The 525,780-nt window shown below is 43.7% G+C and overlaps 12 protein-coding genes, 1 long non-coding RNA gene and 2 pseudogenes across 48 annotated transcripts in view; 5 read left to right on the top strand and 10 right to left on the bottom strand.

Moving 5' to 3' along the window:
* The window catches only part of LOC139557477 (calmodulin-binding transcription activator 1-like), a 574,167-nt gene extending 524,613 nt beyond the window's left edge, over positions 1-49,554 (top strand). For 2 of the 10 annotated variants that reach the window (XM_071372334.1, XM_071372338.1), the window contains 17 exons: positions 2,895-3,035; positions 3,522-5,821; positions 6,395-6,521; positions 6,834-6,968; positions 31,297-31,463; positions 31,647-31,843; positions 32,060-32,138; positions 32,326-32,686; positions 32,831-33,318; positions 34,121-34,299; positions 35,265-35,502; positions 36,393-36,464; positions 36,703-36,723; positions 37,229-37,428; positions 38,273-38,347; positions 40,647-40,677; positions 43,127-49,554. In XM_071372334.1, coding sequence (XP_071228435.1) covers positions 2,895-3,035; positions 3,522-5,821; positions 6,395-6,521; positions 6,834-6,968; positions 31,297-31,463; positions 31,647-31,843; positions 32,060-32,138; positions 32,326-32,686; positions 32,831-33,318; positions 34,121-34,299; positions 35,265-35,502; positions 36,393-36,464; positions 36,703-36,723; positions 37,229-37,428; positions 38,273-38,347; positions 40,647-40,677; positions 43,127-43,159 — 4,844 coding nt within the window. In that variant the 3' untranslated portion in view covers positions 43,160-49,554. Of the gene's footprint in view, positions 1-2,894; positions 3,036-3,521; positions 5,822-6,394; positions 6,522-6,833; positions 6,969-11,752; positions 12,057-31,296; positions 31,464-31,646; positions 31,844-32,059; positions 32,139-32,325; positions 32,687-32,830; positions 33,319-34,120; positions 34,300-35,264; positions 35,503-36,392; positions 36,465-36,702; positions 36,724-37,228; positions 37,429-38,272; positions 38,348-40,646; positions 40,701-43,126 lie in introns of those variants that run through there. The other 8 variants (XM_071372343.1, XM_071372335.1, XM_071372336.1 and 5 more) reach the window with 8 other exon arrangements.
* Positions 49,555-64,154: 14,600 nt separating this feature from the next.
* On the bottom strand, positions 64,155-70,732 carry LOC139557480 (uncharacterized). The gene is made up of 2 exons (XR_011671397.1): positions 70,475-70,732; positions 64,155-64,496 (listed from the first exon to the last, which is right to left on the bottom strand). It is a non-coding gene; the product is annotated as an uncharacterized lncRNA (long non-coding RNA).
* Positions 67,362-108,030, top strand: LOC139557478 (coiled-coil domain-containing protein 50-like). 3 transcript variants are annotated; one of them, XM_071372345.1, is made up of 13 exons: positions 67,369-67,817; positions 68,824-68,936; positions 83,343-83,405; positions 83,510-83,645; positions 83,928-84,021; positions 97,424-97,502; positions 98,720-100,132; positions 102,159-102,277; positions 102,543-102,626; positions 104,009-104,143; positions 104,268-104,359; positions 105,246-105,346; positions 105,438-108,030. In XM_071372345.1, the coding sequence occupies exons 2-13, from the start codon at positions 68,888-68,890 to the stop codon at positions 105,584-105,586; spliced, it is 2,514 nt and encodes an 837-aa protein (XP_071228446.1). In that variant the 5' UTR covers positions 67,369-67,817; positions 68,824-68,887; the 3' UTR covers positions 105,587-108,030. The 3 variants fall into 3 exon arrangements, with proteins under 3 accessions (XP_071228447.1, XP_071228446.1, XP_071228448.1); XM_071372347.1 differs by lacking the exon at positions 98,720-100,132 and having other exon boundaries at positions 67,387-67,817; XM_071372346.1 differs by lacking the exons at positions 104,009-104,143; positions 104,268-104,359 and having other exon boundaries at positions 67,362-67,817.
* Positions 108,031-109,686: 1,656 nt separating this feature from the next.
* On the bottom strand, positions 109,687-114,172 carry LOC139557479 (tumor necrosis factor receptor superfamily member 9-like). Its single transcript, XM_071372348.1, has 7 exons — positions 113,825-114,172; positions 113,055-113,174; positions 112,780-112,923; positions 112,582-112,654; positions 112,249-112,370; positions 112,010-112,165; positions 109,687-111,828 (listed from the first exon to the last, which is right to left on the bottom strand). Exons 1-7 carry the CDS (start codon positions 113,964-113,966, stop codon positions 111,716-111,718), a joined length of 870 nt encoding a protein of 289 aa, XP_071228449.1. The 5' UTR covers positions 113,967-114,172; the 3' UTR covers positions 109,687-111,715.
* A 13,271-nt stretch (positions 114,173-127,443) lies between these two features.
* Positions 127,444-176,055, bottom strand: LOC139557481 (segment polarity protein dishevelled homolog DVL-1-like). Of its 8 annotated transcripts, none has more exons than XM_071372357.1 (17): positions 175,629-176,055; positions 168,507-168,576; positions 165,279-165,400; positions 155,066-155,184; positions 149,304-149,442; positions 149,141-149,185; positions 148,863-148,956; positions 148,681-148,750; positions 143,831-143,970; positions 142,904-142,980; positions 142,372-142,472; positions 141,973-142,050; positions 141,686-141,820; positions 141,049-141,216; positions 140,412-140,630; positions 130,820-130,857; positions 129,415-129,497 (listed from the first exon to the last, which is right to left on the bottom strand). In XM_071372357.1, the coding sequence occupies exons 1-16, from the start codon at positions 175,796-175,798 to the stop codon at positions 130,853-130,855; spliced, it is 1,752 nt and encodes a 583-aa protein (XP_071228458.1). In that variant the 5' UTR covers positions 175,799-176,055; the 3' UTR covers positions 129,415-129,497; positions 130,820-130,852. The 8 variants fall into 8 exon arrangements, with proteins under 8 accessions (XP_071228452.1, XP_071228450.1, XP_071228454.1 ...); XM_071372356.1 differs by lacking the exon at positions 130,820-130,857 and adding an exon at positions 140,078-140,128 and having other exon boundaries at positions 129,471-129,497; XM_071372351.1 differs by lacking the exon at positions 130,820-130,857 and having other exon boundaries at positions 127,444-129,497; positions 142,405-142,472.
* A 3,819-nt stretch (positions 176,056-179,874) lies between these two features.
* LOC139557482 (matrix remodeling-associated protein 8-like) lies at positions 179,875-197,679 on the bottom strand. Its single transcript, XM_071372358.1, has 10 exons — positions 197,516-197,679; positions 190,999-191,025; positions 190,534-190,839; positions 190,290-190,391; positions 189,680-190,180; positions 183,206-183,370; positions 181,365-181,395; positions 181,160-181,239; positions 180,943-180,996; positions 179,875-180,810 (listed from the first exon to the last, which is right to left on the bottom strand). Exons 1-10 carry the CDS (start codon positions 197,532-197,534, stop codon positions 180,785-180,787), a joined length of 1,311 nt encoding a protein of 436 aa, XP_071228459.1. The 5' UTR covers positions 197,535-197,679; the 3' UTR covers positions 179,875-180,784.
* A 775-nt stretch (positions 197,680-198,454) lies between these two features.
* LOC139556860 (small ribosomal subunit protein mS38-like) lies at positions 198,455-207,607 on the bottom strand (annotated as a pseudogene).
* Positions 207,608-207,865: 258 nt separating this feature from the next.
* LOC139557483 (rap1 GTPase-activating protein 1-like) lies at positions 207,866-337,600 on the bottom strand. Of its 10 annotated transcripts, XM_071372368.1 has the most exons (25): positions 337,269-337,600; positions 327,717-327,781; positions 276,607-276,642; positions 250,637-250,739; positions 234,946-234,981; positions 233,533-233,580; positions 232,828-232,866; positions 232,482-232,670; positions 226,888-226,991; positions 226,303-226,381; positions 226,113-226,166; positions 225,911-225,994; positions 224,787-224,887; positions 223,477-223,606; positions 222,555-222,710; positions 222,374-222,445; positions 222,179-222,265; positions 221,911-222,051; positions 219,425-219,502; positions 217,789-217,898; positions 214,741-214,872; positions 211,152-211,290; positions 210,927-211,038; positions 210,530-210,609; positions 207,866-209,907 (listed from the first exon to the last, which is right to left on the bottom strand). In XM_071372368.1, exons 5-25 carry the CDS (start codon positions 234,961-234,963, stop codon positions 209,809-209,811), a joined length of 2,052 nt encoding a protein of 683 aa, XP_071228469.1. In that variant the 5' UTR covers positions 234,964-234,981; positions 250,637-250,739; positions 276,607-276,642; positions 327,717-327,781; positions 337,269-337,600; the 3' UTR covers positions 207,866-209,808. The 10 variants fall into 10 exon arrangements, with proteins under 10 accessions (XP_071228469.1, XP_071228462.1, XP_071228463.1 ...); XM_071372361.1 differs by lacking the exons at positions 327,717-327,781; positions 337,269-337,600 and adding an exon at positions 313,807-313,960 and having other exon boundaries at positions 214,741-214,869; XM_071372362.1 differs by lacking the exons at positions 327,717-327,781; positions 337,269-337,600 and adding an exon at positions 313,807-313,945 and having other exon boundaries at positions 211,152-211,269.
* A 1,655-nt stretch (positions 337,601-339,255) lies between these two features.
* On the bottom strand, positions 339,256-356,520 carry LOC139556861 (5'-nucleotidase domain-containing protein 2-like; annotated as a pseudogene).
* Positions 356,521-357,005: 485 nt separating this feature from the next.
* Positions 357,006-396,244, bottom strand: LOC139557484 (protein bicaudal D homolog 2-like). 2 transcript variants are annotated; one of them, XM_071372371.1, is made up of 10 exons: positions 395,894-396,244; positions 394,831-395,210; positions 382,444-382,656; positions 382,012-382,164; positions 372,091-372,588; positions 364,194-365,108; positions 363,435-363,611; positions 362,015-362,166; positions 359,998-360,343; positions 357,006-358,910 (listed from the first exon to the last, which is right to left on the bottom strand). In XM_071372371.1, the coding sequence occupies exons 2-10, from the start codon at positions 395,074-395,076 to the stop codon at positions 358,905-358,907; spliced, it is 2,706 nt and encodes a 901-aa protein (XP_071228472.1). In that variant the 5' UTR covers positions 395,077-395,210; positions 395,894-396,244; the 3' UTR covers positions 357,006-358,904. The 2 variants fall into 2 exon arrangements, with proteins under 2 accessions (XP_071228472.1, XP_071228471.1); XM_071372370.1 differs by having other exon boundaries at positions 394,831-395,158; positions 395,894-396,243.
* A 2,552-nt stretch (positions 396,245-398,796) lies between these two features.
* apex2 (APEX nuclease (apurinic/apyrimidinic endonuclease) 2) lies at positions 398,797-402,732 on the top strand. 2 transcript variants are annotated; one of them, XM_071372372.1, is made up of 6 exons: positions 398,797-399,006; positions 400,056-400,139; positions 400,476-400,659; positions 400,835-400,978; positions 401,111-401,180; positions 401,441-402,732. In XM_071372372.1, exons 1-6 carry the CDS (start codon positions 398,892-398,894, stop codon positions 402,620-402,622), a joined length of 1,779 nt encoding a protein of 592 aa, XP_071228473.1. In that variant the 5' UTR covers positions 398,797-398,891; the 3' UTR covers positions 402,623-402,732. The 2 variants fall into 2 exon arrangements, with proteins under 2 accessions (XP_071228473.1, XP_071228474.1); XM_071372373.1 differs by lacking the exon at positions 400,056-400,139.
* Positions 402,733-418,877: 16,145 nt separating this feature from the next.
* LOC139557487 (sodium-coupled neutral amino acid transporter 3-like) lies at positions 418,878-446,831 on the top strand. Of its 3 annotated transcripts, none has more exons than XM_071372376.1 (16): positions 418,878-418,987; positions 423,186-423,303; positions 423,479-423,563; positions 423,740-423,855; positions 428,613-428,686; positions 429,926-430,018; positions 430,202-430,283; positions 430,426-430,508; positions 430,667-430,725; positions 431,432-431,605; positions 443,681-443,760; positions 443,911-444,011; positions 444,214-444,338; positions 444,766-444,910; positions 445,131-445,234; positions 445,376-446,831. In XM_071372376.1, the coding sequence occupies exons 2-16, from the start codon at positions 423,215-423,217 to the stop codon at positions 445,478-445,480; spliced, it is 1,515 nt and encodes a 504-aa protein (XP_071228477.1). In that variant the 5' UTR covers positions 418,878-418,987; positions 423,186-423,214; the 3' UTR covers positions 445,481-446,831. The 3 variants fall into 3 exon arrangements, 2 of the variants coding, with proteins under 2 accessions (XP_071228477.1, XP_071228475.1); XM_071372374.1 differs by lacking the exon at positions 418,878-418,987 and adding an exon at positions 420,491-420,646; XR_011671398.1 differs by lacking the exons at positions 418,878-418,987; positions 445,376-446,831 and adding an exon at positions 420,491-420,646 and having other exon boundaries at positions 444,214-444,360; positions 445,131-445,233.
* A 261-nt stretch (positions 446,832-447,092) lies between these two features.
* Positions 447,093-456,404, top strand: LOC139557489 (actin nucleation-promoting factor WAS-like). Of its 2 annotated transcripts, none has more exons than XM_071372379.1 (11): positions 447,093-447,325; positions 450,313-450,453; positions 450,683-450,769; positions 450,907-451,000; positions 452,944-452,979; positions 453,073-453,105; positions 453,978-454,176; positions 454,378-454,553; positions 454,742-455,262; positions 455,360-455,459; positions 455,599-456,404. In XM_071372379.1, exons 1-11 carry the CDS (start codon positions 447,218-447,220, stop codon positions 455,655-455,657), a joined length of 1,554 nt encoding a protein of 517 aa, XP_071228480.1. In that variant the 5' UTR covers positions 447,093-447,217; the 3' UTR covers positions 455,658-456,404. The 2 variants fall into 2 exon arrangements, with proteins under 2 accessions (XP_071228480.1, XP_071228481.1); XM_071372380.1 differs by having other exon boundaries at positions 453,981-454,176.
* LOC139557488 (semaphorin-3F-like) lies at positions 455,970-513,277 on the bottom strand. Of its 2 annotated transcripts, XM_071372378.1 has the most exons (18): positions 513,136-513,277; positions 511,812-511,933; positions 506,870-507,030; positions 502,293-502,355; positions 502,005-502,124; positions 501,708-501,801; positions 501,466-501,585; positions 500,168-500,313; positions 499,873-499,987; positions 499,703-499,772; positions 499,352-499,496; positions 498,731-498,953; positions 498,545-498,633; positions 498,376-498,417; positions 498,017-498,174; positions 497,806-497,873; positions 497,541-497,668; positions 455,970-457,175 (listed from the first exon to the last, which is right to left on the bottom strand). In XM_071372378.1, the coding sequence occupies exons 2-18, from the start codon at positions 511,912-511,914 to the stop codon at positions 456,765-456,767; spliced, it is 2,256 nt and encodes a 751-aa protein (XP_071228479.1). In that variant the 5' UTR covers positions 511,915-511,933; positions 513,136-513,277; the 3' UTR covers positions 455,970-456,764. The 2 variants fall into 2 exon arrangements, with proteins under 2 accessions (XP_071228479.1, XP_071228478.1); XM_071372377.1 differs by lacking the exon at positions 498,376-498,417 and having other exon boundaries at positions 513,136-513,269.
* Positions 513,278-518,514: 5,237 nt separating this feature from the next.
* Positions 518,515-523,725, bottom strand: LOC139557491 (protein SET-like). Of its 3 annotated transcripts, XM_071372384.1 has the most exons (8): positions 522,237-523,725; positions 522,060-522,137; positions 521,849-521,960; positions 521,524-521,678; positions 521,245-521,321; positions 520,853-521,016; positions 520,633-520,683; positions 518,515-520,149 (listed from the first exon to the last, which is right to left on the bottom strand). In XM_071372384.1, the coding sequence occupies exons 1-8, from the start codon at positions 523,218-523,220 to the stop codon at positions 519,983-519,985; spliced, it is 1,788 nt and encodes a 595-aa protein (XP_071228485.1). In that variant the 5' UTR covers positions 523,221-523,725; the 3' UTR covers positions 518,515-519,982. The 3 variants fall into 3 exon arrangements, with proteins under 3 accessions (XP_071228485.1, XP_071228486.1, XP_071228487.1); XM_071372385.1 differs by lacking the exon at positions 520,633-520,683; XM_071372386.1 differs by lacking the exon at positions 518,515-520,149 and having other exon boundaries at positions 520,641-520,716.
* Between the last annotated feature and the right edge of the window lie 2,055 nt (positions 523,726-525,780).

Below are 525,780 nucleotides of genomic sequence, written 5' to 3' on the forward strand. Positions count from 1 at the left end.
CGAGATTATTTTAATTGTCAAACGGCAGACAAGCATAGAGGATCACGTCACCAGAAAAATACCCTAGATATTTGTTGGAAAGGAGCATCAAGCTCATCACCTTGCACTTTCACCACCCTGTGAAGTTCATAACATATTTAACCTGTAGACCAATAAACTGCATGCTTTCCCGACAAGTCGTGGGAGGACCACACATGTCATCGCGTGACTCCCAAGTTTACTTTACCATGATAGTTATTATATAAATATTTGCGCATAAAAGCGTTTCCACCGACATTTCTCACATAATTCATTTTACCCACACAAAAAGATCTCACCTTGTCTAGCGTATTTTGTTTTGTCGCCATTTGTAAAGTTTACCGAAAAATGATCTCTTTCCATCAGGCCTGTCTTTACATTTTTTATCTGACATGCATTTTACTGGCATAAAAAGTTTGGATGGAATCCTGGCTATTATAGGAGGCTGCAGCCTAGTGGTTAGCGCGTTGGGCCAGTAACCGAAAGGTAAAGGTAAAAAGGTAAAAATAACCCGCAGTTAACCCACCGATCCCCGGTAGTTCGTCATGGTAAATAGGAATTCGTTCTTAGCTGTCTTGCCTAGTTAAATAACAAAAACTGTTAAGCCATTTTGAGGATGCTAGAATTATGTTTTGGACTAACGCATGCCTACAGGAGACTGTTGAAGTAACCCAATCAGATGAAAACATTGTGACTAGTTGTGTGCCGTATATAAAAGGTAATACATTTCACAAGTTAAATGATACATGTTTAGGCTATATTGAATAGTTAGGCTCTAGGTGCGCGAAGAATAGCCACTTGGATTGGAGAGGAGGCACAGCGCATGTTAAACTTTCCTGAATGACTGGTCCTTCCGGGAGCATATGTGGCCACATTATTATAGGACGACTTGGGAGAATGATGATCTGTAACAGACGGCGCATCTCAGTATCAGAAGTAAAAATACTGCCAGACTGGCCTGCTAACTAATCCAAATGGAATGAAACATTCAAATCACAGGTCTTTTGTGCCGTTATTCAAATGACATTTTCACTGCAGCCTAGAGTACACTTTTGTACACACTTGAAAACAATAATGCTAGGTACGGTAATTGTATTGTCCTTAAACAAGATCAATAAAGGAGTGATCTGCCAGCATTGAAGTGAAAGCACCCTGATTAGCTTTCTCCTTGTCTCTGTATCTCTCTGGAGCAGCGTTCTAATTTCTCTCTCTCTCTATCGCTCGCTCGCTCTCTCTTTCTTTCTTTCTTTCTTTCTTACTCTCTCTCTCTTTCTCCCGCAAGCATGCACACACACACACACACACACACACACACACACACACACACACACACACACACACACACACACACACACACACACACACACACATGCATTTACTCCCTCTCTTCTGCCTATATAACTGAGGGAGGTAGCGAGGCGTGGGAACCAGTATTAGAGCTGCCTTGATTTGTTTGATATTCTAAATGTGCCCCACTTCAGAAATATTACCATATTTTTTGTTTTCTGGTTGAGAGCTGTTGGCGTGGCAGCAGCAGCTGTTGGCGTAGCAGTAGCAGCAGTAGTCACGTGTGATATTATAGGCCTTATGCTTGTGCTAGCAGCATCACTATCATCCTGATGAGAAGAGGAGTCTGACTGCCAAGCCTGAGCTAGGGAAGCAGTGAGAGCTATTAGGAGGTGCCAGCGAAGTGTGACTGGAGCAGGCCAGCCAGAAAGGCAGGCAGGAGTGGAGTTGTGAAGGAGAATTACTCTCTTCTCTTTCCTTCCTTGGCTGCAGCTAGACTGTGTTCCCCTCTAGTGGTTTCCCCATTACAGCCAGAGCAGAGGTAGAGGCAGCACAGGGGGGAATGTCACCTTCATAAGCACTCACATAGCGGGAGCAGAGGGAAATACAATGACACAGAAAAGCCAGCAGGTTTACTCCATGCTGCTTGTGTGCTTGGCTACTTCTGGAAGTAGTGGTGTACAGTACGGTTGGTGGGGCAACACAGGGAAAGAGATAAGACATTGCTCAGTAATTCTGTGTTGCACAAGCACACTGTGGTGTGAAGTGGGATAGTTGGGGATGGCATGTTACAGGGTGCAAGTAAGGGGTGTAGAAGTGATAGGATTCAGTATGCGTATGGGTGGGTTAGTAGTGTACAGTGTATTAAGGGGGTGTATGGGTGGGTTAGTAGTGTACCATGTATTAAGGGGGTGTATGGGTGGGTTAGTAGTGTACCGTGTATTAAGGGGGTGTATGGGTGGGTTAGTAGTGTACCGTGTATTAAGGGGGTGTATGGGTGGATTTGTAGTGTACAGTGTATTAAGGGGGTGTATGGGTATGTTAGTAGTGTACAGTGTATTAAGGGGGTGTATGGGTGGGTTAGTAGTGTACCGTGTATTAAGGGGGTGTATGGATGGGTTAGTAGTGTACAGTGTATTAAGGGGGTGTATGGGTGGGTTAGTAGTGTACAGTGTATTAAGGGGGTGTATGGGTGGGTTAGTAGTGTACCGTGTATTAAGGGGGTGTATGGATGGGTTAGTAGTGTACAGTGTATTAAGGGGGGTGTATGGGTGGGTTAGTAGTGTACAGTGTATTAAGGGGGTGTATGGATGGGTTAGTAGTGTACAGTGTGTGGTGGTGATGGGGAGGGGGCTGTATTAAATATTCTTATTTTTGGACATTTACACTTTAGTCATTTAGCAGATACTCTTATCCAGAACGACATACAATTAGTGATATATATATATATATAGGTGGGTCAGTAGTGTACGGTGTGTTGGTGTGCAGTGAGCGGGTGGTGGTGGGGAGGGGGGCTGGCGTGGCTGGCTGGCTGGCTGGTGGTAGTGGCTGTCTGGCTGACGTCTGTGTCTCCTCCTCTCTCCCGGCAGTTCATGGCATCAAGTGGACTTGTAGCAACGGGAACAGCAGCTCTGGCTTCTCAGTGGAGCAGCTGGTGCAGCAGATTCTGGACAGCCACCAAACCAAGCCACCTCCCCGGACCCACAACTGCCTCTGCACGGGCACCCTGGGTAAGGGGGAGGGGATAGGGGGTAGATACGGGCAGGAGGATAGGGGGTGAGAGAGAAAGGAGAGATGGGTAGGAGAAGTCAAAGGACAGAAGGCAGGGAGAAGGAGAAGAGGTTTAAGCTCATACATCATGCTCAGAGTGAATGTGAAAGTGTCAGGGTCATGGCTCTCTCGTTTTGGATTGATAAAAGTTCAAAAAAATATCAAAAGGAACACCAATCAATCAAATGATTACTTGAATTACAATTCCTTGGATAATTACATGTGTTTCCAGGTGATTTGTTTAGGTACAGAAGTACAGGCAGTATTCTTATTGGTATTGTATGAATTCTGATGAGCTGTTGTAACAAGTCATTTAAAGCCTTCCCACAGAATTAGTTTGTGTCACCGAGATTCACTGTACCCTTCTACATTCTTTCTAGATGATTGATGACTTATGCTGTATTTAATGCTATCTCTCAGTAACCTCTCCTTCCTCCCTCTAACAGGCGCAGGGAGCAGCGTGCATCACAAGTGCAACAGCGCCAAACACCGCATCATCTCCCCCAAGGTGGACCCCCGTGGAGGCTACAGCAGTGGTCACTCTGAGGTCCAGAACAACGACGTGTCCGAGGGCAAGACCGAGCACAGCAGCCATGGAGGAGGGGGTGGAGGAGGAGGGAAGAGCTCAGGGGGAGGAGGGGGTAGCGCCAGAGAGAAACGCAATGGAAAGGTCCACAAGCCTGTTCTCCTGCACCAGAACAGCACAGAGGTGTCCTCTACCAACCAGGTGGAGGTCCCAGACACCACCCAGAACTCCCCTGTGTCCATCAGCAGTGGCCTGAACAGCGACCCAGACATGGCTGACAGTCCCGTGGTGACGGGCTTGGGCCATGTAGCCGCCGTCATGTCCCAGAGTGTCTTCATGTCCGAGGTGACCGGAGACCCCGTCTACAGCATGTCCCCCACAGGGGGCCCCAACACCCACCTCATGGGCCCCGACGCAGCCTCCCAGGGCCTGGTGCTGTCCGGTGTTGTGGCAGACAGCCACAAGTTTGCCTTCCCCAGCGGAGGAGCTAGGGAGGGGGGAGCAGACGGGCTATCCATGCTGTCTGCAGCCGGGGTGTCTGAAGAGCTGGTCCTATCCAGCAGCCTGGATAACGGAGGCATGAAGATACCTGAGACCACCATGAACTTCGACCCTGACTGCTTTCTCAATAACCCCAAGCAGGGCCAAACCTATGGGGGCAGCAGGCTGAAGGGGGACGGCAGCTCCTCCTCCTCCTCCTCTTCCTCCAACGGCACCAATGGCAGCATGCAGCGCTCTCCCTCCATGTCAGACTCTGGATACAGCTTCAACTCTGCTCTGGTGAAGAACATCAAGACGGAGGACATGTCCTTCGAGCAGCAGCTGGCCACCGAGCAGGGATACCAGGTGGGGGTGGTGGTGAGCTGTGGAGGAGGTGTGTCTTGTTCCTCTGGGGCAAGTTCAGCACAGAGCTCCCTCGGCCTGACCCCTGCAGGCTCTCTGCTGCCCTCTGGAGGAGGCCTGAGCCCCAGCACCACCCTGGAGCAGATGGACTTCAGTGCCATCGATGCCAAGCAGGACTACCCGTCCGGGGCTGGGACAGTGGGCTATGGCCAGCCTATAAACAGCCCCCACCTCTCCCACCAGAGCCACTCGCCCAGCTTCTTCCTCCAGGACACCCAGCAGCCCGGCCAGGCCCAGCAGGGCAGGTCCTCCATGGGCCAGAAGACTCACCTGATGGAGCACAACTCCCACGACTCCACAGCCTACATGAGCCTGCAGGTGGTCAAGACGGACTCCCCTGGCAGCAACGGCCATCTCCACCACCACCACCAGAGCCACCAGGGCCAGCATAGGGCCAACTGCAACGGGGGCTCCCCCACCGAGGGGCCAGGGCAGGGGCCTGGGTCTCTCCAGCTCCTGCAGTACCAGGGGGGCTTCCCTGGGCTGGGGCCGGAGCATGAGGAGGTGGTGGGTCTGGAGCAGCCAGGCAGCGTGAGCTCAGGCCAGGCCGGGGGAACAGAGAACGGAGAGGGTCTACTGAAGCCTGGGGATCACCTCCAGGCCTGTGGAGGAGGCAACCAAGAGGGAGGAGGTGCAGAGCACTACCTGCAGCAGGCCAATGACGGAGGAGGAGGTCAGGGAGGTGGAGGGAAAGGAGTGGCCATGCACAACGGAAATGGCGTCAACAATGACGGCAGCGACCGCTCCCAGCAACAGCAGCAGCTGCAGCCCCTCCTCCAGGGGGCTGGGATGGTCCAGGGCCTCTACAATACCGTGGGCCACCACCAGGGCCTGGGCGGAGCAGGCTCCAATGGGGTAGCAGGAGGGGGAGGCATGGAGATCAGCCTGGACCACTTCGACATCTCCTTCGGGAACCAGTTCTCTGACCTTATAAATGACTTCATCTCTGTGGACGGTAGTGGAGCCAACATGACGGCCGGAGGAGCCCTCTACACCCACCAGCTGGTGGGCAACCACGGCTCAGATGGCCAGGCCACACCTAGCGGAGCTCCTCAGCAGGACCAGGAGGACGGAGGTGTAGGAGGGGCCCGGGGAGCAGGATACAGCCCCTCAGAGCTTTGTCTCCAGCCCTGCTGCAGCCCCCAGTCACTTGGTGGAGGTGCCGGGGGTGCAGGGGTGGAGCCAGGCTCCCTGGCCTACATGCACGTGGCGGAGGTTGTGTCTGCAGCCGTGGCCCAGGGGGCTCTGGGTATGCTGCAGGCCACTGGGAGACTCTTCATCGTCACTGACTACTCCCCTGAGTGGTCCTACCCTGAGGTGAGCCTCCACCACACTGTTAGTGCATGTTCTCCTCCTTTAACTATCATTATACTCCAATTTAATTACTAAATAGTTTTATATTGTCATTTTAGTCAGACAGAGTTTTTTTTACTCCTACCAACAAACATACATATCAACATAGTTTGAACTGTAATATCACTGTTCAACCACCGGATGGCAGCTCAATAATGTAATGTACAGAGAGCGTAAGTCTGTGTAACGCAATGACACTGTTCCACCACAAGATGGCGACCACTTTGGTCAGTCAGAAAAATGGCTGTAAAATCACGGTCCAACCACAGGATGGCAGCCCAGTCAAATATACCACAGAGACAATACAAGTCTATGTAATGTCAATGACACTGTTCACCCACGAGATGGCAGCCCTTTCACTAGATTTCATGCAGTTTGAGGATACATCACTGTGTGATCATGTTATTCCTACTGCTCTCCCCTAGATGGGAGCATTACATTAAATAATAGCCCAAATCACACTCGCTCCCTCATATCTAGTATAGATTCAGTTTATCCATTTCCCGCTCTGTGAGTCTGTGTGTTTATCTGTTCCAGGGAGGAGTGAAGGTGCTCATCACTGGTCCATGGCAGGAGGCCAGCTCTAACTACAACTGCCTGTTTGACCAGGTCGCTGTCCCTGCCTCTCTCATCCAGCCGGGGGTGCTGCGCTGCTACTGCCCAGGTAAGACTGGCCTCACTGGCCTGGCCTGCCACACCTCCTGTATCCTTCCACCACGGCCGACTAAATACACAGTCTATTTATTAGGGATATCAGTCATTTTCTTTTAGACTTCTAATTTGGTTTCTGGAGATCAGCATACATTACATGAAGGTTCCTCAGTTGAGATTGTGTCTCACTGGACACTGAGATGTTTTAAGAAGAATAGTATAATGTTCCTAGGTCTACAGGGGTTTAGGGTCAAGAGTGTTAGAGTTGTAGCAGTTATCAGTGAAGTGTCTGATTCAGACTCTGTCTGTCTGTCTCTGTCCACAGCTCATGACACTGGGCTGGTGACGCTGCAGGTGACAGCCAGTAACCAGATCATCTCTAACTCAGTGGTGTTTGAGTACAAGGCCCGCGCCCTGCCCTCACTGCCTTCCTCACAACACGACTGGCTCTCACTGGACGGTAAGAGACAGTCTATCTGCCTCTGACCTTTCTGTCTCTCTCGCTCTCTCGCTCTGTCTATCTCCCTCTCCCTCTGCCTCGCTCTCGCCGCCTCTCTCCCTCTCCTCTGTATCTCCCTCTTGCCTTCTCTCTCTCTTTCTCTCTCCCTCTCCTCTGTATCTCCCTCTTGCCTTCTCTCTCTCTTTCTCTCTCCCTCTCCTCTGTATTGCCCTCTTGCCTTCTCACTCTCTCCCTCCCACTCTCTTTCTCTCTCTCTCTCTCTCTTTCTCTCTCCCTCTCCTCTGTATTGCCCTCTTGCCTTCTCACTCTCTCTCTACCTCTCTCTCTCCCACTCTCTTTCTCCTTCTCTCTCTCTCTCCCTCTCTCTCTCAAGTATGAAAGCAGCAGTGAGTCAACTCCATTAGATCTTGGGTTCAGGTTGTGTTACAGGACATTGGAGAGCACATGTCTTGTCCTGTGTCTTTATTGTTTTCTAATGTCAGGAAATGTCAGAATCAATAGTTGCCTTGAATCAACTGTAGTAGGAACTCAGTTAATTTGGGGTTTGATTTGACTATAACCATGAAGTGCACCAGTCCTTGTCCTGTGTCTTTCAGAGGATGCTATTATGTTCTGATAGACTTGTCAGGATCAATATCTAATAGCTGTATTGAATCACCTTCATTAGAAATTGAGTTGATCTTGGACTTCTATGACATACATGAGTGTATGTTACTGGGCACGCATGGAAACTGTGATTGGCTGCACAATGAAGACTAGGACCCAAGGGTTTTGCTGCAGGAAATCTTGTGAATTAGTATATTTAGACTAATGGTAGGGAGAGATGGAGTAAGGCACTACAGGGATGTTTATCTCTGTGTTCATGTTGGTAGGCACAGGTAGGTGTATATACCGGTATGTGTGTGTGCTTTCCCAGTGTGTGTGTGAGGGGGGGGGGGGGAGCTCCACAGTTGCACACTTACTGCAGTGTCAACACGACTGTGCATTGACAGGATAAAGTAGGGCATGGTGAGGAGAGGGGAGGACTGGAGCGAGCGAGCGGGCTGACGGGACAGCTGCATTGCAGACGGCCCTTGAGGGAGTGGGAGTGAGTAATCAGGAGTTGTCGGCTCCCAGGCAGGCGTTGCACGGTGGAACCAGTGTATCCCTCCGCCATTCATTCATATGGTAAACTCACTCTCTCTCTGCCTCACTGGCACATTCACAGGACCAGTTTAGGAGGGGCTAAGCTAAGGAGCTGATGGAAAACACAAGTCTGATCTGTTCACCCATTCCCCTTTCCCACTCAGTGGCTTGATATTGGCTTGGCAATTGTATTGGTAATGGTTTTGGCTTGTGGTTGCATTTTGATGGTTATTTTGGCTTGTGGTTTAATTTGGAATCATCTCATTTGCCATGTATGGTAATAATTTACTAGATGTATTTTCTCAATCTGTTCATGTCCAAAGGTGACAGGTTTACTGCTGACTTTTCAGATGTATGCCTATGTTGCCTAATACTTGTCCTGATGACACTCATAAATACTACATGGTGTTTATAAATTAATCCTGCTACACTGAACAGAAATATAAACGCAACATGTAAAGTGTTGGTCCCATGTTTCATGAGCTGAAATAAAAAATCCCAGAAATGTTCCATATGCACAAAAAGCTTATTTCTCTCAAATTGTGTGCACAAATATGTTTACATCCCTGTTAGTGAGCATTTTATCCTTTGTCAAGATAATCCATCCACCTGACAGGGAAATAAAAGACCACTCTAAAATGTGCAGTCATACAACACAATGCCACAGATGTCTCAAATTTTGAGGTAGTGTGCAATTGGCATGCTGACTGCAGGAATGTCCACCAGAGCTGTTGCTAAATTGAATGAGATCATCCGGCTTCTTCACCTGCGGGATCGTCAGAGGTTACTCATGCTTATTGAGTAATCTCAGTGACATGTTGATTGAGTAATCTCAGTGACAAGCTGATTGAGTAACCTGTGACATGCTGATTGAGTAACCTGTGACATGCTGATTGAGTAACCTCAGTGACATGCTGATTGAGTAATCTCAGTGACATGCTGATTGAGTAATCTCAGTGACAAGCTTATTGAGTAATCTCAGTGACATGCTGATTGAGTAATATCAGTGACAAGCTGATTGAGTAATCTCAGTGACATGCTGATTGAGTAACCTCAGTGACATGCTTATTGATTAATCTCAGTAACATGTTGATTGAGTAATCTCAGTGACATGCTGATTGAGTAACCTCAGTGACATGCTGATTGAGTAACCTCAGTGACATGCTGATTGAGTAATCTCGGTGACATGCTGATTGAGTAATCTCAGTGACAAGCTTATTGAGTAACCTCAGTGACATGCCGATTGAGTAATCTCAGTGACAAGCTGATTGAGTAACCTCAGTGACATGCTGATTGAGTAATCTCAGTGACATGCTGATTGAGTAATCTCAGTGACAAGCTGATTGAGTAACCTCAGTGACAATGCTGATTGAGTAATATCAGTGACAAGCTGATTGAGTAATCTCAGTGACATGCTGATTGAGTAATCTTAGTGACAAGCTGATTGAGTAACCTCAGTGACATGCTGATTGAGTAACCTCAGTGACATGCTGATTGAGTAACCTCAGTGACATGCTGATTGAGTAACCTCAGTGACATGCTGATTGAGTAACCTCAGTGACAGTGACAAGCTGATTGAGTAATCTCAGTGACATGCTGATTGAGTAACCTCAGTGACATGCTGATTGAGTAATCTCAGTGACATGCTGATTGAGTAACCACAGTGTCAAACTGACAAGCTGATTGAGTAACCTCAGTGACATGTTGATTGAGTAATCTCAGTGACATGCTGATTGAGTAACCTCAGTGACATGCTGATTGAGTAACCTCAGTGACATGCTGATTGAGTAATCTCGGTGACATGCTGATTGAGTAATCTCAGTGACAAGCTTATTGAGTAACCTCAGTGACATGCCGATTGAGTAATCTCAGTGACAAGCTGATTGAGTAACCTCAGTGACATGCTGATTGAGTAATCTCAGTGACATGCTGATTGAGTAATCTCAGTGACAAGCTGATTGAGTAACCTCAGTGACAATGCTGATTGAGTAATATCAGTGACAAGCTGATTGAGTAATCTCAGTGACATGCTGATTGAGTAATCTTAGTGACAAGCTGATTGAGTAACCTCAGTGACATGCTGATTGAGTAACCTCAGTGACATGCTGATTGAGTAACCTCAGTGACATGCTGATTGAGTAACCTCAGTGACATGCTGATTGAGTAACCTCAGTGACATGCTGATTGAGTAACCTCAGTGACAAGCTGATTGAGTAATCTCAGTGACATGCTGATTGAGTAACCTCAGTGACATGCTGATTGAGTAATCTCAGTGACATGCTGATTGAGTAACCACAGTGTCAAACTGACAAGCTGATTGAGTAACCTCAGTGACATGCTGATTGAGTAATCTCAGTGACATGCTGGTTGAGTAATCTCAGTGACAAGTGAAAAAATAACAAATTGATACACTAGTATCATCCAGTACAATAACGGGTGCTCTCCAAGGTCCTGAAAGTTAATTTACTTTACGACAACACTAAGTATGGACTACTATAAACTACATCAAATATTGCCATTTTACAGCACCACAAATTATTCTATTAAAATAAAATCATATTTACACCAAATTCACTGCATGAAGCAGTTAGTTGCATTGTATAACACAGCATGAATGACATTCTGCACGTGCTACACCACAGATAAATGTAACCTAGAAAAGACTCAACTCCAGATATGCGACACTATCCATTTGCGTGCCTGTAATGACCCATAATTTGATCACTCAATAGCCTTAATAATATAATTCCCATTCCGTTCATTCTGAAACTGTGCTATGCTATGATGTGCTAATGGCACAGCTGCCTGCCTGCTTTGATTTGTCATAATGCAGAGTGGGGGAGGGGGCACTTTTCCTTCCTCTGCAGCACTGCAGGTACGGAGCCATGGGCAGGACAGAAAACACTGAGGTATCGGAGCTGCAGAACAGTCTTTTACCCGTTAATAATTTTCTGTCCATTGTCCTGGACGGTCCCGTTGGCGCTCACTACCCGGGTACTGGTTCGTTAGGAAGACAGTGCGCGCCAAATTAGGCTATACAGAGCTGTTCACCGCTCCTGGTGGTTCTCCATCTAATCTGAAAGTAAACAGGTGTAGTAAAGCTACCTACCCTCATAAAAAAACCAGGGGACTGTGTAATGCAGGGTCACTGTTAGGTAAATACGGCAACCTAGCGCAGACATACAGGGCAACAAGCGGTTTGTTTCAAATAAATAATGTCGATATAGACTGGAGCTGACATTTACCACTGGAGATAACCGCTCATTTGAAGGCTAACCCACTTTAAGTGACAATGAACCGAAGTAGGCTACATAGGCTGCGTCGAATATTTTCTCCATCAAATAAAATCAAACGCGAGAAAAAACGACTTGTACAAAACGTGTACACACCTCAGTTTGGTTGTTGGTCGGCAGTTGAAAATTTCAAAGTAAAAGCGAAATGTATTAATAGTAATGAGAGCGCCAAGGGGGCTCGAGCTTTTAAAAGCTCGACAGCTGGAGGAGAAAACTAGGGCATCTGTTTACCTGCGGCACGTGCGCACGACGACGTCTACTCGCAACAATGTATTTTATTTTACTGCAGGCTAGTGGGGGACTGAGGAGAGAGAAGCGCAGCAAGGGAAGGAGGGGGTAGGAGAAAATGATGTGTAGGGGAGGGGGCTATGATAGAAAGAGTAGTGAGTGGTCTTTATTGCTCTCTCTCTCTCTCCCCTCGCATCGGTGTTCCACTTTGTTATAGTGTTAATGAGTGCTCTATTGATCTTCTACACACCAAGGATATTGTTTTACTCATAGCATCATTTAATACCAAGAAACTGTGGGAATTGGGAAACTGCACATAAATGAAATGCAGCATGCTTGGACTTTGGTCAGGATGCCAGTGAATGACATCTGCTCTTCCTAAAGAGAAGGGAAACAGTTTGGCTTTTCAGGGGGACTCTACCAATGGAAAATGAAGTAGAAGGTTAGATGTGTTTAGAGTATTTTTGTTGAACGGTGTTGTGGTGTATCTGTGTGTTATCTTCTGGTGACTAACAGGAGAAGTTAAGTTACACACGCTTTAGACGTTTTACTCAAAGGCTGACTGTATTGTTTCAAGACGAGTACTAGCATGTCATGCTCTTATCGTTTAGCCTACTATTGTTGAGAATGTTTTGTTGTGTGCTTTCTCAAAATGTTTAGTGTTACTGTCTGTGACTGTCTCCTTCATTTCACACTGTAGCAGTAGAGTAGTTGGTGTGGAACTAGCTTGTTTCTCTGTACTTTTTTAATCTGTCTCATTTTACGCCTTCATTTTTTTTTACAAAGTCAATTAAACGGAAGCTTAGTATTTGTTTCAGCACTATCCTTAACATGCAAGGGCTTCAAATTGCAGCATGGGTTCACAGCTTACTATCACATCATAAGTACTCACAAAGCAAGATTATCGACAGTTTATTTATAGCCTACGAACGAGATACACTCAAAAAGCCTGAAAACCAGCATGTCTTTAACTCTAGTGCCGGTAACAAGGGGGATTCTTTCACGTGCACAATACACGAGCGCTAATTTCGCTGTCCACCGCGTCATCCTTCTGAAACTCAAAAGCAAGTTGATCAGGTAGGCTAAAGCAGGCTATCTTTTGCGTGCTTAGTTGATGCTAGAAAACTAATGAATAGTAACTGACTTATTTAGTAGTTCTCACGTGCTAATACAACGAGACCAAACCAGTTTCACAACTGTGGCCTGTGCCATTGAAAGCATGCAGAAACACGCAAGATGGATATGATTTAGTGACCGAAGCTAAAAGGATAGCATGACCGAAAACAGGATTCGACACCCTCCTAGCCTGACTGCGCTAGACTTTTTAAAATACATGAGTAACAAGAGGAGGGAAATGCACTATTAGAAAACCATTAACAGCTCTGTAGTAACAAAACACTTCTGCAGCATAACGCTGAAGCCATGGGACAAAGTATTTCAAGTGTAACAGTGATTAAAAAGGCATCTCTAGTAGGCTAGCATCTTATTCCACCTGAATGCAATAACGTTTTCAGAACCATAGAGCTTTGGACAGCGACGATAACAGTTGAAAGAGGGATGCTTCAGAACCATGGTGCTATGGATAGCGACATTAACCCTTGTATTGTGAAACGTCTGCAGGACACATACTATATTATAATTTTAGGTCCTCCAGTCGTGTTTAATAACTGTATAACAGTTGTGTTGGTTTATTACACTCTGAATGTAGCCTATCAGTCATGTATAGGCCAATTCCCCTCTCCACAATGATACTTGTTGCTCGTCTATTCTTAACCCTCTAAAAAAGCCCTGTTGACTTGGTGCTACATGACTCAGAATAACAGAACTTTATAGTAGCATGTGCAGGCAGTTTATGTGCAGGCAGTTTATGCTGTAAGAAACAGACCTTGGTAGATGTCAATTCTTAACAGTAATGATGACAAAACACAGAAAGCAGAGAGGCTATTATAATTTGCCAAGCGTAGTTTGTTTCAAATGCAATTGTAATAATATACTGCTGCAGGAGTTTGTCCATTTAGAAATGTTTGATGGAATGAGAGCAGCTCCAGTGAAGTGGAAATGCTTACCAGGGCATGACTTTACCCCAGGGCATGACTTTACCCTAGGGCATGTTTTTTTTTCCCAGGGCATGGCTTTATCCCAGGGCATGGCTTTACCCTAGGGCATGGCTTTACCCCAGGGCATGGCTTTATCCCAGGGCATGGCTTTACTTTACCCCAGGGCATGGCTTTACCCTAGGGCATGGCTTTACTTTACCCCAGGGCATGACTTTACCCCAGGGCATGGCTTTATCCCAGGGCATGTTTTTTTACCCAGGGCATGGCTTTATCCCAGGGCATGGCTTTACCCCAGGGCATGACTTTACCCCAGGGCATGGCTTTATCCCAGGGCATGTTTTTTTACCCAGGGCATGGCTTTATCCCAGGGCATGTTTTTTTACCCAGGGCATGGCTTTCCCAGGGCATGTTTTTTTACCCAGGGCATGGCTTTATCCCAGGGCATGTTTTTTTACCCAGGGCATGGCTTTATACCAGGGCATGGCTTTACCCCATGGCATGACTTTACCCCAGGCCATGGCTTTATCCCAGGGCATGGCTTTACCCCAGGGCATGACTTTACCCAGGGCATGGCTTTACCCCAGGCCATGGCTTTATCCCAGGGCATGGCTTTACCCCAGGCCATGGCTTTATCCCAGGGCATGGCTTTACCCCAGGGCATGGCTTTATCCCAGGACATGGCTTTACCCCAGGCCATGGCTTTATCCCAGGGCATGGCTTTACCCCAGGCCATGGCTTTATCCCAGGGCATGGCTTTACCCCAGGGCATGACTTTACCCCAGGGCATGGCTTTATCCCAGGGCATGGCTTTACCCCAGGGCATGGCTTTACCCCAGGGCATGGCTTTATCCCAGGGCATGGCTTTACCCCAGGGCATGGCTTTATCCCAGGGCATGGCTTTACAGTACTAGAACCTGTGGAAGGAGGAAATGGAAAGGTCTCTTTAGAGAAAAGGGTTCATTTGTATCTCTTCTCTATGCTTCCCCTTAAGCTGCGGAGGCAACTTGTGATGACCAAATTCATGTTCACACACATAATCAACATGACTGAAGTGTTTAGCGAGATGTAACATTCCCTTCAACGTTCTCTTAACATTTTTGAGCAAAATAAATGTGTGTGACTCTTCAATAGCTTTACCATATCATTAGTAGTTTTTTGCCTAAAATGACATACCCAAATCTAACTGCCTGTACCTCAGGCCCTGAAGCAAGGATATGCATTTTCTTGGTATCATTTGAAAGGAAACACGTTGAAGTTTGTGGAAAAGTTAAAGGAATGTAGTAGAATATAACACAATAGATCTGGTAAAAGATCATACAAAGAAAAAATCAACCGTTCTTTTGTATTTCATCTTTCAAATGCAAGAGAAAGGCCATAATGTATTATTCCAGCCCAGCTGCAATTTCGATTGTTGGCCACTAGATGGCAGCAGTGTACGTGCAAAGTTCTAGACTGATCCAATGAGCCATTGCATTTCTGTTAAAAATGTTGAACCAAGACTGCCCAAATGTGCCTAATTTGTTTATTAATAACTTTTCATGTTCAAAACTGTGCACTCTCCTCAAACAATAGCATGGTATTCTTTCACTGTAATAGCTACTATCAATTGGACAGTGCAGTTAGATTAATCATAATTTAAGCTTTCTGCCAATATCAGATTTGTCTATGTCCTGGGAAATTTTCTTGTTACTTATAACCTCATGCTAATCGCATTAGCCTATCCCAAAGAAGTTTTAATAGCTAACCCTTTACTCTCAGCCTTTAGTCAGGCTGAGCGCAGTATACTGTCAATAGTTGTGTGTTTCCAACACAACAGTGGGGACTATTACTTGCAGAGATGATGTCATAAACATATCATACCTCAAGTCAGAACTATTACTTTACACTGCTGTGACACATGCAGTGATTTTGGACTTCTGTTTGGCTGACTAACAAGTGTAAGCTGTGCTTTCATACAGCTTCATGGGGTATTGTGTTGTCATTTATCATAGTGTTATTCCATGTGTCATGTTTACGATAGAATTTTCATGGTTTTAGGGCTACGATACTGTAGGGCTATGAAAGCAGCATTTACTATAGCTGAGATGTGTTGTATGGGCGGCAGGTACCCTAACGGTTAGGAGCATTGGGCCATTAACACAAAGGTCTCTGTTTCGGATCCCCGAGCCAACTAGGTGAAACATCTGTCGATGTACCCTTGAGCAAGGCACTTAACCCCAACATCTCCTGTAAATTGCTCTGGATAAGAGTGTCTGGTAAATTACTAAAATGTGAAAGAGAATATGGTGTAATGGACTTGGTGTGAGTGCTAAAGCTTTCTAACTACAGGTCAGATTACAGCTTTTGAGAATGTTTAAAGGGACCTCTAACACAATTGATGGAGTGCAGTCCTGCTTCTTACTCTACCCATTTGACTTGTTTTTCTCTCCAATTAATCCTCATAATTTGATTTTACTTTTGTGGCTTCAAGCATAAAATACATTGTAGGCATGCAATTTTCTGTATGAATGCAATTCATTCTTATGACATTCAGCACTTATAAACTACTCAGCATTTATTATGTTTTGGACAGTAATTCCAGAAACATTTTGTCCAGTCCACATTTTGTGGATCTGTTGGTTAATACTGCGGATAGTTGGAAACCTGTTTGCCAGCAGCATTTAGAAAATGGTCTTGATCTATGAAAAGCCTGCTTTCTCAAGGACTATGGACTGGTGCTTGTTGATTGATTTTTTCCAGTGGCTCTCAGCCCTTCTACCATATAAGCCAATGGAATGTTGTTTGGCAGAACACACAGGAATGAGAAATCTTGGTCATAATATACTAGTTAGTACATCAGTAGAAGTGAGGGTTCATCTGCAGACTCCCCTGTAAAAACATGTAAGAAATGTTGTTGTCTTGCATGTTGTTGTTGTTTTGCCAGCACTACACAGCTGATTCAAATCCACTCAAGCTTTGATTATTTTAATCAGCTGTGTAGTGCAAGGGCAAAAACCAAAATGTGCACCCAGGGGGCCCCAGGACCGTGTTTGGGAAACCCTAGGCCACAGGCTGATGGACTATATCACTGCATTGATCTCGCTAGTATTGTATCATTTAGTATTCTGCCTCCAGCTGATGCTTTAACGTCCTACATATTACAACAATTGCTAAGCATAAGAATATACATGTACAGGTCTAGTGTGGTTTCTTATGTGCCACATTCTATGGTGCACATCATCATTTGCTATAATCATAGGTTATGTGTAGGAATTAGTAAAGCAGATATTTGTCATTTTCTGTAATAGCAGATTACAAGCAGTAATTCCTCTTTGTGTTGTCTCTTCTCGTGGCATTTCACTGGCCTGTAGAGCAGTCCGAAATATAGAGTACCTCCTCAGTCTTGATGTTGAATTGAAATTGACCTGCCTCTCCCGGGACCTGGACTGATGCCATGAGGTCAGACGCATGCTACCTGATGAGCTTATTTACAACCTTGCCAGACAGGACTTCCATATTAGGAGTAGACAGACTTATGTGTGAACTATAAAGCATCTGGCTTTTTAAAATGTAGACTGTGGAGCTGTTTGCTCCTCTATATTTATGTATGTAAAATCCTATAGAAGAACCCGTTGCATGAATGGTCGGTTTCTAACTGAATAAGATGCTTTGACTAAATGTGTGTTGTTTTACATTAGTCATTACTAATATGTTGCAACAGAAGGTGAATAGCCTACATGTTCTACGTTGTTCTGATGATATATAGGCTACTGTTCTTGTTAGCCATTACAGTGCAATCAATGCTAAATAGATTTGCTCCTGCAGAATTGATTTGCAGGGTTACAAAACAATGTTAATATATAGCGAAGTTGGTTACACCAACAACATTGAAATTACATTAATAAAAGACACATCAATAGACTGCACTTCTACCCTCACTGACCCCTATAATCACTACATGACATTGGATTCTATGTAGTGTTCTCAGTAGGAAATGTCTGTTGTTCTGGTTTTGACCCATGCTAACCCTTGCTGTTGTTTGTGTCACTTTGTTGGGTTTAAGCTGACACAATGGGTTTAAACTGGGTCAATGTTTCATTTTGAAATGAATGCACTCTCTCAAAGAGAATTGAGATGAAATTGAAAACTGAGAGGAGATTACCTTATCTTATTTCTGTGGTCTTAATCCTTGGTCTTTTCAAACCTCTCATCAATATTCTATACTCTGTCCAGGAGAAAGAATACTGCACGTAAACCCATTACAAGCTGAAGGAAGAGGACAACACTATTAAAGAAAAAAACACAATGGACAGAACCAACAAAGCTGGTCATTATGCCAAAGAAAGGCAACTTGGCCTTTGATTATCAGTGTACCCATGGGTCCCAGCTGTGTGGGCCTGTGCCAGATGGCCTCGCAACCTCTTCCTTTAGACAGACACAAATACCAGCTTCTGTCAATCAGGATAATATACTGCACAATCACAGACTCATAGAGAGGTAGGACTGGTCTTATTACTTAGCTACGTGTGGGGGTTTGCTGAGGTTGGACCTCAGCCTTCTTAGATCAGTATATGTGGGGGTTTGATATAGCCACAGCCTTTCAATTAGGCTACATGTGGGGGTCTGATATAGCCACAGTCTTTAACTGGTACAGAACATGTGGGGGTTTGATATAACCACAGTCTTTAACTGGTACAGAACATGTGGGGGTTTGATATAACCTCAGTCTTTAACCGGTACAGAACATGTGGGGGTTTGATAAAACCGCAGTCTTTAACCGGTACAGAACATGTGGGGGTTTGATAAAACCGCAGTCTTTAACTGGTACAGAACATGTGGGGGTTTGATAAAACCGCAGTCTATAACCGGTACCGAACATGTGGGGGTTTGATAAAACCGCAGTCTTTAACCGGTACAGAACATGTGGGGGTTTGATAAAACCGCAGTCTTTAACCGGTACAGAACATGTGGGGGTTTGATAAAACCGCAGTCTTTAACCGGTACAGAACATGTGGGGGTTTGCTACAGTGGCAGCATAGAGATAATGATGAGGTCCAACAGGTTTGATTGGCATTAGAAGACACACAGGTTGGTATCTGACTGTGAGGATGATTAAAGGTGTCAGCTCACACCCTGCCAACCCATAGCTCTACACGGAGAATGTAAACAGGGGCCCCAGCAGTCCATTCGTCTTAAAGAAACCATGCTAGTCTAGCTCTTTGTGATTCAGTGTTGTTATTTGTTAGTATCCAGACTATTCTCTTTCACTCCTAAGAACACTGGGGTCCCAGCAGACTGCCTGGACTTCTAACAGATTCTCGCCATATCAACGGCCAGACATAGCATGGCTGTATGGTGATGCCTATAGGGAGGCTGAGGAGAGTCTGGTGGAATGAATGTTCAGTAGCAAACACATTCGTAGTAAAACTGTGGATAAGGGGGGCAGAATATTCATCATTGATGCTTAGCTGTGTCTCCTGTGGCCTTCCACATGCCTTCCACTCCATGCTACTACATCAGAGCTAATTAACTGCAAAAACACTATACAGTACCAGTCAAAAGTTTAGACGCACTTACTCATTCAAGGGTTTTTCTTTATATTGACTATTTTCCACATTGTAGAATAATAGTGAAGATAACATAGGAATTGTGAAAATATGAGTTTAAGTGTATTTGGCTAAGGTGTATGTAAACTTCCGACTTCAACTGTAGTAACCAAAAAAGTGTTAAACAAATCAAACTATATTTTAGATTTTAGATTCTTCAAAGTAGCCACCCTTTGCCTTGATGACAGCTTTGCACACTCTTGGCATTCTCTCAACAAGCTTCACATGGAATGCTTTTCCAACAGTCTTGAAGGAGTTCCCACATATGCTGAGCACTTGTTGGCTGCTTTTCCTTCCCTCTGCGGTCCAAATCATTCCAAACCATCTCAATTAGGTTGAGGTCTGGTGATTGTGGATGCCAGGTCATCTGATGCAGCACTCCATCACTCTCCTTCTTGGTCAAATAGCCCTTACACAGCCTGGAGGTGTGTTGGGTCATTGTCCTGTTGAAAAACAAATGATAGTCCCACTAAGCCCAAACCAGATGGGATGACGTATCGCTGCAGAATGTTGTGGTAGCCATGCTGGTTAAGTGTGCCTTGAGTTCTAAATAAATCACTGACAGTGTCACCAGCAAAACACCATCACACCTCCTCCTCCGGGCTTCATGGTGGTAACTACACATGTGGAGATCATCCGTTCACCTTTCACTGCGTCTCACAAAGATACGGTGGTTGGACTCCAGACCAAAGGACAGATTTCCAGCGGTCTAATGTCCATTGCTCGTGCTTCTTGGCCCAAGCAAGTCTCTACTTCTTAGTTTCTTTGCAGAAATTCGACCATGAAAGCCTGATTCACGTAGTCTCCTCTGAACAGTTGATGTTGAGATGTCTGTTACTTGAACTCTGTGAAGCAGTTATTTGGGCTGCAATTTCTGAGGCTGGAGCTCTGATGAACTGAGGTAACTCTGGGTCTTCCTTTCCTGTGGTGGTCCTCATGAGAGTCAGTTTCATCATAGCGCTTGATGGTTTTTGCGACTGCACTTGAAGAAACTTTAAAAGTTCTTGAAATTTTCCACTTTGACTGACCTTCATGTCTTAAAGTAATGATGGACTGTCATTTCTCTTGCTTATTTGAGCTGTTAATAATATGGACTTGGTCTTTTACCAAATACGGCTATCTTCTGTATACCACCCCTACCTTGTCACAACACAACTTATTGGCTCAAATGCATTAAGAAGGAAAGAAATTCCACAAATTAACTTTTAACAAGGCACACCTGTTAATTTAAATGCTTTCCAGGTGACTGACAACCTTATGAAGCTGGTTGAGAGAATTCCAAGAGTGTGTATAGCTGTCATCAAGGTATTTTTTTATAATTTTTTATTTAGCCTTTATGTAACTAGGCAAGTCAGTTAAGAACAAATTCTTATTTACAATGACGGCCTACCCCGGTCAAATCCGGACGACGCTGGTCCAATTTTGCACCACCCTATAGGACTCCCAATCACATCCGGATGTGATTCAGCTTGGATGTTGGCTACTTTGAAGAAACTCAAATATAAAATATATTTTGATTGGTTTAACACGTTTTTGGTTACTACTTGATTCCATATATGTTAATTAATAGTTTTGATGTCTTCACTATTATTCTACAATGTAGAAAATAATAAAAAATAAAGAAAAACCCTGGAATGAGTAGGTGTGTCCAAACTTTTGACTGGTACTCTATATACATAAGTATGTGAACAATGAGTGGGTTTGGCTATTTCAGCCACACCCGTTGCTGACAGGTGTATAAAACGAGCAAACAGCCATGCAATCTCCATAGACAAACATTGTCAGTAGGATGGCCTTACTGAAGAGCTCAATGACTTTCAGCATGGCACCATCATAGGATGCCACCTTTCCAACAAGTCAGTTCGTCAAGTTATTGTGAAGTGGAAACGTCTAGGAGCAACAACTTCTCAGCCGCAAAATGGTAGGCCACACAAGCTCACAGAACAGGACCGCTCAGTGCTGAAGCACGTAAAAATAATCTGTCCTCTGTTGTAACACTCACTACCGAGTTTCAAACTGCCTCTAGAAGCAGCGTAAGCACAATCACTGTTCATCGGGATTTTCATGAAATGTGTCCGTGACCGAGCAGCCGCACACAAGCCTAAGATCACCATGTGCAATGCCAAGTGTCGGCTAGAGTGGTGTTAAGCTCGCCCCCATTGGACTCTGGAGCAGTGGAAACATGTTCTCTGGAGTGATGACTCATGCTTCTCCATCTGGCAGTCCTACCTGCCCCAATGCATAGTGCCAACTGTACAGTTTGGTGGATGAGGAATAATGGTCTGGGGATCATTTTGATGGTTCGGGCTAGGCCTGGTTCACTGACCTCAACCCCATCGAACACATTTGGAACACCGACTGTGAGCCAGGCCTAATCGCCCAACATCAGTGCCTGACCTCACTAATGCTCTTGTGGCTGAATGGAAGCAAGACTCCACAGCAATGTTGCAACATCTAGTGGAAAGCCTTCCCAGAAGAGTGGAAGCTGTTTTTGCAGCAAAGGGGGGACCAACTTCATATTAATGCCCATGATTTTGGAATAAGATGTTCGACGAGCAGCTGTCCACATACTTTTGGTCATGTAGTGTACGTGCTTGATAAGCTCCTTGTACCTTGTTCGCCCAATCTATCACAGAGTTACCTAATGTCTCCAAAATAGATTCATATAAGACAGTGTCTGTGTTGCGCTCGCTCAGCCTGGGCAGTGTGTATCTGCAGGGAAATAGACAGTGGTCTCCTATCCCTCGGCTAGGACAGAGAGCTGTTCTCCACTGTACTGAGTGCTCCAAAAGTCCTCACACACATTACTTGAAGCTTTGGACTTTAGACTATACCTGACGTGTTGATATTAGTACTGTTGTTCCCTTCTCACTTATTAAGGTGTTATGTAGTGTCTATGTAGTGTCTATGTAGTATCTATGTAGTGTCTGCACTGGCTGTATAGGATGAAGGAGCCTGTAGAATTTTGGCCTGTTGGCCTGTTCTTCAGTTCAGCCCAGCAGCTCAAAGAGCGAGAGCAGATGGCTGACATGTCACAGAGCTGTGACAGATGGGGGAGGGGGGGTGCAGGGTGACACTCAGGAGACCTATTGACTGACTACAATGTCAGCAGGGACCCCAACACATATGGTCCCAGGGTGCTGTTAATGAGAGTCACAGTGGAGCAGAGGATGATTGGGACAGGTAGAGGTGTTGTCACATTCGCCATATGCTTAGCATGCATGATCCTCACTGACCTTAGAGGGCTCAGGCAGTGGTGTTATTATAGAGTGCCCATGCTCCTCACTCACTCTAGACTAGAGGACTCAGGCAGTGGTGCTCACTCTAGACTAGAGGACTCAGGCAGTGGTGTTATTATAGAGTCCCTGTGCTCCTCACTCACTCTAGACTAGAGGACTCAGGCAGTGGTGTTATTATAGAGTGCCCATGCTCCTCACTCACTCTAGACTAGAGGACTCAGGCAGTGGTGTTATTATAGAGTGCCCATGCTCCTCACTCACTCTAGACTAGAGGACTCAGGCAGTGGTGTTAGTATAGAGTCCCCATGCTCCTCACTCACTCTAGACTAGAGGACTCAGGCAGTGGTGTTATTATAGAGTCCCCGTGCTCCTCACTCACTCTAGACTAGAGGACTCAGGCAGTGGTGTTATTATAGAGTCCCCATGCTCCTCACTCACTCTAGACTAGAGGACTCAGGCAGTGGTGTTAGTATAGAGTCCCCGTGCTCCTCACTCACTCTAGACTAGAGGACTCAGGCAGTGGTGCTCACTCTAGACTAGAGGACTCAGGCAGTGGTGTTATTATAGAGTCCCTGTGCTCCTCACTCACTCTAGACTAGAGGACTCAGGCAGTGGTGTTATTATAGAGTCCCCGTGCTCCTCACTCACTCTAGACTAGAGGACTCAGGCAGTGGTGTTAGTATAGAGTCCCCATGCTCCTCACTCACTCTAGACTAGAGGACTCAGGCAGTGGTGTTATTATAGAGTCCCCGTGCTCCTCACTCACTCTAGACTACAGGACTCAGGCAGTGGTGTTATTATAGAGTCCCCATGCTCCTCACTCACTCTAGACTAGAGGACTCAGGCAGTGGTGTTATTATAGAGTGCCCATGCTCCTCACTCACTCTAGACTAGAGGACTCAGGCAGTGGTGTTATTATAGAGTCCCCGTGCTCCTCACTCACTCTAGACTAGAGGACTCAGGCAGTGGTGTTATTATAGAGTCCCTGTGCTCCTCACTCACTCTAGACTAGAGGACTCAGGCAGTGGTGTTATTATAGAGTCCCCGTGCTCCTCACTCACTCTAGACTAGAGGACTCAGGCAGTGGTGTTATTATAGAGTCCCTGTGCTCCTCACTCACTCTAGACTAGAGGACTCAGGCAGTGGTGTTAGTATAGAGTCCCCATACTCCTCACTCACTCTAGACTAGAGGACTCAGGTTAGTGGTGTTAGTATAGAGTCCCCATACTCCTCACTCACTCTAGACTAGAGGACTCAGGCAGTGGTGTTATTATAGAGTCCCCATACTCCTCACTCACTCTAGACTAGAGGACTCAGCTTATCAGCGGGTGTGAAGGAAGTAACAGACAAGATCTGGAGGTCAAATATTGTTATGTAGAACACAAGAGCTGCCTCCTGCAGTTCAGTTGGTCTTTTAGACAAAACCATCGCTCACTCAAACACAGAAACCCAGTTTGAGCAGCTCCTGTTTGTCAGCTAAAACATGTCTCTAAATGTTTTCTGGGGCAAGTGATTAGTGAGTTACTGTTCATATGATGTGCCAGGCTCCCTGTCAGTCAGAGCTCTGTGCCGCTGCTGCCTAACTGTGGGAGTGACAGTATAGACGTGTGCTTTTACACACTGTCAAGAGAGGGAGGAACAAAGCACAAGGAGGGTGTTGGTGATGTCAGAGTGTTGTTGTACTTCTGTTTTCACTGGCTACATGCTCCCCTCTATCCTCCCACCCTCACTCCTCTCGCCCCTCCTCCCTCGCTCCCCTTGTCCCTCCCTCCCTCCTCTCTCCCCTCCTCTCTCCCCTCCCCTCCTCCCTCCTCTCCTCTTTCGCCCCCCCCCCCCCTTCCTACCCTCCCCTCCTCCCTCCCTTACTCCATCCCTCCCCTGCCTCCTCCCCTCCTCCCTCCCCTTCCTCCTCCCTCAGTTCCCCTCCCTCCCCTTCTCCATTCCTCCCCCTCCCTCTGCAGTATACGTGCATCACATTCAGAGCAGCAGGCATCAGGTGGCAATGACATCATCTGCACTGCAGCACACTGCAGCAGTGGGTCTGAACAAAGAGATGTCAGCTAGTCCTCTCCTCCTGCCCCCGCCACCGTCTCTCTCCCTCCCTCTCCCTCTCTCCTCCCTCTCTCAGAGAGCATAACCCTGGTGCCTAGACATGCTGCAGGGCTATGACTTACCTAACCCCCTCTCACCCACGCCTTCCCCCTCCTACCACTAGGGTATAGGCTGGCTGATGTACCTCTACAGCCCTCATCATCACCTTGCCCTTAGCCACCTATGGAGAGATAATGAAAGGTATCACTGTTGGGGTTTGTAATTTAACAGTGTCAGTGTTGGCTGGTGACAGTATAAGCGCTGTGGAGAGACACAAGGAAGGGTGTGTGGGATAAACGTCCATTTGCTATTTTCTAACTACCACACATCATCAGTAATAGCAGTAATTTACTGGCCTTTGATTGTATGTTTTTTCTTGTAACAGTAACAATTACTTGACCTCTTTCTATATTGACTTATAGGGAACCCAAGCATGACATTCATGCTCCTATGAGTGGAGAGCTTCTGCCTTCAACTGACTTCCAAGATACGGCAGTAGTGTAAATGTCAAAGGGTCCCTGCTGTGGTGGCTCCACACTTAGGAAGTTCATTACTGCAGTGTCCCCTCTGGAAAAATAAAATATCTATGACCATTATTATAACATAGTGATGGATAATTACATGTATCATATTTTTTCCATTGTGTGCTTTTCTGCCCTGTTATTTTCTTGCCCTCCCATTCATCAATAAGCCAATGCCGCAGGAAGGAAAAAAACATATACACAGAGGCATGTTCCTGTCGCTTAGTTACTCGGCAGCATGTTGCCACAGAAACAGCCTCACAGTGGCTAAATGAGGAATGCTAATGCAGTGTTCCACACTCCTGCTGCAGTGGGCTCACTGTCTGGGCATCACACCCCACTGTCTGTGCACAGCAGTCTGTGTGGGTGTATGTGTGTGTGTGTGTATGCGTGTGCGCGTGTGTATGCGTGTATGCGTGTGCGTGTGTGTGCGTGTGTGTGTGCTTGTTTGAGCATAGAGTTCTCTCCTCTAGTGCGGCAGGTAGCCTAGTGGTTAAGAGGGTTTGGCCAGTAACTAAAAGGTTGCTGGTTCAAATCCCAGAGCTGACTAGGTGAAAAAACTGTCAATGTGCCCTTGAGCAAAGCACGTAACCCCAGTATCTCCTCTAAGTCGCTCTGGGTTAGAGCATCTACTAAAATGTGAAAGAGAATATGGTGTAATGGACTTGGTCTGAGTGCTAAAGCTCTCTAACTACAGGTCAGATTACAGCTTTTGAGAATGTTTACAGGGACCTCTAACACAATTGATGGAGTGCAGTCCTGCTACTTACTCTACCCATTTGACTTGTTTTTCTCTCCAATTAGTCCTCATCATTAGATTTTACTTGTACATTTTTATGCATGCAAAGGACTATGGACTAGTGCTTGTTGATTGATTTTGTCCAGTGGCTCTCAGACCTTCTACCATATAAGCCAATGGAATGTTGTGGGGCAGAACACACAGGAATGAGAAATCTTGGTCATAATATACTAGTTAGTACATCAGTAGAAGTGAGGGTTCATCTGCAGACTCCCCTCAGAGAGTGTCTAGGGCCGTGTGTGTGTGTGTGTGTTTGTGTGTGTGTGTGTGTGTGTGTGTGTGTGTGTGTGTGTGTGTGCGTGCGTTGTGTGTGTGTGTGTGTGCGTGCGTGCGTGCGTGCGTGCGTGCGTGCGTGCGTGTGTGTGTGTGTGTGTGTGTGCGTGCGTGTGTAGGGGTGGACACCATCCACTCTCTGGTCAATCATCCATTTCAAATTAGTCTGTGATGACAGAGTACTGTAGGATAAGAGGCTTTTAAGAATGACTGAGTTACTGTGCATGTAGCCATTAGTGGGTGATTGATGGGCCTTAAAGGTTATTTTACTAAAGGCAATTGTTGTGATGAAGTTAATGATTGATGTTATTGTTATCCCTGTACTTGTGATTAATAATGATTAGGCTCAGATGACATTTATTTTCAGCAGATAGATGAAGATGAGCTTAGAGCATATCATGGAACATGAGTGGTGTATATGTTGTGTGGTTAGACATGGTGTGTGGTTAGACATGGTGTGTGGTTTGATATGTTGTGTGGTTAGACATGGTGTGTGGTTTGATATGTTGTGTGGTTAGACATGGTGTGTGGTTTGATATGTTGTGTGGTTAGACATGGTGTGTGGTTTGATATGTTGTGTGGTTAGACATGGTGTGTGGTTGGATATGGTGTTTGGCTGGAGAGGTTGTGTGGTTAGACATGGTGTGTGGTTTGATATGTTGTGTGGTTAGACATGTTGTGTGGTTAGACATGTTGTGTGGTTAGACATGTTGTGTGGTTAGACATGGTGTGTGGTTGGACATGCTGTGTTGTTAGACATGGTGTGTGGTTAGACATGTTGTTAGACATGTTGTTAGACATGCTGTGTTGTTAGACATGGTGTGTGGTTAGACATGGTGTGTGGTTAGACATGGTGTGTGGTTAGACATGTTGTTAGACATGGTGTGTGGTTAGACATGTTGTTTGGTTGGACATGGTGTGTGGTTAGACATGGTGTGTGGTTAGACATGTGGTTTGGTTGGACATGTTGTGTGGTTAGACATGGTGTGTGGTTAGACATGTTGTTTGGTTGGACATGTTGTGTGGTTAGACATGGTGTGTGGTTAGACATGTTGTGTGGTTGGACATGGTGTGTGGTTAGACATGTTGTTTGGTTGGACATGGTGTGTGGTTAGACATGGTGTTTGGTTGGACATGTTATGTGGATAGACATGTTGTTTGGTTGGACATGTTATGTGGATAGACATGTTGTGTGGTTGGACATGGTGTGTGGTTAGACATGTTGTGTGGTTAGACATGTTGTGTGGTTAGACATGGTGTGTGGTTAGACATGGTGTGTGGTTAGACATGTTGTTAGACATGGTGTGTGGTTAGACATGTTGTTTGGTTGGACATGGTGTGTGGTTAGACATGGTGTGTGGTTAGACATGTGGTTTGGTTGGACATGTTGTGTGGTTAGACATGGTGTGTGGTTAGACATGTTGTTTGGTTGGACATGTTGTGTGGTTAGACATGGTGTGTGGTTAGACATGTTGTGTGGTTGGACATGTTGTTTGGTTGGACATGGTGTGTGGTTAGACATGGTGTTTGGTTGGACATGTTATGTGGATAGACATGTTGTTTGGTTGGACATGTTATGTGGATAGACATGTTGTGTGGTTGGACATGGTGTGTGGTTAGACATGTTGTGTGGTTAGACATGTTGTGTGGTTAGACATGTTGTGTGGTTAGACATGGTGTTTGGTTGGACATGTTATGTGGTTGGACATGTTGTGTGGTTAGACATGTTGTGTTGTTGGACATGTTGTGTGGTTGGACATGTTGTGTGGTTAGACATGGTGTTTGATTGGACATGTTATGTGGATAGACATGTTGTGTGGTTAGACATGTTGTGTGGTTGGACATGTTGTGTGGATAGACATGTTGTGTGGTTGGACATGTTGTGTGGATAGACATGTTGTGTGGATAGACATGTTGTGTGGTTAGACATGTTGTGTGGATAGACATGTTGTGTGGTTGGACATGTTGTGTGGATAGACATGTTGTGTGGTTAGACATGTTGTGTGGATAGACATGTTGTGTGGTTAGACATGTTATGTGGTTAGACATGTTGTGTGGTTAGACATGTTGTTTGGTTGGACATGTTATGTGGATAGACATGTTGTGTGGTTAGACATGTTGTGTGGTTAGACATGTTGTGTGGTTAGACATGGTGTTTGGTTGGACATGTTATGTGGATAGACATGTTGTGTGGTTAGACATGTTGTGTGGTTGGACATGTTGTATGGATAGACATGTTGTGTGGTTAGACATGTTGTGTGGTTGGACATGTTGTTTGGTTGGACATGTTGTGTGGATAGACATGTTGTGTGGTTAGACATGTTGTTTGGTTGGACATGTTGTGTGGTTAGACATGTTGTGTGGTTGGACATGTTGTGTGGTTAGACATGTTGTGTGGTTGGACATGTTGTGTGGTTGGACATGTTGTGTGGTTAGACATGGTGTGTGGTTGGACATGTTGTGTGGTTAGACATGGTGTGTGGTTTGATATGTTGCGTGGTTAGACATGTTGTTTGGTTGGACATGTTGTGTGGTTGGACATGTTGTGTGGATAGACATGTTGTGTGGTTGGACATGTTGTTTGGTTAGACATGTTGTGTGGTTAGACATGTTGTTTGGTTGGACATGTTGTGTGGTTAGACATGTTTTGTAGTTAGACATGTTGTGTGGTTGGACATGTTGTTTGGTTGGACATGTTGTGTGGATAGACATGTTGTGTGGTTAGACATGTTGTGTGGTTAGACATGTTGTTTGGTTGGACATGTTGTGTGGATAGACATGTTGTTTGGTTGGACATGTTGTTTGGTTGGACATGTTGTGTGGATAGACATGTTGTGTGGTTAGACATGTTGTTTGGTTGGACATGTTGTGTGGATAGACATGTTGTGTGGTTAGACATGTTGTGTGGTTTGATATGTTGTGTGGTTAGACATGTTGTGTGGTTAGACATGTTGTGTGGTTGGACATGTTGTGTGGTTAGACATGTTGTGTGGTTGGACATGTTGTGTGGTTGGACATGTTGTGTGGTTGGACATGTTGTTTGGTTAGACATGTTGTGTGGTTAGACATGTTGTTTGGTTGGACATGTTTTGTGGTTAGACATGGTGTGTGGTTTGATATGTTGTGTGGTTAGACATGTTGTTTGGTTGGACATGTTGTGTGGTTGGACATGTTGTGTGGATAGACATGTTGTGTGGTTGGACATGTTGTTTGGTTAGACATGTTGTGTGGTTAGACATGTTGTTTGGTTGGACATGTTGTGTGGTTAGACATGTTGTTTGGTTGGACATGTTGTGTGGTTAGACATGTTTTGTAGTTAGACATGTTGTGTGGTTGGACATGTTGTTTGGTTGGACATGTTGTGTGGATAGACATGTTGTGTGGTTAGACATGTTGTGTGGTTAGACATGTTGTTTGGTTGGACATGTTGTGTGGATAGACATGTTGTTTGGTTGGACATGTTGTTTGGTTGGACATGTTGTGTGGATAGACATGTTGTGTGGTTAGACATGTTGTTTGGTTGGACATGTTGTGTGGATAGACATGTTGTGTGGTTAGACATGTTGTGTGGTTTGATATGTTGTGTGGTTAGACATGTTGTTAGACATGTTGATAGACATGTTGTGTGGTTGGACATGTTGTGTGGATAGACATGTTGTTTGGTTGGACATGTTGTTTGGTTGGACATGTTGTGTGGATAGACATGTTGTGTGGTTAGACATGTTGTGTGGTTAGACATGTTGTGTGGTTAGACATGTTGTGTGGTTAGACATGTTGTTTGGTTGGACATGTTGTGTGGATAGACATGTTGTTTGGTTAGACATGTTGTTTGGTTGGACATGTTGTGTGGTTAGACATGTTGTTTGGTTGGACATGTTATGTGGTTAGACATGTTGTGTGGTTGGACATGTTATGTGGATAGACATGTTGTGTGGTTAGACATGTTGTGTGGTTGGACATGGTGTGTGGTTGGACATGTTGTGTGGTTAGACATGTTGTGTGGTTAGACATGTTGTGTGGTTGGACATGTTATGTGGTTAGACATGTTGTTTGGTTAGACATGTTGTTTGGTTGGACATGTTGTGTGGTTAGACATGTTGTGTGGTTAGACATGTTGTGTGGTTGGACATGTTATGTGGTTAGACATGTTGTGTGGTTAGACATGTTGTTTGGTTGGACATGTTGTGTGGTTAGACATGTTGTTTGGTTAGACATGTTGTGTGGTTAGACATGTTGTTTGGTTGGACATGTTGTGTGGTTAGACATGTTGTTTGGTTGGACATGTTATGTGGTTAGACATGTTGTGTGGTTGGACATGTTGTGTGATTAGACATGTTGTGTGGTTAGACATGTTGTGTGATTAGACATGTTGTGTGGTTAGACATGTTGTTTGATTGGACATGGTGTGTGGTTAGACATGTTGTGTGGTTGGACATGTTGTGTGGTTAGACATGTTGTGTGGTTAGACATGTTGTTTGGTTGGACATGTTGTGTGGTTAGACATGGTGTGTGGTTGGACATGTTGTGTGGTTAGACATGGTGTTTGGTTAGACATGTTGTGTGGTTGGACATGTTGTGTGGTTAGACATGTTGTGTGGTTGGACATGGTGTGTGGTTAGACATGTTGTGTGGTTAGACATGTTGTGTGGTTGGACATGGTGTGTGGTTAGACATGTTGTGTGGTTAGACATGTTGTGTGGTTGAACAGTACTCAATCTCATACTGTATGTAATGTGCTTACTGATAGGCTTGATTCTGTATAAATGCCTACATGTTAAGCATGTATACAATATGACACTGTAGTGGACACTGGTTTGCAGACATGTGTGTTTGTACACTCAGTGTATGTGCCTGTGTTTCAGATTCCGTCTATATGCCTTCGTAAGTACCATAAGACACTAGTAGGACTGACCAGGATCACTGATATGTGCTGACCATAGGTGCTGACGTGTGTGTGTGTGTGTGTATGTGTCTGTGTTGCAAAGTTCTTCTGATTTCTACAGATGCCTTTATAGGTACCATGCGGCAGTGCAGTACTAACTGGGTGTCACTGTTGACCATATATTATACTGTAGGTCTATGGATGCTGACGTGTGTGTTATGTGTCTATGTTGCAGATAACCAGTTCAGAATGTCCATCCTGGAGCGCCTGGAGCAGATGGAGAGACGGATGGCAGAGATGGCCTCCCATCACCAGCAGAGCAGTGGAGGAGGTGCAGGAGCAGGAGGAGGAGCAGGAGGTGGAGGAGGAGGAGGTAGTGGTGGTAACAACAGCCAGACACAGGTAAGGTACATCATACTACAGGAAATGTGCTATTTAATATTGTGTACTGTATTTGGTAGATATTTGGCTTACAGAGGATTACATGGGAAAAACATACTGTGTGTTTCTGTTTGAGAAGTCAGGTGTTGTAAAGTGTTGGTGTTGGAGTTGAAAGTAACCCTTGTTGTGTTTATGTGTTGTCAGTGTGTGTCAGGGCAGGGTCAGGCGGGCAGCAGCTTTGAGAGCCGTGTGGTGGTGGTGTGTGAGAAGATGATGAACCGGGCCTGCTGGGCCAAGTCCAAACACCTGATCCACTCCAAGACCTTCAGGGGCATGACCCTGCTTCACCTGGCCGCTGGGCAGGGCTACGCCACCCTCATCCAGACACTCATCAAGTGGCGGTGAGTGAGAACTTCAGAGGCCTCTTATTGACTGGTTCTAAAAGTAATGTTAATATACCGTACAGAGAGACCCTAGAACCTAGGAATATCTATTATTGAACTAGTTTAGGACCAGAAAATAATGTATTAAATAGTTGTCAATAAAGCACGAATCTATCTATTTTATCCAGAGTTTAGTCTAAGAGTCTAACAGTGTTCTTCTCTATGCCCCACCAGCACCAAGCATGCAGACAGCATTGACCTGGAGCTGGAGGTGGACCCTCTCAATGTGGACCACTTCTCCTGCACCCCTCTGGTAAGATATAGAGAGCTTTATCTCATGAAACCACTGCAAGGGTCTTCCATAAAGCCTTCCATAAAGCTTTTCATAAAGAATTCACTTGGAAGTTTAACTTTTCCAAGAAAGTAAAGTTACTAGAGCCATCCCTCGGTGTCCACTGACCTGCTACCTCTGACCTGTGCCCCTGCTGTGTTCTCTGTAGATGTGGGCGTGTGCCCTGGGTCACCTGGAAGCGGCAGTGGTCCTGTATAAGTGGGACCGACGGGCCCTGGCCATCCCTGACTCTCTGGGACGCCTGCCCCTGTCCATCGCCCGCTCCCGCGGCCACACCAAGCTGGCCGAGTGTCTGGAGCAGCTGCAGAGAGAGGAACAGCAGCCCCCTGCACCTCTGCCCCCCACCACACGCATGTCCTTCTCCCCCACCCCCCACGACGTTCCCACCTCAGACAGCTGGATGGTTACATGGGCCAGCGACGGCGTGATGGTGCCCGGCGGAAAGAAAGGCGGCGCCGCCACCACCACCAGCACCTCCACCACCACCACCTCCACCAACCTCAACCCAGGTCAATGCAGACTGAAGGAGAGGGAGGCCCCACACTGGTATCAGTGGGGGAAAGGGGCAATGGAAAATACCTTTAGACAACAAAGTTTAGTTAATACAGTTTGTTTAAATGCCTCTAAAATAGTATCTTGTAACCCTTCTGCAGACTTGAGAAGGCCGAGATCCGAGCCCTCCAACTACTACAGCAGTGAGTGCCAGCGAGACCTTCCCTTGGCCAAGAAACACAAGCCCAACCCCGAGCTGTTCCAGGCCAGGCCCGACAAGGCCATGTCTGTCCCGCTGAGCCTGGAGCAACAGCAGCTCCACAAGCTGTCCTTCAGCCCCAAAAGCCTGTCCCCTGAGGGCCTCAGCCCAGACAAAAGTCTCTCCGGTGGGGGAAGCTCTGGAGGGGCAGGGGTAGCCAAGTGGAGCTCTAGGGAGGGTTTCTCCAGCAGGGGCTTAGGCAGAAAAAGTTCAGGGGACTCTGGGGGCAGCAGCCTGGGGAGGGAGAAGCTGGCTAGCAGGCTGAGACAGAGGGAACAGCTGGGGAACATGCTGGTGATGGCTGAGAGAGAGATGGTGGACACTGAGCTGTTTTCCTACAGAGAAGACCTGGAGAACCAGGACTGTATGACGCAGATGGACAACCTGCAGGTCAGTGAACTCACCCTACTCTCCACTGTCTCTTTATTCAAGTCTACTCTTTATCATAAGTTTGCTAGAGATAGTTACTGTACTTTTTACCATGTCTTTAGTGAAGACAGTTACTCTACTGTTTACCACTCACTCCACTGACAACCCTGTTCATCGGCCTGCTCGTTGCACTTACATTCACACTAGTTTACCAGACCACCATATCTGTAGCATGTCATAGTATCAACATCAAGTCTATAAATCTGGACTGACAGTTAATAAACATGACAAGAAGATTGAAAGTGACCACCTGCAGCTCTGTTGGGCCATGCCACTGGTTGCCCTGACGTGTGAAGTTAACACACACACACAAACACACACAGACCCTAGGCCTCCCTGGCAGTGCGTGAACCTCCATCACCACATAATAAACTCCATCCATTGATCGGCTCTCACAGCCAAGGGAGCCTTCTGCCATCCATCACAGTCACACTGCTACTGAGGCTGAGCCTAGGAGATGAGGGGGAGGACAGCACAGCAATAACAATAACAATTATTGTGATCGTTATGAACATAATCATCCTCAACGTCATTGTCTTGACATGGATCATGTTTAATGTTCATTGTTCCCTAGAATGAATTCTAAACTTGCACACTCAACACTCAGAATGTGGAAACATCTCAGACAATGAGAATAAGAATGCAACAACATGTTGCACAATAACCAAAAAGCAGAGTTTACAAGAAAATAGGCAATGACATGAAAATGTGCTAAGTGTGTGATCTACAGTATACTCAATCCTGGGTGATTCTCCCCCTGCAGGACAACATGATGACTCTGGCAGAGCATATCATTGAGGCGACCCCAGAGAGAATCAAGAGGGAGAACTTTGTGGCCCTGGATGGGGTGCCCCTGGACAGTACTGGTGTCAGCAACACCATGAGCTGGTTGGCCAGTTACCTCGGAGACGTGGAGCAGCTTCCCAGCATCATACAGCTACGGTGAGCAACACAACAGAGACGCACTCTGGACTGAATGTGATCTAGGTCTGGTTTCCTGTATGCAAATTAAGCTTATACCTTGTCTAAAAAGCATGTGCAATGGAGAATTTGTAGGCTTAATTCTGATCTGGGAATCTGACCCTAAATGTTTTACAAAATATTTTCTGTGCTAGACATAGCAGTAGTGTATTGGAACTACACTGAACAGAAATATAAATGCAACATGTAAAGTGTTGGTCCCATGTTTCATGAGCTGAAATAAAAAATCACAGAAATGCACAAAAAGCTTATTTCTCTCAAATTTTGAGCACAAATTTGTACATCTCTGTTAGTGAGCATATCTCATTTGCCAAGATAATCCATCCACCTGGCAGGTGTGGCATATCAAGAATATGATTAAACAGCATGATCATTACACAGGTGCACCTTGTGCTGGGGGATAATAAAAGGCCACTTTAAAATGTGCAGTTTTGTCACACAACATAATGCCACAGATGTGAGCGTGCAATTGGCATGCTGACTGCAGGAATGTTCAACAGAGCTGTTGCCAGATAATTTAATGTTCATTTCTCTGCCGTAAACTGCCTCCAACGTCGTTTTAGAGAATTTGGCAATACGTCAAACTGGCCTCACAACCGCAGACCACGTGTAACCACGCCACCTCAAGACCTCCAAATGCTGAGGTATTTCTGTCTGTAATAAAGCCCTTTTTGGGGGAAAAACTTATTCTGATTGGCAAGGCCTGGCTCCCCCAGTGGGTGGCTGTACCTCTTCCCAGTCATGTGAAATCCATAGATTAGGGACTAATTAATTTATTCTCAGTAAAATCTTAGAAATTGCTGCATGTTGCGTTTTATATTTTTGTTCAGTATATATCTTCAGATAACAACGCTTAGCTGACTACTTTTTAAACTGTCACCATCCCCTGCTCCTCCCCTGCTCCTCCCTGGCTCCTCCCCTTCCAGATCTCTGCACAGTGGACCTCTGACTCCATCCTCCAATCCCAGCCCAGGGGGGTCTCCCCTGAGGGAGGGGCCCATGGAGAGGCCTACCCTGCCCTCCCCGGCCGACTGGAGCGAGTTCATCCAGGCCTCTAACAACAAGGTGGAGAGAGACTTGGCCCAGCTCACCCTGTCCGACCCCGAGCAGAGGGAGCTGTACGAGGCCGCCCGTCTCGTCCAAACTGCCTTCCGCAAGTACAAGGTACAGGCCGGGATGAGGTACCACACACAGTAACAAACCTGCTGTACAAAATGTACAGCAACGTTATTAGGACTTCCACTGGCACTCTCTTTTGATGTGGTGTTGACCTTAATGTTATCAGGTGAAATGGGAAGTTATGAATGGGTCCCTTGAATCTGGAAAGGTTGCTATATGAACAAAACTACATCCTGGTCTGTGTCCAAGTGTTCTGAGTGCACAAGACACTATCTATGCTCACCCAGTAATCATCAATGGATTATGTTAATATGTTAATTAACACTCATATGTTATCCCATCTTTCTTTCTCTGTATCTGTCTCACTAAGACACACTCAAACTATGTGGTCCCTGTGGTTTCAGCATGGCCTTGCTTTAAGGAACGACTGCACTGCTCCCTCTTCCCTGCTCCCTATAAGCTCTCTCTCTCTCTGTCCCTCTCTCCCTCTCTTTCTCTTTCCCTCTCTCTTACTCTTTAAAAAATGTGTGTGGTGCCCGCTGCTGCCTGTCCTTAACCAGCTCCACACACCCCGCCCAGCTTCACTTCGCCCCCACCTGCCCCACTTCCTCACCTTGCTACCTATCCCCTATAGCTAGCTTTAATGACTTTCCACGTCTCAAACTGTTCGCTGTCGTTCACAGTCATCTGTTCTACCCCTCTGCCAGCTGAGACTGGGGAGGAGAGCAACACTGGGCTGGCACCTCTCTCCTCTCCCAGCCCAGGATGGAGCCTCTCCCCCAGCGTCCTCAACCCCAGGTCCTCTGTCTGTCCTCCAGACAACCAGGGCCCTGGGCCCAGGAAGAGACCTCAGGGAGCAGTGGCCCTCTATAATAGACTACTACACCACTTCCAATACTCTGACCTCTGACTTCTCCTACTCTACTCTCTCACAGGGACGCCCATTCAGAGAGCAACAGGAAGTAGCTGCGGCAGTCATTCAGCGTTGTTACAAGAAATACAAACAGGTAAGCTGGGCACAGTCAGCCCCTTACAACACACATGGAGATTCAATAATTGCATGTTTGTCCATATTCCATGACCTTACAGATTCTGGTTAGATCCAGGACAGATTGTAATACATTAATTAGGGACTTTTAGACAAGCGTTTCACTTTATTCAGTTTAGTCCATTTTTCTAGGCTCAGGCTGATCCTTGTTCATGCCTGTTCGTGATTCACAATCTCACCTTTGCTTTGTTTACAAGCTAACATGGATAGCCTTGAAGGTAACATCTTTTCACTGTCTTTCATTTTTAAATTGTTATTTTTGTAAAAAAGATTTAGGGTTTAAAATGACACTCCTTGAAAAGAGTCACTACAGACTCAAAGCCACCAGAGGGTAGAACACATGTCAAACTTTCCTTGTTTTTTTCACTGTCTCAGATGATGCAACAATGCTACCTAGCTTCACTTGATTATCACACTTGACTTGGTTATATTGATACTCATAACCTACATCAGCACCTTTCCTAAGTCCAGTAATATTGCCTGATTCACACTCTAGGGCCGACATAAACCCTATTATGTTGGCTAGTCTATTTTCCTTTCCAGCACGGTTCCAGCAACTATAGTGAATGCCTAACCAGGTCAGCCTAGTTTGGCTTGGTTTGGTTTGGCCATATAGTATGAATCATACAATATATGTGTGCATTTGAGGCCATCGTTTGGGTCTTCCCAACCCCCTGTTCCTGACTCTGTATATCCTCCTCTCTCTGGTCCTTTTTCTGGCAGTATGCACTTTATAAGAAGATGACGCAGGCCGCCATTCTTATCCAGAGTAAGTTCCGCAGCTACCACGAGCAGAAGAAGTTCCAGCAGAGCAGGCGGGCGGCCGTGCTGATCCAGCAATACTACCGCAGCTACAAGGAGTTTGGCAGGCTCAGGCTACACCGGCAAGGAGCCGCCGCTGCCCTGGTGCAACACAAACTCAGGTATGCTTACACAGTGACACACTCTGATGCATACACACAACACACGCCCAGGAAGCTAAACACACACATCAACACACACACACACACAAAGTAGCTACCACTCACACTGACACACAGCAGCACAAGTAGCTAAATGCACTGACACACACACACACACACACACACACACACACACACACACACACACACACACACACACACACACACACACACACACACACACACACACGCACACACGCACACACACACACTCAGGTAAACATACAGTAACACACACTGACACGAGCAGGAGGCTGAGCCTCATTACAGGATAGTTATGCTCTTCTCCACTTAACCTTGCAGACTTCACTTGGGGAAATACATTTGTAAGGGATGATCAACTGCAGTCCGAAATGCAGTCCCCAGGGTCATGGTGTCCTCCTGTGCTCATGCATAACTGATTTAGATTTTAAACATGCAAGAACTGTGCACATGTGTATATATTGATGAAGACACTACGGCTGTGTTTACACAGGCAGCCCAATTAGTATATTTTTGTACACTAATTGGTCTTTTGACCACTCACATCAGATCTTTTCACACCCGATATTTTTCAAAGTTGTTCTGATTAATCAAAAGACCAATTAGTTAAAAAAATTATCAGAATTGGGCTGCCTGTGTAAACGCAGCCTAAGGCTCTTGAGGACTGGAGAGGACAGTACCCATGCTATACAGAATCTCCAAAATAAAGTTTAAAAGCATGGTTGAATTTGAGATCTACACTAGCTACACACAACCACAGTGTATTTGGTTTACTGTGGACCCTCTAAAAAGCCAGTGTTCCCTCTTGTCTTGTGTGTTGTAGAAGTAGTCTGCTCACTAAGAGGCAGGATCAGGCTGCCAGGAAGATCATGAGGTTTCTACGCCGCTGCCGCCACAGGTAAGCCCCGCCCACAACACTAACTCATATGTTTTTTTTTTAAATAGGTTTGTTATATTCACACACAAACACACAACCATTCAGCGTAGGGATTTGCTAGATATATGAAGGGTTTACTACACGTTAGATGGCAAGAATGAGTATGCACAGATCTGATAAGACAAGTTCTCTGTTTTCATGTATCTATTTTATTTATTTTTTGGACGATAAAAAGGGTTGGGGGGTTATATACAACACTTCAGAGACCCCCCTCCTATCCTATCCTCTCTCCTCTCCTCACCCCCCTCCTCTCCTCGCCCCTTACTCTCTTCTCCTCGCACCCCTACTCTCTTCTTGCCCCCCTACTCTCCTCGTCCTCGCCCTCGCCTCACCCCTACTCTCTTTTCCTCGCCCCCCTACTCTCTTTCCCTCGCCCCCCTACTCTCTTTTCCTCGCCCCCCTACTCTCTTTTCCTCGCCCCCCCTACTCTCTTTTCCTCGCCCCTACTCTCTTTCCCTCGCCCCCCTACTCTCATTTCCTCGCCCCCCTACTCTCTTTTCCTCGCCCCTACTCTCTTTTCCTCGCCCCCCTACTCTCTTTTCCTTTCCCCCCTACTCTCTTTTCCTCGCCCCCCTACTCTCTTTTCCTCGCCCCTACTCTCTTTTCCTCACCCCCTACTCTCTTTTCCTCGCCCCTTCTCTCTTTTCCTCGCCCCCCTACTCTCTTTTCCTTTCCCCCCTACTCTCTTTTCCTCAACCCCCTACTCTCTTTTCCTCGCCCCCCTACTCTCTTTGCCTCGCCCCGCTACTCTCTTTTCCTCGCCCCCCTACTCCCTTTCCTCGCCCCCCTACTCTCTTTTCCTTTCCCCCCTACTCTCTTTTCCTCGCCCCCCTACTCTCTTTTCCTCGGCCCCCTACCCCCTTTCCTCGCCCCTACTCTCTTTTCCTCGCCCCCTACTCTCTTTTCCTCGCCCCTTCTCTCTTTTCCTCGCCCCCCTACTCTCTTTTCCTTTCCCCCCTACTCTCTTTTCCTTTCCCCCCTACTCTCTTTTCCTCGCCCCCCTACTCTCTTTTCCTCGCCCCCCTACTCTCTTTTCCTCGCCCCCCTACTCTCTTTTCCTCGCCCCCCTTCTCTCTTTTCCTCGCCCCTTCTCTCTTTTCCTCGCCCCCCTACTCTCTTTTCCTTTCCCCCTACTCTCTTTTTCTCGCCCCCCTACTCTCTTTTCCTTTCCCCCTACTCTCTTTTCCTCGCCTCTTCTCTCTTTACCTCGCCCCCCTACTCTCTTTTCCTTTCCCCCCTACTCTCTTTTCCTCGCCCCCCTACTCTCTTTTCCTCGCACCCCTACTCTCTTTTCCTCGCCCCCCTACTCTCTTTTCCTTTCCCCCCTACTCTCTTTTCCTCGCCCCCCTACTCTCTTTTCCTTTCCCCCCTACTCTCTTTTCCTCGCGCCCCTAACCTCCTCTCCTCGCCCCCCTACTCTCTTTTCCTCGCCCCCCTACTCTCTTTTCCTCGCCCCCCTACTCTCTTTTCCTTTCCCCCCTACTCTCTTTGCCTCGCCCCCCTAACCTCCTCTCCTCGCCCCCCTACTCTCTTTTCCTTTCCCCCCTACTCTCTTTTCCTCGCCCCCCTACTCTCTTTTCCTTTCCCCCCTACTCTCTTTTCCTCGCCCCCCTAACCTCCTCTCCTCGCCCCCCTACTCTCTTTTCCTCGCCCCTTCTCTCTTTTCCTCGCCCCTTCTCTCTTTTCCACGCCCCCCTACTCTCTTTTCCTCGCCCCCCTACTCTCTTTTCCTTTCCCCCCTACTCTCTTTTCCTCGCCCCCCTAACCTCCTCTCCTCGCCCCCCTACTCTCTTTTCCTCACCCCTTCTCTCTTTTCCTCGCCCCTTCTCTCTTTTCCTCACCCCCCTACTCTCTTTTCCTCGCCCCCCTACTCTCTTTTCCTCGCCCCCCTACTCTCTTTTCCTTTCCCCCCTACTCTCTTTTCCTCGCCCCCCTAACCTCCTCTCCTCGCCCCCTACTCTCTTTTCCTCACCCCTTCTCTCTTTTCCTCGCCCCTTCTCTCTTTTCCTCGCCCCCCTACTCTCTTTTCCTCGCCCCCCTACTCTCTTTTCCTCGCCCCCCTACTCTCTTTTCCTTTCCCCCCTACTCTCTTTTCCTCGCCCCCCTACTCTCTTTTCCTCGCCCCCCTACTCTCTTTTCCTCGCCCCCCTAACCTCCTCTCCTCGCACCCCTACTCTCTTCTCCTCGTCCCCCCTTCCTTTCCTCACAGTTCCTACTTGTGCTAATAGCTGTCTGGTATTGTTTTGCTGTTTATGCGAAGCCCCTTGATGGACCATAGACTGTTCAAGCGGGTGAGTGCAGCCTCAGCAACTCAGTTCGTGCTTCTCTCTCTTCCCTGTCCACACTGTATGTCTCTGCCTCTCTATCTCTCTCTCTCTAACAATAGTTTTATCTGCTGAGTCGTTGCCTTCATCCACTCTTTCTCTCTCCCTCTTTTTCCTCTATCTTTCGCTTTTTCTCCATCCATCTCTCTCTTCCTCTCTCTCTCTCGCTGTCCTCCTCCCTCTATCTTGTCCATCACTGTTGCTTGATGCCTGCTTGCATGAAGGCTGCCTACTGGAGCCACAGGTGGACTGACTGAGAAGCTCAAACTCAGATCAAATGTAACTTTACTCTTATTAAACTAACTAACCACTGCTTATGAATGACTATGTCACCGTAACACTTAACAGGCACCTCTTTCTCCCCTCTGGAAATGACTTTTATTTTCATTATTATATGTTTTGTTTTGTGTGGTTATGAAGATGCCTATTCACATCATGTTTACTATGTTGCATGACTGGTGACACCTCTATGGGCCTTGCTCTTTAAAATGTACCCCCAGGCATGCTATGGGACGGATGTTCTCTCTCAAACAGCTGCGCCCCACATGACACAGTAGAGGGGGTTATGACCCCCCTGGGTTTTGTTTACTGAAAATGTCAAAGCTCCTCTAGGCATTTCATTGGGAGCCCTCACTAGTTCAGGGCTGCTTCAAATACACATGCATCATCACTGAAAATATGTTGAAATTCCTCATGGGTACAAACTTTGTGTCTGACTGACTACTCTTCCAGAAAGACTTTGGGCATATTGACAAAAATACCCATATGACAGTTATCATCAGCCTCATCATCTGTATGAATCACAGACACTTTGGTTAATCTTCTGAGAAAATGGTGCCTTTTGAATGTATAATTTTACATTTAAGTCATTTAGCAGACACTCATATCCATATAGTTTTTGCCTAAAGTTACCATCTGTGTTATGTAACCATACCAAATGTAACATACCATACTAAATGGAGTGTCTCAGATTTACATAGATAATAATAGGAAATGCTCTGAGACCAGGTTGGAGTATGTTATACTGTAGAATATGGGTCACTGTGCTCCGAGAGCAGTTGAGGTAGATATAGTACTATAAAGATGTGACAGCATGCATGTTTGTTATGATCTGGGTTACAGTGATGTGATAGCACATGCAGGTCATAGTCAGACTAGCAGTACAACACAAACAATGGGAAGTCCCTCTACCTCCAGGGAGTTAGAACAGCAGGAGGTGTACCAGTAATGGATTCACACCTCAGGGGAACAACATCTCAGACTGAGAGGAAGAGGAAATGGCACAGTGAAAAACACTAAACCTACATACACAGCACTGTGGGGGCTCACCACTAAGCTCAGTGATACCAGGTGAAGGACATTGGGGTTATATACATGTATAAACTCATGTCAAATGGACTGCATTGTCCACAAATTGTCCACTCATTGTCCACTCGTCCTGTTTACCTATGAGGAAAAAAGCTCTCTCAGAAGCAGTATAGAGACCGAAGGGAGTCAGAGAATATACACCAATCTCAGTGTTGTGGTCAGTAGTACAATTACCACAGGGTGTGTCTATTGATTATGGTATGGAACAGTCATTGGCTAGTGACTTACAGTCAGATCTATTGAGTCTATTGTACATGCTGGGGTATAATGTCGTGTTTGGCTCTGGCTCAGTTTGGACATGGTTCACAAGTGGAATGCCAAGGTAATGTCACTTCCCAATACAAATGCAATACAAGTTTGGTTAGACTATTGTAGTCTTAATACATTTTCACCTCTTTCACAAATTGAATGCCTTCAATTTTCAGTTGTGTTTGTACTTCATCATTTAGTGATAGACGCAATAATACATTCCACTGATGAAATTAATTGACACACAATTCTTGAGTAATATAGTCATTTATTTGGTGCATAGCAATATTCCAAATACAAACCAATTAGTAAATCTCTGCCTACCTTGAGGGTCTCTTTCAGCCCAACAAATATTTGGTGGACTTGTCAAGGGACTCCTGTTTCCTCTCCTGAGATTAGTTTTGGAGAGTTTAATTATCAAGAGACCTTTTTCCAATCACATTATATTCTCAAGAGTTTAAAAGTAAATCCAACTGCTTTAAGAACCATTCTCAAGTTTCAAAGTTAGTTGACCTATTAGAATATCAAGTACTGAAGGAATGGGTTCAGTGAGCCATAAGACGTAGTGATTTAACAGAATCATTTAGACTAGATGAGATCCAGTTTTCTGAGATGAGATCATGTTTTCTTTCCAAATCAGCACCAGGTCCCGTTGACAAGGGCTATGTCGATCTTCATCTCTCTGTCTCTCTCGGGAATGGTTTGAGACAGAGTACAGAATCATCCTGTGAGAGGTGATCTGTGTTGGCGGTCATAGACCCCTGTTTAAATTACTTTTGTCTCTCTGTCTGTGTTTCAGAGTGAACGAATTGAAAAGGGCCAAGGAACATGAGAACCTTCAGAAGAGCCCCCTCACAATGTGACATCACTCTCCTCCTGACTCTTCCTGTTTTCTTTGTCCCTTTATACCCAAGACATTTTACAAGAGAAGAAGAAAAAAAAACAGTTCAGTGAAAACACTGCGATTATTATTACTACTACTACGGCAGCGTGGCCGACTCTACTTCTACTTCTAACAACAGCATTTTTCACGTTTATCTTTTCCCTCTGACGTTGTTTATGTTGGAGAGTGTAGAATTATAAACTAAGGGGAAGAAGCTGTGGGGGGCAGAACATTTGCTTCATGGCATTTTTTGCACTTTTTCATGGATTGTTTTGTCTTTTTGGGAGTATCGGAGTATAAGTTTAAGACGGTAAAGGAAGAGGAATGCTGGACATGTCTGAAAAGGTCCCTGTGGATCAAAGGAAGAGGATAAGACGCCAAGGATGGAGGCAGATGCCGGCCAGAACATAAGGAAACATGACAGAAGCAGAAACACATTTGGGACTTGGCTCTAATTGTATTTCATATTTTTTTAAGTGACTGATTATTCCATTTGAAGAAGAAAAAAATGTAACTTAATGAACCAAAAAATCTCGGTAATACATTGATCCATTTGCACACATACACTCCCTGTCGACAGTTAGATGAATACATTCAGTATGGTAACTCAAAATAGATCAAAATTCCCCTTCCTGTTACGCTGTGCTCTACCCCGCCAGTCAGTCCAAAGGGGTGGGGTTACATATGAATGTAGGAGGGGTGTGAGCAGAAATGGGTGGGGCTTATTAAAACAATGGCTTATTTTGTTATCTAGGTTTGGAGGGGTTATGTACTGTAAGGCAAGGGATAGGGGGATTCAATGGAATTACAATTCTTCTTATTTTTTTATATTATTATTTTATTCTCTTTTCTATTCCTCTTTGCTTGAATCTGTTTTGTGCTCATGCCCATGACCGATTTACAACTGACTTGTCTCTTCAAAATTCTGTGTTGTCGATTTGATCAAATATGCATGCCTATGGGTGAAGTCTTCACCTGCGTGCTGGAAGTTAGGTCTGTATTCTCTGAATTTCAATGTTTTGCTTTTGTCTTCATGTTCAAATGCAACTGAGTGGCCCATGTACCAACCTATTCTCCCAAGAGTCATACCCTCTAGTTCCTGAGATTATACCTACATCGTCCTCATCTTTTCTTTTTCTGTTGCCTTATTTAATTTATTTTCTCAGTATTCTAAAAAGAAAGAAAACTTGCCTCTTTTGTGTTGTAATGATTACAGTCATGAAGGTTATTGTTGTTCTTTTTAAATGAACTTCAGGGCCTGTGAGGGCTTTTGAGGGGAAGATCACATACATTGCCTTGACGTCTTAGAGATTCTTTGAGGGGTCCCTAAGCTAGTCCCAAAATAGGGGTTAGACAAATCCATATTTTTGACAATTGAGCAGTTTCTGTATATAAAGAAGGCTGAAGGTAGGGAAAAACATTTACCCAAAGGGGATTGTATTTTAGAAATATATTATTTTATTCATTAAAAAGGGGTCAAAAACAGGTATGAGACAAAAACAGAATATTTGTATAGTTTTGTTTGAATGCCTAAGAAGTATGGTTGTATTGTTTGTATATAGTGTAAATACCTGGGATAAAAATGAGCTATGTGCATGAAAAACATGAACAAAGGTTTTAAAAAAACTAAACAAAAGCAGTAGTGGCTATGCTCTGTAAAATTATTAAAAGTATTTCACTATAAGAGTATTTTATTTTATTTTGATTGTTCTTGGGAAAAACATTTTGCGAAAGCATGACATTATTGCAAATGCTAAAAACTTTAAAAAAAGATAACGTATTTAGAGTTAGGAGAAATCTGCAAAATTATCTTAAGACAAGTATGTTTATGTTTACATTTTTGTTTTGGGCTACCAAGAATCTTTTGCCAATGGTGCCAAGTAATGTGAATGCTGTATTGCTTAGCAAGAGAATGAAGTTAATCTTAGCAGAACAGATAATCATACAATGAAATAGACACTAGCATTAAAGACCACAAGGTCCCATCCCAACTGGCAGAGGATCACAGATAGAGGTACACATTGCAGAGGGAGAAATATTTCTACAGCAACTTTTAAGTCTCTCATTTCTCTTCTGTTATCACACGTCAGAACAACCCAAGCTTTTTTGCCATCATCACAAAATACACAGAGATCACTCGTCAGTAACATTTTAAGTGCAAAAAAGCCTACTGTATGAGAAAGAGGGATTGTGTTGTCAGTGTGCATGTTTGTATGGATTGTGTTCATATAAAGATTGTAAATGGCAGCCTTGTCCATGTGAATCTCAGCCCTGTTGTTTTTATTTTTTATAATTGAGGTTGATTTAACATTTGTTTAATAGGTAGCCTAGTGGTTAGATCGTTGGGCCAGTAACCAAAAGGTTGCTAGATCGAATCCCCGAGCAGACAAGGTAAAAATCTGTCGTTCTGCCCCTGAACAAGGCAGTTAACCCACTGTTCCTAGGCCGTTATTGTAAATAAGAATTTGTTCTTAACTGACTTGCCTAGTTAAATAAAGGTTAAATAAAAATAAAATATATATTAAATCATCATTTATTTAATAGGACAACACACAGGTGATGAAATCATCGAGCTTTGATTATTAAATCATAATTTGTTTAATAGGACAACGCACAGGTGATGAAATCATTGAGCTTTGATTATTAAATCATTGAGCTTTGAGTATTAAATCATTGAGCTTTGGACCGAGTTTGGGAAACCCTGAAATAGACTAGATCAACGTATCAAACTGCTGACACAAGACAATACTTTTTTCTAAGTGTGGGCTGGAAGTGTAACTTGACTAAGGCTGTCAGGGTCTGGACAGACCAGAATTATTCTTTGTCAAAATGTAATGTGGCCACAGTGAACGAGGTACATGTGTAGCATCTCTCAACTGGTATTCTTTGTAAAAGTAAATTGGTAATTTACTTACAGGAGGAACACTTGTTTAAACAATCTAAGGTGCTAAAAGAACACAATTAAACAGTGATGGGGTTATAGTGAAACGTATAAACTATTATGGATCAGCACAGCCAAGTCAATGAGCAAAAGTGAGGGATCTATAAACCTGTACATGTTACAAGATGCACCAGTGTCATTATAGCAACTTCTGAAGAAGAATATGTCTGGCTCATAATGGCATATGTGAGGACCGTGTTTGAAAGATTATGAAATGAAATGTGAGTGGTGGGAACAGAAACATTGAACCAGTTGATTTGATCTGTGAGTCGATGATATATACTATACAACAGTCTGCTGGTTTTTGCAGTTCTGCTGAAATATATTATATTCATATCAAAACAACCAGGTGGCGTATTCTCCATTCCAGTGATGACGTTCATTATTCAAACAAGGTGTGAATGCCATTGGACAATTATGTTTTGTTGTTTCAATTGCTGAATTTCGTCTCAGACCCTGTGATCTGTTCTGTTTTTATTATTATATACTGCTGGGTTTATTTCTCTGTATGTTTGTGTTTATTTCACAGAGACTTGATATGTAAACCTATTTTCAGAGTGTTTATGTAGAAAGTGCCTAATCATATCCCGATTGATCGCACAAAGCCAATGTCAGGAAGCATGCAATGTACTGTACCTAAGGAGAAAAACATGGCTTTGGAGAGAAAAAGATCCCCTGAATCCATCATTCTTTAGGACTACTGTATATCAAGTATAATACCATATATCAATCCAAAAACCATCACTAAATTCAGTCAGGTGACAGTGTTCCCTTAACCAACCCAGTATCACCACAGAATGCATTCCGTCTTGTCAACATTCTAAGCATTTTTATTTTCTATTGGAACTGCCTGTTGAAACCATGAGAATTCCATTCCATAACTTTTGTGGTTTTATTGCCTTGCATTCATCATTCAGATAGTGGTAAGAATGCCAGCTAATGCACTGCTGTGGCAATATGGGAAGGTTTTATTATGCTTGCATGGGTAAAATAGTTAACTGGGTGACTGAACTGCACCCAAAGCATGCTTATTTTTCTAAAATCAGTAGTCAGATAGACTTGTAAAAGACTTACTGTTCTGTAAAGCGAAGAACGTTTGTATGACGTGTCACAGAACTCTGAAAGATGGAGGGCCGTTGATTGGAAGGCAGAGGAGAATCCTAAAAATACAAACTATGATCAATCTGCAGTATTTACTGACCATGTTTCTTGGGGTAGCATGAGGGAAAGTTTTTCTAGAAGCAAGTTTTTTAGAATTCATTTATTCATTTGGATCTAAAAAATAGTGTGCTCCCAACCCAACAGTATACCGCAAGTCTTTTACTAGGCAACAACACACAGACACACACACACACACACGCAGGCGACAGTACACTGCACTGCACACATCCAGATATGTCAGGGCATAGTCAGTCTCACTTGTACACAGTTCAGCAGAGAGAGCTCATCATGTGTTATTTTCCTAGCCTGCTCCTAGTCCTAGAGAACAGCTCACCTCCCTTCTGTATTTTACTCAGGGTGCCAAAATGGGGAGGAGGAAGTGGAGCAGGACATTGATGGTGATTCAGTGTAGAGAGAGGACACACTATTGAAATAGGACACAGAGCTTTCTGGATAAAACAGGCAAATTACTACTGATCCTAGATACATTATTGGTATCCATTTCCTCTCAAGTAAGTAAGGTGAGCTGAGGAGAGACGTAATGGCACGATATCAGAACTAGGGGATACAAGTAATTGTAGTATAGATAATTATAATTAGGACAAGCTTATCACAATTGACCGAATGGTCAATTGTTTCTGTCTTGGCTACAGCTCTGACAAATGAATTTGTAGGCATTATGGGACACTAGGGCTTAAAGTCTTGTGTAAATGCTTACCTTTCTTTTATAGACTATGCTTAGGAGTCTAGTAACACTTTAACCTTTGACCTCCTCTGGCTTGATGGTTCTCATTAAAACAAGGATTTGCTGTGTGAATCTATGATTATGTCATAACATCACACACAGCTTCAAATAGTCTATAAAGCTATTCTCAGTTATACAACATTTTATCTCAGTTAAGATATGGATGATGACATGATGTAAAATCTGAATGAGGTCTTCCTGAGACGTACGTTGGGGTAGTTGAAGATAAGGTCTTCCTGAGACGTACGTTGGGGTAGTTGAAGATGAGGTCTTCCTGAGACGTATGTTGGGGTAGTTGAAGATGAGGTCTTCCTGAGACGTATGTTGGGGTAGTTGAAGATGAGGTCTTCCTGAGACGTACGTTGGGGTAGTTGAAGATGAGGTCTTCCTGAGACGTACGTTGGGGTAGTTGAAGATGAGGTCTTCCTGAGACGTACGTTGAGGTAGTTGAAGATGAGGTCTTCCTGAGACGTACGTTGGGGTAGTTGAAGATGAGGTCTTCCTGAGACGTACGTTGGGGTAGTTGAAGTTGAGGTCTTCCTGAGACGTACGTTGAGGTAGTTGAAGATGAGGTCTTCCTGAGACGTACGTTGGGGTAGTTGAAGTTGAGGTCTTCCTGAGACGTACGTTGGGGTAGTTGAAGATGACCAGATCTTAGAGGGACGGTTTCAGAAAAAGCCCTTCAGGTATGGCCATCTTCTGGATGGTATGACAGGTTAGCTATAACAGGCACTTCATATGGATTTTATTACCTTCATTACACTCTACTAATTGACTTGAGGGACTGGACGGTATTTCCTCCTCTTCCTTTGTCAATGCACTCAAACTACTGAAAGGTAGGCACATCAAGACAACAGAGCAGAAACCATCTCACAACCTTTTCCACTTATGGACACAGAGCAATAAGCATTCTTTTGTGGAGACCTATAGACCTAGTGAAGATAAAAATGATTGGACACATGTAGTCGACGTACTCTTATGCAAATGCCAGTATTGCAAGACAAGCATTCAGTAGTTTATGGACAGCAATTGTATGGCACCCTTTACCGAACTGCACGTTTTCATCAATTCCAAACCAAGAAGAAAAAAATGGCCCTGCTTTAATACAAAGTCGTGGGTCCTTGACACTTTGCATGTGAACTAGTGTTAGAGCTATTTTCCTCTCCTCTTTAACTGTCTTTCTCTCGGTCTTTCCCTGTTATGTGACCCGCTCTTTCTTTCCTTCCCCTATTATTTCACCCACTCCTTATTTTCGTTTCCCCTAATGTGTTTTGCTTTCTCTCCTTTTTCTTCCCCCTCTTTCTTGTTTGTAAGTTTTATTTTTGTAATTGTGCATGTACAAGCGTCACTGACTCGATGGATATGTTTTTAAAAAAGCTGCTGAAGCCATGCAAAACGTTTTGAAATGCCCTTAAAATATGGAAGATGTTTTCTGAATGCTTTATATTCTTTCTGCTGTAAAATAATAAAAAAATAAAAAAATGAAGAAAACTCTAACACAGTGTGATTTTGCCTCCTTGTTCTTCTACTGTATCATCCAGTGCATCAATGCCTGTACTATAGCCACATTTTGTTGTAATAACCCACAGCCAATCAGCTGCCTACCAGCTGCTCTATATTAACGCTGTATAGTTTTAGTGCTATAAGTTCAAATTGTACATGCACTGTTGTAAGTTTTTACAAATGTGATTTATTTCACCTTTATTTAACCAGGTAGGCTAGTTGAGAACAAGTTCTCACTTACAACTGCGACCTGGCCAAGATAAAGCAAAGCAGTGCGACACAAACAACAACACAGAGTTACACATGGAATATCCAAACATACAGTCAATAATACAATAGAAAAGTCTATATACAATGTGTGCAAATGCAGTAGGACAAGGGAGGTAAGGCAATAAGTAGGCCATAGTGGCGAAATAATTACAATATAGCAATTAAACACTGGAGTGATAGATGTGCAGAAGATGAGTGTCCAAGCAGAGATACTGGGGTGCAAAGGAGCAAAATAAATAAAATATATAACAGTATGGGGATGAGGTAGTTGGATGGGCTATTTACAGATGAGCTATGTACAGGTGCAGTGTACTGTGAGCTGCTCTGACAGCTGGTGCTTAAAGCTAGTGAGGGAGATATGAATCTCCAGCTTCAGGGATTTTTGCAGTTCGTTCCAGTCGTTTGCAGCAGAGAACTGTAAGGAAAGGCGGCCGAAGGAGGAATTGGATTTGGCGATGACCAGTGAAATATACCTGCTGGAGCACGTGCGGATGGGTGCTGTTATGGTGACTAGTGAGCTGAGGTAAGGCGAGGCTTTACCTAGCAAAGACTTATAGATGACCTGGATCCAGTGAGTTTGGCGACGAATATGAAGCGAGGGCCAGCCAACGAGAGCATACAGGTTGCAGTGGTGGGTAGTATATGGGGCTTTGGTGACAAAACGGATGGCACTGTGATAGACTGCATCCAATTCACTGAGTAGAGTGTTGGAGGCTATTTTATAGATGACATCACCGAAGTCGAGGATCGGTAGGATGGTCAGTTTTACGAGGGTATGTTTGGCAGCATGAGTGAAGGATGCTTTGTTGCGAAATAGGAAGCCGATTCTAGATTTAATTTTGGATTGGACATGCTTAATGTGAGTCTGAAAGGAGAGTTTACAGTCTAGCCAGACATCTAGGTATTTGTAGTTGTCCACATATTCTAAGTCACCGTCCAGAGTAGTGATGCTGGACGGGCGGGCAAGTGTGGGCAGCGATCGGTTGAAGAGCATGCATTTAGTTTTACTTGCATTTAAGAGCAGTTGGAGGCCAAGGAAGGAGAGTTGTATGGCATTGAAGCTCATCTGGAGGTTATTTAACACAGTGTCCAAAGAAGGGCCAGAAGTATACAGAATGGTGTCGTCTGCTTAGAGGTGGATCAGAGAATCAAGAGCAACATCATTGATGTATACAGAGAAAAGAGTCGGCCCGAGGATTGAACCCTGTGGCACCCCCATAGAGACTGCCAGAGGTATGGACAACAGGCCCTCCGATTTGACACATTGAACTCTGTCTGAAAAGTAGTTGGTGAACCAGGCGAGGGAGTCATTTGAGAAACCAAGGCTGTTGAGTCTGCCAATAAGAATGTGGTGATTGACAGAGTCGAAAGCCTTGGCCAGGTCGATGAATACAGCTGCACAGTATTGTCTCTTATCGATGGCGGTTATGATATCGTTTAGGACCTTGAGCGTGGCTGAGGTACACCCATGACCAGCTCGGAAACCAGATTGCATACGGAGAAGGTACGGTGGGATTCGAAATGGTCGGTGATCTGTTTGTTAACTTGGCTTTCGAATACCTTAGAAAGGCAGGGTAGGATAGATATAGGTCTATAGCAGTTTTTGTCTAGAGTGTCTCCCCCTTTGAAGAGGGGGATGACCACAGCAGCTTTCTAAACTTTGGGGATCTCAGATGATACGAAAGAGAGGTTGAACAATTTTGGTGGATCATTTTAGAAAGAGAGGGTCCAGATTGTCTAGCCCGGCTGATTTGTAGGGGTCCAGATTTTGCAGTTCTTTCAGAACATCAGCTATCTGGATTTGTGTGAAGGAGAAATGGGGGAGGCTTGGGCAAGTTGCTGTGGGGGTGCAGGGCTGTTGACCGGGGTAAGGGTAGCCAGGTGGAAAGCATTGCCAGCCGTAGAAAAATGCTTATTGAAATTCTCAATTATCGCGGATAACGGTGGTGACAGTGTTTCCTAGCCTCAATGCAGTGGGCAGCTGGGAGGAGGTGCTCTTATTCTCCATGGACTTTAGTGTCCGAGAACTTTTTGGAGTTTGTGCTACAGGTTGCAAATTTCTGTTTGAAAAAGCTAGCCTTTGCTTTCCTAACGGCCTGTGTATATTGGTTCCTAATTTCCCTGAAAAGTTGCATATTGCAGGGGCTATTCGATGCTAATGCAGTATGCCACAGGAAGTTTTTGTGCTGGTCAAGAGCAGTCAGGTCTGGAGTGAACCAAGGGCTATGTCTGTTCCTGGCTCAAAATTTTTGGAATGGGGCATGCTTATTTAAGATGGCGAGGAAAGCACTTTTAAAGAATAACCAGGCATCCTCTACTGATGTAATGAGGTCAATATCCTTCCAGGATACCCGGGCCAGGTCGATTAGAAAGGCCTGCTCGCTGAAGTGTTTTAGGGAGCGTTTGACAGTGATGAGGGGTGGTCGTTTGACCGCAGACCCATTACGGACGCAAGCAATGAGGCAGTGATCACTGAGATCCTGGTTGAAGACAGCAGAGGTGTATTTGGAGGGCAGGCTGGTTAGGATGATATCTATGAGGGTGCCCGTGTTTACGTATTTGGGGTTGTACCTGGTAGGTTCATTGAAAATTTGTGTGAGATTGAGGGCATCAAGCTTAGATGATTGAAGGATGGCAGGGGTGTTAAGCATGTCCCAGTTTAGGTCACCTAACAGCACAAGCTCTGAAGATAGATGGCAATCAATTCACATATAATGGGTAATATCATTAATAATGCAATTCCGGCTATCTGATACTCACTTTACACACATTAAGGGCATTATCCTATTCAGTAGAGTTGAATTTGGCAATAAAACGCCTGTGTTATTCTAACTCAAAGGGCATCGCTGTTGACAAAGCATCCTCACAGACACAGTTACCTCAGATACTGCCCAGCCCAGGCAGTAAAGCTAGTCATTGGATCAAAGCTGAGTGGACTAACTGATCCAGAGGTCCAACTTAATGTAATTCTAAATTCTGAGCCACTGGTGTAGTACAGTCATATCATAGTCACAGTCAATGTGTCTCAGTGAGTTAGGATACGCAAAGAACACATTTCCAATACACACATGAGTATTAATACACACTAGTAATGTGTGAAATAGGATAAATATAAGCGCCCACCAAATTATTATTATAATCAATGTCACTACTGATGACTGCAGTTCTTCAGTGCGGGATGAAGAAGGAGAATAGCTGGGTCGTTCCACCAACTCGGTACCTTTTGAGATGTGTAACTTGGGGGGAAAAACGTAATTTCCACAAATTGTAACATTCTGTCGTAAAGAGCACATGTTCAACTTAATAAAAAACATGTTTTCCCATCTCAAGAGGTTAAATTAAAAAAAAATACTATAGCAAGTGACTATTAAGAGCCAATAATAGTTGACCGTAACAGGGTTGACCGTAACAGGGTTGACCGTAACATGGTTGACCGTAACATGGTTGACCGTAACAGGGTTGACCGTAACAGGGTTGACCGTAACAGGGTTGACCGTAACATGGTTGACCGTAACAGGGTTGACCGTAACAGGGTTGGCGATTTCATCTTGTAACAGGGGAAATGGATACTTGTTGTGTGCAACAAGGAGGGGCAATTGAACGCAAGCTTCACAAAAAAACATTGTTAAAACATTTCTAGCCTCTCTTACAATGGTTAACACTCAGTTTTCCACCACAAAACACCAGAACATTTTCAAAAAGAGTAGAACCAGCTCACCTGCTTCTACACTATGATTTGACTATTAGATGTTTATTTTGAAAAACATTTTTTAGAGGAATAGTTTCACCATATTAAAACAAGAGTTTAGTTCATGTAACAGGGGTGACCTTAAAATAAGGGACAGGTCTTTTTTTAACCTTAAAATGAATCACTAATCACATAATCACAAATAAATAACCATTCAGAAATAACTTTGTCAAAGAAACAAAATATCTAGGGCTTTACAATGAGGGTGCACGGAGGGACATGTAAAAATCCTGAATTCAGATTTATTGAATTCTCCATGTGGTCTTTATTAAAGGGCACTTCATTGAATATAACAGGTTTTTAAAATTCAATATTGGTGCACAATTTCTACTTAAACTATCAAAGGGTCGCAAAAGGCACAACTTTCGTGGAACGGCCTTCCTGTGTGTGTGTTTCTTCTTTTTGTCTGCTGTAGATTCATGGGGGATGCGGCAGTGTCACGTCAGCAGAGCAGTGAGGGGCTGAGAGATCACTTGCCTGGGGGTTATCAAATCAAAATGTATTCTTCATGCACACAGTTTACAGCAGTTATAAACAACGTAGTGAAATGCTTACTTGCAATCTCCCTCAACAATGCAGTACCAATAATCAATATGATCAAAACAAGGTTATGATGCAGGACAGTGGTTTAGTGTGGAGACGACCCAGAAGCATCAGGGATTGGTCAGGGCAGAATCAGGGGGAGACTATAAAACAAATGTTGGTGTACCGAGGCTTCACTCAACTTCCGTGGAACGCTGTACTGCAACATAATCAGCAACACACAGGTGACTCAGAAGGTAGGACTTCCGTGGAACGCTGTACTGCAACATAATCAGCAACACACAGGTGACTCAGAAGGTAGGACTTCCGTGGAACGCTGTACTGCAACATAATCAGCAACACACAGGTGACTCAGAAGGTAGGACTTTATTGGGTTCTTATATCTACTGAATGTATTTGAAAGTAATGGTTTAGATTGTACTTAATTCCCAGATCTTAGGTTGGCTAGAAGGCCTATAGGGAATACCTTTTAACCTATACGTTGTAGTGAGGATTAAGGATTTGAGATGGTCCTCTGTGTGTCATAGGAGAGATGATGAAGCTGGGAATACTGACACTTTTGTTGCTGTCTCTCTGGACATGTGATTGCAAGTCGTTGCAGACCGATTCAGACACTCTGATTGAGGTGAGACTGAGCTTATCCTGACTCAAATCTTGTTTATGAACACGGATTACATTAACCATAAACTTGCTGGCTCAAGTCATGGGACAACGGTGGTTAAACTATATAAACTGCTTCATTGAATAGATTATCGTCTCTAGCTAGCTTGTGTAAACATGTTTCCTAGGCAAGGAACTTCTGACCCACAGTGTCATTTGATGTTTTCTTCCCTTCCTCGCTCTCTCCCTCCCTTCTCTACTCCCTCCCTCCCTTCTCTACTCTCTCCCTCCCTTCTCTACTCCCTCCCTCCCTCCGGTAGCTTTTGGAGCTCCTCCAGTCAGTGGGTTATCGTGTGCCAGGAGGTGAAGAGGGGCCCATGCTGGAGACAACCAGAGAGGATGCAGCATGGCCCAGTGCTGAGCTGGAGAAGAGAGATCTCCCAAGGATGGGTGCCTCTATGTACAACAGACCTTACGCTGAACAAGGCAGCAGCAGGTCAGAAAGACAAACACAACAACATTTAGAAATATTATTACTGTAGTATTATGTAATGTGCACTTCTAAGTGGTCAATATAAGGATAATTCATTTTCATACACCATGTATATTAAAATGTTCGATCTTAATTACTGTTGATGACTCTCTCTGTTTCTCTGTTCCTCTCTTTCTCACTTTCTCCTTCTAACTATCTCTCCTTCTCTCTCTCTCCTCTCTCTCTCCTAACTCTCTCTCCTTCTAACTCTCTCTCTCTACTAACTCTCTCTCTCTCCTAACTCTCTCCTTCTAACTCTCTCTCTCCTAACTCTCTCTCTCCTAACTCTCTCCTTCTAACTCTCTCTATCCTTCTCTCTCTCTCTCATAACTCTCTCTCTCTCCTTCTAACTCTCTCTCTCCTTCTAACTCTCTCTATCCTTCTCTCTCTCTCTCATAACTCTCTCTCTCCTTCTAACTCTCTCTCTCTCTCCTTCTAACTCACTCTCCTAACTCTCACTCTCTCCTTCTAACTCTCTCTCTCCTTCTAACTCTCTCCTAACTCTCTCTCTCTCCTTCTAACTCTCTTTCTCTCCTTCTAACTCTCTCTCTCTCCTAACTCTCTCTCCTCACTCTCTCTCTCCTAACTCGATCTCTCCTTCTAACTCTCTCTCTCTCCTAACTCTCTCTCTCTCCTTCTAACTCTCTCTCTCCTAACTCTCTCCTTCTAACTCTCTCTATCCTTCTCTCTCTCTCTCCTAACTCTTTCTCTCTACCTCTAACTCTCTCTCTCTCTCCTTCTAACTCTCTCTCTCTCTCCTTCTAACTCTCTCTCTCTCCTTCTAACTCACTCTCCTAACTCTCACTCTCTCCTTCTAACTCTCTCTCTCTCTCGCTCTCCTTCTAACTCTCTCTCTCCTTCTAACTCTCTCCTAACTCTCTCTCTCCTTCTAACTCTCTTTCTCTCCTTCTAACTCTCTCTCTCCTAACTCTCTCTCTTCACTCTCTCTCTCCTAACTCGCTCTCTCCTTCTAACTCTCTCTCTCTCCTAACTCTCTCTCTCTCCTTCTAACTCTCTCTCTCCTTCTAACTCTCTCTCTCTCTCTCCTAACTCTCTCTCTCTCCTAACTCTCTCTCCTCACTCTCTCTCTCCTAACTCGCTCTCTCCTTCTAACTCTCTCTCTGTCCTAAATCTCTCTCCTTCTAACTCTCTCTCTCTCTCTCCTAACTCTCTCTCTCCCAACTCTCTCCTTCTAACTCTCTCTATCCTTCTCTCTCTCTCTCATAACTCTCTCTCTCTCCTTCTAACTCTCTCTCTCCTTCTAACTCTCTCTATCCTTCTCTCTCTCTCTCATAACTCTCTCTCTCCTTCTAACTCTCTCTCTCTCTCCTTCTAACTCACTCTCCTAACTCTCACTCTCTCCTTCTAACTCTCTCTCTCCTTCTAACTCTCTCCTAACTCTCTCTCTCTCCTTCTAACTCTCTTTCTCTCCTTCTAACTCTCTCTCTCTCCTAACTCTCTCTCCTCACTCTCTCTCTCCTAACTCGATCTCTCCTTCTAACTCTCTCTCTCTCCTAACTCTCTCTCTCTCCTTCTAACTCTCTCTCTCCTAACTCTCTCCTTCTAACTCTCTCTCACTCTCTCCTAACTCTCTCTCCTTCCAACTTTCTCTCTCCTTGTAACTCTCTCTCTCTCCTAACTCTCTCTCCTTCTAACTCTCTCCTTTTAACTCTCTCTCTCCTAACTCTCTCTCCTTCTAACTCTCTCTCTCTCTCTCTCTCTCCTAACTCTCTCTCTCTCTCCTTCTAACTCTCTCTCTCTCCTCCTAACTCTCTCTCTCCCCTTCTAACTCTCTCTCTCTCTGTCCTTCTAACTCTCTCTCTCCTAACTCTCTCTCCTTCTAACTCTCTCTCTCTCTCTCTCCTTCTAACTCTCTCTCTCTCCTTCTAACTCTCTCTCTCTCCTAACTATCTCTCTCTCCTTCTAACTCTCTCTCTCTCCTAACTCTCTCTCTCCTTCTAACTCTCTCTCCGAACTCTCTCTCTCTCTCCTAACTCTCTCTCTTTCCTTCTAACTCTCTCCTTCTAACTCTCTCTATCTCCTAACTCTCTCTCCTTCTAACTCTCTCCTTCTAACTCTCTCTCTCTCTTCTAACTCTCTCTCCTAACCCTCTCTCTCTCTCCTTCTAACTCTCTATTTCTCTCCTTCTAACTCTCTCTCTCTTCTAACACTCTCTCTCTCCTAACTCCCTCTCTCTCCTTCTAACTCTCTCTCTCTCTCTCTCTCCCTAACTCTATCCCTCCTTCTAACTTTCTCCTTCTATCTCTCTCTCCTTCTATCTCGCTCTCTCTCTCTCTTCTAACTCTCTCTCTCTCCTAACTCTCTCTCTCCTAACGCTCTCTCTCTCCTTCTAACTCTCTCTCTCTCTCCTTCTAACTGACTCTCTCATAACTCTCTCTCTCCTAACTCTCTCTATCTCCTTCTAACTCCCTCTTTCCTTCTAACTCTCCTAACTCTCTCTCTCTCCTTCTAACTCTCTCTCTCTCCTAACTCTCTCACTCCCTAACTCTCTCTCTCCTTCTAACTTTCTCCTTCTATCTCTCTCTCTCTCTCCTTCTAACTCTCTCTCTCTCTATTCTAACTCTCTCGCTCTCCTAACTTGCTCTCTCTAATTCTAACTCTCTCTCTCTCCTAACTCTCTCTCTCCTTCTAACTCCCGCTTTCCTTCTAACTCTCCTAACTCGCTCTCTCTCCTTCTAACTCTCTCTCTCTCCTAACTCTCTCTCTCCTTCTAACTCTCTTTCTCTCTCTTCTAACTCAGTTTCTCTCTCCTAACTCGCTCTCTCTCCTTCTAACTCTCTCTCTCTCCTTCTAACTCTCTTTCTCTCTCTTCTAACTCTGTTTCTCTCTCCTAACTCTCTCTCTCTCCTTCTAACTCTCTCTCTCCTTCTAACTCTCTCCTTCTAACTCTCCCTTTCTCCTAACTCTCTCTCCTTCAAACTCTCTCTCTCCTCCTAACTCTCTCTCTCCTTCTAACTCTCTCTCTCCTTCTAACTCTCTCTCTCTTCTAACTCTAACTCTCGCTCTCTCTCCTAACTCTCTCTCCTTCTAACTCTCTCTCTCCTTCTAACTCTCTCTCATAACTATCTCTCCCCTAACTCTCCCTCTCTCTGTCTAACTCTCTCTTTCCTTCTAACTCTCTCTCTCCTAACTCTCTCTCTCTCCTAACTCTCTCTCTCCCTAACTCTCTCTCCTTCTAACTCTCTCCTAACTCTCTCTCTCTCTCTCTTTCTAACTCTCTCTCCTTCTAACTCTCTCTCTCCTTCTAACTCTCTCTTTCTCTCTCTCTCTCCTAACTCTCTCTCTCCTAACTCTCTCCTAACTCTCACTCTCTCCTTCAAACTCTCATATTCTCTCTCGCTCACAATCTCTCTTTCTCACACAATCTCTCTCTCCTCTCCCTCCCTTCTTCCCTTCACCGCTCTACTTCTCGTTGTCCAGAAGGTCTAATACAAAGTATCCGCCTGCTTTTCCAATGGAGCGGATGAATCGTGTCCGGGGTTGATGGACTGTCTTACAAAACAATGAGATTATACCACAGTATCATTTTCTGACTAATCGGATCTGCCAAATGTCTGCTTCTCAGACCTACAGTGAACAGTACGACTCCTTTGCATGTCTTCTACAATGAATCACATCCCCTTATGACTCAAATAAAGACTGTAGGCATTATATTATGTTCTTCATGTGGTCTTTTTGCTTGAAGAGATGTCAATGTTTATTTTATCACAGACTGCATAAATGCATTTGGTAGTTCAATGAGTAATTTCCCAGGGACCAGACATCCAACGGAGAGCTTTTCCAAGTAGAAGATTTTATTTGTATTTAATATACAGCACAGACATTTAGTTCTTCATGCAGGTCATGTTTGCTCAGTAACATCAAACAGTGAACATTTTAAACACACAGGTGGGACAGGGATAAAAACAAAATAGTCCGCAAACATACTGTAACATATATCAACCTGTGTGATATCCATTCAGTCCATCCCTGTCTGTGTGTCGTGTCCTTATGTGTGTGTGTTTTCCTGTGTGTGAATGTACATTATGCATGCATGTACATATGTGCGCATCTGTATGCTTTGTTGTGTGCAAGAGAGGGGTTGTGTCTCAGTACACGCCACATCTCTTTATCATAATGCATGGTGTGAATGTATTTCTCTGGGTTAGACACAGTACTTCCAGAAGCACTCTGAGGCACCTCCTCTTTTCCTAGACTGCTTCCTGATGCCAAAGAAGCGGCTGAAGGTGTTGAGGTGACTCTGTTTCTCCAGCCACTCCTGAAACAGAGAACAATTACCGCTGTAGTAGTTCATGCTTCATGAAACCGCTACTCCCAAAACAAAATGTGATAGGAGCTTAATATATGCTCCTTATGATCTTTCAGTTTAAAAACTCGCATCTTTCTTCATCTGTCTTTCCAGTAGTCCAGCTACACTGAGACCTAAGAGAGACGAAGGGTGAGAGAGAATGTTGTGATACTTCTCTTGGTGTAACTGTTTAGACACAATACCAACTAGTTTGTGTGATCTCACCGTCTCTGCTGAGATCTCCAGACAGTAGGGATGAGTATCTGAGTCCAGGGCCAGCTTGGGGAAGATACGTCTGCTCAGAGAAAGACAGCTCGTCTGGACTACCTGCTCCTCCATCCTCCACGGATACTGAACACAGTCAAAACACAGTCAACACTTACAATTGTGTTTATCTTAATCCAACCATGGGGATTCATGAGAAATAACTTAAGTAGCAGCTACACTTTGATGGTGTAAAGTGTATGGAACATTGTCACCATAATCAAACCGCATATTACACATTCAATATTAACACTGCTTCAGTTCTCAGACACAATCACACGTTGACAGATCAACTAGGTCTCAAAGAAATTATACCAGAACAGAAGGTCAAATCGGATTTGCCCAGGTGTTTAAAATGCCCTGCTCATATGTGGAGGGGGACCAGGTGGAGAGACAAGGGCAGAGAATTTACTGTTTATTTTATGAATTAATTAACCTGCTACGTGACTTCACTTCCATCAAATTAACCGACTCAATGCGTGACTTACAGGCTTTATGGAATAGCATTTATCTCCCTCACCTCGGCTACCCATCCAAACACATGACTCCCTGGTCACAGTACAATGTGATTTTGTTGATTTAAAAAATGCATTGAAAGCAGTTAGTTGGGCATTATATCCTGTAGCCTAATAGGTCATACACTCTACATGAGGATGGAGGTGTTTATGAATATTAGTCAGTGTTACTCCTCTGGAGCAGGTGTCATGTCGCACGTTGGATTATTTGGACTATTCGTCAGTTGCATTGGGGCTGATGTAAAAATGTATGCATACTGTTCTTATATTAAATCACATAACACATGTAACATTATCCCTGATATCAATTTTGATATTCATCCTACAATACAATGTTGGGCCTGAAATGGTCAATTAATACAGCAGAAGGAAATGAGAATGGAAGTGGAGATCCAGGTAACTGACAAAATAAAGGACACACCAACATACATTGTCTTAATGGGGCATTGGGCCACCACGAGCCAGAACAGCTTCAATGCATCTTGGCATAGATTCTACAAGTGTCTGGAACTCTATTGGTAAGTTGTGACACTATCGTGATATGGTGACTGAGACGGCCATTACATTTGAGTCATTTAGCAGACGCTCTTATCCAGATTGACTTACAGTCAGTGCTTTCTTCTACAGATATCAAGGTGGGACAACCACATATCACAGGCATAGTAAGTACACTTTTCCTCAATAAAGTAGCTATGTGCAAAATGGTTCAGGATTATTTTGATTATTTATTTTGGGGAGGGCGCATATGGTTTACATTATTTTCATGCTCATCAAACCATTCAGTGACCACTCGTGCCCTGTGGATGAGGGCATTGTCATCCTATGGGGGCACCATGGTGGCCAAAATAATGGCCAGAGTAATGGCCTTCCCAGCATTTTTATGCATGCCCCTGAGCATGATGGGATATTAATTGCCTAATTAACTCAGGAACCACACCTGTGTGGAAGCACCTGCTTTCAATACACTTTGTATCCCTCATTTACTTAAGTATTTCCATTATTTTGCAGTTACCTGTCTATAAAGTGTTTATTTACGGCTCCAGGCCCCTTGGCCCAGATGGCATTTGAAGTCAGTTTAAGCCAGTGTAGGATTTGCCATGGGTCATTAATTGATTCTCAAACTGCTCAATGGCCAAGCTTGTTCTAGCAAGACATTATATTTGGGAATTTCACTTTTGCCTAGCCCTGCAATAAATCCTCCTATTTCTATTTATTATGGATCCTAAATAGGCCAAGACACAGGCAGACGTAGTCATTGGCTGAGACGCTAGAGAGACAGACGGGGTGTGTTCATAGAAGGTAACATTTTGCAACAAAAGTACGTCACCATTTGCAATTGTTTATTTAATTAACAGAGGTCTCTGACGTCAGTGCCATGGCCTCTGGTATGGTAATGAAGGTGGCGCAAGCGGCCGGTGACATTTACTTTTTTACAACTCATAGACTGTTTTAGTCAAGGGCCATCTGATTAATTTCATTTTTTTGGCGGTTTAAAGAGCATGTTTTAATAAAGTATTTAGTTGAAATTGAAATGATTTGTGCTAAGGACTCCAACAGAGCTGATTTAAAAGAGATTTAGAAGAGAAATATATGAATGTATAGGGTATAGCATTTATAAAGGAGCACAACTCAATAATCAGAGGTGGCTGATGGTGTGAGAGACAGCGGGAGGGAAGGATGAGAAGAAGTGTCACACCTCCAAAATAATTTTTTACAATTATTTTCGATCAGGATATGGCACATTATCTGGCAGGATTCAAATGGAGCTAAGTACTATGTTTGTTTTTATTTTTGTATCTATAAAGAATGCACATTCATGTATATTTGATGCATATAACTATCTGCTCGTTCCTAAACAGTTCACCCTAAATGTATGGGTGTAGCTGACTTTTGACCTTGTGTGTGCCACACACAACTCACGCCAGAGACAGAAGAGAAAGTGAGACACCCCACTCGCTGTTATCTTTCTTCAATGAAAGTTAATGAACTAAGTAGACCAGACCCAGCTGCTATTGCATTGGTGTCTACACACCCAGTGGTAAACAGCCTTGGTGAAATATCTTCATTTATCTACCATCTTCGCTCATGCCGCTGGCTTGTTGTCACCCATGTCATCCCATGGCCACAGCTTGTTGTTTTTAAATGGCACCAGCAGATGGCAGAAAATGCCTAGTAATTCAAATAGCCATATAACTTAATTGTATTAAAATATAAATGTTATTTTAAACTTGTGGAAAAGTTTTTAAAATATACAATTTGAAAGTTTTTTTGACAAGTTTCAAGTATCGGATGTACTGTAGGCTACAGGATACACACACAAACACGTTTTATTAGTCTATGTAGGATACATATGTAGCACTACTGCCTATGGGGGGTGATTCATGCCAGAATTAAGCCTTGTGATGCTTCTGATACCTCTCACCAAGTCACTTAACGTCTTCCTAGCGTCATAAAATAACGCCATGAATTAACATGGACTGTCAAAGTTTGTTTCTAAGGCGTCAAACTGCCGACGCGTTCACGTCACGTGACACGTACACGTCATGTAGACTTTTTGTTCAGGTTGCGTAATGTGTCACTGTCACGTCACGTGTCAGTTTGCATGTAAGAGTATTATGAATGATCTTAAAAATGTCTACATGTGTTACGTGTTAGTTTAAGTGTCATTTGTTGATTTAGCTAAAATAGGACTGTCACCTCAATGCAAAACTTATTAGGCTAGTTGATATTGCAGCCACCATTACTGTGTAGATATGCCTATTTCTCGCATCAATACGAATTTAAGCTGACATTGACTAAAACCAACTAGGCTAGAGATAACTACTATAGCGCTTAGCCAAGCAAACTTTGGTTAGCATCAAGCTAGCAAACTGTTAAATGCTATTTTCATACAAATATTAACACTAACACATTTTTTCGTGACATCACATATTTACATATATTCCCTAAAGTAAACTGTGCCTTTGTTCATAGAAAATAAAACAAATTGGCTCTAAAACGTTGAAAAAAAAGCACAGAAAGTTTGGACGCCATGTTAAAATCCCTTCTCGTTCATGTAAACCATTAGCAACCTAGCCTAACTCCATTAATTTACTTACAATGGGGAAAATACCAGCCCGTTTTTCACTCAGTTAAAAGTGCCTTCAAACATCACCAAGCTCACTATGTAATTAACCATGTTACCTCAATATTTTGAGTCTTATTGCATTTTTGCACATTACATACTTGAATTAATAGGGTAAAATTATGAGACAGAGAAACGTTTGTTTTCAGAACTAGTCATTCTCCATAATGAAGAAGAAATGTTAAAGATCTCACTAACTCACTTCATTGACGTCACAGCTCCCCTAGCAGCAGTAATTATATACTTACATTAAATGCAAATACCTGGGAGGCAAAATAAACTAAATAAAACATAAAGAATATGACCATACATATGTGTGTCACATACACATGGCAAATGCTTGAGTACCACCTTGACATCTCTGATCTGCTTGTCTCAATAAATTAATACTAGAACATTGGCAGCCAGGATTAGCTATTTCAATTAGCTATCTCTTCTTGAACAGTGCAGTTCAAGAAGAGGTTAAAAAATAAAATTTCAAATAATAAAAAGTAACACAATAACATAACAATAACGAGGCTATATACAGGGGGTATTCAAGATAACATGCAACATAGCACCACCACCTTTGAAGGTTTTCTTCAACCTCTGCTCAGACTTAAATCACAGTGTTCCAAGAACCTCCACCAGGGGTGACTGTAGTATCCTCAAACGGACAAAAAGGAGACACAAGAGGCACCCCACACTCATTTTAGATCCCAAGTGGTTTTTATTTTCATATTGTATGCTCTCACTCTCATCACTATCTCCTTTGCCATCTTCTCAAGTCTTTACTTGGAACTCCATCCATACACACATACTATAGCATCTCGCTAACATTTCTCACATTTTATGCATCCAGCTGAGGCCTTGGATGGATCATGTTACACTGAGATGGGCACAGGGGTAAATGTACAGTCATTTCTAGTGTGGTGGCAAAGTAGTTGAACAGGAGAAGAGGATGTGGTTACTTGTGGAGGGAGAACAGTGAGGGTGGTGGGTTGAGCGCCTGCAGTGAAGCTGATTGGTTGCTCTGGCTCATCACATCTTGACTAAAAGAAAGAGATTTCGAAATTAGTTTGACATTGCCATAGTGCAACAGCTGAAAAGCTGTCATTAACATACTCCCAGAGATAGCAACATATTCAGAATTCACTGAATGAAGTAGCCTACCCATCCCCATTTACAATTGTATTCATCAATTAAATAAATGATACTATAACACATTCAATTACATTATTATTGTAGACTATAGACTACTCCTGTATCTACCTTGTACAATAACGTAATCATTGAATGAAATAGCGTACCTATCCACATTTACAATTTAATTGATCAATTAGATAAATAATACTAGCACATACAGTTACATTGTTGTAGAATAGGCTACTACTGTATCCACACCATATTAGGATACCGTTTTGTCAGGCATGATTTTACAGTTGAAGTCGGAAGTTTACATACACTTAGGTTGGAGTCATTAAAACTCGTTTTTCAACCACTCCACAAATTTCTTGTAAACAATCTATAGTTTTGGCAAGTCGGATAGGACATCTACTTTGTGCATGACACAAGTAATTTTTCCAACAATTGTTTACAGACAGATTACTTCACTTATAATTCACTGTATCACAATTCCAGTGGGTCAGAAGTTTACATACACTAAGATGACTGTGCTTTTAAACAGCTTGGAAAATTCCAGAAAATGATGTCATGGCTTTAGAAGCTTCTGACAGGCTAATTGGCATAATTTGAGTCAATTGGAGGTGTACCTGTGGATGTATTTCAAGGCCTACCTTCACACTCAGTGCCTCTTTGCTTGACATCATGAGGAAATAAAAATATATCAGCTAAGACCTCAGAATTTTTTTTGTAGACCTCCACAAGTCTGGTTCATCCTTGGGAGCAATTCCCAAACGCCTGAAGGTACCACGTTCATCTGTACAAACAATATTACGCAAGTATAAACACCATGGGACCGTGAAGGAAACAGGTATGAAAGTATCTATATCCACAGTAAAACAAGTCCTATATCGACATAACCTGAAAGGCCGCTCAGCAAGGGAGAAGCCACTGCTCCAAAACCACCATTAAAAAAGCCAGACTACGGTTTGCAACTGCACATGGGCACAAAGATCATACTTTTTAAATAAATGTCCTCTGGTCTGATGAAACAAAAATAGAACTGTTTGGCCATAATGACCATTGTTATGTTTGGAGGAAAAAGGGGGAGGCTTGCAAGCCCAAGAACACCATCCCAACCATGAAGCATGGGGGTGGCAGCATCATGTTGTGGGGGTGCTTTGCTGCAGGAGGGACTGGTGCACTTCACAAAATAGATGGCACCATGAGGGAGGAAAATTATGTAGATATATTGAAGCAACATCTCAAGACATCAGTCAGGAAGTTAAAGCTTGGTTGCAAATGGGTTTTCCAAATGGACAATGACCCCAAGCATACTTCCAAAGTTGTGGCAAAATGGCTTAAGGACAACAAAGTCAAGGTATAGGGTGGCCATCACAAAGCCCTGACCTCAATCCTATAGAACATTTGTGGGCAGAACTGAAAAAGTGTGTGCGAGCAAGGAGGCCTAAAAACATGACTCAGTTACACCAGCTCTGTCAGGAGGAATGGGCCAAAAGTCACCCAACTTATTATGGGAAGCTTGTGGAAGGCTACCCGAAACCTTTGACCCAAGTTAAACAATTTAAAGCCAATGCTACCAAATACTAATTGAGTGTATGTAAACTTCTGACCCACTGGGAATGTGATGACAGAAATAACAGCTGAAATAAATCATTCTCTCTACTATTATTCTGACATTTCACATTCTTAAAATAAAGTGGTGATCCTAACTGACCTAAAACAGGGAATTTTTACTTGGATTAAATGTCAGGAATTGTGAAACACTTTAGCCAAATACATTTAAACTCAGTTTATGTAAACTTTCGACTTCAACTGTAGGTCTTCCATCGAAGTTGTATGTTGTATCTCGTTTCCCTTCAGTGAAAAGTAGTTATTTCATTTATAATTGAATTAATCCATTAAATAAATACTACTAATAAATGCCCCCCCCAAAATATTTTCAAATAAACCAAATTTGCCTAAACACAGAACTAAATATTTCCTAACGATATCACAACTTAAATATAGCCTACTTACTACTCAATTAGATCAAGTACATCTTGGCAATTATTTTATTGTCTATAATGAAACTATCTGGGGCAGACACTCAAAAATCCCTTCCCCCGCTTGTAAAAAAAAAAAAAATGTCTGTGTTGCCGCCAAGCTCTCAAATACCGGTGCCAGTCTCTCACTCTACGAACTGTCACTGCAATCTGGATTCCTTGGGACATCCTTACCCTAAACTAACACTAAACTTAACCAATTTACATGTATACTTGATAGAGGTATGGACATCCCAAAGATCCCGAATAGCAACTATGAACTCCTCTGAAAGCCGTGAACACAACTCTTATTGGTTGTCTGATGTGGAACTTGTAACAACACAGTTTGTGATTGGCTGAAAACATTTAGATCTGTATACAGCGAGATAAGATAACATACCATGCCATGAGGTGTTGAGGGAAAGACAGAATATCTATAGATTAGCCATAACAGGAAATACACAAGGCATAGGCTACATTATAGTTCAAGGTGGCTAGTCCCAATGTCTGCTTGCACAGAAAAATTGTACGTTTCTAACATTTATGGTTGAGATTTAATTAATATAAATATAAACTATGCACCTTATGACTTTCATTAACACGCGATGCAGGCGATGCAGGCATCACACAGACGTTAGTAAGGCGTTGGTGTCATGTAAATCAGAAAACGAAACGCAGACTTAGTAAGGCTTTGGTGTCATGTCAAGGGGAACGGTTGTCTAGGCTTATGTCCCTTATCACCCCCCATAACTGCCAGTGTTCAGTATCTCCAGCCTAACAACTTCACAGTGAGTGAGCTAAGTTTTTCCTGGGCCTTGATAATGACTCTCGGTTCCATTGCACATAAGAGTCATTGGACGAAGGCGTCTTCTCTGTATAGGGAAGTTTGGTTAAGAGCCTTAGCTTGCGCTTGGTCTGAACATTAAAACGCGTCACTTGCGGTATGGTTTTGGAAGCATAATGACCTCGGCGAATTTTTATTTATTTTTTAAACACACCTTTATAGGGTTAGTACTCCCACACGGCCATATAACCATGTTACAGCGCGTTTACGGAAAACAGACGGACGACAGTCGACTACCTGCGCTAATTAGCGATCTGAATCTCACCTGTGTGTAAATAGAAGATGGACGTCACAAACGTGTGTCACTGAAAAATACTGTCAGCTGCAACTGTGTTTAAAAAAAACGGTTAAAACAGTGTACAGTAAGTATGTATTTTGAATTCGTGAAATAGTTGTTGATGTGATGTGAAAGTAGAGGGATTTATGTTTCTAGAACCGTACCGCAAATAAGAATCAATCGAATTATCGTTTAGATGGCGTATTGGACTGTTTTGGCTTACAGAACATGTAAGGTCCTTGGAGTATAAAGGAGGCTCATTTAGTCCATTATTTGTCCGTAATGGCGTGCCATCAAACTATCAGCTTTGTTTCATTGATAAACTAAAAAGATAGTTGTGTCAGATCTAAATAGACGCCTGGAATAGGTTTATCGGATGTATCCGAGACTATGGCGAACGTGAAACGATAACTGCGGATAAAGTGTCTGGAAAATAGACAATCGCAACAAACTAATCAAACGTTTATACTCAACTACCATGTTTACTTGTTGAATGTTCTTTTAGTGTGCACGAAGGCTACAAACTATATTCAGGGTAGTGCTGCGGTTACAGCTGTAGGTTTTGTTTATTTTTTTAGTTTGGGCATGTTTTTAGCGATTGATTGAGCTTGACAGACACGCATTAAACCATTGTTGATCTTTATATTAATTTGACAAAGAGCACGTTGTCTGTATCGCCACTATCATACAAAAAAATACGTAATTGCAATGTTGTGCAATGCCTTTGTAATGGAATTCTGTACGTGTTGTAGCGTACTGCTGTGGAAATTCGTTCGCGTTTCTCGAACTGTATGTAACCGCCATGCAAGTGTTACATGGGGGTTACATTTGTAGCTATTGTCATAATAGTTTTAGAATGTTTAACATAAGTTTAGTAGAGTTCATAGGAATTATGTCATTATAGTGTGTGCTTCAACGGTTTGCCTGCAGTAGACTTCTGTCATACATAGACACATTTGGACAAAGGATTAAGAAAGTCAAATGCTGAATGTGCCCTCCTTGCTATAACAAAGAGTAACTACTGCAATTCAATGTTGAACATTACTGTTCTATGCTACTGGACTTGTCTTTATGTACCCTTCCTTCCCCAGGGTCTGTCTGTACTCTGGCCGGCCCTGAGGGCAATGAGGCCGTGACTACCCTTCTGCAGCAGCCATGACAGAGCTGGAGATTGATCAGTCCCACCTGCCAAGGGTCCAGGAAGGTACGTAGAGAACCAGACTCACTGGCCAGACCGACATGTGTGTGTTTGGAAACATAGGTGTAACACTTCATTTGATTTGAAAGGCCAGGCCACAGATGCCCTGACAGACCCCCACCCTCACTAAGACTTAAAAGAATGTGCCCAAGTGTGTGACTTCAAATTGCTGTGGAAAATAAAAAAGCCAGACCCTCATTACATAGACCCTTGAGGGATTTGGTTAGCTACCCAGCATCCTTGTTATGTGTTTCAGCAGAGGCTTACGTGTTGTTGCCGTGTCCCTCTCCACCAGCGCTTTGTTTTGTTTTCATCTGGGATAAGAGGTGCTCATGCGATGTCTTAGCATGGCAGGCAGGACTGTACACTGTCAAAGCCAAGACTGGTCTGTAGTGTGTGGCAGCAGATAAGAGCCTGTAGTGTGATGGCCATTCCAGATACACTCCCTCTCTGATTGCAGCTGAGGGTAGAAGTTGGTCCCACTGGAAAGGTTCTCTGTGTGCGTGTGTGTTAAGGAAACGTGGCCTCTTTAACTTGCTACTTTTTTGTTGTCACTTATTGCAGTACTTTGACATAAAGTTACTGATTTCTACCTATGGGTTCTAATGTTCTTACATTATGAAGTTAGTAGGTTGTGGCTTGGGTGGGTTAGCTTTCTTTGGCATTTCTCCATACATGCTAACTCCTGAGCAGGACAGCAATAGATTTCTAGATAATCATTTCCCTTTCTGCTCTTGTTTCCATAGACAATGAGCAGTGTGTAAGAGCATTTTCACGCTTCATTAAGCAGCGAGCAGTGGACTAACAAAGCCAGCTGTAGACACTGTTGGACCCCTATACTATTCACTAAAACAATAGCAGCACTCAAAGATGTCTGATCATGCTAAACTTTCCCTTAGAAATGTATTTTTACTGAAATGTTTTGTCAGTGTCCTCATTGTTTTACACGGAACAAAAATAAACGCAACATGTAAACTGTTGATCCCATTTTTCATGAGCTGAAATAAATAATCCCACAAATTTTACATACTCACAAAAAGCTTGTTTCTCTCAGTTTGTGCACAAATTTGTTAACATCCCTGTTAGTGAGCCTTTCTCCTTTGCCAAGATAATCCATCCACCTGAGAGGTGTGGAATATCAAGAAGCTGATTAAACTGCATAATCAATACACCTTGTGCTGGGGACAATAAAAGGCCATTCTAAAATGTGCAGTTTTGTCACACAACACAATGCCACAGATGTCTCAAGTTGAGGGAGCGTGCAATTGGCATGCTGACTGCAGGAATGTCCACCAGAGCTGTTGCGAGATAATTTAATGTTGATTTATCTACCACAAGCTGCCTCCAACATCGTTTTAGAGAATTTGGCAGTACCATGTGTAACCAAGCCAGCCCAGGAACTCCACATCCAGCTTCTTCACCAGCGGGATTGTCTAAACCTGCCACCCGAACAGTTAATGAAACTGGGTTTGCACAACCAAAGATTTTCTGCACAAACTCAGAAACGTCTCAGGGAAGCTCATCTGTGTGCTTGTCATCCTCACCAGGGTCTTGACCTGACTGCAGTTCGGCGTCATAACCAACTTCAGTGGGCAAATGCTCACCTTCGATGGCCACTGGCACGCTGGAGAAGTGTGCTCTTCACGATCAAGAGCCTGATCAACTCTATGTGAAGGAGATGTCGCGCTTGGTGAGGCAATTGGTGATCACGCCAGATACTGACTGGTTTTCTGATCCACGCCCCTACTTAAAAAAAAGAAGGTATCTGTGACAAACAGATGCATGTCTGTATTCCTAGTCATGTGAGATCCATAGCCTAATGAAGGCATGCGCGTTCGTCTGCATGCTCATGTTGATTTTGTCCAGCCACACCAGACGCGCTCAGGACACGCAGGTTGAAATATCAAAATTAAATCTGAACCAACTATATTAGTTTAGGAACAGGTCAAATCACATGAAACATTCATGGCCATTTAGCTAGCTAGCTTTTAGTGCTAGCTAATTTGTCCTGGGATATAAACATTGGGTTGTTTTACCTGAAATGCACAAGGTCCTTTTTCTGTCTCTTTGTAGAATTTTGAGTCACACAAAATCGTGTGTTCTCTATGACAATTAATGCACAGATAAAAGGGGAAACCTAGTTAGTTTCTAGTAAACTCTCCTTCAGTCTTCTTACTCTTATGTGGACTTTATGGCAGTTGGCAACCAACTTTAAGGTGCATGCCACCACCTATTGGACTGGAGTGTGGACCTCAGTTCATCTTTCAATCAGCCACATGGGTATATGCTCCTAAAAAACACAATGGGGTGAGGAAGGGACATGCAGCGCGTCAAGTGTAAAAAAATAAAATAATATATACATAAGGTCTATTTTAGCACCTGGCTATGCATACGCTCGTTGACGCACGTGAGCAGTTTGGATGAAAGGATTGTATGTGCACATTTATTTTGTAGCGCACGTAATGCGAGCGGTGTGGGCAGCATGTTATATGAACTGTAACTCAGTAAAATCTTTGAAATTGCATGTTCCGTTTAAAAAAAAATCTTCAATGTAGTTAGGTTTACTCAAAAGATTTAAGTTAACATCCTGTGGGTTGTATTTATGCATCAATTTCCTGAAGTGTGGTGTTCTCAGTGTCCCACTTCTCCTTCCTCATCCTAGAATCTCAGCCAAGTCAACTTGCTTTGTTTTCACTCCCCTCTTATCTGTTCCTGTTTAAAAAAAATCTACTCCTCCGGGTGCGTTCCTGATATAGCCTGCCTCACAGGCTATATCAGGCCTATATCACAGGCCTATATCACAGGCTATATTCCTTTTGGAACTGGTGTTCCGAAAGGAACATAGCCATTTTGCAGTTGCAGTACATTCCCCCTGAATGTAGCTCCCTAAGGAATTCCCCCCCCCAATCCCCATCCCAGTTACTCTTTCTCCCAGTGACTCTCTCCCAGTCCACACAGCCCCCTCCTCTCTGTGACCACTCTATCAGTGTCTTAGCACACAGGAGCTGATGGTCCCAACTCTTGTTAAAACAGTCCAACACAGAAAGAGAGGGACTGAGCTGAGTGCGATTTAAGGTTTACAGAACAGGGAATAGCAGTAAAAACAGACTAGTGGGAAGGAGGAAGGGAAGCAGTGAGGGGGTGCGTGGGTGATGGGGATTTGGCTTAAAATAGAACCCCTCGTCACTTTCTCCCACTCTCCCTCCTCCACTTCTTTTGTCTGCCAACCACTCTACATCATCCACTGTCCAAGTGGCTGGGTAGATAAAAGCAAAATGGCTATGTTCCTTTTGGAACACCAGTCGCTTCCTCTCACTGGAGGTTGGTTGGTTGGATAGATTTGCATTCTACTAACATTGTTTAAGCACTAGTCATTTTCCTAATGCATGATTGACATCCTCAGTGGAGGAAGATTAATGATAGGGGAAGGTGTTTTTACCCACAGGTCGCAAAGGTCATTGCTGCTTGCTTCTGGCTCTGCACTTTAACTTGAACCTTTTACAGTCCCTTTCCCTGGAGAGGCGACTGTCTGGAACCCTTATTAACCTCTTTCTGTATCGCTTTCAACCTTTCGGTCTATCAGAAACCCTAGCTGTCCTCCCCCTGACTCCCTCACCTTGACAATCTGATACCCTTGTAACCCCTACCCACCAAATCTTCCTTCATTCGCCACTACCAATTCCACTTGATATTTTACTCCCTATCCTCTTACGAAACAAGTTGATGCCTTTGTAAAGAAGCTTAAGGTCCCCTCCCCTCTAAACTCACGTAAAGATCCTCCTGGGTCGTTCCATGTCATTTCAGCAAGCCATGACACCTACCATCTGAGATTGTTCTGAAATCATTTCTGTAGTTAGACGCAGATAAGATAAACATTCCTGCAACATTTATTTGGTTGAAAGACTATTTGAACCTTGAAATTAAGCTAGTTGATTTGCACCCAAATTGACCATTTTAGTTTTATAGGATTCAATGCAAAGAAATTGTCAAACGCCACCCACGGATCCCCCACACACCACGCCAATCCCATCCTAACAACGAGTATATAGTATCAATTCTCTGTCTGACGAGTAGTATGGCGCTGCTGCTTGCAGTATTGTTTCTTCATCTTACGTAATGTATTCTCAGTAAATTACATCACCAAATCCATCTGTACAGAAAAAAATTAAGAAATTGAAGTTGTTAGGTTTATGTCCCATCCTACATCCTGATATTACCAGTTTCTGACCACTGGAACCTGGTAATTAAAAAAAAAAATCACATGGGGATAGTTCACCCAAATGACAAAATGGCATATTGGTTTCCTTACCCTGTAAGCCAGGTGTTCCCAAACTTTTTTTTTGTCCCTCAACCCCATGTTTATATAAATAAAATCGAGACCCTACCATGTAAAAACAAAAAAACAGACCAAGTTCACTAAGAATACGTTACATAGGATGAAAAAATAATACTCAGAGCCGCAGATCCATACTACTTGTCAGACACAGAGAACTGATACTATATACTCATTGTTGAGGTGTGGTGGGTCCAAATCAGATGTTAGGTACTATATTTATATGAATCCTATAAATTGAGATTGCACCCAAATTGGCCATTAATTATTTTAATTACTCAGTCCAAATTATATTTCAACAAAATAATGTTGGGGGAATGCTAATGTTTCTAACAAACAATTCAGAACAATCTTGAGGTGGTGGGTGTCAATCCTCTTTCTTGAGCTTTTTGAGTTGGCCACATAATTGTTCTGACTATCCTCCCCACCCTGAAAATTTTATTTTTGTTGTGGCCACTGACTACTTCCTCCCAGCCCTGTCATGTAATACCGGTCTCTCTGTCCTTCCCGTCCACACCCTTGGATGTGTAACTTGAGCTTAGTTTTTAAAGGGCTGACTGAGTTCCAGAAAACGAGTTAACCCACATGGCGTACACACCTACAAAGCCTGTCAGTCACTTCCACTGCTCTAGGGCCTGAGTGAGTTGAGCAGTCTTTGTTTAACATTCTTTTTTTATTTCAAGAAGAATGTAGGCCTACTTTATTTTTAATTTTTTTCTGGAGTTTGTCCCGTCCATTTAATTTCTCTTGAATATGTTGAGGCTGGAGAAAGACTTAAACTCTTGAGCTGTTCTGGTTCAAAGCCCTACAGTCACATAATCTGTGCATTCTGTGAAGACTGGACACATAAGGGCAGCTGGCTGATCCATTTTGTTGCATAATCTCTTTAGCCACACGGCAGGTAACTGTAATTGAATGGCGTGTCTGTCTGGATGAGGGTTAATGCTGGGGTTAAACCCTGAATGCTGGTTAGTCTCAGACTAACATTCATCCACAGTGATAGTGGAATTTAATATATCTGGGTTTAGTGGTCAGAAAGAGTGGTTACCTTTTGACTTGCGGTGTTGTCGAACACGTTTGCATGTTGTTGACCTCTAAATGACCAAATTGACCAAAAAGAAAGGCCCTTCCCTGTTTTACAGAACAAGACAAAGGGGGGACATTCTCAATTTCACTGGTTCTGTGAACTCCGGTTGCTTGCGTGAACCCAAGATGGAACATGGCATTGTAAGAGCAGGGTGTAGTAGTGTAGCTACTAAGGCCAACAGTTCCCTGTTAGCTATTTTGTCTCATCAGAGGAACCCACACAGAGGCTTAAGTCTACTGGAACAATTTAGAACAGTGAGATGGAGTGGAAAGGAAGAGGAGGATAGAGACAGACAGTGAGAGGGAGAGCGACAGAGTGGTCATTCACTGTTAACATAGGCTCTGCTCTGCCAGTCCATGCTGAGAATCTTGTTTACACAGACATGGTCTAGTCTTGTTTATAGGTTAAGCAGTGGGATTATGTGTGTTTAATTGTAATTGACATCTCATGGCTTAGTGGCTTTCCCTGCAAGAGATGACCGCTGCCACAAACCATCCTCCTAGTGATATCACTTCTTGTTTACATGGGAGTTTCACTAAATCTTGAGCAAATCTGCTCAGAACATACATGCATACATACAGTTGAAGTCGGAAGTTTACATACACTTAGGTTGGAGTCATTGAAACTCGTTTTTCAACCACTCCACAAATTTCTTGTTAATGAACTATAGTTTTGGCAAGTCGGTTAGGACATCTACTTTGTGCATGACACAAGTAATTTTTCCAACAATTCTTTACAGACAGATTATTTTACTTGTATCACAATTCCATTGGGTCAGAAGTTTACATACACTAAGTTGACTGTGCCTTTAAACAGCTTGGAAAATTCCATAAATTTGTCATGGCTTTAGAAGCTTCTGATAGGCTAATTGACATAATTTGAGTCAATTGGAGGTGTACATGTGGATGTATTTCAAGGCCTACCTTCAAACTCAGTGCCTCTTTGCTTGACATCATGGGAAAATCAAAAGAAATCAGTCAAGACCTCAGAAAAGAATTGTAGAACACCACAAGTCTGGCTCATCCTTGGGAGCAATTTCCAAACGCCTGAAGGTACCACGTTCATCTGTACAAACAATAGTATGCAAGTATAAACACCATGGGACCATGCAGCCGTCATACCACACAGGAATGAGATGCATTCTGTCTCCTAGAGATGAACGTACTTTGGTGCGAAAAGTGCAAATCAATCCCAGAACAACAGCAAAGGACCTTGTGAAGATGCTGGAGGATACCGGTACAAAAGTATCTATATCCACAGTAAAACGAGTCCTATATTGACATAACCTGAAAAGCCGCCCAGCAAGGAAGAAGCCACTGCTCCAAAACCGCCATAAAAAGCCAGAATATGGTTTGCAACTGCACATGGGGACAGAGATCGTACTTTTTGGAGAAATGTCCTCTGCTCTGATGAAACAAAAATAGAACTGTTTGGCCATAATGGACATTAATCTTCTGCACATCTATATGTGTCAGTATATATATATATATATATACTGCTCAAAAAAATAAAGGGAACACTTAAACAACACAATGTAACTCCAAGTCAATCACACTTCTGTGAAATCAAACTGTCCACTTAGGAAGCAACACTGATTGACAATAAATTTCACATGCTGTTGTGCAAATGGAATAGACAAAAGGCGGAAATTATAGGCAATTAGCAAGACACCCCCAATAAAGGAGTGGTTCTGCAGGTGGTGACCACAGACCACTTCTCAGTTCCTATGCTTCCTGGCTGATGTTTTGGTCACTTTTGAATGCTGGCGGTGCTTTCACTCTAGTGGTAGCATGAGACTGAGTCTACAACCCACACAAGTGGCTCAGGTAGTGCAGCTCATCCAGGATGGCACATCAATGCGAGCTGTGGCAAGAAGGTTTGCTGTGTCTGTCAGCGTAGTGTCCAGAGCATGGAGGCGCTACCAGGAGACAGGCCAGTACATCAGGAGACGTGGAGGAGGCCGTAGGAGGGCAACAACCCAGCAGCAGGACCGCTACCTCCGCCTTTGTGCAAGGAGGAGCAGGTGGAGCACTGCCAGAGCCCTGCAAAATGACCTCCAGCAGGCCACAAATGTGCATGTGTCTGCTCAAACGGTCAGAAACAGACTCCATGAGGGTGGTATGAGGGCCCGACGTTCACAGGTGGGGGTTGTGCTTACAGCCCAACACCGTGCAGGACGTTTGGCATTTGCCAGAGAACACCAAGATTGGCAAATTCGCCACTGGCGCCCTGTGCTCTTCACAGATGAAAGCAGGTTCACACTGAGCACATGAGCACATGTGACAGACGTGACAGAGTCTGGAGACGCCGTGGAGAACGTTCTGCTGCCAACATCCTCCAGCATGACCGGTTTGGCGGTGGGTCAGTCATGGTGTGGGGTGGCATTTCTTTGGGGGGCCGAACAGCCCTCCATGTGCTCGCCAGAGGTAGCCTGACTGCCATTAGGTACCGAGATGAGATCCTCAGACCCCTTGTGAGACCATATGCTGGTGCGGTTGGCCCTTGGTTCCTCCTAATGCAAGACAATGCTAGACCTCATGTGGCTGGAGTGTGTCAGCAGTTCCTGCAAGAGGAAGGCATTGATGCTATGGACTGGCCTGCCCGTTCGCCTGACCTGAATCCAATTGAGCACATCTGGGACATCATGTCTCGCTCCATCCACCAACGCCACGTTGCACCACAGACTGTCCAGGAGTTGGCGGATGCTTTAGTCCAGGTCTGGGAGGAGATCCCTCAGGAGACCATCCGCCACCTCATCAGGAGCATGCCCAGGCGTTGTAGGGAGGTCATACAGGCACGTGGAGGCCGCACACACTACTGAGCCTCATTTTGACTTGTTTCAAGGACATTACATCAAAGTTGGATCAGCCTATAGTGTGGTTTTCTACTTTAATTTTGAGTGTGACTCCAAATCCAGACCTCCATGGGTTGATACATTTGATTGCCATTGATCATTTTTGTGTGATTTTGTTGTCAGCACATTCAACTATGTAAAGAAAAAAGTATTTAATAAGAATTTTTCATTCATTCAGATCTAGGATGAGTTATTTTAGTGTTCCCTTTATTTTTTTGAGCAGTGTATATATATATATATATATATATATATATACAGTGGGGAGAACAAGTATTTGATACACTGCCGATTTTGCAGGTTTTCCTACTTACAAAGCATGTAGAGGTCTGTAATTTTTTATCATAGGTACACTTCAACTATGAGAGACGGAATCTAAAACAAAAATCCAGAAAATCACATTGTATGATTTTTAAGTAATTAATTTGCATTTTATTGCATGACATAAGTATTTGATACATCAGAAAAGCAGAACTTAATATTTGGTACAAAAACCTTTGTTTGCAATTACAGAGATCATACGTTTCCTGTAGTTCTTGACTAGGTTTGCACACACTGCAGCAGGGATTTTGGCCCACTCCTCCCTACAGATCTTCTCCAGATCCTTCAGGTTTCGGGGCTGTCGCTGGGCAATACGGACTTTCAGCTCCCTCCAAAGATTTTCTATTGGGTTCAGGTCTGGAGACTGGCTAGGCCACTCCAGGACCTTGAGATGCTTCTTACGGAGCCACTCCTTAGTTGCCATGGCTGTGTGCTTCGTGTCGTTGTCATGCTGGAAGACCCAGCCACGACCCATCTTCAATGCTCTTACTGAGGGAAGGAGGTTGTTGGCCAAGATCTCGCGATACATGGCCCCATCCATCCTCCCCTCAATACGGTGCAGTCGTCCTGTCCCCTTTGCAGAAAAGCATCCCCAAAGAATGATGTTTCCACCTCCATGCTTCACGGTTGGGATGGTGTTCTTGGGGTTGTACTCATACTTCTTCTTCCTCCAAACACGGCGAGTGGAGTTAGACCAAAAAGCTCTATTTTTGTCTCATCAGACCACATGACCTTCTCCCATTCCTCCTCTGGATCATCCAGATGGTCATTGGCAAACTTCAGACAGGCCTGGACATGCACTGGCTTAAGCAGGGGGACCTTGCGTGCGCTGCAGGATTTTAATCCATGACGGCGTAGTGTGTTACTAATGGTTTTCTTTGAGACTGTGGTCCCAGCTCTCTTCAGGTCATTGACCAGGTCCTGCCGTGTAGTTCTGGGCTGATCCCTCACCTTCCTCATGATCATTGATGCCCCACGAGGTGAAATCTTGCATGGAGCCCCAGACCGAGGGTGATTGACCGTCATCTTGAACTTCTTCCATTTTCTAATAATTGCGCCAACAGATGTTTCCTTCTCACCAAGCTGCTTGCCTATTGTCCTGTAGCCCATCCCAGCCTTGTGCAGGTCTACAATTTTATCCCTGATGTCCTTACACAGCTCTCTGGTCTTGGCCATTGTGGATAGGTTGGAATCTGTTTGATTGAGTGTGTGGACAGGTGTCTTTTATACAGGTAACGAGTTCAAACAGGTGCAGTTAATACAGGTAATGAGTGGAGAACAGGAGGGCTTCTTAAAGAAAAACTAACAGGTCTGTGAGAGCCGGAATTCTTACTGGTTGGTAGGTGATCAAATACTTATGTCATGCAATAAAATGCAAATTAATTATTTAAAAATCATACAATGTGATTTTCTGGATTTTTGTTTTAGATTCCGCCTCTCACAGTTGAAGTGTACCTATGATAAAAATTACAGACCTCTACATGCTTTGTAAGTAGGAAAACCTGCAAAATCGGCAGTGTATCAAATACTTGTTCTCCCCACTGTATATATATATATAGAGAGGTATGTGTCTTTTCCAAATCATGTCCAATCAATTGTATTTACCATAGTTGGACTCCAAGTTGTAGAAACATCTCAAGGATGATCAGTGGAAACTGGATGCCCTGGAGTTCAGTCTCAAGTCTCATATGAAAGGGTCTGAACACTTACAAAAATAAGGTATTTCTGAACAAATATATATTTTTGCTTTTTCATTGTGGGGTGTTGTGTGTAGATTTGTTAAATGCTTTATTTAATACAGTTTAGAATAAGGCTGTAACTTAACAAAATGTGGAAAAAGGAAAGGGGTCTGAATACTTTCCAAATGCACTGTAAAACACATGCATACACATGTTGGAAAAGCACTGGAAAAACTGAAATGCTCTGACTATGTTTAATGTGTATTCAGTCTGAGTGTGTTCTCTGAACTGAGGAAAAGGAGAATGTGACTGGGTGGAGCCTTTTGTCTATCAAGCATGTGGTGTATATTTAGTTTATTCACCATGTCAGCCCCAGAGTGAGTTTTTGTTAAATCCACACTGCAGGCAGAGATGTTTAGACCCTCTCAGGCTGCTGTAAACAACTTAGACAAAACAACCCACCCACTGGTCTCTTAACTAGCTATTAAAACAAGATCAGAGGACGGGAACAATACAGTGGTCATTGTTCTACCTGAAGTTTCAAGTGTTTTGCTCCACTTAAACCTTTAACAACCAGCCTCCTCATTGGCCAGTTAATATCCTGTTACTAACCATGAAGTGCTCCTCTCTCTACACATCAGGCATCACTTTGTCTCTGTGACCTACTCTCTTAATATCTCTTTCTCTGTCCCTCTATTTGACTTTCTGGTGGCTTAAGAACTGGGGGGAGTGGTTAATGGTAGTGATGCACCGATATTACATTTTTGGCCGATACCGATAACGGATATTTAACATTTCTTGCAGCCTTTTAAGCATTCAAGTACAGTTAAATAGTTAAAACACAGGTGTCTAAGGCACTGCATTTCAGTGCAAGAGGCGTCACTACAGTCCCTGGTTCGAATCCAGGCTGTATCACATCCGACCGTGATTGGGAGTCCCATAGGACGGCGCACAATTGGCCCAGCGTCATCCTGGTTTGGTCGGGGTGGCCGTCATTGTAAATAGGATTTTTTTATTAACTGACTTGCCTAGTTAAATAAAGGTTACACACTGACCAAAAAGTTATTTTGTTGGTATTTACGCATGTCCCCATTACCAGTAAAACATAATCAAAACCTATTTCTTTCACTCACTTGTTTCGTTGTTTATTTGTTCAGTCATTTCATTCTCAACCAGGATTTCTATGGAACGCCGTTTGGGTCTTTGCGTGTCAAATAACACTTTGACCAATCAGGACCTGAAAATGACTGCACGTCACACAATTTAACAAGTTCATAAATTTTTTTTACATAGTGTAATCAATGTGTAATAACTATCACTCGTATTTCATATGTCACAACAATTCATCAATACCTATGCTATGATGCTGGGAAAGTGGTCTCGCGCAGCTGCAGTGCTGGTCATTTAAAAAAAAAAAAAGCTAGCTCATGGATGCAAACAATGTTCTTCCCCAAAAACATAGCAAAACAACATCTGTTTCAGTAGCTATATAGTTAGCTTGCTAACCGTGTTTGGGAGTCCCAACCGTGGGACTCCCAATCTTATTTGATTAATGGTGGTCGGACCCATCTATGTGAAGCTAGCCACAATAGTGGACTTTGCGGTTAGCCTTCAAAATAAAAGTATGGCATAATTATACTATTTGTATTCGTTTGTCACTGCCAATGACATTCTTTTATTTTGATGGTAGACCGCAAATTCCACTTGTGCCTAATCCTTATTGTGGCTAGCGTGACAACACAACCCGGTCAGGTCGAGCCTCACTAGCCAGATGAAGCTAGATGGCTGCTTATAACGTTAGCTTTGGGCAACAGGGTTAAGTAGCTGGCTAGCTATTTATTTTCATGAACTGAAGTTCAATTTCAATAGGCGAACAACAAGTGGCAACCTAGCTAATACTTACTCACAAGGATTCCTAAATCGTTGCTAAGAATAGTGAAAATGACTGCAGTTTCTACTGGTCATTGTTTTCAGGCTGGTTGTATTGGTGCTAGCTAGGTACCAAACTAAAGCTAGCTACACCAGAAGTTACGGTCGAATAAATTATGCTTTATTACCAACGCGGCATTGTAAACACATCGGGCATGGCCGGTGTTTGCTTGTTTGCAGACTTTTTTGTACAGCTTTGACAGTGCTGCTGTATCTTTTTTGACACTCAAAAGACCCAAACGGCGTTCCATAATATGACAGTTTATCGTGAAGCTAATAGCAGTGATGCTATTACTGTGTAACTCCGGTAGGGCACCGTCAGAAAAATAGTGCACTTGGTTGTGTTAACCGGTGCTCGACCATTCGGCGAAAGCCAAACATCACCCACGAAAGAGAACGGTTGATTGTCAAGGGCAATGAATTCCATTATCTTGGCTTTAATGGATTTCGCCTTTGAGTTCTCTCTCTGAAATTTCCTTACTCTTTCAAATGACTGCTCGTCTTGACTGCTCGATCCACACAGCAGACATTGTGGGCTAGGTTAGGAATGCTGTGTTGCATGTAAGCGTAACATTTTACATGGCTTCATTGCGTCATGTACCTTCATTATATAGGTATGCACGTCAGCTTGGACATTGGTTTTGCACATCGGGTGTTAAATTCGACATTGGCCGATACCGATGTTGGCATTTTTAGCTAATATCGTCCGATTCCGATATGTTCACCAATATATCGTGCATCCCTAGTTAATGTTGTAGTAAGCTGATCTGCGTTATTGCCATGTTCGGCAGGTGGCCAGGCCTGTGTTATCTCGGTCACTGATGGGGGAGCTGTGGCTGTGTAACAGTCGGACCATAATGCAGCAGGGTGATTGATTTGGGGGTCAGAGGTCAGGAGTCTTTAGATGCTGCTGTGGAATGTCTTGGGGCCCCTGCCGGCACCCGCAGGGGCCAGGGCAAGGGAGTAGGTACTAAAGATATTTTCTGCACCAACTGCTCTGTCCCCTGCAGGAAAGAGTCTGATGGTCTGTTTAGAGATCTTTTTAATGCTTCTCCCACATAAAGACAAATATACCACAGAGTTCAAACATTACACTTTTTATGTGACAAAAAATAAATAAATTGAAATTCATTGAATTAATTGACAATCTACACTAAATTCTCCCTTGTGTAATGCATAGGAGGCTGGTGGGAAGTGCAAAAGGAGGATGGGCTCATTGGAATGAATGGAACAGTCAAGTATGTGTTTTCCTGATGTTTGACGTGTTTAATACTGTTCCATCAATTCCATTCCAGTCTTTTACAATGAGCCCGTCCTATAGCTCCTCACATCAGCCTCTGTCGCAATATAGTCTGTGGCTGTAGAGAGGAGTGACAGTAGAGGCACTGAAAGAGAGACCTTGGTGGGGCCCAGGCCTGGCCCAGCACCTGGTTAATAACCACGTCTGGTTTGGTGCACTGTTACACTGCAGCTGCTGACAATTCCAGGCTGGGTGTTCCTCTGAGACTCACTGAGCTGCCCTCCAGCTCCAGCCACTTTGGTCATCAAACTAAAATAATAGATCTACCTGTCGCAAACATGCAGAGATGGCTTGTGTTGTGTGAATAGCTGCCTGTTTAGATGTAGGCTGTTTAATGACCTATATACCTTTCCATTGGCCTCTAGTGTGATTGGGACATCATGCAATGGGTAACTTTTGTTTTGCTCTGAGGGGACACCGAGTGCTGTGCCAAAAACATCAACTGCCCACTACATTGTGTCCATACAGGTCCATTCAGCACCAGTCAGATGTTTTGTCACTGTACCACACTGCCAGTTGCTGTTTTCAGTTCTCTCTATTGATTGTCATAAAAGACAAGCGGTCATTTCTTTCCCAAGATATGGCCACATTTTATGACATTGAAATATGAGTTTCAAATGTGTTGCTAAGGTGCATTTATGTCTATAATAAAGCCCCTTTTGTAAAAAGAAATAAACTAGTTCTGATTGGCTGGGCCTGGCTCCCTAGTAGGCCCACCCATGGCTGCACCCCTGCCCAGTCATGTGAAATCCATAGATTAGGGCCTAATTCGTTAATTTCAATTGACTGATTTCCTTATGAACTGTAACTAACTAAACATTTTGAAATTGTTGCATGTTGCGTTTTTTATATTTTTGTTCAGTATAGATTGCTAAAATTCCACTTGACTAACGGTCATGTCTTCTCCTTCAGTGTGCCATGTTTTTGCTGTCCTGGAGGATGGAGCATTGGCACAAAACCTACAGGAACAGGAAAGTAAGTCCAACATCCCACACACCCCTCACAGTAGTCTGTCAGAGTTACTGTAGTAGGTGATCCATGGCTGTGTTTGTGTAACCCTGTGTTCCCCTCTGTCCCAGTTGAGCAGTACTACACCACCAACATTCAGAAGAACCAGCTGGTGCAGAATGACATCCGCATCGCCAAGAGGCTGCAGGATGAGGAGGAGGAACAGAGAGCTCAGCACAGAGCCCTGAGCCAGGCGTCTAGACAACTGTAAGGACACTGTTCATTTAAATAAACACTTTGCTCGCACGCAGGCACACACACATTTTTCACCTCACTCTCCATGTACCCTCTGTTTATTTTACTGTACACTCTGTCACTATTTTTTTTAAACTATCTAGACTGTCTCCATAAACAATTCCTACATAATCTAAACGATCGGTTTACTTGTGGACCCCTGGCAATATTGTACTTACTGTATATGACACACAGGGTGGTTTGGTCTCTGACAGTAATCCATGCCCCTCTCCCCTGTCCCTTCTGTGTACCCAGTGAGGAACAGGATTCGAAGTATGCCCGGATGATCCAGGAGGAGATCCAGAGATGTGCTGATGAGGAGGCTCAGAGGAGGGAGCAGGAGGATGAGGTGAGCTGCAGATGTCTTCTAATTTGATTTGAGGAGAAACTTGAGGTTCCAAGTGGTTCTTTACAATACTGATAGTGTACTCACTAATCAAGTGGATTTCCACTAGCTTCCTGTAGATAATGGAATGTCATAATTTGAGTTTCCCCAGGGACCAAATGGCTCGAAATACAGTATAATGTGGCTCTGTAATGAATGAGGTCACATTGGAGCTGAATGCTGCACTCTCTGGGCCAGGGTTTACCCACTCAGATGTATCTACTCAACCTGAACACTGGGAGACGTCAATCTGAGCAGGCTCAAAGGCCACCACAGAGACAACCTGTGATCTATTATTAATCTGAACGACAAGTTAAGCAGTTTCCCTGATAATTTACTCTAGGTTATGCTCCATCCCTCCTGCTCTGTCTCGCTGAAGGTTAGTGTGAGGAGAAACATGCTAGGTAGATGCAGAGGCTTGATCTGTACCACTTTGTACAATATCATGTCTAAAATGAGTGCATGTAAGTTTCCACTTTCATGTATCATCTAGTTGGTCAACTGTAGAAAAGTAGCAGGAATTTTCAATCTACTGTGTTAGAAAGGAGCTATTTGACAAAGTGATCAGGGAGTTTCATGAAAAGGAGCTTCCTTTTATAGATGTAGCTTCTCTCCAGTAAGTTGTAGATAAACTGACCTCTAACCCAGACATAAGGAGAACATCCCATCCATTACCTCTCTGCTTCTGCCATAGTAGTAAGGCCAGACCAGTCCCTACTATGCACACAGGAGCCAGGCCTAACAATATACACAAGCTGTGGTTGACACAGAGAAGGATTTGTGCATGTTTGAGCAAACATTCAGTGCACCAGTATAGGACTGTTTAAAGCTAGACTCTTTAGTTGCTACATCAATATTTGGACTTCTAAATTAATTATATATACCTGATTCTTGAAGAATAGGATTTATCCAGTGCTTTCAGGAAGTAGTCATACCCCTTGACTTATTCCACAAGTTGGTGTTACAGCCTGAATTCAAAATGGATTAAATTGTTTTTTTTCTCACCAATCTACATACAATAACCCATAATGACATACAATAACCCATAATGACATACAATAACCCATAATGACAAAGTGAAAACATGTTTGAAGCTGTATTGACAATGAAATACGCCAATACTAATTTACATATGTAAGTATTCAAACCCCTGAGTCATTAATTTGTATAAGCACATTTGGCGGCGACTATAGCTTGGAGTCGTCTTGGGTATGTCTATCAGCTTTGCAAATCTGTTGTATGGATTTTTCTTCCTTGCAGATTTTCTCAAGCTCTGCTGTTCACCGCCACTCCCCATCCCCGTCAACAATTTAACAATCTTCCAATGCACTTTGCATTCAGGCCAAATAGTTTAATTTGTCACATCAGACCACATAATCTTTTGCCTAATGCTCCGAGTCTTTCACGTGCCTTTTTGCAAACCGCAGGCATGCTGTCATGTGCCTTGTTTTTAGGAGTGACTTCCGTTTGGCCGCACTCCCATAAAGCCCAGATTGGTGCAGAGTCTGGGTAGTTCCATATATTTTTTTCTATTTCTCAGTGATGTAGACCACAGTGCTCTTGGAAACTTTCAACACTCTAGAAATGGATTTATACCCTTCCTCAGATATCCAGTGCATTTGGAAAGTATTCAGACCCATTATCTTTTTCCACATTTTGTTACTTTACAGCTTTATTCAAAAATTGATTAAAATTTTGTTTTCCCCTCGTCAATCTACAAACAATAACACATAATGACAAAGCAAAAACAGGTTTTAGAAATTTTTGCAAATGTATTTAAAAGAACAAACAACGGAAATGTTACATTTACATAAGTATTCAGACGCTTTACTCAGTACTTTGTTGAAGCACCTTTGGTAGTGATTACAGCCTTGAGTCTTCTTGGGTATGACACTACAAGCTGGGCACACCTGTATTTGGGGAGTTTCTCCCATTGTTCTCTGCAGATCCCCTCAAGCTCTGTCAGGTTGCACAGCTATTTTCAGGTCTCCAGAGATGTTCGATCGGTTTCAAGTCCGGGCTCTGACTGGGCCATTCAAGGACGTTGATACTTGTCCCGAAGCCACTCCTGTGTTTTCTTAGCTGTGTGTTTATGGTTGTTGTCCTGTTGGAAGATTAACTTTCGCCCCAGTCTGAGGTCCAGAGTGCTCTGTAGCAGGTTTTCATCAAGGATTTCCCTGTACTTTGCTCCGTTCATCTTTCCCTTGATCCTGACTAGTCTCCCAGTCCCTGCCACTGAAAATCATCCCCAAAGCATGATGCTGCCACCACCATGCTTCACTGTAGGGATGGTGCCAGGTTTCCTCCAGATGTGATGCTTGGCATTCAGGCCAAAGAGTTCATTCTTGGTTTCATCAGACCGAGAATCTTGTTTCTCATGGTCTGAGTCTTTAGGTGCCTTTCGGCTTGCCCCACCAGCACAGAAGGCACTGAGCTAGGCTGAAACACATTTTGGAGCTGCCTCACTCAAGAAACAAACAAGGTCTATTTGGTTATGTGGCTTTTTTAACTCAATTTATTATATATATTTATATATATGCATGCATGTAGTTGAAGTAGGAAGTTTGCATACACCTTAGTCAAATACATTTAAACTCAGTGTTTCACAATTCCTAACATTTAATCCTAGTAAGAATTCCCTATCTTAGGTCAGTCAGGATCACCACTTTATTTTAAGAATGTGAAATGTCAGAATAATAGTAGAGAATGAGTTATTGCAGCTTTTATTTCTTTCATAACATTCCCAGTGGGTCAGAAGTTTACATACACTCAATTAGTATTTGGTAGCATTGCCTTTAAATTGCTTAATTTGGGTCAAACGTTTTGGGTAGCCTTCCACAAGCTTCCCACAATAAGTTGGGTGAATTTTGTCCCATTCCTCCTGACAGAGCTGTTGTAACTGAGTCGGGTTTGTGGACCTCCTCCTTGCTCACACATGATTTTTCAGGTCTGCCCACACATTTTCTATGGGATTGAGGTCAGGGCTTTGTGATGGCCAATACCTTGACTTTGTTGTTCTTAAGCCATTTTGCCACAACTTTGGAAGTATGCTTGGGGTCATTGTCCATTTGAAAGACCTATTTGCAACCAAGATTTATCTTCCAGAGTGTCTTGATGTTGCTTCAATATATCCACGTAATTTTCCTACCTCATAATGCCATTGTGAAGTGCACCAGTCCCTCCTGCAGCAAAGCACCCCCCACAGCATGATGCTGCCACCCCCGTGCTTCACGGTTGGGATGGTGTTCTTCGGCTTGCAAGCGTCCCATTTTTCCTCCAAACGAAATGATGGTCATTATGGCCAAACAGTTCTATTTTTGGTTCATCAGACCAGAGGACATTTCTCCAAAAAGTACGATTTTTTGTTCCCATGTGCAGTTGCAAACCGTAGTCTGGCTTTTTTTATGGCAGATTTGGAGCAGTGGCTTCTTCCTTGCTGAGCGACCCTTCAGGTTATGTCGATATAGGACTCGTTTTACTGTGGATATAGATACTTTTCTACCCGTTTCCTCCAGCATCTTCACAAGGTCAAGGTTGCTGCTGTTCTGGGACTGTTTTGCACTTTTCCCACTGAAGTACGTTCATCTCTAGGAGACAGAACGCGTCTCCTTCCTTAGCGGTGTGACGGCTGCATGGTCCCATGGTGTTTATACTTTTTTGAGGTATTGGCTGATTTCTTTTGATTTTCCCATGATGTCAAGCAAAGAGGCACTGAGTTTGAAGGTAGGCCTTGAAATGCATCCACAGGTACACCTCCAATTGACTCAAATGATGCCAATTAGCCTATCGGAAGCTTCTAACGCCATGACATCATTTTTTTGAATTTTCCAAGCTGTTTAAAGGCACAGTCAACTTAGTGTATGTAAACTTCTGACTTGCTGGAATTGTGTTACAGTGAATTATAAGTGAAATAATCTGTCTGTAAAGAATTGTTGGAAAAATTACGTATCATGCACAAAGTAGATGTTCTAACCGACTTGCCAAAACCATAGTTTGTTAACAAGAAATTTGTGGAGTGGTTTAAAAACGAGTTTTAATGATTCCAACTTAAGTGTATGTAAACATTCGACTTCAACTGTATATTACATTGTTTGCAAACTGATATGTGACTTGTATTAATGCCAAAATAACATGCAAACATGCAAGCTCCCCAAAATGGTGTGTGTATATATATATATATATATATATATAATCTCTTTTATAGTTATAAAACTTTTTGCTAAAAATGTGGGGCTCAATGCGCTGCCACACCTGCCGTGAATGACGGGTCACCCCTGCTTGACGTTGCTTTACAGTGGCTTGCAAAAGTATTCCACCCCCCTTGTCATTTTTCCTATTTTGTTGCCTTACCACCTGGAATTAAAATAGATTTTTTATCATTTGATTTACACAACATGCCTCCCACTTAGAAGATGCTAAATATTTTAAGTGAAATAAGATAAAAAAAACAGAACTTTAGCGTGCATAACTTTTCACCCCCCAAAAGTCAATACTTTGTAGAGCCACATTTTGCAGCAATTATAGCTGCACGTTTTCCCTCAAGAATGTCCCTGTATTTAGCGCCATCCTTCAATTCTGGCCAGTTTCCCAGTGCCTGCCGATGGAAAAACATAATGTTCTCGGGGTGATGAGAGGGGTTGGGTTTGTGCCAGACATAGTATTTTCCTTGATGGCCAAAAAGCTCAATTTTAGTCTCATCTGACCAGAGTACCTCCTTCCACATGTTTGGGGAGTCTTCCACATGCCTTTTGGCGAACACCAAACGTGTTTGCTTATTTTTATCTTTAATGAAAGGCTTTTTTCTGGCCACTCTTCCGTAAAGCCCAGCTCTGTGGAGTGTACGGCTTAAAGTGGTTCTATGGACAGATACTCCAATCTCCGCTGTGGAGCTTTTCAGCTCCTTCAGGTCCTCCTTTATCTTTGGTCTCTTTGTTTCCTCTGACTAATGCCTTCCTTGCCTGGTCTGTACATTTTGGTGGGCAGCCCTCTCTTGGCAGGTTTGTTGTGGGGCCATATTCGCTAATTTTTTTTATAAGGGATTTAATGGTGCTCCGTGGGATGTTCAAAGTTTCTGATATTTTTTATAACCCAACCCTGCTCTGCACTTCTTCACAACTTTGTCCCTGACCTGTTTGGAGAGCTCCTTGGTCTTCATAGTGCCGCTTGCTTAGTGGTGTTGCAGACTCTGGGGCCTTTCAGAACAGGTGTGTATGTATATATACAGTGGGGAGAACAAGTATTTGATACACTGCCGATTTTGCAGGTTTTCCTACTTACAAAGCATGTAGAGGTCTGTAATTTTTATCATAGGTACACTTCAACTATGAGAGACGGAATCTAAAACAAAAATCCAGAAAATCACATTGTATGATTTTTAAGTAATTAATTTGCATTTTATTGCATGACATAAGTATTTGATCACCTACCAACCAGTAAGAATTCCGGCTCTCACAGACCTGTTAGTTTTTCTTTAAGAAGCCCTCCTGTTCTCCACTCATTACCTGTATTAACTGCACCTGTTTGAACTCGTTACCTGTATAAAAGACACCTGTCCACACACTCAATCAAACAGACTCCAACCTCTCCACAATGGCCAAGACCAGAGAGCTGTGTAAGGACATCAGGGTTAAATTGTAGACCTGCACAAGGCTGGGATGGGCTACAGGACAATAGGCAAGCAGCTTGGGGAGAAGGCAACAACTGTTGGCGCAATTATTAGAAAATGGAAGAAGTTGAAGATGACGGTCAATCACCCTCGGTCTGGGGCTCCATGCAAGATCTCACCTCGTGGGGCATCAATGATCATGAGGAAGGTGAGGGATCAGCCCAGAACTACCCGGCAGGACCTGGTCAATGACCTGAAGAGAGCTGGGACCACAGTCTCAAAGAAAACCATTAGTAACACACTACGCCGTCACAGATTAAAATCCTGCAGCGCACGCAAGGTCCCCCTGCTCAAGCCAGCGCATGTCCAGGCCTGTCTGAAGTTTGCCAATGACCATCTGGATGATCCAGAGGAGGAATGGGAGAAGGTCATGTGGTCTGATGAGACAAAAATAGAGCCTTTTGGTCTAAAATCCACTCGCCGTGTTTGGAGGAAGAAGAAGGATGAGGACAACCAAGAACACCATCCCAACCGTGAAGCATGGAGGTGGAAACATCATTCTTTGGGGATGCTTTTCTGCAAAGGGGACAGGGCGACTTCACCGTATTGAGGGGAGGATGGATGGGGCCATGTATCGCGAGATCTTGGCCAACAACCTCCTTCCCTCAGTAAGAGCATTGAAGATGGGTCGTGGCTGAGTCTTCCAGCATGACAACAACCCGAAACACACAGCCAGGGCAACTAAGGAGTGGCTCCGTAAGAAGCATCTCAAGGTCCTGGAGTGGCCTAGCCAGTCTCCAGACCTGAACCCAATAGAAAATCTTTGGAGGGAGCTGAAAGTCCGTATTGCCCAGCGACAGCCCCGAAACCTGAAGGATCTAGAGAAGGTCTGTATGGAGGAGTGGGCCAAAATCCCTGCTGCAGTGTGTGCAAACCTGGTCAAGAACTACAGGAAACGTATGATCTCTGTAATTGCAAACAAAGGTTTCTGTACCAAATATTAAGGTCTGCTTTTCTGATGTATCAAATACTTATGTCATGCAATAAAATGCAAATTAATTACTTAAAAATCATACAATGTGATTTTCTGGATTTTTGTTTTAGATTCCGTCTCTCACAGTTGAAGTGTACCTATGATAAAAATTACAGACCTCCACATGCTTTGTAAGTAGGAAAACCTGCAAAATCGGCAGTGTATCAAATACTTGTTCTCCCCACTGTATGTATATGTATGTATGTATGTATATGTGTGTGTGTGTGTGTGTGTGTACTGAGAATATGCGACACTTAGATTGCACCCAGGTGGACTTTAACTAATTATGTGACTTCTGAAGGTAATTGGTTGCACCAGATCTTATTTAGGGGCTTCATAGCAAAGAGGGTGAATACATATGCACGCACCACTTTTTTGAAACAAGTAACTTTTTTTCACTTCACCAATTTGGACTATTTTGTGTATGTCCATTATTTGAAATCTAAATAAAAATCCATTTAAATTACAGCTTGTAATGCAACAAAATAGGAAAAACGCCAAGGGGGTGAATACTTTGCAAGGCACTGTAAGTCAAAACTTTAACTTGGCAACTCGGGAACATTCACTGTCTTCTTGGAAGGCAACTCCAGTGTAGATTTGGCCTTGTTTAAGTTATTGTCCAGCTGAAAGGTGTCTGGTGGAAAGCTGACTGAACCATGTTTTCCTCCCAAATTTTGCCTGTGCTTAGCTCAATTCCATTTATTTTTAATGCTGAAAACTCCCTAGTCCTTGCTGATGACAAATATACCCATAACATGATACTGCCACCACCATGCTTAAAAATATATGGATTTGTACTCAGTAATGTTTTGTATTGGATTTGCCCTAAACAAAACACATTCGGGACTAAGAGTGAATTGCTTTGCCACATTTTTTTGCAGTATTACTTTAGTGCCTTGTTGTAAACGAGATGCATGTTTTAGAATACTTTTATTCTGTACAAGCTTCCTTTTTTTCAATCTTGTAAATTAGGTTAGTATTGTGGAGTAAGTAGAATGTTGTTGATCCATCCTCAGTTTTCTCCCATCACAGCCATTTAACTAAAGTCACCATTGGCCTCATGGTGAAATCTCTGAGCGGTTTCCTTCCTCTCCGGCAACAGAGTTAGGAAGGAAGCCTGTATCTTTATAGTGACTAGGTGTATTGATTCACCATCCAAAGTGTAATTAACAACAAAAGGATACTTATTTCAGCATTTAATGTTTTAGTCATTGGTCAATCATACGCAAACAATTGAATTGACCACAGGTGTACTCGAATGAAGTTGTAGTCTGCCAGCATTTATAAAAACATGCTTTCACTTTGTCATTATGGGGTCTTGTGTGTAGATGGGTGAGATCTTTTATTTATTTTAATCCATTTAGTATTCAGGCTGGAACAAAGTGTGGAATACGTCAAGGGGTCTGAATACTTTCTGAAGGCACTGTATATGCGTCATGAGCTTAGTCCAACTATCATACCCCCATCAGAACCCAAAATATAAGCCTTTTTTACTCCTATGTTTGTAAACAATGTAAATGTAAACACTCTATAGCCTCAAAATATGGTTAAAATATAATTTTGATATCATTGATGGTCAGTCCATCCATAGCTCTGTCTGAATGTCAACGTTTTACATTTAGTTTTTAATTTGTAAAAAAATCTGAAAACATAATTGCACTTTGACATTATGGGATGTGTGTAAAACGGTGACACACAATCTCAATTGAATCCATTTTAAATTCAGGCTGTACACAACACAATGTCTACTTTCTGAAGGTAGTATATAATTAGAAGAGTGAGAAAGGGGTCCTGTGGAGAAATGGTCAGCAAATGGCTCCAGAGACCAGACCAGGTATCCAGACTCACAAAGACAGCTTTCTCCTTCCTTTACTCTTCAGATTTCCTTATTGAAGTTAGCTGCCTTAGAATCTCTCATAAAGGATCCTTGTTCAGAGTGAGTGAAGTCAGAGCAGACTGTTGGTGTAGATCATTTAGTAGCTTGGCCCCCGAACAGTAGCGTTGCTGAAAGTGGTGGTCTCACACTCAACAAAAATTGAAATGCAACATGTAAAGTGTTGGTCCCATGTTTCATGAGCTGAAATAAAAGATGCCAGAAATATTCCAAACGCACAAAAAGCGCATTTCTCTAATATTTTGTACACACATTTGTTCACATCCCTGTTAGTGAGCATTTCTCCTTTGTCAAGATAATCCATCCACCTGAGAGGTGTGGAATATCAAGAAGCTGATTAAACAGCATGATCATTACACAGTTGCACCTTGTCCTGGGGACAATAAAAGGCCAATCTAAAATGTGCAGTTTAGTCACAACACAATGCCATAGATGTCTCAAGTTGAGGGAGTGTGTAATTGGTATGCTGACTGCAGGAATGGCACACATACACAATCCATGTCTCAATTCTTAAAAATCCTTTAACTTGTCTTCTCACCTTCATCTACACTGTTTGAAATGGATTGTTGTGTTAAAGCCTGAATTTAAAATTGAATAAATTGAGATTTTGTGTCACTGGCCTACACACAATACCACAATGTTAAAATGAAAAGCTGAAATATAAGAAACTCTTAAATTCATAGACAGCGCTGTGGATGCAAGGACTGATCATTCATGATATCAAAATGATATTTTAACTATGTTTTGAGGATATAGTGTGTTTATTTACATTGTTTTCTGCATGCTTATTTTGGGTTCTGATGTAGAACGACAGTTGGACTAAACTCATGACGCTCAGTGCCTTTCAGAAAGTATTCATACCCCTTTTTTTGTTTGTTACAGCCTGAATTCAAAATAAAAACATTACTACACACAATACCACATAATGACAAAGTGAAAACAAGTTTTTATAAATGTTGGCAAATTTTATTGCAAATGAAAAGCCTAATAAGTGCTCACACCCCTTTGCTATGACACTCCAAATTGAGCTCAGGTTCATCAAATTTACTTTGATCATCCTTGAGTTATTTTGTTAAATCCACTTCAATCAGTGTAGATGAAGGGGCGAAGACGGGCTAAAAAATGATTTGAAAGATTTGAGACATGGCTTGTTTATGTGTGCCATTCAGAGGGTGAATGGGCAAGACAACAGATTTAAGTGCCTTTGAGCGGGGTATGGTATTAGGTGCCAGACGCACCAGTTTGAGTGAAGAACTGCAATGCTGCTGGTTTTTTTATGGTCAACATATTCCCGTGTGTATCAAGAATGGTCCACCACCCAAAGGACATCCAGCCAACTTGACACAACTGTGGGAAGCATTGGAGTCAACATGGGCCAGCATCCCTGTGGAACGCTTTCAACACCTTGTAGAGTCCATGCCCTGACAAATTGAGGCTGTTCTGAGTGCAAAAGTGGCGGGGTGCAACTTAATATTAGGAAGGTGTCCTTAATGTTTTATGTACAGAATGTATAGGTAGGTGCTACCGAATGTATTTTTTGACACAAGCGAATGTGAACAAGAGACATTTTCTCCGGTACTTTTCTCATAGTTGCCAGCCTACTCTTCTCTGGTATAATGCAAGGTTAACTTTTTAAGCAAAATATTAGAATGTAGCCAGCTACATTTCCTATGATAAACATTACAAAATATGAAGACCATGCATAATTTTTGCAAAAAAAACAACGTTGCTTTTTCATTGTAAGCTCATTTACTTGTGTGGCTGCCTGCGAAAGAGAATTGCACTTCTTTTGAAATTTGATGAAAATGAAGCTGTTTTCTGCCGAATGTGTTGCCCTAATGTATTTTCTGTGAAGGAAAACTATAGTCGCACGTTCCTGATCACTATTGAAGCAAAAAAACACTTAACTTTCAATATAAAACCCCTGTCAATACACAGCTGGACTCACCTGCTCCCGTTTTCTCCTGTTGTGCTACTTACAAACACATGACTGGCTCAACTGTTCTGTGGAACTACGGTAAGCTTCATAATGTGAAATAATGTGACAGGTGAAATGAAGAACATCATCTGCTTTATGTCCTAACTTTTTGCACAAGTTGACTGCAGGTATTAACTTAAGTAGCTAAAAATGTGTTGAAAAACTTACGTTTCAATGTTGATGATATTGAAAAACCATCCCGTGGCTATTTCCAAATAACACCCAAGCCTGATAGTCATATTCTACTTCCAAGGTCATTGTGAATGCCCAAAAGACAGTCCGAGCAAATTCACATTTATGTAACGTTGGCTGATGTAGTGTGTTGATTAAATATTAGCATCCCTGCTGACCGTGTGTTTAATTGTGCAGCAGAACAGAAGGCACCAGGCAGTGCAGTCAGTCTGAATGCCAGTTCCCCATGGCACTCCCTGAGCTAACCTGCCATGTCAAGCTGCTAACTGTCTGCTGAGGCTGGCAAGGCTAAGCTGGCTAAGCACTGGGATTTAGCCAACCAAGAGGCTCTTAACACTTGTCATTGGAGGTTTTTTTTGTACCGAAAGGGCCCACCCCTCTAAACATGCACTATTTGATCTAGTTGTCTTAGGTCTCTCTCTTTATGGAGGGTTGTGGTGTCTCTTGTCGGGATGTGTGTTGTCCTATATTTTATTTTGAATCCCCCGTCCCCGCAGGAGGCCTTTTGCCTTCTGGTAGGCCGTCATTGTAAATAAGAATTTGTTCTTAACTGACTTGCCTGTTTACATAAAGGTTCAATAAATAAAACAAATCTACAGGTGGCATCAAGGGAGTACTGATATGGTTTGTTGTCGCCTTCACAACCCCCCCCCCCCCCGCATGTATCAATGGTACCGCACATTTCCGTTGTGTATAATTTGTAGCACAGGGCTTCAATTCTGTCTCAGAGGAGGCAGAGCACAAGTCTTTTTTGAGGTCAAAGTTACAAGGGAGGCAGCCCTTGTGCAGGGTGGCAGTGGCATGCCCAGTTGACAAGGTGTTAATGAAAGTAAAGCAGCCTACTCTCTCAGCAATTTTTCCAGACCAGAGCCCAGCCCCCGAGCCAGGCAGAGGGAGATGAAAGGTTGGCCTTCTCTGTTTCTCTGGTCTGCCTGCCTGGCCTCTTATTTTCCATTGAGTCAGCCCCCAGGCCTTCCTGAAATTACCAGCCTGGCCTGGCCATCTGGAGCTACCCTGTTCCTAGATCTGTTTGTGCCGTTTTGCCACAATAACCATAGGAGTTGGTAAGACCGCACAAACCGATCTGGGACCAGGCTAACCAGTAGCAGGTTTTGTGATGAGCAGCCACTGTGGTCATGCTAGATCTCCCTCATAATGGAGACATAGTGGCTCTGCATTCAGCAACACTTCCACTGTCTTTCTAGTGCAGGCCACCCAGACTGTCTATACAATTACAGAGACTAGTTGTCAGTCTTTGTCATGTTGCAAGTTTCCACACGTCATTAAATACTATTTAGTTGTAGTGCTATTATTTCCACAGAGCAAAGCAAAGATACATTTGTGTCGTGTTCTGAAGAGTCTTTGATGTTTTGTTTGTCCTTACTGATTGAGTTAACCCACTAAACCACCTGACAGTGATTGAGCAATTGGATCCTTGCAGTGGTGTAAAGTACTTAAGTAAAAATATTAACAACTGCTTAAGCAGTTTTCAGGTATCTGTACTTTACTATTTACATTTTTGCCAAATTTTACTTCACTACATTCCTATAGAAAAGAATGTACTTTTTACTCCATACATTTTCCCTGACACCCAAAAGTAGTCGTTACATTTTTACAGGAAAATGTTCCAATTCTCAAGAAAACATACCTGGTCATCTCTTCTAAACACAAATGTTTAGTTTGTAAATGATGTCTGCGTGTTGGCGTGTGCCCCTGGCTATCTGTAAATAAAACAAGACAATTATGCCATCTTGTTTGCTATAAGGATTTTGAAATGATTTAGACTTTTACTGTTGATACTTAAGTATATTTGAGTAATTACTTTGGATACTTATATTTGAAACCAAATACTTTTAGACTTTTACTGAAGTAGTATCCTACTGGGTGACTTTCACTTTTCTATTAAGGTATCTTTACTTTTACTCAAGTATGACAATTGAGTACCATATTTTTTCCACCACTGGATCCTTATTTGAATTGTGATTTAAGAACCACGAGCCAATACTTTCTAAGTCTAATGCCATGTCACTCATACTCCTTAACATGTAGCAATAATATATATGTGGCTTGATTTGATGCTTTGCATCACTCACCAGTCATTCATGACCAAGAAGTAAGAACCCTGACCCTATTTCTCTGAAGATTCTCTGTTGATATGGTTGATTTGAACATTTTTATTTTAGGGTAACAGGGCTTGGGTCTTTACTGTTTATTTTGTAATGTTGGGCCATGTTATACTGACACCTTGTGGTACTAATCTGTAATGTACAGAATTATCTCTTTTTCAAAGGTTCTCTGAATGTAGATGGATGGAGGCTGAATAGAAAACCACAGTGATTGATGCCAGCGTCTGCCCACACATTGGCACAAGCCTAGTTAACCTCAGCCATATGCTTGGCAAGCATTTGGAGGTTGACATATTAGGCATTTTCTGACTGACTCAGTACTGCAACTGAGCACAAACTGAGTGTGTGAAGGATACAATTAACATATTTCTTCTCCTGTTCTGGGCTCTGAGTCAACCCTAAATTACTAGTACTCTGTGATATGATACTGAAGACAACCATTTCTATAATGATTTTATTTACATCTGCTGACTGAGTGTATTGTTACAGCTCTGGTTCCATGGATGAAACAATAATAGACCTAACCTTGTTTCCATAGGAAATGGCTAAACACATCCAGGAAGAGGAGGAGCTGAGGGTCAGACAGAGGAGCAGTGGGCAGGAAAGCCTCCGTGATGGTACAGTCACACTTAGTATCTGTTGCTTCACTATAGAAGAAAATAAACTGTCACTATTGTTTTGTTTGGGCCTCAAACAAGATTTCCAATTATTCCTAGGCATGACAATACTTTATAATCTAACAGTGTACTTTCAGGGTCATTTGCTTTAGGGTTATTTTTTATCATCTCCTATCTGTGGTTTCTTCTCTTTTATTCTTGAAATAATATCTAATGGTGACAAAGGTTGGTTGAATGATTGCTTTGGTGTAAATCATACTTTGGGTGGTACCTGCTATTCTGACCTGTCCTCTTGATTTTATGTTACTTCTCAATGCTTTTTCACCATGGTTGGTGTGCATACTGTTTCTTTTATGATCATAACAAGGACAAAATATGGCACAGAAGGACTTGAAATCCTAATCAACTCTGGACTCTTAAAGTCTGATGAACCCTGATGATCAAGCCCTCCACACCTGGGTCATTGTAGCCAGGTTGTAGCTGTGGGCAAACGGGGATACCTAGCCAGTTGCACAACTGAATGCATTCAACCAAAATGTGTCTTCCGCATTTAACCCAACCCCTCTGGATCAGAGAGGTGCGGGGGGCTGCTTTATTCAACGCCCACGTCATCAGCGCCCAGGGAACAGGTGTTGTGAGTTAACTGTCTTGCTCAAGGGCAGAAGGGCAATTTTTTTCTACCTTGCCAGCTCAGGGATTCAAACTAGCGACCTTTCGGTTACTGGCCCAGTGCTCTTAACCACTAGGCTACCTGCGTAGTAGGTGTAGAGCTGAAGTTACTTGGAGACTGAGCTCTAATTTAATCCTGCTTTGCTCTGCATGCTTGACAGCCTGTCCTCCTCCTCCTCAGCCGGACATTCCAATCTGCATCCACTTGACTCCACAGGTTTCCTGGCAGCCTTATCACTCTGGCAATCACTTGGCTCTAGCGATCTTGTTAATAACATGGACCATGGCACTGTGTGTGTTGTGTTTTGTCTGTCAAGCTTTTATTTAAATGTTAACTTATAGATAAATAATCTAGGATAATTTAATGACATGCCTCTGAGCCAAATATTAAAAAATAAAAAATTACAAAATGGCATGTCTAGCATGGTCCCTTGTATATTGACATGAACCCTGTGTTAGCCTGGCACCATTCACTGTGCCTGTCTAATATAAACCATTAACACCCACACTCACCTGCTTATGTGTTTGCATGTTTGGCTTGATTAAAGACTGTACCAGCGTCCGTGGCTCTCCCTCGTCATGCCCACGCCAGCCTGCTCTCAACACCAGCCCTAGCCAGGGAGAAGGGCTGCACCATCAGCCTGCTACCAGCAGGTGGCAATGTTCCACCTCTAACACACAGCCACAGTCACACTCTACTGCTGAGCCTCTGTATGAGACCCACAGGTCAGCAGGACAGAATAACAGAACACAATCATCACATAATGGACACTCTAATCCGCCTAGACTCATCAGAAACTACCTCCAATGCCCTCCACCTGACTATTTGAGTGATGAAGGCTCAGAGGACACAGACACTGTTTTCCCTGAACACCTCCCTCCATCCCGGCCCTGTAGACTGGAGAAATGGCTCAATACTGCCCCTAGTGGTCGCCAGGCTTCTGTGTACCAACCACCGGAGAGGAGTTACAGGAGTCTCGGCAGTCCCATCAGCTCCAGAGAAGAGCGCAGCAGGTTGTGGGAGAGGGGAAGTGGAACAAGGGAGGAAAGGCATAGGGGGAGTTGTCAGGACAGGGATAGGGGGGTTAAGGAGAAGAGGGCTAAGATTTGGGATAAGAATCCCAGGGCAAAGCATGACTGGGGTTATGACAGGGACCCCAGGTCAGAGGGGAGAGGGTGGCGCTACATCAGTAGTACTAATGACTCTGCCAGAGGGCTGCAGGATAGAGACCGAGACAGGGTTAGGAGGAGGTGCACCTACAGAGAAACCAGCGACAACAAACAAGTCCGCTTCCAGGACGATGCCAGCAGGCATTGTTCTAGTTACCATGACGACAGCAGGCGCGCAGTGAATGTATGGGAGCTGATTGCCCATGACTTAAGAGAGAGGGGTGTGGCCGTGAGGCAGAGCTTCCACGGGGGGTCAAGGTCACGGGGGGTCAGAGACGGCCAAGTGCATAATGCGGAAAATGCCGTTGCCCACAGTGACTCTCAACATCAACAGAGAGCTTTTCTAAGAGCTGTCCCCACCAGGCGTAGTTACCATGGAGATGTCGGGGAAAGAAAGAGAGCCTCACAAAGAGAAGGCTACAGTAACCAAGGCCATGGAGGAGAGGGAGAAAGAATCCTTGAAAACCTGACCATAGTGGAGGGTGGTGGGACTGAGGTCAATGTTGAACACAGCAGAGGGAGAGGGGGGAGGAGGAGTAGTGGAGACCCTAGGAACAGGGTCAGCTCAGGTGGGGACCAGGAGAGGGAGGGCAGGGATGATAGGCACCACCATAGTGAGCGCAGGGTGAGGAGTGCAAGTGATCGCCAGCATGGGCATAAGCAGGAGGAGCAGAACAGCTCAGAGGAGGAGGAGGAGGAGAGACCCCTGCGGAGAGTCCACCATCTCAGCCAAAGCTTCTGCAGCAGAGGGGCCTCCATCAGGGCCAGATCTAGGCACACCTCCAGAGCAGGTAACACCCTGAGCTGCTGGTACCTCAGCACTCTGAACACAGACCTGCAGGGGAGGCGGCTACTGTACTCTTTACCCAAAGCTTCCCAACAACCTCTCTGTGTGTACATCTACTCCTCTTCACGTCCTCCCTCCTTCAACAATCAAATCTGGAAAAATCTACTCATCTTGGTTTCCTTGTGTTTAAGGGAGGGGCCTCAATCTTTTTATTTCTCTCAGAAATCAGATTTTTCTTTTGTATTCATTCTGATGGTCTGGGAAATACCTTAATCTGGATTTCCCTCATTTTATATAGACTAGCTGCTCTTCAACCCCTCTCCATCCTTCATCTTTGTCCTCTCTTGAAATGATCCAAGAGATGATTGTTGTTCTTCTTGATGAACCTATTTTATTCTTAAATAAAGATTTTGTCACATACACGGGATAGGTGAAGTGAGATGTTGTTCTGTAGGGTCAGCCATAGTAGTGTGACGCACCTGGAGCAAAATAGGGTTAAGGCCTTCCTCACTTTTCATCTTGACAGCACGGGTATTTGAACCAGCAACCTTTCAGTTCCTCGCCCAACGCTATCTGCTAGGCTTACCTGCTACCCCAGACCTGTCTTCCAGCACATGTGCTGTATGATTTGCAGTATGTTTCTTTTCTTTAAATACACTGAACAAAAATATAAACGCAGCATGTAAAGTGTTGGTCCCATGTTTCATAAGATGAAATAAAATATCCCAGATATTGTACATGCGCACAATAAGCATATTTCTCTAAAACGTCTCTGTTAGTGAGCATTTCTCCTTTGCCAAGATAATCCATCCACCTGACAGGTGTGGCATGAAACAGCATGATCCTTACACAGGTGCACCTTGTCCTGGGAACAATAAAAGGCCAGTCTAAAATGTGCAGTTTTGTCACACAACAAAATGCCACGTATGTCTCAAGTTTTAAGGGAGAGTGCAATTGGCAGGCTGACTGCAGGAATGTCCACCAGAGCTGTTGCCAGAGAATTGAATGTTCATTTCTCTACCATAAGCCGCCTCCAACGTCGTATTACAGGGAGTATGTCCAACCGGCCTCACAACCACAGACCCCATGTAACCACGCCAGCCCAGGACCTTCACATCCGGCTTCTTCACCTGCGGATCGTCTGAGACCAGCCACCCGGACAGTTGATGAAACTGTGGGTTTGCACAACCAAAAAGTTTCTGACAGTTTGTGCAGAAATTCTCAGGGAAGCTCATCTGCGTACTCGTTGTCCACACCAGGTTTTTGACCTGACTGCAGTTTGGCGTCAGAACCGACTTCTGTGGGCAAATGGTATGGGCAGGCATGAGCTAGGGACAACGAACACAATTGTATTTAATCAATGGCAATTTGAATGCACAGAGATACCGTGATGAGATCCTGACGCCCATTGTCATGCCATTCATCTGCCGCCATCACCTCATGTTTCAGCATGATAATGCACTGCCTCATGTCGCAAGGATCTGTACACAATTCCTGGAAGCTAAAAATGTCCCAGTTCTTTCATGACCTGCATACTCACCATTTGAGAATGTTTGGCATGCTCTGGATTGACGTTTACGACAGCGTGTTCCAGTTCCGCCAATATCCAGGAACTTCGCACAGCCATGGAAGAGGAGTATGACTGCATTCCACAGGCCACAATCAACAGCCTGATCACCTCTATGTGAAGGAGATGTCACAATGAGTCACACCAGATACTGACTGGTTTTCTGATCCACTCTCCTACTTCATTATTATTATTTTTTTAAGGCATCTGTGACCAACCGCTGCATATCTGTATTCCCAGTCATGTGAAAGCCACAGATTAGGGCCTAATGAATTGATTTCAATTGACTGAGTTCCTTATATGAACCGTAACTCAGTCAAAAAAAATAAAATGTTGCATGTTGCGTTTCTATGTTTGTTCAGTGTACTTATCTTCACAAGATGTAATTTCATAGACCTTTTAATCATACCACATCACAGCCTTTATCTCTAAACCTTCCTAACCCAAGTCTTTCCTTCTAAAGGAGCCGCGCTGCAGCCGGAGGAGGGGGTGTGTCTGGACCTGGGGGAACTGCACCCGGTGTTGCTGGATGAGGAGCTGGCCAGGAAGCTGCAGAAGGAGGAGGAGAAGCTGTTGACTAGGGTAAGGGAGGATCATCCTACTGGCTGTACTGTGTCGGATCACATCCAACTATGTTACTAAATGTCGCTGTCTGATAAAGTCTGTTTTGAAAATTTGAGGTTTTCAGGCAATTGATTTTATTTTTTACACATTAACAAACATAAAATTAGGAAACTTCAGAAGCTATTTTGAATATGTTCTTGGTTTTGAGTCATGACATGTTCAGAGTAGATTGAGGGGAGTTACTGCAGCAACGCCATGCTGAGTTATCCTCTTGTCATTGCAGAGCCCTCCAGCCCCTTCTTCCCTCTCTCAACATGACTCCTACCCAGAGGGAGACTTCAGAGTTGCGCAAGTGGCTCAGGATGAGGTAAGATACAGGTGTAAAAGGAAATATCATGATTTTGGTATTATCTCCCAACAGAACTAACTGCAAGTGAGGCTATGATTTAGGTCAGAGGTCTTCAACCTTTTCTTGCCCAGGCACCCGCTCCCAGGAAAACCGAAGACCCAGGGACCCCATCATACGTTAACAAAACTAATAATGGCGAGGAGAAGTAATCAACATTTTAAAATGAATAGATCTGCTAGACATTTTTTTTTCCATTATTTTGATCTCCCCACATTATAATTGGAGGAAGTGTAAACTCTAACATACAGCAGCCTATTTGCTAGAAAGGTAACTCCAAACACATTTTTGCTTAGAGCAGCTATTTATCTGGTTAAACAAAGGTTAGCAAAAGTTTATGTCCAAGTCAATAAAACTTACCAGCAGCCAGTGGCACTTGTAGCCTGTTCGCGGGTGCTTTTTCAAAGTCTATGTTCGATAGATACTCCAGTGAGTGTAATTGGCTCTTATTTTGCTCAATATTAGGAGTTAAGAAATAAAGTTGACATCATTAGAAATAATATATTCTACTCTTTTCTACTGTAGGTATGTAATTCAAAAGTCATTTATTTTTTGCGTCTATATTTTTCGCAGACCCCCTGCGAAAAGGGCTCCCGAGTGGCACGGTGGTCTAAGGCACTGCATCTCAGTGCTAGAGGCATCACTACAGACCCTGGTTCGATTCCAGGCTGTATCACAACCAGCCGTGATTTGGAGTCCCATAGGGCGGCGCACAATTGACCCAGCGTCGTCCGGGTTAGGGTTTGGCCAGGGTAGGCCGTCATTGTAAATATGAATTTGTTCTTATCTGACTTGCCTAGTTAAATCAAATAAAACATTTTTATAAAAAAGCACCTTTGGGGGCTGTGGACCCCCAGTTGAATACCCCTGATTTAAGGAGAGGTATATTACCTTCTTTAACTTGACCTTTTTATCAACCATTCTCAAAATTCATCAGATAAATCATAGGCTCAGCAAAAACCAGCAGACAATGTGTCCCTCAAAGCCTTGGGTTCAGCTAGAGTCCACCTGTCCAATGTGTCCCTCAAAGCCTTGGGTTCAGCTAGAGTCCACCTGTCCAATGTGTCCCTCAAAGCCTTGGGTTCAGCTAGAGTCCACCTGTCCAATGTGTCCCTCAAAGCCTTGGGTTCAGCTAGAGTCCACCTGTCCAATGTGTCCCTCAAAGCCTTGGGTTCAGCTAGAGTCCACCTGTCCAATGTGTCCCTCAAAGCCTTGGGTTCAGCTAGAGTCACCTGTCCAATGTGTCCCTCAAAGCCTTGGGTTCAGCTAGAGTCCACCTGTCCAATGTGTAACAACATGCCTATTGTGTATTGAGCCTTCATGGTCACTGTGTCCTCTGTCAGGAAATCGCCCGCTTCATGCAGAAACAGGAAATACAGTCGAAGCGCCAGTCACGTGACCTTAATGGCCCGGGGTCACGACGTGAACAGCATGACCTGGCTGACCCCCACAACAGGAGAACAGTCAGAGAGAGACCGGTAGCTGCTGCTGGTTTTATGAGCCATTGTCTACATATAATGTTAACTATTGACACTATACATTGACTTAACAGTCTTATTTCAAAACAATATTATAATAATAATAATGTGTTCTGTGTGTCAGATTCAGCGGGAGAGACTGGACTCCGAGGGCCTTCCATCTCCTACTGAGGAGTGTTCTCCAGACTATCAGGCCCCTAGCCCCACCTCAACACTGTGAGTCAGGCTTGGGCGGTATCCACATTTCCATAACTTCAAACCAACCATCCTGCAGTATGCGGTATTAACAAGTACATGTAAAATCCCATTGCGGATGCTAGCTAAATGAGCGTATGCAAACATCTTATATGGTCTCAAACTATTTGCAGGACAGACATCCCAGCTCATAAAGTTATACAAGAAACTCAAAAATGCTACTCACATTTTTCCTCACGCACAAAACAAATATTAGACCGCAAGGATCTTGATCCAGGATGGGATTCTCTGCAGTTACCATGATAAGCTTGATTTTTGTAGGAAGCTAGCCACTTGGATAACTAGTTAGTAAGTTAGCAAATAAAATTCACAGTATTTCGCACATTTTAGACGGTTGTAACACATCTAACTGGAAAATATTTAGTGTTACTAGATCACCTTGTGTCTCATTGTTGTGCGTTTCTAAACATGTGACCGGCTCAGCTATTTTAAGGGGACTAGGCCTACTGGTAAGCTTCATAATGAAAAATAATGTAAAATGAAGAACGCAATCTGCTTTATCTCGTAAACTAGTGCACAAGTTGACTGCAGGTATTTAAATTCAAAATAAATACTTAAATGTACTAAACTTTATTGAAAATCATACCATGAGTATTTCAAAATACCCCAGTATACCGCCCAACCCTACTGTGCCACTCTAATGTAATGTTTAATGCTGGGAAACCCCCGTCTGGAAATGCCCTCCTTAGCACCTGACTGATCTTATAATTTGCTGCTAAAATATTTTTATTTTTTTAAGTCTTTGCTAGAGATTTGCTACCTGTTGAATGGACTGCAATCATATGTTTTGTAATAGATTAGGCTATGAAAAGTTCTATATTTTAACCTGCTACTTATATCCTTACAGATCACAACAGCCAATCAGAAACATTGCAGAGGAACTGGACCCAACTTTCAAGACCAAGAGACCAGGCAAGGGGAGCATCAGAGCGGGACAGACCATTTCTGGTAGGAATAACAACGTAACACCTGACCATAACATGTAGCTTCATATAGAGGTGATGTACAGTTATACGACCTTCTCTTGTCTTCTTTATAGGCCCATCCTCCTGTCAGTCTCATCCAATCCCCCACTCTGGCTTACATGACTTCATGGAGGAGCCTACCTTCATCCCGCCCACCAAGAGGCAAAGCGCCAAATCAGAACGCGACAAATCCAAAAAGAAGGAGAACTGTAAGCAGCAGTGATGTCACAGTTAGAGATACTGGGCCTGGGTGTACAGGGAACAACCCCTCACCCCCCCATATCCACTTACACCCCCCACACTACTTAACCTGGTCCCAAGAGGACTATCTCCAGATACTTGTATTATTATTTAGTTGTCCCAACTAGCACTTTAACCAGTTAAGAAATACAGTTGGAGATTTAGTTTTTGTTTAAATTACTGGTGTAGATAAGACAACAATTTGGGTTCGTATAACCTAATATAATTAACAAAGGGAAGAATTATCACGCAGGAAGCGGCGCAGGTCCTAATCCAGGCACTTGTCATCTCCCGTCTGGATTACTGCAACTCGCTGTTGGCTGGGCTCCCTGCCTGTGCCATTAAACCCCTACAACTCATCCAGAACGCCGCAGCCCGTCTGGTGTTCAACTTTCCCAAGTTCTCTCACGTCACCCCGCTCCTCCGCTCTCTCCACTGGCTTCCAGTTGAAGCTCGCATCCGCTACAAGACCATGGTGCTTGCCTACGGAGCTGTGAGGGGAACGGCACCCCCGTACCTTCAGGCTCTGATCAGGCCCTACACCCAAACAAGGGCACTGCGTTCATCCACCTCTGGCCTGCTCGCCTCCCTACCTCTGAGGAAGTACAGTTCCCGCTCAGCCCAGTCAAAACTGTTCGCTGTTCTGGCACCCCATTGGTGGAACAAACTCCCTCACGACGCCAGGTCAGCGGAGTCAATCACCACCTTCCGGAGACACCTGAAACCCCACCTCTTTAAGGAATACCTAGGATAGGATAAAGTAATCCTTCTAACCCCCCCCCCCCTTAAAAGAGTTAGATGCACTATTGTAAAGTGGTTGTTCCACTGGATATCATAAGGTGAATGCACCAATTTGTAAGTCGCTCTGGATAAGAGCGTCTGCTAAATGACTTAAATGTAAATGTAATTATAGTTGACCTGCCAATTATTATCTCTTGTCTTTTGTGTTGATGAGAGAAGGTTAATATCAATCACTATATGTTTGATTGTTACTTTTATTTGTGTTTTATTATTTATTATTATTAAAGGGATACTTCAAGATTTTGGCAGTGAGGTCCTTTATCTACTTCCCCAGAGTCAGATGAACTCGGATACCGTGTTTGTCCAGTATGGAAGAAGTTGGAGGTAAATTTGTGAGCCAATACTAACTAGCGGTAGCGCAATTACTAGGAGTCTATGGGTATCTACTAGCATGCTAGCAGATACCCATAGACTTCCAGTCATTGTGCTAACGCTAGTTAGCATTGGCTCACAAATTTACCTCTAACTTTCATACTGGACACTGAGGCACAAACATGGTATCTGAGTTCATCTGACTCTGGGGAAGTAAATAGAGAGCCTCACTGCCAAAATCCTGAAGTATCCCTTTAATGGGAGATTTTTGTAACACTCCAATTCAAACGGCTTTAACCATATCTGACAGGGATTGCATCCAATCCCTCCTCTTGTCAATATCTGTTTGAAAAATACCTGAGGAGCTCTCTATCAATACTATGTCATTACTATCATGTCATTCACACCCTGCTAAAGTGACAAGTTTCCCAATTACTGGGAAATAGACTTGTCACTTTATGCTAATACTGTATTTCCCCAGTAAGCCAAGTCTATGGTAGGATATTGACTCATATGTTTAATCCCTGGGATCCCCATGCTGTACATACTGTACTGTAGCCATCCTACAGCTAACTCTACATCTTTAGTGTATGACAGGAGGACACTGCAAACCCAGTCAACGGAGCATACTGCTGACATGAGTTAACTAAACCTTCTACCAGCAACCTTAACTGGACATTGATTGGTTATGTAAGTTCAACTACTAAAATGCATCCTCAATGTAGTTTTCCCACCAACTCTCTGCTTCCCATCCTTTTGCAGCACTCCAACTGTCATTCGAGTGCATTCAACAGACAATCATCGCTCCGTACTGTACATTTCTGTTCCTTTTATTTAAACAACATTTTTTTGCACACATCATACAGTAAGTGCACATTAGACAGGCGCTGCTGGGCTTGTAGTTTGCTACAACTGTTATCTTTATTGCATGACTTTTGTTTAAGCACACAATTGTTGTTTACTTATATTTTGTGACCTTTTATTGCCAGTTATTTTGTATGGAACAGTTGATTCAAACGTTCGCATTTATTCTGTATTGATAAATCGTTTTAGTTTTGTGTTTATAGTGTCTTATGAACACAATCTGCTTCATTGTTTAAATTTAATCTTGTACATTACTTTTATATTAACATTATGGTCCAAATATTTTTTGCCTGTTTGAACATGAACATTCTTCGTTCTGTTCTTCTATTTAAATAGAAATGTTCATATTACTATTGAGAGACATATATTAGATACACACACACTGGCATTAGTGCTCTCGTAGGTTTCTGAGAAGTTTTTCTGAATAAAATTAACAGCCATGAAACCTCAGCAGTAATATTGTCTTTTTCCTCTCTCTTAGGGAAACTTGCAGTGCCTTCGGAAAGTATTCAGACCCCTTGACTTTTCCCTCATCTTGTTACGTTACAGCCTTATTCTAAAATTGATTCAATAATTTTTTCCCCGTTAGCAAACTACACACAATACCGCATAATGACAAAGCAAAGTTATTTTTTAGCAAATGTATAAAAAAAACATACCTTATTTACATAAATATTCAGCCCCTTTGATGTGAGACTCGAAATTGAGCTCGGGTGCATCCTGTTTCTATTGATCATCTTTGAAATGTTTCTACAACTCAATTGCAGTCCATCTGTGGTAAATTCAATTGATTGGACATGATTTGAAAAGGAACACACCTGTCTATATAAGGTCCCACAGTTGACAGTGCATGTCCATGAGGTCAAAGGAATTGTCCGTAGAACTCCAAGACAGGATTGTGTCGAGGCGCAAATCTGGGGAAGGGTACCAAAACATTTCTGCAGCATTGAAGGTCCCCAAAAACAGTGGTCTCCATCTTTCTTAAATGGAAGATGTTTGGAGCCACCAAGACTCTTCCTAGAGCTGGCCGCCCGGCCAAACTGAGCAATCAGGGGAGAAGGGCCTTGGTCAAGGAGGTGATCAAGAACCTGATGGTCATTCCTACAGAGTTCCTCTGTGGAGATGGGAGAACCTTCCAGAGGGACAACCATCACTGCAACACTCCACCAATCAGGCCTTTATGGTAGAGTGGCCAGACGGAAGCCACTCAGTAAAAGGCACATGACAGCCCGCTTGTGGTTTGCCAGAATGCACCTAAAGGACTCTCCGACCATAAGAAACAAGATTCTCTGGTCCGATGAAACCAAACTTGAACTCTTTGGCCTGAATGCCAAGCATCACGTCTGGAGGAAACCTGGCACCATCCCTATAGTGGTGACAGCATCATGCTGTGGGGATGTTTTTCAGAGGCAGGGACTGGGAGACTGGTCCGAATTGAGGGAAAGATGAATGGAGCAAAGAACAGAGATCCTTGATGAAAACCTGCTACAGAGCGCTCAGGACCTCAAACTGGGCAAAGGTTCGCCTTCCATCAGGACAACAACCCTAAGCACACAGCCAAGACAACACAGGAGTGGCTTTGAGACAAGTCTCTGAATGTCCTTGAGTTGTCCAGCCAGAGTCTTGACTTGAACCCGATCGAACATCTCTGGAGAGACCTGAAAATAGCTGTACAGCAATGCTCCCCATCCAACCTGACAGAGCTTGTGAGGATCTGTAGAGAAGAATGGGAGAAATTTCCCAAATACAGGTGTGCCAAGCTTGTAGTGTCATACCCAAGACTTGATGCTGTAATCAATACTCAGTACTTTGTCGAAACACCTTTTGGCAAAGGGCCTGCATACTTAAGTGACATTTCAGTTTATTTTTTAATAAATTAGCAACAATTTCAAAAACGTTTTGCTTTGTCATTATGGGGTATTGCATGTAGATTGAGGGTGAAAAAACTATTTAATCAATTTTAGCATAAGGCTATAACATAACAAATGTGAAAAAAGTCAAGGGGTCTGAATACTTTGCGAAGGCACTGTATGCCGACGAGAAATGTGCTGTAGTAAATTTAGCTGATTATGACAAAGTTGGTTGGAATACAATAAGACAACCCAGTGGTATTTACTAGTTCTTTAATATCAAAACGTCAACAATATTACAGTACTTATTCAATCAGTACCATTTTATCATGGACCATAACGTATTGTATACAAGGCATAGAAAGTCCTAGGAGCCTGCCAGTCCAAGTACATATTCGCATGAATGCCACTCATAATTCATCAGTGTAACTGGCTCTTTAAAAACCCTGTCCTCGGATGACTGACAGTCTGTGGCGGTGATGACTCATTAACACCACTACTGTTGTAAGCCCACTCCATGGGTGTGGGTTAACATTTTACACCATGTAGGCAATTATGGCCCCTATTGTGAATGTGAGATGTTCCATCTGTGGGCTATGCCTGTCACACTAGCTAAATACAGATACAGTTCAGACACCCATGCGTAGTTACTGTAACTCCACTATGATACGCTATTCCTCTGTATACTCATGACAAGTCAAGGTTACATGAGTACAGATCTGACCAATGTTTCTACACGTGCTCTTTTTAACAGTCACGGGTCTTCCCTGCACTGTAATTCAGCATTCCAACAGGATCCCGTGAGCTTTAGTCAGACAGTTCCATTCTGTGTTCATTGTGTACATTCCCAGCAGTGATGGTACTACATGATTAATATGACACATCAGAATCCCTCGGCTTTCCCAGCTCTGCCTAGTGGAGAGCCCACAGGGAAGTATCGCGTGTCAGACACTATCACGGATCTGTCATCCCATTGTACAGCACGTAGGATACCTTGTGAAAGCTATTATTTACAACCAGGGCAAAACGGCTTGAGTTAACATGCATGTATAAGCAAGTCAAAGGAACACCCACAAACAATGCTTGTGATTCCAAAGCTACAGTGGTGAAAGGATTTAATCAAACTGGGTTAAAGGTAGCCCTTTGGAATCACTTGCAATGCCTATTACCTACATTATAAATTGTGTGTCAAGTGCAATTTACATTTGTATTAGTTAATTTATGGTTCCAATGACCTTAGATAAGCTTCTGTGTAAAGGGCTTGGGAAAGCCCCACGTGAGAGGATTCCCTGACCTTTAGCATTCCCTACTACATTTATAAGGAAAGTCCAGACCCCTCACTTCCTGGCAGTGTATCATAGAGAAGAATATGACATAGTTTCCCACACATGTCCTTCACTCTTATCCCATTCAATACAAGCAGTACTTTCACACAAAAAGCTGCTCCAAGTCCCGTACTGTATCACATTGGCACATTCCTTAAAGTGCTGAGAAAAATACCTTATGTCCTTGCTGTAATTAATCTCCTGTGCAATTAAACGTCACATTTTGGGTTACAGTAATGTTAAATAGGGGTATTTACTTCTGCTCAGTAACTGTGGGCAGCGGAGTTTAGCCTTACAGGAAATACGTGAATATATAAGCCAGTGGGAGGCATGTGGGCAGTCACATCTAGCTGTCTGTGGTTTACACTGCTGTTGCAACCCCTCATGCGCTGTATTATACTAAAACGGCATGACTCTGCTCACACCCTCGCACATACAAATGTCAAGTGTAGTATTTCATCACGTTTAGGTCATCTAAACTATATTAACAGGAAACTATGCTAATAAAACCAGGAAATGTACAAGTATGTACATAATTGAACTAATCCAGCAGCAGACACTTGATACAGTAACTGCTGGGGAGTCAACTAATGAATAGGTCAAATAATGACAATGTTTTTCCCCCTGAACTTCCCCACCACTAGTGACATTTGAATATCAGTTTACTGGCTAACATAAATTGTATACTTTCACAGAAAGTTATTGTTACATAGAGATCTCAATATTCACATCTTTGAATGTGCATGTAAGATACAAACAAATACTGGGGTATTAAAGAGATCACAAATGCTCAAAAGTATCTGAACCTCTCAATTCCTTAGTTGACAGCGTGTGGCATGAACAATCAGAGTCTAACAGTACCGGAACGATGTGTTGGCCAATCACTGGAAAGGCATCAGAGAGCCAGTGTGTGAGGTAGTGGCCTGTAGATCAGACCTAGTATAACCCCGCCACTCCGAATCACACAGGCAGGAGCTTGGTCTCAGAGTTCTGGGAGTGCAGTGTTTCAGAACTGCTGCCCTGTTCCTGCTGAGGGTGGTGGAAACTGACGTCTATCAGGCTCCTCGGCTCATCTGAGATGGAGAGGGGGGGATATAGGGGAGCGAGGGAGGAGCAGGGAGAGAAGATTGAGTTTATATTTGAATCTGAGGTTAAGACAAAGCTGTTTCTACATTTCAGGATAACAGTTTGAAAGCTTACAGAATATTGATCCAGTATGCATGAGTTGTCCCTGATAATGAGGAACATGATTACCTGTAGGAGGAGTTGGCACAATAAGGTTTGGCTCATTGCGGGTTGTCTTCTCTGGTTTCTTTTTGATGTTGTTGATGATGATGACCAGAAACAAGATGATAAGGATGATAAAGACTCCACACGAGGCCGTTATAGCCCAAACCAGCCCTGTGCCATCTGGGAGTAAGAGGTTGGCATCTTTCAAACAAGGTGATATGACAACATCAATTTTGCCATAGTGTTAGATTCACAGGTCTTACCTTCAGAGCCCCGTTTCGTAGGTAAGGTAATCACTTGGGGGATTGAATTGTTGGTAATGCCGCACTTGCTGTCACTAACTGCATCTCCCAAGGCCACAATGTGTTCATTGGGATGGGGACAGCTGGGACAGAGATGGAGAAATAAAGATTCAAGATTGGCTTTCTCCAATACCAGATTACATTGAGTAGCCATGGCGCAGGATTTTTGTTCCGGGTTGCCGTGATTTGCTGCATACGGTAATAATTTGTTGGCAGATTAATGCCATGGCATTAGTACTATCAGTACACCAATATTGAATCAAACTCAGAGTTTAGGGGGAAATTAAATCTAACCTTGTTCTCCAAGGCTTACACTTCTCATGGATTTGGTCACTGAAGGTCCCAACTGGACAATTCTGGCAGGAGCCTATGAAGACAGACAGGCAGAGGTTTGAGACTTGGTGAATAAGTGTCCTGAGATTGTGCGTCTTATTAGGCATGCCAGATAACTTGTATGACTTTAGTGTTTGCAGGTACAGATATGTGTCTTACGTGCAGCGGGAAGAGGTTCCTGGCCCTTTCCACACTCTTGGACACAGAAGGAGCAGTGGCCATCACCACATCTGAGTCCTGCCTTACAGTCACACTCTGTGTCCTTGCTTCTTGTACAGGCCTTCTTAAGGGTCTGGGCCCCACCTACACACACACACAAACATGCGAAAGTGGAGTAAAATGAATAATTGTTAAGTCTAATTTATCAAACAATAGACATTTAAGTTCAGGGGTTAATAAATCATGTTAAAAGCTTAAATATCCTGGTGACATACCTACGCACTGAGTACACCTGCGACAGGAAAGTGATGTTGTGCCAGTTGTGTAGGTCTCATTCCTACAGGGAACACACAGCTTTTTCGGGTCTGGACCACAGGGAGTCACCAGACGGTTCCCTACACAAATACACACACAGACAACATTGAAAGTACTATATTGAAATCAAATCTGCATCCATAATAACTCAGAGTCAGGTGATTAACATCACATTTGCTGCATCAGTAGCAAATGTGGACATGAATATATAAGGTAAATGCTTTTGATAGGAAACTATTTCCATTCCCCTCCCACATAGAGCTGAGTTTATCATTGATCTGATCCCGGGTGATCATTATCCATACCCTTTAATGTGGTCCTAATGGAAACCACTGAAAATCAACTGGGTCACTGTGGTATAACCACTAAAGAGGAAATAATATTTAATTCACAACCTGGGATACACTAGATTATTCATCCCCATGAAAGACATTGGCTCTATTCAATCTGCCTCCCAGAAGTTAATTTGTACAGCTTTGTTGACATTTAAAGGCAATGTTCCAGCTTTAGCAGAGACAGCATTCACGGTTAACGCTGCATATGTCATGTCAATCAGAAATTAACTTTACATTTCTATCGCGGAATCTGTAACGCTTAAATTTTACAGATTGAAAAGACCCCATAATTTAACCAGATAAACCCTCTAGAATTTAATTCTCAAAATCCAAGCATTATTTACTTAGTACAGTTAAAGTTAAACCATATACAGTTGCCTAGTTTAGAAGCTTACCTGGATGGCAGCTTTCACAGCAGATATCCGGAGAACCAGCAGAGGTTCTCCATTGCGCACAGCCTATCGCTATCTCACCAGTGCTACTCAGATAGCCCGGTATGAGCAGAGAGAAACACAGTACCCTGAGGACCAGATGCATCGTCTTTCACAGCCCTCCAGACCAAATATATAGTTAAGGGACACAGCAGGGCTATGGATTCTAGATGACAGCAGTGCAGGTGTTAGAAAACAATAATAATCCAAATAGAATTGACATTAACAATGGTATTTCATCTACTTGAAAGCACCAGTAAACCCAGATATTACTAACTGTCCTGCCTTAATGTACCCTACCATTGTCTTGAGGGCGTGGCTAAATATGTGTTGACGTTATTAAAACCTATGATTTCTAAGTTTTGAAACCAGAGCGCAAAAAAAAAAAAACTGCCTGGCACTCCTCCCACGATGGTAAAAAAAAAAGCTGTAGAAATGCATTTGGATTTATTAAATGTCGACATTCGTTTTTGACACATTTACTGTATTACAGACACCTTAATGCATACTTCTAAAATATATTATGTGAGCTAAACATACAAATATCTATTTTTTAAATATATTAAAACATTTTTGATAAAGTATACTTTTTTGAGATTACTCATGTTACTGTCCCATCTACAACAACAAAATACTTATTTAAGCAATAAGGCCTGAGGGGGTGTGATATATGGCCAATTTACCGAGGCTAAGGGCTGTTCTTATGCACAACGCAGAGTGCCTGGCTACAGCCCTTAGCCGTGGTATATTGGTCATGTACCACAAACCCCCGGGGTGCCTTATTGCTATTATAAACTGGTTACCAACATAATTAGAGAAATACAAATAAATGTTTTGTCATACCCGTGCTATACGGTCTGATATACCACGACTGTCAGCCAATTTCTACTGCCAAATTAACACATTTCTAGTGGCAAATGTGTGAAATTATAGCCATGGTATAAAAGGGATAATCAACTCGGGGCTCTATACGTTCTCTGGAAAATAATGCAACTCCGTGGAAGGTCACTTTACTGGATTATCCCTTACTTAAATAAATTTTAATCGTGATGGTGCAAATCATACTTATCCAATTGTTTTTCCAAGTTGTGTTTCCAACATTAAAGAAACAGTGCAGTCGAAAACATGATATTCTTGCGTTTAATATATATTTCCACACTGAGGTTGTAATAATAATGTGAAATTGTGAAAATGATAATGCCCTTTTAGTGTAAGAGCTGTTTGAAAAGACTGCATGAAATTTCAGCTAGTTTTGCATGGGTGGTGTTTCGATTGCCTGGCAATATCACCAGGCGGTAAAAGTTCATTGACCAATAACAAAGAGAGTTTGCCCTCCTCTCTGCCAATAACAGCTCATTTTCAGGTTACATATCACTCCCATTAGGCTCCTCCAATTAGGCCCTTCACTCAGACCACTCCAGCTAAATTCTTGCTTGAGAAATAGCTTTTTGCTAAGAAGCCATTTTTGACCATTTTAATTGAAAACAGTCACAGTAAGGTCCTAAATTGTTACCCAGAAAGGATTTGATATTGAGTTAAAAACGTCTGCAGGAGAATTTACCTGCCCAAGTCCAATTCTCCATGGAGACACAGCACTTTGAATTTACATCATGATATATTGGACTTGGTTCAATCAATCAATCACATTTATTTTATAAAGACCTTTTTATCAGCAGTTGTCACAAATGGCTTATACAGATAACCAGCCTAAAACCCCAAAGAGCAGGCAATGCAGAGGCAGAAGCACAGTGGCTAAGAAAAACTCCCTAGAAAGGCAGGAACCTAGCAAGAATACAAGAGAGAACCCAGACTCCGAGGGGTGGCCAGTCATCTTCTGGCTATGCCAGGTGAAGATTATAAAGCCGTGTTCACATTGGCAGTTTCAAATGACTCAAATCCTATTTAGTTGCATATCCGAATCGAATCTGTTCTTTTTCCTGCAGTCTGAACAGCCATAAAGCACATGGAATTGGATATTTCAAGCCATATTTCAAATCTGATTCCTGGCCATGTGACTTGTGTCTGACCGGTCAAATCTGATTTATTTAAACTCAAGTGGTTTTTAGACTGTTATTTTGCATATCTTGTTGCTTGCTAGCTACTCTGTCGGCAGTTTGACAAGAACATGTGGTAGCTAACTAGCTTGGTAATTGTTTACAAACAAATAAGTGAATGTTCTAGAAAGCTAAACAGCTACCTAGCTAGCTAGTTGACTGCTGTGGCTAGTCAAAAAGGACTTGACTTGAGACTTTAAAAGTGTTCTTACCCTATGAATTTGAACATTCAAAGCAACTGGGAAACATCCATGACAGGCACTGTTGTCACCTTAGCTTGCTACATAACTTCTGAGTGATGGGAAGCACAAGCACCACCACCAATCAGCCTACACTACTGCACACACACACACACGTCATTACTATGACAACTAGCATAGCCTTGTCAGCTGATTACTGCTGTCTGAACACGCACAAATCCGATTTGGTCACTTGTAACTTGCTGTTTGGACAGTCCATAGTGCAAAACGGATTTGAGCATTAAGGCCTACAGTGTGAACACGGCTTAAGAGTCCATGGCCCTAAACTATATGGAAATGTTTTTACAATGTCATACCAAGGATCATTTTGCTATTTGATTTTGAATCGTAAGCCCCCTTGAAGCTTTACAGCTATTAGCCCATACAAATGTATTGAATAACAGATTCATTACATGGAACAACAGATAGTCCCCCCCAAAGAAATCTAAAGGAAGTTTGTTCTGAAGTGTTCTCAATTTGCCTACCTGGTTAAATAAAGGTGAAATAAAAAAAGTGTCTGTCCAATATCTGGGAGATATAAGAAAGATCAGGAAACATTTACTTTTGGTACTTAACAGTACCAGGGGACCGTCAGACGAGTCTTGTGAGGCCTGGGCGCGTCCTAGAGCAAAACAAACGACATGGAGTGTGTAGCTCAAACCGTTCGGACGCTAGCAGATTGGCTGAACCAACTTCAGACGAGTCCCAAGATCCTTGTGGGGGTCGTAGAGCAAAACGGAGAACACCATGGTGTTCGTGAGCGTCTAATTTTTCCATGTTGGCCCAAATCGTTTGCACGCTACTGATGATTTTGTGAGAAGACCGATTTTTGGATGTCTCATGGTCTGACAAACATCGCTCTAGCTCTGTCACCTTTCACCGAAGATGCAGAAGTGTGACATAGGCGGATGCGGTGGATTGAGACGCATCCAATGGAAAAATCTCTAGTTTAAATGTTTATTTAGATTTCCTCGGTGGCGTGGACATCAACCTTAGGTGTTTTAAGATCAGTTTGTTTTTCAAGATGACCAGCAGGGTCAAATAATAACAACTGGGTTGTATATATTGCATTGTCAACATGGGAGGATATGCCTTGTCACGCCCTGACTTTAGTTATATTTGCTTTCTTTATTATTTGGTTAGGTCAGGGTGTGACAAGGGGTGGTTTGTTTAGTTTTATATTGTCTAGGGTTTTTTGTTATCTATGGGGATTTTGTATTGTCTAGGGGTTGTAGGTTTATGGTGGGTTCTGAGTGGGTTCCCAATCAGAGACAGCTGTTTATCGTTGTCTCTGATTGGGGAGCCTATTTAGGTTGCCATTTTCCATGTTGGTTTGGTGGGTAGTTGTCCATGTTTAGTTGCCTGTGAGCAGTATGTTGGCTTCATGTGTTCGTTTGATGTTTTATTGTTTTGGTGGCGAATTCTTATATTAAACAAGTATGTATGCTCAAAACGCTGCGCCTTGGTCCACTCCTTTAAACGGCCGTGACAGAACTACCCACCACCAAAGGACCAAGCAGCGTGGAGGAGAGGACTGGACATGGGAGGACATCCTGGACGGCAAGGGATCCTACACATGGTAGGAGATCCTGGCTGGAAGGGATCGCCTCCCATGGGAACAGGTGGAGGCAGCCAGGAGAGCGGAGGCAGAAGGAAAGGGGAACCAGCGGTATGAGGGAACACGGCTGGCAAGGAAGCCTGAGAGGCAGACCCAAAAACATTTTTGGGGGGGCACACGGGGAGTGTGGCAGAGTCAGGTTGGAGACCTGAGCCAACTCCCCGTGCTTACCGTGGCGAGCATGGGACTGGTCAGGCCCCATGCTATGGGGTGATGCTCACGGTGTCGAGGCGGGGCATTCACAGGCCGGTGTGCTCGGTGCCAGCATCCCGCATTTGCCGAGTGGAAGCTGGCATCCAGCCAGAACGGGTGGGGCCAACTCTGCGCTCGAGACCGCCGGTACGCCTCCACGGCCCAGTGTATCCGGTGCCTCGGCCAAGGACAAGGCCTCCTGCATGTCTCCCCAGCCTGGTGAGTCCGGTGCCTGTGCTAAGTCCTAACCTTCCTGCATGTCTCCCCAGCCTGGTGAGTCCGGTGCCTTCTCCCAGGGCCAAGCCTCCTGTGTGTCTCTCTATTCCAGTGATGATCCATGGCAAGAAGCCTCCAGTGGTGATCCATGGCACGAAGCCTCCAGTGGTGATCCATGGCACAAAGCCTCCAGTGGTGATCCATGGCAAGAAGCCTCCAGTGATGATCCATGGCAAGAAGCCTCCAGTGGTGATCCATGGCATGAAGCCTCCATTGGTGATCCATGGCCCGAAGCCTCCAGTGGTGATCCATGGCCCGAAGCCTCCAGTGGTGATCCATGGCCCGAAGCCTCCAGTGGTGATCCATGGCACGAAGCCTCCAGTGGTGATCCATGGCACGAAGCCTCCAGTGGTGAACCATGGCACGAAGCCTCCAGTGGTGATCCATGGCACGAGGCCTCCAGTGAGGATCCATGGCACGAGGCCTCCAGCGAAGGCCGTCAGTCCGGAGCCTCCAGCGACGCCCTTCAGTCCGGAGCCTCCAGCGACGCCCTTCAGTCCGGAGCCTCCAGCGACTCCCTCCTGTCCGGCGCCGCCAGAGTCTCCCTCCTGTCCGGCGCCGCCAGAGTCTCCCTCCTGTCCGGCGCCGCCAGAGTCTCCCTCCTGTCCGGCGCCGCCAGAGTCTCCCTCCTGTCCGGCGCCGCCAGAGTCTCCCTCCTGTCCGGCGCCGCCAGAGTCTCCCTCCTGTCCGGCGCCGCCAGAGTCTCCCTCCTGCCCGCTGCGAGGGTCCCCAGACCGGGGTCGGCGGCGAGGGTCCCCGCTCTAGAGGCGCCACCAAAGTTGGCCAAGCCAGAGGTGGAGCGGGGTCTGCGTCCCTCACCAGAGCCGCAACCGCGGGGAGATGCCCACCCAGACCCTCCCGTTTAGGTTTGCAGCCGGGAGTCCGCGCCTTTGGGGGGGGGGGGGGATTACTGTCACGCCCTGACTTTAGTTATATTTGCTTTCTTTATTATTTGGTTAGGTCAGGGTGTGACAAGGGGTGGTTTGTTTAGTTTTTGTATTGTCTAGGGGTTTGTGTTATCTATGGGGATTTTGTATTGTCTAGGGGTTGTAGGTTTATTGGGGCCTCAGTGGGTTCCCAATCAGACAGCTGTTTATCGTTGTCTCTGATTGGGGAGCCTATTTAGGTTGCCATTTTCCATATTGGTTTGGTGGGTAGTTGTCCATGTTTAGTTGCCTGTGAGCACTACGTTGGCTTCACGTGTTCGTTTGATGTTTTGGTGGTCAATTCTTATATTGGTCCACTCCTTTAAACGGCTGTGACATGCCTGGTACAATAAAAGAGATAAGAAAGAAGATATGCCTATTTACAAGTTATACAGAGAACTGATACATTTGATGAGAGGATTTGAAGTTGTGGGACTTTCCAGCAATGACTTCTCCCCTGTCAAAGGAGCTCATGATAAAAGGAAAAATTGGTCTCTAGACCAGAGCTATTCATGTGTTCAGCACTTCATATACATTACCATTCTGACATATCCTCATGGGGTTTTCTCTGTGTTACAATAGTAGTATTGTACTGAACGAACAAAAGAGACAAAATATGTTATGATCTCACACAATGGAAGAATGGGAATGTCCTCTTAGGACAGGGAGGAAGCATTTCTAGGGTGAGAACAAGGCCATACTGAGGGAGAGAGGAAGTAGCATCAAGGGAGGAAAGATAATATTGTGCAGAGCAACACATGGTTTGGGAGAAGGCATTACAAAACCTTTCAACTTTATTTGTCATTCCCTTGTGCTCATCCGCTGTTGTTTTGACTGAGTCAACCTGACTGGAGAGACTGCTACTATTCATATTTCACAACAGAGGAAATAGTAGCCTCACCACAAAAGGAGAAGCAACATTGCTGAACTGATGAAGCTTAGAAATGGAAAGTGAAACAAAAAGCAAGTTTTGTCATGAAAGTACCAATGACTCCTTCCAAAACTTTGCCATGCATGCGAAACACAATAGATCACCACATTAGATAACATTTGGCTGCATAAAATTCCAAGCAAACAGATCAAGCCCTCTTTAAATTGTTTAATTGAAATAGGGAGAGCTGTGACACACTTGTCTGGAAAGGAGGTTGTTTGTTACTGCAACATGTGCTCAGAAGTTGTGCAACTGGTTTGATTAGTTCTCGCAAATGTAAATTTTTTACTCGGGGGTTGAGACCTCTCATTGTCTGGATATGATAATCCAACCGTTGTAATGGAGAGGGGCTGCGCTCGGGGGCTGTGTGTGTCTGAGCATGTGGGTGTTTGAGTGAGAAGGTCACAGAGGAGAACCAACCAGAAAAAACACAGCCCCTTCATTATCGACGCACCTTGCCGCCAACATCAAAGAGCCATTCCAATCTCTGAAGCCAGGAGGACTTTGAGAGTTAGGTTGTTAGCCAGATGGGAAATCCATCCAGGGGAACATACACTACATGGCCAAAAGTATGTGGACACGTTCTCGTCAAACATCTCATTCCAAAATAATTGGCATTAATATGGAGTTAGTCCCCCCCTTTTCTGCTATAACAGCCTCCTCTCTTCTGGGAAGGCTTTCCACTAGATGTTGGAACATTGCTGGGTTCAGCCACAAGAGCATTGATGAGGTCAGGCACTGATGTTGGCAATTAGGCCTGGCTCGCAGTCAGCGTTCCAATTCATTCCAAAGGCATTCGATGTGGTTGAGGTCAGGGCTCTGTGCAGGCCAGTCAAGTTATTCCACACCGATCTCGACAAACCATTTCTGTATGGACCTCGCTTTGTGCACGGGCATTGTCATGCTGAAACAGGAAAAGGCCTTCCCCAAACTGTTGCCACAAAGTTGGAAGCACAGCATCATCTAGAATGTCATTGTATGCTGTAGCGTTAAGATTTCCCTTCACTGGAACTAAGGGGCCTAGTCCAAACCATGAAAAACAGCCCCAGAACAAACTTTACAGTTGGCTCTATGCATCCGGGCAGGTAGCATTCTCCTTGCATCCGCCAAGCCCAGATTAGTCTGTCGGACTGCTAGATCGTGAAGTGTCATTCATCACTCCAGAGAATGCTTCCACTGCTCCTGAGTCGAGCTTTACACCACTCTAGCTCAGCTTCCAGGAGTTGCTAAGGATTGAGGTTTGGAGTTTAGCTACTCCCAATAAGTTATTCCTTAAGGGACGTCCAGTGAAAAAAAGGTGATGCGTTGTCTATCCTGTGGTTAGAGACTCCAGCATCGTTTGGGTTAGACATGGGAGGGGGGAGTTAAGACGTGGGAGAGGGGACTTAGCCCTACCCCAATGTTCGGGGTAGTGCTAAGATTAGGGGCGGGTTAGGATGTACCTAAGTACTTTTCGTTGATTCCATTGGGGTATTTTGTATTCGTATCTTAATCCAAGCATTTTCACTGCTCTTGCTTTGTTGATCCGACCAATAACGATGTTCCAGGCCCATGATTTCCAACACCATTCATCCGTGGTATTTAACCTGGGGTTAAGGTTGTGGTTGAGGCTAGGGTTTTTTAGTTAAGTCAACTTATTTTTTGTAAGATTTAAACAGAAATGCTGTTAGATCCCATCCCTCGGGAGTAGGTACCGTTGAAGGATGGGATCTAAAATTAATTAGGCCTATGTTGTTAGACCCATCCCTTGTGTAAGGTCTGCTTCCAACTCACACTCTCAAACACGTAGATCCCCTGAATGCAGCTCACTTTCCAGCCCACTTTCCAGCTCACACTCTCAAACACATAGATCCCCTGAACGCAGCTCACTCTCCAGATCCCAATCACCTGAATACTGATCACCTGTTCACACACCTGTTTGTCATTATCACACACTATTTAGTTCAGTTCTTCACACCCCATCATTGTGAGGTATTGTTTGTTTTGTGACACACTTCTATTTGAAGCGCTGGGTTTCCTGTAATTAATCCTCCTGTGTATGATAGTTTGGGCCTGCCTCACTAATGTTGCCTATTACCTGCCTGTAATTATTAGTTGTTGTTAATTGTTTTTAATAACCTGCCCAGGGACTGCGGTTGAAAATTAGCTGGCTGGCTGGCTGGCTAAAACCGTCACTTTTACTGAAATGTTGATTAATCTGCACTGTCCCTGTAAAAATTAACTCAAACTCAATTTAGCCTATCGGATTTCCTGTTATCAACCTATTGCCTGATCTCCCAGACAACTTTACTAGCCTTTTCCTTGCCTGTACTGTTGCCTTGTTTGGAACCCCTGTGTATGACCTTCTGCCTGTCCCTGGACACAGCTACCTGCCTCCTCCTGTGGTCCTTTGCAAATAAACACCTGCTGCGCCCTGCGCTTGAAACCAGCTCTCTGTCTCCCATCGTGTTCATTACACCTTGGAAGTATGTATTATTGAAGTTGGGTAATCTCCACTAAATAATATTTCGAATTGGGTAACCTGGTTCAACTGTTGGGGTAAATTATTTGCACCTTTGTGTTGATGTCTCTGATCTTCTTTCAACCTTTCACACACCCCACTTTGTCCAACACACACGGGTGTAGGATTTAAGGTCATCATGACATGAAACGTCAAAAACTTAATCTGCCTACACATGTTACATCAATAGCACACCCCCACTTCTCCCACTCTAAACAATACTTGCGTACACACACACAGCATGTTGAAGTGTAGGCCCCTACCACTACAGCCTGTTATAATAACACTGTCTAGTAAAAGAGCTGCTCAGTCAGTTTGTCAAAGTGAGGGCTGAGGTGGTTTTGAGTAAAGTTATTGACACATAACAGAACCTTTTTATATAGTGGGCTTAGATATTTGCATCGAACAGGGCCATACTGAAACTACGTCACTCCACATTTCATGTAAACCTTTCCACCAGCTGTGCAACACAGCCATAGTAGTCACCACATGTTCTGGGCTGTAGCTCTGAAGAGGCTTGCTCTAGTGTCTACAGTAAAAGTGCCACCTCTGCAGCTGGGGTCACCTCCTCTGCCTCTCCTGGGCCACAGCAGAAGCGTCACTTCCTGTTAGAAGCACCACATCCTCCCACTCGTGTGACTGACGGTTAGCATGTCAGTAGGGTCTCATGACGTCCCAGCGGGGTCTGCTCTGGCCTGGTGTGATCCTCACTCAGGCTCAGACTGTCAGCCCACAGGGAAAGTACAGCAGTGTTTGTACCAGTAAGTTCCACTCGGAGGCGGGTAGATTTACCAGCAAAGCAGATACCTTCATCAAGAAAAAAGATAAGACACTACAGAATGTATTTGCTTGCCAGAAATAACACCACATTTGCAAACCACGGTGTATAGTGTACACTTATTCATTGTGCACTGGCACACATCAATTCATACATAGCCCATCTATAATTTAGCCCAAACAACTACCTCTTTACCTACTGTATTTATTTATTTATTTTGCTCCTTTGCACCCCATTATTTCTGTCTCTATGCGCTTTCTTCCACTGCAAACCAACCATTCCAGTGTTTTTAGTTTTTATTTTACTTGCTGTGTTGTATTTACTTCGCCACCATGGCCTTTTTATATTTTTATTTATTTATACATATATTTGTTTGCCTTCACCTCCCTTATCTCACCTCACTTGCTCACATTGTATATAGACTTATTTTTTTTCACTGTATCATTGACTATATGTTTGTTTTACTCCATGTGTAACTATGTGTTATTGTATGTGTCGAACTGCTTTGCTTTATCTTGGCCAGGTCGCAATTGTAAATGAGAACGTGTTCTCAATTTGCCTACCTGGTTAAATAAAGGTTAAATAAAAAAAATAAAAAAAAATAAAATACATTATCCACCAGTGATATACTCCTGAGACCTAGCAATTCATTTTTGTCCTCCAATAAACATGGGTATTTGGTCTGTATCTCTAAGGCCATACATGCCACTGTGCTAGGTCTTGTACATTTGAGAGAACATTCAGGCTTTTCAATGATACTACGTGTGGGGGTGTCACCTTGATAATATCTTCTTTCTGGTTCTGGCTACAATCACAATTACCATCACAATTACCATCACAATTACCATCACAATTAGCACATTTTATGGTAGGTGTGTGTAATTGTCTAATTGATTTTGAACTTTGACCTTTGTACAAATGGTCTTCTGTGCAGTAAAGACCCATGATGATCACAAGGAACTACACTGAACAAAAATATGTAAAGTGTTGGTTCCATGAGCTGAAATAAAAGATCCCAGAAATGTTTCATATGCACAAGAAGCTTATTACCTAAATTGTTAGTGAGCATTTCTCCTTTGCCAAGATAATCCATCCACCTGACAGATGTGGCATATCAAGAAGCTGATTAAACAGCATGATCATTACACAGTTGCACCTTGTCCTGGGGACAATAAAAGGCCAATCTAAAATGTGCAGTTTTGTCACACAACACGATGCCACAGATGTCTCAAGTTTTGAGGGAGCGCGCAAAGGGCATGCTGACTGTAGGAATGCCACCAACGCCGTTTTAGAGAATTTGGCAGTACATCCAACCGGCTTCACATCCGCAGATCGTGTATGGCGTTGTGTGTGCGAGCGGTTTGCCGATGTCAATGTTGTGAACAGAGTGCCCCATGGTGGCGGTGGGGTTATGGTATGGGCAGGCATAAGCTACGGACAACAAACACAATTGCATTTTATCGATGGCAATTTGAATGCACAGAAATACCATGAAATACCGTGTTGAGATCCTGAGGCCCATTGTGAGGCCCATTTTCTTTAAGGTATCTGTGACAGATAGATGAATATCTGCATTCCCAGTTATGTGAAATCCAGATTAGAGCCTAATGAATTTATTTACATTGACTGATTTCCTCATATGAACTTTAACTCAGTAAAATCAATGAAATTGTTGCATGTTGCGTTTATATTTTTGTTCATTATAAGTATGATTTCCATGTGATTTTCAGAGGCAGAGGGAAAGGGATCTGAAGTTTGGCCAAAGAAATGAATGATAATGTCTTAAATGTCATAATTTTATGATTTACAACTTTGGTTTAGTAATCAAACATTTGGCTCTAAATTTTGACCAGTTGGATCTATACACTCAGAGGGATGAGCATATGAACAAGGACATGCTCAACTACTGGAAAATGTGTTTGGGAGGTTGAAATCATATATTTATTATCTTGATGTACTATCTGTACTTACTGTATGGGTTAAATTTACCCGGGACACAAACGGTGAAGGCCGAATCGAACATAAAGGGTTAAATAAGAGCTAGCTAATAAATGTCCTCTGCTAACTAGGTTTTTACCTCCTGTCCCCATTTACTGTAATGTCAAATGTTGAATATTTACTATCAACCCTAATGGCCACTACAGTTTACATACAATACAAATTTACAAATATTTTATACAAATATTTTTTCGCATTATTTTCTTTGTAACATGTTTTTTCCACCCAAAATATAAACTCAGCAACAACAAAAAACGTCCTCTCACTGTCAATTGCATTTATTTTCAGAAACTTAACATGTGTAAATATTTGTATGAACATAATATTCAACAACTGAGACATAAACTGAACAAGTTCCACAGACATGTGACTAACAGAAATTGAATAATGTGTCCCTGAACAAAGGGTGGGTCAAAATCAAAAGTAACAGTCAGTATCTGGTGTGGCGACCAGCTTCATTAAATACTGCAGTGCATCTCCTCCTCATGGACTGCCCCAGATTTGCCAGTTCTTGCTGTGAGATGTTACCCCACTCTTCCACCAAGGCACCTGCAAGTTCCCAGACATTTCTGGGAGGAATGGCCCTAGCCCTCACCCTCCGATCCAACAGGTCCCAGACGTGCTCAATGGGATTGAGATCTGGGCTCTTCGCTGGCCATGGCAGAACACTGACGTTGCTGTCTTGCAGGAAATCACGCACAGAACGAGCAGTATGGCTGGTGGCATTGTCATGCTGGAGGATCATGTCAGGATAAACCTGCAGGAAGGGTACCACATGAGGGAGGAGGATGTCCTCCCTGTAATGCACAGCGTTGAGATTGCCTGCAATGACAACAAGCTCAGTCCAATGATGCTGTGACACACCACCCCAGACCGTGTCGGAACCTCCAGCTCCAAATCGATCCCGCTCCAGAGTACAGACCTCGGTGTAACGCTCATTCCTTCAAAGATAAACACGAATCCGACCATCACCCCCCCGAATCCAACCGGGACTCGTCAGTGAAGATGTCTGGCGAGGACCTGCCTTACAACAGGCTTACAAGCCCTCAGTCCAGCCTCTCTCAGCCTATTGTGGACAGTCTGAGCACTGATGGAGGGATTGTGCATTCCTGGTGTAACTCGGGCAGTTGTTGTTGCCATCATGTACCTGTTCCGCAGGTGTGATGTTCGGATGTACCAATCCTGTGCAGGTGTTGTTACATGTGGTCTGCCACTTCGAGGACGATCAGCTGTTCATCCTGTCTACCTGTAGCGCTGTCTTAGGCATCTCACAGTACGGACATTGCAATTTATTGCCACATCAGCAGTCTTCATGCCTCTTTGCAGCATGCCTAAGGCACGTTCACGCAGATGAGCAGGGACCCTGGGCATCTTTCTTTTGGTGTTTTTCAGTCAGTAGAAAGGCCTCTTTAGTGTCCTAAGTTTTCATAACTGTGACCTTAATTGTCTACTGTCTGTATGCTGTTAGTGTTTTAATGACTGTTCCACAGGTGCATGTTCATTAATTGTTTATGGTTCATTGAACAAGCATGGGAAATAGTGTTTAATAAACCCTTTACAATGAAGATCTGTGAAGTAATTTGGATTTTTACGAATCATCTTTGAAAGACAGGGTCCTGAAAAAGGGAAGTTTCTTTTTTTGCTGAGTTAATATAATAATTCCAAAATCTTTTTTTTGCTTGATCTCAGAAGGATACTCATCTGGCCTAGTCTTTTTGAACAGATTTCATTTTGATCTGAAAACACTAATTTATATCACTTCTGCTATTTCTAAATGTATTCTACAAATTCAACATTTCACAAATTGTTTACTTGAATGGGTGAATACGGAATAGGACAAATATAACAATAAATACCTCACATGGCTGGATGTCTCCTACTGCTGGTTAAATATAGTAAATGCAATTCTGACTATTGGCTACCATTGAGCTATATAACACTTAGCATCATCTAATACAGTTAAAAGTTGTCTAACCAACCTTTTTTTCTGGTTTCTGTATGTACAACTAAAAAGCACATCAATTGCATAGTTCACAATGTTGTTTTTTAGAAGAGAAAAACAGACAAAATCTTTGTACATATATATTTTTTTATTCTTATATATAATACATTTCTATGTACAATTTATTCCTCTTTTTGTAAAGAAACAAAATGACGGACGAAGCTTTGATTGCAAACAGTGTTTCATACTAAAGGGCCAGAGAGAGAGCGAGACAATGAAAAAGTGCTCAAATAATTAGGAGAGTGCCGTGATAGAAAGGTCTTATGCACCACACCGTTTCTGTGTTGTCGGTAGACTCAAACACAGCTTTATTCATTTGTTTCACAAGAAGAATCTTTCATCAGAAATCATCTGGTGATATCACAGAACAATACCTACACTGTACAGAACTACACACCTCACTGTGTGAAGCTTTGGTTATCTCTGTTTCAGTCAACACTGATGACTGGAGGGGGACATCCATCCACTTTCAGCGACCCTGTTGTCTTTAACTGGTGATGATCAGCTTAGTTCTGTTTCAGGTAGTAGACCTCTGTTGTGGAGGTCACGGGTCAATTGACTGCATTATTAATGAGACATTGGACAAAGCACATCTAGGACAGTGGCCATAACCTGGCCACTGAGTCACACAGAGGGAAACTATGTGTGATTGTCTATGTGTCATAGAGAGAGGTATGACACTGACCTTCAATGCAACATAATGATCACATAAATATCACTACAATTCTCCAGTGTATGGATTCTCCATTTAGACCATTGGCAAGAGGCACTACCCCCCAAATTTAAACTAACAACTGGCTACAGTGTCTCCCTTATGAAGTTGGACAAATACAAGGGCTGTCAAATGGGCTGAGGCTAGCTTTGACTAGTTCGATTACTGATATGCTATCTTATCTGGTATGCAGGGAGACCATGACATATTATGTAGGGGGACCAGCTGCATACGGGATAAGATAGCAGGTCAGTCAGTTAGAGCAGGAGTTTTGGTATTATGGGCTAAACAGTGGAAGTTTGTGTAAAGGGTGACATGCTAGGAGGCTGGCTGGGAATCCAGAGCCTCTGGCGGGCTTTCCTCTTCCAGAGCTCTGGGTGGGTCTGGGGGATTGAGATCCAGACCCAGTCAGTTGGCCTGGATGTCTGGTTCTACAAACAGCAGGTAGTCGTACTCCACATAGAGTAAGTACATGCTCTCAGGACTGGACTGTCTGTGTGGCAGCGCACAAGGATCACCACATTGAACACCACTCACATCGATTTTACAAACTGTACACATCACGTCAATACAAAGGAGCTGGCAGGGGTTCAGATCAGACACTGAGGCTCTGTGTGTTTGTGTGATAGCAGGACTCTCATCTGTTCTGTTGTGCTCTAGTCTGCTGTCTTCCCCTGCTCCGACATCAGAGGGAGGGAGGGGAGAGGACCAGCGTCTACATTCTCAACTCAGGGATAGTCAGTAGCAGAGAGGAAAAGAAGAAAAGGAGAGGCGGGACGGAGAGGTGTCAGGCAGTTGGACGGGGGAGTTGTTTGTGCTCAGCGAGTTTTTAAAAGGCACTGTCCTGTCTGTCACATGATGTCAACAAAGAACTCACAGGGATTGCCCATAGCGTGCTGAAAGGACTGGCGGCTGGCCGTGAGTTCAGGGGGGACGGCTCCTAGCTCCCGTACCGGGGGGGCCCCGGGAGGGGTGCTGTTGCTGACGGAGGTCTTAGGGGCCAGCCGGGCCAGGCAGTATGGGGGGGGCAGGCCGGGGGGGCCGTAGGAGGAGGCGTGGCTTCGCTCACTGTGGCCACATGAGCCAAGCCCAGGCTGGGTGAAAGGGGCGTGTTTGTAGGTGAAGGAGGCGTGGCTGTGGGCGTGGCTATTCTGTGAGTGACAGTGGCTCCTGTGAGACTGGGCATGGCTGAAACCCGAGCGGGCGTGGCTGTTGCTGGAGTGGGCATGGCTGCTGTGATGACTCAACTGGCTGGCGGACCTATCGCCAGGGCGCCTTGCCCCTAGGATGCCCGGTGGCTCGGATTCACTGCATGTGGATCTGTGACCCTTTTCTTGTGGGGAGGAGCGTCGGCTAGGGCCCTTCCCTGTTCCAGTACCCACACTGGGGTTGGATCCACTGCTTCTGCTTCCTAGGAGAGGACAGAGACACACACACGTCAGCTGGGCAGTCTCTCACCTGGTTAAACAACACCAGACACACATCAGCAGCTACTTATTACTGATTTTGAACAGTTGGCTGAATTGGCTCCCATTGCTGTGATAATCATGGTGGTTGAACATTCATTATAATTCCCATCCACTATACAGACCTAGTTGTTAACAATCAAAGATAAACACATGATAATTCCCTGGCTTTTTCTCCCCCAAATCCCAGACCGACTTCCCACTGGGCACAGACGTCAGTCCAACGTCTAGTTTTGATTTACATTTGGTTAGTTGTCAACTAACCTGAATTCAAAGTGAAATCAACAAAACAATTCATATAATTGGATTTAGGTTAAAGTTGAGTGAAATAATGAAATTCCCTTACGTTAATGATTTTTTTTCAAATCAATCAGTTTTCCATGTTGATTCGACGTCATCACATTGAACTTTTTGTTGTTGAAATGATGTAAAAACAACATCGATTCAACCAGTTTTTGCCCAGCAGGTTGAGATGCCACTCTGCCACCTATCAATGCTGACTATGGACTCCCCTCTGGATTTTATTGATACAAATGTAACGATACACCTGCATCAAAGACACATTTTAACATTGGAGCACTGCATTGGTAACAGCCCAACAAATGGTGCTTTTATGATCTGTTCTCGGAGAAAGAAATCCATTCCGCATCACAGTGTTTAATTGTACAGAGAAAGATGAAAACGATCGTACTGATACAGGTGTACAACATTATCATCATGATCAAACATTTCCCCCACCTTTCAATAAGCAATGAGCCCAACAGTACTGGGTAAAGTGGTGAATGATTGCCCCCTAGCAGTGAGAATGATAGTGCAAGGCTTGGCCTGAACGGATCCTCCTGAGTCATGCACATCTCTGACTGAGACTACAGCAGCACAGTACCAACCAACACATGCCCACAAGTGCAGAGAGGGAGAACAGACGGTCAGGAGAGGAGTCAAACAGACACAGCCACAGGAGCAGAAACAGTATGGACACACACCAACACACACGCATACACTCACACACTCAGAGGGAGAAGCACGGGAAACAATAACCTTAAACGCTATGGTATGAGGAGAACGAGGTGTATATATATATATATTTACCCAGTATATATATATCTAAAGAGAGACAGAAATATTTAGAAATGTAGAGAGAGGAGAGGGCAAAGAGCAAGAGAGGAGGCAAGATAAAAAGTTCTGATGGATTGAGAGAGAGAGAGAGAGAGAGGTACAGGTAGCAGAGAAATAGAGGTAGTAGCGAGTGGGCTAGCTGTTAGCTTACCGGATCCCCAGAGTCCTGGGACTACCTGGTCCATCAGTCTACCGTTGCCCAGCAGAAACAGAGGGAACAACAGAGTTACACACACCTCCCAGCACAGCCTAACCTGTCTACTGCTGTCCCCTCCCAGCCCAGCCTAACCTGTCTAACCTGTCTACTGCTGTCCCCTCCCAACCCAGCCTAACCTGTCTACTGCTGTCACCTCCCAGCCCAGCCTAACCTGTCTAACCCGTCTACTGCTGTCCCCTCCCAACCGAGTCTAACCTGTCTACTGCTGTCACCTCCCAGCCCAGCCTAACCTGTCTACAGCTATCACCTCCCAGCCCAGCCTATCCTGTCTACAGCTATCACCTCCCAGCCCAGCCTAACCTGTCTACAGCTATCTCCTCCCAGCCCAGCCTAACCTGTCTAACCTGTCTACTGCTGTCCCCTCCCAACCCAGCCTAACCTGTCTACTGCTGTCACCTCCCAGCCCAGCCTAACCTGTCTACAGCTGTCACCTCCCAGCCCAGCCTAACCTGTCTACTGCTGTCACCTCCCAGCCCAGCCTAACCTGTCTACAGCTGTCACCTCCCAGCCCAGCCTAACATGTCTACTGCTGTCACCTCCCAGCCCAGCCTAACCTGTCTACTGCTGTCACCTCCCAGCCCAGCCTAACCTGTCTACAGCTATCACCTCCCAGCCCAGCCTAACCTGTCTACTGCTGTCACCTCCCAGCCCAGCCTAACCTGTCTACTGCTATCACCTCCCAACCCAGCCTAACCTGTCTACTGAAATCACCTCCCAACCCAGCCTAACCTGTCTACTGCTATCACCTCCCAACCCAGCCTAACCTGTCTACTGCTGTCACCTCCCAACCCAGCATAACCTGTCTACTGCTATCACCTCCCAACCCAGCCTAACCTGTCTACTGCTGTCCCCTCCCAACCCAGCCTAACCTGTCTACTGCTATCACCTCCCAACCCAGCCTAACCTGTCTACTGCTATCACCTCCCAACCCAGCCTAACCTGTCTACTGCTATCACCTCCCAACCCAGCATAACTCAGTCTACTGCTATCACCTCCCAACCCAACATAACCTGTCTACTGCTGTCACCTCACAACCCAACATAACCTGTCTACTGCTGTCACCTCCCAACCCAACATAACCTGTCTACTGCTGTCACCTCCCAACCCAACATAACCTGTCTACTGCTGTCACCTCCCAACCCAACATAACCTGTCTACTGCTGTCACCTCCCAACCCAACATAACCTGTCTACTGCTGTCACCTCCCAACCCAACATAACCTGTCTACTGCTGTCACCTCCCAACCCAACATAACCTGTCTACTGCTGTCACCTCCCAACCCAACATAACATGTCTACCTTTGACCTCCCAACCCAACATAACCCGTCTACTGCTGTCACCTCCCAACCCAGAATAACCTGTCTACTGCTGTCATCTCCCAACCCAACATAACCTGTCTACTGCTGTCACCTCCCAACCCAGAATAACCTGTCTACTGCTGTCATCTCCCAACCCAACATAACCTGTCTACTGCTGTCACCTCCCAACCCAGCATAACCTGTCTACTGCTGTCACCTCCCAACCCAGCATAACCTGTCTACTGCTGTCACCTCCCAACCCAGCATAACCTGTCTACTGCCGTCACCTCCCAACCCAGCATAACCTGTCTACTGCTGTCACCTCCCAACCCAACATAACCTGTCTACTGCTGTCACCTCCCAGCCCAGCATAACCTGTCTACTGCTGTCACCTCCCAACCCAGCATAACCTGTCTACTGCTGTCACCTCCCAACCCAACATAACCTGTCTACTGCTGTCACCTCCCAACCCAACATAACCTGTCTACTGCTGTCACCTCCCAACCCAACATAACCTGTCTACTGCTGTCATCTCCCAACCCAGCATAACCTGTCTACTGCTGTCACCTCCCAACCCAACATAACCTGTCTACTGCTGTCACCTCCCAACCCAACATAACCTGTCTACTGCTGTCACCTCCCAACCCAACATAACCTGTTTACTGCTGTCACCTCCTAACCCAGCATAACCTGTCTACTGCTGTCACCTCCCAGCCCAGTCTAACCTGTCTACTGCTGTCCCCTCCCAACCCAGCATAACCTGTCTACTGCTGTCACCTCCCAACCCAGCATAACCTATCTACTGCTGTCACCTCCCAACCCAGCATAACCTGTCTACTGCTGTCACCTCCCAACCCAACATAACATGTCTACTGCTGTCACCTCCCAACCCAACATAACCTGTCTACTGCTGTCACCTCCCAACCCAACATAACCTGTCTACTGCTGTCCCCTCCCAACCGAGTCTAACCTGTCTACTGCTGTCACCTCCCAGCCCAGCCTAACCTGTCTACAGCTATCACCTCCCAGCCCAGCCTAACCTGTCTACAGCTATCACCTCCCAGCCCAGCCTAACCTGTCTACAGCCAGCTCCTCCCAGCCCAGCCTAACCTGTCTAACCTGTCTACTGCTGTCCCCTCCCAACCCAGCCTAACCTGTCTACTGCTGTCACCTCCCAGCCCAGCCTAACCTGTCTACAGCTGTCACCTCCCAGCCCAGCCTAACCTGTCTACTGCTGTCACCTCCCAGCCCAGCCTAACCTGTCTACAGCTGTCACCTCCCAGCCCAGCCTAACATGTCTACTGCTGTCACCTCCCAGCCCAGCCTAACCTGTCTACTGCTGTCACCTCCCAGCCCAGCCTAACCTGTCTACAGCTATCACCTCCCAGCCCAGCCTAACCTGTCTACTGCTGTCACCTCCCAGCCCAGCCTAACCTGTCTACTGCTATCACCTCCCAACCCAGCCTAACCTGTCTACTGAAATCACCTCCCAACCCAGCCTAACCTGTCTACTGCTATCACCTCCCAACCCAGCCTAACCTGTCTACTGCTGTCACCTCCCAACCCAGCATAACCTGTCTACTGCTATCACCTCCCAACCCAGCCTAACCTGTCTACTGCTGTCCCCTCCCAACCCAGCCTAACCTGTCTACTGCTATCACCTCCCAACCCAGCCTAACCTGTCTACTGCTATCACCTCCCAACCCAACATAACCTGTCTACTGCTGTCATCTCCCAACCCAACATAACCCGTCTACTGCTGTCACCTCCCAACCCAACATAACCTGTCTACTGCTGTCACCTCCCAACCCAGAATAACCTGTCTACTGCTGTCATCTCCCAACCCAACATAACCTGTCTACTGCTGTCACCTCCCAACCCAGCATAACCTGTCTACTGCTGTCACCTCCCAACCCAGCATAACCTGTCTACTGCTGTCACCTCCCAACCCAGCATAACCTGTCTACTGCCGTCACCTCCCAACCCAGCATAACCTGTCTACTGCTGTCACCTCCCAACCCAACATAACCTGTCTACTGCTGTCACCTCCCGGCCCAGCATAACCTGTCTACTGCTGTCACCTCCCAACCCAGCATAACCTGTCTACTGCTGTCACCTCCCAACCCAACATAACCTGTCTACTGCTGTCACCTCCCAACCCAACATAACCTGTCTACTGCTGTCACCTCCCAACCCAACATAACCTGTCTACTGCTGTCACCTCCCAACCCAGCATAACCTGTCTACTGCTGTCACCTCCCAACCCAACATAACCTGTCTACTGCTGTCACCTCCCAACCCAGCATAACCTGTCTACTGCTGTCACCTCCCAACCCAACATAACCTGTCTACTGCTGTCACCTCCCAACCCAACATAACCTGTCTACTGCTAACACCTCCCAACCCAACATAACCTGTTTACTGCTGTCACCTCGTAACCCAGCATAACCTGTCTACTGCTGTCACCTCCCAGCCCAGTCTAACCTGTCTACTGCTGTCCCCTCCCAACCCAGCATAACCTGTCTACTGCTGTCACCTCCCAACCCAGCATAACCTATCTACTGCTGTCACCTCCCAACCCAGCATAACCTGTCTACTGCTGTCACCTCCCAACCCAACATAACATGTCTACTGCTGTCACCTCCCAACCCAACATAACCTGTCTACTGCTGTCACCTCCCAACCCAACATAACCTGTCTACTGCTGTCACCTCCCAACCCAACATAACCTGTCTACTGCTGTCACCTCCCAACCCAGCATAACATGTCTACTGCTGTCACCTCCCAACCCAACATAACATGTCTACTGCTGTCCCCTCCCAACCCAGCATAACCTGTCTACTGCTGTCACTTCCCAACCCAACATAACCTGTCTACTGCTGTCACCTCCCAACCCAGCATAACCTGTATACTGCTGTCACCTCCCAACCCAGCATAACCTGTCTACTGCTGTCATCTCCCAACCCAACATAACATGTCTACTGCTGTCACCTCGCAACCCAACATAACATGTCTACTGCTGTCACCTCCCAACCCAGCATAACCTGTCTAACCCAGTCTACTGCTGTCACCTCCCAGCCCAGCCTAACCTGTCTAACCTGTCTACTGCTGTCACCTCCCACCCCAGCCTAACCTGTCTAACCTGTCTACTGCTGTCACCTCCCAACCCAGCCTAACCTGTCTAACCTGTCTACTGCTGTCACCTCCCAGCCCAGCCTAACCTGTCTACTGCTGTTACCTCCCAACCCAACATAACCTGTCTACAGCTATCAACTCCCAGCCCAGCATAACCTGCCTACTGCTGTCCTCTCCCAGCCCAGCCTAACCTGTCTTCAGCTATCAACTCCCAGCCCAGCCTAACCTGTCTAACCCAGTCTACTGCTGTCACCTCCTAGCCCAGCCTAACCTGTCTACAACTTTCACCTCACAGCCCAGCCTAACCTGTCTACTGCTGTCACCTCCCAGCCCAGCCTAACCTGTCTACTGCTGTCACCTCCCAGCCCAGCCTAACCTGTCTAACCTGTCTACTGCTGTCACCTCCCATCCCAGCCTAACCTGTCACAGCTGTCACCTTCCAGCCCAGCATAACCTGTCTAACCCAGTCTACTGCTATCACCTCCCAACCCAACATAACCTGTCTACTGCTGTCACCTCCCAACCCAACATAACCTGTCTACTGCTGTCACTTCCCAACCCAGCATAACCTGTCTACTGCTGTCACCTCCCAACCCAACATAACCTGTCTACTGCTGTCATCTCCCAACCCAGCATAACCTGTCTACTGCTGTCACCTCGCAACCCAACATAACATGTCTACTGCTGTCACTTCCCAACCCAGCATAACCTGTCTACTGCTGTCACCTCCCAACCCAGCATAACCTGTCTACTGCTGTCACCTCCCAACCCAACATAACCTGTCTACAGCTATCACCTCCCAGCCCAGTCTAACCTGTCTAACCCAGTCTACTGCTGTCACCTCCCAACCCAGCATAACCTGTCTACAGCTATCACCTCCCAGCCCAGTCTAACCTGTCTAACCCAGTCTACTGCTGTCACCTCCCAGCCCAGCCTAACCTGTCTAACCTGTCTACTGCTGTCACCTCCCAGCCCAGCCTAACCTGTCTAACCTGTCTACTGCTGTCACCTCCCAACCCAGCATAACCTGTCTACTGCTGTCACCTCCCAACCCAGCATAACCTGTCTACTGCTGTCACCTCCCAACCCAACATAACCTGTCTACTGCTGTCACCTCCCAACCCAACATAACCTGTCTACTGCTGTCACCTCCCAACCCAACATAACCTGTCTACTGCTGTCACCTCCCAACCCAGCATAACCTGTCTACTGCTGTCACCTCCCAACCCAACATAACCTGTCTACTGCTGTCACCTCCCAACCCAACATAACCTGTCTACTGCTGTCACCTCCCAACCCAGCCTAACCTGTCTACAGCTATCACCTCCCAGCCCAGCCTAACCTGTCTACAGCTATCACCTCCCAGCCCAGCCTAACCTGTCTACAGCTATCTCCTCCCAGCCCAGCCTAACCTGTCTAACCTGTCTACTGCTGTCCCCTCCCAACCCAGCCTAACCTGTCTACTGCTGTCACCTCCCAGCCCAGCCTAACCTGTCTACAGCTGTCACCTCCCAGCCCAGCCTAACCTGTCTACTACTGTCACCTCCCAGCCCAGCCTAACCTGTCTACAGCTGTCACCTCCCAGCCCAGCCTAACATGTCTACTGCTGTCACCTCCCAGCCCAGCCTAACCTGTCTACTGCTGTCACCTCCCAGCCCAGCCTAACCTGTCTACAGCTATCACCTCCCAGCCCAGCCCAGCCTAACCTGTCTACTGCTGTCACCTCCCAGCCCAGCCTAACCTGTCTACTGCTATCACCTCCCAACCCAGCCTAACCTGTCTACTGAAATCACCTCCCAACCCAGCCTAACCTGTCTACTGCTATCACCTCCCAACCCAGCCTAACCTGTCTACTGCTGTCACCTCCCAACCCAGCATAACCTGTCTACTGCTATCACCTCCCAACCCAGCCTAACCTGTCTACTGCTGTCCCCTCCCAACCCAGCCTAACCTGTCTACTGCTATCACCTCCCAACCCACCCTAACCTGTCTACTGCTATCACCTCCCAGCACAGCCTAACCTGTCTACTGAAATCACCTCCCAACCCAGCCTAACCTGTCTACTGCTATCACCTCCCAACCCAGCCTAACCTGTCTACTGCTGTCACCTCCCAACCCAGCATAACCTGTCTACTGCTATCACCTCCCAACCCAGCCTAACCTGTCTACTGCTGTCCCCTCCCAACCCAGCCTAACCTGTCTACTGCTATCACCTCCCAACCCAGCCTAACCTGTCTACTGCTATCACCTCCCAACCCAGCCTAACCTGTCTACTGCTATCACCTCCCAACCCAGCATAACCCAGTCTACTGCTATCACCTCCCAACCCAACATAACCTGTCTACTGCTGTCACCTCCCAACCCAACATAACCTGTCTACTGCTGTCACCTCCCAACCCAACATAACCTGTCTACTGCTGTCACCTCCCAACCCAACATAACCTGTCTACTGCTGTCACCTCCCAACTCAACATAACATGTCTACCTTTGACCTCCCAACCCAACATAACCCGTCTACTGCTGTCACCTCCCAACCCAACATAACCTGTCTACTGCTGTCACCTCCCAACCCAGAATAACCTGTCTACTGCTGTCATCTCCCAACCCAACATAACCTGTCTACTGCTGTCACCTCCCAACCCAGCATAACCTGTCTACTGCTGTCACCTCCCAACCCAGCATAACCTGTCTACTGCTGTCACCTCCCAACCCAGCATAACCTGTCTACTGCCGTCACCTCCCAACCCAGCATAACCTGTCTACTGCCGTCACCTCCCAGCCCAGTCTAACCTGTCTAACCCAGTCTACTGCTGCCACCTCCCAACCCAGCATAACCTGTCTACAGCTATCACCTCCCAGCCCAGTCTAACCTGTCTAACCCAGTCTACTGCTGTCACCTCCCAGCCCAGCCTAACCTGTCTAACCTGTCTACTGCTGTCACCTCCCAGCCCAGCATAACCTGTCTAACCTGTCTACTGCTGTCACCTCCCAACCCAGCATAACCTGTCTACTGCTGTCACCTCGCAACGCAACATAACATGTCTACTGCTGTCACTTCCCAACCCAGCATAACCTGTCTACTGCTGTCACCTCCCAACCCAGCATAACCTGTCTACTGCTGTCACCTCCCAACCCAACATAACCTGTCTACAGCTATCACCTCCCAGCCCAGTCTAACCTGTCTAACCCAGTCTACTGCTGTCACCTCCCAACCCAGCATAACCTGTCTACAGCTATCACCTCCCAGCCCAGTCTAACCTGTCTAACCCAGTCTACTGCTGTCACCTCCCAGCCCAGCCTAACCTGTCTAACCTGTCTACTGCTGTCACCTCCCAGCCCAGCATAACCTGTCTAACCTGTCTACTGCTGTCACCTCCCAACCCAGCCTAACCTGTCTACTGCTGTCCCCTCCCAACCCAGCCTAACCTGTCTACTGCTGTCCCCTCCCAACCCAGCCTAACCTGTCTACTGCTATCACCTCCCAACCCAGCCCAACCTGTCTACTGCTATCACCTCCCAACCCAGCCCAACCTGTCTACTGCTGTCACCTCCTAACCCAACCTGTCTACGGCTGTCACCTTCTAACCCAACCTGTCTATTGCTGTCACCTTCCAACCCAACCTGTCTACTGCTGTCACCTCCTAACCCAACCTGTCTACTGCTGTCACCTCCTAACCCAACCTGTCTACTGCTCTCACCTCCTAACCCAACCTGTCTACGGCTGTCACCTCCTAACCCAACCTGTCTACTGCTGTCACCTCCTAACCCAACCTGTCTACGGCTGTCACCTCCTAACCCAACCTGTCTACTGCTGTCACCTCCCAACCCAACCTGTCTACTGCTGTCACCTCCTAACCCAACCTGTCTACTGCTCTCACCTCCTAACTCAACCTGTCTACTGCTGTCACCTCCTAACCCAACCTGTCTACTGCTCTCACCTCCTAACCCAACCTGTCTACTGCTCTCACCTCCTAACCCAACCTGTCTACTGCTATCACCTCCTAACCCAACCTGTCTACTGCTATCACCTCCTAACCTAACCTAACCTTTTCAAACCCAGTCAAGCCGAGCCCCATCTAACCCAGAGCGGCTCCCTCTATTTAATTCTAGTCTATCCCCTATCCTGTTCTGGTCCAACTGCAGCCTAACTTACTTTACAGCAAACTCACTGAATGATGAGTTAGAGCAATGAAATGTCCTCAGATACTCGCCAACAAATGTCCTGTTACTCTAATGGTTGAGATGTGAACATACCCTCAGTCCTACAACTGTCCTACTGATGATTCATCCTCATCACTCTTCTGCCCTAAGAAACTGTCTCATTACCGTATCACACCTCTCTACCATTCAGCACAGTCCAGGACAATGAGGTCTGAATGCAATGGGAATACGTTTGAAATAATGGGAGTTGACTAAAACCATGTGATGACAACGTCTGGATGATTGACTTCATAGTGATTTGAACAGAAGCTGGAAATCAGACAGAAGAGCAATATGATGACAAATGTGAAACAAAAGACCAAAAATCTCCATACAGGCTAGTTATTACCACCCCACCCTGATGCCACTCTCCCCCAGTGCAGTACGATGTCGGAACGATTACAAACCGTGCAACAGCAACAGAGCTATGTATTGTGTAGTGTCATGTTGAAATCAAACAAAATATAGTTCAAGAATTGATGGGAGGGTGGGACCTCATTTGATCATTTCGTGCAAGCAATAATCAGCCAAAAGCAGATACGGTACTTAGTGTACACACCCAGTACTGAAGAGCTGTCCTCTGCATGAACCATGTTGAATCATGATCGACCTTGACAATATAAGACCATTTTAGAACACCCTCTATTAAATAAATATGTATCTCTGTGCGTGTGACATCTTATGTCAACTTAATTTCCAAGCAGGCCAAACAGGCTAACCTGAACAGCCATATGCCTTATGGAATTTAAATACAATACTTTGTTAACAGTTGACATTAGCTGTCATGAAAAGTAACGTGGTGACATACAGTATATGGTCAAATGAGTCATCCACTCTGACCCATTCATATTGATGAGGAAGTTAGAGTTAGCAGCCCTGACCTGCAGACTCACCCTCACTGTTGTGGCTGCCAGCACTCCCACTGTGGAAACTGTGGCAGGGGTCTGAGTAGCCCGGAGGGAAGCCTGCAGGTGCGGAGGGGAAGGGGGGGTAGGGGAATGGCTGACCCCCCAGGGGCCATGGGTTGGTGGCAGGGGGAGGGAGGGGGGCCAGGGTGTCCTGCTCAGAGCCCCCACCACTGGAACCCTCGTTCAGGTTGAGAGACGCCATGTCTGAAAGAGAGAGCAAAAGATAATAAAGAGAGAGAGAGATAGACAGACATACAGACAGAGAGAGAGAGTTAGTGAGGTAGCCCCTCCATAACAGGTAAAAAACACACTACCATTGGACTCTACAGTACACTTAACACATTGGACTCTACAGTACACTTAACACATTGGACTCTACAGTACACTTAACACATTGGACTCTACAGTACACTTAACACATTGGACTCTACAGTACACTTAACACATTGGACTCTACAGTACACTTAACACATTGGACTCTACAGTACACTTAACACATTGGACTCTACAGTACACTTAACACATTGGACTCTACAGTACAAATAACACAAGTAAAAATACACTTCTAACGATACAATCCAGTAGATAATATATGACTGTCAAAGTGGCTCAGTGTCAGTACTTTGGCAGAGGTCTCCAAAGGTGTAGTAGCATTGCTCTGAGAAGGTGATCTTGTTGACGGTGTGTCTCAGGTAGCCATGTTTCAGCAGACTGCTGGCATACTTCCTGGCATCTCTCCTGTCCTTGAAGCCCTCCACCCTCGAGTAGAGCCAGTCCACCACGTCAGCACCTGGCACAGCGACACACACAGCAACACACTGTTTAAGACTGTAGTCTGAATCACAACCTCACAATGTCGAGTAGAGCCAGTCCACCACGTCAGCACCTGGCACAGCGACACACACAGCAACACACTGTTTAAGACTGTAGTCTGAATCACAACCTCACAATGTCGAGTAGAGCCAGTCCACCACGTGACATAGCAGCACACACAGGATAAGAAGACTGTAGTCTGCACTACAACAGCACACACACATACAGGATTATATTACCCTATAATACTGGTATCATACACTAACTACACCACATCAAGCAAGTAGATGTTATGTTGACACTATCAAGGAAATGTCTTGCAAAAGACATCACAGTTTAACAGTAAGGGAAGTGATTGCTGTTTCAAGTCCAACTTTAAACCCTTAATTTACTCAATTTAAATGGTACATTATTAGTAGTAGTCAGTGTCCCCCAGTCCCTCTCACCGATGACAGCGTTGCCAATGGTGATCTTCAACCACATCCTGTCCCGGATCTCCAGACCAGAGTCAGGCAGCTGCATCACCTTGACGATGGTTGATATGTCCGTCTTACTCGCAGATAGCGGCAAGTCGTCAAATTCTGAAGGGGAGAGGAGGTTGAGACACAGCACAATCACAGACAGTGACTGACAACATGTTAAGTATGTGGCCTTTCTAGGACAGTGAGAGTGCAGCGATGTCTAGTGATTGCAGTAGTTTGTGTGTGTGACTGTGGTCATAGTGTGGTCATACCGTAGTGTGGGTAGGGTCCGGTCAGGGCAGTTGTGTGGGAGATCCAGGCAGCAGGGTCGATGGGCCTCACTGGTTCAGCTGCACAAACATAACACACACACACACACACACACACACACACACACACACACACACACACACACACACACACACACACACACACACACACACACACACACACACACACACACACACACACACACACACACACAGCCAGTTAGAACACATAACCTCCATCATATACTGTGAGTTAGCCAGTATTTGTGGTGAAACTTCTACTCTAACTGAATTTATAAGCACAAACACTTAGATTTTCAAAACGTTTCAAAAAGTATTTTAAAAGTTTCTAAAGTGAGTTTCCAGCAGAGTTTGAGAACCCTGTTTGTAAGTGGTAATAACCTGTTGTTGGTGGAACATCGGTGAGTGTCTTACCCCGGGGGATGGTGAAGTAGCTTCGCGGAGACGGGTCCCAACACTTGGCCACAGTAAGACTAATAGGACTGGAGAACACATGGGGAGACCATCAGTTACAATACATATAAACATTCTACTCACTTCTACAGCTCCTGCACAGTTAAAGGAACAAGAGGAAACAATAGAGAGGAAAGGAAATGATTGGTTGAACTACAAGATTTATGGAGAGAAATATTAGTCTGTATTATACAATAGTCAATCATGCAGGAGCTGTTTAAAATACAAACCCACTGTTATCCAATCAGAGGTCAGCATCAACCAATACCTCTAATAAAACACTAATATACTCCAGTCTTACCATCGCTCAGCTTTAAATCCTGTAAATACCCAACAGCCATGTTCTTTGACTGTCTGTCCTGACCTGTGACTATGTTCACACGCAACAGTTTAACATCTCTTGAAATGTTTTCTGGGTTATCGTTAACAATCCTGCATTCTAACACAGTACTGCTCTTACCCTGTTTTGGAGACAATCTCTCTCAGGATCCTCACAGCGTCATCGTTGCTCATGTTCTCAAAGTTCACATCGTTCACCTAGGGAACACAAGCAGACAGTTAACGTCCATGTTCACAGATCATGTCTTTAAAATGTGGTGGTTGGACAAAAGTAACAAGTGAATAAAGAAACACAAAATAAACATGTGCTTTAGGACTCTGCAGTCTACAAGTTATTTCTCCAGGGCACTATTGTCACACGCACGCACACGCACGCACGCACGCACGCACGCACGCACGCACGCACGCACGCACGCACGCACGCACGCACGCACGCACGCACACACACACACACACACACACACACACACACACACAAGTGGGCTTTCAGACGCATATAAAAGCTAGTAAATCCTAAGCAGCTTTATACTGCATGTATGTATGTATGGGTGTAAAAACACTGGCTCCACAATAAATTAGGTTAATATATGCTGAATCCACAATAACTAGTGATCAGCCACCATGTATGTTGTGTACAAGAGGAGGCGTGGCCAGAGAAGTTAGTCTGAGTCCAGCCATACAGACGTCAAAGAGAACTAACAACAGGAAGGAAAAGGAAAGGCAGAAAAACAACTCGTAGAAAAGAGGTTTATGGGGAGGGAGGTGATGAGGATCATTACAGATGGTTGTCAATAGGTCACAACAAAGCTAGGCAGAAACACAGGACCTGTTTCCCCTTTCCCTCATTGTGTCAAACACACTGTATCCAAACATCATTGGGAATGCTATGGAAATCACAAAGCAAGTTTTTCCATTTGCAAGCACTGGCTCATTCCCTCAACAAACCATACAAATATGGTCAAAAAATCTCACGCAGAATGCAACATACAGAATAACCTTAGAACATTACATAGAGAATAAACGTTAGGTTCATTAATAGTGGGTGTACCTGTAGGAGCATGTCCCCAGGTTCTATCCTGCCGTCTGCAGCCACAGCTCCTCCCTTCATGATGGAGCCGATGTAGATCCCCCCGTCCCCCCGGTCGTTACTCTGCCCCACGATACTGATACCCAGGAAGTTATACTTCTCTGGAGGAGATAGGGGAGAGACAGAAATAAGTCTGTTTACAGTCAATGGACTCTGATGATATCTGCATAAAACACTATCGACTCTGATAAATTCTGTATCAAACACTATGAACTCTGATGATATCTGTATCAAACACTATGAACTCTGATGATATCTGTATCAAACACTATGAACTCTGATGATATCTGTATCTAACACTATGAACTCTGATGATATCTGTATCAAACACTATGAACTCTGATGATATCTGTATCAAACACTATGAACTCTGATGATATCTGTATCAAACACTATGAACTCTGATGATTTCTATATCAAAAACTATGAACTCTGATGATATCTGTATCAAACACTATGAACTCTGATGATATCTGTATCACACACTATGAACTCTGATGATATCTGTATCAAACACTATGAACTCTGATGATTTCTATATCAAACACTATGGACCCTGATGATTTTTGTATCACACACTATAAGTCTGATGATATCTGTATCAAACACTATGGACCTGATAATAATTGTATCAAACACTATGGACCCTGATGATATCTGTATCAAACACTATGGACCCTGATGGTATCTGTATCAAACACTATGGACCCTGATGATTTTTGTATCACACACTATGAACTCTGATGATATATGTATCAAACTCTATGGACCCTGATGATATCTGTATCTGTATTAAACACTATGGACCCTGATGATATCTGTATCAAACATTATGGACCCAGTTGATATCTGAATCAAACACTATGGACCCTGTTGATATCTGCATCAAACACTATGAACTATGATGATATCTGCGTGAAACACTATAGACCCTGATGATATCTGTATCAAACACTACGAACTCTGATGATATCTGTATCAAACACTATGAACTCTGATGATATCTGTATCAAACACTATGAACTCTGATGATATCTGAATCAAACACTATGGACCCTGTTGATATCTGTATCTAACACTATGAACTCTGATGATATCTGTATCAAACACTATGAACTCTGATGATATCTGTATCAAACAATATGAACTCTGATGATATCTGTATCAAACACTATGAACTCTGATGATTTCTATATCAAAAACTATGAATGATGATATCTGTATCAAACACTATGAACTCTGATGATATCTGTATCAAACACTATGAACTCTGATGATATCTGTATCAAACACTATAGACCCTGATGATATCTGTATCTAACACTATGGACCCAGATGATATCTGTATCAAACACTATGAACTCTGATGATATCTGTATCAAACACTATGAACTCTGATGATTTCTATATCAAAAACTATGAACTCTGATGATATCTGTATCAAACACTATGAACTCTGATGATATCTGTATCAAACACTATGAACTCTGATAATAATTGTATCTAACACTATGGACCCTGATGATTTTTGTATCACACACTATGAACTCTGATGATATATGTATCAAACTCTATGGACCCTGATGATATCTGTATCTGTATTAAACACTATGGACCCTGATGATATATGTATCAAACTCTATGGACCCTGATGATATCTGTATCTGTATTAAACACTATGGACCCTGATGATATCTGTATCTGTATTAAACACTATGGACCCTGATGATATCTGTATCTGTATTAAACATTATGGACCCCGATGATATCTGAATCAAACACTATGGACCCTGTTGATATCTGCATCAAACACTATGAACTCTGATGATATCTGCGTGAAACACTATAGACCCTGATGGTATCTGTATCACACACTATGAACTCTGTTGATATCTGCATCAAACACTATGAACTCTGATGATATCTGTATCAAACACTATGAACTCTGATGATTTCTATATCAAACACTATGAACTCTGATGATATCTGTATCAAACACTATGAACTCTGATAATAATTGTATCAAACACTATGAACTCTGATGATATCTGTATCAAACACTATGAACTCTGATGATATCTGTATCAAACACTATGAACTCTGATGATTTCTATATCAAACACTATGAACTCTGATGATATCTGTATCAAACACTATGAACTATAATAATAATTGTATCAAACACTATGAACTCTGATGATATCTGTATCAAACACTATGAACTCTGATGATATATGTATCAAACACTATGAACTCTGATGATATCTGTATCAAACACTATGAACTCTGATGATTTCTATATCAAACACTATGAACTCTGATGATATCTGTATCAAACACTATGAACTCTAATAATAATTGTATCAAACACTATGAACTCTGATGATATATGTATCAAACACTATGCACTCTGATGATATCTGTATCAAACACTATGAACTCTGATGATATCTGTATCAAACACTATGAACTCTGATAATAATTGTATCAAACACTATGAACTCTGATGATATCTGTATCAAACACTATGAACTCTGATGATTTCTATATCAAACACTATGAACTCTGATGATATCTGTATCAAACACTATGAACTCTGATAATAATTGTATCAAACACTATAAGTCTGATGATATTTATATCAAACTCTATGGAGGAGATAGGGGAGAGACAGAAATAAGTCTGTTTACAGTCAATGGACTCTGATGATATCTGCATAAAACACTATCGACTCTGACAAATTCTGTATCAAACACTATGAACTCTGATGATATCTGTATCAAACACTATGAACTCTGATGATATCTGTATCAAACACTATGAACTCTGATGATATCTGTATCAAACACTATGAACTCTGATGATATCTGTATCAAACACTATGAACTCTGATGATATCTGTATCAAACACTATGAACTCTGATAATAATTGTATCTAACACTATGGACCCTGATGATATCTGTATCAAACACTATGAACTCTGATGATATCTGTATCACACACTATAAGTCTGATGATATCTGTATCACACACTATGAACTCTGATGATATCTGTATCAAACACTATGGACCTGATGATTTTTGTATCACACACTATGAACTCTGATGATATATGTATCAAACTCTATGGACCCTGATGATATCTGTATCTGTATTAAACACTATGGACCCTGATGATATCTGTATTTGTATTAAACACTATGGACCCTGTTGATATCTGCATCAAACACTATGAACTCTGATGATATCTGCGTGAAACACTATAGACCCTGATGGTATCTGTATGACACACTATGAACTCTGTTGATATCTGCATCAAACACTATGAACTCTGATGATATCTGTATCAAACACTATGAACTCTGATGATATCTGTATCAAACACTATGAACTCTGATGATATATGTATCAAACACTATGGACCCTGATGGTATCTGTATCAAACACTATGAACTCTGATGATATATGTATCAAACTCTATGGACCCTGATGATATCTGTATCTGTATCAAACTCTATGGACCCTGATGATATCTGTATCTGTATTAAACACTATGGACCCTGATGATATCTGTATCAAACATTATGGACCCTGTTGATATCTGTATCAAACACTATGGACCCTGATGGTATCTGTATCACACACTATGAACTCTGATGATATCTGTATCAAACACTATGGACCTGATGATTTTTGTATCACACACTATGAACTCTGATGATATATGTATCAAACACTATGGACCCTGATGATATCTGTATCTGTATTAAACACTATGGACCCTGATGATATCTGTATCAAACATTATGGACCCTGTTGATATCTGAATCAAACACTATGGACCCTGTTGATATCTGTATCTAACACTATGAACTCTGATGATATCTGTATCAAACACTATGAACTCTGATGATATCTGTATCAAACACTATGAACTCTGATGATATCTGTATCAAACACTATGAACTCTGATGATATCTGTATCAAACACTATGAACTCTGATGATTTCTATATCAAAAACTATGAATGATGATATCTGTATCAAACACTATGAACTCTGATGATATCTGTATCAAACACTATGAACTCTGATGATATCTGTATCACACACTATAGACCCTGATGATATCTGTATCTAACACTATGGACCCAGATGATATCTGTATCAAACACTATGAACTCTGATGATATCTGTATCAAACACTATGAACTCTGATGATATCTGTATCAAACACTATGAACTCTGATGATATCTGTATCAAACACTATAAGTCTGATGATATTTATATCAAACTCTATGGACTCTGATGATTTTTGTATCACACACTATGAACCCTGATGATATATGTATCAAACTCTATGGACCCTGATGATATCTGTATCTGTATTAAACACTATGGACCCTGATGATATCTGTATTAAACACTATGGACCCTGATGATATCTGTATCAAACATGATGGACCCTGTTGATATCTGCATCAAACACTATGAACTCTGATGATATCTGCGTGAAACACTATAGACCCTGATGATATCTGTATCAAACACTATGAACTCTGATGATATCTGTGTGAAACACTATAGACCCTGATGATATCTGTATCAAACATTATGGACCCTGTTAATATCTGTATCAAACACTATGAACTCTGATGATATCTGTATCAAACACTATGAACTCTGATGATATCTGTATCAAACACTATGGACCCTGATATATCTGTATCAAACACTATGAACTCTGATGATATTTAGTAGAAAAAAGAGTCAGAGAGAAAAGAGATACATTAAAAGGGGAAAGCCGTACCCATGTTGAGTGTGACAGTGATGATGTTGAGACTCATTGTGGAATCGGTGATGCTGCTGAAAGACGAAGACTGGAAAGGAAGGAGGCAAATAAAACAGTCACAAAGATATTCACATAACCATTGTGGTTATTTCTTTTTCACAGGCACATGGGATGTAGGAAAACCTGTGAGGGGAACTCACCCTGTCTATTTTGGTCACTTTGTGCCTCCGTCTGCGGCGTTTGTGTCTGCGCATCAGCTGAGAGGACGAGCTCTGCTCTGTGGAGCTGCTGAGTCTGAGACACAATTCATCTCAATACAATATACATTGGTCCATGATACAGAAACAAGGGAAACCCTGAAGAAGGCACTGTGTGCTAAAACACTGGTGTTTAAACATTCAATAACTGAGAGCATATATAGAGTGTGCGACTATCTTTCTCTTTAGATAACAGTACCCAGCCCCACCACACAACATACACTGCAGGTTGAGAGCAGCACAGGGTCAGCCGCAGGGCAGCACCCCTGGAGCAGGAAAAGGGAAGAGGTCAGAGGGGATATGGTGATTTTATTTAGTAAAGAACCACCGATGAAAAGAGAGGAAGATGACATAAAGAGAGTGAGAGAAAGAGGAAGCATCTACCTGCTAGCGTCCTCATCTTCCTCACTGTCGACGAAGGAGCTGGACTCTAGCTCACTGCTCATTACTGAGGCACTGTCGTAGCCCATGGCGGAGTCCCTTGCTGTGCGCTCCGACTTAGAGTGGCCGTTGATTCGAGGGACTGTTGATACGAGGGACAAAACAACAACAGGTCAGATATCAACAGTCAGATACCAACAAAACTAATGTTAACACTTGGATAGAAGGTCACATGTCCATCTTTGACCTATGTGTCACTCCACGGTGGTCTTCTGTAGCTCAGTTAGAAGAGCATGGCTCTTGCAACACCATGATATTGGGTTCTAATCCCAGGACCACCCATACGTGAAAAATGTATGCTCGCAAGACTGTTAGACGCTTTGGATAAAAGTGTCAGCTGAATGGCATACTTTACATCATAACACAAAAGTGACACAGTGAAAGACAACTCAGAGCTGAATGAGCTGATATCAGCGACCAACTGGGCCAAGGAAGCATTTACTAGTGATTCACTATTACAGAAGGAAGCCCAGTGGCAAACATGGCATCGTACCTTTACTGTATGTGATGGTATGGCAAACAAAGGTTTCAGTGGACTTGTGAATAACATCTTTATGCAGTGTATTATCAAATATGATACCATAGACTTTAGTTCATGTGTTATCAGTTGGCAGTGGAAAATAAGAGCTACCTCTGATCTACCAAAACAATAACATCAGTGTCTCAAATTCCCAACACCTTTCTCCCACATCTACCCCCAATACATACAGTGGCAGGGGAGGGGTCCTGTCTCAGCAGGGTGACAGCGGATTGGCTGGAAGGCTCTGGCAAAACGGCGAGGGCGTGGCTGACCCTGCGTTCTCCGCGAGCGACCAAAACATTCCAATAATGTGGTGGTGCCCATTACTGACTCAGCCCAAAGGGTGCGCACACACACACACACACACACATACACACACACATACACTCACACGCACCACATACACACACCACATACACACACCACATACACACACAAATAAACAGCAGAGCTGTATGTCTCAGGTGCAAAACTGAGACTGTCTGGTGTCTGTGTAGTGCTCTGTCCCCACTCTCCCAGCGCCTGTCTGTCTCGCAACCCCTGTGAGGAGGACCAGGTTCTTTGCCCAATGACAGGCTGCTGGCAGGCAGACTCCAATCCTTATCTACAATGAAGGCAGTGGAAAAAGACCAACAAAAAAATTGTGAATTTGGAGAAAGATACTGTGAAACGAAGAGAGATAACACAATCACTCAACATAATATTTTCTCCTTTTTGCTCATCACAGTCAATGGCAGGTGTCTCGCAGCGAGGTATCTTGACTTATTAAATTCTACAAATGTCTGACTCTTACAGTCATGGGCACTGTGGTAGGCATACACCTGATTCATTGGCATGTCATCTACTACTATACTCATTGACCAAACAATTCAAAAACAATAAATCAAACCTATTCTATTTTGGGACACTGTGCTGTGAACTATAAGCCTTCAGTGCCAAAGCTGCCTTCTATCCTCCATTACTCAGATTGGATCAGGATTTTTTTCATGCCATGATTTTAGAGCCATAAAGTAATTATCATGAGGGATTGGAATGTCATACATTATCTGCTAAAATGAAGTTATTACGGTATGATAAGGTGGGTGATTATGTAGGATATAATAAACCATTATGATCGCTATCTATTAGACTGTCTAAAATACATTCACTTAGGCTACTCCATTCACAAAACAGTCAAACTCTTCAATAGAATGTAGTCTACACAATAGGAAAATAAATACTTGCATAAGCACAAAAGATATCTATAATAAAAAATGTCAGCAGCTGGATGATGATAATATTAGTTGCTTCCTCGTTCAGCCATATCTAGAATGGATTTCTTTACTAGTATTGCAAAATATAAAATTGCAAAAATAATTGATCACATAATAGTAGGTAGGCTACAGATAGCCTTTGAATTTACTGTTGAAAAGGTTAGACAATAACCTGCATTAACCTAAAAGAAAGGACCTAAATAATTTACTTCCATCACATGTATCTACCATTTAACAGCCAGTGGACTACAAACTACCCTATACAGCAATTCCATTAGCAAATTTGATTATCTTACCTCAACCGCGGGAGAGTCAGATCAGAGAGCCAGTGATCTCGTGCGACGCACTGAGAAACTGAACGAATTGGTAGCGCGAAAATATTCCCCCGCACTCCCATCCCACGGCACACGACTGAATGTCTGATAATCTCTCTCTGACCTATTAGAGAACTGCATTCCAAAGTGCGGAGAGATAGCCCAGCATTTGATGGGATTTTATATGATGCACGAGCATATCTCTAACCGCCACAGGTGATGGTGCCATCAGGTGATTAACAGTGCCAAAGCCTCTCAGAAGTACGAAGCTCGTGCTCTCCCTTCATCACAATACACTCACATAATAGCAAATGTTTCAATGAAAAATGTTGCTTAACACTAGGTTCCAAGCATCTTAAACATTTAGGAATGCTCATTTGACCTCTATACATTTCAACTGAATATAAATATTCTGGATTATTGCTGCCTACATTTTGATTTGGCTATTATACAGTGATTAGTAAAACCACTCTGGAGTCAATACACCTATTGTTGGTGTCATAACAGTCCTGCCAAAGCCACAGCGTGATATAGCCAGACGGACAGACAGGGGTCTCAGTTCACCTACTACCCCCCTCATCTCCCAGTGCAGGTAGCACAGCTAAAAGGCCTGTGGCCCTGAAACAGATCCTCTCCCATACCTCCACAGTGTCCTGTGGGCCCAGTCTCCAGCTGTCCACTCTCCTCACCCTGTCAAACACTGCATTATTCATCCATTCATTCTCACATACCTACAGCCAGAAACGAGAGAACAAGGGATATGTTTACCTCTGTTAAAACACTGATTCACCCTGCTCTGTTCATTGTAAAGCAGGCTGCATTCACACAGACACAGTGGCACTTAAAGAAAGAGGAGAATTCCTGCTATACTACTGCTGCAGTGCCAGGCAGGATAACTTTACATGTCGCTGGATGGGCCTGGGCCTTTAAGTCAAGGACACAGATTGAATGACCACCATGGCATTGCAGCGCTCTAAACAAATAAAGCCTGAATTTGATTATATTGAGCAGTGTAGGGCAGAGTTTTATGAGCCATGAAGCAGTGTGTTCACCATGAGGGACATGCCCTGTTCCCTGACACTCTCATTTAATTAGCACTAACTAACTAGCAGGCCGGCAGGCAATGAAACCAGATGGAAGTAGGGGTGGAAGAGGGAGGGAGAGAGAGAGAGAGAGAGAGAGAGAGAGAGAGAGAGAGAGAGAGAGAGAGAGAGAGAGAGAGAGAGAGAGAGAGAGAGAGAGAGAGAGAGAGAGAGAGAGAGAGAGAGATTATTACTCCTCAACAGAGGGGCTGCTACTGGCTGCTATTTCTAGAGAGGGCCACAGGGACATGACACACAGCCCTATTTTCACTTTCTCAAATCAGAACTTAACAGCGTGGCTAGAAAAACAAAGGTTGTAGTGAGAGGAGAAGAGATAGGTTACATGATCCCAGCTCTGTACTTTGTTTCCCAGTAGGACAGCAGGTACACACATGTACACAAATGCCCCTGTATTACACATAGACTTTACAGCTCTCTCGTCTCTACAGTACCAACCAGCCTGATGCTTTATCTTGCTCATCCTAATTAAGCCACATAAATGAATGAGTATTTGGTTAATGAGCCTGGAGCTGCAGGATCCACACAGCCAGGCTCGCTGTGAACAGCAGATCTGGGGAGGAAGAGATGGAGTGATGAGATAAAGAGATAAAAGGACTGTCTCTGGCTCTATCTGCTGTGGGCATTGATGGAGGAGAAACAGAGGAACAGACAGCAGGGACTATAGGCTGACACATTACAGTAGTTGTTGAAAGGAAAATATAGACACCAACATCATCACACTGTTGAACCGGGTCCAGGAGTAGGATTAAATGTGGAAATGAGTAGGAGTGACTATTATTATTGGAAGAATCAGAATTGCTAATAATGATATTGTCCAAAGTGCCATCTTAAAATATGATATTTCTCAAAGCACTACACCGCACACATTCATTCTGAGTGTAGAAAGAGAGGTGACATGTAATGTGCTTAGTTACTCTCTGGACAACAGAATGGTGGGATGAGAGGAAGGTCCCTGAAGGAGGATAGAGGAAAGTCCCTGAAGGAGGATAGAGGAAGGTCCCTGAAGGAGGATAGAGGAAGGTCCCTGAAGGAGGATAGAGGAAGGTCCCTGAAGGAGGATAGAGGAAGGTCCCTGAAGGAGGATAGATGAAGGTCCCTGAAGGAGGATAAAGGAAGGTCCCTGAAGGAGGATAGAGGAAGGTCCCTGAAGGAGGATAGAGGAAGGTCCCTGAAGGAGGATAGAGGAAGGTCCCTGAAGGAGGATAGAGGAAGGTCCCTGAAGGAGGATAGAGGAAGGTCCCTGAAGGAGGATAGAGGAAGGTCCCTGAAGGAGGATAGATGAAGGTCCCTGAAGGAGGATAGAGGAAGGTCCCTGAAGGAGGATAGAGGAAGGTCCCTGAAGGAGGATAGAGGAAAGTCCCTGAAGGAGGATAGAGGAAGGTCCCTGAAGGAGGATAGAGGAAGGTCCCTGAAGGAGGATAGAGGAAGGTCCCTGAAGGAGAATAGAGGAAGGTCCCTGAAGGAGGATAGAGGAAGGTCCCTGAAGGAGAATAGAGGAAGGTCCCTGAAGGAGGATAGAGGAAGGTCCCTGAAGGAGAATAGAGGAAGGTCCCTGAAGGAGGATAGATGAAGGTCCCTGAAGGAGGATAGATGAAGGTCCCTGAAGGAGGATAGAGGAAGGTCCCTGAAGGAGGATAGAGGAAGGTCCCTGAAGGAGGATAGAGGAAGGTCCCTGAAGGAGAATAGAGGAAGGTCCCTGAAGGAGGATAGAGGAAGGTCCCTGAAGGAGGATAGAGGAAGGTCCCTGAAGGAGGATAGAGGAAGGTCCCTGAAGGAGGATAGAGGAAGGTCCCTGAAGGAGGATAGAGGAAGGTCCCTGAAGGAGGATAGAGGAAGGTCCCTGAAGGAGGATAGAGGAAGGTCCCTGAAGGAGGATAGAGGAAGGTCCCTGAAGGAGGATAGAGGAAAGTCCCTGAAGGAGGATAGAGGAAGGTTTCCTGACATTTTCCCATGTCCATTATTCATGATACTGTATGTGTACATGCAGTAAGGATAAAATATGCAACAACAAAGAAGAGTATATTTGAATAGCTTCCCAATAGTAAAAACATACAAAGGTGGTTTCAGATCTCCACAATAACTGAGAGGCAGCTATACATGCTATATATGCTATAGCTTTATTTTGTATTTTTTGGGGGGCCATCCATCCACCACCCATCCAGCTGCTATACTCCATGCATGGTCATAATAGGAAGAAAAGTAGTCCCACACATCCTGAAGTTAAACCATCAGGTGGAAAATACCCTCTTGGGAAAGAGAGAAAGCGCCGAAAGCAATCTTGGTCAAACTGTTCCACTTACCTGTCACCAGCAGATCTGAACCCGGTGAATCCTCTGATTTGTTTTTGACATTATTTACAGTCCACCCTTTCGGGGTGTTACTGAACAATGTCAGCACTGTGAGGGTATATTGCTAAAATGATGTAGAATGATATTGTGATGATGTGTTATTGGTGATACAGTACCACACATACTGTACTTAGGTAGTTATCCTAAGTGTGTGTATTGTTACTCACTTTCAGTCTCTCGTGCTCTCCTCCGGGCACGTTCTCTCTCTCTCTCCCTACGGTGGCTCAGGAGGGACTCTGTGCCCGTCTCTGTGTCCAGGCCATCCCGACTGCTCACCGCATTGGCACTGAAATACACACATTCAAAAAGTTGAATAACTGTAGATCCACAATGAAACCAATAATTTATATATACACTAGATGACTGATAGGAATGCTGTGTTGAAGCCACTGTGCCTCCATCTTGGCACTCCTCCACTAAAATACATTTTGGAAGCTATAGAAATACATTTAATGTCTCTATTTGTTTTTGCCACATTTATTCTATAACAAATGATGACTCTGTTTCATATTCAGTCCCCCTGGCCATGAGAGATGTGTTGTTGGGGTGTGGTATGTGATGTGTGTTTCACTAAGTGTCATTAATGACCAGATACCCTGAGAGAGATGCATTCTGTCCAATGCTGCCTGGTACTAATGAGGAGGGCCATTGAAATCCCAGATGATTCCTGTGGCACGGGGGAGGATGGAGTGTGTGTGTCTGTGTGTCTGTGTGTGTGTGTGTGTTATGTGTGTCTGTGTGTGTGTGTGTTATGTGTGTGTGTGTGTGTGTGTGTGTGTGTGTGTGTGTGTGTGTGTGTGTGTGTGTGTGTGTGTGTGTGTGTGTGTGTGTGTGTGTGTGTGTGTGTGTGTGTGTGTGTGTGTGTGTGTGTGTGTGTGTGTGTGTGTGTGTGTGTGTGTGTGTGTGTGTGACCGGTAGAGCAGGTGTGGGCTGAGCTGGGACTCTTCTCATCCTGTACAGGGCTGGATAGAAGGTGCTGGAGGGAGGGTTATCTTCAGAGGGGTGAGACGCTCTAGTCTCAGGGTAGCAGGGTAAAACACACCCATCACTAGTCAACGCTGCTCCCGTGTAGCGCAGCGGTCTAAGTCACTGCATTTCAGTGCAAGAGGCGTCACTACAGTCCCTGGCTCGAATCCAGGCTGTATCACATCCGGCTGTGATTGGGAGTCCCATAGGGCGGCGCACAACGAGCCCGACGTCATCCGGGTTTGTAAATAAGAATTTGTTCTTAATTGACTTGCCTAGTTAAATAAAGGTCAAATAAAAAACACACATTTTAAAAAAGGAAACCTGAAGCTGGTGAGAAACACAACTCAACCAACCCAGCCTGCTGAACACGGCTCTCACTCTGCACATACACACTCTGCACATACACACTCTGCACATACACACTCTGCACATACACACTCTGCACACACACACTCTGCACATACACAACTCAACCAACCCAGCCTGCTGAACACTGCTCTCACTCTGCACACACACACTCTGCACATACACAACTCAACCAACCCAGCCTGCTGAACACTGCTCTCACTCTGCACACACACACTCTGCACATACACAACTCAACCAACCCAGCCTGCTGAACACGGCTCTCACTCTGCACATACACACTCTGCACATACACACTCTGCACATACACACTCTGCACATACACACTCTGCACACACACACTCTGCACATACACAACTCAACCAACCCAGCCTGCTGAACACTGCTCTCACTCTGCACACACACACTCTGCACATACACAACTCAACCAACCCAGCCTGCTGAACACTGCTCTCACTCTGCACACACACACTCTGCACATACACAACTCAACCAACCCAGCCTGCTGAACACTGCTCTCACTCTGCACATACACACTCTGCACATACACACTCTGCACGTACACACTCTGCACATACACACTCTGCACACACACACTCTGCACATACACAACTCAACCAACCCAGCCTGCTGAACACTGCTCTCACTCTGCACATACACACTCTGCACATACACACTCTGCACGTACACACTCTACACATACACACTCTGCACATACACACTCTGCACATACACACTCTGCACATACACACTCCGCACAAACACACTCTGCACATACACACTCTGCACAAACACACTCTGCACATACACACTCTGCACATACACACTCTGCACATACACACTCTGCACAAACACACTCTGCACAAACACACTCTGCACATACACACTCTGCACAAACACACTCTGCACATACACACTCTGCACATGCACACTCTGCACGTACACACTCTGCACAAACATACTCTGCACAAACACACTCTGCACATACACACTCTGCACATACATACACACTCTGCACATACACACTCTGCATATACACACTCTGCACATACACACTCTGCACAAACACACTCTGCACATACACACTCTGCACAAACACACTCTGCACATACATACACACGCTGCACAAACACACTCTGCACATACACACTCTGCACATACACACTCTGCACATACACACTCTGCACATACACACTCTGCACACGCACACTCTGCACACGCACACTCTGAGCATACACACTCTGCACACACACACACACTCTGCACATACACACTCTGCACATACACACTCTGCACATACACACTCTGCACGTACACACTCTGCACAAACACACTCTAAACAAACACACTCTGCACAAACACACTCTGCACATACACACTCTGCACATACACACTCTGCACATACACACCCTGCACAAACACACTCTCCACATACACACTCTGCAAATACACACTCTGCACAAACATACTCTGCACATACATACACACTCTGCACATACACACTCTGCACAAACACACTCTGCACATACACACTCTGCACAAACACACTCTGCACATACACACTCTGCACATACACACTCTGCACATACACACTCTGCACAAACACACTCTGCACAAACACACTCTGCACATACACACTCTGCACATACACATACGCACTCTGCACATACACACTCTGCACATACACACTCTGCACATACACACTCTGCACAAACACACTCTGCACATACACACTCTGCACAAACACACTCTGCACATACACACTCTGCACATACACACTCTGCACATACACACTCTGCACAAACACACTCTGCACAAACACACTCTGCACATACACACTCTGCACATACACATACGCACTCTGCACATACACACTCTGCACATACACACTCTGCACATACACACTCTGCACAAACACACTCTGCACACGCACACTCTGCACACGCACACTCTGCACACGCACACTCTGCACATACACACTCAGCACAAACACACTCTGCACGTACACACTCTGCACATACACACTCTGCACATACACACTCTGCACACGCACACTCTGCACACGCACACTCTGCACACGCACACTCTGCACATGCACACTCAGCACAAACACACTCTGCACGTACACACTCTGCACGTACACACTCTGCACATACACACTCTGCACATACACACTCAGCACAAACACACTCTGCACAGGCACACTCTGCACATACACACTCTGCACACGCACACTCTGCACATACACACTCAGCACAAACACACTCTGCATGTACACACTCTGCACATACACACTCTGCACATACACACTCTGCACACATACACTCTGCACATACACACTCTGCACATACACACTCTGCACATACACACTCAGCACACACACACTCTGCACATACACACTCTGCACATACACATACACACTCTGCACATACACACTCTGCACATACACACTCAGCACAAACACACTCTGCACATACACACTCTGCACATACACACTCAGCACAAACACACTCTGCACGTACACACTCTGCACATACACACTCTGCACATACACACTCTGCACATACACACTCAGCACAAACACACTCTGCACATACACACTCTGCACATACACATACACACTCTGCACATACACACTCTGCACATACACATACACACTCTGCACATACACACTCTACTAGACCTATGCATCATGCATGAACGCACCTGGACAACACGAGCGCATGCGCACACTAGTATTTATATACGTACGTACACACGAGTGCACATGACTACACAGTAAGTAACTCATGCATTATAGTCCTCAGGGTATATAAGCCGCCGTCTCATCAGCCTTAGGAGCCATGAGTGGATGAGGCTGATGCGTGCACATTAACAACACACATATATATATAGTAGCAACACAGGAGTGGGTCAGCTGTGACATGCTCATTCAGAGGGATGAATGGTAAACATGTTTCTACATCTGAATGTAATGATGCATCTGTGCCTCTCCAGAACAGTGTGCAAAAACACACACTGTATTAGTCACAGGTATAGATCAGGTGAGGCATTTTGTGTCTGTAGCTAGAGGTTATTATCTGTCTCAGGCACGGATAAAGCAGGGATGGGGCAGTATGTTAATATTATCTGTCTATGGCAGGGATAATGCAGGGATGGGCAGTATGTTTATATTATCTGTCTATGGCAGGGATAATGCAGGGATGGGCAGTATGTTTATATTATCTGTCTATGGCAGGGATAAAGCAGGGATGGGGCAGTATGTTTATATTATCTGTCTCAGGCAGGGATAATGCAGGGATGGGCAGTATGTTTATATTATCTGTCTATGGCAGGGATAAAGCAGGGATGGGGCAGTATGTTAATATTATCTGTCTATGGCAGGGATAATGCAGGGATGGGGCAGTATGTTAATTTTATCTGTCTCAGGCAGGGATAAAGCAGGGATGGGGCAGTATGTTTATACACTGCTCAAAAAAATGAAGGGAACACTAAAATAACACATCCTAGATCTGAATGAATGAAATATTCTTATTAAATACTTTTTTCTTTACATAGTTGAATGTGCTGACAACAAAAATTATCAATGGATATCAAATTTATCAACCCATGGAGGTCTGGATTTGGAGTCACACTCAAAATTAAAGTGGAAAACCACACTACAGGCTGATCCAACTTTGATGTAATGTCCTTAAAACAAGTCAAAATGAGGCTCAGTAGTGTGTGTGGCCTCTACGTGCCTGTATGACCTCCCTACAACGCCTGGGCATGCTCCTGATGAGGTGGCGGATGGTCTCCTGAGGGATCTCCTCCCAGACCTGGACTAAAGCATCCGCCAACTCCTGGACAGTCTGTGGTGCAACGTGGCGTTGGTGGATGGAGCGAGACATGATGTCCCAGATGTGCTCAATTGGATTCAGGTCTGGGGAATGGGCGGGCCAGTCCATAGCATCAATGCCTTCCTCTTGCAGGAACTGCTGACACACTCCAGCCACATGAGGTCTAGCATTGTCTTGCATTAGGAGGAACCCAGGGCCAACCGCACCAGCATATGGTCTCACAAGGGGTCTGAGGATCTCATCTCGGTACCTAATGGCAGTCAGGCTACCTCTGGCGAGCACATGGAGGGCTGTGCGGCCCTCCAAAGAAATGCCACCCCACACCATGACTGACCCACCGCCAAACCGGTCATGCTGGAGGATGTTGCAGGCAGCAGAACGTTCTCCACGGTGTCTCCAGACTCTGTCACGTCTGTCACATGTGCTCAGTGTGAACCTGCTTTCATCTGTGAAGAGCACAGGGCGCCAGTGGCGAATTTGCCAATCTTGGTGTTCTCTGGCAAATGCCAAACGTCCTGCACGGTGTTGGGCTGTAAGCACAACCCTCACCTGTGGACGTCGGGCCCTCATACCACCCTCATGGAGTCTGTTTCTGACCGTTTGAGCAGACACATGCACATTTGTGGCCTGCTGGAGGTCATTTTGCAGGGCTCTGGCAGTGCTCCTCCTGCTCCTCCTTGCACAAAGGCGGAGGTAGCGGTCCTGCTGCTGGGTTGTTGCCCTCCTACGGCCTCCTCCACGTCTCCTGATGTACTGGCCTGTCTCCTGGTAGCGCATCCATGCTCTGGACACTACGCTGACAGACACAGCAAACCTTCTTGCCACAGCTCGCATTGATATGCCATCCTGGATGAGCTGCACTACCTGAGGCACTTGTGTGGGTTGTAGACTCCGTCTCATGCTACCACTAGAGTGAAAGCACCGCCAGCATTCAAAAGTGACCAAAACATCAGCCAGGAAGCATAGCAACTGAGAAGTGGTCTGTGGTCACCACCTGCAGAACCACTCCTTTATTGGGGGTGTCTTGCTAATTGCCTATAATTTCCACCTGTTGTCTATTCCATTTGCACAACAGCATGTGAAATGTATTGTCAATCAATGTTGCTTCCTAAGTGGACAGTTTGATTTCACAGAAGTGTGATTGACTTGGAGTTACATTGTGTTGTTTAAGTGTTCCCTTTATTTATTTGAGCAGTGTATTATCTGTCTATGGCAGGGATAATGCAGGGATGGGGCAGTATGTTAATATTATCTGTCTCAGGCAGGGATAATGCAGGGATGGGGCAGTATGTTTATATTATCTGTCTATGGCAGGGATGGGGCAGTATGTTTATATTATCTGTCTATGGCAGGGATAAAGCAGGGATGGGCAGTATGTTTATATTATCTGTCTATGGCAGGGATAATGCAGGGATGGGAAGTATGTTTATATTATCTGTCTATGGCAGGGATAAAGCAGGGATGGGGCAGTATGTTTATATTATCTGTCTATGGCAGGGATAATGCAGGGATGGGGCAGTATGTTTATATTATCTGTCTATGGCAGGGATAATGCAGGGATGGGAAGTATGTTTATATTATCTGTCTATGGCAGGGATAATGCAGGGATGGGGCAGTATGTTTATATTATCTGTCTATGGCAGGGATTGGCCAGTGTGGTGTGGATGTTGTTTGTCTATGGCAGCCGTCCAGCCTGGAAGGGGTAGGCTGATCGCCTGTGTCGGCTGATCCTGTGTGAGATTACCAAGGGATGGAGGCTGGGTTGGGAGAGGGGGATGGGGGGCTGCCAGCTGTGATCCCCCCGCCCTGCTAACCGCCTATCACCCCCGGGGAAACAGAGATGGTTGTTCGCTAATCCGGATTATCAGGCAGAAGCACATTAATTCTGCCTGCTCTGCACCACACTCAGCCCAAACTCCTATTCTGTCCTGCATCAAACACAGCCATTCATACAGGAATGGATCCATGAAATACATGAATAAAGCACAATAACAAAATGAATTGGTAATAATATTCTGTCTATTTTCAGAGTGAGGCTGAGAATGACAGAAGCTCACTATGGGGAATTCACCATAGGCCTACTAATGACCAGAGAAAAAACACTGCCTGTCTGAAAGAGAGGGAGAAAGAGCGAGAGAGAGAGAGAGCAAGGGGAGAGAAAGTGAGGGGGGAATAGGAAGTTAAGTCCTTGTCGTGTGGGAGCCGAACCGACATGCCCATATTTGACCACAAGGTGGCAGTAGACGCAGCAGGAAGAGAGGAGGCCCGAACAATAAAATCATCAGGCAGGCTGACAGCCAAGCAGCAGGGAGCAGCAGCCCGCGGAGGGCAAAAAGCCAGGATGTCAAACAGTAGATAAAGAGATACTGGAACATGACAGATTGCATGCTCTCAATACAGACCCCTGCAGAAGCTAACGCACTGCTGTAATGGCACTAACAACTCCAGCCCAGGGCCCACAGAATTTCCTGCTAAATTTGGCTTTGGGGGTCTCTCTCTTTGCAAGTACAGTGAGAATCTTTAATCAGTCTGTTTGAAGTCAAAGTGTAGTGCTTGCATAAGGGTCAAACAACATTCGAGAAGCGGAGTTCGCTCCTAAGTTTTTAACCCATCGATGTAGTAATAACACCACACATTGTCTGGCCTCATAATATATCTTTACTAACTTTTAACTGGTAGTGCTGGGAATTGCCAGGGACCTTACGATACGAAATTATCACGATACGTAGGTGCCGATGCAATATTTATTGCGATTTGATATTGCGATTTGATGTTCCAAACATGTCTGCTGCAGAGCGACGTGACAGCATGAGAAAATGACTTTTGATCAATCATGGAAATAAAAGTGCTGAAAACAGGTTGGCTTGCTATTTAAAAAGAAGATGGAGAACAAGATATAGGATGAAAAATACAGGAGTGTTGGCGCAGGTACAGCCAACTGCTGTACCCAAAAGGGTTCTTTGGCTGTCCCCATAGGATAACCTTTTTTGGGTTCCATGTATACACTTTTCCCAAGAGGCTTCTACATGGAACCCAAAAAAGGTTATCCTATGGGGACAATAGTATCTCAACACGAATAGAAGCATTCAATGGCAGCAGTCTCTCCCTGAAGATGTTTACCCTATCATGGCTGTTTGTGGAGCCGCTCTGAGGAAGCTTAGCTATCTGCATAGATGAGCAGACTGCTACCCCACAGATGGGAGGGATGCCACTTCATTGGTGAGCACGGTAAGTGAGAGTTTGCTAGCGTGAACCCTGGCACACACACACCTACACACTTACACACACACACACACCTACACACTAACACACACATGCACCTCCCGTGTGCGCTCGGCTTGGCCCCTGTGTGATGAGTTCTCCAGATTCTGATTAGCATATGGCTTGCAGTGAATTACAAAGGTGACATGGTGCATGTGTGTGTGTGTGTGTGTGTGTGTGTGTGTGTGTGTGTGTGTGTGTGTGTGTGTGTGTGTGTGTGTGTGTGTGTGTGTGTGTGTGTGTGTGTGTGTACACATGTACAGTGGGGCAAAATAGTATTTAGTCAGCCACCAATTGTGCAAGTTCTCCCACTTAAAAAGATGAGAGAGGCCTGTAATTTTTATCATAGGTACACTTCAACTATGACAGACAAAATGAGAAGAAAAAAATCCAGAAAATCACATTGTAGGATTTTTAATGAATTTATTTGCAAATTATGGTGGAAAATAAGTATTTGGTCACCTACAAACAAGCAAGATTTCTGGCTCTCACAGACCTGTAACTTCTTCTTTAAGAGGCTCCTCTGTCCTCCACTCGTTACCTGTATTAATGGCACCTGTTTGAACTTGTTATCAGTATAAAAGACACCTGTCCACAACCTCAAACAGTCACACTCCAAACTCCACTATGGCCAAAGAGCTGTCAAAGGACACCAGAAACAAAATTGTAGACCTGCACCAGGCTGGGAAGACTGAATATGCAATAGGTAAGCAGCTTGGTTTGAAGAAATCAACTGTGGGAGCAATTATTAGGAAATGGAAGACATACAAGACCACTGATAATCTCCCTCGATCTGGGGCTCCACGCAAGATCTCACCCCGTGGGGTCAAAATGATCACAAGAACGGTGAGCAAAAATCCCAGAACCACACGGGGGGACCTAGTGAATGACCTGCAGAGAGCTGGGACCAAAGTAACAAAGCCTACCATCAGTAACACACTACGCCGCCAGGGACTCAAATCCTGCAGTGCCAGACGTGTCCCCCTGCTTAAGCCAGTACATGTCCAGGCCCGTCTGAAGTTTGCTAGAGAGCATTTGGATGATGCAGAAGAAGATTGGGAGAATGTCATATGGTCAGATGAAACCAAAATAGAACTTTTTGGTAAAAACTCAACTCGTCATGTTTGGAGGACAAAGAATGCTGAGGTGCATCCAAAGAACACCATACCTACTGTGAAGCATGGGGGTGGAAACATCATGCTTTGGGGCTGTTTTTCTGCAAAGGGACCAGGACGACTGATCCATGTAAAGGGCAGAATGAATGGGGCCATGTATCGTGAGATTTTGAGTGAAAACCTCCTTCCATCAGCAAGGGCATTGAAGATGAAACGTGGCTGGGTCTTTCAGCATGACAATGATCCCAAACACACCGCCCGGGCAACGAAGGAGTGGCTTCGTAAGAAGCATTTCAAGGTCCTGGAGTGGCCTAGCCAGTCTCCAGATCTCAACCCCATAGAAAATCTTTGGAGGGAGTTGAAAGTCCGTGTTGCCCAGCAACAGCCCCAAAACATCACTGCTCTAGAGGAGATCTGCATGGAGGAATGGGCCAAAATACCAGCAACAGTGTGTGAAAACCTTGTGAAGACTTACAGAAAACGTTTGACCTCTGTCATTGCCAACAAAGGGTATATAACAAAGTATTGAGATAAACGTTTGTTATTGACCAAATACTTATTTTCCACCATAATTTGCAAATAAATTAATAAAAAATCCTACAATGTGATTTTCTGGATTTGTTTTCCCTCATTTTGTCTGTCATAGTTGAAGTGTACCTATGATGAAAATTACAGGCCTCTCTCATCTTTTTAAGTGGGAGAACTTGCACAATTGGTGGCTGACTAAATACTTTTTTGCCCCACTGTATTTGTGTATGTAATGTGTAAATGATGTGCGCATGGTGTTTATGTGCAATAGGACACATATGCAGCCAGTGCTGTGTACTCACTGGAAGGAGGGTGGGCGGGAGTCACCGATGCCCCCTGTCCTCTCCAGGGGGGGTGGCAGCTCCGGGTGGCTCTCTGTACACTGGGACCCCCCATCAGAGTGAGAGCTCTCTGCCAGGACGAGCTGCAGACACACACACACAGAGAGAGAGAGAGAGAGAGAGAGAGAGAGAGAGAGAGAGAGAGAGAGAGAGAGAGAGAGAGAAAGAGAGAGACAGAGAGAGAGAGAGAGAGAGAGAGAGAGAGAGTGATAGAGAGAGAGAGAGAGTGATAGAGAGAGAGAAAGAGAGAGAGCGAGAGAGAGAGAGAGGGGTGAGTCAGACCTAATAACAGAGACTAATATGAACATAGAAATACCCATAGAGACAGGTATAGAAACAGGGACTGGAAAAGAGGTAGAAAGTAACAGACAAAGAGACAGACAAACATATTCAGTCACAAAAACAGACATAGAGAGAGACACAGAGACACACAACAGATAAACAGACCCAGATACACACAAACAGACATAGAGAGAGACACAGAGACACACAACAGATAAACAGACCCAGATACACTCAAACACACATAGACAGAGACACAGAGACACACAACAGATAAACAGACCCAGATACACACAAACAGACATAGAGAGAGACACAGAGACACACAACAGATAAACAGACCCAGATACAGTCAAACACACATAGAGAGAGACACAGAGACACACAACAGATAAACACACCCAGATACACACAAACAGACATAGAGAGAGACACAGAGACACACAACAGATAAACAGACCCAGATACACACAAACAGACATAGAGAGAGACACAGAGACACACAACAGATAAACAGACCCAGATACACTCAAACACACATAGAGAGAGACACAGAGACACACAACAGATAAACAGACCCAGATACACACAAACAGACATAGAGAGAGACACAGAGACACACAACAGATAAACAGACCCAGATACACACAAACAGACATAGAGAGAGACACAGAGACACACAACAGATAAACAGACCCAGATACACACAAACAGACATTGAGAGAGACACAGAGACACACAACAGATAAACAGACCCAGATACACACAAACAGACATAGAGAACTATCTGAGAGACATAAGAGAGAGATACTGTTTAAATGAGATGCACCGAAGGGGCCTGAGGAAAGCTGGTGGCTATGTATAAATACATTGGGAAACAGAGGGAACGACGCAGCTCACATTGCTTTCACTCTGGTGACTGTGTGCGCGTGTGAGCACAAAAGCTTATGTAAAATGGCCCATAGATACAGCTGCTCTGCTTTCATTTGAACCATGATAATGAGTGTTAAAGGAACATGCCAGAGGGAGAATCTAATAACACTGGGACATGATTAAGACACTGGGACATGATTAAGACACTGGGACATGGTTAAGACACTGGGACATGGTTAAGACACTGGGACATGGTTAAGACACTGGGACATGGTTAAGACACTGGGACATGGTTAAGACACTGGGACATGGTTAAGACACTGGGACAAGGTTAAGACACTGGGACATGGTTAAGACACTGGGACATGGTTAAGACACTGGGACAAGGTTAAGACACTGGGACAAGGTTAAGACACTGGGACATGGTTAAGACACTGGGACATGGTTAAGACACTGGGACAAGGTTAAGACACTGGGACATGGTTAAGACACTAGGACATGGTTAAGACACTGGGACATGGTTAAGACACTGGGACAAGGTCAAGACACTGGGACAAGGTTAAGACACTAGGACAAGGTTAAGACACTGGGACATGGTTAAGACACTGGGACACGGTTAAGACACTAGGACATGGTTAAGACACTGGGACATGATTAAGACACTGGGACAAGGTTAAGACACTGGGACATGATTAAGACACTGGGACATGATTAAGACACTGGGACATGGTTAAGACACTGGGACATGGTTAAGACACTGGGACATGGTTAAGACACTGGGACATGGTTAAGACACTGGGACAAGGTTAAGACACTGGGACATGGTTAAGACACTGGGACATGGTTAAGACACTGGGACAAGGTTAAGACACTGGGACAAGGTTAAGACACTGGGACATGGTTAAGACACTGGGACATGGTTAAGACACTGGGACAAGGTTAAGACACTGGGACATGGTTAAGACACTAGGACATGGTTAAGACACTGGGACATGGTTAAGACACTGGGACAAGGTCAAGACACTGGGACAAGGTTAAGACACTAGGACAAGGTTAAGACACTGGGACATGGTTAAGACACTGGGACAAGGTTAAGACACTAGGACATGGTTAAGACACTGGGACATGATTAAGACACTGGGACAAGGTTAAGACACTGGGACATGATTAAGACACTGGGACATGATTAAGACACTGGGACATGGTTAAGACACTAGGACATGGTTAAGACACTGGGACATGGTTAAGACACTGGGACAAGGTTAAGACACTGGGACATGATTAAGACACTGGGACATGATTAAGACACTGGGACATGATTAAGACACTGGGACATGGTTAAGACACTGGGACATGGTTAAGACACTGGGACAAGGTTAAGACACTGGGACATGGTTAAGACACTATGACATGCTTAAGACACTGTGACATGGTTAAGACACTGGGATAAGGTTAAGACACTGGGACATGGTTAAGACACTGGGAAAGGCTAATATAAAGATCTCTATTTACATTTCCCAATATATAATTCACAGGAATGGTATGCAGTACAGTCTGTCATGATAATGTATGCATCACTGCTCCTAGCACTATGTACAACTATACCAAATTAACCTGCGTCTCGTATCCTTAGGTAGGCCAATGTAAATGATTGTTAACTGACCTCATTTGTTGGTAGAATACTGTTTGATATTGCTAGTAAAACTGTCAAGCTTGGACTGTTGTGATGTCGTTGTGTAACCATGGCTTAGTTCATCTCCCATTGGCTGAGCTCACACCTGTATAAGGCACTTAGCATAGAAGCTCAACAATGAGTGAATCCCTCTCTACTGTAGAGTCTTGAGTGTTGTACTGTGGAGGCGTGACAGTGTGATCTCTCTAGGTAGATACACTATATGGAGCGTTACACTACACGTATCTTTAGCTACCGCTGAGCCAGCGAGCCGCAGCGAGGTGGAGAGGAGAGCAATGAGACGGGGAGAGGAGCTACGGGACAGGGGGTGACGCCGCGGGGGCGCCATTCATCTCACTTACCCAGGACACCACTCTCCCGTTGAAGCAGGGCAACTTGGCGTTGTCATCGGAAATCTCCTCTTTGACAACCCTGTGGAATGGACAAGCAAACACACACACGCGCACACAGAGAGAGAGAGAGAGAGAGAGAGAGAGAGAGAGAGAGAGAGAGAGAGAGAGAGAGAGAGAGAGAGAGAGAGAGAGAGAGAGAGAGAGGGAGAGAGAGAAAGAGAGAGAGAGAGAGAGAGAGAGAGAGAGAGAGAGAGAGAGAGAGAGAGAGAGAGAGAGAGAGAGAGAGAGAGAGAGAGAGAGAGAGAGAGAGAGACAGAGAGAGAGACAGAGACAGAGAGAGTCAGTCCTCAGCACACAGTTGCTAGCCTAACACCCAGGGATAATTTCTACTACCCTGTCCTGCTCTGCACAGATTCATGCTTAATCAGTAGAATTTTCCACTTTTCGACCGTAAAGGGCTCGGCACCTATGTTACTGTTGACTAAGTCCATTGAAAGCTGATAGATGTTGAGCCTCAGCCTCCATAAGTGATTAATGGCCCTGACTAACTACAACAACATGATATTAGTGCAGAAACATTACATGGACAAGCACATAGATCAACAGCAAAGTGAAGACGATGCAAACCTGTTTGTGCGCTGTGTGCTGTATGCGTGTATGTGTATGTGTGACAGGTCTGGGCATTGAGGAAATACATTGAATCTGTATTTATCCTGTGCACACAATATATTGTACATATCGTCATCACATCAAATTCCAAATATATAGGCTATCCCCTACACTCTTAGAAAAAAAGGTGCTATCTAGAACCAAAAAGGGTCCATCGGCTGTTCCCATAGGAGAAACCTTTGAAGATCCCCCTTTGGTTCCAGGTAGAACCCTTTTGGGTTCCATTTGGAACCCTTTCCACAGAGGGTTCTACATGGAACCCAAAAGAGTTCTAACTGGAACAAGAAAGGGTTCTAACTGGAACCAAAAAGTGTTATCCTATGTGGATAGTCGCAAAACCCTTTAGGAAAACTTTTTTCTAAGAGTGTGCCTCTCCACCCAGCCCAGCCCTAGAATAGTGAGAGTGGTTGTGTTGCGGTGAAAAAGGGACAAGGTACTACCCGCCTGGGTGTCAGGAGTTAGACGGGTATTAATAGACTGGTTGACTTCAGCATGTACATCTTAGACTGTAAATTCCCAACAAAAATATCTCCCATTTACCCTCTGACCCCTGGGCCAGTAACCAGCCACACCTGCTGGGCTCCTGTCACACAGTACAGACTAGAGCAGGCCTGGTCTGGAGGCAGAGGATATACACAGACACACAGAAACAGTCCTGGGCTACAATCCTGGGCTGTAGTTATGCCTATCTCAAAGGTGGGAGAATAATAGCTAATATAGGTGAATTCTGGAACATGAACAGGACAAAGGGACCACTTGAAAGAAAAGCAACAGAGCGTCTGATGAAGACTTTATACTGCATTTCTATGAAACTGCTGCTCCATTGATTTACTTATTTTCCCCTTCAGACATTGCCAGGAGTTCCTACGCACATGACAACAGCGAGTGACTGTGTTCTGCTGCGGCTGTATTATACTGTACTGTGGGAGTGGTGGAGAGAGATAACGTAGACTTGTGGCTGTAACTGACTAACACAGAGACAGAATGCTGCTGTGTGTGTGGCCTGTTCTGTTCAACCACAGAGAGGAAGAGGGGGTGTGATTCTCATCATTAGGTAGGAAGTGTATGCATCCTCTGTCTACAGCCACATGACCAACTGAAGGTAACTTGGGAGGATGTGGGAGCGGTCAATAGAAACAGAAAGCCTATAGTCAAAGTCATCGACTTTTAACTCTTACGGTCTTGGGATGGGACTCTGATATATTATTAGCAGAGCTAATTGAATCCTGTTCTAAACTGAACAACATTATATTGGTAAATTAGTGGTCAATGATCCTGTTTAAGTGTAATAAGTTGATAAAATAAGCTAGATACAACATGAATTGTAACAATCTCTCTCTCACTCTCTCTCTGTTAAAAGCATTAAAACCAAAGGAATCCAGACAAACGTCCAAAGGAAACAAAATGATGTGCACTCTGTAAACCATGACCTTTCTTCATGCATACTTTCATATTCCAACTGATTTCAGCATCAGAATTTGCTACACCGAATCCCCATGCACAAACACATCCAGTAGCTACCCACTGGGTGTAACGGATGTGAAATGGCTAGCTAGTTAGCGGGTACGCGCTAGTAGCGTTTCAATCAGTTACGTCACTTGCTCTGAAACCTAGATGTAGTGTTGCCCCTTGCTCTGCAAGGGCCGCGGCCTTTGTGGAGCGAAGGGTAACGATGCTTCGTGGGCGTCAGTTGTTGATGTGTGCAGAGGGTCCCTGGTTCGCGCCCGTGTCGGGGCGAGGGGACGGTTTAAAGTTATACTGTTACATTGATGCTGTTGACCCGGATCACTGGTTGCTGCGGAAAAGGAGGAGGTTGAAAGGGGGGTGAGTGTAACGGATGTGAAATGGCTAGCTAGTTAGCGGGTACGCGCTACTAGCATTTCAATCAGTTACGTCACTTGCTCTGAGACTTAAGTAGGGTTTCCCCTTGCTCTGCAAGGGCAGCGGCTTTTGTGGAGCGATGGGTAACGACGCTTCGTGGGTGTCAGTTGTTGATGTGTGCAGAGGGTCCCTGGTTCGCGCCCGTGTCGGGGCGAGGGGACGTACTAAAGTTATACTGTTACATGGGCACACACCGGTTGAACCAACGTTGTTTCAAAGTCATTTCAATGAAATTACTTTGAACCAACATGGAATAGACGTTGAATTGACGTCTGTGCCCAAGTGGGTAGATGACACACACACACAGGAGAGCTCAGTTTAAAATGTGACAAGTGTCAGACACTGGGTTCCGGTCATCACAACCCTCACTTCTCAAAGCCGGCAGCTTAAACAAGTCTTAACAGATTTCACAGGCTAATGACACAAGATTTAAAGGGAGATTGCTGCATAATGTAGTGGTGGGCCATGGTACGGCAGGGCTGGCTGTGTGTGTGTGTGTGTTGGGGGGGGGGGGGGGGGGGTAGGGATTAGAGGACTTTAATTATGCCCAGGGCAGGAGGGAAGCTAGTTATCATCTGGCCCAACAGCACAGGGTCAGGAGGGGCGACCGACCAGCCGGCTGTACACAGCAGGCCCATAGTCCAATGCTTTCACTCGCCACAATAGTACATAAAATATCTGTGATTCAAATTACAATGAAAATGTATTTAATTATTCAAGAGGATTGGTTCCTCAACCTTAGCTCAGTGCTATTTCTGAAACCTCAGGTTCTCAGACATATCAAGTTACTCTACTAATAACAACATTAACCTTTCAAGTGAGGTAAGGTAGACGTGGCGCAGGTGGAAAAATCTCCATATTCAGATGAGTATCCTCATTCATGCCAAGAGCACTTACTTCCTTTCCTTATACTATTACCTTCAGTGATCCTCTATGACAAAGGTTTTACTGAGGTCTCAAACAAACATCTCAACCGTTGCCATAACAGAACAGCATATTGACCATACAATTAGGAATTTGAATACTAATAGTTATTTAATAGGATCTCTATGATATCAACCTCAAAGCTATCAAATTGTGCATTTAAAGTACTGACTGGCAGGAATACTAATCACTACTCATTCATATGTGGGTGAACAACATTATAATGCAGTCTTTTGTCAGGCCATTAAGGGATAAAAATTCAACAGCAACCCGGATTTACATTCTATCCTACACAAATCTATGCTTCAACTGGAAATTACAGAAACACAATATTTCACGAGATATAAGACAGAAAATAGATGCATAATCATACACAGATGGACTAAATATATTTTATGGACCCCCAAAAAATCCTAAAAACCATGTAGTCCACATGAACTAATCCTGGTATTTTCTGCACAAATCTAACATTTTATTACAATGAAATAATAAATAGCTTGCTTCCCCTTCACAACAGGGGGTCTACTATGTAAGACCTTGCACTGACTGAACATTTACATATCAAACACTGTCTATAACTGCAAGGGGTTCCATGTTTTCCCTCTCTAATGGAGTCAGATTATTCCCTAGTTAATTTCTCTAACAGCTCTACTGTCTGTGTCTATGCGGTACACTAGCCATATTATCCTCTGTGTGTCCCTGACCGTCTGTGTTGTTCCCATACTGTATACAGCCAGTACACTGAGTACAATGCTGCTCAAGGATTTCACTTTCAAATGTGACTTTCAGTGTCGCCTTTGCCTACTTATCTACTTTAACAATGCTACAGTTATCAAGCCATGGAATGTGTTGATTGAAATGACAAGACCAATACCACCACTGCACTGGCCCTTGTGAAAGGTGGACTAAGCCTAACACTGCACTCAGCAACAGCAATCTGTAACTCCATGTGGAGGTCTAACCCTAACTATAACTCTTTAGAACAAACATGTTGTATTTGTTTCCATTATCAGATCATGGATCTCCTCACTTGGGGCCTCATGGATCAATCTGCCATGGCTGTGACTGGAGGGACAGGACAAGGACAGGACAGGAAGGCCCTGCTGAGGGCACAGTATAGACCCAACTAACTAACCTGCTACCAGGAAAAAACAGTTCCCTCACAAGGTCGTGCTGCCTGCTGTAGGAATGTCTGACATGACGATATGACGTCCCTGTGCTAGAGACAGACGACTGTCTGTCTCTGTGTGTGGGTTTCCTCCTCTGATGTTTGTGATAGTGTGTACTAAAAACAGTTTGGCTGTGAAATCGCCTCAAAACATCTTAAAACTAGAATAACTGGAAATCGCCCCAGAACATCTTCAAAGGTAGAATAACTGGAAACAATAGCACCTTTTGGTAAATGGAATAAAGCTAAATGAATTCATCCCTGAATAAGATAATAGGTTTCAGAATGAGTCATTGTTAATGTAATGACTCAAACCAAATAAGGGAAATACAATCATATTCACACCAGATCGAGTCAGGTCTTCTACAGAGCTATGCCTGTGTGTGTGTGTGTGTGTGTGTGTGTGTGTGTGTGTGTGTGTGTGTGTGTGTGTGTGTGTGTGTGTGTGTGTCTGTGTCTGTGTGCTCCTGTGTGTCTGCGGCTGTGCGCGTTTGTTTGTGTGCATGTGGTGCCATGTGCGCTGTGTGTGCGACTGTGCGTGTCAGCTTGTCAGAGGAGAAACAGACATTAACACAAATATGTCATCCTCCAAGGAGGACTCTATAACAAGTGGACCTCTGCCCTGCAGCTATTAAAGGTGTCCATGTTGTCTGAATGTATGGGAGCGGGGGGAGGGGGAAGGAGAGGTCAAACACATTCTATTAACAGGACCATAACTAGAGACTTCTACCATCTCTTTAGACCTAGCTGCCTGTCTGGGGAGATATGTCTGTGCAGAAAGACTGAGCGATGACAACACAATACTGAGTGCAATGGAAAGGGTGAGAGGAAATACTACATACAAGAATAAAAACATACTTATAAACTGCATGTAGGCCTATGGTGAATTATTCATCAATGTATCCTGCATCAATTCTAAATACTAGACCATTTGAAAGAACAGAGGATAAATCCCTTTTACAGTAAAATAAAATATCTGTGAAAATAGGCTGTTGGCAACATGTGAAAAATAATGTTCAACATCTAACAATTCAGACTATCATCTTATTTGATATCAGTGAACATAAATTAAATTTCTGACAGGCAACAATGCAATGAACTAATTGCTACCACTAAGCACAGACAATCTATTGGCCAATAGAACTGTAGTGTACATTCACAGGACAATAGGCAGAACTATTAAAACAGAGACAAGGGTCATTAAAATACGCGTTATTAATTAAATTAAATTTTCAATAGAGTATTGGTGTTGGCCAGCTGAGTTTGTTCGACTGATTTACATGATGTATGTCAATAAAAAAAAATGTATGCGCGATTTGAGCGCTATTTGACAATTATGGCAGGCCGTCAGTCCACGGCACTCGCCTCTTTCAGGGAGTGCTCTTCTACCGGGCAGCCATGTTTCTACTCTGGCATTTTTAGCTGTTTTGCGGCCTAGGGTCGCATGGCAAAATGGCAAAAAAAATGCAAAATCCCAACAACGAAAAGTGAGCTTTTGGCTCTTCAACCATTCGTTATATAACATGTATGGTGAGCACACGGCGCGTTATGTTTTCCATGAAAATGGATGTTCGCTTGATTCACCTTCAGCCTAGAATCGGAGGAAATTACCTTTGTGCGAGCGTGTGTGTGTGTGTATTCGTGCGCGTGCTCGTCTGTGCGTGTAAAACAGAGAGACATGAGAGGGATACAGGATCCCTACTGTGACCATTTCAGTCCATTGGAAGCCTATTTGACGCATCGGATTACTTTTTAGCCTATCCTATTAAATCAAATAAGATTAACATGACATAGATATGTCAAAGTTCTCATCATATAGTCATGCTGTCACATTTGATAAATGTCTCCTGAAACTCATGATTGGCTACAGTTAATATGTGACTATTATCGATCGGCATCAATCTCTATTCTGCCTTTCCTCTTCTTCTCTCTCTTTATTACCTATTGCTATAAGTGCTACAAAGTCATGAACACACAAGAGAAACCTGTCTGGCAATAATTCATTTGTAATCGATCCCGAACTCGCGCCACACAGCAAACATGTGGAGGATTTGTCAATGTAACGTCTATATCATTAAATTAGATGGGCTTATTAAATGACGATGACAACACAGCACAACCTTCGAAATTAGATATAATCACTTTAGTGTAGACTACAGTAGCCTATAACCAACATCGACAACAATAAAAGCGTAACGTTAATCGCGTTTAATGTCCTATGAGATATTGGTGTTACGGGTCTGAACTTCAAAGGACCTATTCTATTGCGCATTGGGTACAATGAACAGGTGCCAACCGCGGATCAGACATTGCACAATCAGTCTTCCGCAAATGTTACAATGTTGCAACCTTTGTTGTGAAATTGGACACATGGTTGTGTCTGTGTAATAAACAATTAGCGCTGAGATACATATACTTATATGATAACAATGACAAGACCGCAACATACACAGGAAGAAAATATAGTCTATTCATGGGTGGATTCTTACCCAAAATCCTGGTCCATGGATTTGAAGAAGAATTTGTAGCTATTGACCGGACGATTGTTGAGGACATTTTTAAAATCCGCTAAAGTGACTTTCTCAGGAGAAACGGATAATTTCACTAGATAAGGAGTCTCCTCCTCGTCAATGTGATATATTATTTTAGTCTCCGCCATAAGAGTGAGGGTAGGAGAATCATTGACACAGGAAAGGAACAAGGGTTGGCAGCGCAATAATAAATATGTGGCTATCTAGCTACCTAATAAGACGAAACGCTGACGTGACATCATTAATAAATATAACTGTAGACCTCACGCTGGAAAATAAATAACCTTGTCTTTGATAAAATAAACATAAATCTAAACATAATCGAGTCCTAAGTGACTGTATTCCAGCTCCAATGTGTCTCGGTACGGTGGCTCTCTCGGTACTAAAACAGGAAGGGACGGTCCACATCCTTGCGATATTGAGTTGAGAATATTTCTATTTTTCCAGTAATTCGTTAGACAGTGCTGTCATCTAGTGGTGTGTTTAGGCTAGAGACCTACTGTTCCCCATTATACAGTACTAGTCACAGACAGTGTTCTGCAGTCTGCAGTGCACCACACATGAAGAGAGGATTGGAGGACACATTCTATTCAGTAAACCTTTGGTGTGGATTTTACCCAAGGCTACTTTAGGTCCTATCTAATTTACCATAGGCTACTGTATATCAATAGTAACACAGATAATTATAATGGTTTTGATCAGTAATAATAGTTTGTATTAACTGTTGAAAATATTGATAATTATATTGAGAACAAAATGATATAATATTACTAATGACTTATTGTTATATTATTAATTAATGTCATTATCTTTGTTATTATTAGCCTACATTATGGAAATCTAATTATCACAATTTAGTAACAATATATCTAATAATAGCAGATAATATAATCATTCTAAATCCATTTTAAAATCACAAATGAACTACAATAATTATGATCATTATTAACAAGTGATCATCATCATAATCAATATTATCATCAAGATGGGCAGACTTTCTTGATCACCTGAGTCCAACTTGTGACAGTAGGTGGTAGTCTTGTGCTGCTGTACAGTGTAGGCAGAAAGTCTAGCCGCAGCCAGTGTGTCACGACTTCTGCCGAAGTCGAAGCCTCTCCTTGTTCGGGCGGTGTTCGGCGCTCGACGTCACCGGTCTTCTAGCCATCATTGATCCATTTTTCATTTTCCATTGGTTTTGTCTTGTCTTCCTACACACCTGGTTTCAATCCGATTCATTACCTGTTGTGTATTTAACCCTCTGTTTCCCCTCATGTCTTTGTCAGAGATTGTTTGTTATTCAGATTTCGTGTTTGTATTGGTTTGCGACGGGTCCTCGTACCCACTTTGTTTTATTTTTATTCATAGTTTTGGAGTTATGTTTTGTTTACAGTCATTAAACAACTCCATTTCATTAAGTTTGATTCTCCTGCGCCCGACTTCCCTGCCACCTATACACACGACTCTGACACAGTGGGTGAAGAAACCTATAGAATGAACGTGGCATGTTTCTAACCTATGCTAACAAATACCTGTGGCCATTTTATTTTATTTTTTAAATTATTTTCAAGAAACCCAAATCATTTCCTAATATTTATTTATTGCGAGGCTCTTTCTTGAATAAAATCTAATTTGACCAATATTTTTCTTCATATTCATATATTCAGTGTACCAGTATACCACTTTGTACACATTGTAATGACATCAAGTATGGATCAAAACACTATGGTTTGTTTTTAACCTTTATTAGAGGGGAAAGAATGGACCAACAACATGCAACTGCATAGATAGGTTGCTTGTATGTAAAATCCAAATTGAAATATTTTCAGGACTCCATCCAATTGCAATAGTTGAATTCATCTTTTAAACACCAGTCTCAACGTCAACAGTGAAGAGGCAACTCCAGGATGCTGGCCTTCTAGGCAGAGTTGGAAAGAAAAAGCCATATCTGACTGGCCAATAAAAATTAAATATTAAGATGGGCAAAAGAACACAGACACTGGACAGAAGAACTCTGCCTAGAAGGCCAGCATCCCGGAGTCGCCGTTGACGTTGAGACTGGTGTTTTGTGGGTACTATTTAATAAAACTCCCAGTTGAGGACATGTGAAGTGTCTGTTTCTCAAACTAGACACTCTAATGTACTTGTCCTCTTGCTCAGGTGTGCACCGGGGCCTCCCACTCATCTTTCTATTCTGGTTAGAGCCAGTTTGCGGTGTTCTGTGAAGGGAGTAGTACACAGCGTTGTACAAGATCTTCAGTTTCTTGGCAGTTTCTCGCATGGAATAGCCTTCATTTCTCAGAACAAGAATAGACTGACGAGTTTCAGAAGAAAGTTATTTGTTTCTGGCCATTTTGAGGCTGTAATCGAACCCACAAATGCTGACGCTCCAGGAACTCAACTAATCTAAAGAAGGCCAGTTTTATTGCTTCTTTAATCAGCACAACTGTTTTTAGCTGTGCTAACATAATTGCAAAAGGGTTTTCTAATGATCAATTAGCCTTTTAAAATGATGAACTTGGATTAGCCTTCACAACATGCCATTGGAACACAGGAGTGATGTTTGCTGAAAATGGGCCTCTGTACGCCTATGTAGATATTCCACAAAAAATCTGCCATTTCCAGCTACAATAGTCACTAACAACATTAACAATGTCTACACTGTATTTCTGATCAATTTGATGTTATTTTAATGGACAAACAAATGTGCTTTTCTTTCAAAAACAAGGACGTTTCTAAGTGACCCCAAACTTTTGAATGGTAGTGTACAGTCGTGGCCAAAAGTTTTGAGAATGACACAAATATAAATTTTCACGAAGTCTGCTGCCTCAGTTTGTATGATGGCAATTTGCATATACTCCAGAATGTTATGAAGAGTGATCAGATGAATTGCAATTAATTGCAAAGTCCCTCTTTGTCATGCAAATGACTGAATCCCAAAACAACATTTCCACTGCATTTCAGCCCTGCCACAAAAGGACCAGCTGACATCATGTCAGTGATTCTCTCGTTAACACAGGTGTGAGTGTTGACAAGGACAAGGCTGGAGATCACTCTGTTATGCTGATTGAGTTCGAATAACAGACTGGAAGCTTCAAAAGGAGGGTGGTGCTTGGAATCATTGTTCTTCCTCTGTCAGCCATGGTTACCTGCAAGGAATCACATGCCGTCATCATTGCTTTGCACAAAAAGGGCTTCACAGGCAAGGATATTGCTGCCAGTAAGATTGCACCTAAATCAACCATTTATCGGATCATCAAGAACTTCAAGGAGAGCGGTTCAATTGTTGTGAAGAAGGCTTCAGGGCGCCCAAGAAAGTCCAGCAAGCGCCAGGACCGTCTCCTAAAGTTGATTCAGCTGCGGGATCGGGGCACCACCAGTACAGAGCTTGCTCAGGAATGGCAGCAAGCAGGTGTGAGGGCATCTGCACGCACAGTGAGGCGAAGACTTTTGGAGGATGGCCTGGTGTCAAGAAGGGCAACAAAGAAGCCACTTCTCTCCAGGAAAAACATCAGGGACAGACTGATATTCTGCAAAATGTACAGGGATTGGACTGCTGAGGACTGGGGTAAAGTCATTTTCTCTGATGAATCCCCTTTTCAATTGTTTGGGGCATTCGGAAAAAAGCTTGTCCAGAGAAGACAAGGTGAGCGCTACCATCAGTCTTGTGTCATGCCAACAGTAAAGCATCCTGAGACAACTCATGTGTGGGGTTACTTCTCAGCCAAAGGAGTGGGCTCACTCACAATTTTGCCTAAGAACACAGCCATGAATAAAGAATGGTACCAACACATCCTCCGAGAGCAACTTCTCCCAACCATCCAGGAACAGTTTGGTGACGAACAATGCCTTTTCCAGCATGATGGAGCACCTTGCCATAAGGCAAAAGTGATAACTAAGTGGCTCGGGGAACAAAACATCGATATTTTGGGTCCGTGGCCAGGAAACTCCCCAGACCTTAATTCCATTGAGAACTTGTGTTCAATCCTCAAGAGGCAGGTGGACAAACAAAAACCCACAAATTCTGACAAACTCCAAGCATTGATTATACAAGAATGGGCTGCCATCAGCCAGGATGTGGCCCAGAAGTTAATTGACAGCATGCCAGGGCGGATTGCAGAGGTCTTGAAAAAGAAGGGTCAACACTGCAAATATTGACTCTTTGCATCAACTTCATGTAACTGTCAATAAAAGCCTTTGACACTTATTAAATGCTTGTAATTATACTTCAGCATTCCATAGTAACATCTGACAAAAATATCTAAAGACACTGGAGCAGAAAACTTTGTGGAAATTAATATTTGTGTCATTCTCAAAACTTTTGGCCACAACTGTACATTCTCAACAACCACATCTGGATGTATTGATTCTGTTTAAGGCTTGATTTCCTGAGGTTTATTACATGTATAGCCTTTCTTTGTGGTCCATGATCATCAATCGCATGAACTTGGTAAGAATACCATTATAACAGGTATAACGGCTTAATACAGATTTCTAAACAAGTTATGAACTAATAATTAACAGCATAGCTATAAAATACTTATGACCCTTTACAAACCCTTTACAGACAGAATGAATGTTACTAGTATATTACTAGTAAATTACAGGTTTGTGCAAATATTTTAATAAACATTCTCAACTAATTCTGAGCTTGCTGAGCTCTGAAATCAGAAAACAGAACATGACAGTTTTCCCACATACATTTAAAGACAACATGCTTTCTGAAAATGAAGTCATATAGTGATAGAAAGTATTTTGTTATGTACAAAAAGACAACGACTGTTGTATAGCACCCACTGGTTGTTTTTTGTAATATAAAATACTTGACATCAAATATCTGTGTAGTACAATACAAAATTGAAGACATGTTTAGCCATATTGAAATAACAGCAGATCAGAATACAGAATACACAAGTATGAAATTATAAAATAAAATATTAAAAACTGGCGCAGCAACAGAAATGTTTTGGTAAGAGTGTTTGGTAAGGGGTGTCTATAAAAAGAGACAGAGTCCTTTCCTGTCCTTTTTGGATTCCACCATTCTAATCCCTTATTTCCTCTTCCTAGTCATGTATGTCTGCTCTGGAGCCGCCAGCGGCATATCAGCTCTCTCTGTCTCATATCCACAACTTTCCATCCATTTCTAGAGAGAGAGAGATGGAGGAGGGAAGAATAAGTGGTAGGAAAGAAATGAGAAGTGACATTAGCAAAAATCAACGGCATTAAATGAGACATGCAATTTTTGTTTTGAACCCCTGCTGTCACATACACTGACCTTTATTGCAGCCTTTAGACATATCTCTCTCTTTCAGTAGGTTGTTTTTGTAGTCTAAGGATAGAAAGTGCAAAAAGGTGGGTCATTAAATTCGCCATGTCATGATGTACCATACCGTATGAGATCTGTGTAGCGGCAGCCATTATTGAGTCACCCTGTTCAAACTCTCTAGTTTATATGAGGTACAGTACGGCCTACAGCAGCATGGGAACCTTACCTGAATTCAGGTATTCCTGGGTGCAGACTTTCAGCTCTGTGGCATCCAATGCGATGTCATCGTAGCCAGTCACATGACTCCTGTTTACCAGTAAGAGAGGGAGGTGGTTAGTGGTAACAGTTCAGTGAGAGTTCAGCTCCACCTTAAAATGAGTCATGTTCTCGTTATCAAGTGTGACCATCCACCATACTAAATCAGTTCTGACCGTTCGGATCTGCGCAGGTCGTACTCCAGCCCTAAAACAAGATTAAACATACTTTAATCACACCATTACAGACCAATCACACACAGAGCCATTTAACTGATTTAAATATGAAATTGAGGACATTCATACAAATATAAAGTTTGGTTGTGTGTGATAGAAAAGAGTCACGAAGAGATACATACAGTTGAAGTCGGAAGTTTACATACACCTTAGCCAAATACATTTAAACTCAGTTTTTCACAATTCCTGATATTTAATTAAAGTAAAAATTCGCTGTCTTAGGTCAGTTAGGATCACCACTTTATTTTAAGAATGTGAAATGTCAGAATAATAGTGGAGAGAATGATTTATTTCAGCTTTTATTTCATTCATCACATTCCCAGTGGGTCAGAAGTTTACATACACTCAATTAGTATTTGGTAGCATTGCCTTTAAATTGTTTAACTTCGGTCAAACATTTCAGGTAGCCTTCCACAAGCTTTCCACAATAAGTTGGGTGAATTTTGGCCCATTCCTCCTGACAGAGCTGCTGTAATTGAGTCAGGTTTGTAGGCCTCCATTGCTCGCACACGCTTTTTCAGTTCTGCCCACAAATGTTCTATAGGATTGAGGTCAGGGCTTTGTGATGGCCACTCCAATACCTTGACTTTGTTGTCCTTAAGCCACTTTGCCACAACTTTGGAAGTATGCTTGGGATCATTGTCCATTTGGAAGGCCCATTTACGACCAAGCTTTAACTTCCTGACTGATGTCTTGAGATGTTGCTTCAATCTATCCACATAATTTCCCTTCCTCATAAAGCCATCTATTTTGTGAAGTGCACCAGTCCCCCCTGCAGCAAAGCACCCCCACAACATGATGCTGCCACCCCCGTGCTTCACGGTTGGGATGGTGTTCTTGGGCTTGCAAGCCTCCCCCTTTTTCCTCCAAACATAACGATGGTCATTATGGCCAAACAGTTCTATTTTTGATTCATCAGACCAGAGGATATTACTCCAGAAAGAACGCTCTTGTCTCCATGTGCAGTTGCAAACCGTAGTCTGGCTTTTTTATGGGGGTTTTGGAGCAGTGGCTTCTTCCTTGCTGAGAGACCTTTCAGATTATGTCGATATAGGACTCATTTTACTGTGGATATAGATACTTTTGTACCTGTTTCCTCCAGCATCTTCACAAGATCCTTTGATGTTGATCTGGGATTGATTTGCACTTTTCACACCAAAGTACGTTAATCTCTATGAGACAGAATGCGTCTCCTTCCTGAGCGGTATGACGGCTGCGTGGTCCCATGGAGTTTATACTTGCATACTATTGTTTTTACATATGAACGTGGTACCTTCAGGCGTTTGGAAATTGCTCCCAAGGATGAACCAAACTTGTGGAGGTCTACAATTGTTTTTCTGAGGTCTTGGCTGATTTCTTTTGATTTTTCCATTATGTCAAACAAAGAGGCACTGAGTTTGAAGGTAGGCCTTGAAATACATCCACAGGTACACCTCCAATTGACTCAAATGATATCAATTAGCCTATCAGAAGCTTCTAAAGCCATTACATAATTTTCTGTAATTTTCCAAGCTGTTTAAAGGCACAGTCAACTTAGTGTATGTAAACTTCTGGCCCACTGGAATTGTGATACAATGAATTATAAGTGAAATGATCTGTCTGTAAACAATTGTTGGGAAAATTACTTGTGTCATGCACAAAGTAGATGTCCTAACCGACTTGCCAAAACAGTAGTTTGTTAACAAGAAATTTGTGGAGTGGTTGAAAAATGAGTTTTAATGACTCCAACCTAAGTGTATGTAAACTTCCGACTTCAACTGTGGAAGACACACACACATTACCTCTCTTTCTGCGTCGTCGGGTAAGCACAATGACAATTGTTATGATGAAGGCTAGGAGGAGGAAGGTAGCCAGGAAGTAGCCCATCTGCTGGAAGAAGTGCCCTGGGTGCTCAGGGAGGATGACATTGACTACCCGTGGTCTCTCAAGTTCAACCACCTCAGGGCCTGAAGGTAGAAGGACAACACAGTGGATTCATCCGTCCACTAATAACACTCAATACTTTATAAACACAGTCTGGTGGTTCAACGTACATTGTCTTGTTCACATTTTCTTGTATCCATACTCAGTGAAATTAAAATGTAATTCAAAAGATTTATCTTAATGACAGTTAAAATTATTATATGTAATGCTATATGTCATTTATATTGTATTTTGAAGGACAATTACACCTGTATGTTATTTCTGCTTCAGTTAAAAACAATTGTGCTTATTTTAGGTTGGTTTTCATTTCTCTCAGGGAGTGTAAGGTAGAGAGCGTGAGGTAAGGAAGAGCAGCTTTATGTCAAAACACTTTTCAGCTGTAATGAGTTCCAGACCTGATGCAATGCAGCTGCTATTTTTCTCCTTAAAATAGAAATACAGATTAACCAAGAAAGGAAAGGGAGAAAAGGAAGGTGGGAGGGGAGAGGGGAGGAATTCTGTTGTGTGCAGACAAGTCTGTCTGAATGAGTTTTCCAGTTATTTACTTCTTCTCATAAACACAGTCAACCTTTTGCACAGTATGGAAAAATAAATCCTAGCCGTTGCCATCTCTCTCAGTCCCTGAAACTCCACCAGTCTGACTGGTCAGTGTGAGCAGACATATGACAACACTCACCTCACAGTCATCAAGCCCTCTGCAACACAAACACAACTTCTGCCAGTTTTCAGGCAGAGTTGTGCAATACACCAAAATATCAGACAGAGAGAGGGGGGAGGGAGAGGGATTTGTTAATTGTGAAAGCCATATGATTTAATAGATAAAAAGAGCTATTTCAGATTGGCATATACAAGTGTTTCTTCCCACACTGAGGTGTTTCTTCCACTGGCTAGAATCTGCTCAAACCCTCTGCACACAATAATATGTCATCCATCCATACTTTTCCATTAGACAATAACAGTTACTGCACCATAACCCTCAATCAGCATGCCACTGTTATCAAACAGGTCTCGCTCTCACCTGCTGGGGTGAGAACAGAAATGATAGTCATTGGGGATGATGATGGTGGAGACCAAACTTGGGAAGGCTAATGACACTAACACTACTCCATACCCTGCTGAGACCTGTTAGATAACTCAACCCAACCAAAATAGTAGTGATTTCCATCACCTTGGGGCATTTCTCTAGTTTAAATCTATTGTCCTTGCCCAAAGCGCAGGTTTGTCATGACTAGCCAGAGGAAAGGTACGAGGTTGAGGCAGGCTTCAAATAAGAAATGATTTGAGGACAGGTACCACTCTTGGGTGGATCTTGCAAACCGCACCAGTCTTACAGAACAAATTGTAGTCAATTAATCTAATTTAACACTTCCCAATGGGCATCAAGGTTGCTAATTATCTCTTGTCTGTTTGGAATTATGTTAATATGCACAAAACCGCAGTGTCACGATCAAGGTCAACTATCTCTGGAGAACAATTCGTCAAGCCTCAGTTCTCTCTCCGTGTCTCAGCTGTTGACTGTTTCATTTCCGCTGACAGATAAGATGAGAACGTATACGCAGAAACACAGTGTGGCGTGCCATGCAGACTGCAGGGGTCACACAGGGTGTGGTTTTAGTCTTGTTGAAACAATGTGGTTAATTTGCAGCCAATGAGCTGAGGGAAGACGTCTTCATTTAAAGAAGAAGACACTGACAGCATATTCTATTCTCTGCTAGCTACACGCTGTTACTGACTTATGCACGTTCTGGTGGTCACAACAGAACTGAGCTCTACCTCAGCTTGCCATAAATGATTACAGTGTAACAAAAGAGGGGGGTAATGACTTCTGCAATTATAGAGGAGTGTAGAGGTCTGTAAGCGCAGATAAGAGTTGGCTGGAGTTAACAAAGGAAAGGGCACAACTAAGTAGGAGAAAAGTCAAGATAAAATGAAAGACCTCAAGCCATGTATGCATTGATCCATGTGAATGTCTTCCCTGCATACTTTACAATGCTGTTAAATGGGTCAACCTATCTTAAAAGGGTGAAGCAGGATCCAAATCTAACACAGAACCCCCCCAACTATTCCCTTTTATGTCCCAGCTGGCCCAGATGCTGAACAGATGTAGCACACTTCCTTCTGCTGCTGATAAACACGCCACAAGCAGAGGGCCAGAGAGAAGGAGAGAGACTAGAGATGAAGTGGGTAGGGATATACTACTGTTCTGTAAAGATAGGCAACTGAAGAGAGTCTGGGAAAGATTAGGGATGGATGGAAATGTACAGAATGGTTACCTGGAGGAAAATGGAGAGGGTCATGCTTTTTACATTTTAGTCAAGGGGAGGGTTTAGTATTTTTTAAATCTAGTCCAGGGGAGGGTCATGTAGTCTGTAATTGATGACATTTAAACATGTTTTAGAATGAGTTGCTCATTAGGATATATATCAATGTGTGCCTGATGCCGCATCTCATCTCTGGGGAATATCAAGTGTGCCTATAGGCTATTTAGTGTGGTCGCTATCAAATTATCCACAGCCTATAGGCTATAGGCTATGAAGTACATGTTCGGAGAAGCACAAAGCAAAGTTATATTTCTAAGATAGCTTCTGGGATGGTTTAAATTAAACTAGGCTGCATTATGTACTGCAATGGATATTCCAACCATGAGCCCCGGCCTGCTCTACTCTTGCTGATCAAACCTTTTTTTGTGCTGCCTAACCAATGCTGTGCTGTGTAGGCCTACAGTGGCAGTACAGGAGGAGAGTCCAAAAATTATTCAGAAAATAGTTTTTGATTAGGCCTAGTCCAAAAAATGCAATATCTTGCACAAGGACCGGCCTATAGCCTATGCTCTTTAAATAGCCTACCTCCTTGTCAGTGAAAGGCTGTTAAGTTAAGACCAGGATCCGAATTGATGGGTATGAGAGGGTATACCATAGGCCTACCTTTTATTAAAGACAATGGCAAAAAAGCACAGGCCTAAACCCTCGTTAGCTTACAATTTTGAAGAAAATAAAACGGATCTGATTATAAAGTGATATATAACAGTGCTTTGGTCCGTGATTATTTATGCTAGAAACAAGCTGTAAAATACCCGGATGCATATGGGAATATCATTGTTTAGTTTCTTTGACATTCAGAGATAGAGTTATAACCCTCTATAGCCGAGGAGACAAAAAATGTACTTTGTTTGGGAAGTAATCTAATTCTGTCACTATCAATTGATTTAGCTATTCACTTTCTGTACCATAAAAGATGTTTAAATCCAGACATCTTTTAGGGAAACACTAGTGACCTTCTCTCATTATGTTAACCCACGGAAGAAGAGTAGCCAGCAGTTAAAGCATCCATTTCTCTGCATCAGGTAGGTCTAACTTTTGAAAGCACATGCTCAGATTCATAAGGATGTCACAGATGTAATTATTTGCAAACAGAGACAGTTTTTTGCAAACAAGACAGACTGATTTGGCATTGGATAAATATGATAAGATGAACACATACAGTGGGGAGAACAAGTATTTGATACACTGCCGATTTTGCAGGTTTTCCTACTTACAAAGCACGTAGAGGTCTGTCATTTTTATCATAGGTACACTTCTACTGTGAGAGTCGGAATCTAAAACAAAAATCCAGAAAATCACATTGTATGATTTTTAAGTAATTAATTTGCATTTTATTGCATGACATAAGTATTTGATACATCAGAAAAGCAGAACTTAATATTTGGTACAGAAACCTTTGTTTGCAATTACAGAGATCATACGTTTCCTGTAGTTCTTGACCAGGTTTGCACACACTGCAGCAGGGATTTTGGCCCACTCCTCCATACAGACCTTCTCCAGATCTTTCAGGTTTCGGGGCTGTCGCTGGGCAATACGGACTTTCAGCTCCCTCCAAAGATTTTCTATTGGGTTCAGGTCTGGAGACTGGCTAGGCCACTCCAGGACCTTGAGATGCTTCTTACGGAGGCACTCCTTAGTTGCCCTGGCTGTCTGTTTCGAGTCGTTGTCATGCTGGAAGACCCAGCCACGACCCATCTTCAATGCTCTTACTGAGGGAAGGAGGTTGTTGGCCAAGATCTCGCGATACATGGCCCCATCCATCCTCCCTTCAATACGGTAGAGTCGTCCTGTCCCCTTTGCAGAAAAGCATCCCCAAAGAATGATGTTTCCACCTCCATGCTTCACGGTTGGGATGGTGTTCTTGGGGTTGTACTCATCCTTCTTCTTCCTCCAAACACGGCGAGTGGAGTTTAGACCAAAAAGCTCTATTTTTGTCTCATCAGACCACATGACCTTCTCCCATTCCTCCTCTGGATCATCCAGATGGTCATTGGCAAACTTCAGACGGGCCTGGACATGCGCTGGCTTGAGCAGGGGGACCTTGCGTGCACTGCAGGATTTTAATCCATGACGGCGTAGTGTGTTACTAATGGTTTTCTTTGAGACTGTGGTCCCAGCTCTCTTCCGGTCATTGACCAGGTCCTGCCGTGTAGTTCTGGGCTGATCCCTCACCTTCCTCATGATCATTGATGCCCCACGAGGTGAGATCTTGCATGGAGCCCCAGACCGAGGGTGATTGACCGTCATCTTGAACTTCTTCCATTTTCTAATAATTGCACCAACAGTTGTTGCCTTCTCACCAAGCTGCTTGCCTATTGTCCTGTAGCCCATCCCAGCCTTGTGTAGGTCTACAATTTTATCCCTAATGTCCTTACACAGCTCTCTGGTCTTGGCCATTGTGGAGAGGTTGGAGTCTGTTTGATTGAGTGTGTGGACAGGTGTCTTTTATACAGGTAACGAGTTCAAACAGTTGCAGTTAATACAGGTAATGAGTGGAGAACAGGAGGGCTTCTTAAAGAAAAACTAACAGGTCTGTGAGAGCCGGAATTCTTACTGGTTGGTAGGTGATCAAATACTTATGTCATGCAATAAAATGCAAATTAATTACTTAAAAATCATACAATGTGATTTTCTGGATTTTTGTTTTAGATTCCGTCTCTCACAGTTAAAGTGTACCTATGATAAAAATTACAGACCTCTACATGCTTTGTAAGTAGGAAAACCTGCAAAATCGGCAGTGTATCAAATACTTGTTCTCCCCACTGTAGGCCTATCACTCTGTCCATTACTAGCCTGTCATTTCATTAAGTTGTGTGGTATTAAAAATATTGTGTCAAATTACATAGAATTGCATGAAATGTTTATAAAAGGATATTTTTTTCTCAAATACGATGAAAGAACAACATTCTGGCCTGCAGCCCTGTGTGCTATCAAAATTCTTGCGTTGCCATGTAATGTTTACAGGATGAAGAACAGTTTCTAAAAAGGCATATCTAAGGATCTGGTCTGTCCAAAAAGGGAGGGTAAATGGTAGGCATGTTCTCTGCTATCCACTTTATGTTTAAAAAAATTCAAGCGCTCAGGGAGGGTTTTGGTCAAATATATTTTGCTGAAGGGAGGGCCATCCATTTTCATTTCAGACAGGTCAGATTTTCTCCATGTAACCCTTACTATAAATAACGTTCACTCCCTAATGAAACTAAAAGAGACTAACAGAGAAATCCCAATGCACCAGATGCAAAGCTTAACCATGCTCCCTCTTTCCCCTGGAGTCTGGCTTTACTGCTCCTGTCTGACTCTGTGGAGCTAAAATGGTGAACTAAGCCATTGCTCAACTGTGGAAAAAGGTCTCCAATGAAAATGAGAGCACTTCCGTTATGGCCAATTAGTGGCCTTCCAGACAGACTTTTTCAGACAGGCTGCCTGCTGTCCAACATCACAGTCAGATTCCCCTTTCTCCACACTCCAAAACTCTCAGTTCTCTCTCGCTCTGTCTCCCTCTATGACGTTTTTTCTGCGGCCAAATGCACTATTTCATTATTTTTTTCTCGCTCCCTTTTTCTCAGTCTGTTTCTTTTGTTGCTTCTTTCAACCATTCCTTCATTCCCTCTTTCTCTCTCCCTTCCTCTCGTGCAGACAGGGAAAAGGTTTGAGGAGAGATCTGCCACAAAGATGCACTGACTTAACCAACCAAAAATGCCTATACGTAAAAATGACCCATAAATACATCCCAGGAACAGTGTTCTCAGACTACAAAAACCTCTGAAAAGACAGACACACACCAATCAGATTAGGGAAAGCGAAACGCAGAGAAGATGTGAAAAAGAGATTATAGAGAGAAGATAGAATTAATTATATTTGAAAAGAGAAAGAGAAAAGAGAAAGTGCTTTCAAAGAACAGAACTGTAGTTTCATTCTTACTTTGTTATGTTCTAATGAAGATTTCAAAAGGTTCACATTTCCCATCAGAGAAGGAATTCCTAAAATAAAGGGTAATGCTGAGTCTCTTACTTGGGTCATCATTGGGGAGTCTGTGGGGGATAGCAAGGACAGTCGGGACAGCAGGGGCAACAGGGGCAGCAGTGAGGACCGGAGGAGGTGGGGGCAGTGAAGGCCCCACCATGAGCCTGAAGATGCGTCTCTCGTGCAGGCCGCAGTAGTGGTGGTGCAGGTGACAGGAGTACAGGCCCTTGTCGACAGGCTGGAGATTAGAGATGGTCAGAGAGAAATCCCCTACAGAGAAGGCATCCTCAGAGACACTCATCTTGTCCACAGGGAAGAGTGGTCCATACTGCCGGCGCTCTCCAGAGGCGTAAAGGTCCACCATGCGGTCAGCTCCATCAGGTCTCACCCCAGGTGGCTGCCAGTCCCAGTGGGCTACCTGCTGCTGGTCCTCCTGCTGGCCCTCCATCCACAGGGGCCGCCTGTTCACACAAGGCAACACCACAGAGCTGCCCAGCAACACCACAAACACTGTCTTGTCCCCGTCCCAGTAACGCTTCTCCTTACGGACTGAGACAGGACAGGTTGAAATGTGTTATCAAAATAAGCGAAACAAATAGTGCCAATACACAAAATTACTTAGAGTATTACTATTCAGAAATGTATTGAGGGTAGTCACCTGACTTGGTGGTGTTGAGCTGTATCTTGATGGACTGGTGAAGCTGGCAGTAGTGGTGATGCAGATTACAACTATAAACACCTCGATCAGCTGTTCCTACATCTGGAAGAATAACATACATTACAAGTACATTTCTAGATTCCAAGAATTCGTGTAATATTAATGTCGTCCAGCATGAAATTACTGAATATTTTATGGAGTGTTCACAGTCATAAGCATACAATAGACCACAGGCCCAACTCACTGTTGATGACGAGGGAGAAGTTCCCGTCAGTGAAGGCGGTTTTGGGGATGGTTATGCGGCCCTTGTTGAACCCATTGTAGACTCTCTCTTTGACGCCAGCAGACATGTCCAGTATCCTTTCCACAGAGTACTCTGGTGTGCTCCGGAACAGGTCCCAGTGGACCACCCTCTGGCGATCCTTCAGCCGGTCCCGGGTCCATATCATGCGGGAGCTGTGGCAGGGCAGCACGGCCTGGGTCCCGGCTGGGACGGTGATGTTACGGGCCTCCACCACCACATCTAACTTGCTGCTGCTCTGGCCCCACGCTAATGCAATACACACACATGGGACGTATTAGTAAACTTGGCAAAGACCTAAAACCCCATAAATCACACACTACAAATCAAAGCCGCAAACACATGCATAAATGTTTTGAATGCAATAAAATGAGTTATACAATTAAGTCATATTTTATGAGGACTTACCACTGGGCAGGAAGAAGACAGAAGAAACTGAAACAAATAATAGAAAATGCAACTGAGTCATCATAGCTATCATAACAATAACTATCTGTCTAGCAGGGTTTGACCTGAGCTGACCCCTGACTTCTGGTCATGATGCTGTTGTTGTGAACGGATAGCTAATACAGTAGCCAGGACTGACTGGTATTACAGCTGGGTAACTGAGACAACTGGGTGGAGGGATAGAGAAAAATAGGCCAACAGAAAACCAAGAAGAATATGTAAGAATGAAGCAGGGAGGAGTAATTTAAATAAAAGGGAGTGTCAGCACCAAAGGAACAATAAAGACCATGATTGTTTTCATTAAAATACTGTATATGCCTGAATTTTGTGAAATAAGTAAGCGAGATGTACAGTACCAGTCAAAAGTTTGGACACACCTACTCATTCAAGTTTTATTTTCTTCTACATTGTAGAGTAATAGTGAAGACATCAACACTATGAAATAACACACATGGAATCATGTAGTAACCAAAAAAGTGTTAAACAAATCAAAATACATTTTATATTTGAGATTCTTCAAAGTAGCCACCCTTTGCCTTGATGACAGCTTTGCACACTCTTGGCATTCTCTCAACCAGCTTCATTAGGTAGTCTCCTGGAATGCATTTTAATTAACATGTGTGCCTTGTTAAAAGTTAATTTGTGGAATTTCTTTCCTGTGTTGTGACAAGGTAGGAGTAGTATACAGTAGATAGCCCTATTTGGTAAAAGACAAAGTCCATTTTATGGCAAGAACATCTCAAATAAGCAAAGAGAAATAACATTCTGTCATTACTTTAAGATATGGTCAGTCAATTCGTACAATTTCAAGAACTTTGAAATGTTCTTTAAGTGCAGTCGTAAAAATCATCAAGCGCTATGACGAAACTGGCTCTGATGACGACTGCCACAAGAAAGGAAGACCCAGTTACCTCTGCCGCAGAGGATAAGTTCATTAGAGTTACCAGCCTCAGATTGCAGCCCAAATAAGAGTTCAAGTAACAGACACGTCTCAACATCAACTGTTCAGAGGAGACTGCGTGAATCAAGCTTTCATGGTCAAATTTCTGCAAAGAAACCACTACTAAAGGACACCAATAATAAGAAGAGACTTGCTTGGGCCAAGAAACACAAGCAATGGACATTAGACCGGTGGAAATCTGTCCTTTGGTCTGATGAGTCCAAATTTTAGATTTTGGGTTCCAACCGCCGTGTCTTTGTGAGATGCAGAGTAGGTGAACGAATGATCTCCACATGTGTAGTTCCCACCGGGAAGCATGGAAGAGGAGGTGTGAGGGTGTGGGGGTGCTTTGCTGGTGACATTGTCAGTGATTTATTTAGAATTCAAGGCAACCACTGTCACACCCTGATCAGTTTTACCTGTCTTTGTGCTTGTCTCCACCCCCCTCCAGGTGTTTCCCATTTGCCCCATTATCCCCTGTGTATTTATACCTGTGTTCTCTGTTGTCTGTTGCCAGTTGGTCTTGTCTCATCAAGCCTACCAGCGTTTTTCCCCTACTCCTGTTTTCGCTCTAGTCCCTGTTTTCCCGGTTTTGACCATTCTGCCTGCAATGACCCTGAGCCTGCCTGCCGTTCTGTACATTGTGACACTGCCCTGGATTACTGACCTCTGCCTGCCCTGAGCCTGCCTGCCGTTCTGTACCTTTCGGACTCTGATCTGGATTACTGACCTCTGCCTGCCCTTGACCTGTCATTTGCCTGTCCCCTGTTTTGTAATGCACTTTTGTTACTTCAAAATGTCTGCATCTGGGTCTTATCCTGAGGTCTGATAGTACGAACTGGCCATGACTGACTCAGCAGACCCGCAACACTATCTCCTCCCAAGGACCCACCATTGGGAGACACAATGAGTTACTTCGAGGTCTTCTGGATGGATTTCAGACCTTGGCAGAGCGCCATGACTGTGCCTTGAATACATTGCTGGAGCAATTCTGCAGATTATCAGTGAGGCAGCCGGCCACGACAGTAGCCTTCCAGCCCCCCAGTAACACCGCTGTCAGCAGTGCGTCTCTCCAGAACACCCCGGCTTCCCGAGAACCCGCTTACATCCTCCGAAATGCTTTGCTGGAGGATCAGGAACCTGTCGGGCGTTTCTCTCCCAGTGTTCCCTAATCTTCGAGCTGCAGCACCCTGGCTTCCCCCTGTCAGTACTCACCTCTCCCAAGGTCCCGTTCACGTGGTCCCCAGCTGCTGACCGGGCGTTCCTGGACCTAAAGCACCGCTTCACCACAGCTCCCATATTGATCGATCCGGACTCATCCCATCAGTTCGTGGTGGAGGTCGACGCTTCGGATGTCAGAATGAGGGCCGTCCTGTCCCAGCGTTCTGCCCTAGACCTTAAGCTGCATCCCTGCGCCTTCTTCTCCCATCGCCTTAATGCCATGGAGAGGAATTATGATGTGGGGAACAAAGAACTACTCGCGGTGAAGTTGGCCTTGGAGGAGTGGAAAAACTGGTTAGAGGGGGCGGAACTTCCATTCATAGTGTGGACGGATCACAAGAACCTGGAATATCTCCACACCGCCAACTGTCTCAACTCCAGGCAAGCTCGACGGGCACTGTCTTTCACCCGGTTCAACTTCACCATCTCATACCGCCCGGGGTCTAAGAATGTTAAGCCTGACGCTCTTTCACGCCGCTATTGCCCCGCTTCTACACCCTCGGGCCCGGGGTGGGGGGGCCCAGCTAACCCGGATGTTTCTCCCAGACGCTGCCCACTCCCCGGTCTTGGAATGGGCTCATTCCTCCAGGCTTGCCTGCCACCCTGGCTCCTGTCGAACCCTGGCCTTTGTGCAACAACGCTTTTGGTGGCCCACCATGGTTTCGGACGATTCTGAGTTCGTCGCCGCCTGCACCGTCTGTGCTCAGAACAAAGCTCTTCGGCATGCTCCGGCTGGCCTCCTTCAACCTCTTCCTGTCCCTCACCGTCTCTGGTCACATATATCCCTGGACTTTGTCACTGGCCTCCCTCCGTCTGAAGGAAAACACCACTATCCTCACGGTGGTGGACAGGTTCTCCAAAGCCGCCATTTCATTCCCCTCCCCAAGCTACCTTCTGCCAAGGAGACGGCCCAGCTCATGGTGCAGCACGTCTTCCGGATCCATGGACTTCCGGTTGAAATGGTTTCCGACCGTGGTCCTCAGTTCCGGGTTTCATCCCAAATCCAACGGCCACTCGGAGCGTGCCAATCAGGACTTGGAGCCTCATCTCGGCCAAACCCACCACCTGGAGCCAGCAACTCGTGTGGGTGGAGTACCCCCGGAACACCCTTCCCTGCTTGGCCACTGGGCTCTCTCCCTTCGAGCGCTCCGTGGGTTATCAGCCCCTGCTCTTCCCAGAGCAAGAGGAAGAGGTCAACATACCCTCTGCAAAGATGTTCGTCCGGCGCTGTTGGCGTACCTGGAAGAGTGCTCGGTCGGCTCTTCTCAATACCATCTCCAGTTATCGTCGACCCCGGCTACCCACTATCATCTTGGGCAGAGGGTATGGCTCTCCCCTCGGGATCTGCCCTTCCGGGTAGAGTCCCGCAAACTTTCCCCCCATTTTATTGGCCCTTTCCCCATCTCCAAGATTATTAGCCCCTCTACTGTTTGTCTTCTGTTGCCCCATATCCTCCGTATACATCCCCCTTTTCATGTTCTAAGATTAAACCTATGTCTCACAGCCCTTTGTTTCCTGTTTCCAGGCCCATCCCTCTCCCCCGTCTCACCGACGGCTAACCGACATACACGGTGAGGCGCCTCCTGAAGGTACGGCCGTGGGGCAGGGGATCCCAGTACCTGGTTGACTGGGAGGGTTATGGCCCGGAGGAGAGGTGCTGGGTCCCCGCTAGGAACATCCTGGACCCAGCCCTCATCACTGAGTTCCATCGCCGGCACCCCGGTCAACCAGGTATACGCCCAGGTAGGACGCCAGGGGGCATCCCTAGAGGGGGGGTACTGTCACACCCTGATCTGTTTCATCTGTCTTTGTGTTTGTCTCTGCCCCCCTCCAGGTGTCGCCCATTTGCCTCATTATCCCCTGTGTATCAAAGCATTCTGCAGCAATACGCCATTCCATCTGGTTTGCACTTAGTGGGACTATCATCTGTTTTTCAACAGGACAATGACCCAACACACCTCAAGGCTGTGTAAAGGCTATTTGACTAAGAAGGAGAGTGATGGAGTGCTGCATCAGATGACCTGGCCTTCACAATCAGTTGACCTCAACCCAATTGAGATGGTTTGGGATGAGTTGAACTGCAGAGTGAAGGAAAAGCAGCCAACAAGTGCTCAGCATGTGTGGGAACTCCTTCAAGACCGTTGGAAAAGCATTCCAGGTGAAGCTGGTTGAGAGAACGCCAAGAGTGTGCAAAGCTGTAATCAAGAATCAAGGCAAAGGGTGGCTACTTTGAGGAATATAAAATATAAAATATATTTATAAAATATATTTGTTTAACACTTTTTGGGTTACTACATGATTCCATATGTGTTATTTCATAGTGTTGATGTCTTCACTATTATTCTACAATGTAGAAAATAGTACAAATAAAGACAAACTCTTCAATGAGTAGGTGTGTCCAAACTTTTGACTGGTACTGTATATACTTCTCTACATGTGTGTTTTAACTCTCTTGGGACTGAAGGATTCCCTGTTGCAAGTCTTCTTTTTCTAACCCAGATTTTCACTAAGTGCTATTACATGTGCTGTTTACCTAAGGGCCAGCAGCAGCAGTGAGATGTATACAGCCCAGGCAGCACACAGAGGATTTATTCATTCCCCTGATAACCTCTTTCAAGGCCAAGGTCCTGGGGGGTAACACAAAGTGACCACTGCCACAGCCCAGCACTACAGCTGGCTGCCTATTACATAGGTCATATATGCCTATTGTAATACCAGTGTATGTTAGCTATTCTTGTCAAGTCACATAGGTTTAGCAGGCAGGCTTATGTTGTGTTTAAATTAACGCCATAAAAATGGATCATAATGGTTTTGAGTAGGCCTACAGTATTCTGTTTTGAAGGGGTAGTTGTGGGGTTTATGAGAGACAGTAGAGACCAGGTGCTTGTCTCTATGGACATTGAAATAACATTATTTATTTCAAAGGATCGTTCTGGATTAAAATTACTATCATCCACTTCTGACACTTTAATGCTGATGTTTTATATAACTAGACGATACCTAGAAGAGGCAAGATGTCTCATCTATATGATCAACATGGCTATGCATGTCAATGAGTGAAAAAGTGTGTCAGAGTTTGAGTGACTGCAGTCGGAGGGTTTTGTACAATGAGCTCATAATAGTCCAATACTGAGTATGCCACTGTACTTGCATGTGAGAGCCTACTGGAAAATGGTGGCGTGAGCAGCACTGAAGAGTAGAAAGTATTCTGTCGACAGAGAAGAAACTGTGTCTAAAACCCTATCATTTTCTCCTTGATCTCTGATGCAGTAGCTGACTGACTCAGGCAGCCAAATGAACACTTAAAGACTTAACTACATGCTACTGGATTGCCATGTTTAATGACTGCAACTTTCACAATAACTTAAATATTAAGGTGAATCCCTATTGTGTTTTATATTCAATGTTCAGTTTTAACATTTATTAATTCACGAGGCCACAGGCAAAAATCATGCACATGGTTTCCTCTCCTACAAATTTTTGCAACCACCACGATACTGGTAAATCATTCAACTGTGAACATATTATCACGCTAATGCATTTTTTTTACAAGAATTCATGAAGAAATTACTTTTTTTCACAGTTCATATAAGACATTGTTATTCGCTAGGAGTCTAAGGCCCCTAATTTTTTTTTGGAGTGGTAATCCCCTTCCCCTGTATCTCGAGTAACTTCAGCTCATTTATGGTGAGACACTCATTACTGACACATATAATGACAGGCTGCAGGGATTGTGCTGACTCTCCTACTCTGACCGCAGTTAACTCAAAACACATCGGAGTGAACCCATAAGAAAAGCACCCACACACCACCAGATAACTGAGGCAGACATGATGACATTTTTTTTGTGTTTACCTCATTTACACAATGCCTGTCCCGGATAAATTAACATTTGTTCAATTCAGTCTATTTGATTTTTATACACTACTCTATCACTGATCGGTCAAAATGATACGCATTCACTTCATAAGTAGATCAAATAAATAAATAATTAACAAGGTGGTCAAGATTGTAATTATGATTGTTTTCGGCTTACACCATAAAAGTAAGGTGATGGAGATAATCACCTATAGCTACTTTTTTTCACATTGTACAACAAACTTTTAATTGTCAAACAGAACAAACAAAATACCAATGGAGAACAAATGTTCGACTAACCACAGTACAAGAAACACCCCCTTAACTGTGTATAACATCTTAGAAATGCATTTATTAAAGCTTTACCATCTTCCCTGGCATTGACTCTTTAAAATGGTTTGCATAGCCTACTTCTCAAAGCTTTGTTCTTGTTTTAGTAAAAACATAGTTGGAACTTACTTAGAAACAACCGCCACATGTCTTCCAGTCTTTCTCCTACAACTCTTACTCAAAAAATGGGATAAAAGTAGGTAGGTTACAACACAGTGTTTTGCGCATCAATGGATAGAGGACAGCAACACCTGAAGAAAGTTCATCAACCAGCAACAACAAAACTGCAGAAGTCTCCAGAGTCTAAACCAGCTGTGTATGTCCCTCCTCCGCTTGCCTGTGAAACCCTACACCTTCCTGGCACTGCTACTGAGTGAGAACATCTTTGAAAGTGATCACTTCTTCTGACCTAATATCACAGCTTACCAGAATAGTTTTATAACTTTGTCACTGACTGAACAACAATAGACTATTTCAGCTGAACATCTTTGAGACTGCCAAGTTCACAATGTTCAATGAAACAAAGGTTGTACAATACTGCCACCCACTGTTTGACTTAGGAAACTGCATAGGAGAAGGTATTAAATAACAGCCTATTCTAAGAAGGTATGAACATACTGGTATGATATATAAGATATAAGATAAGTAGAGTGAATAATCAGGATGTGAAAAAAATCTTTATTGTTTTTTTTTTCACCTACTTGCAACAACCATCACACTTAACAGGAGGGCAGAACACAACTGGAAAATGTCCACATCACTAATGTCTTATTTCAAGTAGCAGAGAGGAGAGCAGGCTGATGAGAAGCATGTGTTTCCTGTCAGTCAGCAGCGTGCCAGAAGAGTACAGACGTTCAGTCTGTACTCTTCAATCTCTCTGAGACTTTGGATTGTTTGTTGAAGATCCTCTGTGTATTCCATCCCTCTGGGGATTTCTTCAGTCCAGCTCGCATCCAGATTCTCTGTGTATTCCATCCCTCTGGGGATTTCTTCAGTCCAGCTCGCATCCAGATCCTCTGTGTATTCCATCCCTCTGGGGATTTCTTCAGTCCAGCTCGCATCCAGATCCTCTGTGTATTCCATCCCTGGGGATTTCTTCAGTCCAGCTCGCATCCAGATCCTCTGTGTATTCCATCCCTCTGGGGATTTCTTCAGTCCAGCTCGCATCCAGATCCTCTGTGTATTCCATCCCTGGGGATTTCTTCAGTCCAGCTCGCATCCAGATCCTCTGTGTATTCCATCCCTCTGGGGATTTCTTCAGTCCAGCTCGCATCCAGATCCTCTGTGTATTCCATCCCTGGGGATTTCTTCCGTCCAGCTCGCATCCAGATCCTCTGTGTATTCCATCCCTCTGGGGATTTCTTCAGTCCAGCTCGCATCCAGATCCTCTGTGTATTCCATCCCTCTGGGGATTTCTTCAGTCCAGCTCGCATCCAGATCCTCTGTGTATTCCATCCCTCTGGGGATTTCTTCAGTCCAGCTCGCATCCAGATCCTCTGTGTATTCCATCCCTCTGGGGATTTCTTCAGTCCAGCTCGCATCCAGATCCTCTGAAGATCCATCTCAAAGTGTTTCTGGATACAAGGACACAGTCACTGTTAGAGATCTCATAATGGCTATAATAATACAGTAAACAGGTCTGTTCATAATATGTTTTTTTTATTTTTTATTTTTTTATTTAACCTTTATTTAACCAGGTAGGCAAATTGAGAACACGTTCTCATTTACAATTGCGACCTGGCCAAGATAAAGCAAAGCAGTTCGACACATACAACAACACATAGTTACACATGGAGTAAAACAAACATATAGTCAATGATACAGTGAAAAAAAAATAAGTCTATATACAATGTGAGCAAGTGAGGTGAGATAAGGGAGGTGAAGGCAAACAAATATATGTATAAATAAATAAAAATATAAAAAGGCCATGGTGGCGAAGTAAATACAACACAGCAAGTAAAATAAAAACTAAAAACACTGGAATGGTTGGTTTGCAGTGGAAGAAAGCGCAAAGTAGAGACAGAAATAATGGGGTGCAAAGGAGCAAAATAAATAAATAAATACAGTAGGTAAAGAGGTAGTTGTTTGGGCTAAATTATAGATGGGCTATGTACAGGTGCAGTAATCTATGAGCTGCTCTGACAGCTGGTGCTTAAAGCTAGTGAGGGAGATAAGTGTTTCCAGTTTCAGAGATTTTTGTAGTTCGTTCCAGTCATTGGCAGCAGAGAACTGGAAGGAGAGGCGGCCAAAGGAAGAATTGGATTTGGGGGTGACCAGAGAGATAAACCTGCTGGAGCGCGTGCTACAGGTAGGTGTTGCTATGGTGACCAGCGAGCTGAGATAAGGGGGGACTTTACCTAGCAGGGTCTTGTAGATGACCTGGAACCAGTGGGTTTGGCGACGAGTATGAAGCGAGGGCCAGCCAACGAGAGTGTACAGGTCGCAGTGGTGGGTAGTATATGGGGCTTTGGTGACAAAACGGATGGCACTGTGATAGACTGCATCCAATTTATTGAGTAGGGTTTTGGAGGCTATTTTGTAAATGACATCACCGAAGTCGAGGATTGGTAGGATGGTCAGTTTTACAAGGGTATGTTTGGCAGCATGAGTGAAGGATGCTTTGTTGCGGAATAGGAAGCCAATTCTAGATTTAACTTTGGATTGGAGATGTTTGATGTGAGTCTGGAAGGAGAGTTTACAGTCTAACCAGACACCTAGGTATTTGTAGTTGTCCACATATTCTAAGTCAGAGCCGTCCAGAGTAGTGATGTTGGACAGGCGGGCAGGTGCAGGCAGCGATCGGTTGAAGAGCATGCATTTAGTTTTACTTGTATTTAAGAGCAATTGGAGGCCACGGAAGGAGAGTTGTATGGCATTGAAGCTCGCCTGGAGGGTTGTTAACACGGTGTCAAAAGAAGGGCCAGAAGTATACAGAATAGTGTCGTCTGCGTAGAGGTGGATCAGAGAATCACCAGCAGCAAGAGCGACATCATTGATGTATACAGAGAAGAGAGTCGGTCCAAGAATTGAACCCTGTGGCACCCCCATGGAGACTGCCAGAGGCCCGGACAACAGACCCTCCGATTTGACACACTGAACTCGATCAGAGAAGTAGTTGGTGAACCAGGCGAGGCAATCATTAGAGAAACCAAGGCTGTCGAGTCTGCCGATGAGGATGTGGTGATTGACAGAGTCAAAAGCCTTGGCCAGGTCAATGAATACGGCTGCACAGTATTGTTTCCTATCGATGGCGGTTAAGATATCGTTTATGACCTTGAGCGTGGCTGAGGTGCACCCATGACCAGCTCTGAAACCAGATTGCATAGCGGAGAAGGTATGGTGGGATTCGAAATGGTCGGTAATCTGTTTGTTGACTTGGCTTTCGAAGACCTTAGAAAGGCAGGGTAGGATAGATATAGGTCTGTAGCTGTTAGGGTCAAGAGTGTCCCCCCCTTTGAAGAGGGGGATAACCGCAGCTGCTTTCCAATCTTTGGGAATCTCAGACGACACGAAAGAGAGGTTGAAAAGGCTAGTAATAGGGGTGGCAACAATTTCAGCAGATAGTTTTAGAAAGAAAGGGTCCAGATTATCTAGCCCGGCTGATTTGTAAGGGTCCAGATTTGGCAGCTCTTTTAGAACATCAGCTGACTGTATTTGGGAGAAAGAGAAATGGGGAAGGCTTGGGCGAGTAGCAGAGGGGAGGGCAGTGCTGTTGTCCGGGGTAGGGGTAGCCAGGTGGAAAGCATGGCCAGCCGTAGAAAAATGCTTATTGAAATTCTCAATTATAGTGGATTTGTCGGTGGTGACAGTGTTTCCTATCTTCAGAGCAGTTGGAAGCTGGGAGGAGGTGTTCTTATTCTCCATGGACTTTACAGTGTCCCAGAACTTTTTTGAATTTGTGTTGCAGGAAGCAAATTTCTGCTTGAAAAAGCTAGCCTTGGCTTTTCTAACTGCCTGTGTATACTGGTTTCTAGCTTCCCTGAAAAGTTGCATATCACGGGGGCTGTTCGATGCTAATGCAGAACGCCATAGGATGTTTTTCTGTTGGTTAAGGGCAGTCAGGTCAGGAGAGAACCAAGGGCTATATCTGTTCCTGGTTCTAAATTTCTTGAATGGGGCATGCTTATTCAAGATGGTGAGGAAGGCATTTTTAAAAAATGTCCAGGCATCCTCTACTGACGGGATGAGATCAATATCCTTCCAGGATACCTCGGCCAGGTCGATTAGAAAGGCCTGCTCGCTGAAGTGTTTCAGGGAGCGTTTGACAGTGATGAGTGGAGGTCGTTTGACCGCTGACCCATTACGGATGCAGGCAATGAGGCAGTGATCGCTGAGATCTTGGTTGAAAACAGCAGAGGTGTATTTGGAGGGCAAGTTTGTTAGGATGATATCTATGAGGGTACCCGTGTTTACGGAATTGGGGTGGTACCTGGTAGGTTCATTGATAATTTGTGTGAGATTGAGGGCATCAAGCTTAGATTGTAGGGTGGCTGGGGTGTTAAGCATGTTAAAATTTAGGTCGCCTAGCAGCACGAGCTCTGAAGATAGATGGGGGGCAATCAGTTCACATATAGTGTCCAGAGCACAGCTGGGGGCAGAGGGTGGTCTATAGCAGGCGGCAACGGTGAGAGACTTGTTTTTAGAGAGGTGGATTTTTAAAAGTAGAAGTTCAAATTGTTTGGGAACAGACCTGGATAGTAAAACAGAACTCTGCAGGCAATCTTTGCAATAGATTGCAACACCGCCCCCTTTGGCCGTTCTATCTTGTCTGAAAATCTTGTAGTTGGGGATGAAAATGTCAGAATTTTTGGTGGTCTTTCTAAGCCAGGATTCAGACACGGCTAAAACATCCGGGTTGGCAGAGTGTGCTAAAGCAGTGAACAAAACAAACTTAGGGAGGAGGCTTCTAATGTTAACATGCATGAAGCCAAGGCTATTACGGTTACAGAAGTCATCAAAAGAGAGCGCCTGGGGAATAGGAGTGGAGCTAGGTACTGCAGGGCCTGGATTCACCTCTACATCACCAGAGGAACAGAGGAGGAGTAGGATAAGGGTACGGCTAAAAGCTATGAGAATTGGTCGTCTAGAACTTCTAGAGCAGAGAGTAAAAGGAAGTTTCTGGGGACAATAAAATAGCTTAAAGGAATAATGTACAGACAAAGGTATGGTAGGATGTGAATACAGTGGAGGTAAACCTAGGTATTGAGTGATGATGAGAGAGATATTGTCTCTAGAAACATCATTGAAACCAGGTGATGTCATCGCATATGTGGGTGGTGGAACTGTGAGGTTGGATATGGTATAGTGAGCAGGGCTAGAGGCTCTACAGTGAAATAAGCCAATAAACACTAACCAGAACAGCAATGGACAAGGCATATTTACATTAAGGAGAGGCATGCTTAATCGAGTGATCAATAAGGGTCCAGTGAGTAGAGGTTGGTTGGGGTCACGGCGATCCAGACAGCTGGCCGGGTAGATGGCTATCGGTAGCGAGATAGCATAGTATGGAAGTCTATTTGTAGATACCTCGTGCATTTCCGTCGGTAGGTTAGTGGGGTTCCGTGTGGTAGAGGGGATCAATCCAAATTGGCAAAATAGATATAGTGACCCAAGAAAAAATAAAAAAAATAATAATAATAATAATAATTGTCCGATATACTTATTCAGATAGCAGCCGGTAAGACAGCTAACGGTTAGCGGGCCCCAGATGAGCGTTCAGGTAACGTCGGGACGGAGGTGCCAGTTGGATAACTCCCTCGGGCAGATAACGTCGGCAGTCAGTCGTGAAGGCCCGGCGGGGCTCCGTATCTGCAGCAACAACAACAAAAAAAAAAAACGGGTCCGGATAGGTGACTGTAGCCCAGGAATGGCTGATGGAACTCCTCAGCTGGCTAGCTCCGGAATGATTTGAGTTTGCTCCGGGATCGACGTAAGCCAATAGTCACACGGTTTGCAGCTAGCTAGCTGCAAATGTCCAGAGCCTGCGGCTGAAATCCGGGGAAACTGAGAGAAAAAAAAGTCCCGGAATGCTCCGGTCCGAGTCGCGTTGCACAAAAGTGCCGGTAGATTATCGAGCTAAAGGAATAGCTGATGACCACAAAACGTGGGCAGCTGAGACACCAACGCTAGCCAGCAGACCGGCTAATTTCTGGGCAGCTACAGATTAGCTTCTGGCTAGCTATCGGATAGCTTCTGGTTAGCTTTCTGGCTAGCTTCTGAATTAGCCCCTGGCTAGCTTCCACGGTGGATTTTCAGATTTGAGGTAAATAATACTTTTTTGTAATTGGTGAAGCGGGTTGCAGGAAAGCTTTTGCAGGAAAGCTTTTGTAGTTGAGTTCTTGGATAATAAAATATATAAAAGATATGCGAAGAAAGGTGTAAATATATATATATACAGGACACGACAATACGAAACAGAAATGACGTCTGAACTGCTAAGCCATCTTGGATTGGTCTCAACGTCTGAATGCGTTGGGAACATTATTACTGAGGTAAACTTAGAGAGCTGTGCAGTTAAGAGTTCATACTCATAACAATAACAACTAAGAGCACAACATTCTTCCTCCCATCTCCAGCCAAAACACTGACCTGATTATTTTCCCTCCTGCCATCCAACACTCTCCTCCTCGGGAACTTGGTGCGTTTCAGCAGCTTCTTGTACTTGTGCCTGTTCATCTTCCGCCGCCGGATCTCCAGCACGTTCTTACAGCGGAGATTCTGAGCTACTTAGTTACTGAGCCTTCACCCTCCTCCAGGAGAGGGCCTCTTAATTAACGGGGGCAGTACCTTGGTGTCCTCCAGTGGCAGAGGAGCCACTAGAAGGGGAGGGAGTAGTGCAGGTAGAGCCAGCTCTTATGTGGGGACACTGATGGATTACGAGGGATGAGGAACTCTTCCAGCTCTGGCTCCAGTGTTGGGGAGGCTGTGTGTTGTCTGCTGCTGTCTCATAGTGTTTGGGTTTTACATATAGAGAAGAGCAACGAGTAGGAAAGACAGGCAGAAAAGAATCACTCAATGACTGTCCTGGAGTCTAGTGCACCTGAGCATTGAATGAGAATAAACAGAATTGTATTAATTTACTGTTTTCAAGTGATAGTGCCACATTTTAGGTTAGCTATAGATCTGACATGTCTTGACACACTTACCAGTTCCTCTGCAAAGCAGACTTAGGTGAGGGGCCACCCTTGAGATAAACATATCTATGACTATTCAAGTGAAGTCATCAGGAATGAATGAGTGAGTATGTTGTTCCAGTGCATGCGGTACCCAAAGGAAAAATGTTAGATAACAACAGTCATGTCAGATGTAAAACCTGCAATATTAAAGGGAAATTTCACACATTTTCAACTTCATATTCATCATGTCCAGCACCACCACAACATCAACGTATGTGAAAATTGTTTTGTACTACAAAAGATAGAGGAAATAAGTGTTTCCAATGACATCATCGGTGTGCATTGTGTGATTTTAAACAATTATGAGTAGGCATTGCCTATAACTAACTGTATTGCTGGCCCATAGTTCACACTTCAGGCAGTTACCTGGTAACTAGCCAGCTGCTATCTAACATTAGCTTAGCTGACAGCTACCATAGAGATCCTGTTGATTTCCTTGAATGGTAGCTGCTTTGCTAGCTAGCTAGTTTACGCTACTCTGAACACTCAGATTATGATGAAATAATCCCCAAACAGTATTTCAAGTATGACGTTTACTAACGACACATGATTGAATCGACAATTGAACTAATTGATTCCCAATTACTTACTTGGCAATAGCTACAAGTGTAGCTAACATTAGCATAGATTTTCATTTTTTTATGTTACTCCAGAAAAAGACTTCCGGTCAACCCCGAGCCACTTGGTTTCCACTAGCTAGCTACCACCAACACAAGTCGAAATTGGCTATACATCATAAAAACTAAGATGTGCTTTTTGGTCTTAATTTAAGGTTAGGGGTCAGGTTTAAAAACACATTTAAGATAGATAAATTGTAAAAATAGGCAGGGTTTATGACTTTGTGGCTGTGGTAACTAATGACAACCAAGTGACTTCATCTTCATCATCATCTTCTACTGCTGCTGCTTGCTTTTTCTTCTTCTTATATGGTATTACTGCATTCAGCAAACAAGGGAATGAGGTGTATCTACCTCTATAGAAAAAATATCCATAGGTGGAGTGGAAGCTAGCCACAATAAGATTTGTCACAGTAATGGAATTTACAGTTCGCCTTTAAAATAAAAGTCCCCCATTAAAAGTCCATAAACCGGATACCAATAGTGGAATCATGACATATTTGGACTAGATAATGCTAAACAAGGTCGGAATGTTGCTATATACATTCTACGAAAGACAATAATTAGTTAGTTTGACACAATAAAAGTATAAATCTGTTGAAATCGCACTTTGAATGTATTAGACTTAGATTTGCATTGGGGGACTTCCACTGAGCATACAAAACATTATGAACACATGACAAAGATGGACCAGATGAATCCAGGTGAAAGCTATGCTCCCTTATTGATGTCACTTGTTCAATCCACTTCAATCAGTGTAGATGAAGGGGACGAGACAGGATAAAGAAGAATTTTTAAGCCTTGAGACATGAATGGGCAAGACAAAATATTTAGGTGCCTTTGAACGGGGTATGGTAGTAGCTGCCAGGCGCACCAGTTTGTGTCAAGAACGGCAACCAACGCTTGTGGGTTTTTCACACTCAGCAGTTTCCCATGTGTATCAAGAATGGTCCACCACCCAAAGGACAACCATCCAACTTGACACAACTGTGGGAAGCATTGGAGTCAACATGGGCCAGCATCCCTCTGGAACGCTTTTGACACCTTGTAGAGTCCATGCCCCGACGAATTGAGGCTGTTCTAAAGGGGAAAAGGGGGCGCAGCTCAATATTAGAAAAGTTCCTAATGTGTTGTACACTCAGTGTACAAATTGGCATAAAAAAATGAAACATACCTATTTACTCTATTGCAAAAGTGATATTGAATTGTGTTTGGTTGCCAACACAATCAAACATCAACATTTGAAGGAGATGCATATTCTGCTTGGATAGTTCCATCTGTGCCACTGACTTAGTCTGGCTTTAATTCCAGTTTGTCCACAAATCAATCATTGATATGTTGGATTCACGTCTCCATCTCAACCAAAAACGTTAGTTCAAGAATATGACTAAATCAAATCAAACTTTAAATGCACTTTAAACAAAGTTTTATTTGATTTAGTCCTATTCTTTAACTTATATTTTTGGTTTAGATGTGAATCCAACATATTAATTATTAACTTGTAGATTCAATTTGAAATCAACAAAGCTTAAAACCCTAGGCCTATATGTATTGTCTATTTTTAGGTGAATCCTGGGTTGAATTGAAACAATAACTGTTAATGACATCTCATAAGCTATATAGACGTAAAAAGTATTAATGATGATATACAGTATGTTTCATAAAGTATGGTAACATTTGATTTGCTCTGTTAAACACATACATTGAAATTACTTTAATAGCAACAGTCAATCTATAACAATTTTAAGTAGAGACCTCTCAATAATCATTCTCACCATAGCACATTGGTAGTAGTCAGTGGTAAATATCTAAAGCTAAGCAGGGGATTAGTTAAAACCAAGGTTGAGAGACCAAAGGTGTAGCTGTATATAGATCAATTCTCCTGTAGGAGGTGCTGCCCAGCCTACTGACATTGTTTCAAAGGTACAAATTCAACATATTTTATACAAGGTTTGTCTATGCAGAAAATTGGTTACCATGATGACATAATCCTGGGGTTTAAATTTCATAGATTCATGTCACGATACGTTTACAAATTACGTTGAAACAATGTTGATGGTGCCGTGGGAAGGGACATTTAGTTTAGTTTTCCTATGTAAATCTGTGGCTTTGCTGTACAGGCAACAGAAAGCATGATGCACTCACTCACTACATCAAACTCTGCAAGACGTAATGCATCTGTCGCAGTCATTTTCACACATTGATACCATTCCTCGCCCCCTTGATGATAAGTTACTGACTCAATAATTAGGCCGTGGCTACGAATACAGAGTTTTCGCTCACGCACCGCCGCTACGGAAACCCTTTTCTCAAAGCTAAGAATCCGGATCACGTTCTGCGCATGTGTTATTTTACGCACACTACGTAACTACTGCTCACACTCCACCTCTCTTTACGTTTCTATCTTTACTCACCCTCTTCTGAACCATGATGATGTAGCCTATCTTTCTGAACAGCTGAAATTAAAATCCCTGTGGCGATTTGAAGGAACATTCATTATTATGCTGCTCTGGTCCATGTGGCACAGTTATAGCATGTAAGAGGAGAGGAGTAGAGGAGTAGAGGAGCCTCCACTTCTAGAGGGCTCTACTTTTAGAGACTGGTGGTGGTTATCCACATCAAATAACTTATTTATGGGACATTCCTTCAATGGTTTCATTCAGTACAGAGAAAACGATAAAGAGGTATACAGTAGGCTACAAACGATTTATTGTTTAACTGTCACAAGTGTTATGATGGCTTGTGGAAGCCTGTTGTAGTTAGGATAAACCTTGGGAGGAAATACCAAATGATGAATTGCATCGTTCTTTAAGTCATCTCTAAACAGGGATCTAGGGCAAGAGGTGAATGTGTACAGTAGCATTATTCACAAACTATAGATATAAGAATGAAATAATATCCAAAAGGCAATTGAATATAAAAGCTATCAGGGCAATTTTAGTTAGATAGACATATACAGTATCTGTTCAATCAATGCCTGTTCTACATTCAGCCTTTTTTGTTCTATGTTGCCATTTTTCACACATAAGGCAACCACAAGTTACTTTATAGTTCGCTTTTTACCTTTTATTGAGCAGACAGTGTGGGCTAGTTTTTGTTTCTTTTAAAACTTATTTTCAAATTGTACTTGAAAGCTAAGGGCACCAGTAATAAAAACATGGCACACAATGTGAAAATGTGGCCGTACTCAATAGAATAAACAGGGTTGTATGTATAATGTATAACTAACTGTATGACACAATCATGATTTCCACTTAAAGAAATGTAATTGTTGGGCTACAGTAGATCTGGCATGTAGTGTCATCTGAGGTTCTATGGTGGGTAGGACTATACTCTATATAACAGGCACAAACTGAAGTATTCATCTCTGTACATTATCAATCTATCAACAGCCTAAGAATTTTTATAAAACAGTGAAATATACTGTATAATAATAGGCAAACAGTGGTGCCCCATCTCATCCCCAAATAAAACCAAATAAATAAATACAAACATGTTTTTCTTCGACGGTACTGATGGCAACACTTAAGCTGCAGGATTTGTTATGTAGAGAACTGTAGATCGGCAGACAAGCTGATTGGATGGACTAATACAGTAGATTATCCAATACAGTTATGAATTACCCTTGTAGTCATCAACACATTTCTACATACCTGACCTCAGTAACCTGCTTGATACACAACATAACAGAGAGCTGTTTCTGAGGACAGAAAGAACAAAGCTAAAATTGCCTGTTAGCTTACAATGATACAAATGTATGGTGGTTCACAATAATAAATAGGTACCAGTTAGCAATGAGCATCCTGTGTGCAAAAACAGTGTGGAACATAAAACAGAACTTCCCCATATACATGTAATCTGAAACCAGGCATTGTCCAATTACTGGCTGCTTCTGGCCATGTTGATAATTGTAGAAATGAATAATGAAGGTATAGAAAAACTTTAAGGCTATGTCCATTCTGTCTTGTTACATATCTATCTTCATTTTCATTTACAGTATGAGCAGGTGAGGCTTGAAGTACATTGTATATTGTGATGACAATATCCCAGCTATTGTATATTGAGAAGAAAATATTCACTGTCAAAGCAACTGTTTGGCTGTACAGTTAAAGCTATGGCTAATAGACAAATTACAATCACTTTACCTGTAAAATCACTAACACATTCAACTGTATTCAACATAACCTACAATTCAAAAATCACACATATTTGTTGTTGGATATTTGGTATTTGGAATGAAATCGGTTCAATTAATAGATTTTTTCAGGCAGTGCTACTGTCACTATACTGTACAATCCATGTGACTATACCAACATGCCCCTCCCAAAGTCTCTGGCAGAGTTCAATGTCGCTGTAGCTACCGTGTGATCCACGTGTCTACATACAGTAGGCGTCAACAAAACTGAACCAAAGGTACCATTTGTTCACTGAGACAAATACACCTATTTACACAAAACCAGGCAGAAGATGTGTATACAGACAGAGAGGCGAGGGAGTGAGCAGAACGACACGACACTGTGCAAAAGTTGGCCCCTCTGTGTTTGACTTCCTCTCCTGGTATGAGACGCCACCACCAACGCCACCGCCGGGGCTTCTGGGAAGGGGTGGTCTGGCCTCACTGACCAGCAGACTATCCAGGGTCCACCTCCTCATCCTCATCGTCGTCCTTGGTTACGGCGAAAGCCTGTGCTCGTCTCATCTCCCAGAAGGATGGTGTCTTATGGGAATGCTTTAGGGACAGGAGACACAAGACAAGACTCTTACTTAAAGTTGGCATGACAAAATGAGATGCAAATGAGGCTACAGTATTATAAGTGGATAAGCAGGGCAGGATTTGTGTGTTCTTTTGAGGAGTTCTAAAACACTTATGAGGAAATACATGTCCAGTAGTTACAGTATATACTGTATAATGGAGTCCACCGCTTTCTAAATCATTCATCCATTATAGATCCCCATTCGGAGAGAGACAGATGGACACAGGAAATAAGATGCAGATGGACACCCAGGAAATAACCAGGCTAACAGTTCTGGACAGGAAGGGTACACAGACAGAGATGCATAGAGAGCAAGAAGGAGTTACACAACAACTACAACAGTTATCACATGACCACAGTAATGAGAATACAGCAGCAGCAGAAGTACAACATCTGAAAACATCTGAAGTTACAATACCAATGTTCACTTAATAGAATATAATAAAAATTCATGCAAAGGCAGAGAGCACACATCTATTTACAGTGAGCAAGGAATTTCAAACTGTACAATCTGAACTATTGTATTAGACAGAGGAAGAGCTGTAGACCCCTAGCCCTTTGAGGCTTAGACCCAGTACGGTATGGATGATGTCTCACCGATGAGGACTGACTATCTTTTGGCCGGTCCAGTTTAATGCGGATCTCTGACCCTTTACCCCCATCAAGTTGACCAGGACCTGGATAATAAAACACATGACCTCAACAGTTATGATCCTGGACCAGGTTGTACTGGGAGAAATGTACAGTATATGGCCTTCTCTGACTCAATACGCCTATAAATCAGACATATCTACATCATCAAACTGCCAAATGTTGTATTTATTTTGGTATGACCTTTATTTAACCAACCCCCTTTTACAATAACAACCTGGCAAGCAACAGTAACTGACTTCTAGACTCATATGTACCTTATGCCCTCTTTTGTGTACGTCTACATTCTCCCCCTAGCTCCCTAGCCTCCTAGCCTCCTAGCCCCCCAGGCTTCCCTTCTCACCTGGCGAGCTGCCTCGGCTGGTGGTGCTTGTGCTGCTCATACTGTCCTCTAGCCATGTGCTGTAGGTTAACGAGTCCTGCTTGTGCGGCGTCCCCGATGATGACAGGCTCTCCTGGGGAACACACACGGGCAAAAGGTTAGAAGCATGGGCAAAACACGCACACACACACATACACACACAACGCAGGCATGCACCTACACACACACACAAGCACACACACTCACCATGCCAGTGTCATAGTCCTCCGTGGCCTCTGTCTCGTTCTCCTCCACCACACTGGCGAAGCTGCTGTCATTGGAGGAGGAGCGGGAAAGGTCGTGACCCTCAGGGATAGACTGAGCCCTGTTGTTACAAAGAGCAAAACTACATCCTGAGTCAGTCAGCCATCCAAAATGTGACAGGACCATGCCTGCATTAATAGTCCACCAATAGAACCAGACACTGTCACACATACACTGTCTGGAGTAGAAGACGTACATATTGTAGGATACTTGGGGGGGTACCTAAATCACATTGTCCTAGTGATGTTGAACTTGATAGTGCACTACTCATGTTGATATGATGTAACGGCAGATTTCCTCCTCTTTGTAGCAGGGATCGGACCAAGACGCAGCGTAGTTAGTGTCCATGTTTTAATAATAAACAACTGAACAAGACACAATACAAAAATAACAAAAGTGAATCTAACCGAAACAGTCCTATCTGGTGCAATGAACACAAAGACAGAAGACAACCACCCACAAAACCCAACACAAAACAGGCTACCTAAATATGGTTCCCAATCAGAGACAATGACAAACACCTGCCTCTGATTGAGAACCATATTAGGCCAAACAACAAACCCAACATAGAAACACAACATATAGATAACCCACCCAACTCACGCCCTGACCACACTAAAACAAAGACAAAACAGAGGAAAATAAAGGTCAGAACGTGACAGTACCCCCCCCCCCCCCCCAAGGTGCGGACTCCGGCCGCAAAACCTGAACCTATAGGGGAGGGTCTGGGTGGGCATCTGTCCGCGGTGGCGGCTCTGGCGCTGGACGTGGACCCCACTCCACCATTGTCTTTGTCCACCTCCTTAGCGTCCTTTGAGTGGCAACTCTCGCCGCCGACCTTGGCCTGGGAACCCTAATAAAGGGCCCCACTGGACTGAGGAGCGCCTCTGGACTGAGGGGCGCCTCAGGACTGAGGAAACTCCTCCGGACTGAGGGACAGCTCCGGACTGAGGGGCAGCTCATGACTGAGAGGTAGCTCATGACTGAGGGGTAGCTCATGACTGTGGGGTAGCTCATGACTGAGGGGTAGCTCATGACTGAGGGGTAGCTCATGACTGAGAGGTAGCTCATGACTGAGGGGTAGCTCATGACTGAGAGGTAGCTCAGGACTGAGAGGTAGCTCAGGACTGAGAGGTAGCTCCGGACTGAAGGGCAGCTCCGGACTGAAGGGCAGCTCCGGACTAAGGGCAGCTCCGGACTGAATGGCAGCTCCGGACTGAATGGCAGCTCCGGACTGAATGGCAGCTCATGACTGAATGGCAGCTCATGACTGGAGGGCAGCTCATGACTGGAGGGCAGCTCATGACTGGAGGGCAGCTCATGACTGGAGGGCAGCTCATGACTGGAGGGCAGCTCATGACTGTAGGGCAGCTCATGACTGTAGGGCAGCTCATGACTGCAGGGCAGCTCCTGACTGGCGGGCGGCTCTGGCAGCTCCTGACTGGCGGGCGGCTCTGGCAGCTCCTGACTGGCGGGCGGCTCTGGCAGCTCCTGACTGGCGGGCGGCTCTGGCAGCTCCTGACTTGCGGGCGGCTCTGGCAGTTCCTGACTGGGGGGCGGCCCTGGCAGCTCCTGACTGGCGGGCGGCCCTGGCCGCTCCTGACTGGCGGACGGCTCTGGCGGCTCCTGACTGGCGGACGGCTCTGGCGGCTCCTGACTGGCGGACGGCTCTGGCGGCTCCTGACTGGCGGACGGCTCTAGCGGCTCAGGACAGACGGGCGGCTCAGATGGCGCTGGACAGACGGGCGGCTCAGACGGCGCTGGGCAGACGGGCAGCTCAGACGACGCTGGGCAGACGGGCAGCTCAGACGACGCTGGGCAGACGGGCAGCTCAGACGGCGCTGGGCAGACGGGCAGCTCAGACAGCGCTGGGCAGACGGGCAGCGCAGGCAGCGCTGGGCAGACGGCAGACTCTGGCCTGCTGAGGCGCACAGTAGGCCTGGTGCGTGGTGCCGGAACTGGTGGTACCGGGCTAAGGACACGCACCTCAAGGCTAGTGCGGGGAGCAGCAACAGGGCGTACAGAGCTCTGGTGACGCACAGGAGGCGTCTCCAGACCCAAACACAAAACAAGCTACCTAAATATGGTTCCCAATGAGAGGCAGGTGTTAGTCATTGTCTCTGATTTGGAACCATATTTAGGTAGCTTGTTTTGTGTTGGGGTTTGTGGGTGGTTGTTTCCTGTCTTTGTGTTCTCTGCACCAGATAGGACTGTTTCGGGTTTTGCCACGTTTGTTATTTTGTATTTTGTGTAGTGTTCACGTTATCGTCTTTTATTAAACATGTTGAACACGAACTACGCTGCGTCTTGGTTCGATCCCTGCTACACCTCCTCTTCAGACGAAGAGGAGGAAGGCTGCCGTTACATATGATGCTTACATTTGAATGTGAATGATCATATTGGCCTATACAGTGCATTCGGAAAGTATTCAGACCCCTTGACTTTTTCCCCCCAGAAATTCCACAGCGCTCTGGTGTAGGTTTTCATCAAGGATCTCATGGTCTGTACATTGCTCCGTTCATTATCAACATTATCATTATCAACATACAGCTGGCTGGTTATACGCTGTATCGGCAGGATAGAACAGAGGCGTTTGGTAAGACAAGGGGCGGTGGACTATGTATTTTGTAAATAACAGCTGGTGCACGATATCTAAGGAAGTCTCGAGGTTTTGCTCGCCCGAGGTAGAGTATCTCATGATAAGCTGTAGACAACATTATCTACCTAGAGAGTTTATCTGTATTTTTCGTAGCTGTCTATATACCACCACAGACTGAGGCTGGCACTAAGACCGCACTCAAGCAAAAATTAAAGCAGGAAGCACCAGTGACACGATCAATAGAAAAGTGGTCAGATGAAGCAGATGCTAAGATACAGGACTGTTTTGCTAGCACAGACTGGAATATGTTCCGGGAATCCTCCAATGGCATTGAGGAGTACACCACATCAGTCATTGGCTTCATCAATAAGTGCATCGATGACGTCATCCCCACAGTGACCGTACGTACATACCCCAACCAGAAGCCATGGATTACAGACAACATCCGCAATGAGCTAAAGGCTAAAGCTGCTGATTTCAAGGAGCGGGACTCTAACCAAGAAGCTTATAAGAAATCCCCCTATGCCCTCTGACGAACCATCAAACAGGCAAAGCATCAATACAGGACTAAGATCGAATCGTACTACACTGGCTCTGACGCTCGTTGGATGTGGCAGGGCTTGCAATCCATTACAGACTACAAAGGGAAGCACAGCTGAGAGCTGCCCAGTGACACGAGCCTACCAGACGTGCTAAACTACTTCTATGCTCGCTTCGAGGCAAATAACACTGAAACATGCATGAGAGCACCAGCTGTTCTGGAAGAATGTGTGTTCACGCTCTCCGCAGCCGATGTGAGTAAGACCTTTAAACAGGTCAACATACACAAGGCCACAAGGCCAGACGGATTACCAGGACGTGTACCGTAATAACAACATGTTTTTAACATGTTTTAATCATCTCTATATCTGTGTTAAAATGTAATCTACTCACATGTTCTTTGTAATGAGCACTTCTGGTGAGCTTTGACTGGAGGAGTTCTCAGACTTGGGGTCCTGAGAGGCATGGTCACTGTCAGGGGTCTTCTGTGTGCCAGGTAAACACTCCCTACCGCTGTGGCTGCTGCTGAGTGGGGACAGGGCGATAGGTGGATACAGGGACAGGGCGATAGATGGATACAGGGACAGGGCGATAGATGGATACAGGGACAGGGCGATAGATGGATACAGGGCGATAGATACAGGGACAGGGCGATAGATACAGGGACAGGGCGATAGATAGATACAGGGACAGGGCGATAGATGGATACAGGGCGATAGATGGATACAGGGACAGGGCGATAGATACAGGGACAGGGCGATAGATGGATACAGGGACAGGGCGATAGATGGATACAGGGACAGGGCGATAGATACAGGGACAGGGCGATAGATAGATACAGGGACAGGGCGATAGATGGATACAGGGACAGGGCGATAGATAGATACAGGGACAGGGCGATAGATACAGGGACAGGGCGATAGATAGATACAGGGACAGGGCGATAGATGGATACAGGGCGATAGATGGATACAGGGACAGGGCGATAGATACAGGGACAGGGCGATAGATAGATACAGGGACAGGGCGATAGATGGATACAGGGACAGGGCGATAGATGGATACAGGGACAGGGCGATAGATGGATACAGGGACAGGGCGATAGATGGATACAGGGACAGGGCGATAGATGGATACAGGGACAGGGCGATAGATGGATACAGGGACAGGGCGATAGATGGATACAGGGACAGGGCGATAGATGGATACAGGGACAGGGCGATAGATGGATACAGGGACAGGGCGATAGATGGATACAGGGACAGGGCGATAGATGGATACAGGGACAGGGTGATAGATGGATACAGGGACAGGGCGATAGATACAGGGGCAGGGCGATAGATACAGGGACAGGGCGATAGGGACAGGGAAAGGATCAGGACATCAGACAGAAACACAGGATATTATAACTAACATATAATGGGTATCATAAGTATTAACCCCCCTTGGAGTTTTTCACATTTTGTTGCGTGACAAAGTGGTATTGAAATAGATTTAATTTAGATCTACACCAGATACTCCATAATGTCAAAGTGAAAAGAAATTATACATATTTTAACAAATTAATAAAAATATAATAACTCAAATGTAGATCAGGAGTAAAATCTGGCTCAACATAAATTACATGGACTGAAATGTGTGAAATAATTGGGCTAAACATGATTTTTTTTATGACTACCCCTTCCTCTGTCCCCCATACATACAACATCTGTAAGGTCCCTCAGTCAAGTATTACATTTCAAGCCCAGACTTAACTACAAAGACCATAGACCTTTTCAAAAGCCTCAAAGAAGGGCAGTGATTGGTGATAGATAACAATAACAAATCAGACATTGAATATCTCTTTTAGCATGGTCAAGTTAATAATTATGCTGTGGATGAAGTATTAAACCACCCAGACACAACAAAGATACAATTGTCCTTCTGAACTGAGCTGCAGGACAGGAAGGAAACAGCTCAGGGATGTCACCATGAGGCCATTGGTGATTTTAAAACAGTTCAATGGCTGTGATAGGAGAAAACAGGATGGATTAACAACATTGTAGTTAAAAGAATAATAAATATACAGAATAAAAAGGCACAAAAGTAATTCTGCAAAAAAACACGACAAAGGAATACCTTTTTTGGCCTAAATGTTTGGGGCAAATCCAACACAACACATCTCTGAGTAACTGCCTACTTATTTTCAAGCATGGTGGTGGCTGCATCATGGTATGGGTATACTTGACATCAGTAACAACTGCAGAGTTTTTCAGAATAAAAAGAAACAGGATGGAGCTAAGCACAGGCAAAATCCTAGAGCAAAACGTCCTTCAGTTTGATTTACACCACTGGGTAGAGGAATTTACCTTTAATCAGGACAATGGCCTACAACACAAAGCTAAATCTACACTGGAGTTGCTTAGCAAGAAGACAGTGAATGGTCCTGTGGCCAAGTTATAGTTGACTTAAATCTGCTTGAAAATCTATGGCAAGACATGAAAATCAAATCAAATCAAATTTTATTTGTCACATACACATGGTTAGCAGATGTTAATGCGAGTGTAGCGAAATGCTTGTGCTTCTAGTTCCGACAATGCAGTAATAACCAACGAGTAATCTAACCTATCAATTCCACAACTACTACCTTATACACACAAGTGTAAAGGGATAAAGAATATGTACATGAAGATATATGAATGAGTGATGGTACAGAACGGCATAGGCAAGATGGTATTGAGTACAGTATATACATATGAGATGAGTAATGTAGGGTATGTAAACATAAAAGTGGCATAGTTTAAAGTGGCTAGTGATACATGTATTACATAAAGATGGCAAGATGCAGTAGATGATATAGAGTACAGTATATACATATACATTATATTAAGTGGCATTGTTGAGTGGCTAGTGATACATTTTTGATAAATTTCCATCAATTTCCATTATTAAAGTGGGCTGGAGTTGAGTCAGTATGTTGGCAGCAGCCACTCAATGTTAGTGGTGGCTGTTTAACAGTCTGATGGCCTTGAGATAGAATTTGCTGTCTAGCCATGATCCCCAACACCTGACAGAGCTTGAAGAATATGTGAAAGAATAATGGGCAAATATTGCACAATCCAGGTGTGCAAAGCTCTTTGAGACTTACCCAAGAAGGTGTTTCTAACATGATTGACTCAGGGAGGTAAATACTTATCTAATCAACGTGTATTAGTGTTTTATTTTTCATAAATTAAAAACATTATGATAGCGTTTTTCTTCCACTTTGACATTATAGACCATTCCAAAAACATCACAATTAAATTCATTTAAATCCCACATCTTAACGCAACAAAATGTGAAACAAAATGTGAATACTTATGATACCCACTGTATCAACATCATATACAAACATCTATCAACATCAATATTCATGTCTATGAACATTGACCCGTCCCTGTTATGTGACTAGGTCACACTTACATTTTCTGGTGGACTTCCTGGATATTCTCAATACCGATGGCACTGCTGCGTCTGGAGATAAAGGGACCAGACTTTTTCCTGGTTGGACTCTTCCCAGGGATGATCAAAGACTGACAGGACAAGAAGAAAACAACCAGTGAGCATCCATGACATCATATCTTTCACAATAACAGCCTATCAATAGCCAAGAACATGGTATCTGTCTTTAATGCTGTGGTTATTGCATTGTTATGCTCTGTTCATTGTTTTCTAGTACGTTAGGTGTTATTACACAGTATATCATCACTTGTATTTTCCAAATGTCATGACTTTCCAGGTATTGTATCATTATTCACTATAAATCGTGAGACAATTTAACCATCTCTGCGGAAAGTACAAGATGTTCTATCTTGCATAAGAATGAATCATTATTATCAGGCTACATACAGAGTAACCATTCTTATGCCTTGGAGTTGTGGCTAACAGAGATAAGAAAACATTAGAATATGCAGTTAGAGGCTTAGCAACAAGCCCCAGTGCCACTCAGATTGGCTAGCGAGAGCAGAGCATGAGATGAAAGATGAGTTGTAGCGCTCCAGGGCTTACCACTAAAATGTGCTTTCTGACTGAACACTTTGTTCACTCAATCTCCCTTTGTAACCTCTCAAAATAAGGACTTGAAAAATAGCTTGTATCTAATGTGGGCTTCAAAGAGCTTGAGAAGAATCTATGTTCTCTAAACCATTAATATCCATAGTTTTAAACAAATGGAGAATTAGCTAAACAAGATTTGCATGTTGAGAGATATGCTTGTGGAGACTACAGAGAGTGAACACACAATACAATATAATAACAAAACAAGGAAATTTCCAAAAATGCCAAGTTAAGTGACGGCTTAGGGCCTTAAACGGACCACTTGTCTCTATGCACTCATACAAAACGTTATTTGTGCTAGCAAGGTACCTAAATTATATCTGATGTCATATGGATCTGTCACGATCGTCGTATGGAATGGACCAAGGTGCAGCGTGGTGAGCGTACATTTTTCTTTATTTTGCAAATGTTGCCAACAAAACAATAATACAACAAAAACTAACGTGAAACTCCGTAAGGCTATACATGCACAAACAAAGACAACTACCCACAACTACCAAAAGGAAAAAAGTCTGCCTAAGTATGATTCCCAATCAGAGACAACGATAGACAGCTGTCCCTGATTGAGAACCATACCCTGTCAAAACATAGAAACAAACAACATAGAATGCCCACCCCAAATCACACCCTGACCTAACCAAATAGAGAAAATAACACGGCTCTCTAAGGTCAGGGCGTGACAGGATCAAAGGCTAGTGTACAGTGTGTTACGTAGTTCAAACAGTTGAGAGAGGCAAGTCATTTCACAAGCCTCAATAATACCATAGCTTTAACATATGTGTATAATACTGTATAGACGCAATCTCCTGCTAAGAAATTCACATATTTCATAATACGAGTCGTCCTTTTACATTTCTGGAGTGGTTGCCCTGGAATCCTAAAGTTGTGGTTCACTGATCAACCACAGGAAAAGTGTTTGTCAGGATGCAGTGTAGTCATGCTGAGAAATAAGACACAGAGAGGAAGAGTAGTAAGGAGGGAGTAGTTAGAATTAGATATGAACCTCTTCTACTGTTCCTATCCCTATGGCACTGCCTCGACGTCCATGTTTACTGGGACTTTTCCCTGGGACAAGCAATGACTGAGTCATACAGAGAGAGAGAGAGAGAGAAAAACAAAACACCATGAGATTGATTACATGCAGCAAGTTACTGTTTGTTAATAAAACAAAGTACATTAAAGCATGTGTTATATCTGAACTCTACAAATAAAAGCACAGTTTTAAAATATAGACAGAGAGTGAGACTTTGGGCACCACGGGTGTGACACAGACAGTGAAAGAGAGAGAGACACTTTAGCAGAGAAAAAATGGCCCACAGAATTGGGCCTGTAAAGAAGAGGATGATGGAGTCATGGAGAAGAGGAAGAGTAGAAGACAAGTACACATACATATGTTACAGCGTTGGAGAGCGCAGCAGACATGGTCACGAACAAGAAGAAAGCCTCCAGTAGAGTCACATACAGGTTGGTTACAAATATTGTTCAAAGCACTTGTTATTTGTTTCCTGCTTCATCAGTATGTTTTATTTGAGTCTTTTCTATGCATGTGGCATCTTACACAAAGTGGATGACTTAATAGAGAAAGATCTTGTGACTTTTCAAATTAGGTTCCTCTCAGATTTGATATAAATGTATATCATACGTTTCATCAAAAATCTTAGTTGTATAATACATCCCAAACATACAGGAAACATTCAAACAGTCATGAGCCACGCTTGTATCACTTAGAAGGGCAACTCTTCTGCCACTGGAGTGTCAGACATATCATTCCATCTGTCTGACACATGCCAAAAACATTCTCGCCATGTACGCACTACACACTCCCCTTGAACTCTTATAACTAACAAGCTTGTTCTTGATATAAACATCACAAAGCAAACATAAAGCATGAGCAGGAGCTGGCATGTACACAGAGAATACAGTGCAGGGACCCATTCTGATGCAATGCATATGCATGTAATCTTTATCATGAAAACAATATTAAATTGCATTCAATGTTAAAAACACCTTTGATCCAAAGAGATGACTCAGCTCCTCCACTATTAATATAAAGGCAAGGGTAGTGACAGTCTAGTAATTCTAGCTGTGTGAGTGTCCAAGTCTAATCATGTGCCAAACTATTGTGCTAAAGCTCAGACACACCGGTAGGATTGTCAAATGTTTGCCTGCCGACAGTACTTAGCGCCTCTGAACAGAGTGTTGGCAGTCAATCTCTTTTGTGTTTACACTGCCGAACCAGAAGTTGGCAGTAGCATTTTTTGGCAATGCATATCCGTGTGTAATACTTATGGTCTAGATTCCAAGCTATCTGCGCTAATGTTTCTATTTTTATAGAAAGCCCTTGTTGATGCTAGCCAGATGGCCACAGCTAGATAACTACCTAGCAAGATGACGAAGAAACAATTAAATTCACTCTCCATAATCCCATACTGCCTGTGCCAGCCCATAGCCAAATGTTTAGCTAGCTAACTAACTTTAACATGTTCGCTAGCTAGCGCAACATAGCTCATGGAAACTAGCTAATCGACTGTGACTTAAATATAATGTCAATACTAGCTACTGGTTAGCTAGTTCGGAGGAAGTATTTAGTGTTGTGTGCATTATGTCTGTGTACTTAGCTAACTACCATCCCATAACCTACATTGCTATGAAGTATGACTGGCTCATCCGTGGATGTACAGAGAAAAGGCCCTCTTTTGTTGGCTCCCGCATGTTGGAGTTTGTGCTCTCTGATTGGCTCAAAGCGAAGTTGTTGGCCACTGATTCTACAAGAAGAAGCGGTAGGTTCGTCACTACCATGTCGGCACGCAGTAGGTACCGCTTTTGTTCTAGCAAGAGAAGGAACGGCCTTCCACTGTGATAAGTACTTATCAGCAGTGAGATTCTCTGTGTGTTTCATGCTTTAGAAGTTAGTGAGTTGAGTTAGGCAGGCATGTGAGGGGGCTGGGCTCTATCAATGGTTTCTCAGGGAAGGGAGAGGGAGCATCGCTCTCCTCATTCTGGAAGGGTGAAACAGAGAAGGAAATAACGCCAGCTAATGTATGTCACAAACACATGGTAGCATGCTGCAGACAGAACACAACACCACATAAAGCTTGACATTGAGAAGCTGGTGAGCCATTTGACAGAGCAGCAGAGCACAGAGACAAGGATGTTCCCCAGACAGACTAATGGAGATTGATCAAACAGTTGATGCCAGTGTCCTGTATTATGCATAAGGACATTATTGGAAACCCCCAGACAGACAACAACCTGTACAACCAAGGGGAACAACAGAGAAATAGTGGCGTGTAAAGAACTGTTTCACTATAAGATGGAAATGATCCTCTGTTTTAGTTTCATAATTCAAATGAATTACAAATAGTTTTATGAGGGTGTTTCGTTTATAACTGTTACATATTCAGGAACAAGTGATCATATGTAAAAACACATTAGTCAGTGCATACTAAGCTTATTGCCCCAAGCCTTTTCCCAGCCGTGCCGGGTTACCTTAAAGGTCTCAAAGAAGCCCCCTCCTCCTCCGGACCCGTTCTCCATCTTGTCCTCGTCTCTTCCCAGACCCATCATTGCCTGGCTGTTGATGTGCAAGTCCTCATACAATGTCTCCAGTAAGGCTGACCGTGTACGCTCCTGATAACACAAACAGGTGACAGTTAATATGTAATGATAGGCTGGCAACACTGTCTACCAAGGATGCTGGCTTGTGTCCCTTAGTTGGCTCCTGAAAACAATGACAGAGATCCTTTGAATAACTCACCTTCAGTTTGGCAAATTTCTCAGCTTTATAGCAGGCATACTCAGCATTGATGAGCTTCGTGAAGAGGAACTCCTGGAATTCTGGACCCTGAGATAAAAGAGAACTGGACTGAGTGACACAAATGAAGGAGGAGAGAGAAAACACTGTAGCTGACCGGTGTTTTAAGGAGTTCGGATTGTAGTTGTGCCAACTTACTTTTCTAAAGACGGCCGGGTCTGGCAGGGGTGGTCCAAAGAAAGGTACGTCATTTCTCGCCGTCACTGACACCTAACAGATGACAATCAAACTGGCCATGAATGATCAATGGTCACAGTATTGTATGTTTGATATGATGTTGGTTGGCTAGTTTAGTGAAGATCAAGGAGTGCTTTAGCACCTTGTACAGTACATCATCAGTGCAGCCGTTCTCCACCTGCACCACTACGTAGGAATGGAGGAAGTTGGAGGCAATCATATCTGGTACGAAGGGAGTGCTCTCCTCCTGGAACACTATGGCCACGATGTCATTCCCTATGTGCCTCTTCCTCTGCAACTGCAACACAGGACAGCACGTAAAGCAAAGCTGTATTGAACATTCATGTCACACGGAAATGCTTTCAAGAACAGTAATGAATTTGTCTGTCATGTATTGCTTGAGTAGGAGTAATAAGAGTTTTTTATTAACTTTCAAACTACTGAATGTTGCAAATGCCTTTCTCTACCACTCTGGGGAGTCCCTTGTCTCTCCCCCTCTCTCTCCCTGTTTGTCTTGGCAGATTTCTGTCTGTCCACAGATGAGCCAGGGTAAACCAACACCAGTTGGAGGGTTGCTGCTCCACCATATCAACCTGGACAACAGCTCTGATTGACTTAACTCTCAGGGGAACCAATCAGCTGCTCCCACTGCAGCTGTGGGCTCTGATTACACATTGTGTGTTCGTCCTGATAACTTATGGTGTGTGTTCGTCTAGATAGGCTTAAGACATTCTTCTGATAAGGTGTCTGTCTGTGTTGGGACAGTTTCCCTGATGGGTGAAGACTGAGGAAGTTTACACTGTAAGACATTATACAGTAGTGCTCCACTGAAGACTGCACTGAAAGAGAAAGATACTTTTTCTAAAGAAAACATACAATATACATAAGCTTTATGGATGTTTCCAGAATGTTCCCAATCATAACGGATCATATGGATACCAATACTCATGTCATACCAATACACAACTTTCTACTCATTTAAAACATGATCCATAACAGAATAAACAGTGTGATGATGACAGTCTGCATCAGTAGGAGGAGATCAGAGGGGTTTGTAATAGTACCTGTTGTGTGTCCCCCTCAGTGTAAGGCAGCTTGGTGGACACATGAAACATGACCTCCTTGTTGCGGTAGTTGTGGTAGACGGACTCAGATCCTGTCTGCCCGTGGGTCACATCCAACCCACCACGAAACCTAGACAGATAGATAGAGGGTTTCACTGAATGGTCCAATCTCCAACACACTGTTCAAGACACAATCAATTGCACAATTGTGGTTGTTGTTATTGAATGTACACTACCGTTCAAAAGTTTGGGGTCACTAAGAAATGTCCTTGTTTTAGAAAGAAAAGCACATTTTTTGTCCATTAAAATAACAACAAATTGATCAAAAATACAGTGTAGACATTGTTAATGTTGTAAATGAATATTGTAGCTGGAAACGGCTGATTTTTAATCAGTGTCTAGTTTGAGAAACAGACGCCTCACAAGTCCTCAACTGGCAGCTTCATTAAATAGTACCCGCAAAAAAACAGTCTCAACGTCAACAGTGAAGAGGCATCTCCGGGATGCTGGCCTTCTAGGCAGATTTCCTCTGTCCAGTGTCTGTTTTCTTTTGCCCATCTTAATATTTTTGAGACTGATGTTTTGCGGGCACTATTTAATGAAGCTGCCAGTTGAGGACTTGTGAGGCATCTGTTTCTCAAACTAGACACTCTAATCTACTTGTCCTCCTGCTTAGTTGTGCACCGGGGCCTCCCATTCCTCTTTCTATTCTGGTTAAAGACAGTTTGCGCTGTTCTGTGAAGGGAGTAGTACACAGCGTTGTACGAGATCTTCAGTTTCTTGTCAAGTTCTCGCATGGAATAGCCTTCATTTCTCAGAACAAGAATAGACTGATGAGTTTCAGAAGAAAGTTCTTTGTTTCTGGACGTTTTGAGCTTGTAATCGAACCACAAATGCTGATGCTCCAGGAACTCAACTAATCTAAAGAAGGCCAGTTTTATTGCTTCGTCAATCAGCACAACTGTTTTCAGCTGTGCTAACATAATTGCAAAAGGGTTTTCTAATGATAAATTAGCCTTTTAAAATTATAAACGTGGATTAGATAACACAACGTGCCATTGGAACACAGGAGTGATGGTTGCTGATAATGGGCCTCTGTACACCTATGTAGATATTCCATAAAAGATCTGTCGTTTCCAGCTAAAATAGTCATTTGCAACATTAAGAATGTCTACACTGTATTTCTGATCAATTTGATGCTATTTTAATGGAATTTTTATTTGCTATTCTTTCAAAAACAAGGACATTTCTTAGTGACCCCAAACTTCTCAACGGTAGTGTATATTAGAACGTTGTGGTGAAGTTCTTACCCTTTGAAGTCATGCAGCTCGACCTTCTCCCCCAGAAACTCTAGGAATTCAACAAAGGCAGGACTCTCAACACTGTTTCCAAACAGCTCTTCTTCTGATGTCTGCAAACCAGGAGTTTATAGAGGCTAACAGCAGTCAGAAACAGAAAACAATACCACTGACCAAAGCACTATGAAGATTATACAACTTATTGTATATGAAGCTCTCATGATAACATACTTAAGATTTACGCTATATTGTGAATAGAATAGAACTATAATACTATAATAACTATAATAATAATAATGAGTGAACTATAATAATGAGTGAGGAACAATAACACTTTGATCACATAAAACCTCTCTCTCTCTCTCTGTGTATGTGTGTGTGTGTGTGTGTGCGTGCGTGCGCCCGCATGCGTGTGTGTATCCAGTCCTCAGTGTCTCTCCTGTATGTTAATGTCTCTCTGGGTGCTGAGAAGAAGAGGAGAGGGTTCTTGAGGCCCCTGGAGCCCCTGTGAGGTCGAGCCTCTGCTGAGTGTGGCCCTTTCCTTTAGAGTTTAAAGATGAAGGATGTGGAGCTCCACTCCCTAGGCTCCATCAGAGGATACAATGACCCTCTACTGAGGCTATGCTGAGGCTTCCGTAGCTTCTCTGGCCCAGTGCCGTAAACAATACGGTTGTTATTGTAATGAGAAGGAATATTGAAGAGAAACATATGTTTGGCTTAGGCTTAGAGAAACTCTATTAATGTGATGGGGAGGAGGATAAGCATATTATCCATTTTCTTATGAGATTTGCAAGAGATGGTACTCGTGTTAATGCACTCAGGTCAGCTCTCATTCAGTACATTAACTTTTCCATTCTAGTCATTTATCTGATGCTCCAGATCGACAGATCTTAAGATAGTTAGGTGGGACAACCACATATCACAGTCATAGTAAGTACATTTTTCCTCATTGAAGTAGCTATCAGCTAAGTCAGTGCTGGTAGGAAGTCAAGTGTGAGTGTTCGTTCATTTATTCATCTTTTTTGTTGTTCAATGTGTGGGGGGCTCTGTGGGATTGAAGAGTTTGGCAGTATGATGATGATGATGATTTAATTCCCAATCGTTTTAACTGATCTTAATGTATCTCCAAGGCTCACCTGTCCAAATTTCTGGTAGATGACTCCGAACTTGAAGTTGTTGCTTATAATGTGTTCATCAAAATTGACAATGAGTCTTGAAGCCTGTTTAGAGATCACAAATTGAACGAATAGTCAGGAGTACGACATTTGTATTATCCATGTAAAAAAAACATATTTCTGTGGTTAAATATCTGAGAACACTTCAAAACCTAATGCTTACTTTTGGGTAGAGGACAGGGTAAAAACGATCCACATTCACCTCTTCACAGACAAGCTAAGGGTCAAAAATAAAAACATAGAAATAACTGCGCTGAGATCAAATTAATGTAATCACGGTACAATTATGACACTTTTCAACATCTTTTCCACAAACAGTACGTGTTGATATTCATCCCCAACCATGATCTCACCTTGGCCATCTGCACCACGTTAGGGAACTCTGTGAGACAGGATATGGGGATAACATCATGGTATGTCTCCAGTTTGGTCCTGGTGGTTTAGGCAATCACAACAACATGTTCTCGTCATGATCATAGTTATGCTTCTTAGAAGCTGTCAGTCTGTCACATGGACTGGGCATCTGTAATGGATCATCTACCCACTGTAACTAACCCAGCCCTGGCCCTAGTCCCTACATCCGCATCCCTCTAGCTGTTTACACTCTCACTGGCTTTATGACTCCTATGAGGATGGGATTATCACCACAATAGGGAATGATTCATAAACACTGGAAGTGAATGGAAATTCTCGTTTTAGCAACTTTCCATTGATTACAACAGAGTTACAACTGTGCATTGTGCATTACTCAGTTGCACAGACACAGAATGATGTGAACAATACCAGTATGTTTACAGTTTAGTACTGTATGTATCCACAATATTCAGATAAAGGAGAACGTGGGATGGAAGAGGAGGAGGGGAAAGGGATGAGAACGGAGAGAGAGATGAGAGCCAGCAGAGAGAAGGATGTGATGGAGGAGGCTACGGGTGTTTTACCTGAGCATGAGGCGGAGGTCTTCCTGGTCTCCGATCTCCTCATACTTCATGGACAACACCAGATGTCCCAGAGCTCCGTCCACTGAGTAGTAATTCAAGTGCTCCTGGGGATACAGCACAAGGACAGAGTTTAGCTGAAGAATACATTTTCTGTCTTTCATACACGCACACACACCAATCCAAACACATTTGAATGAGTTAATGAACTATGTCTCAACTGTATGTGCTAGCCAACTGCTGCCATTCCATTCAGGTCTCTGCTCTCCTCTATGGGCACATTAGATTAGTTCATATTACTCTGACTGGTGTAAAACATGTGGCAAAGCCTAATGCCTCTTCATTAGCACCCGTCTCTGAGGTGCCACCCGACACGTAGAGTAGCTCTTATTAGGTTACTCAGCTGGGATTGTTCTAACACTCATTCACTTTCATTACCATAATGAATAGGAATATATGTGAGTTATGGTGTCTTCATACCAGTTGTATGCCCTTTGGGCTGCATTATGTTATATGAATAGAAGGTGCTTAACTTCTCTAGGGTAGAGGGCAGCATTTTCACGTTTGGATGAAAAACATACCCAAATTCAACTGCCAGTTACTCATCGCCAGGAGATAAGATATGCATATTATTAGTAGATTTGGATAGAAAACACTCTAAAACTGTTTCTAAAACTGTTTGAATCATGTCTGTGAGTATAACAGAACTTATTTAGCAGGCAAAACCCAGAGGACAAACCATTCAGAATTTTCTTTTTTTTGAGGTCACTGTCTTTTCAATTAGGTTTCATTGGGAAATCAGATTTCTAAGCAACTTGCTTGCAGTTCCTATGGCTTCCACTGGATGTCAACAGTCGTGAGAAATAGGTTGAGGTTATTCCTTTGTGTAATGAAGAAATACGGCCATCTTGAAGTCGAGGCACTCCTGGTGTCCTAGACATGCGTTTCAATCAAACAGAAGGCATGCTACATATCGTTTTAATCCTGTATTGAACACATATCACCCCGTCTTCAATTTGATCGATTATTAACGATATTCCGGGTTGGAGCGAGTAGTCGCATTTCGCTTCGCTCCACAGGTAGTATTACATTTCATTTCATTTCAGTACAACGGTTTGATTTGTTTGATCATAGCAATTTGTTCTTAGCTAGCTACATAGCCGTCTTTGTATCAAAGATAATTGTGTAGTTTAGAGTAATTATCGAGGTTAGCTAGCCAGCTATTTTTGTCCTTCTAACGTAGTCTAACGTAGTCAACACTGCTAGCTAGCCAGCTAGCCAAATGCTACCGAATAGCAGCACTGTTGAAACTATTACATTACAACGGAACGACTTGATTAGTGTAGTGTTAGCTAGCTACATAGTTGTCTTTGCTGTCTTTGTATCTAAGATAATTGTGTAGTTTAGAGTAATTATCGAGGTTAGCTAGCCAGCTATTTTCGTCCGCCGCGCTGCCGTTCTCCTACCTAGTCAACACTGCTAGCTAGCCAGCCAACTTCTACCGAATAGCAGCACTGTAGAAACTATTACATTACAACGGAACGACCTGATTAGTGTAGTGTTAGCTAGCTACATAGTTGTCTTTGCTGTCTTTGTATCCAAGATAATTGTGTAGTTTAGAGTAATTATCGAGGTTACCTAGCCAGTTATCGAGGTTACCTAGCCAGCTACACTTTCAAACAAAGTCAACAACGCAGCCACTGCTAGCTAGCCTACTTCACCAGCCAGCAGTACTGTATCATTTTAGTCAATAAGATTTTTTGCAACGTAAGCTTAACTTTCTGAACATTCGAGACGTGTAGTCCACTTGTCATTCCAATCTCCTTTGCATTAGCGTAGCCTCTTCTGTAGCCTGTCAACTATGTGTCTGTCTATCCCTCTTCTCTCCTCTCTGCACAGACCATACAAACGCTTCACACCGCGTGGCCGCTGCCACTCTAACCTGGTGGTCCCAGCGCGCACGACCCACGTGGAGTTCCAGGTCTCCGGCAGCCTCTGGAACTGCCGATCTGCGGCCAACAAGGCAGAGTTCATCTCAGCCTATGCTTCCCTCCAGTCCCTCGACTTCTTGGCACTGACGGAAACATGGATTACCACAGATAACACTGCTACTCCTACTGCTCTCTCCTCGTCTGCCCACGTGTTCTCGCACACCCCGAGAGCTTCTGGTCAGCGGGGTGGTGGCACTGGGATCCTCATCTCTCCCAAGTGGACATTCTCTCTTTCTCCCCTGAGCCATCTGTCTATCGCCTCCTTTGAATTCCATGCTGTCACAGTTACCAGCCCTTTCAAGCTTAACATCCTTATCATTTATCGCCCTCCAGGTTCCCTTGGAGAGTTCATCAATGAGCTTGACGCCTTGATAAGTTCCTTTCCTCAGGATGGCTCACCTCTCACAGTTCTGGGTGACTTTAACCTCCCCACGTCTACCTTTGACTCATTCCTCTCTGCCTCCTTCTTTCCACTCCTCTCCTCTTTTGACCTCACCCTCTCACCTTCCCCCCCTACTCACAAGGCAGGCAATACGCTTGACCTCATCTTTACTAGATGCTGTTCTTCCACTAATCTCATTGCAACTCCCCTCCAAGTCTCCGACCACTACCTTGTATCCTTTTCCCTCTCCCTCTCGCTCTCATCCAACACTTCCCACACTGCCCCTACTCGGATGGTATCGCGCCGTCCCAACCTTCGCTCTCTCTCCCCCGCTACTCTCTCCTCTTCCATCCTATCATCTCTTCCCTCTGCTCAAACCTTCTCCAACCTATCTCCTGATTCTGCCTCCTCAACCCTCCTCTCCTCCCTTTCTGCATCCTTTGACTCTCCCCTATCCTCCAGGCCGGCTCGGTCCTCCCCTCCTGCTCCGTGGCTCGACGACTCATTGCGAGCTCACAGAACAGGGCTCCGGGCAGCCGAGCGGAAATGGAGGAAAACTCGCCTCCCTGCGGACCTGGCATCCTTTCACTCCCTCCTCTCTACATTCTCCTCTGCTGTCTCTGCTGCTAAAGCCACTTTCTACCACTCTAAATTCCAAGCATCTGCCTCTAACCCTAGGAAGCTCTTTGCCACCTTCTCCTCCCTCCTGAATCCTCCTCCCTCCTGAATCCTCCTCCCCCTCCCCCCCCTCCTCCCTCTCTGCGGATGACTTCGTCAACCATTTTGAAAAGAAGGTCGACGACATCCGATCCTCGTTTGCTAAGTCAAACGACACCGCTGGTTCTGCTCACACTGCCCTACCCTGTGCTTTGACCTCTTTCTCCCCTCTCTCTCCAGATGAAATCTTGCGTCTTGTGACGGCCGGCCGCCCAACAACCTGCCCGCTTGACCCTATCCCCTCCTCTCTTCTCCAGACCATTTCCGGAGACCTTCTCCCTTACCTCACCTCGCTCATCAACTCATCCTTGACCGCTGGCTACGTCCCTTCCGTCTTCAAGAGAGCGAGAGTTGCACCCCTTCTGAAAAAACCTACACTCGATCCCTCCGATGTCAACAACTACAGACCAGTATCCCTTCTTTCTTTTCTCTCCAAAACTCTTGAACGTGCCGTCCTTGGCCAGCTCTCCTGCTATCTCTCTCAGAATGACCTTCTTGATCCAAATCAGTCAGGTTTCAAGACTAGTCATTCAACTGAGACTGCTCTTCTCTGTGTCACGGAGGCGCTCCGCACTGCTAAAGCTAACTCTCTCTCCTCTGCTCTCATCCTTCTAGACCTATCGGCTGCCTTTGATACTGTGAACCATCAGATCCTCCTCTCCACCCTCTCCGAGTTGGGCATCTCCGGCGCGGCCCACGCTTGGATTGCGTCCTACCTGACAGGTCGCTCCTACCAGGTGGCGTGGCGAGAATCTGTCTCCGCAGCCCGTGCTCTCACCACTGGTGTCCCCCAGGGCTCTGTTCTAGGCCCTCTCCTATTCTCGCTATACACCAAGTCACTTGGCTCTGTCATATCCTCACATGGTCTCTCCTATCATTGCTATGCAGACGACACACAATTAATCTTCTCCTTTCCCCCTTCTGATAACCAGGTGGCGAATCGCATCTCTGCATGTCTGGCAGACATATCAGTGTGGATGACGGATCACCACCTCAAGCTGAACCTCGGCAAGACGGAGCTGCTCTTCCTCCCGGGGAAGGACTGCCCGTTCCATGATCTCGCCATCACGGTTGACAACTTCATTGTGTCCTCCTCCCAGAGTGCTAAGAACCTTGGCGTGATCCTGGACAACACCCTGTCGTTCTCAACTAACATCAAGGCGGTGACCCGTTCCTGTAGGTTCATGCTCTACAACATTCGCAGAGTACGACCCTGCCTCACACAGGAAGCGGCGCAGGTCCTAATCCAGGCACTTGTCATCTCCCGTCTGGATTACTGCAACTCGCTGTTGGCTGGGCTCCCTGCCTGTGCCATTAAACCCCTACAACTCATCCAGAACGCCGCAGCCCGTCTGGTGTTCAACCTTCCCAAGTTCTCTCACGTCACCCCGCTCCTCCGCTCTCTCCACTGGCTTCCAGTTGAAGCTCGCATCCGCTACAAGACCATGGTGCTTGCCTACGGAGCTGTGAGGGGAACGGCACCTCCGTACCTTCAGGCTCTGATCAGGCCCTACACCCAAGCAAGGGCACTGCGTTCATCCACCTCTGGCCTGCTCGCCTCCCTACCTCTGAGGAAGTACAGTTCCCGCTCAGCCCAGTCAAAACTGTTCGCTGCTCTGGCACCCCAATGGTGGAACAAACTCCCTCACGACGCCAGGTCAGCGGAGTCAATCACCACCTTCCGGAGACACCTGAAACCCCACCTCTTTAAGGAATGAAAAGCCTATTTGAATTCTGACATGTTGGCTGGATTCACAACCAGTGTAGCTTTAATTTGATATCTTTCATGTGTGATTTAATGAAAGTTTGATTTTATAGTAATTTTCATAGTCATTCATTTTAATGTGGCGCTATGCATTTTCTCAGGCTTTTTGCCAAGTGATACAGTAGCGTCTTGCCTAAACTCAGATTTTTGGATATAAATATGAACTTTACCGAACATAAAATACATGTATTGTGTAACATGAAGTCCTATGAGTGTCATCTGATGAAGATTATCAAAGGTTAGTGATTAATTTTATCTCTATTTCTGCTTTTTGTTAATGCTCTCTTTAGCTGAAAAAATGGCTGTCTTTTTCTGTGACTTGGCTCATACCTTACATAATCGTTTGGTGTGCTTTCGTCGTAAAACCTTTTTGAAATCGGACACTGGCTGGATTTACAACAAGTGTAGCTTTAAAATGGTGTAAAATACTTGTATGTTTGAGGAATTTAAATTATGGGATTTGAATTTGGCGCCCTGCAGTATCACTGGCTGTTGATGAGGTGGGACGCTAACGTCCCACATACCCTAGAGGTTTAACAAGTGTTTTATACACATGCAGCCTCATTATTCTACAGACAGTGTTTGTTTTGTCTTGTGTTTTAAAGGCAGTTGGAAAAATATGTGATGGAAAGAGAGGAGGAGACAAACTGCAAAAATGATGAACCGGGAATCGAACCCCGGTCTCCTGCAGTATAACCACTCAGCCAAACTCCAACACAACAGTCCCAGTGTTCAGCCTCACCTTGCCCAGAAAGTGCTTCCTGTACATCTTGGCGGTGGAGTTACTCTCCAGCTTGTGTGTGGTGGGGGACAGAGGCTGGATCTGGTCTGGCTCAGCACTGTCACCAAGCTCATGGTTGTTGCCCTCGATCCAGTAACCCCCAAACTGAGGCAGCAGAATCAGGGGGAACCCGCTCTTTCTCCCCAACACCTGGTTCACAGCATAGAAGACACAAGAGGTTGGAGGGTCATTTTTCAATGTGATAGTGATTTTCAATGAATACTGAAATATCAACCATGAAGCACAAATTGCCAACATCCATGTTACTGGTGAAATGATTGCATTGAAGTTGAGTCTCTGTATGTACCTCATGGACACTGGGGTAAGGAATGTAGTCCTCTTCAGTCTACAAAGACAACAATACAGACACATCAATTATTCATCTGTCTCAGTAAGAGTCAGTGGTGCTCTACAACTGATTTAATTGATGCTACTGATTTAAAGTGATGCTTTAATTACCATGGAATCCAGCCAAAGTGCCTGTCTGTTTAACGCATAAACAGACAATCATACTGCATTTACATTTACATTTAAGTCATTTAGCAGACGCTCTTATCCAGAGCGACTTACAAATTGGAAAGTTCATACATATTCATCCTGGTCCCCCCGTGGGGAATGAACCCACAACACTGGCGTTGCAAGCGCCATGCTCTACCAACTGAGCCACACGGGACCACTGCATGGTTGATGTTTATATTACTCTGTAATAATAATTGTATTCTAACCTTGTTAGTCTATACATTAGCAGGAAGGGAGGGCTGCTGGATTTGAGCATACCCACTGGGCACAGACGTCAATTCAACGTATATTCCACGTTGGTTCAACGTAATTCAATTGAATTGACGTGGAAACGACGTTGATTCAACCAGTTTGTGCCCAGTATGTGCCCACTGAGTGAATACAATTCGACAGTCAGTAGTCAGATACAGAGAGATATGAGGAGTAGTGACACATCGGGTGTATTGTGAGAGAGAGAGAGAGAGAGAGGTCAGGAGACCCAGCGAGAGCGTACTTTGAGTGGGGGAGGAAAGGTGTATCGCTGCTCATCCATTCTGTTGCCCTGAGAAAGGGAGAGAGAGAAACACACAGAGAGAGAGAGAGGGAGAGAGAGAGAGAGAGACGAAGATAATTGTCACACGCTAGTTACACATGACAGATGATGTTACATTCCAAACCCAGGTCATCAGAGGTCCAGAGATGTTCATCATCATTACTGATTCACAGCCATGTCGTACGTCTTATCTGACAGATTAGTTACATTTGAATTCACAGTTTTAGAGGAAGTAACAAAGTACAGGGAGGACTAATCATATTATCAACAGACAAAGAGGTTACAAAGCCATCCATATGTTTATACAGATAGCAGGCAGAAGAGCAAAGGGATGCAGAGTGGGGAGTTGGGGAGAGATAGGTAGGGAGATGCACAACAGAGCAGTCAGTTAACAGCTATCTGGACAGAAAGGCATGGAAGCAGTAATAACCCCTTTGGGGCTGTGTCACACAGACTTGGCATACGAACAGTACGTGGCCTGAAATTCCCATACTGTCGCTCAGTCCATGAGTGTGCACAGATACTGGCTACAGACCTATGGGTAAAGGACTGACCATGTGAGGGCTGTGAGTCTGTCTGATATGATGGAGCAGATAGTTGCTGCTGTGAGTTTGATGTGTTTGATATGCGGTCTGTTATTGAGGAGAAGCGGAATCCCTGGAGCATCTGACATACAAACTGACGAGGAATCTTCTGTTCAAAGAAATTGTTTTATACATAACTATGTCAACATACATACAGAATAAAAACACAAGCCCATACATAACATCCCCAAGCTCAAATATTATGTATATGTTTATGAATAATAATCCTTAAGAAATAGAGAAGGAATTAATTCTCTATACAGACTTTGTATTACAGCTCTTACAATGAAGTCATATGTTACTTTATATGACCCTGTAATAAAAATGTACCTTCAGACAGTGTAAAAAGCACACCCTGTTCACCAATGTTGGTACTGTATCAAACACGGTCTTGCCTTATGATAAGTAGTAAAATGCTGTAATGTTAACCAATATTCCTCTAGTTTGTGCATGGAGGCTGGCTACAGTTTTCAAAGGCCAGGGGACAGGGGGTTATTAAGGCTCTCTGAAGTGAGGTAATTAGCTGAGGGTCTGGGAATAAGCATCAAGAGAGTGGCTGTCCAAAGTCAGGCACACTGCTCGTGTCCAGACATCTCCTCTCCAACACTGTCTGTCCCAGCTCTGCTAACCTTCAGTACAGAGCACAGGTAAGTCAAGCCGTTGTTACAGGAGAGCATAGCCAAAAAAGCAGCATTTACAGTAAAAGAGACTAAATCACTGGTTAGTGTACATTGCCTAGCTTAGAAACATGAGTTAATAAAGGAACAGCAAGAGATCCAAAATACATTACCTGCATCTTCTCAATCATTTCAAATAAACCTGTGGTCTGGAGAGAGGAGAATGAGATGAGGTGGAAATTAAACTCTATTCAGTATTCTATCAGCGTTAGCGTGGTATGTGTTCCCATTGTATAACAAACTGAGTCTAAGGACTGACTGTGTGAACTTTCTACTATAAAATATTATTTCATAGAACCATCACATAATTAATTTGTTACACATTAGTTCTCCATGGCATTGCACATCTGGCCCTGCGGAAACACACACTCATTGTTTTCTTCCCCTCAGAAGTGAGATGAATCTTTCAGTGGAATAATCCTTTAAAAAAAACTGTTTACATCTTTACAACAGATACATAAATCCCCAGTGTGATAAACATAAACTGATACAGTATATTGAAGGGCCTGGCGTGTGAGCCTGAATGGAGAAACACATCTCATCTCACAGAGAGTCTTGTCTGAGCCACAGCTTTCTTCCCTTTGATGATACTGTTTAAGATAATGTTCCATGACAATAGCAACAACAAAATGATAGTATGTCAGCATGTCTGAGTCTCGTTGGGTTGTAAATCTATATGCTAGGAGATGGTCTGCATCATGCTCAGTCTAGGCAGGTTGCCAGCACACGATTCATCAACATCAAGATGGAAGATGCTGTATCTTCCATGCAGCATCAAGTACGATGCAGTGACATGTTATGTAGGACTATAACGTCCTAAAGGAATTTTGGCATCGTCCATTTCAGAGTTTCAACACTTTACTGGACTTTTTAACAGATTCCATCTGTGTGAACTAATCCGCCCCTCCCTGGTTGAAGTGGACCCTGTTTCATAGTCAACACACCGAAGTAAAGAATGCTTCAACATGTAATAGTATTCCCTCACCATTTCACATGCTGAGAAGTTCAGACATGTCACCTTTGATGTTTTCAAATTGTAGTTGATTAGGGTTGGTACTCAGTATCTTAACAGACGGCAGTCTGGATAACACAAAAGTATGAGAATTACGGTCTCAAAAGATGTCAGAATCCAAAAGGCACACTCACTCAAGGCTGACATGACCAACCAGTTTGTGTACAGTACTATATGATCTGAGTGTCCAGAGTGAGTATCAGTCCTCCGCCATATGCAAACAAAAGTCTGCAACAGTACAAACTAGTACTAACCCTAAAGATAAACATCACTGACCTGGAAAACACACTGTTGAAAACGATGACACTGTCAAAACAGTATGGCCAGCTGAACTATTCAGAGACACATGACATCCTCATTGTCTACATACAGAACAGTCAACTGTCAGAAACACAACTGGAATATGTATACATTATAGGATTTTTCTTAAAGGCACAAATACATTTACAGCATATTGCCTTTACCACTAAATGAACAAGGAACAATCAACATGGTAGTATTCCATAATACTGACCTGGATTTGAACCGGCAATAACCCAAGCTTCTCATCTAAAGAAAGTTCAGTGAATGAGCTCTTTGAATTAAATCTACAAACAACGGTCCTCGTCTTCTTGAAGCCTGGTTTGTTGTAATGTTGTAATGTAGGCCTACTGTACTTTTATAATAATATGAGAGGGTTAAATCATTCATTTTTGATATGCTAACGTTACTTGATGAAGACATTTTGTTAGCTTTAGTTACCAGTAACTCTGTGCTTTTGTCTTGAAGCTAAAATGTATTGAGTGTAGCCTACAGACTAGAAAAAATTACTTTAATTGTACACACATGCTTGTGAATTGTTGCATTATTCAACAGTATAATATGGTTCTGTTCCAATAATTAATAGTGTAGGCCTAATATAGTTTGTGATGCTTAGCCTCCTGTCTAGTGGCTACTGTGACATTTAAGATACTTTTGAGCTGCGAAGCAAGAACGTCAACCGAAACCTCTCTCAGCTCGTGACATTCCAGTCACTAATGTGATTTGAAAAGTGTATTACATTTACATTTAAGTCATTTAGCAGACGCTCTTATCCAGAGCGACTTACAAATTGGAAAGTTCATACATATTCATCCTGGTCCCCCCGTGGGGAATGAACCCACAACCCTGGCGTTGCAAGCGCCATGCTCTACCAACTGAGCCACACGGGACCACGTGTGTGTATGTACATATTATGTAAATTGACATTTCAACCCGATAACTCTCTTCGGTGAGAATAAGCCCTTTATGCTTACTCTAGTCCTAATACTTCATACAATCAAAAGAAGAGATCTCTGTCAGAGGTGTGACTAATCTACCCAAGTACTTACTTCGCTGGGTCTCCTCCATGGTCCCACTGTCACCAGTGGAGCATTGAGATGAATCTGACTTTTAGACATTTTCAAAGTAGACTATTTTCCAAGGAAAAATCCTGCAGCTGAAAAATGATTCAGAGTCCCTGGTTTGTGAGTTCAACTGTTAAGTTCAAGTGTCCAGGATTAGAAGAACACATTGCCTGGTGCGTCTTTGTCCAGCCCCAGAGACATGCCTGTATTCCACTGTGGTACTGCAGAGTTCCTCACCCACAGCACAGTGACTCCCCAAACGACTACAGCCATGACCAAGAGTCACAGAGGAGGCAGAGGTGGTGACAGACTCAAGGAATCCTCAACTGCATGTTTGTATAATGAGTATGTCCGTAGGTGTGTGTCGTAGGTTGTTCAGCGATTCTCAGTTAAAAATTGTGTCTTTTTACGCTATCTTTGTCTCTCTGTCACTATCTAGGAAGTAGAAAGGGAGGTAATGCATTCCCGAAAGAGCACTGTGTGTACAACACTCCTCCTCTCGCTCTGTGTGTCTGGCAGATGGCCAGAGGTGGAGCATGGTCCTACTCCTCAGGCCATGATGTTCTCTACAGCTCAGACAAGTCCCTGCAGCACCCGCCTACCCACACTGGAGCTAGGGTAGTTGTGGGCGCTGCTTCACTTTAGAGAGACAATGTTTTGGGCTCATATAGCTACGAATAACTTTATTGTAATACAATTGTAGGCGTACATCAACTGCCATAATTTCAATGAAATTCCTTTCACTTTTTTGGGCTGCTCATTATAACAAAGCTGGATCAAAGAGAAAGGGAATAGAATAGAGAAATAACACTATAAGATCTCATCCCACATATGGCATATTTCCACTAAGGACTTACCCCAATGTTTTACCCAAAATGGCTCACTTTTGTGTTTCCACCTCCACGGCCTGGCTCCAGTATCTCTCTGGGCCATGGCCTCAGTGGACCTGCTCTGACTGGACCAAGGCCCTGGACACTGGTACTTTTCAGCTGTCATTTACATAAATGGCTAACCGGGTACATTGGTTAACACCTCCCACCATTAACATCTCACAAAAAAACTGTCTTGATGATGCAGAGATTGTTGATACTGCTCTTTACAAGTCCTCGGTATCAGCCCAGTTCCCCAAAAATAATACTAGAGCTGATATTAACATAATGACTGGTGACACACTGATGCTGTACTGGAAAACACCCAATAGTGTAACACAGGAAGAAGAGCAAAGCCAGCCAGCCAGCCGGTCTGAGAGGTGGCCCACAGGGAACACCACATCACTTCAATGTGGATAATTGGGTAATATTTGGTTGAGACGTTGATCAATGAGATTACAACCTATATTCAGCCACTCAAAAAGACAGCCAAAAGTTAGCTGAATATTCAGTGTGTTATCACTATGTTTTCAACCATCTGAAAGCACAATAAAATTCCAATTGAAAAACAATGTCTGATTTTTTTATTTAATTGTCACCCAAATGCCTATCACTGTGCTTTCAACCATTTAAAAGCACAGCAAAGTTCAAATGGTAATATAATGTTAGATATTTAGCTGATTTATATTTGACAGAATAATGTGCTATCCACTGTGCTTCAATCAGTTTGTGCCCAGTGGGGGAGGAGTAAACAGCAGTGTGGGATCTGCCTGGCTCAGCCTCAGTTATAATGCCCTGTATGCAGGCCTAGTGCAGGTGTCAGAGCTGGGACCTCTCCTTAGAAAAGACCAATAGGCCTATCATTAGGATAAGGAGCAATAACTCCTCTCTCTACCAGACCTGTTTGTCAGCTGCTACTCAACTCCACTCACCCACCGTCTGTCTTTCTGAGCTACTCGTTAAAACTTTGGAGAGAAGTATCTCTATCTGTGCATACAGTACATCAGCTGGGTCCAGAGTCCTGGACACTACATAATACATTACATAATACACTACATAATACAACACATAATACAATACATAACAAAATACATAACAAAATACACTATTCAATACATAATAAACTACATAATACCACACATAATAAAATACATAATAAACTACATAATACCAGACATAATACACTACATAATAAAATACATAATACACTACATAATACAATACAATACAATACATAATACACTACATGATACAATAGATAATACACTACATCATACAATACTGTCATGACGTTGGGTTGGGGGTAGGTTTACGACAGTCATAAATACCTCTTTCCCCCTTTTTCTCTCTCCCCACTATAACTGATGTGACATAAGGAAACCCATGGGTTAACATAGAGATTCTGGGTAACATCAGAAGTTGGGGGAAATGAACTATATTCTGGTAATCCAACCAACTGTACATTTGCGGTGGTACTTAAGGTATATTATGTCAGTTCGGTTGCCCTCTGACACATTCTCATCAATGATAGAATGACATAAACGCTACTGTGAAAAGTCTAAACGTCAGAGGTATCGGATTCACATGGAATTGTTGTTTAATTCAAATGTTTGAATATGACATTGTTTGTGAAGAGGTGAAATGTAATTTTACCTTCCAAATGAGAGATCTGTGTTTTCATAAATTTGGCTTCTCCTCAACCAGGGGCCCGCCCCTGTGAAGAGACCTGGGTAATAGACTTTTCAGACACACCCCTCTACCTCCACTATATAAAGCCAGTGACAAAAATGTAACTTCCTGTTCCGGGTACATTTTGGATGACGATCCGATGTCAAGATGGTTCAGACAATAACTACAGAACTAGGCCAACATCAGCATGGACTTTGATTGTGAATGGTATGAACTTTGAACTCGTGTTCACTACAGAAGTGATATCTCCTAGCCGTTGAGTTGGCAACAGCTGCTACAAACGCAGGTTAGGAAGGACAGTCCGAGTATCCCGTCTTCCACACACAACGTTACTACAAAGTATCCCGTGACAACCAGAGACATTCTCCAAAGGACAGAGGACTCGGGTTGGCGATACGTTCTTCCATCTACCACCAACCTACTGAAGCGCAGCTCAGAGTAAATATGTATTGCATTTTCTTTCTCAAATGGGCGGTAATTTAGAATGCATCAGATACTGATTTACGAGAGCACAGCTCGCCTATGTTCCAGTCTCCCGCTCTTTCACTAAAATCCCGCCCCTTCCCTTTGTGTAACAAGCTGTCATATCTATTCCGCCCGCTAGGGACGTTTTCTGTATGACGTAATTTGTGATCAAGTTATGATCTAATTGTATATGTGTGATTCTGTGTGATTAGTTAGGTATTTAGTAAATAAATAATTAAACCCAATTTTGTATTGCTGATTCAACTTGTTAGCCAGGATTCTTGCAGATAATCAAGGACTTACAACTTTCAGATGAGACTGAATAAAATGACGATTAATGTGACGGCTATTCAGTAAAATATTACAAAATCTTTAAGAGTTTATTCGAAAGATAACAGCTCTATAAATATTATTTCGTGGTGTCCCTCTCTAGTTAATTAATATTTACATGATTTAGTTCAATCAGGTGATAATAATTACGGAGAAATTATTTTATAGAATAGCATGTCATAGCAATCAATCTGGCATAGTCAAAGACACGACAATACATAATAAAATACATAATACCACACATAATAAACTACATAATACCACACATAATACCACACATAATAAAATACATAATAAAATACATAATACAATACATAATAAACTACATCCTACAATACATAATACAATACATAATAAACTACATAATACTCTACATAATAAACTACATAATACAATACATAATACATACTACAATACATAATAAAATACATAATACATTACATACTACAATAGATAATACACTACATAATACAATACACTACATAATAAAATACATAATACCACACATAATAAACTACATAATACAATACATAATACAATATATATTACAATACATAATAGACTACATAATACCATACATAATACACTACATCATACACTACATAACAAAAAACATAATACAATACATAATAAAATACATAATACAATACATAATACAATACATAATAAACTACATAGTACCAGACATAATACACTACATAATACAATACATAATACAATACATAATAAAATACATAACACAATACATAATAAAATACACAATACAATACATAATAAACTACATAATACCACACATAATACACTACATAATACACTACATAATACACTACATAATACAATAGATAATACACTACATAATACAATAGATAATACACTACATAATACAATACACTATATAATAAAATACATAATAAACTACATAATACCACACATAATACACTGCATAATACAATACATAATAAACGACATAATACCAGACATAATACACTACATAATGCAATACATAATACACTACATAATACAATACAATAGATAATACACTACATAATGCATTACACTACATAATAAAATACATAATACAATACATAATAAACTACATAATACTACACATAATACACTACATAATACGATACATAATACAATACATAATACAATACATAATACAATACAAATTATATGCAAATAACCGTCATGCTCTAAAGTGTTCTTTTATAATTTTTCTTAATCTGGTTTTATTGCTAGCTTGAGTTACCTGGGGTGACAGAGAGTTGAACAGACAGTTCAGTACCTTTAACCCATCAACAAGTCACACAAAGGCCAATAGTGATGCAGTCAATCTCTCCTCAACTTTGAGCCAGCTTTGAGATTGACATGCATACCACTGACATTTGCCCTTCGTGTACATCTAAGTGCAATATGTGCTACTCTGCTCTGTACCAACTACAATTTTCCTATGTCCTTCTTTGCCGCACGTGACCACACAACTGGGCAGTAATCCAGGTGTGACAAAGCTAGGTCCTACACGACCTGTCTGGTGGATTAGATGTCAAGAAAGTAGAGCAACGCCTTATCATGGACAGACCTCTTCCCATTTTAGCAACCATTGAGTCTATATGTTTTGACCATGATAGCTTGCTATCTAGGGTTACACAGAGTAGTTTAGTCTCCTCAACTTGCTCAATCGTCACATTATTCAGTAATATATCTGGATGAGGTTTAGTTTTTGAGATATTTAGCACCTGCCTATTGCTGTTTACCCGTTCAAAAACTGACTGGAGCTCTATGTTAAGAGTGTCACTTATTTATTTTATTGTCGTAGCTGGAATATGTACTGTACAGTTGAGTCATCAGCGTACACAGACAGACAGGCTTTATTCAAGGTCAGTGGAAGGTCATTAGTAAAAACAATGATGGCCCAAGTCGGCTGCCCTGCAGTACATAACTCAACCGAATGCTTCCATTAAAGAAAATCCTCTGGTTCTCCTAGATGGGTAGGATGCAAGTCCATGACACCGAAGATTTTTCAGCAATAGGTTATGATCAATCTCCCACAATCTTCTGATTATCAGTTTCTTTCAGCCAATCATCAGTGTCATTGCCGAGCATGTTGAGTGCCCTTCCTTATAAGTACGCTGAAAGTCTGTTGTTAATTCGTTTTCTGTAAAATAACATTGTATTTGATCAAACACATTTCTTCCCGAAAGTTTGCTAAGCACCGGTAATAGGCTGATTGGTTAGCTGTTTGAACCACTAAAGAGTGCTTTGCTGAAAGCGGAACGACCTTTGCCTCCCTTCAGGCCTGAGGGCACACACCGTCTTGTAAGCTTAAATTGAAGATGTGGCAAACAGGAGTAGCAATGTATTCCGCTACCAACTTCAGCAATTTACCATCCAGGTTGTCGGCACCAGGTGGCTTGTCCTTATTAATAGATAGAAGAAAATCACCTCTTCCACACCAACTTTGCGGAACTCAAAACTACAGTGCTTGTCTTTCATTATTTGTTCCGTTATGCATGAATAGGCACAGCGGTTGTTGGTGCATCATGCCTAAATTCGCTAATCTTGTCAACAAAATAGTTATTAAAGTGGTTGGCAACATCAAAGGGTTTTGTTATGAACAAACCATCTGCCTATATGAAGGATGGAGCTGAGCTAGCTTTTTTGCCCAGAATTTCCTTTAAGTTACTCCAGAGCTTTTTACTATCATTCTTTATATCATATATCTTTGTACCATAGTATAGTTTCTTCTTCTTTTTGTTTAGTTTTGTACAATTTACTGTATGTTTGTCCAATCTGCTGTGTTGTGAGAATTATTTGCTATTCCCTTTGCCTCATCCTACTTTAGCCATAGAGTTTTTGGACTAGTACATCAAGTCATAGGGCTGACATCCTTCATAGATCTAACCATGGGGATTTGGCCGTTCTAACAGTCTGTTTCTTGATGGGCGCATGCCTTCATAAATGCTTCAAGTGCAGCGTCAGGTTGTTCCTCATTACACACATCCCACCAACAAATCTTTTTCACATCTTTGACATAGGAATAATTGCAAAACCTCTTGTATGGTCACTTATACACAATTTTAAGTCCAGTCTTTGGAACTTTTTTCTAGATATGGCTATTACATTATAATCACTACATCCGATGGGTGTGGATAATGCTTTAGACCAGCCGAATTAGTAAAGATGTGGTCAATACACGTGGATGATTTAGTTCCTATTCTTTTTGTAAATATCCTGGTAGGTTGACTGATAACCTGAACCAGATTGCTGGAATCAGCTTGAATCTTCTTTTTGAGTGGACAGCTTGATGACAAGCAGTTAATATTTAGGTCACCCAGAAAATATACCTATCTGTTGATATTACATACATTTTCGAGCATTTCACACATATAGTCCAAATACTGACTTTTAGCACTTGCTGGTCTATAGCAACTTCCTACGAGAATAGATGAACCTGTAGCCATATTACTTCTACATCATCTGACATGAGATCCTCTGCAGCCTAACAGGAATATGACTCTGGGCATATATAGCAACATCTCCTACATTTGCATTTCTATCTTTCCTGTAAATGCTATAACCATGTAGAGATACTACTGCATCATCAAAGGAATGATCTAAGTGTGTTTCAGAGATGAACAGAATATTAATGTATTCTGATGTTAGTAAGTTGTCAATTTCATGAGCCTTGTTTCTCAGAATACATACAGGATGTTAATATGGGCTGTTTTTAATCCTTTTCTGGGTTGCTTGTTTGTCTTGAGTACTATTCTGAGAGGCTGATCCAAGGTAGACATGTCAGGGATTTTGGCAATGAGGATAGCATGCTAGTTCGCATTGGCTAGGGAAACTGCCTCCTTCGTACTGAGACATAAAAACGGTATCCACAAGCTCATCTGACTGTGCGGAAGTAGATAAAGGGTCTCATTGCCAAAATCCTGAAGTATCCCTTTAACACACGTTCTTCTTATTGTAACGCTACAGATGACTGTAATGGTCCAATCCTTCACAGATGGGGTTAATTAGGGATTGGCCTGATTTCACCACAAGGCTCGCTGACTCTTGATCTGGTAAACCGTCCACGACTCCCTCTCTACTTCCTGCTTCTCACACTGTCTATCCATCCCCTCCTCAAGATTCATCCTTCTACTCTTGGTCTGCTACTTAGGTCTAATGTGGTGAAGGCCTACTCAAAGAACTATGCATGGGTGTTGGCTGGATTATCAAGGGAAGTGAATGATTCAAGTTAAATAACCCAATCTCAGAACACTCTGTCTTGATCTGTTTCTCGTTCTAACTATTCCATTCTGTTCAGCCAGTCAAGTGTAAGTCCTTCCTTTCTAAGTGTAGGTAATCCTCTTAAACCTCGCTGACATCATCAAGATTGTATCCTCTTAATCACCAAGCTCAGATACCTTTAACCTTTCTGAACCACCCATCCCGGTTTCGGGATAATTGTCATCAGCAACGCTGAATAGCATAGCGCCACAGTCAAATAATATTACTAGAAAATATTCATATTCATGAAATCACAAGTGCAATATTGCAAAACACAGCTTAGCCTTTTGTTAATCCACCTGTCGTCTCAGATTTTGAAATTATGCTTTACAGCGAAAGCAATACAAGCGTTTGTGTAAGTTTATCGATCGCTCGACAAAACATTAAGTACACTTAGCATCAGGTAACTTGGTCACGAAAATCAGAAAAGCAATCAAATGAATCGTTTACCTTTGATGATCTTCGGATGTTTTCACTCACCAGACTCCCAGTTAGACAACAAATGTTCCTTTTGTTCCATAAAGATATTTTTATATCCAAATACCTCCGTTCGTTTGGCACGTTATGCTTAGAAATCCACAGGAAAAAGTGGTCACGACAACGCAGACAAAAATTCCAGATAATATCCATAATGTCCACAGAAACATGTCAAACGTTTTTTATAATCAATCTTCAGGTTGTTTTTCAAATATCTATTCGATAATATATCAACCGGGAGTGTTGGATTTTCAATAGGACCGGGAGTAACAATGGCCGCCTTTCTCTGTTGCGCACAACTCACTCTGAGAGCCCCCACCTATCCACTTACGCAATGTGATCATTCTCGCTCATTTTTCAAAATAAAAGCCTGAAACTATGCCTAAAGGCTGTTGACACCTTAGGGAAGCCATAGAAAAAGGAATATGTTTGATATCCCTTTAAATGGGTGATAGGGATGCATAAGAACAGAGAGGTTTCAAAAACAGAGGCACTTCCTGATTGGATTTTCCTCAGGTTTTAGCCTGCAATATCAGTTTTGTTAAACTCACAGACAAAATGTTGACAGTTTTGGAAACTTTAGAGTGTTTTCTATCCTAATCTGACAATTATATGCACATTCTAGTTTCGGGGGCTGAGAAATAGGCAGTTTCAAATGGGTACGTGTTTTAGCCAAAAACGAAAATACTGCCCCCTACACTTAAGAGGTTTTAATCTAATACCTCCCAAAATATCTGAGACAGATTAGTTAGCCTTTCAGTTCAGATGTAAGACCTGTCAAAATGTATATATTATTTGAAATTGATCATTTGGAAATGGGTGCTGATGACAAGTATTTTGACAAGTACTATTGCCAAAATTTGAATTGTGAATGAATTTAGAGTTAGGTTGCCAAGTCACTGTAAGCCATAAGCAGTATAGTAGTACATTAGTAAGGTAGGTGACACATTGTGGTTTTGGGACAGGGTCATTTCACCTTCAGAATGAATATTATTCAGACAGGCTTTAGGGTAGAGAATAGAGACACACAGGACCAACAGTATGAGTACAGTCTCATGTTACACAGGGTGAGTACAGACAGAACAGACAGGGTGAGCACAGTCTCATGTTACACAGGGTGAGTACAGACAGAACAGACAGGGTGAGCACAGTCTCATGTTACACAGGGTCAGTACAGACAGAACAGAACAGACAGGGTGAGTACAGTCTCATGTTACACAGGATCAGTACAGACAGAACAGAACAGACAGGGTGAGTACAGTCTCATGTGACACAGGGTGAGTACAGACAGAATAGAACAGACAGGGTGAGCACAATCTCATGTTACACGGGGTCAGTACAGACAGAACAGAACAGACAGGGTGAGTACAGTCTCATGTTACACAGGGTGAGTACAGACAGAATAGAACAGACAGGGTGAGCACAGTCTCATGTTGCACAGGGTCAGTACAGACAGAACAGAACAGATATGGTGAGTACAGACAGATAGAACTGGCAGAACAGACATGGTGAGTACAGACAGACAAAACTGACAGGGTGAGTACGGTCTCAGGTTACACAGGGTCAGTACAGACAGAACAGAACAGATATGGTGAGTACAGACAGAACAGACACGGTGAGTACAGACAGACAGAACAGACAGGGTGAGTACAGACAGACATAACAGACATGGTGAGTACAGACAGACATAACAGACAGTACGAGTACAGACAGAACAGACAGGGTTAGTACAGACAGAACAGACAGGGTGAGTACAGACAGACAGAACAGACATGGCGAGTACAGGCAGAGAGAACAGACAGGGTGAGTACAGACAGACAGAACAGACAGGGCGAGTACAGGCAGAGAGAACAGACAGGGTGAGTACAGACAGACATAACAGACATGGTGTCACGTTCCTGACCTTATTTTCCTTTGTTTAGCTTTGTTTAGTTGGTCAGGATGTGAGCTGGGTGGGCAGTCTATGTTATGTGTTTCTATGTTTAGGTTCATTGGAAATTAGCCTTATATGGTTCTCAATCAGGGGCAGGTGTTTGACGTTTCCTCTGATTGAGAACCATATTAAGGTAGGCTGTTCACACCGTTTGTTTGTGGGTGATTGTCTTCCGTGTCAGTGTTGTTACCACACGGGACTGTTTCGTTTGTTTAGTCGGTTCCTGTTCGTGCGTTCTTTGTGTTCTATAAGTTCTCATGTTCAGGTCTGTCTACGTCGTTTTGTTGTTTTGTAGTTATTCAAGTGTGCTTCGTGTTCGTCTTGTTTAATAAATCAACATGTATTCACCACAAGCTGCGTTTTGGTCCGATCCATGCTCCTCCTCAGATGAGGAGGAGAACAATCGTTACAGAATCACCCACCAACCAAGGATCAAGCAGCGTGGGAAAAAGCAGCAGCAGCGATCGCAGGATTTCTGGACATGGGAGGAAATACTGGACGGTAAAGGACAATGGGCACAACCTGGAGAATATCGCCGCCCTCGTGAAGAGCTGGAGGCAGCTAAAGCCGAGAGGCGGCGGTATGAGGAGGCAGCACGGAAGCAGGAGCAAAATCTGGACTACACTACGTGGGAGGAGATCGACAGGTGGGCGATCGACCCAGCGAGAAGGCCGGAGCCCGCCTGGGATTCTCTGGCGCAGTGTGAGGAGGGATACCGGCGAATGGAGGCAGCACGACGACGTGGTAGGAAGCCTGTAAGTCAAGCCCAAAAATGTATTGGGGGGGGGGGGGGGGGGGGGCTAAAGGGTAGTGTGGCGAAGTCAGGTAGGAGACCTGCGCCAACTTCCCGATCTTACCGTGGAGAGCGAGAGTACGGGCAGACACCGTGTTATGCGGTAGAGTGCACGGTGTCTCCTGTACGTGTGCATAGCCCGGTGTGGGTTATTCCACCTCCCCGCACTGGCAGGGCTAGATTGGGCATTGAGCCAGGTGTCATGAAGCCGGCCCAACGCATCTGGTCTCCAGTGCGTCTCCTCGGGCCGGCATACATGGCACCAGCCTTACGCATGGTGTCCCCGGCTCGCCAAAACAGCCCAGTGCGGGTTATTCCACCTCCCCGCACTGGTCGGGCTACGGGGAGCATACAACCAGGTAAGGTTGGGCAGGCTCGGTGCTCAAGGGAGCCAGTACGCCTGCACGGTCCGGTATATCCGGCGCCACCTCCCCGCCCCAGCCCAGTACCACCAGTGCCAACACCACGCACCAGGCTTCCTGTGCATCTCCAGAGCCCTGTTCCTCCTCCACGCACTAGCCCTATGGTGCGTGTCTCCAGCCCGGTACCACCAGTTCCGGCACCACGCACCAAGCCTCCTGTGCGTCTCCAGAGTCCTGTGCGTCCTGTTGCTGCTCCCCGCACTAGCCTTAAGGTGCGTGTCCTTAGCCCGGTACCTCCAGTTCCGGCACCACGCACCAGGCCTACAGTGCACCTCAGCCGGCCAGAGTCTGCCGTCTGCCCAGTGGCGCCTGAACTGCCCGTCTGCCCAACGCCGTCTGAGCTGTCCATCTGCCAAGCGCCGCCTGCGCTGCCCGTCTGTACTGAGCCTTCAAAGCCGCCCGTCTGTCCTGAGCCTTCAAAGCCACTCGTCTGTCCTGAGCCTTCAAAGCCGCCCGTCTGTCCTGAGCCTTCAGAGCCGCCAGTCTGTCCTGAGCCTTCAGAGCCGTCCACCAGACAGGAGCCGCCAGAGCCTTCCGCCAGACAGGAGCCGCCAGAGCCTTCCGCCAGACAGGAGCCGCCAGAGCCTTCCGCCAGACAGGGGCCGCCAGAGCCTTCCGCCAGACAGGAGCAGCCAGAGCCTTCCGCCAGACAGGAGCAGCCAGAGCCTTCCGCCAGACAGGAGCAGCCAGAGCCTTCCGCCAGACAGGAGCAGCCAGAGCCGTCAGCCAGACAGGAGCAGCCAGAGCCGTCAGCCAGCCATGAGCAGCCAGAGCCGTCAGCCAGCCATGAGCAGCCAGAGCCGTCAGCCAGCCATGAGCAGCCAGAGCCGTCAGCCAGCCATGAGCAGCCAGAGCCGTCAGCCAGCCATGAGCAGCCAGAGCCGTCAGCCAGCCATGAGCAGCCAGAGCCGTCAGCCAGCCATGACCAGCCAGAGCCGTTAGACAGTCCGGAGCTGCCCCTCAGTCCGGAGCTGCCCCTCAGTCCGGAGCTGCCCCTCAGTCCGGAGCTGCCCCTCAGTCCGGAGCTGCCCCTCAGTCCGGTGCTGCCCCTCAGTCCGGTGCTGCCTCTCAGTCCGGTGCTGTCCCTTAGTCCGGTGCTGTCCCTTAATCCAGGTGGGTTAATTTGGAGGGTGGGCATTGGGAGGAGGCTACGGAAGCGGGGATTGACTATGGTGGGGTGGGGACAACGTCCAGAGCCAGAGCCGCCACCGTGGACAGATGCCCACCCAGACCCTCCCCTATAGGTTCAGTTTTGCGGCCAGAGTCCGCATCTTGGGGGGGCGGGGTACTGTCACGTTCCTGACCTTATTTTCCTTTGTTTAGCTTTGTTTAGTTGGTCAGGATGTGAGCTGGGTGGGCAGTCTATGTTATGTGTTTCTATGTTTAGGTTCATTGGAAATTAGCCTTATATGGTTCTCAATCAGGGGCAGGTGTTTGACGTTTCCTCTGATTGAGAACCATATTAAGGTAGGCTGTTCACACCGTTTGTTTGTGGGTGATTGTCTTCCGTGTCTGTGTTGTTACCACACGGGACTGTTTCGTTTGTTTAGTCGGTTCCTGTTCGTGCGTTCTTTGTGTTCTATAAGTTCTCATGTTCAGGTCTGTCTACGTCGTTTTGTTGTTTTGTAGTTATTCAAGTGTGCTTCGTGTTCGTCTTGTTTAATAAATCAACATGTATTCACCACAAGCTGCGTTTTGGTCCGATCCATGCTCCTCCTCAGATGAGGAGGAGAACAATCGTTACACATGGTGAGTACAGACAGACATAACAGACATTGCGAGTACAGACAGAACAGACAGGGTGAGTACAGGCAGACATAACAGACAGGGTGAGTACAGACAGAACAGACAGGGTGAGTACAGGCAGACATAACAGACCGGGTGAGTACAGGCAGACATAACAGACAGGGTGAGTACAGACAGACAGAACAGACATGGTGAGTACAGACATAACAGACAGGGTGAGTACAGACAGACAGAACAGACATGGTGAGTACAGACATAACAGACAGGGTGAGTACAGACAGACATAACTGACAGAACAGACAGGGTGAGTACAGACACAGAGAACATAGGGTAAGTGAGTGTAGGTTATGCTGGGGGGTGAAAGCTGATGACGGGTGTCCACAGCACACAAACCCAAACCTCTCCTACCCCACCCTCCCCTCCTACCTTGAGAAACGGTGGAGCGGTGTACGGGAGTGGGGACAGCGAGGGCTGGAACAGCGGTGGCTCTAGTGTGGTAGAGATCCGGGGGTCACCCCCATTTTGTTTCCTACAAACACAGAAACACACAGAGAGAAACATGAACATCAGACAGATCAGAATAAGTCCCTCATATCACACTGAGGTCATGAGGGGAGAGAAGGGGAATAAATAATGTGTCTGGGTTCTAGGGTTAGAATCCCTTACAACTGCAACACAACACAACACAATACACAGCTATTTAGGAAACACTGGCTGCAGCGTGGTGCCCATTCTGGGAAGCATCACAATGGCCTACGGTGTAAACAGTAAACTGAGGTTGAAGAGCAGTATGAAGAGACTGAGTAATCCAATATCATTCTACATCCTCGTCTCTGCTCTGACTTCCTTCCTCTATTGTTCTGGCAGTAGGGTATTATTAGATAATAGATATGATGACTCAGTGACCGGAGGAAAATATATTGTATTACATTTCAGGCTGAATAAGGTTTCTGGGGATATGAGAGTTGAGCTAAAGGGTGACATTCAATATCTTGTAGAAACCAATACAAATACTGGACGAGCTTGAGACTGGAGAATATGTTACAGTCAACATTTCTGGTGAATACAAGAAATGTATTGCCATTTCTCCCTGATTGTGAATCCCACTGTGTCCAGATGAAGTTCAAGATTAAACTTGATTTGTCCCAGAGAGCAATTGGTTTTGCAGCAAAGGTGCATAAAACACAATATTAAACATACAAAATCCCCATGGAACACAATGACACAGTTATAGTGAATACAATGATATTGCTAGTACATCAAGTCATAGGGCTGACATCCATCAATACGCATACACTATATATACACAAAAGCATGTGGACACCCCTTCAAATTAGTGGATTCTGCTATTTCAGCCACACCCGTTGCTGACAATCAATCAATCACATTTATTTATAAAGCCCTTCTTACATCAGCTGATGTCACAAAGTGCTGTACAGAACCCCAGCCTAAAACCCCAAACAGCAAGCAATGCAGTTGAAGAAGCACGGTGGCTAGGGAAAACTCCCTAGAAAGACCAGAACCTAGGAAGAAACCTAGAGAGGAACCAGGCTATGAGGGGTGGCCAGTCCTCTTCTGGCTGTGCCGGGTGGAGATTATAACAGAACATGGCAGGTGTATAACAGAACGGTATAAAATCGAGCACACAGACATGCAATCTCCATAGACAAACATTGGCATTAGAATGGCCTTACTGAAGAGCTCATTGACTTTCAATGTGGTACCGACATAGGATGCCACTTTTCCAACAAGTCAGTTTGTAAAATTTCTGCCCTACTAGAGCTGTCCCAGTGAACTGTAAATGCTGTTATTGTGAAGTGGAAACGTCTAGGAGCAACAACGGCTCAGCCACGAGGTGGTAGGCCACACAAAATCACAGAACAGGACTGTCGAATGCTGAAGCGCGTAACAATCATCTGTCCTCGGTTGCAACACAACCAAGTTCCAAATTGCCTATGGAAGCAACATCAGCACAATAACTGTTTGCCTAAGATCACCATGAGCAATGCCAAGCATCGGCTGGAGTGGTGTGAAGCTTGCCGCCATTGGACTCTGGAGCAGTGGAAATGCGTTCTCTGGAGTGATGAATCGCTCTTCACCATCTGGCAGTCCGACGGACTAATCTGGGTTTGGCGTATACCAGGGAACGCTACCTGCCCCAATGCATAGTGTCAACTGTAAAGTTTGGTGGAGGAGGAATAATGGTCTGGGGCTGTTTTTCATGGTTCAAGCTAGGCCCCTTAGTTCCAGTGAAGGGAAATCTTAATACTACAGCATACAATTACATTCTAGATGATTCTGTGCTTCCAACTTTGTGGCAACAGTTTGGGGAAGGCCCTTTCCTGTTTCAGCATGACAATGCAATGCCCCCGTGCACAAAGCGAGGTCCACACAGAAATGGTTTGTCGAGATCGGTGAGGAAGAATTTTACTGGCCTGCACAGAGCCCTGACCTCAATCCTATCAAACACCTTTGGGATGAATTGGAACGGCAACTACGAGCCAGGCGTAATTGCCCAACATCAGTGCCCGACCTCACTAATGCTGTTGTGGCTGAATGGAAGCAAGTCCATGCAGCAATGTTCCAACATCTGGTGTAAAGCCTTCCCAGAAGAGTGAAGGCTGTTATAGCAGCAAAGAGAGGGCCAAATCCATATTAAAGCCTGTGATTTTGGAATAAGATGTTCGACGAGCAGGTGTCCACATACTTTTGGCCAATACCCCTAGATCATATGAACACACATACGCCATGGCAAAAAGTGAATAATTGCAGGAAATGAGCTATAAAACTGTATTTTTTTCTCTTTGCCAACAAGAGGTGTGAACAGTCCGGAAACACACTGTACCATGCACCACACACCACACACAAACTGTCAGAGCACATAAATAACAACGATATCACATCAGAGCAGTAGGGGAGACTCCTCTCTCCTCTCCTCTCTCCTTACTACCAGTATCATGAAACTCCTTAGTATCATGGCAAGGAAACAAAACACAAAGCAGATTTCACCTAATTAGGAAAACAGCCCTAATGTTGGAAACAAACATCATTATGTTCTCATCCAGAGTCACATGTATTTATTTTCCAAGCTACAGCACACAATATTCTACATACAGCAGGTTTTTAAAGGACCAAAGAGGTCTCTTTCATGTTTTCATTATTGCCCTGGAAAACGTATTGCTATACTGGTACCATCCCTACACATTACATATGCTCTGTGCACCTGCCTGCTGCCTGCCTGCCTGCCTGCCTGCCTGCCTGCCTGCCTGCTGCCTGCCTGCCTGCCTGCCTGCTACGTGCCTCTACGTAAAACTCCTGCATATCAGTTTGTAGGAAGCACTAAGCTGCCAAGCTTCACCCCCCCCCCCCCACACCACAACAACACAACACAGATTGCATAACAAATCCAACCTATATATAATGCTACAGAATGAAATCAGAGGGTCATAAAGTAAAAGCGGTAGGTTCTATCAGAACAAACATGATGAAACAGAAATAAGAGCAAAGTAAGTTACTCACTCTGTGTCAGCTGTGAGCAGTGTTGCTCCTGGATAAATGTATCAGAGACCAGTTAAAAAGCAGATGGCTAGGACTCTCTCTCTCTCTGCCTCTGCCTGTCACACACCTGCTCTCTCACGCATTCCCTTTCTCTTTATTTCTCTCTGTCAATGCTCTTAGCTCTCTTCTCCTTTCTCCCCCCTTCTGACACGGTGCCCCTCCCCGCTCATACTGGGACTGGGAGAAAGAAATAAAAGAGAGAGAGAAGGGAGAGAGTGAAGCCTGCCGCTCTGAGTTTTCTAGAGGTGTGTTCTCTTCTCCTCTGAATACACCTCACCTTAATTAAACAACGTGCCTCACTAGCTAGGACGGTTGCTCCGGCAACCAAATCAGATGAGTCTCCCCCGACAACGGGACAGACGCATGCAAAAGCACACACACAGGCATGCGCGCATCCACGCACTCACGCACGCACCCACGCACCTAACCAACAACACACCTACACCCACCCACCCACACACTGAATAGTGTACTTCATATATTGAGTGTGTTTCTATAGTTATTCTTCCAGTAAGAGAGAATACTAGAGGAGACATACTCTGCCTTGCAGTACCACAGTTTGGAGTGAGAGGCCACACGCAGAAGAGCTTTTAATTGATTGCACTCCTGCAATAAAAAGGAAAGCTTAGATTTTGTCTATTACTGGAACATGTTGAATGTCAGTTTCTTTTGAAGTCCTCCAACCATATTCTGCTCCCACCAGTCCTAATGTCCCTGGCGATGTTCTCTTCTCCTAAAGCATGTTTGTTTGTCCCCTCAGGTACGTAGGAACACTAATGCACTGTCTGACCTGTCTGCCAGTGAGTGCACTGACCTTTCTGTTCTTCCCATAGTCTGAGTCAAGGACCAAGTGGACCTGCTTTCACTAAAACGTGTGCCTTGAAGCACAGTCATGCAGGAGTAGGATTCATCGTATTAGTAGTGTTTGGTATGCTAGGAGAGATAAAGGATTAGAGTCTTTAAAATTGTGTATTGTAGTAATCATTACAAAAAGTAATCCTCACAGATTTACTTCCCAACGCCAGAATAAAAGTGAACAAAAGATTTACTGTCCATTCAGCATGAACAGCTCTAACAATGCCCAGCTTATTCAATTGGAGTTGGGAGGACTCTCGCTGTTTCTCTCTTTCCCTCTCTTCTCTTATTCTCTGACCTCACCTACTGTACCAACATGGTCTCTACGTCATTCAAAGCCTTCACACTCTGATGGAAGATCACAAGGTGCCATCATAATATTCCCCAGCATTGCATTCTGGGATGACGCAAGTTATGTTTGGAGTGAGTAGTTCAACTCGTCTGTGAGCTATTTTATCCTAATTTATAGGCTATTTTATATTTTACTTACTTGAGTGTATCGACCGACGGCCTGTACAGGTCCGAACCGATGCACTCGTCTTTTTGTTTGTTTTTGTAGCCTATTTGAGCTATTCATGGAACACACCGCCTTACTGGACTTTAAGCTATAGGGCTGCTAGCTGTGGCTAGCCTGCTTTCTTCTTTAGCTTTATGGCTACCGACAGCAATCCAATGGATATCAATGGCCAACCATTGAGTGTCGAATGCTACCGCTGTGAGATGTTCACTAACCAGAAGGACAGACAGCATACGGGACAGGGGTGTCTGGAAAATGTGCCTTTGTTGTGACCGGATGATGGATGATATCGGGCGGCTGCAGAGGGGCATTCCCCAGCTAACCTGAACAATAAGGAGACTCTCATTGGTGAGTTCACCAATGTAGCTATAGCCCAGGCTAAACATATCTCGTCGCTGAACATCTCTCTCGCCCAAGGTGGTGGAGAGTTGGTCGAAGTCAATCTGTCCCAGTTCTCAGAACAGGTTGGCTCAATCGACTCCACTTCACCACAAATACTGGGCAGAGGTGGTTAGGTGAAAGGGCCCGAGGGAGCCTTTCCTTTTTTTTCTTCTTCTTTTTTTATATATATTTTTTATTATTTAACTAGGCAAGTCAGTTATAAACAAATTCTTATTTTCAATGACGGCCTAGGAACAGTGGGTTACCTGCCTTGTTCAGGGGCAGAATGACATTTGTACCTTGTCAGCTCGGGGATTTGAACTTGCAACTTTTCGGTTACTAGCCCAACGCTCTAACCACTAGGCCCTGCCTGCCGCCCCTTTCCTGCCTTGGAGGAGTCGCTCCGCCTGGTAAAAAGATTTGCACCGCTGGAACGGGACTGTCAGGCCCCAGGACTCTGCTCTGGTCCTGGAGACCCCGATGCCAGGCAGGTAATCGCCAACATCAAACAACCGGGCGACAACATCCCTCTTAGGGCTGACCCTGTTTATTTGACTGGTCGATTGTTTGGTCAATACAACCGAGATTGTTTTAGTCAAACAGTTGCAAAAAAAAAAGTGGACTATTCATTGAGGATTCCGTGGTCCAAGAAGAAGGGGAGTGTGGCTAAGATGCACAAAGGCACGTCTCTTTCCTGCCATTTCGTTCGCATTCATTGTTTCATAACTTCATTGTGTGAATTGTTTGCCCTTTGATTGTTAGTGTCTATCAATTCCACATAACATATATCACCAGTAATGGCCAACATTTACTGTTAATTCCCATCATTTCTTATCTACAATGCTTGTTTGGTTACAGAAATGTCTGTTAATGCATTCAATATATTATTATTACAGTGGTTTACCGTTCTCATTGTCAGAGTGGACACATGGTTTGCAGAGCTCAAGCCTATGCTACACTTGTGAGAAACACATTTTGGTTTATTTCATTCCATTTACGAGTTTTGTCAATTTATTAATTGTCTTTTGTTTGGAGCACACCTGTCAATGTTGGGTAAGGACACGTGCCTGATTACGCATAAAGAAGCAGGCCTAGGCTACCTGGCCTGCATGCTAATGTAGGCCTATAAATATGCCCATTTGGGGATGTCTAATAGTATTTATGATTGTCTAAACAAAGTCATTTTTTCTTCACTTCAAACAGCAAGTAAACAAAGCGTGTTAATAGAATCCATTGAGAATGACAATAGTTCCTCAATGTATTTCTACCACTCGGCATCAAAGGGAAAAATGTCATAAAATACCTTATTTCTTCTTATCCCTTGCACAAATAGCCAACAGCTGTGTCTGTCCCGAGCTCACTGGTGTGGGAAACTGAGGGCCCACAATATTTGATGCAATGTAGATTTGCATCATTTTCATTTAGATAGAATTTCAATTAACCACATGACAATGATTTTGAGATACAAAGACTATTGTAAAATAAATGAAATTGTTCCACGAAAATGTGCATATGAAAATCATAATTGGCATGCAATTGTAAAATAAATTGGCACTCCAAATGGAAAAGGTTGCTGACCCCCGGTGTAGCCTATTACTGCCAACTTCAGGAGCATATTGGCAGAATCTGCAAAGGTCAGCAGTAGCGAGAGGAGAAGGGTTGGGAACAGAACGAGCAGAACGAGTAGTATGGCTGGTGGCATTGTCACGCTGGAGGGTCATCGGGAATCTGACCATCACTCCTGGTGAGACAAAACCGCGACTCATCAGTGAAGAGCACTTTTTGCCAGTCCTGTCTGGTCCAGCAACGGTGGGTTTGTGCCCATAGGCAACGTTGTTGCCGGTGATGTCTGGTGAGGACCTGCCTTACAACAGGCCTACAAGCCCTCAGTCCAGCCTCTCTCAGCCTATTGCGGACAGTCTGAGCACTGAGCACTGACGGAGGGATTGTGCATTCCCGGTGTAACTCGGGCAGTTGTTGTTGCCATCCTGTACCTGTCCCGCAGGTGTGATGTTCGGATGTACCGATCCTGTGCAGGTGTTGTTACACGTGGTCTGCTACTGCGAGGATGATCAGCTGTCTGTCCTGTCTCCCTGTAGCGCTGTCTTAGGCGTCTCACAGTATGGACATTGCAAGGCATATTCACGCAGATGAGCAGGAACCCTGGGCCTCTTTCTTTTGGTGTTTTTCAGAGTCAGTAGAAAGGCTTCTTTAGTGTCCTAAGTTTTCATAACTGTGACCTTACTTGCCTACCTGTAAGCTGTTAGTGTCTTAACGACCGTTCCACAGGTGCATGTTCATTCATTGTTTATGGTTCATTGAACAAGCATGGGAAACAGTATTAAAACCATTTACACGTTGTGAAATTATTATGATTTTTACAAAGTATCTTTGAAAGACAGGGTCCTGAAAAAGGGACGTTTCTTTTTTTGCTGAGCATCAGACACGCTCAGTACATATACAGTACCAGTCAAAAGTTTGGACACACCTACTCATTCAAGGGTTTTTCTTTCTACACTGTAGAATAATAGTGAAGACATCAAAACTATGAAATAACACATATGGAATCATGTCGTAAACAAAAAAGGGTTAACCTCTAATTCCTCCCAAACCCGGATCCGGAGCACCCCCCACAGTAAAAAAGCTGACTAGCATAGCCTAGCATAGCGTCACAAGTAAATACTAGCATCTAAATATCATTAAATCACAAGTCCAAGACACCAGATGAAAGATACAGATCTTGTGAATCCAGCCATCATTTCTGATTTTTAAAATGTTTTACAGGGAAGACACAATATGTAAATCTATTAGCTAACCACGTTAGCAAAAGACACCACTTTTTTTACTCCACCAGTTTTTTACTCCATCAGTAGCTATCACTAATTCGACTAAATAAAGATATATATAGCCACTAACCAAGAAACAACTTCATAAGATGACAGTCTGATAACATATTTATGGTATAGCATATGTTTTTTTAGAAAAATGTGCATATTTCAGGTATAAATCACAGTTCTACATTGCAGCTGCAATCTGAAATAGTGCCGAAGCTGCCAGAATAATTACAGAGACCAACGTCAAATAACTAATTACTCATCTTAAAACATTTCTGAAAAATACACAGCGTACAGCAAATGAAAGCCCAACATCTTGTGAATCCAGCCAATATGTCAGATTTTTTAAGTGTTTTACAGCGAAAACACAATATAGCATTATATGAGCTTACCACAATAGGCAGAATCACAACCGCATTTACCAGCAGTAAATGTTAGCGATCGTAACAACCCAGCAAAAGATATATAATTTTACTAACCTTGATATACTTCATCAGATGACAGTCCTGTAACATCATATTACACAATGCATATAGCTTTTGTTCGAAAATGTGCATATTTAGTAGCACAAATCGTGGTTATGCAATGTAATCAGTAAAAACATGGCATGCATTCTGGCCGGCGCCATCTTGGAAAGGCACCTAATCTAATCAATAAATAATCGAAAACTTGACTAAAAAAATACAGGTTGGACAGCAATTGAAAGATGCATTAATAACCGCTGTGTTAGATTTTTAAAATTAACGTTACTAGACATACAGTGTGCGTTACAGCCAGACCAGTGCCGCAATAATGGCCGAAAAATACTTTTACATTTTTCCACAGAACAACGAATTAACATCATAAATAGTTCTTACTATTAGTTGAGCTTCCATCAGAATCTTGGGCAAGGTGTCCTTTGTCCAAAAGAATCGTTGCTTTGTTGTAAAACGTCCTCTTCAACTTCGGAATTAGTAGCTAACAATAGCTACGTGGCACACACATGTCCAAATCCTCCAAACGCAATACTACGAAAATTCCGAAAATAGCAATATACTCGCATAAACTGATATAAATCGGTTTCAAATAACTTCGTTATGATGTTTCTAACACCTATATCGAATTAAATCACAGACGGATATATCTTAGGCCGATAACGAGAGCTTTTGAGCATGCCATTCTGATGTCCTCTCTTGCGTCTTGACGAGCGTCCAAAAGAACGGACATCCCACTCCATGGCCTTTTATAAAGTCTGAGAAATACGTAGAGACTCCATTCCACTTCTCATTGGTTACTGACATCCAGGGGAAGGCGGGTGCAGTTCATTTCGACCCATAGGACACATACAGAGCTTTAAACTGATCCGAGATCAGAGCCTAGTTTTCAGACCTTCGCAGTTCCTGTCATGATTTTCGCTGCAGAAAGACTTCTGGTTCACCCACAGACAAAATTCAAACGGTTTTAGAAACTAGAGATTGTTTTCTATCCAATAGTAATAATAATATGCATATTGTACGAGCAAGAATTGAGTACGAGGCAGTTTAATTTGGGGACGCAAAATTTCGAAGTTGAAACAGCACCCCCTGTATTCTCAAGAGGTTAAACAAATCCAAAATATATTTTATATTTCAGAACCTTCAAAGTAGTCACCCTTTGAACGAGTTCCCACATATGCTGAGCACTGCTTTTCCTTCACTCTGCGGTCCAACTCATCCCAAACCATCTCAATTGGGTTGAGGTTGGGTGATTGTGGAGGCAAGGTCATCTGATGCAACACTCCATCACTCTCATTCTTGGTCAAATAGCCCTTACACAGCCTGGAGGTGTGTTGGGTCATTGTCCTCTTGAAAAACAAATGATAGTCCCACTAAGTGCAACCAGATGGGTCTTTTACTTTTACTTCACTACATTAATGTAAAAAAATAAGGTACTTTTTACTGCATACATTTTCCCTGACAGCCAAAAGTACTCGTTACATTTTGAATGCTTAGCAGGACAGGAAAATGATCAAATTCACGCACTTATCAAGAGAACATCCCTGGTCATCCCTACTCCCTCTGATCCAGAGGACTCACTAAACACAAATGCTTTATTTGTAAATTATGTCTGAGTGTTGAAGTGTTCCTCTGGCTGCCCATAAAAAGAAAAATACATTAAAAAAAGAAAATGGTGCTGTCTGATTTTGCTTAATGTAAATCATTTGAATTTTACTTTTACTTTTGATACTTAAGAATATTTTATCAATTACATTTACTTTTGATACTTAAGTATACTTGGGTGACTTTCACTTTTACTTGAGTCAATTTCTATTAAGGTATATTTACTTTTACTAAAGTATGTCAATTGGGTACTTTTTCCACCACTTTGATTGTGAAAATGGATCTTATTGTAATTCTGGCTTCTCAAACCAACACGTATAATTTGTATTATTACTGAGACTTGGTTAAAAAGTCTGTGCCAGACTTGTCTTCCTTCATGTCTTCCTTCCAGCAGCAGCAGCCAGCCATTCTGGGCTTTAGGAAAAGTAGCCCTGCACTGGCAGGCTCCCCACAGCCAGATTGAGTCATCCTCTGGAATATGTACACAGTTGGCTGAGCACCAACAACAAGATATCTGATCCTGAACCCCACTTCATTGTATGGGGAAGTATAGATGAATATTGACAGACTGTATGTAAAAATGTGCCACACTGCAGGTTTGTCAATTTATGAGCTGTGGGAAAACGATGAAGGAACCACTATGTTACCTTCTGGCTTTCTGTGTCTCATTTGCTGGTGTCAGAGAGAGGCAGGAGAAGTGTATTGCGTGGATGGATGGATCTGTGAGATCTGTCTCTGGGTGGCTAGCTGCGTGTGACCATCCGTTGACCCCAGAGCAGCCTGCCCGGCCTGGCCCGGGTTTACAACCCCATCACAGACACATCACACACGGGATCTGAGGCATGGAAAACATGCCAACAAATCAGACCTCAGTATTACAGAACTGATGGGCTGCTAAACGCTCAATCTCTCTCAGCTGCTCTTTTCTCATAGAGAGCTTACATGTGATGAGATACTGTATTTCTCACAGGAAAAACTGGATACATTTTACCACTTCAAGCTTTGATAAAACTGAAGGAATGAGCAGGTCAGCTGCTCTCTACATCTTCCAGTATGATCAATGTGATCTATCACAGTTGATAGATTAACTATTACAGTGTTCATATTGCTCTGCCTAGGATAACAGATGGTCTATTCATGTTGATTAGGGGTTTGAGTGGTGTGATAGCCTGTCCTCCCTCCCTCCGTCACTACATCCCCCCCATCCCTCCCTCAGCCCAGATGACCCTGCTGTGAAGGGGCCAGGGAGGTGAGAGAACAGATGGGACATCATGTACAGTATGTATGAATGTTGTGCATTAAAGGTCAATGAGAGAAGGAGGGATTGAACATCCCAGCCCAGGCAAGGTAACACGCTCCAGCATCACCTCGGGAGGAATTGGACCAACGAATGGCCGGCCCACACTACACTATTTGGTCCAACATCACTGTAGATTATCTCTAATTCCTTATTCCCTTCCGGGGTCAACAAGCATTTCAATCAAACACACCCCCCCCCCCCCCCCAAAACACTGATATTTAAATATAAGGAGGAAGTCTTCTACACACATTTTAAATGTATGTAGCAGATGTTCTGCATGTCCTCCATGGTCCCCATGTTCACCCCATTCCTCTAATACATTAGCATCATGACAATGAGTAGCTCAGATGTTTTCAGTCAGCCTCTGGCTTAATCTGTTCTAAATAGGTCACATGACAACATCACCTGCTGCCCTGCTCTGCTTTGGTCCGGTCTGCTCTGGTCTGGTCTGGCTGCCACCAGTCACTCCTGTACTACCCTGTCCTTCCTTTTCCCTCTAACAGCCACAGACAGGAGCAGTCCATATGTGTTGTGGACTGAGATCCACCTGCTCCCTTCAGGGGCCCTTGAAATCTTCACCCCCACCCCAGCCCCCAGGCAGTGTGATAGAGCTGGCCGGAATGGGTACAATTTCAGAGGGATGGGAGCTGAGATGATGCATCACTGTCTCCTCTGTGTGTGTGTGTGTGTGTGTGTTTCAAAAGATGATGCGCACGCACATTTATGAGTTTCTTTTATTGTAAACATTACAATTCAAGTACTCATCATGGGTGCAATAGTATTCGTCTCTCAGTGTGTTTATTCTGCACGGAGCCAGGCATCATGTGTCACAGGCATCACACGCGCTAGCATACTATGTCCTATCCCATCCGCTCAGAGCAATGTGACACACAGGTCACCTCTAGGCAGATATGATGAATTGCATATCCTACTAAAAGTGCATCATTCTCAACATTCTCCTCTGGCAGCATAGTGCGTTTTAAGACCATAATCTCCCCTTCCAAATGAAGACGACTTCTAGCCTTAAGAGACAGCAGATCTTGCTAATATTGGACCGCAGTCAAAAGGCAGATTAGTCTGACAGAGAGTCATTCTTAATTGGTTCCTCAACAAAAGCCCAAAAGTCCATTTGGCCTGTCATTTAACGATAAGGAAACAGTTCCCTTAATCCTTATCAAGAGTTAAAGTGTTTGGCTGCAATGGCAAACATAGCACAGTCTGGGAAAGCTTGAAGCATGACTCTTGTGCTTTCAAATATATACAAATGGGGCCACTGTAAGTCATGCAACAATGACAATCTGTTGGAAGACAAAATACAAACTTTTGCTCTTTCAAAATGTTAGCTCTTTCGATATGTTGAATGACTAAGTAAAGTATTCCATTTGTGAGCAAAGTGTTGTGTGAGACCAGCATCCTAACATGCACCTTATTTACCTTTGCCTCCCGCTGACAGTTGCCTGTATCATTAGTATGCATTCAAAATAGCAGGTGATTCTCAATAAACCATATCCTCTCTCTTGCAGCTTTAGATTCCCAATCCCCAATGCTTTCACTGCAGCTGCCTCCCTCCCTCCCTGCCTCCCTCCCTCCCTCCCTGCCTGCCTGCCTCCCTCCCTGCCTGCCTGCCTGCCTCCCTCCCTCCCTCCCTCCCTCCCTGCCTGCCTGCCTCCCTCCCTCCCTCCCTCCCTCCCTGCCTGCCCAGATATTCCTGGAAAATAACACCCTAGGGAAATCACCATGATGCCTTTTAAACAATAGTGGGAAACAAAAACAGTCACTTGTATCTCTCTGTTGTGATGTATTATTCTGCTAGAAAACTTGGATCCTCCCTCGTTATCACTGAGTGCTGTCTGTCAGTCTGTCAATCAGATAACAATAACAAAATAGGAAGAGAAAATCTCTGCAGCATAGTGCAGGAAAATGGATTACATCCCCATGTAGATACTTAAAGAGATTCTCCAGTACTTTGGAATACTTTTTAGCAAAGTGATCTCAGAAAATTGTGTACTACTTCACATATGTGCAGATGTAACCGATGTGAAATGGCTAGCTAGTTTGCGGGGTGTGCGCTAATATCGTTTCAATCGGTGACGTCACTCGCTCTGAGACCTTGAAGTAGTTGTTTTTGGGGCGCGATGGGTAACGATGCTTCGAGGGTGGCTGTTGTCGATGTGTGCAGAGGGTCCCTGATTCGAGCCCAGGTAGGGGCGAGGAGAGGGACGGAAGCTAAACTGTTACACAGATATGTACAGATATGCATCAAGTCATTGTTCTCTGTCTTGCGCTCTCTGCTGTGTCCACTGAGCTGTTGGGCCCGCCCTGCAATGTATGGCAGTAATTCTGCTTATAGATTATGCATGTATGAACTACACACTCCCAAAGTGGGAGGTTTAAAAAATACTTTCTTAGTTGACAAAGTACTGGAGCATGTCTTTAAAGCTCCTCTAAACAGGAACTAGAGTGTAAAATGTACTGGAATCATCTAACCTCAGCTCAGTGTCTGGCCTCTGTTGGCTTAAAACACAAATTCTCCTGTATCTAGCCTTCCCACAAAGGACATCCTATTGTATGCTGTTTAACAATCCACACACATCACAGATGTCCTTAAAAGGACCTTAATGTGGAAGGCCAACTTATCTAACTTTGTTGTTCAAGTATAAAAAAACATGAGATACCAGACCTGCTCACAGGGTTGGTTAACTCTTGAAGTTCCTTGGGTCTCCACCGAATTAGGTAAATCCGCCTTCAGTTTTAAATCTCCTCATTGTTGGAACCAACTGCAAAATACACTGCAATTGGATGCTCTGATGCCGCTTGGACAATTACAAATATTGATTGGAGAACTATTTGCTGAGGAATGTGTTTCTCTTGATTGCTTGTTGTACTGTATTTTAGCGTAATAATCGAATTTACATTTGATTTGTCTACGAATTGTATGTGCAGGGCTCCCTTGTGAAAGAGACCCAGGTCTCAATGGTTTAAATAAAAATATCATATAGGAAGTGTGTACATGTTCAAAGATGTTAACACACAGGACAATAATATTAAAGGGGCAATCTGCAGTTGTTACATACATTTTTTACTTATAAATTAATGATATGCACCCATTGATTCTTGAAGAATATAACTTAGAAATGCTTCATGAGCTTAGTTCAACTGTCGTACCCCATCATAACCCCAAATATACATTTGTTTTACTCCAAATAAAGAACATTTAAACAAACACTATATAGCCTCACAATTCAATACATGGTTAAAACTATAATTTCTCCAGCCCCATCCCGTAGCTTTTTACTGAAACAGAGGCAGGGATACCTTTGTTATTGTTTCAACTGTTGATTGTCGCTTTAAAGGGGAAAATAAGATTAAACTGCCCAAAAGGCTACCAAATTACTTCTTCTAATGTGACAAATTCAAACTCGATATCAAATGAGAAAAGAACAAAGTTTTCTGTCAAGATTACCACACCTGGTGTCTTGCTTGACCTCTGAATGTTCGTTTAAGAAAATCCAACTGACATTTATTTACTCAAGGTGTTTAACTGTTGCACCCTCTATAACCACTGGGATTATTATTTGACCCTGCTGGTCATCTATGAACTTTTTAACATATTGAAGAACAATCTGGCCTTAATGACCATGTACTCTTATAATCTCCACCGGCACAACCAGAAGAGGACTGGTCACCCCTCATAGCCTGGTTCCTCTCTAGGTTTCTTACTAGGTTCTGGTCTTTCTAGGGAGTTTTTCTTAGCCACCGTGCTTCTACATCTGCATTGCTTGCTCTTTGGGGTTTTAGGCTGGGTTTCTGTATAGGACTTTGTGACATCTGCTGATGTAAAAAGGGCTTTATAAATCAATTTGATTGACTGTATTTGGACTGGTGTGTCTGTGAGAAGTTAGAACCAGGGGGTTAGCTTGTTTCTCTCTTGCTATATTTAGTCAGACAGGACAGACAGCGGGCTGAAGGAGACCGATAGAAGGTCTTGGCTGATTGGGTATGACAGTGTTCTCCCCCCTGTCCCCCTCTTTCTGCCAGCCAGAGAACTCAGCTAGCTACATGCACAGAGGAGTGTGCACATGCAAGGTAACATCTTAATTTGAACCAGTTTGCCACAACAGGAGAAAGTGAATTATTATGTGGATTATAATTCATGGAAATATTTGTAGTGGTTAATACATTTTTCGTAAGGGAAAAGGCCAAAATTGAAAAAGTGGAAGCCTTTTTAAACCTCAAATACAACACGTTTTAAAAGTCTTGCACTGTAGGAAAGTTCTCCTGCAAGAGGGTGATCAAATTAAGTTCCTACATCTGTAAGCCTGGGTTACATACTCAGTGACTGCTGGGCCTCTTCATTGGGCCTGGAGAGTACACAAATAGAGGAGCATGCACAATGACATCTCTAACCTCAGTTTACCCTAAACAGAGGGAGGGTTCAGCAGTGGGTGTTCACAGAACAGAATGACAAAATCAATTTCCTGAATACAAATCTTTTAGACTTTCAAGCTAGAGGCTGAATCCATTGGGTAGGGTACACTTGGCCACTAGAGGGCATACAACCACAGGCAAAGTCACAGCATACACCACCCATACAACACCCTTTTCTAAACCACCGTGCCTGTAGTGTAATATTGTGAAATATGCCTCAACAAATTAGCAGTTTAGCAGTTTCTGCTCATTTAGACATACATTGAAACAGATCATTTGACAACGGGCATGACATTTTTTGTTCCCCTGTAAAACCGATTCCAAGAATCAGTATCCTTCCTTGAGAGAGAGGTTGTGGTTGTGTAAACCTTGGGCCCTGCGGCCTGTATTGATAGTGAGTGTATCTGCAGGAGTAGCCTGTCTGTGTGAGGTCTCTCTGGGGGGAGCTGAGGCATGGATGGCCCTGGTTGAGGCTCAGGGTCCAGCACATGAGGAGTTAGTCTAATGGATGGAGTCACCGTGGAGAGGAAGTTACACAATGTCAGGCTGGCTGGCACATTAATCCCCTAGCTCCATGGACGGAGGAGAGGAGTGTAGTCTAGGAGGGAGGGTGAGGGAGGTAGGGGAGAAGCTTCTTACACAACACCTCAGGCACTCCACTCTCCACTCCATCTTCCTCCCTTCATCCCTTCATATTCATCCCTTATCTTCCTCCCTTCATCCTTCTCCCTTCATCCTCCATCTTCCTCCCTTCATCCTCCATCTTCCTCCCTTCATCCTCCCTCCATCTTACTCCATCCTCCTCCCCTATCTTCCTCCCTTCATCCCCTATTTTCCTCCCTTCATCCTCCGTCTTCCTCCCTTCATCCTCCATCTTCCTCCCTTCATTCTCTATCTTCCTCCCCTATCTTCCTCCCTTCATTCTCTATCTTCCTCCCCTATCTTCCTCCCTTCATTCTCTATCTTCCTCCCTCCCTCCCTTCATTCTCTATCTATCCCCTCCCTTCATTCTCTATCTATCCCCTCCCTTCATTCTCTATCTACCCCCTCCCTTCATTCTCTATCTACCCCCTCCCTTCATTCTCTATCTACCCCCTCCCTTCATTCTCTATCTACCCCCTCCCTTCATTCTCTATCTACCCCCTCCCTTCATTCTCTATCTACCCCCTCCCTTCATTCTCTATCTACCCCCTCCCTTCATTCTCTATCTACCCCTCCCTTCATTCTCTATCTTCCTCCCTCCCTTCATTCTCTATCTTCCTCCCTCCTTCTTTCTCTATCTTCCTCCCTCCCTTCATTCTCCATCTTGCTCCCTTCATTCTCCATCTTGCTCCCTTCATTCTCCATCTTGCTCCCTTCATTCTCCATCTTGCTCCCTTCATTCTCCATCTTGCTCCCTTCATTCTCCATCTTGCTCCCTTCATTCTCCATCTTGCTCCCTTCATTCTCCATCTTGCTCCCCTATCTTTCTCCCTTCATCCTCTATCTTCCATCTTTCTCCCCTGTCAGCTTACCAACCAACATGGGATTCCAACCAATTACTGCTATCCCTTTCAGGGGCTTTTAGAGAGACGGCCACAGGTTAAAGGGGGTCCAGCTGTTTCTGTGACACAAGTGCTCATTCTAAGACCTTGTTTGATAACAAGTAAAAATGTGGATGACCATGATAATATCTTGTGAGTTATTCACATGTTTCCCAGAGGATTATTCAAATCCAGCAGTAGCAGCAGGAATGATAAAGGGAGATGAAAGCATGTACAGTAGATCGTTCACAGACTGGCTCTGTCCTTTATCTAACTTCTCATTCCCTTCAGGGTGTTTGCAATCACTCTACTCTACATACTCTTTCACATTGCAGAGGGATATAGGAAGAACATAGACACAGCTAAGTGAAACCAACCTCACTTTGTCCATAACAGATCTAAACATTTTGGTTGCACTTCATAGTGATATAGATTGACCTGAGCCCTTGTAAGCCTTGAGCCGTCCTATGCAGTACATGACATTGAGCAAACACAGAGGGCTGAATCCTGGTTCCACAGTCAATGCTAATGAGCCCATACAGCATGAGGGGAGCTAATCACTCTCAAATTGTCTTCACTGCACAGCTCAGTATTAATGCTAATGTCTCAGGTAGGTACAGGCACTAACCTAAATAACTCAAAGGGAAGACCGACAGGGAGAAACAGACTGGTCACAGAGGAGATTGCAAATCAACAAAAGTGCCATTTATCCCAAATATCTGTTGGAGGAAGTAAGCCGTCTACCTGAGAAATAAAAACTGGCACCATTATGAAGAAGTAGAGAAAATCACGCTAGTATTTTAGCAGCATCTGCTTCTAATCAAATTCCAATTTGCTGATATGGTTTGCCAATGGGCCAATCAAAGGTCTGAACACAAGGTTATCTGCACTTGGTCAATTCTAAATCTGGCATCTTCAGGCTTATCCCAAGTGAAGTGGGTCAACAAATACCCTTATCAATATGTGATTATGCACAGCAAATGCCCTTGCTATTTCTACATGCAAAAACAATGGAAGAATTCCTTTCTATCGCACAAACGAAAGGTAAACTCACCAGAATTTTTTTGGCCTTCCAATTCGGAAAGGTGAGCAAGGCATGTTGGTGTCTTGTGCTTTTATTGTCCTTGTTAGAGGGTAATAGAGAAGCACTAGGCTTCTCTATAATACCTTGTACTGTGTGATGTTTCAGCAGGCTGGCTTCCTGCAACAAGACCTCTGTGGGCCTACAAAACAAACTTTCTGGAAGTCCTCTGTCCAAGCCTGAAATGTAAATGCAGCCAGACGATCCCCTTGGCTTTGTTAGCAATTCATTTTTTTTTCCACATTGGAGAGACGTTGAGAAAGGGCTTTGAGGATAGCTGATACCAGGTACAGCCTGTGTCATTCAACTTTCAACTATGCTCCGCCCAGTTGGCCATGCTTTTTGTTCCAAGGGTTGATCTGGTCTACCAAGGAATTCTTCAGCCCAAAGAAAGAGGTTGCGCAGACCAACGCAAGGCTACTATTGACCACCAAATTACATTCAGCTATATGTATTACAACAGAAACTTAAAATAACACTGTATTCCCGAATTGTCTGACTCCATCCTTGCATTACGTGCTCTGCAGTGTCAGGAAGTACCGGTCCCACTCCCCTTTCCTCCTGTGTTCCAGGTAGTGTTGAGTAATGCAGGCCTGGCTCAACAAGGCAGAGAATGGAGGGTCCTGAGGGCGTACTCTCACAGGGACAAGGTAGAGAGGCACTATCCTGGTGCGGTCACCTAGAGAGAGAGGGTTGGAGGTCGGGCTGACATCCAGGACATCCAGTGCTGCCTTTCAACCTTCAGGACAGCCAGGGAGAGGTGTGCTCCATCTGCTCCTGTCTGTGTGTCTGCAGTGCCGGTGCCAGGTCCACTCCGCATCAGAACAGAGCCTCAGCCTCACCTTGCCTGCGCATCAGCACCACCCTATCCTGCCAACACTGCAGAACAGTTAGGCAGTGCCTGCCTGCAGTTACTGTGGCAACGGGACCTGGGAGGGGGACTGCAGGCAGGGAGAGCGATTGGGCGGGACAGTGTCCCATGTTCGTCGTCTCTCTCAGTGGCTCATTTATCTTGCTTACTCTGTTGCCTCTTAAGTGATACTGTTCAAATTCGTATCATATTACTAGTGTCTCACTAGTGTCTCACAAACTGAATGCCCTATAGAGAGCCAAACGCCTTACTTTTCATTCACCTGTATGTACACTACATGACCAAAAGTATGTGGAGACCTGCTCGTCGAACATCTCATTGCAAAATCATGGGCATTAATTAGGAGTTGGTCCCCCCTTTGCTGCTATAACAGCCTCCTGTCTACTGGGAAGGCTTTCCACTAGATGTTAGAATATTGCTGCAGGGACTTGCTTCCATTTAGCACAAGAGCATGAGTGAGATTGGGCGATTAGGCCTGGCTCGCAGTCGGCATTCCAATTCATCCCAAAGATGTTCGATGGGGTTGAGGTCAGGGCTCTGTGCAGGCCAGTCAAGTTCTTCCACACCGATCTCGAGAAACCATTTCCCTAAACTGTTGCCACAAAGTTGGAAGCACAGAATCGTCTAGAATGTCATTATATGATGTAGCGTTAATATTTCCCTTCATTGGAACTAAGGGGCCTAGCTCGAACCACGAAAAACAGCCCCAGACCATTATTCCTCCTCCACCAAACTTTACAGTTGGCACTATATATTGGGGCAGGTAGTGTTCTCCTGGCATCCGCCAAACCCAGATAAATCCATCGGACTCCCAGATGATGATGCGTGAATCATCACTCCAGAGAACGCGTCTCCACTGCACGAGAGTCCAATGGCGGCGAGCTTTACACCACTCCAGCCGACGCTTGGCATTGCGCATGGTGATCTTAAGCTTGTGTGCGGCTGCTTGGCTATGGAAACCCATTTCATGAAGCTTCCGACGAACTGTGCTGATGTTGCTTCCAGAGGAATTTCGGGAACTCGGTCGTGAGTGTTGCAACTGAGGACAGGCAATTTTTACGCGCTATGCGCTTCAGCGGTCCCATTCTGTGAGTTTGTGTGGCCTACCACTCCACGGCTGAGCCGTTGTTGCTCCTAGATGATTCCACTTCACAATAACAGCACTTACAGTTAACCGGGGCAGCACTAGCAGAGCTGAAATTTGACGAACTGACTTGTTGGAAAGGTGGCATCCTATGATGGTGCCATGTTGAATGTCACTGAGCGCTTCAGTAAGGCCATTTTACTGCTAATGTTTGTCTATGATGATTACATGCCTGTGTGCTCCATTTTATATACCTGTCAGCAGTGGTTGTGGCTAAAATAGCCTAATCCACTAATTTGAAGGGGTGTCCATATACTTTTGTATATATAGTGTATCACTATAAATATACTGCAACTTATGGACAATGTGGTCCTCTGTAGCTCAGTTGGTAGAGCATAGCACTTGCAATGCCAGGATAGTGGGTTTGATTCCTGGGACCACCCATACGTACAAATGTATACATGCATGCCTGTAAGTCGCTTTGAAGAAAAGCGTCTGCTAAATGGCATACAGTGTACTCGGAAAGTATTCCAGACCCCTTGATTTTTTCCACATTTTGTTATATTACAGCCTTATTCTAAAATTGATTAAATTGTCCCCCCCATCATCAATCTACACACAATACCCTATAACGACAAAACAAAAACAGGTTTTTAGAAATGTTGGCAAATGTAAAAAAAAAAAATAATAAAAATGAAATTGACATTTACATAAGTATTCAGACCCTTGACTCATTACTTTGTTGAAGCACCTTTGGCAGCGATTATAACCTTCAGTCTTCTTGGGTAAGACGCTAAAAGCTTGGCACTTTCTCCCATTCTTCAAATCAAATCAAATGTTATTAGTCACATGTGCCGAATACAACAGTGCAGACCTTAGAGTGAAATGCTTACTTACAAGCCCCCAACCAACAATGCAATTTAAAAAAAATACGGATAAGATTAAGAAATAATAGTAACAAGTAATTAAAGAGCAGCAGTAAAATAACAATAGCGAGACTATATACAGGGGGGTACCGGTACAGAGTCAATGTGCGGGGGCACCGTTTAGTTGAGGTAATATGTAAACTCAGCAAAAAAAGAAACGTCCTCTCATTGTCAACTGCGTTTATTTGTAAATATTTGTGTGAACATAACAAGACTCAACAACAGACAAACTGAACAAGTTCCACAGACATGTGACTAACAAAAATTTAATAATGTGTCCCTGAACAAAGGGGGGGTCAAAATCAAAAGTAACAGTCAGTATCTGGTGTGGCCACCAGCTGCATTAAATACTGCAGTGCATCTCCTCCTCATGGACTGTTTCAGATTCACCAGTTCTTGCTGTTACCCCACTCTTCCACCAAGGCACTCTGGGGGGAATGGCCCTAGCCCTAGCCCTAGCCCTCACCCTCCGATCCAACAGGTCCCAGACGTGCTCAATGGGATTGAGATCCGGGCTCTTCGCTGGCCATGGCAGAACACTGACATTCCTGTCTTGCAGGAAATCACGCACAGAACGAGCAGTATGGCTGGTGGCATTGTCATCCTGGAGGGTCATGTCAGGATGAGGCTGCAGGAAGGGTACCACATGAGGGAGGAGGATGTCCTCCCTGTAATGCACAGCGTTGAGATTGCCTGCAATGACAACAAGCTCAGTCCGATGATGCTGTGACACACCGCCCCAGACCATGACGGACCCTCCACCTCCAAATCAATCCCGCTCCAGTGTACAGGCCTCGGTGTAATGGTGTAACGCTCATTCCTTCAACGATAAACACGAATCCGACCATCACTCCTGGTGAAACAAAACCGCGACTCGTCAGTGAAGAGCACTTTTTGCCAGTCCTGTCTGGTCCAGCAACAGTGGGTTTGTGCCCATAGGCGGCGATGTTGCCGGTGATGTCTGGTGAGGACCTGCCTTACAACAGGCCTACAAGCCCTCAGTCCAGCCTCTCTCAGCCTACTGCGGACAGTCTGAGCACTGATGAAGGGATTGTGCGTTCCTGGTGTTACTCGGGCAGTTGTTGTTGCCATCCTGTACCTGTCCCGCAGGTGTGATGTTCGGACGTACCAATCCTGTGCAGGTCAGCTGTCCGTCCTGTCTCCCTGTAGCGCTGTCTTAGGCGTCTCACAGTACGGACATTGCAATTTATTGCCCTGGTGACATCTGCAGTCCTCATGCCTCCTTGCAGCATGCCTAGGGCACATTCACACAGATGAGCAGGGCCCCTGGGCATCTTTCTTTTGGTGTTTTCAGAGTCAGTAGAAAGGCCTCTTTAGTGTCCTAAGTTTTCATAACTGTGACCTTAAGACACTAACAGCTTACAGACTGTAGGCAGTTAACGACCGTTCCACAGGTGCATGTTCATTTATTGTTCATTGATCATGCATGGGAAAAAGTGTTTAAACCCTTTAGAATGAAGATTTGTGAAGTTACTTGGATTTTTATGAATTATCTTTGAAAGACAGGGTCCTGAAAAAGGGACGTTTCTTTTTTTGCTGAGTGTTCATGTAGGTGGAGATATTAAAGTGACTATGCATAGATGATAACAACAGAGAGTAGCAACGATGTTAAATAGGGAGGGGGGCAATGCAAATAGTCTAGGTATCCACTTGATTAGGTGTTCAGGAGTCTTATGGCTTGGGGATAGAAGCTGTTTAGAAGCCTCTTGGACCTAGACTTGGCACTCCGGTATCGCATGCCGTGCGGTAGAAGAGAGAACAGTCTAAGACTAGGGTGGCTGGAGTCTTGGACAATTTTTAGGATCTTCCTCTGACACTGCCTGGTATAGAGGTCCTTGATGGCAGGAGGCCTGGCCCCAGTGATGTACTGGGCTGTTCGCACTACCCTCTGTAGTGCCTTGCGGTTGGAGGCCGAGCAGTTGCCATACCAGGCAGTGATGCAACCAGTCAGGATGCTCTCGATGGTGCAGCTGTAGAACCTTTTGAGGGTCTCATGACCCATGCCAAATCTTTTCAGTCTCCTGAGGGGGAATAGGTTTTGTTGTGCCCTCTTCACGACTATCTTAGATCTTGGTGATGTGGACACCAAGGAACTTGAAGCTCTCAACCTGCTCCTCTGAAGCCCCGTCGATGAGAATGGGGGTGTGCTCGGTCCTCTTTTTCATGTAGTCCACAATCATCTCCTTCTTCTCTGCAGATCCTCTCAAGCTCTATCAGATTGGATGGGGAGCGTCGCTGCACAGCTATTTTCAGGTCTCTCCAGAGATGTTCGATTGGGTTCAAATCCTTGCTCTGCTTGGGCTATTCAAGGACATTCAGAGACTTGTTTCAAAAGCCACTCCTGAGTTGTTTTGGCTGTGTGCTTAGGGTCATTGTCCTGTTGGAAGGTGAATCTTCTCCCCAGTCTGAAGTCCTGAGCGCTCTGGAGCAGGGTTTTCATCAACGATCTCTCTGTACTTTGATCCATTCCTTCTTCCCCTCGATCCTGACTAGTCTCCCAATCCCTGCCACTGAAAAACATCCCCACAGCATGATGCTGCCACCACCATGCTTCGCCGTAGGGATTGTGCCCGGTTCCGTCCAGATGTGACCCCTGGCATTCAGGCTAAAGAGTTTAATCTTGGTTTCATCAGACCAGAGAATCTTGTTTCTCATGGTCAGAGTCTTTAGGTGCCTTTTGGCAAACTCCAAGCGGGCTATCCTGTGCCTTTTACTGAGTAGCGGCTTCCGTCTGGCCAAACTTCTTCCATTTAAGAATGATGGAGGCCACTGTGTTCTTGGGGACCTTCAATGCTGCAGAAATGTTTTGGTACCCTTACTCAGATCTGTGCCTTGACACAATCTTGTCTCGGAGCTCTACGGACAATTCCTTCGACCTCATTGCTTGGTTTTTGTTCTGACATGCACTGTCAACTGTGGGACCTTATATACAGTGGCTTGCGAAAGTCTTCACCCCCCTTGGCATTTTTCCTATTTTGTTGCCTTACAACCTGGAATTTAAATTGATTTTTGGGGGGTTTGTATCATTTGATTTACACAACATGTCTACCATTTTGAAGATGCAAAATATTTTTTATAAGACAGAAAAAACAGAAAATGTAAGTGTGCATAACTATTCACCCCCCAAAGTCAATACTTTGCAGAGCCACCTTTTGCAGCAATTACAGCTGCAAGTCTCTTTGGGCATGTCTCTATAAGCTTGGCACATCTAGCCACTGGGATTTTTGCACATTCTTCAAGGCAAAACTGCTCCAGCTCCTTCAAGTTGGATGGGTTCCGCTGGTGTACAGCAATCTTTAAGTCATACCACAGATTCTCAATTGGATTGAGGTCTGGGCTTTGACTGGGCCATTCCAAGACATTTAAATGTTTCCCCTTAAACCACTCGACTGTTGCTTTAGTAGTATGCTTAGGGTCATTGTCTTGCTGGAAGGTGAACCTCTGTCCCAGTCTCAAATCTCTGGAAGACTGAAACAGCTTTTCCTCAAGAATTTCCCTGTATTTAGCACCATCCATCATTCCTTCAATTCTAACCAGTTTCCCAGTCCCTGCCGATGGAAACACATGCCCACAGCATGATGCTGCCACCACCATGCTTCACTGTTGGGATAGTGTTCTCAGGGTGATGAGAGGTGTTGGGTTTGCGCCAGATATAGTGTTGACCTTGATGGCCAAAAAGCTCAATTTTAGTCTGACCAGAGTACCTTCTTCCATATGTTTGGAGAGTCTCCCACATGCCTTTTGGCGAACACCAAAAGCAATGGCTTTTCTGGCCACTCCTCCGTAAAGCCCAGCTCTGTGGAGAGTACGGCTTAAAGTGGTCCTATGGACAGATACTCCAATCTCCGCTGTGGAGCTTTGCAGCTCCTTCAGGGGTATCTTTGGTCTCTTTATTGCCTCTCTGATTAATGCCTTCCTTGCCTGGTCTGTGAGTTTTGGTGTGCGGCCCTCTCTTGGCAGGTTTGTTGTAGTGCCATATTCTTTCCCTTTTTAAAATAATGGATATAATGGTGCTCCGTGGGATGTTCAAAGATTCTGATATTTATTTATAACCCAACCCTGATCTGTACTTCTCCACAACTTTGTCCCTGACCTGTTTGGAAAGCTCCTTGGTCTTCATGGTGCTGCTTGCTTGGTGGTGCACCTTGCTTAGAGGTGTTGCAGATTCTGGGGCCTTTCAGAACAGGTGTATATATACTGAGATAATGTGACAGATCATGTGAAACTTAGATTGCACACAGGTGGACTTTGTTTAACTAATTATGTGATTTCTGAAGGCAATTGGTTGCACCAGCTCTTATTTAGGGGCTTCATAACAAAGGGGGTGAATACATATGCATGCACCACTTTCTGTTTAAAATAATAATAATAATCATTTAAACAAGTAATTTTTTTCATTTCACTTCACCAATTTGGACTATTTTGCATATGTCCATTACATGAAATCCAAATAAAAATCAATTTAAATTACAGGTTGTAATGCAACCAAATAGGAAAAACGCAGAGGGGGATGAATACTTTTGCAAGGCACTGTAGACAGGTGTGAGCCTTTCCAAATCATATCCAATCAATTTAATTTACTACAGGTGGACTCCAATCAAGTTGTAGAAACATCTCCAGGATGATCAATGGAAACAGGATGGATCTGAGCCTCATAGCTCATGAATTTCGAGTCTCATAGCAAAGGGTGTGAATGGTTATATAAATACGGTATTACTGTATTTAAAAAAAAACATATTTTCATTTTGTCATTATGGGGTATTGTGTGTAGATTGATGAGGAATACAATTAATTGAATCCATTTTAGAATAAGGCTGTAACGTAACAAAATGTGGAATAAGGGAAGGGGTCTGAATAGTTTCTGAATGCACTGTACATTCGATTAGAACGTATTGTAGCTGATTCTACATGACACAGAATCAGAAGATGAGCAACTCACCATATGCTTCTGGCCCTGGAGAAGGTCTTGTCCACTCTGAAAAGAACAAAACAGAGGTGAGAGTTAGTCTGGCTGCTGTCCCTTATTATCCATTCACTGTTGTTCTGTGGAATTGCTGGATTTGGCCAAATTACACTACAAAAACAATAGATTTGTGTTTAAGGTATTGTGCTCGTTAAAAAGCCAGCTTCATACAGCTATTCTAGAAATGATCTGGCTCGAAGGACCAGTGCTAGAACAGCTGTCTAAAGGAGCTGGCCTTTTTAACAATACTTCTCACAATCCAGCCGTCTCAATCTACTACAATCAACCATTGTAATACAGGCGGTAACCCAAGAGACGGGAGCACTGTCAACAACATGAATATTTCATGTTTGTTTGCTTTCTAACAAAGAGAGACAGTGCAGTACACATAGAAATAGAATGAATAGAATGGACTTGGAAGCTCTAACCCTGGTAATGTGAAATGTAAACTAATGGGTACTCTCACAATGGCTGCCTGGTATTGTGATGCAATCATTTCAATGGTAATGTAGAATGTTCATTCAAATGATGCCAACTGACGAGGCTCATGCAATGGAATATATTTTTTGTAATGTCAGTTGAGCTGGCTCAATACATCACAGCACAGATTGAAGGGTACACTTCCTGATTTAACTTCCTATATAGGTTAAGACAACGTCATCACAAATCTGGGACCAGCACCGTTGCTAGCTACCAGTGCTAGCTACCATAGCTGGTCCCATTGTTGCAAAGAGTTATGGGATATTTAGAATCCCGTTGTCTTAACCTTTGTCATCTTCAACCTAGGCATGGGTGCACTCAAAATGGCTAACATGTCCACCCATTATGCCATCATTGACTTGAATGGAGACGCCCTTTCTATTCATTCTATTTCTATGGCAGTACGTAAACACTATAGTACAGAAAATGGGTTGGGGAGTAGCAGTTTCTCTAAATATCTCAGGCCACCTGCTAAAGTGGCACTTGTATGGATCGGTGCCAGTCCTGCATTTCCTGACCACAAACTCAACTTGATCCATATTGATTGCGTGGCGCACCTGTCTTTCGGACAAGGTATGTATGTATGTATGTATGTATGTATGTATGTATGTATGTATGTATGTATGTATGTATGCAAGGATTTTATTTTATTTAACTAGGCAAGTCAGTTAAGAACAACATCTTATTTACAATGACGGCCTACCAAAAGGCCTCCTGTGGGGACTGGTGCTGGGATAAAAAAATATATATATATATAGGGCAAAACACACCACAACACTACATAAAGAGAGACCTAAGACAACATTGCATGGCAGCAACACATGACAACACATTATGGAAGCAGCACAACATGGTAGCAGCACAAACATGGTACAAACATTATTGGGCACAGACAACAGCACAAAGGGCATGAAGATAGAGACAACAATACAGCATGCGAAGCAGCCATAACTGTCAGTAAGAGTGTCCATGATTGAGTCTTTCAATGAAGAGATGGAGATAAAAATCAGGACTTCCTAAAGACTTCTTATGCTTCAGGTGACTTTCTGAGACCAGATGGGTTCAAATGGCTCTATTCTTATGATCAAATGATCCACCGTGGATGTGAATGAAAGAAACTCCCAGCCTGCTATTCTCAGTTTATGCCAGTAGATGGTACTATGTGTCTTGGTACACAAACCAACTTCTGACATGAAATATTTGGGGGAATTTGGCCTTAGTCTTGCTTTTGAACTCCTACAGTATGCTCTAAGACCAGTGAAGAGGCCCAGCGGTCAATATAACTAAGGGGTTGATGACCTTTAATGATTGTTGGGAACTAGGTTAGTGGGATGTCTAAAAAAACCTTCTGCAGATGTCTCCTCTCCTGTGCATCTGATCGCACATTAAAGTTTACCCCCTGCTAGGCTGACAGTACATGATCAGATGTCCAAGGCTCTAGTCAAACGTAGTGCACTATGTAGGGAATAGGGTGCTATTTTGGGACACACTCTAGCTCAACACCCAGTTCACCAGAGGCCCTGAAACCCCCTGACCACAGATAGGCCTCTGACAGGGTCCACCCCAGGCTCCTAGTGGAGCTGCAGGAATCCAGGCCTCTTACTCATCTTTCCAGGGACCTCTGTCTATTTCTCACCAGGATTGGTCTACACAACCCAACTTACATCCCAGGAACCCCAGTGCTGTTACTGGAAATAGAGCTGGTTTGAAAACAACTGATGGGTGACCTCTCTCTGCATCACAAGATAGGCATATTTGTAATTTGAGTTAGAATAGCTTGTTATACAAACAGCAAGCAAGCAAAAACAAACAAGTCAATCACTATCATTCTCAGCCACTTTCAACTTAAACCTTCAACCTTGTCTATGTATAGGATGAATCTTTCAGCGAAACCCACCCAAGTACTTTAGTAGACATGGTTGATAGAAATAACGTCATGGAATAGTTTACAGCAGTACTTTTTCACTGATATTGTGTTAATTTTGAAGGAAAGCCCCATGTGGTTCCTTTACAGAACCAAGAAAACTCTTAAAGCAACTTCCTCTTTCTCAGAAAATAGATCCTCACTGAGGGGAAACAATGATTCAGAGGGGTAATGAATGTTAATTGTACTTTCACAAATCACTGTCCTCCTCATTCTTTAAAGGACTATTGTCATGTTGTTACAATAGTCCTGAGGGTGCTGTATGCCTGACACACATACTGTAGATAAAAACATTGTACAGTATAGAAAATACATACAACTCCTTCATCAGAATAAATTATATTACATTTCTTGGGAGGAGTCTGCATTAACTTAATCTGGATCTTATTGTAAGAAGGGTAGTGCAGGCTTCCTTAGCATCACAAGCATAATATTTTCTAATCTTCACATTTGGGTGAGACCCACTTCTCAGGTTGCCTGGAATTCCAATAAAATGAAATCGGCTAGATTCTTGGCCAGTGGCTCCAACCTAAAATACCTGCTGGGAATATGTTCTATCCTGTTCTGTTCTCGACTATGGAACGGGTTGGTCAACATAATAATGTGATTTGACACCCACATTGAGACCGAACACGGGTTGCATGCTAGTGCAAAAAGAAGCTTTGTATCACTTCAAAACAAGATTGTGGCATCACTGAACACTAAGCTACAGTACACACTAAGCTACAGTACACACTAAGCTACAGATCACAGTAAGCTACAGTACACACTAAGCTACACTAAGCTGCAGTACACACTAAGCTACAGTACACACTAAGCTACAGTACACACTAAGCTACACTAAGCTACAGTACACACTAAGCTACAGTTCAGTAAGCTACAGATCACAGTAAGCTACAGTACACACTAAGCTACACTAAGCTGCAGTACACACTAAGCTACAGTACACACTAAGCTACACTAAGCTACAGTACACACAAAGCTACAGTACACACTAAGCCACAGTACACACTAAGCTACAGTACACACTAAGCTACACTAAGCTACAGTACACACTAAGCTACACTAAGCTACAGTACACACAAAGCTACAGTACACACTAAGCTACACTAAGCTACAGTACACACTAAGCTACACTAAGCTACAGTACACACTAAGCTACAGTACACACTAAGCTACAGTACACACTAAGCTACAGTACACACTAAGCTACAGTACACACTAAGCTAGAGTACACACTAAGCTAGAGTACACACAAAGCTACAGTACACACAAAGCTACAGTACACACTAAGCTACACTAAGCTACAGTACACACTAAGCTACAGTACACACTAAGCTACAGTACACACTAAGCTACAGTACACACTAAGCTACACTAAGCTAGAGTACACACAAAGCTACAGTACACACTAAGCTACACTAAGCTACAGTACACACTAAGCTACACTAAGCTACAGTACACACTAAGCTACAGTACACTAAGCTGCAGTACACACTAAGCTACATTACATACTAAGCTACAGTACACACTAAGCTACACTAAGCTACAGTACACACTAAGCTACAGTACACACTAAGCTACAGTACACACTAAGCTACACTAAGCTAGAGTACACACAAAGCTACAGTACACACTAAGCTACACTAAGCTACAGTACACACTAAGCTACAGTACACTAAGCTGCAGTACACACTAAGCTACAGTACACTAAGCTGCAGTACACACTAAGCTACATTACATACTAAGCTACATTACACACTAAGCTACAGTACACACTAAGCTACACTAAGCTACAGTACACACTAAGCTACAGTACACACTAAGCTACAGTACACACTAAGCTACCGTACACACTAAGCTACACTAAGCTAGAGTACACACAAAGCTACAGTACACACTAAGCTACACTAAGCTACAGTACACACTAAGCTACAGTACACACTAAGCTACACTAAGCTACAGTACACACAAAGCTACACTAAGCTACAGTACACACTAAGCTACAGTACACACTAAGCTACAGTACACACTAAGCTACACTAAGCTACAGTACACACAAAGCTACAGTACACACAAAGCTACAGTACACACTAAGCTACACTAAGCTAGAGTACACACAAAGCTACAGTACACACTAAGCTACACTAAGCTACAGTACACACTAAGCTACAGTACACACTAAGCTACAGTACACTAAGCTGCAGTACACACTAAGCTACATTACATACTAAGCTACAGTACACACTAAGCTACACTAAGCTACAGTACACACTAAGCTACAGTACACACTAAGCTACACTAAGCTACAGTACACACTAAGCTACAGTACACACTAAGCTACACTAAGCTACAGTACACACTAAGCTACAGTACACACTAAGCTACATTACACACTAAGCTACAGTACACACTAAGCTACAGTACACACTAAGCTACAGTACACACTAAGCTACAGTACACACTAAGCTACACTAAGCTACAGTACACACTAAGCTACAGTACACACTAAGCTACACTAAGCTACAGTACACACTAAGCTACAGTACACACTAAGCTACACTAAGCTACAGTACACACTAAGCTACAGTACACACTAAGCTACATTACACACTAAGCTACAGTACACACTAAGCTACAGTACACACTAAGCTACAGTACACACTAAGCTACAGTACACACTAAGCTACAGTACACACTACGTGTACATTTACATATTTGTTTGGCAATGTGGACATACTTGTCAACTATCATTGTACATACTGAAGAAGACATGTTGTCAGATAAAATATTAAACTGGATCAGGACAAGAACATGATAGGGGCAGGACATACAGAGTTAAAAAATCTGCCATTGAATTGTGGGGTGTGTGAAGGGGGTGTGAGTGTTTGTGTACATAGTGTATGTACAGTCCAGTATGGGTGTTTGTTTTTCATGCTGTAGGTGGTGTAGCCTTCTGTACTTGACATGATAATTGCCCTAGTTTGATTGACTGGGTGAGGGGTAAGTCAATACAAAAGGAATAACAAGCAATAATGGAGGAGAAACTAAGCATTTGTGAAGGCAAAAAGTCCTATAATAGTCTAATGTCAGACATTGTATAAGACTAGTCATTATGTTGCTAATGATAATATCCAAAAGTAAATGTTTCCACAACAATGAAACCTGACCTTTATCTGACTCAGTATCAGTGCAATCAGCACAAAGTGGAATCCCAGTACCAGGCTGACACTTAATGGTGATGCATAGCCTTCACAGACAAACTGCCACCTTTACCAGCAAGACAAAAGTACTTTCTGTTGGTCTCATGCATTATAATATGAGTCAGTCATATTTTCACATTCTCACCCAAGTACTTTTTGCCTGGCCAGGGCCAAACTTTAACCACATTGTCCCCAAACAATAGAAGCAGTGGCTTTAGTTAGTTCTAGGTTGATAAGTCGCACTTTCTTCGCACTTTGGTCCGCAGGTAGTATAACTTTTCATTACATTTCATTACATTTCATTATAGTACAACGGTTTAATTTGTCTAATCTTAGCAATTTCTTCTTAGCTAGCTACATAGCCATCTTTGTATCAAAGATAATTGCGTAATTATCGTATTTCGTCGTCCTAACGCAGTCTACACTGCTATCTGCCATCTGCCCAGCAGCTAGCCAGCTAGCAAACGTCCACCGTCTACCGAATAGCAGCACTTTGGTCCGCAGGTAGTATAACTTTTCATTACATTTCATTACATTTCATTATAGTACAACGGTTTAATTTGTCTAATCTTAGCAATTTCTTCTTAGCTAGCTACATAGCCGTCTTTGTATCAAAGATAATTGCGTAATTATCGTATTTCGTCGTCCTAACGCAGTCTACACTGCTATCTGCCATCTGCCCAGCAGCTAGCCAGCTAGCAAACGTCCACCGTCTACCGAATAGCAGCACTGTAGCAACTATTACACCCAACTGAACGACTTGATTAGTGTAGTGTTAGCTAGCTACATAGTTGTCTTTGCTGTCTTCGTATCCAAGATAATTGTGTAGTTTAGAGTGTGTAGTTTTAGAGTGATTATCTTAATTTACCGAGGCTAGCTAGCCAGCTATCTGTCGTCCTTAACGTAGGAGACACTGCTAGCTAGCCAACAGCTAGCCAACGTCTACCGAATAGAACTTCTGCACTCAACAACCCGGTCGCATTCCGCTTCGCTCCACAGGTAGTATCACATTTTCATTTCATTTCATTACAGTACAACGGTTTGATTTGTTTGATCGTAGCTAGCTACATAGCTAGCTGCATAGCCGTCTTTGTATCAAAGATAATTGTGTAGTCTAGAGCGATTTTCTAGGTTAGCTAGCCAGCTATTGTCGTTCTTTTAACGCAACGTAACGTAATCAACACTGCTAGCTAGCCAGCTAGCCCCCGAATAGCAGCACTGTAGATACTATTACACTCAACGGAACGACTTGATTAGTGTAGTGTCAACAACGCAGCCACTGCCAGCTAGCCTACAAAGTCAACAACTGCCAGCTAGCCTACAAAGTCAACAACGCAGCCACTGCCAGCTAGCCTACTTCAGCAGTACTGTATCATCTTAATCATTTTAGTCAATAAGATTCTTGCTACGTAAGCTTAACTTTCTGAACATTCGAGACGCGTAGTCCACTTGCCACTCCAATCTCCTTTGCATTAGCGTAGTCTCTTCTGTAGCCTGTCAACTATGTGTCTGTCTATCCCTGTTCTCTCCTCTCTGCACAGACCATACAAACGCTCCACACCGCGTGGCATCGGCCACCCTAATCTGGTGGTCCCAGCGCGCACGACCCACGTGGAGTTCCAGGTCTCCGGTAGCCTCTGGAACTGCCGATCTGCGGCCAACAAGGCAGAGTTCATCTCAGCCTATGCCTCCCTCCAGTCCCTCGACTTCCTGGCACTGACGGAAACATGGATCACCACAGATAACACTGCTACTCCTACTGCTCTCTCTTCGTCCGCCCACGTGTTCTCGCACACCCCGAGAGCTTCTGGCCAGCGGGGTGGTGGCACCGGGATCCTCATCTCTCCCAAGTGGTCATTCTCTCTTTGTCCCCTTACCCATCTGTCTATCGCCTCCTTTGAATTCCATGCTGTCACAGTTACCAGCCCTTTCAAGCTTAACATCCTTATCATTTATCGCCCTCCAGGTTCCCTCGGAGAGTTCATCAATGAGCTCGATGCCTTGATTAGCTCCTTTCCTGAGGACGGCTCACCTCTCACAGTTCTGGGCGACTTTAACCTCCCCACGTCTACCTTTGACTCATTCCTCTCTGCCTCCTTCTTTCCACTCCTCTCCTCTTTTGACCTCACCCTCTCACCTTCCCCCCCTACTCACAAGGCAGGCAATACGCTCGACCTCATCTTTACTAGATGCTGTTCTTCCACTAACCTCATTGCAACTCCCCTCCAAGTCTCCGACCACTACCTTGTATCCTTTTCCCTCTCGCTCTCATCCAACACTTCCCACACTGCCCCTACTCGGATGGTATCGCGCCGCCCCAACCTTCGCTCTCTCTCCCCCGCTACCCTCTCCTCTTCCATCCTATCATCTCTTCCCTCTGCTCAAACCTTCTCCAACCTATCTCCTGATTCTGCCTCCTCAACCCTCCTCTCCTCCCTTTCTGCATCCTTTGACTCTCTATGTCCCCTATCCTCCAGGCCGGCTCGGTCCTCCCCTCCCGCTCCGTGGCTCGACGACTCATTGCGAGCTCACAGAACAGGGCTCCGGGCAGCCGAGCGGAAATGGAGGAAAACTCGCCTCCCTGCGGACCTGGCATCCTTTCACTCCCTCCTCTCTACATTTTCCTCTTCTGTCTCTGCTGCTAAAGCCACTTTCTACCACTCTAAATTCCAAGCATCTGCCTCTAACCCCAGGAAGCTCTTTGCCACCTTCTCCTCCCTCCTGAATCCTCCTCCCCCTCCCCCCCCTCCTCCCTCTCTGCAGATGACTTCGTCAACCATTTTGAAAAGAAGGTCGACGACATCCGATCCTCGTTTGCTAAGTCAAACGACACCGCTGGTTCTGCTCACACTGCCCCACCCTGTGCTCTGACCTCTTTCTCCCCTCTCTCTCCAGATGAAATCTCGCGTCTTGTGACGGCCGGCCGCCCAACAACCTGCCCGCTTGACCCTATCCCCTCCTCTCTTCTCCAGACCATTTCCGGAGACCTTCTCCCTTACCTCACCTCGCTCATCAACTCATCCCTGACCGCTGGCTACGTCCCTTCCGTCTTCAAGAGAGCGAGAGTTGCACCCCTTCTGAAAAAACCTACACTCGATCCCTCCGATGTCAACAACTACAGACCAGTATCCCTTCTTTCTTTTCTCTCCAAAACTCTTGAACGTGCCGTCCTTGGCCAGCTCTCCCGCTATCTCTCTCAGAATGACCTTCTTGATCCAAATCAGTCAGGTTTCAAGACTAGTCATTCAACTGAGACTGCTCTTCTCTGTATCACGGAGGCGCTCCGCACTGCTAAAGCTAACTCTCTCTCCTCTGCTCTCATCCTTCTAGACCTATCGGCTGCCTTCGATACTGTGAACCATCAGATCCTCCTCTCCACCCTCTCCGAGTTGGGCATCTCCGGCGCGGCCCACGCTTGGATTGCGTCCTACCTGACAGGTCGCTCCTACCAGGTGGCGTGGCGAGAATCTGTCTCCTCACCACGTGCTCTCACCACTGGTGTCCCCCAGGGCTCTGTTCTAGGCCCTCTCCTATTCTCGCTATACACCAAGTCACTTGGCTCTGTCATAACCTCACATGGTCTCTCCTATCATTGCTATGCAGACGACACACAACTAATCTTCTCCTTTCCCCCTTCTGATGACCAGGTGGCGAATCGCATCTCTGCATGTCTGGCAGACATATCAGTGTGGATGACGGATCACCACCTCAAGCTGAACCTCGGCAAGACGGAGCTGCTCTTCCTCCCGGGGAAGGACTGCCCGTTCCATGATCTCGCCATCACGGTTGACAACTCCATTGTGTCCTCCTCCCAGAGCGCTAAGAACCTTGGCGTGATCCTGGACAACACCCTGTCGTTCTCAACCAACATCAAGGCGGTGGCCCGTTCCTGTAGGTTCATGCTCTACAACATCCGCAGAGTACGACCCTGCCTCACACAGGAAGCGGCGCAGGTCCTAATCCAGGCACTTGTCATCTCCCGTCTGGATTACTGCAACTCGCTGTTGGCTGGGCTCCCTGCCTGTGCCATTAAACCCCTACAACTCATCCAGAACGCCGCAGCCCGTCTGGTGTTCAACCTTCCCAAGTTCTCTCACGTCACCCCGCTCCTCCGCTCTCTCCACTGGCTTCCAGTTGAAGCTCGCATCCGCTACAAGACCATGGTGCTTGCCTACGGAGCTGTGAGGGGAACGGCACCTCAGTACCTCCAGGCTCTGATCAGGCCCTACACCCAAACAAGGGCACTGCGTTCATCCACCTCTGGCCTGCTCGCCTCCCTACCACTGAGGAAGTACAGTTCCCGCTCAGCCCAGTCAAAACTGTTCGCTGCTCTGGCCCCCCAATGGTGGAACAAACTCCCTCACGACGCCAGGACAGCGGAGTCAATCACCACCTTCCGGAGACACCTGAAACCCCACCTCTTTAAGGAATACCTAGGATAGGATAAAGTAATCCTTCTCACTCCCCCCCCCCTTAAAAGATTTAGATGCACTATTGTAAAGTGGCCGTTCCACTGGATGTCATAAGGTGAATGCACCAATTTGTAAGTCGCTCTGGATAAGAGCGTCTGCTAAATGACTTAAATGTAAATGTAAATAAGTAAAAAGTTATGGATGAGTAGAGCTAGTCCCCTCAGATAAATAAATGTGGACTGTAGATCTGCAGGTGTTGTGAAACAGCTAAGAGGGTGAAATATAAATGAGGCAGCGCACAATTGGCCCAGCATCGTCCGAGTTAAGGGAGGGTTTGACCAGCCTTGTCCCATCGTGCTCGAGCGAATCCTTGTGGCGGGCCGTGTGGACGGTGTTTCCTCCGACATATTGGTGCGGCTGGCTTCCGGGTTAAGTGAGCAGTGTGTCAAGAAGCAGTGTAGCTTGGCAGGGTCATGTTTCTGAGGACACATGTCTCTTGACCTTCGCCTCTCCCGAGCCCATAAGGGAGTTGCAGCGATAGGACAAGACTGTAACTATCAATTGGGGAGAAAAAGGGGTACAAGTAAAAACGTACAATATGTTACGAATTTGCAAACGATGCAATATGTTACGAATTCTAGCTAGGTGGCTAACATTATCTAGCTCGCTAGGGGTTAGGGTTAAGTTTAGGAGTTAGGTTAAGGAGTTAGGGTTCTGATTAGGGCATGGGTTAGCTTAAAAGGTTACGGTCTGGGTTAGGGGAAGGGTTAGCTAACATGGTAAGTAGTTGCACAGTAGCTAAAAAGTAGTAAGTAATTGAAAAGTTGTATAATTTGCTAAAATGCTAAAGTTGTCCATGATGAGATTCAAACTCGCAACCTTCAGGTTGCTAGACGTTCACATTATACGCCCACCCATCCACCCAAACCAACCACCCTACTTTCGTTTTTGCCTTAAGTAACCATTTGCCTTATGTAACCGTACAAAGCGTAACATACTAAACGGAGCGTCTCGGATTTACATACAGAATAATATGAAATGCTATGAGCCCAGGTTGATCATAGCTTCCACCGTGACATGGGATCTCACTTCAGGCAACTGGGTAAGGCCGTGTCTACACTTGACATTTACATGCGACTTCTGCTATCAGAATACAAAGATCGCATTGAAAAGACAGGTGCACAAAATTCACATTGCAGTCTGATTGTGTTCAGATCTGGCTGCCCACCTTCTGACACATTGGGTGCGGATTTCTCCTGTCTGGACGCAATCAGGCTACCGAAAGAGCATACAATGGGCGACTTCATCAGCACTATGCCCACAAGTCTGTGTTATGGGAGCGAGAGGCACCTTCTCATTATAAAGTTGGGGGAAATACGTTCCTAGCGTGTGAGGAACGTGTTTGCTGGGCTCATAAATGCTGTTGAGAAAAACACATTTTTGGGGGGGGCTACAGTTATGCTAACCTGTTTGCAATCCCTTGCTAGCTAGCTACAGAACTGCCATCAAATCAATCAAATACACATATTTAGCAGATGTTATTGCGGGTGTAGCGAAATGCTTGTGTTCATAGCTCCAACAGTGCAGTAGTATCTAACAATTCACAACAATATACATCTCTAAAAGTAAAAGAATGGAATTATGAAATATACAAATATTAGGACGAGCAATGTCGGAGTGGCATTGACTAAGATACAGTAGAATAGAATACAGTATATACATATGAGATGAGTAAAGCAGTATGTAAACATTATTAAAGTGACTAGTGTTCCATTATTAAAGTGGCCAGAGATTCCATGTCTATGTAGATAGGGCAGCAGCCTCTAAGGTGCAGGGTTGAGTAACCGGGTGGTAACCGGCTAGTGATGGCTATTTAACAGTCTGATGGCCTTGAGATAGAAGCTGTTTTTCAGTCTCTCGGTCCCAGCTTTGATGCACCTGTACTGACCTCACCTTCTGGATGATAGCGGGATGAACAGGCCGTGGCTCAGGTGGTTGATGTCCTTGATTATCTATTTGGCCTTCTTGTGACATCGGGTGCTGTAGGTGTCCTGGAAGTCCGGCAGTGAGCCCGTGGTGATGCGTAGGGCAGACCGTACCACCCTCTGGAGAGCCCTGCGATTGCGGGTGGTGCAGTTGCCGTACCAGGCGGTGATACAGCCAGACAGGATGCTCTCAATTGTGCATCTGTAAACATGTCTGAGTGTCTTAGGGGCCAAGCTGAATTTCTTCAGCCTCCTTCTTCACCACACTGTCTGTGTGGGTGGACCATTTCAGATTGTCACTGATGTGTACGCCAAGGAACTTGAAGCTTTCTACCTTCTCCACTGCGGTCCCGTCAATGTGGATATGGACCTGTTCCCTCTGCTGTTTCCTGAAGTCCACGATCAGCTCCTTCATTTTGTTGACATTAAGGGAGAGGTTATTTTCCTGGACCCACTCTGCCAGGGCCCTCACCTCCTCCCTCCCTGTAGGCTGTCTCGTCAATGTTGGTAATCAGGCCTACTACTGTTGTGTCGTCTGCAAACTTGATGATTGAGTTGAAGGCGTGCTGATTGAGTCGAAGGCGTGCTGATTGAGTCGGAGGCGTGCTGATTGAGTCGGAGGCGTGCTGATTGAGTCGGAGGCGTGCTGATTGAGTCGGAGGCGTGCTGATTGAGTTGGAGGCGTGCGTGGCCACACAGTCATGGGTGAACATGGGTTGTTGTGTTATTATCATATTTGGCCTATTCCACCGTTTGCAGAATACATACTGGCATTTAAAATGATATAGCGTGTAAAAAGGGAATTAGGACACTATGTGGACATGGTGGACACATTTAAATGTAAGTGTAGACGCATGATGTGTTCGGAATTCCATGATCAGAACATCATGACCAGAATATAAAAACTGCATTAACTGTCAAGTGTAGACACAGCCTAATACACACAATTCCACTTGGCAAAAATATTGCTTTGCATAAAATATGTCATGTAAGAATAGAAATTACATTTTCTGAAATGAGTAACACCAACACTAATTATAAAGTCAATTTAAGCAATTGAGTCATCACCGGGCAAGATTGCAAAGGAGGTCGTGAGGAGATTGTAAACAAATGTAGGAGTATTCAATTGAAAGCTCAAACAACTGTCCTCTTGTAGCTCCAGTGTGTGGGTGACAGAATAGGAACACTACCAGGACTTGTTCCATCTATTTTTTATTTTCTGATAATTTTAAATGCAGAATAAAATTTGAATAATGACTCTTATATTCCCCATGCAAACTATTTAAAGCTGACAGTTAGCTGTACGACATTGTGTTTTTGTGCATACATCATTCGCATCATGGACATGTGCTTTCTAAAGGTTTTGTAACCATGAATTCAAAGGCTCTATGTTCTGTATATAATAGCGTTCACTGAAATGAAAGGTGGCTGAATATCTAGAGGTGGTTGAATGTCTATTCTGCATTTAAATAAAGCTGATTCTATCCTCCACCCTTCCTCTATTCAGCTGACTAGAAGAACTGTGATGAAAATAGAAACTAACTGGGAATCATTCAAAATACAGTACCAGGCAAATATTTTGACACACCTACTTATTCAAGGGCTTTTCTTTATTTTTACTATTTTCTACACTGTAGAATAATAGTGAAGACATCAAAACTGAAAAACAAATATGGAATCATGTAGTAACCAAAAAGTGTTAAACAAATCAAAATATATTTTAGATTCTTCAAAGTAGCCACCCTTTGTCTTGATTCTTGATTACAGCGTTGCACACTCTTGGCATTCTCTCAACCAGCTTCACCTGGAATGCTTTTCCAACAGTCTTGAAGGAGTTCCCACATATGCTGAGCACTTGTTGGCTGCTTTTCCTTCACTCTGCGGTCCAACTCATCCCAAACCATCTCAATTGGGTTGAGGTCGGGTGATTGTGGAGGCCAGATGCAGCACTCCATCACTCTCCTTCTTGTTCAAATAGCCATCACACAGCCTGAAGGTGTGTTGGGTCATTGTCCTGTTGAAAAACAAATTATAGTCCCACTAAGCGCAAACCACATGGGATGGCGTATATTGCTGCAGAATGCTGTGGTAGCCATGCTGGTTAAGTGTTTCTTGAATTCTAAATAAATCACTGACAGTGTAACCAGCTAAGCACTCCCAAACCATCACACCTCCTCCTTCATGCTTCGCAGTGTGAACCACACATGTGGAGATCATCCGTTCACCTTTCCTGTGGCGGTCTTTGTGAGAGCCAGTTTCATCATATCGTTTGAAGGTTTTTGCAAATGCACTTGAAGAAACTTTAAAAGTTCTTGAAATTTTCCGGATTGACTGACCTTCATGTCTTAAAGTAATGATGGACTGTCGTTTCTATTTGCTTATTTGAGCTGTTCTGGCCATAATATGGACTTGGTCTTTTACCAAATAGGGATATCTTCTGTATACCACCCCTACCTTGTCACAACACAACTGATTGCCTCAAATGCATTAAGAAGGACAAAAATTGCACAAATTAACTTTTAACAAGGCACACCTGTTAATTGAAATGCATTCCAGGTGACTACCTCATGAAGCTGGTTGAGAGAATGCCAAGACTGCAAAGCTGTCTTCAAGACAAAGGGTGCCTACTTTGAAGAATTTAGATTTATTAAAACTTTTTTGGTTACTACATGATTCCATTTGTGTTATTTCATTGTTTTGATGTCTTCACTATTATTCCACAATGTAGAAAAACCCTGGAATGAGTAGGTGTATCCAAACTTTTGACTGGTACTGTAGATCGGAAAGAAATAATTACAAAAAGCCTCTGAACAACGGCTTCCGTACCATCCTCCAATTCAATGTCTGAATTTCACTATTGTTGTTAGCCAATAGTTATATGAGCCCAGGTCTAGAGCCAGCAGGCTCTGTACTATATAACATGGGCAGCTGAATGAGCCCATTGATGGAGTAAATGAGAGTGAAGTGGCTGAATGTGCACATTGACGCTCTGGTACAGTGGAGTACAGTGAGTCTGTGTGGCTGGGACTGTGAACACACACTGGTACAAGAGCAGAGCAGAGTAGAGCAAGGCCATGCTAACAGGGCGAGGCTATGCCATTGCTGGCCTGGCTATAACAGATTACACCAGTCACCTCTGAGACACACACACACATACACACACACACAACCTCAGGAGCCTGAAGGTCAGCACACTTGTTTGGTAACACATGTCTTAAACCATGCATCATTAAGCCTTGATCAGAAACATGACAGCTGTCATAGCTTCTATGATAATTCTTGACAAATGGCCGTGGTCCAAAGTTCTATCTTTGCTGGCTAACCAACTAGCTACAGTAGCTGAGATCTATACGTTCTGTTATTACAGGAGCACTGTGTTAACAGGCATCAATTACAGTATACACACAACTGCAGTGTACACACAACTGAAACAACACTTCCCACCTGTTCTGTGCAAGTCATTATTATGGATCCAAGTTCATCTCTTGCTTTTCCCTGTTCCTCTAAAGCAGGGTACAGTAGCATTCCATTGTGAATATCAGTGTGAATGTCAGTGTGAATATAAATACTGTTAACAGTGATTGACTGGCACCCTCTCCAGCCCTCTTGTATGGCATAGATATCCTGCTTGTTTTGCCCTACGCCTTGCCATGTAATCATTGACTGATCTTTTGTCATGCAAACTTGACCATGACAAAGAAATTATGCCCACTCCATGTTGTTTTTGTATAGGGATGGGCATGGTTATTTAAATATTTGAATATCCGAATGGACTTTTGTATTTTTTTTCTTTTTTCTTTTTCTATTCTTTTTTTTAATCTACATTAGATTTTTTTTTTATTATATCAAAAAAAAAATTATCCCCTTTTTCTCCCCAATTTCATGGTATCCAATTGTTAGTAGTTAATGTCTTGTCTCAACGCTACAACTCCCGTACAGGCTCAGGAGAGACGAAGGTCAAGAGCCATGCATCCTCCGAAACACAACCCAACAAAGCCGCACTGCTTCTTAACACAGCGCGCATCCAACCCGGAAGCCAGCCGCACCAATGTGTCGGAGGAAACACCGTACACCTAGCGACCTGGTCAGCACGCACTGTGCCCGGCCCGCCACAGGAGTCGCTAGTGTGCGATGAGACAAGGATATCCCTACTGGCCAAATCCTCCCTAACCCGGAGGACGCTAGGCCAATTGTGCGTCGCCACATGGACCTCCCTGTCGCGGCCGAACCCAGAGTCTCTGGTGCACAGCTAGCACTGCGATACAGTGCCTTAGACCACTGCGCCACCCAGGAGGCCCCTGGACTTTTGTATTTGATTACTTGGGAGAGTATTACATTTTGAGAAGAAAAAAATATAGGCCTATTAACAATGACAAGGCTTCAAATGATCTATGTGGCGTTGCTAAATAGCCTACAAGGATAGACCATTACATTTGAAATGTAAATAAAACAAGTTTTATGACAGTTTTTATGAGTGCACCCCATAAGAAAAATGCACAGGTAGCCTATAGCCTCGTTTGACAAGATAATCGATCCATCTGACAGGTCATATCAAGAAGCTGATTAAACAGCATGATCATTACACAGGTGCACCTTGTGCTGGGGACGATAAAAGTCCACTCTAAAATGGGCAGTTTTGTCACACAACACAATTCCACAGATGTCTTTGATGGAGCGTGCAATTTAAAAAATATATGTATTTCACCTTTATTTAACCAGGTAGGCCAGTTGAGAACAAGTTCTCATTTACAACTGCGACCTGGCCAAGATAAAGCAAAGCCGAAAAAAACAACAACACAGAGTTACACATGGGGTAAACAAACGTACAGTCAATAGCACAATAGAAAAATATATGTACAGTGTGTGCAAATGTAGTAAGGTTAGGGAGGTAAGGCAATAAATAGGCCATAGTGGCGAAATAATTACAATTTAGCATTAACACTGGAGTGATAGATGTGCAGATGATAATGTGCAAGTAGAGATACTGGGAGGCAAAAGAGCAAAAAAAAAAATAACAATATGGGGATGAGGTAGTTGGGTGTGTTATTTACAGATGGCTTGTGTACAGGTACAGTAATCGGTAAGCTGCTCTGACAGCAACAGCAATTGGCATGCAGGAATGTCCACCAGAGCCGTTGCCAGAGACTTTAATGCGCTTTTCTTTACCATAAACTGCCTCCAACGTAATTTTAAAAAATTGGGCAGTATGTCCAACTGGCCTCACAACCGCAGACCACATGTACCCACGCCAGCCCAGAACCTATACATACCGTGACGAGATCCTGAGGACCATTGTCGTGCCATTCATCCGCCGTCATCACCTCATGTTTCAGCATGATAATGCACGTCCCCATGTCACAAGGATCTGTAAACAATTCCTGGAAGCTGAAAATGTCCCAGTTCTTCCATGTCCTGCATATTAACCAGACGTCACCCATTGAGCATGTTTGAGATGATCTAGATTGAGTGTACAACAGCGAGTTACAGTTCCCGCCAATATCCAGAAACTTCCCACAGTGATTGAAGAGGAGTGGGACAACATTCCACAGGCCACAATCAACAGCCTGATCAACTCTATGTGAAGGAGATGTGTCGGGCTGGTTGAGGAAAATGGTGGTCAAATCAGATACTGACTGGTTTTCTGATCCACACCCCTACCTTTTTTTAAGGCATCTGTGACCAACATACAGTTGAAGTCAGAAGTTTACATACATTAAGTTGGAGTCATTAAAACTCATTTTTCAACCACTCCACAAATTTCTTGTTAACAAACTATAGTTTTGGCAAGTCAGTTAGGACATCTACTTGGTGCATGACACAAGTCAATTTTCCAACAAATGTTTACAGGCAGATTATTTCACTTATAATTCACTGTATCACAATTCCAGTGGGTCTTAAGTTTACATACACTAAGTTGACTGTCCCTTTAAACAGCTTGGAAAATTCCAGACAATGTTATGGCTTTAGAAGCTTCTGATAGGCTAATTGACATAATTTGAGTCAATTGGAGGTGTACCTGTGGATGCATTTCAAGGCCTACCTTCAAACTCACTGCCTTTTTGCTTGACATCATGGGAAAATCAAAAGAAATCAGCCAAGACCTCAGAAACAAATGGTAGACCTCCACAAATTTGGTTCATCCTTGGTAGCAATTTCCAAATGCCTGAATGTACCACGTTCCTCTGTACAAACAATAGCTCGCAAGTATAAACACCATGGGACCACGCAGACATCATACCGCTCAGGAAGGAGATGCGTTCTGTCTCCTAGAGATGAACGTACTTGGTGCAAAAAGTGCAAATCAATCTCAGAACAACAGCAAAGGACCTTGTGAAGATGCTGGAGGAAACAGGTACAAAAGTTTCTATATCCACAGTAAAACGAGTCCTATATCGACAAAACCTGAAAGGCCACTCAGCAAGGAAGAAGCCACTGCTCAAAAACCTCCATAAAAAAAGCCAGACTACGGTTTGCAACTGCACATGGGGACAAAGATCGTACTTTTTGGAGAAATGTCCTCTGGTCTGATAAATCAAAAATAGAACTGTTTGGCCATAATGACCATCGTTATATTTGGAGGAAAAAGGGGGAGGCTTGCAAGCCGAAGAACACCATCCCAACCGTGAAGCACAGGGGTGGCAGCATCATGTTGTGGGGGTGCTTTGCTGCCGGAGTGACTGGGGCACCTCACAAAATAGATGGCATCATGAGGATGGAAAATGATGTGGATATATTGAAGCAACATCTCAAGACATCCGTCAGAAAGTTAAAGCTTGGTCGCAAATGGGTCTTCCAAATTGACAATGACAACAAGCATACTTCCAAAGTTGTGGCGAAATAGCTTAAGGACAACAAAGTCAAGGTATTGGAGTGGCCATCACAAAGCCCTGACCTCAATCCTATAGAAAATTTGTGGGCAGAACTGAAAAAGCGTGTGCGAGCAAGGAGGCCTACAAACCTGACTCAGTTACACCAGCTCTGTCAGGATGAATGGGCCAAAACTCACCCAACTTATTGTGGGAAGCTTGTGGAAGGCTACCCGAAATGTTTGACCGAAGTTTTAAACAATTTAAAGGCAATGCTACCAAATACTAATTGAGTGTATGTAAACTTCTGACCCACTGGGAATGTGATGAAAGAAATAAAAGCTGAAATAAATAATTCTCTCTATTATTCTGACATTTCACATTCTTAAAATTAAGTGGTGATCCTAACTGACCTAAGACAGGGAATTTTTACTATGATTAAATGTCAGGAATTGTGAAAAACTGAGTTTAATGTATTTGTCTAAGGTGTATGTAAACTTACGACTTCAACTGTATGTATTCCCAATCATGTGAAATCCATAGATTAGGGCCTAATGAATTTATTTAAATCCTTGAAATTATTGCATGTTGCATTTATATTTTTGTTCTGTTAGCTGACTACATTAGCTGGCTACTGCAGCTAGCTAACTTCTTTACAATGATTTGATGCAGTCAAGACAAGCCCTAACAGATTGTCTATCTATCATACCGACTTGTTGCAGACATAAATGATCTAACTAGCACAAGTCGGTTTGTCTACTTCCTTTCTCTCCCTCTCTGCCACACATATAGACTGTCACACACACCGGCCCCTGCTCGTCTCTTGGCCCTCCCCCAACCTCCATCTGAAACAAGCAGAGCACAGCTCACCGGCTTTCTTGAGTCGCCCGAGCAAGTCTTAATTGAAGTAGAAAAAATTATAATTACAAAATTAAAACTCATGTATTTCGACTATCCAGATATTCTAAAATATAATGATACTGAAATAATTTCAAATGCCCATCCCTATTTGTGTGTTCTGTAGAGATTCGAGAATTCCATTATTTTTTTAAAACTCAAACACACACAAGGTTGGATACAACCCTCTTGTGAGAAAGTGACATAGTGCGCTTGTAGGTGAATATTGGTTCTAAACAACAATAAAGTATCCCTCAGTAAAAGTAAGGCATCTTTCATTCAATTGACCAGGACTATCATTGAAGGAAGCTCCTCTACTCAAATCAGCTGACTGCTTTGCTATAAATCTACCATTTGTTGCTGGCCTGCTCCACTTTCACAACAATGAGCCTTCCACTCTGCTGTTCTTGAACAGAGTCTACACACACGGATCCATGTCTTTTATCCCCTCAGTGCTTTGCAAATGCACTGTAGCAAAAATAACAGGAGGGGAGAGATCCATAATGAGCGCATGCAGCCTCTCTGTCTGTGTGTCTGGTCTTGAGCCATGGGGGGAGATGAGTGTGTGTTCAGGCGGAGGTGTTGCTAACATTTACGATAGCAAATTTCAACTTACAAAAAAAATTACGTTTTCATCTTTTGAGCTTCTAGTCATGAAATCTATGCAGCCTACTCAATCACTTTTTATAGCTACTGTTTACAGGCCTCCTGGGCCCTATACAGCGTTCCTCACTGAGTTCCCTGAATTCCTATCGGACCTTGTAGTCATAGCAGATAATATTCTAATTTTTGATGATTTTAATATTCACATGGAAAAGTCCACAGACCCACTCCAAAAGGCTTTCGGAGCCATCATCGACTCAGTAGGTTTTGTCCAACATGTCTCTGGACCTACTCACTGTCACAGTCATACTCTGGACCTAGTTTTGTCCCATGGAATAAATGTTGTGGATCTTAATGTTTTTCCTCATAATCCTGGACTATCGGACCACCATTTTATTACGTTTGCAATCGCAACAAATAATCTGCTTAACCAAGGAGCATCAAAAGTCGTGCTATAAATTCTCAGACAACACAAAGATTCCTTGATGCCCTTCCAGACTCCCTCTGCCTACCCAAGGACGTCAGAGGACAAAAATCAGTTAACCACCTAACTGAGGAACTCAATTTAACCTAGATGCAGTTGCACCCCTAAAAGCTAAAAACATTTGTCATAAGAAACTAGCTCCCTGGTATACAGAAAATACCCGAGCTCTGAAGCAAGCTTCCAGAAAACTGGAACGGAAATGGCACCACACCAAACTGGAAGTCTTCCGACTAAATTGGAAAGACAGTACCGTGCAGTATCGAAGAGCCCTCACTGCTGCTCGATCATCCTATTTTCCAACTTAATTGAGGAAAATAAGAACAATCCAAAATGTATTTTTGATACTGTCGCAAAGCTAACTAAAAAGCAGCATTCCCCAAGTGAGGATGGCTTTCACTTCAGCAGTAATAAATTCATGAACTTCTTTGAGGAAAAGATCATGATCATTAAAAAGCAAATTACGGACTCCTCTTTAAATCTGCGTATTCCTCCAAAGCTCAGTTGTCCTGAGTCTGCACAACTCTGCCAGGACCTAGGATCAAGAGAGACACTCAAGTGTTTTAGTACTATATCTCTTGACACAATTATGAAAATAATCATGGCCTCTAAACCGTCAAGCTGCACACTGGACCCTATTCCAACTAAACTACTGAAAGAGCCGCTTCCTGTGCTTGGCCCTCCTATGTTGAACATAATAAATGTCTCTCTATCCACCGGATGTGTACCAAACTCACTAAAAGTGGCAGTAATAAAGCCTCTCTTGAAAAAGCCAAACCTTGATCCAGAAAATATAAAAAACTATCGGCCTATATCGAATCTTCCATTCCTCTCAAAACATTTTGAAAAAGCTGTTGCGCAGCAACTCACTGCCTTCCTGAAGACAAACAATGTATACGAAATGCTTCAGTCTGGTTTTAGATCCCATCATAGCAAAAGGACTGCAGTTGTGAAGGTGGTAAATTACCATTTAATGGCGTCAGACCGAGGCTCTGCATCTGTCCTCGTGCTCCTAGACCTTAGTGCTGCCTTTGATACCATCGATCACCACATTCTTTTGGAGAGATTGGAAACCCAAATTGTTCTACACGGACAAGTTCTGGCCTGGTTTAGATCTTATCTGTCGGAAAGATATCAGTTTGTTCTCTGACAAATCAACAGTAAATTTCAGTGTTCCTCAAGGTTCCGTTTTAGGACCACTATTGTTTTCACTATATATTTTACCTGTCATTCGAAAACATAATGTTAACTTTCACTGCTATGCGGATGACACACAGCTGTACATTTCAATGAAACATGGTGAAGCCCCAAAATTGCCCTCGCTAGAAGCCTGTGTTTCAGACATAAGGAAGTGGATGGCTGAAAACGTTCTACTTTTAAACTCGGACAAAACAGAGATGCTTGTTCTAGGTCCCAAGAAACAAAGAGATCTTCTGTTGCATCTGACAATTAATCTTGATGGTTGTAAAGTCAAGACTGTTTCAAGGACAGCGTTTTTCCATCTACGTAACATTGCAAAAATCAGGAACTTTCTGTCCAAAAATGATGCAGAAAAATGTATCCATGCTTTTGTTACTTCTAGGTTAGACTACTGCAATGCTCTACTTTCCGGCTACCCGGATAAAGCACTAAATAAACTTCAGTTAGTGCTAAATACGGCTGCTAGAATCCTGACTAGAACCAAAAAATGTGATCATATTACTCCAGTGTTAGCCTCCCTACACTGGCTTCCTGTTAAGGCAAGGGCTGATTTCAAGGTTTTACTGCAAACCTACAAAGCATTACATGGGCTTGCTCCTACCTATCTTTCTGAGTTGGTCCTGCCGTACATACCTACACGTACGCTACGGTCACAAGACGCAGGCCTCCTAATTGTCCCTAGAATTTCTAAGCAAACAGCTGGAGGCAGGGCTTTCTCCTATAGAGCTCCATTTTTATGGAATGGTCTGCCTACCTATGTGAGAGACGCAGACTCGGTCTCAACCTTTAAGTCTTTACTGAAGACTCATCTCTTCAGTAGGTCCTATGATTGAGTGTAGTCTGGCCCAGGAGTGTGAAGGTGAACGGAAAGGCTCTGGAGCAACGAACCGCCCTTGCTGTCTCTGCCTGGCCGGTTCCCCTCTCTCCACTGGGATTATCTGCCTCTAACCCTATTACAGGGGCTGAGTCACTGGCTTACTGGTGCTCTTTCATGCCGTCCCTAGGAGGGGTGCGTCACTTGAGTGGGTTGAGTCACTGACGTGATCTTCCTGTCTGGGTTGGCGCCCCCCCCCCCCCCTTGGGTTGTGCCGTGGCGGAGATCTTTGTGGGCTATACTCGGCCTTGTCTCAGGATGGTAAGTTGGTGGTTGAAGATATCCCTCTAGTGTTGTGGGGGCTGTGCTTTGGCAAAGTGGGTGGGGTTATATCCTTCCTGTTTGGCCCTGTCCGGGGGTATCATCGGATGGGGCCACAGTGTCTCCTGACCCCTCCTGTCTCAGCCTCCAGTATTTATGCTTTAGTAGTTTATGTGTCGGGGGGCTAGGGTCAGTTTGTTATATCTGGAGTACTTCTCCTGTCTTATCCGGTGTCCTGTGTGAATTTAAGTATGCTCTCTCTAATTCTCTCTTTCTCTCTCTCGGAGGACCTGAGCCCTAGGACCATGCCTCAGGACTACCTGGCATGATGACTCCTTGCTGTCCCCAGTCCACCTGGCCGTGCTGCTGCTCCAGTTTCAACTGTTCTGCCTGCGGCTATGGAACCCTGACCTGTTCACCGGACGTGCTACCTGTCCCAGACCTGCTGTTTCCAACTCTCTAGAGACAGCAGGAGCGGTAGAGATACTCTTAATGATCAGCTATGAAAAGCCAACTGACATTTACTCCTGAGGTGCTGACTTGCTGCACTCTCGACAACTACTGTGATTATTATTATTTGACCATGCTGGTCATTTATGAACATTTGAACATCTTGGCCATGTTCTGTTATAATCTCCACCCGGCACAGCCAGAAGAGGACTGGCCACCACTCATAGCCTGGTTCCTCTCTAGGTTTCTTCCTAGGTTTTGGCCTTTCTAGGGAGTTTTTCCTAGCCACCGTGCTTCTACACCTGCATTGCTTGCTGTTTGGGGTTTTAGGCTGGGTTTCTGTACAGCACTTTGAGATATCAGCTGATGTAAGAAGGGCTATATAAATACATTTGATTTGATTTGATTCAGATCTGGGACAAGGACATACCTCACTGTTTATTTCATGAGTCCCATGAAGAGTGTATGAGGAAGGGGATATGAGCTGTGTGCTAAGGGAGAGACCATGTAGGAGACTACAACATGGAGGAGACTACAAAGAGATGACAAATTAAACTGTCTCATTTAGTATATGACAGAGACAGAGCCCGTGGCTCACCATGTATTGGGCTGGTCTGCTCGGGGGAAACCAACCCACAACCCATGTTTAGTCTACACAAAATCCCCTGCATGGAGACAGCAGTCCTAAAGAGACCCCTAAAAAAAGGAACTGAGTAGGACTGACTACCGCAGCACCACATAATAAACTGTACAGTATACTATGTCAATAAATCCATTGGATTGTGAACAGACTCGATTCTGAGAGGATGGCATACCCATATCAGTATTCATGAAATGTACCTCAATAAATATCTTACATGAGGTGGAAACTAAAAACCTTCAAAGGATTATGTGACAAATGGTGTTGGAAGCCCTGATTTGGAGATGAGGAGCTGCTCCTCTGACATTTAAATGAGACAAGGTAGAGTGACGGAAATACCAATCTATAGACAGAAGAGTTTAATTCCTCACAGTGAATGCCAAAGGGATGAAGGGGAGGATACAGTGGATGTCACCTGGTGATGTGGGAAATCAGACTGACCTATCAAAATGCCAAAAGTGCAAACAAAGTGGAAAGTGCCAACAGATATACAATTAAAATCCTCCTAATTCTTCAAATCTGTTTTCCACAAACAACTGGAACAATCTCTATTCCTCAGGTTTGCACACTCTGAATGATAGGGACACGCACGTACACACATGTCCTTGAGAGAAGCTATTTGGACATACCATAGAGCACCTGTTACAGTTTGCCACATTTTTCAGATGTAAGTGGTATATTTTCAAAACGTCAAAAGTACAAAAATCTAAACTGATAATACTTTTAATACCCCTTATCTTATGTTCAGAACCCTTGCAATATTTGATTAAATAAAGTATAATTTTCCATACAGTATTTGACTATTTTTTAAATAATTTGTATCCAATGGCAGGTTGTGAGTATGTTGAGAAATACTGTATGTCAGTCTTACAGTTTCATTATCCTCAGATAGCATATTTGTAGGACAAATCATCCCAAATAGGGGTATTGAAAAGCAGTTGGCTACTGTAAAAACATAGCACGGTGGTGTATGCCATTTCTGCTCCATGCAACATTGTACAAGATCACCTTTTCGATGATACTTGTCGACTGATACAGTATTGCCTGTCTCTGTGCTTGAAATTCATCAGCTTACAGTGAGTGTATCAATGAAATTCAGATAATGAGTGGAATATATTGTTATATGCAACCCAGGTATTTTACCAGTGCATTGTACACTACACCATAATTCCAAATGGTAGCACATAGTGACTCTTTCCACTTGTTCCTATTAAAGCATACTGGCTGATGGAGAATGGTGATAGTGTATCAGTTGTCGTAGAAAGTCACATAGAAAAGGTGATCTTGTACAATGTGCAGAAATGGCATACAACACCATGCTACATTTTTACAGTAGCCAACTGCTTTACAATACCCCTTATTTCTGATGATTTGTCCTATGTATGTACTGTATGAGGATAACGAAACTGTAAGACTGACATTTCATAACATGCTCACAACTTGCCAAAATTGCATGTCAAGTTATAGTCAAATATTGTATGGAAAATTATATTTACCATCCACTATTCTTTATATTCAGTTCATTAAAAATAATTGTTTTGAAATGTGTATCGCCTTTTTGCTATTGGATTAAATGGTAGTTTAAAGCTCCAGTGCTTTTCCTGTGTTTTATATATATTTCCACACTATGAGGTTGGAATAATTCAGTGAAATTCAGCCTGTTGTGGTGGGATGGAGTTTTGATAGACCAATAAGAGAGTGTTTCCCTCCTGACAGACCACTGTCAGACAGTCCTTGCTAAATTTCTAAAAAATTTGACCGTTTTTATTGAAAACAATCACAGTAAGGTATTTAATTGTTACCCAGAAATGATTTGATATTGAGATAAAAACGGCTGCATTGGACCTTTAAATTACTAAATGGTGAGTCTATCTGATATATTGGTGACTAAACAAAATGTTCTCATATTTCATGGAAAACTTTGATTTTGGATGAATGACTCCGCACTGAATGCACAATCAAAGGTTCTAAACATAAGATGGGGGCATAAGTGTTATCAGTTTTGTGTTTTGTACTTAGAGATTTGAAAATATACCACTTAGATCAAATTTTTTGGGGACAAAGTGATTGAATGTACAGATTGATGTACAGAAACTTTGATTGTACATTCATTGGGGTTTCACATATCTTTCACCCCTGAGTCAACCCACCTCTACCATCCGATCCATTGGCCAGCATGTATTCACTGGAAAATAAACTGGATGATCTCTGTTTGAGATATCTTATGTTTCACCGAGTCATGGCTGAATGAAGACATGGAGCTGGCTTGGTTTTCCATGCATTGGCAGGACAGAACAGCTACATCTGGTAAGACGAGGGGTGGGGGTGTGTGTCTATTTGTCAATAACAGCTGGTGCGCAATGTCTAATATTAAAGAAGTCTCGAGGTATTGCTCGCCTGAGATAGAGTACCCTATGATAAGCTGTAGATCACACTATCTACCAAGATAATTTTCATCTACTGTATATTATTTGTAGCCGTCTATTTATCACCACAAACCGATGCTGACACTAAGACCACACTCAACGAGCTGTATAAAGCCATAAGCAAACAAGAAAATACTCATCCAGAAGTGGCGCTCCTAGTGGCCGGGGGACTTTAATGCAGGCAAACTTAAATCCGTTTTACTTCATTTCTACCAGCATATCACAGGTGCAAGCAGAGGGGAAAAAAACTCTAGACCACCTTTACTCAACACACAGAGGTGCATACAAAGCTCTCCCTTGCCCTCCATTTGGAAAATCTGACCATAATTCTATCCTCCTGATTCCTGCTAACAAGCAAAAACTAAAGCAGGAAGTACCAGTGACTCACTCAATATGGAAATGGTCAGATGACGCGGATGTAATGCTACAGGACTGTTTTGCTAGCACAGACTAGAATATGTTCTGGAATTCATCCAATGGCATTGAGGAGTATACCACCTCAGTCTCCGGCTTCATCAATAAGTGCGTCGAAGATGTCGTCCCCACGGTGACCGTACGTATATATCCCAACCAGAAGCCATGGATTACAGGCAACATCCGCACCGAGCTAAAGGCTAGAGCTGCCGCTTTCAAGGCTTATAAAAAATCCTGCTATGCCCTCAGACGAACCATCAAACAGGCAAAATGTCAATACAGGACTAAGATTGAATCCTATCACACCGGCTCAGACGCTCTTCGAATGTGGCAGGGCTTGCAAACTATTACGGACTACAAAGGGAAACCCAGCCGCAAGCTGCCCAGTGACGCGAGCCTACCAGATGAGCTAAATGCCTTTTATGTTAGCTTCAAGGCAAGCAACACTGAAGCATGCATGTGAGCAACAGCTGTTCCAGAAAACTGTGTGATCATGCTCTCCATAGCCAATGTGAATAAATAGGTCAACATTCACAATGCCGGATGCCCAGACGGAATACCAAGGCGTGTACTCAGTAAATGCGCGGACCAACTGGCAAGTGTTTTCACTGACATTTTCAACCTCTCCCTGACCGAGTCTGTAATACCTACATGTTTTAAACAGACCACCATTGTCCCTGTGCCCAAGGACGCGAAGCTAACATGGCTAAATGACTACTGCTCGTAGCACTCACGTCGGTAGCCATGACGTGCTTTGAAAGGCTGGTCATGACTCACATCAACACCATCATCCCGGAAACACTAGACCCACTCCAATTCGCATACCGCCTCAACAGATCCACAGATGACTAAATCTCAAGAGCACTCCACACTGCCCTTTCCCACCTGGACAAAAGGAACATCTATGTGAGAATGCTGTTCATTGACTAGAGCTCAGCGTTCAACACTATAGTGCCCTCAAACGCATCACTAAGCTAAGGACCCTGGGACTAAATACCTCCCTCTGCAACTGGATCCTGGACTTCCTGACAGGCCGCCCCCAGGTGGTAAGGGTAGGCAACAACACAACTGACACCCTGATGCTCAACACAGGGGCCCCACAGGGGTGCGTACTTAATGCCCTCCTGTACTCCTTGTTCACCCACGACTGCGTGGCCAAGCACAACTCCAACACCATCATTAAGTTTGCTGGCGACACAACAGTGGTAGGCCTGATCACCAACAACGATGAGACAGCCTATAGGGAGGAGGTCATAGACCTGGCAGTGTGGTGCCAGAACTACAATGTCTCCCTCAATGTGAGCAAGACAAAGGAGCTGATCGTGGACTACAGGAAAAGGAGGGCCGAACAGGCCCCCATTATTAACATCCACAGAGCTGTAGTGGAGCAGGTCAAGAGTTTCAAATTCCTTGATGTCCACACCACCAACAAACTATCATGGTCCAAACACACCAAGACAGCCGTGAAGAGGACACAACAACACCTTTTCCCCCTCAGGAGACTGAAAAGATGTGGCATGGGTCCTCAGATCCTCAAAAGGTTCTACAGCTGCACCATCAAGAGCATACTGACTGATTGCATTACCACCTGGTATGGCAACTGCTCGGCATCCGACCGTAAGGCGCTACAGAGGGTAGTGCGTACGGCCCAGTACATCACTGTGGCCAAGCTTCCTGCCATTCAGGACCTATATAACTAGGCAGTGTCAGAGGAAGGTCCTAAAAATTGTCAAAGACTCCAGTCACCCAAGTCATAGACTGTTCTCTCTGCTAGCTCATGGCAAACGATACCGGAGCACCAAATCTAGGTCTAAAGGACTCCTTAACAGCTTCTACCCCCAAGCCATAAGACTGTTGAACAATTAAACAAATGGCCACCCGGACTATTTACATTGACCCCCCGCCCTTTTTACACTGCTGTTACTTGCTGTTTATTATCTATGCATAGTCACTTTACCCCTACCTACATGTACAAATTACCTCGACTAACCTGTACCCCAGCACATTGAGTCGGTACCGGTACACCCTGTATAAAGCCTTGTTATTGTCATTTTACTGTGTTACTTTTTATTCGATTTTTCACTTGAGTTTATTAAGTAAATATTTTCTTAACTTCTAGTTCCTCCCAAACCCGGATCCGGGAGCACCCCCCACAGTAAAAAAGCTGACTAGCATAGCCTAGCATAGCGTCACAAGTAAATACAAGCATCTAAATATCATTAAATCATAAGTCCAAGACACCAGATGAAAGATACAGATCTTGTGAATCCAGCCATCATTTCTGATTTTTAAAATGTTTTACAGGGAAGACACAATATGTAAATCTATTAGCTAACCACGATAGCAAAAGACACAACTTTTTTTTCTCCACCATTGTTTTCCTGGATGGGCAGCTTTCACAATTTCGACCAAATAAAGATATATATAGCCACTAACCAAGAAACAACTTCATAAGATGACAGTCTGATAACATATTTATGGTATAGCATATGTTTTTTTAGAAAAATGTGCATATTTCAGGTATAAATCACAGTTCTACATTGCAGCTGCAATCTGAAATAGCGTTGGAAGCAGCCGGAATAATTACAGAGACCGACGTCAATTACCAAAATACTCATCCTAAAACATTTCTGAAAAATACACAGCATACAGCAAATGAAAGACCAACATCTTGTGAATCCAGCCATCATTTCTGATTTTTAAAATGTTTTACAGGGAAGACACAATATGTAAATGTATTAGCTAACCACGTTAGCAAAAGACACCACTTTTTTTACTCCACCAGTTTTTTACTCCATCAGTAGCTATCACTAATTCGACTAAATAAAGATATATATAGCCACTAACCAAGAAACAACTTCATAAGATGACAGTCTGATAACATATTTATGGTATAGCATATGTTTTTTTTGAAAAATGTGCATTTTTCAGGTATAAATCATAGTTTACCATTGCAGCCACTATCACAAAACTCACCAAAGCGACTAGAATAACTACAGAGAGCAACGTGTATTACCTAATTACTCATCCTAAAACATTTCTTAAAAATACACAGCGTGCAGCAATTGAAAGACACAGATCTTGTGAATCCAGACAATATTTCAGATTTTCTAAGTGTTTTACAGCGAAAACACAATATATCGTTATATTAGCATACCACATGAGCTAACATCACCCCAGCATTGATTCAAGGCAAAAAGCGCGATAACGTTATCACCACCAAAATATATTAATTTTTTCACTAACCTTCTCAGAATTCTTCAGATGACAGTCCTGTAACATCATATTACACAATGCATATAGAGTTTGTTCGAAAATGTGCATATTTAGCATCACAAATCGTGGTTATGCAATGTAATCTGTCAAAACATGGCATGCATTCTGGCCGGCGCCATCTTGGAAAGGCACCTAAGTTTACGATTATTTATCGATTAGATTGACTAAAAAAATACAGGTTGGACAGCTAATGAAAGATGCATTAGTTATTAATGCAACCGCTGAGTTAGATTTTTAAAATTAACGTTACTAGACATACAGTGTGCGTTACAGCCAGACTAGTGCCGCAACAATGGCCGACAAATGCGTTTACATTTTTCCACATAAATACGGAATAAAATCATAAATAGTTCTTACTTTTGGACGAGCTTCCATCAGAATCTTGGGCAAGTTGTCCTTTGTCCAAAAGAATCGTTGCTTTGTTGTAAAACGTCCTCTTCAACTTCGGAACTAGCAGCTAACAATAGCTATGTCGCACAGACATGCCCAAATGGCCAAAGTGCAATACTAAGGAAATACCGAAAATAGCAATATACTCGCATAAACTGATATAACTCGGTTTAAAATAACTTCGTTATGATGTTTCTAACACCTATATCGAATTAAATTACAGACGGACATATCTAAGGCCGATAACTGAGCGTTTCAAAATGCTATCCTGAGGTCTTGCGTTGCGTAATGGCGGGAGTCGAAAAGAGAGCGCACTTCGTTCCTTGGGGCTTTATAAGCTCTGAGAAATACGTAGAGACTCCATTCCACTTCTCATTGGTTACTGACATCCAGGGGAAGGCGGGTGCAGTTCATTTCGATCCATAGGGCACACACAGAGCTTTAAACTGATCTGAGAACAGAGACTATTTTTCTGACCTTCGCATGTCCTGTCATGATTTTCGCTGTAGAAAGAGTTCTGGTTCACCCACAGACATAATTCAAACGGTTTTAGAAACTAGAGATTGTTTTCTATCCAATAGTAATAATAATATGCATATTGTACGAGCAAGAATTGAGTATGAGGCAGTTTAATTTGGAGACAATATTTTCCAAAGTGGAAACAGCACCCCCTGTATTGAGAAAAGGTTTTAACTCTATTTCTTGAACTGCATTGTAGGTTAAGGGCTTGTAAGTAAGCATTTCACTGTAAGGTCTACACCTGTTGTATTCATCAAATGTAACAAATAACATTTGATTTGAAAGACCTTGTACATTTTTATGTTCCAGGAATGGTGTACAGATCCTTGCGACATGGGGCCGTGCATTATCATGCTGAAACATGAGGTTAAGGGCGGAGGATGAGTGGCATTACAATGGGCCTCAGGATCTCTTCACGGTATCTCTGTGCATTCAAATTGCCATCGATAAAATGCAATTGTGTTCGTTGTCCTAAGCTTATGCCTGCCCATACCATAACCCCACCACCACCATGGGGCACTTTGTTCACAACGTTGACATCAGCAAACCTCTCGCTCACATGACGCCATCTGCACGGTACATTTGAAACTGGGATTCCCACTTGAAGAGAAAACTTCTCCAGTGGCCAAGGTGAGAATTGCCCACTGAAGTTGGTTATGACGCCAAACTGCAGTCAGGTCAAGACCCTGGTGAGGACGACTAGCATGTAAATGAGCTTCCCTGAGACGGTTTCCAACCGTTTGAGCAGAAGACTGTCCGGGTGTTTTGTCTCAGACGATCCCGCAGGTGAAGATGCCGGGTGTGGAAGTCCTGGGCTGGCATGGTTACACGTGGTCTGCAGTGGTGAGGCCGGTTGGACTTACTGCCAAATTCTCTAAAATGAGTTGGAGGTGGCTTATAGTAGATACATGAACATTACATTTTCTGGCAACAGCTCTGGTGGACATTCCTGCAGTCAGCAAGCCAATTGCACGCTCCCTCAAAACATTATTTTGATTCAGTAGTTATCCGTTTTGATCAGTTTGAGTAAGTGTTAGTTGATTTATATTGTTAACAAATGAAAAGAAAATCATATCAAAAGTGAAGTGAATATTGTATTTTGAAAATCAGATAGATTGAATATATATCCAAATTGAAAGATTGATTTGGTGCAGTCAACAGGTGAATTTGTTTGTTGTATTTAGCCAATTGAAAATGTGCTTAGTGTTTTGAAACATGAGCCACAAACTTGTGAAATTGCACCAAAGGGATTGAAAAAAAACTGTATTAGGTAAAAATATAGAAATGCACACTGTTCAGCAGTTATCAAACTATATAAACTCAGCAAAAAAAGAAACGTCCTTTCACTGTCAACTGCGTTTATTTTCAGCAAACTTAACGTGTAAATATTTGTATGAACATAACAAGATTGAACAACAGACATAAACTGAACAAGGTCCACAGACATGTGACTAACAGAAATTGAATAATGTGACCGTGAACAAAGGGGGGGTCAAAATCAAAAGTAACAGTCAGTATCTGGTGTGGCCACCAGCTGCATTAAGCACTGCATGAACAGGGGCCCTGGGCATCTTTCTTTTGGTGTTTTTCAGAGTCAGTAGAAAGGCCTCTTTAGTGTCCTAAGTTTTCATAACTGTGACCTTAATTGCCTACCGTCTCTAAGCTGTTAGTGTCTTAATGACCGTTCCACAGGTGCATGTTCATTAATTGTTTATGGTTCATTGAACAAGCATGGGAAACCCTTTACAATGAAGATCTGTGAAGTTATTTGGATTTTTACGAATTATCCTTGAAAGACAGGGTCCTGAAAAAGGTTTACGTTAGCTAGGCACTACATCATTTGGTTCAGTAGTTTTAATTTTAATTAAGTGATAGTTAATTGTATTGTTAACAAATGACAAGAAATCATATCAAAAGTAAAGTGAATATTGTATTTTGAAAGCAGATACTTACAATGAATATGTATTCAAATTGAAACAGTGATGTGTTGCAGTGAACAACTGACTTTGTGAACTTGTTTGTTGTACTCAATGAGTCAATGAGTTGTTATCAATAAATCATCACAATAAGGTGCAGAGTGTTCGATTTGCCTGCTGGGCAAGGAGACCAGCATCTCTGCTTAAACCATTAATAACTGTGTGACGTTTTCAATGGATTGTTAAATAAATGTTAACTATTTGGTTGTAATATCACCACCTCTTGAAGAGCACAGTTTCAGATTACTCCATGCAAAACAATTGTGCACATTTAGCTCTATCATCATCAGAGTTATAGGCCACAGCCAGTAACTGCATTCTTTTCATGATCAGTAAACATCACTTGATCATGGAATTTCAGATAAATGAGGGTAGCCTCACGATATCTATCAATATTGGCCACCATTAATTGGATATTTGAGTGATAGAAAATAAAAGTGAACTATACCTGACAAGTATGAGTGGTTTAGGTTGATTTCCCATCCTTTGTGGGCTCGGCCTGTCAAGCATCAGAAGGGCACATTCGCCGATGCACTGTTAACTGATAATGTTCACTTTGCAAGCTACCGGTAGAAACTTTGTACAGTTGGCTAAACAACATAGGCCTACCTAGCGAAGTTAACTAACATTATCCCCTTTTCACATTGTTTTTAAGAGTGTTTCAATCACGATTGTTGCTGACTGACACGATTGATGGACCACGTCAAATTGGCTAGCTAGCTAATAACAGATAATATCAATATAGCTAGTTAGCATGGTCATTTTCAGGGGATAAACTAGATAGCTATATCCAAATGTTGTTTGATTTGCTTGCCATCTATGGTGGTGATGACAGTAGCCCGACTGACAACTTTACTAGGACGAGGACTTGCCCAATCAAGCTCTTTCCAAAAGCCTTATCGCTGATGAAGCAAGTTAAATGACACGTGTTGTTTCCTTAGCTAGCTAGCTACATGCCAAATGGATCTGTCAACCCTCACGTATGAAAATACAGTGGCAAGAAAAAGTATGTGAACACTTTGGAATTACCTGGATTTCTGCATAAATTGGTCATCAAATTTGATCTGATCTTCATCTAAGTCACAACAATAGACAAACATAGTGTGCGTAAACTAATAACACACAACTTATTGTATTTTTCTTGTCTATATTGAATAATTTAAACATTCACGGTGTAGGTTGGAAAAAGTATGTGATCCCCTAGGATAATGATTTCTCCAAAATCTAATTGTTCAGGAGTCAGCCAACCTGGAGTCCAATCAATGAGACGAGATTGGAGATGTTGGTTAAAGCTGCCTTGCCCTGTAAAACACACTCACAAAATTTGAGTTTGCTACTCACAAGAAGAATTTCCTAATGTGAACCATGCCTCGAACAAAAGAGATCTCAGAAGATCTAAGATTAAGAATTGCTGACTTGCAAAAAGCTGGAAAGGGTTACAAAAGTATCTCTAAAAGCCTTGATGTTCACCAATCCATGATAAGAGAAATTATCTATACATGGAGAAAGTTCAGCACTGATGCTACTCTCCCTGGGAGTGGCTGTCCTGCAAAGATGACTGCAAGAGCACAGCGCATGCTCAATGAGGTTAAGAAGAATCCTAGAGTGTCAGCTAAAGACTTACAGAAATCTCTGGAACACGATAACATCTCTGTTGATGAGTCTACAATACGTAAAACACTAAACAAGAATGGTGCTCATAGGAGGATACCATGGAAGAAGCAACTGCTGTCCAAAAAAAACATGATGCTGCACATCTGAAGTATGCAAAAGTGCACCTGGATGTTCCACAGCGCTACTGGCAAACTATTCTGTGGACAGATGAAACTACAGCTGAGTTGTTTGGAAGGAACACACAACACTATGTGTGGAGAAAAAACGCACAGCACACCAACATCAAAATCTCATCCCAATTGTAAAGTATGGTGGAGGGAGCATCATGGTTTGGAGCTGCTTTGCTGCCTCAGTGCCTGGACAACTTGCTATCATCGACGGAAAAATGTATTCCCAAGTTTATCAAGACATTTTGCAGGAGAATGTTAGGCGATGTTAGCCAATTGAAGCTCAACAGAAGTTGGGTGATGCAAAAAACAACAACCCAAACAGGACAACAACCCAAAAACACAGAAGTAAATCAACAACAGAATGGCTTCAACAGAAGAAAATATACCTTCTGGAGTGGCCCAGTCAGAGTCCTGACCTCAACCCGATTGAGATGCTGTGGCATGACCTCAAGAGAGCAGTTCACACCAGACATCCCAATAATATTGCTGAACTGAAACAGTTTTGTAAAGAGGAATAGTCCAAAATTCCTCCTGACTGTTGTGCTGGTCTGATCCGCAACTACAGAAAACATTTGGTTGAGGTTATTGCTGCCAAAGTAGGGTCAACCAATTATTAAAACCAAGTGTTCCCATACTTTTTCCACCCTGCATTGTGAATGTTTACACAGTATGTTCAATACATACATGAAAATGTATTATTGCTTGTGTGTTATTAGTTTAAGCAGACTGTGTTTATCTATTGTTGTGACCTAGATGAAGATCAGATCAAATTTTATGACCAATGTATGCAGAAATCTAGGTATTTCCAAAGGGTCCACATCCTTTTTCTTGCCACTGTACATAATCAATTGATGTTTACTAATCATGAAAGTATGCAGTTACTTGCTGTATAACTCCGATGACAGCGCTAAATGGGGAATAATCTGAAATGTGTAGTTCTGACTATGCTCTTCCAAGAGGTGATGATATTAAAACCAAATAGTTTAAACATTTATTTAACAATCTCTTGAAAACGCCATGTAGTTGCCAATGGTTTTAGTATAGCTAGGGGTCTCCTTGCCCCCCAGCAGCCAAATTGAACGCTCCGCACCGTATTGTGACGTTTTATTGATAATGGCCTATTGAAAATGTGCTTAGAGTTTTGAAACACAAGCCATTTTGATTATCTGTTTTAAATGTTTGTGCCTAGAGTTGTGAAAATGTACAACATACTTGTGAAAATTGCACCAAAGTGATTGAAAACACCTAATTGTGGTGTTAATTCCTACATGGTGTCTATAGGGGAGTATCCAGCAGGTCAGAGGAGGGAGAAGCCACCTGAGACCTCCATTTACACTGTTACTGGAAAACCTAGGATACCGTACAGTACAACCCAAAAACATACAAAGTGTTCACATGATCAGACAGATAGAAGACTTTAGAAACACACTCATACTGTGTATAGACTCTGCTTATCCAATCTGTAAGTGAGGAACCTGTTGCATAAAGAGAGTCAATCAAATCAAGATCGCTTGATAGATTGATTAAATAGACTGATGTTTGTTTACAGTTAACAACCTGTCTCTCTCTCTGTGTGTGTGTGTGTGTGTGTGTGTGTGTGTGTGTGTGTGTGTGTGTGTGTGTGTGTGTGTGTGTGTGTGTGTGTGTGTGTGTGTGTGTGTGTGTGTGTGTGTGTGTGTGTGTGTGTGTGTGTGTGTGTGTCTGTGTGTGTGTGTGTGTGTGTGTTTAACTGCAGAGTGAGCCACAGTGTCTACTCTAATTCAATAATCTCTCCCTCTCTACAGTCTTCTATCAGAGTTCCTGTCTGTGCAGCTTCCACTGAAACTCTCTTCTCTCCCTCTTCACCACCCTCCACCCTGCCAACCCTCCTGTGACTGTCAGTCAGTCAGGGAATCAGCGTTTAGCTGGGGTTGAGTCTGTAATAGCTGATGTTAAATAATGCAGCACAACCAGGGTCAACTGCATTGTCATGTTCAGGGAAGCAGGGAATGGTTTATAGCAAGCACAGCGACTTCAAACAGAAATCACACCCCTTGGTGACAAGCAGGCAGGCACACACAATCACACTCACAAGCCTGTGTACACGTGCAAGCACACACAAGCACACACACGCACAGTAAAAGGTGCAGAGTAAGGTTGAACAGCTCTGTAAATGAGAATGCTATTCCCTCTTACCCTCCATACGCTCCAAAGGTGAAACTCCTCTTTCTCTGCGCCATGCCGGCTAATGGAGTGGGAAGTGGACCAACAGTGTGTGAGTCAACTCAGCACTGAATGGAGCCTCTACTTCTGTCACTGACTCCCTCACGTCGACTCTGTATGTGTGTATGAGAGGGAGTGTGTGGCTGCTCTGCTCCACTCCCCCTTCCTCCCTCCATCCCTCCCTTCCTTCCTCCCTCCCTCGTACGCTCGCTCCATAGTAGGGGGCTGCTGACCATATCAGTCTCCCAGAGAACCAGTAGGAGCCCTCTTCATCCCCTTACCCTAGTCATTGAGACCAGAGGGGACAGGAGGACAGGCACCAAATGTCTATCTCCTTATCTCTAATAGATTCATCATCCGATAAGGATTAATTCAATAGTTTGCTGATGGGTGCAATTAATGAGAGTACTATTTATACAATTCAGATGAGGACAGAAAAGGAGTGCCATTGGAGGTAATGTCATAGATGACAGAAGACAACAAGTTCAACGTGGTGAGAAATGTGATGCAGCTCTTTATCTTCATAATCTGTTGGGAACTTGTTTTTCATTCCTCTCTCTCTGTTTCTCTATGTTTCTCTCTCTATCTCTCTGTCTATCTCTGTCTCTCTCTCTCTCTGCGGCAGCTGGTCAAACAGCACAGTGCCAGAGGCTTTACTGATCAGGCCAAACAGATCATTACTCTTCTCAAACATTGAAATCACAAAGAGACACCATAAGCTCCAAGATATCAACTGTTCCATCATAGTGAATACGAGAGCTCCCAGTTACAAGAAATGAGTCAAAAACAGGAAGGAAGAAGTACCACTCTCTCACCACTTACTATCTCTTACTACTACATACAGCAATTCCCCTTAGCAGGTAGTGTAACCCTAGTGCTACAGGATAGATGTTTAGATCTGATACTAGGGTGTGTTCAATCCTGTAGCGCTGTACATCACTATAGAGATTGACTTCATTGATTAACTGGTGTACATTCTTGGACAGAATAGTCAACTCCTTTGGCAGACAGCTCCACATGAGTCACTGGTAAAGCAGGATCACTGCTACCATAGGAATAGAGTCAAAAAACACTGGGATTATTTTTGTATGCAAGTCAGTTAAGAACAAATTCTTGTTTACAATGACAGCCTACCCCGGCCAAACCTAGACGACGCTGGGCCAATTGTGCACCACCCTATGGGACTGGCAATCACGGGTGGATGTGATACAGCCTGGATTCAAACCAGGGATGGCAGTGACACCTCTTGCACTGAGATGCAGTGCCTTAGACCGCTGCGCCACTTGGGAGCCCTAATCTACAAGCAACGTTCAAGTTTTATATATATATATATATAACACTATATAACACTATATATAACACTTCATTCTTAACTATGCTAAAGACAATTACTCATACTGTGAATTACCTACAGAATGCAAAAAGGCATCATTGTAAGTGAACGTAGGATTGGACAGACAGAGACATTTTCTGTTTGAAATAAGACGTGTTTTCCATTCTATCTGACTGGAACTAATTCCATCAGGAACGAGGAACAAAACTCTCCAATCTAGTTGCTCACTTTCCCCTTAGGACCAGTGAGCTCCAACACCATAACTGCAGAGCACTCATTGTAATTAGAAGGATAGGCACTTAATTAATCAATGTAACTAATTAATAAACATAAACAGATAGACAGTTACATCATCTGTTTGCTCAAATAACGTACTGTATGCTAGATTAATTGATCCTATGATCTGTGTACATGATACAGACAACAATCTTCAAAAGTACCAGAGAGCCCACTGTGAAAATCTGATATACTTGTAGAGTATATTGTTCCAAACAATATGTCTTAAAATGAACAAAATCAAAAAGGGTACTTTTGAGATATTAATATTTTATTGTTCAATAAATGAATGTGATATGTTTTATTCCAGAATCTAGACATACTCCATATTTGAGAGCACACTATAATGAGACCAAGATGTCTGTATCACGTACAGTTCATGGATCATAGGGTCTTTATATAGGTCTAAAAAGTTCTAAATGATACAAATGTAAAAAGCATGTCAAATCCTTCCTCCCAATGAAGTTTATATGTGAGAATTGCCTGAACAATCTAACATACCCAAAATATTTCCGGGCTGTCCTAGCGTGGAATCTCCCAACACTGATATCACCCTCTAGCAAAACAACATGGAAAAAAAGAAACAGTGCATTTTACAAAATATAGAGTTGAACTTAAAGAGTAAGTAGTCATTGATCCACTATACATCACCCTCCAGCCAAAAAACAACAACATGAAAGAAAAATAAATCGTTTTACAAAATATAGTGTTGAACTAAGTGGGGAGATAGTCAATGTTAGGATAACCCAATTATAACTTATTCTCAACAACAAGCATTGATCAATGGCACAGGAGGTTGGTGGCACCTCAATGGTGATGACGGGCTCGTGGTAATGGATGGAGCGGAATAGGTGGCATGTTATCAAACACATCAAGCACATGGTTTCCTTGTGTTTGATGCCATTCAATTCGCTCCGTTCCAGGCATTATTATGACCCGTCCTCCCCTCAGCAGCCTCCACTGATTGATGGATACCTTATTAAAAAAGTACATTGAGTGAACAAAATATGAGGAACTTTCCATTACATAGAATGACCAGGTGAATCCAGGTGAAAGCTATGATCCCTTATTGATGTCACTTGTCAAATCCACTTCAATCAGTGTAGATGAAGGGGAGGAGACGGGTTAAAGAAGGATTTTTAAGCCTTGAGACAATAAGACATGGATTGTGTATGTGTGCCATTCAGAGGGTGAATGGGCAAGACAAAAGATTTAAGTGCCTTTGAATGGAGTATGGTAGTAGGTGCTAGGCGCACCGGTTTGAGTGTGTCAAGAACTGCAACGCTGCTGGGTTTTTCGACACTCAACATTTTCTCGTGGGTATCAAGAATGGTCCACCACCAAAAGGACATCCAGCCAACTTGACACACCCCCGGAAGGCATTGGAGTCAACATAGGCCAGCATCCCTGTGGAACGCTTTCGACACCTTGTAGAGTCCATGACCCGACGAATTGAGGCTGTTCTAAGGGCAAAAGTGGGTGCAACTAAATATCAGGAAGGTGTTCCTAATGTTTTGTACACTCAGTGTATATTATGAACACACAACACAGACGGTCTTACTACATCCTCTGTTGTAAATGGAGCAGGTTGTGTCCTCCTTTAGACCGGCAATCTGTTAATGTGTAAATAAGGCTGCGTGCGTTCAATAATGTATCTCCAATCTGGGCTATGTGGAGAGGATAGATGGAGAGCAGGAGATATGGCCAGGGAGGGCTGGTGCAGATTGGGCTCTGGTTTTAGCAGCCAGGCAGGAAATTTGCTATTAAAAAATAAATCAGCGTGTGTCTGGGCTGGAGGAGCGGTGGCTGATGAAACGAGCAGCTTTCTGTGTACAGCTCCTTTATTTCAGGTCTGGGACCCCCATTCATCCTTTCTATCCCTTTTTAAAATAAATCACATTTTCCCTGTGGAGAGGTGTAATGTGTTAAAGGCAAGCCAAACAATATCTATCATGTGGGTTTGCAAACAAACTAGGCTGAAATAGGCCTGGGCCCACAGCACAACCTCTTTATACTCTCCAAGTTTAAAGTAGAGTAAAATAGTTGATACATAGATTTATCCTTGCCGATAACCAACAGATTTCTTTCATCCAATTTCCACCCAACAGAGGGGTCTCTTTAAAGATGAAATACGCAGTAGGGGAAACAGGGCCACTATCCGCCCACCGGCATTGTTATTGTTTTTGTTGACGAAGTGAAGGTGAGGAGTATCGTGCAACGTGGTAAAAAAAACTGCAGTTCATATTCTGCTGTTCAATCACGTGTGCAATGATGTACGAGAAAAAAAATGGTGTTCGTTGTTTGCAGTAACTTCTTATATCCCTGATCTTACCTGTTTCAATACACAGAGACAATATCCCTGATCTTACCTGTTTCAATACGCAGAGGCAATATCCCTGATCTGACCTGTTTCAATACGCAGAGGCAATATCCCTGATCTGACCTGTTTCAATACGCAGAGGTAATATCCCTGATCTTACCTGTTTCAATACGCAGAGGCAATATCCCTGATCTGACCTGTTTCAATACGCAGAGGCAATATCCCTGATCTGACCTGTTTCAATACGCAGAGGCAATATCCCTGATCTGACCTGTTTCAATACGCAGAGGCAATATCCCTGATCTGACCTGTTTCAATACGCAGAGGCAATATCCATGATCTGACCTGTTTCAATACACAGAGGCAATATCCCTGACCTTACCTGTTTCAATACGCAGAGGCAATATCCCTGATCTGACCTGTTTCAATACGCAGAGGCAATATCCCTGATCTTACCTGTGCACATAGCAATCTCTTGCTTTTAGGTAGGTTATACATAATATCTCTCTCACATACAAATTCATCCTTAATGTAACAAAAGGTTCTATGTTGTTGTTGACTGTTTGACATGGGTGGTGTTAAGGCCACTGGGCTGTGCGTGGTTGTACAGTGTCCCACAGGGCCCTGGGAGCTACACACACATCCGCATGCACACGCACACCATTGGGATGTGCTTCACACACTGTGGCCTTTCATAGGGTCTCATTAGAGGGGCAGGATATTATGGCTGACACAGCACATGAAAAGGAGTGTTGTTGTTCAGGCTACCCTATTGGAACTCTCTCTCACCTATTACCCCACTCACTCTTTCTCTTTCTGTATCTCAGTCAACACAACAGCTAGGCCTACATGTTTAATGTATACTGCAGATGAGAGGGAGAGGGAGACTCACAGGTGACCAATGGAAAGGGGATGGAAGTGCATAACATTTTAACCTCCTGAAAAGATCTATAATTGAGTTTATAAACTGAAGACGTGACATAAAAGCTATTAGGCATCATATAGTGTATTATGAATGACTTGCAAGGCAGTTCTGTGGTGAGGCGATAGGGACACATTGCTCTTAGGCATCGATCGATCTCTGTTCCCAGAGAGAGAGAAAGATCTATTCCAGTTGTAATGGATCCTCTGTGGCCCAGGCAGCCCCTCTCCCACGCAATCCATAGAGACCCAGCCCGGTGAAGACAGACCGAACCGCACAGAACATAATACAACTCCACTTGATTTCCCACAGCAGAGAAAAAACAATGGATAAATGGCAGTTTTTAGTCTTTTAACGACTGTAGGATAGTGTAAAAGTGAAAAGCTGACATGCCTTGCGTTGGAATAACCCAGAACAATATTACCTGTTTGGATAAATGAATAGGCATGCACAGTGAAACGATCATAATCAGATTAGAAAGTATTAATAATAATGAATCAAACATTTAATGTTTTATCAACAGTGTGACTAAATCAGTGTGTACTGTACTGTACCTAATAGCCTAGTGAGGATGTCCATGGGGGACAGGGCAGGGAGGGCAGAGTAAGAGTGTCCTCTGCTGGAAAACTGAGGAATTGATACATTTCATCAGCCATCAAGGAGCTGCCGAAGGGGTGACAGTGATAGCTCTCGTTATATGTCCTGAGCCACAGGCCTACTGGAATACTCCTCAGTATGCCCAGGGGTCCTCCACAGTCACTTTGTACATGAGGGGAGTTTCTAGATGTGTCAGCCAGAGAGATGCTCACAAAATAGTGGGGCGTGAGGGTAGGGGGATAAGGCAGGGAGTTTGGGGCCCCGTCATGTACATGGCACACTTGGGACAGTCACACTGACAGGGGCCTGGCTGGCTTTAACTCCCTGAGACTGTCTGCAAAGATCAGCCTCCTTATGGAAAGAGAGCGAGAGCGAGAGCAAGAGAGACAGCGAGACAGCGAGACAGCGAGACAGCGAGAGAGCGAGAGAGCGAGAGAGCGAGAGAGCGAGAGAGCGAGAGAGCGAGAGAGAGAGAGAGAAAGAAAGAGAGCACAGACCATTCCGTAGGGGAGAGCAGGAGAGTGGAAATAGCAGAGCAGCTACAGGAGCTACTAAGGCTACTACTTATGAATGTATTATTTAACTCAAAGGGTGGACTAGCAGCCATTGTGAGTTTTCCCATAGCAAAGCAGGAAGTTAAAGCAGGAAGTAAAAGCAGGAAGTGTACCCTTCAATATGTGCTGTGAGTTGTTGATTCAACTCAACTGATATTACAAAAAGTACATTCCACTGTATGAGCCACATCAGTTAACATCATTTGAATGACCATTCTACATTACCATATAAATTATTACATCACAATACCTGGCAGCCATTGTGCGTGCATCCATGAGTTTATCAGTCAAATTGCCAGAGTTAGAGATTTCAAGCCCGTTCTACTCATTATATTTCTATGATGACTCATTCACGGCCAATTATCATGGTACATGTACTGTATCTAAGTAACCCACAGAAACCTACAGTAAGACAGCAGAGAATACCAATTCCCAGCGAGCTAGTGGTTAGCTACATCAGCAAACATATGGCTGAGGTTGAGGTTATAGAATGCCATACTGCATGTATTTGGATAGACATTGTAAGACCAACTGTCAATCTACTATGGTCAGGGTCCCAACATGCCTATGATAGCAATATGAACTGACCAGTGTACACAAAAAGGCAAAAGCAAATGAGTTTCACATGCTTTCATGACGAGGGGAGTCATCAGTCAAGTCATGCCTGAAGGCCACTGATGCAGGAGTCATACATGCCTCCTTGTTGGTTTCCACAGGTGAAAAATGTCATAGTATATTTTATTAATTCATTACTATTGACTGGACTCACCATGTTATTTGCAACTCAGTGGGACAGAATGCACACAGAGAGGAAACACGCAGAAATCATTACATGGGTAGAAACTGGGAACCCACAGCAGGCAGTCAGTCAGCTAGTATATATTTAAGATATAAGGCGGTGGTGGAGGTGTGTTATATGGAGGTGTGTTATAGGAGATGTGTTATATGTCTAATATGCCACAGCTAAGGGCTGTTCTTAGGCACGACCCCATAATGACAATGCAAAAAAAGCTAATTTATATTAAAATAATATTTTTGTAATTTCACATTCACATAAGTATTAATACCCTTTACTCAGTACTTTGTTTAAGCACCTTGTGCAGCAATTACAGCCTCGAGTCTTCTTGGGTATGACACTACAAGCTTGTCACACCTGTATTTGGGGAGTTTCTCCCATTCTTCTCTGCAGATCCTTTCAAGATCTGTCAGGTTGGATGGGGAGTGTCGCTGCACAGCTATTTCAGGTCTCTCCAGAGATTTTCGATAGGGTTCAAGTACGGGCTCTGGCTGGGCAACTCAAGGACATTCAGAGACTTGTCCCAAAGTCACTCCTGTGTTGTCTTGGCTGTGTGCTTAGGGTCGTTGTCCTGTTGGAAGGTGAACCTTCGGCCCAGTCTGAGGTCCTGAGCGCTCAGGAGCAGGTTTTCATCAAAGATCTCTCTGTACTTTACTCCATTCATCTTTCCCTCAATCCTAACTAGTCTCCCAGTCCCTGCCACTGAAAAACCATGCTTCACTGTAAGAATGGTGCCAGGTTTCCTCCAGACGTGATGCTTGGCATTCAGGCCAAATAGTTAAATCTTGCTTTCATCAGACCAGAGAATCTTGTTCCTTATGGTCTGAGAGTCCTTTAGGTGCCTTTTGGCAAACTCCAAGTGGGCTGTCATGTGCCTTTTACTGAGGAGTGGCTTCCGTCCGGCCACTCTACCATAAAGGCCTGATTAGTGGAATGCTGCACAGATGGTTGTCCTTCTGGAAGGTTCGCCCATCTCCACAAAGGAACTCTGGAGTTCTGTCAAAGTGACCATTAGGTTCTTGGTCACCTCCCTGACCAAGGCCCTTCTCCCCCGATTGCTCAGTTTAACCGGTTGGCCAGCTCTAGGAAGGGTCTTGGTAGTTCCAAACTTCTTCCATTTCAGAATGATGGAGGCCACTTTGTTCTTGGGGACCTTCAATGCTACAGAAATGTTGTGGTATCCTTCCCGAGATCTGTGCCTTGACACAATTCTGTCTCGGAGATCTACAGATTATTCCTTCAACCTCATGGCTTGGGTTTTGCTCTGACATTCACTCTCATTTGTGGAACCTTATATAGACAGGTGTGTCCCTTTCCAAATCATGTCCAATCAATTGAATTTACCACAGGTGGATTCCAATCAAGTTGTAGAAACATCTCAAGGATGACCAATGGAAACAGGATGCACCTGAGTTCAAGTCTCATAGCAAAGGGTCAGAAAACTTACGTATGTAAATAAGGTATTTCTGTTATTTTTTATATATATATGTACATTTGCAAACATGTCTAAAAACCTGTTTTCGCTTTGTCATTATCAGGTATTGTGTGTAGATTGATCAGGGAAATTTTTTTTTTAAATAACGTCCCCAAGGTAAACAGACTATTTCTCAGGTCCAGATCGTAGAATATGCATATCATTTACAGATTAGGATAGAAAACACTCCAAAGTTTTTTTTAAATCTGTGTTTCCTGGCCCGTCTTTCTTCCATTTAAAGGGGTATCAACCAGATTCCTTTTCCAATGGCTTCCTCAGGCTGTGACCAGGCTTTAGACATAGTTTCAGGCTTTTATTTTGAAAAATGAGCGAGATTTTCCAAAACTAGTCAGGTGTCCTCAGAATAGTTCCTGCGCGTGAGAGAGGTAGCTCTCCATTTTCTTTTTCTCTCTTATTGAATAGGTTACGGTCCGGTTGAAATATTATCGATTATGTTTGTTAAAAACAACCTGAGGGTTGATTATAAAAAACATTTGACATGTTTCTACGACCATTACGGATACTTTTTGGAATTTTCGTCGAACGGAACGAGGCTTTGGTTTTCTGAACATAACGCGCAACCCAAATGGCGTTTTTTGGTTATAAAAGTAATATTTATCGAACAAAAATAACATTTATTGTGTAACTGGGAGTCTCGTGAGTGCAAACATCCGAAGATTATCAAAGGTAAGCGATTAATTTTATTGCTTTTCTGACTTTCGTGACCATGCTAATTTGGGGCTAGCTGTTCTAGCATTGATTGATACACTCACAAAAGCTTGGATTTCTTTCGCTGTAAAGCATATTTTCAAAATCTGACACGATAGGTGGATTAACAACAATATTTCACTTGTGATTGCATGATTATAAATATTTTTAGTAATATTTTGCGCCCTGCAACTCAGCGGTTGTTTAGGAAAATGATCCCATAAAATTGATCCGTAGCGCAGAGAAGATAAACAACAGGTTTCATATTTTGACTAGTTGATGGGAGAGTCAGTACAGGACATACAGTACCAGTCAACAGTTTGGACACACCTCAGTCAAGGGTTTTTCTTTATTTTGACAATTTTCTACATTGTAGACTAGTGAATACATCAAAACTATGAAATAACACATATGGAATCATGTACAGTAGTAACCAAAAAAGTGTTAAACAAATCAAAATATATTTTAGATTTTAGATTCTTCAAAGTAGCCACCCTTTGCCTTGATGACAGCTTTGCTCACTCAACTTTGAAAGTTTCTTCAAGTGCAGTCGCAAAAACCATCAAGCGCTATGATGAAACTGGCTCTCATGAGAACCGCCACAGGAAAGGAAGACCCAGAGATACTTCTGCTGTAGAGGATAACTTCCTTAGAGTTAACTGCACCTCAGATTGCAGCCCAAATAAATGCTTCACAGAGTTCAAGTAACATCAACTGTTCAGAGGAGACTGCGTTAATCAGGCCTTCATTGTCAAATTGCTACAAAGACCACTACTAAAGGACACCAATAAGAAGAAGAGACTTGCTTGGGCCAAGAAACACGAGAAATGGACATTAAACTGGTGGAAATCTGTCCTTTGGTCTGATGAGTCCAAATCTGAGATTGTTGGTTCCAACCGCTGTGTCTTTGTGAGACGCAGAGTAGGTGAACGGATGATCTCCGCATGTGTGGTTCTGTTATGAATTTTATGAATAATGACTAAATGATGTATACATTTAACGTAGAACTATAACTAACAGAATTCTACCCTGTCTCTGTATAATGATAAATAATGTTTGTCCATAAGAAAGAGGACTGTTAGCAGGCAAGGAACTGTGGCAAACAACTTGTGACCACTGTGGAACTGATAACAGGGAAGGAAGTCTCCCCACCCAGGGAGGGGAGAGACCTTGGGCTTGTAGTAGATTGTATAACAGGTGGCAGTCAATGTATGAGAAGGAGAAGACTTGTGAACTATATTGTCATTGTCTTAGAGGAGGAGGGACAGTTATGATGAAATGAGAGGTATATAAACCAATGTACATGTAAGGATGGGGGGAGCTCTCGTAAATAAACTTTGTTGACTATTGTAGACTGGCCTCTGTCTGTTTCATTTCAATAAGAACCTTACAAATTCTTAGTAACAGACAGAGTGGTTTAATTGAAGTTTAGTTTATGAACATTGAGAACTGTCACGCCCTGGCCTTAGTTATCTTTGTTTTCTTTATTATTTTAGTTTGGTCAGGGTGTGACATGGGGGATGTTTGTGTGTTTTTGTCTAGTCTAGGGTGTTTGTATTAGCTAGGGGGTTTTGTAGAGTTCATGGGGTTGTGTTCAGTGTAGGTGTTTATGTAAGTCTATGGTTGCCTGAATTGGTTCTCAATTAGAGACAGCTGTCTATCGTTGTCTCTGATTGGGAGCCATATTTTAGGCAGGCAATGGCATTAGGTAGGTTGTGGGTAATTGTCTATGTTTTGACGTTAGTTGCTTGTCTGCACTTTCGTTTGATAGCTTCACGGTCGTTTGTTGTTTTGTCTAGTTTGTATTAGTGTTCGTGTTCGTTTCTTCTTCTATTAAAAAGAAGATGTATTTATATCACCTAACGACGATCATGACAAGAACATAATTCTCTTAACAGGTTCCTACTGTGAAGCATGGAGGAGGAGGTGTGATGGTGTTGGGGTGCTTTGCTGGTGACAGTCTGTGATTTATTTAGAATTCAAGGCACACTTAACCAGCATGGCTACCACAGCATTTTGCAGTAATATGCCATCCCATCTGGTTTGCGCTTAGTGGGACTATCATTTGTTTTTCAACAAGACAATGACCTAACACACCTCCAGGCGGTATAAGGGCTATTTGACCAAGAAGGAGATGGAGTGCTGCATCAGATGACGTGGCCTCCACAATCACCTAACCTCAACCCAATTGAGATAGTTTGGGATGAGTTGGACCGCAGAGTGAAGGATAAGCAGCCAACAAGTGCTCAGCATATGTGGGAACTCCTTCAAGACTGTTGGAAAAGCATTCCAGGTGAAGCTGGTTGAGAGAATGCCAAGAATGTGCATAACTGTCATCAATGCCAAGGGGGCCTACTTTGAAGAAACTTTTTTAGTTACTACATGATTCCATGTGTTATTTCACAGTTTTAAGTCTTCACCAATATTCTACAATGTAGAAAACAGTAAAAATAAAGAAGAACCCTGGAATTAGGTGTGTCCAAACGTTTGACTGGTACTGTATGTGTGAAATTTGTTTTGATTTAGAATGGACCATTATCATGCACCTGTCTCTAACCAGGAAAAGAAAAGACATGGTCTCTCTCTCGCTCACACACATACGTAATTGTTATCCCAGCACCCATCACCAATCTCAGCGACTCGCCCTAAATGTAAATTATAGGAGTGTCATATATACAGGCCCTCTGGTAATCATGTAATGAAACCAGGCAAGCAAGTATGCATCACCATGAGTACACCTTGATAAATAACCACTCATAGAGCCAAGCCAGTGATGCAAACATGAGGTAAATATAGCACAATTACAGAGGCAGAGGAGAGGATGGTGGTGGTAGTGGTGGGGTGACTCATTCCAAAGCCATCAAAGAGAAAGTACTGTCTCCAGCTTTAATAATCTGCTAGCTGTCAGTTCTTGTACAGTTGACATCACATCTGCATCCCAAACACTATTTCCTACATACTGCACTACTTTTGACCAGAGCCCTATGCACTACTGTATATAGGGAATTGAGTGCCCACATCGTCAGAGTGGGTGTTGAAACAGCAGCACACAGATGTGGTCTCCAGATAAATCATTGATTGCAGAGGAATCTGATGCATTCATACCACCATGCCTTGTAAAAAAAAAAGACCATTAGTACCAACATCCACCTCTAGATAGTGTTTGTGCTACAGTAGCTAGCTGCCTGGCCTGCAACAGCTATGAAGACCACTGAACAGATGTATAATTACCACTTCATTGTTAACATAGCTATCAGTAGGCACATGTACAGTACATTTCGAACAGGAATAGAAATAGAAAAAATATGACGTTACTTCAGTGTGTTTGTTAGTCCTGCAAGTTAAACTCAGCCACCGTCTGAGCCTCCTTTAACAACATTGACCCTAGTAATTACAAGCCTGTAATTGAGACAACACTGACCGTGCTATAATTAAGATGGTGTTCATTACCATATTATAGCACAGTACATCATACTGTAGAATGTAATTGGGGAGAGAGAAAATGAAAGAGAGAGAAAGAGAGAATGAGGAAGTGAGAGAATGAAAATGAGAGAGAGAATGAGGGGAGAGAGAAAAATAATCTGATGCACACCGACAGACCCCAATGTCACATAGTTTGACTTCTACAGTGCAGTCAGAATACAAGCAGCATGATAATGAAATAAGCAGAGAGAGCATAATCTCCTGAGCAGCCAGCCCAGCGGCCTCATAGACTTCTAGCTACCGCATAAATAATCCATGATATGAGATCTGGCGGAGCTTTAATGGAAATTGACTGGGAGAAGTTCAGAGGCTTTTCTCTCTCCTCAGCTAGTTCTGATGCACAGGAGGTACTGGAGGGAGAGTAATGAGCAGCACTGAGGGGCTGACTGACTGGCTACACTGTTAGACAGACTGAATGTAGGTCTGATGAATGCTAACTGATGCTTAGGTTGGAGATAATGTGGAAGGGTAATGTTTTAGGATACACTCTTTTCATGGCACTTCGATACAAAGTGATTTTCGTAGCAGTTTAGGAGAGCATTTTCGCTAAACCGTTTCCTAACCTTAACCTCAGTCTCCTAACCTACTACGTTAATTCTCCTAACATGCTGCTGCGTAAGTTCGCCTAACCTGCTATGAAAAAGTAACTTCGGTACCGAAGTGCCGTGAAAAAGTGTTTCCCGTATTCTTTTTAGGTGATTAGATGAAAATGGTAGGCTATATATTTAGGGTATCCATTTTGTAGAGTACAGTTATTATTTCCTGCTTGGTAGACAACTGAGTGGCGCAGCGGTCAAGGCACTGCATCTCAGTGCTAGAGGCGTCACTACAGACCCTGGTTCGATTCTAGGCAGTATCACAACCGGCCGTGATTGGGAGAGCCATAGGGTGGCGTACAATTGGCCCAGCGTCGTCCGTGTTAGGCTGGGGTAGGCTGTCATTGTAAATAAGAATTTGTTCTTAACTGACTTGCCTAGTTAAATAAAGGTTAAATAAAACATATAAAAAAACAGTACAAAGCTATAATTGTCTTATTCTGAGCTTCAAAATCGTTGGCTTTACGCCACCAAAGGTTAATGAGGTCAGGGAAGGACAAAGAAACAAGTTAGGAGATTCAGTGCCATCCATCATAGTGAAACATGAGCCAAGCTTTAACCGAGGAGCAACCATAAATTAACCATTGGAAGTAGATTGATCAAGATGTCTTGTATTTGGACTGATTTACTGTACATGTAAATAAATCAGGAGACCAATACAACTCTAAAAACCATCATGCACTCTATGGCCTTGTAAAGTTTATATAGCCTATATTCATTAACCCTACCAGTAATGACCTACACATACTATGTAGGTAAGGAATACATAATTCACACACAACTCCTGCCTACACAATAATACATCATAATAAATGTCTACCTACTGTAAGTATGCAGCAGTGCCAGCGGGATATGTTCCATAAAGTTACCCCCCAACAGTCCCAGGTCCCTAGAGACACACAGACAGAAAGACAGAAAGGAGCCAATTATCAGCTGGCCTCAGGCTACTGTCCCCAGAGTCCCCCGTGAAGCCACAGGATCCAGGGTGAGAATGGGATTTCCAAGGTCACTGTTCTACAGCTGAGCCCACAGATTGTTTTAACCCTCTAACTGGCACCCCAATAAATAAATATCAGAAATAAATAAAAAATCAGAAATTATGTGTATTTAGCTTTAAAGGGGAAGTTTACCTAAATTTCCTAAGTGATTCCATACATTGAAACTACTGTAGTTAGGTGGAGTTTGCCTTCTCCCTGTAGTCTATAACTGGAAAGCTGCAAAAACGCACTACTAGCTCTGCTCTGTTGTGAGTCATAGAGAGATTGGGAAATCAGCGAATTGTGGACAAATTCTTTGTTTCATTGAAAGCATATGGCCGAGTTAGCTATTTTTATCAAAGGTACTATCGGTTTTGAGTTAGGAAATATGAACTTTTCCACCTAAAACGATTGCAAAAATCCTTATTTTTATGTAGCCGACTGCATCAACAACAGAGATCTGTAACAACTGCATGTGCGCTCTGGTGGGGCATACTCTGTGACATATGTGCCCTTATTTGGAGCTTGATGTCACAGATGCGAGTTTTATGGGGGAAGAAGGAGCTGGCACAAAGTTTGAAAGACGTATCACAGGTAGCCTAAAGTTTGTTTCAGAAAAGTGGAAATCCGAAGAGATGGCAGCAAGAGCAAGCTGGTGTTCTGTCCCTGGCTGCAAGAAATCTAGAGAAGAAGGAACAAAATGTCACTGTTTTCTGTTGAAAGATGCAGAAGATGGCAAGTAGCTATAAAAATCTGTAAATACAATGTCAACACTGCTACAGCCAATCTTGCAAATCTACTGTACATGTGTGTAGTAGCCTAAGCAATTCATCAACGATGACTATCAAAGAGATATACAATCAGAAATGGGGAAAAAACACTGAAGAAAACTCAGACACAGCTGTTCCTTCTGTATTCCCATGGACTGGATATGCTGCCGTGCCAAAATACAGAGAGGCAAGTGTCAAAGCAAACATGCAGAGGTACAGTATGTAGTCTAATCAGCAGTTCGAGTGGATCTAATTCTGTTGTAACCATTGCACCATATTATGTAAACATTACCTAGGCGCTCTACCGGTTAGCATATGTGCCCTGTGTTTATGACAAGGGGGTTAAGGAGATCATAGACAGTAATTGTGTCACCTTACATTACAGAATAGACTGAATAAAAATGAAAGGTGTTGTATTTTAATTACTTAGGATCGGTCTACTCTCTTTTTTTCATAATCATAATCTCTAATGTCTGTGTGTATTCGTAACCCCCACCTCATGACTATCCTAAAAATATAATACATTTTAGCCCCATTGCCATAAAAAAATATATTACAGAATATAAACTTGGTATCACTTTATACTTGTGTTAGGATGTCAATACACATAACAATAATAATATGGCATATAACCCAATCTATATCAACTGTTAATACCTTTCACATTTAGAAATGTATGTATCATGAACTCACATTGTGTCACAAATAACAGTGAGGTCAATTTCCCCATCTCACTCGCAGGTTAAGTCCTCAATAGATTGGTCTTCAAAGGACCAAGCAACAGCAAGCTCCTCTGGCACCCGTGTGAAATGATGTTGTCTACTAGATATTTTCACACCTTTTCCCAATGTCTGATGTGTTGGCTAGCTATGGCTTATTTGCATGACAACATTTCAGGCAACTGTATAGCCTTGTGTGGAATACCTGAACCCAGGAACCAGTCTTTTAGCACAATGGCCATAGCAAAAAAAGTTTTACAGGTTAGTAAACATGGTATCACTTGACTTGTGTGTTAGGGTGGAAGTTTTTCTTTGTCAATACAAATTTAAATTTAAATTGAATTTAACTAGGCAAGTCAGTTAAGAACAAATTCTTATTTACAATGACGGCCTACCCCGGCCAAACCCGGACACATAACAATAATAGTTTGGCTTATAACAATTTGGGCAGGACACAAGCTACAACTGCCACTGGTACTTGAAGAACTTCAATTAATGGATAAAACCGATTGACTTTATATACATATTTTTATTATAAAATGTATCAAGCATGTAAACTGCGTCTACAAAACATTTTAAGAACACTTGCTCTTTCCAAAACATAGACTAACAAGGTGAATCCAGGTGAAAGCTATGATCTGATATTGATGTCACTTGTTAAATCCACTTCAATCAGTGTAGATGAAGGGGAGGTGACAGGTTAAACAAGGATTTTTAAGCATTGAGACAATTGAGACATGGATTGTGTGTGCCATTTAGAGGGTGAATGGTCAAGACAAAAGATTTAAGTGCCATTGAACGAGGTATGGTAGTAGGTGCCAGGCACACCGGTTTGAGTGTCAAGAACTGAAATGCTTCTGGGTTTTTCATATTCAACAGTTACCCGTGTGTATCAAGAATGGACCACCACCCAAAGGACATCCAGTCAACTTGACACAACTGTGGGAAGCATTGGAGTCAACATGGGCCAGCATCCCTGTGCAACATTTGACACCTTGTAGAGTCCATGGCCCAACAAATTGAGGCTGTTCTGAGGGCATAAGGGGTTGCAACTGAATAGTATGAAGGTGTTCCTAATGTTTTGTACATTCAGTGTACATCGCATTCTGAATACATTATGTTTAACATAATATAAAGTACCATCTTTCCTGTTACAACATAAGCTACTTGTATTTTGTGAAACACCAACATTTAGGCTGTGCTCCTGAAACAGTGCAAGCAGTGGGTTGCCAAAACAATCTATTAACCATAACAATTCCAATTAATGGAGAAACTGGTTGACCAGGTGTTGGAGCGGCGACAAGATCTGACGGTGGTTTACAGGGATCCTTCATCCCACCTGCCCAAGCCTAATCTTCCAGCCAACATTGCCACAATGGAGAGACCTGATAATGAGGACCTGGTCAGAAGAAATTGTTCCAGGATTAATGTTGCCATAAACAGACTTTTGCAAATACAATAGTTGCTTACATTGTGCTGAATGCTAGGTTGTTTTGTTTTCTATATGCAACCAAATGTCTTCCCTAAACAATGTGTTCATTTTGTGCTCCAGACTACAAATATATTATAAAAACAACAAAATACTTGCTTTATTGATCTATTTGCATGGATATTCTTTATTTTTACAGTCACAGTACCAAACCTGACACACAGCACACACATTAGAGGCTGGGAGCAGCACATACTGTACCTGTAACTTTGACTATTCACAAGTCCTGTGAGTCTTCCACTTCCTGAGAACCAGTGTGAAAACCCCATATGGCGATATTTCGCTCGGATGGCATTTACCACGCAGGATGGGAGAGGAATCATGACTGCTGGATGCAGTGTCTCACCACGGACGACCCACTCCAAAACGATGCGGTATGAGACCAGTCTGAACTGTCTGGAATGACAATTATAGATCGAAGGGTAAAGTGGATTTGATCATCTGGAGCAGCAGTCATGTTTCTTGACAATATGAAAACAGGTTCTTATTTTCTGTTCTTCGATTTTGTGTTACATCTGCTCCTGCAACGCCCTCTACTGCTCATCCTGTGTCTCCTTGATCTGCCACCTCCCCCAGTGCTCTTTCCCTCTGTGTGTGTGTGTGTGTGTGGAGACAGGTGTGCTGGAGTCAGAGCAGATACCCACCAGCTGCACCCTGTTCCATAATCAAGACCTCTACTAATACTCAGCCCTGCCACTTCCACGCTGCCAGATTGTAATTTCTGCTCATTCTGCCCGCTCTGACTCTGGTCCCTGTCTCCAGTCCCACGTCTCGTCATCCTGCTACTCTATCCTGGATTCCCCACTCTACTACTCCCTTGGATTCCCTTTCAGAACTGCTTACCCTTTCTCAACCCCTCTCGCCTCAGCCTCCGCACTTGGTTTCCAGCAACTCGCCCGAGCTTCCCCTGACCTGCACTCCATCTCCCCCGTGTTTCAATAAATACCTTGGTATACTTTATCCCAGTCTCCTCGTCTGAGTCTGCTCTTGGGTTCCCCTGTTCCACTCCGCATAACATTTTGCTGTTATTTCAAGTTCAAACTGTAGGGCTATATTTCATACAGTGCCTCCAGAATGTATTCATACCCCTTGACCTATTCCACAATTTGTGTTACAGCCTGCATTCAAAATGTATTTAAATAGATTTTTTCGCACCATGTACACACAATACCCCATAATGACAATGTGAAAACACGTTTTAGAAATGTTTACAGGGCCTCCCGAGTGGCGCTGCGGTCAAGGCACTGCATCGCAGTGTTGCAGCGTCACTACAGCCTCGATCCCAGGCTGTGTCACAACCGGCCATGACCGGGAGTCCCATAGGGCGGCGCACAATTGGCCCAGCCTCATCCGGGTTAGGGGAGGGTTTGGGAGGGCTTTACTAGGCTCATCGCACTCTAGTGACTCTTTATGGCGGGCCGGGTGCCTACAACTGACGACCGCAGTCAGCTTGAACGGTGTTTCCTCCGATACCCTTCACCTCTCCCGAGTCCGTTGGGGAGTTGCAGCGTTGAGACAAGATCGTAATTGGATAAAGAAATTGGGGAGAAAAAGGGGTAAAATTACAACAAATTAGGAAATGTTTGCAAATGTATTAAATGAAATACAGATATCAAATTTACATAAGTATTCACACCCAAGTCAATACTTTGTAGAAGCATCTTTGGCAGCGATTATAGCTGTGAGTCTTCCTGGGTAAGTATCTAAGAGCTTTCCACAGCTGGATTGTGCAACATTTGTCCATTATTCTTTTGAAAATTCTTCAAGCTCTGTCAAATTGGTTGTTGATCACTGCTAGACAACTATTTTCAGGTCTTGCCATAGATTTAAGTAGATTTAAGTCAAAACTTTAACTCGTCCACTCAGGAATATTCAGTCTTCTTGGTAAGCAACTCCAGTGTAAATTTGCCCTTGTGTTTTAGGTTATTGCCCTGCTGAAAGGTGAATTAATCTCCCAGTGTCTGCATTAGAAAACCTCCCTGGTCTTTGTGGTGAAATTTGTGTTTGAAATTCACTGCTCTACTGAGGGACCTTAGAGATAATTGTATGTGTGGGGTACAGAGATGTGGTGGTCATTCAAAAATCATGTTAAACACTATTATTGCACACAGAGTGAGTCCATGCAACATATTATGTGACTTGTTAAGCACATTTTTACTCCTGAACTTATTTAGACTTGTCATAACAAAGGCGTTGAATACTTATTGACATTTTAGCTTTACATTACTTTTCAATAGATATTTCATCGTTCAGGACACCAGAGTTGATGTGGTCAGCAAAATCCCTGTGGTCGTGAAAGCAAACTGGATCATGTAATCAAATTCTCTGTGTAACGGCTTTCTTCTGTGCAGCGTGGTAATTGTCCATAATGTTTAATTAAAGACAATAAACGTGAACACTACAAAATACAAAACAACAAATGTGAAAAACCGAAACAGTTCTGTCTGGTGCAGACACACGAAGACTGAAGACAACCACCCACAAAACCCAACACAAAACAGGCTACCTAAATATGGTTCCCAATCAGAGACAATGACTAACACCTGCCTCTGATTGAGAACCATATCAGGCCAAACACAGAAACGGGAAAACTAGACACACAACATAGAATGCCCACTCAGCTCACGTCCTGACCAACACTAAAACAAAGAAAACACAAAAGAACTATGGTCAGAACGTGACACTCTGCAGCATAAGCATTCTTCATGAGTCGGCATTGGATCACACTTACCACAACTGCTCCACCAATCTGTGTTCATCCTGGGGATGTGGTCCTGCTGCGGCCTTGGTGGCTAGAGCCGCCATATGAAGCTCAATTTGCCTCAATTCTTCATCAGAATACTCTGGCTCAAATAAATACGGTTAGAAAACAGCATCAGCGCACCTCAAGTACTTAACCTATCACTCGCAAGGTTTTTTGTCATCAGACATGATTGGTTGTTGTTTCATTTGTATAAGTAATATGTAACGCTAAGCTACTGTCTTCACTTCTACCCCGAAAGAAACTTGAATAAGGGTCTTACACGCAGTTTTTACGTAAAGGTATTCCCCCAGGAGAGCGCACATTTGCAGTTGTTACCTATCTCCGCTGTTGTTGCAGTTGGCTACATAAAATAATCGCAATCTTTTTAGGTGGGAAGGTACACATTTCCTGACTCAAAACCGATAGTACTTTTGATAAAAATATAAATTCTGTTACGGCCGTTAAAAGAGGAGGACCAAGGTGCAGCGTGGTAAGCGTACATTCTTTATTAAATAAAAACGACGCCGAACAAAACAATAAACACTACAAAAACAAACGGTGAAGCTAAAGGCTATGTGCCATAAACAAAGTCAACTTCCCACAAAGACAGGTGGAAAAAAGGGATACCTAAGTATGGTTCTCAATCAGAGACAACGATAGACAGCTGCCTCTGATTGAGAACCACACCCGGCCAAACATAAAGAAATAGAAAACATAGAAATAAAGAAACAAGAATGCCCACCCTAGTCACACCCTGGCCTAACCAAAATAGAGAATAAAAGCCTCTCTATGGCCAGGGCGTGACAAATTTGGCCGTACGCTTTCAATAAAACAACGAATGTCAACAATTCGCAGATTTCTTAATCACTCTTTGACTGACAACAGAGCAGAGCACAAAGAAACCTCACGAGACACATGGCCCGTTTTTGCAGCTTTCAAGTTCTTGATTGCAGGGAGAGAGAGGGGCAAACTCCACCTAACTTGTTTCAATGTATGGAATAACTTGGGAAATCTTTGCTTTTAGGTAAACTTCCCCTTTAATATTGGCCATCAATTCATATTTTTTTATTTGCATGACTTAAAATTTGATAGATAATGCAACAAACATCTGAACCAGCCGCTTGAGTTGTCCAATTAGGGGTGTACTGGACTTTTTAAATAAAACAAATTATACATAATGTTAATGAATGTATGCTTCAGTTACTTATAATGGAAGACAGGTGTAGTTAAATGAGGACTGATATCAAATATGAATAAAATATTATAGATGTAGGTCAAAATAGGAATATTTAAATATATGTAAATTATTGCATAAGACATGCCACCAGAGGTCTCTTCACAACGCCCAAGTCCAGAAAAGACTATGGGAGGCACACAGTACTACATAGAGGCATGACTACATAGAACTCTATTCCACATCAGGTAACTGATGCAAGAAGTAGAATCAGATAAAAAATAACAGATGATGAAAATACACCTTAAGGAACAGTGGGGACTATGAAGAGATACAGACACACACATACAGTAGACATGCTAACACACTCTACACAGACGTACACATATTTTGTATTGTAGATATGTGATAGTAGAGTAGTGGCCTTTTTGTGAAAAGTGTTATGAAATGTCATGTAATATTTGTAATTGTATACAACTGCCTTAATGTTGCTGGACCCCAGGAAGAGTAGGCAGCAGCTAATGGGGATCCTTAATAAATACAAATGTTTATATGCTCATAATTCCTGTAAAATGACATGTACTGAATAATATTGTGAAACATATTGAAGATTACAGGCAGACAGTAAATATTGATGTTTTCATATTTATATGTTTTTATTTGCACAGTTCAAAACATCCCATAACAAATATTTATCCATTGTCCATAACAGCTAGCTTTGACTAAATTGCATTCCTTTAAAACCTCTGATGTAAAGTCCCGTTTAAATATGTATTTTCCATTACAAGGTGAAATCTTATAGTTAGTAATTTTCTAAATTGATTATACTATATTTAGAAAGTATAAGTCATTTCAAGTCATACAGTTTTGTTGAATAGGAAATACAAATATGAAATATTTGATATGATGTATCATATTTGTTCTGTGTACTTGAGCTTGTGTCCTCAATAGTGACTAAACCTCAGCAATTTATAACTATTTTTACCAGAAAGGTGAGATTGAACCTTTCTGTCAGTATGCAGCATTAATAGTTATTGTTTATGGCCCTCATGATAAATCATACATTTTTGGGATTACGTAGATTACATTTTCCATTACACATACTTACATCTAACCACCTGGTAGAGCATATTTTTCAAGAGTTCCTAAAACAATATTTTAATAATTTCATCCTTCCAAAATAATATTTGAAAATGATACTGTCTTGTAATTTCCCGTTTTATACACAATTAGTACTGAAAATGTGTGATAAAAAAACGTTTATTTTACCTTTTCTAAAACTATCTGGGATTTATTTTCGAGAACAGATTCTGAAGATCTGAACTGGTTAAGAAAATCATATTGCCTCTGAGACCATTTAAATCATTGCAATTTCTCAGAGGATGAATTATAGATACTCAAACTCTTTCATTCGGATTTCAATAAAAAAAATCCTTGCCAAGAGTGAGAATCAAAAATGCAACTGTCAACAATACTTGTGAATCTGTTTTTAGTCTGTGCCACCCGCTAACTACCAACCGACACAGTGGGCCAAGTGGAACACAATATTGGCATCCCATTACCTATGATGGAGGGTCAACCTGGGAACTCACAATCAATGCTCAGCTCTGAAGCTGCCTGAAGGGGAAACAGTTATAATGCTTCTCAAATGCCACCCTTTTCTCAATATGGTGCCCTGCATTTGACCAGAGGCAAAAACACCACATCACTTTCATTCCTTCCTATGCATATTTGAGAACAATCAATACTCATTATCCATGGTAGTGTATCGAATACCTTTAGTCATTTAATCAAGGAGACGTGTCCTATATAGACAGCAGTTTTTCCCGGATTCTTTCTGCTGAGATATAAAGGAGGTGAATGAGATGAATGGCCTATAGGACAGTTTTGTTCAATGATGTATAGCCCCTGTCAGCTCTATGGACCAGGTCAATTAACTTAGTACAGCTGAGACTAAGGAGAATATCAATCAATACATCATACATGGCAGAGGAGATGACCTATCCATAACATGCTGCCACAGTTAAAAACTATTTAACAGTCCAAAACGATTTAACCGACATTGGACACAATGAAAAGGCTAATGTGAACAACACATTCTGACAGATAAAGCTGCTGGGAAACTACAGAAAGAGTCTAGGCCTAATGAATTAAATAAAGGGAAAAAATCTGCTATTGAGAGTTCTGTTTTGTCTCAGAGTGACAGCTCCTTATAAAAATCAATTCTAAAATCATAAAACCAACGCCCTTAGTATTAGACAAAGCCCGACAGTGGGCCCTTCTCAAACTAAACTTGCGTTCTGTAGAAATGTGAAAACAATTTAACAAAAAATTTGCACTAAACAATCTGTTTCGATGGTCAAACATGCTCACTTTCAAATTCCCGCTCCATGCCCGTATTAACTACAAAAACTATTTCAAAAGGAGCATGTAGCCTAATAACCCTGATTCAATACGCAATCAAGCTTGAAATACGTATGAAACATGCATGTTTTTTTGCTTACCTCTTTCTTTGACAGGAGTTTGGGTGCTCCGTCTGTCTCGTGCGGCTGCGGCAGCTGAGGTGCACTGGTACTCTGCTCAGGATGATGATGATGAGGTGCTTGTTGCCTAGCGACGCGCAACCATCAGCCAATGAAATCATTTTCAAGAAGAATGTGCAAAATAGTCGATGCCTTCAGCTTATCATACATAACCTACTAGGAGCTTCAATAACAGTTGAGAGCCAGCTCTTGGTAGTGGAACAGTTGGTTTTTCTCAGTCAGCCATAATGACATTTTAAAATGCAAAATCTGGGAAAAACTGAAGTGCCTTCATGAGAGTAAAGTAGCCTATACCTACAGTGCATCGGCTACAGAACAGCTTCAATGCACCCTGGCATAGATTCTACAATATCTGGAACTCTATTGGAGAGATGCGACTCCATTCTTCCACAAGGAAATTCCATTATTTGGTGTTTTGATCATGGTGGTGGAAAATTCTGTCTCGGGCGTCGCTCCAGAATCTCCCATAAGTGTTCAATTGGTTTGAGATCTTGTAACGGTTCTCCTCTTCCTCTGAAGAGGAGGAGCATGGATTGAACCAAGACGCAGCGTGATACTTAGACATGATATTTATTAAGACAAAAACGAACTAAACTTGATACTACACAAAATAACAAAACGAATGAAGACAGACCTGAACTACGAACTTACATGAAACACGAAGAACGCACGAACAGGGAAAACAGACTACATAAACCGAACGAACAAAACCAAACCGAAACAGTCCCGTGTGGCGTAACATACACAGACACTGACACAGGAGACAACCACCCACGACAAACAATGTGACAACACCTACCTTAATATGATTCTCAATCAGAGGAGATGAAAACCACCTGCCTCTAATTGAGAACCATATCAGGTACCCATAAACCAACATAGAAACAGAAAACATAGACTGCCCACCCAAACTCACGTCCTGACCAACTAACACATACAAAAACTAACAGAAAACAGGTCAGGAACGTGACAGATCTGGTCACTGAGACACACACACACTTTAAACCCCCTATGGCACTTTGAGACCCCTCTTTTAAAGTCACTGGGATCTCTTCTAGCCATGGTAGCCAAAATAATGGGCAACTGGGCATTTTTATAAATGACCATAAGCATGATGGGATGTTAATTGCTTAATTAACTCGGGAACCACACCTGTGTTAAATATACTCTGTATCTCTCATTTACTCAAGTGTTTCCTTTATTTTAGTAGTTAACTGTATGTGATAGCTGGCGAAGTGGTAGACTTGTGGAGCAGGAGCAGCTCAAATCAATTTGAATGGATGCCTACCTCAAAAGTTCATACACATTTCTTGATTATCTAACTTCTTGTTCTTCCAATGCACAATTACATTTTATGGACATTAAAGCTTGAATTGGACCAGTCAACAATCAATAGGCTACACATGCAACATCATGACAAATGAAAAAAGTTACAACAGTGACAAAATTGTTTAAATTTAGTAATTTTCTATAGAATGTATACAAGCACAAACACAGTTTTTTAAAAGCAGCTATAGTATTTTGAACATACATTGTTAACATACAGTACGTGCTATGTCTTCATCACGAAATAGACATGTGTCCATGATGGGCACATGCTGCATCGGTCTTTGCTTGCTGGTCATCAAATGCAACCAGATATTTTGTTTGCCAGTCTCACAGGGATGGGTGTATGACCCATTAGTTAATAACTAACATGTACAATGAAGGGTGTTTAAGTTAAAGGTTTCTGAAGTGCATGTCTATTATTGGTTCACTTAGATCTGCCAGAGAGTAACTCCTATATAGGCCATGATACTACTCACAGTATTCAATTACAGAAATAGCAATAACCTAAGCTTATTCTCTGAATAATACTGATCTACAGTGCCCTCTAGTGGGCTGTTTTGTGAATGTCCATGTTGAGAACCCAGCAAGGAGAACCCAGCAATGACAACCCATTGTTGGCTCAGCGGATATGGGCCATCTCCTCTAGGAAAGGGGTCTTCATGCAGCCACTGCAAATCTGGTCCATCCACAGGGGCACCTCATGCTGTAGAGGGATGTATAGGGGGTAGAAGGTATAGGAGAGGTCGTAATTTAGCACACAGCTGATGGAGGCCATGTTGAACAGGTTCTTTGTTCTTAGTCTGAAAAAAGGGGACATGGTCCTAGAAGAGGGAGAATATCATGTAAAGGACAGTATGTACCAAGGTTTAATTAGTGAGTGAAAGAATATAATAAAATATAACACTATTTTGTTCACTAGAGTTAGGGCCTCTTTACACTACACTACTTTGACGACACAAACTAGGTCCAGGAGAGATACTGTGTAAAGAGACAGATCTAGATTCAGATCCTTCCAGAGGTAGTGTGGGAGACATCTACACCACATACACCCCCCCCCCCCCACCCCCACCCTCTGAGTGGTACAGTGTAAAGACAGGCTCTCCCACACCACATGTCCCTGCAAGAATTACCTTAATACCAGTAGACAGCATTTTTATTCTGTTAGCTACATTGAAAATGAAAGGCTTTTAAAATAGCCACACATTTGTGAATCATTGCATTAATCAAGTGTGCAACACTATGTGCAATATGGTTTAGATGAGAAGCTCCTGTATAGTTTGAATTGCTGTCCTTATTTTGTTTGTCTATATACTATGGTATTTACAGTATTCTAATACTGAAGCAGGAATGTGGCTTTGGCCTCACCACATCCAAATCTGATGAAGAGAAATAGATCTCACAAAACATATTTTAATAATGTGCAGACACCCTTAGCTTCTGTCTTGGGTTTCACCTCTCAGCAGGCAGCATAAACATACGTTTCATAACTGTGTTCATATGACTTCAACATGTGTATAGTACATTGGTTCCTACTGTAGCTTACCATTATAATCATCAATCAAATCAAAGTTTATTGGTCGCATAAACAGATTTGCAGATGTTATCGCAGGTGCAGCGAAATGCTTATATTTCTAGCTCCTACAGTGCAGTAATATCTAGCAAAAACAATACACACATAATCCAAAAAGTTAAAAAAGTTTAATATCAGAACAAGCCATATCAGAACAAGCAATATAAGCATGAGCAATGTCAGTACATTAATGGTCTGTACATTAATAGAAAATGTGCATACAGTATTAATTATATAGGATAAACCATGACTAGAATACTGTATTCGGAAAGTATTCAGACCCCTTGACTTTTCCACATTTTGTTACATTACAGCCTTATTCTAAAATTAATTAAATACATAAATAGTTTCCCCCATCAATCTACACTCAATACCCCATAATGACAAAGTGAAAATAGCTTTTTAGAATTTTTTGCAAATGTATTAAAAATAAAAAACAGAAAGACAGGTGCATCCTGTTTCCATTGATCATCCTTGGGATGTTTCGACAACTTGATTGGAGTCCACCTGTGGTAAATTCAATTGATTGGACATGATTTGGAAAGGCACAGACCTGTCTATATAAGGTCCTACAGTTGACAGTGCATGTAAGAGTAAAAACCAAGCCATGAGGTCGAATGAATTGTTCGTAGAGACAGGATTGGGTCGAGGCACAGATCTGAGGAGGGGTACAAAAAATGTCTGCAGCATTGAAGGTCCTCAAGAACACAGTGGCCTCCATAATTCTGAAATGGAAGAAGTTTGGAACCACCAAGACTCTTCCAAGAGGTGGCTGCCCAGCCAAACCGAGCAATTGGGAGAGAAGGGCCTTGGTCAGGGAGGTGACCAAAAACCCGATGGTCACCCTGACAGAGCTCCAGAGTTCCTCTGTGGAGATGAAAGAACCTTCCAGAGGGACAACCATCTTTACAGCACTCCACCAATCAGGCATTTATAGTAGGGTGGCAAGACTGAAGCCACTCCTCAGTAAAAGGCACATGACAGCCCGCTTGGAGTTTGCCAAAAGGCACCTAAAGGACTCTGACCACGAGAAACAAGATTCTCTGGTCTGATGAAACCAAGATTGAACACTTTGACCTGAATGCCAAGCCTCAAGTCTGGAGGAAACCTGGCAACATCCCTACGGTGAAGCATGGTGCTGGCAGCATCATGCTGTGGGGATATTTTTCAGCGGCAGGGACTGGGAGACTAGTCAGGATCGAGGGAAAGATGAATGGAGCAAAGTACAGAGAGATCGTTGATGAAAACCTGCTCCAGAGCGCTCAGGACTTCAGACTGGGGCGAAGGTTCACCTTCCAACAGGACAACAACCCTAAGCACACAGTCAAGACAACGCAGGAGTGGCTTTGGGACAAGTCTCTGAATGTCCTTGAGTGGCCCAGCCAGAGCCCAGACTTGAACCCGATCGAACATCTCTGGAGAGACCTGAAAATAGCTGTGCAGCAACACTCCCCATCCAACCTGACAGAGTTTGAGAGAATCTGCAGAGAAGAATGGGAGAAACTCCCCAAATACAGGTGTGCCAAGCTTGTAGCATCATACCCAAGAATACTCTAGGCTGTTATCGATGCCAAAGGGTCTGAATAGTTATGTCGATGTGATATTTCAGTTTTATTTTTATTCATTTTTTGCAAACAACTCTAAGAATCTGTTTTTGCTTTGTCATTATGGGTTATTGTGTGTAGATTGATCAGGGGGGAAAAACGATTTAATCCATATTCTAATAGGGCTGTAAAAAAATTGGAAAGTCAAGGGGTCTGAATACTTTCCGAAATGCACTGTACATGTACAGTAACAGTATGTAAACATTGTTAAAGTGACCAGTGTTCCATGTCTCTATATACATGGTGAGATAAAAGATTCACTCACAGCCAAGTCACTATAGAGACGGTCCCCAAAGTAGAGCACACTGGACCCTCTCCAGCCTCTCAGCCTCAGAAAGTCATACAGAACACAACCAAATGTCTCTGTATGATGTTCATGGGGGGGATTAGGTCACAAGCATTGTAGTTTAATAGTGAAGGTGTTCAGACTTGTTTGTAGATGTGTCCTTTGTCCAGACTGTTTATTTTGTCCCGCTAGAGGTCCCCATTTCCATCTAAGCGTCTAAATGGTCTGTGAGAGGGCCAACATTGGACAGCAATTTGAATATGGTTCCAATAAACACATGACAACATGGCAAATAAAAACACTTCATACTCACTTCACAGTCATTGAAGAAGTGTGATTTGTCTGCCTGAACAATGACCCCGTCAAAGAAGTCCCTCCAGTCTTTCCCCACCATGTACCTCATGCCTTTATCCCTACAATCAGAGTAATCATAGTGATTGGTCCAATCTTACGGAGAAAGCAACAGAGTGGTGTCTCGTTCCATTCATCAAAATACACGGTGCTCACTGTGAATGACATATGCTCGTGCTTACTCTTCCCATTCAGCAATACTGTTCTGACTGAATGATACTTCGGTGTTTGTGCTTCCGCTATCAATCATGTTCGGTATTTATGAAAAATAAGTGGTTGACATTAGGAGAATTACTCATCCTCTTTAATGATCCATCCTAATTGTGGTCAATTTACCATCAAATCAATATGTCATCCAAACCAACATATGACCCTGGGTCTTCATCCTCAGAAGGACACTCACACAAAGCTGAAGGGGCTGTTGGTGATGAGGAACAGTTTCTTCCCATGGCTGACCAGGCTTTGCAGAAAAGCATAATGCTCGTCCACTCGCAGAATGTACTTCTCTATGGAGGGTGGAAGACGAGGGAAATGTACACAACAACATCAACAACGACAACAATTCAAACTTTTACATTTTGCAGGCGTAAAAAAGAAAAGGTGTTTGACTGGACATCACAAACAGAATCCAACATTGCTCACCCAGATCTTGCATGATCCATTTGTACATGTAACCTTTGATGTGAACCATTCCAATGGCTTCCTGAGGATAAAAACATCAATGTTTCCGTATGCCTTTAAGGAGCACAAACAGTAAGTGCACATAAATATACTTAAATTCAGCTACAGTATGTACCCATAGAAAATGATCAATTCAACATGCTTATACTCAGGTTTTGAATATCACGCTCTCTACTCCGACCCAGTCTAATTGATGAGGGAGGATATAGAGAGCTAGATCTCGTCTTTCTCTGGCAGACAAAGTGAATCTGAGCGGGACAAACTGTATCCTAAACCCTTTCACCCCAGTGTGGAATGAGAACAGCTATTGTTCCAGAGTCCACACGTCTGAATCCCTGGCAACCTCTCTCTAGGTGGACAGACAGCTGAACCTGCTGGTGAACATCCCCACTGTGCCCAAAGGGTCAAATGAACCGGGCAGAGGGTTTAGAAAACCAGCAAGAGGGAGTGAAAGAACATTACACAGGGTGAGAAAGGGCATGAGAAACAGGCATTGTGCTGAGACACTCACTGAGACATCTTTGATGAGGTGCTCAGGATCGTACTCAATGTCGTTGAAGATGAAGAAATCATTGGCCACAGCCAGGAGGGTCATCTCTGGGATGGAGAAGATGTTCATGAACTGCTTCCCTGAGATCCTATGGACAATTACAAGTCAACTACTTACTGTATGCTTATAAACCCTCAGTTTTGTATGGTTATAAACACACTCGTCAACATATTACTATGGCTCTAAAATTGGGTGTGATTAGCAAGAAATGCAGTTACAAAATGGGTATTAAAGACTTATTTCTAAACATGATATTACCACCCGGTGCTTCTAGCTCTAATGAGGCACCATGTTTGGAACCAGTCTTTCCAAGGAGGAAAAAATGAAACCAGTGCCCACAGTGAGCGAGGCCTGTACACAGAGCTAATCCCTAATTTATGAATACAGAGAGCCCAGTACCAGACCCAGAGGATTGTGGGTAGTGTGGGCATACAGTATGTTTGAGATGGAAGATTAGGAGGCAGGGGAAGCATGTTGTGCTTCCTCCACAGGGAGGCATTCAATAGACATAGAAGAATGTGAACCTGAGTGAAAACATCAAAGCCCCAGGTCTTACAGACTGAACCTGATGAACAAAAACTCCCTGCTGGAACAAAGTGCTCCACTCACTCAATTTGCAAGTTACGGGAAAGTCCATGGTACAAATGTCGCCTAACCTTCCAAAATTCAAAAGACGCCAACACCTGCGAAATTGTGATTTGTCCAAAGTACCGGAACTAACGTTGCGCGTTACCTCACGCATCCCGATGTATCATGAATGATCTACGGTACCATTTATGTTTATGTAGTCTGTCTGTAGAATTCACTGATCTGGTGTAGGGGGACATGGTGGGTAGCCCCACAGAGCCTCAGGACCTCACCTAGGGTCACAGTTTTAGTACCAAACAAATATACAGTACCAATCAAAAGTTTGGACACACCCACTCATTACAGGGTTCTTTATTTTTACTATATTCTGCATTGTAGAATAATAGTGAAGACATCATGTAGTAACCAAAAAAAGTGTTAAACAAATCAAAATATATTTTATATTTGAGATTCTTCAAAGTAGCCACCCTTTGCCTTGATGACAGGTTTGCACAATCTTGGCATTATCTCAACCAGCTTCACCTGGAATGCTTTTCCAACAGTCTTGGAGTTCCCACATATGCTGAGACCTTGATGCCTGCTTTTCCTTCACTCTGCGGTCAAACTCATCCCAAACCATCTCAATTGGGTTGAGGTTGGGTGATTGTGGAGGCCAGGTAATCTGATGCAGCAAACCATCACTCTCCTTCTTGGTCAAATAGCCCTTACACAGCCTGGAGGTGTGTTGGGTCATTGTCCTTTTGAAAAACCAATGATAGCAGGACTAATCGCAAACCAGATGGGATGGCGTATCGCTGCAGAATGCTGTGGTAGCCATGCTGGTTGTGTGCCTTGAATTCTAAATAAATCACTGACAGTGTCATCAGCAAAGTACCCTCACAACTCCTCCTCCATGCTTCACAGTGGGAACTACACATGCAGAGATAATCCGTTCACCTACTCTGCGTCTCACAAAGACACAGCGTTTGGAACCAAAAATCACAAATGTGAACTAATCAGACCAAAGGACAGATTTCCACCGGTCTAATGTCCATTGCTCATGTTTCTTGGCCCAAGCAAGTTTCTTATTGGTGTCCTTTAGTTGTGGTTTCTTGGCAGCAATTCGACCATGAAGGCCTGATTCACACAGTCTCCTTGAACAGTTGATGTTGAGATGTGTCTGTTACTTGAACTCTGAAGCATTTATTTGGGCTTCAATTTCTGAGGCTGATAACTCTAATAAACGTATCCTCTGCCGCAGAGGTAACTGGGTCTTCGTTTCCTGTGGCGGTCCTCGTGAGAGCCAGTTGCATCATAGCGCTTGATGGTTTTTGCGACTGCACTTGTAGAACCTTTTTAAGTTCTTGAGATTTTGCGGATTGACTGACCTTCATGTCTTAAAGTAATGATGGACTGTTGTTTCTCTTTGATTATTTTAGTTGTTATTGCCATGATATGGACTTTGTCTTTTACCAAATAGGGATATCTTCTGTATTCCACCCCTACCTTGTCACAACACAACTGATTGGCTCAAACACATTAAGGAAAGAAAGTCCATAAATTAACTTTTAACAAGGCACACTTGTTAATTGAAATGCATTCCAGGTAACTACCTCATGAAGCTGGTTGAGAGAATGCCAAGAGTGTGCAAAGTTGTCATCAAGGCCAAGAGTGTCTACTTTGAAGATATATTTTGATTTGTTTTTTTTTGGTTACTACATGACTACATATGTGTTCTTTCTGTTAGGGTTGCGTCAATCAAATCTGGTATCAGGATAGAATGCGACACGGAGTCACTAAATATGTTCTATGACTTTTTATTATAGTGAAGCGATAAATGGTAAATGCAATTTTCATATATACGGGTTCACTGTATCACCACGCAGGCCAAAGCAGAGAACTAACTTATTCTTACAAAGTTCTTCTTATATATTCTGACAGAAATAGTTCCCGCTTCTGAGCTGGCCTGTCAGAGTAGAGGCTGAGTGTGGTTTAGACTTACTCAGCCTATCGTTGGCGCACAGGCTGGTCCCAGCCCCCAGGCGCTCCAGCTGTCCGGCGTTGCAGATTACCTCATTGTTTTCTATGCATGTGTCAATAGCTCAACATACTGTTCCTGCTCAAGGTTAACCACAGCCTTCCCGCTAGTCACACCATATGTTGCAAAATGTTACTTCCAGCACACACAGACACCCCCATTATAGGCCAAGCATATTTTCAACCCTCACATAGTTTTGATGTCTTCACTAATATTCTACAATGTAGAAAATAGTAAAAATAAAGAAAAACCCTGGAATGAGTAGGTGTTTCCAAACTTTTGACAGGTAAAATATATATATACAGTGGGGCAAAAAAGTATTTAGTCAGCCACCAATTGTGCAAGTTCTCCCACAGGTTGTGGACAGGTGTCTTTTATACTGATAACAAGTTCAAACAGGTGCCATTAATACAGGTAACGAGTGGAGGACAGAGGAGCATCTTAAAGAAGAAGGTACAGGTCTGTGAGAGCCAGAAATCTTGCTTGTTTGTAGGTGACCAAATACTTATTTTCCACCATAATTTGCAAATAAATTCATTAAAAATCCTACAATGTGATTTTCTGGATTTTCTTTTCTCATTTTGTCTGTCATAGTTGAAGTGTACCTATGATGAAAATTACAGGCCTCTCTCATCTTTTTAAGTGGGAGAACTTGCACAATTGGTGGCTGACTAAATACTTTTTTGCCCCACTGTATATATATTTTACCTTAATTTTATCAGGGAGTCATACTGAGACCAAGGTCTATTTTACAAATGAGCCCTGAACTACATAAATAACAGAAAATACACACATCAAAATATAAATACAAAATGCAAGCAGAAAAAAAACAGTCATAAAAACAGACACATTCATCAGTAAAAAGGTCAATCAGCTTCCTGAATTGGTCTAGAGGCTTAGAATTGAAAGGGTCTCCATTCAAGTCAATGATGGCATAATTGGTGGACTGGCATCCATTTTCAGTGTACCCATGCCTAGGTTTAAGATGACAAACGTTAAGACAACGAAATTCTAATATCCCAATACTCTTTGCAACAATGGGACCAGCTATGCTTGTTAGCAACAGCGCTGGCAGTTAGCAATGCCGCTGGTGCCAAACCTGTAGATTTTCGACCTAGACCCATGCCAGGAAGTAGAGCAGGAAGTGTACCCTTCAATCTGTGCTGTGATTTGTTGAGTCAACTCAACTGACATTACAAAAAATACATTCCATTACATGAGTCACATCAGTTAGCATCATTTGAATGAACATTCTACTTTATTAACATGGCAACCCAGCATCAGTTTAAGAACATTCCAAAATACCCTGGAAATGATTGCATCATAATACCAGGCAGCCATTCAAACCAAATCAAATCAAATTTATTTATATAGCCCTTCGTACATCAGCTAATATCTCGAAGTGCTGTACAGAAAGCCAGCCTAAAACCCCAAACAGCAAGCAATGCAGTTGTAGAAGCACGGTGGCTAGGAAAAACTCCCTAGAAAGGCCAAATCCTAGGAAGAAACCTAGAGAGGAACCAGGCTATGAGGGGTGGCTAGTCCTCTTCTGGCTGTGCCGGGTGGAGATTATAACAGAACATGGCCAAGATGTTCAAATGTTCATAAATGACCAGCATGGTCAAATAATAATAATCACAGTAGTTATCGAGGGTGTAGCAAGTCAGCACCTCAGGAGTAAATGTCAGTTGGCTTTTCATAGCCGATCATTAAGAGTATCTCTACCGCTCCTGCGGTCTCTAGAGAGTTGAAAACAGCAGGTCTGGGACAGGAAGCACGTCCGGTGGACAGGTCAGGGTTCCATAGACGCAGGCAGAACAGTTGAAACTGGAACAGCAGCAAGGCCAGGTGGACTGGGAACAGCAAGGAGTCATCATGCCCGGTAGTCCTGACGGGCTCAGGTCCTCCGAGAGAGAGAAAGAAAGAGAGAAGGAGAGAATTAGAGAGAGCATACTTAAATTCACACAGGACACCGGATAAGACAGGAGAAGTACTCCAGATATAACAAACTGACCCTAGCCCCCCGACACATAAACTACTGGAGCATAAATACTGGAGGCTGAGACAGGAGGGGTCAGGAGACACTGTGGCCCCATCCGATGATACCCCCGGACAGGGCCAAACAGGAAGGATATAACCCCACCCACTTTGCCAAAGCACAGCCCCCGCACCACTAGAGGGATAACTTCAACCACCAACTTACAATCCTGAGACAAGGCCGAGTATAGCCCACAAAGATCTCCGCCACGGCACAAACCAAGGGGGGGCGCCAACCCAGACAGGAAGATCACGTCAGTGACTCAACCCACTCAAGTGACGCACCCCTCCTAGGGACGGCATGAAAGAGCACCAGTAAGCCAGTGACTCAGCCCCTGTAATAGGGTTAGAGGCAGAGAATCCCAGTGGAGAGAGGGGAACCGGCCAGGCAGAGACAGCAAGGGCGGTTCGTTGCTCCAGAGCCTTTCCGTTCACCTTCACACTCCTGGGCCAGACTACACTCAATCATATGACCTACTGAAGAGATAAGTCTTCAGTAAAGACTTAAAGGTGGAGACCGAGTCTGCGTCTCTCACATGGGTAGGCAGACCATTCCATAAAAATGGAGATCTATAGGAGAAAGCCCTGCCTCCAGCTGTTTGCTTAGAAATTCTAGGGACAATTAGGAGGCCTGCGTCTTGTGACCGTAGTGTACGTGTAGGTATGTACGGCAGGATCAACTCGGAAAGATAGGTAGGAGCAAGCCCATGTAACGCTTTGTAAGTTAACAGTAAAACCTTGAAATCAGCCCTTGCCTTAACAGGAAGCCAGTGTAGCGAAGCTAGCACTGGAGCAATATGATCAAGTTTTTTGGTTCTAGTCAGGATTCTAGCAGCTGTATTTAGCACTAACTGAAGTTTATTTAGTGCTTTATCCGGGTAGCCGGAAAGTAGAGCATTGCAGTAGTCTAACCTAGAAGTAACAAAAGCATGGATAAATTTTTCTGCATCATTTTTGGACAGAAAGTTTCTGATTTTTGCAATGTTACGTAGATGGAAAAAAGCTGTCCTTGAAACAGTCTTGATATGTTCGTCAAAAGAGAGATCAGGGTCCAGAGTAACGCCGAGGTCCTTCACAGTTTTATTTGAGACGACTTTACAACCATCAAGATTAATTGTCAGATTCAACAGAAGATCTCTTTGTTTCTTGGGACCTAGAACAAGCATCTCTGTTTTGTCCGAGTTTAAAAGTAGAAAAAGTTTGCAACCATCCACTTCCTTATGTCTGAAACACAGGCTTCTAGCGAGGGTAATTTGGGGCTTCACCATGTTTCATTGAAATGTACAGCTGTGTGTCATCCACATATCAGTGAAAGTTAACATTATGTTTTCGAATGACATCCCCAAGAGGTAAAATATATAGTGAAAACAATAGTGGTCCTAAAACGGAACCTTCAGGAACACCGAAATGTACAGTTGATTTGTCAGAGGACAAACCATTCACAGAAACTGATATCTTTCCGACAGATAAGATCTAAACCAGGCCAGAACTTGTCCGTGTAGACCAATTTGGGTTTCCAATCTCTCCAAAAGAATGTGGTGATCTATGGTATCAAAGGCAGCACTAAGGTCTAGTAGCACGAGGACAGATGCAGAGCCTCGGTCTGACGCCATTAAAAGGTCATTTACCACCTTCACAAGTGCAGTCTCAGTGCTATGATGGGGTCTAAAACCAGACTGAAGCATTTTGTATACATTGTTTGTCTTCAGGAAGGCAGTGAGTTGCTGCGCAACAGCTTTTTCAAAATGTTTTGAGAGGAATGGAAGATTCGATATAGGCCGATAGTTTATATTTTCTCGGTCAAGTTTTGGCTTTTTCAAGAGAGGCTTTATTACTGCCACTTTTAGTGAGTTTGGTACACATCCGGTGGATAGAGAGCCGTTTATTATGTTCAACATAGGAGGGCCAAGTACATGAAGCAGCTCTTTCAATAGTTTAGTTGGAATAGGATCCAGTATGCAGCTTGAAGGTTTAGAGGCCATGATTATTTTCATAATTGTGTCAAGAGATATAGTACTAAAACACTTAAGTGTCTCTCTTGATCCTAGGTCCTGGCAGAGTTGTGCAGACTCAGGACAGCTGAGCTTTGGAGGAATACGCAGATTTAAAGAGGAGTCCGTAATTTGCTTTCTAATGATCATGATCTTTTCCTCAAAGAAGTTCATGAATTTATTACTGCTGAAGTGAAAGCCATCCTCACTTGGGGAATGCTGCTTTTTAGTTAGCTTTGCGACAGTATCAAAAATAAATTTTGGATTGTTCTTATTTTCCTCAATTAAGTTGGAAAAGTAGGATGATCGAGCAGCAGTGAGGGCTCTTCGATACTGCACGGTACTGTCTTTCCAAGCTAGTCGGAAGACTTCCAGTTTGGTGTGGCGCTATTTCCGTTCCAATTTTCTGGAAGCTTGCTTCAGAGCTCGGGTATTTTCTGTATACCAGGGAGCTAGTTTCTTATGACAAATGTTTTTAGTTTTTATGGGTGCAACTGCATCTAGGGTATTGCGCAAGGTTAAATTGAGTTCCTCAGTTAGGTGGTTAACTGATTTTTGTCCTCTGACGTCCTTGGGTAGGCAGAGGGAGTCTGGAAGGGCATCAAGGAATCTTTGTGTTGTCTGAGAATTTATAGCACGACTTTTGATGCTCCTTGGTTGGGGTCTGAGCAGATTATTTGTTGCGATTTCAAACGTAATAAAATGGTGGTCCGATAGTCCAGGATTATGAGGAAAAACATTAAGATCTACAACATTTATTCCATGGGACAAAACTAGGTCCAGAGTATGACTGTGGCAGTGAGTAGGTCCAGAGACATGTTGGACAAAACCCACTGAGTCGATGATGGCTCCAAAAGCCTTTTGGAGTGGGTCTGTGGACTTTTCCATGTGAATATTAAAATCACCAAAAATTAGAATATTATCTGCTATGACTACAAGGTCCGATAGGAATTCAGGGAACTCAGTGAGTAACGCTGTATATGGCCCAGGAGGCCTGTAAACAGTAGCTATAAAAAGTGATTGAGTAGGCTGCATAGATTTCATGACTAGAAGCTCAAAAGACGAAAACGTCATTTTGTTTTTGTAAATTGAAATTTGCTATCGTAAATGTTAGCAACACCTCCGCCTTTGCGGGATGCACGGGGGATATGGCCACTAGTGTAACCAGGAGGTGAGGCCTCATTTAACACAGTAAATTCATCAGGCTTAAGCCATGTTTCAGTCAGGCCAATCACATCAAGATTATGATCAGTGATTAGTTCATTGACTATAACTGCTTTTGAAGTGAGGGATCTAACATTAAGTAGCCCTATTTTGAGATGTGAGGTATCACGATCTCTTTCAATAATGGCAGGAATGGAGGAGGTCTTTATCCTAGTGAGATTGCTAAGGCGAACACCGCCATGTTTAGTTTTGCCCAACCTAGGTCGAGGCACAGACACAGTCTCAATGGGGATAGCTGAGCTGACTACACTGACTATGCTAGTGGCAGACTCCACTAAGCTGGCAGGCTGGCTAACAGCCTGCTGCCTGGCCTGCACCCTATTTCATTGCGGAGCTAGAGGAGTTAGAGCCCTGTCTATGTTGGTAGATAAGATGAGAGCACCCCTCCAGCTAGGATGGAGTCCGTCACTCCTCAGCAGGTCAGGCTTGGTCCTGTTTGTGGGTGAGTCCCAGAAAGAGGGCCAATTATCTACAAATTCTATCTTTTGGGAGGGGCAGAAAACAGTTTTCAACCAGCGATTGAGTTGTGAGACTCTGCTGTAGAGCTCATCACTCCCCCTAACTGGGAGGGGGCCAGAGAAAATTACTCGATGCCGACACATCTTTCTAGCTGATTTAGACGCTGAAGCTATGTTGCGCTTGGTGACCTCTGACTGTTTCATCCTAACATCGTTGGTGCCGACGTGGATAACAATATCTCTATACTCTCTACACTCGCCAGTTTTAGCTTTAGCCAGCACCATCTTCAGATTAGCCTTAACGTCGGTAGCCCTGCCCCCTGGTAAACAGTGTATGATCGCTGGGTGATTCGTTTTAAGTCTAATACTGCGGGGAATGGAGTCGCCAACGACTAGGGTTTTCAATTTGTCAGAGCTAATGGTGGGAAGCTTCGGCGTCTCAGACCCCGTAACGGGAGGAGTAGAGACAAGAGAAGACTCGGCCTCAGACTCCGACTCGCTACTTAATGGGGAAAACCGGTTGAAAGTTTCTGTCGGCTGAATGAGCGACACCAGTTGAGCATTCCTACAGCATTTCCCTCCAGAAGCCATGAGAAAGTTGTCCGGCTGCGGGGACTGTGCGGGGGGGATTTATACTACTATCTGTACTTACTGGTGGCACAGACGCTGTTTCATCCTTTCCTACACTGAAATTACCCTTGCCTAACGATTGCGTCTGAAGCTGGGCTTGCAGCACAGCTATCCTCGCCATAAGGCGATCGTTCTCCTGTATATTATGAGTACAGCGACTGCAATTAGAAGGCATCATGTTAATGTTACTACTTAGCTTCGGCTGTTGAAGGTGCTGACGAACCATGTCCAGATAAAGCGTCCGGAGTGAAAAAGTTGAATGAGGGAATAAAGTTGTGAGGGAAAAACAAAAAATATAAACGGTAATTAAAAAGTAAAAACCGTAAAGTTGTCAGCTAGCAAAGTAAGGTGGCAACAAAATGCACAGCAACACGTCTGCAAGTTCAAGAGGAAGGGACACACAATCAGCCAAACAATTACCATTGTGAGTGTACCCATGAGTTCACCAGTGAAATTGCCAGGGTTAGAGTTTCAAGCATGTTATATTCATTATATTTATATGTTTAGTACACTGACTGACCCATACATTGCAGAGTGTTATTCACCTACCCATAAACAGAACTCACTGATACACAGTCCCCAGCTGAATGTAATGGAAAGCATCTATCTTCATCAGGAGACCATGGGGAGGACAAAACAGTACTGTAAACCCATGGTACCTTGAGATTATATGTTTAAATAAGGTCAGAGCGATATATTAGAGGCATAATTGCTGTATGATGTTTACCTTTTGAATATCATAGTGAAGACCCTATGCAGCGAAGTTTGGGATGTAGTAATATAGGCGGATACCTTCAGGATACTGTCAAACAAGAGCAGAAAATGATCAGTATGTGTTAGTGTATTGGCAGTTAAGTTAGAGCACACAAACCTTGTAGTGCTTGATGAGGAAGTCTGGCAGTGTTATAGATCATATTGTTGAGGGCGTTGGAGTAGAAGGCCATGGTGTAGTCATAGTCAAACCCATAGATGTCCACCTCCGCCAGGCTGACCTCATTGTTTGCATAGATAGTGGAGGTGTTGAGCAGGTTACACACACATCTGGTGGGATCAGGTCTGGGGAGAGACGGCACAGAGACATATTAGAGAGACAACATAGTAGACTGATACTGTGTTTAGGATATCTCAATCAGCATCAGAGATTACATAAACAGTGTTCCTTCTGGGCCTCCCGAGTGGCGCAGCGGCGCCACTACAGCCCCAGGTTCGATCCCAGTCTGTGTCACAGCCGACCGTGACTGGGAGACCCATGAGGCAGCGCACAATTAGCCCAGCATTGTCCGGGTTAGGGGAGGGTTTGGCCGGCCGGGATTTCCTTGTCCCATCGTGCTCTAGTGTCTCCTTGTGGTGGGCCAAGCTCCTGCAAGCTGACTTTGGTCGACAGTTGTATGGTATTTCCTCCGACACACTGGTGCAGCTGGCTTCCGGGTTAAGCGAGCAGTGTGTCAAGAAGCGGTGCGGCTTGGTAGGGTCGTGTTACGGAGGACGCTTGGCTCTCAACCTTCCCACTCCCGATTCCATACGGGAGTTGCAGCGATGGGACAAGATATCACGAAAAAGGGGTACAAGTATCCTTGCACAAGATATAGTCGCGGCACAAATCTAAGGTTGCTACCCAAGCAAGCTCGTCGTTCGTTCTATCGGTTCGGTTGCCAGAGACTTGACCCAGTCGTTCAGTCTTTTGTTCTGCATCTATGGATGTGTGTTAGTCATTCGTTCTAAATGTTCCATTGCCATAAAGGCTGGCAACATTCTTCTCCCTTGCTTGCTAGCCAACTACGGCTAATTTACAGTCACGTCAAAAAGTGCAGCCAGAATAACAGCAAAGTAGCTGCATTTGCATAAACTGTTTTCTAGTGACATTTATTTGGATACATGCATAACAATGAGCTAATGAGGCACGATTTCACCTGGCATAGAAAATGTTCTCACTCGTCAGGACACTGTTGTTCAGAGGAGCTAACAAACACCTCAGCTAACACAATATCTTCAAACTGAAGCTGGAAAGACTGCAAACTAGCTGCACTTTGATTCATTTAACATTTCTTTGTATATATCCATAAAAATGATGCCAGCTGATTCATGATATCTACTGGCTGAGAAACGCTGCCTGCGTGCCTGGTTGAGCTGATGAGACAGGGGATTGCACAGTCAGATGGAACAGAGTAAATAGACATTTTATTTAGCCAGTGGTAACTTGTGGAATAGACACCAGCTGGAATGCAGTTTTAACCAATCAGCAATCAGGATTAGTCCCACCATTTGTATAAATGTAAATAGACCTTTGCCCTATATGGATCTGTGCCATTTACTTTGAACTGGACTGTGTTTACAGCTGTGGTCGTGAGTAGATGGGCTTTTTTTGTTTTTTAGATGAAAGCAAGAGCTGCATGTAGCAAAATATGCACATTTTGTTCATACCCTATGCTAGTTAGTGAGTTATTAGCCCAGTTATTGTTTTTGATGGTAGGCCTACATTATGATCAAATATCCCCATTAGCCTACCTGGCCACTGTCAAAACTGTAACTTAAAGCAGGTAGAGCCTCAGTGTTTACAGTCAACGTGCTCTGGAAGTTGCACAGAATTTTCAAAGACCTGAAATTTGCTCAGTGCCAAATGGAACAACGGACATAACTACAGCTTTATACGATTTAAGGACTTACATTTTCAGTACTAATCAGTTTGAGGTGCTGCCAACCGGAGTGCACAATGACTATGTACCTGAAGCAAAGAACAAAGTTTAGGCAAGCAACAACAGGATTACAGGGAATCATATGGGGTAAGACATTTCAAATACTGTACAGGATTTGAAGAGGCAAATTTACTTTTGCCCACACACAAAAATAAAAAGCATAATGTGTTTATAAGATAGATCACTGGACCAAAAAGATTAGCAAAATTACTGACTTATTTTGTGTGAATTGTAAGGATTTCAACAATGCATCTTTTTTTTGTGCTCCGTTATTCCTGAGCAATCATATCAGTTACACAGCAAACACAGACTCAGATTAAAAAGACCCCCCACATTCTGAAATTGCATTTATATCCCCCCCCCCCGTTTTATAATTGGAATGTGACACAAAACGAGGCAACATTGTACTTTAGGCCCATGTGGAAGCCTCCGAGCAGTCGGGTAGGCTGTTTAGTGTTCATCCTAAATGATCATTTAAAAAATATATATATATTCCCCCCCACTTCTAAAACCAAAGTAGCACCCCTGGGTTTTGCTGTGTGTGTGCTGACATAATGATGCTATAATCTAGTGACCAGCCAATGAAACAAAATATGCAATCATATGGCTAGTGGGTAAATGAGAAAGTGTGTCAGAGACCAGACCATAGTCCTGAGGTTGTTTTGATATTCCCTGGATGAGTGTTGGTTTCAACAATTTCATTTTCTCAGAACAAGACTAATGACTGACAGGACTGCCATCCAGCTGTCATGTTTGACCCACTTTCAAACCTAAAGATGAACTGTTACAGCACTAGTCTAGAAGAGGATGAACTGATACGATCCTTGTGCATATTGTCTTCAACCGACAGATGACAAAACTCACATCAGTAGCTGATGGGGAGTACTGAATCCTTCCCCATCAGCACCCAAATGGCTCTAGTTGCACATTGTAAGCAATGTATGACACCATAAGTGGATGCACATTACAAATGATGGGAATCCCTTAAAGTTTAGCCTACCTGACAGAGAGTGATAGGGGGATTTCTGACAAAGGAAAACTAAGTTCACGCTACCACTTATCGTTTCATCTCATTACAACGTGCCCATAGGTATGTCCTATGATCTGCTTTTGGGTCGGTGGAGGAGTACGATCGGCCGGACATGGCTCCTTGGGACGCTTCTTGCCTCCAACCTAATGTCTGAGCTGCAGGTGTTGAAGAAGCAGCAGGTAAAGGTATCGTTGCCGACCTGTAATTTACTTCACAGCTTTGATCTTTACATTTCTTCTCTCCATTAGTTCAACCATTTTCCTAAATGCACGGCCCAGTGCGGTATCCACTTTTTTGCAGGTTATTCTAAGAAAAAAACGTCAGAACCAATGCATACAAATATACCGGTATTGTTTACAATTACTATAAAAAGGAACTTCAATGAATTTGCCAGCTGATTACAAATAATACTTTTTTTCTGCTGATATAACAGGTTTAACTTCACTCTACGCACCCGGTATAGGGAGAAGGGCCTGGAGTTAATTGAACCAATCACAATAAGTTGGGCAAATCCAACGGAGTAGATACAATGTAACAAATGAAACGTCAAATAAATTGGACACAACTTGCTTCAAAAGATGTATTGCCTCAACTTTTGACTTCCCATATTAGGGGAAGGATCTTGAAGTATTAATCATAAAGGCAAAGAAAACACACAGTAAGATTATTATGTCATCAACCCAACAATTACTGACAGTGGTGTTGCTTTATTCTCCATCACACAATAAGTCGTTCACAGGTCAACAAAATTAACTTACTTTACATACACAGAAATTGATGTGGATTATTTGGGCATATTAGGTTCTATCGACAAATAAAATGAATGTACTAATTAATTTTGTCCACACATACAGACGTATGATGATCAGTTACATTTACACAACACCTACCTGTACAAACACATTTGTGAAAAAGTGAGAAGGGGGGGGGGGGGGGTTTAAGGACAAAGAAAATGTACAAACTACAACAAGTACCAAAGAGCCTATTAGTTTCCCGAAAAGCTAAACAAAACTCCATAATCATATAAAAAAATTAACTACACATCTCATCCCTACAACAGTGTTCAACATATTTAAAAAGGTGATTTAGTCTAAACATTAAATGACTGGAGCAAGAGGAAAACCAAGGCACTGTTTTCAACATTGGAACCCCCAATTAGCATGATGTATTGACCTTCACTAAACACAGCAACGGAAACCCACCTGGACCAAGTTGATTTGATCCAGTTTTTTTCTTATATTTAAATTATAAAACAAATTGCCAAATCACTAAGGCTACTAGATATAAAGGTGGATGTGCCCCACCGTGGACCCTGCACTGTAGGAGGCTGGCAGTGTGGTCCAGTAGGGACAATGTATTAGACCACGACCACTGCAACCCTGCTGCCAGGAGACGAGGGGGAAATTAAATAGTTAGAATCCATAGAAATATAATTAAACAGATGTCTGTTCTCGTAATTCTATTTCTATGGAACCGTCAGCCTTTGAGGCACTCCTTACTCAGATCCTGGAAAACAGCAGTCTGCAGGGCCTTCAGTCTCAGAGCTATCTGCATAGTTTGAAAATAAGCATGCCCGTCAAATATCTCCCATCTTTTTGTTAGCTAGTTCATTCAACTGTGATATAAACCTGAGGTGCTGAGGGTACAGATGAATAATTTCCATCAGTGATATTGATCTCCTGACTGAAGGGCATGGCTGGTAGGCCAAAGCCAAACAGTCGGGTAAGTCACAGGACGAAGAGAAGGATTTAACAGTTACCGCCAGTAGAAGATGCAGAGCTAAATAAATAAATAAACCTCAACACACGAGAGACAGGACTCTTCAGTGTGCATTTAGTATTTCAATTATGATTAGTAAGGCTGCTGTGTTTTAAAATGCCCATGAAACCAAAACGGCACACCTATTCCCTACCTATTGCACTAGTTTCCACCAAATCGACATGAGCCCAGGTCAAAAGTAGTGCACAATATACAGTAGGGTGCCATTTCAGATGCTGCCATGGAGGTCAGGCTATGCAGCAGTTGTCCAGGGGGGATGCTGTCTGACACTAGAAGAACGTTGCCAGACAGACTTCGGCATGTTGCCAGGCTAAACGTCTTCACTAGTGTCAAAAAACTATGCAGCAGCATCAAAATTTAATATATTTGCATAAATATACATCAACAGCAGGAGAACACAGCAGGACAGGGTTTTCAGTTTGAAAGAAAGGGTAAATAATACTGTGAAGGTCAGAAAAACAGTCCTTTACTTCATAACATTATAAATAAAATCAGAGTATGTTTTCTTCTTTAACTCTCCTTTCCTGGTTGCATGCAGGTAGGCATCTTGGGTCCATACAGAGGGTAGGAAGACGGAAAGGGCAGCCAGTCCACTGGGTCTGATGAGTAGAGTAGAAAGGTCTGGGAGCTGACTCAGGAGGTGTGGGATGAAGAGGATGTGTTTGGAGGAATGACGACTTCAGGAGGAAGGGAAGGCGTTTGTTTCAGGAGGTGGACATGGAGAACACGGTTCTTGTGGAGGACTGGGGGGTTGGGGTGATCGTGACGACTGACTGGTTTTACCGCTGCAGACACAGGGGGAGACAGAGACATAAAAAGGAAATTTAGTAATAAACCGAAGGACCAAAACAAACTGAAAAAGGATACTGTCACTGATCCACACAGCACAACAATTAGTTAAGACAACAGGTTAAAAAAAAGAGAGTAAGTATTAACAAGAGGTTATGAGACTATGTGGTGCCATCAGGAGACAATCAATGTATTTTGCTTGTCTACTTTCTCTAACTTGGGCAACATTCTTGAGCACTTATGCTGATAAAACTCTAAAGTGTCATTGGTTGTGTGAGCGTGATCCTCTGGGCTGTGAACTACGAGCCCTGGCTGGTTGTGGGTGAGGAGGATCACTGGTGCCCCTATAACTAGGCCTACTCTTTGATTCTGAGCCTGGGGCCCGTCTGGTCCTACTGGACTGACTTGGGAGAGAGAGGGGAGCTGCTGTAAGGCACCTTGGGGTTGGAGAAGAATTGGAAGATCTTGTGGACACCACCTCTGAAGAACTTGATTTGTAAACAACGTTTTGTTGTTTTCTATGAACAGAAACCTCCAAGGTTGGCTTCAACACTGGCTTAACAGTGCCTTGTGGGTCTAATACGTTGACAGAAGGGATAAAGAGAGACCTGGTAGAGGCCAGATTCTCTATCGATCTGGAATAGGAAGACTTTACTCTGGAGGCAGAGGACGAGGAGCACAAAGTGTGATTGGTGAAAAAGGTATCTTCATGATTAGGGCCTGAAGCCCATCTGGCACCCCTTACAAGAGCCCTCCCAAAGACTACACTATCCAGGGAGCTGGAAGACCCTCTACAGGAGTCAGACTGGGTGTCATCCTGTTCCTCCCAAAGACTACACTATCCAGGGAGCTGGAAGACCCTCTACAGGAGTCAGACTGGGTGTCATCCTGTTCCTCCCAAAGACGCAACCCTGCTCGGAACACATCAGTGACACTACGACTTCTAATGAACGTGGCATCCCTGGGGAGCTTGGCTGCTCTGCGTGGTCGGGAAGTGGTACGGGTAGAGGAGGAAGGGGTATATATAGGAGGAAGAGGATCAGGATGGAAGGAAGTAGTGGTGGAGGAAGACCGGGTTCTTACAGGGCTGGTGTGGAGGCTGCGGGTAAGGGCTCGGAAGTGGTGGCTGGCGGTGCTGGACACAGGGTTGGGGACTGGGCTGGAGCGGGGGCTGTTCCTGCTCCGTACGGGGCTGTTACGTCGGGGGCTCCGGCCCGTTTTGGTGCCCAGCTCCTTAGCCCTGGCGCGGCGAGGGCTGTTGCCGAGGCCGTGGGGGGACAGAGGGGCCTCCAGGTCCTCCAGGCGCTGGGTCAGGGCCAGCTTCTGCTGGATGGCCATGCGGAGCAGGGAGTTCAGGGTCTTCTTCTCATCCTCAGCCGCTGCTAGCTGCCTCTGCATCTCATCCAGCTGGGTGACATACTGGTCACACCTGGAGACACATGCATGTTAGAGCAACACAATCACACACATTTAGTAGACATGTTAGACAGATAAAATGTATACAAACTGTACACACATAGAAAACATTATCTGAATAATGTATTGCTCATCATCTCAACAGCTATGACAAACACACAGAGGAAAATGACAGCCATTTATAAGACAAGACAGACAGTAAGATCACATGGGACAAACCCAAGAGAAGAGAGAAACCCAAGAAAATACAAAGAAAGCAACGTTTAATTTCTGAATTAGTTGAATAATAGTTTGAGTTTCTGAGTGTGAGGCACTCTATATTACCACATGATGGCACCATTACAAAACATTTCCCAAATCAAATTTCAGTCAAGGTCTCTGGACGTAGCAACAGACTGTAGGCTTCTGCCGCACCCTGCATTAGAGGGCCTTTCAAACACCAGGCTTAATCAAATGGCAGCTCATTTAATGCCTAGTGAAGAGACAGAGCTTAATGTCTTTCCAGGAAAAAAAGCATATTCAGAGAAAATACTCCTTTCCTTAAAAGCCCTTCTGAGCTTGCAGTACTGAACAATCGCTAAATTAACATCCCTCTAATAGTAACACACAGATACATTAAAAACAACGCATCCACATGTGGAATCACTACAGTAACAGTAGCTACAGTATTCAATACCGTACAGAACTGTGCAAGCAACGACAACAGACACGATCACAAATAACAAATGCCTTTGTTCGGCCACACACTAGTTTAGGACATACATGCCAACACTGAAAAACACATCTGCCTGCCAATAAAGAGAGTATCACACGTGAGGTAGGCTCTGCACATGTTAACTCGGTGTCAGTCCACTCTTGGTTGCTAGCAGCTTTCCCTACAGAGACTGTTGGAGGTGGGGTAGAGGGGGAGAAGGGGCCATTGCGTGGAGTCTCCCTGACCCGACAGACAGGTCGGTCCAGGCTGAGGCTCCAAACAGAGCAGTAGCACGTGAGTGCTAACCTGCACGTGAGGAGAGGGATTGTGGCAGACTGCAGAGGGGTAATCTGATTAGATGACACTATAGTGGCGGAAGCTCTAGCATGCATCCCAAATAGCACCCTCTTCCCTATTTAGTGCACTATTTTTGACCAGGGTCCTTAGGGCTCTGCTCAAAAGTAGAGCACTATTTAGGGAACGGGTTCCGTTTGGGTCGCATCCAAGCTCTAGTCTACCATGTCATGGAATGTCTGACTGTCTCATCTAAACATGAGCCACAGGAGCACAAACATGACGATTAGCTGCTTAAAGTTGGAGAACAATTAGTTCCACTGGAGTGTCTACTGTCCACTGCTAGGTGTAGATCTGCTCACAGCAGCAGAGGGAGGCTAGTCTGTGGATGTGCAGCAGTGTAGAAAATAGGCCTGGAACGCTAATCTCAGAGTAGGCCTAACACAGGAATTTGGACATCATGCAATATGTATATTTTTGATTGCAGCACATCAGCAATTGACGCACACAACTGAAATCCTTTTTGTGTGTGTTTTCCTCAGACTTAAAATACAGTGTATTCACTTGTGATGCTGATTTCTGTTTTTAAATTGTCAAACAAATAGAGGTTACTGTAGTCCTCCAACTCAGGTTTCTAGATTGCTGTTAATCTTGGTGATTGGGAATATAAAAAGGACAGTATATAAATGACTGTACCGGCTGGCGAACATCACCCTCAGTGAGGAGAAGGTGGCAGCGTCCTCCTTCAGGGCCTTAAGCTCGTTCCTCAGCTTCACCATGGTCTCAGACACCATGCTCTTCTCTGTCTCGTACTTGGTCTTCAGGTTGCTCAGAGCCAACTCTGCTGTCTGGAATAGAAACATTAGGATTCATTGTTACAGCTGGGGAAAATACATCAAGTACATAACAGATGGCAAAGTTGACCTCTCATCTGTTAGTGCAACGTTAAAAAAAAAAAGTTTAAAAAAAAGGCAGATGGGACATATTTTTAGCAATGAAAATACCAACCCTTTATTTAAACAGAAACAAGAAATACAGCATCGACCCTGTCAAAGCAAATTACCAACAATTAACTGGTAAATATCTTAATTCTAAAGTGAAAGCGTATGCCCTGTTTACTGTAAGTCGCTCTGGAGTGTCTGGTAAATGACTAAAAAGTAAATAAAGGCCATATTTACATAACTGTGCTAGAAGGGAACAAAGGTTAACCACATGTTTTATGATAGTAATTTATTAAAACATCATAGTTGTCTGAATCTTTGTGGCAGTGGAATAGAAGAGCGCCAGACATCTGAATTCAGAGGCTAACCCGTGACAGAGAGGCTCGCCTAATCGAGCAGAGATTAGCCTTAGAGTTTGTGTGTGTGAGACAGCGGGAAAGAGGAGAGAAGAGAGACCGTGAAGGGGTTGACAGAAGAAGGTCAGCCAGGGCTGGAGGCGTACAGAGTAGAGGGGGAGGAAGGAGCAGTGTACTGGAAGATCTCTGAGGAAGACGTCATCATACTCCATCTCTGACTCAGTCTACACTCAGACCGTCCAATCATGTCTCACCTACCCCTTCACCCCTCTTTTTAGGGAATATCATTTGTTTTTCATCAAAAAATATATATAGATCACAAACAAATATGAGACAATTGAACGAGGAACATCCCCTCCAGGCAGACTGATGGTTCTAGCAGTCAGAAGACAGACCTTACTGGTGTTGCTATGGGTCAGATACCCAAGGCTTTATCGACAAGCCAAGAAAACAGAACAGGATACAAAAAAATAGAAAGACCAGAGGAAAAGTCTGATTGGATGTTCAGTTGTTATCGAGTCAGGACATTATCTAGTGACTTTGGTTTGAGGATTACAGGTCATAGACACGTCAGGCTGAGAGTCAGTCAGCCCCAGACCCTCAATGAAAAAATAAGATTAAACTTCTTTTCAAGACAAAAATAGAATTACACCTCATTGGTGACCATTTGGTAAGACCAATTATGATAGTCATGTCTGTACATCTTGTTACACAGTAAGTGACCCATCTGAGGCTGATGGTTGTGTGTGTCGTGTGGGTATGTGTGCGTGTTCAACTTGACGTGTCCATTGCATGACCTTGTTTGTTGTAGTTCGTTACCTGTTTGTTGGCTTTGAGGACAGTCCTGAGAGTGGCGATCTGTTCTCTCTTGGTGCTGAGGAGAGACTTGAGCTTCAGCACCTCTTCCGTGAGGGCCTCACTTTCCAGCTCTCCTCCACAGCTGATCCCTCCCGAATAGGGCAGCATGCCCCGGTGGCGACACAGGTCCACCGCCACCTGAGGGAAACAGGCATGACGAGTGCTTATTGCCTTAGTGACGTTATTCAGCATACTTTCAGTTTCACTGACATGATGGACCACTCAGGAAACACCTGTGTCTGAATAGGTCTTTCCACCGAACTAAAGCAATGTAAAAATTATCCAAAATATCTCTCATATGTAGTATTAGTAGTCTACTACACTACAGTTCCCAGATATCTACTTCCCAAATAATACCAAGCGCCAGACATTCTGCTTAACAGCTTTCTGAAAGAAGCCAAATAATACATTTTGTACCGTGGGACCAGAATTCAGCACAGCATACTATGACAACCTCTTAAGGATCCAACCCTTGTTTTCAATTTTCGCCTAAAATGACATACCCAAATCTAACTGCCTGTAGCTCAGGACATGAAGCAAGGATATGCATATTCTTGGTACCATTTGAAAGGAAACACTTTGTGGGAATGTGAAATGAATGTAGGAGACTAACACATTAGATCTGGTAAAATATAAAAGAAAAAAAACGTGTGTTTATTAATGAACCCTCCATTAAATATGTATGTTTAGTGGAAGACAATATGGCGGCGGCACTCGTACCTGGAGGTGTTTGATTTGGCAGCGGATGACAGCCACCAGGTTACGTACGTTGGAGGGGTCCCTGAAGTCCAGCGTGGGGGAGCCAGGGCAGACTGGGGTGGGGGAGGAGCAGCGTGTCGAGGGGGAGTTGTCACGGGAGTCCTGGGGAGTACCAGGCCTACTGTCTCCATCTCCTCCATGCACTGCTTTCGCAAACAACTCGTTGGAGCGGCGCTTGTTACGTCCGTGATGGGGGTGCACGTGGTTGGACCTCCCTCCACTCCCCCCTGACTGGCCCCTGACCCCGTCGCGGTAGTAGTCCAGGGTGACACGTTTGGGCGTGAGGTTGTTGCACACACAGATGTGGTGGTAGAGGTTGGCCAGCTCCTCAGAGAAGGCCAGCAGCTCCTCCTGTGCCACGCTGAGATGACCCTCAGAATCAGTAGCCACTTTCCTCGTCGCTCCGATCTCCTTCTCCAGCTCGCTGATGCGCTCCTGGTCCTGCCGGCTGGACTTGATGCACTGGCGGATCTTCTCAGCCAGCTCATGGGCCTCTCCCCTCCACCGCTCCTTCTCCTGCCGGCAGCGCTGCTCCAGGGCTGAGTAACGTTTCCCCGCCTGGGACAGCTCCTCACGCAGCTTCAGCAGCTCCTCGCCGGCCGCCTTCATCCGGGCCTCCAGCACCTCAGTGCTCTTTACGTCCAGCTCATAGTCGTAGTCATCCGCACCGTTCTCCAGGGTCCTGCTGCTGCCGTCCCCCCGGTCACCTGCTGCCTTCCCCTGGGGCAGGATGTGTTTCTGCAGCTGCACGGCCTCCAGCTGCTGGGTCAGGGAGCCCACCTTGTCTTCCTGCTCACTGAAGGCCTGCTGGGACAGCTCCAACTGCCTCTGGAGGTCCTGGACCGTGTTGGCCAGACCAGTCTTATCCCTCTCAGCCTAGAGAAAGAAAGGAACAGAAAAAAGGACTGAAAACCATTGCTTAATTTTTTATTTGGCTTCATACTGCTAAATATACACTACCGGTCCAAACTTTTAGAACAGCTACTCATTCAAGGGTTTTTCTTTATTTTTCCTATTTTCTACATTGTATAATAATAGTGAAGACATCAAAACTATTAAGTAACACATATGGAATCATGTAGTAATCAAAAAAGTGTTCAACAAATCAACATATATTTTACAGCTTTGCACACTTGGCATTCTCTCATTCTTGCCATAATATGGACTTGGTCTTTTACCAAATAGGGCTATCTTCTGTATACCACCCCTACCTTGTCACAACACAACTGATTGGCTCAAAAACCAAGGAAAGAAATTCCACAAATTAACCTAAGAATGCACACCTGTTAATTGAAATGCATTCCAGATGACTACCTCATGAAGCTGGTTGAGAGAATGCCAAGAGTGTGCAAAGCTGTCATCAAGGCAAAGGGACGCTATTTGAAGAATCACAAATATAAAATATGTTTACATTTGTTTAACACTTTTTTGGTTACTACATGATTCCTTCCAGATGTTATTTCATAGTTTTGATGTCTTCACTACTATTCTACAATGTAGAAAACAGTAAAAAATAAAGAAAAACCATTGAATGAGTAGGTGTTCTAAAACGTTTGACTGGTAGTGTATAATAGATGGAATTACATCTTTTCCAGTTATTTAAAAGTGCCACTTTGATCCAAAACCATTGCTTAAAACAGGTATTTGCTTCATAGATTGCTAAATGTATAGTAAAAGCAAAACATGGCATTTTTAATTTTGAGTTTCCTGACAGATTATTTACTGTACCAAGAATTCAGGCGACTGCACTGAACAACACATTCAGCACTAGACAAGTGATGTCAGTTATATATTTCAGCAGGTTGATATTTCTTCTCAGTGAGACAAGAGATGTTCTCTCAGACGGTTAACATACATTTCGCCCTGGAGTGCCTTTTCATCTAACTAATTTTTTATTTTTTTTATTTATGTAGTGGAGCAGCACTGGCTCAACCCACTCAAGTACTCTTATAACACCTGCTGGGCCTGTGGTGAGCAACAGCAATACCAACCTCCAGCTAAGTGCATTATACATTTACACAGTGCTGGACTTGAGCAGGAACTCACTGGAACTTACAGGCACCTCACATTTTCTAGTGCTCGAGTCCCTGCACCCCTTACAGAATATTAGCTCAAATGAGTGCCGGTATTGTTTATATTTTATAAATAAACAATACCGGCACTCAAAATGAGTGCAAGCACCTATTTCAGTACAAGTCAAGCACTGCATTTATTTACATAATGGAAATAGTTGACCAACGGCAACAAGAGTTCGGAGCAGAGCTATAGGAATGTGTAGGAAAGACTGAGCAGAGCTATAGGAATGTGTAGGAAAGACTGAGCAGAGCTATAGGAATGTGTAGGAAAGACTGAGCAGAGCTATAGGAATGTGTAGGAAAGACTGAGCAGAGCTATAGGAATGTGTAGGAAAGTGACAATTTAATGTGCAATACGGCCTTTGTTGAGCCATTTGAACCTTTACTGTCAGTAGAGTCACGAGAGAGACTCATTGAGTGATCCAATTCTATTTGTAGCAGGATGTGGTCTATAGCCGGAAACAGCAAACATAGCAGGCCTGCCTCTCAGTCATGCAAAACTAACCTGCCTGAAACCTTCATAATCTCATAGAAAGTACAAGCCCAAAGGACAAGTAGCATAATTAGAGCAGAGCTAAATCTAGGCATTGACACATGGTCTACAGACCATGTCTGTTTCAATGTGGTTGCATTTAAACAATTCTTCACTGAAAGAAAATGTAAACAGATGATTCCTTGAAGTGAGTTAGTATACATTACATACAGAATGTGCCTGCTAAACATAATCATTCGAAATCCCTTCTCCAGGCTGCCAATCGTCGTGCTCTGAAGCACCTCTCACTCACAAGGCTCTCTCAAATATCTAAATTCTTATTAGCCAATGCCCGTCACGTGATCGGGTCCTTCTCACAGGCATCACAGCTCCGAAGCAGGCTACAAGTGAAGACAGAAATCTGGACGCAACTGCACGCATCCCTCTTATTGAATTCCTAGGTACATATTGAAGATGTTAGAAAAACTGTCCACATATACTGTCAGCCAACAAGATGAGTAGGCCTAATGAACAGCAAAAGCACTAGCCTTTGTCAATATACTATCCCCATAGTACAAAAGTTGACCTATTCTATTGGTCAGCTTGTCCTGTGCGAGAAATAAATATTCCAAACATACTCTGGGACAGTTGTGGGACGCAATTGATCCGACATTCATACAACCACCATACATCAACAAAAAAAATCGAAGAAATGAGGCTGATGCAACAGATCCGAACGCTTAGCTTAAAAATGTTTGATTAACTATTAGTCTATTTCTTCACATTATAAGCGCTGCGATGTGCACACGGCAGTACACTATTAGCGTGAATGCTCCAAAATGCAATTAGCGGTAAAACACCATTCTCAAAAGTGCACCGCAAATGCGAGCGGTTTCATATGACAGAGAGTAAAATATCCTTCAGAAATGTAGAATGATCTAAAGACAACAAGCATGGGTTGTTAATATGACTAGGATTGTGTCTTGGGTTGCTGGACATGAAAGAACGTTGCGAACATGAGAGAATTACTGGTTTCGATGGCTTATGAGAAAGTGTTCATAAAAAAATCCCCTTAACAATCCTATGGTCGAAACATGGTAAGACATACCTCATGAAATTACAAAAAAATAGCAGGTTTAAACAATTACATTTATGGTTAAATCGCTTCAAAATGTTGACTGCCTCCGCTCAGATTGCAAGGTGGGCGATGTTACAGTGAGCAACAGGCATTGGCCTTTCGGAACGAACATGGCTCAAGTATGTCGACAGAATCAAGCCTTTAGATATTAATAATGATCCTACATTATATTTCTCAAACATGACTGGCGTTTAGTGTATATGCAGTTGAAGTCGGAAGTACACGTACACCTTAGACAAATACATTTAAACTCAGTTTTTCACAATTACTGACATTTAATCAGAGTAAAAAAAAATCCCTGTCTTAAATCAGTTAGGATCACCACTTAATTTTAAGAATATGAAATGTCAGAATAGAGAGAATAATTTATTTCAGCTTTTATTTCTTTCATCACATTCCCAGTGGGTCAGAAGTTTACATATACTAATTGAGTGTTTGGTAGCATTGCCTTTAATTTGTTTAACTTGGGTCAAACGTTTCAGGTAGCCTTCTACAAGCTTCCCACAATAAGTTGGGTGAATTTTGTCCCATTCCTCCTGACAGAGCTGGTGTAACTGAGTCAGGTTTGTAGGCCTCCTTACTCGCACACGCTTTTTCAGTTCTGCCCACACATTTTCTATAGGATTGAGATCAGGGCTTTGTGATGGCCACTCCAATACCTTGACTTTGTCCTTAAGCCATTATGCCACAACTTCGGAAGTATGCTTGGGGGTCATTGTCCATTTGGAAGACCCATTTGCGACCAAGCTTTAACTTTCTGACGGATGTCTTGAGATGTTGCTTCACTATATCCACATAATTTTCCTGCCTCAATGCCAACTAGTGCACCAGTCCCTCATGCACCAGTCCCTCATGCAGTAAAGCATCCCCACAACATGATGCTGCCACCCCCGTGCTTCACGGTTGGGATGGTGTTCTTCGGCTTGCAAGCCTCCTCCTTTTCCCTCCAAATATAACGATGTTCATTATGGCCAAACAGTTCTATTTTTGTTTCATCAGACCAGAGGACATTTCTCCAAAAAGTACGATCTTTGTCCCCATGTGCAGTTGCAAACCATAGTCAGTTTTTTTTAATGGCGGTTTTGGAGCAGTGGCTTCTTCCTTGCTGAGCGGCCTTTCAGGTAATGTCGATATAGGACTCGTTTTACTGTGGATATAGATACTTTTGTACGCGTTTCCTCCAGCATCTTCACAAGGTCCTTTACTGCTGTTCTGAGATTGATTTGCACTTTTCGCACCAAAGTACGTTCATCTCTAGGAGACAGAATGCGTCTCCTTCCTGAGCAGTATGACGGCTGCGTGGTCCCATGGTGTTTATACTTGCGTACTATTGTTTGTACAGAGGAACGAGGTACCTTCAGGCGTTTGGAAATTGCTCCCAAGGATGAACCAGACTTGTGAAGGTCTACAATTTTTTTTCTGAGGTATTGGCTGATTTCTTTTGATTTTCCCATGATGTCAAGCAAAGAGGCACTAAGTTTGAAGGTAGGCCTTGAAATACATCCACAGGTACACCTCCAATTGACTCAAATGATGTCAATTAACCTATCAGAAGCTTCTAAAGCCATGACAATTTTCTGGAATTTTCCAAGCTGTTTAAAGGCACAGTCAACTTAGTGTAAGTAAACTTCTGTCCCACTGGAATTGTGATACAAGTAAAATAATCTGTCTGTAAACAATTGTTGTTAAAATGTACTTCTGTCATGCACAAAGTAGATGTCCTAACCGACTTGCCAAAACTATAGTTTGTTAACAAGAAATGTGTGGAGTGGTTGAAAAACTAGTTTTAATGACGCCAACCTAAGTGTGTGTATGTATGTATGTATGTACAGTGGGGCAAAAAAGTATTTAGTCAGCCACCAATTGTGCAAGTTCTCCCACTTAAAAAGATGAGAGAGGCCTGTAATTTTCATCATAGGTACACTTCAACTATGACAGACAAAATGAAGAAAAAAAAATCCAGAAAATCACATTGTAGGATTTTTTATGAATTTATTTGCAAATTATGGTGGAAAATAAGTATTTGGTCAAAAACAAAAGTTTATCTCAATACTTTGTTATATACCCTTTGTTGGCAATGACAGAGGTCAAACGTTTTCTGTAAGTCTTCACAAGGTTCTCACACACTGTTGCTGGTATTTTGGCCCATTCCTCCATGCAGATCTCCTCTAGAGCAGTGACGTTTTGGGGCTGTTGTTGGGCAACACGGACTTTCAACTCCCTCCAAAGATTTTCTATGGGGTTGAGATCTGGAGACTGGCTAGGCCACTCCAGGACCTTGAAATGCTTCTTACGAAGCCACTCCTTCGTTGCCCGGGCAGGGTGTTTGGGATCATTGTCATGCTGAAAGACCCAGCCACGTTTCATCTTCAATGCCCTTGCTGATGGAAGGAGGTTTTCACTCAAAATCTCACGATACATGGCCCCATTCATTCTTTCCTTTACACGGATCAGTCATCCTCGTCCCTTTGCAGAAAAACAGCCCCAAAGGATGATGTTTCCACCCCCATGCTTCACAGTAGGTATGGTGTTCTTTGGATGCAACTCAGCATTCTTTGTCCTCCAAACACGACGAGTTGAGTTTTTACCAAAAAGTTATATTTTGGTTTCATCTGATCATATGACATTCCCCCAATCTTCTTCTGGATCATCCAAATGCTCTCTAGCAAACTTCAGACGGGCTTGGACATGTACTGGCTTAAGCAGGGGGACACGTCTGGCACTGCAGGATTTGAGTCCCTGGCGGCGTAGTGTGTTACTGATGGTAGGCTTTGTTACTTTGGTCCCAGCTCTCTGCAGGTCATTCACTAGGTCCCCCCGTGTGGTTCTGGGATTTTTGCTCACCGTTCTTGTAATCATTTTGACCCCACGGGGTGAGATCTTGCGTGGAGCCCCAGATCGAGGGAGATTATCAGTGGTCTTGTATGTCTTCCATTTCCTAATAATTGCTCCCACAGTTGATTCCGTCAAACCAAGCTGCTTACCTATTGCCGATTCAGTCTTCCCAGCCTGGTGCAGGTCTACAATTTTGTTTCTGGTGTCCTTTGACAGCTCTTTGGTCTTGGCCATAGTGGAGTTTGGAGTGTGACTGTTTGAGGTTGTGGACAGGTGTCTTTTATACTGATAACAAGTTCAAACAGGTGCCATTAATACAGGTAACGAGTGGAGGACAGAGGAGCCTCTTAAAGAAGAAGTTACAGGTCTGTGAGAGCCAGAAATCTTGCTTGTTTGTAGGTGACCAAATACTTATTTTCCACCATAATTTGCAAATAAATTCATTAAAAATCCTACAACATGATTTTCTGGATTTTATTTTCTCATTTTGTCTGTCATAGTTGAAGTGTACCTATGATGAAAATTACAGGCCTCTCTCATCTTTTTAAGTGGGAGAACTTGCACAATTGGTGGCTGACTAAATACTTTTTTGCCCCACTGTATGTATGTATATATGTATGTATGTATATACATATATACATATATATACATATATACATACATACATACATATATACATACATACACACACTTAGGTTGGAGTCATTAAAACTAGTATGTATGTATGTATGTATGTATGTATGTATGTATGTATACACACACACTTTCAAGCACCTCCATGTCAGCATCGCTCTGGACATGACAGGCTGTAACCAATACGCATTGGCTAACACCTACACGTAGGCTAATTATTTATGTACATTAACATACACTTACAGTATGTTTTCTTAAAGGAATAGCTAGTGTTTGTCAGTTTTCAAATAAATTTAATTGGCTATTTTGGTTAATGGCCTCTGTGACCTGAAATATATATTTTATTTCACCAGGTAAGATGACTGAGAAAACATTCATATTTACAGCAACGACCTGGAGGATATTTACAGGGCAGAGGGGGGTATGAAAGAGACAATTGGAAGCTGTGCATAATTAGATGGCCATGATGGTATAAGGGGCCAGATTGGGAATTTAGCCAGGAGACCAGGGTTAACACCCATACTCTTACAATAAGTGCCATGGGATCTTTAGTGACCACAAAGAGTCAGGACACCTGTTTAACGCCCCACCTGAAAGATTGGGCACCTCTTGAAGGCCAAATGGCCCTGCCCCTAAAATCATGAAATTCTAGGCCTGCATAAAGTAATTTAATGGAATCTCTGTGGATATGAGCCCGTTGTTTACCTGCATGAGCTGCTGTTTGAGCTTCTGGCTGTCTGAGAGGTGCAGCTCACTGAGAAGGTCAGACACCAGGCCAGGGGCAGGCCTCAGGAACACATCACTGTTCCTGGGGGTGGAGAAGCGCTGGACGTGCCCGTTTGCCTTGGGGTTAGGATTAGTAGGAGCGCAACCAGACCCTGGGCCATTGTTGTAACCGCTGTCCTGGTCGTGCTCCTGGTCCTCAGAGCTCCTCTGGCCCCCTCCGCTGTCGCCACTGTCATCCAGCTGCTCCAGGTGCAGCTCCAGGTTGCCCACAGAGTCGAAGGGGTTGAGGGCCAGGGCCGAGAGCTCCCTCCTCAGGCTGTTCTTCTGCTCCCTCTCCTCTTTCAGGGCCTCCAGGGCCTCGTCCAGTTGATGCTCAGCGATCTCCCTCAGCCGCGCCGCCTCCTCCAGCTGGGCCCGGAGAACCTCATCCTGCTCCTCCTTGTGGGTGAGCTCCAGCTTCACCGCCTCAAACTCCACCTGCAGATGACAAGAGAGGGGGCATGTGAGGACAGAGACTCAGAGAGAGTAGGCCTGAGTATGTTAACACTGTGGGAGTAGTGTTTTGAATGTTCCGGACAAATTTTCCTTAAGGAACAATAAAAGTGAATCTTATTTTGTCATGTCTGTTGGGTGGTACTGGACTAGGAATATGTAACTGTAAAATGCATAGATTATTATTACTCTTGACCATAGAACACCGACAGGAATGTTCTACATCAGTTACTTATGGCTGGCAGTTGGTAAAATATTTTAAAACCTTTTGAATAATTGATCTGCACTACTTGGCCAACTCATGAGTAAACTGACAAACGAGTTAGCAGAGTTTACGTCACATTTACAGTAGGCCTACGCGTGACCAGGATGAGAATCTTATCTCTTCTGATTATTCACTGAGAAGTCCCACTGGAGCGATGCCATTGTCTCACATCAACTGAGAGGACTCCCCAACAATGAGTGTGGGTCAAGACAGATTGACAGGGGAAAACACAGTCAAGGCACTGTCAGCCAAACTCAGAACATACACCAGACAAGGCTAGCCCTTATTCATGAACCACTGGGAAAGAATCCTCAGATACTAAACCCAGCAGGAGATGGAGACTCAAATGGACAGGAAGAATAGAAACCAACCAACCACAGAATGATCTGGAACCTGCTATTGTCCATTAAGAAATAAACACATTCCTACTGTTTGGTATGACATGGCACATTTTTCAGCGGTTACACAAGGTTCTGAGTAAATCTGGGTATGCATTCCATGACCCTTTTGGGAAGAGTAGGAGTATTCTGGCCCAAGTCCCAAACTGGCTGTTGATGGGAGACCATGAAAACAAGTCCAGCTATATTCTCAGTTTCAAAAGATGTTCTTCATACTGAACACGGCTCTGTTGTGTTACCCGAGTGTTGATTACATAGAAATAGAATGAATAGAATGGGCTTGGAAGCTCTAACCCAGTCAATTTGACTGGTAAACTCATGGGTACGCTCGCAATACTCATGTCATAATAAGGAATTCCCCTCGACCACGCCCACAAACATTCTTTCCCATTGACCTCCCAGTGTAAAAGAACCAACTTTGCTGTTCATTTTTGGTTATACAAAAATGACAAAACATGCCAAAAAGCTGCTGTGTTGTTCCATGTACATGTAACCAGGTCAAAAAACCCACGTAGGGAAATGGAGCCTGCGAGAAGAGAAGATGCTTCAGGCAATTCGGCACTGGAGAGCGGGGACCCAGTGTCCAAGCAGACTACACATAGCTATTGTGTGTGTGTGGAAAATATTTCAAATCACAGGTAAAGACATTTAACTTGTTTAGAATAGTTTGTTTGAAACACCACTCACTACTTGTAGCTGTATAGTCTGTTTGTGATGTTGGTCTTGGCAAACAATGTTCCGGTCTGTAGCTCGCTAGCACTCACGTAGCTGCTAACACCATCATGAAAAGGGGCAAAAGGGAAGCCCTTCAATATTATGTTTTTCTAAGTAGTGAGAATGCCCAGGAGCAAGCAATGTTGAAAATAAATTTTTAGACATGTTGCACTTTTCTTAAATGTCGTTTCAAAATTGACTAAAACAAGCAGACCAGAAAATTGTGAGCCAATGGGGTAACCTAGGTAACCACAGGTTGTTTTCCTCACAGGCCCGCAGGGCCGCAATGTTCTATCTAATACCGACTGGGATTATGGCTGCCTGGTATTGTGATGGAATCATTTCCAGGGTATTTTGGAATGTTCTATAAATTGATGCTGGGTTGCCATGCTAATAAAGTAGAATGTTCCTTCAAATGATGCTAACTGATGTGACTCATGCAATGGAATGTCTTTTTTGTAATGTCAGTTGAGTTGACTCAACAAATCACAGCACAGATTGAAGGGTACACTTCCTGCTTTTACTTCCTGGCATTGTTACACTCAAAATGGCTGCCAGCCCACCCGATATGTCATCATTATCCCATTCCCACCATTTTTTTTTTTTTTTTTTTTTTTTACATTGCTATGGGCACAGCCAAACAATGGAAGTGATGGATTCGACTTCAGCTTTACTTCCATACTGCAGCTCGCTGGTGGTAAACTTGCCAGAGTAAATTATTTTAAAGAGTCAATTTATAGAGTATAAAAGTCAAGTAAACAAGTGTACAAGTGCAATTTTATATTTATTTCATTCAAGTTCACTAACGTTAGCTAGACTTACTAGTAGGCTAGTTCTGTTGTGATAATAATGCTAGTTGTGTTGGGCCATCCACCAATCCAATAACTACAACAATAACTGTAATAATAAACTACAGGCTAAATAACTTCAAAACATTGGTGAGCATCCACACTAGAGTAAAGTTTATCATTCTACAGTCCTACACCAGTCAATCAACTGATCAACGCATCCTATGGCAATCTGCCTATTGTGGTAACAAGACCATTCATGAGGTCTAAAGCACAGATACTGGTTCAGACCATTCAGGGTTTTCATGGTGTTTTCATTGTCATAGTGACAACTGCAAATAATACTTCAATGTATCTGACAGATCTGGCTAATTCATCTATATGGGCCAAATGATGATGATCCACACTTCTTCGAAAATATATATAATAATCTATTGAGCTCACAAGCAACTAATTAATATATTATGGTGGGAGATTATAATACGGTTTTAAGTACCTCAATGGATCACAAAAGAAATCACACTACATACTATCACCCTCAAGCACTTAAGCAGATCACGAAGATCATGGATACAATAGAACTAGTGGATATATGGAGGCTGAAAACCCCTGACCTAGGGAGATATACATGGAGGAGGCTTAATCAAGCTAGCCGTCTTGATTACTTCCTAGTCTCGTTCTTGCTGGCATCAAAAGTTTAAAAAGTATTAATAGGAGACCGAATGCGATCAAACCATCTAATTGGCTTCCATATAATTCTTACAGAATTTCCACGTAGAAGGGGATATTGCATGACAATTTGTTCTTAACTAAGACAAAATAATTCAGAATGGACTTTTTTTGCACAACATAGGTACAGCAGATCCCCTTATTGTATGGGACACTTAAAATGTACTTTTAGAGGCCATTCAATACAATACTCATCATTAAAACAAAATCAGTTTAGGTCAAAAGAGATTAGACTAATAAAGGAAATAGAGGAAGTAACAGTGCAGGTAGATGGTAATGGAAACTGTACTAGTGGCACAAAATAGGTTATAGGAAAAACAAAGAAATGGAGGTACTTATTCAAGAATGATTAAGTGTAATTTATTACAAAAATAAAGGGAATTGGATGGAAAATTGAAAACTTTTTAAAATCTTCAACAGAAATGCTACCAAAAATAATTTGCAGAAAGTCGTTAAATTGAGTCATTCATGAGTCACCAAATTATATTATGAAAGAGGAAGCAAAATATTTTCTGCATGTTTTCTTTTCAGTCTCCATTTCCACTGAATGATGTTAACTAAGGATTTCTTTCGTAATAATAATGTAAATTGAACAAATTTACAGAAAGACCTGTGTGAAGGCCAATTTACAGAAGAGGAACTTTGAAAATATTTGATTGCCTCAGTCTGAAAAAACACCAGGGCTTGATGGTATACCAGTATCAGACCTTTTTTGATGTACTCAAAGATCCATTATTAGCATGTTTTAATTACTCCTACACAAATGGTAGACTTTCAGGTACTCAACAAGGTCTGATTTCATTACTACTAAAACAGGACCCAGGTGGTAAGTATAAAGATCCAGTCTATTTAAAAAACTGAAGGCCTGTAACACGTCAATAATGTGATGCGAAAATCCTGGCGAAATGCATAGTGCACAGAATAAAAAAGGTTTTATCAGATATTGTTCATCCTGATCAGACAGGTTTTATTTACATGGACGATATATTGGAGATAATTTACATAAAAACAATTGGACATTATGAAATATCAAAGATTCCAGGCCTGGTCTTCGAAGCAGATTTTGAAAAGGCGATAAAGTATGACTAGAATTTATATATAAATGCCTGGATTACTTTAATTTCGGTGAATCTTTTATACAATGGGTTAAAGTTATGTACAGCGACCCCAGATGTAAAATAGTAAATAATGGTTACTTCTCAGAAAGTATTGAGCTTTTAAGAGGAGTAAAAAAAGGCTGTCCGTTGTCTAAAAATCTACTTATTATGGCCATTGAATTGCTAGCTATTAAAATGAGATCCAACCAAACATCAAGGGGTTAGAAATCCAGGGGATAAAAACAAGTGTCAATGTATGCCGATGACTCAAGTTTTTTTAAAGTTCGTAATCTGGATCCCTGCAGTCTCATTAAAGATTTTGATCACTTTTCTAGCCTCCCTGGACTAAAACCTTATTACCATATTACGTATGGATTGTAAAAAATAAATAAAAAAAACAATGTGTTTACACTACCTTGTAGTTTACCAATAAAATGGGCAGATGGTGAAGTAGACATACTTGGTATTCACATCTCAAAAATATAAATGAACTTAGCACAATCAATTTCAATAGAAAGTTAGCAAAAATAGAAAGAATTCTGCAACCATGGAGAGGTAAATACTTCACATTGATGAACTCTTTGGTCCTATCAGTTCACTTACTTACTAAATGGCACTGCCTACTCCAGACTCGTTTTTTAAGTCATATGAGCAAAAAATATTTATTTTAATTTGGAAAGCTAAGCCAGACAAAATTAAACGTGCCTATTTATATAATGAATATGAGTTTGGGGGGCTAAAATGTTAAAATTTTAAAGCTTTAAACCTCTCACTAAAAGCTTCACTCATACATAAATTACACTTAAACCCAAAATGGTTCCCAGTAGATTAAGAAAGGCTCATCCCTTTTCTTTTTTTGTTGCCATTTTGCCTTAATACAGATAATTTCTCATTACCAACTAATTGAAAATTAAATTTTGTCTAAAGTATTGCCCTTTCTTAAACAAGCCATACAAAGCTAGTTACAATTTCAGTTTTGCAGGTTTTCCTACTTAACAGGCATGTAGAGGTCTGTAATTTTTATCATAGGTACACTTCAACTGTGAGAGACGGAATCAAAAAAATCCAGAAAATCACATTGTATGAATTTTAAGTAATTCATTTGCATTTTATTGCATGACATAAGTATTTGATCACCTACCAACCAGTAAGAATTCCGGCTCTCACAGACCTGTTAGTTTTTCTTTAAGAACTACCACAGTCAAACTGTTAAGTATCTTAGAAGAGGAACTCAATAACTATTTGTATAGCTTTCAAACAGTTGTAGCCAACTTTGAGTCACTGCATTTGCTTTAGAACAATGTTTCTTGCTGAATCACCTTCAAGTGTATTTTATTTTTTGACCGGTAGTGTATCACACACACTTCAATGTACAGTGCATTCGGAAAGTATTCAGACTTACTCTAAAATTGAATAAATACATTTTTCCCCTTAATCTACACACAATGCCCCATAATGACAAAGAGAAAACAGGTTTAGCCATTTTTGAAAATGTATAAAATAAAATAAAAAAATGAAATACCTTATTTGAATAAGTTTAGACCCTTTGCTAAGACTCGAAATTGAGCTCAGGTGCATCCTGTTTCTATTGATCATCCTTGAGATGTTTCTACAACTTGATTGGAGTCCACCTGTGGTAGATTCAATTGATTGAACATTATTTGGAAAGGCACACACCTGTCTACCTAAGACAGTTAACAGTGCATGTCAGAGCAAAAACCAAGCTATGAGGTCGAAGAAATTGTCCGTAGAGCTCCGAAACAGGATTTTGTTAAAGCACCGGTCTGGGGAAGGGTACAAAAAAGTTCTGCAGCATTGAAGATCCCTAAGAACACAATGGCCCCCATCATTCTTAAATGGAACGAGTTTGGAACCACCAAGACGCTTCCTAGAGCTGGCCGCCCGGCCAAACTGAGCAATCGGGAGGGTCTAGGTCAGGGTGGTGACCAAGAACCAATGGTCACTCTGACAGAGCTCCAGAGTTCCTCTGTGGAGATGGAAGAATCTTCCAGAAGAACAACCATCTCTGCAGCACTCCACCACTCAAGCCTTTATGGTAGAGTGGCCAGACGGAAGCACCTCAGTAAAAGGCACATGACTGCCAACTTGGAGTTTGCCAAAAGGCACCTAAAGGACTCTCAGACCATGAGAAACAAGATTCTCTGGTCTGATGAAACCAAGATTGAACTCTTTGGCCTGAATGCCAAGCGCAACGTCCGGAGGAAACCTGGCAACATCCCTACGGTGAAGCATGCTGGTGGAAGGATCATGCTGTGGGGATGTTTTTCAGTGGAAGGGACTGGGAATCAGGATCAAGGGAAAGATGAACGGCGCAAAGTACAGAGAGATCCTTGTTGAAAACCTGCTCCAGAGCGCTCAGGATCTCAGACTGGGGCGAAGATTCACCTTCCAATAGGACAATGACCCTAAGCACACAGTCAAGACAACGCAGGAGTGGCTTCGGGACAAGTCTCTGAATGTCCTTGAATGTCCCAGCCAGAGCCCGGACTTGAACCCAATCTAACATCTCTGGAGAGACCTGAAAATAGCTGTGCAACGACACTCCCAAGCCAACTTGACAGATCTTGAGAGGATCTGCAGAGAGGAATGGGAGAAACTTCCCAAATACAGGTGTGCCAAGCTTTTAGCGACATACCCAAGAAGACTCAAGGCTGTAATCGCTGCCAAAGATAGGTCTGAATACTTATGTAAATGTAATATTTCAGTTGTACATTTTTAATACATTTGCAAAAATGTCTATAAACCTGTTTTTGCTTTGTCATTATGGGATATTGTGTGTAGATTGATGAGATAAAATTGTATTTTTTTATCCATTTAAGAATAAGACTAACGTAACAAAATGTGGAAAAAGTCAAGGGGTGTGAATACTTTCCGAATGCACTGTACATACAGACCTAATGAAAAATATAGTAACTCGTATTTAAACGTAGCAATTCAACAACAAACGCTGTTTAGCCTGCGCATCTTTTACAGCATGTCATTGCCTCGATGCTCAATTGTCATTGCCTCGATGCTCGATTTTCATTTTTCCAATGGTTGTCAATTCCTTTAGGTCTTATTTTTCACTGTGCTCATCTCTGTATTTTCTATGCTGTAGGCCTGTTTTACATTAAGCAATTAGCAAGAGCAAGCCTGCTTCTTTCCCCAAATAGACTATTAGGCCAAGCATAAAAAAAGTTGCAAAATAAATATCCTATAGCTTTTGTAGCCTATAGCTTTTCCTGGGATTTAATGACAAGAGCAATGGCCTATTACGGAGAGGCTTGCGTAGCTTATAGCCTGTTGCGAATGGGAACAGCTGGAAGAGAGAGCCTACTGATGTGCAGCCAAAGTAAATATTAGCTGGATATTAGGCCATTCATTAGCTAAATATTTCCATATCAAAGTGTAAGAAAAATAAGTTAACAGATTATGAAATGGCAGATCTGTAGTGCGTTCCGCCAGGCTGCGATCCCCGGGCACGCAAAGCTCCACTATTAATTAGGCCTTGGCCTACGTTTTTCTACAAGGAAATTACTATACCTGGGCTATAACACAGCACAATGAGGAATTTATTATTGTTATCAAGTGAATACACAATTATTGTAAACTGAAGTGATTTAGGCTAATTTGAATAACCACCGAAATAACTGCATATTTGGATGAGTTTGGGTCTATTCTCGACAGTTTAGAAGATCCAGAAAGGTACATTAGCAGGCCACTCATATGGTGTCGGCCTATTTCATCAGGATGCAGCACGGCGGTAAGACAGGAAAATATGTGCTTCTCCTTTAATGCTGTAGCCTATTTTACATTTAGCAAGCAAGAGCAATCTCTCCTCCAATACGCTATTAGTAGGCTAAAGGAAATAAGTCGAAATAAGTGTCCAACAAGCTTTTGTAATCGGTCTTTTCCTGGGACTCCACAAGATAAAAAAAGAATAGTCGTGGCAGTGGAGAGACCAGGTGCGTAATTTTGCAACAGAACAAAGACAGAACAAAACAGAACAAAAACAGCTCGAGATCTAGCCTATAGCGTAAGTAGAAGCATATGCATATTAGACCGTATTTCATAAGCTCAATGTTATGCTTAATAACGCAGTGAATGTTAATCAGATAACAAAATCATAGGTAGCCTTCACTGTGGGCTCCTGAGGCTGCGCTGAGTGCACTCCCTCACAGTTCCCAGGTACGCAGCTCGAAAAGCTACCCTATCGTTAGTTTTTTTAGGGACAAGAAATATATCCTTCTAGGCTACAAGACAATGTAATGAAGAATGTTATTATTGTTTTCAAGTGAGTACAAAACTCTAGTCTACGCTGTCAACTGCAGTGAATAGCGTGTCATTTGAATAACCTCTCAAAAGCCTGATGTTTTGAATGCATATTCATTTTGAAATAACTTGCCTGCCTGGGATTGGGCAACCATTTGGATCAGTTGTATTTTTCCCCTCTACAGTTTAGGCTACAAGGTCAAGGCACATTAACAGGACAGTAATATGGTCTTTTTTGTCATGACGTATCAGCTAACAGAAATGCTAATGCAAGGATTTCTAGTGAGGCACATATGAATTATGATAATGCGCAAGCGCGGAGGAAGTTATATCTATAGTTTCCACGTTTGGCTTTAGTCGTTTAAAAGAGTTTTAAAAAATGAGGTGGACACAGAGCGTACATATCATTAGGAACACCTTCTCTTCCCATAACATAGACTGACCAGGTGAAAACTATGATCCCTTATTGATGTCACCTTTAAAATCCATTTCAATCAGTGTAGATGAAGGGGAGGAGATGGGTTAAAGAAGGACTTTTAAGCCTCGAGACAATTGAGACATGGATTGTGTATGTGTGCTATTCAGAGGGTGAATGGACAAGACAAAAGATTTAAGTGCCTTTAAACGGGGTATGGTAGTTGTTGCCAGGCGCACCGGTTTGTCAAGAACTGCAACGCTGCTGGGTTGTTCATGCTCAACAGTTTCCCATGTATCAATAAGGTTCCACCACCCAAAGGACATCCAGCCAACTTGACAACTGTGGGAAGCATTGGAGTCAACCTGGGCCAGCATCCCTGTGGAACGCTTTCGACACCTTGTAGAGTCCATGCCCCAAACAATTGGGGCATGGCTGTTCTGAGGGCAAAAGGGGGTGCAACTCAATATTGGGATGCTGTTCCAAATTTTTTGTACACTTAAGTGTCTATCATTACCCATTATGCCATCTTTCTGATTGCATTCTGTATTTGATGTGTGTATTTTCTGTAGTTCAGGGCTCATCTGTAAAAGAGACCTTGGTCTCAGTGTGACTCCCTGATAAAATAAAAGGTTCAATTAAATAAAATTGACTTGAATGGAGACACCCTTTCTATTCATTCTATTTCTATGGTTGATTATCAGTGAGGTGAGAAGGGAGAGACTCTGACCTGGTTCTGCTTGAGTACAGACACCTGTTTCTGCAGACAGGTGTTCTCCTCCTCCAGTTCACTGTTGTCCTGGAGCTGCCGGAGCTCCCGCACCTTATACTCCTTCATCTCATTCCTCATGTGGCCCTTCTCCGCCTCCCAACACTCACACTCCTGTGAACACAAACACGCTCTCAGTGGAACTAATTACACTTTAACGTTATGGAAGCACTGCACATTGCTCCTTACTAAACATTAACACACAAGAGACTAGCAGGAATTAAGGGCGTAAAGTATTTCCTTATTTGACTAATACTAGGAATACCTACATTTGAGTTGAATGGAGAGATGAACAAATGACATTAAATAGAGTTTTATCTTTCCATACGCAAGAAAATATTGGTGTGTAAAGCATTCAGTATCTCAGTGAATGGGTAGGCCGTATATTTATACCTTCTTTAGCTGGGAGGAGAGGCCAGCCAGACGGTCGATCTCTGCGTGAGCGTTGCCCAGAGTGATACGCGCCTGCCGTAACTCGGCCTGAAGCTCAGCCATGCTGGTTGCCATGGCAGCCTCCTTGCTGGCAGTTTCCTGCAGCAGGCACTCCTCCCGGGTCTCCCCATCTGCTGCTGCACGCTTGTGGTGGTTCACAGACTCTGCCAGAGCCTACAGACACAGACAGACAAAAGCAAAAAAGGGCACCATTTATTTGTATAGAGAGTTGGTTGACCACCATATGGTGGTCTGTATGGCACAAGGTCTATCAATGGGGTGAAAACTACAACACAGTGCCAAGTGGCACATCTACTGAAAACGCAGCACTTTTTACTTAGACCCAAAACAACAAAGATGTATATCTGTGCCAGTGGAAATACGACTCCACAGACCGGCTGTCGAAATCTGAGCAGTCTTTAGTACATCCCATGCATAACTTAGGCCTACATTTCCTCAGTTGAGAATGTGGTACTACAAACCAGTTTAATCTATGGGACAAGCCAAAGAGGAATATATTCTTTCAAATGACAGTAGACATCACCAGTCTGTCTAGAAAATCAGTCAATGAAATAAACTGTCACTACTGGATATGGACCACACACAGAACCACTGACCATGACTATGTGTGAGGGTTGGATGGATTGGACATGGTAGGAAAAAGATTGTAGAATCCCATGAGAAGCTGTCTCTAATCATGTCTGTTGAGCAGCCATGCACAAGGACAACACCCCATGTCACTAGCCAGGGAAGGATTACTGAGACTGCCTGGTGCTGCTACTGCCCTAGCTCAAACCAGTCTGGTATGATATATAATCAAACTAATTTGAATTTATGTTTTAGCGCGATGTTTCAAATGCTTGCATCTCCTTCGTTCCTTCTGTGCTGAGTAAACTGTGCACCTTCCCACTCGAAAACAGATACCAAGCCCCTCCCCCTGCCACTCAACAACAAAGACAAAAGATCCCTTCTTCCTCTCTGACAACAAGCAGTTTCAACTCGCTATTTGCATTTGATGTTTGGTCCATCAGAAATCAGTCGATTTCCCTTCTAACGAAACACTTTACATGTCTCATCTTCCAAAATTTAGAACAGAGCAGACCCTACAAAAATGGGAGTATCAAAGAAAATGATTGTGGAACATTTATTTTGTTTATTTCGTGCGCTAGCAGCATTATAGCCACATACTGTTGGGTGTTAGCGGTCTAGTCCGTGTTTTATAAATGTGCAATGAGCATAACATGCATTTATACAGTGGGGAGAACAAGTATTTGATACACTGCCGATTTTGCAGGTTTTCCTACTTACAAAGCATGTAGAGGTCTGTAATTTTTATCATAGGTACACTTCAACTGTGAGAAACGGAATCTAAAACAAAAATCCAGAAAATCACATTGTATGATTTAAGTAATTAATTTGCATTTTATTGCATGACATAAGTATTTGATACATCAGAAAAGCAGACCTTAATATTTCGTACAGAAACCTTTGTTTGCAATTACAGAGATCATACGTTTCCTGTAGTTCTTGACCAGGTTTGCACACACTGCCGCAGGGATTTTGGCCCACTCCTCCAGATCCTTCAGGTTTCGGGGCTGTCGCTGGGCAATACGGACTTTCAGCTCCCTCCAAAGATTTTCTATTGGGTTCAGGTCTGGAGACTGGCTAGGCCACTCCAGGACCTTGAGATGCTTCTTACGGAGCCACTCCTTAGTTGCCCTGGCTGTGTGTTTCGGGTCGTTGTCATGCTGGAAGATCCAGCCACGACCCATCTTCAATGCTCTTACTGAGGGTAGGAGGTTGTTGGCCAAGATCTCGCGATACATGGCCCCATCCATCCTCCCCTCAATACGGTGCAGTCGTCCTGTCCCCTTTGCAGAAAAGCATCCCCAAAGAATGATGTTTCCACTTCCATGCTTCACGGTTGGGATGGTGTTCTTGGGGCTGTACTCATCCTTCTTCCTCCAAACACGGCGAGTGGAGTTTAGACCAAAAAGCTATATTTTTGTCTCATCAGACCACACGACCTTCTCCCATTCCTCCTCTGGATCATCCAGATGGTCATTGGCAAACTTCAGACGGGCCTGGACATGTGCTGGCTTGAGTAGGGGGATTTTAATCCATGACGGCGTAGTGTGTTACTAATGGTTTTCTTTGAGACTGTGGTCCCAGCTCTCTTCAGGTCATTGACCAGGTCCTGCCGTGTAGTTCTGGGTTGATCCCTCACCTTCCTCATGATCATTGATGCCCCACGAGGTGAGATCTTGCATGGAGCCCCAGACCGAGGGTGATTGACCGTCATCTTGAACTTCTTCCATTTTCTAATAATTGGGCCAACAGTTGTTGCCTTCTCACCAAGCTGCTTGCCTATTGTCCTGTAGCCCATCCCAGCCTTGTGCAGGTCTACAATTTTATCGCTGATGTCCTTACACAGCTCTCTGGTCTTGGCCATTGTGGAGAGGTTGGAGTCTGTTTGATTGAGTGTGTGGACAGGTGTCTTTTATACAGGTAACGAGTTCAAACAGGTGCAGTTAAAACAGGTGCAGTTAAAACAGGTAATGAGTGGAGAACAGGAGGGCTTCTTAAAGAAAAACTAACAGGTCTGTGAGAGCCGGAATTATTACTGGTTGGTAGGTGATCAAATACTTATGTCATGCAATAAAATGCAAATGAATTACTTAAAAATCATACAATGTGATTTTCTGGATTTTTGTTTTAGATTCCGTCTCTCACAGTTGAAGTGTACCGATGATAAATTAGACCTCTACATGCTTTGTAAGTAGGAAAACCTGCAAAATCGGCAGTGTATCAAATACTTCTTCTCCCCACTGTATAAGGAATTGACTTGACAACTCGTTCTCATTCTGAGAAATGCTAATCTTCTTATCCAGGTAGGCCACTTGATTTCAAAATCTAAAGTGAACAGGCTGTTGTTCAAACAGGTTGCAGACGGACAGGATGGTGTATTCAAAACAATTAAACCACAGATAGAACAATGAGACAGATATTTCACCGGACATATCAATGTGAAGCATCCGTTTGGCGTTTACACTCACTACCACCCAGAAGGCAAGGTCAGTACAGGTGCATCAAAGCTGGGACCGAGAGACTGAAAAACAGCTTAAATCTCAAGGCCATCAGATTGTTAAATAGCCATCACTAGCCGGCTACCACCCTGGAATCTCTGGCCACTTTAATAAAGGAACACTAGGAACACTACTGCAAAATATGTGTGTGTGACCAATACAATTTGATTTGCAGAAACAAACCATCCCTTAGCATCGGTAATCTCTTAACAAGGACATGCTGAGCACAGACACATAAACCCTTTCGCCTAACTTCATTCTATTCTCGCTGGCCTCTACCCCACTAATATAATTTGGTCGTTACACTAGGCAAAATATCTGTTGACTCATTCAACGTCAAAACGTATTACGGGGGTGGTAAATAGGCCAATATCTCATGAATAGTTGAGGCTTGACATTAAGGCTTGTCCAGGGCAAGTACATATAAAATATATAAAAAAAATCAGACCAGAAAATTGTTTTCAGTAAAAGAAAATATACCAATATCAAACAATTACTCTGATCAGAATTGGATAAAGAAAACATTTAAGACAGAGCTAGTCTCAACAAGGCAGTGCAAAAGACCCGGTCAGAAATGTTTAAGTCGCTCTGGATAAGAGCGTCTGCTAAATGACTTAAATGTAAATGTAAATGTTTTGTTATTTTCTCTCTCCAATAAATGTAGGATGATCTGGGCCAATAGCCGAAGTCAATTTTTTATAGCGGACACTCAGATGTCATATTGTTATAGAACCTCAAATTGTCTATTTTCTCTACATTTTATATGAATATGACTTGGCCTAGTAAGCCACTCTCAGTTTAACGCATGATAGATTTATCCTACCGCGCTATTTCATGATCAGTTCTAGGTCCTCAGAAAGTTCAAAGTTGTTTTTGAATAACCACAAAACATGTGAGGCCTATGGTAATAATGAGATAAAAAAAAATCGAATGAGAAATTTGAACAAAGGTTACAGTTGAGCAAAGCAGTTATAAGACAAAAATGCATGTGAAACCAGAAGAAGAAAAAAACTCCTTGCCGTTGCGAATCAAACTACCAAAAGGTTAATCCTATCTGAAATATCATAAAACCATACATTTATGAAGAATATTTTCAAAAATAGTCTAATAGTGTTTAATTCTCTCTTTCTTTCTCTCTCTCGGAGGACCTGAGCCCTAGGACCATGCCTCAGGACTACCTGGCATGATGACTCCTTGCTGTCCCCAGTCCACCTGGCCGTGCTGCTGCTCCAGTTTCAACTGTTCTGCCTGCGGCTATGGAACCCTGACCTGTTTACTGGACGTGCTACCTGTCCCAGACCTGCTGTTTTCAACTCTAGAGACTGCAGGAGCGGTAGAGATACTCTTAATGATCGGCTATGAAAAGCTAACTGACATTTACTCCTGAGGTGCTGACTTGCTGCACTCTCGACAACTACTGTGATTATTATTATTTGACCATGCTGGTAATTTATGAACATTTGAACATCTTGGCCATGTTCTGTTATAATCTCCACCCGGCACAGCCAGAAGAGGACTGGCCACCCCTCATAGCCTGGTTCCTCTCTAGGTTTCTTCCTAGGTTTTGGCCTTTCTAGGGAGTTTTTCCTAGCCACCATGCTTCTACACCTGCATTGCTTGCTGTTTGGGGTTTTAGGCTGGGTTTCTGTACAGCACTGAGATATCAGCTGATGTAAGAAGTGCTATATAAATACATTTGTTGCAGCTTTTAAATGGGAATAATTATGGAAGTCGGAGTCCGTGCTATTCTCATATGTTATTTTTGAATGACAAATATTTTGGGCCACAAGAAGTGAAATTTAACAACAAATATCAAGATGACAAGTCAAAATAAAACAGGCTACAGCTGAGAAAAGCTTATGAAATAAATGCCTAGTTGGTCTAAGCCTATTTCCATATTATTTTAGCAATGTGCAACCTACCTAAAATGCATATAGTAGCCTAATAAGACAAGAGGATGAGACAAACATGTGAATCAGTTTATAATGATCCAGTTGTGAGTACATCAGAGTTGCTCTGTAGCCCATGATGACTTACAACCCATCACAAGACGCACAGCCAGCGAGGCTCGTTGACTGTGTCACTCACTTCATCTATACACTTCGGCACACACTTCATGCCACAGCTCCAGCAGAGTTCAATAGGCTATTCGAAAAGATTTGGCTCCACTAAATACACTGCTCAAAAAAATAAAGGGAACACTTAAACAACACAATGTAACTCCAAGTCAATCACACTTCTGTGAAATCAAACTGTCCACTTAGGAAACAACACTGATTGACAATACATTTCACATGCTGTTGTGCAAATGGAATAGACAAAAGGTGGAAATTATAGGCAATTATCAAGACACCCCCAATAAAGGAGTGGTTCTGCAGGTGGTGACCACAGACCACTTCTCAGTTCCTATGCTTCCTGGCTGATGTTTTGGTCACTTTTGAATGCTGGCGGTGCTTTCACTCTAGTGGTAGCATGAGACGGAGTCTACAACCCACACAAGTGGCTCAGGTAGTGCAGCTCATCCAGGATGGCACATCAATGCGAGCTGTGGCAAGAAGGTTTGCTGTGTCTGCAGCGTAGTGTCCAGAGCATGGAGGCGCTACCAGGAGACAGGCCAGTACATCAGGAGACGTGGAGGAGGCCGTAGGAGGGCAACAACCCAGCAGCAGGACCACTACCTCCGCCTTTGTGCAAGGAGGAGCACTGCCAGAGCCCTGCAAAATGACCTCCAGCAGGCCACAAATGTGCATGTGTCTGCTCAAACGGTCAGAAACAGACTCCATGAGGGTGGTATGAGGGCCCGAAGTGCACAGGTGGGGGTTGTGCTTACAGCCCAACACCGTGCAGGACGTTTGGCATTTGCCAGAGAACACCAAGATTGGCAAATTCGCCACTGGCGCCCTGTGCTCTTCACAGATGAAAGCAGGTTCACACGCACATGTGACAGAGTCTGGAGACGCCGTGGAGAACGTTCTGCTGCCTGCAACATCCTCCAGCATGACCGGTTTGGCGGTGGGTCAGTCATGGTGTGGGGTGGCATTTCTTTGGGGGGCCGCACAGCCCTCCATGTGCTCGCCAGTGGTAGCCTGACTGCCATTAGGTACCGAGATGAGATCCTCAGACCCCTTGTGAGGCCATATGCTGGTGCGGTTGGCCCTGGGTTCCTCCTAATGCAAGACAATGCTAGACCTCATGTGGCTGGAGTGTGTCAGCAGTTCCTGCAAGAGGAAGGCATTGATGCTATGGACTGGCCCGCCCGTTCCCCAGACCTGAATCCAATTGAGCACATCTGGGACATCATGTCTCGCTCCATCCACCAACGCCACGTTGCACCACAGACTGTCCAGGAGTTGGCGGATGCTTTAGTCCAGGTCTGGGAGGAGATCCCTCAGGAGACCATCCGCCACCTCATCAGGAGCATGCCCAGGCATTGTAGGGAGGTCATACAGGCACGTGGAGGCCACACACACTACTGAGCCTCATTTTGACTTGTTTTAAGGACATTACATCAAAGTTGGATCAGCCTGTAGTGTGGTTTTCCACTTTAACTTTGAGTGTGACTCCAAATCCTGACCTCCATGGGTTGATAAATTTGATTTCCATTGATAATTTGTGTGATTTTGTTGTCAGCACATTCAACTATGTAAAGAAAAAAGTATTTAATAAGAATATTTCATTCATTCAGATCTAGGATGTGTTATTTTAGTGTTCCCTTTATTTTTTTGAGCAGTGTATATTGGGTGTTTTGTCTATGTCATGATTCCTCTCGTCTATGGGCAAGTGCAGAAAAAATATTCTGATCTCTGCTATGTACTCAATGCTTTTGGCCAATGGTGTTACTGGCCTTTTGGGGGGCTGACAAGTGACTTCAGCTTTCGGACAAGTAACAATAAAAAATATATATATATATAATCTGTCCTACTGGTCTGATTATGTAATTGACTAAAGAAATGTGAACAAGCAACCTTTGGTATACCTTTCGAACATGCAGTTACATAAAATATGGTATTTACTCACAACATGCAATGCATGATGGGCAGTTCAATTGTAACAGAATTACGCTGAGACTGCACTTTAAAATGTATACAAAACAAAAACCATTGATTTCAAAGTTTAAAGGCCCAAGGTCTGGGCGGTAGGTCTGGGCAATACAGCCTAAAAAATCATATCCCAATGAACTTTATTCTAGTCGTGAAAATATTTCATGTGTCGATGTACTTCCTAATAACAATGCCCCCCATCCTGCTGACTTGAACTGCTGAACCGTTTTTGAATTGAGATGCATTTATGGATGAGAAAGTAAACTTGCCATTTCCAAGAGGTTTAGCGGGGAGGCCCTCCCCCCGCGATCGATTGCCTAGGACAGGGCTCTCCAAACCTGTTCGCGGAGAGCTACCATCCTGAAGGTTCACACTCCAACCCTAATCTAGCGCATCTGATTCAATAATTAGCTGGTTGATAAACTGAATCAGGTTAGTTACAACTGGGGTTGGAGCGAAAACCTACAGGAAAAGTTAGCTCTCAAGGAACAGGGTTGGAGAGCCTGACCTAGGACATCAACAGCCAGCCAGGGTTTCATTAAATAAGATATAGGCACAATACTTTTTATTGCAGATTTAGGCCTAATTAAACTGATGCATTTGGCGATGTTCAACTTCAATTCACTGACATTATAAGGAATAGCTTAGCCATACTCATTGATAGCCTAATATATACTTTAGGTGAATATACGAGGCATTGCAAGATACAGATTACCAAGATATAGCCTATGCGCTATGAAAAACACATGTAGAATAGCTTAGCCTATTTGTTGATAGGCCGTACTTTAATGAACTTGCGCGAGACATTGCAAGTCAAGAAATTGAGAGACACAGCATTGCGATAGCCTATAGCTCTTTTGATTACCGATGCATGGTTTTGACTGTCTGCCTGGTGGCCTATATATCTATCCATCTATCTATCTATCCATCTATCTTTATATTCAAGTTGACTTGGATCTATTTACATTTAAGTCATTTAGCAGACGCTCTTATCCAGAGCGACTTACAAATTGGTGCATTCACCTTTCACCTTCTGATATCCAGTGGAACAATCACTTTACAATAGTGCATCTAACTCTTTTAAGGGGGGGGGGGGGGGGGGGGGGTTAGAAGGATTACTAACTAAGAAAGCTAACAAGGCATAACAGTTAAAATTGTTATGATTGAACACACCCTACTGTCCATCTCCCAACAGTTTGAACAGCATGCTAGCCTGTCCACTTTGTTCAGATGTTGAAATCAAGGGACCTAACTTTTCTCAGAATGAGAACGGGTTGCCAATTCCTTATAGAATTGTGTTTTACGCTTATTGCACATTTACAAAACACAGACTAGACAGCTAGTATAACAGTCTTTGGCTAAAATGCTGCAAGCAGTACATGGTACCGCAATGCCGTGCGTGACAAAGTGAGCATACATTTCCCAGAATCAATGTTCAACGACAATCCCCTTTTAGTAGTGTCGCAATTGGCGGAGTTGAGACATTAAAAGGGTATCGTTAACTTCTCTATTATAGTAAAATAATGTTTCAATGTGTTTCAGTGTCCATATGACCAATTCTGTTGGACCAAACCTCAAATGCAAATAGGGAGTTCAAACCGCTTGTTAGAAGAAGTGATCTCTCATATTTGTTGTTGTGAGTGGCAGGGGGAGGGGCTTGGTGTGTTTGTATAAACAGAGAGGAAGAAGCGAGGGGTTTCACTCTCACCAAAAATCGGTCCAAAATAAACCCAATACATTTTTATGAACTTATTTTGGATCTAAGCTTATTGCCTGCATTCCCACATGTGGGACAACGACTCCCATTGTTAGGGTAGAGACATGAGCATCTCGTCATTATAAACAGATCTCTGGTGTAAATGGTAAGGTGCACACAGCACAGAAGGAGCGAAGGAAACAAGACCAGAAAGACACAAACAGACATAAACGCTCATGAAAGTGAAAAATAAAAACTTGATTCTTGCGATAGGGTCATTTGGAATATCACGCAAAAACATACATTTGAATTAATCGAATTCAATAGATATATTGCCCAGCCCTACAATGCAGCCTTAAAAAAAAATCATAATATAAAATTATGTCTGGGTAACAATTAAGTACCTTACTGTGTTTTCAATTAAAATGGTCAAAAAGAAATAAATAGATTCTTAGCAAAGAACAATTCCTTAAGCTAGGACTGTCTGGGAGTGGCCTGAGTGGGGAGGGGAAAACTGAAAACTAGCTGTTATGGCAGAGGTTTGGAAGTGTCTTGTTGGTCTATCAACTAATTTACCGCCTGGTGATGTCTCCAGGCAGGCCAAAACTTCCATCCACCAAAACAGGCTGACATTTCAGGAAGTCTTTTCAAACATCTCTTACACTAAAAGGGCATTATCATAATTTTCACAGTATTATTCCAGCCTCAGTGTGGAAATATATATATACAGTGGGGAGAACAAGTATTTGATACACTGCCGATTTTGCAGGTTTTCCTACATACAAAGCATGTAGAGGTCTGTAATTTTTATCATAGGTACACTTCAACTGTGAGAGACGGAATCTAAAACAAAAATCCAGAAAATCACATTGTATGATTTTTAAATAATTAATTTGCATTTTATTGCATGACATAAGTATTTGATCACCTACCAACCAGTAAGAATTCCGGCTCTCACAGACCTGTTAGTTTTTCTTTAAGAAGCCCTCCTGTTCTCCACTCATTACCTGTATTAACTGCACCTGTTTGAACTCGTTACCTGTATAAAAGACACCTGTCCACACACTCAATCAAACAGATTCCAACCTCTCCACAATGGCCAAGACCAGAGAGCTGTGTAAGGACATCAGGGATAAAATTGTGGGATGGGCTACAGGACAATAGGCAAGCAGCTTGGTGAGAAGGCAACAACTGTTGGCGCAATTATTAGAAGATAGAAGAAAATAGAAGAAGTTCAAGATGATGGTCAATCACCCTCGGTCTGGGGCTCCATGCAAGATCTCACCTCGTGGGGCATCAATGATCATGAGGAAGGTGAGGGATCAGCCCAGAACTACACGGCAGGACCTGGTCAATGACCTGAAGAGAGCTGGGACCACAGTCTCAAAGAAAACCATTAGTAACACACTACGCCGTCATGGATTAAAATCCTGCAGCGCACACAAGGTCCCCCTGCTCAAGCAGGCGCATGTCCAGGCCCGTCTGAAGTTTGCCAATGACCATCTGGATGATCCAGAGGAGGAATGGGAGAAGGTCATGTGGTCTGATGATTCAAAAATAGAGCTTTTTGGTCTAAACTCCACTCGCCGTGTTTGGATGAAGAAGAAGGATGAGTACAACCCCAAGAACACCATCCCAACCGTGAAGCATGGAGGTGGAAACATCATTCTTTGGGGATGCTTTTCTGCAAAGGGGACAGGACGACTGCACCGTATTGAGGGGAGGATGGATGGGGCCATGTATTGCGAGATCTTAGCCAACAACCTCCTTCCCTCAGTAAGAGCATTGATGATGGGTCGTGGCTGGGTCTTCCAGCATGACAACGACCCGAAACACACAGCCAGGGCAACTAAGGAGTGGCTCCGTAAGAAGTATCTCAAGGTCCTGGAGTGGCCTAGCCAGTCTCCAGACCTAAACCCAATAGAAAATCTTTGGAGGGAGCTGAAAGTCCGTATTGCCCAGCGACAGCCCCGAAACCTGAAGGATCTGGAGAAGGTCTGTATGGAGGAGTGGGCCAAAATCCCTGCTGCAGTGTGTGCAAACCTGGTCAAGAACTACAGGAAACGTATGATCTCTGTAATTGCAAACAAAGGATTATGTACCAAATATTAAGTTCTGCTTTTCTGATGTATCAAATACTTATGTCATGCAATAAAATGCTAATTAATTACTTAAAAATCATACAATGTGATTTTCTGGATTTTTGTTTTAGATTCCGTCTCTCACAGTTGAAGTGTACCTATGATAAAAATTACAGACCTCTACATGCTTTTTAAGTAGGAAAATCTGCAAAATCGGCAGTGTATCAAATACTTGTTCTCCCCACTGTATATATAAAAACACAGGGAAACTACATTTGACTGCACTGGGCCTTTAACAAACCATAGAACTCTATGCACAAGGACTAATTTAACAATTTACACTGAGCATTTTACAAAAACACATTTACAGGACAAACTGAAGATACAAAGTTTGGTAACAATAAAACTGAGGGAGTTTTACTGTAATTCTGCACAGTTTTTCCAGTAAAATGTTAGTTTTTCCCCCTGTGTAAATTGTTCAAAGTCGTCACTGTGCACAAGAGTTATGGTTTGTTCAAATATGAAATCATTTGTTTTTGTTTAGCATACATTTTAAAGTGAAAAATAATTTTACTTTAAAATGAGGCATTTAAAACAGAATGGTAGACCTATTTGTGCAGGGTCTATGTTGGATGCTACTAGATGGAATGATTAATTAACAAAAACAATAGTCAGAATGTGACTGTACATTCCTTTACAATATACATTTTTATGAGATTATTTATTTACATGAATGCCGCTTAACCTTTATACCAGTGATAATGATTTGCATGCTACGAATAATATCTTTCCCTGCCCACCCCTCTAATGCCATGCAGTCTACATTCAACAGAGCAGCTTAAAATTAATTCCAGTTTCCACTTCCAACATGGGATATGCTGACTAATGTGCTCTCACCCCTCCATCACAGATCCCTAGCAGAGATAAACAGTATCACATCAACATCATACGACACTACAGGAGCAGAAACCGACCTGTCCTCCTCTATCACACAAACTGAATGATTCATATGAACCCTAGGCTATGCCTCTTGAGTCTTGGGGAAACTGTCATTCAGCCAAGTTAGTAACAGAGTTCAACATGATAGAGTATCTTCATGGAACCTATCAAATGTTCAGTAGGCAATTCATACATTTCTATGTAACACTGGATTAAGAACAACTCCCAAGCAACATTATGATTGTGATTATTTCTTGGTTTAGAACAGTTTAGCTAAAAGCTTCTGTCCTAAAAGGAAGTCCATTGTGTGGCTAATCCCAGGTTGGTCAATACAGAGCAGCGTGTGACTGGCACTTGTTCACACTTAAGTAGTTAGTGTGGAGCCTGATTAGACAAAGCAATACAAAATCTATCACAGAAAATGTCACCACCGTGCACACGTAGTAGTAGCTGTACAGTTGGAATTAAGGATGGTATAGCTATAGACATTGAACATTTCTGCTGACCTCTTTGAGTTGCTGTTGCTCTTGTTTGAGGGTGTCGTACTCCTCCTCCAGCTGGGTGTGTTTCTTCTTCAGTTCAGCGCTCTCCTCCAGTACCACTAAGCCATAACGGGCCGCCTGTAGTTTCTCCTCGTTGGCCTCCCGGAGCTCCAAATTCAGTCTCACCACCTCCGCCCTCAGGTCCATGCCCTCCATCTCCATCTCATCTAGCTCCACCTCAGTCCCTGCTTGGCCTGCCTCCTCAAGCATCCTGTCCTCTTCCACCTCCTTCCCCAAAACTCCGCTGAGACACCTGCTTCCTCTTTCAATCCTCCTGCCTCATTACTGCTCGCTGTGGGGGAGGAGAAAGAAAACAGCCCAGGAACATTGATTGTGTCATCAACCTGTTCAAAGCCACAAATAGTAACCAATGAGTTGAAAGCAACTTCAAACTAACCTGAGGTTTAACAATATGATTTGCTATCCTAAGAGTTGCTGGCAGCTGACAACTGGCTAAAATGGCGTGAAGTGAATAATAAACTTGGCAGCCCAGTCACAGACGGTCACGAGTCAGATTATGTGGTTAACGTTAGATGAGTTTAACTGGCTCCTCTCAGTCTCTTTACTTGTGATCTTTGTTGTTAGGGTAAAGAAAAATGCAACTGTCCGTCTGTAGCTAACGTTACTGTGTGCAGGCATTCAATCAGCTTATAGGCTAACGTTAACTTGCCAACCATGTTGGAAACTAACTAGAAGCATTCCGGTGTACCTGCAAATTATGTGTAGGCGACCAATACAATTATATTTAATTTGTTAGCAGTAGTTAGCGAAATAGCTAGTTAACGCTTTGAGTTGATTCTTAAAACGAACTAACAGTTAACAGACACGAAGATTTGCAGATAGCTAGCCAACGTTCCCATTTTCTTAGCTAGCTACACTAGTTAGTTGTCAGAACTGTCAAAACAAAAGACTTCTAGCTATCTGTGGTCAGACGAGCTAGCTAGGCTAATTGTCTACCTAGAATTTCAGCCGCTAACATATCAATCAAGCGCATAGCTAACATTAGCTAGCTGGCTAAATTACTCACCTCCAATATCGATTCACGTTTGTGGCCAAAAGTACAGATTGTTATTTCAAAATCTTGTGTCGAAATTAAGCTAACCGGCAACCCTCAGAGAGAATTTGACACTTCTTCGTCGAGTTTCTGTGTGGACAAGCTAACCGCCCCGGTTTTCCAGCCAATGTGCTTTTTGCTTTCTAGCTTGAGTTAGCACTTTGAAAGTCATTGCGCGCCGAAGCAACGAGAGAGTGAGTAGACACAGACCAGTGAAAGACTGCCCCCTAGCAACGTCCAGTGTCACAACATTTGGAATGACTACAGACCATAGACTTACAGACATCGCATCATTGAATCTCTACTACTATGGCGTCCGTGAGAGCACGGGCAGTGACATTAAAGCCATTCCCATTTTGAAGTAGGGGTTGGAACCGGTTCAAGGAACAGAATAGAAAAAAAGCAATTTTTGAGGAACAGAATCAGAACTGGGAACGAAAGTGATCTATACTGTTCTGGAACTGAACCATTATTTTAAAAGCATGGGAAACGGTTAATCATGTTATTTTACGTTCCTGGCATGTTTTTTTCAGTCCCACAAAAAAACGCAACAAAGTACCTATATAAAGCCCTGACTCTCACTCAGAAACATATTCCAGTGCCCGCCTGTCAGATGGAAATATTTTATAGTCTGTTTATGCTACCTGCCCTTCCCCCTGCGAAGGATAGGATACTGTATACTACTGGCGAAGTTACAAGCGTGATTCAGAAATTAGGGAGAGATTTTTAATTAGAGAAGAATTGATTCACTTTTTCAATGCTAGTTAAGGATACTATAGTTATCACGTTTCACATTGGATTTATTAACTACAAAAAGGTAAGACGTATTTTTATTCTGGTGCTGCTCTGCACACACAAGCGTGTTAGCTAGCTATCTAGCTAGCTAACGTTAGCTCTGGTCCAATGTTAAGGCAACTCTCAGAAGTTCAAAGACATTCAAAGTTACTTCATAGAAGCCGCTCATCCGTAGATATAATTCTGTGGGCCTAATTCAGATAATGCATATCATAACAAGATTCTCAGTGTTTCAAGCCAAGCCTCCTCCTCCCTCTCTCGCTCCCTCCCCACCCACATAATGTAAGTCTCATCTTGCGCTGTACACTTGTCTGTCTATCACGCATATAAACCACTAGGCTATTGCTTGCCAGCTCCATACTAAGCTGCTCTATCAGCACTGATTGGTGAAGTTATTTAATGTTGAGCTTCATGTAAAAAAAAAAATCTGAGGTTAAAAAAGGAATAGAAAGGAACAATATAAACAGGTACTTTTGGGGGGGGGCTCTAAACGGTTCTGTTCAGAATGTAAAAATTTACAATAATTTTGGTTCCAACCCGTTTTGAAGTAGTCAATAATCTTCTTCTTCTTTTACTACTTCTATGAGTTGGCAAAGAAACTGAAAAGGTGCATACAGTCCTGGAGTGTGTAGTTTGAAAAGGTATAAAGCCAAGGTTGGCGATTTAGTGCCACCTGCAGTTATGGAGTGTTTGCTCACGGATATACTTCATTGGCTGATCCCTACTGGTGACCTGGATGGAATTATGTGATCCTTCCTTAACCCATAAGAAGTCCAACCCAGTTGACAACTTCAAAATGGTGAAAGTCGTCATGCTAAAACAAGGTTTTGGGCACTAGAGTTCTCTATCTATCTCTATGCTACAGACAGACACACACACACACACATATACACAATTATGTTTTATCAAATCAATTGTTACTCTGTTACAAAAAGTTTTCATTCCAAAGATAATGTCAAATAAACAGTTAAAAACAACGCATACAACTCGTTGCATGCTTCTCATCCATGTTCTCTTTTTCTTATTGGAAGAGCATAAACTTATTTTATTTTTTAAATTCATTATACAAAATGATCAACAACTTACATCCCTACATCAAACATGTCTAACAAAACAAAACACAGGTATAAACAAGAAAATACAAAATACATACAAAAAATATATATTAAAACATTATTTAAAAAATATGACAATTCTAGTGCAATTGTATTCACTCAGAATTTTTACAAATTATAATGATTCAGGACATGCTAACTGGTTGAACGCGACGTGTATAACTACAACGAGGTAGTAAGTCTGACAAGGCAGCAGCTACGTTTCCTGGGGTCCAGCAAAATTAAGGCAGTTTATACCATTTTTAAAACATTACAATACATTCACAGATTTCACAACACACTGTGTGCCCTCAGTGTCTTACTCCACCACTACCACATATCTACAGTACAAAATCCAAGTGTACGTGTGTGTGTATAGTGTGTGTGTGTGTGTGTGTGTGTGTGTGTGTGTGTGTGTGTGTAAGCATGTGTCTGTGCCTATGTTTGTGTTGCTTCACAGTTCCCGCTGTTCCATATGTTTTTTTTAATCCGTTTTTTAAAATCTAATTTTACTGCTTGCATCAGTTACTTGATGTGGAATAAAATTCCATGTAGTCATAGCTCTATGTAGTACTGTGCGCCTCCCATAATCTGTTCTGGACTTGGGGACTGTGAAGAGACCTCTTGTGGCATGTCTTGTGGGGTATGCATGGGTGTCCAAGCTGTGCACCAGTAGTTCAAACAGACATCTCGGTGCATTCAACATGTCAATACCTCTCATAAATGCAAGTAGTGATGAAGTCAATCTTTCCTCCACTTTGAGCCAGGAGATTGACATGCATATTATTAATATTAGCTCTCTGTGTACATCCAAGGGCCAGCCGTGCTGCCCTGTTCTGAGCCAATTGCAATTTTCCTAAGTCCTTTTTTGTGGCACCTGACCACACGACTAAACAGTAGTCAAGGTAGTCGTGTAGCGATTTTGTGCCTCTGGGTTTAGAAACTCTGTCAAATGTTCTTATTCGATTGACGTACTTCCGGGTCACTTCCGTGTTATCCAGTCGTCACGTTTCAAGTACAATTTTTTGTAAAGCAAATTGTAAAAAAATAAGTGAAAAGTTGGTCACGAGTGTCGTAAAGCCATGAAGATTGTCAGTTGGAACATTAATGGCATAAGGACTTTCAAGGGCGGAATTAAAAAGGCGCTTGAGTCGCTGGATGCTGACATCGTATGTGTACAAGAGACAAAAGTAACAAGTAAGAATTTTACGCGGGAGAGTACAGTATATGTTGAGTAACAAGGAGTTGGCAGGCATGCTAGGGCAAACAGATTGGCACTCGGGCTAACTTGATAATGTAACAGAAGTTATATGATAAATGTGATTGTACAGTCATGTAACATTCTCTGCTACATGTTGAACTCTGACAATGTTACAGCTAGGCTATCTAACGTAAACTCGTACATCGCCTTGGTCCGTACAATTGCCCTTATTTTAGCGCCCCAAAAACGTAATACTTCCAGGTCAACTGTAATGTCAATACCATTGTAAAGCACAATTTCTCCACTTTCCAACAAAATCAATTACATGACCTAAACACTGCCCGTTTCTGCATAATTCAAGCAGGCATTGAGCCCCGTCGGGTCTTTTTTTAAATGGCGTGTGGGGAAGCGAAACTAATGCTGATAGTGAGAAGGACAGATGTCCTGTGGGAAAATTGCTTTTTTCACTCGATCTATCCAACTTATCACCTTATCGCCTCTAAAATGTAAATAAAACACTATAAAGAGTTTATATAATGTGTCATTACATACCTATTTGAAGGTTTGTGTCGAATTTGAATCGGGTTTTTAGGGCGGTGCTAAAGTGATCTTAGAAGTAAACAGCGGCTTTGAGAATGATGATCACATGCAATGATGACTGAAGAAATGACTAGGTATCCCCCCTTACCCCATCACTGTCCATTTCTTGTTTTTAAACGATGAGAGAAGTGCTACACCTGGTGGAGAGAGATTGTAAGACAGAAATAGTTGCTTTATGCGTGCTGTACGTTACGACATGACACGTCAAGATGTAACGGAGGGTCCGTTTTTTTCAACTTTTCTCCAATACTATAGAGCCATTACCATGTCGATCAACGCTTGAATAGAAACTTAGTTCACACCCCCGATTTTAAAGTCAACACAGTCGCTACAGTCCCATTAGTTTTCTTTGTAGCCTCGTTTGAATGTCGCGGTTACGTACATTTGTACGGAATAGGGTGAGTTTACGTTACTGATTGTGTCATCCTGTGTTTGTCTGTGACAGGAGACCTGTTGGATGAGAGGACTGCTATTGTTGAAGGTTATAACTCCTATTTCAGCTTTAGTCGTGGACGCAGTGGCTACTCAGGTTGGGACCATTCATCATTTTCCAAAGTATTGAGCTTCAGGATCACGCAAGCCCAGATTCAGTCATTTTCATCTGAACAAAATAGCCACATAATCCCTTTTATATCAGAGAGCAAGACACAATGACCCTTGGGTCCCCTGTAACAGTGTCCCCGGTCTGTTTGAATTAGTTCCCATGGATTGCATTGTTCCATTATCACAAATTCCCGATTTAAAAAAAAGAATGAACCACAGAAATAGTATTCCGTATTAAAGGATGTTTTGAGTCCTATGTTCTCCTATTGCGCCTTCACATTCCAACATTAATATGTACCTCCCTAATCTGTTTATTAAATAGGAGTTGCTACTTACTGCAAAGACAGTGCCACCCCATTTGCTGCAGAGGAGGGCTTGACCGGTCTGCTGACCACCAACCACGAGGGGACCATTGGATGCTATGGTGACCCGAGAGAGTTCTCCAGTGAGGAGCTACAGCTCCTGGACAACGAGGGAAGGGCTGTTCTCACACAGCACAGAGTCATGTACGGAGGGAAAAAAATAGACCTTTATCACATGATTTGTCCCATGCTATTCTTTAGGTTTTCTGAATGAATGTCATGGAATGTATCAATTGTTAACTTGTTGTGGCACTGAAAAGCCATTGTGTTTCCCCAATGATCTGAGTGTTTCTTTGTGTGCCCACTTGCTTTTTCACAGGTGTGAAGACACACCTGAAACAGTTACGGTTATCAATGTATACTGCCCACGAGCTGACCCAGAAAAGCCTGAACGTAAAAATTTCAAACTGCAGTTCTACAAGCTGCTTCAATGTCGGGCTGAAGCAATTTTGGAAGCTGGGAGGTGAGTGGGCTATATGCAGGAGGGCTTGGGTTGGGTGGGTATCATAATAGGGGACAAACTGATATGAGATTTGTTCAATGCATTTTATTGGAAGTCTAATTTCTCTTTGTTTTCTCTGACTCGTCCACCCAGCCGTGTAATCATCTTGGGAGATGTGAATACATCCCACCGGCCCATAGATCACTGTGACCCAGATTACATAGTAAGTGAAGTAATCAGAATTCTTTCAGGTGATAGGTTTGATGTCCTCATTCAGACATAATCATATTTACTTTTGAGTTTTGACATCTGTTTATTAAATCAAATCAAATGAAAGAGAGAATTAGAGAGAGCATACTTAAATTCACACAGGACACCGGATAAGACAGGAGAAATACTCCAGATATAACAGACTGACCCTAGCCCCCCGACAATTTATTAATAGCTGACATATTGTTACTCCTATCTGTTTACTTTTATTAGGATGATTTTGATGATCACCCCGGCAGGAAATGGCTAAACGGTTTACTGGTTGATGACAGTGAAGGAAAGGAGTATGGAAAAAACGATGAGGAAGAGTCTGAGAATACCTCATCAAAACCCCTCAGCAGCGGCAAGTTTGTGGACACCTTCCGCCATTTTCACCCAACACGCTCCAAGGCCTTCACCTGTTGGAACACTATGACTGGAGCCAGGCAGACCAACTATGGCACACGTATCGACTACATCTTCGCAGACCATCCCTTGGTTAAAATGGGGTTTGTGGCAGCAGACATCATGCCAGAGGTGGAGGGGTCTGATCACTGCCCTGTCTGGGGGAAACTGTGCTGCCCCCTCCTGTCCAGCTCCAAGCTGCCTCCCTTCTGTACCCGCAACCTACCAGAGTTCGCTGGCAGGCAGCAGAAACTCTCACGCTTCCTCGTCAAGATGGACCAACAACAACCTGCCAGAGAGGCCTGCAGGGACCCACTACCAGGATCTCAGGAGACTGGGGAGACCCGAGAGAACCTGAATCCACTGGGATCAGCAGGGACCAGCTCCACTGGAAAGAAACGGAAGTTGGCAGTGGAATCTGGTGTCCCAAAGAGCAAAAAGATTATGACACTGAAGGCTGCTACCCCAAAGCCCCAGGGCAACCTCCTAGCCTTTTTCAAGCCCAAATCCATGCCTGTGGCCCCAACCAGGGAAGACCCTGTGAGTCAGTGTGAGAGGGGAGAAGAGAGAAATGAAGTGACCCCATCACAACCACATACCTTCAAGGGAGGACATTCTGCAGGACAAGATGTCCCTTCAATTCCAGGCACGCGCACAGAAGATCCCCAGGGTGTCTGTATGGGAGACAATGTCCATGAACCGGGCAGCAACATACAGGGTGTCAATAATCAAAACCAGGGGAAGGATGCAGCCCTGGCTTCAGAGGCTACTGTAGACCCCCCATGTCTCAGGAAGGGGGCTTCACTGGGTGGGTTCTGGAAGACGGTCCTGCGTGGGCCACCCCCACCGCCCCCCTGTAAGTCTCATGGGGAACCCTGTGTACTCCGCACAGTCAAGAAGGCAGGTCCAAACATGGGCAAGCAGTTCTTTGTGTGTAACCGCCCTCAGGGTCATGCATCCAATCCTGAGGCTCGCTGTAACTTCTTTTCCTGGGTGGATAAAGGAAAATAGTGACTATGCTGTAGAAACGCACTGACATTTCATCCATGTAGTGTTTTTATAAGCATTGTTAATCTGTAAATTTGATATATTAGTAAAATAAAGACAGTTTTGTAAATTAAGTTTTAACTTCTCTAACGTATTTCACGTAATCACATTGAGGACTTTCTCACCATATGACAAGCATCCCAAAGCTACTGTTGGTGTTGTCTATTTACTGCTTATGAAATTACAATGGATGTTAAACTTAGTCACAGAGTGATCTGTTTCTCTTCATCTATAATGCAGCATGAACATGAATATACAGTGTTTATTGTCAGAAAATAATATTCCTTGTGTGCTGCTGTGTTCTTTATGCGCTCTAGATGGTAGCAGGACTCAAGTATGATCATCATAGGTCCGCATCATTATTTCTACCATTGTCTCAATGTAATTTATCATTCTATAGAGCTCATATATGGAGTTAGGTATGCCAAGATTTCATATCCTTCCTATGGTTATGAATATTTTTTATTTTTATTTATGGTCTTTCAACTTTGCATGTCAAGAGCTGAGGAGGCTCTTGTGCAACCATTAGTCCCCATATTCTTTCTATTTCCTCTATTTGATTTTCAACACAGTGCTGATGGCAGTAGTTTCCTTTAAAATTGGTCACCTTTACTATAGAAGTTTTAGTTAAGACGGCCCAAAAAAATCTCCTATTTTTTGTCTGATGATTCTCAGACCAATATGTTTAACTTACAGATGTGTTGAAACATCTGTAATATATTAGGATGCAGAGCTTAATTGTCTTTTCATTTAACATGTATCTATTTGTAGTAGGGAATTTGAAAACCTGCTGTAGGTAATAATCTGCCTTCTGAATGAATATTCCCCCATGTACTCGTCATAGTGATGCTCTTGTCGATTGTGTTGTGGAACAGAACACCGCAGGTCCTTACACCTACTTAGCCACTGCCAATACTTACAGTATCTGCTTCTACTCCCATGCAGTTTCTCTCTCCTCCCCAACCAAGCCCCCCCCTCACTTCCTCTCGCAAGGTGTGTGTTTCACTGTACTTGTGCATGTGACATTGAAACTTGAAACTCCTCTCATGCAGTTCCAAACGAAACTCCTTGGCTCACCGGTATAAATTGTGACATGAGCAGCACCTGTATCTGCAACTGAAGCATTTGTGCAGTATATCGGCCATCATTCCCTGGCAGTCCCTGAGAGACTGTCTTCATTTAATAGACTAAAATATGAAATCACAATGTGTTTTTGGGCCACATAATCGAAGATAGGCTTCCAACATTACATTCTGAAACGGTAGCTGTCCATGGTGCTGATATCCCATTGGCCACATGTGGGCACGGGCTAGCCCACACCAAGCCCAACACAGGGTTCCAGACCTTTCTATCATGCCAATGTGAGCATGTTTGCTGGGATGTGTCTCACTGTTCAAAGGTTGACATAAAGCTTCCTATGACCTAGCTTTTTGTTCAAACTAATCTGTTTTGTATTCTAGGGACTACTGGGTAGACTGGACCATGTTTTTATGGACACACACACAATGGATTGTTTTTCCTGTACAGTGCTATATTTGTACCCTATAGTGTCCGGGCACCCCACTTTAAGCTCTTTGACCACAGTAAAAGTCCAGCAACACTTGCTTTGTTCAAATGTACCTGTTTTGTATTCTAGCTCCTCTAGTGAGTAGACTGGACAATGGTTTTATGGAGTCACAACTGTTTTTCCTGTACAGTGCTAGTAGCCTATGTGCTGTATACAGAAATATTATTCTTTACATTTAAAACATGTTTCATGGTCAAATAATGTAAATGTCTTATATGAACAAATGTCAAGCATTGTTAATGTTTAGATACATTTTCTTTCACATAAATACAGGTTGTTGACACTTCTATTATGTGAGGGACTTTTATTCAATCAAAATTCCGTGATGGGGAAGTGTTTATTTTATTTTTTGCGGACATGACACCATTTTGAAGACGACGTCATATCAAAGACCATATTTTTTAAAGTGGTCAAAGCAGAGATGATGCATACATTTCTCTGCCGCCTCTGGCCAATGTAGGTTATCAGTTGATCTACTGTAGCTTATTGTATGCAATTGTTTCTAGAAGAAAGATCCTAATCTATCTGATTTTTGCAATTTATAGACGCAGTCAAAGATTTCTCTGGGATGATTGATGTTTGTTGTGTTTTTGTTGCTGAAATGTATCCCTGTTTATACCTTTAGCATACTACTAGTGTTTTTTTCTATGATCATGTGACCGTCACTATATATTGTCAGTAAAAGGGAAACAAATTGCACTCCCGTAAGTATTTATTTGGTGAGTGAAGCTAAATGTTTTAAAGTAACTGCATAGGTATTTAAGTTTCATATCTTGGATCTCTGTCACTTCCGCAAAGAGCATGAGGTGTGTAGTCTACTCATATCATCAGAAAGGATGTGGTACAACTACAGTGCTTTCAGAAAGTATTCAGACCCCTTGACTTTTCCCACATTTTGTTACGTTAGTCTTATTCTAAAATGGATTAAATAAATACAATTCCTCAGCAATCTACACAAAATACCCCATAATGACAAGTTTTCTCACACGTTCACTGATTTAAAGCAATGATATTCCAGTGAAAGGCTGTTTTAATACTCTGGAGCTGCAATTAAAAATATAATAACCTTTACAATTAAAAAAACAAAGCCAGATGGAGATGGGTAAATTAGAAGCGCATTCTGTCTTTATATTACTGTAACATACATAGGCTATGCTGCAGCAAATGTAGGCATACCTATCACAAGAAAAAAAGTTACCATGATGAGATGACAGGTCTACATGCATTGTGAACTGCGCTCGGTACTCAGATGGGCTGTCTGTCCCCACCCTGCGAGTTGATCCATCATGCAAAGACCATAGAGAAGCCAGATTTAGACATTGCATATAATTTAACAGCTCCATTTCACGCCATGCTGCTCATAAACTCAGCAAAAAAAGAAATGTCCTCACTGTCAACTGCATTTATTTTCAGCAAACTTAACGTGTAAATATTTGTATGAACACAACAGGATTCAACAACTGAGACATAAACTGAACAAGTTCCACAGACATGTGACTAACAGAAATGGAATAATGTGTCCCTGAACAAAGGGCAGGTCAAAAGTAACAGTCAGTATCTGGTGTGGCCACCAGCTGCATTAAGTACTGCAGTGCATCTCCCCCTCATGGACTGCACCAGATTTGCCAGTTCTTGCTGTAAGATGTTACCCCACTCTTCCACCAAGGCACCTGCAAGTTCCCAGACATTTCTGGTCGGAATGGCCCTAGCCCTCACCCTCCGATCCAACAGGTCCCAGACGTGCTCAATGGGATTGAGATCCGGGCTCTTCGCTGGCTATGGCAGAACACTGACATTCCTGTCTTGCAGGAAATCATGCACAGAACGAGCCGAATGGCTGGTGGCATTGTCATGCTGGAGGGTCATGTCAGGATGAGCCTGCAGGAAGGGTACCACATGAGGGAGGAGGATGTCTTCCCTGTAATGCACAGAGTTGAGATTGCCTGCAATGACAACAAGCTCAGTCCGATGATGATGTGACACACCGCCCCAGACCATGACGGGCCCTTCACCTCCAAATCGATCCCACTCCAGAGTACAGGCCTCGGTGTAACACTCATTCCTTCAACGATAAACGCAAATCTGACCATCACCCCTGGTGAGACAAAACCGCGACTCGTCTGTGAAGAGCACTTTTTGCCAGTCCTGTCTGGTCCAGCGACGGTGGGTTTGTGCCCATAGGCAACGTTGTTGCCCGTGATGTCTGGTGAGGACCTGCCTTACAACAGGCCTACAAGCCCTCAGTCCAGGCTCTCTCAGCCTATTGCGGACAGTCTGAGCACTGATAGAGGGATTGTGCGTTCCTGGTGTAACTCGGGCAGTTGTTGTTGCCATCCTGTGCCTGTCCCGCAAGTGTGATGTTCGGATGTACCGATCCTGTGCAGGTGTTGTTACACGTGGTCTGCCACTGCGAGGATGATCAGCTGTCTGTCCTGTCTCCCTGTAGCTCTGTCTTAGGCGTCTCACAGTATGGACTTTGCAATTTATTGCCCTGGCCACATCTGCAGTCCTCATGCCTCCTTGCAGCATGCCTAAGGCACATTCACGCAGATGGCAGGGACCCTGGGCATCTTTCTTTTGGTGTTTTTCAGAGTCCGTAGAAAGGCCTCTTTAGTGTCCTAAGTTTTCATAATTGTGTCCTTAATTGCCTACCGTCTGCAAGCTGTTCGTGTCTGAATGACCATTCCACAGGTGCATGTTCATTAATTGTTTATGGTTCATTGAACAAGCATGGGAAACAGTGTTTAAACCCTTCACAATGAAGATCTGTGAAGTTATTTGGATTGTTTGAATTATCTTTGAAAGACGATCCTGAAAAGGGGACGTTTATAAATCATTTATTATAATTAACTGGTTTTCACAGTTATTTATCCCAGGAAAAGGGAGTGGTTTTGGGCGGTAGATCTCGGTAACCTGGTTCCAGCCATTCAACTTGGCATGCCATGGAACAAGAATACAGGCCCTGAAGTGGTGACAACTGTAATTGCATATATAGGTTCCCCGCACACAGCCCCACAAGCTTAGCTGATATTCAGTACCAGTGAAAAGTTTGGACACACCTACTCATTCAAGGGTTTTTCTTAATTTTGACTATTTTCTGCATTTTAGAATAATAGAGAAGACATCAAAACTGAAAGAACACATGAAATCATGTAGGAACGAAAAAAAGTGTTAAACAAATCTAAATATTTTTCGTTTTAGATTCGTCAAAGCAGCCTTGGTGACAGTGACAGCTTTGCATACTCTTGGCATTCTCTCAACCAGCTGCACCTGGAATGCTTTTCCAACAGTCTTGAAGGAGTTCCCACATATACTAAGCACTTGTTGGCTGCTTTTCCTTCACTCTTTATCTTCACTCTGCGGTACAACTCATCAAAAACCATGTCAATTGGGTTGAAGTCAGGTGATTGTGGAGGCCAGATCATCTGATGCAGCACTCCATCACTCTCCCTTTTGGTCAAATAGACCTTACACAACCATCGCTGCAGAATGTATCGCTGCAGAATGCTGTGGTAGCCATGCTGGTTAAGTGTGTCTTGAATTCTAAATAAATCACTGAAAGTGTCACCAGCAAAGCACCATCACACCTCCTCATCCATGCGTCACGTTGGGAACCACACATGTGGAGATCATCTGTTCACCTACTCTGCGTCTCACAAAGACACGACGGTTGGAACCAATAATCTCAAATTTGGACTCATCAGACCAAAGGACAGATTTACCCCGGTCTAATGGTCATTGCTAGTGTTTCTTGGCCTAAGCAAGTCTCTTCTTATTGGTGTCCTTTAGTGGTGGTTTCTTGGCAGCAATTCGACCATGAAGGCCTGATTCACGCAGTCTCCTCTGAACAGCATTTATTTGGGCTGCAATTTCTGAGGCTGGCAACTCTACTGAACATATTCTCTGCAGCAGAGGGAACTCTGGGTCTTCCTTTCCTGTGGCGTTCCTCATGAGAGACAGTTTCATCATAGCGCTTGATGGTTTTTGCGACTGCACTTGAAGAAACTTTCAAAGTTATTGAAACTTTACGCATTGACTGACCTTCATTTCTTAAAGTAATGATGGATTGTCGTTTCTCTTTGCTTATTTGAGCTGTTCTTGCCAAAATATGAACTTGTCATAAATCCAGTTTGTTGCATTTCATGAAAAAAATTATAATAATAGGAGGTTGTTCCTTTAAATGGTGTAAGAGCTAGTACTTTGGTCTATAAAAATATATATTTCAAATGTTGGATAATTTGTATCTTGTTAAAACAAACTGCTCTGCTTGGCTTGGTAAGTAATATCGACAAAATAAGCCATTTTTACCATCTTTGCATCAAATATGTATGTTGCTGAAACAAGTTAATAAAAATAAAAAATCATAGTGACAGTGCTTCGAACAAAAAGTCCACGTTGGAGGAAAAGCGGAACGATCAATTCGTGTGCTTGCTGAGAATACATTTTTGTTAATTGTAATCATGAAAAGTATGAATCTGTTTCTTCACTTACTGTGGTTGTTGTTCAAAATGACAAAAAAAAATTCAGAAAATAAGTGATAATAGTCTAGTCATGTAACTGCAGGCTACAGATTTGTTCAAATGTAAAACCCTTTTATTTTATCTCATCTTAAATAGGCAAAATTCCTAAGGTAGGTTACAGTATAATGAAATGTGTGGTTTTAAGAACCAAAAAAGCAATTACATTATGTATGTAGTGCTGTTTTTTGTTTCTATTCATGAAATTAGGCCTGCACAATAACAAAATATGCAGGCTGTATATGAGTAGCTTGCAAATTTTGTTTTGTATGAAGTAGCCTTTATGAAAGAAATGGTTGGGAACCACTGCTCTAGCCCAAACTGTTCAAATATAACCCATATTAATAGAGCTACATTTTATTCTTTCTGTTTAAGATTTGAGGATTTATGTTTATAATGTATATATCTGCCCAAAAAATGCTAATTTGATAATCAGCTGTGATAAATTAATAATACGTTTGCAATATTATTGTTATGTGAACGTAAAATAATCAGGTTGGTGCTTACAATTGTCCTATTTCACACATGTATAAGTGCATGTGTGATTTGGAAATTCGTTTTTTGCATATCCCACTCCCCCTGAGACTCAGAGCCAGGAATCAGCCATTATCAACGGCAACCCTGGAGCAATTAGGGTTAAGTGCCTTGCTCAAAGGCACATTTGCCGATTTTTCTACTAGTTGGCTCGTGGATCTGAACCAGCGACCTTTCAGTTACTGGCCCAACGCTACTAACCGCTAGGCTACCTGCCGCCCAATGAACATAATCATTTACCACATTGAAATGCAAAACTCAAGTTTGCATTTTCAAGTTGATAGTTCTTGTTAAATGCCCTTCCAGATAACACTGTCATATTGAGAAAGAAAATTGTTAAAAGATAAATCAAAGTTCACATTTGTAATTGTACTATATTATTGTGATTACATTATTTGTGACAAAAAGACCAGTCAATATCTATGGGTGGGATTTTCAGGGATGTTTGAGTCACAGGGTTGGTAGGGTTTCAGACCTGTCAATTAATTATTGGGGGTGGGATTTTCAGGGAATGGAGTAGATTAGTAATCTAGTCATTAAAACACTTTTTCAATATAATTTATTGTGGCAAAACCTAAGAAACATAGTTGTGTTCTGTTCATAAATATGGATTACCCCTGTTAAGAAATACAGTAGAATTGGATGAAAATGGTTTTAAAAATGCAAACATTTTAAGGGGGAGGTCCCCCAGATCCTTCCCGCACCTCGGACCCCCTCCCAGGCTTTCGCACCCCCACTTTCAGACAGTCAGTCGCCCATGGTTACATACACACAGAGCATGTTACTGTATTTTAACATACTATATTACCATCCACATAACATATTCCTGTACCCTCTCAAATACTATATACATTTAATTTAGTTACTAATATACTGGAATCACTGATTTCACAACTATTTGGACTCTTTGAAAGAGAGTCCAAATAGTTTGAAAACATGACAGCAAAAGCTGAGACAACTTTACACAGAGTCACTGTCAGCGTAACAGTAAACCACATATACTGTTGGAGAACAGACACTCCCCAGTAAGACTGAGAACCGACTGTAACTAACTAACTTCTAGTCATTCTCATTCTGGGAAAACATGACTGACAAAGCATTGTATCACACTCCCACAGCCCCAGTTTTCCAGCCTTACATCCAACTCTCCCGAGGCAGCTGATGTCCATGCTTTACATTTGATTCCCACTTTTGGATTTAATAGTAAGAAATTGGATTGGACACACACCAACTGCAATAGTTTATTGACGTAACCTGAATTTCTGTGTCATGGTTTATGAACTTTCTCCGGAATATTTATCCTTATAAATAATCATCTGTATTTGCAGTACCAGTAAAGCTAAAGCCGGATGTAAAGTGCATTCGGAAAGTATTCAGACCCCTCCACTTTTTACAGTCTTAATAGTTAAAGCCTTATTCTAAAATGGATTAAATATTTTTTCCCCCCCTCATCAATCTACAAACAATACCCCATAATGACAAAGAGAAAACAGGTTTTAGAAATTGTAATAATAAAAACTGAAATACCTTATTTACATAAGTATTCAGACCCTTTGCTATGAAATGTGAAATTGAGCTCAGGTGCATCCTGTTTCCATTGATCATCCTTGAGATATTTCTACAACTTGATTGGAGTCCACCTGTGTTTAAATTAAATTGTTTGGACATGATTTGGAAAGGCACATCTCTATGTAAGGTCCCACAGTTGATAGTGCATGTCAGAGCAAAAACCAAGCCATGAGGTGGAAGGAATTGTCCGTAAAGCTCTGAGACAGGTGTGTGTCAAGGCAAAGATCTAGGGAAGGGTACCAAAAACGTTCTGCAGCAATGAGGGTCCCCAAGAACACAGTGGCCTCCATCATTCTTAAACGGAAGAAGTTTGGAACCACCAAGACTCTTCCTAGGGCTGACCGCCTGGCCAGACTGGGTAATCGGGGGAGAAGGTCAGGGAGGTGATCAAGAACCAGATGGTCACTCTGACAGAGCTGCAGAGTTCCTCTGTGGAGATGGGAGAACCTTCCAGAAGGACAACCATCTCTGCAGCACTCTACCAATCAGGCCTTTTATGGTAGAGTAGCCAGACGGAAGCCACTCCTCAGTAAAAGGCACATAAAAGCCACTACGTCATCAGAGCGCAACGTATGTTTATTGTTGTTGAACGTTGTCGAACGCCAAAACCTGAACTAAAGACCTCGGTTTAAAAGCTGACCGTGTTTTTATATACTTATATTTTATTTTGAATCCTGCGGCTCTGTTGGGCTAAATTGCTGTGAGCGTTGCTATCTGTCCCGGGATCCTGATCCTATAGGGGCAGAGACGCGAAAACCCAGCTAGCCTAGCTGGCTCAGCGGCCTCAAATGGAGGCCGCTATTGAACATTTCCAACGTTGCAGGGGCTGTGTTTACTTTGCTCTGTTCCAGGACAATGTGGACCGCCCTGACTTTCAATGTAGCAACTGCTTGCTTGCGGAGGACTACAAGCGCGAAGTAGCTACTCTTAGCAAGCAAGTAGCAAACCTACATAAGCTACTGGGGAACCCACGCCCACCTACTTTTTATTTTTCTTCCACCCCAGTAGCCGGACTCTGGTCTGGTGGAGGTTTCACCGCCGTGTCAGCTCTCCACAGCCGACTGGCCGGTACTAGGCAGCGTTCCTTCCCCGAAGGGGTCTCCCCATTCCCTGGAGAACGGAGCTGTTCTCGACCCAACCAACCAGCCATGGAGGTACGTCACTCGCCATAGAAGTCGAAAAAGGCATCCTCTGGCAACGGAAGTCTCCATGGAGATGTTGAGCCCGGAACTGACACAGGCCAGAAACAGCTTTGCCGCCCTGGATCCAGAGGTTCCGGCGCCTTTGTCCTTGGTGGCTTCCCAATCAAGATCGGATCCGGAGGACCTGCGTCTTCATCCCCGGTTCTGTCTCCCTCTCTGGTGGCTTCTACCTTGGGTTCAGATCCTCAGAGCTCCCAGCCTCACCAGACAGTGAGGCTGCCTGAGAGACTGGCCCATTCAACATCACCAACTGTCATCATATGCAGCTCTATGGTGAGAAACATCTCGGTCCCCAAGGCAAAACCCCTGTGCTACCCAGGAACACGAGTACAGGACATAACAAGGCTGCTTCCGACTGTTCTACCCAGGAGTACAAGTACAGGACATAACAAGGCTGTTTCTGACTGTTCTACCCAGGAGTACAAGTACAGGACATAACAAGGCTGCTTCCGACTGTTCTACCCAGGAGTACAAGTACAGGACATAACAAGGCTGCTTCCGACTGTTCTACCACAGATGCCGGGAGCTGACACTGCCGTAGTTCATCTGGGGTCAAACAAAATCAGGAGGCCTAGCTCGGAACATTTGAAAATTGATTTTAAAGAACTGATTTTAGCATTAAAAGACTTCAAAAAACAGCCAATAATTTCAGGTCCAGTACCATTGTCCAGTACCATTTAGAGTCTTTCGCATCTAGGGTGTGAAAGATTCAGCAAGATTGAACATCTCTGGAGAGAGCTGAAAATAGCTGTGCAATATATTCAGACCCTTTATGTAAGTGTGATATTTCAGTTTTTGTATTTTAATACATTTGCAAAAATTTCTAAAACTGTTTTTCCTTTGTAATTATAGGGTATTGTGTATAGATTGAGAAAGAAAACACAATTTAATCAATTTTATAATAAGTTTGTAACGTAATAAAATGTGGAAAAACAAAGGGGTTCTGAATACTTTCCGAATTAACTGTATTTGGCTACTTTCTGATGTTAGTTCATAAAGATGACCTCCTGCCATTTCAAAAGTGGTTTTGATCATGTAATGATTGCTTGGTCCCTATAGGAGGAGCTGTTGTATAACGGCCATGAGATTTGTGTGTTTGACATCCTCATGGGGAATGCCACCAAGCACTGCAGAGCCCAGCGCCCCAGTGGCCTTTGGTATGGGTGGGAAGTCTTCATCTCTGCTATGGTGGTGAGTGCTGGAAGCCTGTGTGAATGTCAATACTGAGGGCCGAATAAAATCCTAACTTGAGATCTGTGCTTGTGACTTAGGCTTTTGTGTAAATCATAGATCGATGTCGTGGCATGAAATTGAATTTGAGTTATCTAGATCTTTGTTACGATTCAATCAAATCCACATTGTGGTATTTACGCTGTTGAAGTACCTGGTTCAATAAAATCACAGAATGGTTTTGGTTGCTGTAAAAACACTCAACTCTACTTGAAGGGGGTATACATAAGGCATTCATAAAACCGTTACAAAACCAGTCATGACACATTTTGAGTGTTGCAGTATCATTCATAATAACCTTACATTACACTCATGTGGATGGGGGGGGAAATGTGACGTGTGTGTTTGCCGCATATAGAGTGGAGATGCATCTTTTATCCGTTCGGGACCAGAGGAGACTACTGAGCAACAATCTGGAGTTTGAGGCTGAGTGTCCTTGACTGGAGTACATGGTGCTCTGTGGGACTGACTTGAACTAGAGGGCTACATGAATCGGTGAAGTGAAGGGACATCATTTTAATCATAAACGTATAAATATTTCAACACTAATTATTATGACAGAGCTCACTCAGGCAGCACATGAAAATGATGAAGTAACTGGATATTTAATTTTACTGTATATAATTTGAAGCTAGGTCTAGTGTTTTGACTGTAATACCCTATGAAAGTCCCGCCTACTTCCTTGTTCCCGTACAGTTTTTAAATGGACTTCAAGCTTATGTCATCAAATTCATGAAAAAGTGGTCATATGAGATATATATAATTGTATAAAATAAAATAACGTGTCACATGCTTCATAAACAATGTGTAGATTAACAGTAAAATGCTTTCTTATGGGTACTTTTCTGAACAATGCAGAGTTAAGATAAAGATTTTTTTTAAATTATAATAATTGAAATAGTAACAGGAAGAATAGTGACACACAGTGAATAATGAATAACAATAACGAGTAAAAGTAACTTGGCTATATACATGGCGTACCAGTACTGAGTTAATGTGCAGGGGTACAAGGTAAATGAGGTAACTATGTACATATAGGTAGGGGTAAAGTGACTAGGCAACAGAATAGATAGTAGCAGCAGCATATGTGGTGAATGTGGGTGTATATATGGCATCAGCATGTGGGTGTATGTGTGGCATCAAAGCTCTAGCCTTTAGCTCAGTTCAGATGTTGCCTGTAATCCATGGCTTCTGGTTGGGCTATGTGCGTACGGTCACTGAGGGTACGACGTCGTCGATACACTTACTAATGAAGCCAGTGACTGATGTGGTAAACCCAATGTTATTGGATGAATCCCAGAGCATTTTCAGGACTGTGCTAGTGAAACAGTCCTGTAGTTTAGCATCCGCTGCGTCTGACTACTTCTGTATTGTGGTCCGATGAAGCGGTACTGGTACTTACTGTTTGAGTTTTTGCTTGGAGTCAGGAGTATAGGGTTATGGTCTGATTTGCCAAAGGGAGGGTGAGAGAGGGCCTTGTGTGTGGAGTAAAGGCTCTCTAGAGTTTTGTCAACTCTAGTTGCACAGTTGACATGCTGGTAAAAATTTGGTAAAACGGATTTCAGTTTTCCTGCATTAAAATCATTGTCGACAAGAAACGCTGCCTCAATGTGCATTTTCTTGTTTGCTTATGGCCCTATACATCCCTTTGAGTGCGGTCTTAGTGCCAGCATCAGTTTGTGATGGTAAATACACAGCTATGAAAAATGTAGATTAAAACTCTCTTGTTAAACTGCAGACCATACTATTTATCATGAGGTATTCTAATTTAGGCGACCAAAAACTTGAGACTTCCTTAACATTAGAGATCACGCACCAGATTAACATACCTGAATTTGTCCAATAGAAACTCTTGTTTCCAACTGTTGGACTAATGATTACACCCTATATCAGCTAGATGCAGGCAAGAGTGTGCAAGGCGGTATTGAATGTCACTGTCTGTCCATGTGTCACTGTCTGTCACCTCAAATTTGTCTCTCGACCTGTGGACACCTACAGTACGTTGTAAACTTTCATTCGGTGGCTAGGTTGTAGCAACCTCATGATGGGTATCTGGAAAATTTGAGTATCATGTAGTAGCCTAAACCTATCGCTGTTACATTGAACTGGGTGAATGGAATATGAATGAGAGTCATCCAATATGTTGTAATAGAAATAAGGCCATGCTCATGAAAAATAATTGTCCTCCCTCATCCTAAACGGCACTGACCGCCACTGGTAACTTAGGGCACATTCCATGAAAATTACATTCTTTAATAAAATGTGATGATTTGCGGATTTGGCCAGTTAATAGCCTAACCACGATGACGCAACATCGACTAAACCTTCAAATCCTGTTGCTTCTGGATTATTTTGTTTTGACAATTCTGGTCAAATCTGTATGTACTGTTTGTCATGTTAACAGCTGTTTTCATGTGAGAAACATTCATGTCTTGTATGGAACTGGAGTCAAGGCCCCCTTGAAAGCATTTTTGAAAAATTTGACACATCTACACTATCTATGCAAACTATCTATCTGAAGTTCTACATCTTTATGGACCTTTGCCATTTTTATTTGATTTTGATTAGTGGAGAGGCTGACACACTTATTCAGATAATCTTTAAATACTTACACCACAGAATATTTAATTTGATTAACAAATAATGAAGACTTCAATAAAATGTTGCAACTAATGGTTTGCAGTGTTATAAAAGTAACAGATCAATTAATGGCTTATGAAAGCAGGGCTGTCATCCCCCGTTTGCAGCTACCAGGGATGAGGTCACACTACCAGGAATGAGGTCAGATTACAATGTACGAGGTCAAACTAACAGGGACGAGGTCAAACTACCAGGGATGAGGTCACTACCAGGGATGTCAGATTACCAGGAATGACGTCAAACTACCAGGGATGAGGTCACGCTACCAGGGATGTCAAACTACCAGGAATGACGTCAAACTACCAGGGATGAGGTCAAACTACCATGGATGAGGTCAAACTACCAGGGATGAGGTCAAACTACCAGGGATGAGGTTAGATTACAATGGATGAGGTCAGACTACCATGGACGATGTCAAACTAACAGGGACGATGTCACACTACCAGGGATGAGGTCAGACTACCAGGAATGACGTCAAGCTACCAGGGATGAGGTCAAACTACCAGGGATGAGGTCAGATTACCAGGGATGAGGTCAGATTACCAGGGATGAGGTCAGACTACCATGGACGATGTCAAACTAACAGGGACGATGTCAAGCTACCATGGATGAGGTCAAGCTACCAGGGATGAGGTCACACTACCAGGAATGATGTCACGCTACCAGGGATGAGGACAAACTACCAGGGATGAGGTCAGATTACCAGGGATGAGGTCAAACTACCAGGGATGAGGTCACGCTACCAGGGATGAGGTCAAGCTACCAGGGATGAGGTCAGATTACCAGGGATGAGGTCAGACTACCAGGGATCTATTGTGGACACTATTTGGCTACTGATTCAGGGTAAAACTAGAGTCAGGTTGGCCATCCATGGCTATATGGCTGAGATGGTCCGTGTTGCGTGAATGGAAAACCTCACCCTCGTCATGACCAGCAGGAGCAGCTCGTCCATGGAGAGGGGCTTCACCACCTCTGTGCCATTGTCATCCCTAAAAGAGTAGTAGTACGTTACCACAATGAAGTTATACCATACATTTTATTTGTATGGTTACCACACTTCCAAGTCTTGCTTTCACTTACTATTTACTAGCAAACGTGAGAAACCTAGCAAACTAGGTTCTTAAAATAGTACACTCATTTGTCCTAGATAACAAACTAGTTTGTCCTCCGGCAAGGTTGTAAATTCAGTTGTTAAAAAGTTTCCCTATGCTGCAGCACAGGTTAAAAAAAAACATGAGTTGCAAAGTGGATATAACTGCATTGTCAGGGATACATTTCAGAAACAGAACCCCATGTATTTCATTACATACAGTAGGTTATTGTTACAGGAATACAAACAAACTTGCTGCTGTCCCACTGACTGTTCATAGTCATCCCTTTGTGGCATTAGATGTTACAGATTCTATATTGAAGGCACACATGCACACACACGCACACATACAGTCGTGGACAAAGTTTTGAGAATGACACAAATATTAATACCCACAAAGTTTGCTGCTTCAGTGTCTTTACATATTTTTGTCAGATGTTACTATGGAATACTGAAGTATTATTACAAGCATTTCATAAGTGTCAAAGGCTTTTATTGACAATTACATGAAGTTGATGCAAAGAGTCAATATTTGCAGTGTTGACCCTTCTTTTTCAAGACCTCTGCAATCCGCCCTGGCATGCTGTCAATTAACTTCTGGTCCACATCCTGACTGATGGCAGCCCATTCTTGTATAATCAATGCTTGGAGTTTGTCAGAATTTGTGGGTTTATGTTTGTCCACCCACCTCTTGAGGATTGACTACAAGTTCTCAATGGGATTAAGGTCTGGGGAGTTTCCTGGCCATGGACCCAAACTATCGATGTTTTGTTCCCCGAGCCACTTAGTTATCACTTTTGCCTTATGGCAAGGTGCTCCATCATGCTGGAAAAGGCATTGTTCATCACCAAACTGTTCCTGGATGGTTGGGAGAAGTTGCTCTCGGAGGATGTGTTGGTACCATTCTTTATTCATGGCTGTGTTCTTAGGCAAAATTGTGAGTGAGCCCACTCCCTTGGCTGAGAAGCAACCCCACACATGAATGGTCTCAGGATGTTTTACTGTTGGCATGACACAGGACTGATGGTAGCGCTCACCTTGTCTTCTCCAGACAAGCTTTTTTTCCGGATGCCCCAAACAATTGGAAAGGGGATTCATCAGAGAAAATGACTTTAATCCCTGTACCTTTTGCAGAATATCAGTCTGTCCCTGATGTTTTTCCTGGAGAGAAGATGCTTCTTTGCTGCCCTTCTTGACATCGGGCCATTCTCCAAAAGTCTTCGCCTCACTGTGCGTGCAGATGCACTCACACCTGCCTGCTGCCATTCCTGAGCAAGCTCTGTACTGGTGGTGCCCCGATCCCGCAGCTGAATCAACTTTAGGAGACGGTCCTGGCGCTTGCTGGACTTTCTTGGGTGCCCTGAAGCCTTCTTCACAACAATTGAACCGCTCTCCTTGTAGTTCTTGATGATCCGATAAATGGTTGATTTAGGTGCAATCTTACTGGCAGCAATATCCTTGCCTGTGAAGCCCTTTTTGTGCAAAGCAATGATGACGGCACGTGTTTCCTTGTAGGTAACCATGGCTGACAGAGGAAGAACAATGATTCCAAGCACCACCCTCCTTTTGAAGCTTCTAGTTTGTTATTCGAACTCAATCAGCATGACAGAGTGATCTCCAGCCTTGTCTTCGTCAACACTCACACCTGTGTTAACTAGAGAATCACTGACATGATGTCACCTGGTCCTTTTGTGGCAGGGCTGAAATGCAGTGGAAATGTTTTTGGGGGATTCAGTTCATTTGCATGGCAAATAGGGACTTTGCAATTAATTGCAATTCATCTGATAACTCTTCATAACATTCTGGAGTATATGCAAATTGCCATCATACAAACTGAGGCAGCAGACTTTGTTGAAATTAATATTTGTGTCATTCTCTAAACTTTTGGCCACGACTGTATATAGCCAGAAGTGGGAGGCTCAAACGTTTTGTTTTGCCTAGGCAGTGGTGGTCTAAGGAGCTGTCTGGCCCAGTTGGGAGGTGAGTACAAAAACATATCCTGCTGTCTACTATCTGACACCATGCTGCTGTCTACCATGTGGGTCATGAAATTGAATTTAGCAATAGTAGCGATAGTAACAACCTTAAAAGTAATTACAATGACGTAAACTGTAAATTTGTGTTCAGATTATTTCAAGTTATTCTTTATGTGACATTCAATTTGGCACTGGGAAAACCATGCATCATTTAATAGGATTTTTTGTTGTTGATGTTTTAATAAAAAAGAACAGATTCATTCATATTCATTGTGTGTTAACCGAAATGCAGTTTTGATTGAATATCAGCCCTAGTCTAAAGAAATGCTGTGGTGAAGTCAGTCAAATTTCAGAAGGATGATTTACAGTTGTCAAACACTAGAAGAACATACTACAATGGACCTGAACAAAGTTAAATATTTGATGGTTATGGAATGCCTGTGGATACTTTTTCCATTCCTACTCTACTTGTTTAGTCCAATGGTGCTCCATTTGATCCAGCAACCCCTCTGGTCATATTCAGTACTTCTGGTTTCATAGCCTAGTACTGTACCTACATGTGTTTGAAAGTGTCCCTTTCACTCAATGCAAACTGTCATCTTTTTTTTATTAGTGGTAGTTGTGACCCCCTTACAACACAATAAGGCTTTTTCCAGAGAAACATACTGTATGTCATTGGTAGATAAAGAGAATGTGGGTGTTGGTTGGGTGTGCTGGCAAAACTCATATCTCTGACTGACTTATTTTGAACTTACGTTGCCACCATTGAGTTAAACTACACATACCAGAACATAGACAGACTAGACATGGTCCATGTCCTCTTTAACAGCTAAATAAATGACCTACAGTACATGTTGCATGTGTTCTAAGGCTGGATGAGAGGTTAGGCATTCTCCCAAGCAGAACCCAAGGATTGTAAGATAATTTCATCTATGTATTCAGTTCAACACTGCTTGTCTCTGTCTACGTAGGCCTAAATGTGTGTCCATCTGTGTTCAGGCACATGATCAAGTGTTAGCGTGTGGAATGTTTACAGTCTTAAAGCAGAAGTACATGCAGGTAACCTTAAAAAAGCACTTATCTCCTAAGCTAATTAAGGCCCTGTGGCCTTGATCTATTCTAGCAGGATGCAACTCCCTCGCTGTCCCCATCTATCCAGTACCACCCACGCTTTCTTTCAGAACACCTCAAATGGCACCGCTTACTACTCATTTTGATAGTATTACTAGTATTACTTAGCTCCCCATCATTATACTGTACTGTTTGCTTCCATGTTGTTTCATAGTTATGCACCATAAATATGGAAATTATAAGGTAAATGTTTTGCTCTTGTCACATCCATAAAGTTAAACATGATCTCTTGAATGTAGACCTGTAGCTACCACTAGATTCTATTTTCAATCAGGCTGTAAGTCAACACTACCTGTGAAAGAACAGACAGGTTTAACATAGGGTTAAAGAGGGGAGGGGTGTTATCAGACTCCCTCTCCCTTGCTACCTCTCAAGCATGTCCTAAGCTCTCTCTGTCTCCCTTCCTCAGCCCTAGGAGCTTTATAGAGGGGAAAAAAGTCCCCAGTGGATGTTAAGAACACAGAAATTGGTGGATTTTAAAGGGATATCCATTTTAGGGTAAAGGAAACAGAAGTTCCTCTCCACTATCTGAGTAAGTAGCTGTGTGAGTTGTAGTAGTCTGTTGTAGGAGTATTGTGAGCTATTAAAACAAGGGAAGGGTAACTGTCAATAGAGAGGCGGTCTTGCATCAGAAAAAGGACATGTGTTAGGAGTCTGAAGCACAGCACTGCTACTGTGGTGGACTGGACTGGGAGGCTCATGGCACACTGATGGTTTTTTCTACTAATGTCTTAAATGGCTTAGTAAACTGGAAGTATCAGACACTGTTTTATTAACTTTTCACATAGACCATATGCTGTAATGTTATATTTTGGCGATACTGGCGTAGCTGTTCAGAGGAATAGGTTATAAGCATGTTTGGAGGTGTTTTTTTGTAAACAATCTTTGGGTGGCAGGTAGCCTAGTGGTTAAGAGCGTTGGGCCAGTAACCGAAAGTTTGCTGGTTCGAATTCCCGAGCCAACTAGGTAAAAACTCTGTCGATGTGCCTTTGAGTAAGGCACTTAACCTTAATTGTTCCTGTAAGTCGCTCTGAACAAGGGTATCTGCTAAATGACTGAAATGAAATGTTTCGTATGTGGTTGTTTTATTAACCCTGGGTGATCAACTCCTTCATTAAAGGATGGAATCATGGTCTCTTTCCTGCCCATTACAACTACACTAAAACAGAACTGGTAGCTAACTAGTAGCCAACCAGTTCTGTCTAGTTTGTCTCATTTTCAAATGGATAAAAAGCATATATGACCCATAGTAAACTGTTAATGTTGTTGATTTTTCAAATGACAGCCTTGTATAGTTAGTTCATCATTAACAACAACCATAACAAACTCAAATGACTACTGTGATTCACCCCAAATTTTGGTAATACAATAAAACATTTACCAAAGCCAAAGAGAAAACTCTTATGTTAGTACATTGCAGACAGACAATTGGTTATAAATGCACCAAACCTGGGCCTTGTTTGTTGTGTTTTGGTTGATCATTGTGGTTCCTAGGAAGTGAAACATTTGGTTAGGAAGCTGTTCTGGTCTGGACCACCATTTAGGCGATGGTTTTCCTTGAAGCTAGTAAGCTAGGCACCTGGGGCTAACACTAACTAACTAACTCTTAATTAGTGGTCTTTTCACAGCAGCCCATTATTGCCTTCCTGATAGATTACTACTGTTGGACTACAGCCAGTAACATGCTCTGTTTTTAGTGAAGAGGGATTTTTCGGTGATTAGGGAAGTTTCAGTCAGGTTCATGCTTTCACATTGTATGACACAATGTCCATAGAGGCAGTCAGTCCCCAAAGGTTAGGGGTCAGAGGCCATCGGAGTTGAGAGAGTTTAGGGCTCTGACCCATGACACAGTGGCAGTGAGAGTAGGGAGTGTGAACTGTGAACACAGGAACTACTCTCCATGCTTGCGTTGTGTTGCCCAGAGCTGATTAGCATAACATTAAGTCCTTTGACAACATTTGTTATTTAAAGCTTTTCCCGGCACATACGTTTTAAATAGCTTTACATTTCTCCCCATGCTTCAACAGTATTTCCCTTTATCTTGTCAATCGGTTTTACATATTGTGGACGCCCTTTGGTTCGTCAAACAAATGTTAGGATAGTCTGGTTCCTCAGTCTAAGAGTGATCCTCAAAACAACCTACACTACAAGTACAGTTATCTTATGTTAAATGTCACACAGAGAGCACAGTGCTGTATGATTGAGGGGGAAAGAAGATCATCGAGATTATGCTAAAAATCAATCATGTTTAGCATTGTGTTCACTGTCCAGCATTTCTTTCCGAACCCAGAGGCCTTTCCTTTCCATGGTCATATGTAAACTACTGACTCCATCCATGGTCAGGTGAGATTGAATAGTTGATTCAAACAGCTGCCACGGTTTAGGCTTAGTCCAATGTCATGACTTTATACATTTCATTAGCTTTATCCAGATGCCAGTTGTTATATTCATCTCATTACACCCGTACCATGTTTTCCACATTAGATCGCTGCTTTCCACAACAGACTTTCTGTCTGGACAACCAACAACTTCTCGTTTATTCTAAGAGCCAAATATAGACCGTCAGACAGTTATCCTTCAGGTGTTTGTTTAACAAAGTATCAAGGTTATTATAGTAAACTAAAACTGAAACTAAAACAAAAACTAATCATAAACTATTTAGAAAACCGAAATAAAATAATTGACAAACCCGTTTGAAAAACAAAAATTATACTGAAAATACTATCTTTGACTACAAAACTAACAAAAATAAAATAAAAACCATCATGAATTATGTTCCATTTTAAAGCTTCTGAATCTGTCACATCACACTGAGATTGACTTTAATTTAAAGGTAGACTCAATGACGTTGCCACGAGCAGCACCGCAGATATTGGTCGCGCTCCACTGCTTAGATGTTGCATGCATCAACCAATGATTGTGTATGTCAACGACTATACAGTTGGGCACCAGAATGCTATAACATGTTGGTCGTGTTCCTCTGCTCACTTTAGAACCCCCTTCAATAATTACAAATAACAATCTGAGGCAGAATTTCCATAGGTTGCATTTGAGACTTGGCTCTTTCTTAGTCCATAGGATCTTCATTCCCAGCAGAGCCATGGATGTAGGGAGAAGTATGGAGCTCCAAAAGATGAACGGGCAACATAGCAGGAACCTTGGCCCAGATAAGCTCAATTTAGACGAAGGGTAAGTCTCTGGCTACACCAGATACCCTAACATTGAACACAAGTGCATCAACAGGCTATACCTGTCTGCATATAATTACTCACAGCAATGCCATTGTGATTTTGTTATATACGTGTGTAGTGCCACAGTGGTACCACAGCTTTCATGTTTTTAAATGTGTTTCTTTTCGCTCAAGGTTTGATGGGCTGGAGTTTATGGCAGAGCGGGATGAGTTCCTGCCAGGGACGAGGCCAGGAATAAAGGCACCTCAGTTCACTGATGTGAGTGCTCAGCCTTAGTTTAAAGGTCATTAGTGTGAGCATCAGAGATCTGTTGTATGAGAGTAATTATATTGTGGTATAAAAACAACTTTATGTAAAATGTTACAACTAAAGCTAGATACTGTATTGTTTTGCAGATTGTGTGTGTGATTCTTTCCTTTCTTTTCCCACCCTAGTTTGAGGGTAAGACTTCATTTGGAATGTCCATCTTCAATCTCAGCAATGCCATTATGGGCAGTGGAATTCTGGGATTAGCGTACGCCATGTCCAATACCGGTATCATCCTCTTCCTGTGAGTAACCATGCCAACACAACACAAGTCACTAGTCCTCCTTTTTTGTCAAGATCACTGTGGTTCCCTAAGGCTTGATGTCACAACTCTACTATGACCTCAGATCAGAACGCTGTCGCTGTGTGTGTCTGGGTCCAGGCTATATACCGAATAGGGTTAAAGAATGACACCGGTTGTGTTTATAGTATCACCATGCTGTGATGACACTATAATGATGAGACGATCCAGGCCACACTAGACCGAGTGCTTAGCCGGCAGATCCATAAAGGGAAACATTTTGATTGTTTTACAAGAAAAGAGTAGGGCTATTGTGGGTTTGACTTTCTGTCTGTGTACATTATTGAGAAGTCTGTTGAGTGTTTAACCTGGTCAATTACAACTATAAAGGCTCAACTCTACTAGTCACAGCCCAGCTGGCACATTTGGTTCCTTGGAACTTCCGTTTTTGCTTTCCCATTGGTTCTGGGAAAGCAGCCATGTGTTTCTGACTGTTTTTTAAACATTCTGAGAATGGAAGTGGACATTTAGCCTATTCTGGGAATGTACATTTTTAGGTTGCAGGGAGGTTCTGAGAATGTTTTACTATGGTTCCCTGACAGTTTTCCTGGGAGGTTTAATTTATGGAATGAGAACAGAAATGAAGCTCATTTTGAAGGTAATTAGACTGTTAGCTTTGTTCGGGTTAACTGTTTTGAACTCCAAGCACAGATATGACACATGGAAATTAATTTGCTTAAGCATTAATTATGCAAACACATTTTGTTATTATTGTGGCTGTCACGTTCGTTATAAGGATCGTACCAAGACGCAGCGTGGTATACGTACATTCTTATTTATTTAAAGAATGAACACTGAACAAACTAACAAAATAACAAAACGAAACGTGAAGCTATACAAACGAGTGCTGACAGGCAACTACACATAGACAAGATCCCACAACAGAAAGTGGGAAACAGGGCTGCCTAAATATGATCCCCAATCAGAGACAACGATAAACAGCTGTCTCTGATTGGGAACCATATCAGGACAACATAGAAATACAAAACCCCTCGACCTACAACAACCCTAGACATACAACACTAGAGTATCCACCCTAGTCACACCCTGACCTAATCAAAAAATATATAAAACAGAGATATCTAAGGTCAGGGCGTGACAGTTGCACAGCGTCAGTGAGATTAGAACCTATGATCTTCTGTTCCCTATCCTTGGAATTAGTTCACTGTGCCACAAGGATGAAGCTAGCATGCCATGTTCTTTTAACTCATACAAAGTTGTTCATTTTAATCTACTCAAACAGACCCCATTTCAAAGAAAACAAGACCTCATTAAGGTCAGGTGTGGCCAACATACCCGAACACACTTAACAGGAAAGAGGGGTCGGCAAGTTTAGTGTCTTAATTTGAGCCAGTTTACTACAGCAGGAAAATTACACTGCAGCAAAAGTAAATGTGAATTATTATACGGATTATAATTAATGGGCATTGTTGTAGGGGTTGATTAAAAAAAATTGTAAGGGAAAATCAAGTCTGAAATTTCAAAGTGGAAATTATAAACTTCAGAACTGGCCACACTGGCCATTCAGAACGTGTTCCATGGCTAAATATGTGGTTGCTTCAAGTTGTCTATTTACGTTATTTTATGTACTGCGTTGTCATCAACTCCAATTCGAATGTTAGTCCGTTATAGCCTAGTTTGTTAAATTGCCTACAGAAAAAAATATATATAATGTATGTAGGCCTATCAAATCTTTGATAAATATGTTGAACATGTTTGCAGTCAACATTGTAAGAAACCTAACCGCATGGCTTCAATATGGAAATATATTGTTAACACCCCCGAGAGTTGATTTCCGCTGACCCCGCGGAAATTAATTAGCTTAATTTAAAAAATAAATACAAATGTGTCAGTTTAAGCTTGTCACGCCCTGACCTTAGTTATCTATGTTTTCTTTATTATTTTGGTTAGGTCAGGGTGTGACGAGGGTGGGTATGCTTGTTTTGTATTGTCTAGGGCAGGGGTGTCAAACTCATTCCACGGAGGGCCTAGTGTCTGCAGGTTTTTGTTTTTTCCTTTCAATAAAGCCCTAGACAACCAGGTGTGGGGAGTTCCTAACTAATTAGTGATGTTAATTCATCAATCAAGTACAAGGGAGGAGCGAAAACCCGCAGACACTCGGCCCCCCGTGGAATGAGTTTGACACCTGTGGTCTAGGGTTTTTTGTATGTCTAGGGGTGTTGGTAAGTCTAGGCATATGTATGTCTATGGTGGCCTGAATTGGTTCCAATCAGAGGCAGCTGTTTATCGTTGTCTCTGATTGGGGATCATATTTAGGTTGCCATTTGCCCTTTTGGTTTTGTGGGTTCTTATTGTATGTTTAGTTGCCTGTCTGCACTAGCCATATTAGCTTCACGGTTCGTTTTGTTATTTTGTTCGTTTTGTTCAGTGTTCATTCTTTAAATAAAGAAGAATGTACGCTTATCACGCTGCGCCTTGGTCTCCTCCCAACGACGGCCGTGACAAAGCTAGAGATATTAGTTTGTTTTTCATTGGCTGCGTCTCAATCCACCGCATCCACCAAAGTCGCACATCCGCATCTGCTGTGAAAGGTGACAGAGTTAGAGCAGTGTCGGTCAGACCATGAAACACAAAATCACCTTTAGCGTCTGAACGATTTGGCCTACAAACTCTATGGAAAGATGAGGCTCTCACGAACACGATGGTGTTCTCCGTTTTGCTCTATGGCCCCCACAATCATCTTGGGACTCGTCTGAAGTCGGTACAGCCGATCTGCCAACTTCTGTCTGAAGTGTCCGAACAGTTTGGGCTACACACTAATATGACCATTCTGTGGAAGGTGAGACTCTCACGAACATGTACATTTCATGATTTGTTATAGGAAGCCCACAGGCCTCACAAGACTCGTCTGAAGGTCCCTTGGTACAGGTTTTTTTTTTAATGGAAGTACAGTATATATGGAGACTGTTTAATGCCAAAAATAAGGGGATAAATACATGTGAAAAAAATGTAAAACTAAGTTTCCTGATCTTTCTTATACCTCTCAGATATAGGACACACACTTCAGAACAAACTTCCTTTAGAATTTTTGGGGGGACTATCTGTTGTTCTCCCTGTGGGCGGATCATATTAATTAAGGCAATGCAGACAATGGAGGATTTTATGCCAAAGAAACTGGACAAAGATCCAATATAAAGAGAATGTCCGCTCACTGTTTAACTGCTCCCAAATATAATGTTCTATAAACATAATGGAACCATCTTACAGATCGCATTCACACTTCTGCAGAAGTAGCAAACGGCTCCTAAATTGCATTGCATGCGAACTGGATGTTCACCATAAAGGCCTGACAGTGAATCATTCTAATAAGTCAAATCAAATGAAAAGAAGATATCTTTTTTTTTTTACAACAACGATAGTTCTAAATAGCTTGGGGTCAGAAGAATGTTATCATAAAATCGACAGGATATAAAAGAAAACGGATTGCTGTTGAATCAGCCTTCGTTATAGCCTATACACCTAGGGTAAGGATAGCCTAAGGAGGGCTTGTTTTTTTATCATGTGAAACAGCAAACAAACAAGCAATCTCATCTCTCATTTCATGATGTGCATATATACATGTAGCCTACATGGAGTGGTTTTTATGCACGTCCAAGACGGGAGCTGGCTAAAATATTGTAGACCTATACAATAAAAAGGGGATGTCCACTCACTCTTTTGATGCTCCCAAACTTGATCTTTTAATAAAAGTTTGGTGATTAAGATTTATTTCAAAGCTCACGAGCCAAAACCTTTATTGATAGGCTTGGCTACTTGTTGAACACATTGGGCAGGACAAAAAAACAGCGGCTATATGCTTGGTTTTTAATAAAATGAAACCAAATGTTAGTTTTTTTATGTTTATTAATACAATGGTTACCGGCATAAAAAGCACATCTCTCTTGTTCCATGAGCATAAGGGTACTGTGTGTCATGGCTCCCAATATGTGCTGTAGGAAATTGTCATTTTTGCGCTTGTGTTCAAGGCCACACCTCAGAGCAAGCGAGCTGATGTTAGACAGGTAAATTGCTGAACCTGGTGGAAAATGCCAGAGTGGCAGTTTTTACATGCTGAAATTGCAAACTAATGTGCGTACGCCAGCCGAAAATAGAGCCCTACAAGTTTTACATTTCCTGCATTGCAGGAATGTTCTCCTGCAACAGGGTGATCATATTAAGATCTTACATCTGTACACACAATGGGGGATCGAAGGATATGGTTTGGCCTGATCTGTGTTATGTGTGTTCTCAGTCGCTTCCTGTATCTGAGTATGAGGGATGGCCTATCAGCTCGCTCAGTCTGTGTAGTGCTCATACACACGCTGCTCTCCTAAATCAGATTTGTGGTTATAAATAGCTTGTAGTGATCAGATCAAAGGCAGGTCTGCCTGGATCAGTCATGTGTGTCCATTGGGAATTGGGAGGGGTGGACTAGCAGGCGGGTGAGATGCGTCACAAATGATTCACACTTGTGATGGTCATTCATAGCTAGTAGTACAACAGCGAGAGAAATTGGGTCAACAGCGTTACTGAGTCATTAGCCGTTGCGGCGTGATGTCTGGTACCGCGAAACTACTAAGCCATTGATGAGGCTGTGCCAAATGTAACTGATATGTTGATTTAAGAGAATGTATGTTAATTGCAGAGCTTTATAATGTTAATAAATCAATGTTGTAATTTATGTTTGTTTGTGGTTTCAGTATCCTGTTATTATTCATCGCCATTTTGTCAGCCTATTCCATCCACCTCCTCCTGAGAAGTGCAGGAGTTGTAGGTAAGATGCTGATACTTTACCAAGATACCTATCTTTAAAGTTAAACAAAGAACATTCGTAGAATAGCCTACAATTATTTGAGAAACAGACGCCTCACAAGTCCTCAACTGGCAGCTTCATTAAATAGTACCCGTAAAACACCAGTCTTAACGTCAACAGTGAAGAGTCGACTCCGGGATGCTGGCCTTCTGTCCAGTGTCTGTGTTATTTTTCGTATCTTAATCTTTTATTTTTATTGGCCAGTCTGAGATATGGCTTTTTCTTTGCAACTCTGCCTTGAAGGCCAGCATCCCGGAGTTGCCTCTTCACTTGACGTTGAGACTGGTGTTTTGCGGATACTATTTAATGAAGCTGCCAGTTGAGGACTTGTGAGGTGTCTGTTTCTCAAACTAGACACTCTAATGTACTTGTCCTCTTGCTCAGTTGTGCACCGGGGCCTCCCACTCCTCTTTCTATTCTGGTTAAAGACAGTTTGCGCTGTTCTGTGAAGGGAGTAGTACACAGCGTTGTACGAGATCTTTAGTTTCTGGCAATTTCTCACATGCAATACCCTTCATTTCTCAGATGAAGGATAGACTGATGAGTTTCAGAAGAAAGTTCTTTGTTTCTGGCCATTTTGAACCTGTAATCGAACCCACAAATGCTGACGCTCCTTATACTCAACTAATCTAAAGAAGGCCTGTTTTATTGCTTCTTTAATCAGCACAACCGTTTTCAGCTGTGCTAACAATTGCAAAAGGTCTTTTTAATGATCAATTAGCCTTTTAAAAGGATAAACTTGGATTAGCTAACACGACGTGCCATTGGAACAAAGGAGTGATGGTTGCTGATAATGGGCCTCTGTACACCTATGTAGATATTCCAAAAAACATCAGGCGTTTCCAGCTACAATAGTCATTTACAACATTAACAATGTCTACACTGTATTTCTGATCAATTTGATGTTATTTTATTGGACAAAAATTTGATTTTCTTTAAAAAACAGGGACATTTTTAAGTGACCCCAAACTTTTGAACAGTAGTGTATATTGAGTTTAATATTGGGATGCAAACTCATTTCAACTCTATATCTGACATGGTACAGGTGTCGTCTTTTTTTAATGCCCAGCAGCATGTGTGTGAGGTGTATCATTTTGTTTCAAAGTAGATTTGTTTAAGACTACCAAGAAACACTCTGTGTGACCCTGGTTTTAGCCCACTGCACTTCAAAGGTTAACATGCATGTGTATGTTCTCTCAGGCATCCGTGCCTATGAGCAGCTAGGGCACCGTGCCTTTGGACAACCAGGCAAAGTTTTGGCTGGCTCCATCATCACCATGCACAACATTGGAGGTAAAGTACCGTATGTCACCAGCAGGTCATGATTGGCTTATGTTATTGTATGTTAGCCTCATGTCTGTACTTACTTAAGTGCAAGTACAAGTGCCACTGAAATTGCTCCTGTCATAGAAGGTCTAATGACTTAAGTGACATAATATACAAGTGTAAATAAGTTTTGTTTTGTGTTTCCCATAGCGATGTCCAGTTACCTCTTCATTGTGAAGTCTGAGCTTCCGTTGGTCATGCAGGCCTTTCTGGGCCTGACGGAAAATACTGGGTAGGTGTCTCTAGAAGGCGGCAGTTGCTGTTATTTCATAATGCAGGCTATAAAACAGGAGCATTTAAAATGTGATTTGATAGATTGTTCTGAAAGTTGGCTATGTTGTATCATTTGTGTGTTCTTGCTGTCTGTCTGTCAGAGAGTGGTATTTGGATGGGAGGTACCTGATCATCATTGTAAGCGTCATTATCATCTTTCCACTCTCACTCATGAGACACCTTGGTAAGTTTCCATGTCTTAGACCATCACTCATTTCACTTTATAGTCTATATTCATACTTTATTTTTTGTAGTATGCTAGTAGTGATGATGAAACATGCACAGAATAACACGATATGTCTCTATTTCAACACAACGTGATCTTCTGTTATCACCTCACAGGTTACCTTGGTTACACCAGTGGCTTTTCTCTCTCCTGTATGGTTTTCTTCCTCATCTCGGTGAGTCCTCTTCATCAACCAACTAACCCATCTCCCATCCAACTAAACAATATATAGCCTTGCACCATATCTGTTTCTGCTTTCTTGCCAACTCCCATGGTTGTAATGGTCAACAACCCTACAAGTTGGCTATACAGCACAAACAGATCTGGGACCAGGCTCATCAAATCAAATTGTATTCGTCACATGCTTCGTAGTGTAGACTAACAGTGAAATGCTTACTTACGGGTCCTTTTCCAACAATGCAGAGTTAAAGATAAAGATTTTTTTTGAACAAGTGCAGGGTTATGAGGTAATTGAGGTAGCAATGTACTGTACATATAGAGTAGGTAGGAAGAAAGTGACTAGCAGCCACATATGTGGTGAGTTTGAAAGTGAGTGTGTTTGTGTGGCGTCATGTACAATGTACAGTGTGTGCATGTTATGTGTGTGTGGGTGTATGTAGCGTGTAAGTGTGTGTGGGTAGAGTCCAGTGTGTGTGCATAGAGTCAGAGGAAGAGAGTTAGTGCAAAAAAGGGTCAATGTAGGTAGTCTGGGTATCCTTTTGATTAGCTATTTAGCAGTCTTGTTTAGAATACTTATGGCTTGGAGGTAGAAACTGTTCAGGGTCATTTTGGTTCCAGACTTGGTGCATTGGTACCGCATGCTGTGCAGTAGCTGGAGTCTTCAGTGTTTGACTAAACAGTCAGTTGGTCCCTCCCACTAGGTGATCTATAAGAAGTTCAACATCCCGTGTCCGCTGGAGGAAATAACCAGTCACAGTAACCACTCAGCGTACGCCTTGAAGGAGAGTCATGGTAACCACTCATTCGTCACCCCGGCCTACGTCAATTCTGATGTGGACTTCTGTGAACCACAGCTATTCACCATCAACACGCAGGTCAGAGAGGAAGAGACATGTAATACAGGCAGACATTGTATTTAACATTAAATAGCGCAATTTCTGATTGTGAGTTTTCTAGATTTGTGTCTCAGACAATCTAGCTGTGTTAAGATTATGGATTATGTCTCTAGACAGTGATTTGTTATGGCAATATACAGTACCAGTCAAAAGTTTGGACACACCTACTCATTCAAGGGTTTTTCTTTATTTTTACTATAATAGAATAATAGTGAAGACATCAAATCTATGAAATAACACATCAGTCTGTGTAGTGCTCATTTCCTCCTTAATGCGTTTGAGCCATGTGTGTTGTCGTAGCGTTTGCTGTCATTAAATGTGAAGACTTATATTATCAAATCAATTCTCTATGTGTAATTATTCCGTGATTAAACGAATCACGGAATAGTAATTAACTAGGAAGTAGGGGCACCACGGAAATTTTTTGTTTATAGTTGCAATTTCCCGAATATAACTCTTCAGATATTTTATTATCTTATCGATTACATTCTTCTATTAATGTATTATTACCTCATCAGTCTCATTCCTGAACATCGCAAACCCTTGGATATCTGCACGAATACTACAATCATAAATCATGAATCAGCGATATACAAATTGGCTTCATTATTTATTTACTAATTAACCTTCTCATGTAATCAATCACAGAATTACATAAACACACACACAATAGTTATACATTGTTTACTGACATGATACACTGAAAAGTCCCTAGTGGGCTAAGCCGATATGACGTCTTGGTAGACAAAGGAAAGGGGTGGGGCCAGCTCAAGAGCTGGAAACTCAGAGGGGACCCCGTACATACACTACACTCATGGAAATGCTTATACTTTGAACATGAACAACCGCTCATTCTAAAAGGAAATTGCAATTTACATATTTACGAGTGTATGCCTTTGTTGTCCCTCTCTGCGATCACCGCTGGATAGATTGCCGACAAAGTCTCTGGTTTGTCCACCAGAGATCAAAGTCTTTCGGAGTTGTAGCTTGTTATAATGGATACGTCAGAGTACCATTCGGTCGTTCGACTGGTTGCATTTACCAGACTAAAGTACTTAAACAGCTGCAGCCTGAATAATTGTTCTTTAGTTTGTAGATTTCTTAGCCATTTCAACGTGGGAATGATCTCCACATTCTCTGGTCTTGTCCTTTGGTAGAGTTGCCAACCATTTCAACATGTAGCGACAGCTTCCATGTTTTCTGGTTTAATATGCATTTTGTCGGAAGTGGGTTTTATACTTAGTAGAAAAGGGGCCGTTCCATGACGCCGTGAAATGTCTGTGCTCACAGGGGCGTGGCCACTGACTGATCCTAAGTTACTATGAAAAAAAATTCTTATTTAGAAGACTAAGATCACATTGTTATCTTTCCAAAAGTATTCCTATACTCAATCATTTATACAACATTCAGATGCAAACCCCATAATTGATAAGTGTATACAAACAAAGAAACAGTAATGTGTGTCTCCTGTCCTTCATGAGGTCACCAAATTAAACCAACTTGATATGACTGTTGCTTAAGTGTCCATGGACCACTCCAACTGCTTGGAATACAGAAATACTGTTAATTTTTTTAAACATTTTGATGTCCAAGTGTCTCTCTGTGTTTCACAATCTCGATACTACAAAGCCCAGAAGCAGAGTATTTTACGACCACCATAAAGCAGCCCCCGCCACCTCTGTGGGAGAGAGAGGGCGCTGTAGAGCAGACCCACGGTAACCTGATCCTTCATATCTTCACAGGAGAGTTATGATAGTCCCCTTCTGGTGGGTTCAAGTTGAAAGGATCCTGCAAGTTGCAAACCACCATAAGAATTAACCTCGGATGTCCTTGTTTGTGGATCAGCATAGCAGTTCCCCCCCTGGTGGTTTACCCTGGTAGGCTTTCGGACAGCTGTAAACCACCACAAGAATGGCCAGGGAATGTCCTGGTTGTGGATCGCCGTTGCGGTCCCCCTCTGGTGGTTGACCCAGGTAGGCTTTCTGTGAATTTTAAAGCACCACAAGAATGGCCAGGGAATGTCCTGGTTGTGGATCGCCGTTGCGGTCCCCCTCTGGTGGTTGACCCAGGTAGGCTTTCTGTGAATTTTAAAGCACCACAAGAATGGCCAGGGAATGTCCTGATTGGTGATCGCCGTTGCGGTCCCCCTCTGGTGGTCGACCAGGGTAGAATTTCTGCAGATGGAGCAGGCCGCCACTATCAGGAATCAAGGTAAGACCCAGATGCAGACAATGTCGAATTGACAATGGTTTAATATTCCAACAGGGGCAGGCAATAGACAGGTCAAGGCAGGCAAGGGTCAGTAAACCAGAGGTGGGGCAAAGGTACCGGACGGCAGGCAGGCTCAGGGGCAGGCAGACTGGTCAGGCAGGCGGGCTCAGAGTCAGGACAGGCAAGGGTCAAAACCAGGAGGGCGAGAAAAAGAGCGACTGGGAAAAGCAGGAGCTGAGAACAAAAACGCAGGTTGACTTAACAAACAAGACGAACTGGCAACGGACAAACAAAGAACACAGGTATAAATACACAGGGGATAATGGGGAAGATCGGCAACACCTGGAGGGGGGTGGAGACAATCACACGGACAGGTGAAACAGATCAGGGTGTGACAGCCACAAGGATGAGCAGTGGATGTCCGGATTGTGATCCCTGTTATGGACCCGTCGTCCAGGCTGGTGATTCTAGGCAGTAACTTAGGCAGATGTTAACAACGCACAGACACTCATGAAATACATAATTACATTTCTGCCCAAATGAGCGGCGTTTTGGCACTAAGTGATGGTTGTATGGGGAACTTGTTTAGGGCTCTATCACTTCCTAAGTGTCAAAGGAAATGAAACGAAAAGGAATCAAAGCATAAACAAAAAGATATACAAAATATAGTTGTCACACCATAGTCATCTAATTGGACTGTATTCTATATATGTCCAAGGTCTTGGCAAAATGACCATATCATGGCATTGTCTAATGTCATATCTAGGGCATTCCTAATTTGCGGTGTGTTGCTAGGGCACTATCCTAAGTTGATAACTACATGATAAGTCTACAGCTGTAAGACACCAGCTTCGGGCAGTCTACAGGGATGACCTATGGACCTCTTGTGGAGAAACTGGTGAGTTCTGTAGCTGTAGAGTCAAAGGCCTCAGAGTAAATTTTCAACTTTACTAAGGCTGGTATTTTGTTCGGACCCTTAAGTGATCCAAGCATAAATTCACATTAAATGTTCAGTTGTACATGTGCGTTTGTGCTTACACAAGCGCACATACCAAGTGAAAGAAACCATGTATCCGGGTAGGCTGCAACCTGTTCAGAATGAGTCTGACGTCATCAGATCATTTCCAGGTCAATGCCTTGATGTCAGTAAGAATTGATGTCAACCTCAAGACGTGTTAATGGGACCTGTAGTAGCTTTACTACACATCAATGTGTCTTACACCATTGCAGTGGTGGTAGGTATGAAGGAGGCTATTTCATAGCTAACCTCACGACAGAATTACTCTCTAAGTACTGAACCAGTCGTACGCAGTGTGATCATGGTTCATTACTTCTAATAACTTTTCTCCTGAATGGAGGGTTCTATTTATTAGTGGCATGTGTGTAAACCATCAGAAGAGTGTTCTGGAGATTCCCTTACACATGTTGCAACCTGAATGACTACTAACTCCTCTATCACTGTTATCAATAGCAATTTGACTTGTGAGGTCTATAATCCTCTTTCTGATTGTTGCTGGACTGACTGTGCTGGCATTGGTACTGGTACTCAAGGGGACCAGTTACCCATAGCAATTTATTCTACCGGAACACATGATTAGAGAATTTTACTAGTTGCATTGTAGTTGAAACTACACATGGCAAGGCATGATTATTTTTGCCATTTATTTTGGAGGGGGGAACGTCCACTGGACTTCTTTTATGACCAGTGTGGTACACCTCTGTAATATCTGTTCTAAGGTTGTCCCCGTCTAGTGGCCTGTCCGCTCCTCTCTGTTCTCATGGGGAAGTTTACAACTAGATTTGTTTTCTGCTCTGGCGGCCTCGTACAGTGTTGCACGTAGTCTTCAAAATGCTCAGTGGCTGTCGAGGCCTGTCGGTCACCACAGTGTCCGCGTGTGGCATCCTCTTCCAGTACCTGTGAACTGAGATGAGGATATCTGTCTGTGATATCGCAAGGTGTTTCACCAGTGGGAGTCATCGGGTCAGTTGCGGGACTGACGCCATTAGTGTTATTGTAAAGGGTGACAGTCCCCCACAAAGTGGAAGATGTATCATCGGAAGCAGAGTACACTCTGCACGTCAACGTTTTATTTGCTGATACGACCGCAGTGCTAGCGTAAGTGTTTGAAAGGCAAGAGAAGTTCATCTCAACTACAGTATTGCACGACTGCAAGGAGGAGGAAAGTTGCTCATTCACAAATACTGCTGGCTTGAAATCATGAAAAGAATGGTCAATCAGGTTTGCTGATTGAATGTGTCGAGATATCGTAATATCTCCTTGGATCGGATTCTGCACCAAGAGGTTTTCAAAATGTATTTTTCCCAAGGGGTGTTTTCGATAGATACCCCTCATTGGGGGAAGACAGTGTGGTCAGTGGGGAAGGCAATGTGACCTGTGACCATTCATGGTTGGTTTTCCAATCCATCATTGAGAGTAACCGATCGATCAAGTCTACTCTGAGTAGCAGGGGTTCAGATTCGAGGCTGGTAACATACACAGGGTGAACAAGCGATACGTCCTGGAAGTGTAGTTTCAAATCAAATCAAATTTTATTTGTCACATACACATGGTTAGCAGATGTTAATGCAAGTGTAGCGAAATGCTTGTGCTTCTAGTTCCGACAATGCAGTAATAACCAACAAGTAATCTAACCTAACAATTCCACAACTACTACCTTATACACACAAGTGTAAAGGGATAAAGAATATGTACATAAAGATATATGAATGAGTGATGGTACAGAACGGCATAGGCAAGATGCAGTAGATGGTATAGAGTACAGTATATACATATGAGATGAGTACTGTAGGGTATGTAAACATAAAGTGGCATAGTTTAAAGTGGCTAGTGATACATGTATTACATAAAGATGGCAAGATGCAGTAGATGATATAGAGTACAGTATATACATATACATATGAGATGAGTAATGTAGGGTATGTAAACATTATATTAAGTGGCATTGTTTAAAGTGGCTAGTGGTACATTTTTACATAATTTCCATCAATTCCCATTATTAAAGTGGCTGGAGTTGAGTCAGTATGTTGGCAGCGGCCACTAAATGTTAGTGATGGCTGTTTAACAGTCTGATGGCCTTGAGATAGAAGCTGTTTTTCAGTCTCTCGGTCCCTGCTTTGATGCACCTGTACTGACCTCGCCTTCTGGATGATAGCGGGGTGAACAGGCAGTGGCTTGGGTGGTTGTTGTCCTTGATGATCTATATGGCCTTCCTGTGACATCGGGTGGTGTAGGTGTCCTGGAGGGCAGGTAGTTTGCCCCCGGTGATGCGTTCTGCAGACCTCACTACCCTCTGGAGAGCCTTACGGTTGTGGGCGGAGCAGTTGCCGTACCAGGCGGTGATACAGCCCGACAGGATGCTCTCGATTGTGCATCTGTAGAAGTTTGTGAGTGCTTTAAGTGACAAGCCGAATTTCTTCAGCCTCCTGAGGTTGAAGAGGCGCTGCTGCGCCTTCTTCACAACGCTGTCTGTGTGGGTGGACCAATTCAGTTTGTCCGTGATGTGTACACCGAGGAACTTAAAACTTTCCACCTTCTCCACTACTGACCCGTCGATGTGGATAGGGGGGTGCTCCCTCTGCTGTTTCCTGAAGTCCACAATCATCTCCTTTGTTTTGTTGACGTTGAGTGTGAGGTTATTTTCCTGACACCACACTCCGAGGGCCCTCACCTCCTCCCTGTAGGCCGTCTCGTCGTTGTTGGTAATCAAGCCTACCACTGTAGTGTCATCCGCAAACTTGATGATTGAGTTGGAGGCGTGCATGGCCACGCAGTCGTGGGTGAACAGGGAGTACAGGAGAGGGCTCAGAACGCACCCTTGTGGGGCCCCAGTGTTGAGGATCAGCGGGGTGGAGATGTTGTTACCTACCCTCACCACCTGGGGGCGGCCCGTCAGGAAGTCCAGGACCCAGTTGCACAGGGCAATGCGGAACATATTCCAAACCGCGTGATCGAAGCAGTCTTGAAGCGTGGAATCAGATTGGTCGGACCAGCGTTGAACAGACCTGAGCGCGGGAGCTTGTTGTTTTAGTTTCTGTTTGTAGGCTGGAATCAACAAAATGGAGTCGTGGTCAGCTTTTCCGAAAGGAGGGCGGGGGAGGGCCTTATATGCGTCGCGGAAGTTAGTATAACAATGATCCAAGGTTTTACCAGCCCTGGTAGCACAATCGATATGCTGATAGAATTTAGGGAGTTTTGTTTTTAGATTAGCCTTGTTAAAATCCCCAGCTACGATGAATGCAGCCTCAGGGTGTGTGGTTTCCAGTTTACAAAGAGTCAGATAAAGTTCGTTCAGGGCCATCGATGTGTCTGCTTGGGGGGGAATATATACGGCTGTGATTATAATCGAAGAGAATTCCCTTGGTAGATAATGCGGTTGACATTTGATTGTGAGGAGTTCTAGATCAGGTGAACAGAATGACTTGAGTTCCTGTATGTTGTTATGATCACACCACGTCTCGTTAATCATAAGGCATACACCCCCGCCCCTCTTCTTACCAGAAAGATGTATGTTTCTGTCGGCGCGATGCGTGAAGAAACCAGCTGGCTGCACCGACTCCGTTAGCGTCTCTTGAGTTAGCCATGTTTCCGTGAAGCAGAGAACGTTACAATCCCTGATGTCTCTCTGGAATGTTACCCGTGCTCGGATTTCATCAACCTTATTGTCAAGAGACTGGACATTGGCGAGTAGTATGCTAGGGAGTGGAGCGCGATGTGCCCGTCTCCGAAGCCTGACCAGGAGACCGCTACGTTTGCCCCTTTTACGGCGTCGCATATGGTCGCCGGCTGGGATCAGATCCATTGTATTGGGTGGAAGGCAAAACACTGGATCCGTTTCGGGAAAGTCATATTCCTGGTAGGAACGATGGTGAGTTGACGTTAATCTTATATTCAGTAGTTCCTCCCGACTGTATGTAATGAAACCTAAGATTACCTGGGGTACCAATGTAAGGAATAACACATAAAAAAACAAAATACTGCATATTTTCCAAGGAACGCGAAGCGAGGCGGCCATCTCGGTCGGCGCCGGAAGTTGTAAGCAAGTTCAGCATGATTCTCAATGTGAGAGGTGAGGTAGTCTGAGTGAAACCTCGAAGTGTATTGTCTCATCGTTCCACTTTTAATCAACGTTTAGTTGGCTTCAAAGACCTTTTCAGATTATTGAACAATGTTTGAGAGATGAGCGATATTGTCACGCCTTACTCAATTAGCGCATGACAAGTTAAGCAGCCCTCCAGGACTGTTTCCAGGTATGGCCGTTTAGAGTTGCGTTTCGTGCACATATTCCCCACAAAGTGGAGTGGTCGTTTGCAACAACGTGATGTGTCATTTCTGTTCAAGGTGGAAGCAGATCGACTTTTCAGATTTTGAGTGGGCTTGGCTTTAGCAAAGCTTTTGACCTTTTTCTTCGCAACCTTTGTATCAGAGTCTATAGACAAAGCCTGTGGGCTTGTTTCTTGATTGAGCGTGCCCTGGATAGGGTCTTGAGTGAGAGCGGGAGAAATTCGATTTTTAATGTCCTTGCTAAGGGTGTTAATTCCTGCAGACCTGGTGTCCAGCAATTCCCCGTCTAGTCCTTGTGACTTATCTTTTACCCTTTTCTCAAATGTTTCTCGCTTTAGCTCTTCACGTAGTGGAACTTCTAGAGAACATTGGTCTACGTTTCGATCGTCCTTTAACCCTTTATTACCCTTGTGCTCTGACGCTGTGTGCGTTGGGTGCAGGAACGTAGCGAACAGGTCGACTGTAACGGTAGTCGTTTCGACGGTGACGTACTTTACAGTTATTTCGACACGGTGGTTATTGGAGTCGTGGTTTCGTGGTAGAAACCACTGTTCTGCGTCATCTCTTGGTTTTCATTCTGAGCTTGTTTGACAGTGTTAGCCAGTGAGCTATTGTGTTTGCACGTCGTAGAACCACTTAATTCTAATTTCAAAGCAGTGGCAAGTTAGCATAGTCGTTTAGCACGTGTTGCTGTTGTAAACTAATGAACCTCGTCACGTGTCTATTCGATGTTCGCTTCAACAGGTAAAGCCTGTCAGAACCCACAGTGTTCAGATAGCCATCCAATGTGTCCTCTCTGTCAGCTAGGAACGTTTCAGTGTCGTTTGGCTGAACTGGAACGGAGTGAAAGGTGGGGAAATTTTTGCAGAGTTTGTCAAGGCGTTCCACGTCCAGCGGGTGGGGAGGGTTAATTCATCCTGTGGGGAAATTGCGGCCGAAAAGCCAAGCTTTGGCTTTGTTGGCGAAGAGGTGCCATATTACTCAGTGCCGAATGGCCAAGAGGAGAAGACTGAGGGACACATGAGGGAGGCAAAGTCTGAGACCTTTTATTGTCTTCACTCCTTTGAGTACCGGGATCCGGTTGCTTGGTTGGCTAGTCACGCTGTAGCGTGTGACCATTCTGGAATTCCACCAGATTGTACCTAAGGGTGATATTCTGCTACATTGCAGAGTCCGCTTGAGCGCTTAGAGTACTGATTTTGGACACGTGAGTGTCACACTTGCTCCTTTCAGTCTCATATTTATCTGTCATGGTTTGCAGATAGAGGTCTTGAGTACGGAGCGAGCGATTCAGTGATGAGATTTTCTCCGCTTGCTTATCAATATTTCCATCTTCATCACCTGAGTTCTCTCATCATTCATTAGGTTAGTGACTTCAATGAGTTCTGCTGATTTGTCATCCAACTTAGTCATTGTGTTCATTAACTGATCGTCTTTGGTCTGCAGCATTTGGAGTAGAACATTGTTACTTTGAGTAACGTTCAACAAAACTGCATGCATGTTTGTAGATAACTCGTCAGATTTATCTAGTTTGGCGTGGACATCTTCGTATTTAGTTTTGACTAAATCGAGATGTTCCTGTGAAAAACGATTTTGTTCCTGTTGAAGACGATTTTGTTGAAGAGTTTGTGCTCGTTCCTTGTCATAAGTTTTTGCAATTACATTTAATTGTTCAGTTTTCAAATGCAGTTCCATATTTAGCACCAGTCTCAACGTCAGCATTGAAGAGGCGACTCCGGGATGCCTGCCATCTAGGCAGAGTTGCAAAGAAAAAGCCATATCTCAGACTGGCCAATAAAAAGAAAAGATTAAGATGGGAAAAAGAACACACACTGGACAGAGAAACTCTGCCTAGAAGGACAGCATCCCGGAGTCGCCTCTTCACTGTTGACGTTGAGACTGGTGTTTTGTGGGTACTCTTTTACTATTTTTTTTCATGCAATTTCTCGCATGGAATAGCCTTCATTTCTCAGAACAAGAATAGACTGACGAGTTTCAGAATAAAGGTCTTTGTTTCTGTCCATTTTGAGCCTGTAATCGAACCCACAAATGTTGATGCTCCAGATACTCAACTAGTCTAAAGAATGCCAATTTTAATACTTCTTTGACTATGACTATGTCCGAAAAACAAGACGGAGGAAACCTCCTTGTATTGTTCAAATGGCAACACACATGTCAACAAGTCCTGTCTACAACTCCCATATTGTATAACATAATGTGGGTGCATAATGCAATCTGCTTTTCAATTTTATATAGGCTGAATCAAAATGAATGCCTCATTCTATCCTAGATTCCTCGCACGGGGGCTCCAAATATCGTAGCATTTGTTGTCATTAAATGTGAAGACCTTTATATTATCAAATCAATTCTCTATGTGTAATTATTCCATGATTAAACAAATCACGGAATAGTAATTAACTAGGAAGGCACCACGGGAAAATGTTGTTTATAGAGTTGCAATTTCCCAAATATAACTCTAAAGATATTTTATTATCTTATCATTTACAGTCGTCTATTAATGTATTATTTCCTCACCAGTCTCATTCCTGAACGTCACAAACCCTTGGATATCTGCACAAACCCTACCATCATAAATCATGAATCAGCTAAAAACAGCTATATACAGTTGAAGTCGGAGGTTTACATACACTTAGGTTGGAGTCATTAAAACTAGTTTTTCAACCACTCCACAAATTTGTTATTAACAAACTATAGTTTTGGCAAGTCGGTTAGGACATCTACTTTGTGCCTGACACAAGTAATTTTTCCAACAATTGTTTACAGACAGATTATTTCACTTATAATTCACTCTATCACAATTCCAGTGGGTCAGACGTTTACATACACTAAGTTGACTGTCCCTTTAAACAGCTTGGAAAATTCCAGAAAAGGATGTCTTTGGCTTTAGAATCTTCTGATAGGCTAAATGACATAATTTGAGTCAATTGGAGGTGTACCTGTGGATGTAGTTCAAGGCTTACCTTCAAACTCAGTGCCTCTTTGCTTGACATCATGGGAAAATCAAAAGAAATCAGCCAAGACCTCAGAAAAAAATTTGTAGACCTCCACAAGTCTGGTTCATCCTTGGGAGCAATTTCCAAATGCCTAAAGGTACCACGTTCCTCTGTACAAACAATAGTATGCAAGTATAAACACCATGGGACCACGCAGCTGTCATACGGTTCAGGGAAGGAGACGGATTCTGTCTCCTAGAGATGAACGTACTTTGGTGCGAAAAGTGCAAATCAATCCCAGAACAACAGCAAAGGACCTTGTGAAGATGCTGCAGGAAACGGGTACAAAAGTATCTATATCCACAGTAAAACGAGTCCTATATCGACATTACCTGAAAGGCCGCACAGCAAGGAAGAAGCCACTGCTCCAAAACCGGCATAAAAAAGCCAGACTACGGTTTGCAACTGCTCATGGGGACAAAGATCATACTTTTTGGAGAAATGTCCTCTGGTCTGATGAAACAAAAATAGAACTGTTTGGCCATAATGACCATCGTTATGTTTGGAGGAAAAGGGGGGAGGCTTTCAAGCCGAAGAACACCATCCCAACCGTGAAGCACGGGGGTGGCAGCATCATGTTGTGTGGGTGCTTTGCTGCAGGAGGGACTGGTGCACTTCACAAAATAGATGGCATTGTGAGGAAGGAAAATTCTGTAGATATATTGAAGCAACATCTCAAGACATCGGTCAGGAAGTTAAAGCTTTGTCGCAAATTAGTCTTCCAAATGGACAATGACCCCAAGCATACTTCCAAAGTTGTGGAAAAATGGCTTAAGGACAACAAAGTCAAGGTATTGGAGTGGCCATCACAAATTCCTGATCTCAATCTTATAGAAAATTTGTGGGCAGAACTGAAAAAGCGTGTGCGAGCAAGGGGGCCTACAAACCTGACTCAGTTACACCTTCTCTGTCAGGAGGAATGGGCCAAAATTCGCCCAACTTATTGTGGGAAGCTTGTGGAAGGCTACCTGAAACATTTGACCCAAGTTAAACAATTTAAAGGCAATGCTACCAAATACTAATTGAGTGTATGTAAACTTCTGACCCACTGGGAATGTGATGAAAGAAATAAAAGCTGAAATAAATAATTCTCTCTACTATTATTCTGACATTTCACATTCTTAAAATAAAGTGATGATCCTAACTGACCTAAGACAGGAAATTTTTAGGATAAAATGTCAGGTATTGTGAAGAAGTTTAAATGTTTTTGGCTAAGGTGTATGTAAACTTCCGACTTCAACTTTATATACAGATCTTCACAGGAGAGTTATGACAGTGTACTTTGAAGAATTGATTTGTTTAACACTTTTTGGTCACTACATGATTCCATATGTGTTATTTAATAGGTTTGATGTCTTCACTATTATTCTAAAATGTAGAAAATAGTACAAATAAAGAAAAGCCCTTGAATGAGTGGGTGTGTCCTAACTTTTGACTGGTAGTGTATGTTTTTACTACACTCAAATGAGCGTCTAGTTATGTTTATAAATTTGAACCATTTTAAATGTATGGTTTGATTTCCTTCAGACAGCATATACCATCCCTATCCTGGCTTTTGCTTTTGTCTGCCACCCTGAGGTGCTTCCCATCTACACAGAGCTACAAGAGTAAGTCATGATCTGACACAACTGAGATTAGAGATGCAACACATATCCCTATGATTCACACACATACTACAGTAGACTCTACTGTCATATTCAGGTACTAACTACTGCCAAATTCAGGTACTAATCTATGTCTGTCCACTGTGACCTTAGTGCCACCAAGAAACGCATGCAGACAGTTGCCAACATCTCCATTCTGGCCATGTTCGTTATGTACGGGCTAACTGCTATCTTTGGTTACCTTACCTTCTTTGGTAAGATACTGCTCCTGAAGCAATGAGAATAATGAAGTAATTATTATGTTCAGACTGTTCACTCATGTTGTTACTGTGTTGTTACCATATTGAGAAGTCTGGAATTGGAGAACTGGTGTATGAATGTATGGTTATGACTGTTTTAAGGCATACATGTGTGTGTTGAAGTATAACCACCATTCTCTGTTTCTCTGTGTTTTAGGTGGAGTAGAGTCCGAGCTCCTTCATACATACATTAAAGTGGACCCCTTGGACACACTGATCCTGTGTGTGCGTATGGCTGTGCTGGTGGCTGTTACTCTTACTGTCCCTGTGGTTCTCTTTCCGGTGAGACTCAAATTACAAGCAGGTAGAGGTGGGCAACAGCTACCAGAACAGTGTGTGCTGGCTTGTGTTTGTATTATTATATTGGCTTGAAGGGTCCAGTAATGTTACAATAATGCATCCTTACTCTGAAGTCACTGCAGTGTGAGTATGAGGATAATGAAGCTCTTGACCTGCAATACCCTTCTGCTATGGTCGCTAATTGGCTGACAGGTTTCAGGAACGTATCTGACATGCTTCTCCTGAGACATGGTTTGTGTCCCAAATGGCACCCTATTCCCTATATAGTGCACTAATTTTGACCAGGGCCCACAGAACTCTGGTTAAAAGTAGTGCACTACGTAGGGGAATAGGGTGTCAATTAGGACGTAGCCAGGGTGTATGACGCAGGTCTGGTGACATCTCTCTGTCCCTCCACCCCCCTCTTTAGATTCGCAGGGCCCTGCTGCAGCTGCTGTTCCCTGAGAAGCCCTTCCACTGGGCTCGCCACATCACCATTGCTGTGTGTCTCCTTATCATCGTCAACCTACTGGTCATCTTCGTGCCCACCATCCGAGACATTTTCGGTATCATTGGTAAGTGTGCAGAGACAGAGACCTGTAAAATGATTCTGGTTTCAATGCAAACCTAGTTTAGATTCACAGACTATTGTTATCCAAAGTAGAAACTATGACCTCTAATAGTTTTATTCCTATAGAAAATGTTCACATTCAACTTCCCTCCACCTCTTCACCCCTCCCTTCCCCACTCCCTCCCTCCCTCCCTTCGTCCATCTATTCCCCCTTCCCAACCCAGGGGCGACCTCTGCACCCAGCCTGATCTTCATCCTCCCGGGAATCTTCTACATCAGGATTGTTCCTGAAGAAACGGAACCTCTAAAATCCAAACCAAAGATTATGGTAAAACCTCAATCCGTTGTCTCATCTTCTTTAGCGATGTAGCAGTAAATAGTCTTTAGTAATTAGTCATGCTTACTATATGAATTAATGTCAGAAAATGCGCTGTCATCCATCTCTTTGCCTCCCCCTCTCTCCCTGCAGGCTTCCTGTTTTGCTGTCTTAGGCTTCATCTTCATGGTGATGAGTACGTCATTCATCATTATTGATTGGGTGTCCGGAGAGTCTCGGAGTGGAGGCGGACACTAGCAACAGACAACAATAAACAAGAATACCAAAATGCCAACCAAAGCTCTCCCAAACATCAAATTCTCCCCGACGTGCCCATTATTTGACCATAGCCAAATGACAGGGTCTCGGCTGGACATGGAAAATAATATATACTGAACAGAAATATAAACGCAACATGTAAAGTGTTGGTCCTATGTTTCACGAGCTGAAATAAAATATCCCAGAAATGTTCCATATTTTTATTCAGTGTATAATTTAACTTCCCCCACAAGATGGCATTATGCTCCATGTGGTGAAGAAAACAGAACCAGCAGCACAACAACACAAAGCAACAGTTCTGAGGTGGCAAACATTGTGGTTTGCTTTCAGGATGTTGTTTTGAGGCACTAGTATAGTTGTCACTGGGACAACAGGTTTAAGTGAAATGTGTACTATTTTGACACGAGAAACAATGAGAAACCATAGTAATTGTCTTCTAAGGGTAATGATAGTATTTATGTTATAAGTGTACCAATAAATGGCTTCATCATTGCCAAAGTCATCATTACCTTCCTCATCTACCTCCCTTGAATCTTCAGTGAGATATTTGTATACGTAAGGAAATCAAATGCATCTAATATTCTGGCATTCTGCAGATTTTCTCTTTCTGGTAAAGTTCGACTTTTCAAACAAGATTACAGAATGTTATGTAATTTGCTCTATTCCTGTCATTCAATGACTGTGTGTTATTTTTAGTGCAATCAAATCCAGTGTTTTTGCCCTATGCTCATATACATAGTGATAGGTGTATTGATTCCACAGCCTCCAGATGTGATCATTCTTGTTAGTTGTTCCATGATACCAAACTCATGTTAGGATAACACAGTTGAGAGATGTTCCTATGAGTGCAGTTATCAGCAGTGATAATGCCAGAAACCCTCCCAATTATTCATGACTGATTATTTTAAAAGCTTTCATTTAAACTCTATTTATATTATGTCCAGTAACTTGAATTGGATATTTAAAACGTTTCTATTGTTTTTATCTATCATGTTGTATATACAAAAAATTTACTCCTAGTCATCATGAATATGAAAGGAAAGGGCTGTTTGTGTGAGCATACACGCTAATGTCCACTCAACACAAACAAATACTGACCTCAGCTTCGCTTGTCATTCAGACTCAAGAGCAGAAGTAATACAATGTCTCCTGCTATCTTTAGACTTGGCTTGTCTGAGTAAGTCTGTGAGAGCTCAGACAAACTGAGTCCTGTATCAGACGTGGTAAGCTGAACTATGGACCAACATTTTTAAGAGAGAATGGAGTCTGTGTTTTTTTATTTGGTCTTAAAAAAATGTATATGTTATTTGTCCAATAAAAGTTTCATGTAATTAAATGTTTTGAATCTGATTCATTCTCTTTTCTAATAAATTTCCCATTGAAAATTGGGGTCTGAGTAGCGTAAATTGAGTACCTGAGAAGAGTTTGCCATTTTTAGCAATGAAACAATGACTAAAACTTAAGAGACTCTGTAGTCAGACCATGAAATATAAGTAACACTACTGAGTGAGAGAAAGAGGGGGAAAATTGTGGTTGTCCATTTCCTGTTCTGAATCTTGGTGTGCATGTAACACATTGTAGAAGGCAGAAGAGAAACCATCTGCACCATTTCAACTTGTTATTCTAACAGTCAGTGCCTGTTTGAGGAAGAGGACAGACAGGCACGTCAATGCTCAGCTCAGTTTTGATACTAAGTAGATATTCTGAGAGGGGACCATGAGTCGGGGATCTAAGTCTAAAGGAGTTCAGGAGTACAGTCCCAGCTCTCTGCTGAGCCTACAGGAGAATGAGAGGCTGGAAGACCTGCTGGGGAGGAGGTGTGCTGTAAGTCTTTCCTGGGGATGAGGGAAGGGAGGGGATGGTTGGTATGTAGACTGGTTGGATGGTAGGTACTTGGTAGGCCTATGTAGGAAACTATCTGGTTGATGTTTGGCATGGAGGAGACCTGGTTGGATGGTGTGTGGCTATTTGGTATGTAGGTGTATTTTAGGCATGTTGGTGCGGTAGTAGCACATGTCTAAGTGTTAAATAGCAACCAACTAAATAAAGGTTTTTCTGGCATATTCTGTGTTTTAAATATAGCCTTTTATTAACAAGGTCCATGTATACAGTAAGATATGATTGGGCAAATTTATGGTTGCCACTGCTTCAGTCTCATCATTATTGTTTCACTTTTATATAAATGACTAAATTAACCCCTTCAACTGTGGCTCTGATGTGTTTTATTTAGTGCATGGCGATTTCATTTGATGTAATCTAGATATTTGGCAACTTTAAAAGTAACATCTATTGTTAGAAATTCAAACAATTAAACATTTTGCATGTACAACAAGAGTCTCTACACAATGACTTTTAAACGGGCATGAGTGAATGACAGGAAATTGTGGTGTAAACCACTTCCTCTGGTAACAGAATTAGAGGCAGCAGTTTGTACACTGAGTGTACAAAACATTAAGAACACCCAGTGGTGTAAAGTGTTTAATTTGTACTTTTATTTAACTAGGCAAGTCAGTTAAGAACAAATTCTTAATTACAATGACGGCCTACACCGGCCAAACCCAGACGACGCTGGGCCAATTGTGCACCACCCTAAGGGACTCCCAATCATGACCAGGTGTGATACAGCCTGGATTCAAGCCAGGGTGTCTGTAATGACACCTCTATCACTGAGATGCAGTGCCTTAGACCGCTGCGCCACTCGAGAGCCCCAAAGTAAAAATACTTTTAAGTACTACTTAAGTACCTTTTATGGGTATCTGTATTTTACTTTACTATTTATATTTTTGACAACTTTTACTTTTACTCCACTACATTCCAAAATAAAATAATGTACTTTTTACTCCTTACGTTTTCCCTGACACCCAAAAGTACTCGTTACATTTCAATCAGTGTAGGTAAAGGGGAGGAAACAGGTTAAAGAATGATTTTTAAGCCTTGAGACAATTGTGACATGGATTGTGTATATGTGTCATTCAGAGGGTGAATGGGCAAGACAAAAGATTTAAGTGCCTTTGAACGGGGTATGGTAGTAGGTGCCAGGCGCACCGGTTTGTATAAAGTACTGCAACGCTGCCGGGTTTTTCACGCTCAACAGTTCCCTGTGTGTATCAAGAATGGTCCACCAACATAAGGACATCCAGCCAACTTGACACAACTGTGGGAAGCATTGGAGTCAACATGGGTCAGCATCCCTGTGGAATGCTTTCGACACCTTGTAGAGTCCATGCCCTGACACATTTAGGATGTTCTGAGGGCATTAGAAAGGTGTTCTTAATGTTTTGTATACTCAGTGTATGTGCAGTCTGCTTTCTTTTGACATACCAACTTCCTGGTTTCTGAGGTAGGCCTAAGCCTGCAGTGGTAGCTGACAAGTCTAACAAAATATTATTCCTACCACAGAGAAAGTGATGTCATTATTGGGGGCAGGTCTTTGCTATGAAAACTACCCAAGAACTTTCCAAACCACTGAGTACCAGCTGCTTAAAGCACTCATCACAGGTAACTTAGGTCTGACAGATGTCAGACACTTTCCGTTGGACTGGTACAGTCCATTCCGGATAAATGCAAAGACTTCCGATTGTCCTAAATGTTTGAACTTAACCTGAGCACACACACACACTATCTACAGTAAGTAGAACAGGTATGTATTTGAGTTGAGTTGAGTTTGCACTTTTCTGATGTACACTTATCTAGAGCCAACATACATATAAACTATACTGAACAAAAATATAAAAGCCACCTGTCAAGTGTTGGTCCCATGTTTCATGAACTGAAATAAAAGTTCCCAGAAATGTTCCATATGCACAAAAAGCTTATTTCTTTCAAATGTTCTCTGCATTTTTGTTTACATCCGTTGGTGAGCATTTCTACTTTGCCAAGATAATCCATCCACCTGGCAGGAGTGGCATATCAAGAAGCTGATTAAACAGCATGATTATTACACAGGTGCACCTTGTGCTAGGGACAATAAAAGGCCACTTTAAAATATGTAGTTTTGTCACACAACACAATGCCACAGATGTGAGCGTGCAATTGGCATGCTGACTGCAGGAATGTCCACCAGAGCTGTTGGCGTTGTGGCGTTGTGAGGGCAAGCGGTTTGCTAATGTCAACGTTGTGAACAGAGTGCCCCATGGTGGTATGGGTTACGGTATGGGCAGGCATAAGCTACGGACAACGAACACAATTGCATTTTATCAATGGCAATTTGAATGCACAGAGATACCGTGACGAGATCCTGAGGCCTATTGTCATGCCATTCATCCGCCGCCATCACCTCATGTTTCAGCATGATAATGGACAGCCCCACGTCGCAAGGATCTGTACACAATTCCTGGAAGCTGAAAATGTCCCAGTTCATCCATGGCCTGCATACTCACCAGACATGTCCTCCATTGAGCATGTTTGGGATGCTCTGGATCAACGTGTATGACAGCATGTTGCAGTTCCGCCAATATCCAGCAACTTCGCACAGCCATTGAAGAGGAGTGGGACAATATTCCACAGGCCACAATCAACAGCCTGATCAACTCTATGCGAAGGAGATGTATCGCTCTGCATGAGGCAAATTGTGGTCACTTCAGATACTGACTGGTTTTCTGATCCACGGTATCTATGACCAACAGATGCATACCTGTATTCCCAGTCATGTGAAAGCCACAGATTAGGGCCTAATGAATTTATTTCAATTGACTGATTTCCTTATATGAACTGTAACTCAGTAAAATCTCTGAAATTGTTGCATGTTGCGTTTATATTTATGTTCGGTATAATTAAATGTCCTGCGTGTGCGCATTTGTGTGTGTGTGTAGTCCCTGGCCACTACCGTAGCACAGCTGTACATGGCCCTGCCCCACAGTCCCACCAGCTGGAGCCTGCAGCAAACTGGGGTGGCCTGCTTCGTTAAGGACAACCATCGCCGTTCCTACTTCATACGCCTCTTTGATGTCAAGGTAACAGGAACATACACTGTCAGTCACAATGATGGAAAATATTAATCAATCAATCAAATGTAGTTAGTTATACAGCCATTTTTACATCAACAGATGTCACAAAGTGCATATACAGTAACCCAGCCTAGAAAAGGACCATTTGTTGATCCACTGTTGAGAAGTTTCCCATGAAGATATGAGTTGAAGAAGTGTTGGCCTTTCAGTTATATTAACAGTTGGCTTTTCCCAGAAAGGACAGCTGATCTGGGAGCAGGAGCTCTATAACCAAATGGTCTACCACTGTGCCCGGCCATTCTTCCATACCTTCGCTGCAGATGTAAGCAAACTTATCTTCCTCTACATTAATATGTCCTGGATACTCATGATGATGGCTTGACTGTAAATCCTAAGATGAGTGATTTTACTTTTGTCTTTCATGAGCCTATCCAAATGTTTCTCTCCAATCCAATGCAGGACTGCCAAGTGGGGCTGAACTTTGCAGATGAACAGGAGGCTGAAACCTTCCTTAGTGCAGTTGATGAGAAGATCAACCAGAGAAACCGTCAAGGTCAGGGTCATTTGTTGAAGAATGGAAGACTTGTGTTGAGTTTTTTGGTATAGGATTGACATGACATCAGATTGTATATTAGGCTACTATGTCCTCCATGTTGGTTACTGGTGAACTGTCCCACTGGGCACAGACGTCAATTCAACGTCTATTCCATGTTGGTTCAATGTAATTTCATTGAAATGATGTGTAAACAACGTTGATTCAACCAGTGTGTGCCCAGTGTGGTGATGTTTGTATTTGAGTCATACAGCGCATTCGGAAAGTATTTAGACCTCTTGACTTTTTCCACATTTTGTTACGTTACAGCCTTACTCTAAAATTGATTAAATATATATATTTTTCCTCATCGACCTACACCCCATAGTGACAACGCAAAAACAGGTTTTTAGAAAAGAATGAAATAGACATTTACATAAGTATTCAGACCCTTCACTCAGTACTTTTTTGAAGCACCTTTGGCAGCGATTACAGTCTTGAGTCTTCTTGGATATGACGCGACAAGCTTGGCACACCTGTATTTGGGGAGTTTCTCCCATTCTTCTCTGCAGATCCTCTCAAGCTCTGTCAGGTTGGATGGGGAGTGTCGGTGCACAGCTATTTTCAGGTCTCTCCATTTTCATGCTCTGACTGGGCTACACAAGGACATTCAGAGACTTGTCCCGAAGCCACTCCTGCATTGTCTTGGCTGTGTGATTAGGGTCGTTGTCCTGTTGGAAGGTGAACCTTCGCCCCAGTCTGAGGTCCTGAGCGCTCTGGAGCAGGTTTTCATCAAGGATCTCTCTGTACTTTGCTCTATTTATTATTCCCTTGATCCTGACTAGTCTCACAGTCCCTGCTGCTGAAAAACATTCCCACAGCATGATGTTGCCACAACCATGCTTCACCGTAGGGATGGTATTGGCCAAGTGATGAGCAGTGCCTGGTTTCCTCCAGACGTGACGCTTGGCATTCAGGCCAAAGAGTTCAATCTTGGTTTCATCAGACTAGAGAATCTTGTTTCTCAGGGTCTAAGAGTACTTCAGGTGCCTTTTGGCAAACTCCAAGCGGGCTGTCACGTGCCTTCCGTCTGGCCACTCTATCATAAAGGCCTGATTGGTGGAGTGCTGCAGAGATGGTTGTCCTTCTGGAAGGTTCTCCCATCGCCACAGAGGAACTCTGGAGCTCTGCCAGAGTGACCATCGGGTTCTTGGTCACCTCCCTGACCAAGGCCCTTCTCCCCCGATTGCTCAGTTTGGCCGGGCAGCCAGCTCTAGGAAGAGTCTTGATGGTTCCAAACTTCTTCCATTTAAGAATGATGGAGGCCACTGTGTTCTTGGGGACCTTCAATGCTGTAGACATTTTTTGGTACCCTTCCCCAAATCTGTGCCTCGACACAGTCCTGTCTCAGAGCTCTATAGACAATTCATTCGACCTCATGGCTTGGTTTCTGCTCTGACATGCACTGTCAACTGTGGGACCTTATATAGACAGGTGTGTGCCTTTCCAAATTATGTCCAATCAATTGAATTTACCACAGGTGGACTCCAATCAATTTGTAGAAACATCTCAAGGATGATCAATGGAAACAGGATGCACCTGAGCTCAATTTCGAGTCTCATAGCAAAGGGTCTGAATACTTATGTAAATCATTTCAAAAACCTGTTTTCACTTTGTCATTATGGGGTATTGTGTGCAGATTGATGAGGGGGAAAAAGTATTTCATCAATTTTAGAATAAGGCTGTAACGTAACAAAATGTGGAAAAAGTGAAGGGGTCTGAATACTTTCCTAATGCACTGTATTTGAACTAATATATCTCTGACACTGGAAAACATAACAGATATTGTAATGTGAGGTTCCATGGAGGGTAGCTGTGGTGTTTCAAAGTAAAGGTTGTGGTGAAGATGAGTAGATATGATCTCAACTGGCATCCTCTTGTTCCTCCTTCCTTCCCTCTCACAGTGTCAGAGAAGAAACAGCGCCCCCTGCCTTCCAGTGGTAAGACTGATTTACACTGAGGCCCTTATCTGAAGTAATCCCAAAATAATCCTCGTATTCTCCCTGATCAAATTCTGTGTGTTTTACTTACAGACAGAGGGGGACTACCTCCACTTCCTGGTAAAGGTGAGTATCCCACATTCCATTGTATGTGTTATACCTGGGCTCCCAAGTGGCGCAGCAGTCTAACACACTGTATCGCAGTGCTAAAGGTGTCACTACAGACCGTGGTTCGTTCCCAGCCTGGTCGTGATCGGGAGTCCCATAGTGCGGCGCACAATTGCCTCAGCATTGTCCTGGTTAGGGTTTGGCTGGTGTAGGCTGTCATTGTGAATAATAATTTGATCTTAACTGACTTAAATAAAGGTTAAATAGAAATATTACTAAGTACTGTATATGCCGTTCACAAGTTTGGGGTCACTTAGAAATATCTTTTTTTTTAAAGAAAAGCCCATTTTTTGTTCATTAAAATAACATAAAATTGCTCCAGATACTCAACTAGTCTAAAGAAGGCCAGTTTTATTGCTTCGTTAATCAGCACAACAGTTTTCAGCTGTGTTAACATAATTGCAAAAGTGTTTTCTAGTAATCAATTAGCCTTTTAAAATGATAAACTTTGATTAGCTAACACAACGTGCCATTGGAACACAGGAGTGATGGTTGCTGATAATGGGCCTCTGTACCCTTTTGTAGATATTCCAAAAAACATCAGCCGTTTCTAGCTACAGTAGTCATTTACAACATGAACAATGTCTACACTGTATTTCTGATAAATTTGATGTTATTTTAATGGACAACAATGTGCTTTTCTTTCAAAAACAAGGACATTTCTAAGTGACCCCAAACTTTTGAACAGTAGTGTATATATACCTCAGGCACAATAACTAACTGACCCAATATCTAAACTGTAAACATATACATTACACATCTCTGACAAGATATCTTTACCCACGAGAGACATATACTGTGACTTATGCATGTACACTTCCATTGTAAAGCAGGATCTGGCAGTCCCACTTCTCCCTCCATGGCCACCATGGACATCCAGAACCCAGACATCCAGGCTTCACGCTACCGCTCCGTCACACCTGTGCCTGCCCCTGCCTTTGTCAGTAAGGCAAAGAAGGACAAGAAAAAGGACAAGAAGAAGATCAGTAAACTCTCCAAAGCAGACATAGGAGCACCCAGTGGGTTCAAGTGAGTGGATACTAAGCACACACATATAAGCAGGCAGTTAAATAAAGCCATCATAATCTATCACAACACATGTAACCTCATGACACCTTGTCATAAAATTGTTTGTCCTCAATTTGTTTAATTTACAAATCCAGGATTGTCTCCAAGCGTGCCACTCATTCAGGTGTATTTTCCTCTTCCTCTCTCTCCTCCCCTCCTCAGACACGTGAGTCATGTGGGCTGGGACCCCAACAACCTGGACCCTGACCTGAAGAAGCTGCTGTCCTGTGCTGGGATCAGTGAGGCTGAGTTGAAGGATGAGGAGACCTCCCAACTCATCCAACAAGTCATTGAGAACTCAGGCGGCATGGAGGCAGTCAAAAAGGCCATGAACACTGGTGAGTGTCGTTCTGAGTGTCTGTCTACTGGTCTAAAGTTCATCATCACTTCAGTGGAAGTATTGAATTGTACTTCACTGTAGGCTATTGTTCTGGTGTACTCTGTTATACAATTTTATTACTAAATGTATATTCAAACTATTTTTGTAATCCAATATTTTGCTGTTTTTTCATCCCATTGCATACAGGTCCTGGGCCTCCTGGTAGGCAGGGTCCTCTCCCCCCAGTACCAGGGAGCTGTTCCTCCCCTCCTGCCCCTCCTCCTCCACGGGGAGGTCGCTCTGGCCCCCTGCCCCCTGTCCCAGGACAGCCAGGGCGTGGCCCGCCCCCCTCCCAGCCCCCTCCTTCACGTGGAGCCCTGCCACCTCCACCCCCGTTAGGCGGCCGAGGTGGACTCCCACCCCCTCCACCCTCTGTGTCCCATAGTTCTCTTCCACCTCCCCCTCCCCCTGGTCACCAGCGCTCCATGCCTGCACCTCCTCCTCCTGCTCCATCCACCCCCAGTCGAGGAGGCCCAGCGCCTCCTCCACCTCCTCCTCCCCCGCCTCCCCCAGCCCAGAGCTCTGGAGACTTTCCTCCTCCTCCTCCCCCCTGTAAAGGTCCCCCACCACCTGCTCCTGCATCTTCAGGAGGAGGTGGAGGAGGAGGTGAAAGAGGTGAAAGAGGAGCTCTGCTGGACCAGATCCGCCTGGGAAGGAAGCTCAAAAACGTAAACCCAACTTGTTCAAATACAAAATTGTCTTTGTCAGTGAGATTGAGTCTACATATTTCAGTTTACATAATCATTGACCTTTTGTGTGTCCCAGGTCCCAGACAGTCCTGAGCCTACCCAGGAAGACTCAGAGGGTATTGTAGGAGCTCTGATGATGGTTATGCAGAAGAGGAGTAAAGTCATTCACTCCTCTGGTGAGCACCTTCTCATCCTAATCTTTCAATCATTCATTCTACAAATGTGTAAATTAAAACAAATGCATTGTGGCTTGTCCTCTTGAATCTTAAAATTAATCTCTGCATAACATATATTCATTCCTCTCTTCTGTTTCAGATGAAGGTGAAGAAGAAGGAGGGTATGATGATGAAGATGATGATGAATGGGACGACTGATAAGTGCATTCCGTACTGTATTATTTTCCACTCTGTAACCATGGACTTCAAAGTTAGGTTGATCCAGTTAGATTTAGGCCTAGATTCAGTCTGCAGCGCTGAAGATCGATGCTCTACCGCAGATTTTTATCTTACCATGAATGCTGGAACAATGCCTTTAAATTTCAATTGCGCAGTAGTGCGGATCTTCAGCGCTATGGATTGAATCTAGCCCTTACACATAGAAAATGTACACCTCAAGAATGCTACAGATAAGGATTGTGTGAAAGGCCCAAAGGTTAAATATATCAACAGAACGTAGGACAGAGAAGGTTAGATGGGATAACATATCTTTATATCTGTCGTTTGAACGTTTCCATTGTAGGACTCATGCTGAGTATGTACATTACATTACAGTATGTTGCTCAATATCATTATAAAAGATGGTGAGGTCTTCTACACACAGTCTTCTTTCTACCTGTTCCCATTCAAATATTTTATATTACTGGAATGTAGTATTACAACTAATATTATGCACACATATGATTTCCCATCTTAATCTTCTACATGTAGATATTGTCTGTTTTGTGCAAATATAAACAAACATATGTCACAAAGGCGTTAGAGAGCGCAAGAGTCACCACAATTACAACATCACATATGGTTTTAGTAGACAAATACATACATCATACCATACAATTACTATCTCTCAACGTTGAACAATAAGATGTACACATTTCCAAACTGAATAAAGAATGCAAAGACAAACGCTTTTTAATTATTATACATGAATAAATCATGGATCTATTATTATAATATGATATATACACATATCAATATATTACATTTCTATACTGAGATACTGGGTTGTGTGAGGGTGTCACCACCACCATACAAAGGGAGATGAAGCTCATGTTTGGTGTCAAACATGGATTTCGAGTCTATCATATGGAGTCTCCTGGCTGGCTAGTGTTGGAGAGGTCCAGTCCTCTATCTGCCGTGTGTCTCCTGGCTCTCTGTGTGTCTCCTGGCTGGCTAGTGTTGGAAAAGTCCAGTACTCTATCTGCCTTGGGTCTCCTGGCTCTCTGTGTGTCTCCTGGCTGGCTAGTGTTGGAGAAGTCCAGTCCGCTATCTGCCTTGGGTCTCCTGGCTCTCTGTGTGTCTCCTGGACGTGCGTTTGGGCTTCTGCTGCTTGAGCCCTAGCTGCTCCCAGTAAGACTGACAGTACTGGTGGATCAACTTGATTTCTGGCTGGGATGGGGTGTCTGTGAGAGGGAGGGTTGGGGGGTGCTTCGGTTGCTGGGCGTCATGTTGTCCCCCCCGCCCGTTGGGAGGGCTGTTGGAGGTCATGGGGTCATCGTCAGGGGAGGTGAGGGCCACCACGATGTCTCGGTCCAGGATGCGCAGCGCCACACGGGCCACCGTGTGTTTGAAGTTGTTCTCCGTGGCCAGGCAATGGTACAGACCGGCGTCTGATTGGCTGAGAGACTTCAGAAGGATTCCCTGGGGTGTCTTCAGATACTCTCTGTCCCGGTTGAGCTGAGGGGTAGGGGGAGAGAGAGTGTTATGGTAGTGAGGGGGAGAGAGAGTGTTATAGTAGTGAGGGCGAGAGAGGGTTATGGTAGTGAGGCGGAGAGAGAGTGTTATGGTAGTGAGGGGGAGAGAGAGTGTTATTGTAGTGAGGGGGAGAGAGAGTGTTATAGTAGTGAGGGGGAGAGAGAGTGTTATAGTAGTGAGGGCGAGAGGGTTATGGTAGTGAGGCGGAGAGAGAGTGTTATGGTAGTGAGGGGGAGAGAGAGTGTTATTGTAGTGAGGGGGAGAGAGAGTGTTATAGTAGTGAGGGGGAGAGAGAGTGTTATAGTAGTGAGGGGGAGAGAGTGTTATGGTAGTGAGGAGGAGAGTGTTATAGTAGTGAGGGAGAGAAAATGTTATGGTAGTGAGGGGGAGAGAGAGTGTTATGGCAGTGAGGGGGAGAGAGAGTGTTATAGTAGTGAGGGGGAGAGTGTGTTATGGTAGTGAGGGGGAGAGAGAGTGTTATGGCAGTGAGGGGGAGAGAGAGTGTTATAGTAGTGAGGGGAGAGAGAGTGTTATAGTAGTGAGGGGGAGAGAGAGTGTTATAGTAGTGAGGGGGAGAGAGAGTGTTATGGTAGTGAGGGGGAGAGAGAGTGTTATGGCAGTGAGGGGGAGAGAGAGTGTTATAGTAGTGAGGGGGAGAGAGTGTTATGGCAGTGAGGGGGAGAGAGAGTGTTATAGTAGTGAGGGGGAGAGAGAGTGTTATAGTAGTGAGGGGGAGAGAGAGTGTTATAGTAGTGAGGGAGAGAGTGTAATGGTAGTGAGGGGGAGAGAGAGTGCTATGGTAGTGAGGGGGAGAGAGAGTGTTATGGTAGTGAGGGGGGAGAGAGAGTGTTATGGTAGTGAGGGGGAGAGAGAGTGTTATGGTAGTGAGGAGGAGAGTGTTATAGTAGTGAGGGAGAGAAAATGTTATGGTAGTGAGGGGGTGAGAGAGTGTTATGATAGTGAGGCGGAGAGAGAGTGTTATGGCAGTGAGGGGGAGAGAGAGTGTTATAGTAGTGAGGGGGAGGGAGTGTTATAGTAGTGAGGGAGAGAGAGAGTGTTATAGTAGTGAGGGGGAGAGAGAGTGTTATAGTAGTGAGGGCGAGAGGGTTATGGTAGTGAGGCGGAGAGAGAGTGTTATGGTAGTGAGGGGGAGAGAGAGTGTTATTGTAGTGAGGGGGAGAGAGAGTGTTATAGTAGTGAGGGGGAGAGAGAGTGTTATAGTAGTGAGGGGGAGAGAGTGTTATGGTAGTGAGGAGGAGAGTGTTATAGTAGTGAGGGAGAGAAAATGTTATGGTAGTGAGGGGGAGAGAGAGTGTTATGGCAGTCAGGGGGAGAGAGAGTGTTATAGTAGTGAGGGGGAGAGTGTGTTATGGTAGTGAGGGGGAGAGAGAGTGTTATGGCAGTGAGGGGGAGAGAGAGTGTTATTGTAGTGAGGGGGAGAGAGAGTGTTATAGTAGTGAGGGGGAGAGAGAGTGTTATAGTAGTGAGGGGGAGAGAGTGTTATGGTAGTGAGGAGGAGAGTGTTATAGTAGTGAGGGAGAGAAAATGTTATGGTAGTGAGGGGGAGAGAGAGTGTTATGGCAGTGAGGGGGAGAGAGAGTGTTATAGTAGTGAGGGGGAGAGTGTGTTATGGTAGTGAGGGGGAGAGAGAGTGTTATGGCAGTGAGGGGGAGAGAGAGTGTTATAGTAGTGAGGGGGACAGAGAGTGTTATAGTAGTGAGGGGGAGAGAGAGTGTTATAGTAGTGAGGGGGAGAGAGAGTGTTATGGTAGTGAGGGGGAGAGAGAGTGTTATGGCAGTGAGGGGGAGAGAGAGTGTTATGGCAGTGAGGGGGAGAGAGAGTGCTATGGTAGTGAGGGGGAGAGAGAGTGTTATAGTAGTGAGGAGGAGAGAGTGTTATGGTAGTGAGGGGGAGAGAGAGTGTTATGGCAGTGAGGGGGAGAGAGAGTGCTATGGTAGTGAGGGGGAGAGAGAGTGTTATAGTAGTGAGGAGGAGAGAGTGTTATGGTAGTGAGGGGGAGAGAGAGTGTTATGGTAGTGAGGGGGAGAGAGTGTTATGGTAGTGAGGGGGAGAGAGAGTGTTATAGTAGTGAGGGGGAGAGAGTGTTATGGTAGTGAGGGGGAGAGAGAGTGTTATGGCAGTGAGGGGGAGAGAGAGTGTTATAGTAGTGAGGGGGAGAGAGAGTGTTATAGTAGTGAGGGGGAGAGAGAGTGTTATAGTAGTGAGGGAGAGAGTGTTATGGTAGTGAGGGGGAGAGAGAGTGCTATGGTAGTGAGGGGGAGAGAGAGTGTTATGGTAGTGAGGGGGGAGAGAGAGTGTTATGGTAGTGAGGGGGAGAGAGAGTGTTATGGTAGTGAGGGGGGAGAGTGTTATGGTAATGAGGGGGGAGAGTGTTATAGTAGTGAGGGGGAGAGAGTGTTATGGTAGTGAGGGGGTGAGAGAGTGTTATGATAGTGAGGCGGAGAGAGAGTGTTATGGCAGTGAGTGGGAGAGAGAGTGTTATAGTAGTGAGGGGGAGAGAGTGTTATAGTAGTGAGGGAGAGAGAGTGTTATGGTAGTGAGGGGGAGAGAGAGTGCTATAGTAGTGAGGAGGAGAGAGAGTTATGATAGTGAGGGGGAGAGAGAGTGTTATGGTAGTGAGGGGGAGAGAGTGTTATGGTAGTGAGGGGGAGAGAGAGTGCTATGGTAGTGAGGGGGTGAGAGAGTGTTATAGTAGTGAGGGAGAGAGAGTGTTATGGTAGTGAGGGGGAGAGAGGGGGAGAGAGAGTGCTATGGTAGTGAGGGGGAGAGAGAGTGTTATAGTAGTGAGGGAGAGAGAGTGTTATGGTAGTGAGGGGGAGAGAGAGTGCTATGGTAGTGAGGGGGAGAGCGAGTGTTATGGTAGTGAGGGAGAGAGAGTGTTATGGTAGTGAGGCGGAGAGAGAGTGTTATAGTAGTGAGGGGGAGAGAGTGTTATGGTAGTGAGGGGGAGAGAGAGTGTTATGATAGTGAGGCGGAGAGAGAGTATTATAGTAGTGAGGGGGAGAGAGTGTTATAGTAGTGAGGGGGAGAGAGTGTTATAGTAGTGAGGGGGAGAGAGAGTGTTATAGTAGTGAGGGGGAGAGAGTGTTATGGTAGTGAGGGGGAGAGAGAGTGTTATGGCAGTGAGGGGGTGAGAGAGTGTTATGGTAGTGAGGGGGAGAGAGAGTGTTATGGTAGTGAGGGGGAGAGAGGGGGAGAGAGAGTGTTATGGCAGTGAGGGGGAGAGAGGGGGAGAGAGAGTGCTATGGTAGTGAGGGGGAGAGAGAGTGTTATAGTAGTGAGGGAGAGAGAGTGTTATGGTAGTGAGGGGGAGAGAGAGTGCTATGGTAGTGAGGGGGAGAGAGAGTGTTATGGTAGTGAGGGAGAGAGAGTGTTATGGTAGTGAGGGGGAGAGAGAGTGCTATGGTAGTGAGGGGGAGAGAGAGTGTTATGGTAGTGAGGGGGGAGAGAGAGTGTTATGGTAGTGAGGGGGAGAGAGAGTGTTATGGTAGTGAGGGGGGGAGAGTGTTATGGTAATGAGGGGGGAGAGTGTTATGGTAGTGAGGGGAGAGAGAGTGTTATGGTAGTGAGGGGGAGAGAGAGTGTTATGGTCATGAGGGAGAGAGAGAGTGTTATGGTAGTGAGGGCGAGAGAGTGTTATGGTAGTGAGGGGGAGAGAGAGTGTTATGGCAGTGAGGGGAAGAGTTATAGTAGTGAGGGGGAGAGAGTGTTATGGTAGTGAGGGGGAGAGAGAGTGTTATGGTAGTGAGGGGGGAGAGAGAGTGTTATGGTAGTGAGGGGGAGAGAGAGTGTTATGGCAGTGAGGGGGAGAGAGAGTGTTATGGTAGTGAGGGGGAGAGAGAGTGTTATGGTAGTGAGGGGGAGAGAGTGTTATAGTAGTGAGGGGGAGAGAGTGTTATAGTAGTGAGGGAGAGAGAGTGTTATGGTAGTGAGGGGGAGAGAGAGTGTTATAGTAGTGAGGAGGAGAGAGAGTTATGATAGTGAGGGGGAGAGAGAGTGTTATGGTAGTGAGGGGGAGAGAGTGTTATGGTAGTGAGGGGGAGAGAGAGTGCTATGGTAGTGAGGGGGTGAGAGAGTGTTATAGTAGTGAGGGAGAGAGAGTGTTATGGTAGTGAGGGGGAGAGAGGGGGAGAGAGAGTGCTATGGTAGTGAGGGGGAGAGAGAGTGTTATAGTAGTGAGGGAGAGAGAGTGTTATGGTAGTGAGGGGGAGAGAGAGTGCTATGGTAGTGAGGGGGAGAGAGAGTGTTATGGTAGTGAGGGAGAGAGAGTGTTATGGTAGTGAGGGGGAGAGAGAGTGCTATGGTAGTGAGGGGGAGAGAGAGTGCTATGGTAGTGAGGGGGAGAGAGAGTGTTATGGTAGTGAGGGGGGAGAGAGAGTGTTATGGTAGTGAGGGGGAGAGAGAGTGTTATGGTAGTGAGGGGGGGAGAGTGTTATGGTAATGAGGGGGGAGAGTGTTATAGTAGTGAGGGGGAGAGAGTGTTATGGTAGTGAGGGGGTGAGAGAGTGTTATGATAGTGAGGCGGAGAGAGAGTGTTATGGCAGTGAGGGGGAGAGAGAGTGTTATAGTAGTGAGGGGGAGAGAGTGTTATGGTAGTGAGGGGGAGAGAGAGTGTTATGGCAGTGAGGGGGAGAGAGAGTCTTATAGTAGTGAGGGGGAGAGAGAGTGTTATAGTAGTGAGGGGGAGAGAGTGTTATAGTAGTGAGGGAGAGAGTGTTATGGTAGTGAGGGGGAGAGAGAGTGCTATGGTAGTGAGGGGGAGAGAGAGTGTTATGGTAGTGAGGGGGGAGAGAGAGTGTTATGGTAGTGAGGGGGAGAGAGAGTGTTATGGTAGTGAGGGGGGGAGAGTGTTATGGTAATGAGGGGGGAGAGTGTTATAGTAGTGAGGGGGAGAGAGTGTTATGGTAGTGAGGGGGTGAGAGAGTGTTATGATAGTGAGGCGGAGAGAGAGTGTTATGGCAGTGAGGGGGAGAGAGAGTGTTATAGTAGTGAGGGGGAGAGAGTGTTATGGTAGTGAGGGGGAGAGAGAGTGTTATGGCAGTGAGGGGGAGAGAGAGTGTTATAGTAGTGAGGGGGAGAGAGAGTGTTATAGTAGTGAGGGGGAGAGAGAGTGTTATAGTAGTGAGGGAGAGAGTGTTATGGTAGTGAGGGGGAGAGAGAGTGCTATGGTAGTGAGGGGGAGAGAGAGTGTTATGGTAGTGAGGGGGGAGAGAGAGTGTTATGGTAGTGAGGGGGAGAGAGAGTGTTATGGTAGTGAGGGGGGGAGAGTGTTATGGTAATGAGGGGGGAGAGTGTTATAGTAGTGAGGGGGAGAGAGTGTTATGGTAGTGAGGGGGTGAGAGAGTGTTATGATAGTGAGGCGGAGAGAGAGTGTTATGGCAGTGAGGGGGAGAGAGAGTGTTATAGTAGTGAGGGGGAGAGAGTGTTATAGTAGTGAGGGAGAGAGAGTGTTATGGTAGTGAGGGGGAGAGAGAGTGTTATAGTAGTGAGGAGGAGAGAGAGTTATGATAGTGAGGGGGAGAGAGAGTGTTATGGTAGTGAGGGGGAGAGAGTGTTATGGTAGTGAGGGGGAGAGAGAGTGCTATGGTAGTGAGGGGGTGAGAGAGTGTTATAGTAGTGAGGGAGAGAGAGTGTTATGGTAGTGAGGGGGAGAGAGGGGGAGAGAGAGTGCTATGGTAGTGAGGGGGAGAGAGAGTGTTATAGTAGTGAGGGAGAGAGAGTGTTATGGTAGTGAGGGGGAGAGAGAGTGCTATGGTAGTGAGGGGGAGAGAGAGTGTTATGGTAGTGAGGGAGAGAGAGTGTTATGGTAGTGAGGGGGAGAGAGGGGGAGAGAGAGTGCTATGGTAGTGAGGGGGAGAGAGAGTGTTATAGTAGTGAGGAGGAGAGAGAGTTAGGATAGGGAGAGAGAGTGTTATGGTAGTGAGGGGGAGAGAGTGTTATGGTAGTGAGGGGGAGAGAGAGTGCTATGGTAGTGAGGGGGTGAGAGAGTGTTATAGTAGTGAGGGAGAGAGAGTGTTATGGTAGTGAGGGGGAGAGAGGGGGAGAGAGAGTGCTATGGTAGTGAGGGGGAGAGAGAGTGTTATAGTAGTGAGGGAGAGAGAGTGTTATGGTAGTGAGGGGGAGAGAGAGTGCTATGGTAGTGAGGGGGAGAGAGAGTGTTATGGTAGTGAGGGAGAGAGAGTGTTATGGTAGTGAGGGGGAGAGAGAGTGCTATGGTAGTGAGGGGGAGAGAGAGTGCTATGGTAGTGAGGGGGAGAGAGAGTGTTATGGTAGTGAGGGGGGAGAGAGAGTGTTATGGTAGTGAGGGGGAGAGAGAGTGTTATGGTAGTGAGGGGGGGAGAGTGTTATGGTAATGAGGGGGGAGAGTGTTATAGTAGTGAGGGGGAGAGAGTGTTATGGTAGTGAGGGGGTGAGAGAGTGTTATGATAGTGAGGCGGAGAGAGAGTGTTATGGCAGTGAGGGGGAGAGAGAGTGTTATAGTAGTGAGGGGGAGAGAGTGTTATGGTAGTGAGGGGGAGAGAGAGTGTTATGGCAGTGAGGGGGAGAGAGAGTGTTATAGTAGTGAGGGGGAGAGAGAGTGTTATAGTAGTGAGGGGGAGAGAGAGTGTTATAGTAGTGAGGGAGAGAGTGTTATGGTAGTGAGGGGGAGAGAGAGTGCTATGGTAGTGAGGGGGAGAGAGAGTGTTATGGTAGTGAGGGGGGAGAGAGAGTGTTATGGTAGTGAGGGGGAGAGAGAGTGTTATGGTAGTGAGGGGGGGAGAGTGTTATGGTAATGAGGGGGGAGAGTGTTATAGTAGTGAGGGGGAGAGAGTGTTATGGTAGTGAGGGGGTGAGAGAGTGTTATGATAGTGAGGCGGAGAGAGAGTGTTATGGCAGTGAGGGGGAGAGAGAGTGTTATAGTAGTGAGGGGGAGAGAGTGTTATAGTAGTGAGGGAGAGAGAGTGTTATGGTAGTGAGGGGGAGAGAGAGTGTTATAGTAGTGAGGAGGAGAGAGAGTTATGATAGTGAGGGGGAGAGAGAGTGTTATGGGAGTGAGGGGGAGAGAGTGTTATGGTAGTGAGGGGGAGAGAGAGTGCTATGGTAGTGAGGGGGTGAGAGAGTGTTATAGTAGTGAGGGAGAGAGAGTGTTATGGTAGTGAGGGGGAGAGAGGGGGAGAGAGAGTGCTATGGTAGTGAGGGGGAGAGAGAGTGTTATAGTAGTGAGGGAGAGAGAGTGTTATGGTAGTGAGGGGGAGAGAGAGTGCTATGGTAGTGAGGGGGAGAGAGAGTGTTATGGTAGTGAGGGAGAGAGAGTGTTATGGTAGTGAGGGGGAGAGAGAGTGCTATGGTAGTGAGGGGGAGAGAGAGTGCTATGGTAGTGAGGGGGAGAGAGAGTGTTATGGTAGTGAGGGGGGAGAGAGAGTGTTATGGTAGTGAGGGGGAGAGAGAGTGTTATGGTATTGAGGGGGGGAGAGTGTTATGGTAATGAGGGGGGAGAGTGTTATAGTAGTGAGGGGGAGAGAGTGTTATGGTAGTGAGGGGGTGAGAGAGTGTTATGATAGTGAGGCGGAGAGAGAGTGTTATGGCAGTGAGGGGGAGAGAGAGTGTTATAGTAGTGAGGGGGAGGGAGTGTTATAGTAGTGAGGGAGAGAGAGTGTTATGGTAGTGAGGGGGCGAGAGAGTGTTATAGTAGTGAGGAGGAGAGAGTGTTATGGTAGTGAGGGGGAGAGAGAGTGTTATGGTAGTGAGGGGGAGAGAGTGTTATGGTAGTGAGGGGGAGAGAGAGTGCTATGGTAGTGAGGGGGAGAGAGAGTGTTATAGTAGTGAGGGAGAGAGAGTGTTATGGTAGTGAGGGGGAGAGAGGGGGAGAGAGAGTGCTATGGTAGTGAGGGGGAGAGAGAGTGTTATAGTAGTGAGGGAGAGAGAGTGTTATGGTAGTGAGGGGGAGAGAGAGTGCTATGGTAGTGAGGGGGAGAGAGAGTGTTATGGTAGTGAGGGAGAGAGAGTGTTATGGTAGTGAGGGGGAGAGAGAGTGCTATGGTAGTGAGGGGGAGAGAGAGTGTTATGGTAGTGAGGGGGGAGAGAGAGTGTTATGGTAGTGAGGGGGAGAGAGAGTGTTATGGTAGTGAGGGGGGGAGAGTGTTATGGTAATGAGGGAGAGAGAATGTTATGGTAGTGAGGGGGAGAGAGGGGGAGAGAGAGTGCTATGGTAGTGAGGGGGAGAGAGAGTGTTATAGTAGTGAGGGAGAGAGAGTGTTATGGTAGTGAGGGGGAGAGAGAGTGCTATGGTAGTGAGGGGGAGAGAGAGTGTTATGGTAGTGAGGGAGAGAGAGTGTTATGGTAGTGAGGGGGAGAGAGAGTGCTATGGTAGTGAGGGGGAGAGAGAGTGCTATGGTAGTGAGGGGGAGAGAGAGTGTTATGGTAGTGAGGGGGGAGAGAGAGTGTTATGGTAGTGAGGGGGAGAGAGAGTGTTATGGTATTGAGGGGGGGAGAGTGTTATGGTAATGAGGGGGGAGAGTGTTATAGTAGTGAGGGGGAGAGAGTGTTATGGTAGTGAGGGGGTGAGAGAGTGTTATGATAGTGAGGCGGAGAGAGAGTGTTATGGCAGTGAGGGGGAGAGAGAGTGTTATAGTAGTGAGGGGGAGGGAGTGTTATAGTAGTGAGGGAGAGAGAGTGTTATGGTAGTGAGGGGGCGAGAGAGTGTTATAGTAGTGAGGAGGAGAGAGTGTTATGGTAGTGAGGGGGAGAGAGAGTGTTATGGTAGTGAGGGGGAGAGAGTGTTATGGTAGTGAGGGGGAGAGAGAGTGTTATAGTAGTGAGGGGGAGAGAGAGTGTTATGGTAGTGAGGGGGAGAGAGAGTGTTATGGCAGTGAGGGGGAGAGAGAGTGTTATAGTAGTGAGGGGGAGTGAGGGGGAGAGAGAGTGTTATAGTAGTGAGGGGGAGAGAGAGTGTTATAGTAGTGAGGGAGAAGGAGTGTTATGGTAGTGAGGGGGAGAGAGAGTGCTATGGTAGTGAGGGGGAGAGAGAGTGTTATGGTAGTGAGGGGGGAGAGAGAGTGTTATGGTAGTGAGGGGGAGAGAGAGTGTTATGGTAGTGAGGGGGGGAGAGTGTTATGGTAATGAGGGGGGAGAGTGTTATAGTAGTGAGGGGGAGAGAGTGTTATGGTAGTGAGGGGGTGAGAGAGTGTTATGATAGTGAGGCGGAGAGAGAGTGTTATGGCAGTGAGGGGGAGAGAGAGTGTTATAGTAGTGAGGGGGAGGGAGTGTTATAGTAGTGAGGGAGAGAGAGTGTTATGGTAGTGAGGGGGCGAGAGAGTGTTATAGTAGTGAGGAGGAGAGAGTGTTATGGTAGTGAGGGGGAGAGAGAGTGTTATGGTAGTGAGGGGGAGAGAGTGTTATGGTAGTGAGGGGGAGAGAGAGTGTTATAGTAGTGAGGGGGAGAGAGAGTGTTATGGTAGTGAGGGGGAGAGAGAGTGTTATGGCAGTGAGGGGGAGAGAGAGTGTTATAGTAGTGAGGGGGAGTGAGGGGGAGAGAGAGTGTTATAGTAGTGAGGGGGAGAGAGAGTGTTATAGTAGTGAGGGAGAAGGAGTGTTATGGTAGTGAGGGGGAGAGAGAGTGCTATGGTAGTGAGGGGGAGAGAGAGTGTTATGGTAGTGAGGGGGGAGAGAGAGTGTTATGGTAGTGAGGGGGAGAGAGAGTGTTATTTTAGTGAGGGGGGGAGAGTGTTATGGTAATGAGGGGGGAGAGTGTTATAGTAGTGAGGGGGAGAGAGTGTTATGGTAGTGAGGGGGTGAGAGAGTGTTATGATAGTGAGGCGGAGAGAGAGTGTTATGGCAGTGAGGGGGAGAGAGAGTGTTATAGTAGTGAGGGGGAGGGAGTGTTATAGTAGTGAGGGAGAGAGTGTTATGGTAGTGAGGGGGAGAGAGAGTGCTATGGCAGTGAGGGGGAGAGAGAGTGTTATAGTAGTGAGGGAGAGAGAGTGTTATGGTAGTGAAGGGGAGAGAGAGTGCTATGGCAGTGAGGGGGAGAGAGAGTGTTATAGTAGTGAGGGGGAGAGAGTGTTATAGTAGTGAGGGAGAGAGAGTGTTATGGTAGTGAGGGGGAGAGAGAGTGTTATAGTAGTGAGGAGGAGAGAGAGTTATGATAGTGAGGGGGAGAGAGAGTGTTATGGTAGTGAGGGGGAGAGAGAGTGCTATGGTAGTGAGGGGGAGAGAGAGTGCTATGGTAGTGAGGGGGTGAGAGAGTGTTATAGTAGTGAGGGAGAGAGAGTGTTATGGTAGTGAGGGGGAGAGAGGGGGAGAGAGAGTGCTATGGTAGTGAGGGGGAGAGAGAGTGTTATAGTAGTGAGGGAGAGAGAGTGTTATGGTAGTGAGGGGGAGAGAGAGTGCTATGGTAGTGAGGGGGAGAGAGAGTGTTATGGTAGTGAGGGAGAGAGAGTGTTATGGTAGTGAGGGGGAGAGAGAGTGCTATGGTAGTGAGGGGGAGAGAGAGTGCTATGGTAGTGAGGGGGAGAGAGAGTGTTATGGTAGTGAGGGGGGAGAGAGAGTGTTATGGTAGTGAGGGGGAGAGAGAGTGTTATGGTAGTGAGGGGGGGAGAGTGTTATGGTAATGCGGGGGGAGAGTGTTATAGTAGTAAGGGGGAGAGAGTGTTATGGTAGTGAGGGGGTGAGAGAGTGTTATGATAGTGAGGCGGAGAGAGAGTGTTATGGCAGTGAGGGGGAGAGAGAGTGTTATAGTAGTGAGGGGGAGAGAGTGTTATGGTAGTGACGGGGAGAGAGAGTGTTATGGCAGTGAGGGGGAGAGAGAGTGTTATAGTAGTGAGGGGGAGAGAGAGTGTTATAGTAGTGAGGGGGAGAGAGAGTGTTATAGTAGTGAGGGAGAGAGTGTTATGGTAGTGAGGGGGAGAGAGAGTGCTATCGTAGTGAGGGGGAGAGAGAGTGTTATGGTAGTGAGGGGGGAGAGAGAGTGTTATGGTAGTGAGGGGGAGAGAGAGTGTTATGGTAGTGAGGGGGGGAGAGTGTTATGGTAATGAGGGGGGAGAGTGTTATAGTAGTGAGGGGGAGAGAGTGTTATGGTAGTGAGGGGGTGAGAGAGTGTTATGATAGTGAGGCGGAGAGAGAGTGTTATGGCAGTGAGGGGGAGAGAGAGTGTTATAGTAGTGAGGGGGAGAGAGTGTTATAGTAGTGAGGGAGAGAGAGTGTTATGGTAGTGAGGGGGAGAGAGAGTGTTATAGTAGTGAGGAGGAGAGAGAGTTATGATAGTGAGGGGGAGAGAGAGTGTTATGGTAGTGAGGGGGAGAGAGTGTTATGGTAGTGAGGGGGAGAGAGAGTGCTATGGTAGTGAGGGGGTGAGAGAGTGTTATAGTAGTGAGGGAGAGAGAGTGTTATTGTAGTGAGGGGGAGAGAGGGGGAGAGAGAGTGCTATGGTAGTGAGGGGGTGAGAGAGTGTTATAGTAGTGAGGGAGAGAGAGTGTTATGGTAGTGAGGGGGAGAGAGAGTGCTATGGTAGTGAGGGGGAGAGAGAGTGTTATGGTAGTGAGGGAGAGAGAGTGTTATGGTAGTGAGGGGGAGAGAGAGTGCTATGGTAGTGAGGGGGAGAGAGAGTGCTATGGTAGTGAGGGGGAGAGAGAGTGTTATGGTAGTGAGGGGGGAGAGAGAGTGTTATGGTAGTGAGGGGGAGAGAGAGTGTTATGGTAGTGAGGGGGGGAGAGTGTTATGGTAATGAGGGGGGAGAGTGTTATAGTAGTGAGGGGGAGAGAGTGTTATGGTAGTGAGGGGGTGAGAGAGTGTTATGATAGTGAGGCGGAGAGAGAGTGTTATGGCAGTGAGGGGGAGAGAGAGTGTTATAGTAGTGAGGGGGAGGGAGTGTTATAGTAGTGAGGGAGAGAGAGTGTTATGGTAGTGAGGGGGCGAGAGAGTGTTATAGTAGTGAGGAGGAGAGAGTGTTATGGTAGTGAGGGGGAGAGAGAGTGTTATGGTAGTGAGGGGGAGAGAGTGTTATGGTAGTGAGGGGGAGAGAGAGTGTTATAGTAGTGAGGGGGAGAGAGAGTGTTATGGTAGTGAGGGGGAGAGAGAGTGTTATGGCAGTGAGGGGGAGAGAGAGTGTTATAGTAGTGAGGGGGAGTGAGGGGGAGAGAGAGTGTTATAGTAGTGAGGGGGAGAGAGAGTGTTATAGTAGTGAGGGAGAAGGAGTGTTATGGTAGTGAGGGGGAGAGAGAGTGCTATGGTAGTGAGGGGGAGAGAGAGTGTTATGGTAGTGAGGGGGGAGAGAGAGTGTTATGGTAGTGAGGGGGAGAGAGAGTGTTATGGTAGTGAGGGGGGGAGAGTGTTATGGTAATGAGGGGGGAGAGTGTTATAGTAGTGAGGGGGAGAGAGTGTTATGGTAGTGAGGGGGTGAGAGAGTGTTATGATAGTGAGGCGGAGAGAGAGTGTTATGGCAGTGAGGGGGAGAGAGAGTGTTATAGTAGTGAGGGAGAGAGAGTGTTATGGTAGTGAGGGGGCGAGAGAGTGTTATAGTAGTGAGGAGGAGAGAGTGTTATGGTAGTGAGGGGGAGAGAGAGTGTTATGGTAGTGAGGGGGAGAGAGTGTTATGGTAGTGAGGGGGAGAGAGAGTGTTATAGTAGTGAGGGGGAGAGAGAGTGTTATGGTAGTGAGGGGGAGAGAGAGTGTTATGGCAGTGAGGGGGAGAGAGAGTGTTATAGTAGTGAGGGGGAGTGAGGGGGAGAGAGAGTGTTATAGTAGTGAGGGGGAGAGAGAGTGTTATAGTAGTGAGGGAGAAGGAGTGTTATGGTAGTGAGGGGGAGAGAGAGTGCTATGGTAGTGAGGGGGAGAGAGAGTGTTATGGTAGTGAGGGGGGAGAGAGAGTGTTATGGTAGTGAGGGGGAGAGAGAGTGTTATTTTAGTGAGGGGGGGAGAGTGTTATGGTAATGAGGGGGGAGAGTGTTATAGTAGTGAGGGGGAGAGAGTGTTATGGTAGTGAGGGGGTGAGAGAGTGTTATGATAGTGAGGCGGAGAGAGAGTGTTATGGCAGTGAGGGGGAGAGAGAGTGTTATAGTAGTGAGGGGGAGGGAGTGTTATAGTAGTGAGGGAGAGAGTGTTATGGTAGTGAGGGGGAGAGAGAGTGCTATGGCAGTGAGGGGGAGAGAGAGTGTTATAGTAGTGAGGGAGAGAGAGTGTTATGGTAGTGAGGGGGAGAGAGAGTGCTATGGCAGTGAGGGGGAGAGAGAGTGTTATAGTAGTGAGGGGGAGAGAGTGTTATAGTAGTGAGGGAGAGAGAGTGTTATGGTAGTGAGGGGGAGAGAGAGTGTTATAGTAGTGAGGAGGAGAGAGAGTTACGATAGTGAGGGGGAGAGAGAGTGTTATGGTAGTGAGGGGGAGAGAGAGTGCTATGGTAGTGAGGGGGAGAGAGAGTGCTATGGTAGTGAGGGGGTGAGAGAGTGTTATAGTAGTGAGGGAGAGAGAGTGTTATGGTAGTGAGGGGGAGAGAGGGGGAGAGAGAGTGCTATGGTAGTGAGGGGGAGAGAGAGTGTTATAGTAGTGAGGGAGAGAGAGTGTTATGGTAGTGAGGGGGAGAGAGAGTGCTATGGTAGTGAGGGGGAGAGAGAGTGTTATGGTAGTGAGGGAGAGAGAGTGTTATGGTAGTGAGGGGGAGAGAGAGTGCTATGGTAGTGAGGGGGAGAGAGAGTGCTATGGTAGTGAGGGGGAGAGAGAGTGTTATGGTAGTGAGGGGGGAGAGAGAGTGTTATGGTAGTGAGGGGGAGAGAGAGTGTTATGGTAGTGAGGGGGGGAGAGTGTTATGGTAATGCGGGGGGAGAGTGTTATAGTAGTAAGGGGGAGAGAGTGTTATGGTAGTGAGGGGGTGAGAGAGTGTTATGATAGTGAGGCGGAGAGAGAGTGTTATGGCAGTGAGGGGGAGAGAGAGTGTTATAGTAGTGAGGGGGAGAGAGTGTTATGGTAGTGACGGGGAGAGAGAGTGTTATGGCAGTGAGGGGGAGAGAGAGTGTTATAGTAGTGAGGGGGAGAGAGAGTGTTATAGTAGTGAGGGGGAGAGAGAGTGTTATAGTAGTGAGGGAGAGAGTGTTATGGTAGTGAGGGGGAGAGAGAGTGCTATCGTAGTGAGGGGGAGAGAGAGTGTTATGGTAGTGAGGGGGGAGAGAGAGTGTTATGGTAGTGAGGGGGAGAGAGAGTGTTATGGTAGTGAGGGGGGGAGAGTGTTATGGTAATGAGGGGGGAGAGTGTTATAGTAGTGAGGGGGAGAGAGTGTTATGGTAGTGAGGGGGTGAGAGAGTGTTATGATAGTGAGGCGGAGAGAGAGTGTTATGGCAGTGAGGGGGAGAGAGAGTGTTATAGTAGTGAGGGGGAGAGAGTGTTATAGTAGTGAGGGAGAGAAAGTGTTATGGTAGTGAGGGGGAGAGAGAGTGTTATAGTAGTGAGGAGGAGAGAGAGTTATGATAGTGAGGGGGAGAGAGAGTGTTATGGTAGTGAGGGGGAGAGAGTGTTATGGTAGTGAGGGGGAGAGAGAGTGCTATGGTAGTGAGGGGGTGAGAGAGTGTTATAGTAGTGAGGGAGAGAGAGTGTTATTGTAGTGAGGGGGAGAGAGGGGGAGAGAGAGTGCTATGGTAGTGAGGGGGAGAGAGAGTGTTATAGTAGTGAGGGAGAGAGAGTGTTATGGTAGTGAGGGGGAGAGAGAGTGCTATGGTAGTGAGGGGGAGAGAGAGTGTTATGGTAGTGAGGGAGAGAGAGTGTTATGGTAGTGAGGGGGAGAGAGAGTGCTATGGTAGTGAGGGGGAGAGAGAGTGCTATGGTAGTGAGGGGGAGAGAGAGTGTTATGGTAGTGAGGGGGGAGAGAGAGTGTTATGGTAGTGAGGGGGAGAGAGAGTGTTATGGTAGTGAGGGGGGGAGAGTGTTATGGTAATGAGGGGGGAGAGTGTTATAGTAGTGAGGGGGAGAGAGTGTTATGGTAGTGAGGGGGTGAGAGAGTGTTATGATAGTGAGGCGGAGAGAGAGTGTTATGGCAGTGAGGGGGAGAGAGAGTGTTATAGTAGTGAGGGGGAGGGAGTGTTATAGTAGTGAGGGAGAGAGAGTGTTATGGTAGTGAGGGGGCGAGAGAGTGTTATAGTAGTGAGGAGGAGAGAGTGTTATGGTAGTGAGGGGGAGAGAGAGTGTTATGGTAGTGAGGGGGAGAGAGTGTTATGGTAGTGAGGGGGAGAGAGAGTGTTATAGTAGTGAGGGGGAGAGAGTGTTATGGTAGTGAGGGGGAGAGAGAGTGTTATGGCAGTGAGGGGGAGAGAGAGTGTTATAGTAGTGAGGGGGAGAGAGAGTGTTATAGTAGTGAGGGGGAGAGAGAGTGTTATAGTAGTGAGGGAGAGAGTGTTATGGTAGTGAGGGGGAGAGAGAGTGCTATGGTAGTGAGGGGGAGAGAGAGTGTTATGGTAGTGAGGGGGGAGAGAGAGTGTTATGGTAGTGAGGGGGAGAGAGAGTGTTATGGTAATGAGGGGGGAGAGTGTTATAGTAGTGAGGGGGAGAGAGTGTTATGGTAGTGAGGGGGTGAGAGAGTGTTATGATAGTGAGGCGGAGAGAGAGTGTTATGGCAGTGAGGGGGAGAGAGAGTGTTATAGTAGTGAGGGGGAGAGAGTGTTATAGTAGTGAGGGAGAGAGAGTGTTATGGTAGTGAGGGGGAGAGAGAGTGTTATAGTAGTGAGGAGGAGAGAGTGTTATGGTAATGAGGGGGAGAGAGAGTGTTATGGTAGTGAGGGGGAGAGAGAGTGTTATGGTAGTGAGGGGGCGAGAGAGTGCTATGGTAGTGAGGGGGAGAGAGAGTGTTATAGTAGTGAGGGAGAGAGAGTGTTATGGTAGTGAGGGGGAGAGAGGGGGAGAGAGAGTGCTATGGTAGTGAGGGGGAGAGAGAGTGTTATAGTAGTGAGGGAGAGAGAGTGTTATGGTAGTGAGGGGGAGAGAGAGTGCTATGGTAGTGAGGGGGAGAGAGAGTGTTATGGTAGTGAGGGAGAGAGAGTGTTATGGTAGTGAGGGGGAGAGAGAGTGCTATGGTAGTGAGGGGGAGAGAGAGTGTTATGGTAGTGAGGGGGGAGAGAGAGTGTTATGGTAGTGAGGGGGAGAGAGAGTGTTATGGTAGTGAGGGGGGGAGAGTGTTATGGTAATGAGGGGGGAGAGTGTTATGGTAGTGAGGGGAAGAGAGTGTTATGGTAGTGAGGGGGAGAGAGAGTGTTATGGTCATGAGGGAGAGAGAGAGTGTTATGGTAGTGAGGGCGAGAGAGTGTTATGGTAGTGAGGGGGAGAGAGAGTGTTATGGCAGTGAGGGGAAGAGATAGTGTTATGGTAGTGAGGGGGAGAGAGAGTGTTATGGTAGTGAGGGGGAGAGAGAGTGTTATGGTAGTGAGGGGGGAGAGAGAGTGTTATGGTAGTGAGGGGGAGAGAGAGTGTTATGGTAGTGAGGGGGGGAGAGTGTTATGGTAATGAGGGGGGAGAGTGTTATGGTATTGAGGGGAAGAGAGTGTTATGGTAGTGAGGGGGTGAAAGAGTGTTATGATAGTGAGGCGGAGAGAGAGTGTTATGGCAGTGAGGGGGAGAGAGAGTGTTATAGTAGTGAGGGGGAGGGAGTGTTATAGTAGTGAGGGAGAGAGAGTGTTATGGTAGTGAGGGGGCGAGAGAGTGTTATAGTAGTGAGGAGGAGAGAGTGTTATGGTAGTGAGGGGGAGAGAGAGTGTTATGGTAGGGAGGGGGAGAGAGTGTTATGGTAGTGAGGGGGAGAGAGAGTGTTATAGTAGTGAGGGGGAGAGAGTGTTATGGTAGTGAGGGGGAGAGAGAGTGTTATGGCAGTGAGGGGGAGAGAGAGTGTTATAGTAGTGAGGGGGAGAGAGAGTGTTATAGTAGTGAGGGGGAGAGAGAGTGTTATAGTAGTGAGGGAGAGAGTGTTATGGTAGTGAGGGGGAGAGAGAGTGCTATGGTAGTGAGGGGGAGAGAGAGTGTTATGGTAGTGAGGGGGGAGAGAGAGTGTTATGGTAGTGAGGGGGAGAGAGAGTGTTATGGTAATGAGGGGGGAGAGTGTTATAGTAGTGAGGGGGAGAGAGTGTTATGGTAGTGAGGGGGTGAGAGAGTGTTATGATAGTGAGGCGGAGAGAGAGTGTTATGGCAGTGAGGGGGAGAGAGAGTGTTATAGTAGTGAGGGGGAGAGAGTGTTATAGTAGTGAGGGAGAGAGAGTGTTATGGTAGTGAGGGGGAGAGAGAGTGTTATAGTAGTGAGGAGGAGAGAGTGTTATGGTAATGAGGGGGAGAGAGAGTGTTATGGTAGTGAGGGGGAGAGAGAGTGTTATGGTAGTGAGGGGGCGAGAGAGTGCTATGGTAGTGAGGGGGAGAGAGAGTGTTATAGTAGTGAGGGAGAGAGAGTGTTATGGTAGTGAGGGGGAGAGAGGGGGAGAGAGAGTGCTATGGTAGTGAGGGGGAGAGAGAGTGTTATAGTAGTGAGGGAGAGAGAGTGTTATGGTAGTGAGGGGGAGAGAGAGTGCTATGGTAGTGAGGGGGAGAGAGAGTGTTATGGTAGTGAGGGAGAGAGAGTGTTATGGTAGTGAGGGGGAGAGAGAGTGCTATGGTAGTGAGGGGGAGAGAGAGTGTTATGGTAGTGAGGGGGGAGAGAGAGTGTTATGGTAGTGAGGGGGAGAGAGAGTGTTATGGTAGTGAGGGGGGGAGAGTGTTATGGTAATGAGGGGGGAGAGTGTTATGGTAGTGAGGGGAAGAGAGTGTTATGGTAGTGAGGGGGAGAGAGAGTGTTATGGTCATGAGGGAGAGAGAGAGTGTTATGGTAGTGAGGGCGAGAGAGTGTTATGGTAGTGAGGGGGAGAGAGAGTGTTATGGCAGTGAGGGGAAGAGATAGTGTTATGGTAGTGAGGGGGAGAGAGAGTGTTATGGTAGTGAGGGGGAGAGAGAGTGTTATGGTAGTGAGGGGGGAGAGAGAGTGTTATGGTAGTGAGGGGGAGAGAGAGTGTTATGGTAGTGAGGGGGGGAGAGTGTTATGGTAATGAGGGGGGAGAGTGTTATGGTATTGAGGGGAAGAGAGTGTTATGGTAGTGAGGGGGTGAAAGAGTGTTATGGTCATGAGGGAGAGAGAGGGTGTTATGGTAGTGAGGGCGAGAGAGTGTTATAGTAGTGAGGGGGAGAGAGTGTTATAGTAGTGAGGGGGAGAGAGTGTTATGGTAGTGAGGGGGAGAGAGAGTGTTATGGTAGTGAGGGGGGAGAGAGAGTGTTATGGTAGTGAGGGGGAGAGAGAGTGTTATGGCAGTGAGGGGGAGAGAGAGTGTTATGGTAGTGAGGGGGAGAGAGAGTGTTATGGTAGTGAGGGGGAGAGAGAGTGTTATGGTAGTGAGGGGGGAGAGAGAGTGTTATGGTAGTGAGGGGGAGAGAGAGTGTTATGGTAGTGAGGGGGAGAGAGAGTGTTATGGTAGTGAGGGGGGAGAGAGAGTGTTATGGTAGTGAGGGGGAGAGAGAGTGTTATGGTAGTGAGGGGGGGAGAGTGTTATGGTAATGAGGGGGGAGAGTGTTATGGTATTGAGGGGAAGAGAGTGTAATGGTAGTGAGGGGGTGAAAGAGTGTTATGGTCATGAGGGAGAGAGAGATTGTTATGGTAGTGAGGGCGAGAGAGTGTTATAGTAGTGAGGGAGAGAGAGTGTTATGGTAGTGAGGGGGAGAGAGAGTGTTATGGTAGTGAGGGGGAGAGAGAGTGTTATGGTAGTGAGGGGGAGAGAGAGTGCTATGGTAGTGAGGGGGGGAGAGTGTTATGGTAATGAGGGGGGAGAGTGTTATAGTAGTGAGGGGGAGAGAGTGTTATGGTAGTGAGGGGGTGAGAGAGTGTTATGATAGTGAGGCGGAGAGAGAGTGTTATGGCAGTGAGGGGGAGAGAGAGTGTTATAGTAGTGAGGGGGAGGGAGTGTTATAGTAGTGAAGGAGAGAGAGTGCTATGGTAGTGAGGGGGAGAGAGAGTGTTATAGTAGTGAGAAGGAGAGAGTGTTATGGTAGTGAGGGGGAGAGAGAGTGTTATGGTAGTGAGGGGGAGAGAGTGTTATGGTAGTGAGGGGGAGAGAGAGTGTTATAGTAGTAAGGGGGAGAGAGTGTTATGGTAGTGAGGGGGAGAGAGAGTGTTATGGCAGTGAGGGGGAGAGAGAGTGTTATAGTAGTGAGGGGGTGAGAGAGTGTTATAGTAGTGAGGAGGAGAGAGAGTGTTATAGTAGTGAGGGAGAGAGTGTTATGGTAGTGAGGGGGAGAGAGAGTGCTATGGTAGTGAGGGGGAGAGAGAGTGTTATGGTAGTGAGGGGGGAGAGAGAGTGTTATGGTAGTGAGGGGGAGAGAGAGTGTTATGGTAGTGAGGGGGGGAGAGTGTTATGGTAATGAGGGGGGAGAGTGTTATAGTAGTGAGGGGGAGAGAGTGTTATAGTAGTGAGGGAGAGAGAGTGTTATGGTAGTGAGGGGGAGAGAGAGTGTTATGGTAGTGAGGGGGAGAGAGAGTGTTATGGTAGTGAGGGGGAGAGAGAGTGCTATGGTAGTGAGGGGGGGAGAGTGTTATGGTAATGAGGGGGGAGAGTGTTATAGTAGTGAGGGGGAGAGAGTGTTATGGTAGTGAGGGGGTGAGAGAGTGTTATGATAGTGAGGCGGAGAGAGAGTGTTATGGCAGTGAGGGGGAGAGAGAGTGTTATAGTAGTGAGGGGGAGGGAGTGTTATAGTATTGAAGGAGAGAGAGTGCTATGGTAGTGAGGGGGAGAGAGAGTGTTATAGTAGTGAGGAGGAGAGAGTGTTATGGTAGTGAGGGGGAGAGAGAGTGTTATGGTAGTGAGGGGGAGAGAGTGTTATGGTAGTGAGGGGGAGAGAGAGTGTTATAGTAGTAAGGGGGAGAGAGTGTTATGGTAGTGAGGGGGAGAGAGAGTGTTATGGCAGTGAGGGGGAGAGAGAGTGTTATAGTAGTGAGGGGGTGAGAGAGTGTTATAGTAGTGAGGAGGAGAGAGAGTGTTATAGTAGTGAGGGAGAGAGTGTTATGGTAGTGAGGGGGAGAGAGAGTGCTATGGTAGTGAGGGGGAGAGAGAGTGTTATGGTAGTGAGGGGGGAGAGAGAGTGTTATGGTAGTGAGGGGGAGAGAGAGTGTTATGGTAGTGAGGGGGGGAGAGTGTTATGGTAATGAGGGGGGAGAGTGTTATAGTAGTGAGGGGGAGAGAGTGTTATGGTAGTGAGGGGGTGAGAGAGTGTTATGATAGTGAGGCGGAGAGAGAGTGTTATGGCAGTGAGGAGGAGAGAGAGTGTTATAGTAGTGAGGGGGAGAGAGTGTTATAGTAGTGAGGGAGAGAGAGTGTTATGGTAGTGAGGGGGAGAGAGAGTGTTATAGTAGTGAGGAGGAGAGAGAGTTATGATAGTGAGGGGGAGAGAGAGTGTTATGGTAGTGAGGGGGAGAGAGTGTTATGGTAGTGAGGGGGAGAGAGAGTGCTATGGTAGTGAGGGGGTGAGAGAGTGTTATAGTAGTGAGGGAGAGAGAGTGTTATGGTAGTGAGGGGGAGAGAGGGGGAGAGAGAGTGATATGGTAGTGAGGGGGAGAGAGAGTGTTATAGTAGTGAGGGAGAGAGATTGTTATGGTAGTGAGGGGGAGAGAGAGTGCTATGGTAGTGAGGGGGAGAGAGAGTGTTATGGTAGTGAGGGAGAGAGAGTGTTATGGTAGTGAGGGGGAGAGAGAGTGCTATGGTAGTGAGGGGGAGAGAGAGTGTTATGGTAGTGAGGCGGAGAGAGAGTGTTATGGCAGTGAGGGGGAGAGAGAGTGTTATAGTAGTGAGGGGGAGGGAGTGTTATAGTAGTGAAGGAGAGAGAGTGCTATGGTAGTGAGGGGGAGAGAGAGTGTTATAGTAGTGAGGAGGAGAGAGTGTTATGGTAGTGAGGGGGAGAGAGAGTGTTATGGTAGTGAGGGGGAGAGAGTGTTATGGTAGTGAGGGGGAGAGAGAGTGTTATAGTAGTAAGGGGGAGAGAGTGTTATGGTAGTGAGGGGGAGAGAGAGTGTTATGGCAGTGAGGGGGAGAGAGAGTGTTATAGTAGTGAGGGGGTGAGAGAGTGTTATAGTAGTGAGGAGGAGAGAGAGTGTTATAGTAGTGAGGGAGAGAGTGTTATGGTAGTGAGGGGGAGAGAGAGTGCTATGGTAGTGAGGGGGAGAGAGAGTGTTATGGTAGTGAGGGGGGAGAGAGAGTGTTATGGTAGTGAGGGGGAGAGAGAGTGTTATGGTAGTGAGGGGGGGAGAGTGTTATGGTAATGAGGGGGGAGAGTGTTATAGTAGTGAGGGGGAGAGAGTGTTATGGTAGTGAGGGGGTGAGAGAGTGTTATGATAGTGAGGCGGAGAGAGAGTGTTATGGCAGTGAGGAGGAGAGAGAGTGTTATAGTAGTGAGGGGGAGAGAGTGTTATAGTAGTGAGGGAGAGAGAGTGTTATGGTAGTGAGGGGGAGAGAGAGTGTTATAGTAGTGAGGAGGAGAGAGAGTTATGATAGTGAGGGGGAGAGAGAGTGTTATGGTAGTGAGGGGGAGAGAGTGTTATGGTAGTGAGGGGGAGAGAGAGTGCTATGGTAGTGAGGGGGTGAGAGAGTGTTATAGTAGTGAGGGAGAGAGAGTGTTATGGTAGTGAGGGGGAGAGAGGGGGAGAGAGAGTGATATGGTAGTGAGGGGGAGAGAGAGTGTTATAGTAGTGAGGGAGAGAGATTGTTATGGTAGTGAGGGGGAGAGAGAGTGCTATGGTAGTGAGGGGGAGAGAGAGTGTTATGGTAGTGAGGGAGAGAGAGTGTTATGGTAGTGAGGGGGAGAGAGAGTGCTATGGTAGTGAGGGGGAGAGAGAGTGTTATGGTAGTGAGGGGGAGAGAGAGTGTTATGGTAGTGAGGGGGGAGAGAGAGTGTTATGGTAGTGAGGGGGAGAGAGAGTGTTATGGTAGTGAGGGGGGGAGAGTGTTATGGTAATGAGGGGGGAGAGTGTTATAGTAGTGAGGAGGAGAGAGTGTTATGGTAGTGAGGGGGTGAGAGAGTGTTATGATAGTGAGGCGGAGAGAGAGTGTTATGGCAGTGAGGGGGAGAGAGAGTGTTATAGTAGTGAGGGGGAGGGAGTGTTATAGTAGTGAGGGAGAGAGAGTGTTATGGTAGTGAGGGGGCGAGAGAGTGTTATAGTAGTGAGGAGGAGAGAGTGTTATGGTAGTGAGGGGGAGAGAGAGTGTTATGGTAGTGAGGGGGAGAGAGTGTTATGGTAGTGAGGGGGAGAGAGAGTGTTATAGTAGTGAGGGGGAGAGAGTGTTATGGTAGTGAGGGGGAGAGAGAGTGTTATGGCAGTGAGGGGGAGAGAGAGTGTTATAGTAGTGAGGGGGAGAGAGAGTGTTATAGTAGTGAGGGGGAGAGAGAGTGTTATAGTAGTGAGGGAGAGAGTGTTATGGTAGTGAGGGGGAGAGAGAGTGCTATGGTAGTGAGGGGGAGAGAGAGTGTTATGGTAGTGAGGGGGGAGAGAGAGTGTTATGGTAGTGAGGGGGAGAGAGAGTGTTATAGTAGTGAGGAGGAGAGAGTGTTATGGTAGTGAGGGGGAGAGAGAGTGTTATGGTAGTGAGGGGGAGAGAGAGTGTTATAGTAGTGAGGAGGAGAGAGAGTTATGATAGTGAGGGGGAGAGAGAGTGTTATGGTAGTGAGGGGGAGAGAGTGTTATGTTAGTGAGGGGGAGAGAGAGTGCTATGGTAGTGAGGGGGTGAGAGAGTGTTATAGTAGTGAGGGAGAGAGAGTGTTATGGTAGTGAGGGGGAGAGAGGGGGAGAGAGAGTGATATGGTAGTGAGGGGGAGAGAGAGTGTTATAGTAGTGAGGGAGAGAGATTGTTATGGTAGTGAGGGGGAGAGAGAGTGCTATGGTAGTGAGGGGGAGAGAGAGTGTTATGGTAGTGAGGGAGAGAGAGTGTTATGGTAGTGAGGGGGAGAGAGAGTGCTATGGTAGTGAGGGGGAGAGAGAGTGTTATGGTAGTGAGGGGGAGAGAGAGTGTTATGGTAGTGAGGGGGGAGAGAGAGTGTTATGGTAGTGAGGGGGAGAGAGAGTGTTATGGTAGTGAGGGGGGGAGAGTGTTATGGTAATGAGGGGGGAGAGTGTTATAGTAGTGAGGAGGAGAGAGTGTTATGGTAGTGAGGGGGTGAGAGAGTGTTATGATAGTGAGGCGGAGAGAGAGTGTTATGGCAGTGAGGGGGAGAGAGAGTGTTATAGTAGTGAGGGGGAGGGAGTGTTATAGTAGTGAGGGAGAGAGAGTGTTATGGTAGTGAGGGGGCGAGAGAGTGTTATAGTAGTGAGGAGGAGAGAGTGTTATGGTAGTGAGGGGGAGAGAGAGTGTTATGGTAGTGAGGGGGAGAGAGTGTTATGGTAGTGAGGGGGAGAGAGAGTGTTATAGTAGTGAGGGGGAGAGAGTGTTATGGTAGTGAGGGGGAGAGAGAGTGTTATGGCAGTGAGGGGGAGAGAGAGTGTTATAGTAGTGAGGGGGAGAGAGAGTGTTATAGTAGTGAGGGGGAGAGAGAGTGTTATAGTAGTGAGGGAGAGAGTGTTATGGTAGTGAGGGGGAGAGAGAGTGCTATGGTAGTGAGGGGGAGAGAGAGTGTTATGGTAGTGAGGGGGGAGAGAGAGTGTTATGGTAGTGAGGGGGAGAGAGAGTGTTATAGTAGTGAGGAGGAGAGAGTGTTATGGTAGTGAGGGGGAGAGAGAGTGTTATGGTAGTGAGGGGGAGAGAGTGTTATGGTAGTGAGGGGGAGAGAGAGTGTTATAGTAGTGAGGGGGAGAGAGTGTTATGGTAGTGAGGGGGAGAGAGAGTGTTATGGCAGTGAGGGGGAGAGAGAGTGTTATAGTAGTGAGGGGGAGAGAGAGTGTTATAGTAGTGAGGGGGAGAGAGAGTGTTATAGTAGTGAGGGAGAGAGTGTTATGGTAGTGAGGGGGAGAGAGAGTGCTATGGTAGTGAGGGGAGAGAGAGTGTTATGGTAGTGAGGGGGGAGAGAGAGTGTTATGGTAGTGAGGGGGGGAGAGTGTTATGGTAATGAGGGAGGAGAGTGTTATAGTAGTGAGGGGGAGAGAGTGTTATGGTAGTGAGGGGGTGAGAGAGTGTTATGCTAGTGAGGCGGAGAGAGAGTGTTATGGCAGTGAGGGGGAGAGAGAGTGTTATAGTAGTGAGGGGGAGAGAGTGTTATAGTAGTGAGGGAGAGAGAGTGTTATGGTAGTGAGGGGGAGAGAGAGTGTTATAGTAGTGAGGAGGAGAGAGTGTTATGGTAGTGAGGGGGAGAGAGAGTGTTATGGTAGTGAGGGGGAGAGAGAGTGTTATGGTAGTGAGGGGGAGAGAGAGTGCTATGGTAGTGAGGGGGAGAGAGAGTGTTATAGTAGTGAGGGAGAGAGAGTGTTATGGTAGTGAGGGGGAGAGAGGGGGAGAGAGAGTGCTATGGTAGTGAGGGGGAGAGAGAGTGTTATAGTAGTGAGGGAGAGAGAGTGTTATGGTAGTGAGGGGGAGAGAGAGTGCTATGGTAGTGAGGGGGAGAGAGAGTGTTATGGTAGTGAGGGAGAGAGAGTGTTATGGTAGTGAGGGGGAGAGAGAGTGCTATGGTAGTGAGGGGGAGAGAGAGTGTTATGGTAGTGAGGGGGGAGAGTGTTATGGTAATGAGGGGGGAGAGTGTTATAGTAGTGAGGAGGAGAGAGTGTTATGGTAGTGAGGGGGTGAGAGAGTGTTATGATAGTGAGGCGGAGAGAGAGTGTTATGGCAGTGAGGGGGAGAGAGAGTGTTATAGTAGTGAGGGGGAGGGAGTGTTATAGTAGTGAGGGAGAGAGAGTGTTATGGTAGTGAGGGGGCGAGAGAGTGTTATAGTAGTGAGGAGGAGAGAGTGTTATGGTAGTGAGGGGGAGAGAGAGTGTTATGGTAGTGAGGGGGAGAGAGTGTTATGGTAGTGAGGGGGAGAGAGAGTGTTATAGTAGTGAGGGGGAGAGAGTGTTATGGTAGTGAGGGGGAGAGAGAGTGTTATGGCAGTGAGGGGGAGAGAGAGTGTTATAGTAGTGAGGGGGAGAGAGAGTGTTATAGTAGTGAGGGGGAGAGAGAGTGTTATAGTAGTGAGGGAGAGAGTGTTATGGTAGTGAGGGGGAGAGAGAGTGCTATGGTAGTGAGGGGGAGAGAGAGTGTTATGGTAGTGAGGGGGAGAGAGAGTGTTATGGTAGTGAGGGGGAGAGAGAGTGTTATAGTAGTGAGGAGGAGAGAGTGTTATGGTAGTGAGGGGGAGAGAGAGTGTTATGGTAGTGAGGGGGAGAGAGTGTTATGGTAGTGAGGGGGAGAGAGATTGTTATAGTAGTGAGGGGGAGAGAGTGTTATGGTAGTGAGGGGGAGAGAGAGTGTTATGGCAGTGAGGGGGAGAGAGAGTGTTATAGTAGTGAGGGGGAGAGAGAGTGTTATAGTAGTGAGGGGGAGAGAGAGTGTTATAGTAGTGAGGGAGAGAGTGTTATGGTAGTGAGGGGGAGAGAGAGTGCTATGGTAGTGAGGGGGAGAGAGAGTGTTATGGTAGTGAGGGGGGAGAGAGAGTGTTATGGTAGTGAGGGGGGGAGAGTGTTATGGTAATGAGGGGGGAGAGTGTTATAGTAGTGAGGGGGAGAGAGTGTTATGGTAGTGAGGGGGTGAGAGAGTGTTATGATAGTGAGGCGGAGAGAGAGTGTTATGGCAGTGAGGGGGAGAGAGAGTGTTATAGTAGTGAGGGGGAGAGAGTGTTATAGTAGTGAGGGAGAGAGAGTGTTATGGTAGTGAGGGGGAGAGAGAGTGTTATAGTAGTGAGGAGGAGAGAGTGTTATGGTAGTGAGGGGGAGAGAGAGTGTTATGGTAGTGAGGGGGAGAGAGAGTGTTATGGTAGTGAGGGGGAGAGAGAGTGCTATGGTAGTGAGGGGGAGAGAGAGTGTTATAGTAGTGAGGGAGAGAGAGTGTTATGGTAGTGAGGGGGAGAGAGGGGGAGAGAGAGTGCTATGGTAGTGAGGGGGAGAGAGAGTGTTATAGTAGTGAGGGAGAGAGAGTGTTATGGTAGTGAGGGGGAGAGAGAGTGCTATGGTAGTGAGGGGGAGAGAGAGTGTTATGGTAGTGAGGGAGAGAGAGTGTTATGGTAGTGAGGGGGAGAGAGAGTGCTATGGTAGTGAGGGGGAGAGAGAGTGTTATGGTAGTGAGGGGGGAGAGAGAGTGTTATGGTAGTGAGGGGGAGAGAGAGTGTTATGGTAGTGAGGGGGGGAGAGTGTTATGGTAATGAGGGGGGAGAGTGTTATGGTAGTGAGGGGAAGAGAGTGTTATGGTAGTGAGGGGGAGAGAGAGTGTTATGGTCATGAGGGAGAGAGAAAGTGTTATGGTAGTGAGGGCGAGAGAGTGTTATGGTAGTGAGGCGGAGAGAGAGTGTTATAGTAGTGAGGGGGAGAGAGTGTTATGGTAGTGAGGGGGAGAGAGAGTGTTATGATAGTGAGGCGGAGAGAGAGTGTTATAGTAGTGAGGGGGAGAGAGTGTTATAGTAGTGAGGGGGAGAGAGTGTTATAGTAGTGAGGGGGAGAGAGAGTGTTATAGTAGTGAGGGGGAGAGAGTGTCATGGTAGTGAGGGGGAGAGAGAGTGTTATGGCAGTGAGGGGAAGAGATAGTGTTATGGTAGTGAGGGGGAGAGAGAGTGTTATGGTAGTGAGGGGGAGAGAGAGTGTTATGGTAGTGAGGGGGGAGAGAGAGTGTTATGGTAGTGAGGGGGAGAGAGAGTGTTATGGTAGTGAGGGGGGGAGAGTGTTATGGTAATGAGGGGGGAGAGTGTTATGGTATTGAGGGGAAGAGAGTGTTATGGTAGTGAGGGGGTGAAAGAGTGTTATGGTCATGAGGGAGAGAGAGAGTGTTATGGTAGTGAGGGGGGAGAGAGAGTGTTATGGTAGTGAGGGGGAGAGAGAGTGTTATGGCAGTGAGGGGGAGAGAGAGTGTTATGGTAGTGAGGGGGAGAGAGAGTGTTATGGTAGTGAGGGGGAGAGAGAGTGTTATGGTAGTGAGGGGGGAGAGAGAGTGTTATGGTAGTGAGGGGGAGAGAGAGTGTTATGGTAGTGAGGGGGGGAGAGTGTTATGGTAATGAGGGGGGAGAGTGTTATGGTATTGAGGGGAAGAGAGTGTAATGGTAGTGAGGGGGTGAAAGAGTGTTATGGTCATGAGGGGGGAGAGTGTTATAGTAGTGAGGGGGAGAGAGTGTTATGGTAGTGAGGGGGTGAGAGAGTGTTATGATAGTGAGGCGGAGAGAGAGTGTTATGGCAGTGAGGGGGAGAGAGAGTGTTATAGTAGTGAGGGGGAGAGAGTGTTATAGTAGTGAGGGAGAGAGAGTGTTATGGTAGTGAGGGGGAGAGAGAGTGTTATAGTAGTGAGGAGGAGAGAGTGTTATGGTAGTGAGGGGGAGAGAGAGTGTTATGGTAGTGAGGGGGAGAGAGAGTGTTATGGTAGTGAGGGGGAGAGAGAGTGCTATGGTAGTGAGGGGGAGAGAGAGTGTTATAGTAGTGAGGGAGAGAGAGTGTTATGGTAGTGAGGGGGAGAGAGGGGGAGAGAGAGTGCTATGGTAGTGAGGGGGAGAGAGAGTGTTATAGTAGTGAGGGAGAGAGAGTGTTATGGTAGTGAGGGGGAGAGAGAGTGCTATGGTAGTGAGGGGGAGAGAGAGTGTTATGGTAGTGAGGGAGAGAGAGTGTTATGGTAGTGAGGGGGAGAGAGAGTGCTATGGTAGTGAGGGGGAGAGAGAGTGTTATGGTAGTGAGGGGGGAGAGAGAGTGTTATGGTAGTGAGGGGGAGAGAGAGTGTTATGGTAGTGAGGGGGGGAGAGTGTTATGGTAATGAGGGGGGAGAGTGTTATGGTAGTGAGGGGAAGAGAGTGTTATGGTAGTGAGGGGGAGAGAGAGTGTTATGGTCATGAGGGAGAGAGAGAGTGTTATGGTAGTGAGGGCGAGAGAGTGTTATGGTAGTGAGGCGGAGAGAGAGTGTTATAGTAGTGAGGGGGAGAGAGTGTTATGGTAGTGAGGGGGAGAGAGAGTGTTATGATAGTGAGGCGGAGAGAGAGTGTTATAGTAGTGAGGGGGAGAGAGTGTTATAGTAGTGAGGGGGAGAGAGTGTTATAGTAGTGAGGGGGAGAGAGAGTGTTATAGTAGTGAGGGGGAGAGAGTGTCATGGTAGTGAGGGGGAGAGAGAGTGTTATGGCAGTGAGGGGAAGAGATAGTGTTATGGTAGTGAGGGGGAGAGAGAGTGTTATGGTAGTGAGGGGGAGAGAGAGTGTTATGGTAGTGAGGGGGGAGAGAGAGTGTTATGGTAGTGAGGGGGAGAGAGAGTGTTATGGTAGTGAGGGGGGGAGAGTGTTATGGTAATGAGGGGGGAGAGTGTTATGGTATTGAGGGGAAGAGAGTGTTATGGTAGTGAGGGGGTGAAAGAGTGTTATGGTCATGAGGGAGAGAGAGAGTGTTATGGTAGTGAGGGGGGAGAGAGAGTGTTATGGTAGTGAGGGGGAGAGAGAGTGTTATGGCAGTGAGGGGGAGAGAGAGTGTTATGGTAGTGAGGGGGAGAGAGAGTGTTATGGTAGTGAGGGGGAGAGAGAGTGTTATGGTAGTGAGGGGGGAGAGAGAGTGTTATGGTAGTGAGGGGGAGAGAGAGTGTTATGGTAGTGAGGGGGGGAGAGTGTTATGGTAATGAGGGGGGAGAGTGTTATGGTATTGAGGGGAAGAGAGTGTAATGGTAGTGAGGGGGTGAAAGAGTGTTATGGTCATGAGGGAGAGAGAGATTGTTATGGTAGTGAGGGCGAGAGAGTGTTATAGTAGTGAGGGAGAGAGAGTGTTATGGTAGTGAGGGGGAGAGAGAGTGTTATGGTAGTGAGGGGGAGAGAGAGTGTTATGGTAGTGAGGGGGAGAGAGAGTGCTATGGTAGTGAGGGGGAGAGAGAGTGTTATAGTAGTGAGGGAGAGAGAGTGTTATGGTAGTGAGGGGGAGAGAGGGGGAGAGAGAGTGCTATGGTAGTGAGGGGGAGAGAGAGTGTTATAGTAGTGAGGGAGAGAGAGTGTTATGGTAGTGAGGGGGAGAGAGTGTTATGGTAGTGAGGGGGAGAGAGAGTGCTATGGTAGTGAGGGGGCGAGAGAGTGTTATAGTAGTGAGGAGGAGAGAGTGTTATGGTAGTGAGGGGGAGAGAGAGTGTTATGGTAGTGAGGGGGAGAGAGTGTTATGGTAGTGAGGGGGAGAGAGAGTGTTATAGTAGTGAGGGGGAGAGAGTGTTATGGTAGTGAGGGGGAGAGAGAGTGTTATGGCAGTGAGGGGGAGAGAGAGTGTTATAGTAGTGAGGGGGAGAGAGAGTGTTATAGTAGTGAGGGGGAGAGAGAGTGTTATAGTAGTGAGGGAGAGAGTGTTATGGTAGTGAGGGGGAGAGAGAGTGCTATGGTAGTGAGGGGGAGAGAGAGTGTTATGGTAGTGAGGGGGGAGAGAGAGTGTTATGGTAGTGAGGGGGAGAGAGAGTGTTATAGTAGTGAGGAGGAGAGAGTGTTATGGTAGTGAGGGGGAGAGAGAGTGTTATGGTAGTGAGGGGGAGAGAGTGTTATGGTAGTGAGGGGGAGAGAGATTGTTATAGTAGTGAGGGGGAGAGAGTGTTATGGTAGTGAGGGGGAGAGAGAGTGTTATGGCAGTGAGGGGGAGAGAGAGTGTTATAGTAGTGAGGGGGAGACAGAGTGTTATAGTAGTGAGGGGGAGAGAGAGTGTTATAGTAGTGAGGGAGAGAGTGTTATGGTAGTGAGGGGGAGAGAGAGTACTATGGTAGTGAGGGGGAGAGAGAGTGTTATGGTAGTGAGGGGGGAGAGAGAGTGTTATGGTAGTGAGGGGGGGAGAGTGTTATGGTAATGAGGGGGGAGAGTGTTATAGTAGTGAGGGGGAGAGAGTGTTATGGTAGTGAGGGGGTGAGAGAGTGTTATGATAGTGAGGCGGAGAGAGAGTGTTATGGTAGTGAGGGGGAGAGAGAGTGTTATAGTAGTGAGGGGGAGAGAGTGTTATAGTAGTGAGGGAGAGAGAGTGTTATGGTAGTGAGGGGGAGAGAGAGTGTTATAGTAGTGAGGAGGAGAGAGTGTTATGGTAGTGAGGGGGAGAGAGAGTGTTATGGTAGTGAGGGGGAGAGAGAGTGTTATGGTAGTGAGGGGGAGAGAGAGTGCTATGGTAGTGAGGGGGAGAGAGAGTGTTATAGTAGTGAGGGAGAGAGAGTGTTATGGTAGTGAGGGGGAGAGAGGGGGAGAGAGAGTGCTATGGTAGTGAGGGGGAGAGAGAGTGTTATAGTAGTGAGGGAGAGAGAGTGTTATGGTAGTGAGGGGGAGAGAGAGTGCTATGGTAGTGAGGGGGAGAGAGAGTGTTATGGTAGTGAGGGAGAGAGAGTGTTATGGTAGTGAGGGGGAGAGAGAGTGCTATGGTAGTGAGGGGGAGAGAGAGTGTTATGGTAGTGAGGGGGGAGAGAGAGTGTTATGGTAGTGAGGGGGAGAGAGAGTGTTATGGTAGTGAGGGGGGGAGAGTGTTATGGTAATGAGGGGGGAGAGTGTTATGGTAGTGAGGGGAAGAGAGTGTTATGGTAGTGAGGGGGAGAGAGAGTGTTATGGTCATGAGGGAGAGAGAGAGTGTTATGGTAGTGAGGGCGAGAGAGTGTTATGGTAGTGAGGCGGAGAGAGAGTGTTATAGTAGTGAGGGGGAGAGAGTGTTATGGTAGTGAGGGGGAGAGAGAGTGTTATGATAGTGAGGCGGAGAGAGAGTGTTATAGTAGTGAGGGGGAGAGAGTGTTATAGTAGTGAGGGGGAGAGAGTGTTATAGTAGTGAGGGGGAGAGAGAGTGTTATAGTAGTGAGGGGGAGAGAGTGTCATGGTAGTGAGGGGGAGAGAGAGTGTTATGGCAGTGAGGGGAAGAGATAGTGTTATGGTAGTGAGGGGGAGAGAGAGTGTTATGGTAGTGAGGGGGAGAGAGAGTGTTATGGTAGTGAGGGGGGAGAGAGAGTGTTATGGTAGTGAGGGGGAGAGAGAGTGTTATGGTAGTGAGGGGGGGAGAGTGTTATGGTAATGAGGGGGGAGAGTGTTATGGTATTGAGGGGAAGAGAGTGTTATGGTAGTGAGGGGGTGAAAGAGTGTTATGGTCATGAGGGAGAGAGAGAGTGTTATGGTAGTGAGGGGGGAGAGAGAGTGTTATGGTAGTGAGGGGGAGAGAGAGTGTTATGGCAGTGAGGGGGAGAGAGAGTGTTATGGTAGTGAGGGGAGAGAGAGTGTTATGGTAGTGAGGGGGAGAGAGAGTGTTATGGTAGTGAGGGGGGAGAGAGAGTGTTATGGTAGTGAGGGGGAGAGAGAGTGTTATGGTAGTGAGGGGGGGAGAGTGTTATGGTAATGAGGGGGGAGAGTGTTATGGTATTGAGGGGAAGAGAGTGTAATGGTAGTGAGGGGGTGAAAGAGTGTTATGGTCATGAGGGAGAGAGAGATTGTTATGGTAGTAAGGGCGAGAGAGTGTTATAGTAGTGAGGGAGAGAGAGTGTTATGGTAGTGAGGGGGAGAGAGAGTGTTATGGTAGTGAGGGGGAGAGAGAGTGTTATGGTAGTGAGGGGGAGAGAGAGTGCTATGGTAGTGAGGGGGAGAGAGAGTGTTATAGTAGTGAGGGAGAGAGAGTGTTATGGTAGTGAGGGGGAGAGAGGGGGAGAGAGAGTGCTATGGTAGTGAGGGGGAGAGAGAGTGTTATAGTAGTGAGGGAGAGAGAGTGTTATGGTAGTGAGGGGGAGAGAGTGTTATGGTAGTGAGGGGGAGAGAGAGTGTTATGGTAGTGAGGGGGAGAGAGTGTTATGGTAGTGAGGGGGAGAGAGAGTGTTATAGTAGTGAGGGGGAGAGAGTGTTATGGTAGTGAGGGGGAGAGAGAGTGTTATGGCAGTGAGGGGGAGAGAGAGTGTTATAGTAGTGAGGGGGAGAGAGAGTGTTATAGTAGTGAGGGGGAGAGAGAGTGTTATAGTAGTGAGGGAGAGAGTGTTATGGTAGTGAGGGGGAGAGAGAGTGCTATGGTAGTGAGGGGGAGAGAGAGTGTTATGGTAGTGAGGGGGGAGAGAGAGTGTTATGGTAGTGAGGGGGAGAGAGAGTGTTATGGTAGTGAGGGGGGGAGAGTGTTATGGTAATGAGGGGGGAGAGTGTTATAGTAGTGAGGGGGAGAGAGTGTTATGGTAGTGAGGGGGTGAGAGAGTGTTATGATAGTGAGGCGGAGAGAGAGTGTTATGGCAGTGAGGGGGAGAGAGAGTGTTATAGTAGTGAGGGGGAGAGAGTGTTATAGTAGTGAGGGAGAGAGAGTGTTATGGTAGTGAGGGGGAGAGAGAGTGTTATAGTAGTGAGGAGGAGAGAGAGTTATGATAGTGAGGGGGAGAGAGAGTGTTATGGTAGTGAGGGGGAGAGAGTGTTATGGTAGTGAGGGGGAGAGAGAGTGCTATGGTAGTGAGGGGGTGAGAGAGTGTTATAGTAGTGAGGGAGAGAGAGTGTTATGGTAGTGAGGGGGAGAGAGGGGGAGAGAGAGTGCTATGGTAGTGAGGGGGAGAGAGAGTGTTATAGTAGTGAGGGAGAGAGAGTGTTATGGTAGTGAGGGGGAGAGAGAGTGCTATGGTAGTGAGGGGGAGAGAGAGTGTTATGGTAGTGAGGGAGAGAGAGTGTTATGGTAGTGAGAGGGAGAGAGAGTGCTATGGTAGTGAGGGGGAGAGAGAGTGCTATGGTAGTGAGGGGGAGAGAGAGTGTTATGGTAGTGAGGGGGGAGAGAGAGTGTTATGGTAGTGAGGGGGAGAGAGAGTGTTATGGTAGTGAGGGGGGAGAGTGTTCTGGTAATGAGGGGGGAGAGTGTTATAGTAGTGAGGGGGAGAGAGTGTTATGGTAGTGAGGGGGTGAGAGAGTGTTATGATAGTGAGGCGGAGAGAGAGTGTTATGGCAGTGAGGGGGAGAGAGAGTGTTATAGTAGTGAGGGGGAGGGAGTGTTATAGTAGTGAGGGAGAGAGAGTGTTATGGTAGTGAGGGGGCGAGAGAGTGTTATAGTAGTGAGGAGGAGAGAGTGTTATGGTAGTGAGGGGGAGAGAGAGTGTTATGGTAGTGAGGGGCAGAGAGTGTTATGGTAGTGAGGGGGAGAGAGAGTGTTATAGTAGTGAGGGGGAGAGAGTGTTATGGTAGTGAGGGGGAGAGAGAGTGTTATGGCAGTGAGGGGTAGAGAGAGTGTTATAGTAGTGAGGGGGAGAGAGAGTGTTATAGTAGTGAGGGGGAGAGAGAGTGTTATAGTAGTGAGGGAGAGAGTGTTATGGTAGTGAGGGGGAGAGAGAGTGCTATGGTAGTGAGGGGGAGAGAGAGTGTTATGGTAGTGAGGGGGGAGAGAGAGTGTTATGGTAGTGAGGGGGAGAGAGAGTGTTATGGTAGTGAGGGGGGGAGAGTGTTATGGTAATGAGGGGGGAGAGTGTTATAGTAGTGAGGGGGAGAGAGTGTTATGGTAGTGAGGGGGTGAGAGAGTGTTATGATAGTGAGGCGGAGAGAGAGTGTTATGGCAGTGAGGGGGAGAGAGAGTGTTATAGTAGTGAGGGGGAGAGAGTGTTATAGTAGTGAGGGAGAGAGAGTGTTATGGTAGTGAGGGGGAGAGAGAGTGTTATAGTAGTGAGGAGGAGAGAGTGTTATGGTAGTGAGGGGGAGAGAGAGTGTTATGGTAATGAGGGGGAGAGAGAGTGTTATGGTAGTGAGGGGGAGAGAGGGTGCTATGGTAGTGAGGGGGAGAGAGAGTGTTATAGTAGTGAGGGAGAGAGAGTGTTATGGTAGTGAGGGGGAGAGAGGGGGAGAGAGAGTGCTATGGTAGTGAGGGGGAGAGAGAGTGTTATAGTAGTGAGGGAGAGAGAGTGTTATGGTAGTGAGGGGGAGAGAGAGTGCTATGGTAGTGAGGGGGAGAGAGAGTGTTATGGTAGTGAGGGAGAGAGAGTGTTATGGTAGTGAGGGGGAGAGAGAGTGCTATGGTAGTGAGGGGGAGAGAGAGTGTTATGGTAGTGAGGGGGGAGAGAGTGTTATGGTAGTGAGGGGGAGAGAGAGTGTTATGGTAGTGAGGGGGGGAGAGTGTTATGGTAATGAGGGGGGAGAGTGTTATGGTAGTGAGGGGAAGAGAGTGTTATGGTAGTGAGGGGGAGAGAGAGTGTTATGGTCATGAGGGAGAGAGAGAGTGTTATGGTAGTGAGGGCGAGAGAGTGTTATGGTAGTGAGGCGGAGAGAGAGTGTTATAGTAGTGAGGGGGAGAGAGTGTTATGGTAGTGAGGGGGAGAGAGAGTGTTATGATAGTGAGGCGGAGAGAGAGTGTTATAGTAGTGAGGGGGAGAGAGTGTTATAGTAGTGAGGGGGAGAGAGTGTTATAGTAGTGAGGGGGAGAGAGAGTGTTATAGTAGTGAGGGGGAGAGAGTGTTATGGTAGTGAGGGGGAGAGAGAGTGTTATGGCAGTGAGGGGAAGAGATAGTGTTATGGTAGTGAGGGGGAGAGAGAGTGTTATGGTAGTGAGGGGGAGAGAGAGTGTTATGGTAGTGAGGGGGGAGAGAGAGTGTTATGGTAGTGAGGGGGAGAGAGAGTGTTATGGTAGTGAGGGGGGGAGAGTGTTATGGTAATGAGGGGGGAGAGTGTTATGGTATTGAGGGGAAGAGAGTGTTATGGTAGTGAGGGGGTGAAAGAGTGTTATGGTCATGAGGGAGAGAGAGAGTGTTATGGTAGTGAGGGCGAGAGAGTGTTATAGTAGTGAGGGGGCGAGAGTGTTATAGTAGTGAGGGGGAGAGAGTGTTATGGTAGTGAGGGGGAGAGAGAGTGTTATGGTAGTGAGGGGGGAGAGAGAGTGTTATGGTAGTGAGGGGAAGAGAGAGTGTTATGGCAGTGAGGGGGAGAGAGAGTGTTATGGTAGTGAGGGGGAGAGAGAGTGTTATGGTAGTGAGGGGGAGAGAGAGTGTTATGGTAGTGAGGGGGGAGAGAGAGTGTTATGGTAGTGAGGGGGAGAGAGAGTGTTATGGTAGTGAGGGGGGGAGAGTGTTATGGTAATGAGGGGGGAGAGTGTTATGGTATTGAGGGGAAGAGAGTGTAATGGTAGTGAGGGGGTGAAAGAGTGTTATGGTCATGAGGGAGAGAGAGATTGTTATGGTAGTGAGGGCGAGAGAGTGTTATAGTAGTGAGGGGGAGAGAGTGTTATAGTAGTGAGGGGGAGAGAGTGTTCTGGTAGTGAGGGGGAGAGAGAGTGTTCTGGTAGTGAGGGGGGAGAGAGAGTGTTATGGTAGTGAGGGGGAGAGAGAGTGTTATGGCAGTGAGGGGGAGAGAGAGTATTATGGTAGTGAGGGGGAGAGAGAGTGTTATGGTAGTGAGGGGGAGAGAGAGTGTTATGGTAGTGAGGGGGGAGAGAGAGTGTTATGGTAGTGAGGGGGAGAGAGAGTGTTATGGTAGTGAGGGAGAGAGAGTGTTATGGTAGTGAGGGGGAGAGAGAGTGTTATGGTCATGAGGGGGAGAGAGAGTGTTATGATAGTGAGGGAGAGAGAGTGTTATGGTAGTGAGGGGGAGAGAGTGTTATGGTCATGAGGGAGAGAGAGAGTGTTATAGTAGTGAGGGGGAGAGAGAGTGTTATGGTAGTGAGGGAGAGAGAGTGTTATGGTAGTGAGGGGGAGAGAGTGTTATGGTAGTGAGAGGGAGAGAGAGTGCTATGGTAGTGAGGGGGAGAGAGAGTGCTATGGTAGTGAGGGGGAGAGAGAGTGTTATGGTAGTGAGGGGGGAGAGAGAGTGTTATGGTAGTGAGGGGGAGAGAGAGTGTTATGGTAGTGAGGGGGGGAGAGTGTTATGGTAATGAGGGGGGAGAGTGTTATAGTAGTGAGGGGGAGAGAGTGTTATGGTAGTGAGGGGGTGAGAGAGTGTTATGATAGTGAGGCGGAGAGAGAGTGTTATGGCAGTGAGGGGGAGAGAGAGTGTTATAGTAGTGAGGGGGAGGGAGTGTTATAGTAGTGAGGGAGAGAGAGTGTTATGGTAGTGAGGGGGCGAGAGAGTGTTATAGTAGTGAGGAGGAGAGAGTGTTATGGTAGTGAGGGGGAGAGAGAGTGTTATGGTAGTGAGGGGGAGAGAGTTTTATGGTAGTGAGGGGGAGAGAGAGTGTTATAGTAGTGAGGGGGAGAGAGTGTTATGGTAGTGAGGGGGAGAGAGAGTGTTATGGCAGTGAGGGGGAGAGAGAGTGTTATAGTAGTGAGGGGGAGAGAGAGTGTTATAGTAGTGAGGGGGAGAGAGAGTGTTATAGTAGTGAGGGAGAGAGTGTTATGGTAGTGAGGGGGAGAGAGAGTGCTATGGTAGTGAGGGGGAGAGAGAGTGTTATGGTAGTGAGGGGGGAGAGAGAGTGTTATGGTAGTGAGGGGGAGAGAGAGTGTTATGGTAGTGAGGGGGGGAGAGTGTTATGGTAATGAGGGGGGAGAGTGTTATAGTAGTGAGGGGGAGAGAGTGTTATGGTAGTGAGGGGGTGAGAGAGTGTTATGATAGTGAGGGGGAGAGAGAGTGTTATAGTAGTGAGGAGGAGAGAGTGTTATGGTAGTGAGGGGGAGAGAGAGTGTTATGGTAATGAGGGGGAGAGAGAGTGTTATGGTAGTGAGGGGGAGAGAGAGTGCTATGGTAGTGAGGGGGAGAGAGAGTGTTATAGTAGTGAGGGAGAGAGAGTGTTATGGTAGTGAGGGGGAGAGAGGGGGAGAGAGTGCTATGGTAGTGAGGGGGAGAGAGAGTGTTATAGTAGTGAGGGAGAGAGAGTGTTATGGTAGTGAGGGGGAGAGAGAGTGCTATGGTAGTGAGGGGGAGAGAGAGTGTTATGGTAGTGAGGGAGAGAGAGTGTTATGGTAGTGAGGGGGAGAGAGAGTGCTATGGTAGTGAGGGGGAGAGAGAGTGTTATGGTAGTGAGGGGGGAGAGAGAGTGTTATGGTAGTGAGGGGGAGAGAGAGTGTTATGGTAGTGAGGGGGGGAGAGTGTTATGGTAATGAGGGGGTAGAGTGTTATGGTAGTGAGGGGAAGAGAGTGTTATGGTAGTGAGGGGGAGAGAGAGTGTTATGGTCATGAGGGAGAGAGAGAGTGTTATGGTAGTGAGGGCGAGAGAGTGTTATGGTAGTGAGGCGGAGAGAGAGTGTTATAGTAGTGAGGGGGAGAGAGTGTTATGGTAGTGAGGGGGAGAGAGAGTGTTATGATAGTGAGGCGGAGAGAGAGTGTTATAGTAGTGAGGGGGAGAGAGTGTTATAGTAGTGAGGGGGAGAGAGTGTTATAGTAGTGAGGGGGAGAGAGAGTGTTATAGTAGTGAGGGGGAGAGAGTGTTATGGTAGTGAGGGGGAGAGAGAGTGTTATGGCAGTGAGGGGAAGAGATAGTGTTATGGTAGTGAGGGGGAGAGAGAGTGTTATGGTAGTGAGGGGGAGAGAGAGTGTTATGGTAGTGAGGGGGGAGAGAGAGTGTTATGGTAGTGAGGAGGAGAGAGTGTTATGGTAGTGAGGGGGAGAGAGAGTGTTATGGTAATGAGGGGGAGAGAGAGTGTTATGGTAGTGAGGGGGAGAGAGAGTGTTATGGTAGTGAGGGGGAGAGAGAGTGTTATGGTAGTGAGGGGGGAGAGAGAGTGTTATGGTAGTGAGGGGGAGAGAGAGTGTTATGGCAGTGAGGGGGAGAGAGAGTGTTATGGTAGTGAGGGGGAGAGAGAGTGTTATGGTAGTGAGGGGGAGAGAGAGTGTTATGGTAGTGAGGGGGGAGAGAGAGTGTTATGGTAGTGAGGGGGAGAGAGAGTGTTATGGTAGTGAGGGAGAGAGAGTGTTATGGTAGTGAGGGGGAGAGAGAGTGTTATGGTCATGAGGGGGAGAGAGAGTGTTATGATAGTGAGGGAGAGAGAGTGTTATGGTAGTGAGGGGGAGAGAGTGTTATGGTCATGAGGGAGAGAGAGAGTGTTATAGTAGTGAGGGGGAGAGAGAGTGTTATGGTAGTGAGGGAGAGAGAGTGTTATGGTAGTGAGGGGGAGAGAGTGTTATGGTCATGAGGGAGAGAGAGAGTGTTATGGTCATGATGGGGAGAGAGAGTGTTATGGTAGTGAGGGTGTGAACAAGGTCCAAATGTGCCTCATTTGTATTTCAAAAGTGAACGCCTATTGCTTTATAGATATTTTCCATTACTTGTTGATATACACTGAGTGCACAAAACATTAGGAACACCTTCCTAATATTGAGTTGTACCTCCCTTTTGCCTTCAGAACAGCCTCAATTAATCGGTGCATGATCTCTACAAGGTGTCGAAAGCGTTCCACAGGGATGCTGGTCCATGTTGACTCCAATGCTTCCCACAGTCAGTTGTGTAAAGTACTTAAGTAAAAAATAATTGAAAGTACTACTTAAGTAGTTTTTTGGGGCATCTGTACAGTACTTTACTTTACTATTTATATTTTTACATCTTTTACTCGTTACATTTTGAATGCTTAGCATGACAGGAAAATGGTCCAATTCACACACTTATCAAGAGAACATCCCTGGTCATCCCTACTGTCTCTGATCTGGCAGACTCACTAAACACATGCTTCGTTTGTAAAGGATGTCTGAGTGTTGGAGTGTGCCCCTGGCTCTCTGTAAATGAAATAAAAAACTAGAAAATGGTGCAGTCTGGTTTGCTTAATATAGGGAATTTTAAACGATTTATACTTTTACTTTTGATACTTAAGTATATTTTAGCAATTACATTTACTTTTGATACTTAAAACCAAATACTTTTAGACTTTTGCTCAAGTAGTATTTTACTGGGTGACTTTCAATTTTACTTGAGTCATTTTCTATGAAGGTATCTTTACTTTTACTCAAGTATGACAATTGGGTACTTTTTCCACCACTGCCCACAGTTGTGTCAAGTTGGCAGGATGTCCTTTGGGGGGTGGACCATTCTTAATACACACAGTCCATAGGAGCAGACAACGGATATCAAGGATCTAGAAAGATTCTGTATGGAGGAATGGTCAAATATCTAAGATCCCTCTTTGATCCCTCCAGTCTCATAACATTTTGAAAAACACCTCAGTGCAGTTATCCTCGAGAGGTGAGGTATTGAAAGATATTGAAAACAAGGGTGGCAAAAATTTTGACCCCTATCTTTTTGAGAGAAAAAAATCTCTCTATGTGAGCAATTATATTTGTACAAAATAATATAATCCCCCCCCCCAAAAAATTGTTTTTGCTGAGTGTACAAAACATTAAGAACACCTGCTCTTTCCATGCCAGACTGTCCAGGGGAATGCAGAGAAAAGCTATGATCCCTTATTGATGTCACTTAAATCTGTTAAATCCACAGTGTAGATGAAGGGGAGGAGATAAGTTAAATAATGATTTTTAAGCATTGAGACAATTGAGACATTCAGAGGGTGAATGGGGAGGACAAAATATTTAAGTCCCTTTAAATGGGGTACGGTAGTAGGTGCCAGGCACACCGGTTTCTGTCAAGAACTGCAACGCTGCTGGATTTTTCAGGCTCAACAGTTTCCCGTGTGTATCAGGAATGGTCCACCACCCAAAGGACATCCAGCCAACTTGACACAACTGTGGACATGGGCCAGCATCCCTGTGGAACGTTTTTGACACCTTGTAGAGTCCTGTTGAGCGTGAAAAACCTGGCAGTGTTGCAGTTCTTGACACACTCAAATTATTGCGCCTGGCACCTACTAGCATACCCCGTTTCAAGGCACTTAAATATTTTGTCTTACCTATTCATCCTCTGAATGGCACACTTACACAATCCATGTCACAATTGTCTGCAACTGCAACGCTGCTGGGTTTTTCACACTCTAAAGTTTTCTGTGGGTTTCAAGAATGGACCACCAACCAACCAAAGGACATCAGGCCAACTTAACATAACTGTTGAAATGGGGTGGGGGTGGCGGTGGTGCATCTCAATATTAGGAAGGTGTTCCTAATGTTTGGTATACTCAGTGTAAATGTGATCTGGCACCCCAATGGTGGAACAAACTCCCTCACGACGCCAGGTCAGCGGAGTCAATCACCACCTTCCGGAGACACCTGAAACCCCACCTCTTTAAGGAATACCTAGGATAGGATAAAGTAATCCTTCTAACCCCCCCCCCCCCTTAAAAGAGTTAGATGCACTATTGTAAAGTGGTTGTTCCACTGGATATCATAAGGTGAATGCACCAATTTGTAAGTCGCTCTGGATAAGAGCGTCTGCTAAATGACTTAAATGTAAATGTAAATGTGATCTGAATTTGGTATTTGAATAATACGGGTTGCTTTTCAAAGAGCAGAAATAGAAACCTATATGTTCTTCCTTACCACTTTCCTTCTTCCTCCCCTTTGATAGAGCCACTTGACTGTGGCCTGAGGAGAGCGAGACTGACACTCCAGAAATGTACTGCTCCCCTCCACACCAAATTGGACTGTCTCTCTCAAACGCTTTTCCACTGAAGGAGGGGAGGATGTTCGGAGGAGGGGGGAGGGAGATTATTTTAAATGCCAGTTCCTTGCACATTTTTTAAATTATTAAATGATTTGAATGTGTGTCACTCTGAATTCTGAAGATTAAAGTGTCTTGACTAACCTTTGGCATTGAAGCCCCTGCACTGTCGCAGTGGATCACCATGTTTCACATCCTGCCTTCGGCTCCTCCTGGGTAACAGAGAGAGAGAGCAGGGTTCATCGAAAACATTTCACAAGTACAGACACAGTAAAGAAGACTTATAATGTATCATGACACCCCTTCCACTGTTAGTTGCTAGATGACATGTTGTGGTGTGTGTTGTGGTCCTGACCTCTTGGTGGCGGGGGTGAAAGCGGAGCAGCTCTCCCCATCCCAGGCGCAGTAAGGGTCCCGTGCCAGACAGCAGTCGGAGCAGGCCCTCCCGTACACCCCACAGCGGTGGAGAGACACCTGGGTTAGCCCCGCCTCTGATGACACATACAGCTGTTGCTATAATGACAATGAAAACAAGAGGTCAGTATCAACAATATCTCTCTAGTATTTCCTGTTGATTAACAAAGAGAGAGTTTGGGGGATTGGAAATGATGCAGACATTTACGTTGATAGAAGCCACAATCTATCTGCAATATTAAAGCTGATCTACCCCCTAAAAATGTTTACAAATAAAAGGAAATCAAGAGTTCAGATTACCCTTTTAGATGATATCTTCATTGTTTTGACAGCAGCATGTGTCTGTAATTAAATGTAATGTCTCACATCAGGATCTACAGAGCACAACCATTGAATGAATGTCCAAGGACAGTGGTTGGAGACTTTTGCTATAACTTAAACAATATTTGGATAATCATTATAGGCATACCCTGAAAACCTCCACTTCCTCCAGGGTGAGCTCCTCCATGGTGCTCGGGTCCTTAGGTAAAACTATGACCTTTTGGACAGTGCCACGATCTGGAACAAGAATTTGGACAAAATACAAAATGTGAAATTCGAACAAGCAATGAAGTCCTTCAGTCAGCCAATTGCCCTGGGACGGAGAGCCTCTCACCTGTGCCCAGGAAGAGCACCTCGTATCGGGCGTCTACGGCGTCCACCTGATCCACCACCAGGGCAGTGAAGCGGTAGTCCACACCAGTCCTCACCACCAGGGGGCGACGGTGGATAGGGTACACAGGGTGGTACATGAGGGGATGGGCTCGCATAAAGTTCACTGCCTCGTCTGAGAAGTCCTTAGAGGTACGAATACCTGGAGTAAATGTTCCTCCTGGACACTAGGGGGAGTAAGAGAGGGATTGTATATTTTTGAGTAACAAAAAGAGAAAGAGAAAGAGAGAGAGAGAGAGAAGGGGTTGACAGAAGAAGGTCAGCCAGGGCTGGAGGCGTACAGAGTAGAGGGGGAGGAGGGAGCAGTGTACTGGAAGAGAGAGAGAGAGAGAGAGAGAGAGAGAGAGAGAGAGAGAGAGAGAGAGAGAGAGAGAGAGAGAGAGAGAGAGAGAGAGAGAGAGAGAGAGAGAGAGAGAGAGAGAGAGAGAGAGAGAGAGAGAGAGAGAGAGAGCGAGAGAGAGAGAGAGAGTAAGCAATACATTGTATGAATCGACAGAGGTGAGGATCACTTGAATTTGTGTGTAAAGTATTGATTGTTTGCAGTGAGTAACTGGTCTAAACCTACTGTGCCAGGGCGAGGGTAGGGAATCTTGCCCGTGTAAACTGTCCACTGGTAGTTATGACCATGTTTGTGGGAGAAGGGTCCATTGAAGACGTTGCGGATGTCAGCCATGGAGTACACGCAGACTGCTGAACCCTTGAACACAGAGCTGGGAGGGAAAGAAGGGAAAAGAATGAGTAATCCAGTAAGCATCAACCAGGGAAGTGGAGGAAAGAGGAGAGAGGTAAACCTACAGCTGCTATATGAAAGTACAAAACCATGAAGCAGTGACAGCAGGATGGGTATAGACAGAAGGGGACTGGAGAAAGGGGAAGTATAAAAGGTGATGTAAGAAGGATATAATGATGACCTTACCCAGCAGTAGTGAACAGGGCATAGATCACAGGGTTGCGTTCATCTTGCGTGGGCTGGATGAAAACATCCCCTGGAAGACAGAAAATTACCTTCCTGCAGATGAGAGACTCAGACCCATAGACTAATAATAACTAATGATCTAGTAAATCTTTCATTGAGGTCTGTCTCACTCAGTTCATCGAATGAGGTCTCCACCCCATCCTCTCCGATCACAGAGCAGATGAGTCGGGCTTTCAGGAAGCTGGTCCATCTGTTGACCAGGGACTTCTGACCCCCTTCGTCATCCTGGGATGAGGGAAGAGAAGGAAAGGAAGTAACATAAAGGTAAGGTAAAGAGTTAAGGGAAGTGTATCACGGTATAATACAGATTTTTACCCTGAAGCATTTAGCCATAAATTATCCACTATGACTGCCATTCAGAATATGTTTATGTCTGGAGGAGAGTATGAACATTTGAACTCTCACCAGACACACTCGTCCCACTCTGGCCAGGACACTGGGGCTGGACCCTCCCCCTGCATCCAAACTCTTCTCCCGGAAGAAGAAGTAGAGTTTGTCATCATTCCTCTCTGCACTGTCAGGTATCTGTTGAATCTGAATAAACACAGGCTCTGAGAGAGAGAGAGAGAGAGAGAGACAAGAGGACAACAGCACAATTAGACCCAACCAAATCATGAGAAAACAAAAAGATAATTACTTGACACATTGGAAAGAATTAACAAAAAAACAGAGCAAACTAGAATGCTATTTGGCCCTAAACAGAGAGTACACAGTGGCAGAATACCTGACCACTGTGACTGACCCAAACTTAAGGAAAGCTTTGACTATGTACAGACTCAGTGAGCATAGCCTTGCTATTGAGAAAGGCCGCCGTAGGCAGACATGGCTCTCAAGAGAAGACAGGCTATGTGCACACTGCCCACAAAATGAGGTGGAAACTGAGCTGCACTTCCTAACCTCCTGCCCAATGTATGACCATATTAGAGAGACATATTTCCCTCAGATTACACAGATCCACAAGGAATTCGAAAACAAATCCAATTTTGATAAACTCCCATATCTACTGGGTGAAATTCCACAGTGTGCCATCACAGCAGCAAGATTTGTGACCTGTTGCCACAAGAAAAGGGCAACCAGTGAAGAACAAACACCACTGTAAATACAACCCATATTTATGTTTATTTATTTTAACTTGTGTGCTTTAACCATTTGTACATTGTTACAACACTGCATATATATAATATGACATTTGTAATGTCTTTATTGTTTTGAAACTTCTGTATGTGTAATGTTTACTGTTCATTTTTATTGTTTATTTGACTTTTGTATATTACCTACCTCACTTGCTTTGGCAATGTTAACACATGTTTCCCATGCCAATAAAGCCCCTTGAATTGAATTGAATTGAATTGAATTGAATTGAGAGAGAGAGAGAGAGAGAGAGAGAGAGAGAGAGAGAGAGAGAGAGAGAGAGAGAGAGAGAGAGACAGAGAGAGACGGAGAGAGAGGGAGAGAGAGAGAGAGACAGAGAGAGAGAGAGAGAGAGAGAGATAGAGAGAGAGAGAGAGAGAGAGAGAGAGAGAGAAAGAGCGAGAGGTGTGAGTGATGAAAGAAAGAGAAACTTGCAGTTGTTCTCAGAATTCATTAGCAACAGTTTGCCAATTATTCTTATATCTGTATCCGGCTAGAAGGACCATGAAATAACACCTCTTTCGGAGTCCATCCTTACAAAGTGGTGCTCTTTTTCAGGTGTAGTAACTCACCATTGAGCCACCTGGAGTCATACTGCTCTGTCCTGACTGCTGTTCTGCCCCCCATGGTCCTGAAGAGGGCTGGGTCTGTCCCCATGAAGTCGACATGAACACCTGCATACAGATTCCCATCTGAAGAGGAGAAGGAGAGAGAGGTGGAGAGGAGAGGTTAGGAAAAAGTGAAAGTGAGAGGACCTGTTGTTTTCAGTTTTGGGAAGTCTACTAAGTGTATTCATAAGTGAGGTGAAACGTACTGATAAGAGCAGCAATGTTCTCCTGGAAAGGATCGTAGGAACATTTGCCCTTCCCTGATTCTAGAAATCCAGGAACCAGTCTGAACACATAATCCTGGAAAGAGAGGGACCAGAAAAGCCAGATAAGGATCAAATGTAATGAAATGACAAAAGTATATAGAGAAATAGAGCTCAGATCTGTGGCCTAGTTTTAAGTACTAGAGTGTTTAGTAATCCGGGCTGCTGGGCCTAAATATACACAGATATGCTGCAGTTGAATGTCTTTTAGAATGATTTTGGGCATATTGAACCTTTCACCTCTGCCTTCCAGCCTCTGTTGATGAAGGTGCAGATGGGTTGGTAGGCTCCGGTCCCACAGGTGTACAGGTGGGTGCGGTTCCATGGCTCTATCATACGCACAAAATTTGCACACTCACCCTGGTGTGTGTACACAGATATGGGAATGTTATCAATTGTTGTTGAATTTAAAAAAAACAAGGCTATCTCTTTCAAAACTGTGAAATAGACCCATGAAAGTGGGACATCATTAGTTCATCCTGTAAGGAGAGAGGCCAGGCGTCTTTCACGAAGACAAGTTATTCTCACCTGTCCTCCTTTTCCTGTCATCCGACACTCCCCTTTTCTCTTGTCAGAGGCTGGCCAATGGATCTGTCAGGGAAAGACCACAAAACAAAAAATTCTACCACACACAGTAAAATAGCATTTTACTTGAGGTCTCTTTACTACCACATTAAATGACCACATTAAATGACCACATTAAACTACCACATTTTACTACCACATTTTACTACCACATTAAACTTTCACATTTAACTACCACATTTTACTACCACATTTTACCACCACATTAATATAATATAATATAATTTCATGAAATCACAAGTCCAATACAGCAAATGAAAGATAAACATCTTGTGAATCCAGCCAACATGTCCGATTTTTAAAATGTTTTACAGCGAAAACACAACATATATTTATGTTAGCTCACCACCATATCCCAAAAAACACAGCCATTTTTTCACAGCAAAGATAGCTTTCACAAAACCCACAAATAGAGATAAAATTAATCACTAACCTTTGAACAACTTCATCAGATGACAGTCATATGACATCATGTTATACAATACATTTATGTTTTGTTCGATTATGTGCATATTTATAGCCACAAATCGTGGTTTTACATTGGCGCCATATTCAGAAATGGCTCCAAAATAGCCAGAATAATTACAGAGAGCAACGTGAAATACAGAAATACTCATCATAAAACTTTGATGAAAAATACATGTTGTACATATAATTAAAGATAAACATCTTGTGAATCCAGCCAACATGTCCGATTTTTTAAAATGTTTTACAGCGAAAACACAACATATATTTATGTTAGCTCACCACAATATCCAAAAAACACACCGCCATTTTTTCACAGCAAAGATAGCTTTCACAAAACTCACAAATAGAGATAAAATTAATCACTAACCTTTGAACAACTTCATCAGATGACAGTCATATGACATCATGTTATACAAAACATTTATGTTTTGTTCGATTATGTGCATATTTATAGCCACAAATCGTGGTTTTACATTGGCGCCATGTTCAGAAATGGCTCCAAAATAGCGAAAGTAATTACAGATAGCCACGTGAAATACAGAAATACTCATCATAAACTTTGATGAAAGATACATGTTTAACATATAATTAAAGATACATTGGTTCTTAATGCAACCGCTGTGTTAGATTTAAAAAATAACTTTAGTAAAAAGCACAGCATGCAATAATCTGAGACAGCGCTCAGCCATTCTCCGCCATGTTGGAGTCAACAGAAATACGAAATGACATCATAAATATTCCCTTACCTTTGATGATCTTTCATCAGAATGCAGTGCCAGGAATCCTAGTTCCACAATAAATCGTTTTTTTGTTTTATAATGTCCATTACTTCTGTCGAATTAGCAACTTTGGCTAGCATGTGTAGTTCACGTGTCCATAGAACTTTACGCTAATGAACAAAAACTTCAAAAAGTGATATTACAAATCAAATAAACTGGTCAAACTCAGTTGAGAATCAATCTTCAGGATGTTTTTCTCATATATATCCAATAACGTCCCAGACGGAGCATTTCTTCATATCTATATAACCGATAGCATGGAAGGACATCACATGCGTAGTGTGCGTGGCCAAGAACTGGCAATATGCCTGACCAGTCACTCCAATGGCTCTCATCCGGTCCCACATCAAGCTATACGCTTCATTCCACGTTCTACTGCCTGTAGTGGAAGGCGTATGAAGTGCATACAGATCCATAAATATAGGAGAATTGAATAGGCGATGCCTTTCACAGCGACCCATTTCAGAATTTTCACTTCCTGTTTGGAAGTTTGCCTGCCATATGAGTTCTGTTTTACTCACAGATATAATTCAAACAGTTTTAGAAACTTCAGAGTGTTTTCTATCCAATAGTAATAATAATATGCATATCATATGATCTAGGACAGAGTACGAGGCCGTTTAATTTGGGCACCAATTCATCCAAAAGTGAAAATGTCGCCCCCTATCCCTAATTAAACTACCACACTAAACTACCACATTTTACTACCCCATTAAACTACCACATTAAACTTCACATTAAACTACCACATTTTACTACCACATTTAACTTCCACATGAAACGACCACATTTTACTACCACATTTTACTACCACATTTTACTACCACATTAAACTACACATTAAACTACCACATTTTACTACCCCATTAAACTACCACATTAAACTAATACATTTTACGACCACATTTAACCTTTTCTCAATCTAGGGGGTGCTGTTTCCACTTTGGAAAATATCGTCTCCAAATTAAACTGCCTCATACTCAATTGTTGCTCGTACAATATGCATATTATTATTACTATTGGATAGAAAACAATCTCTAGTTTCTAAAACCGTTTGAATTATGTCTGTGGGTGAACCAGAACTCTTTCTGCAGCGAAATCCATGACAGGAACTGCGAAGGTCTGAAAACGAGGCTCTGTTCTCAGATCAGTTTAAAGCTCTGTATGTATCCTATGGGTCGACATGAACTGCACCCGCCTTCCCCTGGATGTCAGTAACCAATGAGAAGTGGAATGGAGTTTCTACGTAGTTCTCAGACATTATAAAAGGCCAAGGAACGAAGAGAGCTCTCTTTTCGACATTCGTCATTACGCAAAGCAAGACCTCAGGATGGCATTTTGAAACGCTCAGTTATCGTCCTTAGATATATCCGTCTGTAATTTAATTCGATATAGGTTTTAGAAACATCATAACGAAGTTATTTTAAACCGACTTATATCAGTTTATGCGAGTATATTGCTATTTTCGGAATTTCCTTAGTATTGCCTTTTGAGGATTTGGGCATGTTGTGGCCACATAGCTATTGTTAGCTGCTAATTCCGAAGTTGAAGACGACGTTTTACAACCAAGCAACGATTCTTTTGGACAAAGGACACCTTGCCCAAGATTCTGATGGAAGCTCGTCCAAAAGTAAGAGCTATTTATGATGTTATTCCGTATTTATGTGGAAAAATGTAAACGGATTTGTCCGCCATTATTGCGGTACTAGTCTGGCTGTAACGCACACTGTATGTCTAGTAACGTTAATTTTAAAAATCTAACTCAGCGGTTGCATTAATAACTAATGCATCTTTCATTTGCTGTCCAACCTGTATTTTTTTGTCAATCTAATCGATAAATAATCGTAAACTTAGGTGCCTTTCCAAGATGGCGCCGGCCAGAATGCATGACCTGTTGCCACTGATCACATTGTATAACCACGATTTGTGCTGCTAAATATGCACATTTTCGAACAAAACCTATATGCATTGTGTAATATGATGTTACAGGACTGTCATCTGACGAAGTATATCAAGGTTAGTCAAAAATGATATATCTTTTGCTGTATTGTTACGATCGCTAACCTGTGCTGCTGGTAAATTGCTTGTGTTTCTGGCTATTGTGCTAAGCTAATATAATGCTATATCGTGTTTTCGCTGTAAAACACTTAAAAAATCTGACATATTGGCTGGATTCACAAGATGTTGGGCTTTCATTTGCTGTACGCTGTGTATTTTTCAGAAATGTTTTAAGATGAGTAATTAGGTATTTGACGTTGGTCTCTGTAATTATTCTGGCAGCTTCGGCACTATTTCAGATTGCAGCTGCAATGTAGAACTGTGATTTATACCTGAAATATGCACATTTTTCTAAAAAAACATATGCTATACAATAAATATGTTATCAGACTGTCATCTTATGAAGTTGTTTCTTGGTTAGTGGCTATATATATCTTTATTTGGTCGAAATTGTGATAGCTACTCATGCAGGAAAAAAATGGTGGAAAACAAAAGTTGGGTCTTTTGCTATCGTGGTTAGCTAATAGATTTACATATTGTGTCTTCCCTGTAAAACATTTTAAAAATCAGAAATGATGGCTAGATTCACAAGATGTGTATCTTTCATCTGGTGTCTTGGACTTGTGGTTTAATGATATTTAGATGCTAGTATTTACTTGTGACGCTATGCTAGGCTATGCTAGTCAGCTTTTTTACTGTGGGGGGTGCTCCCGGATCCGGGATGCTGTGCAAGTAGAAGTTAACTACCACATTTTACTACCACATTAAACCACCACATTAAACTACCACATTTTACTACCCCATTAAACTACCACATTAAACTACCACATTTTACTACCACATTAAATTACCACATTAAACTACCACATTTTACTACACATTAAACTACCACATTTTACTACCCCATTAAACTACCACATTAAACTACCACATTTTACTACCAATTAAATTACCACATTAAACTACGACATTTTACTACACATTAAACTACCACATTTAACTTCCACATTTTACTACCACATTTTACTACCACATTTTACTACCACATTAAACTACCACATTAAACTACCACATTAAACTACCACATTTTACTACCACGTTTTACTACCACGTTAAATTAACACATTAAACTACCACATTTTACTACCACATTAAACTACCACACTAAACTACCACATTTTACTCTCACTTTAAACTACCACATTAAACTACCACATTTTGCCACCACATTAAACTTTCATAAAGGAGAGTTGTGTTTATGTGTGTTCTTCTTACAATGAGTGGCTCCTTGTTGACGTTGTGCATGTCCAGGGCCACCAGGTACTCCCGGCTGCCCAGGTAGAGACGGCCCTGGTCCTGATCCATCAGCAGGATGCGGTAATCGCTGGTGTTGAAGGAGAAGGAGAAGGGACGCGCTGCTCTGGTGTCCAACAACTCTGGGGACGAGAGAGACCCACCCGCCCACACACGCATAGACGCACACATGCATAGACACACGCACACAGAGACACAAACTTAGTGTAAATCATATGTAAAATAAGTTCTGTAGCACGAGAATGGTACAATTGTAATATTCAGCAGGGGGAGCCATAACTTCTTTCTGCTTATTTCTTTGAATCTGTCACATGACATTTCCCTGATAATGACTACAAGTGCATCATTTTTCACTCTCAGCAACACTTACTGAACATAGACTAACACCATCCTCAAAGTAAGAGAAAATGTGTGAATGACTAAATTTAACTTATCTCAGGACGTATTCCAGAAGCTTTTAAGAATTAAATATTTTATGTGTTCCAAGCTTCTGATTGAGTTTGTGGCATTGACTGAATGTACCGTGCCACTTTGTGGTTGTTATTGTAGGTCTCTGAGGACACAGTCAGATGAACTCGAAGTAAATGCTTTAAATCAGGTCTCTTCTTCATTCACCTCTCCCCGTATCAGGTCCTCATAATGACTTATTTTACTGGAGCTGCCCGCTTGGCCAGGTCTCCCTTGTAAAATAAGTATCTTGACCTTAACGGGAGGTATCTGGATAAATGAAGGTGAAATAAAACTGACCTATGTAGAATAGCTTTCAAACTCTTAAGTGCTATGATGTAATTACTAAGTAGCATACAAAACACAGATATCCCCATGTGGGACAGATGATAAATGTCTCATGGCATTTGGCAAAGGTTTGTGAACAAACATCAGCATGAAGTACACATATACTGTTTTAGCCTGGCCGGAGTAGGGATGTCTGTGTTTACATCAAAGTGCTCTGCCGTCTTCCTTTGAGGTGACTGTTTGTCTGAATACTGCTAACAGGATGCAGTCAATGTGCCGCTAAAACAAGCTGCTGCACAATCGGATCTGCACAGGATAACAAGCATCTCTGGCAAACCTCCGTCCACTTCATCCACTGGGGAAAGTGGACTGACAGCCTAGGCTAAAACTAGAAACGCCACACCCCTGGGCCCCTACACGGCTGCTCTCATCCTCTCCGTCATAAACAACGTCAGTTGGCACCATCTGATAAACAAACACATAATGTGTCATCATACCGCATTTGATTCAGGTAAACCAGTTCCAGACATGAAAGACATAAGAAAAATGTCCAGATCACACCATTTTAGTGTAATGTACAGTGAGTATACAAAACATTAAGAACACCTGCTCTTTCCATGACATAGACTGACTGAGTGAATCCAGGTGAACGATACGATCCCTTATTGATGCCACCTTTGAAATCCACTTCAATCAGCGTAGATGAAGGGGAGGAGACAGGTTTAAGAAGGATTTTTAAGCCTTGAGACAACTGAGACATGGACTGTGTATGTGTACCATTCAGAGAGTGAATAGGTAAGACAAAATATTTAAATGCCTTTGAACAGGGTATGGTAGTTGGTGCCAGGCACACCAGTTTGAGTGTGTCAAGAACTGCAACGCTGCTGGGTTTTTCAGGCTCAACAGTTTCCCGCGTGTATCAAGAATGGTCCACCAACCAAAGGACATCTAGCCAACTTGATACAACTGTGGGAAGCTATGTCGTCAACATGGGCCAGCATCCCTGTGGAACGCTTTCAACACCTTGTAGAGTCCATGCTATGACAAATTGACGTTGTTCTGAGGGAAAATGGAGGGGTGCAACTCAATATTAGAAAGGTGTTCTTAATGTTTGGTACACTTAGTATACGTAAGGAAAAGTGAGGCTTTAAATCATTGTCTCTATAATGCAGAAGACAACTTAAAATCCATATCCATACTCTAGGTCACTGGAATAACCTTTATTTAGTCCCTTCCTCTGACACAGTTCCCATCAACCAGGAAACATGAAGAGCATAGTCCCATCCACTTGGGAGCCAGGCCCAGCTAATCAGAATGAGTTTTTCTCCATAAAAGAGCTTTATTACAGACAGAAATACTCCTCAGTTTCATCAGCTGTCCAGGTGGCTGGTCTCAGACGATCCCGCAGGTGAATAAGCCCGATGTGGAGGTCCTGGATTGGTGTGGTTGCAAGTGGTCTGAGGTTGTGAGGCTGGTTGGACATACTCCCAAGTTCACTAAAACGACGTTGGAGGTGGCTTATGGTAGAGAAATTAACATTAAATTCTTCGGCAACAGCTCTGGTGGACATTCCTGCAGTCAGCATGCTCCCTAAAAACTTGAGACATCTGTGGCATTGTGTTGTGTGACAAAACTGCACATTTTAGAGTGGCCTTTTATTGTCCCCAGCACAAGGTGCACCTGTGTAATGATCATGCTGTATTATCAGCTTCTTGATATGCCACACCTGTGATTATCTTGGCAAAGGAGAAATGCTCACTAACAGGGATGTAAACAAATTTGTGCAAAGAATTTGAGAGAAATAAACTTTTCATACATATGGAACATTTCTGGGACCTTTTATCTCAGCTCATGAGACATGAGACCAACACTTTACATGTTGCGTTTATATTTTTGTTCAGTATAATTAACCATCTTGATCTGGCATGTCTCCAGTGGTCTTGTCCTTCTGTCCCACTTACCCAGTCCCAGTCCCAGTCCCAGTCACCCAGTCCCAGTCACCAGTCACCAGTCCCAGTCACCCAGTCCCAGTCCCAGTCATCCAGTCCCAGTCACCAAGTCCCAGTCCCAGTCACCCAGTCCCAGTCACCCAGTCACCCAGTCCCAGTCACCAAGTCCCAGTCCCAGTCACCCAGTCCCAGTCACCCAGTCCCAGTCCCAGTCCCAGTCACCCAGTCCCAGTCACCCAGTCCCAGTCACCCAGTCACCCAGTCCCAGTCACCAAGTCCCAGTCCCAGTCACCCAGTCCCAGTCCCAGTCCCAGTCCCAGTCCCAGTCCCAGTCCCAGTCCCAGTCCCAGTCCCAGTCCCAGTCCCAGTCACCAAGTCCCAGTCACCCAGTCCCAGTTCCAGTCACCCAGTCCCAGTCCCACTCACCCAGTCCCAGTCACCCAGTCCAGGTCGCACAGTCCCAGTCTGTCTCAAAATCAGTCAGATGCCCCCCCCCCGACAAAAAAATGCCTTATGGAACAAAGAGAGCAAACAATGAACAATCAATCTTTGGAATGACAGAAAACACAGAGCAGGGGATCACATCCCACTGTTCTGCCTATTCTTGGAAATGAGGAGATGATGATTGGGTTCTAGTGGTGGATTTGAATGACTACCAATACCAGTGAGCTCTTTACAGTGTTAACAGAGATTGGTTGCAGTCATTGTGGGACAGTCGCAGCAAGCAGATAATAAATCTAATATCATCCACAGCAATCCAAATCAATACAGTATCAAAGCAATTGAATATAATTCCATTTGGTTATATTACCACCAGTTACAGGCGTACCCTTACTTTTAGCAAACATTATGCAAACATTGGTGTGTGGGCTCAACTTTTGTGACATTCCCTACCACATTGCAACCAAGTAAACTAATACATACTTGAACTAAGGGTGCTAATTTCATAGCCTGAAAACAAACACAATGTTTTGCTAATCTGACCCTTAACACTAATCTCATTCAGCAAACAGCTTATACTCTCAGTGCTGTACAGACTTCTTTATACATAAACGCTTCATAAGCACTTTCATAAGCACTTCATAAGCACTATAAGCACTTCATAAGCACTACATACATTTTTCACAGATCATCTATAAGCGTATGTCATGCTCTAAATGGTGTATAAAGGATGACATAACCATTCCCACTTCAGGGTGAATTGTCAAATGTAACATAACACACTATGTATGTTTATACACCATTTATAGATTATGACATGCACTTATAGATGATTTGTGAAGCAATTATGTAGTGCTTATGAAGCCTTTATGTATGCCATATAAAGCCTTTATAAGTTGTACTTCGTATTAAAGTGGGACCCTTTATGCTTTACAGCAATACGTTCACAATGTACATGATTTTCTCATCCCTATATTAGAGCCACATACGTCAACATTAAATCATTTTATTCTAAAGATACTACTCAAATTCTAATTTTTCTCATGGCATAATAAGCTTCTACACCAAAACGCATGCTGACTAATAGAGATCATGACAGTCCAAGTTCTCAGGCCAGACATATAATTCTGATTGTAAGGGACTCAACTTGCTCCCAACACGTCCGTCATGATGTTGTGGTATACCTGAACAGAAATTCTATACACCTGAATCATGCAGATAATTATTATTTACAGTTCTTTCAGGTGAGTCACCCCTTGTGGTGCAATGAAAGGTGTGTGTGTGTGTGTGTGTGTGTGTGTGTGTGTGTGTGTGTGTGTGTGTGTGTGTGTGTGTGTGTGTGTGTGTGTGTGTGTGTGTGTGTGTGTGTGTGTGTGTGTGTGTGTGTGTGTGTGTGTGTGTGTGTGCGTGTGCCTGTGTGTGTGTGTGTGTGTGTGAACCGAGGAGTGACGACAGCATGTGGTAATCACTGTAATCTTTCAGCATTATTTTGATGGAAGCCTTCATCCAGGTTACACTTACAGAAATAACTTTCGAACACAATACCTAAACTTCTATTCACCGAGCAGTGTTCACCCGCTAGTCTAGCAGATCGAATAACCAATTCTTAGATTATGAAGGAAATGTTTCTAATCTTTAATAATCAGTAACCCACAAGACTTTCTGAAATCCACAGGCCAAATAAGAAATAACTGAACCAACATGGCCTGGAAGCCATCCCAGCTGACAGATGAGCAGTGTCTGTGTGTCTGTGAGCGTGTTCTGTTCAGGTAGCTCACCTTTGAAGGACAGCCGTACCCTTGGAGCAGACTGTTGGAGGCCTGAGATGCAAACACATACACTCAACAGGAGGAGTACGGTCCGAGTTGCTGTCTTGGCCATAACTATGGCAGAAAAAGATCTGAAAGAGAACGTCACATCATTAGTGTGTGTGCGTGTGTGTGTGTGTGTGTGTGTGTGTGTGTGTGTGTGTGTGTGTGTGTGTGTGTGTGTGTGTGCGTGTGCGCGCGTGTGCGTGTGCGTGTGTGTGTGTGTGTGTGTGTGTGTGAGAAAGAGAAAGAGAGAGAGAGAGAGAAGAAATGAGAAAGAGAGAGCTCTTTATCAATGTGTGAATGACTGTAAGTGTCTGAGAGAGTGCATGGGAGACAGCTAGACAGCCATACTGTGACATACTGTACATTACCAGTACTGAATTTCACCCCTCATGCATATTTCAAAATACATAGCTGGCAAAAGAAACAGTTGGATATCTGAAAACCATTTCTGACAGTTTAGGGGTGTTGTCAGGTAACTGTTTTACTTTTATGTCAGCATTCATTATGTAGTATCTGTACTTTGCTGAAGAGCATCTTGTGTAAATTATGAATACAAAAAACTGTATCCTTAATGTCCATTACATTCTCTCCCAAAAGGTGTACTTTTCAGATGAGCCCTGAAATGCTGTTATTTTTTCTAACCAAATGTATCAAGTAGGCCACAGAATATTTCTACATCTACTAGAATAAAAAAAAATACAAAAGGGAGTCAATTAAATTGAGTTGTTTGAAGCATTTCATAAAACTTCATGAATAGAACTTTATAGACTATAAATAAATTAGATATTTTCCCCTGAGTGCTGAAATTTGTGCCCAGCCATAATTATTAAGCTGTGGTTTATAAAGCACTTATTCTAACATTATAAACCTAACATTATATTTGACATGGTCCATTTTCTCTCTGACCAAAAGTTTGATTTGTGGTTTAAATTGTGTCCTGTGAACATAATTTTACAATAATCTTTCTCACTTTTTTTTCTTGTAAATGTTTTAATCTTGTAAATGTTTTAATCTTGTAAATGTTTGAAGGGGGAAAAATATGAACAGTCGACTGCGCATATTATGCAGGAATGCATTTCATGACCATGACGATCACTGGCTCCTGATAACATCGCAGTTACCTGTGAACTCACATCAAAAGACAGCGAGTAGACGCTCTCTCCATATATGTAGGCTACCCCTCGTTCTTGGTAATTACTTTGGTCCCTCAACACACTGACTAAAAAAACAAACAAATACTTGTGATGTTAATAAAAGTGTCTAGAGAAAACTTGCCAAAGTAGCCTACCTTCTTTTTTTTTCTTTCCGGCTGGTGTAGGAGACCCGTAACTCACATAATAAGATGTTATGGCTACATTCCTTAGATGAAAAGTCCCACACGAAAACAACGAAAATGCGTTTGGAAAAGTATTTAATGCTTAAACGTCCAATAAATTATACCTCTGTATATCATAGAGAGACACCGTTTCTAACGTCTCTCTCGATTTATTTCCAAACAGCATGAAAAATATAACATAGATTTCCGATCAAGAATTATAAAATGATCATTCTAACAAATGTTGTCTTACTCCCATAGCCCTCATCCACCCGAAAATAAGTAAATAGCTTAATGTAGGTCCATATGTCCTCTCCTCGTGAGGGTCCTGTGCTGTGAAGGTCTGTGACTGCAGGTGTTTGGAGGGCTGCCCCCTCTCCTCCTCCCTCCCGCCTCTCCCTCCTCCTCCTGCTCCCTCCCTCCACTTCTGTCATCATTACAGTACAAGGGTAAAGCTCAAATTGTCCCACTTTTAACCGACTTGATGTTGGTAGGGGAAAAAACGTCTGTCCAATGTATATTAGGCTAAAGTAAACAGGGAATTGAAATTAACTTCAATTCTAAATTATAAAAATACATTTAATTCTAAAATGTCATTACTTGATGACAGTGCTTTAGAAATGAAAAGGCCATGTCAGTCTATTATTTCAAATAGTATATAGCCCCCCCCCCCCCCCCCCCATAGACTTCAACTAGGCTATTGTATTCTACACCTTGGTTGTGCATATACAGTAGGTTACATGAATACTGTAGTCATTCCGATGTCACAGTAAATTGAGGCCCCATGCTGTGTCGTGAAAGATATCTTCAGTGCTGTTCAGCTCCACATGAGAGCCAGGAGAGTCCTAAAGATTACTCAGATTCCTGACGGACCGACTCCTGGGCTCACGACAACGGTCACAAAGTAACCAGTAGGGGGCAATTTAAATAAGACATTCACTCTTTCAAACCAGCTCAAAGGCTGAAATTACTAAGCACCATTCTCTTCTCTCCACCATTGATTTTGTGGAAAGCTCTGACTGACACATCAGGCACACAGAAGATGAAAAGGCACAGGGATGTATTAAAATAAGTAGCCTAAGGCTAGGATTTAACCGTTTCAGATAGTGGCATCTCTGCACTGCACATTCAGAGGTGCATTTGATTTGCACATCGTTGTGTTTCAGATGGAAAGAGTCGACACTTCATTTAGAAATTGACAGATCCTGTGCCAAATAGTGTGCCAAGTAACTTCTCAGCCAGGTTCCCCGTCAGTACAGTACTGAACAGGGCTGTGTTTCATTCCAAGAATATATTCCCTCCCATCTGCCCTCGTTCCCTCCCTAGGTCTGCAGTTGGATGCTGAATTTATTTACACTCTCACTCATACCCATCGTTCTGGTTGGCCTGGCTCATTGGGAAAGCAGGAGATGGAGAACTTTGGGTTATTTTAGTTTAGGCTTCGGCCAAACGTTCTCTACACTGGTGTGTCCAGATTACAGTACATCCAGGTTGCGAGTGAGCAGTGAGGTCTTTGTGCTATTTTTTGTCTTGCTCTGTGGGAGGCATCCTTCACTTTCCAGCTGAGGAAATGAGTCATGAGTCAGCGCTGAGCTCAGGTTTTCGTACTACGTTCTCTGTACTCCGAGCAGCCATGGACAACACCACACTGACCGGCTCCCACTGCTTTACAGGGCACTACTAATGTGACTGATATGGTCCTCTCAATGGGTTATCGGCCCCATGCCCACTGAGTAAGATAGTGTAGATGTAGTGTTCACCGCCACCACCCTAATAGTGGGAATTACGTTTTTGCCTTCTGTCAACATCTGTGTATGTGCACAGGAAGAGTATTTTTTTAAATCATATTTTTATTGCTGTGATTTGAAAGGACAATTTTTCAATATGAGTCAAAGAAACAATACAGTGGAAGCTGCATTCATTTATAAAACCCATACTGCACAACAATTCGACATCTCAAGTGCATTAGACAGTCTCCATTTGTAGACATCTCCTTCAAAAGGAAGAGTACACCTGCAAACATAACAAATACAATGGACATGGACGCCTGTAGTCTGTCTGTGTCTCTGGACCTCGCCATCTGACCCTCAGGTAATGTGCCATGTGATTACTGTGGAATTGAAAACCTTGTAAGACAGACAGCCCACAGAGCCTCAGACAGCACCTCTGACCCTGAGAAGAGGCAGAGACACATCAATCAAAACAACATGGACAAAACTAAAGACCTGAGAGAAAATAAAACCTATTATTATACTGATGGATGGTCTGGAAATAGATCTGATTTATTTTCTGAAGGACGATATTTTATTCACATTTTATCATTCAGGACTGTCCTCATACCAACAGGAGCTTTTGCTTAGAAAAAAAGAAAGTCAAGTGATAATAGAAGATAGTGGAAGAGGTGATGTAAGTGACATGCATAAGCTTCATGCTTAAATGAAGTTATGAAAACATATTTGACAGGAACAGTGCATACGTGGCGCTCATACATTCCAGTCAGTACTTGTACAGTATTGGAACTGGAAGCCAGGTTATTGCAGGTTTTTACAGTGAAGGAAGGCGGCAGCTTCCCTCTGAAGCTCTGTCTGTCTGCATGTGTATGGCCGGTGGTATGCCACATGTTCACGAAGCCATAGCCAGTTATCCAGTCACCATCTGCACAGAAGACAAGACTGGCACTCTCCCTCTCTATAAAATGCAGCTGGGAAAATAGACCGCTGTTTAAGAATAATTCCTTTAAAAAAAAAAGAGAAGAAAGAAACAAGGGGTTGAAAAAATGAAGGATAGTGAAAAATGCTTCTAGGGATGAGTAAAAGTACAGTGCATCTGTCTTGGGAGTTAAATCTGTCACCTTGGTGGGAGCAGAATGGATAAGCATGCTAATGCTCCCAAGGCTCATTAAATATGGATTCTCCATGGCAGGATTTTGGGGAAATAAGGGTCCAAAGGGAACTGTTATTTTTCAACATGCATTAAGACCTCCACTTCATCTTACTGGTGCCATAATCCCCTCCCATGTTTACCTTTGTCTTATACCTTACGGAGATCCACTTTGAGAAGTCAAGCTGTTGAAGTGAGAATAGCACTCACTGCATGCACTGAGCCACTCTCACTCTCCAAAGTTGTTCACACCAGCGACAAGGAATATTGAGCGGTGGGTAAACATAAGCATATTCTATTTCAATCAGCTCTCTTTTCATCAACTTCAATCAAAATGAAAATCAACCAAATTATTCCTGGTAACATCTCTCTTTCTCTCTCTCCAATCATCCATCCCCAGGTGCGTTTCTTTGTTATGGGGAGACAATAGTGCCTGCATTGTAATTTCTGTCCGCTCACCCTGTGTAAACTCATTGTCTTCTAACATAAATCAGTGAGGGCAAACTAATGGAGACAGAGGATGCTTCTCTCTGTATACAACAGCCTGTGGAGTGCACAGCATAATGTACTGTAGGAGTGTGTTAAGCTTGTGTTAAGCCTGTGTGTGCACATGCATGCATGTGTGTGCAAGTGTGTGTGTGTGCGCAAATGTGTCTGTGTATGTGTGCGAGAGAGAGAGAGCGTGTGAGATCATGCATCTTTCTGTGACTGGGCAGAGCAGAGCAGTCATCATGCTTTCTGTGATCTCTCAGATAACAGTCATCCATCTGCTGCGCATATCTGTCAGGGCCTGGGAGGGCAGGCTGAGGCTAATCACTCCAATCATCTATCTCCCACCACACAGTGTCTCCCACGCTCCTTCTTGCTCTCCAATCTCACTCCCTCGCTCTTCCTGTCCACACTTTCTTTTGCTCAGTTGAACTTCCCATATCTTACCACAAATGAAGCATAGTACATACTATGACGGGTGGTGAAAACACACACGCCACACGCACAAACACATGCATACACATTCTAAAGTACCTGGCATTTTTGGTTCACCATGTTGTACTAAAATGCAAAGATTACTTATGTACCATGGATGAGCATATCCCGTCATACATAATTTTGGGGTCCTCTTCAGACAAGGATCCTATAAGTGCCTGAGGAGTCAGTAAAATTCCTGATGAAACCAGAGAAGTTAGACATAAAACTTACATAACAGGGAGATGTTCAGTCACATTGACTTGACACCAGTGGGAATCTAACAGAGGGTTGTCTTCGGTCTGCCACCCGTTATAAATCAAAGCCTTAACACGTGCTGCTCCAACCACAAACAAGCTCCAATCTCTGGATTACCTTGTTTTCTCAGCAATCTATGAGTCTGTTTGCCATAATCAATATTGTGGAAACCATCTCAATTAATTCACACATAAAAGCATTTGTGGTTTTGCACTAAAGCCCATGAGGTGCTACAGTAATCCCCTGGGCTGAATAGAAGTGGGATGAGAGATGAAAGAAGATGAGGCAGAGAGATATTGGGTTTGTCATTGTGTTATCATTTGATGGTGTATGTATGCTGTATTTTCTCCCCATTGCTTTTATTAATAGTAAGTGGCCCTTCTAGTCTGCATGCCTCAGTGTGTTCTGGAGCTAACAGGACAGGTTTTTGCTAGTGGAACATTTATAGCTGTGCATTAAAACTGGAATCAAGGGTTTAAGTGAACCATTGCAACATTGCCACTGTTCCTTTGTCCGGGCCTGTCCAAAAATGCCCCGCCTGAGGCTATTTGCAGAGCCAAGAGCTAACGTGAATCCGAATACTGTGTTTGAGGCAGCCCAATACCAATATTTTTTCCACTAATTGGTATTTTGACCAATCACATCAGATCTTTTCACATCTTATCTTTTTCAGAGCTGAACTGATTGATCAAAAGAACAATTAGTGAAAGCAATAACAGAATTGGGCTACCTGTATAAACACAGAATAAAAAGTGATATCACATTCTGATGTGTGTCATGTCAAAGATGTGACACTGGTTGACATCCTCCATAAATGATACACTGATATTGTTGGTGTCTTCAAAGTCCTTTGCCTGTTCCTATAAGAATAGGCCAACTTAAACATAATTTACAAACAACAGTATGTCTTTACTGTCATAATGTCAAAGTCAGTTGTCATCTTCAGTATAAAGCTCTTTCATACTGATATTCACAGTATTATACATAGTATCTGGCTGACTCATCAATGGATGCAGGGATTCTGTTACCTTCGATACACATTAGGCCTATATTCCTGACTTAGAATACTATTTGTTATTTTCTATTTTCTTAATTGTACATCACTTGGGTTACAAAAGCAGTTCAGAGTTGTGATACCATGTATCCTTGCAGTTGTATACTGCCATCTTCTGGTTTGGCAATATATTCAGTACAGAAGGTTGTATTTACCTAACTACTAAAACTCAGACAACAAAAACCAGTAAGCAAATATAAATAACTTGCTATTTAATTAAGTCGGATTTAAAATGCAGACATTATTTTATCTTAAAAAACAAAACACGTTTTCTTCAGAACTATAGCATACTATAAAATAATTCAGCACACAAAATATAACTTTTTGTTAATGTACCCTATTTGTCAAATTCCAGATGGCTACAGGTAATGATTTAAGCTTAACAGATCCAAACTCTGCACACAAAGTTAAGTTTAAATATGTACATGCCAATGCCATCAGTCTGTGTGGAAAAGAAACAACATAAAACCACTAGCTATCATTGTTACAGTAGTTTAAGAGCTGTCCTGGGCTACAGTTCTGTTACTTTGTCGGATCACACTCGTCAATGCCTTTGAGGCAACAGTCACTGCAAATATTTGCTCTATACAGAATCTTTCAAACTGTTAAATGTCATCATTCTGACTTAACTTACTTTGATAGACAGTTATTTATCAAAAAACACAAAAATGTGACGATAACAGTTTCTAAAAGTTATACAAAAGCAAAAAAGCATTTTCTTTTGAATGCATGGATGCAACAAGCTCAAAATATAACAATAATGTGGGATTCCACCCAAATAACTCAATGAATATTAAAATATACTTAAAGAATTGAAAAACATAAACATGTGTGAATATTAATTAATATGGGTGCACAGCTACACACTAAGTTTATGATAGGAAAGGCGTGAAAACACAGGAGACATTACCTATATTTACCTTATTAAAATAACACAAACTACTGTAGAGTAAACTTATTTTACACAGATACACCCAAACAATGGCAGGAGTGTGAGAAAACATTATATAGTAGTATATGGTCTCAAAAATCTATACGTTTCCTTCCATGAAAACACTCACGACTAGGTCATCCCTGAGAACAAGATTTGGTTCAGTAGGAAGTGCATCCGAGATGTGTTGGGAATAATATTACAACCTCTATGAAAATCTCCTTTTTACCTCGTCAAAGATCAGATTTACAATAGGAAAAGTCCAAGATAAATTGAGTTGAAGACGTGATCACTGATACCTGTCAGTAAAATATCTAGTATTGTTTTATTGGACCATTTGCAACAAGAGATTCTACCAAATCTTGGCAGTATTAACAAAATTCAATCAGGGGTCTCAAACCTCGTAGAATATTATTGTACTGGTATTATTTTCGTTTTGTGTTGAGTAGCTCTAACAATAAGAGTAAACTGAATGAATGAGTCAAGATCTAATGCATGATTAAGTTACAATCCTTCGAATTTGAGACCCCAGTAATAAAGAATCTTTACGAAAAAAACGTTTTTATTTTTTAAATCCAACAAAGATTACAGTAAAATATAGTCAAAACACGGTGTCCTGGATTTTTTTTATTTACCCTGATTTTAAAATGCAGTCAAGCATTTAGAATGTATTAACAATAATTGATATTTTGTGCATAATAAGAAAAAAAGGAAATTGGAAAGAACAAACAATCTTAGCTCTCGTCCTCTTCTTCGTCCACCTCAACATCCTCCTCTTTATCTTGGTCTCTGACCTTGCGACCTCGTGATTCATCCACGTCTTCCACGTCCACCTCTTCATCCTTCTCTCCGTACGATGAGTCCTCATCCTCTCTGGCATCCTGGTCGCTGTCATCAGAGCCTGGGGAATGGAGATGATCAGACCTTTTATAATGGGCTTCCCACTCTGAGCCAATGGGGTGATTAGTATGGGATATAAACAGGGGAGTTTAACACTGGATTATGGTGAAAGCCCAGGAGTAGGAATATAATTCTGTTGTGCAATTGTGTGTGAATGGTGAAAACAGTAAGCGGTGGATTGAAGTATCAGGTAACCAAAATGGATACACAAATAGACAAAGCACCCCTTAATCCAATAATCTTCCAAAATATAACTTCCAATGATTGTACAAAACGGATCTTGCATTTAAAGTAAAAACAGTCCTTGAATTTTTGCAGAATAGGCTGCTGAGATGGCATTTCAAAATCACAGTCTTCCTGAACCATTGAAATAAATAGACTTTCATCCAAACAATGACTTCATGTTCTAAACTGAGCTGCAAAGCCGAGCAGCAGATCCAACAACCCTCCATAATAACATTTCTGTTCGTGGACAATGTCTTACCGTCTATTGCAACCTCTCCGTCATCATCCTCCTCTGGGCTTTCATCTGATTCTGAGGACATATTCGCTGTCTATTCAGTTTCACCTGGATTACTCATACAAGGACATCTTACTACACACGTATACACATTTCTCAGGAAGTAGAGGTAAACCAGCAGACACTGTGGCCCTAAAGGACTGGAATCATGGGCTTCTAAAGCTCTTTTACAGTACTGACTAACCTGCATCTCGGCCCCCATGCTCCTCGTCCTCATCTTCATTCTCCTCTTCCCTGCTAAGACCTCGTCCAGACTTAGCCTGCTCTTCTTCATCATCATCATCCGAGTCAGAGATCACCACACAATCCTCCCTGTTGCTGTTGTCAGCTGGCTTGGGCCCACTGGTGCTGTTAGAACCGGATGTTGTGATAGTTAGAACAATCAAAAGACCTTTCATTTCTTTTTCTTTTTTACACAAAATGCTTTCTAATAATGGGTTATAAAAGTGTTTGGCAGTGGTTTAGGCTACATTACAGCACATAATAAAGTGGTTATAAAATGGTAATAGTATCATGAAGATGGAAAGTCCTTATTGAGCTAAGTTCCACGACAATAGGTTTTGTTGGGCTGCTTACCTGCCATTCTGCCTGGGTTCCCACAGTGGAGTCAAATAGTATCTGAGAGGGTTTCTGAAAAGGTCATCTTTCAGAATCTATAGATTCACACGGAACAAAGAGAGAAGAAGAGTGTGTTGGAATAGTGCAGTAACCGTAAACGTTATATACAGAGCCTAAAATAAAGTAAGTTGTGTGATCACCAGTGGATCTGTGCAATGCGTCTTTGCTGGATTACTCCATGCATGTTAGACTGTGCACCAGCTCTCAACCTATGCCTGGCAGTGAGCATGCCGTTACCTGTGCTATGTCGTCCCGGCCAGGACTGGCGTGGTCGCTGAACCAGCTGAAGAAAGTCTGGTAGACGCCGCGTCCCGACCTCCTGGGCTCACTGTGAAGCGTCAGGTTCTGCCCGCGGTGCCACAGGATGGGGTTGGAGAAAGACACTGGAGATCCTGTGAGAGGACATATAACAGGGGAAGGATATCATCATTATTGGCCTCATTTACACCCGATACCTGATTACACCTCTACATCTACACCTGTCAAATATGTAGGGACACCTGGCACATGTAAAATGTGGCATCCTAGCAACATAGCTATGACAACTGGATCTGTCACTCACCTGCCATTCCAAGGTGGAGCTCCTTCACGATGATGTTGTTCTGGAAGTAAGGATTCCGTTTGAAGTGGAACCCGATTCTGTAACCAAGCTTGTTGGTCTTGAAGGATTCAATCTAAGGAGGAGACAAGAATACATTTTCATTTCAGGGGAGCAATAGAACATATATTCAGAAGACTTTAAAGAATCATTACATTTATGATTATTTACTTACTTCAAGGTTGGTCATGTAACTGAGAGCGCCTTCATCTGTTTTGTCGATGTGAGCAGAGAGATGAGGGTGGTTCAATAACTGTTGAGCTTTGAGCCAAGGGAAAAATAAATGTGACATACCAACACACAATCAACAACATACGTGTGTGTGTGTGTGTAGGAGTATTAAAAAGGATACTGCCGTGACCCAGAAGCCGGGGATGGCCTGTATGATGGAGCTACGCTGGTCCACGTGTGGACGGCGCTGGCGGCTCAGTTTCAGCTCTAGCCGCTGGTGGAGCCGCGCACCTTTCTTCTCCAGAGCGTCCAGCCTCATCTGTACCTGCGCCAGAAGGGCCACTGACTGTCGGATCTCCGGGGCCATCTTCACTGACACTATAGCGCACTCCCCGTCATCATCATCATTATCTGAAGGGAAAGAGGAACTCGGTGTGGACGAAGATCCGGGTATTGAGTCGTCTTCCTCGTCCGCATCGTGCATGTTCTCGGCATCCTCCCTGCCAACTCCACGCAGTGAGGTAGAGCTGTCTGCCGCTGCTGCCTGTGTGTGAAGACCCCTTTCAGGTTTTGATCGTTCCTTTGAGGATTCCTGGTCACCACGCTTACCTTTGTGTCCCATTCTCTCATAATGTCCAACTTTTTTGGAGGAAAAGGATGTTTGTTTAACCTCTTCACCCGCAGCTGCTCCTGTGAGACTAGCAAGTGCCTCGGCTGCTGCTATAGCGGCCGAATCAGACTGGTCCAGTGAAGTTGAGGGTCGGCAATCTCCAGCACCAGCACTTCCCAGGGTTTTTACTTCCTTTGCATCGCTAGAGACTGGTGCACCCGATAAAAGAGCACTGTTGGCGGCGCGGACATGTGCATCAGCGCTGGATGGGTTATTGGCAGTGACAGCTGCACAAATCCCCCCCCCGGGTCCCTTTTTTAGATCTAGTCCACTCTCCTCATTTCCACCATTCTTCTCTTCTATGGCTGGTACTTTATCGCCATCTTCCCCATTTTTGTTTCCATGAGAATTCGATGGTAATTCACTGGACACCTCTCCGTCCACTTTGGCTAACTTACTTGGAAGAGGGGACTGGCCAGCCTGCTCGTCGGACTGACATCGTTTCTTCGGTGCGGAGTCTGCAGACTTTTTGCTGTACCTCGTTTTTTCGCTCATTTTTGCCAATTAGTCTGCTGCGCTAGCCAACGCAATAGCCTACAAATTAGTTAACTAGCCTAGAGGGTAACGTTAGTGGAAATGTTTAAATAGCTAGATACAACTAGCTACCTTGTTCGCTGCACAAATTACTAGCTAGCTACTAGCTCGTATTTTCTATAAACAGCAAGTTCCTTTTCCGCGTAAATTTAGCTAGAGGCCTACAGTACTGTAGCGCGAGCTAGCTAGCTTGCGTGTGTTGTTCGTGTTACAACTAGGTCCCGTTCTCATAAAAGCCAGATATTAATTTAGCACTAATTGTGCATTATTTTTTTTAAAGTATTATATTGAATAAAGTCCTGGTTTATAATTCCACAGAGTCCTGAAATTGTTTACATTTCTCCTTTCCCTCACTATTTCTCCGGCCGCGATGTTTATTACGTTACGAGATAGGAAAACAATCCGCTGATTGGTTACAGTACGCCGCGCTGAAACATATCCACCAATCATACAGAGGAGGTATGTTTGAGTGAGTCAGCTTTACCAACAGAAGCTGCGCTGCATATTTTCAGTACTAGGGGGCGCGCACGTACACGTACACTGACATTGTATGCAGTACCCCGACACTCGATCCATTTTGATAGGATTATTTTTTTCTGGCCTACAATGTAGCCTTACTTTGATATGTGAATTGAAAAATACGTTGGGTTAGGAATAATTTTACACTTCATTGTAGGCCTACCAGCAATTGAAACTAGCTGATTATTACCGATTATTAAAATATAGTATGTGGAGAAACAATGTCCAGTTGATTGTGCCGCCTGCTCGAAAGATGAGAGACTGATTTTCGAGGACAGAGAAAGGAAAGCAATATCAATTTCAACATCAATTTAGAACACCGGCTTCCCCTTATCATGCAAAATGCTTGCACATGACACCTGACAAAGGAGTATAGTTACATTAATGTCATGACAACAATGTTATCACTGTAGTAATTTGAGTGTTATAACACAGGTATAGAGCAATTTGGCCCTGTTTTTGTTCCAGTCCAAGTTATGGTCTCTGATAATATTGAATATGACCAAGTTGATAGAGTCTTGTACCAATCATGTTCTCTTTAATTACATTATTGCATAGCCAACCTACTAGCTTTCCATTCATGTAGTCAGCACTTCATGTAGTCAGCACAAAATTTGAAATAGGCCTATTATTTTTGCCTGACGACTCAACCTGAATTGCATTCAGTTGCTCAGGTGGCAGAGCAATGTGGATGGATAGCCAGGCAACTATTATTGGATCACAACAGAGACACAAAAGTGAATGGCAGCATTACTTATGCCACCTAGTGGATCAGATGGAGTAATGATCCAAAACAAGGAGTCTATGGAGTATGAGAATGAGAACCACACCATTCATTTACCATCAATAACAGAGCACAAGACAGTATATACTTTTTTACTAGGAAGGTCTACAATATGCTCGATTATCCATATAGGCCTAGCTATGATTATTTAGATTAAACATGTCATACAACCTACACTCACCAGCGCTTTTATCAGGTACACCATCCCATTCACGAAAATGGTTTGCTCCTACAGTGAGTCATGTGGCCATGGCTCTATAAAGCAGGCAGACAGGCATCGAGGCATTCAGTTACTAATCGATTGAATGTTAGAAGGGGCAAATCGTCAGTGTCAGGCGCTGGATCCAGTATCTCAGAAATGGCAGCCCTCCTGGCCTTTCACACACGACAGTGTCGACGGTTTACTGAGAATGGTTTGACAAACAAAACACATCCAGTCAGCAGCAGTCCTGTGGGCGAAAACAGCTGGTTGATGAGAGAGGTTCGAAGGAGAATGGCAAGAATCGTGCAAGCTTACAGGTGGGCCAACACCAGACAAATAACGACGCAGTACAACAGTGGTGTGCAGAACGTCATCTTGGAACTCACAACTCATCGATCCTTGTCCTGAATGGGCTATTGCAGCAGACGATTAGAAGAAGCGGCTACAGTGGGAAAGCAATCAACAACACTGGACAATTGAGAAGTGGAAAAACATTGCCTAGTCTGTCGAATCTCGGTTCCTGTTGTGTCATGCTGATGGCAGAGTCAGGATTTGGCGTAAGCAGCATGAGTCCATGGACCCCTCCTGCCTTGTACAGGCTGGTGGCGGTGGTGTACTGGTGAAGGGAATCTTAATTGGACCTATATTGTCACAGTAAAATAATCCTGCTGCAAAAGGATTTGAACGTTTAATCCATAATGTTACTTGATCGGTGGTTAGGCTATTAGCTGGCCAAAAGTAGGCTCCATGAAAAGTGCAATACTGTTATAACCATGTGTTAGCATGGGTTTTCAGTGAATTTATGTCAATCACAAAGCTCATCTGCATTTCAAGAAAATTCTCAGCAACAAAAGAATGATCAAATTAAAATTCCTGTAGAATTATCAAATTAAAATTCACTAAATATTATATTGTAACCTATAGCCTACAGTGGGTTATGTGCTTATTGTCGTATGTTTAAATACAACGATGTAATGGCAAATATGACGATTTGATGAAGCATCACATTCTGATAG

The sequence above is a fragment of the Salvelinus alpinus genome, chromosome 28, assembly GCF_045679555.1.
Source record: "Salvelinus alpinus chromosome 28, SLU_Salpinus.1, whole genome shotgun sequence".
Taxonomy (NCBI): domain Eukaryota; kingdom Metazoa; phylum Chordata; class Actinopteri; order Salmoniformes; family Salmonidae; genus Salvelinus; species Salvelinus alpinus.

Excerpts from the sequence above, each read along its gene's own strand:
- LOC139557479 (XM_071372348.1), bottom strand. The coding sequence starts at position 113,966 with ATGCATCTGGTCCTCAGGGTACTGTGTTTCTCTCTGCTCATACCGGGC. Across the intron at positions 113,175-113,824 it reads CTGTGAAAGCTGCCATCCAG|GGAACCGTCTGGTGACTCCC; the intron begins GTAAGCTTCTAA and ends GTATTTGTGTAG. Across the intron at positions 112,371-112,581 it reads TGTAAGCCTTGGAGAACAAG|CTGTCCCCATCCCAATGAAC; the intron begins GTTAGATTTAAT and ends TCTCTGTCCCAG.
- LOC139557489 (XM_071372379.1), top strand. The coding sequence starts at position 447,218 with ATGAGTCGGGGATCTAAGTCTAAAGGAGTTCAGGAGTACAGTCCCAGC. Across the intron at positions 451,001-452,943 it reads CAACCAGAGAAACCGTCAAG|TGTCAGAGAAGAAACAGCGC; the intron begins GTCAGGGTCATT and ends TCCCTCTCACAG. Across the intron at positions 454,554-454,741 it reads CAAAAAGGCCATGAACACTG|GTCCTGGGCCTCCTGGTAGG; the intron begins GTGAGTGTCGTT and ends CATTGCATACAG.
- LOC139557481 (XM_071372349.1), bottom strand. The coding sequence starts at position 175,798 with ATGGCGGAGACTAAAATAATATATCACATTGACGAGGAGGAGACTCCT. Across the intron at positions 142,473-142,903 it reads GAGATTGTCTCCAAAACAGG|TCCTATTAGTCTTACTGTGG; the intron begins GTAAGAGCAGTA and ends TGTGTTCTCCAG. Across the intron at positions 140,631-141,048 it reads CTTTGGAGACCTCTGCCAAA|ACATGGCGTCTCTCAACCTG; the intron begins GTACTGACACTG and ends TCTCTCTTTCAG.
- LOC139557483 (XM_071372359.1), bottom strand. The coding sequence starts at position 313,850 with ATGGCGCAGAGAAAGAGGAGTTTCACCTTTGGAGCGTATGGAGG. Across the intron at positions 226,992-232,481 it reads GGAAGCACTTTCTGGGCAAG|GAGCACTTGAATTACTACTC; the intron begins GTGAGGCTGAAC and ends CTGTATCCCCAG. Across the intron at positions 209,908-210,529 it reads AAGATAGTCAGTCCTCATCG|CATTCCCATAAGACACCATC; the intron begins GTGAGACATCAT and ends CTGTCCCTAAAG.
- apex2 (XM_071372372.1), top strand. The coding sequence starts at position 398,892 with ATGAAGATTGTCAGTTGGAACATTAATGGCATAAGGACTTTCAAGGGC. Across the intron at positions 399,007-400,055 it reads ACAAGAGACAAAAGTAACAA|GAGACCTGTTGGATGAGAGG; the intron begins GTAAGAATTTTA and ends TGTCTGTGACAG. Across the intron at positions 401,181-401,440 it reads ACTGTGACCCAGATTACATA|GATGATTTTGATGATCACCC; the intron begins GTAAGTGAAGTA and ends TACTTTTATTAG.
- LOC139557484 (XM_071372371.1), bottom strand. The coding sequence starts at position 395,076 with ATGCTTGAGGAGGCAGGCCAAGCAGGGACTGAGGTGGAGCTAGATGAG. Across the intron at positions 382,657-394,830 it reads AGCAACAGCAACTCAAAGAG|GCTCTGGCAGAGTCTGTGAA; the intron begins GTCAGCAGAAAT and ends CTGTGTCTGTAG. Across the intron at positions 365,109-372,090 it reads TCAAACAGCAGCTCATGCAG|GCTGAGAGGGATAAGACTGG; the intron begins GTAAACAACGGG and ends TTCTTTCTCTAG.
- LOC139557488 (XM_071372378.1), bottom strand. The coding sequence starts at position 511,914 with ATGGCCAAGACAGCAACTCGGACCGTACTCCTCCTGTTGAGTGTATGT. Across the intron at positions 499,988-500,167 it reads GAGTGGGACGAGTGTGTCTG|GATGACGAAGGGGGTCAGAA; the intron begins GTGAGAGTTCAA and ends CCCTCATCCCAG. Across the intron at positions 499,497-499,702 it reads GCCCTGTTCACTACTGCTGG|CTCTGTGTTCAAGGGTTCAG; the intron begins GTAAGGTCATCA and ends TTTCCCTCCCAG.
- LOC139557487 (XM_071372376.1), top strand. The coding sequence starts at position 423,215 with ATGGATGTAGGGAGAAGTATGGAGCTCCAAAAGATGAACGGGCAACAT. Across the intron at positions 443,761-443,910 it reads ATCTACACAGAGCTACAAGA|TGCCACCAAGAAACGCATGC; the intron begins GTAAGTCATGAT and ends CTGTGACCTTAG. Across the intron at positions 444,339-444,765 it reads TCCCTGTGGTTCTCTTTCCG|ATTCGCAGGGCCCTGCTGCA; the intron begins GTGAGACTCAAA and ends CCCCCTCTTTAG.
- LOC139557482 (XM_071372358.1), bottom strand. Across the intron at positions 190,840-190,998 it reads TGTCTTCTTCCTGCCCAGTG|CGTGGGGCCAGAGCAGCAGC; the intron begins GTAAGTCCTCAT and ends GTATTGCATTAG. Across the intron at positions 183,371-189,679 it reads ACTCCCCAATGATGACCCAA|GCCCTGAGGTGGTTGAACTT; the intron begins GTAAGAGACTCA and ends TTCTACCTTCAG.
- LOC139557478 (XM_071372345.1), top strand. The coding sequence starts at position 68,888 with ATGACAGAGCTGGAGATTGATCAGTCCCACCTGCCAAGGGTCCAGGAA. Across the intron at positions 83,406-83,509 it reads AAACCTACAGGAACAGGAAA|TTGAGCAGTACTACACCACC; the intron begins GTAAGTCCAACA and ends CCTCTGTCCCAG. Across the intron at positions 102,278-102,542 it reads AGGAGAAGCTGTTGACTAGG|AGCCCTCCAGCCCCTTCTTC; the intron begins GTAAGGGAGGAT and ends TTGTCATTGCAG.
- LOC139557491 (XM_071372384.1), bottom strand. The coding sequence starts at position 523,220 with ATGAGCGAAAAAACGAGGTACAGCAAAAAGTCTGCAGACTCCGCACCG. Across the intron at positions 521,961-522,059 it reads GTTACATGACCAACCTTGAA|ATTGAATCCTTCAAGACCAA; the intron begins GTAAGTAAATAA and ends TCTCCTCCTTAG. Across the intron at positions 521,679-521,848 it reads GCTCCACCTTGGAATGGCAG|GATCTCCAGTGTCTTTCTCC; the intron begins GTGAGTGACAGA and ends GTCCTCTCACAG.